We start from the raw sequence: 576716 nt of genomic DNA on the forward strand, positions 1-576716 counted from the left end.
AGAAGTGTTTAAACTCAGAACAGTGTTCCTGAAGCCACGATGTAGCAATTCTGAACGTGTGGGGTCTCACGTTGTCATGCAAGTGGACATGAATGGATGCAGATGATCAGACAGGATGCTTACGTATGTGTCACCTGTCAGAGTCCTATCTAGACATATCAGAGGTCCCATATCACTCCAACTACACACTCCGCACACCATTACACAGCGTCCACCAGCTTGAACAGTCCCCTACTGACATGCATGGTCCGTGGATTCATGAGATTGTCTCCATACCCGTATCCGTCCTTCCGCTCCATACAATTTGAAACTAGACTCGTCTGCCCAGTTATGATCTGTCCAGTGTCAGTGTTGACGGGCTCAGACGTGGTTTAAAGCTTTGTGTCGGGCAGTCATCAAGAGTATACGAGTGGGCCTTCGGCTCCAAAAGCAAATATCGATTATGTTTCGTTGAATGGTCCGCATGCTGACACTTGTTGATGTCCCAGCATTGAAATCTGCAGCTATTTCAGGAAGGATAACATTTCTGTAACGTTGAACGATTCTCTTCAGTCGTCGTTGGTCCCGTTCTTGCAGCATCTATTTCCGGCCGCAGCAATGTCAGAGATTTGATGTTTTATCCGATTCCTGATGTTCAGAAATGGTCGTATGGGAAAATCCCCACGTCAGCGCTACCTCGGAGATGCTGTGTCCCATCCCTCTTGCTCCGACTATAACGCCACTTTTCAACTCACTTAAATCTTGATAACCTGTCACTGTAGCAGCAGTAACCGATCTAACAACTGCGCCAGACACTTCTTGTCTTATATATGCGTTTCCGACCGCAGCGCCGTATTCTCCCTGTTTACAAACTCTGTCTTTGAATACGCATGCCTGTACCTATTTCTTTGGCGCTTCAGTGTATTTCAGCCCGCTTCGCAAAAGTTTGGATCAGTGTTTTACAGAGATCACAAATAAAATACAAATGACAAGTTTGTTTGTGTGGCCATCCTCCGCAGCAAGCATATAAATATAGCTAACAAAACTGTATCGTTATAGATCCCACTAATGATACCTTAAAACAGGAGAAGACGAAACGCGGATGGGATGAATAAAGTAACTAGCAGCAGGAAAAGCCAGTTATATTTACGAAACAAGTAAAATACAAATGGTTCAAATGGCTCTGAGCACTATGGGACTTAACATCTGTGGTCATCAGTCCCCTAGAACTTAGAACTACTTAAACCTAACTAAACTAAGGACATCACACACATCCATGCCCGAGGCAGGATTCGAACCTGCGACTGTAGCGGACGCGTGGTTCCAGACTGAAGCGCCTAGAACCGCTCGGCCACACCGGCCGGCAATAAAATACAAAATATTATCCTGCTTCACACGTCCAACATGTGCTCTGCGTCTGCAATTGGTATACAGGCCTCAGTCTTCTCCATCTGACTCCGCACGCATAAAGCACTTTCCAGTCCCTCCTGGTGACCCATTATTTCCAGTAAATTCAGGTTTTCTTCGTCGCTTCTTAATGGACTTTCCATGGCCACCCTTTGTGCAGTTATTTTATTTTGGAATACACGACTAAAGTTGAGTTTCCTTCTACTCACTTTCAGACTTTATTTTTCTGATTTTAATCTCTTCTCTTCGGTGGCGACCTTTTTCTTTTGTAATTGTTGAAACGATTCAGCTTCTTCCCTCCCGGTCAATTGTTAGAAATAACCTTTCTCACTGCCATTTTCATGCACTCTTCATTCCACTTTCCTCTTACCTTTTTCCTCATTTGCCGCCATTTCAACCAGAACAGAAGTAGGAAGCAGCAAATATAACATAAAAACTTAAATTACTTCTGGTCGATACTGAAAGACAATCGGTTGGCCAGTAATGCACAACAAACGCGCAATAGGACCTTGTCATCTTGTGCGTCGTTTTGTAGAAATTATCATAGAACATTTGTTAGATGTCATTCCTTACACAACATAGATAACCACAATATAGCACCGAAATTCATCGTTTACCTTAAAAACGCACATCATAGGTCTCAAAATATCTTCCGTGCGTTAAGAGCTACAGCAACACCACCAAGCACTCAGAGCAGACAAAGCTTGAAGAGAGGAAGAAGGTGTCCGATTTCAATGCACTTGGATACACAAGCTTGCTTCTGATTACTGCACACTTCTGCCATCTGGAGACGGAAAGGGAAATCACAGTTGTGGCCGGTACTCTGAGCCGTCCGATACTCCCCTTGTAACATGAACTTTTTTGAAAGCTATATTATTCTGTTTTTTAGAGCCAGAAAGCGTATACACCGCATCCATAATATTGCAGGGCACATGAAGAAGCCTGTGGCTTAAAAGGCCAATTACGTTAATTGAGAATAAAACTAAGTAAAACCAAGTCTTACGAAAACGGAGGTCATAGTAAAGAATGACGGTGACCTGCACGAATTCAACAGTTATGTGGGTTAACTATTATCTACCTACTGGGTAGCAAACCTTTGTGGCGCAGGCCGATCTGTCCGTTAGGAGTAATTTAAGGGAACCTTTTTAGTGCGTAAATTTCAAGCTTCTCTAAAATGTTGAGTGTAATACCGTTATTTTTGTAGCGTAGCACCTGGAAATTTGAATGAAGGTTTGCAATCGTATGGTCTGTTTCTTGTAAATAGGCACTTAAAGCTGACCTTGATCCCGAATTGTTAATATGTTCTCTAAAGTGGACCTCAGAATTTCTTCCTGTCTGGCCTACATACCTGGAACCACAACCATCACACGTGATGCAGTACACACCTGGTGACTTAAAGTTATGCACCCGCGAGCATGCAGAAGTGCGCAACATGACGTGGCATGGCCTTGACTAATCTCTGAAAAGTGCTGGAGGGAACTGATACCATGAATCCTGCAGGGCTGTGCGTAAATCCGTAAGAGTACGAGGGGGGTGGAGATCTCTTCTGAACAGCACATTACAAGGCATTCCAGATACGCTCAATAATGTTCATGTCTGAGGAGTTTGGTGGCCAAGGGAAGTGTTTAAACTCAGAAGAGTGTTCCTGTCGCCACGCTGTAGCAATTCTGAACGTGCGGGGTGTCGCATTGTCCTACTGGAGTTGCTGAAGTCCGTCGGAACCCTTAGTGGACATGAATGGATGCAGGTGATCAGACAAAATGCTTAAGTACGTGTCATCCGCCAGAGTTGTACCTAGGCGTATCAAGGTACCCATATCACTCCAACTGCACACGCCCCAAGCCATTACAGAGTCTGGACCACCTTGAAAAGTTCCCTGCTGACATGCAAGGTCCATGGATTCATGAGGTTGTCTCCATACCCGTACACGTCCATCCGCTCGATACAATTTTAAACGAGACTCGACCGATCAGACAACGTGTTTCCAGTCATCAACAATCCAATGTCGGTGTTCACGAGGCCAGGCAAGGTGTAAAACTTTGTGTCGTGCAGTCATCACGGGTACACGAGGGGGCCTTCGGTTCCGAAAGCCCATATCGATGATGTTTCGTTGAATGGTTCACACGCTGACACTTGTTGATAGTCCAGCATTGAAATCTGCAGCAATTTGCATAAGTGTTGCACTTCTGTCACATTGATCGATTCTCTTCAGTCGTCGTTGATCCAGTTTTTGCAGAAATCTTTTTCCGGCAGCACCTATGTCAGACATCTGATGTTTTCCGGATTCCTGATACTCACGGTACACCCGTGAGATGTTCGTACGGGAAAATCCCCACTTCATCGCTACCTCGGAGATGCTGTGTCCCATCGCTCGTGCTCCGACTATAACACCACGTTTAAACTCACTTAAATCTTGATAACCTGTCGTTGTAGCAGAAGTAACCGATCTAACAACTGCGCTAGACACTTGTTGCCTTATATAGGCGTTGCCGACCGCAGCGCCGTATTCTGCCTGTTTATATAACTCTGTATTTGAATACGCATGCCTATACCAGTTTCATTGGCGCTTCAATGTAGATTGAATAATCGGGGCGAAAGGCTACGTCCTTGTTTTATGCCGTTCCCAAGCCGAGCACTTCGTCCTCTGTCTTCCATTCTTATTCTTCTCTATCTTTACTCTGCCCAACTTTCGTAAGGGGGGAACGACAAGGCGACAGACGAAAATATTGCTCGATTCAGGATATCTTTTTTTTTCGTACTGGAATATAGTAGACAAATAGAGTTTGCAGCAGTGAAGAAAGCATAACTTCATGTTTTTATTGTTAGCTTTTTATTGAAAAATATTAATATCTTCACTGCGTAGTTGAGATTTTCCAGAGGCAGCTCTGATTGGTGGTAGATCGACGGTTGTCGCTGTAACTCAAACGGTAATTACCTGAAATATGAAATTAAGTTATCACCCTTATCCTTACAGATGTAATTTTAGTTTATCGTTCGTCTTTAAAAAATGGCGAAATTATAGATATTTGAAAAAAAATTGCCATTTTTGGACTCGTCTTCTTTGGCTTAAAAATATACTAAACATCACCATAAAAAAGTCGGCTACGATGAAATGGAGAGAATTTAATTTGCTTCAGGGCAGACTAAAAATCATTACAATCCTATGAAAATCGTAGAGTGGGAGACTATAACCATGACGAAAAACATGGTTTTGAGAAAGGCGCGTTTAAAGTTTGACAAGTGTTTATCGTATAAAAAAAGGACTTACGGGATATCATCGATGCCTGGTCCATAATAACTATCCCCCCGGCTATTTGATGGCCGCTTTCCGCTACTTTGACCTGATAAGTCCTCACTTTCGTTCTCAAAGCCCTTATCGTCGCTGAGCGCAAGGCCGTTGGCGTCTCTACCTTCACAGAATAGGCGCATTTCATCGCCGATTTTGATTTGAAGGGCATTTGCCATGTGCAATATGGGCTACATCGAACAGAATGAGATTTTCACTCTGCAGCGGAGTGTGCGCTGATATGATTCTTCCTGGCAGATTAAAACTGTGTGGTGGACAGAGACTCGAACTCGGGACCTTTTGCCTTTCGCCGGAAAGTGCTCTACATTGGACAGACATACGGCCATATTTGAAGCAATGTTGGCTGTTTCACTTCGGCTGGATGTCAGTTTTGGAGCTAATCTCCTAATGAGACTACTGAAACTTTCGTTCACATTTTGAAAAAACTGCCCGAACAACGCTCCAGCAAATCGGTATAAATACGGAGCGTGATCGCGGAACCGGTTTGCGGCGGCGCGGTTCCTTCCGTCCCTTTACGACGGACCTGCACCTACCTGTGAACATTGTCTCAGCAGATCATCAGTAGGGAAGTCGAGCGAAACCTACTGTACTTCGACGTGAACCAGGCTGCAATTAAAGTCACTAATCTACGTTTCGGGAGAAAGTTTTCACACGAAATGAAAGGTTGGAAATTTTGTCCTTAATTAATATATTCTGAAACTTAGGTGAACAAGTATCACTGCCAAGCCCGTGCTAGTCCTAACACAGTCACTCACAATACCTTTCACTCACGTTAGCAAGTTTATGGTGTTGCATTTCCCGAAAACGTAATAGCTACAAAAATACGTATTGTTTTTGGTTGAGAATGCTCGCCAAATATTAAGTCTGTAGGTACCTACTGCAGTCACAGTTTTTAGCCACCGACCTGCTCAATACGCCACGCGGAATTTATGTCTGTTCTCTTCACAAAATTCACTTAAAAATTCCGAAATTTCTACACACCCATCGGAATGATTATGCCGTCACTTTGCAACACTTTTGATGTATGAAACACTACTAGATCCGGCCACTTAGCATTTCCATCGGACCGACCTGCTCAATACGCCACGCGGAATTTATGTCTGTTCTCTTCACGAAATTCACTTAAAAATTCCAAAATTTCTACACACCCATCGGAATGATTATGCCGTCACTTTGCAACACTTTTGATGTATGAAACACTTCTAGATCCGGCCACTTATCATTTCCATTGGAACTACTACTACACACGTCCGATCTGTTTCATGGCTAGACTCCGACTCTTCTCTAGAACACTCTAAGTCTTCCCTACCAACAGAGAAAGGCGCGCGAAGAATATTGCTTTACCATTGGTCAGTTTACTCAATAGCCAATACTAAAACAACATTCTCCCGCCTCAGTCCGCGCTATTCATCAATAACCAATAGCAAAATAGTAAACCTAACGACTGCACTTTTTACCGACATAATTATCTAATATGCTGAAATTTTGTTTATGCATAAAGTTATTTACTATTGTTATTTATACCCGAATTAACTTTCCCTTTACCATAAACTTACTTTACAGATCTGTTCTAAAAAAATCCCCATGTCCACATCCATACTTCTTCGAAACGTTCCCACACTAAATCCCACTACATAATTCGTTAAACAATTATCTTCATATTAACCTTAAACCACACTCACACATCATTCATACTGATAAAACACATTTATAACATTTTACCTACACAAAAAGACATAATAACACTTTATGAAAATACTAGAACAGTTTATGAAAAACATTCTATTACTTTAATGCACTCTAGAGGGCACATTCGAAACTAAATCACAGTCCCCGATCCAATACTGTCCTCTATCGGCTGATACATAAACTACGTGCGCGTCCAGTCTCGCGTCACCATCTGTCACTATCCAGCTCTGAGACACATCTCCCACTTAACCGCCTCCAAGGCAGGATCGGTATACGGCGCTACGCCTAAGGTTCTCTAACACTGACAAGGAGACGCCACGACCGTGGGGTCGGGTATTTGTCCGCAATTTTGTGTGGTGAAAGAGGACCCCTAACCCCTCACGTGGTTAAAATATTAGGACGCACTACTCGGAAAATCCCGAGAAAAACGATCCAAAGTTTCTTAGGTGCCTTATGAGCATAAAATATTAGTCCATTGTCGTGCCGCCGTCTGGCCTAATAAATAAAAAAAAAGAAAAAAAAGGTTAGCGCTCGGACTCTTACGCCAGAGATCTCAGGTTCGATTCCTCCTCCAGCACTTTTTTTTTTCTTCTGTTGCTTGCAAAATTGCAGTGCATTGTCACAGGAGAATCGTGAAATTAATTCATGGGAAGATTGTATATAAATTCATTCTACAATTCATCATCAATTATCGTCACCAATATTCTGAGACATGATTTAATATGCGTGGTTTGCCTCAAAATTGTCAGAAACTCGAAACATTTTCGTAAGTGTTAATGGGGCATGTTTTTGTATAGATTTATTGCAAACGCCCTGTGATTGTAAAAAATCCGCTTTTATATGTTGCGCAAGATGTCGCAAAAATTATTGCTTTGTTTGTTTTTACGACGATTACCACTGCTGTTCTTGTTTATAATTATTATATGTATAAAAACAGGATAGATTAGCATGGAGAGCTGCATCAAACCAGTCTCAGGACTGAAGACCACAACAACAACATGTATAAAAATTGAATGTTTCCCAATCGACTTTGTTATTCTGATTAAAAAGGCAATGTTTCTCCTCATATACTTTACAAAGAAAGATGGAAAACCCACCGCCATGAATTGTGTTGTTGGACAAAAAGAAAATAATTTTTATTCAATAATGTAACTAATTTGTTAAAGATAATGTAGGTTTGGGAAACTTTCTGAATAATTGGTGGAATAACCAAAGAAAATGAAATAGAAGGAAAAAAAAAGTGCCAGAGGAGGAATCAAACACGAGACCTCTGGCGTAAGAATCCGAGCCCAGACGGCGGCTCGGCATTGTGCTAACATTTTATACTCATAAGGCAGCTAAGAAACTTTGGATCGATTTTTCCCGGTATTTTCCGGGTAGAGCGTCCTAATATTTTAACTACGTGAGGTGTTAGGGGTCCTCTGTCACCACACAACATTGCGGACAAATCCCCGACCCCACGGTCGTGCCGTCTCCTTGCGAGACGTGCCACGCACTCGCACAGAAACGTTACTTTTTGGAGTTCGCGCATAATATTTTGGGCAATAATTCTTCAATGCATAAACATTCGAATTCGCTAATAAAAAAATTTCGAGTTTTTTCGCACTATCGTTCCCCCTTAAAAGTGCCGCCTCGTCGTCGCTGCTGTGCGCCGGCTCCGAGCTGCACGACTTTTGGCGTTAAGTGGGCCGCCGGCCTCACCCGGTGGCCAAGTAACACAGCGACCGCGGCGGCGCTTGCGGTAGGCTCGCGGGCCGCACGCCCACGCACGCGCACACTCACGTACACACACACTGGGTGTTTGCGCCACGTCACACGTCACACGCCGCGATGCGCCGCCGCCGCCGCCGCCGCCGACGCCGACGCCAGGGTCCGTGGCCCCAGCCAAGGCCGCCCGCGCCGCCGCGACAGAGGTCTCTGCACACCGCTTCAGCCCGACGCGTAAGCGCGGCCGCTGCGCTCATTACCCGCACAACTGAAAGGGTACAGTACCGCCCGACATTGAAAATACGTACAACATTCTTCGTTATTCTGGTCAGAACAACATATTTTTTGTAATAATAACTCAATTTCACTTAATACACCGAAGCCGGATACCAGTGTAGGAAAGAATGACAATTTATTTATTTACGAGAGCTATCCACAAAGTACATTACGTTTTGGAATTAAAAATAAATAAAGAATTGGAAAAAAATTATTATTATATACAGATGAAAGCCACATTTAAATACTACTTTTCTACATAGTTGCCATTTAAATTACGGCATTTGTCGTAGCGATGGACGAGCTTGGAAATTCCTTCGTCGTAAAATTCGGCCGCCTGCGCCTTCACCCACGTGGCGACTGTCTTTTGGGACAGAAAAGGTGTGATTTTTGTGGATTTCCTGGAAAGAGGCCCTACAATAAACTCGCAAAGGTATTGCCAGACTCTGCACAACCTCAGAAGACCAATACAAAACAAGTGCAGGGGAAAGTTGGGCTCAAAGATCTTGCTGATTCACGACAACGCCCGGGCCCACACGGCAAATGACACTCGTGAAGTTCTCGAATCTTTTAAGTGGGAGTTGTTTCCTCATCCGCCGTACAGTCCCGACCTGGCACCGAGCGACTTCCACTTATTCCCAGCAATGAAGAAGTGAAACTTCCTGGGAGATTAAAACTGTGTGCCCGACCGAGACTCGAACTCGGGACCTTTGCCTTTCGCGGGCAAGTGCTCTACCATCTGAGCTACCGAAGCACGACTCACGCCCGGTACTCACAGCTTTACTTCTGCCAGTATCTCGTCTCCTGCCTTCCAAACTTTACAGAAGCACTTGCCCGCGAAAGGCAAAGGTCCCGAGTTCGAGTCTCGGTCGGGCACACAGTTTTAATCTGCAAGGAAGTTTCATATCAGCGCACACTCCGCTGCAGAGTGAAAATCTCATTCTGGAATGAAGAAGTGGTTGGCTATGCAGCATTTTGATGACGACGCACAGCTTCAAGAAGAGGTAACCACGTGGTTGAAGGCGCAGGCGGCCGAATTTTACGACGAAGGAATTTCCAAGCTCGTCCATCGCTACGGTAAGTGGCTTAATTTAAATGGCAACTATGTAGAAAAGTAGTATTTAAGTGTGGCTTTCATCTGTATGTAATAAAAAAAATTTCCAATACTTTATTTATTTTTAATTCCAAAACGTAATGTACTTTGTGGATAGCCCTCGTAATTTATCACATGTGCACTCCCATAAAGTAAATCGCTACATCCAATTTGGTGAGATCTGTGAAATGAATGAATGTATGGTCGTCTGCTGACCGCAGATAGTGAATGTGCAATATATGATCATCTTTGAGACGATCCTTTCGTCACCTTTGGTGGAACCAAAGAGATGAAATTTACTTGAGCTTTGAGCGCCTGAAATGTGGCTGACCAATACGGTAGCATGGTGCTCCCCTACCCCGGCGGAGGTGCGAGATGACCTAAAGAACGGCATGTTTCAGCACTCTGGCGCTGGATCTTGTGTTGGTAAGACCTGTCTTAGGTGTGCTCTGTAAAGACGAAAGAGTGGAGAGAATGGTATGCATGTGAAATACTTAAGAGTAGTTTGGAATAATTATTTCTCTATTTCAGGAACTTTTGGGGGGAGAATTAAATGACAGGCAGGTAATATTAAGGGGATCGTAGTAATCTTCGGAAGTGACCAACGGTCACAGTGAAACCACGCGTGCAATAAGTTGAAATACTTGCGAGTGCTAGTACTAAGCTGGAATACTTGCGAGTGCTAGTACTAAGTTGAAATACTTCCGAGTGCTAAAGTTAAGCTGAATTACTGGCGTGTGTACTATAAGTTGGAAATATTTAAGAAATGGCGTGTGCAGGACTTTGTATGAGACAAAGGATAAAGAGAAGTACTCGTCCATGGTATCAGTTGAGGACTCGCGTGTGTGACGAATATGTTCTTAGTATTATTTTGCGTGTTATGTTTACGTTTGACGCTAAAGGCAAACTCTAATACTCTGAGAGAGAAGCAAGGTGAGTCAGCCGTCTATCCAGCAATGCCACCTGGCTTGCATTGCACAGGAAGACGTGCATATATCCTCCAGAGTTCGTAGTAGGAAAGAATAGTTACTAACTGGGGCAGTGTCGTGTGAAACTGGGATGAATACTAATTGGAGTGGGAAGCTGAAAGTGAAGTGATTCTAACGTTGTGACTATTCTTTGTGATGTATTGTATGTTGCCAGTGTGATGTATTTCATGTAATTTAAGTATGTGTGGTTTGCATGGGAGAGTAGCAAGATAGGTTCAGAGGCAGTGGGTTATGCATGTTCCTTTTTGTACCGCTCGGTCTGGAGGAAATTTTCGTGATGAGGGGTGTGAGAGTCGAAGTGTGAGAGATAGCAAAAGATCCACCATCCTATCCAGAAAGTGCACTGTAGCGTTAAATAATTACGATACCATAAGATAGAGACTCACCAATGTAAAGCCATGCCCACTGGGCGGAGTTTCTCATGTGTAATTGTTGTATAAAATGTAATGGTGTGTTTAGGTTACCTTGGAAACATAACAGAATTTATCGGAATAAAAAAGATAGTGAAAAGAAAACGATTGGTGGCCTTGTTCTTCGAATAGTGTGTAGTTATGACATCCAGAATTTATAATGTGTGCACCATTCATATTCAGTGCGATGGCCACGTGTTGATCAAAGCCGTTGAGTAAGAAAGTAAATGTGGTATTGCCAGAGCGTGTGTAAATTTCTAATGCGTTATCCGTTTCCGTTGCGTAATATTCAAACAGGAGAATAATTTGTAGCTTAACTGTGGGTACTAGAGCTCATAATCAGTCATCAATGTTTTGTAAGAAATAAGAATAAATCCAGTCGCTTGGCAGACCACTCATCTTGCAGGCCTGACTGCTTGATGCCACAGTGTGAGCAAGGCATGTGGGTGCCTCTCACAACAAACTAAATTTTTGTTTTTAGGGTTGCGCACCTCAGTCGATAAAAACCCCACGTTTATACAATGAAGCGCAAAGAAGCTGGTATAGGTATGCGCATTCAAATACAGAGTTTGTAAACAGGCAGAATACGGCGCTGCGGTCGGCAACGCCTATATAAGACGTGTCTGGCGCAGTTGTTAGATCGGTTACTGCTGCTACAATGGCAGGCTATCAAGATTTAACTGAGTTTGAACGTGGTGTCATTATTGGCGCACGAGCGATGGGACACAGCATCTCCGAGGCAGCGATGAAGTGGCTATTTTCCCCTACGACCATTTCACGATTGTGCCGCGAATGTCAGGAATCCGGTAAAACATCAAATGCCCGTCATCGCTGCGACTGGAGAAAGATCCTGAAAGAACGGTCCCGACGACGACTAAAGAGAATCGTTCAACGTGACAGAAGTGCAACCCTTCCGCAAATTGCTGCAGATTTCAGTGCGGGGCCATTAACAAGTGTCACCGTGTGAACCATTCAACGAAAGATATGGGCTTTCGGAGCCGAAGGCCCACTCGTGTACACTTGATGACTGAACGACACGCTTCGCCTGGGCCCTTCAATACCGAAATTGGACTGTTGATGACTGGAAACATGTTGCCTGGTCGGACTAGTCTCGTTCCAAATTGCATCGAGCGGGTGGACGTGTACGGGTGTGGAGACAATCCCACGAATACATGGACCCTCCATGTCAGCAGGAAACTGTTCGAGCCGGTGGAGACTCTGTAACGATGTGGGGCGTGTGCAGTTGGAGTAATATGGGGCCCCTGATACATCTAGACACGACTCTGACAGGTGACACGGACGTAAGCATCCTGTCTGATCACCTGCATCCATTCATGTCCATTGTGCATTCCGACGTGCTTGAGAAATTCCATCAGGCCAATGTCACACCCCAAACGTCCAGAATTGATGCAGAGTGGCTCCAGGAACACTCTTCTGAGTTTAAACACTTCCGCTGGCCACCAAAATCCCCAGACATGAACATTATTGAGCATAACTCACAAGGGGTGGCCACGACGTTTGGAACGCGGATTTACTGCAAACTTCGTACACTCGTAGTACTCCATGACGACAACAAATTGTGTAAGAAGTAGCGCGTACTTCTCAAGCGTTATTGAGAAATTATCAGCGCCGATATTTAAGGAAATGCTGCATTATTCATGGTTTGCTTCCAAATTATTGGCTGAAAGAGAGGTTTTTGAAAATGTTAACGAGGTTTGTTTTTCCACGGAAAACCTCAAAAGATCTTGCGTATGCGAAAACATAGCATTTATTCAATGCTGGTGCCGTTTAACTCTATGTTTTTACGAAAAATACCATCCTGCAACTTGTAATATCGAAAGCGACGATTAATTGTACATCTTTCGAAAGCCGTCTGTGGCGGTCAAAACTTGCAGGGAACAAGTCGTTTCGGGCTCCTCCCAGGTATAATGGATTTCCCATATCACAGATAAGCATACATTTTCAGTAACACTTTATGCGTTTCGTCGTTTACTTGTCGATAGTTATGAATGTTATATTATTTTTGATAGTAAAAATTTGTAGACTGACAATAACATTGTAAATTTAATAAAAGTTCATTCTATTGCACGTATTTTCCCCATTATATCAATTGTAATATAAATAGTAAAGAAAATGACTGTGTTGAAAATAAAAAAACTGAAGAACGGGACTCGATCCAGCGATTACGGGGCTTGAACGCTAACCATTTTTTTTGGTTTTCATTTTGTTCGATATTGTTTATTGCATTTGTTCGGCGCGGATGTCCCATGACACCCGTGAAAGTTCAATGTTGAGCTGTTGACTTAGTTTTTTATTACAGAGGGCAGATAACCCTCTCACCGAACACGCTGAGCTACTGTGTTGTCATCCATCTGCTGCCGCTGCTTCATGGTAGAAACGGCCACGCAATGGTATATATTTGATGACCGAAATCATCATGCGATTTTCTCCGTAAAGCTTGAGAAGTACGCGCTACTGCTTACACAATTTGTTGTCCTCACGGAGTACTACGAGTGTACGAAGTTTACAGTAAATCCGCGTTCCAAACGTCGTGACCTCCCTTGTGAGATGCCTTGAAACGTGCTGTTCAGATGAGAACCCCACTCCCTCGTACTCTTACGGATTTATGGACAGCCCTGCAGGATTCATGGTGTCAATTCCCCCAAGCACTACTTCAGACATTAGTCGAGTCCATACCACGTCGTGTTGCGGCACTTCTGCATGCTCGCGGGGGCCGTACACGATATTAGGTAGACGTACTAGTTTCTTTGGCTCTTCAGTGTAAGATCACATTGTTGGCCTGACGCTTGTGCTCACGCAAGGTTGTTAAAATTCGGTTTTAATTACAAATTGAAATTAATCACTGGAAAGAAAACTGTTAAAATTAACTGGAGCAGACGGCCATTGTTGATGGTGGACGTATTTTTGGTAGTGATCAAATTAACTTCTAGAAAAATGCTGTAAAATTTAGAGAAGGTTACATCTTTTAATACCACCATTGATTTTGCGGGGCCGGTATCTGCTATTTACGGGCGAAATGGAATCATAGCTTGGAGACTGTGGCCAGATGATTTAATGTCCCTGCTTGCATTCAAGTTTGCAGAACGCTTTGTTGATGTTCGGCAGTCAATCTCAGGGACTCTGTAGCAAATTGCAAATGAATAAATGGCAGAATACTAATTGTATTCGGGCATTACGACTCCACGCCATGATCCTTTAAGCTCGTGTTGGTCGTTGACTATAACAATAAAACATTAAAACATTGCATGTACGAGGCGTGTTTTTTTTTTAAGTAAGTACCGTTTTGAAATTTAAAAAAGACGTGCTAAGATATCTCAATAATTTTATTTTTACATGAAAGCCTGAACCTTAATCTACGCACTGGCGCCATTACAGTCTGATTCTTCCTTGTTTACGTTTTGTACTGAGTGTTCAAGATGCCTCCGATAGTCGTGAGTCCCGCCGACTGTGAAGTACGGGCTGTTATAAGATTTCTTAGTGCTAAAGGCCTAAAAGCGATCGATATTCATCGTGACATCTGTGCAGTTTATGGAGAAAACATTATGAGTGATGGAATGGTAAGAAAGTGGGTGAGATCATTTAAAGATGCCCGCACAAATGTGCATGATGAACAACGGAGTGGGCGTCCTTCGGTCGTTAATGAGAGTTTGGTGCAGGAAGTGGACAATAAGGTGAGAGAAAACAGACGCTTTACGATTTCCTCTTTGCGGGATGACTTCCCTAATGTTTCTCGTTGTGTTTTGTATGGCATTGTGACCGAGCACTTGAATTACCGAAAATTGTGCGCGCGTTGGGTACCGAAAATGTTGACGGACGTGCACAAAACCAAACGTTTAGACAGTGCATTGACTTTCCTTGAGCGGTACCACAACGACGGTGATGATTTATTGAGCCAAATTGTTACGGGTGATGAAACATGGGTGGCTTACGTCACACCAGAATCAAAGCAACAGTCCATGGCAGTTGAGCAGGACATTTGCCACACCGGACATTTTCCACGCCGGACATTTGCCGCACTTGCCCCTTCGCCAGGTAGCTCGAGTAGCGATCCCTCAGGTAAGGGACGCCCTTCCTTCTACTTCTTCTGTCCGCTTTCAAACCACCGTCTGCACATCTTACTCGATACAACAAGTACGTGAGGGACCTTCTTCTTCGACATCTTGGTGAAATACAGAGCTACTTTTCCGAAATCGAAATATTTATAACTTTTGGGAAACGAAAGCAATACCGACGATTATGTCAGTATGTAATTAGTTCTGCCAAGTATAAATATAGATTCCTCTGTCTGTACGGTAGCTTCCTTTCACGCTTACTGATTGTAATAGAAACAGTCCATCGGCATGGGAGCAACAAGAAAGGAACGATGAAACGAGAATGCAAAATGTACGCTTATCGTTTCTTTTTTATCACTGCATTTGTGCCTACTTTAATTACTACAACTGCATACCCAAAAGACAATAGGGAAAGAATAAATGGGTTTGTGAATGTTTGAAAAGAAGAACGACATACTCCATATTAATTTACTCTCTAAAAACGTTAGTTAATAAAGTGTAGCGGGACAATGTTCAAAACAACTGAAAACACGTTCACTAAATAGAGATAAGAACATCTATGACTGACATGTCATCTGAAGTCGACTTACAATTTTAAAATGTTAGAAATAAGAAAATGAAGTAATACAGAATGCTACGCCTGTAACGTACGTTGTTGTTCTACATTGTTTAGCACTGGTATTTACAGGGTCACAGAGAAAGCATCTTGGGTTCTGGAGGGAAAAGCCGTAATTGTAATTATTTGCGCTACAACAGAAACAAGAAGGACAACTTAAGGAAAAATAATGTAAGCTCGCAATCGACTTTCAAGCAGATAGTTCCTGTGACTTAGTATGGGCAGAGGTTATACTCGACAACCAGAATAAATTAATAACTGGTTCCTTTTACCGATCCCCTGTCTCAGATGAAACAGTTGCTGAACAGTTCAAAGAAAAGAAAACTTGAGTCTCATCACAAATAGGTACCCTACTCATACAATTATAGTTGGCAGTTACTTCAATCTACCTTCCGCATGTTGGCAAAAATACATTTTCATACTCTATTGTAAATAGAAAACAACTTCAGTAGTTGTTCTAAATGCTTTTTTAAAAATTATTTTTAACAATTAGTTGACGAGGCCATTCAAATTGTAAATGGTTACGAAAACACACATGACCTCTTAGCCACAAATAATCCTGAGCATCACGACGGATACAGGGATTAGTGAACACGCGGTATCAACAGCACTCGAGATATTCATACCAAATAAATTAATAAGAGACGGAACTGATCCCCATTGGTACACAAAACATGACAGAAAGCTGTTGCAGGAGCACCGCAAAAGGCACGTATAATTTAGACGAACGCAAAATCTCCAAGATTGGCGAAGTTTTACTGAGGCTCGAAGTTTGGTGCGGATTTCAATGCGAGATGCATTTAATAGTTCCCACAACAAAACTCGCTCTAGAAATGTGGCGGAAAATCCAAAGAGATACTGGTCCCATGATAAGTAAACCAGCGGAAAGGCTCAGTAAGTACCTTTACTGCGCGACAGCGACGGTAATGTTACTGATGACAGTGCCACTAAAGTGAAGTTAGTAAACGCATTTTCCGAAATTCCTCCACCAAAGAAGACGAAGTAAATATTCCAGAATTCGAAATGAGAACAGCTGCAAACATAATTTAGAAGTAGATATCCTTGGTGTTGCAAAGCAACTGAAATTACACTGTCAGTGACAGAGGAAATGATCAAATATCTTTTCAAAAAGTCTCTAATGTATAAGAAAAGTAGGTCTAATACATTTGTTTCTGATGTTCTTTAGTAACAATTTTTCAGTAGTAAGCTCCTTGCTTTTACTGACCTGTTTAAAGCTAATCAACAATTTAGTAAGAAATTTTAATTTTTAAAGGACTATATCTAAATGTACTTAAGTAGATTTACATCTACTATAAATGTTTGCGGCTAAACTTAAACAAAAAATATTTGAGGTGCCAAAATTGTCTACCTTAGCATCAGATCAGTTTTGGGATGTCAATTTTAGGTGCAATTCAAAGGTTCAGTTCCCATTTTCTTTTACGAAAGCGTATACTATCAGTTTAACAAACCATGATATTTTAGGTGATAGTTGCGATTCTGGAGCTTCAGAAAATTATTTTAGAACTCACAAGTATTTAATAGTTTGGCCATAATATTGGAAGGCAGAAAAAAGTTATCTTAACGTGACAACAATAGGGATACTTTTGTGAGGCTTGAAACACTTTTTAATTTTTACATTAAAGGCTGATTCGCATCACACTTTGCACAGGCTTTGGACCGTAAAATGATAAATGACCATCTACCATTCTGGCGTGTGTAAAATCAGCCTAAACACGCTGAACTAATGTACACTCTATTTACAATTACAACTTAATATTAGCTCCGATAATGCTGCTTCAATGTTTTAATAATTTTATGTCAGTAACCTGCGAGGACTCGGTGGTCTTCATAGTTTTTAATACATTATTTTTAACGTATTTTAGTCCAGTTTCTGAATATGGACAATGGCTTTCAAGCAAGGCCTAATGTTGCCAGTCTCTTCATAATTCTTTATGATTGTCTCTATCCTGTCGTCCAGGTTCAAGTACTTCTTGTTCCTCTTCTTACCTTCAAGATTCATTTCCTATTTCATGTACATGCAGTTTGTGAACTCTGCTTCCTTTTTCAAGCACTCCACCAAATAGTTGATTTTAGGGTGAGGGTTTCCAATAATACTATTTATTTTGTTGTGCCACCCTTCAACAGCATTCGTCGTTCGGTGCCTTTTTCCATAACAGTCCCACATTTCTATTGCGATATCCTCATTCTCTAGCCAGTTATCCACAAAGTAGTCAAAAAATTGAGAGAACCTTCCGTTATCAGGAGCTTCTGCATGAATTTCAATTCATCCATTGCTTACGTCCTCCGGTTTTACAGCTGCCAGCGCTGCACACATGCTGACGTGAAGTCTTAAATCCTCGTTCTAGCGGTACTCCTCAGTTAGACCGAGAACTCGAGTTCTTATCCATAAACTCTTCTTCATATGGCAATAGAATCCATTTATTTCAGTTGTGGGAAAAACTTGACGAATGGCCGATATCGCAGCTGCCTCAAAGTCCATCTTTACTTGTTTAAGACACCACTCAGAGACTGCCTGTTTTATCAGACGAAACAGACGAACATATGTGTCTTTCTTCTTATCAGGGAGCAGTGGAAATACAGTAGGAAGAATGTTTGTTTCTTTAATCGGGCCTCCTAAGTCTACGTGTATGGTGTAGATCTGTGCAAACAGCTTGCTGCATCTCTTAAATGTTCCATCCATAAAAAATGGGAACATGTTTTTATACTTTCTTTTCCTTTGCTTCCACTAAAAATCATTATTCTCACCTCTAATTTATCGTCTTCCAGAAGAAAACTATTGCCATCTCCCATTTTTAATAGATCTTCATGAAGATCAATTTCATAAGAGTTCTTAGGCTCTTGTTGGTTGCCCCACTCTTGACTCCATCGACGACGCATGGTTCTCTTCATAGATTCTGAATTAGGCATCACTGTAACAAAGTCATAAACTTTATTATGTAGATTTCCCATTTCATCCGCGTATATCTCCGATAACTGTGTAGTTTCTTCTCGAGACCTTCTCTTCGCTCTTTCCACTTGCTTTCTCACTTTCAGAGCTGCATCGTCAGGTGGTCCACAGAGATGTTCTAATATGTTCAACACTTCTCCGTTCCTCGAAAGCAGCTTTCCCTTGGAATGATCCGCTTTTCGGGGTAAACACATCCTTGTAACAACACCTTCTTTAGATTCCCTCTGTTTAAGATACGCGTAACCTTTGTAATGAGCAGGAGGCCTGCCCTTGTTCGTTGTAATAACTTCCATACTGATGGTCGCGTTAGGAACTTCGAAAGCAAACTGGGCGGGTGGGTGAGGAGGAGGAGGAGGAGGAGGGGGAGGAGGAGGGGGAGGGGGGGGGGCAGACAAGGGACAGAACCCTTCGGAGCGGGTAAAACCGTGGCAAATGTCCGGCGTGGCAAATGTCCGGACACCGTTGAGCAAGGGCATCGTTTTGCTGCAAGTCAATGCCCATCCGTATGTGGCGAATCAGACCAACGATCCCATCACACCTTTTCGATGGAAAACTTTACATCATCCTCCGTACAGCCCCGATCTAGCGCCCAGTGACTACCTACCATCTGTTCCTGCACTTAAAGAAACACCTGGGCGGTCAGCGTCTTCAAGACGATGACGAAGTCAAAACAGTGGTGATGCAGTGGTTAACAAGTCAGGCGGCAGATTTCTATGAGAAGGGTATTCAAAAACCGGTACAACGTTATGACAAGTGCCTCAATATTGACGGAAATTATATAGAAAAGTAGATTAAGGTACAGACTTTCACGTAAAAATAAAATTATTAAGATACCTTAGCACGTCTTTTCTTAATTTCAAAACGGTACTTAGTTAAAAAACACGCATCGTATCTTATATCTATCAGCAGAACTGTTAAACTGAGCCGGCCGGAGTGGCCGAGCGGTTCTAGGCGCTTCAGTCTGGAACCGCGCGACTGCTACGGTCGCAGGTTCGAATCCTGCCTCAGGCACGGATGTGTGTGATGTCCTTAGGTTAGTTAGGTTTAAGTAGTTCTAAGTTCTAGGGGACTGATGACCTAAGAAGTTAAGACCCATAGCGCTCAGAGCCATTTGAACCGTTTTTATTAAACTGAGAACTCGTGAGTCTTAAATAATTTACATTAGTTTAACCACGAATGATTCTATAGCTAATACATGACGCTTACATCAGATTTGTCTACTCAAAATAATGATTAGTTACTGACACGTAAGGGACGCAGCTGTAGTGCGTCCTATCAGTACGAAAGTTAACAGACAAGAGAGAGAGATCCGAGGAGTAACACTCTTCATTTACTTTCTAAAACAAAAAAAGTATTGCAATGCCGCGATATCTTTGAAACATTACTTATGAAATAATAACTACATTTCACAAAATGAATTGACATGAGTTATTTAGATTGGAAGTTATTTACAGAAATAAACAGATAATTGCACATTTTTGTGCTTTCCATGGTTTTTGCGACGTTAAATTTACGTAGAATTACGTGGGTCTGCTCATGTAATGCTTCAGACCTTCCCGTGTGTTTGTCTGTCTGTTCCACAGTTAAACCTTTTCGCTGCCACTGTCGTGCTGTCAGCAATCCGTGTTGAGGGCGGCTGTGACAAGAAATTCCTTAAGATGACTTTTCTTCCAACCCACAAGCAATACAAGAGTGTATTCGCGCCCATAGAGATCAAATTTCATACTGTTGATGATGATGGATATCAGCTCCAAATGCACTGTTTTCCATTTCAACCAATATTTATTGCTTGCTCACCACAGTGCGCAGCACAATCGCATATAGAATTCGGCGGTGATTGAGAAGAGAGTAAGTTTGTTCGTAAGTCCATGAGGCACTCAAGGGTGCAGTGCGACGCACAACGGTCACTCTTTAGTCCTAGGGATAATCCGTAACCAGAGTTGAGATGTCATTGAAGTAACTGTAGCTGACTCTGCTGCCTGGCCTTACAAACAGCGCTGGACGAGCGGAACCTCCCACGTCTCATGGTGCACACGGCGTGACATGGAAATCACGTGAAGATCGGCTTTCGACTACTTTTCGATAGTGTAGGAGCTATCGCCAGGCTGGGTGTGTTGTCTATGTTATCTTCTACAACCGCAATCAGTTCCTAAATTACGACTGCTGGCTGTGAGATGCAAGAGAATGAAAGTGTAATCATTTGATGCCCGTTATGGGATGAACTTCTGTAAATAGTTTGATTAATATCGGAGGTGCTTGATGCTTTAACATTTTCCATTTTCATCAGGTTTTTTTCAACTTCATAAGCTCCACTGCTAGCCGCCGCTTCGAGAAGATGCGCGCCTGTTGGGGTAGGCAAAACTCTCGACAGTGACGGGTATTTATAACGCGAGAATAAGCACTCAAACCAACGTCAATATATTTTCTTATAGTCCGAATAAGAAAGGAGACAGGACGTTTCTTAGGGCTCCGTCTTACCACAATGACTTTTAATAGAGCATTAATTCTTCTGCCCCCTCCAATAACTATTCCCGCTAAAGAATTCCTGAACATGTAACAGTGTTTGAATCCATCTGCCTTTAGCATTGCCTGAAGAAACAATGATAAGCAGCGAATCACGAAACACAGCGCTTCTTGTTTACAATACAACCCTCGTCTTGACCACAATTATTTACTTTGTTTCTACCATTCTTACGAGTTTCGGAATTACGGCATTTTCAGAGGAACAAAATCCTTTCGATACAAAGTATCGTGTCCAACTCAATCGTATTTGCACTCATGCTTAATACCACTAAGTTGTACGCAATACTTTCTATCAACAGTATTTTGTTCCTTCGAAAATGGCTTAATGCCCAAACGCGTGGGGATATTATTTGTGGTCAAGATGAGAGTTTTGTTATAATTGCTGAATATGATCGCAACGTCACATAAATCCTTTACGCAATAAGTAACACAGTTCTCTGCTTTACATATACACTGCCACAAAAAAAGCAACAGCTTGAGGAACAAGGTCATTTTATTGACAAGTGAGGTGACGGGTAGTCCATCATTGTGGGACTATACGAGGGTTGTCCAGAAAGTAAGTTCCGATCTGTCGCGAAATGGACACCACAGTGAAACCCGATGAAGCTTTGCACAGATGTGTTGGATTGAGTCTCTAGTATGACTGTCGATCGCATTAAGACGTTCTTTTCAGTTGTGAGCGCACTGTGAGTGAGTAAAGGTGCCTAGAACAACGATGTCCCCGCCAAGTAGGAGGGCCCGCTGAGAGGCTTCGCCTTAATGAATGCAGCCTACCCAACACAACTGCCACGCACTGCCTTCTTCATGGCAATTCTCAGCCGCACTCTACAGGAGCAGTGAAGACACTCCTGCAGCCTTTTCGATGGAAAGTGTTCGATCACCCACAACACAGCCCTAATTGGTTCGTCCTGAATATCATCTCTGTTCACATGAAACGCTGGATACGAAGACAACACTCGGGCGCAGGCTACGCGCTATAGACCAGCGTACAGAATTATCGGAAAGCACAGACGGTTGCCTTCTATGACGGTGTTGGAAATTTGGTATAACGCTCCGACAGGTGTCTAAGTCGGAGCGGCGACTATGTAGAGAAGTATCTGGAAAGTGTAGCTAACTCTTGCAAATAAAATGTTTCTGATTTTCACTGTGGTTTCCATTTAGCTACCGATCGGAACTCACTTTATGGACAACGCTCGTATGATAACAAATTCAGACCAAATGAAAAAAACATGTCACAGTAATGTGTGCATCGAAACGCAGTGTACCCTCCTCTGGCGCCAACACAGGTATGTTTTCTTGTGTGCAAACGATCATAAAGGTGGCGAATGACACGCTGCGATGGATTGCCCCAAGCGTCTTGAGTCTTTTGCTGAAATTCGGTAATGGTTCTTGCAGGCTCTGGAGAACGAGTAAGTTCCCACTTCATCGTGTCCCATACGTGTTCAACTGGCGAGAGATTTGTTGATCTTGCTGGCCAGGGCAAACGTTGTACACGAAGAACACGTTTCATCGCAGCACCCATAGGTAGACGTGCATTGTGCTGCTGAAAAAGCACACCACCTTCCTGTTGCAGAAATAGCTGTACCAAGGGGATAAAAGCCAGTGCAGTGTAGCGGGCAATTGTTACTTTATCCTACAGAAATGCCAAACGCGACCGCCAGTTATAACTGATGGCCCCCTTCACCATGAAACCTGGATGGACATGTGTGTCAGCATATCGTGGACGAATTCACTCTGGGACAGGCAGCTCGCCAGATCTGCGCCATACACGTGCAGGTCCACCAGTCGCATAAAGACAGAAGCTACTTTCATCACTGAAGAGAACAGAGCGCCATTCCAAGGTTCAGTGAACGCTTTAAAGATACTAGAATAGCCATGCTTATTGGTGTCTTGGTATCAGACGTAGCCTGGCCAGATGCACGCGTGATATTAATCCTGCTGCAAGCAGACGGTTCCCAACGGTCACTGATGAGACAACAGGTGTTACATGTGCCCGCATTTCATCCCTGGTCGATGTTCGATCGGCCACCGTTGCTCGCACAATGCGTCAATTTTGTCGTGAGTCTGTTCTACGCGGAAGTTGAGATCTTGTTCTGTGGGTGTGGGAATGTTTCACAGACCATTGTTGAAAGCCTCTCGTACCACCGACTACTGTGCCCAACATGTGCAACAATCCATCGATACGCCTATCCAGTGTCCAGCAGCCCCACAATGCGACCCCACTCAAATAGCTGAAGCTGTTCAACAGGAGTACGTACTCGTTGGTGGGACATGGTTGTACTCTAGCATGAATGTTGAACTCACTGTTCATCACGGTTGCTGGCTGCAGAGTCAAACAGTGTGTGCACAATCAGGACCCTACTGAGCGCCATGTGATCGCCGATGACCGTAACGTGATAGAAAAGTGCAGTGTATAAGTTGAGCACAGACGACTAATTATTCTAGCTACCAAACGGGCTGTTCTTGATTCTACATTTTTAGATCTACAGAAATCTTTTGACATCGTTCCTCACAAGCGATTTCTAATTAAATTGTGTGCCTATGGAGTATCGTTTCAATGGTGTGACTGGATTCGTGATTTGCTGTCAGAAACGTCACCGTTCGTAAAAGCTGACGGAAAATCATCGATTAAAACATGTAATATCCGGCGTTCCCCAAGGATGTGTTATAGGTCCTTTGTTGTTCCTGATCTACATAAAGGATTTAGGAGACATTCTGAGCAGCCCTCTTAGATGTTTTGCTGATGATGCTGTCATCTGCCGTCATGTAAAGTCATCAGATGATCAAAACGAATTGCAAAATGATTTAGACAAGGTATATGTATGGTGCAAAACGTGGCAGTTGACTCTAAATCATGAGAGGTGTGAAGTCATCCATCTGAACACTAAAAAGAATCCGCTTGATTTCAGTTTCACGATAAATCACGGGCTGGTCCCGGCGAAGGTTCGAGTCCTCCCTCGGGCACGAGTGTGTGTGTGTTTGTCCTTAGGATAATTTAGGTTAAGTTGTGTGTAAGCTTAGGGACTGATGACCTTAGCAGTTAAGTCCCATAAGATTTCACACACATTTGAACATTTTTTTGATAAATCACGCAAATCTAAAGGCTGTAAACTCTACTAAATGCTTAGGGATTACAATTACGAATAATTTAAATCAGAACCATCGTATAGATAATCTAGTGGGGAAAGCAAACCATATTGGCAGAACTCTTACACTACGCTTGTCCGCCCTCTTCTGGAGTATCGCTGTACGGTGTGGGATTCGCATCATATAGGATTGACGGAGGATATCGAAAAAGCTCAAAGAAGGGCAGCTCATTTTGAACTATCGCGGAACAGGGGAGAAAGTACCACAGATTTGATACATAAAATGGGATGGCAGTCATTAAAACGAAGGCGTTTTTCGCTGAAGCCCAAACTTCTAATGGTATTTCAATCAGCAACTTCCTCCTCAGAATGTGAAAAGATTTTGTTGGTGTCCACCTATATAGGGAGAAATGCTCATCATAATAGCTCGCACGGAAAGATTTAAGTATTCGTTTTTCCCACTCACTGTTCGAAAGTGAAACCATAGAGAAGTAGCTTAAAAGTGGTTCGGTGAACCCTCTGCCAGGCACTTAATTGTCAGCTGCAGAATGATCATGCAGATGTCGATGTAGATGAAATGGGGAAATCCACTAACATAAGCAACTTTGACAAAGAGCCGATTGTAATGACCCTGGGCCTGGGAATGAGTACCTCGGAACCGGAGACGCTGATTGTTCTCGTCCTACTATCGTGAGCATTTGTGGAAATTGGTTGAACAATAGTTTAAACCACGAATAGGCGACGAGGTGTTGGACGTCTACGCCTCGTCACAGAACGTGTACATCGGCGGATTACCTACTCTGTACAGCAGAATAGGTGACGATCTGTGGCAGATCTGACGACAACTGTACAATGCTGTTGCAGGTGTTAGGAGCACAGCGTTCAGCGCACATTCCTGACCGTGGCGCTCCAAAAGCTGACGAGCTCTACGTGTTCTCATGTTAACCAAACGATGTCGCCAATTACGATTAGAGTGGGCACGGGATCATCGAGATTGGACCGTGGATCAGCGGAAACGTTTCGTCTGGCCAGGTGAATCCTATTTCGTGTTGAACCGGGTCGTTAGTCGTGTCTGGATACGCCGTCATCCAAGCGAATATCTGCTCGAAACATGCACCGTGGAACGGACGTGGAAAGTTGGAGGCATTATTATGCTATGGGGAACATTCACTTGAACTTCCATGGGGCGTGTGGTAGTAATCAAAGGCACCGTGACGGTCGCGGACGTGTGAACGGAACTGTTGACTACCGGCATCCCTTCAAGCTTGACATCTCCCCCAATTGCTATGGCATTTTCCAGCACGACCAATCTCCGTGTCACAATGCCAGGATCGTGCTACAGTGATAACGAACTCACGCTGATGTCTTGGCCACCAAGTACACCTGATGGAACATACCTGGGACGCTACCTGGCACCAGTTCCGCATCCACAAATCTCCGGCTCGTAATTTATTGGGATTGCGTGACCTGCGCGTACACACCTTGTGCCACATAACTTCGGAAATCTGCAAAGAACTTACAGAATCCATGCCACGCGAAGTCGCCGCTGTATTGCGTTTCAAAGGTAATGCAACGACGACGGTAAGCATAATGTTTGGGCCGGTAAGCATAATGTTTCGGTACATCAGTGTATGTTGATTAAATATGTCTGCTGATTGAGACTACCTGACGGTGGCACTTTGAAATGTAATTGAGGCATCCGGTGTGTAGTGCATGAAAGACTGTAGTGGTCACTAAAGTTGTTGACTGGTTGTGTGATTTACCCACTTAGCTCGCACATTGTTTCAGTGGCACATACAGAGTGGTCAAAAACAGTCTGAAAAGTTTGTAAGGGTCCTGCAGGGGATTGTTGTGCTAAGAAATAATTGTTCAGAAAAAAATTTGATAAGTTTCGCCGTTTCCGAGTTACGTCCGCTGCTTCGCTCGCGTGGACTGAATGGTCTGCTCCGAATTCTTTTTTATTTAATCGAATCTGTCTGTTGTTATGCCCATTGCTCGTGAAAAAATCTACACGCTGTCTTTTTGGAAATCCAGTCTCTAAGGGGATGGAGAGTGCTATGAAAATATTTCATGACGTCAGTATTTCTAAACCCAAATGTATGCAAATTCGTATTTGGGTTCTCGGTTGGAAATAAAATAACGGGCGTTTCAGTGTTTCAGGAAATTCAATCCCAATGGAGTGAAATAAGGGATGAAAGTTGCTATGGAAATGTTTCATTATGAAAGCATTTTTGAAGCTACATCTACGAAAATTTGTATTTGACTTCTCGGTTAAAAATTTTAAAAAAATCGTATTTTAATGTTTTTGGAATTTCAACTCCTAAGGGGGTAAAATAAATACTTTCATAATGAAATAATTCCATAAAAAATTTCATCCTCTATTTTCTCCCTTAGAGGTTGAACTTTGAAAAACAATGAAAAACGTATTTTTTTGTTTTTAACAGAAAAGATAAATACAAAAGTCATGGGTTTTTATAAAATTTGTCGTCCCTTATTACACCTCCTTAGGGATTGAATTTCCAGAAATAATAGAAGACATATATTTTTTACTACTGGCCGATAGTGAAACATCAATTTTCGTAGTTCTATTTTATAATATTTTATTTTTTAATAATATGTAAAATATATAAATATATAAAAAAAATATATAAAAAATAAAATATATAAATAAAATATATAAAAATATATAAAATATTATAAATATTTTATATTTCTATTTTATATTTATATTCTTTAATAGTGACATTTTTCAAAACACCTTTCATCCTCTATTTCACCGCCTGATGGGCTGAATTTCCAAAAATATTGAAACACGTATTTTTGTGTTTCTAACCGATGTACCAAATCAAATTACCACAGATTTAGCTATAAAATGCTTTCATAATGAAAAACTTTTATGAAACTTGTCATCCCCTATTCAATTTTCCAAAAATGCTGAAGCATGTATTTTTCATTTCTGACCGAAAAGCTAAATATCAGTTTTCGTAGAACTAGTTTCAAAACTGCCTTAATAGCAACAAGTTTTCAAGAAAACTTTTCATTCCTTATTTCACCTCTTAGGGGCTGAATTTCCAAAAATGCCGAAATATCTGCTTCTTTTATTTATGACCAAGAAACGAAACACCAATTTTCGTAGTTATAGCTTCAAAATTGCCTTAATAGCGACATATTTTCACAAAGCCTTCCATCCTCTATTTCGCCCCCTTAGGGATGGAATATCGAAAACTCCTTCTTCAAAGACACCTACAGTATAAGAACACCACACACTGCAAATTTCAAGTTTCTATCCTCAGTGGTTTGGGCTGGGCAATGATGAGTCGGTGAGTGAGCCAATCATTCGGGACACTCCCTTTCTATACATGTACAGAGAAGACTGAAGTTAGCCAGTCAGGTCCTTGCGCACGCAAATTCAGCCACTTGCACACGTAAAATGTGGTAATACACAGACATCCCCCCCCATGAACCATGGACCTTGCCGTTGGTGGGGCGGCTTGCGTGCCTCAGCGATACAGATAGCCGTACCGTAGGTCCAACCACAACGGAGGGGTATCTGTTGAGAGGCCAGACAAACGTGTGGTTCCTGAAGAGGGGCAGCAGCCTTTTCAGTAGTTGCAAGGGCAACAGTCTGGATGATTGACTGATCTGGCCTTGTAACAATAACCGAAACGGCCTTGCTGTGCTGGTACTGCGAACGGCTGACAGCAAGGGGAAACTACAGCCGTAATTTTTCCCGAGGGTATGCAGCTTTACTGTATGATTACATGATGATGGCGTCCTCTTGGGTAAAATATTCCGGAGGTAAAATAGTCCCCCATTCGGATCTCCAGGCGGGGACTACTCAAGAGGATGTCGTTATCAGGAGAAAGAAAACTGGCGTTCTACGGATCGGAGCGTGGAATGTCAGATCCCTTAATCGGGCAGGTAGGTTAGAAAATTTAAAAAGGGAAATGGATAGGTTGAAGTTAGATATAGTGGGAATTAGTGAAGTTCGGTGGCAGGAGGAACAAGACTTCTGGTCAGGTGACTACAGGGTTATAAACACAAAATCAAATAGGGGTAATGCAGGAGTAGGTTTAATAATGAATAGGAAAATAGGAATGCATGTAAGCTACTACAAACAGCATAGTGAACGCATTATTGTGGCCAAGATAGACACGAAGCCCACACCTACTACAGTAGTACAAGTTTATATGCCAACTAGCTCTGCAGATGACGAAGAAATTGAAGAAATGTATGATGAAATAAAAGAAATTATTCAGATTGTGAAGGGAGACGAAAATTTAATAGTCATGGGTGACTGGAATTCGAGTGTAGGAAAAGGGAGAGAAGGAAACATAGTAGGTGAATATGGATTGGGGGACAGAAATGAAAGAGGAAGCCGCCTGGTAGAATTTTGCACAGAGCACAACATAATCATAACTAACACTTGGTTTAAGAATCATGAAAGAAGGTTGTATACATGGAAGAACCCTGGAGATACTAAAAGGTATCAGATAGATATTATATAATGGTAAGACAGAGATTTAGGAACCAGGTTTTAAATTGTAAGACATTTCCAGGGGCAGATGTGGACTCTGACCACAATCTATTGGTTATGACCTGTAGATTAAAACTGAAGAAACTGCAAAAAGGTGGGAATTTAAGGAGATGGGACCTGGATAAACTAAAAGAACCAGAGGTTGTACAGAGTTTCAGGGAGAGCATAAGGGAGCAATTGACAGGAATGGGGGAAATAAATACAGTAGAAGAAGAATGGGTAGCTTTGAGGGATGAAGTAGTGAAGGCAGCAGAGGATCAAGTAGGTAAAAAGACGAGAGCTAGTAGAAATCCTTGGGTAACAGAAGAAATATTGAATTTAATTGATGAAAGGAGAAAATACAAAAATGCAGTAAGTGAAACAGGCAAAAAGGAATACAAACGTCTCAAAAATGAGATCGACAGGAAGTGCAAAATGGCTAAGCAGGGATGGCTAGAGGACAAATGTAAGGATGTAGAGGCCTATCTCACTAGGGGTAAGATAGATACCGCCTACAGGAAAATTAAAGAGACCTTTGGAGATAAGAGAACGACTTATATGAATATCAAGAGCTCAGATGGAAACCCAGTTCTAAGCAAAGAAGGGAAAGCAGAAAGGTGGAAGGAGTACATAGAGGGTTTATACAAGGGCGATGTACTTGAGGACAATATTATGGAAATGGAAGAGGATGTAGATGAAGATGAAATGGGAGATACGATATTGCGTGAAGAGTTTGACAGAGCACTGAAAGACCTGAGTCGAAACAAGGCCCCCGGAGTAGACAATATTCCATTGGAACTACTGACGGCCGTGGGAGAGCCAGTCCTGACAAAACTCTACCATCTGGTGAGCAAGATGTATGAGACAGGCGAAATACCCTCAGACTTCAAGAAGAATATAATAATTCCAATCCCAAAGAAAGCAGGTGTTGACAGATGTGAAAATTACCGAACTATCAGCTTAATAAGTCACAGCTGCAAAATACTAACACGAATTCTTTACAGACGAATGGAAAAACTAGTAGAAGCCAACCTCGGGGAAGATCAGTTTGGATTCCGTAGAAACACTGGAACCCGTGAGGCAATACTGACCTTACGACTTATCTTAGAAGAAAGATTAAGGAAAGAAAAACCTACGTTTCTAGCATTTGTAGACTTAGAGAAAGCTTTTGACAATGTTGACTGGAATACTCTCTTTCAAATTCTAAAGGTGGCAGGGGTAAAATACAGGGAGCGAAAGGCTATTTACAATTTGTACAGAAACCAGATGGCAGTTATAAGAGTCGAGGGACATGAAAGGGAAGCAGTGGTTGGGAAGGGAGTAAGACAGGGTTGTAGCCTCTCCCCGATGTTATTCAATCTGTATATTGAGCAAGCAGTAAAGGAAACAAAAGAAAAATTCGGGGTAGGTATTAAAATTCATGGAGAAGAAATAAAAACTTTGAGGTTCGCCGATGACATTGTAATTCTGTCAGAGACAGCAAAGGACTTGGAAGAGCAGTTGAATGGAATGGACAGTGTCTTGAAAGGAGGATATAAGATGAACATCAACAAAAGCAAAACAAGGATAATGGAATGTAGTCTAATTAAGTCGGGTGATGCTGAGGGAATTAGATTAGGAAATGACGCACTTAAAGTAGTAAAGGAGTTTTGCTATTTGGGGAGCAAAATAACTGATGATGGTCGAAGTAGAGAGGATATAAAATGTAGGCTGGCAATGGCAAGGAAGGCGTTTCTGAAGAAGAGAAATTTGTTAACATCCAGTATTGATTTAAGTGTCAGGAAGTCATTTCTGAAAGTATTCGTATGGAGTGTAGCCATGTATGGAAGTGAAACATAGACGATAAATAGTTTGGACAAGAAGAGAATAGAAGCTTTCGAAATGTGGTGCTACAGAAGAATGCTGAAGATTAGATGGGTAGATCACATAACTAATGAGGAAGTATTGAATAGGATTGGGGAGAGGAGAAGTTTGTGGCACAACTTGACCAGAAGAAGGGATCGGTTGGTAGGACATGTTCTGAGGCATCAAGGGATCACCAATTTAGTATTGGAGGGCAGCGTGGAGGGTAAAAATCGTAGAGGGAGACCAAGAGATGAATACACTAAGCAGATTCAGAAGGATGTAGGTTGCAGTAGGTACTGGGAGATGAAAAAGCTTGCACAGGATAGAGTAGCATGGAGAGCTGCATCAAACCAGTCTCAGGACTGAAGACCACAACAACAACACACAGACATCTGTGGATCCGTGGGTTACCACTTGTTGAAAGGCTCATTATTAGTTACAATGTGCCTTTTTCGGAAATGATAAATTTGAACTAGGTGGGCAAGAGCTTCATCTGTTCGGATTGAGGACAGCAAACGATGAACCACCTCTGGAGGCTGCTTGAATCTGCGCGCCTGACGACATGATTAGCTAACTTCAATACTAAATTACTCGGAAAAGTCGCAACGTATCGACTCAGCACAATCTCCCCTGTAACAACCGTACAAGCTTTTCGGACTGTTTCTGACCATCCTGTATGTGTTTTCTGCACTATGCTACGTCAGTGCACATAGTGTGCCTAAGTTTCAGCAATCTCGTTGTTCGGCGATTGTGTGACAGGCTAACGACTGGAATTTGGTGCACTATCAACATCAGTCTGGTACGTAGCACATATCATGTTGAGCGTATATGCAAAAGGATATGATGTTGCACGATCTGAGTCACAATTACCTGTTTTTGTATTTGTCTTCTATGTTTCTTTGCACTGATGATATGTGCCACTGAGCTGTAATCATTTTTACATTATATGCAGCATACTCAAACACAAGCACTAATGATGGGTGCTGGCCAGATGACGGTCTGGCAATAAAATTGTTATTTGCTGCAGGCTTGGTCGATTCATTTTCGAAAGAGTCACAAAGCCCTCTTTTAAATTTTCCATTTGGCATTTCATGTGATGCTGTAATAAGAACAACTTGATTTCATAAGAACAAAACATTTATGAAATGCAAAATCACCTTACAAATGGCCTGTACGGTGCCATCACGCGACTAAGACACGTCCTAATCTGACGAACCGACGACTCTACATTTGTACTTATGTTGCAAGATGATTATCCACGCATTACATCATAAGATTTATCCATCTGGAGGGAGAATTGAAAACTTATGTCAGGATCAGGATTAGAACTTGCATTTCCTGCTTGTGCAAGTGGTCACCTTGCCATGAAGCTATCCATGCACACCTCTTAGTGCTACCCAAATTCTCAGTGTTGCTCCTTGTTCCCTCCTATATAGTGTATAATATTACACATAGATTCTGCCATCACAGAAATAACACCACTACAAATGAATGGAGGTGTGGGCTCTTGATCCTATCCAAGGGACGTACACAGTAGTAATGACTGTAATGGCAATGAAAAGGAGGTAGGCGAGACATGTTGAAGGGCGAATGAATGGTAGACGGAGCACAGAATTTCTTTGTTGGATTCTAAGGGATAATAATTAATGGAAGAAAGCTGTCACAGAAACATGGATGCTCATAGATGAAAGTCATAATTCAGGAAAAAGTCTAGAGGTGACCTTTATTCAGGAGTGGATGTCAAAAGGCTGACGACAATGATGATGATGATGATGATGATGCTGGTGGTGGTGCTGGTGATGTGATGACATGATGATGATGATGATGATGATGATGATGATGATGATGGTGGTGGTGGTGAAGACACTGGGGTGGTGGCAACATACTACATTGAAGCAAAATAACGAATTATGTATGAACCAAGGAGGGTATAAGAAGCAGGCTGGCATAGCTGATCCTCTACGGAAGAAGACTGCTAGCGTCAAACGCAGACCTTAAATCTGACAAAGAATTTTCTGAAATATACATCTGGAGAATGGCACTGTTATAACGGTCAATTTCCATACATCTCTTTTTATTCTCTCCTAAGGTATCAAAACCGATATACACTAAAGAAAATACCGTATGTTAAAAGGTGAACGAATGATAAGAGAAGGGCAATAAGTGGGAAAAGATCCTTTTGTTAACAGTTCGGTAACAATCTGTTGCATGTCCACTGCAGAGAACATCCGAACCACCACGCAGCATCGCGTTCTGGAGACTGGAGTACCTGGTGAACTAATGTGGAGTCAGTGCAGGAGCAAAACGATCACCGTGAAACAAGAGGTAGTACATAACCCACAGCGGATGATTTTTAGGGTTTCGTACCTCAATCGGCAAAAACGGAACCTTTGTACGATTACTTTGTTGACCGTATGTCTGTCTGTCTGTCTATCTGTCCGTCCCCTTCTCCTCAGGGATGGGTAGAGATATCAAGTTGCAATTTATCTCACATACTAAGGTCTACATTCCCCTGGCCAAGTGAAAAATTTAAGCTTCTAAGTCAATGAAATGAAATGATACAACCATTTATGTCACATATTTTGATACTCGCAAACTCACAAAAAGTGTAAGGTACTTTCCGTTGACCAGCAATCATGAAATTTAACAAGAAGCAAGGTTTTATGGTATAAGTAAAGGAAAAATTCTAAAATTATTAATTTGTAGCTATATCACATAAAAAATATGTTTTTTGCCACTTGTGTTTGCCTGTCCATCTGTATAATTGAAATTTATGTCAAATACTAAGGTGTACGGTCCCTTGGCGGCGTAATTAATTTAACCCCTAAGAGCATAATACTGCATATCTGCAACATGAAATGTAACATTGTTTTTGTGCACATCTAGTGGGAATTTAGTGAACTAATCCGTTTCACAGATGCAACAAAGCTCATACAGAGTGTATCTGATATTAAGCATGTAGTAGTTTGCTGCGCTGCAGACTTCTGGTAAACTCTTTGGATGAATGCAGAGATAAATGTCGACTACAAATTTCGCTTAGTTTCAGATTATGTTTGCCTTATTAAAAGGCAACTTAGGTAGAAGGAAAAAAATCACACAAACCAAGCAAAATATTTAGAAGCATTTTCAACAAGACAAGCTGTGTAAATCACTCATCTTCGGATTTGCAAGACAGTTTGTGTATATTGCACATGTACAACATTGTGCGAGTACTAATAATATATACCCGTATCATCCAGGACACTTGCAGCAATCGTTTTTGGCATTCCACTTGTGTTACATAACAAGAAACACATTTACTCTCAACCCTTTGTGACGTACTTCTACAAATATGTGATACCTCTATTGTTTCTGTTTTATCTTCTGCTGAGAATTGTTTTCAGAACTGGTGTAACCATGTAATTTATTTGGATTTACTGTAGGATCATCATCACTGTGACCGCCAAAGTCATGGAGCTCATCACCACTTCAGTAAGGTAAACCTAATTGCTGTCTTACATCCTCTGGAGCAGCGCCTTTCTCCAAAAGACCACTGTGATTGAATAACCGGTCCATAACCTAAAACTCAATGTTACTCAACAATAGTTAATTGCCATAGTAACTGGATCACCCTAAAAACAACATCCAATGCAAAATAAAGACCACTGAATGAGAATACACCGTAATACAAAAAAAATAAAAACAAAATAAAAAAAAATTAAAAAAAAAATGCTCACCATCATGGAATTATCCGAATAGGCCGGAAATAGGTGTATACAATGTACATGTTTAGCCAACAAATGATTACATTTTCAGAAAAATTGGATGATTTATTCAAGAGAAAGAGCACCGTAAATTGAGCAAATCAGTAACACATTAGTCCACCCCTGGCCCTTATGCTAGCAGTTATTGGGCTTGGCACTGACTGATAAGAGTTGCTACATGCCCTGCGGAAGGATTTCGTGCCAAATTCTGTCGAGATGGCGCGTTAGGTCATCAAAATCCCCAGCTGGTTGAAGGGCCCTGCCCATAATGCTCCAGATGTTCTCAGCTAGGGGAGATCTGGCAATCTTGCTGGCCGAGATAGGGTTGGGCAAACACGAAGACAAGTATCAGAAACTCTCGCTGTGTGCAGACGGGATTATCGTGCTGAAATGTCAAGGATGGATTGCGATGAAGGGCAACACAACGCGATGCAGAATACTGTCGACGTATTACAGAGCTGTAAGGGTACCGCAGATGACAACCAAAGGAATCCTGCTATAAAAAGAAATGACATCCCAGATCACCATTCATGGTCGTTGGACCGCTTGGCCAGTGGCAGTCAGCTTGTTATCCAAACACTGTCCGGGGCATCTCCAGACATGTCTTCGGCCTGAAATTTCATTACATAGAACAGAATTATTTTCAGTAATGAGCCCCACTTCGAATTGAGCCCCGATGACTAGCGCTCTGACGCATTATTGGCAGGGCCCTCCAACCAGCTCAGTATTTGGTGATCTAACGTGCCATTTGTATAGGATGTGACACAATATCCAACTACTCTATCAGTCAATGTCAAGCCGAATAACAGCTTCCATAAGGGCCAGAGGTAGACCAATGCGTTACTGAATTGCTCCATTTGTGAATCTCTTTCTCTTGAGTAAATCATCCAGACGGTCCCATTCGGGTAGCTCCTTCATAGTACGTCTTTTTATGTAAGAATGTATTTATGCAGAAATCACGACAACGCAAAATAACTTGATCAATGAAAATGTCAGTATGATGACAAGTAAGTACAGTAGTTGGATCTGATAAATAAATCAGCAACAAAAATAAAAGAACTAATGTTATTCCTTATTGTATTGTGTTTATTCATTGGTAACTGTGTGACTGCATGCGATGTTGCATTTATTTAGCATCTAGATGTTTTTTTAACTAAGAAGGCGAGGCTAGAGTAGTGTCTTTCAGAGGTGAATGAAGTGCTAGTAACCTCTGTTCTCATCACTGTTCTTCAGATGCCTCACCTATGCTGTGTTCATCATAAGAATAAACCTGATATAAAGATTGCACCATGTATTCTTCTGCATTTTCTTGAACTTCATTGGATTTTGTTTCACATGGAGTGGAGTCGAGCTGTGTCTAGTACAACTGAGTATGATCATAAGGATACATTTTATGCCGTGTTACATGCACATAGACTTAGCGATAATGCGGGACAACAGTTTTACTGGCGCACTGGCCAGCCAGCTGGTCCAGCTAACCTGCAATGATGTGAGCAATTGCACTTAAGACATAAAAAGAGACGAGCAGAGAAAAAACATAGCTTTGAATGTCATTTAATTTTTAAAGAGAATGAAATAATACTCAGCAATACTCCAGCACTACCACACACTTCTTAGGTGACCAGACAGAAAGCATAAAATGCTCTTGTTCTCCGATAAGATAGTTTTCTAACTACAAACAACAGTGATGAAAATTCTTAACTTAAACACAGGGTAATTGTTCTGAGTGAGCTATGTGTGATGCAAAACCATACTGCAGGGATTTCTCTGTACTGTTGAATAATGAAGCCATTGAAGTTATTAATTACAATCAGTCGTCTGGTAATCTCTTGGCTCCTTGCTAATCAAAATATGAGAAATACATTTCAGCTATGGAACTGTCATCTGCTACATTGATAAAGAGTCAAACAACAATAGAAACCATGAAGCCACCCAAGACGCTGCATTTTTTCTGCTTTTACGACGTGCCATTCTGTATCCTCCCAGTGTTCAGTAGTGGTATGTGAAAAGCTGCATACATTAGTTCCAGTACGCCTGGCAGCTTAACGCTCTATTTCTCATGACAAATCCCTTAACTTGGCTCTAGACTAGTTCTGTTAGGTTCATACTGTAACGGTACAGTGATTTGTATGAGGTACTCAATGCTATGAAAATGATTGTTCTCCACGTTTCTACAACACCATCAGGCCCGTGGCATAAAACAACTGGCATAATCCAAATAAAGAGCATTTGGTTTTTCTTTTTTTTCCAAAAAAGTTAAATTGTTATGTTTTGCTAAATGAGCAACTTTTATTTAACAATCTTTCACAAAATATCGGTAATTAAGAATTTATATCCAAAATTAAAACAGGAATTTCCTGTGGAATACGTAATTTGAAACAAGAAGACATGCATTAGTCATAGTAAATGATGATGAATTTTATAATTACGCGATGTAGGCATTTCAAATTAGGGGGGGGGGGGGGGTATGATCATGACAAGACTTGAAATACTGATCCAAGAACTAATGAACTAAACGTCCAACATAAAGTAGGATCTCAACTGTATCAAACTTGTAAAACTTCAAAGCCAATTTTTTCTGAAAATTTATGAAAAACATTAAGAACAACCTATTTAATGACACTTTTTAACTGTGTTCAACAAATGTGTTTCACTACAGAGCAGAAGCAGCATCATCTATTTTCACACTGCATATTAAAAGTGACTATCAGAGCACAACACTACACAGATTGTGACTGTACATCATTTTTGAAATAAAAACTACATAGCTGAAGTGTGATTAAGAAAAATGTTGATGGCTGTTAATAAATTAGAATATCTATAAAGATTCATTAAATGTAACTTGGTATCTAATACGTAAGTGGGACGTAATTCCAAGACCATACAACAAACTGTGTACATGTACAGGGTTATTACAAATGATTGAAGCGATTTCACAGTTCTACAATAACTTTATTATTTGAGATAGTTTCACAATGCTTTGCACACACATACAAAAACTCAAAAAGTTTTTTTAGGCATTCACAAATGTTCGATATGTGCCCCTTTAGTGATTCGGCAGACATCAAGCCGATAATCAAGTTCCTCCCACACTCGGCGCAGCATGTCCCCATCAATGAGTTCGAAAGCATCGTTGATGCGAGCTCGCAGTTCTGGTACGTTTCTTGGTAGAGGAGGTTGAAACACTTAATCTTTCACATACCCCCACAGAAAGAAATCGCATGGGGTTAAGTCGGGAGAGCGTGGAGGCCATGCCATGAATTGCTGATCATGATCTCCACCACGATCGATTCATCGGTTTTCCAATCTCCTGTTTAAGAAATGCCGAACATCATGATGGAAGTGCGGTGGAGTACCATCCTGTTGAAAGATGAAGTCGGCGCTGTCGGTCTCCAGTTGTGGCATGAGCCAATTTTCCAGCATGTCCAGATACACGTGTGCTGTAACGTTTGTTTTGCAGAAGAAAAAGGGGCCGTAAACTTTAAACCGTGCGATTGCACAAAACATGTTAACTTTTGATGAATTGCGAATTTGCTGCACGAATGCGTGAGGATTCTCTACCGCCCAGATTCGCACATTGTGTCTGTTCACTTCACCATTAAGAAAAAATGTTGCTTCATCACTGAAAACAAGTTTCGCACTGAACGCATCCTCTTCCATGAGCTGTTGCAACCGCGCCGAAAATTCAAAGCGTTTGACTTTGTCATCGGGTGTCAGGGCTTGTAGCAATTGTAAACGGTAAGGCTTCTGCTTTAGCCTTTTCCGTAACATTTTCCAAACCGTCGGCTGTGGTACGTTTAGCTCCCTGCTTGCTTTATCCGTCGACTTCCGCGGGCTACGCGTGAAACTTGCCCGCACGCGTTCAATCGTTTCTTCGCTCACTGCAGGCCGACCCGTTGATTTCCCCTTACAGAGGCATCCAGAAGCTTTAAACTGCGCATACCATCGCCGAATGGAGTTAGCAGTTGGTGGATCTTTGTTGAACATCGTCCTGAAGTGTCGTTGCACTGTTATGACTGACTGATGTGAGTGCATTTCAAGCGCAACATACGCTTTCTCAGCTCCTGTCGCCATTTTGTCTCACTGCGCTCTCGAGCGCACTGGCGGCAGAAACATGAAGTGCGGCTTCAGCTGAACAAAACTTTATGAGTTTTTCTACGTATCTGTAGTGTGTCGTGACCATATGTCAATGAATGGAGCTACAGTGAATTTATGAAATCGCTTCAATCATTTGTAATAGCCCTGTACTATAGCTTCTGACCAATCATCAAATTTGTGTTTGTTTGCATCAGGTTTATTCTTATGATGAACAGAATATAGGAAATTGGTGTTTGTAAGTGCCACAACAAATATACAATCCACTGGATATATGCTTTATAATGCAAATCCTGACAAACTGTCTGCCATTAGCAGAAAGTTTACTGTCACAACAAAGTTAAGAAAGAATTGATTTTAATGGATATAATACTTTTATTTGTTTTATTATACAATGAATAACTTAGGATTTGTCAAGACAAATTGAGATCATCATCAACAAAAATAAATATCATATTTTGCATGCGCGCGCGCACACACACACACACACACACACACACACACACACACACACACACACACACACAAACAGAGTACAAAATCCACTTGCAATGTTTGTCTTCTCAGCATACTCAATATGCATTACTATCAAAATCATCATCTTCACCACAACTGTCTACTTCTTCTGCCACTGTGCGCAATTCAATGTCTTCGTATGACAACACATCCATTATGGCCCTGAAAGCAAGTAAAGAGATGAAACATTTGAACTTGTTCATAAAAAAGGAGCAAAGAGAATTGCAGCAGGGATTGGGGGGGGGGGGGGGTAGCAGAAAATCCTAGTGCAAGTTTTGCACATTCAGTGGCCTGAAAAACAAAGCTGTTCCATAAAAAATAAAATGATTTGAACAATAAACGAATGCTTTGGCAATTAAGTATGCTGAACAATGCATAGAGTACACTATTTATTTCACTTCTAGAAACTAAATACAAACCCAACCAAGTTAATATGGGTCAAAGTCATTTAAATGTCACTGGCTTAATCTACCACAATTTTAACCTGCATTATTATTATAAACTTTGCAACAGTTCCAGCAGTAGTGATTTGCAAATTTACTTTCTTGAGTGATATGAAGTGTACACACATTGATCGGTCCCAACGACAACTCGATACAAGTATTGACGCTCACTGTATTACTTGCCGTGGCTTTCCACTAGTTTGGTGCTGTCCCTGTCCCCCATCTCTTCTAATCTTTTCATCACTACATAACTACTACACTCAGCATACTCTATAATCTATTTTCATATTCTAATCTTCATGTGTTACAACTATTTTTCATCAGTATTGTTCTTTCCTCTGTCAAGTTAACTATTCATGTTGCCATCATGATGAGTTCGCGAACATTTTTCCACACAAGTGACATTATTCTGTGCCACTCCTCCCTCCTTTCTCTCTTGTATGCTTTCACGTGTCTCAGTTTTCGCCAGTAATGATATACAAATCTTGCACTTGGGTGCCTCTCTCAGCTTGCTGGCCCAAGCAGCCACTATTGATTATGATACACCCTGTACATAAATCTTACACTTGTAGTGCCTCTGGCAACTATCTCAGTTTGGTGCCCCAAGCAGTGACTTGTGTTACTTGTGCCTTAAACCATTCCTGGTTGCCATAGAAAATATCTCATTAATCTGTCCTTTCTTTCGTGGTCCATTAAATAAATAATGAAGAAAAAGATCAGAGGAGTATTTTGCCCAATATGGTGCCAAAATAGACACTACGGAGAAAAGAGTACAAGCTTCAGAGATGCTGATTTAGAGAAGAATGGAGACAGTGATATGGACAGATAAAGTGAGGAATGAGGTTGTGTCACACAGGGTGAAAGAGAGAGGAGAAATACTGGAAACAAGACAAGGAAAATAAAATGGCTAGGACAATGGTAGGAAAGAGACTGTACGATAAAGGACAAACTAGATGGAATGGTGCCCGAGTAGATCAGAGGAAAACCAAGATATCAGCTAACTGAAACTATCAAGTAAGAAATGGATGGCAGAAAACTGTGAGGGGTGTTGAATACTGAACTCACAGTGAGGGACCTGACTTATGGGCAGAACTATTTCTTCTTCATGTCGTCTTCTCTTTATGTTCAATGGTTCAAACTGCACTTCCGCACAAAACTGTGCTCCAAGTTCACACTTTCAGGAATTTCTTCGTCATTTCCACATCAATATCCAATACCAGGAGAGCTCTTACTGAAGAATGCTTTTTTCATCTGTACCAAGCTGTTGCAACTTCTACTACTGTCCTTGCTTTGGCCATCCTGCATTATCTTACTTCTCAATAGGAATAATCTTTCATTTATTTCATTACTTTCCATTTTCAATGTTGAAGTTAAGCAATTTGTTGTTCTCCTCCCTATCAGCCACCACCACCTCCTTCCTGCGTATTCTTAAGCCATACTCTATGCTAAGTATGTTACCAATTCCTTTTAATGCCTCTTCCTTACATCCAGCCGAAGAGTATGCAATAGCAAACTATACCATTAATATCTTTTTTCCTTGAACTTTTATTTATGTTCAGAAATTTCCTTTTTTGCCTTCAACAGTACTTCAAAGCGCACATTACACAACAATGATAAGCTGAATCCTGCCTTACACCTTTCTTCACATAAACATGTCTTTCTTGGTGACAGAGGGAAGTGAGATGCTTTCTAACTGGCAATCCCACCCATAGGCAGTGATCCGGAGGGAGACATTCCTCACTTGCAAAGAGGACAGGGTATGCGGAATGGTCAGGGAATCTGCGAATGGTAATTGCATAAGAAACCAGGAGTTGACTTCATTGTATTCGTAGAAGTAGAATCACCGCTTCCATGATGAGACTGTCAATGGGACTAGTGCAAAAGGCACCAATAGCCAGACGTACTACACAATGGTGAACAGGATCAAGTATTTTCAGGGCATTAAGCTTCCACATGCATGTAGTCTTCAGGTGGCAAATATGGGGTAGCCACATCAGCTTTTCATATTAAAAAAAAGGCCCAAGAAATGGGACTGTGCTGTAACATCTAGGAGCTGGTCACCTAAATAAAGTTCTGGATCAGGGTGTATTATGAATTGACAACAAAAATGTGTAACCCGGATTTTGGAGGGCAAAAACTGGAAGCCATGGGAGACAGCAGAGGTCCATCGGATGGCCCCTTGGAGCTAGCGCTCAGCAGACACTACCAAGTGGGAGCTGCACCAGATGCAAAAATGCCATGGTAACCTGAGGGCCACCAGGGACTACAAGCCCATTAATGGCTATGAGGAAGAGAGTGACACTTAATACAGAACCCTGTGGGATACCATTCTCCTGAATTCGAGGGGTGCTGAGTGAAGTGCCAACTGGAACCTGGAAGAGCTGATGGGATAAAAAATTGCGAATAGAAATTGGAAGGGAGCCATGAAAGTCCCAGTCATGGAGGGTAACTAAAATGCTATGGCACCAAGTCATGTCATATGCCTTATGTAGTGAAATAAGACCATGACAATGTGCCGACAGTTAGTACAAGCCAGTCGGATTGCAATTTCAAATCTGAGTAAATGGTCAGCTGGAGATCATCCTTCCCAGAAGCCACACTGATAAAAGGCCCCGAGATTTGAGTACCCAACATAATTGGAAATAACCATCCTCTCAAGCAGTTAACAAAGTCCGTTCAGCAGTTAACAAAGTCCGTTCATCAGGCCAACTGGGCAGTAGCTGTTGAGAGACACTGGGCTGTTCCCAGGCTTAAGGACGGGGATAACTATACTGTCTCGCCACTGTGAGGGGAAGGCACCTGTGAGCCAAATGTGGTTGAAGACCCTGAGTAGATATTGCCTCTCTGTAATGTCCAAGTGTTGGATCATCTGGTTGTGGATGGAATCTGGGCCTGTGGCTGTGTCATGTGAGGAGGTAAGAGCCGGCGAGAGTTCCCATTCAGTGAAGGATTCATTATAGCAGGCTGTTCCAGCTCGTCGGCTCCATTGTGAGCCGCGGAGCGCTCCTTGCTCCAGGGAGTCGTGTCACTCACTGTGACCGTTCAAGTGGGCCGGCACGCTAGCACGTGGCACGCCTGGCTGAGGCAGGTGGCAAGGCAAGCATTTTTATGTGCCAGCTGCTTCTTACAAGATTGACAACCTCATACTCTTAGCTGCTAAGACGTGGTGACATGCTACACCAGGAAATACGATGTTCAGGAAATAAATAAGAAACAACTGTTTCACAAGAAATTGCATACTAAATTTATAGGGCCTCTGTAGCTTGACATTTTCTTTTCATTACAAGATCGGAAATATCAGGCGTCAAAGTGTTCGCAGCATTAATGCGGAGGATGACCTTCATTGTTGCATCCTGAAGAAACGATCGTTCCATACTTTTTACTCTTTCCATTGCTGAGAAAAGCTGCTCACAACAATACGTAGATCCAAACATGCACATGATATGAGCTGCATTGTTGTGAAGCTTGGGAAATGTTTTTTGCTGTAATGAACGATACCATTGTGACAAATCCAATGTGTTGTAGTACCTCTCTTTCAACAAAGTTGAATTTTGCAAATCAATTATCTCCAATTGAAGTGACGGTGACAAGTCATCGGGGGGAACTGAAAAAGGAGTGCTGAACACCTTAAGTTCCATTTCCAAACTAGTGAGGTCTCGGAATCGTGTTTCAAACGTCGTGATGAGCTGCTTTATCTTTGCTTGGTAATTGCCGAAAGTAGTACCTTCAGGTAGTTTTAAAGAAGCAAGGCGATTGAAGAACGTTAAATGTCCATTACTCATCTGCCTCTCAAATAAACGTAACTTTTCATGAACGCTTTGATCTGGTCGTGCATGTCAACGATTAGCTGCCCTTTGCCCTGCAGCGACAGATTTAAATTATTCAGATGCATAGTTATATCAGCTAGGAACGCCAGGTCTGATATCCATTTTATATCTTTCAGACAACACATTTCTTCCCCTTTCATTTAAAGAAAAAGGGATATTTCCTCACGAATGGCAAAGAAAACATCAAGAACTTTTACCCGACTCAGCCAATGAACTGTACTGTGGTAAGGTATATCCCCATACTCCGCTTCCATATCTTTCAGGAATCCTTTGAATTGGTGATGATTCATACCATGATGCTGCACAAAATTCACACACTTCATGAAATCTTTCATTACGCCACCTAGCTCTACTGTTTCAGCACACAATGCCTCTTGGTGAATAAAGCAATGAAGAGTCAAAATGTCTTTCCCAAATTCGTCCGAGAGTTTATTTTTCAAACGAGAAGCAAAACCTTGGTGACGCCCGATCATTTGTGATGCACCGTCTGTCACTACAGAATGGAGCTTATCCCACAGCAAATTCATATTGTCCACTGATTCACAAACAGCTTCAAAAATGTCACGTCCTGTTGCAGTTAATTGAGTGGTACTACAACCAAGAGTTCTTCAGTTACTTGCAGCTCCATGTCGACACCATGCACAAAGACTGCAAGTTGAGCACAATCCAATATGTCGGTGCTTTCGTCAAGTGCTAGCGAAAATGCAACAAAGCTCTCCGCCTTTTTCCTGAGCTGTGTCTCTAAATCCGCTGCCATGTCCAGGATTTGACGAGACATTGTTTGCTTCGACAGGCAAACCCCTTCAATTGCCTGCACCTCCATTGGAAATAAACATTCTGCAACTGCTACCATGCATGATTTTACGAGTGTGTAATGGATCTGGGAGATGTTATTTTTTACCGGATTTGTCGATACCAAATTGTAAATGTTTTCTTATATTTTTTGTCAGAATTTTTTTTATTATAATGTGCCTTATTATATGTTAATTTACTTATATTTTTGAGAGTGAAAGCATATTGATTACTATTAGTAAATGTGTCGACAAATAGCAAAGAGACTGATTACAAGTGGAAGCTTGTGTGTTGTGTAAAATATCTTTGATGCTGGAGTCGTCTTTGACTATAGTCAGTCGGCAGTTAACTCTTGGTGTGTGTTGACAGAAGAAGAATGTGTAGGTCGCCGTCATAAATAATTTTGAATTATGTTACTATTTTTTATATAAACTATAAGAAGAAACTACATTCGAAGAAATGGTATTTGAAGCACCAAAAATGTGGCAAACACATTGAACCAGGTCATTTCTGCAGCCGACAAAGATGCATTTTGGAATCATACTTCCATTAGACAACTGAAGCCAAGACTTATATCGCCTTGTATACATCTAACAGAAAAGGTACTGTCACAAAATATGGCAAATTTAAGTAAATAAAAAATAGTGAGCATATTTCAACTTGTGTCTCATCCGGGATAGTGTATTTCAACTCTGTGTCTCGTCCGGGATACTATATTTCAAGTGGTCCCACCGAAAATGGCTTGCCACTTGTCGCAATGATGTGAACGACCCTGTAGCTTGCTCGAATTGCAGATTCAGTAGTGTTTTCTCCGCTCTCATTCACCTGAAAATTATAAATGCATTACAGAACATGAACTACATTGTATGTTTTGATACCCTCCGTATTACGAAACCGTTTTTGAACTTACATCTCCCGGTATGTCGTTCTTAAGCCTGGCTACCAGTTCTCTGCGTGCAACGCCTTCTACCTGATTGTAGTGCACTGCGTGATGACATGTATAATGTCATTGTATATCGTACCTCTTCGCAGAATTAAATACTTTATGACATACAAGACATTGCGGACAACCATCCCTTTCAATGAATAGAAAGGTATCCTCCAATAGAGGTACAGGGCTCCCATGGCTAGTCATAGCTGTCATTGAACACGGATTATTGAGTCAGTTGCAGCTGCATGCGGCCAGGGGGCAGTGAGTTCGCTTTCCCCCTCCATGCGGGCTCCGAGCTGCCGCAGTGAGCACTCCGGCTCCCTGGAACTCGGTTGGAACAGCCTGCATTATAGGGTTCAGCTTGATGAGGTTGAAAGAGTAAGTGGGAGGAGGGGTCTGTTCAACTCTATGTTTCTGCTGGAGAAAGGTGGCAGGATAGGAAGAGGACGCTGATGCTGTCACAAAATATGTCGCGAGATGTTTTGCAAGGACCAATGGATCAGTAGACAAAGCACCTTCAAGGATAAGTCCCCAGACAGCTCACTGGCACAGGTGGCCAGAAGACTGCAGAGCTTGGACCAAACCTGCGATGAAGAGTCGTATGTCCCTGGGAGGAAACAAAGCGATCCCAGCATTCCTTTTTACTCTGCTTAATAAGGTACCTTTTTACTCCGCTTAATAAGGTAACAAGCCTTGGCAAGAGATGCTTAAAAGTGAGCAGGTTGGTCTGTGAAGGGTGTCATTTAAATCTTTGCAGTGCCCATTGGCGGTCCTGGACAATAACTGCTATGTCCTTGGTCCACCATGCTACTGGTCGATAATGAGGGGCACCTATGGATAGGGGGGCAGCAATGCCAGCAGCATGCAGTAAAGTGGCAGAAAAACCCTGCATGACCGCATCAATGCAATTCGAGAGAGAGGTGTCAAAGTGCACAGCAGGCGTATACGAAGGCCAGTTGGCCCTGCGGAATGCCTAATGCGGGGGAATGGCTGCAGCAGGTGAATGACAGACTCACTGGAAAATGGTCCTGTCACAAAGATGATCAAGTAGTGACCAATATATGCAAACCATGAGAGCAGGGGAGGAGACTGTGAGATAGAGAGCAGTAAAGGTTCCATGAGCAGCACTGAAGTGGGTAGGAGAACTGTCATTGAGGAGGCACAAGTCAAAGTCTGTAGTAAGCTGGTCAAGTAGAAGACCTCTACCCAATGTAGTGGCACTCCCCCACAGGGGGTGGTGTGCACTGAAGTTCCCAAGGAAGAGATACAGGAGCAGGAGCTGCTGTGTTAAGGTAGATAGTTCAATATAAGGACATGGCCTACCTGGAGGGAGGCAGACGTTGCAAATGGTGATTGCTGCAGTCATCTGCACTCTAACTGTTATTGCTTGTAGATTGGTATGAAGGGGGACCCAGTCACTTATGATATTAATGTGAACCAAAGTGCAGACCCTCCAGATGATACCCTGGGGCCGGCATGATTCTGACAGAATGCTCAATAACACAAAACTTTAGAGAGTGGTTATCAAGAAAGTGAGTGTCCTGAAGAACAAGACAGAACAAGGCGTTGTATTTCCGGGAGGTGCCGATAATATCCGCTGCAGTTCCACTAGATAATCGTGTGGTGAGAATCCAGGTGAGGTATAAAGAATGTGAGGGGAGGTCAAGTCACTTGGTCAGTGGCCTTCACCAATGAGGATGGGGTGACCTCCATTAAAACTCGTTCAAGTCGGTATGAGGTGGAGGGCAAAGCCTGTCTTCTTCTCCCTCGGAGGGAGGGAGGAGGCATTACCAGTAAGGGAATAGGCGGCAGTGATGCCAGGATTGGACAGAGAGCGAGTGGCTTTGGGCCCCTCGGAGCGGGGGTCTCTCCTCTGGGCCCGAGGTTGCAAGCTTCCTGTCCTGAGAATGCTGGGGAGGGGTGTTCTGTGATGGAGCCCCATCCGTGGCAGAAGCCAGCAAAGCATACTTTTTCCTGGCCAAGGAGGAGGAGGAGGAGTAGCAGTTCCTACCTGTAGGGGAAGGGACAGGAGCTGCCAAGGGTGAAGAAACAGAAAGGGAGGGGGGAGAGCAACATGGGGGTGAGGGGGAGGGTTGAGGAGGTCATCCTGTGTCATACTGAGTGACTTGAGAGGAGCAATAGTCACAGGGTTGTCTCCTAAATGGTCCCTGGCACAGAGGGAGGTTGGCTGACTGGCAGAAGTTATCTTTATAAGGAGAGAAACAGAGTTCATCTTGCTTAATGATTCAACTTCTCTGAACTTGGCCATAGTATGTTACAAAAAGGAAAGGGGTTTGGTGGCGGTAAAAGTCTCCCTGTCGGTCCTGGTACAGACCAGGAACCTCGGAAAGGGTCTTGCCCCAAGCTGGCACATCTGGCCCTCCTCCCATGGTATATCCAAGGACGATAAGGCTGGAAAAGCAGAAACAGAAACTGAGACCGAACTATGTTAAGGAAGAGACATGGCCGCAGTAGTGGGGCCAAAGAGTTTAACACATTTCATGTGCCAAATATTTGCCTTGGTACCACCCACTCCAAACAGGGCTTGCCTTGTAGGCACCACCCAGCCACAGCAATGGCCACCTGGCAGGACGGTCATTGCCGGGAGTTCGGATGCCCCGAAAAGACGGGCAACCACTCCTATGCTTGCAAAAGGCATTCACAGCACAGGTACCAACAGGGTGATCCCTGTGGTATTGGGTGCCTTGGCCAGATGGGTACATATCAGCCCCACCACACGATTGGCTACTGAGCTGGTGACATAGCAAGTAGGCGAAAGAGCTTTGGCGGGGATGGAGGGGAAGGGGGAAAAGGGAGAAGGAGAGAGGAATTCATGCCAAAGATGCTAGGGAGGGAGTTCTTCCCCATATGGCTCACACTACAGATTTCATATTTAGAGATGGAGGTCAAACGCCTGAAGGGGCCCAAAAAAGAAGTGCGAAAAAGGAGGAGGAAAAGCAACCAACCAAAACTGGAAGACGAAGCAAAGTCACGAAGATAGCCAGGATGGCATAAAGAACACCAAGAGAAGGAATGGAAGAGGCAAAGTGAAAAATGAAAGGAAGGCAGGAGGGCAGGGAAGGAGAAGGAAGGGGAAGGGAAAGCAGCCCAGAAAAGAATAAGGACTGCAGTAGCTCAGGGACCAATGTGCGTCACACATGTACCTGCCAAAAAGCTGTTGACCCCCTGGGGGGGAGGGGAGGTGACAAATATTGAGATCTCAAGGGTAAGTAAAGACATAAGTTGACAAAAAATCTAAGGACTTTGTATTTCTAAACATGTGAGCAAAAATCTCAAGTACTAACATCATCTTTTGCAATGGACTGTTTTTAGGTGGAGAAAGCAAGTCAAATGTTATATATGTTAAGACCACAGACATTATTTTATTTCAATAAAATGAAATACATTTGGTGACAAAAACACATATTTCATTGGAATCACAAGACAAATTTTAAATAACTTCACTGATTTCAGAAATAACACCAGAAAAAAGTAGACCTCTTGAAACAAGTGTATAAGGCAGGGATGAGTTGTGTAAACTAACACTATAAGTGACTGTAAATAAAATGTTTGTTATTGTCGACTATTGCCCACTGTGTTATGTCTATTATTTTATAGGTATTGTGTGGTTTTTCTTTCATGAAATATGGAGTACATAGAGTACAAACTGCCAGTGACTGCCACTATTTTCTTCCTCTTCTCAACCATAATTTCTAATATATAAACTACTTTCGAAGTGCCAAAATGTACTAGAATAAACAAAATGTCTATACAATGCCACACTGTACAATGTTCTTTCGGTGAGACAGTAGCAATTCTTGAAATCCATTGCCTGTGGGCTCTAGCCTGCGAAGGAACACCAGAGTACTGTGTCCATGGATAAACCACGAAAATCTGCTGCATTACATCACACATGGCAGGGCCTGCACATTTGTAGGAAATTATAGGCTTCAGATTGGCAGGGCCACTCCGTTAGAGATACCTACAGAAATGGCCTGCGGTTTTGGCACATAATGGAAGTCCATTGGTGCCGCCAGCTATTTACATGTCACAGACACCATGTTGATGAAATGAGATTGCAGTGATCAATCCATGGAACAGATAACTTCTGTGAATACTCTCAAAATCAAAACTAATGAGGATATGTAGCAACTCACTGTAAAGATGATCAATGAACTGCAGAAAGGCACATAGAAAAGACAATCAAACTCTCACAACTAAATTTTTGGCCATAGCCTTTATCACAAAATGAGAGCACACGCACACACACCTTCACGCAATCATTCAGACACAACTCATGCATACATAACTGCTGTCTCTGGCCGCTGTATCAACAGTCTCTGACAATCAGATCTAAACAGACCTCTCCTCACGCCTCCCTGCCTCTCATTGGCTTGGCAGCACTGACTGAAAGCCGAGGGGAGTGGCAGAAAGGGAAGAAACAATAAGAATGAGGGAGTAGGGAAGCAGCTCACATACTCAGCTGCGCTCAGACAGCGACGATGCATGACATCTCAGTAAACAATCTATTTCATCTACTGAGACAAAAACTAGATTTTTCCAGTGTTCTTTCCATATTTCCCTGACACATTTGAAATTCCCTGATTTCCATAACTTGTGACAACTCTGGGTGTATACATTGCAGCGATTCAAGAAAACTGGTGCCAATGCAACCGTTTTGCAATATCGGAGACCCAGGGTATCATCATACAGGGAAGATCAGTTAACAGTAAAACCAACTGATTTGTGTGTGTATATAAAAACAAAGATTCTGTAACTTACTAAATGAAAGCCTTGGTACGTTGATAGAAAGAATAACAAACACACACACAAAATTCAAGCTTTCGCAATCCACAGTTGCTTCGTCAGGAAAGAGGGAAGGAGAGGGAAAGATGAAAGGATGTGGGTTTTAAGGGAGAGGGTAAGGAGTCATTCCAATCCCGGGAGTGGAAAGACTTACCTTAGGGGGAAAAAAGAACAGGTATACACTCGCACACACACCCATATCCAACCGCACATACGCAGACCCAACCTTTCCAACAAACCTCAACCTCCTCTCATTGCACACAAACCCAGTCTCTCCCACTACTCAATCTCCCACTTCCAGCTCCACTCCCTCCAAAACCTCAAAATTCCAATCAACACAATCTGGAACCACAACACCCTAATTCAGTAGTTAACCTTTCCTCCAAACCTCTCTCCCAATCCGAAACCTCTGTCCTATCCAAAGGCCTCACCTTCAGCCCCACTCCCAGATTCAACCAAACAGCCCTTGTCAAAGATTTACTGTCCTACACTCCTACTCTCTGCTGGAAATATCACTTTTCCATGAAGAAAAATGATCCTAATCCTACTCCTAATGATCCAAATCCCCAAGACACTATCCAAATTGAACCCTGCCTGGAACAGTTCCGTCCTCCGTCACAGCGGGACCCACCTCCTCTTCCTCAAAATCACCCTCTCCAAACCTTCCAGGAATTTCTCGCTTCCAGCCTTGCCTCTCAATCCTTCTTAAAAAACCTTAATCCTACTCCCAACATCACCACTGCTGAAGCCCAGGCTATCCGTGATCTGAAGGCTGACCGATCCATCGTCATTCTTCCGGCGGACAAGGGTTCCACGACCGTGGTACTTGACCATCGGGAGTATGTGGCTGAGGGACTGCGTCAGCTTTCAGACAACACCACATACAAAGTTTGTCAAGGTAATCCCATTCCTGATGTCCAGGCAGAGCTTCAAGGAATCCTCAGAACCTTAGGCCTTTCACCTGACTCCATCAACCTCCTGACCCCACCGACACCCTGCACCCCTACCTTCTACCTTCTTCCTAAAATTCACAAACCCAATCATCCCGGCCGCCCCATTGTAGCTGGTTACCAAGCCCCCACAGAACGTATCTCTGCCTACGTAGATCAACACCTTCAATCCATTACATGCAGTCTCCCATCCTTCATCAAAGACATCAACCACTTTTTCGAATGCCTGGAATCCTTACCCAATCTGTTACCCCCGGAAACCATCCTTGTAACCATTGATGCCACTTCCTTATACACAAATATTCCGCACGTCCAGGGCCTCGCTGCGATGGAGCACTTCCTTTCACGCCGATCACCTGCGACCCTACCTAAAACCTCTTTCCTCATTACCTTAGCCAGCTTCACCCTGACCCACAACTTCTTCACTTTTGAAGGCCAGACATACCAACAATTAAAGGGAACAGCCATGGGTACCAGGATGGGCCCCTCGTATGCCAACCTATTCATGGGTCACTTAGAGGAAGCCTTCTTGGTTACCCAGGCCTGCCAACCAAAAGTTTGGTACAGATTTATTGATGACATCTTCATGATCTGGACTCACAGTGAAGAAGAACTCCAGAATTTCTTTTCCAACCTCAACTCCTTTGGTTCCATCAGATTCACCTGGTCCTACTCCAAATCCCATGCCACTTTCCTTGACGTTGGCCTCCATCTGTCCAATGGGCAGCTTCACACGTCCGTCCACATCAAACCCACCAACAAGCAACAGTACCTCCATTATGACAGCTGCCACCCATTCCACATCAAACGGTCCCTTCCCTACAGCCTAGGTCTTCGTGGCAAATGAATCTGCTCCAGTCCGGAATCCCTGAACCATTACACCAACAATCTGAAAACAGCTTTCGCATCCCGCAACTACCCTCCCGACCTGGTACAGAAGCAAATAACCAGAGCCACTTCCTCATCCCCTCAAGCCCAGAACCTCCCACAGAAGAACCACAAAAGTGCTCCACTTGTGACACGATACTTTTGGGGACTGGATCAGACTCTGAATGTGGCTCTCCAGCAGGGAAACGACTTCCTCAAATCCTGCCCTGAAATGAGATCCATCCTTCATGAAATCCTCCCCACTCCAACAAGAGTGTCTTTCCACTGTCCACCTAACCTTCGTAACCTCTTAGTTCATCCCTATGAAATCCCCAAACCACCTTCCCTACCCTCTGGCTCCTACCCTTGTAACCGCCCCCGGTGTAAAACCTGTCCCATGCACCCTCCCCCCCACCACCTACTCCAGTCCTGTAACCCGGAAGGTGTACACGGTCAAAGGCAGAGCCACCTGCCTACACTGGGAAGCTTTCTATGTGGGAATGGCCAGCAACAAACTGTCCATTCGCATGAATGGACACAGGCAGACAGTGTTTGTTGGCAATGAGGATCACCCTGTGGCTAAACATGCCTCGGTGCACGGCCAGCACAACTTGGCACAGTGTTACACCGTCCGGCTAATCTGGATACTTCCCACTAACACCAACCTGTCAGAACTCCGGAACTTGCCCTTCAGTATATCCTCTCTTCTCGTTATCCACCAGGTCTCAACCTCCGCTAATTTCAAGTTGCCACCGCTCATACCTCACCTGTCATTCAACAACATCTTTGCCCCTGTACTTCCGCCTCGACTGACATCTCTGCCCAAACTCTTTGCCTTTACAAATGTCTGCTTGTGTCTGTGTATGTGTGGATGGATAGGTGTGTGTGTGCGCGCGAGTGTATACCTGTCCTTTTTTCCCCCCTAAGGCAAGTCTTTCTGTTCCCGGGATTGGAATGACTCCTTACCCTCTCCCTTAAAACCCACATCCTTTCGTCTTTCCCTCTCCTTCCCTCTTTCCTGATGAAGCAACTGTTGGTTGCGAAAGCTTGAATTTTGTGTGTATGTTTGTGTGTCTATCAACCTGCCAGCGCTTTCATTTGGTAAGTCACATCATCTTTGTTTTTAGATATATTTTTCCCACGTGGAATGTTTCCCTCTATTATAACTTCTGCACAACTTCAGTGCAGTAATGTGTTCATTGTAAATAAGTATTATAGTAGTTGTATTACATTTTTATTACCTTATAAATAAATAAATAAACTTTTTAATTTTAAATTCAGTGCATTAGTATTTGTAAAATGAGTCTTTCATATAGTGTTCATTAAAAAATGACGATCATTCCACTTGGGACCTGTGGAATGGTAATTAGCTTATTTGTTTTAGTTGTAAATATCTGTCATGTATTATTGTTTTTCTGACATGTTCCACATCCTGGAGGACCTCCTCACTACGGATCAGTTGGAATGAAAGTAAAGTAAATCTAATCTAATCTTATCTAAACAGTGTACAGACTAATGTTGTACTGCACCTGAAATTCGCTAGGAAGTAAACAGTATGCGAGCAATTCCAATCTCTGTCTCAACAGTGCAACACAGTCTTTGTGAACAATGTTTAAAGGGGTGCATAGAGACCACAAAACCTTTATTATTCAAACTAAATAAAGTGAAAACATTGCAACAGGCATAGAAACTGGTGCGTGCAGCACTGGTATAAGGCGATACTCATGGACGAATCTAAGTCTGAAGTATCTGAAAGCCATTGTCGAATATTTCTTTGTCGATTGCATGGAGAGTTTATGAAGAGTCACTTTGTGACACATATAGGCCCCACTGACTTCTTGTGTGTTTCTTCTAACAATTTTCCAAAGATAAGTTTCATATAATGCCTGTAGTATATATGTAATTATTTCAGCAAATGACACATTTAGAGAATCAGTGTATCGTATGGAGCTTTTATATATATATAAAATAGAAGGAAACATTCCACGTGGGAAAAATTATATATAAAAACAAAGATGAGGTGACTTACCGAACAAAAGCGCTGGCAGGTCGATAGACACACAAACAGACGCATACATACACACAAAAAAAAACCCACTTCCTTTCGTCTTCCCCTCTCCTTCCCTCTTTCCTGATGAGGCAACAGTTTGTTGCGAAAGCTTGAATTTTGTGTGTATGTTTGTGTTTGTTTGTGTGTCTATCGACCTGCCAGCGCTTTTGTTCGGTAAGTCACCTCATAAACACAAACAGACGCATACATACACACAAAATTCCAGCTTTCGCAACAAACTGTTGCCTCATCAGGAAAGAGGGAAGGAGAGGGAAAGACGAAAGGAAGTGGGTTTTAAGGGAGAGGGTAAGGAGTCATTCCAATCCCGGGAGCGGAAAGACTTACCTTAGGGGGAAAAAAGGACGGGTATACACTCGCACATACACACATGCACATACGCACATATCCATCCACACATATACAGACACAAGCAGACAAGCAGACATGTGTGGATGGATATGCGTGTGTGTGCGAGTGTATACCCGTCCTTTTTCCCCCCTAAGTTAAGTCTTTCCGCTCCCGGGATTGGAATGACTCCTTACCCTCTCCCTTAAAACCCACTTCCTTTCATCTTTCCCTCTCCTTCCCTCTTTCCTGATGAGGCAACAGTTTGTTGCGAAAGCTTGAATTTTGTGTGTATGTATACATCTGTTTGTGTTTCTATCGACCTGCCAGCGCTTTCGTATGGTAAGTCACATCATCTTTGTTTTTAAATATATTTTTCCCGCGTGGAATGTTTCCCTCTATTAAGAGAAATGTGGGGAACTGAAGAATATAAATTGGCCAAGTCAGTCACCTGACTTACATCTCATTGAACTCTTAAGAAATGAACTTGACAGGGAGGTCAGTAAATGGAAGTCATCTAATGTTGAAGGTCTATGAAATAATTTACAGACAGGTTGGACTGCAACATCTGCAGAAACACTAAAAAATCTTATCTCCGGAATGTTAAGAGACCACAGAGGGGATACTTTGAAGAGACTAAAATCTAAACCATATTGTCTTACACTTAATGACAGAGACAGAAAATATTTTGTACTTCTATTTAATTTATACGGTATGTTTGTAAATTGAAATAAAGTATACTGTTTTTATCATGGATGATCGAAAACTTCTGCCTAGCCTACAATTAGAACATTTTTAAGGCTCAATAACAGCTCGTTTGGCCATCTTCCTGAAGATGGTCCAATAAACCAAAAACTACTTTGACATAAACAAAAATCAGTAGAACAAAAAACAGTGTACTTGTTATTCAACCTAATATCTGGAACTGTTCTACCAAGAAATAATGGAAGAATCCTTAAACACAAAGAAATGAAATGGTAGTATGACATTTATTGGGCAGGATATCCCCTTCGGGGGTTCGGCCACTGTATATTTGCAAGTCATTTTAGTTGACACCACTTCGGCGACTTGTGTGTCAATGATGATGTAAGTGAGATGAAGGACACACAACAACCAGTCCCCTGCCAGGAATCGAACCCGGGCCCCCTTGTGTGGTAGGCAGTAACGCTACTGCTGTGCCATGGATAAATAAGACCAAGACTTAATCCAATATGTATATATTTTGTTGTCTGATGTTCCACCACAGTAAAAGAAACAGGCAACAAGATCCACAGTATCTGAGCAGCCAACATCAACAATTCAATGCTAAGGCTGAAGTAGTTGATCACAAATGCATGAAATTCAAACCATTGTTCACTTTGCCTCAGGCAAGTATGTTCTGAGCAAGGTTTTAAAGGATGCAAAAAAACTGCTGCCAGGAAGTTGCTATGTAAACAAAGAGAGATACATCACATCTTAAATTCTCTTGAGATGAAGCTTATTACTATGTTAATTATTTTGGCAGCTATAACTAAAAGATCTTTTACAGAAGTCTAAACCTAGCTGACAAACAAAAATTGAAAAAAGCAAATGTGACTAACAAACCTTAGGAGTTTTGGTCTTACAAAAAATCAGTAGCAGATCAAAATCATCTACTCAATCATCACCATACTGTTACCTAAATGAAGGAAGACAAAGATAAAGCCAAAATACTAAATTCAGTCTTCCGAAACTGTTTCACTTTGGAAGATTGTAATATGGCGCCTCCTTTCAATCATCACATGAATGCCAAAATGGCATATAATGTTATAAGTGATCATAGAATGGAACAGCAACTACAATCACATAGTACTGGAAAGGCTTCCAGACCAAATGAGATACCTGTATGATTCTGCAGAGATAGTTTTAAAGAACTTGCTTCCTTTCTAGCAGCGTTTTATCATAATATGCTGGAGCAATGAAGGATGCCTAGCAACTGTCAAACATGCAGGTTATTTATTTTTTCAAGAAGGTTCATAGAACAGATGCACATAATTACAGGCCTATATTGAAGACACCAGTCTGTTGTAGAATTATGGAACATGTTTTATACTCCGGTATTATGGTGTTTATGAAGAATGAAAATCACTTCTATAAAAATCAAAATTGATTACGAAAACAGAAATCTTGCAAAGTCCTGCTCACTCTGCTCATCTACAAGATCCATAGCATCGCAAATATTGGAGCTTAGGTGGCTGCTGTGTTACTTGACTTTGGGAAGGAATTTGATACAGTCCCATACATCACAGGGGGGGGGGGATTGCAAGCTTACTGAGTATCAGACCAGATTTGTGACTGGATTCAAGACTTCCTTGTAGACAGAATTCATCATGTTACTCTTAACATAACAAAATCAACTGGTGTAAATGTAATATCTGAAGTACCCCAAAGAAGTGCGACAGGACCATTACTGCTTACAATAATATACAAATGATCCAGTGAGTAATATTGGAAGCGCCTTGTGGCAGTTTTCAGATGATGCAGAAGACTAGAAAAGTGCAGGAAGATCTGTAGTGGATAGATGAAAGGTGCACTGACTGGCAGTTGACTCTGAATGGAAATAAATGTAATGCATTGCACATACATAGGAGAAGAAATCCGCTGCTTTAAAATTACATTATTGGTGACAAACTGCAGGAAACAGTAATTACCGTAAAATATCTAGTAGTAGTCTTCCACAGTGACCTTAAGTGGAATAACCAAACAAAACAAATAGTAGGTTAAGCAGATTCATCCACGACAGAAGTGGCTTACAAAAAACTTATTCTACCAATTCTTGAGTATTGCACATCAGTTTGAGACACACTGAGGTTCGATTACTGGAAGACGGTGACAAAATCTAACAGACAGGTGTGTTTAGTCATGGAATTGTTTAGTCATGCAAGAGAGTTATGGAGATGCTCAACAGTCACCAGGGGAAGATGCTACAAGAATTCCAAAACAGTACCTTCCATGAAGAGTCGGACAACATATTACTTCCTCCCACAAGCGCCTCCCAAAATGAGTACAAGAAATTTGAGTGATCAGAGCTAATACAGAGGTTTACCAACAACCATTCTCCCCATTCCCCACTTGTGACAGGAACTACAAATTATAGGGACAATCTTAACACGAAGGAGAGTGACTGAGGCAGTCTTCCTCTCCGGGTATAACTCAATCTGAACGATCTTCCTTTTAACTTTAACAGTGAGAATAATGTTCTCAATCACAATAAATAAATCACAAGGGCATTTTATTAAGTACTGTGGAGTAGGTCTGAGATTGCAAGATTGCAATGTTTCTCCCACAGGTAACTTTATGTTGTTTGCTCGAAAAAGAATTCACCCAAAAATTTATTCTTGCCCCTGGAGGAACAAAAAAAAAAAAGTGTACCAGTATACTCATACTGTGTCAAATTAGTATTACACTGAATCTGTAAAGGAGTTTACTTCATAATATGTATCTGCATTTACACTTTTTTTAAAATATGTAAATAAACTGTGTTTTTACACTATAAACAGATGTAATTCATTTTCCTATTCAATGTAATTTGGCATATGTAAGTAACCAGGCATCACTGGCTAGCCAGCTAGTAAAGTTATAAATTCATTCTCCCCCCCCCCCCCCCCAAAAAAAAAAAATCTCCCTCTGCCACCCCCACCCCAAATAAGCTTCTCCAAACTACTCTTAATCATTCAAGGAAGATTTTAACTGAAGATCTAATTCATCCACAGAAATATAACCCACAGGAATACAATGCACACTTTCAGTCAGTTGTGACGAAATGAGAAGATAAATGTTACCTGAGCAGTGGTGCCTCATCACTTCTTGGGCTCCAGTCAATAGGCCCAGGATGGCTAACCTTGTGCGCTAACAGCTGATCAAGACTATCTCGAAGTCTCTGAAAAGAAGAATTATGCATAAGAGAATCAGAAACTGTGGGCAATGGAAGCATATGCCTATTTACTACTTGGTGTACAAAATCTACAAAAAGGGGTCAAAACTCCAAAACTGTCTATCCTCCCTACAAAGACATTAAACACACTGTAAAGATGACACACTGTGTTGCAGACATGCACAACAAAAAGACACTTACAAATTCACTTTCATAGAAAAGCAAACACACGAACATTCATTCTCACAAACATGTAAACCTCACATGCACATACCCGACATCTCCAACAGCTCAGATTTGAATGCCCAGTCTGAGCTGCTGGAGTGGTGGTCGCGCGCGCTCGTGTGTGTGTGTGTGTGTGTGTGTGTGTGTGTGTGGGGGGGGGGGGGGGGGGGGGGGGGGAGGGGGGGGGGGGTTCCTTTTCTGACAAAGGCTTTGGCCAAAAGCATAATGTATAAGTGTCTTCTTGTTGTGCCTGTCTGGAACTCAACATATCATCTTTACGGTGAGTAGCAATCTACATATTCCTTATATTGTTGATAGTCAACCTAGAGTTTCAATTTGTTTGATATTTAAAGAAATAGAGGCGTATGAAGTGGTAAAACAAATAGTATGTATTGGAATATGAGAATCAGTTCTTCTGTTTAAAGGAAAACCAGGCTGAAATTATAAAATGAACCAAAGTGAATTAAGTAAGGGACTTAAACGTATGATGAAAACTGAAACAGAAGAGAGAATTGTTTTACATAAGGAGCAAACGTTTGTTACTAATTTGCATTATGAGTCAATGCTAACTGGTTCTCCAAATGTCTCATTTGCTGAAATAATTACATATAAACTGCATATATTACAAAACTTGTCCTTGGAAACACATGAGAAGTCTATGGGGGCTCATTTATGTATATTCCAAGAGTTACACCATGAGGACATGATTGACAATTGATCGCTCATACACATATACACTTGGAATATAGTTGGCACACAAAGACAAAACTTTTTGTAAGGAAGAGTGATTATCATTCTTAATCAGTTACACAGGGGCTTCAGAATGTGTATACTCACTTGTGCACAGAAGAGTCCTTCAAACTGACTGACTTTTACAAGTGAAAACTCCTAAAATAGTGCTCAGTAACTATTTTTTCAACATTATGAGTAGGAATTACTTACAACAACAAGGAAAACTCGGTGACATTGCCAATTAGTGTTAGGGTGTGCTCAAATGGCAAACGGTGGTTTAAACGGTTACTGCTGATAAGCAGGAGACCTGCGATACACTCCTGGTCTGCCACAGATGACATATTCATGACACTGCATGTTCATCATTTCTGAACACAATTCACTGATACCATTTCATGTTACTCTACTGATTCCATTTTAGTGAATTTAATTCAACTTGTATGAAAATCAAAATATTTTAATTTACAGTGCTAATATGACTATTATAACCAAATTATTTTTTAGGATCTTTGTAAAGACCCACAACTACATCTATGAATATAGTCCCCAATCCTTTGTAAAGTGCTTGGCAAAAGTTACTTTATACCAATGTCAGTGACTTTCTCTACTATTCCATTTGGATATGGTGCAAGAGAAAAATTACTGCTTCTATGTCTTGTCAAATGCTTTAATCTCCCTTATTTTTACCTCATGGCCTCTACAATGCAAACAGAAGACAACAATGTAGCCTTGGGTATATTACTTATACAACTTGACATAATAAACTATCAATTAACAATATTTGTTACATTCCATCCTAAATTATCAATTAGAGACATAATGCATCACTGATTTGGCTTAACACAACAGAATTAATGATTTAGCAAAAGGCAATAAAGCCATGCAAGTGATGCGTTCAGTGCTCCAAGGGACTCTTCTCCAGTATTACCACATACAAATCCTATAATTCCATCTCCACTACACCTATGATATGCAGCAGTACATGGTATTAGACAGTGAAAGCATTAATGCTGTGGTGGTGCAGTGAATACAATTACAGATATAAACAAAATTGTTATTAGTTAGAAATAGATACAAATAAATGCACTAACAATTGCAGATAGCTTGATAATGGCCATGGAGCTGAAATAGGCTTATTGCACAAAAAGTAACATCATGATAAAAAGTCTGAATATAGAAGTGATCTGGCTTATTAAACATATAACGTCAGTACAAGACAATTTTTGTGATTAGTGTCATCAGATTTCTGGAGTAAACTTGCCATTAAGCCCTGAAGATGCTGCAAAAGATGGTGAAAGATCTTGTGCATTACACTGCACAAGCGACCTACACCTTCTACGATTTGAGAACCATAAAACGGTACAGGAAAACTCGAAGCTATGCAAGGCCATTGAAGCATGAAATTGACTTGAACAAGTCTAAGGGTTCAATGTTAATGAGAGAACTGTCTGAAGGAGTCTGGAAGAAGCCATTCTTCAATCCAGAAAACCTACTACCTGCTTGACTACATTTTGCAAGAGAATGTTGTGACTGGAGAGTACAACAACATAAAAAAAATGTTGCTCACCCATGGATCATGATTTGGCGTACGATCACCTCATGGTAGACGTAGGCAAGAGGAAACGTACAGTAGAACCCCACTTTTACGTTCCTGGAATTAACGTTTTCCCGCCGTTTATGACATTTTTTATCGGTCCCATCAAATTTCCTATGCCCACAATGTTAATCTGCACCCGATTTTGCATCAACATATTTATAATTTTCCGTGATTTACGCATTACGAAAAAATATTTGTGGAGAAAAAATGATGCTCGCATGATGTTGACCGTCCAGTAGTGTTTACAAATATTACGTGGTTAACTTTCTTGACACCACGGCACTCTACTCAGTGGATTTGAACCAGTAAACGTGTAAAAGTTGGAACAATTCGTGCTTTATCTCCTGCCGCTGCAAAGCTCTACTTGGCACGGTGGCTGATGGGAGTAACTAGGTTCTTTCGAATGAAGATATTGTGGCCAATCACAATAATTTCCAAACTGTCTTTACTGCGCAAATGCAGTTTCACGATTGTTGTAATTATCGTGACACCTTTGTCGAACCATATTTAGTGTGTTTTGGCGTATGGCCACTTGGAGCGCTAGTTGACACCATCGTTCACTTTGTGATGCTCAAATGTATTTAGTTTAAACACAGCGCAGGTACGTATTTTATTCATGCTGAGCAAAATGTGTTTTGAGAATTTATTCTCGTTGGCAAGTGCAGTATTTACATATGTATTTTTTGAGATGTTACACAAACAAACAATGTGAGCAACAGTTTGCATGTGTGTGTGGTTTTCTACATAATTGATGAGGCACAGTACCTGATAACCTCAAAAAGACGACTACAGTGCAAGAGACACAGAATAACACACATTCAAACACCGCACAAAATACTTATGAACATATTTGTACTTGACAATGAGAAAAATTTCCCTAAATGCATCGTGCAAAGCACGAAAAAGTACATAACTAGTGCAGTATTTCATTACTTAAATAATGAATGACAGTTGCTGGCTTTCAAAAACATATGAAATTGAATCCAACGTTCCTACTCCCCAGACAGTTATCAGTTCCACTTTTTATTAGATAATAAACCTTCATTAGATAATAAACAAGTCCCTGACAAGTCTTTCAGTGCCTGTCATGTACATATATCATACATAATGTGCAAGGGGGTCTCCTATACGTAAGTTTTACAGCATAAAACATTATTTCCCGAATTTTACATTTTCCCGCGTTACGCACCATTTTTTTGAAGTCTCTTGAAAAGTGTAAAAGTGGGGGTTGACTGTATTTCTCTTGCACATTCTCATTCTGGAAGCCTCTTCAGGTTAATTCTCCGATGGTGTGGGCAGGAATAAGTATGACTGCTAGGACAGGTCTGTCTTCATGTGGCATGGGAGGCTTCCAGCAGACTAGTATGTGGAGGAAATCCTTTTCCATTTATTAGTGGTGATTTTACATTAATTCATGATGATACATGCCCACTTGTTGCGAGAATTGTGCAAGAGTTCTTGGACGAAGCGGAGATTCATGCTATGGCTTGGCCTGCTCAACGTCATGATTTGAATCCTACTGAACAGGCATGAGACCAGCTGGGGAAAGAGCCTATCAGCACTATTAAGAGGCATTGCAGGATTCATGGGAGGTCCTCCTGAAAAAAATAGGAGATAATTAGTTGATTGATTGATTTGGGGGAGGGGAGCAAACAGCAAGGTTATCGGTCCCATGATCTAGGATGGCAGAAATCAAGGGAGGGACAACACAAACAGCACAGACCAGTCACAGGTAAGGGATAATGTGCAAACAAAGAGGAAAAATGGATGTCAGGGTGGCAGGAAGAGGAAAGAACAGGAGGGTGGTGGGTCAAGATAGGGAGAGCAAGGGCACTCCAGAAACATTATAAGCAGTGGGGCACCAACACCACCACTAATCAGTCCCAACACCCACACCATATCATTATCATGATACACGAAGGCCAACACTAGGGGAAGAAGACACAAGAAAAAAGGAAACAAAACTACACACAGATTAGAAAAAATGTAGGGAAAAGGTGGGGTGAACCTGGCTGGTGTGAAGGCAAGGTCAAGGCATCCATAACCAATGCCTACACTACCAGAGGGATTCAAATTGGGAGGGCACATTTACAGCAAAGGGCCAAAAGGTGGGGGCAGTCCAACAAGCTATGGATTACCATGAGCGGAACCCTGCAACTACAAAGAGGGGTGAGGGGGCACAATGAGGATTAGAAAACCACAGGTCAACATAGCATAGCCAATACAAAGACAGCAGAGGAGGCAGAGGATGGTAGAACCTGGTGAGGGGAACAAGAGAATCAATTGGAAGGGTCACTCTCACAGAGGTCATCACGTTGTGACCAGTGTAAGGAAGAGAGAGGTAGAGAGGGAACGATCAATGGCAGAGAAAGTGCCACATGAAGCACTAACGTAAGTAGGGGAACCACCATTAAGAAGGTGAAGTTTTGGCTCCCAAGAAACTGGTCAATCAGGAGCCCCCAACTAGATGAAGCACTGGCCCACAAAGGATGATGGGCATTAAAATCCCCAAGGAGAAGAAAGAGAGGGGGAAATTGCCAAGGGAGGGCAGTAAACATAGGTGGCCTGTCAAGAGGGAGATAGAAACTGCAGACCGTGATGGCAGTGTCCAAGTGGGTCTGAACGACAACCACTTCCAGTATGGTATGAAGTGGGATCCACATACTAACAACGTCTGTACAGACCAACGTGCAGCTTGGAATCCATGAAGGGTCAGTGAGTGAGCAGCAATAGAATGAGCTTCCTGGAGAACCACGCAAGCTGCCAAGAAAAAGATAATAAGCAGGTATTCAAACAGGTGACAAACGGGCTGGAGCCAATCACACCACCTGATCACCATCCATCACAAAAAATGATAGGGTGACATTCATAAATAAGATATCACACTCAGGTTGCGAGGGGGCAGATAGCACCTCTGGGGAGACTGGGTGAGGGGTAGGGGTGGGAACCTTGTCCTGGGACTTACATTATTTCTTCTTCTGCTTCTCCTCCTCCTCTTTCTTGTGTTGACGAGGGCAGGCCACAAAGGGAGAGCAAGCTTCTGCAAGATCCGGAACCAAAAGAGAGAGGTGACCTTGGGGCGCACAGACTCTGTGTCCCGTGGCAGAGTTGTGGTAGCAGGCCTCTGGCCCAAGAGATGCCAGGGTGAGGTGTCCCCTGGAGCCAGAGGTGCTGAATAAGGTGGCACATCTTTGGTTACAGAGGGGGAGTGGCAGCCGGAGGTGAGAGCAGGGGAACCACAGGGGAGGGGGAGAGGATAGGGGGTTGGAACTGTGGTAAGGAAGAGGGAGGAGAGGGGGACGGGACTGGAGTAAGGAAAAGGAAGGAGAGGGAAAGGACGTAACTGAGGCAAAAGTAGAAGATATTGACACAGGGTGGAGTTGGTCATATTTCTTATGTGCCTCAGTGTAAGACAGACAACCCTGGGACTTATACTCCAATAATTTCTTTTATTTCTTATAGCCCACGTAATCTGGTGTGCCTGGAAAGTGACAGTCGTGACAACTTACATACACAGGTGGAGGAACACAGGGGCTTCCCTCGTGGAATGGGTGCCCACAGTCACCACAGAGAGGGTCTGATGTACATCAGGAAGACATGTGCCCGAAATGCAAGCACCGAAAGCACCTCATGTGTAGCGGGACATATGGCTTCATGTCGCCGATAACATGTAACCTTGACATTCTCTGACAGGGTACCTCCCTCAAAAGCCAGAATGAAGGTGCCGGCATCTGTGTGGTTGTCCTTGCGACTTTTCTCCGCACATCAAACAAAATGAACCCCTATTATTCCAGATTAGCTCCGAGTTCCTCATCAGTTTGAAGAATGAGGACCTGACGAAAAATGACTCCCTGGACCATATTCAGAAACTGGTGAGGCGTAATGGACACCAGGACATTACCAAGATGATCACAAGCACAAAGAGCTGTGGACTGGGTGGCAGAAGCAGCTTTGATCAACAGGGAACCTGAGGGCAGCTTACTGAGAGACTCTACTCTGCCAAACTTTTCTTCAATATTTTCCACAAAAAACAGCAGCTTTGTCACAGTGAATGGTCCCCATCTGTCCTAGTAGAGACCAGACAGCAGGAAAGTGTTTCACTCCAAGTAGTGAGCCTGGTCCTCCTCCCAGGGTGTAGCCAAGCAGCATTCAGTGATTCATTACCACTCGAAAAGACGGTCGTAGGAAAACAGCCAGATTTTTGGAGCTTGAAACGATTCAAGCACAAAGCATCTGCTCTGCCACTCACATCAGGGGCTCTCACCATGGGCAGCACCCAGCCACAGCAATGGCCATATGGCACAGTGGCCACCGTTGGGAGTTCTGATGCTCCTGAATGACAAACAACCACTACTAGGCACACATGGGGATGCAACTGCTAAGGTATCAGAAGTGTGATCCTTGTGTTGTCAGGAGGCTCACTCAGCCAGATGCATACACAATAGCCCCACCACACAGACTGGCTATGCGTGCTGGTGACCTAGCGGGTGGCGGGAGGCTATGGCAGGGAAGGAAGAGGGGAAGGATGGGAAAGAAGAATCCACACCATAGACGCTAAAGAGGGAGTTGTTCCCCAAATGGCTCACACTACAGACAGAAAATGTAGAAGTAGAGGTGGGTGACCAAAAGTGCCAAAAAGGACGAAATAGAAAAGGCAAGCGAAGCAAAACCACAAGAAATACATGAAACCATGGGGATAGCTAGGACGTCATAAGTAAGAACACCAAGAGAGTGGGACAAGAGGGCAGTAAAGAAAGAGTGAGGATGAGGAGGGAGAGACATGGGGAAGGTAATGCAGCTCAGGAAGGAAGTGTGGGCTGCGATAGTTCAGGGAGCAAAATCATTTTCAGGATGCGAAGAAAGATCTGTGAAGCATAGAAAACCAAAACAGAGCTGTATGACTCATGAGATTCCTCAAGTTTGTCTGGAATGTGAATCCACTCAGGTTACTTCAACATCTCTGGCTTAATTTTTTTTATTGCTGTCTCTTTTTGTTATATTGTTATACATCTAAATGGACCATATTACAATTTTTTATCATAAAATAGTATTTAGTATCATAAAAGTGCCTCATGTTTAAAATAAAAATATTTTAAGAAACTGAAGTGTTGGGTTTTTTGTACTGGTCAGTGTATAATGTGGATTCTACTGCCACTCCTTACATGCACATGAATGTAATTGTGTTCGTATTTTATGTCTGCATTCTGCACAAACTTATCAGGACTACTGACTTTATCAAATTACATATATTTAATTCGGATATACACTGCCTATTACTCACTTGTATTACATCAGCAGTCTCCCTATAACACGCAAACCGAAGGTCCCCAGGCAGTACAACAACACCATCACCAGAGTCCTCTCCCTCATAAACTATGCCACAGCCAAAGAACAGCACAGCTAGTGGTGACACCATCGTAGTATCGTGCAAATAGACAGCTGTACTCCGCAGTTTTTGGTGGTAGACCAGCAAAGGAGATGGGAATTCGGGGCACTGCTCATTCACCGACTTTGGATGCAGTTTAACTCTGCCATCTTCAGGTGTGTCCAATGTTACAGAGTACTTCATTGTTTTCCGCACCTTCCGCACTTTCCTATGAAAATAAAAGTAGAGCCTGGTATGAGTTTACACAAATGAAGGACCAAGAGGTCACTGCCATTAAATGTGTATCTGTTCACAATTATAACAAGTGTTCATGAGATCAGAATGTCTATAAGGAACATGTGAACTGCAGATATTCTGGAACTTGCCTACATCTGACTTAATGAAAAATCCATCATGTGTGGTTCTTACCAGTGATATAGGACAGTATCAGTTTAGCAATGAAACATTTACACCACAGGCATTTGAAAAACAAAGGGCATTGCGCACATGTGCCATTCCTTTTACAAACATTAAAGATAAATTACAACTGATGATAATAGGTACAAGGACAGAATTTAAGCTTTCTCCCTCTATCAAATTTGGATTTTACATCATAAACAAGAACTACTGACCAGATTACATAGTCTTGCATGGTACGGAGTGATGAGAGTGATGTGATGTCATCAGCTGCTGGATGCTGTTACTGTTATTTTGAGTGTGATATTTTGAATGTATTTTTCAAATAGTTTCTGTTTGATATTTTTACCAAGGGTATTGAGGTAACCAGTTTTACTACAATTTGCATCTTCTGTGAGGTAAAAGCTATGTGGAGAGAGGGGGGGAGGGAGGGGGGGTGCTTCCGAGATTTTATTTATAGATTCTTTGCATTAGTGTTTTGCTTGTATGTAGCTAGGATGGCTAGTGCTCACATAGTTTGTATTTTTCATTCTGTAACTGAGGTGGCTTCAAACTCAGCCACTGTTTAAATCTACACTAATAATAAATCTGTAAAACTGTCATGTTCATCCATTTGTCTCTTTGGACACACTTCTCTTTTCATTTTTTTATTTATACTTTAAGTTCCGTAGGACCAAACTGAGGAGCAAATCTCCAAGGTCATGGAATGTGTCAAAACTACAACAAGAAATTTCACGGGGTTTACGCATGTAACTTGAGCATAACTTGGCTTTAGTTCACCAAAATCTGATCATGGAAAAAAGTATTGTGGTTTAAAGTTTTTCTAAAACCTTTTTGTCTGTCTGTCTGAACATGCTAATCTCCAAAACTACTAGATGAACTTTCATGGGGTTTTTAAAAGTAACTTGAACATATCTTGGGTATAAGCTTTATTTCATAAAATGGGATAATTGGAAAAAGAGATATCTTAGTTGAAAGTTTTGTCCATACTAATATTCTAAATATAAAAGGAACTCTGTCTGTTACATGTTAATGACTAGCCCCTGAACTGATTTCGAAGGACATTAGTGTGGAGATAGCTTGGAGCATGAGGAAGAGCATAGGCTACTTTAGAAAGTTTGTAGTACAAGATACTTATTGAAATGAAGACACGCAAATTATGAAAAAATATTTACTCATTGAAAAACCTATTTACTATTTGACTTTTGATATTTATAAAATTTGTGAAAATGCTTTTATTTGTTGATATGTGATATGGTTCAAAGTAATGAATACAATGCTTGTACAATCTTCAGTGTGTTCAATCCATACTTCCACACTATTTGCTGCATAATGTATACATTGTATAATGTATAAGTTAAATAATATTTGTATAATGGAAGGAAACATTCCACGTGGGAAAAATTATATATAAAAACAAAGATGAGGTGACTTACCGAACAAAAGCGCTGGCAGGTCGATAGACACACAAACAAACACAAACATACACACAAAATTCAAGCTTTCGCAACAAACTGTTGCCTCATCAGGAAAGAGGGAAGGAGAGGGGAAGTCGAAAGGAAGTGGGTTTTAAGGGAGAGGGTAAGGAGTCATTCCAATCCCGGGAGCGGAAAGACTTACCTTAGGGGGAAAAAAGGACAGGTATACACTAGCACACACGCACATATCCATCCACACATACAGACACAAGCAGACATATTTAAAGACCAATATGTCTGCTTGTGTCTGTATGTGTGGATGGATATGTGCGTGTGTGCTAGTGTATATCTGTCCTTTTTTCCCCCTAAGGTAAGTCTTTCCGCTCCCGGGATTGGAATGACTCCTTACCCTCTCCCTTAAAACCCACTTCCTTTCGTCTTCCCCTCTCCTTCCCTCTTTCCTGATGAGGCAACAGTTTGTTGCGAAAGCTTGAATTTTGTGTGTATGTTTGTGTTTGTTTGTGTGTCTATCGACCTGCCAGCGCTTTTGTTCGGTAAGTCACCTTATATTAAATAATATTTCGCTATTTCAATAGCACAATGCATAGATGCACACTGCTGTCCATACCCCTCTGTACACACTGATTGGTAGTGACTCTTCACATGCTGACATTGTGGATTGGGTCAACATGGAGGGAGAAGAGTGGGGCACATATCATAAGCCATGCTTATCTGAACAGTCAGACACTTGAGGGCAGCTAATGTTATTGCACCTACAGCAGCTTACTCACCCACTGTCACTCATCATAAACAAAACTACTGATATGCATGCACAGCCATGAATAACAGCTAGTTTTGAATAAAAGTCATCAGCAGTGGCAGCTAAAGCCTTCCTGCATAAGAAGTCACCCTTGCTCTACCAATGACCTTATCAAAGAGGGTGAAGGAATAGACAGAGGTTCATGGTGCTCTCTTGTCCTTGGGGTGGGAGAATCAGCTATGATCAATGGCATGATGGTGCAGAATGCAATGTAAACCACTGCATTACAGACATACAATGTGTATCCCAAGGACATGTAGCCAGTAACTGAAAAATTGTCATGATGATCTCTCCATTGGCAAAGAGATTCCAGATTAGTCCCTAACTCAGGTCTCTAGAAGGGGACTGCCAAGGGGAAGGTGACTATGAGAAAAAGATGGAATAACCAACTGTGGGATAACATTCTATGAGTCACAGCATAGAATGTCAGAAGTTTGAATGACACAGTAGAAAAGCTAGAGAATCTGGAAAGGGAAATGCACATGCTCAATCTAGATGTAGTAGGCAATCACTAAAGTGACATGGAAAGAAAATAAGGATTTCTGGTCAGACGAATATAGGTAATAACAGCAGCAGAAAATGGTATAACAGGAGTATTTGTCATAAGTAGGAAAGTAGGGCAGACAGTAAGCTAATGCAAACAGTTCAATGATAGAGTTCTTCTCATCAGATTCGACAGCAAACCAACACTGACAATGATGGTTCAGGTATACATGCTGACACAGCAAGCACAAGATGAAGAGATAGAGAAAGTATGTGAGGATATTGAATAGGTGATTCTGTATGTAAAGGGAGATGAAAATCTAGTAATCAAGGGGGATCGGAAAGTGATTGTAGGGGAAGGAACAGAAGAAAGGGTTATGGGAGAATATGGGCTAAGCTGTAGGAATGAGAGAGGAGGAAGACTAATTGAGTTCTGCAATAAATTTCAGCTAGTAATAACAAATGCTCTGATCAAGAATCACAAGAGGTGGTGGTACACTTGGAGAAAGCTGGGAGATAGAGGAAGATGCCAGTTACATTACATCATACTCAGGAAGAGATTTCAAAACCAACACTGGATTGTAAGACATAGCCAGGAGCAGATATAGACTCACATCACAATTTAGTAATGATGAAGAGTAGACTGAGGTTTAACAGAATTGTACAGAAGAATTAGTGTGGAAGGAAGTGGAATACTGAAGTACTGAGGAATGGTGCGACATACTTGAAGTTTGATAAGGATGGGGATACTGTGATAAAGAGTATCATAGTAGGCAGTTCAGTTGAAGAGATGTGGGAACCTCTAAAAAGGGCAATTACAGATGTTGGACAGTCAGACATACATACAAGGAAGATAAATCTGAAGAAACCTTGGGTAACAGAGGAAATATTTCAACCGATTGATGAAAGGAGGAAGTTGAAAACTGTCCAGGGAAAGACAGGAATACAGCAATATAAATCACTTAGGAATGAAATAAATAGGAAGTGCAGGATAGCCAAAGTGAAATGGCTGCAGGAAAAAGTAATGAAACCAAAAACGATATGACCATCAGAAAGACTGACTCAGCCTATAGAATAGTGAATCCAACCTCTGATGAAATTAAGAGCAAGTGTGGTAACATTAAGAGTGCAATAGGAATTCCACTGTTAAATGCAGGAGAAAGAGTGGACAAGTGGGAAGCGTATACTAAAGGGTTCTATGAGGGGAAGGACTCATCTAATGACTTGACAAAGGATGGTGTCGATAAGGAGGACACAGGGAACCCAGTATTAGAGTAAGAATTTAAAAGATCTCTGAAAGACTTGAGATCCAATAATCAGAAGGGTAGACCGCACTCCATCGGGATTTCTAATATCATTGGGTGCAATGGCAAGCAAATGACTATTCAAGCTGGTCTGTGGAATCTATGATACTGGCAACTGAGGGATAATGTATCACTTTGGAGAAAGTCTCTCTAACCGAAGAAGTATCATCATGACTCTGAGCAAGCATCTTGTTATTTTAGAAAGCAGATGTTTGTTTTGGATTGCACATTGTGCAGGAAATTTTCTGTTTCTTTTGCCTGTCATGAGAGCGAAAGTTGACACAGCGTATTTGCAATGCATGGGCAATGGGCACTGGGTTCCTGTACATGAAGACACCTGCTGGCGAGGTCTGTTATTTCAATAAAATGCAGTCCCACTTCGGATATTCGCTGTGGGTCACAGAACCTCACCTTGCATGACAGTGGTAATGGCGTCATTTGTTGTAATGGCGTCATTTGTCAAGAGAGACTCAAGAAAGCATAAAATGCGAAAATGACACAACTAATATATATTGTAAACTTTTAAGTCATATGCTGTATTAAAATCTAACATGGAATTATATAACGGAGGTGCAATACATGCGCGATAAACAAGCAGCAGCATGTGAATTTATCAAGCAGTGACTGGTGTTTGAGATTTCCTGCTGGCATCTTCAAGAAAGGAGTCTGGAGTGCCTTAAGACCATAGCAACACAGTACTGTCAAACAGTTAAATTAAGTAACAGCGACCTCAAATACACTTGTGCAGTCCACTTCTATATGAAGCTCAAACAATTAGGGTGTTGCATTCCACAATGTACCATCAAACGTTCGGAAAAATGTCATCGCACAATACTGAAGACAGCAAGGGCAAATAGGTACGAAAATTAACACACAATCAGCTTCACATCTCATGCATCCAAGTTGCTGACAAGAATAACAAAGAAAATGTGGGAAAGAAAACTGAGTATATTATAGATCAGGGAAAGTCACCAGAGAGGAAATTTTGGTTTCACACTTGATAATGAAAGCAAGGCTGAAAAAAATCTAGATGCACTCTTACAACTTGTTGATCTAGAAAAAGCTTTCAACAAATGTGAAGTGGTGCAAGATGTTTGAAATTCTGAGAAAATAGCTACAGGGAAAGGTGGGCTAAATGTGATATGTACAAGAACCAGAGGAAACAAGATTGGAAGGCAAAGAAAAAAGTGCTCGGATTAAAAAGGGTGTAAGATAGGGATGCAGTCTTTTGCCCCCACTGCTCAATCTACAGATTAAAGAAGCAACAATGAAAATAAAAGAAAGGTGGGATTAAAATTCTGGGTGAAAGGATATCAATGATAAGATTCACTGATGACATTGCTATCCTCAGTGAAAGTGAAGAAGAATTACAGGATTGGCTGAATGGAGTGAACCGTCTAATTGAGTGCAGAGTATGGATTGAGAGAGAGTAAACTGGTAAAAGATAAAAGAAGTGAGAAGTAGCAGAAATGAGGTCACAAAGTAGATTAAGTTAAGGAATTCTGCTACACTGGAAACAAAATAACACGATGTATGAAGTGTGAGGACATGAAAGGCAGACTAGCACAGGCAAAGAGGATAATCCAGTCCAAGAGAAGCCTACAGATATCAAACACTGGTCTTAACCACTTAACCTATGATTTAACTTCCAATGGGCTGGGCCTGAAATGTAAATATAATTTCCCGGCCTTCAAGCCATTCCACGATTCAGTAAATCAGTCTGATGTTGTACCAACTTATGAAATGTGAGTATGTATGCAAGATCCAACTGGTTTGATTTTGTGAAATATCTGATAAGTAATTATAATATCATTTCATAGTCATGTTAGAAATATGGCAAAAGATTTATTAACAATCAATACAATACAGTATTAAGCAATAGCATTTATTTCCAATTCTTGAATACATTCACAATTCACATAATTAGCACTTTTACAAAAAGCAACAACACAAATCAATAATCTGTAATATCTATTGAAACATACGGGTACATATAACAGAACTTTACATCCGTTGCACTTCCATGTTGTTTCACTATCATCATCATCATCATTTAAGACTGATTATGCCTTTCAGTATTCAGTCTGGAGCATAGTACCCCTTATAGAATTCCTCCATGCTCCCCTATTCACTGCTAACATTGGTGCCTCTTCTGATGTTAAGCCTATTACTTCAAAATCATTCTTAACCAAATTCAGGTACCTTCTCCTTGGTCTACCCCGACTCCTCCTACCCTCTACTACTGAACCCATGAGTCTCTAGGGTAACCTTGCTTCTCCCATGCATGTAACATGACCCCATCATCTAAGCCTGTTCGCCCTGACTGCTACAGCTATAAGAGTTCATTCCCAGTTTTTCTTTGATTTCCTCATTGTGGACACCCTCCTGCCATTGTTCCCATCTACTAGCACCTGCAATCACCCTAGCTATTAACCTTAATCCACCCAGCTTTTGCTCCCACACAACAAAGTTGGTCGAAAGATTGAACGGTGCACAGATAACTTAGTCTTGGTACTGACTTCCTTCTTGCAGAAGAGAGTAAATCGTAGCTGAGCACTCACTGCATTAGCTTTGCTACACCTCGCTTCCAGTTCTTTCACTATGTTGCCATCCTGTGAGAATATGCATCCTAAGTACTTGAAACCATCCACCTGTTCTAACTTTGTTCCTCCTATTTGGCACTCAATCCGTTTATATCTCTTTGCCACTGACATTACTTTCATTTTGGAGATGCTAATCTTCATACCATAGTCCTTACATTTCTGATCTAGCACTGAAATATTACTTTGCAACCTTTCAATGAATCTGCCATCACAACTAAGTCATCCGATATGCGACTGCTTATTTTGTGTTCACATATCTTGATCTCACCCAGCCAGTCTATTGTTTTCAACATATGATCCATAAATAACAGGAACAACAGTGGAGACAGGTTGCAGCCTTGTCTTACCCCTGAAACTACTCTGAACCATGAACTCAATTTACTGTCAACTCTAACTGCTGCCTGACTATCTATGTAAAGACCTTTAATTGCTTGCAAAAGTTTGCCTCCTATTCCATAATCTCATAGAACAGACAACAACTTCCTCAAGGAACCCGGTCATATGCCTTTTCTAGATCTATAAAGCATAGATACAATTTCCTGTTCCACTCTTAACACTTCTCCATTATTTGCCATAAGCTAAAGATCTGGTCCTGACAACCTCTAAGAGGCCTAAACCCACACTGATTTTCATCCAATTTGTCCTCAACTAATACTCACACTTTCCTTTCAACAAAATGCTGATTTTACCCAAAATGCTGATTAAAGAGATACCTCTGTAGTTGTTACAATCTTTTCTGTTTCCATGTTTAAAGATTGGTGTGATTACTGCTTTCGTCCAGTCTGATGGAACCTGTCCCAACTCCCACGCCATTTCAGTTATCCTGTGTAGCCATTTAAGACCTGACATCCCACTGTATTTCATGAGTTCCGACTTAATTTCATCCACCCCAGCTGCTTTAATGCACTGCAATCTATTGACCATTTCCTCCACTTCCTCAAATGTGATCCTATTTCCACCTACATTGAGCAACTCTTCAAAATATTCCCTCCATCTGCCCATGGCATCAGCAGGATTCACCAGCAGTTTTCCTGACCTGTCCAAAATACTTGTCTATCCTTCTGACCTCCCTTTCGAAGACTGCTACTTACACTCCAGAATGGTTTTCCACCAGCTTGACCCAAAGTCTCCAACCTGTTTCCAAAGTCTTCCCAAGATTTCTTCTTGGATGCTGCAATTATCTGTTTGGCTTTGTTTCTTTCTTCAACATAACTTTCTCTGTCTACCTGAGTTCTAGTATGTAGCTGTTTTTGATACGCCTTCTTTTTCCTTTTACAGGTTGCCTTGACTGTGTCATTCCACCAAGCTGTTTGCTTCCTCCAACCTTTACACACTATTGTTCCAAGACATTCTTTAGCCACTTCCAGTACTGTGTCCCTGTACCTTGTCCATTCCTTTTCCAATGACTGTAATTGACTACATTCAACTAACTGGTACCTTTCTGAGATCACTGTTATGTACTTGTGCCTGATTTCCTTATCCTGAAGTTTTTCCACTCTTATCCTTCTACATATGGACATGACCTCCTGCACTTTCGGCCTCACAATACCAATTTCACTGCAGAGTAAATAGTGATCAGTGTCATCAAAGAATCCCCTGAATACATGTGTGTCCCTCACAGCCTGATCTGTTATTATATAGTCAATGACAGATCTGGTTCCCCTGCCTTCCCAAGTATACCAGTGAATGTTCTTATGTTTAAAAAAGGAGTTTGTAATTACTAAGCCCATACTGACACAGAAATCCAAGATTTCCCGTTCCTGTTGGCTCCATATCCTCTCCAAATTTACACATAACCTTTTCAAACCCTTCTGTTCGATTTCCAATCCTGGCATTAAAATCACCCATGAGCAGAACACTGTCCTTGTCCTTTACTCTAGCAACTACATCACTGAGTGTGTCATAAAAACTATCCATCTTATCTTGATCTGTCCCTTCACAATGCGAATATACTGACACAATCCTAATTTTCTTGCTAGACACTGTCAAATCTATCCACATCAGTCGTCCGTTTACATACCTTATTGCAACTACGCTGGGTTCCATTTTGTTCCTGATGTAAAGCCCTACACCCCATTGTGCTATTCCTGCTTTGACTCCTGACAGGTAGACCTTGTATTCTCCCACTTCCTCTCCTGTCTCACCCCTTACCCGAATGTCACTAACAGCTAAAACGTCCAACCCCATCTTACTTGCAGCCTGTGCCAGCTCTACCTTCTTCCCAGAGTAGCCCCCATTGATATTAATAGCTCCCCATCTCATTACCATTCGTTTGCCGAGTCGTATCTTAGCAGTCCCTGGTCTGTCAATTAGAGGTGGGACTCCGCCACCTCCAAAGGTCCGAGGCATTTTGCTCTGATTGTTGCCAGCATCATATTTAAAGTACCAGGGAAGCAGGTACTTGCCCCGGGTCCCATTGAGTTTTACCCCTAACGGTTGAGGGACTAACCGGTGGATTTGGTAGTCTTTGCCGTCTGAGCACAAAGGTGACCACGACTCAGAATATGTCCGAAATGCCCAGCCTTATTCCAAAGTAACTGGTATCCCAACTGTCAGGACCACTTACTTGGCCACTCATACATTGCCCGTGGTTCATGAACTAGCTTTATTTTGATGGTGCTGAGTCAATACGCTTAGGAAAATGATCCCAATGTTTCACGTGCATTTTCTCTGGTAAATCTCTGTATGATACTCATTCTTTATAATCCAGTTTGGTACATTATTCAGTAATAATTCGGCTATTGCAATCCTATAATCAGTGTAATTATGTTTTTTTCCCCATTATTTATTTATTTGCACAAAATGTATGAATTCAAAAGTCCAATATTAAACAGATAAAAGAAAATTTTTTGATAGCCTTTCATGTATTTTCTCTCGATTGGGCAGTATGCTAGTATTTGGTCTTGCCTATCATCTCCAATCATTCCCTTGTTCTACTCAATAGCACAATGGTTTCTAAGTGTGAGTAGATCCTTGTGTATTCATTTCTACCATCTCACTTCTCTTTCAATTTTATTGCGAGTATTCAATTGCACCTCCTCATTCTGTGTTCCCCCTCTTTAATTTTACTTTACAGAAATCTTTTGGCATATCCTTTCTATTCACACACGCTGTGTCAAGTTTTAGAATTATGCAATAGTGCCATAATTGGTTTTAGAGAAGAGTACCAATTATTTAGGTGGTAAGTCTGCCCTCTGAGTAACATCGACTGTGATAGCTCTTTGACAACACTTTCGGAGGCACTATCATCATACTTTATCTTATCACAGCCTTTACATTTTGAAGTCACATAACCTGAATCAGACTCTTATAATTTTTAAGATTTTAATACCGTATCAGGCCCTTTTTGATGGATTGAATTGTTTGTAAAACATGCGTCACTTAAATTTCATGAATGATTGATCAATATTAATGTCCTGTTTCATTGTACGCACTTCTCTAAAAATTTTATTCAAATACCTGGTCTTATTTTGCTCAATTCAGTTGCACTCTTGGTTTTTTAAAATTTTTTAAATCTGTTCCATTATTATGGACAATGCAAAATATCTTTTAACCTCATTACAACTCTTCATATACTATTTGGACTGGTTCATATTTGTTGTGTGTATCTTGGGTACAATATTCCCCAGGAACATGTTGTCAAATACTATCTTAAATATATCAAGTTTTCTTTTATTTACTCCTACCTGATGTAAGGTTGCCTCTTTTATGCTAAGAGCCATTGTACAGTTCCAGATTTTTGGACTACTTCATATCTCAGCAGAATTGGCAAAAAAAGGAACACATGAAAACTGGCAAGAAGAAGGGACAGGATGATACGGCATGTGTCAACACATCACAGAATAAACTTCAGGATACTAGAGGAGGCTGAAGAGAGTAAGAACCATAGATAAAATATTGGTAGTTCATAGTGTGGCTTTTTTGTTTGTGAGCTTTCCTGGCATTGCTTAAAGATACTGTAAAATTTGACCATGAGTGAGAAATTTATGAAGTGTCACAGGTTAATGAGTTACTGGGTACATTCTGAGTCATGAAGCAAGTGGTTTCACTGTCACAAATGTGGTGGGGACCCCGTAACAAAGCAGGGTTGCCCACTGCTATCCTGTTTTGGTTTTACACTCCTTCAGTAACTTAGTTAAGCAATGAGCTCTACTCAGATTCCGACTACAGATTCTGTGGCCTTCAGCCTCATAGTACAGAATTCAGAAATAGTTTAAATAAAATTCCCCTATTAAATCTATTATTTCATTACATTCTAATGTCTATTCTGAAAGTAATGAGCTAATTAGTTTTATTGGAAATGCATCATATTAAAAGTTATGAACAATGACGTATATTGTGCAATACATATTAATAGATCAAATTCAGCTATAAGGCTGCATCCAAAAGAAAGCCTAAATTTTACCGATTACAGCAAAGTGCTTAAATTAACCTAAAGTCTATTAGTTAAATAGATATTAAGACTTGAAATCTGTAGCCTGTATGACTTTCAGTGCCAATTGTGACCAAACTACTAAATAATTCCAAGACCTGTTTTGATACTTTTGCTACCTTTATTTTTCTACGTAAAATGACTCCAGTCCCAACTTTGTAAGTGCATTAATTAAGAATTAAGTAAATTTGAATAAGTAAAAATTATTGTTCAAGAGGGCTGCCATTAATTAAGTAAATTTGAATAAGTAAAAATTATTGTTCAAGAGGGCTGCCATTGTTATAAGTCGGGAATTCCCACTGCAGATGCATAAGTTAGTTCCACGTATTTAAATTGATACAGCTCACTCATGTTATTCAAGTAATAAAACCCAATAGTTAACTTCAAAACCAATTAGAAAGGATCATTTTAACCCTGGGAAATTATAAACTATAATATATTAACAGAAATAGTCAAATATTCAAGCACTCGTCTATATAAGGTCCGAGCTGGTGCAGTTCTCAGTTAGTTCTCGGTCAGATTCTCATGGAGCAAAAGTGTGGCAAGTTGGTTAATTTTTCCGGTCGGTACCAAAAAAGTGTAATTGTGAACATTGTTAAAGGGTGGAAGTTTTTGACCTACCTAATGTGGCGATTAAGTGTAAGAGGCCTGTTCACATGAATATTGCGTGTGTGAGTGATAACAAATAAATCGCACTGTGGTTGTCATAAATGTTCAACAATGAATACGGTCTGGCTTCTTAATTTCAGTGTGATTTAGGTGAGATGGACGCAGCTACCGGGAAGACAATATTGAATAAGCAAAGCAAGGTAGGTCGGGAACACTGCGCACTATCTACTGGGTGAGGAAATGTTTCAACACATCCGGTTGTGACGTGAACTTTAAGTGGCACTAATACAGCCCGGCACGTTACAACCCTAGTGAGGCCCTCTGTTGGAGCTTCAGGACATGTAGTAGGAATCCACCAATAGTGGAGCAGGAAGTAAGACTATGTTCCACTCAGGGAGCTTTAGAGGAAGCTAGACAAGGACTAGAGTGGCTACGGAGTGACAGAGTGGAGAAGTGGGAATTTGCAGTTGGCAGTAACACCATTAGAAAGAGAATGTCTCCAACGGTTTTATTTTGAATCTTAAAAATAGGTTTAGTCAGCTGTCAGAATCATATGGAGAAAAACATCCAGCATTTGTAGGAGCAGGTGAGATGCAGTGGACACCCAATGTTGATATGAAGTCAAAGTTACGAACATTAAGAGGAGGAGGATGCTGCTGCAAGGTAGCAGTCATGCACACAATGTAGGCCTACAGTTGAAAGAGGTATCAGGTAAGGAGTACCAAATCACCAGCATTTCTAAACCAACTGCTGGGCTCAATAAGGTAACAGACAACTTCATACTTTTTTTGGGGACTGGGCTCCTGAAATAGGCAATGACTTGGACAGGATTGCTACTCAAACTCTGACCACTGGTATTCACTCTGCACAGTTCTCCCAGAGTTACAGTCAACACCACCTTGACAGTGTTGTGAGTCAAGTTAACATAGGACTTGAGACAGTACTCATGACTACTGAGAAGGCACACATTTCTGCGGTGCCAGTTGTGGGCATCACAAGGTCTTGGCTACACTAGAAATGGCCTACGACCAGATTGGGAAGAGATCATTGCTGAAGAATAGTGAAGTGACACAATAGTAACTGGTATCCCTGATTGAGGAAGATTATCTTAATGCAGGAACTTATTTCAATATATATGCGGTATGCAGGTCAGAATCTCATTTCATGCAGATATTAGGAGAATTAGAGGTAATGGAAATGAGTTGTTAACATGTCTTCATGCTGACATAACTTATTTCTTGAAGCACTATTTACATACTGGAGAAAAGTGAGGCTTCCTTCGGTGGGGTGCATCTTATCTAAATCCTAGGTGAAGAGTTGGCTGAAGGAGGGAGGATTGGTCATTTGTATGTTTCATTCAAGAGAGATGACAAATCAAAATGTTTTAAAGTTTAAATATTTGAAAGTTGTGCAGGAGAGTTTGGGATTTCAAGGGGAAAATCTTTCATTATAGGCCTCTATACGTCTCCCAGTTCAAACTGAACTGTTTTCCTCTCCAGATATGATGTACTAGGTATGGTCCTTAAGAAAGAAATTAATTTTGTAGGGGGATTTCAGTGTAAACTATCTGATTAATGTTCCAGGGAAAATAATGTTAACGGATTTGCTTGAATCTTACAACTAGTACAGACACTGTACTTGCCAACTAAAGATCAAGGAAAGAGCTTCCAAGGCAAAGTCGTAACCCAAAGTAGTAAACAAAAGATTTAGAGATACGAGTCCACTTGCAAAAAGCATGTCTTGAAGGGATAACTTGGGAAGAAGTCTTCAATACAGACAACTTTAATAACAAATCCAACACATTTCTTCAAACATTTCTCACTTACTTTGACACCTTGTCACCATTAAAAAAGTGCAGGCTGGTGCAGTAGTGATAAGCAACTGAATTTGGTATCTAAAGGCATTCAAATATCATGTAACAGGAAATAGGAGCTGTATCATAATATGAGAGACAGACCTAGTCCAACTTGCAGAATTTCACTACAGACAATTTCGCATAGTGCCGATGAATGTAATCAGACAGGTTAAAAAATACATTACACCGAGATATTAGAAAGATTTCTGGACAAAATCAAAACTTTTTGGTCAACCGTGAAAGAGGTACCAGGGCAGAATATGGGGGCTCAACACATTACACTATTTTTGTGTGAGAATGAAACTGTTAAGTGTCCCACCAGAGTTGTGCAATATATTTAATACCCACTACCCAACAATATACAGCAAACTATATCAAAATTTCACTGGTACAGATAAATATGCAGAATTCTTGAAAGCTGGTGATCTGAGACAACTATGTCACATGCAGCTACAGGAAACAAGCAAAGGTGAAATGGAATCACTTATTATATCAGTAAAGAGTAAAGATTTTCATGGGTATGATGAAATTTCAAATAGGATTTTGAAGATCAGGCACGACATGTTAGTTCTGTATCCATGTCACTGGTACAATGTGTCTTTCAGGGGTGGTTAGTTTCCTGAAAGATTGAAATACTTGTCCATAAAACCACATCATAAAAAGGAGGAAAAAAACATTTGCCGGTCAATTTCTTTGCTACCAGTCTTTTCAAAAATTTTTGAGGAAATGATGTATGAGAGTAGTGGTACACTTCAGTACACATAATTTGCTGTCAAACTTTCAATCTAGTTTCAGGAATGAACTTTCCACAGGAAACGATAGTTTGAGGACAGGAGGTACTTTCTTTGATTTAATAAAAGCATTTGATTGTGCAGATCACGAAATACTTTGCATAAGCTGGAACATTTCGGCATTAGCAAAAAATATAAACAGTGGTTCACTTTACATCTGGAAAGTAGGAAACTGAAGGTTGTCCCTCACTGTCAACACCGAGCAAAGCAGTGCAGTGGATAGTGCACTGGACTCTCAATCAGGAGGATAGCAGTTCAAATCCTTGTCTGGCATCTAGATTTAGGTTTTCCATGATTTTCCTAAATCACTTTAGGCAAATCCCACAATCGTTCATTTGAAAAGGACATGGCAGATTTCCTTCCCCATCCTTCTGTAACCCAAGCTTGTTCTCTGTCTTCAATGACATCAATGTAAATGAGACATTAAACTCGTATCTTTCTTCTATTGTTCCACTGTCAACAAACAGGGAAGAGATTTGTATGACTGGGGTCACGTAATGTATAAGAGGGAGGAGGGGGCGCCATACCATTCCTTTCTTAATCCATTGTTTTTTCTTGGTATGTATATATCGATGATCTGCCAATAAACTTGTACATTCAACTCAAAAAATTTTTCTCTTTAAGGTGACAGGACAAATCGAAGGAACCAGTTTGTTGAGAGTTTCAGGAGCATTGTGCAATAATGGACAGACACAGGGAAAATGAATACAGTAGAAGACTACTGGGTAGCTTTAAGAGAGGAAAAAAGTGAAGACAGCAGAGGATCATGTAGGTAAACATACAAAGACTAGTGAGATTCCCTGAGTGATTGAATTACACTGACAAACAGAGAAAATACAAAAATGCAGCAAATGAAGCAGGCATTAGGGAACACAGGTATCTAAAAAATGAGACTGACAAAATGCAAAATGGCTAGAGGCCAAATGCAAGAAGCACACACAACGAGGAGAAAGACACATGAAAATCATGGAGTCCTTTTGAGAAAAAGGAGCAATTGTACAGATATCAAGAGCACAGATGCCAAGACAGTACTAAACAAAGAATGCAAAGCTCAAAGATGGGGAAGTAATGTATAGACAATCTATATAAGGGAAACAAATTTTATGACAGAGAAGAGTACGTAAGTGAAGTAGAGATGGGAGATATGATATAGCGAAGAAGAATTTGACAGAGCACTGAAGAACCTAGGCAGAAACAAGTAGAGTAGAGTAAATGACTTTTCAGAATAACTGAAAATCATGGGAGAGCCAGGTGTGACAAATTTATTCCACATGGTATGCAAGATATCCGAGACGGGTGAAATTCAGTCAGATTTTAGGAAGAATGTAATAACTAAGTGTCTTTGGCTAGGATGTGCCATAAAACATTGTAAATAAGTTAAGTAAAGCAGAAAATAATAAAATAAAACTGAGATGTACTTGACTGGAATGAGAAACAGAACTGCATTCAAATGACAGAAAGGAATGAATACCATACATTAACATAAAAGTGGAAAAAGATAAAACACTGTATGAGAGAAAATGCTGAAAAACAGTTCCTCACAAGCTGTTGGGTGAGTAACATTTATGTTCAGAAACTAGAGATTCAAGTCTGGCAATATATATGGTATATCATTATTAATAGCAAAAACTGATACAAGAGTGTATTTTGATCCGTAGATACGGATTTAATCAGAAAGTATATATTTCATTTATGTTTGTACTAACTAAGACCATGTTTCGTACTGGAATCAATGGTGGCTTGTAACCACAAATATGCAATTATCTTGCAAATCGTTCATTTGCAGACACATGATTGCTGAAATGTTTTTCTTCTATTATTGAGTATTTTCACCCATGTCAATTTTTACTATTAATCATGATACAAGGATGAATCTGAAACTAATGCCTCATTTTTTTGTGTTGACTTCAAGTGTGTGTGTCAGATTATGTTGGTGCTTACTAATCTTCTAACCTTCTTGTTAACATCCTCTTAGTGTCACTTCCAGAATAATGTTCAAAACTGTGGTGCACATAAAGCAAATGTGTGTCATTGGATCATTGGACTCCTCTTCCCTGGAAAAAATGTGCCAACTGAGATCCATCAACACTTGCTAAAAGTGTTCAGAGATGATACATTAGATGTGAGTAATGTGAGGTAGTGTTTATGGATCTGCATGACAAGCCACATTCAGATTAACTGTTGTCCTTCAAAGTTGAACAGTGCCTCAATCAACTCACCTGTGATGATTGGCAGATTACAATGAAGGAATTGTGTGCATAGCTGAAAGTCTGTTGTAATGCCTTAGACATAATGTTACACAGCTTTGGTTATTGCAAAGTGCAATTTTGTTTTTGTATGGGAAGGAAATATGTTGGGACCTGCTGGAATACAAGGGTAAAGGTGAAAACTTTCTGAATGCCAACATCATTCATGGTGAGACATGGAGTTACTGCTACAAGCCAGAATCCAAAAGACTGTCCATGAAGTGGTGATATGTGAATTTTCCAACAATGAAGAAGTTAAAGCACAACCATTAGTAGGCAAAATGATCTGCAGTCATCTGGGATAGGTAGGGTATGGCTCTTTTGGAAGTCATGGAAGCTAAAGTGACTGCCAAATCCGAACAGTACGACACTGACTAGGCTGAAAGCCTGAATTGCCTGAATTTCCAGAATCAAGCCACAGAAAATGATGAACTTTTGCTTGGAGCATAATAATGTCAGGATCCTTAACCATTTTGTGACTATGGAACTCATTCCCGAACTTGGCTGGTTCCTATCCTGTCCCCTGTCCTGATTTAGCAGCTTCAGACTTCATCTTTTTGGCCCTATGAAAGATGGGCTGTATAGCCAACATTTGCCAGACTCAGATGCTAGGGTCAAATATGTAAGACAGTGGTGGCTAGCCTCAGCTGGTGCAGGTTTTTACATGCACAGCATGCAGGATCTCATTCGTTTTTGGCAAAATTGCTTAATCAGGAAGTAAACGTGGACAAGGGAAAAAAAATCCTGGATTATTCCTAGATATCCCATTTAAAAAATATGCTTTTTCCCAAGTGAAAATACATTTTATCTGTGCTAAGTGACAGTAGGTTTTCTGTAGATTTTTCTCTGGGAACTGTAAAACTTGTCAATTCTTTGAATGGTTAACATTTTATACACTAGCATAGAACTTCCCAGGAAAAAAAAGATGGAGAGAAGTTTTGGAAAGACCTTTGATGTGCAGCAACATTTACGCTGCATATTTTCCTATTATGAAAGTACAAATTCGAATTGCACCAAAAACAGCATGTTAGTTTCCAGAGCGTTGAAATCAAGATTGTGATGTCCTTTTGTAAGCCAGTCATATGCCACATGATCTCACCAGCTGATGACAGCCTATATTCAGAGCACAGGACATGTGTTATAGTTGGCCAATACCAAGATTACTGTTACGTAGCACGAACACACAAAGAGGAAAAGTAAACAGTTTATATTAATATGCATAGTATAGCTGCAAGAAAAGCTAAGCTTTCACATATAATACTGGTCTCAAGCATGCTACAAGAGAAGCGAAGCTTTCACATGTAATATTGATCTTTTTTTGCGTTAGTTATACTTTAAGATACATCACACAAATCTGCCAGTAAATTTAAAATAATGACATAAATGTCTGATCTTCTGGGCTCGAAATTCTTGTAAGTGTTCAGTTTTAAACGCTCTGTGATTTAAGAAATTCATCCCACTTTCTCACACGTAACATAATTCATCTTGCATAAAAAGAAATTTACTTTTAAAGTAACGCTTTTTGAACCACCATTCACAATACTATCTGGAGACTGTTAGAAACAGATTTGGTTTAGCAGTTGCTAGAGAGCGCCAGAAAACAGGCACTATCGCGCGTGCGCAGCTGTAATGATGTAGGAAGCCAGCATGTTGATGTATAAAGCACTAAGAGAGCTTACATTACGCCATAAAAGAAACAGGAGATCAGAGGATACTCCAAGAGCAACAGAATTTTGTAAGCCATATTAAAATGCACCATACTAAAATGCATAATTCAGCTTGAGGTGCACATTGGTTTTTTCCAGATTCACAATGAAGTAGGTCCCATCTGATATTGAGCATTTCAGAGGTTTTTGGATGTAAATTTTCTTGGAGTGCCAGTACTGTTTGATCTCATTTTTGGTTCTTTATTATGGCATAGTGTCATACATGGCAGAAGATGAAAACGTGCACTTCAAATTCAGAGAACACTTGGAACTAGCCAATACTGTGGAATGAAACACTTTGTTTTAAATAAAATGATTGCCTCAGCAGAAAGGTTAATAAAGCTAAATTTCTTTAACAAACTTGCAAAAATAACTTCATTGCTCTGCAAGACTTTTAATGCTTGATTGCTAATAACTTGGAAATAAAATAAAATCAGAAAACAAACTAATAATATATTTTTGCCCTACGTAATTATGTGAATGTATTTTAATTAACTTGATATATCTTGGACACAGAAATCCGCTTTGTTTTCATTGGACATGGGAGCTGTAAACGAAGAGAAGCAGCATGCGCGAATCTAGCAGCTTGGGCGTGCGAGAAAAATTTTTCTTGTTTGTGTCTAGTTGCTTGCTGCTATTGCTGATACAGCCAACAGCCACACTTCAAGTAGCAGGAAGCAGGAGAAGGTACTGCACATACACGAGTCAACTGCGCATGCGCATGATCCTGCTGGCAACTGGTCAAACGAACCCGATGTAAACAGTTGTGATGTCACGCCCGTAGAAAGCAGTTTATTGTTACGAAGTTACACAGTCTTCACCCTATGGCCTTTGACATACTTTTGCTGTTTTGTTGTTTTAAATGGTGCATTTCCTTTACCACTAAAGTTTTATTTTTTGCCCCTCTTGTTTACATTTTATTGCTGCAGTATCATTCTCCAGTAGCAGGATGCAGTAACACTCTTTGCTAGAGAATCAATTCTTACCAGTCAAAACTACAAAAATTTAACTGAAAGCTAAAACAATGAAAAATTTCTGGAATTCCGAATAATTCCTGGAATTCCGAATAATTCCCGGGTTTTTCCCAGTTGTCCTGAGTCATATACACCCTGTTAATGAATGGTAGTAATTAGATGGAAAAATGGTGGTATGAAAAAAAAATATGTTTTATTTAACAGTACTATTGGCGTTCTGTACCAGTTTGTAGTTTCCACGAAAATAAATGGGAACCTTTGGTTTTGAAATGGCTCTCATTCACCCACATATAATTTGCTGGAAGAAATGACAGCTAAAGATTACTAAAATATCACAACAATGGGAGACCTGACTTAGGACCGATGTGTAGCAGGAGTACCCACAACATACAAATTAGATTCTGTTTTTCTTCCACAGACCCAAAAAATGAGATGATTCTCGTGGGTATGGAACATGATTTTGTTTTCTTCTAAATTAATAGGCAATGTATTTCACTTGAAATACATTTGAAAGAAGCTGAAATTGTTGAGAATCATATTCAATTTGCACAATTTATTGTATCAACGAGGCATACTGCTCACACTGTTATTATTTGTTAGAATTGTCATAGCTGACATGATCACTGCAACAAAATTTATTAACTACATATACACAAACTATCGTCAAGAACAGAAAGTTATTGCTCTGTGTGGTGACGTACCTGACAATGGCAACATTAGGATACAGACCAGCGCATACAATGGCCTTGATAAGACTGCGGTTATTGGAGTGAATATTGGCTCTCCCATCCTTTGGATCAGCCGTTGCAAGAAAATTCATCTCGTACAAATGCTCTGCAAACTGCTTCTTCATATTCCTTTCAAACATAAAATTGTTCTGTCAATCACAAGCATCAGACACTAGAAAATACATTAAATATGCAGAAATATAAGGAAGATTCAAAATTAAAAATATACACACATTGGTACATCTTGTTCTTGAACATCTATCTGTAGTACCTTAGTGTTTAGCATTAGATGCAAATGAGAAGAACACAGTTGGACACAAACTGCTAATCTCAGAGTGAGTGGAACAAGAGAACATATTACTTAGGGAGTGTGTATGTAGTTATCAGATCTTTTCTATATCTCACACCATCTTCTTCGGTGTTGACATGAATCTGATTTCTAGCTCCATACCAAGTGCACAATAAGCAGTGCATCTGTCATCTGCCATATCTTTCACAGCCGTATGATAAGTGTATCTTTCAAATGCTGAATCAATTTACAGGCAATCTCAACAGTAGCTACCAATCCTGATCAGACCTACTACACTTCAATCATTACGAGAGCCCCTGTCAGAATATCACACCATGCACCAGCTGATGTGTAACTACTTGTAATGAGAAATATCGCAAGAGCACTAGTCATGGTGAAGGTTTTCATAAATATAAGATCAGTGTTCAAAAAACATTGCCTTAAGAGCACATCGGTGGCTGACTGACAAACTCAACATGCTGAAATAGTTCATACAAAAATATTTATTTACTGCTGTGCTGCTCTTATACAGAATTCTGCTGGAAGCATTACAAAGAATTCTTCAAGCCTTAATAAGTTATAGTTTACTGGGCAATAAGTGTTACTCAAAGTTCAAAACACCACCCATCAATTACATACTGAGCATCAATCTTTACTACCGACAATACTGTATCAACTCCAATCAACTCTAATGCCAACCCTTCACAATGACAATAACTCAATCTTAAATTATAACTGTATATAGAGATTAAGTTGGAGTGTACTTATACCACCACTTCAAAAATTATTTCATCATGGTTAAGTCATATCATTCGTGTTAACATAATTTATCTAATAACATGATGTTTGTAACACACATATCCTTGTATCTCTTAGTGGTAAGTATGCATTTTTAAATATTATTTTAATGTAGTCTTGCTCTTTTAGAGTGGAATTTAAACAGTGTTCATTATTACAGTTTTATATAAACAATTAAATTTTAAACTAACTTCAAATTATTGGTTATTAGACAAGTTGAACCATATTCTTTTAATCAAGAACTTAGTATTTTAAATAACTATAGGCCAATGTTCAGATAAAAGTTTATTAGCAGGGACAAAATTTTTAAAGGATGTGGTTCTATGAAATTTCAAATACAAAGTTCTTCTGCAAAATAAAATTTCCTCACAAAATTATGCAATAGGAATCATAAACTATAGGAATCACAAATTATTGTCTTAATAACGAGAATTTAGAAAAAAACAACCTTTTGAAGTTATTCTGATTTTGTCAACAAGCAAATGGAAAAAAAAATAAATTATTGTTATTGTTGTTGTTATTATTATTATTATTATTATTATTGTACCCTATGAATGATGCTCCACATTTCTATTTCTTATATTGTTCAAACAATCCTAGATGGAAGGATGACAATATTACGGAAAGGGTACATTTTTACTCGCCATATAGCAGAGATGCTGAGTCACAGACAGGCACAACAAAATGACTGTTAACAAGTAAGATTTCGGCCAAAGACCTCCTTCTGAATTAGACAACACAGACATTCACACAAACGCAACTCACACACACGTGACCACTGTCTCTGGCTGCTGAGGCCAAGAGTCTGGCCTTGGGCAGCCAGAAGCATTGGTGTGTGTGTGTGTGTGTGTGTGTGTGTGTGTGTAATTCAGAAGAAGGCCTTTTGGCTGAAAGTTTATTTGTTAACTGTATTTTCGTTGTGCCTATTTGTGACTCAACACCTCTTTCATGTTGTTCACCTATTTATGATGGCACGATAACCACTGAAGTTGAATGGACACAGACAAAGGGTTTGTGCCAGTAAGTACAGTGTGCACCTATGCGGGATATCATAAAATCTGAATTATCAATTTTAAAACATTAAGTTATGTACATCGTCTTCATTGATGGTACCCTGGTCATATACTATTAAATGAATGCAGCGTTTTGCCAGTGAAGTTTTTATCTGTTTAAACTTTTCCTATGTCTCATAACAAGTTTCACCTTTTTAGGCCATTATCCAATGATCAGCTTTCTAGAAAAGCACAGTACATTACTGCTATGAAATGGAAACACAATGGTGTGAAAGTAAATTAATGTGTTCAATAGAATGCTGTAGTCCCAACTGGAAGATGGGAAACTGCATCCTGGGAACCTGGGCTGAAATATTCATTAATTATGTTCTGAGGAATTTAAACAGACAGCTGACAAAATCATTTAATTCAAATGTTACGTTAATGACAAATTAGTCCTACTGAATGGTACAGAGGGAGACATTGGTAATGTGCAGTAACGACTACATAATATGCATGATAACATCAAATTCACCAATGAAGTAGAAGTAAATAACTGTATTAACTTCTTGGATATTACAATAAAGAAAAATGCACAAATTTGGATTTTTTTGGAAACCAACAACTACAGACAATTAATCAGCAATGGGTTGTGCCATTCAGTAATCCACAAAAAAAGGCATACTTTCATGCAATGATATGACGAATGATGAATCTTCAGCTTGTTGAAGACAAGCTTAACAAAGAAATTTAGCCAAAGCCATTGATTCTGAACAAAAAAATGATTAATCAAATGTACTAACTACACATCAGACAATATTACTCTAGAGAGACAAATGACTACACAGAATTCTAATTCCGTAGTCCCCCATATCATGGTAACATTTGAAACAAAATAGCCAAAGCTTTAAACTATGAAAAACAAAAATTGCATTTCACACTGAAAATGATATAAAAAGTATTATAAGACACAGTGCCCATGGAATGAAATGATTAAATAAATCAGGAATAAATAAAATTGGATGTGATGATTGTAAAGTGATGTATATACTGAGTTGACAAAAGTCAAGGGACAGCGATATGCACATATACAGATGGCAGTGTACCATGCACACAAGGTATACATTGGCAGTGCATTAGCGAAGCTGTTATTTATACTCAGGTGATTCATGTGAGAAGGTTTGCAACATGATTATGACCACACAACAGGAATTAACAGACTTTGAGCATGGAATGGTAGTTGGCGCTAGAGGCATGGGACATTCCATTTCAGAAATTGTTAGGGAATTCAATATTCTGATAGCCATAGTCAAGAGTGTGATGAGAATACCACATTTCACGTGTAACCTCTCACCAAGGAAAAGGCAGTGGCTGACAGCCATCACTTGGAGTGGTTTTCTTGTTGGTTTATGGTTTTATGTAGCTGCTGGCTCACTCCTTGTAGCTGAAGCTGTCAGAACACTTCACGAGATCTGTCGCCTGATGTAACATTTACTGTATTTACATTTTTCTTTTAATCTGGTCGCCATAGTTGATTCTCTTGAAGTAGAGCTCCTGCTAACCAGTGCCTCTAAAATCCCACGTACAGCCAAGGAAAGGATGTATAGCCGAGGAAAGGCCCGACTTCTTCATGTTCTGCAGCTGTTACTGGAGCAAAAGAAGATAACTTCTACTCACATCACAAAAAAGCATATGCACTACTTTCCTTTACAAGCAAATATTTCCTTGAATGGGTATACAGATCATTGGTGTGACTTGTGAACTGGAGTAGAACACAGCTTTACGTATGATACATGCCTCGAAGGCTCAATATGTCAACCCGGATTACAATATACAGGGTGTATCAAAAACAATCATCCTATTTTTAAAAAATCATAACTATTAAGTTATTTGAGATAGGTGCGTGAACAACATACTGTTGGAAATAGAAAACTCTTGGGTTTTGCATGGTTCTCACTAAGTATCACTGGCATCTGGAAGTGCGGGAATTTTTAAATCAAAGGATTACTGAATGATGGATCAGTCGCACTCGGCCAAATGGTTCAGCCTTAGGGTTTATAAAGAAAAAAAAACCCCTCTGTTTATGTGCCTCCGTTACCAACAACAATGAATGAGCCGAGACATCGCATAACAGCAGCTGTGGAAGCTGTAACTCAAGACATGCTCACTGCATGTGTGAGAATAACTGGAATACAGCATTGACATGCCATGCATCTAAGGAGGGCACATTGAACACCTATGAAAAGATACGAAAAAAAACTTTTTGAATTTCCTGTTCATCAAGAAACAAATTTCATTGTATATGTTTAATAGTTTCAGAAATATATATGTGCCAAATCAGATGATTCTTTTTGATGGACCCTGTATTTCTTTTTTGACAATATTATGTAATTGGATGGATAAAAAAATCTACTCAGCAAGCAGTGGCAGAACATGCATATAAAAGGAGGCTAAAATTATGCAAGCTTTCAGAGCCAGTGGCTCCTTCCTCCGGCATAAGTGTTGAAGGGGAAGGAAGAGGGGTGAAGGAAAAGGACTGGAGAGGTCTAGGAAAAGGGGTAGATTTCGGAAAAGTCATTCAGAACCGCAGTTCAGGGGAAACGTTCCAGATGGGATAGAAGGAAACACTGATTGTTGGGAACTGCACTGGACGAGATTTGGAAAACTGAGAGCTTAAAGGTGGAAGACAGGGTAATATGCAAGACAGAGATTACTGCTAAAACACTGTGCATGAGTTAATAACAATGATAAGGTATGTGCACCATCCATAACAGAGGTGGGAGAGGGACAGTGAAAAATAGACAGGTAAAAAACTAAAAGAGGTAGGAAACTAAAATGGAATGAAAAAAGGAATAGTTACTTTAAAGAAACGCTGAGACGGAAGAAATTATTGTAAATTAAGGCCAGGTGGGTGTCGAGAACCAAGGACAAGTTGTAGCGCTAGTTCCCACCTGTGCAGCTCTGAGAAACTGCTGTCAGGGGGGAGAATCCAGATGGCACAAGTGGTGAATCAGGCACTGATGTCACGACTGTCACGTTGTAGATCATTCTCTGCAACACAATACTGTGTGCTTCATGTCCGTTCATCCTAACTGCTACCTTGTTGGTAGCCATACTAATGTAGAAGACCAAACAGTGTTTACATAACAGCTGGTACACTGTGTGTCATTTCACAGATGTTCCTCCCTTTGATAGTATGTGTTTTGCAAGTTACAGGGCTAGTACAGGTGGTGATGAGAGGGTGCATAAGCAAAATCTTAAAGGTCACAGTGGCAGAAGCTGTAGGTTAGAGAAATGGGTGCAGGAGTACTACAGGGTCTGTCCAGTTTAAGAGAAGCCTAAAGGATTTATTGGTGGCCAACTCCTTCTACTCCATTGATGAATTTCTCAGTATGACCTGTGTGTGCGTGTGTGTGTGTGTGTGTGTGTGTGTGTGTGTGTGTGTGCGCGTAAGTACAGTCTAACTTCCGCACCATTTCAGTGCAGTAATGTGTTCATTGTAAATAAGTATTATAGTAGTTCTATTACATGTTTATTACCTTGTAAACAAAAATAAACTTTTTTATTTTAAATTCAGTGCATTAGTGTTTGTAAAATGATTCTTTCATATAGTAGTCATTAAAAGAAAATGACGATCATTCCACTTGGGACCTGTGTAAGGTAATTAGCTTATTCGTTTCAGTTGTAAATATTTGTCATGTATTATATTCTGACATGTTCTACATCCTGGAGGACCTCCTCACTATGTATCAATTGGAATGAAAGTAAATCTAATCTAATCCAAACACCAAATTTTCAGCCAGTTTCAATGGAGGTGCAACTACTGATGGCATACTTGTACATGGAACAGGTATGTTACATGCCAGAATATAAGTACTTTGTTTGTAAGCAGATTTAATGTGAACAGAAGAAATGATTTAGATATTCCAAAACTTTTGACAAGTCAGCCTCACCATGAGTCCATATAGCAAAGATGTCATCAATGATTCCAAGCAAACCATGAAAATGTCAGCATAGGAAGGAGCCATCTAGTTCCTGCAGCCACGCCTCTGACCTGTTTGTACATCTTCCCCTCAAAGGTAAAGTAGTTGTTCATAAGTATAAAGCTGATTAAGATGAGCAGGAAGGATGCATAGGTTTAGAATCAGGTAACTGAGGTAATGTTCAGCAGCATTCAGACCATGTAACATAGGGAATGCTGATATAGAGGAAGGTAGCATCAATAGTGACGAGCAAGGTGTCTGGTGGCAGTAGGAGGGGTACAGATTTCAAATGATATAGGAGATAGCTGGTGTCTTTAATATAGGACATGGGTCCTTGTACCATAGGTTGCAGGTGTTGATCAACTAAGGTACATATATGTTCAGTGGGTGCTTTGAAACCAGTAACTGTGGGATGGGCAGTGTAATTGTGTTTGTGTATCTTAGGAAGAAGCCAAAAGATGGGAGTGTATTGTCTCCGTGGGGTAAGAGGTTCTATGGATTGACGTGTCAGTCCTTGTGAGGGGCCTGACACCACTTTTTCAGAACAATGCAGATGAGAAATAGCATTACAACATGTCCTTGGGTCTCACAGCCCACCTGACCTTAATTCACGTTAATTTCTTCGTCTCAGCATTTTTTCTCTAATTATTCCCTTTTAAGTTTCTATGCCTTATATTTTGTGACCTGTACATTTTTCCACACTCCCACAAGCCTCAATTAACTCTTGCACGATGTTTTGTCCAGTAATGTCTGTTTTGCTTATTACCCAATTTCCACCTACAAGCTCTCAGGTTTTCAAAACTCATCCAGTTCAGTGTCTAACAATCAGTCTTTCTATCCCATCTCATTTGATAAGTCTGCCATGACCAGGAGTTCTGGGCAAGAGTTTTCTGGAACTCTCACCATTTCCTAAACCTCACCAGTCCTTTCCCTTCATCCCTCTTCCTTCTCCTTCAACCCTTCTGCCAGATAAAGCCCTGGCTCCAAAAGCTTCACACACACACACACACACACACACACACACACACACACACACACACACACAGGTACACGTACTGTCCAGTCACATTAATATGACCAGCTGCTGAAAGTTTGAATAGCCAACCTTCGTAGTGCAGACTGCAAGATGTGCAGGAAGAGAGCCAATGAGGTTCTGGACAGTACCAACAGGGATGCAGAGCCATGCGCACTCCAGTGCTGTGGCCAGCTGTGCTAGGTTTCTCACTTGAGGAATCATGGGGCGAACTGCATGTGGGGGTCTAAACAGCCCCCAAGAATAGATGCGTACTTGTGTAAATCCATTGTGCCTTCTACTACAATGATGATATCACCAAGAGAATACTATGAAATCATTCCCCAGACCTTAACACTCTCTCCTCTGGCCTTGACCCTCCTTACAATTGTTGCATGGTGTTTGCTTTCAGATGTTTCACATTGTACGTGCCAACGGCCATTTATCTGATGGAGCATAGAAAGTGAATCATCTGAGAAGGCCACCATCACCACCCAGTCGATCTCCAGTTGTGGTATTAGCATGCAAATTCTAGCCTTCAATGTCGATAAAGGGCGGTTTGCAGGGATGTAAGAACCAGGCGACTGCTGTTGAGGCCCATACACAACTATGTTGGCTCAATGGTCACTGGACAGACACTGTTGGTAGTCCCTTCATTTATCTGGGCGGTCAGTTGCTCAATAGTTGCACATCTATTCACCAGTACACAGCTCCCCAGTCGTCATTCACCCCTATCAACTATGTCCTATGGTGCACCACATTTGCCTCGGCACCTGCTTTGAACAGCTCCATTTTGCCAGGCTTGGTATATTTTTACCATGGTGGCACACAATAAAAACTTAGCCATTTCAGAGATGCTTCCACCCTTGGCGCAAAAGCCAATGATCAAGCCCCCTTTTGGATGTCAGGTAAATCACTCCATTTCTGCATTACGACAATGACTGCACTGTTATCTGCATCTCTTCAATATGCTTTACATACCCTTCACTGCTAGCACTGCCACCTGCCATCTGTGACTGGTTACTGCACATTGGCGTTGAACATAGGTAGTCATCACCTTAATGTGACTGGACTGTGTATGTGTAATTTGAAATTATTAGACTGCTCTCACTTTTATTATTTCATAAATGTTTTATCTTTGCACATTTCTCACCTTATGTGCACAAACTGACTGCCAAAACTTCAAGAACAGTTACCTTTGTAAACTAAAATGATTAAAAAGACAAAATTTGAAATTTGCTGCTATTTTTATACTTACAACTTCTTTCCTAGATAACTATCCTTCGGTTAATTTACTTTTGCACTATCGTGTTCCCATTTTTTTAAGGGTAATACCGTACAGTAAGCTTTTCTATACAACAGATCACTGAATAATGGCTTAAAAAGCCAAAACTAGTAGTGAAATGAAGAACAAGTTTAAATAAATAACAGTCTCAGTAAAAAAAATGCCACATCCATCAAAAGTTGAGTGATTTTTTTTTTTGTTTCTTCCCAGATACATGTCTGCGGCCTTAGTACACAATGAAATCCTCCTACCACAGTACTGTAGTACATTACTAGAGGAGCTGAAATCCATGTGGTATAGTCAACTAATTGGTTGGAGTATCACGCAGAATGTATTTTCTTCACATGAAGGAGAAAGACACTCCAAAAATCCACAGAAAGTTGTTGGAAGCATTTGGCCATAAAGCACCAGCATATGACACTGTATTCAAACGAGTATAAATGTTGATGAACAAAAGTGGCCCCAATCCTCCTGGCATTGTACCAATGACTTCTTCCTTTTCGCCCTCACATGAAGAAACCATTGCATGACAAACATTTCCAAAATGACAACAAAGTGATTTTTTTTTGGTGGAACACTTCACGAACGATCAAAACGCAGACTTCTACACCCAAGGTCACCAACAAATCATCCATTGTTGTTGCAAAATGAACACTGAATGGCAGGCCACAGTGGTCGCAAAGGTTTGCACCATCAAGATTAAAAGCGAACTCCTTGGGATTACATACTGTGCAAGATGTACAGCTAAGTATCCACTCTTTAACAGTGCATGTAGAATCATATTGGTGTAATGGGGTGATGCGTACAGATGGAATGTAATGGCACGCAACCAAATGGGTAACAGTCTGTCACGGAGCCTGTCATGAAATTGGAAAATGGATGATACTGTCTCTTAAGTCTCACCTCACCCAGGTTTCTGAACTTTACTACTTTTCCTAAGCCTAACCAGTCATTTTCCTTCACTCTTCTACTTTTCACTACGACCCTTCTGCCAGAAGAAGCCACTGGATTCAAAACACTGCATAAGTAACATGTTTTGTATGTGTATTCTCCTGCTGCTGCTGCTGCTTGGTGAGAGACTTTGTACCTATCCAATTACATTACATCCTGTAAATTGTATCGAGCATCTTTGTTGTAACATGTGTGCCTTGTCCTCCCTAGAATATCAGTCGTTTTTCTTACGCAGTGCATGCACTGCATGGTCATATTGCTGCAGACTTATTCGAAATCTACTCATAACTGCTTTTTTTTTTATTATGCTGCAGATCATCTTCCATGAATGTAATTGTGTTTAGTACCCACCACACTTAAAGTAGTAAAGGAGTTTTGCTATTTGGGGAGCAAAATAACTGATGATGGTCGAAGTAGAGAGGATATAAAATGTAGGCTGGCAATGGCAAGGAAAGCGTTTCTGAAGAAGAGAAATTTGTTAACATCCAGATTAGATTAGATTAGATTAGATTAGATTTACTTTCATTCAAATTGATCCGTAGTGAGGAGGTCCTCCAGGATGTGGAACATGTCAGAAAAACAACAATACATGACAAATATTTAAACTAAAACAAATAAGCTGATGTACCATTGATTTAAGTGTCAGGAAGTCATTTCTGAAAGTATTCGTATGGAGTGTAGCCATGTATGGAAGTGAAACATGGACGATAAATAGTTTGGACAAGAAGAGAATAGAAGCTTTCGAAATGTGGTGCTACAGAAGAATGCTGAAGATTAGATGGGTAGATCACGTAACTAATGAGGAAGTATTGAATAGGATTGGGGAGAAGAGAAGTTTGTGGCACAACTTGACCAGAAGAAGGGATCGGTTGGTAGGACATGTTCTGAGGCATCAAGGGATCACCAATTTAGTATTGGAGGGCAGCGTGGAGGGTAAAAATCGTAGAGGGAGACCAAGAGATGAATACACTAAGCAGATTCAGAAGGATGTAGGTTGCAGTAGGTACTGGGAGATGAAAAAGCTTGCACAGGATAGAGTAGCATGGAGAGCTGCATCAAACCAGTCTCAGGACTGAAGACCACAACAACAACACAACCCACTCCTCAGACAATGATTGCCATTTACAACATTTCACTGGAGATGGGATTTTTGGCTCCTCGTTTGACAAGGATGATGAATAACACAGTTTGACGCCTGTTTCAATAGCACATTCACTTGTTAAACATGTATTTTCATCATTGTTCTCTTCATGTACATTGTCCACGCAGCCAAGTGTGTACAACACCACACTTTCCACTGACTCATCTTGCAGAAATGCTAATATTTCATCTGCTACTTCTTTCACACTCTGCAAAATTTCTTAGTCACTAAATGTCAACTTCAGCAACAGCTTTAGTAGATATAATGCAATGTTTGTTTTGTATCAACACTACTAGCACTGTAGCGAATTACACATCGACTCAGCAGGTCAACCATGCCCCATAGCCTCATGCTGTACTCACCATTGGATACCTCCAGCTCTGCCCCCTGTTGCCATTAGCAGCCAATATTGTGGCTGCATGGTAGACAATAAATTGGGCTTCGAGCACAGTGAACATCATTGGCCTTTTGTAAGCTCACACTCAAGGGGTTTCATGCAAAACTTTCAATATTTTCCATTGCTGGAATTTCACTGCTTGCATTCTTCTTACTTTTTCCTGGTGTGTCTCAGCTTACCTTGAAACCTCACAGATGTAACGTACAGTTAGTCTTGGTTTATCAAACAGGCGCTTCTCTCTTACCACATGAAGGAACCCTTTACTGTATGAAATGATAATTAAATAGACACCCTAGCTGCAAGCAGGCGTTGATACACTTCATTGGGGACATGTTGAAAATGTGTGCCCCGACTGGGACTCGAACCCGGGATCTCCTGCTTACATGGCAGACGCTCTATCCATCTGAGCCACCGCGGGCACAGAGGATAGTGCGTCTGCAGGGACTTATCCCTTGCACGCTCCCCGTGAGATCCACATTCCCAACATGTCCACAACACTACATTCGTAGTGCGCCTAATAGATGTTTGCCCATCATACTCATTACTCGTGGCAGATTAATCTACCAAGTCCCGTACGAGTTCGGGCATAGCGTGTGCGTTCACACAAGAAGGTCAAAGGCCGGGAACCCATATTTTTAACTATATATGACGGTAGTATCTGTTCCCGAAAGAACAGTTACTGTGGATGAACATGCAGCTTTGCTAGAAATGAAATGATAATTAAATAGACACCCTAGCTGCAACCAGGCGTTGATACACTTCATTGGGGACATGTTGAAAATGTGTGCCCCGACCGGGACTCGAACCCGGGATCTCCTGCTTACATGGCAGACGCTCTATCCATCTGAGCCACCGCGGGCACAGAGGATATATAGTTATAGTTGCAGCTAGGGTGTCTATTTAATTATCATTTCATTTCTAGCAAAGCTGCATGGTCATCCACAGTAACTGTTCTTTCGGGAACAGATACTACTGTCATATATAACCCTTTACTGTGTACACTCATTTGTGATTATATGTTTGTGTCTGCCTCCACTTTTTCCATGAAGGTTGGATTTTATGCTATTTTAATTCGACTGAAGACAATTTTAAATAACAACATGGTTAATAGTTAATTTTGTAGAAGTACAGTAACAATACCATTTGCTGTGAGTTATAGGTTATAATTATAATGGAAAAGGTGCTGGACACACTGACAATTAATGAGCAAAATTATGAAAAAAAAGAAAAATGTAGGATAATATTAGAGAATACTGTCCACTTACTTTAGTAAAGTGAGAGTGTTCCACGAGAGGAAATAACGATGGCAAAAGCCAGAACGCCCCGAACCTGAGGCTTCCCATCTCCGTACTGCCTCTGCCAATACTATGTGGTCACTGCAGCTTCCTGCAGCAAGCTCACGTTTTACAGCATCCACTTGACTCTCTTTTCCCTACAACATCAAATGACCACCAGCTATGTCATAACCAAGAAGTAACAATTTGTTCAGATATGACTAGGGACTATGACTGGTCACGTAAGTTGAAATGCATGGAAAGCAAATGGCAAGCTTCAATGCATTGTTAAAATAAATGTTACGGTACTGCTCTACCGCAGGGTTGTCCAGTATTTTGGCTCAAGGAGTATACCCTGGCATGAGTGCACGTCTCCCCTGCCCCCCACCCCACACTATATTGTCTGAGCAGGAGAGGGAAAAACTATGAATGCACTGCACTTAAATGGTAGTACAGTCATACTGCATATGATGGTTTTATATTCAGATTTCGCAACAACATACAGGGTGTTACAAAAAAGGTACGGCCAAACTTTCAGGAAACATTCCTCACACACAAATAAAGAGAAGATGTTATGTGGACATGTGTTCAGAAACGCTTAATTTCCATGTTAGAGCTCATTTTAGTTTCGTCAGTATGTACTGTACTTCCTCGATTCACCACCAGTTGGCCCAATTAAAGGAAGGTAATGTTGACTTCGGTGATTGTGTTGACATGCGACTCATTGCTCTACAGTACTAGCATCAAGCACATCAGTACGTAGCATCAACAGGTTAGTGTTAATCACGAACGTGGTTTTGCAGTCAGTGCAATGTTTACAAATGCGGAGTTGGCAGATGCCCATTTGATGCATGGATTAGCACGGGGCAATAGCCGTGGCGTGGTGCTTTTGTATCGAGACAGATCTCCAGAACGAAGGTGACCCGACAGGAAGACATTCGAAGCAATTGATCGGCTTCTTAGGGAGCACGGAACATTCCAGCCTATGACTCGCGACTGGGGAAGACCTAGAACAACGAGGACACCTGCAATGGATGAGGCAATTCTTTGTGCAGTTGACGATAACCCTAATGTCAGCGTCAAAGAAGTTGCTGCTGTACAAGGTAACGTTGACCACGTCACTGTATGGGGAGTGCTATGGGAGAACCAGTTGTTTCCGTACCATGTACAGCATGTGCAGGCACTATCAGCAGCTGATTGGCCTCCACGGGTACACTTCTGCGATGGTTCATCCAACAATGTGTCAATCCTCATTTCAGTGCAAATGTTCTCTTTACGGATGAGGCTTCATTCCAACGTGATCAAATTGTAAATTTTCACAATCAACATTTGTGGGCTGACGAGAATCTGCACGCAATTGTGCAATCACGTCATCAACACAGATTTTCTGTGAACGTTTGGGCAGACATTGTTGGTGATGTCTTAATTGGGCCCCATGTTCTTCCACCTACGCTCAATGGAGCACGTTATCATGATTTCATACGGGATACTCTACCTGTGCTGCTAGAACATGTGCCTTTACAAGTACAACACAACATGTGGTTCATGGACGATGGAGCTCCTGCACATTTCAGTCGAAGTGTTCGTACGCTTCTCACCAACAGATTCAGTGACCGATGGATTGAGAGAGGCGGACCAATTCCATGGCCTCCATGCTCTCCTGACCTCAACCCTCTTGACTTTCATTTATAGGGACATTTGAAAGTTCTTGTCTACGCAACCCCGGTACCAAATGTAGAGACTCTTCGTGCTCGTATTGTGGTTGGCTGTGATAGAATATGCCATTCTCCAGGGCTGCATCAGCGCATCAGGGATTGCATGCGACAGAGGGTGGATGCATGTATCCTCGCTAACGGAGGACTTTTGAACATTTCCTGTAACAAAGTGTTTGAAGTCACGCTGGTACGTTCTGTTGCTGTGTGTTTCCATTCCATGATTAATGTGATTTGAAGAGAAGTAATAAAATGAGCTCTAACATGGAAAGTAAGCGTTTCCGGACACATGTCCACATAACATATTTTCTTTCTTTGTGTGTGAGGAATGTTTCCTGAAAGTTTGGCCATATCTTTTTGTAACACCCTGTATATCACAAAACAAAGCAAATTTTCAGTGTTATTAAATTATTTTTGGTGTGCTGAAGAAATAATTTTTGTCTGGTGCAAGCTGTTGCCAAATGCACAGATGCAGACGATTTCACTGATTTTCACACTAAAGTAGCCACCTAATCATGACTGACTTACTTTTGCAATCTTTCACACTAATACGATGATTGAAATATTGCAGCACTTTTGTGAATTCATTACGGAAATGTGGAAACTCTGCCTGTGGCAAGCAATGTCATTAAAATGGGAATTCCTTTGCAGGTAAATCAGTTATATCTGCACATGCGAAGGGATGCTTCCAACTGAAATGGCAGATTGTCTCAAAAACAGATGTAAGATTGACAGTGTCATCAAAACATTTAGGTAACTATATTTTTAATTCTTTCAATGCCACAATGAATTCTTCAAACTTGGTGTTTTCTGTGTTGGGAGCGAGCTTAGGGTACTGGACTGTGTGTGTCGAAATGTAGTTCTTCCATAACGTAATTTTCTTTTTAAATGCATCCCCCATCAGATCAGAAAGAAGTTGTTCCTCACCTCGCAGTGCCTTACTGCAGGCTGTGTGCACTCAAGTCCACTTAAAATGTGAGGTCTGCAATCAATTCTAGATGTTCTAATTTTCATTCCTGTACTCCTTTTTCCTACATAAATTTAACAACGGTGAGTTTTAAATTGAATAATTTATTGATCCAGGCCTTTCCCTTTGCTTAACCTATGTACTTTGCACTAATATTTAGCGTAAACTGCTTCTTGATGTGCTGAATACTGAGGTCCATCTGTCGATCGCTGTAATTCATTGTTCTTTCATGGTCAACTAAATATTAAAAAAAGAATTCTTTCTGCATGATATTGTAATATCGTTTCCTGGCAAATTTGCAGTACCTACTGCTTAAGGGGGGGGGGGGGGGGGGGGGGATTGATGAAAAACACACACTATTTCAAAAATGAACCAAATCCACAGTTTTGGAGATATGGCAATGAAATTTTGTACCAAGCTTTACATGAAAGTAACACATTACATATACACTCATTTGACTGTATATATTTAACTTTTTTTTAATGAAATTTGAAGTTTTATTTTCAAAAAATAATGTATGTTCCTTTTTCTCAGAAAGTATTCACGAGAGTTCAACAAAAATTTCTCTGCTTCATCTCTTTATATGTTTCTCTCATGAGGTTTATGGAATAGGTCAAATAGGAGAATTTTTAATTATAATTCCATAAGTACAATTTTAAATTCGTGCAAAATTCCAAGCACTTTGCCCCTTGCAATCATAATTTTAAAATTTGCTCTTGACACAACATTTATTAGGTTTACAGAAATATGTGTAAAAAATTTCATAATTCTAGCATTCATAGAATTTGAGGAAAAGGTACATAAACTTTAAAAAACAAACTTTTCAGGAAACACAATTTCAAGTTCAACCTAACTTTTTTCCTTACGTCACTTCTTCTGAAGGCACCACATTTGTACTCTGGGTCGTCTTTCCCTTCAAGATTTCTCTTCTGGTTTCATGTTGTCTGTCTTCTTTCCTTTACCAGCTCTTCAACTGACTTTTCAGCTGCAGACACGCACTGTAAATCTATTTTTCTCAGGATGTTTTGAGTAAAATTTCCTATCTTGAAGCCCATTCTTTCTAATACCTTCATCCTCCCGACATTCCCATCATTAAATACTATTACTGCTTCATAAGTTGCAATTCTGACAACTGTAGCAAATGCAAATGTGTTTTAGGGCGTCGTTTCCATGTGAGTGAATTTATAGACTCATCTGGATTTTGGGTTTTGCCATGAACACACTTTTTGAGAAGTGCAGGATTGGCCAAAGATGATCTATAAAACCAAAGAGTATGTATAACGACCTTCTAGATGTATCGTGCACACATTTGGTTGGAAGTAATATGCAGAATCGTTACTCACTGAGCTGGTATTGAAGTGCTGCTCCAAAACGTGGGCATGGCAGGGAGGCCACGTCACACTTTTAATTAATTTTCAGGCACTTCGGATGCAACTTCAACATTGTCCATGAGTTGTACTAACAAATAAAAAATAAATCAAAAATTGACATTTTTGGTCAATTTCATCAACGTCCCCCCCCTAAGCAACAGCGTAATATATACTGAGAATTCTCATTCCTCTCTTCTGTGATTCCCATTTATTTTTAAAGGCTCGTGATGATACATTGCTGGACTGTCTCCTTTTGTACAAACAGCCACTGGACCTGTAAATATCCTTCATACAACGAACGAATAGTAAAGGGTGAGCAGCACCAACATCATGATTCTGCCAAGGTGAAAAGAGGTATAAAACAAAAATGCCATGTCACAATACTAAATGAAGTACTGGGTACTTCCAGGAAGGAACGAGCAAAGGCAATACAGGTGGAGCATTCGCCCGCTTGTGACCCGTGTCATGTTTGGCACACAATGGCTGGCCCTGCTCTAATGTGTAAAATCCACACCATGAAAGGACTAACACGTTACAAAACATATACATAGAATGCTTATATTAGTCACAGGCCCCTTTTTTTTTTTTTTTTTTTTTTTTAATAAAAAGACAGTTATCAGAAATCCAGATAATTTTTAACTGGCAGTTATTCTTTAAAAAAATTGTCATAAAATCTATAGAATTGATTTTTCGAGCTACGAACATTCTTCAGTCCATAAACATTGATCTCGTAGAGCTCGTGCAGACAAAAAAGAACTATAGAAGTAATTCGTCACACTCCATAAGCGAATAGAACAGGAATAATATAAGGTAAAACAGAAACCAGAGGCTGAAAATACCACTTCAGTTGTAAAGTTCTTTTACTATCACATGACCAGTTTCGGGCTCTTTTATGCCCATCTTCAGGCGTTTTTTTTTTTTTTTTTGGCCTTACGTAGTGCACCACGCCTTGTACGCATCTGCCACAGTGCTCGGGGGTCACAGCACCAAGTTACAACACCTGAAGATGGGTGTATAAGAGCCTGAAACCAGTCATGTGATAATAAAAGAACCTTACAACTGAGGCGGTATTTTCAACCTCTGGTATAATGCTCAGTTGTGGATGTTCCTCCAACAGAATTGTTTGTAGTTAAACAGAAAGTATCCCCCGTCACACACTTACCAGGAACTGACTGAGTATGTGTGTGTCAGTAAGGGTAAGAGCCATCTGTGTGCTGTAATTTATGCTGAGAAGCTTCAACTAACAAAACAATTCTCTACTCACAATGGAATGTCTAAGGACCGTGAGGTGGATGTGCATAGAGACATATCCACACACAGTCACTCTGTTATGATGCTGACGCCAAATTCTACTTAATATTGTGTACTTTGTTACAGCTGGAGAAATGAAACTTGTATTCTGATTACATGAAAATAATCTGAAGGGTATACTGTACTAAATTGTAACAGTTATGGGTACATATTTCATATTTCGTATTTCACATTTAAATACATTAACAAATAACAATATATTCTAAGAATGAGTACACTAGCCGTACTAGGGATGCTAACTTTTTAATTATTTACTTATACAATGTGTCATGGATGTCTTCAAAATAATGACAGTCTGTGAAACGAAAAACTTAAGGAAGCTAAAAATGTAATACGATGGAAGGACATTGTTTTATTGCTTAAATATGACTCATTTGTGAATATGAGAAGAATAATTGTCACACTAAATTAGTATAAAGTGACCTATATATTTCAAAAGCATTATTATAATTGCTTTTAAGATGATAGTCATCAAATTAACAGCACATCTCAAATTCAATAAAATGACTGGCTTGTCTGAAAAGATGTTCACTGCATTAAATAATACTTTTAACACTTAGAAAAAAGTCATTTGCATTCACGTCACACATTCTATTTATTTAAATTTTTTTGGGGAATTTATAGTTTTCTCTTAATTCGATCTGCAAAGGAAACCTGAATTTGGTAAAAAGGGAGATTTCTGTGAAGTAATCACAAAATGCAAATTTGCTACAAACAGTTTATGGAGGCTTCACATACTTTTTATTAACATTAAAGAGTAAAAAGAAAAGTTACGTAAAAATGTAATCACAATATTGTCCAACATACAAGTTCCTTCAGAAAAAGTAACCTTGAGTTAAATATGTACCATAACATGCACTTAAAGCTTATAAATACAAAGGGAAAATGTACAAAATTGCTATACAAGATGTGTTTCACGCAATCAGCGGTTTTCATTTTTTGCAACTGAGACAGCAAAAGGAGGGAAAAACTCAGGAAGACGATAAATAAAAACATGTAAGCATACCCTGGACACAAAACCTGTGAAGCAGCTTTGAGCTTAAGAAATGAAGTATGAACAATGTGACCCAAGCATATATCAATATCACCCAATTGCCACTGCACGAATTGTGAATTTTTACAGCTGTGTTTGGTCAACTATAGAACAAGACTTCACTGTATTTACTAATGTGCTCTAATGACATACCGGTTTCACTGAAAAACTATTTTACCTCGGCATAAACTGCAATGAATTTAATGGGTGTGGCAGAACCAAGCAATTTTATATTTTATTGAAGCGTAGTGAACTAGAACTACATACTGATAGTGTATGTTATTTGAAAGAACACTTCGTATCTTTGTTGGTCACAGCTTCCTAGAGAGCTGATGTTTATAGTGTTGTTGAAAAGAAGTGTTCCCCCCCACCTTGGCAGTAGCACTGATTTGCTTGCTACACAGCACAGCATGTTTAGCAAACTTGTATGAAGCACTGGACGAATGAACTGAAACAATTTCAAATGTGGTGATAATGCAGTATTTGTTTTGGCAACATTTTGAAAAGGCCAGAATGGATAAATAACATTTTGCAAAACAATTATGCAATAAATAATGGTTTTTATACGACATTGCAATCATTTACACAGCCATAATGTGCATAACAACTTAACACATCTTTGTATTTGGATAGGTCATGTTAACTGCTAAAGTGTTCCCCCCCTTGTGAAATATAAATGTACTTGGATAAAATTTCACAATTTAAAAAAATTCTGTCCACCAACTGTTTTGCTTTGATTATCAGAAAAACTGTGTGTATTTCTTCATCATTGCAGACTTCTGTACCTCTGTGTCTTCTTCCGCACTTGTAGCTAAAATGCTCTCTCAGTTCTAAAGCTTTACTAAATGATCTAGTCCCTTTCTCCAGAAACACTCACATACTGACTTTTGTTTACAACAGGGAAATAATTCTTTACAATTTGTACTAATACATGTACATTGCATGACATGAGATGAATAACAGATTTCTCTAATCTTAATGGCAGTTCAGCTTCTTCTCTAGTTCCTGTGAAGTCGTGACGACTGTCACAGTACTCGCTGCTCTATGGCACGTAGCATATCTCCGTGGTGGTACAAGAGTACATGGAATAAATCGTCCAAATCAGCAGGTACCACAAAGCGTGATAAAGCAGCTACTGTCATCCCATGTTATAGAAATGTTGCATCATTCTGCACCATATTTCATGCACAAATGAAATAAATTTCCTAATATCAAACAAGTCTAAACTCACGACTTAAATTAAAAAATATTTTCAGGGTGGCGATCCTCACACATTGGTACAATGGATTTTGTGCAACACATTACTTCGGCAAAAATGATACATTATACTACACTGGTCACTCTGTCTGCCCATGTTACTGGAATGTGACATGTTTTCTGTGGATGATCCTAGAATCTTCAGTGTATAGTAATATGACAGAAACTATTGAGGGCATAAGAAACAACACTCATAATGAAGAAGATACCATAATAATCAATGTTCTTTAGGATGTTGTGGTAAGTATGTTCTCTCTTGACAAAGATTGCATTGTCAACAACAGTGGTCACCTGAAGGACATGATTACAAAAAGTGAGACATGCAATAAACGGTAGGCAGTGATCTTTCAAATAACATACACAAACGGAGTGTAGCTTGAATTCTACAATGCTTAAACATTATGTTTGGGGATTACTGTTTTGCTACACCTCGTATACAAATAATGTTTCTTACCAGTGGTATTACAAAGGCATCCTTGAAGCTGAGACTTGCAGCAATGGAGAATATAGGGTCAATACAACCAAAGATTGCTGCCATGAGAATCATCTTGCCAGTCTGAGGGTCCAGTGGGAGGCGAGCCAGGTGGAAGCCCAGAGGAGTGAGGGTCTCGTCCTGGTCAAGTGCACCTAGTGTGTGCAGCAGCTGCAAATAAAACCTAAATTAATACACAGAAAGAAGAGGGAGACAAGAAAATCTGCATTTTTTGTAAATTAATTCTGAAGAGCGAAAAAGATCTATAGTGCCAGTTTGTGCATTTCTTTTCAACAATTAATTCAAATTTACAACTGATGTTGTATGATGTTGAAGATAGCACACAGTAAGTGCTTGAACAGCCAATCAATTTACCCATAAGTTCAAGTGTCCATAATTTCAGTTTAGAACTGTAACAACTGGCTTCATCAATTACTTGTAAATTCTTGGGTTTGGTTCCACATCATCCTTGTGAAAACACCTGATCAAGATTTCAGCCTTCTCTGTTAGTTACATACTCCATAGCTCAAATGAAGGATTCTTTTAGTAAAATGATGGAATGCATGTCGTGTGCGTGGGGTCTATTTTTGATGAAGGCCTTGCTGGCCGAAAGCTTATTTGTGACCATCTTTTTGTTGTGCCTATTTGTGACCATCTTTTTGTTGTGCCTATCTGCGACTCAGCATCTCCGCTATATGGTGAGCAGCAACTTTCCTTTTCATAATATTGTTAAATTCGGTCCTGGATTTTTCCATTGTATGATACGGAATGAATCAGTTTAGAGGATAAGTATACATGACTGTTGTTAACATTAATGAACATATGATTTTTTTTTAGTCCTACTCATGCAACTACACTTAAAAACCAAGTGATCTTTTTGGGCTACCAATTTTTAAATGGAAATTCGTCGATGAAATACAATGAGTTCTACAGCAGAAATCATGTTAGGTTAGACTTAAAGCTGGCTTTGCTGACTGTCAGATATTTTATGTTACTGGGCAAATGGTCAAAAAATTTTGTTGCTGCATATTGAACTTCTCTCTGAGGCACTGACAGCTTTAGTAATGGGTAATAATGATCATTTTTTCCACTAATGTTGTAGGTATGGATATCACTATTCTTCTGTAATTGTCATGAGTTATTTCATTCTTCTGGTTTATTTGAAATGCCTAACTCCTTGAAGAGGTACCTACATGACAAATGCGCATTGACACCACGGCACACTTTTGTGCGTTCAATACTTTCTTTTTAAGTGATGAGTTGCACCACAAAATCATTCCATAAGACATTACTGATTGGAACTATGCTAAGTGTGCCAGGAAGTTGATTTGTTTGTGCCTAACACTAGCAATTATAAAAAAAGCAAAAGTAGTTGGACTTAATTGTTTGACTAGCTCAGTAATATACATCTACCAGTTCACATTTTTCAATGGGTACACCCAAAAATATGGAGCATTCTACCCTATTTACTAAATCCTGTTCATCTGGTACATTAACTGTTGGTATGATTAATCTGTTGTACTGAATTAAACATAGGGTGTTTTCTCGAACCATGTCGGACTCCTTTTCCGATTTCTCTCCAGTCAATAAAAATTTCTTACTATTACAACACTGTCTGAATTACTCAAAGAACTTCTGCATTCTGTTTGGTCAGTATGTTTCAAACCAGTCATGTATAAAGCCATTTATTCCATGAAACTTAAGTTTGTCAAGAGTATAACATGATCCATGCAATCAAATGCCTTGGAAAGACGAGGAAAGTTACCAAGTGGCAACATTTCATAATTTAAGGCTTGTAATATTTCGTGAGTGAATGTATAAATAGCATTCTCAGTCAAGCAACCCTTCTGGAGTCTAAACTGTAATATACTAAGTAAATTGCTTCTACTTAAATATGAGACTACTCTCGAGTACATTACTTTTACCAACATTTTATAAAAATATGTCAGTAACAGAGATAATTATTCAGACTTTCTTGTCCACTCACTTTTTAAAACAAAAATTTAAGAACTGCATGTTTTAATCTATCTGGAAAAATTCATGTGCCACTAACACGTTTTATATATATATAGTCACTAAGGCATTACTTATTAAGTTAGAACAACTTTTCAGAATTCTGTTTGAAATTCCATCAACACTATATGAGTTTTCATTTTTTGAATTCCATTAATTTCTGTGAGAGATGTTCGTCCTTCTTCTAGTTCCTTAATATTTTATGGAATGACATTTTTAACATCGAGGTCTGTTCAAAAAAAAAATTCTGGACCGTTCGTAATTTTGCGCCAATGCTGTGTTGGAGTGAAATATGGTCGGCATCCCTGCACACGCCTGTGTTTAATGTGTAACTGCCAGAAGTTTCGTTGTTGTATGTATGTTAGTTATTGTTCAGTACTGCATTGAGTAGAATGTTGTGTTGCACAGTTTGTGAAGTTCGAGATGGTAGAGTTAGAGGAACAACGTATCTGCATTAAATGTTGCATGAAATTCAAGGAAACCTTTACAGAGACACACCAAATGATGCAGGAAGCCTACAGTGATGAGTGCTTAAGTTGTACTCTGTGTTACGAATTGTTAACATGGTATAAAAATGGCTGAACGGAAGTTAAGGATGACCCTCATTCAGGATGCCCTTCGATGTCTACTGACGATGCTCATGTCAGGAACATTAATGAAATCGTGCATTCCAATCTAAGACTGACTGCCTAGAGATTTCAGAAGAATGTAACATTTCAGTTGGACCATGTCATGAAATCCTGACACAACATCTTTGAATGCATCGTGTTGCCACCAAGTTCATCCCATGGCTCATGAGTCAACGCCAGAAAGATTTTCAGCCAACGCCGGAAAGATCTTCAGCCCATAATCTGTAAAGAGCTTTTTAGGTGTGTGTGTGTGTGTGTGTGTGTGTGTGTGTGTGTGTGTGTGTGTGTGTGTGTGTGTCGGTGCTTAGAGGCACTCAACGCCGAAGTTATCAGTGCAGTTACATACATCAAAAGAAACAAATGTGGACAAAAACTGATAAAATGGGGTCATACACGCAAAGATAGTGGGAAAAGACAAAGATGCTACACAAGAGACTAAAACATAAGTTAAACGAGAAAGGAGCTAAAAGAATGCCACAGGAAATTGTCATTGGCTGGTCACTTAAGTAAAATATGGGCGAGGCAGTCACCTTGTGAATGAGTTAAACCCTCTCCCTAAAACATCGGTAAAAACAAAGGACAATTCAGAAAACTTTGAAACTCTAATCACATTCATTTGATTATTTCTTAAAGGATATTGCAGATCCATCAGCAAATCAGCTGCGGCTAGCTGGTCAGAAAGAAAAACACAGTCCAATAAAATGTGGGGCACAGTTATCTGCACGCCACAAGCACCACACATTGGAGAGTCATCTCGCTGGAGCAAGAAGCAACGCATCACGGGGTAAGTACACCACAACAGCGTTGTGGGCTTTACTAAATGGAGCTTATTGTCAGTCACTTCCAGCCTATCATCCTCCCACCAATGCAAGACCTGAACTCAACAGCAAGATGATAGCATGCAGGGGGACGGCACACTGAAATATCTGAAGATCAGGACATGCCTCCTTGTCTGCTAGATCTGCCTTTTCATTCCCTGCAATGCCAATGCACCCAGCAGAAAGCCACCTCCTTCCCCAGTCACTGTAGTTGGAAGAGGTCATCCTGGATGGTCTGAACTACTTTATCTGCTGGGTACAAACATCTCAACAAATGAAGGGTACATAGAGAATTGGAACTGACAAGAAATATAACACTGGAAGAATGCCCATCTGCTCCAGTGCCTGCAAGATAGCAGACAATACTTCATCAAAGACAGTAAATACTTGAGGCAGTTGGACCTTAAGGACACGATCAGGGAAAAGAACAGAGCAACCAACAGAATCCCCCTGTTTAGACTCATCCATAAAAAAAAAAGCTACATAGTTGGGGTACTAAGATAAAATGTCAGAAAATGTCATATCAAAAACGAAAGCAGGAGTGCAATCTGTCTCGTACTGCACCAAATCTAAAATCACTCTGGGCCTCTTCAGTAACCAGGTCGTCAGGTGGTTAAAACCCTGGATTTGTGGTCGTACTAGCTCCACACTGAGGGACTCCAGCACACGTTGCATGGACTCCAAAAGGCATCATAGCTTGCAGACGGTTGGAAAAAGGCGTTCCAGAGGCAGATGAGCAACAGTATGCAGCACAGAGGCTGGGTATTGGACTGGTCCTATAAGCACCTGTGGCCAGCCGGAGCTCCTCCTGGTGGACAGAGTCAATGATCTTCAAATAGTAAAGCCTCGCCGATCCATACACCGTGCAATTGTAGTCCAGATGTTAACGCACAAAAGCCCCATAAAACTGGAGGAGATGTGTCCTGTCCACTCCCCATGACCTGCGGCTAAAATATTCAGTACCCTCAGGGTTGAGGGTTTCAGGTCTCCCAGGTGCATCAACCATGACAATTTGAAGTAAAAAATGAGGCCCAGAAACTGACAGAATCACTAAAATGTAGGATGGTGTCCCTCATATGCAAGACAGGTAAATTAAAAATACTACGAGAATGATTAAAATGAACACACACACACACACACTTATCTGTAGAAAACTGAAAACCCATCTTTGCAACCCACACCTCTAACCTCTGCACTGTAAGTTGCAACTGATGGCTCACTGATGCAACACTGGACGAGGAACACAAAACAGCAGAATTATCTGCAAATAAGGAGCATTATACCAGATTCCTTACTATAGACATGATACTGTTGATGGCTATGGCAAAGAGGGTAACACTTAAAACACTGCCCCTAAGGTACACCATTCTCTTGCTCGAAATGATCGTCAGTGTGTAACAAAGCAGAATTGCCCACTGCTATCCTGTTTAGTTTTACACTCCTTCAGTAACTTAGTTAAGCAATGAACTTTTATTTTTTTTCATTTTCACTACTCAGATTCCGACTACAGATTCTGTGGCCTTCAGCCTCATAGTACAGAATTCAGAAATAGTTTAAATAAAATTCCCCTAGTAAAATCTATTATTTCAGTACATTCTAATGTCTATTCTGAAAGTAATGAGCTAATCAGTTTTATGGGAAATGCATACTATTAACAGTGATGGACGTATATTGTGCAATACATATTAACAGATCAAATTCAGCTATAAGACTGCATCCAAAAGAAAGCCTAAATTTTACTGATTCCAGCAAAGTGTTTAAATGAACCTAAAGTCTGTTAGTTAAATAGGTATTAAGACTTAAAATCTGTAACCTGTATGACTTTCAGTGCCAATTGTGACCAAACTACCAAATAATTCCGAGATCTGTTTCGATACTTTTGCTACCTTTATTTTTCTACGTAAAATAACTCCAGTCTCAACTTTGTAAGTGCATTAATTAAGAATTAAGTAAATTTGAATATGTAAAAATTATTGTTCAAAAGGGCTGCCGTGGTTATAAGTCGGGAATTCCCACGGCGGATGCATAAGTTAGTTCCACGTATTTAAATTGACACAGCTCACTCATGTTATTTAGATAATAAAACCCAATGGTTAACTTCAAAACCAGTTAGTAAGGATCATTTTAACCCTGGGAAATTATAAACTATAATATATTAACAGAAATAGTCAAATATTCAAGCGCTCGTCTATATAAGGTCCGAGCTGGTGCAGTTTTCAGTTAGTTCTCGGTCAAATTCTCTTGGAGCAAAAGTGCGCAAGTCAGTTAATTTTTCAGGTCGTACCAAAAAAGTGTAATTGTGAACATTGTTAAATACTGGAATTTTTTGACCTACCTAATGTGACAATTAAGTGTAAGAGGCCAGTTCACGTGAATATTGTGTGTGCGAGTAATAACAAATAAATCGTACTGTGGTTGACATAAATGTTCAACAATGAATACGATCTTGACTTTTGATTTTGAAAAACTTAACCTAGGATCCTGGCTTCTTAATTTCAGTGTGATTTAAATGAGATGGACGTAGCTACCGGGAAGACAATATTGAATAAACAAAGCAAGGTAGGTCGAGAATACTGCGCACTATCTACTGGGTGAGGAAATGTTTCAATACCGGTACATCCGGTTGTGACGTGAACTAGTAAGAGGCACTAATACGAGGAAACAGCCTGGCACGTTACAAGTGAGTCACCAACTTGGGTCCTAAAATAGTTTCGAGACAGGAAAGACTGGATGAAGATGGTGATGTGGCCACGAAAGCCCCACTGATGCAGTTGAGAAAGAATACAGTGCCCAGGGTGTATAAGTGGACAAGGAAAAATAATTCTTAGATTTTTCACGGATTTCCCGGTTAAAAATAAACTTTCTCCCGACTGAAAATACACTTTTTCTGTGTTAAGTGACAGTATACTAAGAATAGTAAAACTTATCAATTCTTTGAATGGTTATGATTTTGTACACCAGCGTAGAATTTCCCGGCACTTTAGGAAATGAAATTCAGGGAAAAAACACGTTTTGAAAAGATGTCTGATGTGCAGCAACATATACGCTGCATATTTTCGTATTATGAAAGTATAAATTCGAATTCCACCAAACACCACATGTTACTTTCGTAGCATTGAAATCAAGATTGCGATGCACTTTTGTAAGCCAGTCATAGCTCACGTCATGTGATCTAGCCAGCTGATGACAGCGGATATTCAGAGCATAGCACACATGATATAGTCAGCCAATAGCAACATCACTGTTAAGTAGGGCGAACACAAAAATTGGAAAAGTTAATGGTTTAAATTACTATATGTAGTGTTGCTACAAGAAAAGAAAAGCTTTCAAATATTAGTCTCGAAGATTAATAAGCTGCAAGATAAGCTAAGGTTTCACATATAATGTTGATCTTTTTTGCAGGTGTTACATAAGCTAAGGTTTCACATATAATGTTGATCTTTTTTGCAGGTGTTACACTTTCAGATACATTACACACAAGTGCCAGTAAAATTTTTTAACAACATAAATGTCTGATCTTTTGGGTTCAAAATTATTACAATTGGTCGTCCTCAAAGAGTTGATCTTTAAATGAGAGTCAAATGCTCTGTGATTTAAGAAATTCATTGTACATTCTTGCACATAGATCACCTTGTGTAAAAGGAAATTTACTTTGAAAGTTAACGCTTTTCAAACAACTATTCGCAATATTTTCCCGTGATCTGTTAGAAATAGCTTTATTTTAGCAGTTGCCAGATAGTGACAGAACACAGGCGTCACCATGCCTGTGCAGCTACGAAGACGCAGAAAGCCCGAATATTCATATGTGTAAAACATTAAAAGATCTTACATTATGTCATAAAAGAAACAAGACATTGGAGCATCAGAATTTTGTGAACCATACTAAAATGCATAATTTGGCTTAAAGTGCACATTCATACGTCCAGATTCAGATGTAAATTTTCTTGGAGTACCAATACTGTATTATCTCGTGTTTGGTTCTTTATTATGTCATAACGCCAAACATGCTAGAAGATGAAAACGTGGACTTGAAATTCAGTGAACAGTTAAAGCTAGGCAATAATGTGGAATTAAACACTTCATTTCAAATAAATTGACTGCCTCAGAGGAAAAGATTAATAAAAGCAAAACTTCTTTAGCAAACTGACAAAAATAACTTCATTGTTCTGCAAGGTGATTAATGCCTGACTGTCAGAAAGGTGGAAATAAAATACAGTCCGAAACTAATAACAAATTTCAGTCTTCTGTAATTAAGTGAATGTATTTTAATTTACTTGATAGCTCCCTGCCACAGAAATCTGTTTTGTTTTCATTTGACGTGAGAGCAATATACAAAGCGGAAACGTAAACACGGGTAACATGGAGACTACCCACCTCCCAACTACAACTCAGTCCGCTCTGTGTATCAACCCTGGATCTATGATATTTCCGAACTGGGGCAATACTAGATAGTGGTTCCCCCCATCCCACCCCCTCGAGGGTTTGTGGTAGGGGGGGGGGAATTATATATATATATAATTAAAAATTGACTTTTCAAAAATATGCTCATTTTGTAGCGCACATCTTTCTGAAGAGTCTGATACATAAAAAATGTGTGTTCGAGGAAATGCAAGACATTTTATTTGGTCGTAAGTGTACCAAAGTGCAGTGCCACACCTCTTCACACAGCATTCTTCTATAGCACGTCACTGTATTTCGCTCTGTGGAATTCAAACATGTAATATTTTGTAATGGGTGCCCTCAAACTATATTCAGGACAGTGGAAATTAAAATGTCCTGTGGTGCCTATCCTGGTCCCAGTCGACCGGTTTGACGTCCTGCCCCTTTTTACAAAAAACTCTCAATTAATACTGGATGGGATTATCTGTAACCGGAAGAACAAGAACTCTTAAGAAAATCTGCACTCTTTATTGCCTATTAGCTAATAACTTGCTGTTTTGTGTGACATAAAATTAAATATAGGATACACAAAACCAGTAAAGACAAGATACAAGCAAGACAGTACACATTTCCTCAATCCTTAAGTCCTAGCAGTTTTTTCTCTTTGTTCTTGCTACAGATTTAGATGGCATGCTTTCCTTTATGGGAAAGAATCTATTACCTAATCAACGTTCATCAAACATTTTGCTACATGAAAAAATGAAAATGACGTTGTCTGATACTGAAAAGGCTGTTAATACAAATAATAACCAAGACTGGTGTGGTTTCTCGATCTGATTACGTGTATTTTGTTACTTGAAATGAAATAGGCCTGCCTAATACGAGGGTTGGAACTTAAATAGTGGCAACTATTTATCCACAACTGATACAAAAGAGTTACATGTTTGCACCTGTTACTGTCCTGTCAAAGTAGTCACCAGCATTGTGTAGAACCCATCGCCAGTGATGTGGAAGGCGTAGCATACAGTTAGCAGAGCCTGTTCCGTTGATGGCGCAAATGGAGCAGTCTACTGCTGGTCGAATCTCTGGAGCAGTTCTGAAGCGAATGCCACAAAGTGGTTCCTTCATCTTCGGAATCAAATCAAAGTCTGGGGAGTATGGTGGATGGTACAGTACGTCCCAGTCCCATCGACCGAACAGAGCACCCACAGCTTGTGCTGTATGGGCCTGCGCACTGTTGTACAAAATGATGGGTAGGTTGTGCAGAAAGTGTCGCCACTTCTTTCACAAAGATAGTCACAGGTGATGTTCCAAAAACGAACAGCAATACTGTGCACTGACGGTCAGCCGTGGAGGAACGTAATGCGTTATGATAACACCATCACAGTCATACACGAGAATCACAATACCTTTCACCATCCTGGGCCTCTTTGGAGGAGATGTATGGGTGGCCTTACCCCATTTGCCACAAATGACAGCCCCCTTACAACCCAATGTGGTGTGCCTAAAGCACTAGCAGGTAAAACAGTGAATCGGGTTAGGGAAATAAGGTCGCACACTGAGGCAGAGGAAACCCGCCTTAACGTGTTCAGGAAGTTTTGTGCTATCGAAAGTCAGTATAAATGAGTCCGATTTCACAAGATCACCATTCACCCATTTCATTATGTTCTGTGCATCAACAATGCCTTCCTGAGACCACTCAGCTTTCAGTTCTTCTCAGGGAATGTCAACCAGATCCCTGCAAGTCACAACACCTTTGCTATAGTTTAAGGTGTTGTGCAGTTTAGTTTCTATTGCATTCTCCCTGAGGCACTGAGCTTTCTGGATGCTCTTGACTTGTTGGGAATTTGATGTTTCTACCAACAGGGTCCCATTTCGCAAGCACTTGACAGATTTTAAGATTACAGCTACCCCTTCTAACCCTTTCCGTATGTTAAAAGGTTAAACTTTCTCAAAAACTCCCTTCTTTTGCATTTAATTATAAGAAACACATTCTGGCCACCAGCATGTATCCTGTTACTCAATACTGAAAGAGTCCGTGTAAATATCGAGACTGGAAGACTGGCTACATGAGCCCTCTCATTTGATCGGATGTCAGTACCTACCAGTGACCCACCCTTTCCGCAGGGAGGAGGAAGGGAAGATTTCGAAGGATTCATCTTGGTCCCACAAGCAGCTAGGGAACTAAGAATCCACCTAGACAGAGCCCCACGTGCCTTGTCAACTTTACACAACTGAGGTGCGGTGGATTCCCCAGATGTTGCCCGCTAATGACTTCTTCACCTCAACAGCCACGCATCTCATCAGCACGCAGCACACTTTGAGATTGAAGTTTTCTTCTATAGAGGTTTTTACCATCCTCGCAATGCAGGCAGTCGAGCCAATGATCCCCATTTCCTGTGACACACAAAGTTGCACCACCACACCATACAGTGGCTGTTGAAGCATGCCCACAGCTTACAGTGACAGGAGACTGGCGGCACTTACCGGTTTGAGCTCAGGAAGCCTGGGGTGCGTGACCGAGCCTGTACTCGGCAAACGAATGCTGAGCCCCTGAACGGAAGAGCTTTTGGAATGCATAAATGAGAATGATGTGTTTCTCAAGAGAATCATAAATGATGGTGAGACACGGGTCTACGGTTATTGTGCTGAGATCAAGGTTCAATCTTCACAATGGGTCGGGAAAGGTTCTCCGAGATCAAAAAAAGCCTGTCATGTCAGGTCAAATGTCAAAGCCCTGCTCATAGTTTTCTTTGATTTTGAAGGATTAGTTCACCCTAAATTCGTGACACAGGGACAAACTGTTAATCAATGGTACTATTGGGATGTATTGCAAGAAAATGTGAGAAGAAAATGGCCCGAAATGTGGCGAGACTATTCATGGCCCTCGTATCACCATAACGCACCCACTCGTTTGTCCCTGCTGGTGTGTGACTATTGCACAAAGACACGAAATCACTGTGCTGCCTCATCTTCTGTACTCTCCAGACCTGGGCCCTGATGACCTCTTTTTTATTATTTTTTTTTTTCATTTTTTTATTGCCAAAGTTGAAAACCTCATCAAAAGCCTGAAGATTTGCAATGATAGATGAGATTTAAAAAAAAAAATTACTGACTGAGCTTCGCGCGAACCTGCAAGAGGCATACCAAAACTGCTTCCGGGCAGGATTCTACAGCAGATAAATACAGGGACAAGAAATGAATGAGCTGTATTTACTTGCACTACTGAAACTGAGATGTATTTGGGTCTGAGATGAAAAATCTGTGAAAGCTTTTGAGAATATCAAAGATACATTGATAAATGCTTCATATTTTGACATCCAGTACTGAGCAAATCATTTAAACTAGCAATTGATGCATCATAATATGGTATAGCTGCAGATTATTTGAGGAGAGTGGGATCCCAAAGTCAGGAAACACAGAACAATTTTTTTCACTAGCAGAAGCCTAGGCAAACATGAACTAAACTACACAGCAACTGAGATGGAGTTATTAGGAAAGAAACTATTAGCAACCATTTAGAGTATACAAAAACTTGAAACACTTATTTGGGGATCTCCTTCAGTGGTATACACTGATCATTAAGCACTTACCTTTTGATGGAAAGCAGATACCTTACAAGCGTTTGGCGAGGTGGGTATTGTTTCTTCAATAGTTCAGTATATATATAAAGGAATCTATTAATTTTTTAATTCAAGTTAAACCAGGAATGAAGTGAGGAACTTAGGACAGATAAGATGACAATTAAAAGTGGATGCCTATTTTAAAAGTAAACTTCAACAGTGTGAACAAGAATCATTATCATCATTAGAGCACCTATAAATACACGTCCCCCCCCCCCCCCCCCCCCCCCCGCACACACACACACACAAAATATTGGAAGCCATGCATTCCCCAGTGTGTGGAGACTGAGTTAGTATGGTTCATACATAAGGACTGTGGCCACTTTGGTACTCATGAAAGTATAGAACATATGAGGAAGTTTTACTACTTTAAGGGATTAGGTAAGAAAGTTATGATCTTGATTTGGACTGCCAAATTTGTCAGAAAGTTAAGGTGGATAACAGTGGTATTAATTATACGACTTACCCTATTTTACCCAAGGGTTCACAAGACTTAACAGCGTCAGATTTTTACAGCCCTTTACTGATGGGTAGGGGAGGTGTAACATATATTTAAGTACTTTATTCGTCAAACTATGTCACACTGCATCCTATCAAGCATGGATACCGTGATTAATGGTATGTGCAATTATTTCACAGATGTTGGAAACCGAAATGACTCTTAGCTGACAATGATGCACAATTTACAATTCATAATTTTAAGAAATTCTTAGCTGGGAGGGCATGTATAACCCAAAATCGAACCCATGCGAACATATCATAAAGGAAATAGGAAGACAGTGTAGAACATATTGCTGTACTAAACATACCACTTGGGCACAAATGACACAGAACTTCAGGTAATATTAAATGAGTTACCACATCTGTCTACAGACAGTAGAAGTAATGAAGCTGATGTGCTGTGTTTATGGACTAGAACCACTAGATACATAAAAACATCTTACAACATTTGAACTCCCAACATAATATAATTCATTTCACAATGGGGTTTGGAGGTTATTTTATAAATTTGTTGGACCATATAAAGATGTTACCATAAAGAAACATTTATGGAAAAACTGCAGCTACCAATACTGTAATCCCTAAAAGCTCTCAACACCCACAAAACCACAAACAAGCAGCTTTCCATTCCACTGTGTACCATACTATATCCATTCCATTGTCTGTCTGTCTGACTTCTGAACTGAATTACATACCTTCAAACTTACCACTTTCAGTAATTACTAAAACTTTGACTTGATTGAAACATTCCACAAAAAAGGTAAATGTATAATATTGGACCACTCCTGTACACTGGCCAACAAGAATGTTTCAGTAGTTACAAAAACTGATGCACAATTCTATATGTTGGCAAAATTTTAGATATTCCTGAAAGAAGTTACTCACACAAATACTGGCCCATTTTTTTACAACAGCAGTGCTAAATTGCTATTAAATAGTAAAGACAAAGTTAAACTATTTAAATAGGAAAACTATTTAAATAGTAAAGACAAAGTTAAACTCCCCCCCCCCCCCCCATGAACCATGGATCTGGCCTTGTAACACTAACCAAAACAGCCTTGCTGTGCTGGTACTGCGAACGGCTGAAAGCAAGGGGAAACTACAGCGGTAATTTTTCGCGAGGGCATGAAGCTTTACTGTATGGTTAAATGATGGTGGCGTCCTTTTGGGTAAAATATTCCACTACTCAAGAGGACGTTGTTATCAGGAGAAAGAAAACTGGCGTTTTACAAGTTGGAGCGTGGAATGTCAGATCCCTTGATTGGGCAAGTCGGTTAGAAAATTTAAAAAGGGAAATGGATAGGTTAAAGTTAGATATAGTGGGATTTGGTGAAGTTTGATGGCAAGAGGAACAAGACTTCTGGTCAGGTGAATACAGGGTTATAAATACAAAACCAAATAGGGATAATGCAGGAGTAAGTTTAATAATGAATAAAAAACAGGAATGCAGGTAAGCTACCACAAACAGCAAAGTGAATGCATTATTGTGACCAAGATAGATATGAAGCCCACGCCTACCACAGTAGTACAAGTTTATATGCCGACTAGCTCCGCAGGTGACGAAGAGATTGATGAAATGTATGATGAGATAAAAGAAATTATTCAGATAGTAAAGGGAGACGAAAATTTAATAGTCATGGGAGACTGGAACTCAATAGTAGGAAAAGGAAGAGAAGGAAACATAGTAGGTGAATATGGAATGGGAGAAAGGAATGAAAAAGGAAGCCACCCAGCAGAATTTTGGACAGAGCATAACTCAATCATAGTTAACACGTGGTTCAAGAATCATAAAAGGAGGTTGTATACATGCAAAAAGCCTGGCGATACTGGAAGGTCTCAGATAGACTATATAATGGTAAGACAGATTCAGGAACCAGGTTTTAAACTGTAAGGCATTTCCAGGGGCAGATGTGGACTCTGACCACAATCTATTGGTTATGAACTGTAGATTAAAACTGAAGAAATTGCAAAAAGGTAGGAATTTGAGGAGATGGGACCTGGATGAACTGAAAGAACCAGAGGTTCTAGAGAGCTTCAGGGAGAGCATTAGGGAATGATTGACAAGAATGGGGGAAAGAAATACAGTAGAAGAATGGGTAGCTTTGAGAAATGAAATAATGAAGGTAGCAGACGATTAAGTAGGTAAAAAGACGAGAGTTAATAGAAATCCTTGGGTAACAGAAGAGATATTGAATTTAATTGATGAAAGGAGAAAATATAAAAATGCAGTAAATGAAGCGGGCAAAAAGGAATACAAACGTCTCAAAAATGAGATCGACAGGAAGTGCAAAAGGGCTAAGCAGGGATGGCTAGAGGACAAATGTAAGGACATAGAGGCACATATCACTAGAGGTAAGACAGATACTGCCTACAGGAAAATTAAAGAGACCTTTGGAGAAAAGAGAACCACTTGCAAGAATACCAAGAGCTCAGATGGAAAACCAGTTCTAAGCAAAGAAGGGAAAGCAGAAAGGTGGAAGGAGTATATAGAGGGTCTACACAAGGGTGATGTTCTTGAGGGCAATATTATAGAAATGGAAGAGAGTGTAGATGAAGATGAAATAGGAGATATGATGAAGAGCTTGACAGAGCACTGAAAGACCGAAGTCGAAACAAGGCCCCGGGAGTAGACAACATTCCATTAGAACTACTGATGGCCTTGGGAGAGCCAGTCCTGACAAAACTCTACCATCTGGTGAGCAAGATGTATGAGACAGGTGAAATACCCTCAGACTTCAAGAAGAATATAATAATTCCAGTCCCAAAGAAAGCAGGGGTTGACAGATGTGAAAATTACCGAACTATCAGTTTAATAAGCCACGGCTGCAAAATACTAACGCAAATACTTAACAGACGAATGGAAAAACTGGTAGAAGCCGACCTCGGGGAAGATCAGTTTGGATTCCGTAGAAATGTTGGAACACATGAGGCAATACTGACCCTACGACTTATCTTAGAAAATAGATTAAGGAAAGGCAAATCTACATTTCTAGCATTTGTAGACTTAGAGAAAGCTTTTGACAATGTTGACTGGAATACTCCCTTTCAAATTCTGAAAGTGGCAGGGAGCGAAAGGCAATTTATAATTCGTATAGAAACCAGATGGCAGTTATAAGAGTCGGGGGGCATGAAAGGGAAGCAGTGGTTGGGAAGGGAGTGAGACAGGGTTGTAACCTATCCCCAATGTTATTCAATCTGTATATTGAGCAAGGTAAAGAAGGGAACCAGCAGAAAAATGCTCATATTAGAGCACAAAAAATGTGAATACGCTCTTTTTCAAAAAACGACTGAAAAGTGGGGTACCAGCTGCCTCATTCTGCCTTCCTCAGCACCTTTAAAAGTTTTCCCAAAATTCTGGCATGCAAACATATTCAGGCTATTTATACTGAGACAGGAGTAGAAAGTGGCAGTGGGGCAAAGAGATGGAGAAACAATAAATACTGGAAGATAGTAGACAGCAGTTGTGGTATAGGAGCAAAGGCAAATATGGCAGTATGGGAGAAAGAGAGGGACACAGTGGCAGTGGAACATAGTTGACAGTGACAGAACACTGAAAGAATGAAAGAGAGAGTGCCAGTAGAAGAGGACTAAAGAGAAGGAAAAGGTGGAAGTGGGTGAGAGCCAGTGATAATGAGACAAAGAATCTATGAGCATGACAGTGAGGAAGAGAGAAATAGTGACAGTGAGAAGAGATAGCTGTAGTGGAAAGGAATGAATTAGATAGTAGCAGTAAAAGCAAGAGGGTGAGGGACAGTGTGTCAGCGAGAGGAACCAGTAGCAGTAGGACAGAACGAAGGAGACTGTGATTGTGAGACAAGAGACAGTAACACTTAGAGGGAGCACAAATATGTTTGCAAGCCAAAATCTTTGGGAAAATTTTTAAAACTGCTGAGGAAGGTAGAATAAGGCAGCTGGTGCCCTACTTTTTATTCAAAGTCTTTTATTGGAAGCAGGAGCATGTTTGCCTTTTCCGTGCTCCAATAGAAGCATTTTTCCGCTGTTTGTACATACGATGGAGATGTACCGAGCTGTAGTTGCATTAGATCCGATGATGGCAACACTAATTTGCCAAAACTGGTCATCAAAAATAAAGTTATAACTAATTATGTTGGCTGTTATAGTTTTTACTTCTATATTTCACATTACTGTAGATCGCCCCCATACTTGAACTCTGTCAAGTATATAAAAAATACCAGTCTGGTTTTAAACAACTGAACACTATTTCCTTTTTCACCTTTGTTGTGTTTATAGTTACGGTAGACAGAACACTTGACCCTGGCACTGGAGGTCACGGGTTCCATCCCGGGTAGAGGTGGCCATTTTTCTTCCTTCCAGCCCCTCCACGATGGATCCAGGTGGTCTCAGCCAGCTGTCAAAATGAATATTGGGGCTCCTTCCCAAGGGTAAAGTGCAGTCGCGGTAAGGGACTCGCCATCCCTCTCCCACCTAGAGCCGCAGTGGTTAGGAGAGCTGCATTCTACAAGCAGTCATTCTACATTCACAGTACTTTAGATCCCTTCAAAGTATTGTCCATGCACATTAATTCACTTGTCCCAAAGCTTTTGCCACTGCTGAAATCAGTTCTGGAGCTCTTGACACTAAATACTGTTCAAAGCCGTTAGCCCGTTTACTCTGACATCATGTCCGCCCCAATACCTGAATGGTTAGCGCGTTGGAATGCCATGCACGGGGGCCCGGGTTAGATTCCTGGCTGGGGAGGGGGGATTTTCTCTCCTCAGGAACTAGGTGTTGTGCTGTCCTCATCATCATTTCATCCCCATTGTTGACGCACCAGTCGCCCAATGTGGTGTCACACTCGATAAGACTTGCACTTAGCGACTGAACTTCCCCCCTGGGAACTCCCAGCCACTGACGCCATATGCTCATTTTTCCTGATATGACCCACATCACTGAATTGCTTTCCTGTCGGAATTTGTTTCATCTGTGGAAACAAAGAAAAGTCTGACGGAGCCAGATCAGGTGATTAAGGTGGGTGTGGAACACACGTTTTTTGCCTTGAACCGTCAGATCTGTGTGGCTGGAGCATTGTCATTGTGTAGCAACCAGTTCCCAGTTTTCCACAGTTCTGGCAGTTTCTGTTGCACACTCTCTCAATCTTCATAACATGCTAGATAAAAACACTGGTTCACTGTTCGCCCTGGAGGATTGAACTACTTGTGGACAATGCCACTGACATAAAAAAACCAACATTGTTTTTACACTGGATCACACTAGATGTGCTTTCTTGGGTCATGGTAATGTTTGCATTTTCCACTGGTTTGACGCTTGCTTCAACTCCAGATCATATCTGTTGCACAACTCTCATCCCAAATTTTAAGAAAATTTGGATTGCTCTGCACTTCACTCTTCAACTTGTGGCAAATATTCATGCAGTTTTCTCTTTGCTCATCTGTGAGCAAGTGAGGAACAAATTTTGCAGACACCTGTCTCATGTACAAATCTTTGATTAAATTTGCTGCACTGTGCTCCATGATACTTTTGTTTCCTCGATTGGTCAATGGTCAATGGTCCTTCAACAATCTTCAGCCATTACACATTTGATTGTTGCAATGTTTTTGTCATTTCTTCCTGTCAAAAGATCAATGGGGCCTGGCATGTCTTCCGCTGACATACTGCCGGATTTGAAACAATAAAACTACTCTTAGATCTGTAGTCTCCCAAACCAATATCAATAAAGGCCTGCCAAAGCATCCCAATAGTCTCTGCTGCAATTTTCCCTGCAGAAAACAAAATTTTACATAGACTCTAGGCTCCTTGTTGGCTATGTCATTGATCTCAAAGGACTGAAATAGGAATGCAAACAACAGAGCACCAAAAACAAACCACTTAACACTGACTGACACCAGCTTAGTGAGTGATGTGGGAAATCCCAAACCAACATCACCTAGCAGCACAGCTTGTAACTATGAAACATGCGCACACAACAGATCAATTCCGGTAAATTTTTGTTCCCCCCTTTTATTTCTCTTTCTTTGTTAAATGTAACAGAATTAATACTTCCTCTTGTAAACACTCTGTATCTCATCATTTTATTTATCACCTAATTAAAAATTTCTGTAAAAATTGCATGTGTTTGTGACATGTGGTTATCACCTCACAATGACCTAAGAGGTCAAAAGCTGGTTCATGACCATAAACACATTATTTTGCAAAATACCAGGGAAGTGTTTTGATTTTAACAGTATCATCTTAAAATTATCTTACCTCTAAGGAGAGATCAACAGCTCTCGAATCTGGGGGGTCCATCACGCGGGTGAGAACTTCGGCAGCTCGGCCCAGCTGCAGGATTTTCACTTGCAAAATCACCTCCTCCAATCGTGAACGCAGCATTTCCGGCAAAGGATATGCTTGTAGCATCATTTCACGTGCTCTGGTATAAAGGTGATAGCACACACCAGGTTGCACCCTGAGAAAACGAAGTGCAAACAGTATGTTGTACTATGGAAAGTTAACAGATGTTCACTGCTAGGTATGAAATCTGTTATCAAAAAAATAATGGAAATTTCTGGATGTAGCAATATGTGAAATAAGGGAACGGCAGCCACTCACCTACAAACACTCCTGTAGTCATGGGAAGACTGGTTATTTATATTGAGTTATTTAAAGGAGTTGCCTGAGCAGATGGAGGAGGGGACAGAGTAGGGAAGGCCAAAAGGAGGGGTAGCAAGAAAGAGGCAGGTCTTTGGACAGATGACTCTGAGGCCGCACAAAATGAAGAGAGTACAGAGGGTAGAGCACATAGAGATGTAGGTGCAAGACCTGCCCCATACACCCACACAACAACTCCTACTGCAGTCCAGTCACAGGCATTTCCTACCCAATAAAAAATTTCACTGAACTATCCAGGGGGGGGGGGGGGGGGGTAAAAACCACACACATCATGTTTTTTGCCATGAACTGTCAGACCATCAGAGCTGTGAGGCTGGAGTGTTGGCATTATATAGCAATCACCTCCAATTTCTCCACAGTTCTCTCACAATCTTTGCAACACACTAGATAAAAATGGGAACTATCTCTCCAACATATCCTGTATTCTCACAGTCCCCCTTGCCTCAACCTCCGCTAACCTGTTTCCACTGCATCACCTTACCCTTTCCCTTCTGTCTTCTGTCCACACGATTCATTCTCTGTCCAGAGCCTACACTGCCTACTGCTACCACTCTTCCTACCGTGCATAACCCATGTGGGTCTCTCTCTCCCCCCCCCCCCCCCCCCCCCCACCTTCCATCTTCTACATCTCTACTTGCTTTACCCTCTGCAGTTTTTTAATCTTGTTATGCTGCTACAGAGTCATCTGTCCAAGGACCTGCCTCTTTCCTACTACCGCCTCCTTGCTTCCTTCCTTACCCCCTCCCCACCTCCATTAGCTCAAGCAACTGATTTCAATAATCAATTATCAATAATCAGACTTGTCATGGTCACAGGAGTGTATGTTTGAGTGCCTGTGGGGTGAATATGTTTACTTTATCATGGAAAAGAAAAACAGTATCATGGCACAGAACGTGAAGAACAATTATTGCAAATTCTTCTGTGACTGGAAGAAACTAGAGAGGAAAGGGGTGGGGGGTCACATGTGCTCTTCCTGAAGAATTAAGGCTCCAAATGCTGAACTACAGTGTCAAATACTATGTTTATGTTCTTATCTGTTGCTAAATGATTCCTTTTTATTTGGCCTGTGGTGAACTTTTCTACATAATTGTTCATATTTCACAATTTGTTGTATTCTTGTAATGATAAATCAATATTTACTTCGCTACCCTGTTATTTATCCACTGGATTTCTATAAGGGGCATTCAAAAAGAAACAAGCCGGAGGCATAATTACAGAAACCAGTACTTGTATGTTAGAAGTATTGACCCTACTGTTGAGACACTTGTCCCACTGTGACACAAGTGATAAGGTGGTGAATAGCTGTCTCATAAAATTCCCAGGGCTGCAATGGAACCAGTTCCACACGTACAGCTGGACGTCTTTGTCCACCCGAGTGCAGGAATGGTTACGCTGACATTCTTCTTTGACCAAGATGGTCCCCTTCTGATTCACTTCCTGCAGCATGGGACAACAGTAAATGCTCAGCATTACTCACGAACCTTGACCATCCTTTGCCAAGCTATCAAATTAAAATGATCACACAATCTCACCCGTGGGTCAATCTACTCCATGACAATGGAAAGCCTCATATGGCCAACACAGTCGTGGCACTCCTGCAGAAATTCAAATGGGATGTTCTCGGCTACCCACCACACAGTCTGGACCTCTCCCCCTGTGATTAAGCCATTTTTGGTCCCCTTAAAAAGGCTCTAACGATTCACCTCTGATGACGTCGTCCAGCTGTACGTGCGGAATTGGTTCACATCGCTGCCCTGAGAATTTTATGAGACAGCCCTTCACCACCTTGTGTCAGTGTGGGATAAGTTTCTCAACAGCTAGGGTGAATACTTCTAACATATAGGTACTGTTTTCTATAATTATGCCTCTGGCTCAATTCTTTTTGAATGCCCCTTATAATTTAGGTTGTTAGTTCCATCAATCTTTGACTTATTGATTGCCTTGTTCATTACTTTTTAGGCTTTTAAAATTCTCTCCAACTTTTTTCTGCTGAGTTTCCTCTTGTTCTGCAATGCTCTTTCCTGTGAGCTAGTATCGAATCTCACTTTCCCAGTTCCTATCTTCTTTTATACCACAGGGTGGTGGTGGAGTTGGTGGTGGTACTGGTATTGCTGCTGCTGCTGCTACTTGTTAAGATATTATACATACTGAATTACAATTTTATTTTGGTGACCACTTTTTCGTAACTGATGATTTTTTAATGATGTCAAGCTATTAATGTAACTAATATATGTATTCCACTTCAGCACTCAATCCCACTACATTATCAGCCCTCCAAATATGGATGCAAAAAAATGGTTCAGCATGTTTCATTCACATAAAAATTTATGAAATATAAAACACTAACCACGCTCACATATCAGAATTTTCATTATGGTAAGTAAGGAAATCCATTGGTATAAATGAGATTCATAGAATCCAAACACTTTCTCCTCTGCATCCATAATTATAATAGCACTCACAATATTTCAGACCAGATGTGTAATCTGTAAGCATGTACTATTACACAATCTGATTGCATCAAGATTTTGCATTAAGAGAACCAGGACACCAATCTTCAACCTTGGTTAATGAGAAGATACTCTGACAATTCGAAAGAGTTAAGTATGTCTATGGGGCATGAGGTGACATGTTCCACATCAATAATATTATTGACAGACAGATATTCTACAATATATCCTTCTACTGCTGGCATAATTTTTTTCATTTATCTGTCCTAAAAATAATTTGTAGTTCACTAAAGCACAAATTTTATAACATTTCTGCATGCAGCAACGTCAGCTGCCTTCAAGTATCTGTCTTGCTTGGGTAAGCATAGCTCGTGATGTGCACGCCTCCAATGCATGGCAATATGGCACACGCTTCACTGCCAAGCAGTGCTTGGGCAGGAGCCCATATTTATGCATTGTGCTATTGAAGTTATATATAATATGACATGTGCATTAAACAACAAAATTTAGTAATTTTTTACATGGCTTATGTTCACTGATGTAAAAAAGAAAAAAAGAAAGAAAGAAATTCTATTTCGTACTTCACCCTCTCAGGGGTCAGCCGTTTAAATTTTCTAAAGTAGTCTACATTTAATCTACGTTCTTCCTTAGGGCTCAAGCTATCTCCATGCCAAATTTCAGCAAAACCACTTGAGTGATTTAGTCAAGAAAATGTAGCAAACAGAGGTACTTTTACACTTATAATGTTAGTACTATGGATTGTAACAAATTCTTCGGAATATGAGGAAAAAGAAGGTGTTTAGGAGCACGAAAAAACTTCTCCCTCACCTTCCAGCTCGTCCACGCCGCTGCTTTGCATTAGCAAGGCTCACCCACTCTGGCTGCAGGGTAGATATGTTTTTTTCAATATCAAAGTTTTTCATCTTGGTCTTACCACAGTCCACAACATATACAACATCGTCTATTGTTATTGAGGTTTCAGCGATGCTTGTTGAAATTATAATCTTACGGACTCCTGAAACACAGAATGTGACTTTCTTTTTCATATATCTTTCACGCACAACAAATCTCTTCCCCCACACTCAACAGGAAAGAAATGGTCTTATTTTGATGCAACAAAACACATACTACATAATACATCAATGACTCATATTTTTACGTTTATTTCTCTTGTCAAGAAAATTATATAATATATTTCCATTTGTAATACTTAATGGTCATCTAATTTTAATCACTTATAGTGCAAGCAGTTACAAAGACTTCTATTAACTGTATACACTATATAAATTGGTATTTTCTAGATATGGGCGCTAGGAGCAATTCTTGCCTCTCACAAGCACTATTATTGCACAGTACATAGCACATAAAAAATATATCTTGGTCTCTAGAAAAGCAGATCAGAAAAACAAAGGTAGCCATCATTACAAACAATTTTGTATAGCTGAAACTAAATTTTTGTTGCTACAAATTAAATGAAAACTACTACACAATGGTAGTGAGAACAATATTGTTTTCTAAGGTTGGCACTGGCACCCAAACCTCCAGATGTAAGGCACTCAGATCGCCACCAAACGTTGTTTGTCAATCGAGTATCAACCAAAACACCAATTTAGTTCATGCTATGAGTTGTTGTCTAGTAGAACATGCTTAAATGTTAATTAAAAGTAACATCAGAACTATGGAGCACAGCAAAAGCTTTCTGTGAGAGGTTGTTTTCTAGACCTCGCGTGAGTGCGCTGCTAGAGTGTGAGGTCATTGTACCAAAGATACTGTGTTTGAATGTCATTAATGTCAGCTTTTATCAAACAGTTCAGTTCATGAGTGAAACTGTTATATGGGAGAACATTTTCCTGACTAGTAAAAGGACTTTTCAGACTTTGTAGCAATGTTCTTTTAGCAGTCTGCTTTTGCTTCATTAACTGAAAGCAGCAAACCTATAGTGCACATCTGTATATATAAGTGTGGAGTTCTGCTGCACATGTGAGAAAGAACACCATACCTATCTATAAAAATGTACTCTATAGGTTTGATACTTTCAGATAACAGAGCGAAAGCAGACTGTCAAAAAAGAACAACACTGAAAAGTCCTTTTACATGTCAAGAAAATGTTCTCCCATACAACAGTTTCACGCGTAAACAGTTAAAAATTAATTGTCATCAGTGGGGTTTGAACGGGGGCCATTGGTGCAACTACCACATGCTCTGCCAACTCACCGATGAGAAATTTACAAAAACCCTCACTCACAAAGAGTTTTTCTGTGCTCTGTAGTCCTGGCATTACTTTTAATTACCATTTACGCATGTTCTACCGGACAACAGCACATAAAACACACTAAATCGGTGTTTTGCTTGATACTCTATCGACATAGAACATTTGGTACCAATCTGATTGTCTGACATCTGGAGGTTTGGGTATGAGCAGAAACAAGTATATACTGGCTGATTTCTATTGATACCCCTTCTCCCACCATCCCATGGGAAAATACTGATTTATAATGTGGGTAACCTGCTGATTTGGCTTTTTACAAACTTTCAGCTGTCTAAGAGCACTGATTTTTTTTTTCTTTAATAAGGGGCAGAGCCTGGAATAACGCTCTACAAATTTAACTTAGTACTTAGAGAAATCAATAGTGCTTTACAAATGGGCAATTATTTACACAAAGAATGGTTAAGTACTCATACTAATGTAAGAATCATCAATTACCAGACTGTGCTTAGCTTCTTATTGCCAAGTAATCATACCTGGAGGCGGTCTCTCAAACACAGATTTCTGCATCACAGTAGGCATCAGAGAATGGAGAGGAATTATACGATACTTATCTGGAATCAGCAACAAGGCTAATGTTACTCACAATGACGTGGTGCAGCTGACTATTTTACAATGTTAACTTTAAGAAAAAAGTAAAACAAATGAAGTTAAATGGAAAACCAGACAAAAGAATCATCATACCTATAACTCAGCAAAGCATTGATTTCCTGCGTATTTCTTTTCTAGGGGGGCTTGGAAAGAGGCAGAAAGATGCTAATACCTTTTTTATATATAAAATTACTTATATGGAAGGAGTCAATTTCAAATTCCACACAGTTTTAATAATTCCACTTTAGCTTTTAGATACTTACATGGTGGAAATGCACCACTTTCTTCCAATGATCTGTTCAGTGCAGAAATATTATCCCAACCAGGTAGAAAAACAAGAATGGCACCCTCTGGCTTATTCATACATATGTACTGAACCAAAGCACGAATAAGCTCAATATTCAGCTCCTCACAATCAGGATTTCTCAGACTGTGTATCACCCTTGTTGAGTACTTTCCTTCCGTTTCTAGCTTCCTGACAGAGAAGAAGGCAGAATGTAGCAGGTTTAATTGTTTAGTATAAAGGTGAACAACAGATGTCACTATAAGTTAAAGTCAATGACAGAAAAATGTAGTTCTAATAATGTGAGATTCCCTTTTAATAACACTATGACTGTATGGAGAACAAACAATGGTTGTGATGTTATCCATACAAAAATAAAAATTACTGCCTAATCTTTTATTAACTTATTACATACACATAAAACGAGAGATAAATAAAAAGGCAATGTTGCGGGAATGGCTCTTGGTCAAATCAACAGATATCTTGAAATTCCCATAATATTTCATGGGCACCAAATTTGAATGCTAATAGTAAAGATTTCTTGGTCAGTAACAGGAAAGACAACTACACCAGCTATCCAACGATGAACCAAGAGTTTCAGAACACACGCAAAGGCTGTCGTTCATACAGTGTGCTACTGTCAGTCATCTCAAAACCTCTCTCAGGAGCAACATGTCAATATATGCAACCACATTAACGTCTGTCTAGCCTCACCATTGTGATCTGAACATCTACAGCACCACCAAAGTGTTATCCCTTCTATGACCAATAGTTCTCCTTTGTGATCACTGTGATTTTAACAAGGTCATCACTGATCCCATGCTGTGCTAAGTTTGTATCCTGTGCCTCTGTTCAGCAGAGTTGTCAAGCTGTGAATTTCCAGCATATTTTTAATAAAGTTGTACTGGTACAAAGATGGTGAGAGGAGAATTTTGGTACTTTTGTAGTCCATATTGTGCCCCTTACTCAATGCCCAGTCACTCCAGATTTCTGTGGCTGGTGCATACATGTGTCCTGCCTTATATTTGGTACATCTGTCTTGCACAGCATATATGATGTCTCTGACTACAAGGAATCAGAGTTTTGTTGGTGGACAGAAGATGCATTTAACTATGTTTCTTTAGTAATCCTCCTATTTTCGAAGAAATGCCCCCAATATATGACAAGACGACCATTCCTCTTTGTCCTCCACTTTCTTCCAGGTGTCCAGCTGCTCACTTTAACTTGCACCGCATGTAAGGTGCAGCAAATCTCCCGTTTGGAATATCAATTCTGGGGGGAGGGGGACTGTATGGAGATGGCATAGCTCTATAGATAAGTTGTCTGAATGTGATGCAGCTCATGTTCCATGCCATTTTGTTGTGAAGGCTGCTGACAGCTGGTGGCCTGCAAGTTTATGTCCATGTGTGAAGATTCATGTTACACAGCACGACCCAGGGTGCCACACACTTTTCTCCACATCAACTCAGGAATGGAAGTCCATCGTTTTAATCCATCTCCATTGCAAACTTGACATTACAATGAAGAAAATTTAGGTTTCACAGAAATACGTCCAGCAACACAGTGCTGTGGGCCCTGATTAAGAAAGGTGTCACCTACACAGTCACAAAAGCATATGGTTTTTAACTCCATCAACTTCAGTGCCCTCTCCTTGAAATCGTCAATAAAAACATTAGCGACAATGGGTGACTAGGGACTATCTGCTGCAGTATCATCTGTCTATTCAAAGAATTAGTCACTGAATAAAAAACAGGTTGAAGCGAGCACATGCTTAAACAAATCAACCAGTTCTCCTTTCAGCTTCTCATCAATGAGCAACAGGGAGTCCTGCAATGGTACTTGAGTAAAAACTGTGTTGTCAAAACTTACAAGCATATCTGACGTTGCAAGTCTTACGTTCTTGGGCTGACAAATGAAGTCTTCGGAGTTGCAGATGTGGTACTCACCTCCAGGGCACAAATGTGTTGCCAGATGTTTTGACAAATCTGCTGAACAGAGACCAAGATAACAAATTAGAAAGCATGAGATCCGGTGGTGGTCATGTTAAAATCACAATGACTACAAAGGGGAACTACTGGCCATACAAGCCCTAATGATTCGGTGGTGACATAGATATTCAGATGAGAATGGGAACAATGGTCCCACACCAGTTTGGGCAGGTATATTGACAAGCAGCACCCACAAGAGGCCACTGGGGCAGCTGACAACATTGCACGTTCATCATTCAACAGGTTGCTATTTTTAACCAAATTTGGCATCTTCACACCTGCGCATTTTCTATTTAGACTGGCATACATAGGATGCTTCAGTCACAGCTCAGCAGTGTGTTCGTCCCACCTGAAGATGTCAGTCAGTTGTACCAATGAAATATTGTGTGAGTTTCACAATGACATCCAGGTCACTCCATCTCAAGTGATCACGGGCCTCCAGCATCTTCAGTTTCAATTTTCCTGAAGCTTAATGTGGGTGGAGACCTATCCAAGAAATGAATCTGTGCAATATTTTAAATCATGAGCTTAAGAGTACGAGAAAAAGTGGCCTTCTATTTGCATGGCTTTTCGAAAAGTATGCATGAAAATGAACAAGAAACAATGTCTGAGGCTGTTTTATTACAAGACAAAAGCAAGTAGGAAAATCTTTCTTTCAAGTCTTTGATAAATTTTGGCTTTGAATCAGAAACATACAGTGTGGCAGATTGTAAAAGCATTTTGTGAGACAGCATAATGCATTGAAGTGATTCAAAAAAATCTGCAGAGAAAAATGCACAGATTTTTTGACCGTCTTTGGAGTCAGGTATCTCAGGAAGAAAATTGCAAAGGGACTATGACTTGGCATATTTGTTGACAATGCCTGGGACATCATTTATTAGCATATCTTCCTGCTTAGCCAATTACTTTCAATTATACTCGGTCACAACTTGGGATCAAATTAAAATTACAATAAATGAGCCAAGTTCAGATGAAAATATTGCAAAAGGGTCATTTCAGAAATTATTCTTTCCAGCACCATTGGAAAGAACACAATTTTCTGCACTAGCAACATCTAGTTGGATCTTAGTGTCCGTTCAGCAAAAGGAAGAAATATGATGTTGAACTTCATTAAAATCATGTGTAATACGCTACCATCGCAACACTATGCAGGTTGCTGGACCCATAACTTCAAGACAAGCAAGAATAACAACTGGTAGATAAATGCTGGTGTCCTAACCACCCATAAAAATCATGGAAATTTGATGACTCAACAACTTCAAAATCATTAGTCGAGTCAGTTTCTCTACTTATTCTGGTAGTGAGCACGTATGGTTGCAAAGGCAAGAGGGGCATAACGATGTCATCAAATATTGCTTATCCTGTGTCTTCATTGAGGTTTCAAAGCCTCAGTTGGGTTTCTCACCATGGTTCCCGAGTCAATATGTTGGTCTCTTCATGATGGTTCCCAAGCCAATGCTATTTAAAATTACTGCTTCATGGAATTAAATTTTTCTTCCGTATTGTTCAATATGGCTTCTGGAAAATTATACTTAATCCCTATTCTAGTTGCAGAAGGTGCTGCAATATTCATGCTGTTCAGGAATCCAACATTTATCTTCTCTTTCAGGCCACAGAATAAGTGAGCTGGACCAAATGGGTGCATTGATTTGAGCAGGGTATCATGTTCTTCAATATCAACTTCACATATGTTCCCAATCCACCAGAAATTGTCATACACGCATATGATGCATTGGCCAGGAATAAGGCTCAAAATTGACGTGAAAGCCAGACTGGTGTTTGTTGATTGATAAACTAAGGCCTCAAAAGAAGTTATCTCACTTGAAACCCAGCTACTTGAATGTGGTTCAAATTCACTGGCAAAAATTGGTGATTTTTACGAGTTCTGGCTTAAGCATGGCCACTTGCAAATAATTCTTCTGGTAGCTGTCTTTCATCTTATATTTCATGGTATCAATTTGGCAATCACCACCGTTACTTGACCTAGCACTGTGCATTTAGTAAGTTGTACCATCTTGTGATGGTAGCAAATTGCGCACAATTTTGTTGAAGTTAAGCCTTACTTTTCATCCCTTTGCTGAATTGACTCTAAGATACAACAAGATGTTTCTAGTGGAGAAAAGTGGGCTCTTTCCAGTGGTTCTGGAGAAAACAACTTCTGAAGTGACTCTTTTGCAACATTTTCACCTGAACTTTGCTCACTTTCTGCAGCTTTACATTTGACACCATGTTTCTGACTGAGTATGATCCACAATAAGTGCTTAGGCAGGAAGATGTACTAATAAGAGTCCTGCCCCAGGCACTGTTAATATATGTGCCAAGTTGTAGTTCTTTTATGTTTTTTCTATCAGAGAATCAGACTCCAAAAATGTTTAAAGATTTGAATGCTTTGCTCTGCAGGATTTTTGGTGTACTTTGGTGCATTATACTGGCTCACAAAGGTTTTATAGACTGCAACACTGAGTTTTTCTGATTTAGGGACACACTGAGAAGTTGCTAGTACATGTTGCCTTGGTTAAGAAAGGTTCAAACATTGGGGTCTGCTGAAAAGCTTCTCAAATATAGGGTCATGTTTCCAACATATTGGGTCTAATGAGCTTAAATTTTGTACCCGTTCATTCCTATGGTATATCTGTATCCATGGCAAATTGAACGAAATCAGAAATGGAAGAATGGGAAATTTTTGAAAAATGTGATCACTTGGGATGGAATGACCCATCTGCTATCTGCCCCAAGAAACATTTCTGCGACTAGTCTACAGGGAAAGCTTCAAGCAACAAAAAAGGCAAAGTGTTTATAAAACTGATTCCTAGCCAAATCGGTGATGGGTGGAAGAAAGAACTGCGACCCCTTTGAGTAATACAATGTCCTACATGGGGCAACTGCCATACGGTATCAACAGGAATTCAGGAATTATGGAGATGGAAGCATGCATACATACACAGAAATGAAAACTGACAAGCTAAAGGAAATCGTTGAACTGCGGGTTTCTTAGCTAAAACTATACTCGAGAGACTTAATCAATCAGAAAATTTTGTTACTGCAGTGCTGACGTATAACAGTAACACCTGCTGTTCTAGAATATGTAATTTTGTTTTTTTCCGGCCTTGTTGTTAGTTCACCATTATGGCTATGTGCTAGTAAAACCAGTGTTGTTTGTTTTATTTATTTATTTAGTTACTTTTTTTTTGGGGGGGGGGGGGGGGGGGGGGAATGATCATTGGCTCTAGTGCATAGTTAACAAATTTAACTATAGCGTAGCACTGCCACTATTTTTCAGTGTTACCGAGTAAAATAGTGGCAGTTGCAGAAAGGGCCAAAGTCCCACGTGCAGAGCTGACCAAAACACTGTTATATTAGGTGCCATAACACACAAGTCGATGTCCACATAGCAGCCTGAGCCAGCAGCCAGCGACTCAACAATGTCCATGCAGAAGAAAGATGGGGCCACTGTGGTATTGGCAGGCCAATTACTAGGTTACTACACCTCCAAACTATGGGCATGCTTTGGTGTAGTACATGGTTGGAAGTGGTTCTTTCGTGATACAAGTAGGCACCAAACCTGTATGAACAGCTATCATTTTTAGCCAACGGCATCTTAGTCAGGCAGCACTATCTATGACGGGAGGTCTACACCAGTCAATGTGGCAACATGGTTCTGCACGCAGCAACCAAAAGACAGGGTCTTCACCAACGATGGGCCTACTGCTGGTTCTACGTCCACCACTGTGGACTTAGAGCATTGCAGCTGGAGGACCACCTCCAGGCTCACTCCAGCTGCAGCCAGTCTTCTGCCCTGGAGGTCAGCCATTTGAGCCCAGGGCAGTGCAGTCACTTCACAATTAGCACACCTCCACTCACTCAGAGGTGCAGACACCATGGTTGAGGGCTGTCTTCTACTACAAGAATCATGACGAGATTCTGCATGTATCAGCACAACCTTCCCCTTCCCTGAGTTGCAGAGCCGAGCCCATATGGTACACACGCTTCCACAAACTCTGGTGTCAGCAACCCTACCCAGCTGCAGATGTTGAAACTAGCTTTTGGCTGTCTGTTGCATTGGCACCACCACACTCACTGCTGTCAGAACACACCCCATGAGGGGGAGAGAGGGAAGGCATCACTGCTGCAGAGCATTGCTATGAATGTTGTTTATTCACTAATAACACTTATGGCTAATAACGATGTCCTTATGTGGCCACTGGTCATCATACTCATGACAAACCATCACCTCAACTCAACCCTGCCACTGTAGACGTCATCACCTCAAGCCTCTAACAGATTAATGTCAGAAGGGAGATTGGTGTAGCTAGACCAGGAACCTTGTCTCCAGCTGTAACTAACAGTATCAGCGTGCAGGGGGATTAGTGCAGTACACAAAATTTATGTTGACAGCAGTAGAATCTTTCTGCTAGCAGCTACAAATACTGATTCTATAAATTTTCAGGAATAACATTTTGTGAAAAGAATGTCGGCTTCCCTTCAGGGATTTGCACTTGAGTTCATGAAACATCAGTGTAATACTTTTGTCTTGATGGAGTTTACTGATGACAAATCTAGCAGCAAGCCTCTAAATTTATTATTATTATTATTATTTGTGTCTTCCTGTAATCTGACCTGGTGTGAATCACAGACATTCAAGCAGTAAAGAAAGGCCTGAACCAGTGATCTATAAGCTCTCTCTTTTTTATATGAGCTAAACTTTTCTAAAACTGTTCCAATAAACTGAAGCCTAACATTCACCTTCCTTACTACCGATCTTACATGCTTGTTCCATTTCATAATGCTTTCCAATATTAAACTAGATATTGTCCCCACTAGACAGTTGTGCATGCAAGACACTCAGCCCTAGCAGCTGCGAAAGTGTTAATCAACATCACTGTGTCAAGCAGCATACCATTCTTACTGTATTCTAACATTACAGGATTGTTTTTCATAATCATCTGCATTAATTTCCATTTTCCCACATTTACAGTAAGCAGCCATTCATCATACCACATAAAAATTCTGCCTAAGTCAACCTGCATTCTTCTACAGTCACTCTAAGACATCATCTTCCCTCACACTACATGACACTGTAGCACACAATCACAAATTACTGCCCACCTTGTCCATCAAATCATTTACATATATAGAAAATAAGAGCAGTCCTATCACACTTCCCTGGAACATTTCTGATGACACCTTTGTGTCTGACGAACATTCACCATCCAGGACAACATACTGGATTCTGTTACTTAAGAAGTCTTTGAGCCACTCACATCTCTGAAAACCAATCTGCAGTCGACATGTAATCCTGGGAATGAGAAATACCACTTCCCTGCCCTCCACTGACCGATGAAAGTTGTTCATGAGTTAAGGTCAACTGAATGGATGCTTCTGGAGTCATCTGCTCTGTCGTGCTGCAGATGAAGGACATTGAGAGAATATGATCTCATGACATCAAAGAAATGCTCGCTAGAGAATAAATGATGCTGAAATGTATTTATACCAAATATTATTGTCTTGATGGACTCTGATAGACACACAGTCTCTTGTCTGTCTGGAATACATGCAGAGGTTGTGGGTCTGTCATCATCTAGAGATGGATATTATAGACAGTACATCAAGTTCAAACTCTCTTGATTTGGGGAGGGGAGGGAAGAAGAGGGGCTGTGGAGGGGAGAATATGGGCTCGAGAGAGGACAAGAAGAGGAGGGGAGGGAGGGGAGAATATGGGCTCGAGAGGGGAAAAGAAGAGGATGGGAGGGAGTGGAGAAGAGGGGGTGAGAGGTAGGGCAGGGGGAGGGGAGGGGCTAGGGCAGGGGGAGGGGAGGGGCAAGGGAGGGGGAGGGGAGGGGCAAGAGGGGGAGGGGAGGGGCAAGAGGGGGAGGGGAGGGGCAAGAGGGGGGAGGGGAGGGGCAAGAGGGTGGAGGGGAGGGGACTAGCAAGAGAGGGGGAGGGGAGGGGACAGGCAAGAGAGGGGGAGGGGAGGGGACAGGCAAGAGAGGGGGAGGGGAGGAGGAGGGGAAGGGAAGGGAGGACAGATGCAGATACTGCAACATATTGTAACAACTAGTCACTGAGAATAACACCACACACAAATTTGCTTTCAATTCAGTCATTTGGGGAGGGATGAAATGGACAGGATGGTTTCACTGTAAAATTTGTGCCTCTCGTGAATACTAAACAAATATGTAACAGGTGAGGAGGCTGTCTCATTCTGGGGTCTTTAGTATCCGTTCTGACCTGAACACTGATATGAATAAACTATATCTAGTAGCGCTCACAAGTAAAGAGATGCAGACTCAGTTTTTTATTGCTACCAATATTTTCAACACTCGTCTACCTTTTTCTCTCAGCAGAGCACTGCGAGTTCATGGAGTCTGCACTAAAGTATGCGTGTGCCTACATGGTTACCCACGATTATAAATATCAAATGGTCTTTTTGTAGTACTGTGTGGTGAAGTCAGTTATGGATAGCAGCTTTTGTATAAAGATGAACACTTTTACAATGTGAGAGCAATTTTTTCATTTAATATGAAAAGGTCAATTCCAATGTCTAAGTCTTTTCATTATAGCCATTACTGAATCCCTTTACAAAACGCTTTTGTGCCTTTTACATTGTGTGTTCCTACAAATAAGAATAGGTATGACTGCACCATGCATTTGTTCTACAAGGTGCATCCTAATTCCAGGCACATGTCCAAAAGATTTAATTACAAATGGGGTTCACACTCAGTGAGTACCGTAAAGGAAAAAATATAATTAGACATACCACAGGTCCAACTGATCTGCCCTTTCTTTTAGTTCTGAAAACTAGGGTTGTCCATGTACCTTTATACATGTCCATTAGCAGTACAGTGAAACCCAGACCAGACTTAAAGAAAGCAAAACTGAGGAAAATGCAAAATTGAGGAAAACATTAAAACTCCCCATAATACAAGCGAAAACTTGTAATCTGCATATATTATTAAAAATTGCAATCCCCACCAATACTCTGTATAAGATCTGTCTAAGTGAAGGAAATGAAATGTACAATAAAATGTTTACACAGTATTTTGTGGTAATGAATTTCATCAGTTCTCAAAAAATCACAGATGTGTGTAACAGCAAATAAAACCTCATCAAAAAATTGAAATTGGTGTCTGGGTACAAGGTAACTGAGTTATTTTCTGATATGCTACAACCACAAATTATGCATTCGAAACATGCGTTTTTGAGAGCTCATCCTCTGTGATTACACAAAAAAGCAAAAATTGATGAACATGTTGAATTAAACCAAAAACATCACAGCAGCTAAGTGGTTAAGCCATAAGCATAAACGTGGACATCTGCTTAATAACAAACTTTATAGTCACCATTGCTGTTATTGTTTAATGCTTTTCTTACGGGGTGCACTTCATATACTCACCATCGTTAAAGTGTTATTTTAGGATTGATGAGAGAGACAGAGACGTGAAAAAATGAGTTTACTTCCCCAGCTGACATCAAATGCTCATTGGCAGTCGACTCAGTGAATATCTGCATACTGTGTAAAACATAAATTTGAAAGAAAGCTCGGTTGCTACAGTTTCGCTTCATGCCCCCTATTACTGTTGCCAGAATCTACAATATGTGGCGTGTGCAGTGCAACGTATATATGCGAGTAGTATACATTGTTGTTGCAATTGTATTGTGTCAGATTTGTACAAAAAAGTCTTTAAAATGCACTGTCGCAAAATCCTTGGTCTATTTCCATGTGACGTCTCTGTCATAGCACATCTGCGCAAAAATTATGTTTTCAGCACTTCACAAAATGCTTTCACTCCCATCTGCACTCCCATCACTGAAGGGCCACATCCCCTCTCCACACATCCAGTAAGTGAGCTCATTTTACATGTGTTAGTGTGGTGTGGTCTGCATTGGCTTTAGGGTGACATAAGAAGTCACCAGCCAATAACAGTTCACTACCCAGAAATGGGCAACGTTTCCTCGACTATGATCGAGCACGTTCTTCAGGACTCAGTGTTTGAATTTAAAAGGTTGATGATTGCTATTGTTGCTGAATACAGTGCATCGTAAATACATGTAAAACTATGAGACTGAGTTATAAGCGGCACAAGAAAAGGTGGTGGCTGGGCCCATTCGTAATATATTGGTTCGGCCTGGAACCTTTACGCTGACTGTCTTGTTTTTCAATTATTGCTGCAATCTAGCAGTCGTATCATAATTGCGCAGTGAAGCTAAATGTTTCAAGTTGTGTTGGCAATTCTGACTGTGGATTATGTCAGCATTTCCTCTCTCATGTCTCCCCTCTCCACAAAGGCCTAAAATATTCCCTTAACTCCACCACCACCCGTGGTGCAAACAGTCAGTCTTTTCTGCTGCTTATTACTTGTTCCACACATGACATGTCAATAGGAAGAAAATGAAATTCAAGCAAGACATCGAGTAAGAACTCAGTATCAAGGTAAACCTTACTAGGAAGAAATATAAAATCAGGGAATTTTTAGCATTGATCTTATGGGTTTTTCACAGACCACTACAAATTTATGGTGCAGAATCACGAAAAATGTAAAATTGGAGAACGTACTGTACAGACATTTCTCCTGATGGTCGGTCATGGCTACCAATTCGCCACGCCCGAATATGTTTGCACACCAAAATTTTTGGTGATAAAGGTGGAATGAGGATTGAGGCAGCTGCTTTATCAGAATCTTTTAAACACACACACACACACACACACACACACACACACACACACACCAGTGGAAAAATGCTGCTGTCAGAGCACAAAAAGGGTGAATGCATTTCTCTTTAAACAACTCTGGTAAAGCAGCTGCCTCAAGCCTCATTCCACCATTATCACCAAAAATTTTGGTGTGCGAAGATATTCGGGCTCTTTTAACACAGAATATTGTGAATCATTTTACCCAGTCTCTCTTTGTAGTTAAGCCTGTGTCTCTCTCATTGTCTCCTTTTTCGCCCATCGATTTGGTGTATATCCCACTGCCAATGTCTTCTCTCTCACTTACACTGTCTCATTTTGTCTTTCCTTCCCACTCCACTGGCTCCCCCAAACCTTGATATCTCAAAAATTCTACTTTTTCCCTTATACCAGTGTGTTTAAAATTTCAGTCTAAAATGCATCATCCACTACACCTACGCGTTAAAGTTCACCAGTCTGGCTCCTCTTTCTTTTGCTCCCGCTGCTACCATCTCCATCTATCTATCTATCTCTCTTACTCTTTTGCTGCCACTTTCCCCCTCCCACCATCACTGTTTTCCCTCCCTTTCTCTCCCAATGGCACTGCTTCCTCTCTCTTTCACTACCGCTGTTTCTCTGCTACTCTCTTTCAGCACAAAAAAGTGCGGATATGTTCACATGGCAAAATTTATGGTGTGGAAGATGGAATGAGGTTTGAGGCAGCTGGTTCCCCACTTATCTATCATGGACTTTTAAAGATGAAGATATTCATCTTTTTTGTGCTCTGACGGGAGCATTATTTCATTAGTTACCTTCTTTTCCCTGCTACAAAAGGGCATGCGGCTTATAGAAAACAAAATCTATAGGTCAATAAAGTTTTGATAGTTTATTTATGAACTTCAAAATTTTTATAATTTGACACATACAAGAAACAAATAAGTACACATAATATAAGGTTAACACAAAACCGTTTCATTTACATTTTTTTCTTGATACTTTCCTCAAAAACATCAGCTCTTCGAAACCATCCCGCTTATGATTTGTAATTTAAAACAATAAAACAGTTATTAGATATATTTTACTGAATTCACAGTCCTTTCAGTTTTACATAATTTTTGGTGGTCACTTTAAGTTCTTTTCAGGTATGTTAACACCCTTTTTACCCATTTTTTGTCACTGCAGTACTATTTTGGATGTATCTCTATAGGCGTGAAGTGCCCGTTATACAGTGATAACACATCAAAGTTGTTTGTTGTTGTGGTCTTCAGTCCTGAGACTGGTTTGATGCAGCTCTCCATGCTACTCTATCCTGTGCAAGCTTCATCATCTCCCAGTACCTACTGCAGCACATCCTTCTGAATCTGCTTAGTGTATTCATCTCTTGGTCTCCCTCTAAGATTTTTACCCTCCACGCTGCCCTCCAGTACTAAATTGGTGATCCCTTGATGACTCAGAACATGTCCTACCAAGCGATCCCTTCTTCTGGTCAAGTTGTGCCACAAACTCCTCTTCTCCCCAATTCTGTTCAATACCTCCTCATTAGTTATGTGATCTACCTATCTAATCTTCAGCATTCTTCTGTAGCATCACATTTCGAAAGCTTCTATTCTCTTCTTGTCTAAACTATTTATCGTCCATGTTTCACTTCCATACATGGCTACACTCCATACAAATACTTTCAGAAACAATTTCCTGACATTTAAATCTATACTCGATGTTAACAAATTTCTCTTCTTCAGAAATGCTTTCCTTGCCATTGTCAGTCTACATTTTATATCTTCTCTACTTTGACCATCATCAATTATTTTGCTCTCCAAATAGCAGAACTCCTTTACTACTTTAAGTGTCTCATTTCCTAATCTAATTCCCTCAGCATCACCCGACTTAATTTGACAACATTCCATTATCCTCGTTTTGCTTTTGTTGATGTTCATCTTATATCCTCCTTTCAAGACACTGTCCATTCCGTTCAACTGCTCTTCCAAGTCCTTTGCTGTCTCTGACAGAATTACAATGTCATCGACGAACCTCAAAGTTTTTATTTCTTCTCCATGGATTTTAATACCTACTCTGAGTTTTTCTTTTGTTTCCTTTACTGCTTGCTCAATATACAGATTGAATAGCATCGGGGAGAGGCTACAACCCTGTCTTACTCCCTTCCCAACCACTGATTCCCTTTCATGCCCCTCGACTCTTATAACTGCCATCTGCTTTCTATACAAATTGTAAATAGCCTTTCGCTCCCTGTATTTTACCCCTGCCACCTTCAGAATTTGAAAGAGAGTATTCCAGTCAACATAGTCAAAAGCTTTCACTAAGTCTACAAATGCTAGAAATGTAGGTTTGCCTTTCCTTTATATATTTTCTAAGATACGTAGTAGGGTCAGTATTGCCTCATGTGTTCCAACATTTCTACGGAATCCAAACTGATCTTCCCCGAGGTCGGCTTCTACCAGTTTTTCCATTCATCTGTTAAGTATTTGCATTAGTATTTTGCAGCTGTGACTTATTAAACTGATAGTTCGGTAATTTTCACATCTGTCAACACCTGCTTTCTTTGGGATTGGAATTATTATATTATCATAATGGATAATGATATGAACAAAATGTTCAGGAGTTCCCCACGAATATCATCTTAAGAACATACAGCAAACATTTTGATGATCTGCCATGGGAAAAATTGTAGAACTGGCCATCCCCACAACTGGTACTTTTCATATGCAAAACACATGGTGTTTTCTCAGAAACTGCCCATAAACACTTGGTACTTTTATAAGCATCCTAAGGTTGACTCTAGACCTTACTTAACGCAAAAGAAACAACCAATCTGCTCAGTTTCCCAGGGCTGCAGGAAGGGTGTAATATTTAAATTTTAGACCCTGTTCTGTAGGCTATCTACAGTATGACTGTTCTTCCAATAGGTATACAAATCGTTGCTAAGCCAAAGAAGTGCAAGGACTGATTTTAACAGAATTTTCTGTTGGTGGTAGGAAGAACTTGATAATATTAGATAGGGAACATTTTCCTAATGCTCTGCAAAATTATATTTATTTAATCGTGAACTGGCTTTTGGGCTCTTAGGCCATTGTTAGGAGACAACTGAATGTCACAACCACAGATAAAATGACATGCTACTTACACAGATACTATTCATACAGAATATACAAAAACAATGGCATGCAGAAAGTATACAAAGGAAAGCATTAAATTTTTATGTAATGCAGAAACAGTTACATTTACTACGAATGAAAAATAAATCTGAATCTATAATTGTAATCTAATGTCTGTATAACTAAAACCTAATTTAACAGAGGGAGCAAATGAAAATTGGGTTTTGTCATTTCATAATTAGCTGGCATTCTGTGCCACGTATTTATTGATTTTCAGTATTTCCAATGGGGTCATCTATCTGCTTTTTTTAACAGACTGTAAAACTTCACACTCTACATTATATAGATGATTTTCTGTTAAAATCAAACAACGGAAAATCCAGTATGGAATAATGAAAATACTATGAAAAGGATAAACTGCTACTCAGCATATAGGGGAGAAGCTGAGTCGCAGACAGGCATAACAAAAAGTCTACTAAACACGTAAGCTTTCAGCCAGAAGGCCTTCTTCTGAAGAAGACAACATACATGTACACATTCACGCAAATACACTTCACCTCACATACATCTGACCACTGTCTCTGGCTGCCTCAGCAAGCCTGTGGATAATAAGCCATGAAGCCATGCATGTGCTGTAAGTGATATGGGGAATGGCAGTTGCCACTGAGAAAATTCATTCCACACAGTCGTATGACTTACCTCGTGCTGACGCGGATGGTGGGTAGGAAGGGGGGGGGTGGGGGGGGGGGGGGGGGGAGGGGGGGGGGGCTCTTTCAGTGTTCAAGACTGTTCCTCCAAGGCATGTGTATGTATCAGGTACATCTGCCTATCAAGGTGACCCATTCCTGTCAACGAGCCCGTCTCTCACAAATGATGAAACCCTATTGTAAACATGGTGCAGGGATACATTTTCTGGTACAGCTGTGCTGCCACCCCTCCTGTACCACTTGCCCATTCGTATGTAAAGATCATGTCAGCCTTGCCTGGTTGGTATACTGGGCAATTATCTCCCACTGTAGTGATTAAGATGCCTAGTAGAACCAATGTGTGAGCAGGCTACCATCATGGACAACATTACTACCCTTTTGAGTGCAGAGCTAACACACCAATACAGACAGAATATTCCCATTTGTCTGGTATGTTCTCGTATGTATTTTCTATCACTGGAAGCTAAACTGTCAAAGACCTTTTATCTCCACTTTATAATGGGTGCACCTTCCTAGGAACACATTTGCACCCACATATCCAAATGACCTTTATTACTCCTTATCCTATCAGCACTCATTTCCTGCAATTTTCTCCCTTTTAGCAAAATCATCCTTCTTATAACGCCACCAGCAAACTTTCAGAGATGGGAGTATGGGCCAAAACAAGAAGAAAATGTCAAGTAAAAGTGGGCTCTAAAGTGCGTATCTTAGGGGCTATGAGCACTTGAGCCCATGTTTACTGGACATTATTTTCTTGTTTTTGTTCGTACTGGCTACTCCCCCCCCCCCCCCCCCCAAAAAAAAAAAAAAAGCAAGCTTGCTGTGTTTGACAGTATCTTCAGATGAAAAAAAAAATTCTCACAGCTGTTCAGGTATGCAATTTCAGAGCCCTTTCTCACAAAACTTTTTTTTCTTTTTTGGTCCATACTATCATCTCTGAAAGTTTGTTGATGGAGTTCTGATTCACCTTGTATAATTGAGAGAGTGATCAGAAAAATACACAAGAAATCTAAATTTAATGTAGTAGTTTAACAATAATGCTCTACGTATACGGTGTCCACGTAACCTTCCAACCCATGGCTCTTTCCTCCTTGAGAAAGGAACTAACTCTTCCAATAATTAGAATAGTTGCTATGAAATTTAAAACTTTCCTGGTGTATAGGTCAGTCAACAAAACTTCCAGCACACTGCCAGATGTCAGTAACTTGCTGGTATTATATTTTGGCATAGAGTCTTCTGACCATCTTCAGGTTTATACTGATGAAAGTACACTGAGCTCCACTAATTAAATGCACCAGCACACATGTGGTGCACCAGCTTTCGCAGCTGCGTGACTGTGTGCTGCTAGGAGCGTCCTCATCGAAATCAGATCCATCATCCTGACATGGTAAAATTGCAGAACAAAACCAATTATCCAAACCATGGAGTTTTTCTATAACAGGATTCCATGCTTTATCTAATTGTAAACTGCCATCCTAAATTAAAAGGGCACAAGACAGTCTTATTTCCACTGATTCATTAATAACCGAGTTCCAAAAGTTTGAAATGTGGGCTACAATTTTTGTTTCATTGTATTTCATTGAATGACGGTGCTCTGTGGTAGCGGATTTGCTGTCTTGGAGGAGGTGAGTATGCCCCTGGTTTACCATGATGCACTCCTGAACAACGTGCGACACTTCCTCTGTTAGGATTTACCATTGATATTGTTGATGGAGGACAAAATGTAACTTTTCTTAACTCTCTCCTTATTTTCGCAGAAACCTTTCCAGTATATTGCAGGTAGCCTGTTGTCTTCAAGGCTTCATCCTACTCCTTGTTGTGTCATTTGTCTGTTTGTAGCACACTTTGTGTCAGCAGAGATGGATATCTATTTTCTAGGAAAACATTTTGGAGGTGTTCCAATTACATCTGCAGTTTATCAACATCTGAGATGGTATTGGATTGCTGATAACACGCAAGTGGAAATGGAATACCTCCAAACTGTGTACATGGAAAATAGACATTCATCTCAGCAGACACAGAGAGCACTACATACTTACAAGCGACACAACAAGGAAGAGGATGAGGCCTCCAAGACGACAGCCTACCTGTCACATACGCAAAAGGTTTCTGCAAAAATAAGCAGGGAATTAAGAAAACTTAATTAAAGCCATCTTTCGTTCTCCATCAAAAATCTCTGTGCTTCTGGGATCAGCCAGAGATGACTTAGAGCTGCGCAAGGCAAATGTTTATAACATTCCTTGTGTGTGTGTGTGTGTGTGTGTGTGTGTGTGTGTGTGTGTGTGGTAAATCATATATATGGCAAAGATCATGCACTGTTCAGGAGAGTATCATGGAACACCAATGCCAAACTCATCTCATGAAACAAAAGTTGTGGCCCACACTTCAAACTTTTGGAACTCTTATCAATGAATCAGTGGAAACATGACTGTTTCCAGTTAGATAATGCATGGTACCCTGTTACAGAAAAACTTCGTGTTCTGCATAATCGGTATTGTTCTGAAATTTTACCGTGATGAGATGATCAATCCGATATTGAAGAGGACGGTCCCAGCAGTGCACACACTTGTAGCAGATGGATATTTGCTCTAGTAACATGTGCCCAATGGCAGCTGGTACACAAAGCATATGCTGGTATGTTCCAGCAGCAGAGATCAATGTACTTTCCCAAGTATATACCGGAAGACGGACAGAAGACTGCACTGAAATGTCATGGTAGCACGTTACTGGCATATGGCAGTTCACCTGAAATTTCAGGAGAATGAATAGTTGCTTCCACTTTTATGTGTGTCAATAGACAATACCTCGAAATGAGATGAATCTGATCAGGTGGTGTGAATCCGATAACTTACCTACTTCTCCACATTTGGATATATGAGAACAGCATTTTAACAAGGGCACCACAGCTGACCATTGCTATGAATTCTTGACTGATCTGTCTATATTAATGGCATATTGGAGGGCCTGGTACCAACAAATGGCATTGGCAGTAATTGTGTAACTTATGTGCTGCACTCGTGAAGTAAACACATCAGTACAAAAACTTCTGCTGGCTTCAGATTCTTTTGGTGTGCAAAATTGCAAAACTTTTACTTGCATATGAACATCCCATGTATTACTGGTTTTGTTCATTGTTAATACTGCTTAGACACTATATGCACCTAATTACAAAATTTCCTTTTTGTAAGACGAATCCGATTATGAGAGTATACAAGAATGTTCTAAAACTAACCCAGGAATCCAACTATAGCCCAGAATTTCTTCTAAATGCTGTGAAGGCTGTCAAATGAGGAAAATTAAGCATTCACAATGCTACACAGAACAGTATGCTGTTCCTTATACAACATTACATGATAAACTCAAGACCAGACATTAATGTAAAATAGATGGACAACCACTTTTAACCAACAGTGAGGAAAAAACTGTAGCTGAAGGAAAATTGTGTTGTGTGAAATGGGGGTTTCCTCTGAGGAGTAATGTTAGGGACATTATACAGGCATCTCTTCATCGAACAGGGCACAATGAAAACTTATTTCGTGGCTACAGATATAGTCATGAGTGGGTAAAACATCTTCTAAAAGAAATAAGGAACTAAAAAATACAGTAAGTGACAATGTTAAGAAGGCCGGGGCACCAGTTACCCGAGAAACAGTGAGGGTTCATCTTAAGAACCTCCAACATTATAAACCACAACAGGACCAACTTTTGTGATGATCCTGGACATGAGTGAAGCGAGATACAAGATGTCTTGAAATGATTGTGGGTAGTTCTGAGTCAAGTATCAGCGTAATGATTGCACTGGCTGCAGAAGGGGCAGTCCTCCCACCACACAGTGGTGCACTTTCACTTGTGAAGCATGTGAATTCAGAGATCACGCATCCATACAATTCACAGGCCCGCTTATAAAGGCCACAAGTGTCAGTCAATTGGTGCACTCCACTGAGCCTTCAAAGAAACAGTATTATTTAAGCAACCACAAATGAATGCTTGGTCTCCTCTTTATTACTGTTGTCCAGTCAACGTGTTCAGTGCCGTGCACAACCTTACTTCATTGTATATAACATGTTGCTCTATAAAGCACTGCGTTCTACAACTCCTGTTTGTTCTTGCAATAGTAAACTTGGTGACAAGTGAGAGTTACATTTTCTCCGTGTATTAGTGTCAGCGCTAAGTCACCCGATAAACATCTCAATGGAAGAATTACTCCAACACCTCTCTGCCCATTGGCAACTTTTCACAGAACAACAGCAAGCACTTTCCATCGCTATAAATCGAGTATCATCTGTGTGTTCGAGGCGGGTTACTCTCCTGTCAATGCAACCGTCACCCTTTCTAACATACGATGAATTGATGAAGATTGGATCTCCTACAAGACACAGTTATGTCATCATTTCCAGGTTTTTCGTGTGGGAGGATGCAAACCTGAGTAGTGTTTTCTTCTTTCTTTCCTGGCTTTTGTTGTGCCAACTTGTGCCTTTGCAAGAACCGGTCAGCTTATCATCTGATGAAATGTGCAAGTTGTGACAGAACACATCACTGTGACGTGTGGAATTTTACCATTGTCTAAAATGCCCAAACCAACCTCACAAAGTCTGGACTGCAGAATTACACAGGATGCGCCACTGTTGAAAATTTATCACTAGTGCCCATTACAAATCCTACGCTGCTCACATTGTGCATAATGATATTATTCATATGGTCTCGGATAGGTTAAGTCCATGGAAAAGCACTTCAGTGTGATAATCCGATGCTTATGGCTGTGCTCAATATAGCACAGTCTTTGAAGTGTCACAGGCCACAGGCAATCAGTTTGCTGTGTGTGTGTGTGTGTGTGTGTGTGTGTGTGTTTTGTGTTTGTGTGTGTGTAGGGGGGGGGGGGGGAGGAGGAAGGGGGGGGGGGGGAGGAGGAAGGGGGGGGGGTATGAGAAGTTGCTCAGTCAACCCCCATTAGGCACACTGCAATGTTCAAGATGTCGGGGAATTTGCAGTAGTACAATCTTCAATTCAACAGGCTGTGTCACAACAGTGACTGCATGGCACCCTTCTGTCTTGCCCATACTGCTTTGACCAACACGAGTGTGCTGCGTGCCCTAAGCACTGGGCTGTTTGCATGGCCACATTGCATCGCTGTGTAACTCTTCTCCAAACTTGGGGGACACAGTAGTATCAATGGACATATGCAGGACTGTTTGCCCACACAAATTGTTTAACGACTTGTACATGTTTAATAAACTGCTAAAAATGCAAGTGGACACAGGAGCTGCAGTGGCTTCAGTAAATGCACAAACATATGTTGACTTGGGCTCCCCTCCCCTCACACAGGTTTCATGGAAGTTTGTTAGCTACAATAAGATGCAAATTCTCAAGAAACAAACTGAGGGCCATTATCAGTGACCATGGTATAAGGAACCTCAATTGCAAAAAATCTTAAGACAGGGCTGAAGTAGGGGCCACCGCGGATATGGACGGACAACGTGCCACATGGGGAAACTTGGAATATGTGTCCGGTAAAATGAGCCAATACTGATTTAGTAAGGGCTCCACAAAATTGACATATAGACACTTCCACAGGTGCTGCAACATTGATCAGACACCTGCGGGGCCGACTGTTGCTGAAAATAATGAATGCAAGCAGCAATAAGCTGCTTAATGTTCCCATCTACGCCTGGCCAATACACATGCCGGTGGACCAAAGCTTTGGTGCAAGAGGTGCCCCAATGACAGAGATGCAGAAGCAGCAGTACATCACAGCGTAAGGAAATGGGAAGCACAACTCGGGGCGCAGTGTCCTTCGTAGCCAACAAAAGAAGCCCATCAAACAGAGAAAGGCAGTCTGGAGGGAGAAGTAATTATGCAAGGCATCTGAGGCACAGTACAATGAATTTTCTGCCCAACCATAACTGTACAAGAGAGAGGACCACTAAGTACAGGATCCACAGGGACAACCAATGCTATCGCGGCACTAGTGATGGAAGAGCCGTCAACCCTGTTCTGGTTTTCAGTATCTAAATTGATACAAAGCAACTCATCCTGATTGAATGCTGGGTCTGGGCTGATCAGAAGGCGAGACAAGACATCGGCATTGGCATGTTATGTCGTTAGCTAGTAATTCTGTTACTGATCTTATGATAGGAAGTGAGGTCACCACTGCGTATGATGCGGTGCCTTGTCAGCAAGGAAGCCGAAGGATTAAAAAAGAACAACCAACAGCTTGTGATCTGTGATTAAATGGAACTTAGAACCACACATGAAGATGTGAAATTTCTTGAGGGCTAACACAATCACTAAAGCCTCCTGTCCAGTCTGGGAATACCACTGCTGAGTGGGAGTTAAAGTCTTAGAAGCGTAAGCAATGGATCATTCAGACCCGTCTACGTATTTGTGCACCAACACGGCATCAAGATTCTGACTCTAGGCCAGTTCTCCATTCCTGTCTCTTGCAGATCTGTTGTTGCCCCCTCACCTTCCTTGCTGTGGATCATTCCTGTACCACAGACCTGTTCGGGATAGATGCATTTGACACTTTTGGTTTCTCCATTGCTGAAGAGTTAAATTCAGTGTCAGATCAAGTTCGGTATCTTTTGCAACTGGAGTCCCTCTGCTCTGAGTATTCATCTCTGTTTTCTCCTGGGCTTGGTTGTGCTACTGGTTTTCAGGTCCACATTATCATGAAAGAGTCCACTGCCCTAATTTTTTTCAGGCGCGGCAGGTACCTGTCACACTGCACGACACTGTCATGGCCGAATTAGACCGTTTGATGTTACATTCAGTCTATTTCTTCCAGTGAATGGGCTACACCACTGGTCAACATTCAGAAGCCAATGGGTAAGCTTGTCTCTGGGGTGTCTTCAGTGTCAAAATTAAAGATACATACCATTTGCACAAATTGACAAGCTGCTCACGAAATCATCAGGCAGCCACAACTTTTCCAACACTGATTTTCAGAATTGTACCTCCAGCTCCCCTTGGACAAGGCCACCAGGGGCCTTCTCATTGTCAACACACCTTTTGGCCTACACCAATATCAACATGTGCCTTTTGGCATTGCTAGCGCACCCATTTTTCAGCCTTTTTTAGAGCAGCTGTCAGCCTCTGTGCCCACCTGCATCAATCACCTTGACAATACCGTTGTTTTACGTTCCTCCATTGAAGACCACCTTAGAAATCTCCTGAAGCACAGCAAGTGCTGTATCGTGTGTGAGATACAGAGGCGCGCGAGTGCGCTGGGACTTACCCCAGCTCAATGCTAGTAGCCCCACCTCACCTTAATGCATCTGCGTGTAGCGCACAAGTATTGCACCACAATTAAGTATAAAATTAAAAGTCAAAATTTACATTTAAAACTTTGTTAAGATATATTTCAGTATAATAATGTTTCAAATATCACATCTTTATGTACCTAGACTTGGTAGTTTCCATAAAAATGCAGTTTTAAGAAAAAAATAAGTGACACTTAATAATAAAGCTAGAAATCCAGAATTTGGTCGGAATGTGCCTGTAGAGCTCATAAATATGCGGTGCAAGTTTCAAAACCAAACAGCAATAATTAAGAACAGAATCCATGTTTTTAGGAAAAATGAAAGGCACTAAATATTGGACTTAGAAACGTCAAAATTTGCGTTAGGCTTCAGTTCACCCTAAAAATAATAACTGAGACCATGTAAAGCTACCTCTTACAGTTTTTGAGTAATTACGTAAAAACCAATTTTGCAACTAAAATATACCTATTTGTAGTAGATTAATTACCTGTAACTTTAAGAGTAGAGAATTTTGGTTAAGGCAGATGATAAAACCTACCAAATAAGAGAGCTATACCAAATTTTAGAGTTGTAATATCAATAAGAGCCAATACAAATTCTAGTAAGGTATGGTTCAGAGTTAATGATCTACCGTTAGTTCCACTACAAAAATTCTAGAAGGCAAATTTTTTATTCAAACGTGCTGAAACTTTTTCTGTGCTTTCAAACAACTGACCTGAATACATGTAAAAATTATGAAGATTCTGATTTAATTACTAACTATGTCATTAAAGATTATGTGTCTGAGAAAGAGGTTGTTCTGAGGCTGCTGCTGTGTGTTAAAGCAGTAGGCAACACATGCTTCCTCGCCCGTCCACTGTGGCATCTATATAAATAAAGCCCGAGAGGCAGTAGGAAGGTTCACTTCGCATTTAGTCGCTGTAAGATCCACGTCTGTTAAATGTCGGATCGCGCTCTGCCTCAGATGACGTCAGAGCTGGACTGTGACAAAGCGCGTATTTGCGGTAAAAATGGATAGTGAACTCGGGAGGACTGTACACCATCCTGGATCACTTAGAATTCGCCAAAGTAACTTTTAGTGCGCCATCCGTGAGAATTACAAATCCGCACGGCAAGTGGTGACTATTATTTCATCTTTTATGGTGAGCATTAATGGTGGGTATTAATTTTGAACATTTATTGCAAACTTTCATTTGACTATTTTTAGTCATGACGAAAGACAATCTGGTAGGAACGTACTGTAGAGGTCGCCTCTGGACTGCTAGTTGTGCTATTTATGATGGAAAGATTTTCTGTCAATTGTACATAGTGAATTTCAAAGTACTGTATGTGAGACACTTTACTCAATATATGCATTAACTAGAACTTTATACTTTCATTTAAAATTATAGTCCTAATCCCACTAGTAGAAGGAGAATCGAAACATTTCTTTCAGTAGGCTGGACCAGAATTTGACGTGCAGACTGGAAACTAAGATCAGTACGTTTCCCTTCACTTTGGGCTGACCACAAAATTAGTTGCCAGGCTCGCGTGAGAAAGACGGCGAACTGTACAATTACCAATACTAATGCCAAACTTAAACATTTATTTTACCCGCCGAACCACACTCCGATCGTTATTTTCTGTTTTGCAGTCTGCATGTCTCAAGTACAACCTTGCCAAATCTCAATTTTTTTCAGCTGCCAATTGAATACCTACATTTTGAGGTTTCCCGCAGAGGGGTCAAGCCATTTTGTCACCATGTTGATGCAATTGAGGGGTTTGCTGTGGCCAACCTTTATTAAGAAACTGTAGGTATTTCTAGGTAAAGTTGCATACTACCGAACGCATCCACTGTTGCTCAGCCCCTGAACATGCTTTCATATAAATATGTGCCTTTTCCTGGACCCAGCTTGTGACTTAGTTTTCTTTACTTAAATCTAAGCTTCAATCTTCCCCATACCTGGCCACTTTTCAACCGGTTCAGCATCTTGTGTTCGCTACCAATGCCTCTCAGCATGGTCTCGATGCGTTCTGGTGAACATATATGTGGACGGGTCTGAATGACCCATTGCTTATGCTTCTAAGACTTTTAACTCCCACTCAGCAGTGGTATTCTCAGACTGAAAAGGAAGCTCTAGTAATTGGGTTCGCCCTCAAGAAATTTCACATCTTCATGTTTGGTCCTAAGTTCCATTTAATCATGGATCACAAGCTGTTGGTTTGTTCTTTTTAATCCGTGGGCTTCCATGCTGACAAGGCACCACATTGTATGCAGTGGTGAGGTCTTCCCCTCCCGAGATCACTAATAGAATTACCGGCTGACAACGCAACATGCCAATGCCGATGTCTTGTCTCGCCTTTCAATCAGCCCAGACCCAGCATTGAATCAGGATGAGTTGCTTTGTATCTATTTAGATACTGAGAACCAGAACAGGGTTGATGGCTTTTCCATCACCAGTGCTGCTATAGCATTGGCTGTCACTGTGGATCCTGTACTTAGTGGTCCTCTCTCTTGTGCAGCATGGTTGGCCAGAAAATTGCCCGGACCATGCCTCGGATGCCTTGCATAATTACTTCTCCCTCCAAACAGCTTTTCTGTGTTTGATGGGGTTCTTTTGTTGGCTACAAAGGACCCTGCTCCCCAAGTTGTGATTCCAATTTCCTTACGTTGTAATGTACTGCTGCTTCTGCATCACTGTCATTGGGACACCTCTTGCACCAAAGCTTTGGCCCACTGGCATGTGCATTGGCTGGGCATAGATGGGGACATTAAGCAGCTTATCGCCCCTTGCAGTCACTATGTTCACCAACAGGCGGCCCCGCAGGTGTCAGGTCGATATTTCAGCACCCCTGGAAGCATCTACATGTCGATTTTAGTGGGCCCTTCCTAAAACAGGTTTGGCTCATCGTAGTGGATAGCTATTACAAGTTTCCCTACATGGCGCGATGTCCGTCCATGTCTGTGCCAGCCACTATTTTGTCCCTGTCTTAAGATTTTTTAATTGATGGACTTCCGTATTGCTTATGGCCCCCAGTTTGTTGCTTGAGAATTTGCACCTTTTTGTCAGGTTATTGGTGTTCACCATCTTACAGCTGCCCCATTTCATGGGTTATAGGTACAGAAAGCTGGCTAAAGCCTGAAATAAGTTCTGCAGCAATTTTTATGAAGTCTCAGATGGTGTTCCAGGAAAGATAGATTAGGCAGAATTGGTGGTGGAGTGTTTGTGTCTGTCAGTAGTGATTTATCTTGTAGTGAAGTCGAAGTAGTTACTCCGTGTGAATTGGTATGGGTGGAGGTTATAATTAACAGCCGAACTAAGTTAATAATTGGCTCCTTCTACTGATCCCCAGACTCAGATGATATAGTTGCTGAACAGTTCAGAGAAAATTTGAGTCTCGTAACAAATAAATACCCCACTCATACAGTTATAGTTGGTGGGGACTTCAACCTTCCCTCGATATGTTGGCAAAAATACTTGTTCAAAACCGGTGGTAGGCAGAAAACATCTTCCGAGATTGTCCTAAATGCTTTCTCCGAAAATTATTTCGAGCAGTTAGTCCACGAACCCACGCGAATTGTAAATGGTTGCAAAAACACACTTGACCTCTTAGCCACAAACAATCCAGAGCTAATAGAGAGCATCATGACTGATACAGGGATTAGTGATCACAAGGTCGCTGTAGCTAGGCTCAATACCGTTTCTTCCAAATCCACCAGAAACAAACGCAAAATAATTTTATTTAAAAAAGCGGATAAAGTGTCACTAGAAGTCTTCCTACGAGACAATCTCCATTCCTTCCGAACTGACTATGCAAATGTAGACGAGATGTGGCTCAAATTCAAAGATATAGTAGCAACAGCAATTGAGAGATTCATACCTCATAAATTGGTAAGAGATGGAACTGATCCCCCATGGTACACAAAACAGGTCCGAATGCTGTTGCAGAGGCAACGGAAAAAGCATGCGAAGTTCAGAAGAACGCAAAATCCCGAAGATTGGCTAAAATTTACAGACGCGCGAAATTTGGCACAGACTTCAATGCGAGACGCCTTTAATAGGTTCCACAACGAAACATTGTCTCGAAATTTGGTAGAAAATCCGAAGAAATTCTGGTCGTATGTAAAGTACACAAGCGGCAAGATGCAGTCAATACCTTCTGTGTGCAGCGCCGATGGTACTGTTACCGATGACTGTGCCGCTAAAGCGGAGTTATTGAATGCAGTTTTCCGAAATTCCTTCACCAGGGAAGACGAATGGAATATTCCAGAATTTGAAACACGAACAGCTGCTAGAATGAGTTTCTTAGAAGTAGATACCTTAGGGGTTGCGAAGCAACTCAAATCGCTTGATACGGGCAAGTCTTCAGGTCCAGATAGTATACAGATTAGGTTCCTTTCAGATTACGCTGATACAATAGCTCCCTACTTAGCAATCATATACAACCGCTCGCTCACCAATAGATCTGTACCTACAGATTGGAAAATTGTGCAGGTCGCACTAGTGTTTAAGAAGGGTAGTAGGAGTAATCCATCGAACTACAGACCTATATCATTGATGTCGGTTTGCGGTAGGGTTTTGGAGCATATACTGTATTCAAACATTATGAATCACCTCGAAGGGAATGATCTATTGATACGTAATCAGAATGGTTTCAGAAAACATCTTTCTTGTGCAACGCAGCTAGCTCTTTATTCGCACGAAGTAATGGCCGCTATCGACAGGGGATCTGAAGTTGATTCCGTATTTATAGATTTCCGGAAAGCTTTTCACACCGTTCCTCACAAGTGACTTCTAATCAAGCTGCGGGCCTACGGGTTATCATCTCAGTTGTGCGACTGGATTCATGATTTCCTGTCAAGAAGGTCGCAGTTTGTAGTAATAGACGGCAAATCATCGAGTAAAACTGAAGTGATATCAGGTGTTCCCCAGGGAAGCGTCCTGGGACCTCTGCTGCTCCTGATCTATATAAATGACCTGGGTGACAATCTGAGCAGTTCTCTTAGGTTGTTTCCAGATTATGCTGTAATTTACCGTCTAGTAAGGTCATCCGAAGACCAGTATCACTTGCAAAGTGATTTAGAAAGATTGCTGTATGGTGTGGCAGGTGGCAGTTGACGCTAAATAACGAAAAGTGTGAGGTGATCCACATGAGTTCCAAAAGAAATCCTTGGAATTTGATTACTCGATAAATAGTACAATTCTGAAGGCTGTCAATTCAACTACGTACCTGGGTGTTAAAATTACGAACAACTTCAGTTGTAAAGACCACATAGATAATATTGTGGGGAAGGCGAGCCAAAGGTTGCGTTTCATTGGCAGGGCACTTAGAAGATGCAACAAGTCCACTACAGAGACAGCTTACACTATACTCGTTCATCCTCTGATAGAATATTGCAGCGCGGTGCAGGATCCTTACCAGGTGGGATTGACGGAGGACATCGAAAGGGTGCAAAAAAAGGGCAGCCCCCTTTTGTATTATCACGTAATAGGGGAGAGAGTGTGGCAGATACGATACGCGAGTTGGGATGGAAGTCATTAAAGCAAAGACGTTTTTCGTTGCGGCGAGATCTATTTACGAAATTTCAGTCACCAACTTTCTCTTCCGAATGCGTAAATATTTTGTTGAGCCCAACCTACATAGGTAGGAATGATCATCAAAATAAAATAAATCACAGCTAGAACAGAAAGGTTTAGGTGTTCGTTTTTCCCGCGCGCTGTTCGGGAGTGGAATGGTAGGGAGATAGTATGATTGTGGTTCGATGAACCCTCTGCCAAGCACTTAAATGTGAATTGCAGAGTAATCATGTAGATGTAGATGTAGATACTAATGTTCAGGCTGAACACTCTTTTTCGAGTTCATACCGTCTCACTCAGTGGGAGAAAAAAGCCCAGTGGAGCTGCTAAACGAACACTAAGCATGGACCCTCCTTCACTTGTTGCATCTGCCTGTGTCACTGGCTCCTTAACAGTTCCAGTCAGGTGCGGCTGTCTGACTCACGGTTTCGGCCGCCAGCCAAACTGCATTCCTGTGGTCATCGAGAGTTGCCAGGGCTGGCACCTGTGTGTTGTCCACACTCCTGACAGGTGGACATCCCATCACTTTGACCAGCTACGGTCGTGCATGGCAGGGTCTTTCTCAAAGGGGCCACCACCTCCCCCACCCGACTCCGCTGATGCCTATTCCTGTGTCACAGACAGTGCGGTTTGCACTGCAGTGAGGGTCCCTGCCTGGCAGATCGCTGCCTGGGGTTCCTGCCTCCGCCCCACTCCTCGAATGCTGTTGATGGTGCAGCGCCACTGCACCTGATGCCGCAACAGCCACCCCCGCACCTGCTTTGCTGGGTCCTGTGTGGCTATCGTCTCCGATGCTCCTTCTGACGCCTCCGGTGCTGACCACTGACCTCAACAAGGACGTCGCTATGGAGACACTGTCCCTGGTCCTGCTCTATGGCCCCCACAAGAGGGGGGGCAGGCATGCCAAACCGTGCGCTCATGCCTTCCACCCCTACTCACCAGTGACTGCCCACCACAAGTTGTAGCAACTGTCGTTGTCACACAATGAAATGGACTTCAGAGACATTATTGTGACTTGTATTCTCAGCGTCTTGTGAGATCATTGCATTTTTTTCACAGTACCAATGCTTTTTGTTTCTTTCCATGAGGTTTTTTTGTACCATGCGGTTTTTCTGTCCCACGCATTTTTTCTGTACCTAGTGTTTCTATGTATGCATGCGGTTTTCCCACCCCATAGAAAGATGGAGTGATGTACCTTCACAGATGATGCACGCGATTTCAGAGATCATGCATCCATACAACCCATTTATAGATGCCAACTGGGTCGATCCCCTGCCGATCTCTGGTGAGCCGCTAAAGAAACAACATTATTTAAGTGACTGTAAATGAGAGCTCGGCCATTTCTGTACCCAGTATTCCTATTGCTCAGACCATGTGTTCAGAGCTAAGCACAACCTGCACTTAATTGTATCTTATGGTTTGCTCTATAAAGCACTATGTTCCATAAATCGTGTTTGTTCTTGCTATAGCACGCAGTTTATAAGGCAAAATGTCTCTACAATAGTTGGATTGAAGGTGGTTTAACTTGTGAAGATCATAATAGGAATCAAAGTAGATGGTTTGAACTAAAAATGTTTCAATCTTAATGTATTCAAATTTTCCTGCCTTATGCCCGGCATTTAGAGGGGCCAAAAATTATTATTGATGATAATCTTTCGAGTCATCTGTCACATAATGTGATTACACTGTGCCAGCAATATGATATTCGGTTTGTGCTTCTACCACATAACTCTATTCATTTGCATCAGGTACTGCATATGGTCTTTCTTAAACCTCTGAAAGTTGCATGGAGAAATGAACTAGATGACTGGAAAAGGAAGAGTAGACAGGTAGTAGCAAAATTTTAATTTCATAGCTTGCTGAAAGGAGCTTTTGAAAAGATAGCTATCACTTCTAAATTTAATATTATATCTGGGTTAAGAAAAGCAGTGATTTTTCCTTTCTGCCCGGATAGTCATTTCACAGATCACAAAAGAAACAGGTAAACGATGTCGACTCACCTTTCTTGGACACTAGCTTTCAAACTGCAATTGAAACAGGTTTGCTCTAATGAGACAAAAGGAACGAAACATCAAGCAAAGCACTCAGCGTTAACTGCAGGAGAAGGTATTGCTGTTAGGGACTTCAAAGAAAATGATAGTGACAATGCTGAAAGCAGGGATTCTCTATCTAGTGATCCTATCCCCAGAACATCTAACAGTGATGTAGAACAGCACAAGTCAAATGAAAATGAAGCAGAGGACAAGGAGAAGAATGGCCAAGAATCCAATAGAAGTGATTTTGTCACATGAAATTATCCATGAAAAGAAGATTCAAGTTTTTTTATTGGCATAACAACTTATGAAATGACATAACCCCTGCAACCAGGCGACTAGCGCGAGTTTTGGTGTTCTTGTAAAGATAAGTCATTTTAGATTATAAAAACATATAGTTTAGTACTGATTATGTGGTAAACAGTTGTATTAGTGTGCCTTTTATGCATACCATTAAAGGTTTTTGTTTCTTTTTTACGTAATATAGCAGAAAATGCGAAAAGATCTACAGTCGTATTTTCTGTTTACTTTTTGCCACAGCAAAACTGTAGAATTTCGTTTAGTTGTTCTTTGCTCTCTTAAGCAATTTAACTGTAGCTTACCTCTTCACTATTTAACTCACATTTCCGGAAAGTAGCGTAAAGTTTAAGTTGTTGTTTCAGAAACTTTGCACTGTTGTTTTCGTTTACACACAGTTCCATATAGACCAAACTTGTGGAATCATATTTTCGTGTTTATCCGTAATTTAACTGACTTATTCTTAATAAACTATTACATTTATCATGAGTGAAAAGTGCTTGACTTGCCGTAGAAATGTTACGTCGGGGCTTTGGTGTGACGGGTGCTGTAGTTGCTTCCATGTGGGGACTGTAGTGGCGTGGGAATATGGGAAGTAAATGAGACTCATCAGTGGTTTTGTAGGATATGTAGCAGAGATAGGAAGACACTAAAACAGGAGGGGGAAAATTGCCGCCCTTCAGGCTGAGTTACACAAGGCCAGGGGAGATCTTGACAGGTTAAGGAGGGAGAAGGGTAAAGAGAGGTGGGAAGTGGCAACAGGCAACAGGAGGAACAGGCCCAGAACTTTGTCTGACAGCTTCGTGGTGAATGTAGAAAATAGATTTGACCTGTTGCTTCAGTTAGAAACTGGTGAGCCTCAAGCAGATGCAGATGTAGACAGGGCACAACAAACTTTCAGCAGCAAATTGAAAAGTAAGGATGTAGGGAAATCAGTAAAGAGAAAGAAAGTAGTGTTGTTAGGTAGTTCCCATGGAAGAGGTGTTGGCCAACTTCTGCGGGATAAACTAGGATCAGAATACCAGGTCACAAATTTTTTTAAACCTAGTGCTGGTCTGGAGCAGGTGACAGAGGATTTAGGATCACTTTGCAAAGATTCCACTAAGGAAGACACCGTGGCTATAGTGGGTGGGCCAGGTAATAGTATTGACAGAGATCCTGGGTACAGTGTAGAGTGTGACCTGGCCAAGATCGCATCAGCATTAAAGCATACTAGTGTTGAGTTTGTATCTATTCTTGGGCGCCATGACCTACCTCATTTGAACTCGTCTGTCAAGAGAGTTAATTTGGAGTTGGAACGGCTGCTTATGTCAGGTGCAGGATCATACATTGGTGTGGTTCCTGTTGATTCTCTCAATAGGTGGGATTATACTAGGCATGGCCTTCACCTCACAGGAAATGAAAGGGTAAACTGGCTGGGAAAATAGCAGGAAAGTTAAAGGGGGGAGTCACTGTCATGAGTGATAAAATACCAGTGGTTATAGGGTTCAGAAAAGACCCTTTTTTATGGTAGGGAGGACAGAAAGAAACCAAATTTTAAGAGAGGCTAGGACTGAGACAAACCTTCAGTTCGAGAAAGGAACCAAAAAACATAATTCTAGCTTATTAAATCAGGATAGACAGCTATTGGTTAAGTATTTTCAACTATCAGCAGATATTTCAACTCTACCCAATTTTAACTCAGTCAATGTGAAATGTCAGCTATCTTTATTGCATCAAAATATTTGAAGACAGAGAAATAAAATTAATGAATTAATTATCTGCATAGATGAATCAGAGTCCTCAAAGCCAGCTGACATAATCTGCCTCTCTGAACATAATGTGACCACTGGTATAGAACTTTTAAGTCTTACAGGGTTTAGGTTAGCATCTCACTTTTGTAGAGCAGAAATGGAGAAAGGAGGAGTTGCCACATTCAGCAGGAACTGTCATAAATTTAAGAACATAGACATTCATAAATTTTGCTTAGAACTGCATATGGAAGCATGTGCAAAAGAAGCAGAATTTCACAAACAATCCTTCATAATATTAAGTGTATATCGAGCACCTGCAGGTAACTTGAATCTGTTCATAAACCACATTGAAGCTGTACTGGCCCATTTCGTAACCAAAAACAAAGAAATAGTGGTTGCTGGTGATTTCAATGTAGATTTCCTTACAGACTCTCCCAATAAGAACTTATTTGAGTTAGTAATACTATGTAGATTTCCTTACAGACTCTCCCAATAAGAATTTATTTGAGTTAGTAATACTATCATTCAACTTAATTACACTGTAAAGTTCCCCACTAGGGTAGCCAATTGCTCACAAACAGCCACTGATAATATCTTTATAGAAAAGTCCAATTAACAAAATTATATTACAAAACCAATAGTCAATGGCCTTTCAGACCATGACATGCAGTTCCTTTTGTTAAATGTTAATACTGAACAGGATATAAAATCTGTTAAATCTGAGCTCAAGAGGGTAATCAATAAGCCAAAAATTGATTATTTTAGGACATTCCTCAGGGACATTCACTGGACTGATGTTTACAGTGCTCATGGCATGAATGGAAAATATAACACTTTTGCTAATAAATTGCTTACTTTATTTGAACACAGTTTTTCCCCAAAACTAACCAAGGTTAGAGCAAAGTCTACAAAGAAGCCATGGATTACTCAAGGAATAGGGGTATCTTGTAAAACAAAAAAATAACTGTATATGTCAATCCAAAACAGTTCTGATGTTGATGCTATAGCACATTACAAGAAATACTGCAAAATATTAAAGACTGTAATACAAACATCAAAGCAAATATATTACAAGGAAAAGATAGTCATATCAGATAACAAAATAAAGACAATATGGGATATAGTGAAGGAGGAGACTGGTAGAACCAGACATGAAGAGGGACAAATAGCATTAAGAGATTTGTATAGTGTTACAGAACTTTTCAACAAACATTTTATAACTGTTACTGAAAAGATGGGGTTGAATGGTTCTGTAGATGCTGCTATTGAATACCTCAGACCAGACATTTCAAGTAACTTCCATAATATGAATTTGACCCTCACTACCCCAGCAGAAATAATTTCCATCATAACATCTTTAAAATCAAAAACATCTAGTGGGTATGATGAAATATCAACGAAGTTAATTAAAGAATGTGATTCTGAGTTAAGTAACATATTAAGCTATCTGTGTAACCAGTCGTTTATCAGTGGAATATTTCCTGAATGGTTGAAATACGCTGAAGTTAAGCCACTGTTTAAGAAGGGATACAAAAATAGCATCCAATTTCTGCCCAATTTCACTTTCGCCAGCATTCTCAAAAATTTTAGAAAAAGAAATGTACAATCGGCTTTATTACCATCTTATCTCAAATAACATACTGTCAAAGCTGCAGTACAGATTTCTAAAGGGTTCTGATATTGACAAGGCTATCTACATTTACAGTGAAAATGTGCTAAATTCATTACACAAAAAATTGCAGGCAACTGGTATTTTTGTGATCTGTCAAAGGCATTTTACTGTGTAAATCACAATATCCTTTTTAGTAAATTAGAATATTATGGTGTAACAGGAAATGCTGCAAAATGGTTCACATCTTATATCTCTGGCAGGAAACAAAGGGTGTTATTAGGCAAGAGACATGTATTAAGCTATCAGACATCATCCAACTGGGAACTAATTACATGTAGGGTCCCACAAGGTTCCATTTTAGGGCCCTTACTCTTTCTTGTATATATCAATGACCTTTCATCAGTAACATTACCAAATCCCAAGTTTGTTTTGTTTGCCAATGATACAAGCATTGCAATAAATAGCAAATCAAGTGTACTCTCAGAAAGATCGGCTAATAAAATATTTGTGGATATTAATCACTGGCTCCCAGCCAATTCTTTGTCACTAAACTTTGAAAAAACACACTATATGCAGTTCAGAACTTCTAAGGGGTGTCCCACGAGTATATGCCTAACATAAAATGACAAACAGATAGAAGAAATGGACAGTGTTAAATTCTTGGGATTACAGCTTGATAATAAATTCAACTAGGAGGAGCACACCACAGAACTGCTGAAGCATCTTAACAAATCTCTATTTTCAATGCAAATTGTGTCAGACATTGGGGATATAAAAATGAAAAAGCTGGCATACTATGCTTACTTTCATTCCATAATGTCGTATGGGATTATTTTTTGGGGTAATTCATCAAGCCAAGCTAAAATTTTCTGGGCACAAAAACATGCAGTAAGAGTTATTTATTTATTTATTTATGCATTTATTTTACCTGGCAAGATTAGGGCCTTCAGGCCCTCTCTTACACCTAACCAGGCATACTCAAATTGAACATTAAGTTTCTACAGAACATTAAGGACATATAACGTGTTCTACAGTATTAATGTTAAAGAAAAGTAAATAGAGATTACAACAGTAGTACAATGATAATTATAACAATCAAAAAATAATTATAACAATCAAGAATAATAATAATAATAATAATAATAGTAATGACTATGTATATGAAAGTAAACATATTTTTCTTTTATGAATGTCAGTCCTATTGCTAGTTGGGAATTTTCTCATTATGTTCTTGCAGCTTGTGAGTTATTCTCATCGAGCAGAGACATAAGACGATAGAATGGGGTGAAAGAGATATAGAAGAGGTAGATAGGTTAGAGGAAGAGAAATAGAATGGTAAAGTTCGAAGCTATGATGGAGAGGAGAAAGAAAGAGATGAGAGGGGCACAACAATGGTGGCTATACCGCCCCAAATATGTAAGTTTTGAGTTCCCTCTTGAATGTTGAGTGGTTCTGGATAAGACGCAGATCACAGGGGAGTGCGTTCCATAGTCGTATGGCTGAGATGGAGAGTGACACGGAGAAAGATTTTGTGTTATGTAAAGGTACAGCCAAGATGCTAGACGTATTCGATCTGGTATTGCGGTTGTGGAGTGATGATAGGTGTTTAATGTGAGAAGATAAGTATTGCGGGTACCAGCGGATAAGAAATCGATGAAGTAAGCACATCGTGTGGAGATCGCGTGCCTTATGTGGGCGTATCCAACCTAGCTGGGAGTATGAAGGACTGATATGATCATACAATCGTATATTGCACACGTATCTAACGCAAGCATTCATCACTAGCTCGAGGCATCTCGAATTTTCACTATTTGTACCGTGTTGAACTACATCACAGTAGTAAAGATTAGGCAAGACTAGTGTTTGGACTAATTTTTGTTTAACATGGGTTGGAAATAGTTTTCTAAATTTTTAAATTGCATGTAGGGAGGAGAGCGATTTCCGGCAAGCTGTGGCTGTTTGTTCTTCCCAGTTTAGGTGCTCATCCAAGATTATTCCAAGGTCTTTTACTGTTTTCTGGTATGGTAGTTGGGTACCATTGAAGAGTATTTGAGGGACAGTTTCGCGAAAGTACCGGCTGATTAACTTTGGATGAGATATAAGTATGACCTGGGATTTCTTGGGGTTTAGTTTCAGACCTAGGTTCTGTGCCCATTGAGAAACAGAGCAAAGACCTGCATTCATACTCGCTACTGCGTCAGCAATGTTCTTGGGGCTTGTACTCACGTACAGTTGGATGTCGTCGGCATATAGATGGTAGTTGCAGGAGTGAATCACTGAAGAAATATCATTAATGTACAGTGAGAAGAGTAATGGACCAAGGACGGAGCCTTGGGGAACTCCAGAGCGCACGTTTTTCCATGATGACTTTTCCGACCCACAAATGACTTGTTGACTTCTGTTTTTGAGGTAGCTGTCGAACCAATGTATTGCGCTGTTTGAAAAATTCAGCTGTTTCATTTTAATTAGTAATATATCAAAGTCAACTGTATCAAAAGCCTTGCTAAAGTCAAGCAGTGTTAGGATGGTAGCTTCATGTCTGTCCATAGCATGTTTAATGTCATCAGTTACTTTGATTAATGGAGTTGCTGTACTATGGTGCTTTCGAAAGCCTGACTGATATTTGTCATGGATGTTATGAGTTTTGAGGTAATCCGTCAGCTGTTCATGGACGATGTATTCTAGGGCTTTAGATATTGCAGGTAGTATGCTGATCGGCCTGTAGTCACCTGGCGGTGTGAACTCTAGAACATCCTGTAGAAGCCTGTTTAGGGAACTAGGGATACTAACTACTGCTTACCCAATACATTTATTCCTTAATTAAATTTGTCATTAAAAATATATCACTCTTTCAAACCGACAGCTCAATTCATGGAATCAATACTAAAAATACGAATAATGTTCACAGGGATTTAAAGTCACTTACTCTTGTACAAAAAGGTGTGCATTATTCAGGAACACACATTTTCAATAACTCGCCAGCAGCCATAAAAAACTTAACAACCAATGAAATCCAGTTTAAGAGAAGCCTAAAGGATTTATTGGAGGCCAATTCCTTCTACTCTATTGATGAATTTCTCAGTAGGACCAATTGATTTGTGTGCAATATGGGAGATGCTGAGCCACGATAGGCACAATAAAAAGATTCACACAATTAAGGCCTTTGTCAGCAGTAGAGAGAGAGAGAGAGAGAGAGAGAGAGAGAGACACACACACACACACACACACACACACACACACACACACACACACACACACGCACGCAAGCGCAACTTGCACACACACCTGCAGTCTCAGAGAGCTGAAACTACACTGTGAGCATCAGCACTAGTGCATGATGGGAGTTGCGACTGGGTGGGGGTAAGGAGGAGGCTGGGGTGGGGAGGGGGAGGGTAGTATGGTGGGAGTGGTGGACAGTGAAGTGTTGCAGTTTAGATGGAGGGTAGGTGAGAAGGTGCGGAGAGGGAGGGGGTAAGTAGCGGAAAGGAGAGAAATAAAAATAAAAATAAAAATAAAAGAAATTAAAATACTGGGTGTGGCGGTGAAATGACGGCTGTGTAGTGCTGGAATGGGAACAGGGAGGGGGCTGGATGGGTGAGGACAGTGGCTAACGAAGGTTGAGGCCGGGAGGGTTACGGGAATGTAGGACATATTGCAGGGAAAGTTCCCACCTGCGCAATTCAGAAAAGCTGGTGTTGGTGGGAAGGCTCCATATGGCACAGGCTGTGAAGCAATCATTGAGATGAGGGGTATCATGTTTGGCAGGGTATTCAACTACAGGGTGGTCCACTTGTTTTTTGGCCACAGTTTGTTGGTGGCCATTCATGCGGACAGACAGCTTGTTAGTTGTCATGCCTACATAGAATGCAGCACAGTGGTTGCAGCTTAGCTTGTACATCACATGACTGGTTTCACAGGTAGCCCTGCCTTTGATGTGTTAGGTAATGTTAGTGACCAGACTGGAGTAGGTGGTGGTAGGAGGATGTATGGGACAGGTCTTGCATCTAGGTCTATTACAGGGGTATGAGCCATGAGGTAAGGGATTGGGAGCAGGGGTAGCATAAGGATGGACGAGTATATTGTGTAGGTTCGGTGGATGGCAGAATACCACGGTAGGAGGGGTGGGAAGGATAGTGGGTAGGGCATTTTTCATTTCAGGGCACAACGGGAGGTAATCGAAACCCTGGCGGAGAATGTAATTCAGTTGCTCCAGTCCCAGATGGTACTGAGTTACGAGGGGAATGCTCCTCTGTCACTGGACTGTGGGACTTTGGGAGGTGGTGGGTGACTGGAAAGATAAGTCACGGGAAATTTGTTTTTGTACTAGGATGGGAGGATAATTACGATCAGTGAAGGCTTCAGTGAGACCCTCGGTATATTTAGAGAGGGACTGCTCGTCACTGCAGATGCGATGACCACGCGTAGCTAGGCTGTACGGAAGGGCCTTCTTGGTATAAAACGGGTGGCAGCTGTCGAAGTGGAGGTACTGCTGGTGGTTAGTAGGTTTCATATGGATGGAGGTACTGATGTGGCCATCTCCGAGGTGGAGGTCAACATCTAGGAAGGTGGCTTGTTGGGTTGCGTAGGACCAGGTGAAGCAAATGGGGGAGAAGTTGTTGAGGTTCTGGAATGTGCATAAGGTGTCCTCACCTTCAATCCAGATAGCAAAGATGTCATTAATGATCTGAATCAGGTGAGGGGTTTAGGATTCTGGGTTTTTAGGAAGGATTCCTCAGATTGTTACATTCCATCTGGATTTTCCATTGTTTGAGATATATATTCTGCATCATTTCAGTGCAGTAATGTGTTCATTGTAAATAAGTGTGTGTGTGTGTGTGTGTGTGTGTGTGTGTGTGTGTGTGTAAGTACAATCTAGCTTCTGCAACATTTCAGTGCAGTAATATGTTCATTGTAAATAAGTATTGTAGTAGTTCTATTACATGTTTATTACCTCATAAAAAAAAAAACTTTTTTTAAATTTTAAATTCAGTGCAGTAGTGTTTGTAAAATTATTCTTTCATATAGTGTTCATTAAACAAATGATCATCATTCCACTTGGGACCCGTGGAACGTACATTAGCTTATTTGTTTCAGTTGTAAATATTTGTCATGTATTACTGTTTTTCCGACATGTTCCACATCCTGGAGGACCTCCTCACTATGGATCAATTGGAATGAAAGTAAATCTAATCTAATCATTTCTAAGAAAGAATGTTCTTGTTATTACTGTTTACTGTGCCTTTCTGGAAACTGTGGAAGCAACTGAGATTATTAAAAATGTTGAGTCAGAACAAAGGTGGTGAGGTAAAAATGTATTTGAAGGGATAGGTGATTATAATATAGAGTGAAAATCTTTCATGTTGATAGTGTCATAGAACTACTGGAATTGAAATTTGTTCCTCAACTTTCTTGACTGTGAGTGTTTTTACAGCAGTTTTGTTGGAATGTAATGCACCTATGAAAAATGTTTGGGATATAAAATGTAATATGATGTTGAAAGTACACTAACACTTTTTTTTTTAATTCAAATAGCTGGATCCACTATACTGGAAATAGTGCATTCATTTATTTTGCATACAAAATAAACTATTGGTCACATTCACCCCACGTTGTGAGGTGAAGGTAATCAACAATTACAGTAAGGGCAATTATGAATTAACGATAAATTAAAACATGAATCAGGCTGTACAGTTAACACTTCAAATTTGTATTCTGACATTGCTGAAGTAAACAGACCCTTTAAAAAAAGCTCCTGTGTTTGACTGGATTCACCCCAGCTTACCAGTACTTAGTATTGTTCTTCCTGAAGATAAGTAGTGGTCTGCAATTCTGTCTCCTTGTAATTTTACAACACTGAAAATTGTTATCAATCAATTCCAGCCATTAACTGTTACAGCCATCTGAGAGGCTGGGGCGACACAAAAAAACTGAGTAACATCATAATAGGAGAACCAATGTAAAACTTACATAGCAATGAAACATGTAATTATTACACACTTCAACATCAATCTGCTTTACAAAATAAGTGGGACTCTTTAAAATGTAAGATATTTCAATAAAACAAATTATGTACTGTTTAAAATTTGTAAATTCTATTTCAATAAAACAAATTATGTACTGTTTAAAATTTGTAAATTCTGACCTGATATATGGTGCTATCCAGTTCTCATATTCTTCCCTCTTATGCCTCTTTCTCGCTGTTGCGATACACCTGAAATAGCGTCTTTCTGAGTCATTACATATTGGCATAGTGAACCTGCAAAAGTTTTCCAGCTATTGTAAAACCTTAACTCCAACCTGTGGTTAACGTCAGTATAACCGAAACTAAAACGAAACATGAAAAGAAGAAAAAGCTACAATGTCTTACTCAGTAATCTGCAGCACATCTTCCAGGTAAAGTTCCTGAACAGGATAAGTGAATCCCGGGATGTTTATGAGAGGACAGTTGTCGAAGTACCGAGAAAATGACTCGGCATTCAATGTTGCACTCATCAACACTAATTTAAGATCAGGTCGCTGCAGAACAAAAAATGAATATTGCACTAATCTGATGTCGCATGTAATTGTTTCTGAAATCACAATCCACACTAATACATTTCTGGCAACAGTACTAACACAAACTTATTTTTACCTGTGGACTGTTGTTCACAAAAAACAAAAATGGGCAAGAAATGCTTCAAAAGTACAATGGTTCTGGCAAGTAACAAAAATTATAAGGATTTCTACATACAAAGATTATGACTTGGACGTGCAGAATCATGTACTTTTGCACAAGATACATAGACACAAAGCTATGTGAAGCTAAATCATGGTAAATGATTAATTACTTGAAACACTTGTCCTTGGAGGGGCAACCAGACTTGGGGCATGCACAAAACTTATAATGAAACAGGAAAGGCCGTAAAAGATATGCAAGCAGATAACAAAAAAATGGTTCAAATGACTCTGAGCACTATCCGACTTAACTTCTGAGGTCATCAGTCGCCTAGAACTTAGAACTAATTAAACCTAACTAACTTAAGGGCATCACATACATCCATGCCCGAGGCAGGATTCGAACCTGCGACTGTAGCGGTCACTCGGCTCCAGACTGTAGCACCTAGAACCACACGGCCAAAGCAGATAACAGAGGATATTAGTAATTACACCGAACTATTACACGATGTTTTGCACAAACTATAAAAATACATCAGAATCACCCAATCCTAACTAAATATGAAAGCAGGAATCGTGGAACTTCTGCTTTCCAACAAGTTCATGTCGACTTTCAGTCATGATAAAGTTGCTCAGATTCAAGCCAGCTGCAAGGCACAATGTGTATAATGATTATATACGGTATATTACCATCAATAGAGGAATGGAAGACATGTACAGGTGTAACAGTTGTGATATACAACATTTGGAAGGGATTCATAGTAATCCTTACATGGGGAGACCCCAAATAAATTATATGCCACTAGCTACTGAAAGATGCCAACACAAATGTAGGTGTGCCAATTTTTTCCCCTTAAACAAAGTATACAGGTCACATCAACTGCTCTTGAGGTGGAAGATTTAAAAATCTTAACCATGTAAATCAAAGGCTGTACTGCTGTACCATATAAAAACCTCCCAAGTGCTGATTTCAGCATTGAAGTACCTTCTGATTTCTTAAGTCAACACATGCAAATATCAAAGTTTTGCATCTTGGTCTTCACACAGTCCGCAACATATACATTGTTATCTATTGTTATTGGGGTCTCAGCAATGCTTGTAGAGGTTATAATTTTAAAGATACCCAAAAGACAATACGTGAAAATACATATACGATGTGTGGAAATACATATACAACATCAGCATATGAAACAAGTAAAAGGAAAGACAGGTGTCTAAAAAATAAGATTATGAGATTAACAGAAAATGCAAAACAGCTAACAAGGAAAGTTAGGAGGAAAAAACATGTGGTTGCAAATTTTTATACACTGGTAGGGAGGACTGTAATGAATACATATCAAAAATCGTGATCGTTGGGATGTGAGCATAGCGGTGGGGCTACGGGGGGTGCATTTAAAGGTCATTTTTTATGTTGTTCTTGAAAATATCAAATTAAATTTCCTACAAAAAAGGCCTTACTTTTCTCCACACCCACTCTTCCACCATGTTACACCCTCAGAACACAACCCTTCAATACTTATCTGTGGTAACAAATTTAATATTTGTTCTTAATTCATTTCATTTAACAATAAACATAAATTTTATACCATTGAAACACTATTTTTAGTTAACTGTGATTTTTCCCATCTCCTGCAACGTGGAAACTGACAGCCCAAGAGAAGAAAGGTATATGAACAGAATCTATGTAAGGACCTTCATTCTTTTCTCAATGCTACAAGGGAAATTGATTCTTAGTTGTCCTGTACACCAGCTGCAGCATTCCTCTGGGAAAGACAAATTGAAAAACCACAAGTGCAGCTCGCTTTTCAGTTTACATACAGGCTATAACTCCCCATCTCCTGTCCAGTTCTCTCACATGACGATGAGCATTTCAGATGTAGGGGGCTCAATATCATGGCCATCTGTGCGCTGCCACGAAGTCAGCAACCCTTTCTCATGGTAGGGGCTACGGCTGTCACCACAGAGCAGAGCAGTTTATAATGGATTCAAACTTGAAGGCAATATTCCAGAAAGAGGAGGAGGAGGAGAGTAGGTGAAGATCAAACAGGGGATATGGACACTGCAAGAAGAATTTGACAGAACACTAAAAGACCTAGATGGAAGCAGTACCCCTGGATTAGATGACATTCACTCAAAATTACTGAGATCCTTGGCAGAGCCACATGCGATGAAATTATTTCCACTGGTGTGAGAGATGTCCGAGAGAGTCGAAATACTCTCAAACTTTAGGAAGAAGGTAATAATTTCAATTCCAAATAAGAGAGGTGCTAATAGGTGTGAATACCACCGAATCATCAGTTTAGCTAGTCATGGTTGGAAAGTATTGGCACTTAATACGTACAGAAGAAAGGGAAAACCAGTAGAAGTTGACCTTGGGGAAGATCAGTTTGGGTTCGAGAGAACTGTAGGAACATGAGAGGTAATATTAAGGCTATGTCTTATCTCAGAAGATATGTTGAAGAAAGGCTAATCAATGTTTAGAGCATTTGTAGATTTGGAAAAGGCTTTTGACAATATTGACTAGTCTATACTCTTTGCTATGTTGAAGGCAACATGGAAAAAATGCATAGAGCAAAAAGTCTGTTTAAAACTTGTACAGAAACCTGTCAAACGACATGTAAGGAAAGCAGTAGTTTAGATGCAACTGAGACACGGTTGTAGCACATCTCCAATGTTGCTCAATCTGTACACTGAGCAAGCAATAAAGGAAACCAAGGAGAAAACTGGAAAGGGCGTCTAAGTTCATGCAGAAGAAATAAAATCTTTAAGGTTTACTGATGACACTGTTCTGTCAGAGATGGTAATGGGCTTGGATGAACAACTGAATGGAATGGATAGTATCTGCAAAAGAGATTGTAATGCACACATCATCAAAAGTAAAATAATGCTAATGCAATGTAATCACATCAAATCAGACAATTTTGAAGGAATTACGTTAGCAAATGATACACTAAAAGTAAAAGATGGGTTTAGAGATTTGGGCAGCAAAATAAATGATGATGCCCCAAGTAAAGAGGATATAAAATGCATACCAGCATCAGCAAGGAAAGTGTTTCTGAAAAAGGGAAGTTTGTTATCATCAAATATAAACACCGCAAAGCATTTTCTGAAGGTATTTGACTGGAGAGCAGCCTTGTATGCAAGCAAAACTGGGACGAAAAGCTGGTCAGACAAGAAGAGAATAAAAGCTTTTGAAATGTGGTACTACAGAAGAATGATGGATATTAGATGGCTGGATCAAATAACCAGTAAGGAATAATGAACTGAAATGAGGAGTACAGTAATTTACGGTAACTTGACTAAAAGAAGTGATCGGTTGATAGGATACAAATTGAGGCATCGAAAGAATAATCAATTTGGTAATGGACAGAAATGTGGAGGACAAAAATTGTCAAGGGAGACCTAGGCATGAAAACAGTAAGAAGTTTCAAATGAATATAGGTTGCAGTAGTTATTCATATATGATGAGGCCTGTGCGGATAGACAAGCATGAACAGTTGCATCAAACCTGTCTTCTGACTAAAGACCATCACATCGTCACCTTTCACAAACAACATATTTTCCCACACTCTCAACAGCCAAACAGCAGCCTCATTTTGATGCAACCAAATATATTCCACACAGTGATTTGTGACTGGCTGTCATGGTACCACATGAGGTTACACGCATCACAACTAGAATAGCACAGCACTGCAAGAAAAGGACAAAAGTAGCATTATGTGTCTCATACTTGGAACAAAATAAATTGCACAATCAATCCTGGTAGATGAAAGAGCAGTTAAATGAAGATTTGGTATTTACTGTTAAATACTATATCTCACAAGGGAAGTATAAGCTTACAAAATAGACCCCACAAAGAGTGGTATGAACCATTCATATGCAGAACTGCACATCTTACCATGAGAGACATTTGAATCATCTCCCATTCAAGGAGAACTTTGGTAAAATGAAACAAAATATCAATATAACAGAGCTAAAATCATTTATTTTAATGCAGTAACCTATTACTGCATTTCCCTCTACTTAAAATAATTACACAACATGAACAAGAAACTTTTACTGTTGACCCAATAGTGTTGCACAGCTTTTCAGTCTTCAAACAACAGGTGTGGGTTTTCAATGAAGTGGACAAAGTGAAGCGTCACAGAACAATATGAACATCTAACTAAAGCCACAGATCACTTCTGTATTCAAACAGTCTAATTCCAAATGCCACACCAATATATAGGACTGCGTGAATGTAGAAGTGATATTGAAAGTGAAAAAGTGCCATTAGTCAGAAGTGCATATTGTTCTATTCCACTATCCTTTGATCCCATCACTGAAACCTCATACCTGCAGTCTGAAGACTGTAATTATAGAAAGTTTGTTATTCAGGTAGTGTAATTATTTTAAGGAGCAGGGAATATAGAAATAAGTCACAACATCAAAATGAGTGTGTTTTTTGGCCCCGTTATATCAATATTTTGTTTCTTCGTGTTAACACAGGTCCTGTCTTAGACTTCAAATTAGTGATCATTCACATTTCTCTCAAGGTAACACAAACTGTTTTACATGCAAATGGCTCATGCCACTGTTTTTGGGATGAGCAATTTATATCCTTAGCATATTTTTATGTGGTCCTGAGTGTTCAAGGTCATGCACGTCCTTTGTCAATGTTGTTGTTGTGGTCTTCAGTCCTGAGACTGGTTTGATGCAGCTCTCCATGCTACTCTATCCTGTGCAAGTTTCTTCATCTCTCAGTACTTACTGCAACCTACATCCTTCTGAATCTGCTTAGTGTATTCATCTCTTGGTCTCCCTCTACGATTTTTACCCTCCACGCTGCCCTCCAATACTAAATTGTTGATCCCTTGATGCCTCAGAACATGTCCTACCAACCGATCCCTTCTTCTTGTCAAGTTGTGCCACAAGCTCCTCTTCTCCCCAATTCTATTCAATACCTCCTCATTAGTTATGTGATCTACCCATCTAATCTTCAGCATTCTTCTGTAGCACCACATCTCGAAAGCTTCTATTCTCTCCCTGTCTAAACTATTTATCGTCCACGTTTCACTTCCATACATGGCTACAATCCAAACAAATACTTTCAGAAACGACTTCCTGACATTTAAATCTATACTCGATGTTAATAAATTTTTCTTCTTCAGAAACACTTTCCTTGCCATTGCCAGTCTACATTTTATATCCTCTCTATTTCGACCATCATCAGTTATTTTGCTCCCCAAATAGCAAAACTCCTTTACTACTTCAAGTGTGTCATTTCCTAATCTAATTCCCTCAGCATCACCCAACTTAAATCGGCTACATACCATTATCCTCGTTTTGCTTTTGTTGATGTTCATCTTATATCCTCCTTTCAAGACACTGTCCATTCCGTTCAACTGCTCTTCCAAGTCCTTTGCTGTCTCTGACAGAATTACAATGTCATCAGCGAACCTCAAAGTTTTTACTTCTTCTCCATGGATTTTAATACCTACTCCGAACTTTTCTTTTGTTTCCTTTATTGCTTGCTCAATATACAGATTGAATAACATCGGGATAGGCTACAACCCTGTCTCACTCCCTTCCCAACCATTGCTTCCCTTTCATGCACCTCGACTCTTAAAACTGCCATCTGGTTTCTGTACAAATTGTAAATAGCCTTTCGCTCCCTGTATTTTACCCCTGCCACCTTTCGAATTTGAAAGAGAGTATACCAGTCAACATTGTCAAAAGCCTTCTCTAAGTCTACAAATGCTAGAAACGTAGGTTTGCCTTCCCTTAATCTATTTTCTAACAAGGGAACCTCCCCATCCCACCCCCCTCAGATTTAGTTATAAGTTGGCACAGTGGACAGGCCTTGAAAAACTGAACACAGATCAATCGAGAAAACAGGAAGAAGTTGTGTGGAACTACAGAAAAAATAAGTAAAATACACAAACTGAGTAGTCCATGTGCAAGATAAGCGACATCGAGCATAGTGTCAGCTCAGGAGCGCCGTGGTCCCGTGGTTAGCGTGAACAATCGCGAAACGAGAGGTCCTTGGTTCAAGTTTTCCCTCGGGTAAAAATTTTACTTTATTTATTTTCGCAAAGTTATGACCTGTCAGTTCGTTCATTGACGTCTCTGTTCACAGTAATAAGTTTAGTGTCTCTGTTTTGCGACCGCACCGCAAAACCGTGCGATTAGTAGACGAAAGTACGTTCCTCTCCAATGGGAACCGAAAACATTTGATCGCAAGGTCATAGGTCAACCAATTCCTCCACAGGAAAACACGTCTGATATATTCTATATGACACTGGTGACGGCATGTGCGTCACATGACAGGAATATGTTGTTGACCCACCTAACCTGTACACTTGGCGAATGGGTAAAAAGATTCTTCTACCTTGCCCGATTTAGGTTTTCTTGTGGATGTGATAATAACTCCCAAAAAAGTGATGAAAACATAAGAATTTGTCACATAAACTGCAACAAATGAATGCAACAGTTTCACAGTCACACCGTTTTCCCTGTGCTCTGTCAAAACATATGTTTTTAACGTTTTCCAATTTTTTCCGTGTGTAGACCGTCAAATCCTGCATATGTCCAAGCAAATCTGAACTGGAATTTTCGAGAGCAAAGTTGATTGTGTGAGTGCCTGAACTTTGATAATTGACACATGTCAATTGCTAGAAAATAAAAAAGTTAAAATTTTTACTCGAGGGAAGACTTGAACCGAGGTCCTCTAGCACCCCATTCGCTTACGCTTACTACGAGACTACGGCGCTCCTCGGTTCACAATGTCCTTGATGTGGCTAATGTTACACATCGAGTACTCAATTAGTATATTTTACTTATTTTTTTCATAGTTCGACAAAACATCTTCCTGTTTTCTCCATTGATCTGTGATCAGTTTTTCAAGGCCTATCCACAGTGCCAACTTATAACTAAATCTGAGGGGGGTGCGATGGGGAGGTTCCCTTGTAAGATAAGTCATAGGGTCAGTACTGCCTCACGTGTTCCAACACCTCTATGGAATCCAAACTGATCTTCCCCGAGGTCGGCCTCTATTTCACATCTGTCAACACCTGCTTTCTTTGGGATTGGAATTATTATATTCTTCCTGAAGTCTGAGGGTATTTCGCCTGTCTCATACATCTTGCTCACCAGATGGTAGAGTTTTGTCAGGACTGGCTCTCCCACGGCCGTCAGTAGTTCCAATGGAATATTGTCTACTCCGGGGGCCTTGTTTCGACTCAGGTCTTTCAGTGCTCTGTCAAACTCTTCACGCAGTATCGTATCTCCCATTTCATCTTCATCTATATCCTCTTCCATTTCCATAACATTGTCCTCGAGTACATCACCCTTGTATAGACCCTCTATATACTCCTTCCACCTTTCTGCTTTCCCTTCTTTGCTTAGATCTTGGTTTCCATCTGAGCCCTTGGTATTCATACAAGTGGTTCTCCTTTCTCCAAAGGTCTCTTTAATTTTCCTGTAGGCAGTATCCATCTTACCTCTAGTGAGATAAGCCTCTACATTCTTACATTTGTCCTCTAGCCATGCTTGCTTAGCCATTTTGCACTTCCTGTCGATCTCAGTTTTGAGACGTTTGTATTCCTTTTTGACTGCTTCATTTACTGAATTTTTGTATTTTCTCCTTTCATCAATTAAATTCAATATTTCTTCTGTTACCCAAGGGTTTCTACTAGCCCTCGACTTTTTATCTATTTGATCCTCTGCCTTCACTATTTCATCCCTCAAAACTACCCATTCTTCTTCTACTGTATTTCTTTCCCCCATTCCTGTCAATCGTTCCCTTATGTTCTCCCTGAAACTCTGTACAACCTCTGGTTCTTTCAGTTTATCCAGGTCCCATCTCCTAAAATTCCCACCTTTTTGCAGTTTCTTCAGTTTTAATCTACAGCTCATAACCAATAGATTGTGGTCAGAGTCCACATCTCCCCCTGGAAATGTTTTACAATTTAAAACCTGCTTCCTAAATCTCTGTCTTACCATTATATAATCTATCTGATACCTTTTAGTATCTCCAGGGTTCTTCCATGTATACAACCTTCTATCATGATTCTTAAACCATGTGTTAGCTATGATTAAGTTATGCTCTGCGTAAAATTCTACCAGGCGGCTTCCTATTTCATTTCTTAGCCTCAATCCATATTCACCTACTATGTTTCCTTCTCTCCCTTTTCCTACGCTTGAATTCCAGTCACCCATGACTGTTAAATTCTCGTCTCCCTTTACTACCTGAATAATTTATTTTATCTTATCATACATTTCATCAATTTCTTCATCATCTGCAGAGCTAGTTGGCATATAAACTTGTACTACTGTAGTAGGTGTGGGCTTCGTGTCTATCTTGGCCACAATAATGGGTTCACTATGCTGTTTGACCTGTAGATTAAAACTGAAGAAACTGTAAAAAGGTGGGAATTTAAGGAGATGGGACCTGGATAAACTAAAAGAACCAGAGGTTGTACAGAGATTCAGGGAGAGCATAAGGGAGCAATTGACAGGAATGGGGGAAATAAATACAGTAGAAGAAGAATGGGTAGCTTTGAGGGATGAAGTAGTGAAGGCAGCAGACGATCAAGTAGGTAAAAAGACGAGGGCTAGTAGAAATCCTTGGGTAACAGAAGAAATACTGAATTTAATTGATGAAAGGAGAAAATATAAAAATGCAGTAAGTGAAACAGGCAAAAAGGAATACAAACGTCTCAAAAATGAGATCGACAGGAAGTGCAAAATGGCTAAGCAGGGATGGCTAGAGGACAAATGTAAGGATGTAGAGGCCTATCTCACTAGGGGTAAGATAGATACCGCCTACAGGAAAATTAAAGAGACCTTTGGAGATAAGAGAACGACTTGTATGAATATCAAGAGCTCAGATGGAAACCCAGTGCTAAGCAAAGAAGGGAAAGCAGAAAGGTGGAAGGAGTATATAGAGGGTCTATGCAAGGGCGATGTACTTGAGGACAATATTATGGAAATGGAAGAGGATGTAGATGAAGATGAAATGGGAGATACGATACTGCGTGAAGAGTTTGACAGAGCACTGAAAGACCTGAGTCGAAACAAGGCCCCCGGAGTAGACAATATTCCATTGGAACTACTGACGGCCGTGGGAGAGCCAGTCCTGACAAAACTCTACCATCTGGTGAGCAAGATGTATGAAACAGGCGAAATACCCTCAGACTTCAAGAAGAATATAATAATTCCAATCCCAAAGAAAGCAGGTGTTGACAGATGTGAAAATTACCGAACTATCAGCTTAATAAGTCACAGCTGCAAAATACTAACACGAATTCTTTACAGACGAATGGAAAAACTAGTAGAAGCCAACCTCGGGGAAGATCAGTTTGGATTCCATAGAAACACTGGAACACGTGAGGCAATACTGACCTTACGACTTATCTTAGAAGAAAGATTAAGGAAAGGCAAACCTACATTTCTAGCATTTGTAGACTTAGAGAAAGCTTTTGACAATGTTGACTGGAATACTCTCTTTCAAATTCTAAAGGTGGCAGGGGTAAAATACAGGGAGCGAAAGGCTATTTACAATTTGTACAGAAACCAGATGGCAGTTATAAGAGTCGAGGGACATGAAAGGGAAGCAGTGGTTGGGAAGGGGGTAAGACAGGGTTGTAGCCTCTCCCCGATGTTGTTCAATCTGTATATTGAGCAAGCAGTAAAGGAAACAAAAGAAAAATTCGGAGTAGGTATTAAAATTCATGGAGAAGAAATAAAAACTTTGAGGTTCGCTGATGACATTGTAATTCTGTCAGAGACAGCAAAGGACTTGGAAGAGCAGTTGAATGGAATGGACAGTGTCTTGAAAGGAGGATATAAGATGAACATCAACAAAAGCAAAACAACGATAATGGAATGTAGTCTAATTAAGTCTGGTGATGCTGAGGGAATTAGATTAGGAAATGAGGCACTTAAAGTAGTAAAGGAGTTTTGCTATTTGGGGAGCAAAATAACTGATGATGGTCGAAGTAGAGAGGATATAAAATGTAGGCTGGCAATGGCAAGGAAAGCGTTTCTGAAGAAGAGAAATTTGTTAACATCCAGTATTGATTTAAGTGTCAGGAAGTCATTTCTGAAAGTATTCGTATGGAGTGTAGCCATGTATGGAAGTGAAACATGGACGATAAATAGTTTAGACAAGAAGAGAATAGAAGCTTTCGAAATGTGGTGCTACAGAAGAATGCTGAAGATTAGATGGGTAGATCATGTAACTAATGAGGAAGTATTGAATAGGATTGGGGAGAAGAGAAGTTTGTGGCACAACTTGACCAGAAGAAGGGATCGGTTGGTAGGGCATGTTCTGAGGCATCAAGGGATCAGCAATTTAGTATTGGAGGGCAGCGTGGAGGGTAAAAATCGTAGAGGGAGACCACGAGATGAATACACTAAGCAGATTCAGAAGGATGTAGGTTGCAGTAGGTACTGGGAGATGAAAAAGCTTGCACAGGATAGAGTAGCATGGAGAGCTGCATCAAACCAGTCTCAGGACTGAAGACCACAACAACAACATGCTGTTTGTAGTAGCTTACCCGTATTCCTATTTTTTTTATTCATTATTAAACCTACTCCTGCATTTACCCCTATTTGATTTTGTATTTATAACCCTGTATTCACCTGACCAAAAGTCTTGTTACTCCTGCCACCGAACTTCACTAATTCCCACTATGTCTAACTTTAACCTATCCATTTCCCTTTTTAAATTTTCTAACCTGCCTGCCCGATTAAGGGATCTGACATTCCACGCTCCGATCCGTAGAACACCAGTTTTCTTTCTCCTGATAACAACGTCCTCTTGAGTAGTCCCCACCCGGAGATACAAATGGGGGACTATTTTACCTCCGGAATACTTTACCCAAGAGGACGCCATCATCATTTAATCATACAGTAAAGCTGCTTTGTCAATAGCATATAAAAATTGAATCTTATTCCAAACACTCAACATAGACTGATCATGTTAAACTCTGCCAGAATATCGATAATTTGCACAGAATCTGCCATTGGACTTACGGCAGAGTGTGTGTGTGTGTGTGTGTGTGTGTGTGTGTGTGTGTGTGTCACTTCACTAAGACACATCAGGGAACGATATTTGGATCAGAATCTATCAATCAACAGCCTACTGAGGTGCCTAAATAATGATTCAACTAGACCTACACTGCATTATAAATCATTGCAAACACAGATAACTCACCAGCTGATCATGAATGACAAACATCATTGTTAATTAAAATTCCCAGTCTAACAAAGCAGATGGATCCTTTCCAACTGTTGTGTGTTTGTTCCCCCAAAAATTAGTATTAATTTTTTTCCAAATTTTGTGATGTCTTTGATATGCTCAATTATAAGGTATGTGCATAGTACATAAATATATTTAATATTGATTCAATGCTTATCCATTTTAACTTTATTATCTATTACAATCATTTGAAGTTCATGAACCAGCTGTTCACCTGAAAACTGTGCCAATTACACAACTTCAGCAATTTTAGATTTCATTGTCATTGTTCATATGCAAACATATACCTGATCACTGACTTCCTGACAAAGTAGATCAAAAAGATATCAAAATAAGAAAAGCAGTTATAAAGCTAATGACAAAATATGTTAGTAACCTTTGCACTCACTTAGTTTCAGAGTAATTAACATCTTTAATAAATAACAGTTTCAGAGTAATTAACATCTCTAATAAACACACTGTTACTGAAACAGAATCCTATATTTTGGCAAGCTAACTAACATAATTCAATAAAATTTATCATTGTATATAAATTATCATTGTATATATTATTACTAAAATTATCATTGTATATAAAAGTCCTCGTCCAAACAAATCTTCTTCCACTATTCAGTTTTTTAGAAATGTCAATATTTTATTGTAATCTATGAAAATCCAGCACACAACAATAACTAACTTTAATTTTAATTATGGTCAATCTGTATAAGAAACTTGTTGGAAGCCATTTAGGCCAGTCTGTAGTGAGTTTGAAAGGAGCAAGAACTATGTCCACTGATACAGGGGAAATGTACCACAGACAGTGAGTATAAATTACAAGTCAGAAGATGTACCAGAATTTAGAGAGACTTTCTTTCCAGAAGTTTATTCAATAATCCAGTGACTGTTTTTAAACCATTAATTGAACAGTGAATATGTAATTAGTATCACAGATTGTGTCAAACTTCAATAATGCTCATTATGACAGTATGGTCAAACTGTGAATTGTGCTATTTCCAAATTATTCTTGCTGTGCTCATTGTTTCCATATTGACATGACTGTTAAGATTTAAAGGAAAGTGATCTGAGAATGTTATAACTGATTATGCTGATGATTTACTTGCTATACATTAATATTGTGCTTAATTATGTCTATGTTAGGTTACTGCACTCTAACAATTGACATCAGTGCAGTAGGTGGCAAGCTGTTTATCTGCAGCTATAATAAATCAGACCTGATCTGGCCATAAACTGTAGTTTATTCAACATCTCATTGCAGGTAAAGTGTTTGAACTGCAAAGCCAATGTGAACTACATTATTAGTAGCAAACTGTCCCCATCACCAACCTTTCAGCCAGATTCAAGGTGCAGCTACTGAAGACAAGCTAGTACAGGTAATGGTTACTCTACATCAGGACACACAATGAGGATCAGCATGAAAGAAACTACTTTACTACTCCAATTGAGATAACATGATAAATGCCCCACTATCAAGGAGAGTGTAACAGGAAAAGGGTGTGAATGGAACAAATTAAGTATTTTTGCTCATTAAAAAGCGAACAGACCCTACAACTTTTAATCAATTGCATGACAAAGTGTCAAACACGGAAGATTTTAGAAAAGAGCGAAGATATAGCTTTTCTCAAATCGTACAAGAAGATCTTAGACCAGTTTGTCTTATGCAACTACTGCAAATTTCTTGAACATGCAATTCTGAATATATATGATACTAAAAATAATACAAACAATAAGGTAACTGTTCCTCCAGTAACACAGATTTTATGAAGCACAACTTTTTACAATTACATCACAGAAAGTAATAGTTCCTAGATCTTCTGAAAATACACAAACAAGAGACTTTAGGAGGTGGATACATCATGATCAACAGAGTACTTTGAATGTGTGTTGGATAATTCACATGTCAATGCTGGAGAACAGTGTTTGTAGGTTTGACTGGGAAACACCCTGACACTGAACACACACTCGGCCCACCCATGTGGTGCCAGTTCATTCACTAAAAACACAATGGTCAACTGAATGGTGAGTGAAGTCCCACATTAGGCAGTAGCAAAATCCATGCACTTTCTAAATGTTGTTGATGGTTAGCAACAATTTTCACATCACATTCCAGGAGAAAACAATGCAGTGCAGGACCATGAACAACAGGTACACTAGAGACATTGGTGTAAACACTGGTTGATTGACAAGGGACAGCATGGTAGTCCTTGGAATCCCTTAAATCTGCTGTGGTTGCTTTGCCACATAACCTGGCACCATCAGCCGTATTCTTCCTCACCTACCCTTCCTTACAATTCCTAGTGACCTCACTATATGTATGCATAATTATAGTGAGTTATCCATCAATACATCTGGTGGGATTACAAGAGTGACCCACTCACCACATCTTTGACGCATTGAGTGGTCCACAGGCACTTCAGCATGGTACAAATTGTTGCTATGCTTTCAATGTCCTCCCTCAGAGCTAAATGACTGCAGTAGCAGGTAAGGCACGAAAAAAGTTCCCTGTGAACATCTAAAGAAGTTACTGTTCAGCCCAAGAAGAAAGCCTGGAACTGTAGATTGTGGATTAGTCACTTACCTAAGTGTAGATAGTTGCCTAAATTTCACAGCAAAACCGGCCAACACAATGATAACAGCCCGAATTACAGTCCATGGTCATTGAACAATTATTCAAGGAATCTTGAAAGTTGTTCATGGAACCATTTTAGTCACTTCTTTCCCTCATAATAAGGTTTCACTGGTGTTAAATTTTTCACCAAGTTTACCCTTTGAAACTACTTCAAAAATCATATCGTCATCACACAACAAAAAATTTTGCAAAGGGAAGTGATGATAGCATTTCATTATTGTTTGTAAAGAGTGTCAAAATGATTCTTAAAACCAAACAATACAAAATGGAGAAAGAATGTTAATAAATTCCCTTCAACAACAAGGTCATTAGAGATAGAGCAATACCTCAGTTGGAGAAGATTTTTCCGATACCATCACTATGGTTTTCCAATGGAGAAGACTGGATTAAGAAATTGGCTTTGGCCTGGTTTTCTGAAGACATTCTAGCAAACGACGAAAGTGATAAAGAGAAACTAGAGAAAACTTAAATTTGGTTGAATCTCATTATTGCAGAAGAACACTGAGCTACTTTGCTTGCTAACGTATTCTCAGAAAAAAATGAAAATCTAATATTAAGGAAGCTATTTCATAACACTACATTGCACTTTAAAACACAAGAGTAGCTAAGAAAACTGTAGCATTAGTCAACCTTCTAAAGAGTTAAAAAAAAAACTGGAAACCATGCAGAAATTTGTTTAGGTAGAGAGGGTCTACATGACTGTCATCTGACATACTGATAACAAAATTTCCAGTGTGCAAAATGGAACACACACACACACACACTCACCCTAGGTAAGACGTCCTTCAAAATGGTCATCACGAAGTCAGAAATTATATCTCGTTCATGGATTTCATCAAGAACTATATGTGAGATGTCAGGCAGTGCAGGATCAGACTGCATCCACTGTAGCAGGATTCCAGTAGTACAGTAAAGTATTGAGCCAGTGTGTCGTGGCAATGCCCTGAAATTCATCCATAATATGTGACTAGTTAAGCACATAATGTGAGTAAACTGAAAACAGAGGCCACTGGACATATTTATAAACATAAACGGCCCCCACAGCAACTAATGTACTGACTAGTAAAACTGGATATAATTCTTCATTTGAGAAGCCTTTCCCAAAAAAAAGACTGAATATCTCTTTGACATAACAGTGTCTTGAGACTCACATTATATTTTCATAATTATGTCAACACATTCTTTCATTACTGTTGTCCATTGCTTTGTTTATAATCAGTAAGAATGATATATGTGAAAGTTACATGGTGGTGTTAAAATTCTTGTCTCAAAATGAGTCACTAGGGTCATCAATAATTGTAGTACTAGCCTCACTTTGACACACCCATGCAGAGACTGCTTCTAACAATCCCCTCCAGTCCTTGAAATTAGACTATCCAACCAAAGGTACATAGATACCTTAATGTGGAATTATAAACTAGATGCCAGGAGAGGCAGAATCACCAGCATAAAGGGAGGTCAATAGAGAAGTACAAACACCAGACTGTGTTGGTCAAGAAAGCTAAATAACTTCATATGTGGATTAGTCAGTGGATGTCACCTGAGCAACAAATCCATAAGGAGTATTTCAACCCCTCTCAAACTGTTCACATTGAGTGTTACTGATGTGATTGTGAAATGGAAATGCAAAAGTATACCCACAGCTAAACCAAGACCAGGTAGAACTCAAGCATTGTGGAAGGTGGTTGCAAAAAATCGCATGAAATCAACAGATCGAATCATTCGTGTGTTCCCAAGTGCAACCAGTAGTCCAGCATGCACATTACAGCGCAAAGAGAGTTAAAAAGAACAGAGTACAATGGTCAAGCTTGTACTCATAAGCCATACATTTCTGTAGACAATGCTCAATGACACTTGAGGTGATCAAGTGATGTAGTGTGATGATAATGATGGAAGCTGAAGAAATGAATTAAAATTTGTGCCGCAGCCAGGATGCGAACCTGGGTCTTCTTGCTTACTAGGCAGAAATGCTGACCATTACACCACCACAGTACTATGATGAGTATTGTTGAGTGATGAATCTTACTATACACTGAGGCAATCTGATGGAAGGGTTTAGGTCTGGCGAATGCCTGAAGAATATAAGCTGCCATCATGTGTAGCGTCATCAGTGAAGTGCGGAGGTGGCGGGGTTATGGTATTGGAGTGTTTTTCATTGTTAGGGTATGGTCCCCTTATTGCACCTATCGGAAAACCTAAATGTGGAAGGATATGAACACATTTTACAGTACTGCATACTGTGTACTGTAGAGGAACAGTATGGAGGCACTGATTGATTGTATCAGCATGACAATGCACCCTGTCAGGAAACAGTATCTTTGAATTTTGATCAGATAATGTGTATTGCCCCTCCCACTTCCCCAAAGCCTTCTTTATGTCTTTTTCTGTTAACACATTTTTTTCTTCAGTTTCTTTTCTCTTGAAGTCCTTCTTTACCCCACCTACCTCTGCTTCTTACTCACAACATGTAATTCTACTATATCCAACAGACCCCAAGCAATGCTATGCCATCGAAGAACAATGTGTTATTTTATTATCTGCACTTTTTCTACATCTAAGAAAATGAACTATCTGAGATGCCCATGTGTGTTCTCAGAACCCCTACAGTGAATTGTGCACAACCATTACACAGAAGCCGGTATCAAGAAGCAGAAAAAAATGTTTATGCACCCCCTCCTTCTTGGGAGGAGGACTGAAAGAAATAAAAGACTGAGACATAAAAATATTTACCAAATTTCTTGCAACTGGTTCAGGAAAAATTAATACTGCAGCCTGCACAAAGACAGGATCAGTCTTGGCCACACTACAGAATATTTTGAGTACACAATCAAAGTTATGCAGTTTGAATCTAAAGGTAATGTACACATGACTGCATTCATTTAGAGCTTTCATAGATGCAATATCAAGCCACTAGAGTGAGTATAAAAAATATTTTGTACCAAATTATGTGGATGGCTGAGATGTAAGCCTGCAGATAGGTGGTAAAATGAAGTTACTGAGTGGACTGAATTATCACACAAATTATGGAATATTAGAAGAAATTATAAAAAGGGAATATTCCAAGAACTGATCTATAGATCAGCCTCTAAGAGAAGAGATTTTAATACCAGCACTTGTATCATGGTTGCCACAAGCTGTACAAGAAAGGCTTGTAAGCAGTGTAACAGAAAAGCTAAAAATGGATCAGACAGATGGAATGATAGGCAAACAGATAAGATGGCCGTAGAGGGAGGTTCTGACTAGACACAGACAAGAGAACTTTTATATGAGAAAGGACATCATCTTGATAGAAGATGACATGAATTTCAAAATGGGTATGGTCAAGAGCATCCCTACTATTCAAGAAAATAGTGAAATGACAGGTATTCCGAAAGGAAGAGCAACATGACACTGGAATGGAGATGAGAATGCAAACGTTTTACAGAGAGGACAGGACAAAGGCAAAATTGAAATGTTTCCAGATACAGCTCATACCGCAGCAAAAGTAAGCGGGTTGTGTCAAGAAAAGAAAGACTAGAAAGAGAAACATGAGGGATATGTAGACTGAGGACCCTCTGGACCGTTAATTGCAAATAGAACTGTATACTTTCAGAAGTGGGCGTTACTGAAGTTTTAAAAGATATGGTGACACAAGTTGACATTACCCAAAAGAAAAAAATGAGAAGAGGATATTGTGACAAAAAGGATCATAGAGGAAAACAGGCAAAGGCAAATGCAAGAAGAATTAAACAGTGAAATACCTGTTGCAGGATGCTACTTAAATCACCCTATCAGATAACATGTTTGTTAGAAGTCACAATGGAGGGCAAGAAATGCCCAGTTGCATCATGGGAAAACCAGATTAGTCTACATATTTCATGTTTCATTACTCTGAAAATAGAGTTAATGACCACAATATGCAAAACCATGGCATAAATAGTTACAAACATGATAAGGGAGCACTGTTGGAGCAAGATGAATCACAACAGACACAACTTTGAAATAAGCACAGCAAAAATTTTCTTTTGTCACTATACTGTTATTTCACAATGGCAAAAGGCACTGCACTGGAATGCTTGTGGATTGGCAAGAAAGTTTTGCTAATAGTAGAGCTTTTTAAATAAGGTTTCTTAAATGAGAGATTTGATTTGCTAAATAAAAGAATGAATGAGTAGCAAGAATGAATTAGCAACAAGAATGAAAGTTTATGTTTGCAATAAGACCAATAACAAAATGTAAAGTGATTTAATGAAGAATTGCTCTCCCATCACATCAGCTGCTTCCCATTACTCTCTTTCATTACACGTCAGCCAAAATGCAGCCGAATAGCAGAGACTTATTGTTACATTGAAAGGAAATGCAAATGACAAAGCTTATCAAACTTTTCTAACATGACCATAACCATTCAATGCTGCAAGAATTCTTTCAGGAGGAGACTGTATCCTGCAAGGTAATAGTGCCCCTAGCATCATCAAATGTTCAGTGTCAATTATGGGTGTGATCAGTACTAGAATGGAAAAAATATATCCATCTTGGCATCCACAAAAACCAAATTTAAACATTATTGAGATACTGCTGTCTGCACTGATAAAACGTTTAAGGCTTCTTAAACTTTAAAGCATGTCTAGGAATTTGAATTTTTTGATTTTTGGGGAATGACAGAAAGTCCCACTGGCTCCAATTTGGGATTCATTTGTATTTTATCCTTGGAAGCATTTGGGCTATTTTGGATGACAAAACTTATCCTACATCATATAAGGTGTGCTATTCTGTCTGCACACCCTTATAAAATAGTCACACTACAGTAACTACTCCTTTATTTGTACATCTTGCCAGTAATAGTACTAAGATTTATGGTAGTCAATGAACACACTGAACAGAAAGAGGATCACAAACTTTTCTGAAAATTATAACATTTACTCTTTAGTGCAACTCCTTTGCATGCATTGCTTTGCGTAGATATGCACACTGAAATGATAGAACTACATAATAATCAGTGGCAAACAGTGCGCAGTAGACAATAACGTTTTATTACAGCCTACATCCCACAATCAAATGGGTACATTCAGGCTTTGGTTTACTCATAGCACCATCTTCTTCCAACAAACATAAAATGCTTCAGTACTTAACACCAATGGGAATATTACTCTACCGTGAAGGCTATCCTTTCACAATCATCTGGGATCCAATGAATACTAGTAATAAAGCAGCACGGAGATTTAGATTTGATAACTGGCATCTCACACATTTATCTGCCACGTATCCCTATACATTCCAGTTCCACATGGAAAACATTATTTTATTTTCTATGTTTCTCCCCCTAACAAAATCAGTTCTTATTTTGTATTCTTCCCTACAACTACTTTTCCAAATTTGGTCTTCTATTGTTTACAATCTGCAGTAAAATTATTACTTTTTCTCATTTTACAAAAATATTTTGCACCATATCTCTTGCTAATACAACTTTCTCTTTGTTTATGATACATTAATATCTTTCAGACCGACCTATTTTCAAATGTGTCTGCAATTTTACGATGTTCCTCCACAGAAGAATAGTATCAGTAATATACTAACTTCTCAAGTCGTATTTGGTATCCACAACTGCTGTCTTGCCCACCACATGGTTCATCACGTTCTTCAGCAACTCTCTGGGCCACAGAAATGGCACTAATGCGCCGTGGTTGTGTATTGACTATGCGGCATATAGATCCTCGCTCAGCAGCAATTTCTGCATCCAAAATAAACTGTGCCACTTGTGTTGTCTTTCCACAGCCTAAAAGAATTAAACATGTATTAGAAATAAATGTTCATTTATAGTCACACAGAAAACAGTGACCAATTTTATGTTGTTAAATTTATCTTCCACGATACGAAGAGGATTCAGAAGATGAGCAAACATGAGGATTGACTTTTTTTACCTGCATATCACACATCAGATGCGCACACTGTCAATTGGAAGATCGAAGATGTCATGGAAACATGGGTAAACATGGAAGTGTAAAAAGTCACACAAGGAAGTCATTACTATATGAAAGAAAAAAAACTAAATATGCCACAGAACAATTAGACTTTCAAATATCACATGAGAAACCCCATTACATGGAAAATCTATATCAAAACAGCAGAAAAATTCCACTGAAGACTAAAACACCTTTGAGATACCTTACTGCCATCAGTATTGGGAAGAGGTGTAAAATTCAAAAAGTGCCATCAAATTTCAAAAGGCACAAAGAATCACATGGAACCACTATAAAAGAAAGTCGTATTATGCAATATGAAACTGTGACATTACATTACAAGACAGTTGTTTCACCAGCAGCACTTTCTACATGAGAGATCAGAACTATTGGGGTTAACTCTAGAGTTGCAGAAATTTAAAAAGGAATAGTGGAAAATTTTCAGATGAAGTATGGCTACACACACACACACACACACACACACACACACACACACACACACAAATTTGAATGAAGAGAACAACATCTGACCTCTACACCTTATTAGGCTCATGAAAGCTGAGAACAAAAGACACTTGGGCTGGACAATAATACTCACCATTATTAGTTCAAAGAAAATTAAAGAAGAAACTAGAGAAGATGCAAACATCACAGAAGGAATCATAACAAATAATCTAGCCTTTGGTACACTAGCTAATGGAGAATGGATAAATGAACAAGCTTGAAAGCAAAAGTGACAATAATTGGTCAAAGGAATAGAAGCAGGCACAAAGTGTGCCAACCACAAATAACATTGATGTTTTACAATTGCAAGTCTGTATCTATTCATTCATTATTGCTTCAGCTAACATGGTGATAAGTTGTGTTGTCATATGTCCACTTGAGCAGCAGCAATATAAAATAAACAGTGAGCTATGTGTGGGGGGGGGGGGGGGGGGGGGGGGAAATTACGATCCACACAAGAAAATGCTCCAGATTTCAAGTTATCAGCACAATTCTGCAATGAGGCAGTTGTCTACCAGATAATTAGTAAACAAATAAGCATTTGGCTGGGATCTGATGCAACTGCATCATTTAATGCTCCGAATGGGTCATTACTGTGGGTTAACACTTCTATGTGGCATGGAAGTTTACTTCATTGTTGTTAAATTAAACAGTGGTTTAGCTTATGTAATTCAAGTTTATTTTATCACTATTTAATTAAACTAAGATTAAACTGTTATTTTACTCATACATGTTTACCTCAGAACATAAAGACAGCTATTCTTTACATGTGTACAAAGTACGCCACGCGCCCGTTCGTGTTATGAAAATCAGCACACCCCGTCAGGGGTTAATTAATAAAGATATTTTGGAAGTATAAGAAAGCAAAAATCATCATTCTGACTGACACGTTTAAACACACTCTCTTAAGTGAGCAACACACTTATGCTCATTCACCCCTGTGCCTATTGTGCTGCAGATTGCAAGGCACTGTCACTGCTTATGAAGTAGATGGAGGCTGGTCATTCTAAAAAATGTTGGGGATGCCAATACTATGTAGCTGCAATTGCATCCACCACAAGGCAATAATCAGCTGACCTCACACAGGCAGCTGCTGAACAAATAAGTGGCTGCAAATCAGATAACTGGTCGATCTCAGTCCCCCCCCCCCCCCTCCCCCATTTGCATACATGCCTTTATATGCTCCACTGCTCTGCTGGCAAGCTGAATGCAAATCGTGTTCTCCTCAATTTAAATCCTAACTGTTTATTAAAGCGAACTGGTTTTCATGGTAATACTACAGACTGTAAACTGTGCTCTAGAGAAGTATACTCCTAGTAAGTGGAGTGGATAAGGATGGAAAAGACCCACCTTGATTTGGCAACAAAATTCAGAAAATGCTGAGGTAGCTAAGACTGTTGCCTCTCAGTTCAAAAGAGAACACACACATGACAACAGGCAAAATTTACTAGAGACTCGTACATCTTTAACAAAAATCTATGCACGAAGCAGACAACAACTGCCACTGGAAACAACTGCCACTGTCATACCTTAGCAGAACATATGGCTGAAAACCGAAGGAAATTTTGGTCCTATGTAAAAGTGCTAAGCAGGTCTAAGGCTTTTATTCAACCACTCGCTGAGATAGGAAAAGGAAAGCCGAAATTTTAAATTTCATGTTTAAGAAATCATTCACACAGGAAAATCGTACAAACATACTGTTGTTTGTCCATTGCACAGACAACTGTATGGATATGACATAGTAATAGGCATCCCTGCCATACTGAAACAAGTGAAAGAATTGAAAACAATTAAGTCACCAGGTCCAGATGAAATCCCAGTTTGATTTTACAAAGAATACTCTGCAACACTGGCCCCTTAGTTTGCATTTATCATGAACCTTTCATCTAAGGCAAGTACCAAGTGACTGGAAAAAAGTGCAAATTACTCCTGTATATAAGAATGTTAAAAGAACTGACCCTCAAAATTACAGACCAATGTCCTTAACATTGGTTTGCTGTAGAATTCTTGAACATATTTCAAGTTCAAATATAATAGACACAAAAAGCTTCTAGCAGACTTTTAGAAAGCATCACTAGTGCATGGCTCAAGCTGCCTTTTTCTCACATGATTTCTCACATGATTTGCTGCAAATTATGGATAAAGGGCAACGGGCAGATTTCATATTTCTAGATTCAGGAAAGTATTTGACATGCCACCCCACTGTAGACTGTTAAAGAATGTAAAAGCATATGGAAAAGGTCCCCAGATATGTGGGTGGCTCTAAGACTTAAGTAATAGTTGTCGTTGACTGTGAGCGTTTATCAGACACAAGGGTATCCTCAGGAGTACCCCAGGGAAGCGTGATAGGACCACTATTATTTTATACAAGGTGAAGAAAAATTGTGTCATGAAATTGTAACCCTGGATAGCTGATGCCAGTATGAAGCAAAATTACTAATGTTGTGTAGGTCTACAAAGCACAATTTTTAAACTATGGAAATTTGGCACCTTGTGCTCCAATTGGCCACAGGATTGCCCTGTTTCCGGATGCTCTGGACAACGCATGACCACGAATGCTTTGCCTGCCGGGGATCACAATGTATCCTAGGTGGCCCGCACGCTCGGTGGTAGTGCGCCAGCCTTCAACTCTGGCAGCGAATCCGCTGGGGTCCCGACACATCCATTGTAGTTTCATGATAATAATTACTGGGAACAAACTCATCAACAGCTGTTAATTCGTATACAGAAAGTCTTTTGCAAATTGTGTCAGCCCTAAAAAGAGCCTTTTTTGTAGCTAGGGCATTGTTTAATTAAAGCAGGTGCTCGAACTGGCGACCCTCTGACACGGCACAAGCTTGGTAACGTAAAACGGTATTTTGCCGAACTCTTTTAAAGAATCCTGGCACTGCCCGGATGTGATTGGCAGCATGTTGAATGTGATCCAGTAATTTCTCTTTGTTTCTAGATGATTTGCAGGTGGGTAGGTGAACTAAAATCTTGAAGAATAGCCACAGGAAAAAGTCCGGTGGCGTGAGGCCTGGTGATCGCGGAGGCCATCTCCTATGAGCACCTCTGCCAATTACCCAGCCGTTGAAGAGTTCATTTACATATCTGCGCACAGCATGACTGTTATGTGGGGCGCCCCATGCTGCAATCACGTGCGTAACTGTATGTCTAGGTGAGCATCTTCCAGCAGGCCGGGTAGATTTTCTTGCAAAAAGTGGAGGTAATTTGCCCCGGTAACTCACGGAGGTAGACAACCGGCCCAATCAGATGATCACCCACAATGCCCGCCCAAATGTTGAGTAAAAATCGTTCCTGGTGTCCGTGGATGTATGTGACATGAGGATTTTCCCAGTCTGCGACAGGATTTAGTTCTTGGACTGGGTAGAACTAAATGGATGCAGGCCATCAACCCTCAAAACCTCCCAGACTAACTGATGAGTGGCCCCCATGTTGTGTCCAACTGCTCAAATACTTGTCGTAGGTGCTTCCTCGAAGTGCTCCAGAACAGTCTCTTCAAATGCAGCACCCTGTCATGCTTGAGGTCTTCCAGCAATACTATGATATCACACTAACGAGCCTGTTCCGCTAAGTCACTGGTGAATTGCTGTAAATGATTGCGAATGTGGGTGGCATCTTGCTGGGTACCATTCCTCACACAACTGTCGAGCTTCATGCGCATTACTGTCGGCTAGTCCACAAACAAAAACCATATCTCGCTGTTCTTCAAACAAATACTGTGTTGCCATGCTTACTGTATGAGGCGACGTGTGTGCGCTCTGAAGCAAAGCTTACATGTGAACACCTCTGACGTGAGGTGGAGGCAAACAGCAAGACCTATTCGACACGTGTGCACAACACGTTGGGGCAGCGACGGGGTGAGGGACATTTATATGTGTGAACCGACAAGCATAGTGCTGCCCGTCAACCAATGAACGGCAACAGCGAAACGCCAAGGCCAATCTGAGCTTGTGGCGCCATGTTTCCGTAGTTTAAAAATTGTGCATTGTCGACCTACACAACATTAGTAATTTTGGTTCGTACTGGCATCAGCTATCCAGGGTTAAAATTTCGTGACACAATTTTTCTCCACCTTGTATATACGTAAGTGGGCGGGTGGACAGGGTGGGCACCAATCTGCAGTTGTTTTTTTGTTGATGCTGTTGTGTATGGGAAGGTGTATGGGAATGTGGCAGAGAAGGTAAATGGTCAATTTCAGTTTATTGGGAGAATTTTGGGGAAGTGTGGTTCATCTGTAAAGTACTGCTCAAGTCTTTGAGATTTGCACCAGGTGAGATTGAAGACGACATCAAACCAGTTCAGAGGCAGGCTGCTAGATTAGTTACCAGTAGATTCAAACAACACACAAATATTACGGAAGTGCTCGGGGAACTGAAACAGGCATCTCTGGAGGGAAGGTAATGCACTTTTTTAAGAACACTACTGAGAAAAATTAAAGAACAAGCATTTGAAGCCGACTGCAGAAAGATTCTGCTCCTGCCAATATACATTTCGCGTAATGACAGACAAAATAAGATACGAGAAATAAGGACTCATATGGAGGTATATAGAAAGTTATTTTTCCCTCACTCTACTTATGAGTGGAACAAGAAATGAAATAACTAGTAGAGGTACAGGGTACCCTATACCACGCACCATATGGCGGCTTGTGGAGTGTGTATGCAGATGCAGAGGTGTTCTGCCTCACAGTATGGTTTACTGTTGAAGTTCCAGGAGTGCAAGTCTCTAGAAGATTCAACAAATTTATTGCATCTTCCAACATACATCTCACAAAAAGATCATGAAGATAAAAATGAGAGATATTCAGAGCCCAAACAAAGCCTTATCGGAAATCTTTCTTCCCATGAACCATTCGCAACTGGAAAAGGAAAGGAGGGGAAGGGGAGAGGGGGTGACAGTGACAGTGGTATGTAAAGTACCCTCCATCACACACTGCAAGATGGCTTGCAGAGTATAGATGTAGATATAGATATAGAATGAATGAATGAATGAAGAGAAGATCAGTCTAACTGTGCCTGGAATAAAGTAAGACCGTGATCATTCTTGTTACCCTATTTGTTGAGTCATCCTTTAAGTTCTGACTGTCTTACAAGGGACCCTCCCCATCGCACCCCCCTCAGATTTAGTTATAAGTTGGCACAGTGGATAGGCCTTGAAAAACTGAACACAGATCAATCGAGAAAACAGGAAGAAGTTGTGTGGAACTATGAAAAAAATAAGCAAAATATACAAACTGAGTAGTCCATGCGCAACATAGGCAACATCAAGGAGTGTGTGAGCTGAGGAGCACCGTGGTCCCGTGGTTAGCGTGCGAAGCTGCGGAACGAGAGGTCCTCGGTTCAAGCCTTCCCTAGAATGAAAAGTTTACTTTCTTTATTTTCGCAAAGTTATGATCTGTCCGTTCTTTCATTGACGTCTCTGTTCACTGTAATAAGTTTAGTGTCTGTGTTTTGCGACCGCATCGCAAAACTGTGCGATTAGTAGACGAAAGGACGTGCCTCTCCAATGGGAACCAAAAACATTTGATCGCAAGGTCATAGGTCAACCGATTATTCCACAGGAAAGCACGTCTGATATTTTCTATACAACACTGGTGACGGCATGTGCGTCACATGACAGGAATATGTTGTCAACCCACTTAACTTGTACACTTGGCGAATGGGTAAAAAGATTCTTCTACCTTGCCCGATTTAGGTTTTCATGTGGATGTGGTAATCACTCCCACAAAAGTGATGAAATCATAAGGGTTTGTCACATAAACTGAAAATAAAAAATTAAACTTTTCACTCGAGGGAAGACTTGAACCAAGGATCTCTCGTTCCACAGCTGCGCACGCTAACCACGGGACCACGGTGCTCCTGAGCTCAGATTATCCTTGATGTTGCCTATCTTGTGCATGGACTACTCAGTTTGTATATTTCGCTTATTTTTTTCATAGTTCCACACAACTTCTTCCTGTTTTCTCGATTGATCTGTGTTCAGTTTTTCAAGGCCTATCCACTGTGCCAACTTATAACTAAATCTGAGGGGGGTGCGATGGGGAGGTTCCCTTGTTAGTAGAATTTTAAATTAGAGAAACAATATTTTCACAGATCTTTCCAACTATACTACATTCTCACTTTTACCCAATTTGATGCCAAAATATTATAAACATACTGATCATAAAAACCGATCTGAAGGTCTCTCTGGTAGGCCATTACACAAAAATACAGGTCGATTAACCTCTGCTTATGGGGTAACAGTGGACTGATGCGTAACCTTCAAATTATCTAACTTCCTCAAACCCATTTTTCCTACTTAATGAAGAATGCCAGGTTCTCAGAAGTAGATAACTGTCAACTTTTGTAAATGTCACTGTGTATGTATAGCACTGTTACAGACAATGAATTATCAAAATTTTACAAACAAGTAGGTGTCTGAAAACAAGGGTGGAAATGTCCCATTGTCAGAAAATTTCAGTCTGTTAATAAGAGAGAAGGTGGCAGTTCTGTTCACACTGAAGTGTGTGTGTGTGTGTGTGTGTGTGTGTGTGTGTGGGGGGGGGGGGGGGGGGGGGGGGGGCAGGGGTGGTCAACAGTCTACGGTCATGTCTTTCCCCTGCTTCTACAGCATTTCCCCCATCTCACCTATGCTTCACAATTCTTTTCTCCATTTTTCATTCTTGTGGTGGTCATTCCAATTGCTGGCTTTTGACTGCAAATTATGCTCAACCTTTTATACTTTATTCTAGTTTAATCTTATGTCCTATTTTAAAAACTCCTTCCTTCCTTGCACCTATCTTCTCCACTTCCTCACTTGATCATGTTCCCTGACCCTCTCCTCCCGTTGCTGACACTACAGTGATTCATCTTCAAAGATAGTGGCAAAGGTAGAATTCACAATGAGATTTGGTAAACCACTCATACCATTTCTGTATTTCACATAATCTATTTTCTTGAATTATTGAATCAAGTTAGTATAATTAGCTATATTGTATCTAGAAAGTATGTTTTATCCATCACTATGTTCATTATTTTTACATCAACAATACGAATTGGATGGATTGCAACTCACCACATAGAATAGGTGTTGAGTGGAAGATCAGCACATTTAAAAGTAGACTACGCTATCAAAGTCCTTGATCAGATTTAGAAAAACAGACATATTCATATGGACACACTAACACATGACCACTGCCGTTTCCAGGTGGTGAAGCCCAACTGCAGTGAGCAGTGATCTCAGTTTGGGTGGGCTGTGGAGTTACAGAAGAGGCATGATGGGAGGAGGTGAAGAGATAGCAGGGAAGTTGCTGTGGTGTTGCCTGTGGAAATATCCAGGGATGTGGCTGGAATAGGATGATGGGCTCCTAGTTTTAGCATTGGGAGACTGTGCTGAGAGGAAAAATGGGAAAGCAGAGAAGGAGAAAGGATTATCAAGTGTGCTGGGGGATGGAAAAGATGTGTGATTTTGAATTGGGAGCAAAAATGGACATAGAGGCAGGTGGAGGGCAGTGACTAGAGAAGGCTGAGGCTGGGATCAGTTACAGGGACAAAGGATATGTTGCAGGGAGCCTTCGCATCTGTACAGTTCAGGAAATCTGGTGTTGGTAGGAAGAATCCAGATGGCACGGGTTGCTAAGCAGTGAAAGTCAAGTATGCCATGTTGCACACATCATGCTCAGCAACTGGACAGCCCAACTGTCTTTTCACCAGAGTATGACACTGGCCATTCATGTGAACAGGTGGTTAGTTGGGGGTCATGCCCATAAAGAATGCCACCAGCAGTTGCAGTTAGGTTAGTAGGCCTAGTGGCTGCTTTGATAGGTAGCCCTGCTGTTCATGAGATACAACATGACTGTGACAGTATGGGAGTAGGTGGATCTATGGGACAGGTCTTGCATCTAGGTCTTTTACAGGGACGTGAGCCATGGGGCAAGGGGATGGGAGCAGTGGTGGAATACAGACAGGTAAGGATTTACATAGATTGGGTGGGAGAGAGGCAGAAGAAAGGCAGACTATCACTGTGGAAGGAGTGGGGAGGACATTTCTCAATGCAATGCATAATGAGAGGTAGTTGAAATTCTGGCCGAGAATGTGGTACTGAGTCAAGAAGTAGCTGCTCCTCTGTGGCCTGTCAGTGCGTGTGTGAGGGATGATAGGTGACTGGGGAGACAAGGCACAGGTATCTGCTTCTGACATGGTGTGGGGGTAATTTCGGTCTGTAAAGGCCTCAGTGAGACCCTCAGAACATTTGGAGAGGGACTACTCATACTGTGGATGCAACAACAACATGTGGCTCAGCTGTACGGGAGGGACTTCTCAGTGTGGAATGGAAGGCAGCAGTTAAAATGGAAATATAGTTCGTGGTTGGTAAATTTAATATGTACAGGCAGAGGAACCTAAGTGGCGGAGGTTGAGGTGGCATGTTGGTCTGAGTAGAATCATGTGAAGCAAATGGGGAAAAAGACGCTGAACTTCTGGAGGACTGTGGACATGGCTTCTCATGTTCTGTTTTGATAATGAACATAGCATCAATGAATCTCCACCAGGTGAGAGGTTTCCTTCGTGAGTCATCAGTCTTCTGACTGGTTTGATGCAGCCCACCAGGAATTACTCTCCTTTCCATCTCAGCATACCACTAGCAACCTACATCCTCAATTATTTGCTAGATGCATCTCTGACTCCCTCTAAAGCTTTTACCCTCTACAGCTTCCCCTAGTACTATGGAAGTTACTCCCTGATGTCTTATGAGATGTCCTACCATCCTGTCCCTTCTTCTTTGTCGTTTCTGCTGAAAACGATCTCATTGCTTAGCTTATTAGTCCATCTAATTTTCAACATTCTACTGTAGCATCACATCTCAAATGCTTCGATTCTCTTCTGCTCCAGTTTTGCCACAGTCCATGTCTCATTGCCATACAATGCTGTGCTCCAAACAAACATTCTCAGAAACATCTTCCTCAAATTAAGGCCTATGTTTGAGACTAGCAGACTTCCCTTTGCCAGAAATGCCTTTTTTGCCAGTGCTAGTCTGCTTTTTATGTTCTCCGTGCTCCGTCAATTATGGGTTTTTTGCTGCCTAGGTAGTAGACTTCCCTAACTTCATTTACTTCGTGATCACCAATTCCTTGCTGTTCTCATTTCTACTGCTTCTGATTAGTTTTGTCTTTCTTTGGTTTACTTTCAGTCCATATTCTGTACTCACTAGACTGTTCATTTCATTCAGCAGATTCTGCAATTCTTCTTCCTTTCACTGAGGATAGCAACGTCACCAGCAAATATTATCATTGATCTCATCGCACCTCGAATTTTAATCTCACCCTTGAACCTTTATTTTATTTCTGTCACTGCTTCGTTGATGATAGACTGAACTGCAGGGGTGAAAGACTATGGTATATCTGTGCACTTCATTCTTGGTCTTCCACTCTTATTGACCCCTCTTGGTTCTTGTACATAGTGTATATTACCCATCTTTCCCAATAGTTTAGCCCTATTTTTCCTCAAGATTTTGAACATCTTGCACCGTTTTACATTATTGAATGCTTTTTCTGAGTTGACAACACCTATTTTTCTTCAGTATTGCTTCCATTACCACCTGCTATGTCAGAACTGCCTCTTTGGTGTCTTTACCTTTACTAAAGCCAAACCGATCATCACCTAACACATACTCAATTTTCTTTTCCACTCTTCCGCATATTATTATTATTCTTGCCAGTAACTTGGATGTATCAGCTGTTAAGTTAATGGCATGATAATTCTCACATATGTCAGCTCTTGCAATCTTGGAAATTGCGTAGACAATGTTTGTCCAAAGTGTCTGATAGTATACTGACAGTCTCGTACATTCTAAACACCAAAATGAATAATCTTTTTGCTGCCACTTCCCCCAATGATTTTCGAAATTCTGATGGAATGTTACGTATTCCTTCCGCCTTACTTGATTTTATGTCTTCCAAAGCTCTTCTAAATTCCGATTCTGATTCTAGATTCCCTATCTTTTCCCTATCAACTCCTGTTTCCTCTACCATGTCATCAGATATATCCTATCCCTCATTGAGGTATGGCTTGGTTCAAATGGCTCTGAGCACTATGGGATTTAACTTCTGAGGTCATCAGTCCCTTCACAGAGGTATTCACTGTACTATTTCCACCTATATGCTCTCTCCTCTGCATTTAACGGTGGAATTCTCATTGTACTCTTAATGTTACTGCCCTTGTTTTTAATACCACAGAAGTTTTTTTTTTCTCTTTTCTGTGTGCCAAGTATGTCGGTCCTTCCAGCTATCGCTTCTTTTTCAATTTCTTCATGTTTTTTATGTAGCCATTTCACCTTAGCTTCCTAGCACTTTCTAATTATTTCTTTCCTAAGTGACTTGTTTTTCTGCATTCCTGAATTTCCTTGAACTTTTTTTATACTTTCTTTTTCCATCGATTAACTGAAATATTTCTTCTGTTATCCACAATTTCTTCGCAGTGACCTTTCTTGTACCTGTGTTTTTCTTTTCAACTTCTGTGATTGCCCATTTTAGAGATGTCCATTGCTCTTCAATTGAACTGCCTACTGTGCTATTCATTACTGGAATATCTATAGCCTCAGAGAACTTAAGTGTCTCTCTTCATTCCTTAGTACTTTTGTATCCCACTTTTTTGTGCATTGTCTCTTAAACTTCAACCTACTCTTCATCATTAACAAATTTTAATCTGAGTCTATATCTACCCTTGGGCACGCCTTACAATCCAATATCTCATTTTGGAATCTCTGTCTGACTATGATTTAATCTAATCTAACTGAAATCATCCTAACTGAATCTAACTGAAGTCTTCCTGTATCTCCTGGCCTCTTCCATGTATACCTCCTCCTCTTGTGATTCTTGAACAGAGTATTCACTGTCAGCATCTGAGATTTATTGCAGAACTCAATTAGTCTTTCTCCTCTCTCATTCCTAGTATCAAGCTCGTATTCTCCCATAACCCTTTTATCTACTCCTTCCCCTACAGCCACATTTCAATCCCCCATGACTATTAGATTTTCCTCTCCTTTTAATGTCCACAGCTGACGGTCTAGTGGCTAGTGTTGCTGCCTCTGGATCACAAGGTCCCGGGGTTGGATTCCCGGCCGGGTTGGGGATTTTCTCTGCCTGGGGAATGGGTCTTCTTCTTCTTCATCATCATCATCATCATCATCATTTGTGACAGTGGCTACATTGGACTGTGTAAAAATTGGGACTCTGTACAGGTGCTGATGACCGCGCAGTTGAGTGCCACAAACCAATCATCATCATCATCGTCATATCATCACATCTCCTTTTACATACTGAATTACGCAGTCAGTGTCCTCATATATTTTGTCTATCTCTTCATCTTCTGCTTGCGACGTCGTCATGTATACCTGAACTGTTGTTGTCGGCGCTGGCTTGCTGTCGATTCTGATGAGAACAATCCTATCACTGAACTGTTCACAGTCACTCACTCTCTGTCCGACCTACCTATGAGGGTAATCTCAAATGTAAGGTCTCCTATTTTTCTTAAGTACATAGACCTGTTTATTTCTACAATGGTTTACATCAGTTTACAGCTTGAACATTTAGCTATTTTTCGACATAATCACCATTTTTGTCGATGCATTTTTGTAGACACTGTGGCAGTTTTTGTTTGCCCATGTTGTACCAGCTCTCCGCATTGCTGTTCAGAAAGTTATGATCCACTTCTTTCACCTCGTCGTCAGAGATGAATTGCTGGGACCACAATTAATGCTGAAAGGTACTGTGAGACTCTGAAAAAACTCAAATGGGCAATTCAGAACTGGAAAAGAGGAATGTTGAGCAAGGGCATACACATCTCCATGACAACACTCGCCCACGCATCACTCAGCAAACCGTTGCTCTCTCGCAACAATTTCAGTGGAAATAATCACCCACCCACTCTATAGTCCTGACTTGGCGCCCAGTGACTATCACCTGTTCCCTAGGTTAAAAGAACATTTGGCCGGAAAGCGATTCAGCTCCGACGACGAGGTGAAAGAAGAGGTTCATAACATTCTGAACAGCAAGGTGGCGAGCTGGTATGACATGAGCATACAAAAACTGCCACAGCATCTACAAAAATGCATCGACAGAAATGGTGATTATATAAAAAAACAGCTAAATGTTCGAGCTGTAAACTGACGTAAACCATTGTAGAAATAAATAGGTAAATGTACTTATAAAAAAAATAGGAGACCTTACTTTTGGGATTACCCTGGTATTTGTAACAAATACTACTCCCATTCTTTCATTCTCTGCTGCTGTTGATATTAAACAGTACTCATCTGACCAGATATCCTCGTCTTCTTTCTGAAAATTTCACTTCACTGAAGCCCACTGTATCTAGACTGAGCCTTAGCATTTCCCTTTTCAGATTATCTAGCTTTCCTACTAAGTTCACACTTCTGACATACCAAGTACTCACTCATAGAACATTATCTTTCAGTTGGATATTTAACATTTTTCTTGACATCACCTCCCCCTTGGCAGTCCCCTCCTGGAGATCCGAATGGGGGACTGTTCCGGAATCTTTCACCAATGGAGAGATCACCATGTCACTTTTCAATTACAGGCCACATGTCCTGTGGATACATGTTATGTGTCTTTAATGTAGTGGTTTCCATTGCCTTCTGCATCCCAAGGGCAAGAGAGAGTCCTGAACCTCTGCCTGCCCTTCCACCCTTGTTGACAAGGCCATTGACCTTGGGTTGCCATTGCTGTGAATTTTAATTCAATCCCAAATTTTCCATTGTTATATTTACAGCAAGTAGACTACACATGTATCACATTTCACACACTAATCACAATCAAAATGATTGGCATAAGAAGAGAGAGAGAGAGAGAGAGAGAGAGAGAGAGGGTGTGTGTGTGTGTGTGTGTGTGTGTGTGTGTGTGTGTGTGTGTGTGTGTGTGTGTGTGGGCGTGAGCGCATGCATGTGTATTTCCTAACCAAATGGAAACAAATAACTGGCAGTGGAAAAACATTACATGGAATACTCACCTGTTTCACCACTCAGCAGGACAACCTGGTTGGCAGCAATTATTTCTAGTATCTCTTTCTGCATTTTATACGCTGGTAAAGTACGCCGGAAGCTCAGAAGTGGTCCTCCAGCCATCTGCCTCTGCTCCAGTTGCTGCTTTAGCATCTTGTCTAAATCTGGATCTCTGCGTTTACTGATAGGAACACGGACTGAGAGAGAGTGCTCAAGATTGGATTCCATGTTGCCTGTTACACTACGAATGAACTGTTGCTTGAACCGAGAGTCCCTAATGTGCTTATATTTATGTTCCAGTCCTTTTGAAACTGATCCACACTGAAAAAAAATCAGAATGTGAAAAATTCAAAACCAGAAAAGAAGTACTTGTAATAATTTCAAAGACAGGAAATTTCTGTCTCACTTAAGTATTTAAATTAACCCAGTAATCTTTTGAAAAGAGATAAGCATGTCTATTTAATGGGTGGCATGACTTATCTCCAATCTCCAATGTACTGCAAGCTTTTTTCTAACCCTGTTATGATTATAATATTTTAAGACATCATTACTACTCCAAGCAGAGCTCATTAAACAATTACTACATACTTTTTCATTCCTTAGTTCCATAGAGTAAACTGGTTGTTTGCCAAATTTTCCTGCATATGTAGGAGTTGTCATAATTTAGATTATAAGGTTGATGATGGAAAATAAATAATTAAAGCATGTAGGAGATTTCAAAGTGAGATTCTGGCAAAGTACTATGGGTTCAACTTGCACCATTGTGCAGCTAAGACCATAAAACACAAGTCTATCAGTGATAGCTATTCACAATTTTTTTTCGGTAAGTGGAGCATATTAGGTGTGTACAGCACCTCAGTTCTATACAACTAAGTTACTGTTGTATAGTGCAATGATTCTTCTATATAAAACGAGAAGAATTTGTGAGGTGTGCCAATAACTTCTATGATGGTATCAAATTTTCAGCAATGCTGTGTCAAGTGTCAAAAATGCTGGGTATCTTCTCTAAAACTGGTTATATCTGTATTAAATGTTTCTGTTATAAATATAAAACCTACCTGACTCATTACCAACACAGCATACTTCACACACACACACACACACACACACACACACACACAGAGAGAGAGAGAGAGAGAGAGAGAGAGAAGGGGGGCGGGGAGCTGGGGGGGGGGCCACGGTCGAGGGGGCAGGGGCGAGGGGGGAGGGAAGAGAAGGGGGGATTGGAAGGGGGAGAGGGAACTGGGAGGGGGAAGGGGAAAGAGAACTGGGAGGGGGAGGGAAGGGGGAGGAAGAGGGTGCAGGGGAGGGAGAGGGGAGGGGGAGGGGAGGAGAGGGGGAAGAGTGAGGGGGGTGGGGAGGGAGGGGGAGGGAGGGGGGAGGGGAGTAGAGGGGAAGAGTGAGGGAGAGGGGAGGGGGGAGGAGAGGGAGGGGGAGGGGAGGGAGGGGGAGAGGGGTAGGGGTGGGGAAGGGGGTGGGGGGAGAGGAGGAGGGGATGGAAGAGGGAGGGGGTGGTAGAGGAAGGGGGATGGAAGAGGGAGGGGGTGGGAGAGGAAGGGGGATGGGAGAGGGAGGAGGGGGTTAGCAATGGCTATCCCCGATGAGTATGCCTAGTGTGTTGGGAGAGGTAAATTCTAGTGAATGGGGAGTTATCACAAAGGGAGTCGCACAGGGTTCAATTTTAGGTCCTCTGCTGTTCCTTATTCAAGTGAATGACCTCCCACTTAACGTTCAGCAAGCGGAACTAGTACTTTTTGCACCTGACACGAGTGTTATAATAAATCCCATTCCAGAAAAAGTAGCTGAAGATATTGTTAAGGATGTCTTTCAAAGAATTATTAAGTGGTTCTCAGAAAATGGACTCTCCCTTAATTTTGAAAAACCTCACTACATCCAGTTCTGTACAGCGAACAGAGTCATACCAACAACTGATGTAGCATATGAACAGGGCTCAGTTAACAGCGTAGATTTCTCCAAATTTTTGGATGTTCACATTGATGACAACTTGAAGAAGCACATTACTGAGCTTCTCAAACAACCAAGTTCAACTTCTTTCGCTCTTTGTATAATCGCTAGTCTTGGTAATAAACAGATCAGCCTCCTAACATATTTTGCATATTTCCACTCAATACTGTTTTATGGAATAGTTTCTGGTGTAACTCACCACTGAGACATAAAGTATTGATTGCACAAAAGAGAGCAGTGAGAATAATTAATGGTGTTCACCCAAGGATGTCATGTAGGCACCTTTTCAAGGAGTTAGGTATTTTAACGGCACCATCAGACTACATATATTCGCTAATGAAATTTGTTACAAATAATCTGTCTCAATTTGCGAAGAACAGTGATGTTCATACGTACAATACTAGTGGGAAAAATGACCCTCCCTATCCGTTACTGAAGCTGTCAGTTGTTCAAAAAGGAGTATATCATTCAGTAACAAAAATCTTTGATCATTTGCCAAACAACATAAAGTGTCTGGCAGATAGCAGATCAAGTTTTAAATCTAGCTTAAAATCATTTCTTTTGGACAACTACTTCTACTCCATGTTCGAGTTTCTTTTTCAGAAATGGTAAAAATAAATAAATAAATTTGTACCTCTAAATGTAGTTGCATGTGTAGAACTAAAAATTTCAGTAATATTAATATTGGCACTATTCGTGTGTGTGTGTGTGTGTGTGTGTGTGTGTTTTATATATCTTGTAATCTGACCTGTTCCACATCATATCGATAAAATAACTAAACTGTGACCTTCAAGCCAATATTCAGTATGATGACAGCTTTACCTTTTAAGAAAGAAAGAAATACTTGAATTGAAGTCTTATATTACAATTATCTCTGCATTTTGTGATCCTCCTCCTTCAGTCTTGGTAGGAGTTGGCAGATTAGGTTTCTCGTCTGGAGATTTCCATTTTTTCTCTGCTGCATGCACAATTACCTCAGCATTTTGTGGTTTTTCTTCTTTTTCTTCGTCTTCTTCAGTCTTGATAGCAATTGGCAGATTAGGTTTTTCATCTCGAGATTCCCCTTTTCTTTCTGCTGTATGCACAATTCCCTCAGAATTTTGTGACTCTTCTTCTTCGATCTTTACAGCATTTAACAGATAAGGTCTTTTATCCGGACATCCCCATTTTCTCTCTGCTGTATGCAACAACCTCATAATTTTCTCTCTACATGATGGATTTAACTTGATTCGCTGTCTCTGAAAATTGTACAAAACAACTGCAATGGAATGAAGCCAATTCAACAAGCCAATATAAAGAAACATTTTTAATTGTTAGAATGGTGTTGTTTGACTCAACTTAGTTATACTTACAAACTGTGAGAATATTTTACTAATGTTAGGATTCAAGACAAAGTAATTTTATTATTATTATTATTATTTGTTACCAGTATTACCCAACATCATACAATACCAAGGATACAGAATAACTGTCTAATATTCACTTTCAGGAGTCTACATTCTACTGTGGACAGATGCATATGGAAGTAGAAACAACTAATCAAACTTTCAGAACTGTTAGTTCTTTCCTCGGGGAGGAAAGAGAAATAGGCTGGGAAGAATAGAAGGGAGGAGCAGATCATCCAAACACCAGATTCAGCAGGACCTAGCCTTGCAACAGGTGGGTCGCTCTTAAACTGGTGTGTAAGTGACTGCCCCCTCACCCCACCTAACCCTCTTTTCACTCCAAGGATGGAAGCAGTTCTGAAAGTCTTTACTGTTGAATATGCCTATTGGCAGTACTTGGAATTTCACCTTCAAAAGGCAAGTTATGGCCAAACATTCTCTCTCATTGGTATTTTATAGCATTATAAAGACAACTGTCCAATGCATTTGGTGACAAGACGATGAAGTAAACGTGTGCAGGCCTCTTTCATTTAATATCAGCCTTTCCTCTTCTCTCCCTTGCAGCGCATGACCGTCACATTGTGTACAACAATCTTTACTTTGACTGCAATAACTTTTAAATTACACTTTATTTGTAAGAAAACCTGAATGAGCCCTACAGATGCATTTGGATGAATCAACTGAAACTTTCAAGAGTAATATAAAGTTTTTGCCAACATTTCCCTGCATGAAGACTGTCTGAGTGAGCAGTGATAAGTTGCTGTGCTCCACTGGGTGTATCATTTTCAAATATTCTTAAAATATTAGTGTTTATTTTTTCTTTGGTCACAATAATACCCCTTTGAAGTAAGCGTTTCTGAGCATGAAGGCTCCTTGTATAAGTGATAAAACATAACCCTAAAACAAGGCAAATTACCTATTTAATCTTACTTCAATTCCAACTTACAAAAAACCAGCCAGTGCCAGAGTTGGAGAGTACTACAATAATATAAAACATCTTATTAACAATAAAATATTTATATGCACCAAATTAAACATGACAGTTAACAAGATAAAATATTTTTCCTCTTAAAAAATCAAATTCATAATAGGCTTACCAACACACACACACACACACACACACACACACACACACACAAAGTATTCTGCAGCTCACGCACACACACACACACACACACACACACAAACAAACAAACAAACAAAGCATTCTGCAGCTCACATTAAACTCAGGAATTTCATGATGACAAAGTAGAAATTGGCTGCGTAAGATTTCTTTTTAAATTTTATTGTGGCAAACCAATCTCAGGTCCTGTACCCATCACTAGCAGCACACCGTACATTACCATGAAATGAATTTCAGCACCCATTCAATATCTATATAATCAAATTTATTTTATTATCCCTTGGCAGTTTCAGTTGATTTCACACCCACCTATTACTTGTTCACAACAAGAACAACACAGTCTCTCTAGTTGTGGATCGGTAGAGGCCGGTAGAAGTCGTTTGACTTTGAGCCACAAGTATTTTGTTCCTGATCATTGCCAACCTCAGCAATCCAATGCGGAACACTGGATACACTATGTAAGCATTGCACAGTGATTGTTGTCCACGTTGTGTTGCATCACAAAGAAATAGCATTTGTGATAACTGATGAAGTGCTTCCAGGTCCATCCACTCCTCATACGTAGCACGCTATGGAGTGGGGCCAGAAAAATGATTAACAATGTCGCTGAATGCCGCAAGCAGGAGAACAGAAAAGAGTTTCTCTACCCCATATCACAGCCAATGAAAAGGGCTGTGGCATACACAGGAGCAAGCTACAGCATAGAAACAGAAAATTTTGCAAAGATAATCCTAGGAAATCATCAGGAACTCCCTGAAAAAACAGGTAAATATCAGTTCCGTTCAAATTTGACCTTGACAGGGCTCTGAAATCGCCTTCCATGTTGTCTGGACTAGTTTAAAATATTAATTTAAGTTTGTGTGTGTAAAGGCTGATGGAACTTCTGTATATGTGGAGTTGTGCAGATTATGTCTCGGATATTGTATCACAGCTTACAGTCATTACATCAATGCCCCTCATTTGCAAGTAACATAGAAGCTTGTCACCCAACGGCGGACTACAGCTGCAGCATGAAGTGTAATTTTGATTACCAGTGGGATAATATTATAAGGCTGGTGGCTACAAATTCTATTGCAACCAATTTCTTTTATAGACTGTCATCATCATTTTTATTTAGTTAATTGTAACTGTGTGGTATGACACACAACCATTTATGTTGAAACTTCCTGGCAGATTAAAACTGTGTGCCCGAAACAGGAGTGCTAGTTCTGCAAGGTTCGCAGGAGAGCTTCTGTAAAGTTTGGAAGGTAGGAGACGAGACACTGGCAGAAATAAAGCTGTGAGGACCGGGCGTGAGTCATGCTTTGGTAGCTCAGATGGTAGAGCACTTGCCCGCGAAAGGCAAAGGTCCCGAGTTCGAGTCTTGGTCGGGCACACAGTTTTAATCTGCCAGGAAGTTTCATATCAGCACACACTCCGGTGCAGAGTGAAAATCTCATTCTGAAACCATTTATGTTGTTTCAAAAACTTGATCCCAGGCCAGGGAAACATCTTTCTTAATTGGATCTCTACATTCTAAATAGAATGCAGGCCTACTTTCCGACTTAATGGACTGGAAAAGTCCAGTTGGATGATTTTGACAGGAATACAGTGAGAGAAGCAATAGGGTTTTACACAGTGCAAAAATTTGTTCCGAGTATGGGAAGACTTAGGCCAGTACTCGATGAAAAAGACTTGGGGCGTCATATCTGTAAGGGACATTTTGATCTTGATGGGATTTAATTGGAAAAGGTGCAAAATAAAAGTGTTTTATTGGTAGATCATGGAGACAAGATTGGTGGTCACGTTTAATTGTAGAAATGAAACATATCAGGGAAGCAGGGAGTGGAATATTTTATCTGGCTGAAACATGGATTGACAACAACATGACAGTTCGGAAATGCTGGCAAAAGGATGATGATGTAAGCATTATGGAATGGGGAATCTCCTCTAAAAGACTTATTGCTGTAAGTGTTGGTTCTAAGCAGGGGTTTGTCAGGGAAGCTGAACCAAAATTCTGGGCAAAGTCATATATAGGTGACTACCATGGGCAGATGAATGTGACTACCATGGGCAGATGAATTCACACGACTTTGAGAGATGGTTCATGAATATGATTCTACCAAATTTTCTGCTGAACTCAGTAATTGTGATGGATAATACTCCTTACAAAAACAGACTGCAGGGCAAATTGACCAAATTGTATGACACAAAAGAGAGGACGTTGGAATGGCTGCAGAAAATCAATGTTGAGTGTAATGACAGCATGAGAAAGCAGGCCCTGTTCTCTTAATTCCAGAAAACAAACACGCAAAAAAATTCTATGTGGTTGACAAAATGGCAAAAAAGAATGGCCACATGGTTGTCCTCCGTATAACTGCGACATAAATGAGATGGAACTAAAATGGACAAAAGTTAAGAGATTGTTAGGGAGCAAAATACTTCTGGCAAAACGTGAAATAAAAATTTGTTTAAGATTTTCAGTGAACCCCTTCTGGCAGTAACTGCTGAAGACTGGCAGGCACACCTCAGGGAAGTCCAGTAACTGGAAGAAGATTATTGGAGGCGTGACAATGTTGTGGAACTTGCAATAGGGTCATTCCATGTCAATCCAACCAATTTGAGAAAATGTTCCAGCTGATAGTCGCAGATTTGGCTGAAATTTAGCACTCCAATGCTACCAAGTGTGGAACACTCATGTAAAAAATTTTAAGTTCCCCTGCCAATTAGTTCCAGAATTATGGCTTGCGAAAGAAGGTGGTGTGACCCGGAAATTGCAACCCGCATCTGGCAATCTATCTTCAGACCCAACTTAAGGTCTTCGTAAGTTCGGAACTATTCCGCACAATCCAGTGAAATTTTTACAACCCAGTAACATCCACTTAGAGAACACACTCTATGAATCAAAACACCAACAACATATTTCCGAGGGAAGATAAAAAATTCCAAAATGTGATTTAAAAAATGTAATATGTTAAAAAGGTACATATTGTAGGTGCCCTCTATGCCAAATATAATTCACTCAAAAAGGGTATAAATTTTTTCTGTGGTAAGCTTAATGTGACCTAAACAAACACAGAACTCATCTTGCCCATATCAGTCACACAAACAGAGTTACATGCACTCGAAAATACAAAAATTTGAAAAATTACCTGAAAAACATGGATTTTTAGTGTGGCAGCACAAAAGGCACAAGTGATATCCAAGCCAACTTTCAAACACTGCATAAGTACACCATGATATAATACGTGGCAAAATTTCAACTTGTTATTGCAAGGCATTTGTGTACAATAAAAGTTGACAGAGATGTATTTGGTTATGTTTCTTTTAACACGATTTAGCAAGTAATAGTGATGATGTAGACAGCTTGTTTCAGATAAAGCTGCAGCAATTGTTGGGAACCATTAGGCAACAGAAAGTTAAACAATGGTAGTTTTCAGGGACAGAATGAGTCGTTTTTAGGCAGGAACAACAAAGGAAAGAAGCAACAATTACAGGTTACCCAGGTTTTTAAGATTCTAGTTCAGACTGGTCAGTACTGTGGTGGAAAGTCAGTTTGGTGGCAGAAGAGTGTACTAGTGGTGCTTTTGTTCAAACAGGTTGCAGTATTGGTAGAGCACAGGCATCTTGTAGCATTGCTCTTGGGGGATGAAAAGAAAAAGAATTGTTATTTTATATTTTTTTTTTTTTTTTTTAAATGTCAAAAAAGTGAATATTTTGGTGGGCCACTTGGCAACAGAATAGGGATTGATTACACTATGATAATAATATACGTTGAGCATTAAATACCTGAATAAGAGCAGCATATATATATATATATATATATATATATATATATATATATATATATATATATATATATAAAAAAAGAAAGATGATGAAACTTACCAAACAAAAGCGCTGGCAGGTCGATAGACACACAAACAAACACAAACATACACACAAAATTCTAGCTTTCGCAACCAATGGTTGCCTCGTCAGGAAAGAGGGAAGGAGAAGGAAAGACAAAAGGATATGGGTTTTAAGGGAGAGGGTAAGGAGTCATTCCAATCCCGGGAGCGGAAAGACTTACCTTAGGGGGAAAAAAGGACAGGTATACACTCGCACACACACACACACATATCCATATATATAATAGAGGGAAACATTCCACGTGGGAAAAATATATCTAAAAAGAAAGATGATGAAACTTACCAAACAAAAGCGCTGGCAGGTCGATAGACACACAAACAAACACAAACATACACACAAAATTCTAGCTTTCGCAACCAATGGTTGCCTCGTCAGGAAAGAGGGAAGGAGAAGGAAAGACAAAAGGATATGGGTTTTAAGGGAGAGGGTAAGGAGTCATTCCAATTCCGGGAGCGGAAAGACTTACCTTAGGGGGAAAAAGACCTAGGCTGTAGGGAAGACAGCCTAGGTCTTCGTGGCAAACGAATCTGCTCCAGTCCGGAATCCTTGAACCATTACACCAACAACCTGAAAACAGCTTTTGCATCCCGTAACTACCCTCCCGACCTGGTACAGAAGCAAATAACCAGAGCCACATCCTCATCTCCTCAAACCCGGAACCTTCCACAGAAGAACCCCAAAAGTGCCCCACTTGTGACAGGATACTTTCCGGGACTGGATCAGATTCTGAATGTGGCTCTCCAGCAGGGATACGACTTCCTCAAATCCTGCCCTGAAATGAGATCCATCCTTCATGAAATCCTCCCCACTCCACCAAGAGTGTCTTTCCGCCGTCCACCTAACCTTCGCAACCTCTTAGTTCATCCCTATGAAATCCCCAAACCACCTTCCCTACCCTCTGGCTCCTACCCCTGTAACCGCCCCCGGTGTAAAACCTGTCCCATGCACCCTCCCACCACCACCTATTCCAGTCCTGTAACCCGGAAGGTGTACACGATCAAAGGCAGAGCCACGTGTGAAAGCACCCACGTGATTTACCAACTGACCTGCCTACACTGTGAAGCGTTCTATGTGGGAATGACCAGCAACAAACTGTCCATTCGCATGAATGGACACAGGCAGACAGTGTTTGTTGGTAATGAGGATCACCCTGTGGCTAAACATGCCTTGGTGCACGGCCAGCACATCTTGGCACAGTGTTACACCGTCCGGGTTATCTGGATACTTCCCACTAACACCAACCTGTCAGAACTCCGGAGATGGGAACTTGCCCTTCAGCATATCCTTTCTTCTCGCTATCCGCCAGGCCTCAATCTCCGCTAATTTCTAATTTCAATTTGCCGCCGCTCATACCTCACCTGTCTTTCAACTTCATCTTTGCCTCTGTACATCCGCCCCGACTGACATCTCTGCCCAAAAAATGCCCAAACTCTTTGCCTTTACAAATGTCTGCTTATGTCTGTGTATGTGTGGATGGATATGTGTGTGTGTGCGAGTGTATACCTGTCCTTTTTTCCCCCTAAGGTAAGTCTTTCCGCTCCCGGGATTGGAATGACTCCTTACCCTCTCCCTTAAAACCCATATCCTTTTGTCTTTCCTTCTCCTTCCCTCTTTCCTGACGAGGCAACCATTGGTTGCGAAAGCTAGAATTTTGTGTGTATGTTTGTGTTTGTTTGTGTGTCTATCGACCTGCCAGCGCTTTTGTTTGGTAAGTTTCATCATCTTTCTTTTTAGATATATATATATATATATATATGAGAACGTTTGAAAGAAACATTATCATTTCTGTGCATTTTTATAGTCACGATGTAGTCATACCCGGATCAACACTAAGGAAGATTTATAGACTTTAAAAGAAATGCAACAATACACAAAGAAGTTGGTTCAGAAATAATAGGAAAATGATAATGTTCCTTCTGCTTCATGCTGCGTTCGGTCCATCAGCGTGATCGTAATTTCTGGTGATGAAGTAACACAAAATAATTATAATTCAAGTAAATGAGGAGATGGAAATCATCAAGGTTAATTTACTAAAATAAGCACACTTATCTGTAACACACCTTTTTTTTTTTTTTAATGCGACGTACCTTTTCATATTAAATTACAATAGATGACCATTGTGGTTAAATACCTTATACATAACAGTAAAAATGTCCTCTTGATGATGTCTGTTCGTAATCAGTTACAAGAAACTACATGTTTTCGGATTGAAAAAAAAATAACATTTAGCATATTCACTCAATATTTTCACATAGAATATAAAATACAGTTGCGGAACGCAGCAAGTCCGCGTCCGCCTTTCATAGTATACAAACAGTAAAAGGTGAGGCGCCAAAAGCCTCATTTGTCTGAAACAACAGAATCCTTTTTTATACCATTAATCGATACATGTACATAGAGATTTACAGGCACCGCGCAAGAACGACAAAGATAAAGAATAATAGACTCTGTCACTGCTATGCGATGGTTCATTTCTTTTACTTTACAATTGTTCGATAACTTTAGGCCATCAGGCATTTACTATTGAGCGTATATTAATGTTTGTGAGGCGAAAATTACTAATATTACAATCTGAATGTCATAAAACAACATATGGAACAAAATGAGGCATTTGCTTTGTACTGTATGATCTGGATGAATCGGACCAAGATTTGTTGCTATGGAGATCCGGGATAACCCTGTGGGCACAAGAAGTACAGTTCCAGGAAACTTTAGTGTTTGTTATCATCATATGAAAGTGTTTCTGCATAAATATTCTTTCCTACAAAGAAGTTGTTTTGATCCATTTCGGATTCATAAGAAGACAGTGAAGTGTAGCTTCAGAGAAATTTATATAAAATCAGTATTGAAAGTGAATCAGTGCATGGGACTTAACATGAAACGTTCCAGATGTGTTACAATGCTAAAAAATGAAGAATATCCTGATAATTTACATGACAGTGGCGAAGAGTATCAGCCACCTACAACCACAGCGGGTGAGCAATTAAATACTTCAGTGACTGCTCTTGGTTTGCCCCCCTGAAGACACACAAAGTTGGGAAAAGAGACAGGCCCAGCTATGGTGGATGAAAACTATAAGAAGCTCAAATGGAATTAAAACACAAAATATCTGACACACTAATGGTGGAAGAGGAAGAACTATCTGCTCCAAAGGAACAGAAATCATGCCAGAAATTCTCTGATTTGGACAAAATTGTGCATGATTTAAAAGAAAAATGTGCCATATCCACACGCCAGAAAAAAGTAGCTATTCTTACCCTGGCACCTTCCAGCTGGTCTATTGACTACACTGCAAAGGAATTCAATGTTTCTGCATATCTGGTAAAGCAAGCTTGGAAAATAAAAGCAACCCAAGGAGTGCTTCCACAACTTCAGCAGGCTCAGGGTAAGCAATTGAGTTCAGAATTTTATGAAAATAATGACTACAGCCAAATAATGCTTGGAAAAAAAGACTATGTAACGGTGAAAATGGGAAATGTACGTGCACAGATGCATAAAAGACTGTTGCTACGCAACATATCATAACTATATGTAGAATTCAAGGAAAAGTATCCCAATACCAAAGTAGGTTTCATCTTCGGCCAAAATGGGTTGTGTCTGTAAGTGCAAGGGGCACACACAATGTTTGTGTATGTGAGACTCGTCAAAATGCTAAGCTGATGTTTACTGCTGTAAAGGATTCTGGTCTGGATTACAAAGGTGCAATGAAGCTGCTAGTGTGTGACATCAGTTCCTACCAATGCATGATACACAGGTGTGAAAAGTGTCCTGGTATGGCAAATCTCACAGAACACATGAATAACAAACTGTACAGTGAACTCCTTATGGAAGACAATGAATTTGTTTCTCATAAACAATGGACACACATGGATCACACAAGTCTTGAAACAAAGCAAAGTACAGTGGAAGATTTTGTTGAAATGTGTTGTCAAAAAACGGACAAACTGACCACACACAGCTTCACAGCAACAGCACAATCGGCTCATCTCCAGTTCTATAAGGATAATTTGAAACAAGATGAAATTATAATAATACCAGACTTTTCTGAAAATTATGCATTTATAGTTCAAGATGCCACCCAAGGATATCAAGGATATCATTGGCACAACAGTCAAGCAACTCTCCAGCCATTTGCGATTTACTATAGAGGTGAATCAGGTGATGTGTCTGTCATGAACTTGTGCGTTTTTAGTGACTGTGTAATTCATGATGCCGTTGCAGTTCGTGCTCACATTCGCACTGTCATGGCATATGTGAAAAACAAGTGAAATACTTCAGTGATGGGGCAGCTAGTCAGTGCAAAAACTGTAAAAATCTCAAAAATTTATGCATGCATTACCATGATTTTCAGATTCATGCAGAATGGAATTTTTTCGCAACAAGTCATGGTAAAAATGTATGTGATGGCATTGATGCTACCATTAAGCGCATGGCATCACGAGCTAGTCTGCAGCACCCTACAGAAGGTCACATTCTAACACCTATTCAGTTATTTACCTGGCATACAATCATTCTATGTTTCGAAAGATGAGGTGAAATCAGTCGAAGAACTGCTAAAAACCAGACTAGAACACGTTAAAACTGTTGCAGGTGCAAGGAGCCATCATCACTTTCCTCCAGCGGACTCTGAAAATGTGCAGATGAGCAGACTGTCCGGTTATAACTATAGGTTCTTGCACAACATGTGTTTTCACAGTGCGTCTGACTCAGGATTCAGAAGCAAAAGCAGCAACATACAACCAGGTTGCTATGTTATTGCTGTTTATGATGACAAATGGTACTTAGGATGTGTTGCAGAGTGCAGTGAAGCAGAAGGTGATGTACTTGTGAACTTCATGGCACCAGCAGGAACAGCAAGATCATTTCATTGGCCACATTTGGCAGACAGGTGTTGGATTTCTTTTGAACATATTCTTATGACAGTTCCAGTTCCTACCACAGTGTCAGGAAGACAGTACAATTTGCCACTCAATGTACAGAGTACAGTAGCTAAAGTGTGGGAGAACTTCTGTTCAAAGCAGAATCGACTGGTTTTTAGCAGTTAAGGTGCAGTAAACATTAATGATAGGTTGTGTTAATCTGTCTATATGTCGTTGCATAGTGATTAAACAGTTGTGGGAGAGCATAAGAAGAGGCAGAACAGTTTACGATATGTTTTTACAAAATTGTGTTGTGCAACAATGGCCACATCACCAAATACATCTGTCAACTTCCATTGTACACAAATGGCTTGCAATAACATACTGAAATTTTGAGATATATATCATTATGGTCTACTTATGCAGTGTGTGAAATTTGGCTTGGATACCACTTGTCCCTTTTGTGCTACCACACTTCAAAAATCCATGTTTTTCAAGTAATTTTTCAGATTTTTGTATTTTCATGTGCATGTAACTCAGTTTTTGTGACTGATGTGGGCATGATGAGTTCTGTGTGTGTTTAGGCCACATTAGGCTTACCACAGCAAAATTTATACCCTTTCTCAGTGAATTATATTTGGCATAGAGGGCACCTACAATATGTACCTTTTAATGAATTATATTTTCTTAATCACATTTTGGAACTTTTTATTTTCCCTCAGAAATATGTTGTTGGTGTTTTGATTCATGGAGTGTGTTCTCTAAATGGATGTTACTGGGTTGTAAATATTTCACTGGACTGTGTGGAATAGTTCCAAAGTTATTAAGACCTGAAGTTGGGTCTAAAGATAAGATTGCCAGATGCGGGTTGCAACTTCCGGGTCACGCCACCTTCTTTCACAAGTCCTAATTCTGGAACTAATTGGCAGGAGAAACTAATATTTTGTACACGCGTGTTCCGCACATGGTAGAATTAATGTACTGAATTTCAGTCAAATCTGAGAGTATGAGCTGGAGCCCCTGGTTGAAACGACATGGAATGACCCTTTCTTGGTCCAGGCATAAGAGAGACGAGTAGGAAGTACTGCACATGAAATAACAATATGTGACTGAGCTAATGTACCATCTCAACTAAAGCCAGATAATCATTTATATGAATATGATGTGTGTATGTATATGTTGCTAAACAGAGCCAGGGACTACACTACCACAACTGAATCCGCAGTAGACAATGACAAGAGATACACCCACTAACCTGGCTTAAATTGGTTGCAGAGATCACCCTCAATAATCTTACAAGGAAGAAGAATCCCAGACGACTGAAAAAAATAATCAACATCCCACTGTTCAAGAAGGCCAACAAAAGGAAACAAGGACACTATAGGGGCATAACACCACAATTGTTGTATATCTTTAAACTACTGGAAAAGATAACAGAAACGAGACTTCAGAAGATAGTGGAACCTGTACTTGAGGAGGAGCAACATGGGCTTAGGAAGAATCGCAGTACTATGAATCTCACTTTCGTGACAGAAAAGTGCTGGGGACATGGAAAGAATATTGTGGCTGCGTTTTTTGGACACTGAAAAAGCCCGTGAGTGTCCCTTGAAAAACAATCTGAGAATGACCAAAAGATCTCAATGTGTCGAAGTATTGAACTGGAAAAATAAAGGTGTTATACCAGAAAGGGCTGCTAACAGCTGTTTCCATATTGGCAATGGACAACTGAAGTGGTTCAAGACAGTCAGATGTCCAACAAGGAATTACCCTATCATCACTCTTTGGGCCAGTTCTCACTTATGGTTTAGAGGCATGTAGCGTACTGGAAAAAAAAACTACATATGGCCACAATGGGACTCATAAGAACTATGAACCAAAATACTGGAAAGGATAAGATGACAATGAGGTACACAGGAATACAGATGGCCTCCATCAGAGTCCCTGTCACTAGTGTAATAAAGAAATGTAGACTGAAATGGTATGGGTATGTTATGAGGATGGATAAAAAGCAACCAGATAAAAAAATTAAGGCAAAAGATCATGCATTAGATCCAGGAAATGCTGGGAAGATACAGTGAAATCAAACCTGGAGGAGAGAGGACTACACTGGAAAAATGGTATGGGAAATGAGAATCTATGCATCTGCTGTTTTGTAAGCTCTTTGTCGTTAACTGTCCATGTTTGCTTTTTATTCTTGGTAATATGTTTGTTCTGAATATAGTGTGCTCATTTTTTTGTACAATAAAACACTTTTTGTGTGTTTCTTCAAACTGTGAGCACTTTACTTAACCACTTTACTGAATATCAATGCCAAGACACACACAGGTTATGAGCCCAGCACACCCTGTGTACCTAGTAAATGCAGTCTGCTTAAACTAATGAAACAAAACTAAGCTCAGCGATCTATTTTAGGTAGGAATTAAGTATTAAATTCATTACAATTTGTAGAGAAATTGGAACAAAGAGAGAATTACAATATGTGGCAGTTTGCTACCAAAACATATCTTCGCCACGAGAAGCTATGAGAATGTGCCTCAGATGAAGTGCTTCAGCAGACATGTCAAAACTCCCTTGTGAAATGAATTCAAGTAGACTGATATTGACTTCACATATGGTAGTGGCAAATAATGAGAGTTTACCCACTTAAGAAACTGGTGACACACACATTAATACACAAGTTGGTCGAAAGCAAACAAAAATTAAAGTAACTGATGTTCTCTGTGTGCCAAAGTTAAGTTCAAATTTACTTTCTGTAAGTAAGATGGTGGAAAAGAAGCATTCCATCACCTTTGATAACAAGGCTATTGCATTTACAATAAGCAAAAGAGCAGTTGATAATGGCATGTACAAACTGGACCAACTAGATAACTGTTTCATTAAAGCCAAGTCAGTATCACTGTTACATGATGTGAACTTGTGGCATAGGAGCTTAGGACATTTATGCCCTGACAGAATGGAAGCTTCAAAGAAAGGCATGGCCAATGGAGTTAGTTATAAGGGAACTATTGATTCGCCATGTGTTACATGCTTAGAAGGTAAATACAAGATTATCCTTTCAATATTCCACGTTAAGAGCACAAGGTATTCTCGAATTAACACTTTCAGACTTATGCTGAGTGATGGAAACAAGGTCAATTGAAGGTGCCAGGTATTTCCTAGCTCCAATAGAAAGCTAGTGGAAAAACAAACTGCTTGTAACACATGTATATTTTGTATACACAACCGCGAGGAATATGGGAACCATGAACTAGCCAGCTTCCTACAGAACGGAGTAATTCATCAAACAAAAGTACCCCACATGCCAGAACAAAATAGAGTAGCAAAAAGTTATAATAGAACATAAGTAGAAAAATCTAGATGCTTATTATCTGATGCAGGCTTACCAAAAGAATATTGAGGGGAAGTAGCCTCTACAGCTGTTTTGTTTTGTTTTGTTTTAGGATGCAAAAACAACTAGGGCCAAATGCACCCAAATGAAAACTGTAGAACAAGAAGAAAAAGAGAGGAATTAAAAGTGACTATACATCCATTCCAATTGACGGAAGAGAAGACAGCTAAAAACTGGAAGGTGGAGAAAGATCTGTAAAATGTCATAGAGAAATAGAGGTCCAGAACTAAAAATTAAATATGAAGATGGCATCTGTTCTTTCGGACATGTCCAAAAGAACAGATACCATCTTCATATCGTTAAGGCTAATCAGCTGATGACCTCCTTCAGTGCAGATGCACAGGAATTACCTGAACTCTTTCGGGACTCAGTGGATTGTCTTCCATGAGTAATGGGTATAAAGGCAGGGGCACTACAAATGTAGTGTGTGGAATATAAGTTGAGAATGTGGGTCTCATGGGGAGCGTGCTGGCGATAAGTCCCTGCAGTCACACTATCCTCTGTGCCCTCAGTGGCTCAGATGGATAGATTGTCTGCCATGTAAGCTGGAGATCCCAGGTTCGAATCCCAGTCAGGGCACACATTTTCAACTGTCCCCATTGATGTATATCAATGCCTATCAACAGATAATGGTATTGATTTAATTGTCATTTCATAAAAATTAAATGGCCTTCATCATATTGCTACAACAGACAAAGAGTAAAACGCAGTCGACAGCCCATGCATTGTTCACTAAAATGGCTGATAACTCAGATGGCACACACAAACAAGAACTTAAGTGATTAAAAAAGGGCAGTCCATTAGGGAATGACAGAGCATCAAAAGTTGAGTGTCATGTGCACAAAGTGGTGGGGGAGCACCACTTAACAAATGGCGATGGCTAAAAAGACAGTGCCTGATACGCAACCTAGCTTAAGTGAGCTCCCGGCAGTGAGATGGACAAGTGGGGTCACCAAAGCTGCTGGGAGAGGCTTAATAAAATGGAGCTTGTTCCAATGAAGGGAAGACCAGTGGCGATGCCAAAGTGACACCACCTGCTGACAGACGGCAACACAGAGATCATCGGAGGGAATGTAAGAACTAGCGGGCTGAGATACAAGGACTGCAGCCTTGGCAGCAGTGTCAGCGGCCTCATTTCCTGTCTGACTGACATGACCATGAACCCACATAAACATCACAGTGGCTCCATCAAGATTGAGCAAGTGACAGCTTTCTTGGGTCCATTGCACTACGGGATGGACGGTGTACAATACACACAGGTTTTGAAGAGCACTAAGAGAGTCTGAGCAGATGACGCAGTTGAAAAGCCTGTGTAGCAGGATGTACTGTGTAGCCTGATACAGGGCAAGAGCTCTGCTGTAAATACTGAGCAGTGTTTTGGAAGTCAATACTGAAAAACGTTGGTGCCAATGATGAAAGCACACCCGACACCAAGGTCAGTCCGAGAGCCATCAGTGTACACGAAGGTACTATTGCAAAGTTCCGCGTGAAGGTCATGAAACTGACGGCAGTAGAGTGAGGCTGGAGTAGTGTCCTTAGGAAGCGAATGAAGGCTAAGGTGAACATGGGCCACTGCACGAAGCCAAGGTGGTGAAGGGTTCACACCAACTGGGGAAGTTGCAGGTAACGTGAAGTTAAGCTGCTGGAGCAAGAGCCAAAAGCGAACTCCAGGAGGAAACAGAGAAGAGGGACGTGCCCCATACTGGCGATCAAAGGAGTCATGCTTGGCAGACAAACAGCATGTATATCTGCAGAGGAAAAAGTCACAGCGGTAGGACAGCGGTAGTTCGGCAGCTTCACCGCGCGGGATTAGCCGAGCAGTCTAAGGCGCTGCAGACATGGACTGTGCAGTTGGTCCCGGTGGAGGTTCGAGTCCTCCCTCGGGCGTGTGTGTGTGTGTGTGTGTGTGTGTGTGTGTGTGTGTGTGTGTGTGTGTGTGTGTGTTTGTCTTTAGGATAATTTAGGTTAAGTAGTGTGTAAGCTCAGGGACTGATAACCTTAGCAGTTAAGTCCCATAAGATTTCACGCACATTCTTTTTCGGCAGCTTCTGCATACAGACTCTCAACCGGGCTAGCGTAAATGGTACCAGTGGCTAAACAGATGCAACAAAGGTGGATAGTATTAAGACAGCGTAAGACAGATGGACGTGCAGATGCATAAATGAAACACCCATACTCTAGTTTCCAATGGACAAGAGACCGGTACAAACAAAGGAGGGCGATTCGATCTGCTCCCCAGAAAGTACCACTGAGGACATTGAGGGACTGCATACAGTGGGCTGCCAAGACACATGGGAGGTCCAAGAAAGTTTCTTATGGAACATGAACCCCAAAAATTTCGTAGTTTCAATGAAAGGAAGAGCAACAGGCCCAAGATGTAAAGATGGTGGAAGAAACCAATTATGTTCCCAGAAATTCATACAAATAGTTTTATCAGTGAAAAAATGAAAGCCGTTGTTGACGCCCCATGGTGTAACACCCCAAGAAACCCAAAAACCAAAATAAGAATGTCATGATAATTTAAAGTAGGGAAGAGTGTTATCCTGACAGGTACGACAACTTTGACAATAATATAACACCTTAAAGTTTTGATGAACACCAATTTCAATAATTACTGAGTATGTCACGATATAAAGGTAGAAAGAATGAAAGGTTATTTTTAATTAGCTATCAAACATCTCAGTAATAAGCGCAAATCAGTACGATGAAAGTTAAGTCCAAAGTAATATGTCGGTCAGAGTAACACATGCATCTACAACGCTCGATCATGGAAATGTTAGTCACTTGCAAGCTTACTCGCTGTCAAGTCATGAGAGAGCACCGTTTGTTATAGTGCTACAAATGGAAAGCTACAAGATTGTTTCTATTAAAAAAGAGTACTACTGCGTGATAGAGATGCGCGGACTTTGTTCTCAGTTATTCTGACTTGAGAACTTGAACTGAAGTGATATTCTGATAGTGTACAACGAGTTCATGAACTTTAATTATTGGAGATATTATTGTTGGACTCAACTTTCATCAAAGTGAACAGTTACAACGAAGAACGGACATAGTATCGAAGACTGCAATACCTGATTAGCCTTGAGCAGGAAACATTAATACAACCACATGAAGGTGAAGATAATACAAATATGCCGATTGTAAAAGTTGTCGTAATTGTCACGATCATCGAACTGAAAAGAATCGTAATTGATCTGATCCTTCGGTGTGCGTGTGGTGTGATGATTATAAACCAACTGCTAAGAAGGAGCAATAAAAATTGTTCGTCAGTAATGGAAATCTCAAGTGTTGGCTCCATCATCATTAATTGAACTGTGTGATAGTTGATGATCAAAATTAATTAACTGTGAACATTTTAATGGAAAGAGTGACTTGACAAATATTGAGCATTGAAAGGATTGTTTTTGCCAAAATAATATTATGATGCACAAAAGCAAGATAGCATTATAGATTATCTCTGGATTTGCGTCATGCTGTAGTGAACAATTCTGCCTAGCAACGTAACAACTACTGATACTGAACAGCAAATGAATTTTTCCTCGGTTCAGTGGTGTGAAACAACACCGGTGATGAATGATTTACTCCATACTGCAATAATTAACTAACCGGGCATAGCAAATCATCATAAAACCATAACAGACGATTAAAATCAGCAGTTCGCATCACTGAGAAGACTGTGCAGACTCACGAACGGACTTTCATACATTACACGAAGAACAATTTTCTTTACAGATTTTCAGGTACTGTTCCATGTTATCTGACGGGGACAATCATCACTGTACGTCACGTCTTCATTCCATCGACCGAGCTGTAGCAGTAGTGGCTCACATCAACAGCGACAATAATAGGGGAGAGGGGACGTCAGAACGGGTAAAGACGATTGAGATATTGCTGAAGAAGCCTCACAATGAGACAGGTCACTAGAGAACTACAACAGGTGCCAAAATTGTCACAAAAAGGGTACCGGAGATCCCCTGCAGGAGACAGCCCATTATAGGATTAATGGCGATAGCAAAGAGGATAATTCTCAGGACGGAGCCCTGAGGCACACCGTTTTCCTGAATACAGGTGTCCAACAAGGCAGAACCTACACATACCTTGAAAATTCAGTCTTTTAAAAATTCCTGAAGGAAAAGAGGCATGCAGCCTCTGAAGCCGCAGGTGTAGAGAGTACAGAGGATACCAGTCCTCCAGCAGGTGTTGTAGGCTTTCGCTAAATCGAAAAACACAGCCAACAGTTTGGGATTTCTGCAGAAAACCATTCATGACATGGGTGGTGATGAGATGGCCAACTGCAGAACGGTGCGCTCGACATCCAAACTGCACATTGGTTAGTAAATTGCAAGACTCAAGACAACATACCAACCGGGCATGAATCATACTTTCCATCACCTTGCAAACACAGCTGGTGAAAGAAATGGGACAGTAGCTAGACGGAAGGTGTTTGTCCTTACCAGGCTTAGATATGGGTATGACAGTGGCTTCACACTAGTGTCTGGGAAACATGCCCTCTGCCCAGATGTTGTTGTACATATGAAGCAAAAGAAACAGCTATTCCACCAGAGAGGCAAACAGTCAAAAAATACCAAACTTTGCGGAAGGTTTCAATGCGTGTCACGATTTTTCTGACTGGTTTGATGTGATCTGCCACGAGAAACATGCTGCAACATATGAATGTGAACATCGTTTGGCCCTTGGGCAGAGTATTGGGGTAAAATGAGAGCATGATCTAGCTCCCTCATAGTAAAGGCAGCATTGTAGCACTCACTATCCTGAGATGAGAAGGGTATCATGCATGCTTCCTCTGCTCGTTTCCGAGGGAGGAAGGCAAGGTAATAGCGGGAGGAGCTCGAAATGTTCGCAAAATGGCGGCCCAAGGTGTTGGATACAGCAGTAGGGTCCTATGACATCATCTGCAACTGTCCGACCGAAAGTTGGGGAATGGACCTTGGTCCCAGAGAGCCATCAGAGGTTGGCCCACATAATGGAAGAGGGAATGGATCTGTTAAAAGAACAATAAAATCCACCTACCTTTTTTGCTATCCCGAAGAACGCGACGACACTGTGCATACAACTGTTTACAATGAATGCAGTTTGCCGTCACAGGATGACAGTTAAAAACATGGAGAGCATGTCTCCGTGCGCGAACTGTGTCGCGGCACGCCTCAGTCCACCAAGGGACTGGGACACGGTGTGGTGAAGAAGTGCAAGGAATGAAACGTTCTGCAGGAGTAAGGATAAAGTTTGTGAGATATTCCACCTGGTCATCACATCTGGGGAAATCTTGTTCTTCAAAGGTTGCCAAGAAGGAATAAAGCCTCCAGTCGGCCTTAGTAAGCTGCCATTTGGGTATGCACGTAGGTGGGGTACGAGTCAGCAAATGCATAGCATACAGAAATGGTTACTCGAGTATGTGTCAGACAGAACGGACTACTCGAGACTGTGGGCAAGCTGGGCAGTGCAGAAGGATAGGTCCAAACGGGAATAGGCATGCGCAGAGTCTGAAAGAAACATGGGTACTCCAGTGTTAAGGCAGAGGAGGTTAAGCTGATTGAGGAGGTCAGGCAAGAGGACACTTCTTGGACAGGTTCTGGGATAACCCCAAAGGGGACAGTGTGCATTAAAGTCACTGAGCAGCAGAAAGAGGTGAGGTAGCTGCTCAATAAGCTGGAGGAAGTCTCCCCAGGTGACATCGAATGATGGAGGGATGTAAATGGTACAAAGGGAAAAGGTAAAGTGAGGAAGGAAAAGGCGAACTACAACAACTTGTAGGCGGGTAGACAGGGCGATGGGTTGGCTATGATCATTATCCCGTATGAACAGCGTGACTCCCTCATGAGATGGGTTGCCGTCCTCAGAGGGAAGTTCAAAACGGACTGGGAAGAAATGCGAGAGCTCAAAGGGGTCATGAGAATGCAATTTTGTTTCCTGGACCCATGGAAAAATAAGATGCTGCGATTCTAAGAGCAGCCATAAATCCTCTTTGTTTGACTGAAGGCCACAAACGTTCCACCGAAGGAGAGTGATAATGAGGAAAGAGAAGGGGGGAAAAAAATCAAGGGGTGCACCTCAGTGGCACCCGAATGCCAGCCTTCAAAGACTCACTGCTACAGGGCGCACAGGCCGGAGGATCCTGCACCATCAGATCTACAGAGACGTCGCCATTCTCCCTCTGTTGATCTGCAGAGTCCAGGGCAGAAAAATAGCAAGTGGTACGCACCAGCGACAGGGAGGTCGGCCAGGCGAGGGTATCACGTGGCGACACCATCGATGAGGATCTCTGAGTCAGTGAAGGAGAAGATCATTTGACTTTGTTTGGCTTCTTTGAGCCTTTCTGGTTGGCAGATGAAAACTCAAATGTTTGTTGGCTGGAGGGACGTAAGACGTCTTCATGAGAGCATTCCTTCTGTCCTTTCCGGCCTGCTGGTTGTGTAGCAGGTGACTTTGCCCTGGGAGGCGACTGTTTGGTGGCTTCTTGCACAGCTGGACGAGGAAACAGCGATGCTACAATGGCACTGGGCAATTTCACAACTGCAATGCTGAATTTGAGGTCGCATCTCTGTGTGACCATGTCTTCTATGGAGTGAGATGTAGCAAGAACAGTACTGTAAGTGCCAGATGGAAGAATGCGACTAGCCAGTAACTTGCGAGAGACAGGGCAAGGCACTTTTTCTTTTGCCGTATCTCCTGAACAGCCTGCTCAATGAGATACACAGGACAATCTCAAGAGGATGCAGCATGATCGCCATTGCAGTTTTTACAGCGGGGAGGAGGAGGCAGAAAACTGCCCTTGTGCGCATCTCTACCACAAGTTACACATTTGACCGGGAGTTGACAAGACATTCAAGTGTGGTTGAAACGATAGCACTGGCAGCAGCGCATTGGATTCAGAATGTATGGTCATGATAACTCTATAGCCTCTTGGATCTTGGATGGAAGCACCACTCTATCAAAGGTGAGAAAAAGAGTGCATGTGGGCACTAAGGATCCATCTACCTCTCTCATCACCCACTGGATGGCAATGACACTCTGGTCAGAGAGGTATGTTTGGATTTCTGCCTCAGTCAAACCATCGAGAAGCCTAGTGTAAATAACACCATGGGAAGAATTCAAAGTTCTAAGGGCCTCAACACAAACAGGATAGCCATGGAGAAGTGAAGCGGCAAGCAGTTGTTGTGTTTGAGAATCGGAAGTAGTCTCCAAAAGCAAAGTGTCATTCCATAAACGAGAGCAGGATTTCACAAGGCCAGCAATTGCATCAACACGTTTCTGAATAAGAAATGGATTTACCGCTACGATGGACTGACCGTCTTTAGTAGACGAAACCAGAAACCACAAAGAACTGTGGTGCTGCTGGGAGGGTCTTTGAATCGGGAGCTCCATTCCGTTTATGTTTGGTAGACATGGACTGCGAAGATGATGAATGGCTCATTGTGAGAAAATCCCCCATGACTGCCAGTGTGTCTGATAGTGCACTCCTTCCAATTGGGGGCCCCCCCTCAGAGGGGGGGCTCACCTGCTCTAAGTGATTGTTCACAACTCACGTCTCATCTCCCAAATACCTGACACAGGAACTAATCGGCAATTTGGGAAGGTAGCAGCTCAGGCAATCACCCTCCCTAGGCCTGGCATGTACCAGGAGGTACGTGCGAACCTACATTGACCCAGGGCTAGGAATTACGTATTACCCAGTTACCTGTTACACGTTAGACGTGTGGGCTGGCCTTCAGGAATGCATGGGGAGGAGGAAGAGAATGAGGAGCAGAGGACGGATAGGAGAAAGTAAACGAAGGAAGGAAAAAAGGAACGAAAAACAGTGGTGAGGCTGTCATTATGTCAGCTACTGAGAATGCAGAACACATTTCCAAAAACACCCCAGACATGTTCCCCAAGGGAGAGGGAAAGGAATAGTAAGAGGATAGACATGCAGCACAGAAGGGAAAAGATGCTGCAAAGGCTGGAGGTCCATGGTAGCTAACCACGAACCCACCAAAGAGCGGCGAGCCCGCAGGGGGCTGTACAGCTGTGTACCTCATTAATAAATGACCTACAAAATCTTTAAAGGGGATGACACCAGAAGAAGTGTTTACTGGAAGAAAATCGAACCCTTGGCGTTTAAGAGTATTTGGCAGTAAGGCCTTCATTCATGTACCTAAAACAAGCAGACATAATAGGGATAAGAAGAGCACTAAATGCATACTTGTAGGATACTGTGAACAGAGCAAAGCATGTCACTTATTTCAACGATCCAACAAAAATTAATAAGAACAAGAGATGTAAGATTTAAAGAAAATATTGTTCAAGCGGAATATGATACAACAGCATCTAAGAAGTTTCAGGAGCCAATAATTATTCCCACAATGAAGCAGTAGTTGAATATTAACCTATTACAGATGAGGAGTATGACGACTCAAGATGTTTTGTATCTGATCAAAGCAGTTCACAACATTCAAATTCATCAGAGGCAAAAAAATCTTTGACTCCTCACAACAAAGTCAAACGTTCAGAAGATCATTGAGAATCCTGAAACCAATAAAAATGAATGATTATGGGACCTACTACTTTACAGTGACAGAGAACTCAGATACATCATCAGTAGAAGAAGCTTTACAAAGTAAAGAATCACACAACTTTATTCAACCAATTAAAGAAGAATTGCAGTCATATACCAAAAATCAGACATATGAAAGGGCAAGGTTACTTTCAGATATAAACCCAATAGAAACCAAACAGATTTAAAGACTAAAAAGAATCTGCAAGGGAACACCTTTAGGCGCAAAGTATGGCTAGTAGTAAAGGATCTGCACAGACAAAGGGTGGAAACTAAGAAGAGACCAATCAGCTTGGTCATTGGTCCCTGTTATGGATGGATCTATCTCATTATATAGAAAAAAACATTAAATACACATTACACTGAGGACTGCAATCCAGTTTCAACACCTTTGGCCATCAGTCAACTACTTACACATTATATGAGCCACAAGACAGACAGAGAGAGAAAAGCCATGAGAAATATGCCCTGAAGAGAAGCTGTAGGTAGCTTGATGTGTGCACACCTGGGAACCAGACCTCATCTCGCATATGCAACTGCAATTTTAAGTCGCTTTAACAATGATCCAGGCATGCCTCACAGGCAGGTAGTTAAAAGAATAATGAAATACTTGAAGCCGACTAAGAACTTCAAGTTGCAATTTTCTAAAGAAGAAAATCAAAACATGACAGGATATAGTGATGCAGACTGAAGAGGAGACAAAGAGGACAATAAGACAGTCACTGGTTTTCTGTTTAAATCACAAGGAGTTGTTATTTCCCGTAACAGTACAAAACAACCCATAGTAACTTTATCAACTATTGAAGGTGAATACCCTGGCCTCAGTTTGTAACAGGCACTGCGACTACAGAGGTTAGAAAAGGAAGCCCCCTTGCCCTGAAAAAGACCCTATACAGCTTCATTGTGATAACAAAGGTGCAGTTGACTTATCCAAAACAAGTGGCTAAAGTGCACAACAAATGTGTACGGAAGGAAGATCTATGAAGACAAGAGACGATGAGCATTTGTACAATACATCAAGGAAACTGGAGCTACAAAATGATAAAGATGACGATGAATTACACACGCCAACAATGGAAAATCCAAATATGATACTTAAAAAACTATCACTCACATTTTACAGTTAAATTTCTTGAATTAAGTGATTTCTTAGAGAATTTAACAGCTTTTATACACTTAAAATAATTTAAAAGAAGATGTAATGAATGTAGATGGCATTGGTAACACTGCTGAAAAACATTTGCTGGCAAAAAAAGGTAAATTCTATTTTTGTGTTAACAGATGGTGTTTTGTTTACTGTCAACCTAACCTCACTTTCCCGTTTCCAGTACATGTGCTTAGTACAATGTCCAATCGTGGTTGTAAAAACAACTCTGCTGACAGTTTTTGCTATATTTGTGGTGAATTTGTGATTAAACAACACCAAAGAAACATTACAGAATTTGTGAAAAAGGTTTATCTATCATACTTTGGATTTAAACTTGGTGATCAAGATAAATCTTGGGCACCGCATAAGGTATGTTATGTGTGTCATAGATCTGAGAAAATGGACCAAAAAGGGGGAAAAAGCCTTTAGATTTGCTGTTCCTATGATATGGAGGGAGCCAAGAAATCATTACAATGATTTCTACTTTTGCAGTGTTGATATTACTGGTCATAATTCGAAAAACAATACGGTAATAAGCTACCCTAACCTTCCGTCTTCCATCTGATCAGTAGGGCATGGTGTAATTTGCCGGTTCCTGAACCACCGTTGTTGTTGTTGTGGTCTTCAGTCCTGAGACTGGTTTGATGCAGCTCTCCATGCTACTCTATCCTGTGCAAGCTTCTTCATCTCCCAGTACCTACTGCAACCTACATCCTTCTGAATCTGCTTAGTATATTCATCTCTTGGTCTCCCTCTACGATTTTTACCCTCCACGCTGCCCTCCAATGCTAAATTTGTGATCCCTTGATGCCTCAAAACATGTCCTACCAACCGATCCCTTCTTCTAGTCAACTTGTGCCACAAACTTCTCTTCTCCCCAATCCTATTCAATACCTCCTGATTAGTTACGTGATTTACCCACCTTATCTTCAGCATTCTTCTGTAGCACCACATTTCGAAAGCTTCTATTCTCTTCTTGTCCAAACTGGTTATCGTCCATGTTTCACTTCCATTCATGGCTACACTCCATACAAATACTTTCAGAAACGACTTCCTGACACTTAAATCTATACTCGATGTTAACAAATTTCTCTTCTTCAGAAACGATTTCCTTGCCATTGGCAGTATACATTTTATATCCTCTCTACTTCGACCATCATAAGTTATTTTACTCCCTAAATAGCAAAACTCCTTTACTACTTTAAGTGTCTCATTTGCTAATCTAATCCTCTCAGCATCACCCGATTTAATTTGACTACATTCCATTATCCCCGTTTCGCTTTTGTTGATGTTCATCTTATATCCTCCTTTCAAGACACTGTCCATTCCGTTCAACTGCTCTTCCAAGTCCTTTGCTGTCTCCGACAGAATTACAATGTCATCGGCGAACCTCAAAGTTTTTATTTCTTCTCCATGGATTTTAATACCTACTCCGAATTTTTCTTTTGTTTCCTTTACTGCTTGCTCAATATACAGATTGAATAACATCGGGGAGAGGCTACAACCCTGTCTCACTCCTTTCCCAACCACTGCTTCCCTTTCATGCCCCTCGACTCTTATAACTGCCATCTGGTTTCTGTACAAATTGTAAACAGCCTTTCGTTCCCTGTATTTTACCCCTGCCACCTTCAGAATTTGAAAGAGAGTATTCCAGTTAACGTTGTCAAAAGCTTTCTCTAAGTCTACAAATGCTAGAAACGTAGGTTTGCCTTTTCTTAATCTTTCTTCTAAGATAAGTCGTAAGGTTAGTATTGCCTCACGTGTTCCAACATTTCTACGGAATCCAAATTGATCTTCCCCGAGGTCCGCTTCTACCAGTTTTTCCATTCGTCTGTAAAGAATTCGCGTTAGTATTTTGCAGCTGTGACTGATAGTTCGGTAATTTTCACATCTGTCAACACCTACTTTCTTTGGGATTGGAATTATTATATTCTTCTTGAAGTCTGTGGGTATTTCGCCTGTCTCATACATCTTGCTCACCAGATGGTAGAGTTTTGTCATGACTGGCTCTCCCAAGGCCATCAGTAGTTCTAATGGAATGTTGTCTACTTCCGGGGCCTTGTTTCGACTCAGGTCTTTCAGTGCTCTGTCAAACTCTTCACGCAGTATCTTATCTCCCATTTCATCTTCATATACATCCTCTTCCATTTCCATAATATTGTCCTCAAGTACATTGCCCTTGTATAAACCCTCTATATACTCCTTCCACCTTTCTGCCTTCCCTTCTTTGCTTAGAACTGGGTTGCCATCTGAGATCTTGATATTCGTACAAGTGGTTCTCTTCTCTCCAAAGGTCTCTTTAATTTTCCTGTAGGCAGTATCTATCTTACCCCTAGTGAGACAAGCCTCTACATCCTTACATTTGTCCTCTAGCCATCCCTGCTTAGCCATTTTGCACTTCCTGTCGATCTCATTTTTGAGACGTTTGTATTCCTTTTTGCCTGCTTCATTTACTGCATTTTTATATTTTCTCCTTTCATCAATTAAATTCAATATTTCTTCTGTTACCTAAGGATTTCTATTAGCCCTCGTCTTTTTACCTACTTGATCCTCTGCTGCCTTCACTACTTCATCCCTCAGAGCTACCCATTCTTCTTCTACTGTATTTCTTTCCCCCATTCCTGTCAATTGTTCCCTTATGCTCTCCCTGAAACTCTGTACCACCTCTGGTTCTTTCAGTTTATCCAGGTCCCATCTCTTTAAATTCCCGCCTTTTTGCAGTTTCTTCAGTTTCAATCTGCAGTTCATAACCAATAGATTGTGGTCAGAATCCACATCTGCCCCTGGAAATGTCTTACAATTTAAAACCTGGTTCCTAAGTCTCTGTCTTACCATTATGTAATCTATCTGATACCTTTTAGTATCTCCAGGATTCTTCCAGGTATACAACCTTCTTTCATGATTCTTGAACCAAGTGTTAGCTATGATTAAGTTATGCTCTGTGCAAAATTCTACAAGGCGGCTTCCTCTTTCATTTCTTCCCCCCAATCCATATTCACCTACTATGTTTCCTTCTCTCCCTTTTCCTACTGACGAATTCCAGTCACCCATGACTATTAAATTTTCGTCTCCCTTCACTACCTGAATAATTTCTTTTATCTCGTCATACATTTCATCTATTTCTTCATCATCTGCAGAGCTAGTTGGCATATAAACTTGTACTACTGTAGTAGGCATGGGCTTTGTGTCTATCTTGGCCACAATAATGCGTTCACTATGCTGTTTGTAGTAGCTAACCCGCACTCCTATTTTTTTATTCATTATTAAACCTACTCCTGCATTACCCCTATTTGATTTTGTATTTATAGCCCTGTAATCACCTGACCAAAAGTCTTGCTCCTCCTGCCACTGAACTTCACTAATTCCCACTATATCTAACTTTAACCTATCCATTTCCCTTTTTAAATTTTCTAACCTACCTGCCCGATTAAGGGATCTGACATTCCACGCTCCGATCCGTAGAATGCCAGTTTTCTTTCTCCTGATAACGACATCCTCTTGAGTAGTACCCGCCCGGAGATCCGAATGGGGGACTATTTTACCTCCGGAATATTTTACCCAAGAGGACGCCATCATCATTTAATCATACAGTAAAGCTGCATGTAAAGCTGCATGTCCTCGGGAAAAATTACGGCTGTAGTTTCCCCTTGCTTTCAGCCGTTCGCAGTACCAGCACAGCAAGGCCGTTTTGGTTAATGTTACAAGGCCAGATCAGTCAATCATCCAGACTGTTGCCCCTGCAACTACTGAAAAGGCTGCTGCCCCTCTTCAGGAACCACTTGTTTGTCTGGCCTCTCCAGAGATACACCTCCGTTGTGGTTGCACCTACGGTACGGCCACCTGTATCGCTGAGGCACGCAAGCCTCCCCACCAACGGCAAGGTCCATGGTTCATGGGGGGAACCACCAGATGATTTAAATTCTGTTCCAACAGAAGTATTTTCTGATGTACAGTGTGATTTACATGGACCATGGTCATTGTAATACAGAAAGTCTAGAGCCCAAATTGTTTACTCAAACTGAGCTTAACCATTTGGTTAGAGATCTGGCCTTAACGAAAGAAAAATCTGAATTGCTTGGCTCTAGGTTAAAAGAAAAGAACTTATGGGCAGTTGGAATCAGCATATACATGTATAGAAAGAGACAGCAGCAATTTTCCAAGTTTTTTCAACAAGAAGGTGATTTAGTGTACTGCTCAGACATTCCCAGTCTGATGAATGAGTTTGGTATTGAATACAAAAAGGACGACTGGAGACTGTTTATTGATTCATCCAAAACTAGTTTAAAGGCTGTTTTATTACACAATGGTAACATGTGTGCATCTATACCTGCTGGACATTCTGTACACATGAAAGAAATCTATGAAAACCTAGAAATAAGCTACACTGCTCATGGTTGGATGATATGTGGCGATCTAAAAGTAACATGCATGCTCCTTGGTCAGCAAGGTGGCTTTACCAAATTTCCATGTTTCTTGTGTGAATGGGATAGTAGGGCTAGGGATCCACAATGGTGCAGAAAGAAATGGCCTGTGAGGGAGTCTTTAAAACCTGGTGAGAAGAACATTCTTCGCAAAAACTTTGTAGATCCAAAAAACGTATTCCTACCACCTCTACATATAAAGTTAGGCCTAATGAAAAAGGTTGTAAAGGCTTTGCCTAAAGATGGACCATGTTTTAAGTATCTCTGCCAGAAGTTTCCACACCTTTCAGAAGCTAAACTAAAAGAAGGCATCTTTGTCGGGCCTCACATTAGAAAATTGATGTTTAATGTTAACTTTGAATCCACAATGACCTTAAATGAGAAAGAAGGATGGGTATCATTCAAGCAAGTCGTTACAAAGTTCTTAGGACATGAAAAAGACCCAGATATGTTTCTATAATAGCTACAATGCTATAAACGTTTAAAACTTTAGGATGTTTACTGAGCCTGAAAGTTCACTTTTTGAACAGTCACCTTGATTACTTCCCATACAATATGGGAGATGTTAGAGAGGAGCAAGGAGAGCGTTTTCAACAGGACATTAATGTGATGGAAAAACGCTATCAAGGCCACTGGAACACCAACATGATGGGGGACTACTGTTGGTCACTTCACCGAGAAGTTCAGCAAGTAACTCATCGTAGAAAAAGCTACACAAGAAGCTTCAAAGAAAAGAAGAGAAAGAAAATACAAACCAATTCCAGCTGAGCAAACCCTCTATTAACACACAGTATTGTTTTAAGTAGCTTACTGTAAATACTAACCATTCTTATGTCGTAACAAAGCATTTCATTAATTTCCCTGTTTACTGTTCAGCATAGGAATTTTATACTATATAATAAAAAGCATGTTGCACAAGAACTATGGGTGATCCAAAAAAACTAAGGCCAGATTTGGATTCAGCTCATACAAATCTATAAAGATCAGCTATCAAAGTAAAAAAAAATTTTCACTGACCTGTGTTATGTACTTAAAAAAAAGTTCAAACATGTAAAGAAATATATACATCAATCATGTTTCTGTTAACTATATTTTTGCATTAAGAATATACAGACATAGAGGGCTATTAAGAAAGAGTGAGAGGAAAAACACAGAAGTAATAATGTATAACTGACACAATACCAACTCTTTCCTACATAAAACAAATATATAAGAAACCAGAACTGAGAATATTAGAAAAACAAGGTTCACTTACCACCAATATCTTTTCTTCCAATCTCTTCCTCTTGTGCAGATCCCTGTAGTACAAACCTGTGAAGAATTATTTGCGCAGGAATAACAACATGAATCTTATTTGACATTTGATTGAAACATGACAAAATATTTTCTGTTATTTCTGAAATATTTAACAAAATCTACTGATGAATCCTCAACTAAAATTCCTATTTCTATTTATAATTTCAATAACAACATAACAGCCTAATATATATATATCTCAAATGAAAGAAATGAGCACTACAGTAGCAGCTAGCGCTGACTGCAAAAACAGAACAGTTTCATCAACAGAGGATATGATGATTTGTTTTGTTTTGCATATTCCGGTTTTTATTTGCACCTACTATTTTCCTCCCTCTCCAGTTGCCTCTAGAACAAAGTTAATTATTCTCAGATGCCATAGCAGATGTCCCACTAATATGTCCCATCAAAATTATGAGGCAGAATAGCTGGCCAATATCTACAGAAGGTGAAATTTAGGTACCGCCAAAAGGCACATATAAAAATACGCGCACTATCCTAGCTTTCAGAAATATGAGTGGAGAGGAACAGGCTGGGCGATGTTAAAAAGGAAGGGCAACTCACTCAGATGCTAAGAGAAAAGGGACCCACCTGATGTGAAGACAAAATGGAAAATTGGGGGCCGGGGGGGGGGGGGGGGGGGGATGGGGGGATATAGGTGTGGAGGAAATAAGAACTGTGCCCTCTTCAATTCAGAGATGAGGAAGGAGCTGTCACTCACAGGGGAGTTCCATAGAATTACTTCCTCTCTGTTTTTTTTTTAGTGTTTCCTCTGTTTGTATTTTACCTGACCACTTAAATTTTGATTGACTTCAATAAATTATGTTTTCAATATTTCCAGTTTCTTTTTCTCTCACTTTACCACGGCCCACATTTCACTTCTATGTATTGCCTTGCTCCATATTCAATTGCACAAACTTATCCATCAATTACCCCATCTATTGCAAAAATCTTCTACTAACACATAATTTTCATATTGTTGTTGAAAATAACAACAACAATAATAATAATAATAATAATAAAAACCAACAGAACTCTATTTTAAAAATTTCTTATTTTAATATTCACATAGGGTAAATAAGAAATAACAGTTCTCAATAAGGCACTCTTCTTAGCATTCTTCTGTTATTCTTTTCTTCCTTCTTTTAGTATGGGTGCAAGCAGTCACGTATATATATATATATATATATATATATATATATATATATATATATATATATATATATACACACACAAAATCATAAATATGAAATAACAGTTTCCAACACAGCCAGTTTTGAAAGTATTAACATGTGTTTCCTAACTTTACTCATAGCTTTTTTAACACAAGTAGGTGATGTGTTTTTTGCAAACATGTTTATTAAATTTTCAACACAGTAAGTTTGCTTTACTGTCATTGCAGAAAAAGATGTAATGTGCACAGTGTAGGTTTTCTTGTTGTTACTGATTTTGACACATCCACCACATCTTCATTGTTTTGGGTCCTTCTGACCATTCTCAGAGAATTTTCCGTTCTTAGGAAATATGTCCTTGATGCAATGTGTTCTGGTATGAGTTAATTCACAAGTTCCTCCAAGAATATTCTCCTTCTAGTCAATTTTCTTGCATTCCAATTAGTGCCAAACTCTACAAGACATATACATTATAAGCAGAAAATCAACATTACTGTGGGAAACCATTATTGACAACTTCTTGGTTTTTCATTTGCAGGTATGTATATCTGTTAGGTGATCAAGTGCGCCTTCAGCAATTTTCATTGAATCATAATTCAAAATCATTTTTGCCTTCTTATCAGCCCTATAACTGATTTCATCATTATGCTGGCATGTGCCAGTTCTCATTATTACGCCTTCTTTTTCCTCTTCGGAAATTAACTGACCACAGTAGCTATGATCCTCCTTGCCGGTCATGTTTTCTGGAAGCTCTGGCTTATTTTAAAGCATAGTTCCTAACACTCTTAACTTCTTTTTCAGGGATAACTGCCTCTTTGCTCTTTGATGTAAAAAAGTTGTCACTTGTCATATTCTGACCTCGTAACTCACAAGTGAGATCAGCAACGACCCTCAAATTGCCAGATTTTATTTTATTTTTTTCCTGTGAAATTTGGGCTTTCAGTGTGTATGAAGATTTTTTGCCACACAGTGTCCTTATTTTGATCCCATATTTTGCCAGTTTATTGGGGATATATTGTTTGAACGGGCAACAATATCTAAATGCTACGAACTGCTTGGTGACAGTAACCTTTGCTTCTAAATTATCAATGTCTGTCCACTGTTTACTATAAACTCACTGCCCCTCAATATTTGATATTTCTGTTATTTCATTTCAAATGAAATTGATTCTCTTGGTTGCATTCCTGGTAGCTCCTGGTGCACCCCTGATGACATTTGAAGCTAATAGGTAGCCATGTTGTGCTAGCGGGTGTAACTGTCATTCTGTATACCCGTTTTACAAAGAAAAGACTGTACACTATTTCGTACAGGCTTTAGACTGTCGTCACTGTAATCGGAACGCTTGACATGATCCTCGAACTTGGAAAACACCCACTTACCTTTTGTGGAATTTACGAACCCTTCCAGCTCACCATTTGCCAATGATTTAATTGCCATGGAGTCATAATTCAGACCGAGCACACACAATGAAGATTCACAGAACTGAGAAGTGTTAAATCATTTGTTTGAAAAAGCAAGAATCAGGTCCATTGTTGTAAGCACAGTGTTTTTTGACTGATCACAGTTTGAGCAGTGATAATCTTATTACCATAAAAAATAACTGAATACTAAAACATATTTGACATTAAAGGTTACGATCCGAAAGTTACATATGTCACTATTAAGGTTTATGACCTACTACTAAAAATATTTTGAAACATTTATTACAGACATATTTCTCATCCATTTTTCAGTCACTGAATTTCATAAAGTTAACTTAGTATTTAAATGATGAGATATGAAAATTACAATCATTGTTGGTCATATAGACCCGAACAAACAGTGGGGTTAAAAACCAATATCTGACAGCAGTAGGCCTCTTAAATAAAGAAAGCTTTTCCTTCCTCTGAGCTAATCTACTGCTAACAACTTCCCTGGTCCAGTCATCCTGCATAGCTAAACCTCTAGAAAAAAGATTGTCATCATTTCTACCAATGAGTCATTCTGAAATTGATCCTCATAAAGTCAGTTGTCTCTTTTTCAACTACTCAGCATCACTCTCCTCTTAAGTCTTTCTTTCCTCAAACCCATACTCGGAGAAAAGTATGCTGTACATGTCATTCACCAGGTCTGGTCTTCCTTAAAGTCAATCAGATGGGTTATGCTGCCTGCAAAAATTAGCATTTGTTTCCATATAATTCTTCTGGATGTACTGCTGTGTTTTAGAATTAGCACCTGATCCCTATTTCTTTTCTGAAAGTTTCTTTCACTTTTTTCATTACTGTTTCAGTGTTTAGATTGAGCCGCAAAGACACAAAACTGCAACCCTACCATACACTCTCTTAAACATCAACTTATCTTTCTTGACTTTCCACTTTTATTACTACAGATTATTGACTTTTAAATGTAGGCACAGTATACATGATGCATCTGTTTCTCTTCTTTACAAATATGAATTATTAACGTTGTGGCTGTGCTCTCTTGTAATGCTTTGTGGTTCCTGGCTGGATGAGGAGAGGGTAGTATGATAGATGGGTGGCTGGTTTCCTCTCCCTACAAGAAAACATGTACACGTGGTCAAAAAACGCTTTATTACAGGAACCAATTAAGTACTTAACTTCAATGATGTTCAGTCTGAAGTTCTGTGGTTAACAGCAATCAAATAACAAGTTCCAATTCTTGAATCTTGCCCTTGTCCATATCAAAACTACATACAATGACTAATGTTCCCTCAAGGTGTGAGGCAACGACTACCACTTTGTAAGACTAGAACACAGTGCGACTTATTGAGGTGCAATGCAAACTGAACCCCTGAGGTGCAATGCAGACTGAACCCCAATGTGACATACTGAGATACTGAGACTGAGTTATTGAGACAGCTCAGTCGGTAGCAGTGGCCTATATGCACGCTGCCCATCGGGTGTTATCAGAGCGTAACCGTAGAGCATGTCTTGGTCTTCTCTTGTCACAGGCGTGCTTAGTTCAGCACCTGCTACAAAATGTTTCCTTGTTCTGACCGGTGTGCTGGCGAAGGTGTACACCAGCACAATTAAAATGACTGCCAAAAGATTTTCACATTTACCCACTTCATTGAAGCCCAAGTTGCAAGCAGGCCTCACAACAAGCCGGACTATACCCAAGTCAGCTGCAGTCACCATTCTACAGGCACTGCATGGCATCCTCAGAGCTAAAGACACCAAAAGATAAGTCACCCAGTGACCATCATCTCCCTGACATGTCATTCTGCCTCTACAGGTCTCAAGTTCAACTGTGGACACCTGAACAGTGTCTCCAACTGTACAAATTCAAGGATTTTTCCAGGGTTTTCAAGGCAAATTTTATCCATGTTACCTTTTTAATTAAATCTGAGACCTTTTTCAAAACCTTATTAGACTATGCACAATTAATTATACATTGTTTCTTTAGTAGTATAAGTCAAAGATACAAATTAAAATATTTTAAGAATATTAAACATTGTATATTGATCTATGGGCAATAAAAAATACAAAATAACAAAATTACAAATTCTGTTTTTGCAGATGTATATATATTCTAACTTGCTGATAAAAGTAAACAAAATGTGCAAATCTGTCACAATAAAAATGAATAAATCATTCTTTAAATTTTCTGTGTCTGCTGAAATGTTTGAGGCTTCACTCAATGTAAGTGCTCTTTTTAATGATAATTCTTTGATTTCAGCTTGCTTTCATTTGTTCACTAATTGTTCCTCCTGTTCTCCTTCACCTTCTTCACCTTATGCTTCATATCACCTCTGTACAAAAAAGTGCACTGCAAAAACAGTGCATACGATTTTTGGCGATGTTGAAATTCTCAACTCCATTTGCATCCTGGAATGAGTCATCTATGCATTTTAGAGTAATGAGGGTTTTTTTCTGTTTGAGTTTCAACTATAATTTCAGAGTTTACAGAAAAGCTTTGTACAACAAAAGCATTTCCATTTGAGATTATTAAAATAATTTGCACAAAATCTCAGAAATTTGGTCACGGATTTGAAGATTTTTTGTTTATATTAAACTAGAATTTATCAAGTGGATTTTCACGTCTCTTGTAACATTTCATCTCGTTTTCAATTCTTTTTTCTCTGCAGATCTCCACAAATTCAAGTTTGACATGGTCTGCCTTTCAACAAACATTCTTCCACTTCATACCAAATTTTTAAGACATACTGTCAATCTTCTTTGAGCTATTTCCTGGTTTCATGTAATTTTTGGATTCAAGCACGAAACTGGATGCTTTAAGTACTATTTGAGGAGTGATCTTTCTCGCAACTTCTCCACTACGCCAATGATGCAAGCTTGCATGTTTTCCTTTACTAACAATACTTTTTTTTCAGATATATTCTTAATTTTTTTTCAGCACACTTCTTCTCGCAAAATCCAGATTGAACTATCCTGCTGTAACAAGATTCTTTATATCCTTTGAAGTTGATTTTCATTAAAGATGAATTTTTGCTTTTTAAGACATCTAGTTTCACAACCTATTGCTTCAAAATGTTCATAGGATTATGCAGTAACTTACATCATACAGAAATGAAGCAATCAGGACATCACCCTGAAAATCTAATGACAATGGTTCCAACAAACGTGCTGTTGAACTGAAGAATGTCAGTTTTGGAGCTAGCAAAGTGTCACCGACAGATTCAGAAACAACTATGAAACTTGATGACTGAGGAATAGTTTTCGATTTTTATTATCTCAGTAACATAACTTCGAATTTGTTCATAAATTACTACAGCTTTTCAGTTGCATTGGCATTTTTAACTCATCTTGTGCTACAAACCGACTTCGAAAAAGATGAAGATCCAGTTATCTCAGCTTATTGTGACCTTCGTGCAGGTGAATCACGAAATAAATAATAAAGCACTCTCAAAAATGACACAATTTCCCAATTAGTTTTGGACGTGTCTGTTTTGAAAGTGCCAAGTCGTATGTGCAAACTGCAGGTACCAACTTTTAGCAGTTTTATACAACTGAAGGATTCTTTTAGTTATTCGAAAGTTTTAACTTCAAATTGGTCCATTCATTGATAATTGCTATTCCAAATCCAACTACCTCTTTACATCTTCAAGCAAATCATTTCGCTTGTATGTTTCAGAAAAGCAGAATGAAAATAACATGTCATTATTAATGATTTATCATGGTTCCAAATTCGTACATATAAATCCATTGTTTTTTTTTTATTTACAGAAACAGCATTCACACTTTCATCAAATTTGAGTACAATCATTTCATATTTTTCAATGAGGTCAGCAAGTTGATGTCTCGGGTATGGTGCCAATCCATAAACAATATTGTTACAAAGATATGATTTTTGCAATTGCATTTCCTTTGAAACTACACTACCCAGAAATAATGAAGGAAACAGTGCTACACAAGCTGCTAAGCTCCAAACTAACAAATTACTCCTGGTGGTTTGCAAACACCACAAAATTTCAGCTAGTGTAACGTCATCCGATAGTAAACATCATCTGCAATGTAGACTGATTCCCAAGATAGTTGTGTGGCTTTCAATATACTGTTTTGTTTGATACTGGAACTCCTATTAAAAATGACACAATCTATATTAACTAGTAAATAATGCACATTTACAGTCTACAATATTTCTCAAAATTGGGGTTAAATTCCCACCTCCCTCAAGAAAAATAAAAATCTGTGCAAACAAATATTTTCTTCCCATCCCCACTTTCTTCTTCGCATACACATCTACAGAGATTCTCTGCAAGCCACCATACAGTGCATGGCCGAGGGTACCCTGTGCCACCACTAGTCATTTCCTTTCCTGCTCCCTCACAAACACAGCGAGGGAAAAACAACTGTCTATATGGCTTTGTATGAGCCCTAATTTCCTGTATCGTTTCTTCATGGTCCTTAAACACAATACATGTTTGCGCCAGTAGAATTGTTCTGCAATCAGCTTGAAATACTGGTTCTCTAAGTTTTCTCAACAGTATTTCTCAAAAAGAACATTGCCTTTCCTCCAAGGATTCCCATCCCAAAGCATTTCCGTAACAGTTATATGTTATTCGAACATATCGGTAACAAATCTAGCAGCCCACCTCTGAATTGCTTCGTTGTCTTTTGATGCATATTTTATTAAGGTTTTTAGTATCTATCATTGAGAAGAATATTGTATGCATAACTGGGCAAATGTGATTCTCAAGTCTCAACCTGTATGATGTTTGAACTCGCTTTTGGCTCATACAAATAATCTCACACTTATTAAACAGCAAACAGTCAATCCCTGTTCCAACTGCAAGTTGTTTAACAGCTTCCAGGGTAACAAAAATTTTATTTTCTGTATTTCATATAATTACTGACCACATTTAGAAATTTAAAATCCTGTAGTAATCTACTTATTAAGAGATATGGGGGTTGATGTTGCTTCACGTCCGTGGGCGTAAACCTGAAATTTGCCCCACATGTGACCCCTGGGTGGTGCTAAGAAGGCAACAAAACAGGCAGCCAGACAATCATTCTAGATCTCCTGGCTATTCGAGAAGTACATAACTGAGAGAAAATGACTCATAATCACATAAAAAGCCCTTCTCAGGGCCAAAAATCTAGGAAACTTGGAACAAGTATTAAAATATGCCAACCGAATATTGAGGTCATTAGTAAAACCAAATATCAAATTCTTTAAAAGTTATTGACTTAACACAACATTGATGTAGTTGCCCTACAGAAAACCCACACAGATAATGTAGATCAACTATGCTCCAGAGGAAAAATACCAGGATATGATATCATTGGTGCAACATACGACCACGCCTATGGAGTAGCAACATACATCAAAAATAAAATAGAGAATGCTCACTTGCTATCCACTTCCACAAATGACAATATCCACTCCGTGATAATCAAAATAGGTGAATTGGTCATAAGTAACATTTACAAACCACCAGGATCCGCATGGCCAGCAGATGTGCTCCAATCATATTGCCGTCCCGTGGTCTTTGTAGGAAACTTTAACAGCCACCACACGCAAAAACGATACAGAACAACTGATACAAATGGTGAAGCCTTAGCAAACTGGGCAGAAAAAAACAACATCCACCTCATTTTCGATGCTAAAGATCACAGTTCCTTCGGATCAGCAGCCTGGAAATGGGAGTATGACCCAGACCTTTGCTTTGTCACAGCAGATGAAAATCATTAGCTGCTCAACACAAGCCAAAATGTTTTGCCAGATTTCACTAACAGTCAACACCGTCCAGTCCTAGTAGAAATTGGCACAAGTATTCCATTGATAACCTCAAGTCCTTGACCCAGATGGAACCTACAAAAAGCAGATTGGAAAGCTTACTCTGAAGATTTTGATAAATGCCTGAGATGGATCCCTCCATCTGCCGATAGCTGTAAAATATTTGTGGGAGCAGCCATCAGTACAGCAAAAAAGCACATACCTAGAGGATACCACAAAGAATACAGTCCTGGCTGGGAAGAGAAATGTAAGGAACTGTATAATGACTGTCAAAGCAGCAGTGACAGAGAAATAGCAGATGAACTCATACACAGCCTCGATACTGCACAACAACAGAAGTGGATGGAAACTACTCAGACCATGGACTTTGAAGTATCCAGCAAAAAAAAAGTATGGTACCTGCTTCAAAAACTAGGAGGAGCCAGCCTTATCACTCGAGAAGAATACCCCACAACACCTAACAAAATTGCTGTGCACAGTGTTAAAACATCTAAAGGGGTAAACCACCAAGAGAGACAACAATACACATTAAACGTGAACTTAGACAGCTAATAGCAACAGCCAGTGTTGACATTAAATACTGATGTGACATCACCCTTCGAAGAGATCTCGGCACCTATAAAGGACACAAAACCAGGTAAAGCCTCCACACTGCTTAGCATGGTGTACAAATTTCTGGAACGAATACTACATAACAGGATCAGTCAGACAATACTCACAGCCATCCCAGTAGAACAAGCCAGCTTTCATCCTAACCGAAGCTGTGCAGACCTAGTCCTGGCCCTTACAACACATATTGAAGCGAGATTTCAGGAACCATTAGGTCTACACCTAACATATGGCAACCTGTCCTTAGTCATATTGTCATGCAGAAGAAGGTGTAACTAGATGAATGACGAACACTAAGTTCACTTAACAAAGGTTTATTCAGCACTTGCACATACAAGAGCGCGGAGCGAATTGCCTCTGGCCAGAACACATACAGTATATATACAGCTACAGAACATTCCAGTACAATGATCCTTGACATTTGTGGATACTTCTAAAATGTACTCAGAAATTAAAATTGTACAGTACAGATAAGTTTTGAACTCACAACCCTCCATGCAACAGTTTAGTATCAAACCACTACACCACAGAGCTATTCAGCTTCCTCTGTGACATTGCTCCCTCCTTAAGAGAACAGTATCTCAGTGGTACATCCTCCTAGTCCGGGAACGAGTCATTGGTCCTGCCTACTCCGACTCCTGATGACTGATTCTCACCCTGGAGGTGATGATCTTAGAACTCCTTTTGCTGCTACACTCTTCGTCGCCTTTCCACTTGTTGCCTGTCGCTGAAGCTCCAAATTTACCCTGGGTTGCAGGATCCTTATAAGGCTACATTCGAAGGACATGGACTGTATCTCTGACCTTTTGTCTTCTTGCGTCGGGGTTGAAATCTTCAACTTCATAAGTAACATCAGACAACTGTCTTACAACCTTATAAGGTCCAAAGTAGCACCTGAGGAGCTTCTCAGAGAGACCAACCTTCCAAACAGGAGTGAAGATCCAGACGAGATCACCAGACTGGTAGACAACAGGGCGGTGTCATACCTTCAGCGATCGTTTTCTTGAGCGTGCAGCACACGAAGTCGAGCTAACTGCGGAGCTTTCTCAGCTCAGGTTAACACCTGGTCGACATAGTCGTCGTCCACATCATCAGGACGTAACAGAAACACAGGGTCCATCATCATAGTCACCTCACACCCATGCACCAGGAAAAATGGCGTAAATCCTGTGGTGTCTTGTTTGGCGGTGTTGTAGGCAAACGTCATGAAAGGTAGCACATCATCCCAGTTGCTCTGCTCAACATTGATGAACACTGATAGCATGTCGGCCAAGGTCTTATCAAGGCGTTCAGTAAGACTGTTAGTTTGCAGATGGTAGGCAGTCATGTGATGAGTAATGTTGCACCGACGGCTTATCTCTGTCACATGATTCAACTGAAAAACTTTCCCTTGATCCGTAATTAACGACCTTGGGGCACCGTGTTTGAATACAATGTCTTCCTTGATGAATTTGGCTACCCTGGATGCTTCGGCTGTTTTCACAGCTTTTGAATTGGCGTAGCGTGAGAGATAATCAGTTCAAACAATAACCCATCTATTGCCACTAGCAGACATTGGAAATTGTCCGAGGAGTTCAAGCCCAATATGCTGGAAAGGCATTTCGGCTGGTGGAATTGGTACGACTGGCCAGGTGGTTTCTGAAGAACTGCCTTTCTCCTCTGGCACTCTCAACAGTGCGACACACAGTGACGGACACCCCTAAATAAACCTGGCCAGAAAAATCTCTTGCGGATTCTATCGTATGTCTTAATAAATCCTAAATGTCCGACTTCAGGTGTGTCCTGGAATTTCTGTGGAACATCTAAGCACATGTGTTTAGGAGTCACTGGTAGCCACCTCTTTCCAAACAGATCAAAGTTTTTCTTGCAAAGTAAAACATTAACTACCTTAAATTGTCGTTTCACATCCTGTGACCAATTTTAGGCAAGCATAATTTGAGACATCTTGGTGACGTTCTGCTCAGCAGAGAGATCGTGGAGTGCAGTGAGACATTCACTATCTTCATCAAAGTCTTAATGATATATGTACACAGTAACTGTTCTCGAAAGAACAGATACCACTGATGACCGTGCAGCTTCTCTAGAATAAATGATAATTAATTGAAACCCTCAGCTGCCGACAGGTGTAGTTGATATACCTCGATGGGGACAGCTGAAAATGTGTGCCCTGACTGGGGCTTGAACCCGGGATCTCCTGCTTACATGGCAGGCGCTCTATCCATCTGAGCCACCGAGGACACAGATGAATAGCGCGACTGCTGGGACTTATCCCTTGCAGGCTTCCCATGAGACCCACATTCCCAACTGTCCACAATCTACATACGTTATGTTCCTAATAGATATTTGCCCATCCACTCATTACTCGCACCAACTAAGGTGACGATTCCCGTAAGAGTTCAGGCAACCTATGCGCATTCGCACAGACGAAGGTCAGTGGCTGGGTAGCCACTTAACTACATATGAAGGGCTTATTTCAATAGTGGTACAAGTCCATTTTTGTTCATTGTGAGATACAGAGTCCTAAAGTTAAATGAGCGCTGAAAAATCTGCAGTTGAGATACCAGAAATATTCAAGCATATGGCTTCTTGCTAGAGATGAACCTTTCTTTCTGTTTGTTTGGATCATTGATGTCAGAAGCATTATAGGCAGAAAAGTGGAGGTAATGGACTTGTACCACTATTGAAATAAGCCCTTCATATGAAGATAGTAACTGTTCTCGAAAGAACAGATACCACTGATGATAGTGTAGCTTCTCTAAAATAAATGATAATTAATTGAAACCCTCAGCTGCCGACAGGTGTAGTTGATATACCTCGATGGGGACAGCTGAAAATGTGTGCCCCGACCGGGGCAAATGCGCACAGGTTGCCCAAACTCCTATGGGAATCACCACCTTAGTTGGCACGAGTAATGAGTGGATGAGCAAATATCTATTAGGAACATCACGTGTGTAGATTGTGGACAGTTGGGAGTGTGGGTCTCACGGGAAGCGTGCAAGGGATAAGTCCCTGCAGTCACGCTATTCATCCGTGTCCTCAGTGGCTCAGATAGATAGAGTACCTGCAATGTAAGCAGGAGATCCCGGGTTCGAGTCCCGGTCGGGGCACACATTTTCAGCTGTCCCCATAGCGGTATATCAACTACACCTTTCAGCAGCTGAGGGTTTCACAATTATTTATCTAAGTCTTGATGGTCTTGCACATGGTTTCTTGAGACACAGTCAGCATCTTGATAGTTTCTTCCACTTTTGTACACTATGGTAACGTCATACTCTTGAAGACGTAGAGCCCATCTGGCGAGTTGTCATGTTGGATCCTTAAGACCTGTCAACCAACAAAGTGAATGATGGTCTGTAACAACTGTGATTGGCCTTCCATATAGATACTTTCGAAATTTGCACATGGCCCAGATCACAGCAAGACATTCTCTTTCTGTAGAGGAGTAGCTTCTCTTGGCTTTTGCAAGTGTCCTAGAAGCATAGACTATAACCTTCTCTTTTCCATCCGAAATTTGCACCAGAACACCACCGATCCCATACCTGCTGGCATCTGTGCATAGTTCTGTAGGTGCTCCCTCATCATACAGACCAAGTAAAGGGTCATTTATCAGAGCTTTTCACATAACATTGAAACAAGCTTGTTGAGCACCACCCCAGATAAATTTAGCATCAGCTTTTAACAACTCTTGGAATGGACTGTCTTTGATAAAACGACGGTAATAAGAATATAATCTGAGGAAGCTTCTCACATCTCTAATACTTTTAGGAATAGGGAATTCTGTTATAGCTCTCACCTTTTCTAGGTCTGGCCACACACCTGAGTTTGACACAAGGTGTCCAAGTATTTTGATTTATTTTGCTCCAAAGAGATGGTTTCTTTTGCTCCAAAGAGACACTTTCTTGGATTAAGTTTCAGTCTGTCTTGTTGGAGACACTTAAGAACAGCCCTCAGTCTTTTTATACGTTCATCAAATGTCTCTGAGAACACTATAATGTCAAATAAATAACAAAGACACATCGTCCACTTCAGATGCCTTAAAAGATTATCCATCATCCATTCAAAAGTTGCTGGTGCATTACACAAACCAAACGGCATTTACCTTAAACTCATACAGGCCCTGAGGGGTGATGAATGCAGTTTTCTCACAATCAGCCACATCTACTTCGATTTGCCAGTATCCCGAGTACATATCCATGGTTGAGAAAAACTTAGGCCCCCCTCAGACAATCTAGTGTATCGTCAATTCATGGAAGAGGGTAAACGTCTGTTTAACTATCTTATTAAGCTTCCTGTATTCAATACAAAAGCGCTAACTGCCATCCTTCTTCCTGATGAGGACCACTGGTGACGACCATAGGCTCTGCGAAGGCTGAATGTCGTCATTCTTCATCATTTTTTCTACCTCGTCACGAATTATTCGATGTTCTGTTGCTGACACATGGTATGCTCTCTAGCTTATTCGTTGATGGTCATCAGTGCTAGCCTAATCTGGTGCTTCACCATCGATTTGTCTAATTTGCTCTTCACCTGTGGATTGAACGATTCAGAGAACTCTTGAAGAATGGCAAGTAGTTTCTTCTGTTGTTCCTTAGTGAGATTTGGTGATAGTCGAGCTAGAAGATCTTGTCTCATAGTGGTAGCGCTTATTTCGCCCACAGAGGTTTCTATGACACCCAGCTGTTCTTCAGTTAATGGCTCAGTGTTTGCTACGCACATGCATCTTGGAAGGATCTGTGGTTCTTGGCGACAGTTAACTATCCACAATTCACCAAATCCATTCTTAAACGAGATGACAGAGGCTGGGATGACCAAGTTATTCTTCAGTGGTATGCTTTCTTACATTCCACTACAAGACCCATGGGTTGATGCGCGGCATGACACATGACAGTTACCTTTCTAGCATTGACTGCAGGAATGATCACTTCATCCAGCACACAGTCTCCACTCACTCGGATGCGCATCTTCCTGTCCACAGTATCTCAACTCATCTAGCATAATCTTCGAGTGACCACAATCTATAATTGCCTGAGAAGCTTTTCAAAAAGTCCCATCCGAGAATGACGTCATGACTACACTCTTGTAAGACGACAAATTCTAAGGGCTTACACCCACACGAATGGTACATCTTCCTGTAGGTTTTACATATTTCCCATTATCCACCTTCAGCAGAGATGTTTTATTGTCAATGAATATGGTTTTCTGCAACTGGCATCAGTACTTCTCCGAAATGACTGAATATGATGCTCCAAAGTCCACAAGAGCTTGGGATGGTCAGCCATCCATGAGGATATCGACGTACTTTCCTATCATTTTTGTACTGATCGACAGCGGAGGATTTCTCTCTTCGGCGACCTCACCTCCAAAGAAGGTCACACCCTTTAGTTTTCCAGGCTGCGGCGGCTAGGTGATCGGCTGGAGCTTCTATACGGCGATGGAGACCTTGATCGGCATGTTGGGGAGCATCCTCTCCAGCGGCTAGCTTGTGGCGATGGTGACCTTCGTTTTCCTACACCCACAACTTCATGTTCAGCTTTGTCGTCCCAGAGTTGGCATTGGCTAAGATCGGTCTGCTGTCTCCTGGCGCGGACATCATCAAATATCCGCCACCTTTCTTGACAATAATGTACCACATGTCCCGGTCGTCCACAGTAGAAACAAACTGGTTGGTTATCCTGGGCAGGCAAAAGGAATACAAACGTCTCAAAAATGAGATCGATAGGAAGTGCAAAATGGCTAAGCAGGGATGGTTACAGAACAAATGTAAGGATATAGAGGCTTATCTCACTAGGGGTAAGATAGATACTGCCTACAGGAAAATTAAAGAGACCTTTGGAGAAAAGAGAACCACTTGTATGAATATCAAGAGCTTAGATGGAAACCCAGTTCTAAGCAAAGAGGGAAAGCAGAAAGGTGGAAGGAGTATATAGAGGGTCTATACAAGGGCAATATACTTGAGGGCAATATTATGGAAATGGAAGAGGATGTAGATGAAGATGAAATGGGAGATACAATACTGCATGAAGAGTTTGACAGAGTATTGAATGACATGAGTCGAAACAAGCCCCCGGGAGAAGACAGCATTCCATTGGAACTACTGACGGCCTTGGGAGAGCCAGTCCTGACAAAACTCTACCATCTGGTGAACAAGATGTATGAGACAGGCGAAATACCCTCAGACTGCAAGAAGAATATAATATTTCCAATCCCAAAGAAAGCACGTGTTGACAGATGTGAAAATTACCGAACAATCAGTTTAATAAGCCACAGCTGCAAAATACTAACATGAATTCTTTACAGACGAATGGAAAAACTGGTAGAAGCCGACCTCAGGGAAGATCAGTTTGGATTCCATAGAAATATTGGATCACTGACCTTACGACTTATCTTAGAAGAAAGATTAAGGAAAGGCAAACCTATGTTTCTAGCATTTGTAGACTCAGAGAAAGCTTTTGACAATGTTGACTGGAATACTCTCTTTCAAATTCTAAAGGTGGCAGGGATAAAATACAGGGAGTGAAAGGCTATTTACAATTTGTACAGAAACCAGATGGCAGTGATAAGAATCGAGGGGCATGAAAGGGAAGCAGTGGTTGGGAAGGGAGTGAGACAGGGTTGTAGCCTCTCGCCGATGCTATTCAATCTGTATAATGAGCAAGCAGTAAAGGAAACAAAAGAAAAGTTCAGATTACGTATTAAAATCCATGGAGAAGAAATAAAAACTTTGAGGTTCGCCAATGACATTGTAATTCTATCAGAGACAGCAAAGGACTTGGAAGAGCAGTTGAACGGAATGGACAGTGTCTTGAAAGGAGAATATAAGATGGACATCAACAAAAGCAAAACGAGGATAATGGAATGGAGTCAAATTAAGTCGGGTGATGCTGAGAGAATTAGATTAGGAAATGAGACACTTAAAGTAGTAAAGGAGTTTTGCTATTTGGGGAGCAAAATAACTGATGATGGTCGAAGTAGAGAGGATATAAAATGTAGACTGGCAATGGCAAGGAAAGCGTTTCTGAAGAAGAGAAATTTGTTAACGTCCAGTATTGATTTAAGTGTCAGGAAGTCATTTCTGAAAGTATTTGTATGGAGTGTAGCCATGTATGGGAGTGAAACATGGACAATAAATAGTTTGGACAAGACGAGAATAGAAGCTTTTGAAATGTGGTGCTACAGAAGAATGCTGAATATTAGATGGGTAGATCACATAACTAATGATGAAGTATTGAATAAATTGGGGAGAAGAGGAGTTTGTGGCACAACTTGACAAAACGAAGGGACCAGTTAGTAGGACATGTTCTGAGGCATCAAGGGATCACAAATTTAGCATTGGAGGGCAGCATGGAGGGTAAAAATCGTAGAGGGAGACCAAGAGATGAATACACTAAGCAGATTCAGAAGGATGTAGGTTGCAGTAAGTACTGGGAGATGAAGAAGCTTGCACAGGATATGGTAGCATGGAGAGCTACATCAAACCAGCCTCAGGACTGAAGACCACAACAACAACAACATCCTAGGTCCTCCAGACATCAGTCTTCCTTGGTGCCCAAACAGGTTCCTCATGCGGCATTGTAGGAATGTAACTCCGCCTGGGTCTCGACTTTTTCACTATTTTAAAGGGAAATGATGGACGAGAGATTGGGTTCAATGTTTGTTCCATTTCCTATGACCTCTTGAAGCGTCTCGGTTTTTTGCTCGCCGTGCAATCCAAGTGCCTTCTGAACTTCCTCTCTCACTATCTGACGAAGAACACTTGTGAAATCAGTTGCTTCCCCCAACACAGACCTCGATACGATGTTTGGAAGCCGTTGAAACTTCTTGCATGTAATTCTTTTTTGATGCACTGTCTTGATATACTGGCACCATTTTATGAAGTCGTCTGCTGTCAAAACCTCCTTCAGGAGTAGGGCTCAATACATGCTCTCAGCAACACCCTTCATGAGATGTGCAACCTCATCTTCCTCCTTCATTCTAGGATTCACTATTTTAGACAGCTCCAAGACATCTTGAATGCAGGATGCTCTAGTTTCTCCTGGACACTGTGCCCTGCACTTTATCTTCAGCCTTGCACGTCTGCCATTGTGTGCTGCCGAAATACTTGCGCAGTTCCGCCTGGAATACTTTCCGGTTTGTGAACTTCTCCTCATTGTTCTCATACCATTGTTTGGCAGTGCCCTCCAAGTAGAAAAATACATTAGCCATACACATGGTGTCATCCCATTTGTTAAATTTGGCTATATGCTCGTATACCTTCAGCCACTTGGCCATTGTCACCAGAGAACCTGGAAGGATGTCTCATGTGGTGGCACACAGTTGCTGTCATCGTAAAGTCCTCTTCTTCTTCTGCCCCCGATAGATTTCGATCTGTTGAATATGGCTTGAACTCAGGTCTCTCCCCACATAAATGGTGGCTCTGTTGCAGCCTGATGGGAACCACTGTGTCATTGATAATGTGCACTATCACAAGATCCAATACCCAGCGTCTCCACCAGAATAATGTCACGTAGAAGAAGCTGTAACTGGATGATGACGAACACTAACTTCACTTAACGAAGGTTTATTCAGCACTTGAACATACACAGGTGCGGAGTGAACTGCCTCCGACCAGAACACACACAGTATATATACAGCTACAGAACATTCCAGTACAATGATTCTTGACATTTGTGGATACTTCTAGAATGTACTCGAACCGAATATAGAAATTAAGATTGTACAGTCCAGGTGAGTTTCGAAATCATGACCGTCAATGCAACAGTTTAGTATCAAACCACTACACCACGGAGCTACTCAGCTTCTTCTGCGACAATATACCACCCCCAAAAATGCAATGAGACTCAGTCTTGGTCAGGCAATACAACAAGATTGAAGCAAACCTGAACTACCAGTACACAATGATATAACTGATCTGAGTATCACAGGCTTCATTCAAGACACCCTCCCCTCTTGCTCTCGACACCCCCACTGGGGCTGACGTCAACTCTTTGAGTAGAGAAGGGCTCCAAAATGCCTCAACAACTTCACACCTGTTGCCTTGTATTACTGAGGCAGTTCCTGGGTTTGATCAGCCCTGCAAGATCTGGTCAACTCTGAACCGACTTAGAAGTGGGCATGGAAGATGTGCTGACTCAATCTTCAAGTGGGGACTGCTGTCTTCACCAGCATCTGACTGCAGTGTGCCTAAGCAGACCATCCAACACATCAGAGAAGAATGCAGTGCCAGAGCATTCAGCGGAGACTTTGAAGAATTCCTCATGGCATCCAAAAAATCCATTGAATATAGAATATATACAAGGACTAGATGTTTGTGAATATATGTAATGCTATGTAATGCAGAATAACATGATCCAATACTGAAATTTACTTAAATGCCATACGCTAAATAAAAATTAAGAGATATAGTATTACATTAAAGGTTTAACAAAATAAGTCAAATATTATAGTCAAAAACTGTGCACATGTGTTGATAGCGTAAGTCATGGTGTAACAAATTCTTTTCGTCTGATTTTACGATAAACATGTGTAATTGATGTTCTGATTTCATTTCTTTTTGTTTCATGCCATTACGTTAAGAAAACTGTAAATAAGTTTCAATGTGAATATTAATGTTTATGTCAAATGTCAAGTAATATTGTAATTGAATTGAAATGTAACAAATGTTGAAACTGTTATAAGATGTTTAAAATTGTAACTGTCCGTCTGATCCATACGTAGGTAATGTGTTAGGATATGTAGAATGCAAAACCTCGGGTGAATACCCGGTCTGTCAGGGAACGGTAAAAGGTGGATGGCAGGCGAGCGCGGGAAAATGCACGCGGGCACTGTACGGCACAACGGACACAGTAGCAGTTGTAGTTGTAGTTTGGCACTGGTTTGAGCAACACCTTCTGGAGTGAGGAGGCTCTCCTGGAAGACATAGCTTCACTGAGCCTCGGGTATGCCGTTCCAATGCCCACACAGTATGGCAAAATTCCATAGGCACTAAATGGAAAAGTATTGTGACGCTAAGAAGAATTAAAGTGCCGATAAGTGAAGAGCCATAGCTGTTGTTGTATGTGTGCTCTGTGCCTCACCATCGTGCCGCCTGCCAACCGACGCATCGATACTAGCAGGTTGAAACTTTTAGTACTGTATTCATATGTATCAGAGAGTGAACTGTTTGTTTGGTGCAATAATAACCTAAATTTTACCCGAACTTTTCCATCATTCAATTATCCTCACAACTAACCTACACAGGATCCTTTCCAAACGTTGTGCAATCCGAGTGTCCCGAAATGAAAACTAAAAATTGTGTTAATAATAATTATTTGCAGACCTAGCTATATTAGAATGGTGTTTAAAGAAATGTTTTGTTAATGAACCTGTAAATCAATAGCGAAGGTCTAACGAAGTCGAAAGATAACTTTAGTATTGATATAGTAATGAAGTTTATTATTTTGAGACAGATTTAAAGGCTTTTAAATGAGCAGTAAATAAGATGAAAAGAGTAGTAACTTATATACTGGAAATCTTGAACGCATAATAAATTTAGTTTTTTTTTTTTTTTTTTTTAAATACAGCGATCATAACAGTTTCAGGGTCCCCCCCCCCCCCCCCCCCTAATTCACTTGAATTTTGGAGTGTTCTAAATTGGTTTGACCAGCAAAAGTTAAAGTCAATATAAAAGTCAAAATTTACCAGTGTTTTAGCTTTATCAAAATTGACATTTTGTGTGCGGCACGAAAGTGCAATTTCTAGGGTAACTTATGCCCAATTTTAATCAGATTAATTGACAGTATAAAGTTTTGTAGTATACATTATAGTGTAGTGTTATGTATTCATGGTTTTCCATATCAGTACAGAACATGAAACTATCAGTTCCATAGATTTTCTGGTTCTAAAATTCTACTATATTATGTAGTGTTACAACTTGTTGTTTTGCATGAATATATACAAACTTGTACAGGGAAGAAACTCAGTTAATGCCTAATTAGGCTGGCGACTGTATTATTGTCACATTGGGAGCATCTTCTGGGTTGCTTTTGACCCATCCTGACGTGTAATTGCATTTCGAACATACTTGACGGATCATTGTTATTACAGAGTGGATGTAAGTCTGATTTGCAACCATTCAGGTACACACGGTCGATATCTATACGAAAACCCTTTCTCGTAAGGTGAATCTCGCACACTTACCATATAACAGGCTTTAACGAGTACTGTGTCAGGAGTTACAATGGTGCACAAATTACCCAGACTATATTCATCTAGTATTTGAGAACGAGAGCATTTAGTGACTTCCAATGAACTTTACAACTTATTTAGAACCTTTTGAACTTTCTGTCGCTTGCAGCCTCATAAAATAATGAGAGAGGAACCTTTATCACTTACTACTTACTACATGTTCACTGTTTTAGCTGTAAGCATGTCATTTTAATCTGTTTTCACTTTACTACCGGTATGTTTCAGACGTTTTAAGCTGTTTCACACATGGGAATTCGGTTCTTTAAGGAATTAGGATGGTGGTGGTGGCGGGGGGGGGGGGGGGGGGGTGATGTTACTGGTTCGTTCCTAAACTAAACCACTGAAGACTATTGTCCCACTCCAGGAGAATGACTAAATAACAAAGGTAAGTTGCTTATGTGTTTTATAAAATGATATTGCTTTTCAAATAACGTATTTTTGAAGTTTTATATTTAGTAAATTAATTTGCGATTTTCATACAAACTTAAGACGTACCGGTACTAAAAATAAATGATTTAAAAAATGATAAGTTGTGTAAAAATTATTTGTAAAAATACCTTGGAGTGGTGTATGACTGACTGTGTCGAAATTTATTGTTGAAGGTCCGGAATGCTGCATGAGGGCATCTGGTGGCAGCGACTTTTGCAAATTTTCACTAGAACTCCACTGCTTTACGCTCTCGGCGTGACTTTCCAAAGCACTTTTACCTATGCTGGAAATGTTCACCACTTTCTTGTACAAAGTACAAGTAGCATTTGTACTGTTCTTGGGATCAGGAGCAACTCACGGAAATAGAAGCTCGTAAGACTTTCAATATTGCATTGTGCTTTTATGCAAGTTCCGATGTTTTTGAGCTTTCAACACATCCAAGGTGAAAATGCTATTTTAAATAATCTGCTGGCATGAACTTGTTCAAAGCCATACAACAATTTCATCCCGTTTGTTCTCTTGCCAATTACTGTTGGTTACACACTGTCACCAATTGTGATTACCAGTTGTGCGTTCTTTTATTTAACGGTCTGTGCAACAGGCTTTTTTCATTTATATCGTTGCGTGATTTTCTATCTTTATTCAGCTGCTTCAAAGTGAAAGTGCTACGGACTTTTCAAGGAAAATGTTTATTTTATTTTGTGCTGCGTGGAACTACAGCCCAGCAATAAAATCTAGCAGTGTGTGGCATTGTAGTAAGTAGCCATTATGCAGTGAACAATCACTTGTTTCAATTTTATCCATTCAGGTGACTGAGAGGAAAAACAATGAATGAAGACGCTACTTATGGCTCATCCATATCTATAATGTCATCAACACCAGGGTAAAGCGAGAAAAATTATTATAAATGTCGTGCAGTGCTGCGAATGGAAGAAAACACAAACGGGAGAGTACATTTTAAAAAAAGGTGAATAATTACTTAAAATGATAATTGTATAAATGCTTCAAAATGAGAGCAATTACAAATGTCTAAAATGTCATTAGTCTCCTCTTGTGCGAATAATTGCGTTACAACAGCCTTGACTTCATTCCATTACTACTGATGGTTACTGCCGTTCCACTGGACGAAATGGCAAAGCAAGCATTCACAAGCTACAGATTTACAGACACAAAATTGCTGATTACCCCTTGGTGCAACCGATGGCTAGCTTTAACTTCTCCATTCATAATATGTTAGTCCGTTGCTGTCGAGCAGTCGTTCAGCCCCATAGATCTGTTTAATACGTATCGGTACAAGTTATTACTCTTCGTGACTATGACGTCTTGTCTTCAACTGCCGAAAACTACAACAATCTAATGGTTGACACAGTAAGAGTTAAGATCCGCACAGGATGTAAGAGTTAAAGTCCATGCAGGATGTGGTGGTGGATGTCCAGTGACCAATTTTCATGCAAAGCACTGGATGAGTTAATTTGTTTCCTCAGAAGGGGTCGCACACAGTGTCTGCCATGTTTCAGCCAGTCGGCAACGACAGAATCAAGGCGCATGCTGTACTATGTTTCTCAAATGATTTTACAGAATCTATTGGTAGAAACATTTCATTTTTGTGTTACTTGTAGCTTCATACATCAGGTTCACGATGATGTGCCCATTATTTTGTTAATGGTCATAAATGGCCTGAGATACTGAAATGAGATTTTGGCAAATAGTAGCACTCAATGAAGAGAGTATATTGCCAAATGGCTATTGTGCAAAAATTCACTACCTACAGTGTTACACCAAAAAATTACATGACTTTTCCGATGAAACAATGTAATTTTTAGGGATCATCAACAGCTGATGAAACGAGAAATGCCATGTGTTTTGGAACTGCATAATTGAAGACATTTTCATAAGCTACTGACCTTAATTTTCCTCAGTTCCTCACTTAAAAAACCTCTGTTTCAGAATTCTCTCGCAACTTCGTCTGGACAACATGTTAGTGAGCTGACACAGTGTAAACTATGTTGCGTTTTGGCAAAAGAAGCAAATTTTAATATGGCAACAAGAGAAACCTATAGGTTTTACTCAAAATTGGCCACTAACGATGCTTCTCTGAAAGTTACAAATGGTTAACAAGCCAAGCAAAAATAAATCTTTACATTTTCAGTGGAATTCTTTTTACATACTAACCAAACCAGGGGTCACATTTTTTTGAATGGCCACCACGCAAGTGTGGGCATGGAGGGGACCTACTTAATAATTACAAAAACTTGAGCGTAGGCTTCGGTTGAGAGTGGCATTTCCCATCCAGCATTCTGCATTCTGCATTTCCCCTACAGCGCCTGCTCATAACCCCCCCCCCCCCCCCCTACCGCACCACGGTATTCTGGGCAGACTCTACAGCTGGCTTAACGTAATTTTGGACATTGTGCTGAACTGAATATGAATGTGTCTATAAAACGCTTTTACAAAACTTATTACTTTCGTGTATTTCTACCATAGTGGCTTATCTGTCTTTTATGCCACACTTCGAAGCAATGAACTCTCCTGTTTCTCCCCAACTCATACACAGTAGCATCAATCAGCTTCCTCAGATCCCCACCTCAGTGACAGCTCGATGAGTATAAAGCGAATCACTCTGTAAACATTGGATCACCTACAGTTATCACGTGTATAAGACATATGTTTCTCTTGGAATAGTCAAATGTTATCTGAAATATCACACACAGTTTAAACTGGTAATATATCAGTACGGCTACGATTGCAAAAAAAATTTTAAAAATCAAGGTTTTTAAATAAAACTTAAAGTTTCTCCCCCCTCCTCTAATTTTGAAAATTCCTGGCTTCTTCCAGGTTTCCAAGATTTCAAGGTACACTGCACCATGCTGAATGTTTCCAGCAGCCACCAAGGGACACAGCTGCCAATGGCCTTACGACTGCAAAGCACTTTTTGATCAGCAAGGATGTGATGCCACCAGCTATTGCAGTATTGCTTCGGCATTCTGCCAGATGGACATCAGGCATTTCCTGTGGCACACTGGACACACCACAACGGCTTCCACTATATTGGCATATGTAATCATCTGTTAATAAATGAAATACAAATTGCTCTTGCATTCCTAACTCCACATCTAACACAGTACTTGAGAATCTGCCAATTGTGCACCACTCGCAGTAACAGTACCCATCCTGTAATGGCTTGTACACTCTTTGGTAATGTGGTGATACCACATTCTTCTGCAAATTTAATGGCAAGGTATCTATTTCACACATTTACACCACCAGCTCAAGTAGCTTTCTAATTACTCTGCCTCCAACTGATTTCAGTAGCTCTGAAGGTTACTTTTTTACTTTCAGATAATTCAGTGCTCTGTAAAACTAACTGCTTCACTAACCTATCTCCTACTTCTATATGCACTTCCTCCTCCAATTTTATTTCTTGTCAGGCAGTTTTACACCTTAAATGGTCTTTTGTTTTGACAAACAATGCATATACAGAGTAAGGAAAGCAAAGTAGGGCATTCAATACTCACAAACCTAACTGCTAATCAGAATGACAATTCATCAGACCATGTCGGCCACTTCTAATTACCCACTGATTCAAATGGCAAAGTCACGGCACAAAGCCTTGTCAACACATTCTTGGTAACGTTCGTAGAATTTGAGACAGTCACCTTTCTGGAAATAATGTTTTTATAGCTAGCATGGGACTAGGAACAAAGATCTTAAATTCAATACAATAGAGTCCCACCGGCTCTTCATGGCTATTGCCTCCAGTGATGATCATGATCACTGAAGACCTTTTGTTGTCGTATTACATTACAGTGGTGATATTCAAAGAAGTTTCAGGCTTGTAGCTGGTTGTCGTTCACTTCACTGGATGACATTTCGACTGGGCACCTACCAGTCATCCTCAGGTGAGCCATCAGAGAATGGTAAAGATTTTCCCCATCCTGCAACTTAACAGCATGCTTGTGTACGAGGTCTGTTAAAAAAATTTCACAATTTTGCCCACAAAATGTTTCTACTATTACCTTTCATTTTTTGTGCTTGGTTTCCTTCGAAATACTCTCCTCCACAATTGATACTCCTCTCTCAACGCTGTTTCCACTTCCAGAAGCAGCCTTGGTATGCCTCTTGCTGGATCATGCAAAGTACAATCTGCAAATTTTCTTTACTCTTGCAAATCTTCGTCCTTTCAATGGTGTTTTCAACTTTGAAGATAAAAAAATGTCCGCAGGGACCAGGACTGGAGAGTACAGAGGGTAAGGTAGCACAGTGATTTTGTTTTTTGTGCAACAGTTGACACACCAACGGTGATGAATGTGCAGGTGGGTTATCATGATGCAAGAGCAATGAATTGTCTCGCCACATTTCACGTCGTTTCCTTCTCACATTTTCTTGCAGGAGTCGCAACAAGTCCCGATAATTCCATCGATTAACAGTTTGTCGCTGTGGCATGAATTTATGATGAACTAATCCTTCTAAGTCAAAGAAAAATGAGCTTTTGTTGGTTTTGGAGAACCTTACCAAGCCATTGTGGAGACTGAACCTTGGTCTCAATGTAGACACACACACCTCATCACCAGTTATGATTGTCTTAAGGAACACCTCATTCTCATCTGTGCAAACCAAAAGCTCTTCACAGATTGTGAGGCGAAGGTCTTTTTCATCTTGACTCACAAGGTGCGGGACGAACTTGGTGTCAACACTATGCATTCCAAGATGACGCATCAGGATTTCATGACATGATGCAAGTGAAATGTTACTTTCTTCTGCACCCTCTTGGTCAGTCAGCCTTAAATTGGCAAGCACAATTTCGGTTACGTTCCTGACATGAGTGCTGTCAGCAGACATCGAAAGGGTCCTGAACGAAGGTCATCTTTAACTTCCATCTGGCCATTTTTTAAACAGTGAGTATGGCTTAAGCACTCATCACTGTAGGCTTCCTGTGTCATTTGGTGTGTCTCTAAAGGTTTTCTTAAGTTTCACAAAAAAATTGATGCAAACTCATTGCTCCTCCAACTCTGCCATCTCGAAATTTGCAAACTATGGGGCACTACATTCTACACAATACAGCACAGAATAATAACTAACAGACATGCAACAATGAAACTTCCAGCATTTACACATTAAACACAGGCATATCCACAGATGCCAACCAATTTTACTCCAATACACCATTGGTGTGAAATTACAAATGTTCCAGAATTCTTTGAACTGACCTCATATTTTGCAGATGCATTACGATCATGGCGACACAGACTGAGCACACCAATTGGTGGACAGCACCACTGCCAATGGAATCACAGAATTCAGATCACCTCAGCTTATCATTTGTTGTGGTCATTGATGTACTCCATTGTCTCTGTTTAAAGCACATCATGGAAATGACGGGGTTCCACTTATTACCTGACTGGTACCCATTTTCATAGTCATACAGATGTTTCTCTATGTGTATTTCCACAGATTTTTTAATGTTATCCCAAACAGATGTTGTTGTGAGCAAAACCATTGTATCATGCTCCATCGGATGTCTGGTGGATATACAATAATCAGCAATACCAGAATTACTTGGTTGCAAAAAGTGAATACAGCTTTTAAGTTCAGTGTAGTGTGCTTCCATAGTATTAGATTAGATTAGATTAGTACTTGTTCCATAGATCATGAATACAACACTTCGTAATGATGTGGAACGTGTCAGGTTAATAAAAGTTGTCTACACACAATATTACATTACACAAATTATTACGACACTCAATTTTATTTATTTATTTATTTTTTAGGAAATTTCCCACTTACTATATCCAAAAATTCATCTAATGAGTAGAAGGAGTTGCCATTAAGAAATTCTTTTAATTTCCTTTTAAATGCTATATGGCTATCTGTCAGACTTTTGACGCTATTAGGTAAGTGACCAAAGACTTTTGTGACAGCATAATTTACCCCCTTCTGAGCCAAAGTTAGATTTAACCTTGAGTAGTGAAGATCATCCTTTCTCCTAGTGTTGTAGCCATGTACACTGCTATTACTTTTGAATTCATTCGGATTGTTAATAACAAACTTCATAAGTGAATATATGTATTGTGAGGCTACAGTGAAGATCTCTAGCTCTTTAAATAATTGTCTGCAGGATAATCTTGGATGAGCTCCAGCAATTATTATGATTGCACGCTTCTGTGCAATGAATACTCTTCTGCTCAATGATGAGTTACCCCCGAATATGATGCCATATGAAAGCAGAGAATGAAAATAGGCGTGGTAAGCTAATTTACTCAGATGTATATCTCCGAAATTTGCAATGACCCTAATAGCATAAGTAGCTGAACTCAAACGTTTCAGCAGATCCTCAGTGTGTTTTTTCCAGTTCAACGCCTCATCAACGCATACACCTAGAAATTTTGAATATTCCACCTTAGCTACCGATTTCTGATCGAAGTCTATATTTATTAATGGTGTCATTCCATTTCCTGTGTGGAGCTGTATATACTGTGTTTTGTCAAAGTTTAATGAGAGACCATTTGCAGAGAACCACTTAATGATTTTCTGAAAAACATCATTTACAATTTCACCAGTTAATTCTCGTCTGTTGGGTGTGATAGATATACTTGTATCATCGGCAAAAAGTACCAGCTTCACATCTTCGTGAATATAGAATGGCAAGTCATTAATATATATTAAGAACAGCAGAGGACCCAAGACCAAACCTTGCGGCACCCCATTCTTGATTGTTCCCCAGTTTGAGAAATCACCAGTTTTTTGCATATTATGTGAACTGTTTATTTCAACTTTCTGCACTCTTCCAGTTAGGTATGATTTAAACCATTTGAGCACTGTCCCATTCACACCACAGTACTTGAGCTTATCTAGAAGTATTCCATGATTTACACAATCAAAAGCCTTTGATAGATCACAAAAAATCCCAACGGGTGACTTCCGGTTACTCAGAGCATTTAATATTTCATTAGTGAAAGTATATACAGCATTTTCCGTTGAAAAACCCTTCTGGAAACCAAACTGACATTTTGTTAAAAGTTTATTTTTACACAGGTGTGAAGCTACTCTGTCTAATCCGTGTAAGCTATACCACGATGGTAGGATATATGGCAAATTCCAGTCTTGTACGTCTATAACTACTAAAAGGTATCAGATAGATTATATAATGGTAAGACAGAGATTTAGGAACCAGGTTTTAAATTGTAAGACATTTCCAGGGGCAGATGTGGATTCTGACCACAATCTATTGGTTATGACCTGTAGATTAAAACTGAAGAAACTGCAAAAAGGTGGGAATTTAAGGAGATGGGACCTGGATAAACTGAAAGAACCAGAGGTTGTACAGAGATTCAGGGAGAGCATAAGGGAGCAATTGACAGGAATGGGGGAAATAAATACAGTAGAAGAAGAATGGGTAGCTTTGAGGGATGAAGTAGTGAAGGCAGCAGAGGATAAAGTAGGTAAAAAGATGAGGGCTAGTAGAAATCCTTGGGTAACAGAAGAAATATTGAATTTAATTGATGAAAGGAGAAAATATAAAAATGCAGTAAGTGAAACAGGCAAAAAGGAATACAAACGTCTCAAAAATGAGATCGACAGGAAGTGCAAAATGGCTAAGCAGGGATGGCTAGAGGACAAATGTAAGGATGTAGAGGTCTATCTCACTAGGGGTAAGATAGATACCGCCTACAGGAAAATTAAAGAGACCTTTGGAGATAAGAGAACGACTTGTATGAATATCAAGGGCTCAGATGGAAACCCAGTTCTAAGCAAAGAAGGGAAAGCAGAAAGGTGGAAGGAGTATATAGAGGGTCTATACAAGGGCGATGTACTTGAGGACAATATTATGGAAATGGAAGAGGATGTAGATGAAGATGAAATGGGAGATACGATACTGCGTGAAGAGTTTGACAGAGCACTGAAAGACCTGAGTCGAAACAAGGCCCCCGGAGTAGACAATATTCCACTGGAACTACTGACGGCCGTGGGAGAGCCAGTCCTGACAAAACTCTACCATCTGGTGAGCAAGATGTATGAAACAGGCAAAATACCCTCAGACTTCAAGAAGAACATAATAATTCCAATCCCAAAGAAAGCAGGTGTTGACAGATGTGAAAATTACCGAACTATCAGCTTAATAAGTCACAGCTGCAAAATACTAACACGAATTCTTTACAGACGAATGGGAAAACTAGTAGAAGCCAACCTCGGGGAAGATCAGTTTGGATTCCGTAGAAACACTGGAACACGTGAGGCAATACTGACCTTACGACTTATCTTAGAAGAAAGATTAAGGAAAGGCAAACCTACGTTTCTAGCATTTGTAGACTTAGAGAAAGCTTTTGACAATGTTGACTGGAATACTCTCTTTCAAATTCTAAACGTGGCAGGGGTAAAATACAGGGAGCGAAAGGCTATTTACAATTTGTACAGAAACCAGATGGCAGTTATAAGAGTCGAGGGGCATGAAAGGGAAGCAGTGGTTGGGAAGGGAGTAAGACAGGGTTGTAGCCTCTCCCCGATGTTGTTCAATCTGTATATTGAGCAAGGAGTAAAGGAAACAAAAGAAAAATTCGGAGTAGGTATTAAAATTCATGGAGAAGAAATAAAAACTTTGAGGTTCGCCGATGACATTGTAATTCTGTCAGAGACAGCAAAGGACTTGGAAGAGCAGTTGAATGGAATGGACAGTGTCTTGAAAGGAGGATATAAGATGAACATCAACAAAAGCAAAACAAGGATAATGGAATGTAGTCTAATTAAGTCAGGTGATGCTGAGGAAATTAGATTAGGAAATGAGGCACTTAAAGTAGTAAAGGAGTTTTGCTATTTGGGGAGCAAAATAACTGATGATGGTCGAAGTAGAGAGGATATAAAATGTAGGCTGGCAATGGCAAGGAAAGCGTTTCTGAAGAAGAGAAATTTGTTAACGTCCAGTATTGATTTAAGTGTCAGGAAGTCATTTCTGAAAGTATTCGTATGGAGTGTGGCCATGTATGGAAGTGAAACATGGACGATAAATAGTTTGGACAAGAAGAGAATAGAAGCTTTCGAAATGTGGTGCTACAGAAGAATGCTGAAGATTAGATGGGTAGATCATGTAACTAATGAGGAAGTATTGAATAGGATTGGGGAGAAGAGAAGTTTGTGGCACAACTTGACCAGAAGAAGGGATCGGTTGGTAGGACATGTTCTGAGGCATCAAGGGATCACCAATTTAGTATTGGAGGGCAGCGTGGAGGGTAAAAATCGTAGGGGGAGACCAAGAGATGAATACACTAAGCAGATTCAGAAGGATGTAGGTTGCAGTAGGTACTGGGAGATGAAAAAGCTTGCACAGGATAGAGTAGCATGGAGAGCTGCATCAAACCAGTCTCAGGACTGAAGACCACAACAACAACAGGTCTATAACCTCAATTGGACAGAAAACTTCTATAACCTGGGATTTTCAGACGATTCTAGCTATACTGAATGAAATAGTTTGAACGAAGAGAAGAAAGGCCAGGGATTTTGCCAGTGTACTCTCCTCTTTATCCACATCCTGGTGTTGATGGCTTAAAACAAGTTTTTTATGCTGTCATTGCCACAGCTACTCAAATTAAGTGTGTACCAGAAGTATGTCCTTGCTCAAATCTAAAGAGATCTATTTTGCCAAAGCCACATCCAATCTAATGCATGCAAGGATACACAAAATATTGAAACTGCTAGACAGCTTACACATCCACAGCAACCAGAAACAGCATTCCTAACCACCAAGTCATCCAGGCACACTTCAGTTCCAATCTGTCAGTACCTCTCTCCCACTTCCAAAACTTATACTGACCGATAGGTTTAACATGAATACTGGGGTAACAGAGAAAACTCAGTCAGCAGCAACAGGACTCACCAATCTCTTTGCCACGCAGTCCTGGAGGGTGTCCTCTTCCTCTTCCTCTAGGTCGGTCTTCAGAGCGATTACTGTGTCTCTCATAGCTGGGACCACCTCTGCCATTATTTTTATAATCTGTTAGAAACAAAAGAATGCATACTGGACTTAAAAATCAGTCTCTATCAATCAAGTTCCTAGGAGATTAAGTTAATGTACTCAATAATTCCAAACATAAAAATATGCACTGAGGTTTGTCTGTAACAAATGTTTTCATTTCAGTCTACAAAATGGAGTACAGATGATAATGACATAACAAGAAACTAAAAAAGGAAACAATAAAATAATATGCAGGCAAAGCATTATTCACATAACAATAAAATCACTTATTAAAGGAAAAGCAATGATGCCTATGATTTTCTTGCCAATATTCATGCTCTTGAGGAAGCTATTATCCACTGTCTAGAGGTAGCATCTTTAACTTGCCTGTACCTGTATCTACATAACTGTTCTGTAATTCACAATTAGGTGTCTGGAAGAGGGTTCATTGAACCACATTCAAGCTATTTCTCCACTACTCCATTCTCGAACAGCACTAGGGATAAATCAACACTTTAATCTTTCTGTGCAAGTTCTGATTTCTCTTACCTTCTTATGATGATAATTCTCCTTGTGTAGATAGGGGCCAACTTCGTGGTTTTTTAATTCAGAGGAGAGAATTTACGTTTAAAATTTTGGGAAAAGATCCTCCTGCAATGAAAAATGCCTTCGTTGTAATGAATGCCATCCCTAACTCACGTACCATATCCCTGACACTCTCCCCCCTATTACATGATAATACAAAATGAACTACCCTTGTCTGAACTTTTTGAAAGCCCTCTGGTCTCCGATGGATCCCACACCCTGCAGCAATACTCCCAAAGAGGACAGACAAATGTAGTGCAGGTAGTCTCTTTAGTTCACCTGTTGCATTTTCTAACTGTTTTGACAATAAATCACTGTCTTTGGTTAGCTTTCCCCACAACTTTAGCTATTTGATCGTCTCAATTTAAGTTATTCATAACTGTAATCCCTTCCCCACAACTTTAGCTATTTGATCGTCTCAATTTAAGTTATTCATAACTGTAATCCCTAAGTATATATTTGATTTTACAGCATTATATTTGTGTGATTTATCATATGACTGAAATTTAGTGGATTCCTTTTAGTACTCATGTGGATGACTTCAACTTTTCATTATTTAAAGTAAATTGCAACTTTTTGCACCATAGAGAGATCTTATCTAAATCATTTTGCAGCAAATTTTTAATCATCTGATGACTTAACATGATGGTAAATAATGGCATCAACAGTAAACAGTCTAAGATGGCTGCTCAGGTAGTCTTATAAATCATTTATACAAATTAGGAACAGCAGAGGTCGATAAAACTTTCTCGGGGAAAGCCAGATATCATTATTTGGTCATGTTCCATAAGTTTCCTCGAAGTGTTCCCATTCAGCCAGGAAATCATGAACCTGTCGCACAACAGAGACAATACTCTGAAGGCAAGCAATTTGATTTAGAAGTGTCTTGTGAGGAACAGTGTCAAAAGTCTTCTAGAAATCCGGAGATATGGAATCAATTTGAGATCACCTGTCAATAGCACTTCATGTGAATCGAGTTGCTTGTGTTTCGCAAGGATGATATTTTCTGGAACTGTGCTGACTATTTGTCAATAGATTGTTTTCTTCGAGGTAATCCATATTGTTTGAACATAGTATATAGGCCAAAATGCTACTTCACATTGACATTAGGTAGTGATATGGGTCCATAATTCAGTGGATTACTAGTTTCCTTTCTTGAATATAGGTGTGACCTGTTAACCTTCCTGCCTTTACGTACAGATCTTTCATTGAACAAGCGGTTGCATAAGATTGATAAGGGTGTACCTAATTCATATACAATCTGGACTAGAACACTTTCCTTTATTAATTGATTTAAGCTGCTTCACTACAATGAGTTACTCAAGTTGACAACTGCTCTTGATTCAAATTCTGGAACATTTACTTCATCTTCTTTGGTGAAAGAATTTCAGAAGCCATGTTTAGTAACTCTGCTTCAGTGGTAATGTCACTGAAGGTACTGATTCTCTTGTCACTGGTGTGCTTCACATACAATCAGAATCTCTTTGGATTTTCTGCCCGATTTTAAGACAGTTCTGTCATGGAAACTATTAAAGGCTTCTCCCGTTAAAGTCCACATTACGGTACATTTCGAGCTTCAGTAAAACATCACCAGTCTTGGAAATTTTTCATTCTTTTAAATGTCACGCTTTTTTTTATGATTTCTGCAACAGTGCTCTGACCTCTTTTGTGTACCATGTGGGATCAGTAACGTCTCATCTTAATTTATTTCATAAATATCTCTCTATTTAGTAACATCTCTCAACCACCACTGACACTATTTCTTTGAACTTAATCCAGACAGATTGTAAGGAGTGGAGACTGTCTCTTGGGAAGGTGTCGAGTGAATTTTTATCTACTTTCTTGAATAGGTACATTTTATTTTTGGAGGGTTTGGATGTTTATGGTACTCCGTCTTGCTACAATGGCCTTGTGATCAAATAATCTCTGTATCCGTCATGATGCACCCTATTTGCTCAGGATTATTCGCTGCTAAGGTATCAAGCATGTTTTCACAATTATCTACACCTCAAGTGGGCATCTGAAGTAGTGACCAAAACATTTTGCATCCAAGGTTTGATCCCAGACACTGCTTAAGTTTTGAATAAAAATCATCAGCAACGGTGGCCACACAGGTTTCTGGTATAAGGAGCCACCCTCATTCTGCCAATGGCCTTGTCAAGGAGGACAAAGGAGCAAACAGTTTTTCAGGATAACCACTTGATTTAAGGGGTGGGAAATTGCCCATAAAATGTGGAAGAATCAGCAATGAACAATGGTATAAGGATGCAGAAGGCAACTGAACCACTGCATTAAATATACATCATATGTATCAGTAGGACACAAGGCCTACAATTGAAAAGTGTCACGATGATCCCTCCATTGACAAAAGACTGGAGATTAGTCCCCTGCTTGATTCTCCAGGTGTGGTCTGCCAAGGGGAGGTGACCATGAGAAAAAGACTGAATAATCAATGAAAGTGTAGCATCACAGGAGTCTGAGCAAGGAATGTCAGATGTTTGGATGTGATTGGCAAGATAGAAAATCTGAAAAGGGAAATGCAAAGGCTCAGTCTAGATATGATAGGGGTCAGTGAAGGGAAACATTCTTTCCATTTTGGAAGAAGACAGAAATGTATGGTAATATCAGCATCAGCAGCAGCAGCAGAAAATGAGAAAATGGGAGCAGAATACATTATGAATAGCAAGCCAGGGCAAAGAGTGAACTATGTGGACAGTTTAGCGATAGATATTCTCACCAGAATCAACAGCAATCCAACAACAACAATTCTAATTGTATGTCACCATTACATGAGGAAGATGAAGAGACAGAGAGGAAGTTTATGATGGAATCGAAAAGGCATAACAGTAATTAAAGAGAGTTGAAAATTTAATAATCACAAGGAAATAGAACATGGCAGTAGGGAAAGGAATAGAAGAGTTAAAGTTATGAGAGAATATAGGCTTAGTAGTAGGAATGGGAGAGGAGAAAAGCTAATCGAGTTCAACAAAAAAAATTCAGCTAGTAATAGCTCAAAAAATACAAGAGGAGGTGGTATCCTTGGAAAAGGCCTGAATCACATCATGAGCAGACAAAGATTCCATATGCAGATACAGAATTGTAAATTGTATCTAGGAACAGATGTAGGCTTGGATCATAATTTAGTAATGAAGAAGAGTAAACTGAATTTTAAGAGACTCATCTAAAAGAATCAATGTGGGAATAAGTGGCTTGTTAAAGCAGTAATGATAAGACACATCTGAAGTTTTGTAAGGCTGTAGATACGGTGCTGATAAATACCATTATACATAGCTCAATTGAAGAGAAATGAACATAATTAAAATGGGAAAATACAGGAGTTGCACAGATAAATGTAGGTACAAGGAAAGTGACTGCAAAGAAACCTTGGGTAACAGAAGAAACACTTAAATTGATTGATGAAAAAAAGTGCAAAAATGTTTAAGGCAAGAGAAGACTACACCAAAATACTGTTCTGTATGAGCTAAGGAGAGAATCAGTACACTTAATTAAATGAAAAAACAATCAATTAAATATGGAACAAAATTCCTATTAAATATGGAACAAAATTCCTTCAGAATTTCTAAAATCATTGGGGGAAGTGGCAACCAAAAGACTATTCAAGTTGTTGTGTAGAAACTGTGAGACAGGAGACACAGCATCAAACTTTCAAAAAATATCACCCACATAATCCCACAGAAAGCAAGAGCAGATAAGTGTGAGAACCATCGCACTATCGGCTTAACAGCTAATGCACCCAAGTTGCTGACGAGAATAATATACAAAACGGAAAAGAAAATAGGACTTTTTAGGTGACAATCAGTTTGGCTTCTGGAAAGATAAAGGCACCACAGGGGCAGTCCTGGCAAGCTTGGTAATGGAAATAAGAGTTAAGAAAAATCAAGACACCTTCCTTCATAGGATTTGTCAACCTAGAAACAGTGTTCAACAATGTAAAATGGTGCAAGATATTTGAAATACTGAGAAAAATAGTAGTCAGTTGTAGGGGAAGCAAGGCAATATACAAAGTGTACAAAAACCAAGAGGGAACAATATGAATGGAAGACCAATAATGAGGTACCAAGATTAAAAATTTGTAAGACTGGGATGCAATCTTATGTTCCTACTGTTCAACTTATACATCGAGAAGCTACACAAAGTGCAGAAATTCTGTTACCTTGAGAGCAAAATAATACAGGATGGATGAAACATGGAGGAAGCAAAACACAGACTAACACAGGCAAAAATGGCATTCACGGCCAAAAGATGTTTACTAGTGCCAAGAATGTACATTTGGAGTACAGTATTTATCTTACAGCTATTTCTATTACTGTTACTGAGACCGGCAGAAGAACTCTTGTGGCTGTGTTTTGTCAACGTTCTCTTTCTTCTCCTTGATAAAACGCAAACTTATTAAGAGGTTTAACGAATAATGTAGTAAAACCCAACATACTGTAAGACTCATCGACTTATTTGACAAATACGGTACAAAGAAAAGAGTGCACCAGTTTGCATCTGTTCAGTTTCACGGCTACGAGGAGAACACAAATTAGGCCTGGCTTTCCCATTTATTTTGAGACAAGTGACAAATGAAACAGTAGTAGAGACAAAATTACTCAGGTGAGCACCTAACTAGGCACTTCAATCCGGAACTGCGCGACTGCTATGGTTGCAGGTTCAAATCCTGCCTCGGGCATGGATGTGTGTGATGTCCTTAGGTTAGTTAGGTTTCAGTAGTTCTAAGTTCTAGGGGGCTGGTGACCTCAGATGTTAAGCCCCAGAGTTCTCAGAGCCATTTGAACCATTTGAGCACCTAACTGATAATAAGTGATACTTTATGTGAAAAAATATAACAAAAAGAATATCTGAAAACACAAAGCTGAACAGGAGTAGTTACATTGCAGCCAGAGGAAGTGCATATTACACACTGTATGGCAGTGACCGACAGACTGTGGGAAAATTGGGAAAGAAGAGAATCAATGTGTTTGAGATGTGGTGCTATAGAAGGATATTGAAGATTATGTTGACAGATAAGGATTAGGTGGTTCTCCGCAGAATTGATGAAGGAAGGAACATACAGAAAACACTGACAAGGACCAGGCAAAGAATTACAGGATATGCATTACGACATCAGGGAATAACTTCCATGGTAGAAAAAGGAGCAGTAGAGAGTAAAAACTTTAGGAGAAGACAGACTGGAATACACCCAACAAACAATAGAGGACATAGGATGCAACCAGTCAAACCGATATTTGAAGTGTTGAAACATCCATCATACATCCTGCACTTGATACCATCAATTTTTCACTTGTTTAGACACTGCAAAGAATGTTTGTGGCGATTAGAAAGTTTCAGACGGCAATGAGGTCATGGAGGTGTGGTGACGATGGTAATGAGTCAAGACAAACTGTATGTTTTCTGGCTGGCAGTCTCAGGCTCATTCTTACAATGACCAGAAAACTAAGAATAAGAATCAACCTACAGTAAACTTTACAGTCAGAGTAAATCTACAGTGCTCCCAAGACATTGCTTGTTTTTTGCACTTGTGGCTACCAGACAATTACGTGGTACCCATTGGTTACACACCTTCCTACAGCCAGGGCTATTGTGGATGATATTGTACCAGGTGTACCGGTATGAAATGAGTGTTAAGATACAAATGTGTCGATAGGGAACATTTGTTGTGAACGAGCCTTAATTTTTTGTTTGTTTGGTTGGTATGATATCTGTCAAAGATATTTAGTATACATCATGTCATGGAACAAACAACATCATATGTTTTCACCGTGTTAACAATGTCAAATTTTGTACCAGAAAGTGATGATTTGAGGAAAGCATTAATTTTTTGTTTTCATTTGAAAAAAAGTGCTGCAGAGTCGTATCGAATGCTTGTCGAGGCATATGGTGATCATGCTCTATCAGAGCAACATGCAAAAGATGGTTTCAATGGTTCAGAAATAATGATTTTGATGTAAGAAATTAAGAATGTGGAAGACCACCAAAAAAGTTCGAAGACACCGAATTGCAAGCAATATTGGATGAAGATGATACTTTGAGTCAGAAGCAAATGGCAGCAATGCTAAATGTTGCACAACAAACAATTTCTAACCTTTTAAAAGCTATGGGAAAGATCCAAAAGAGTGGAAAATGGGTGCCACATGAATTGAAAGAAAGACAGATGGAAAACCGAAAAACCATTTGTCAAATTTTGCATCGAATTGTTACTGGTCATGAAAAATGGATTTATTTTAAGAATCCTAAATGGGAAAAATCATGGGTTAATCCAGGACAACCATCAACATCGACTGCAAAACCAGATTGATTCGACAAGAAGTCAATGCCCTGTGTTTGGTGGGATCAGGAAGGTGTGGTGTATCATGAGCTTCTAAAACCCAGTGAAACTGAAAACTAGTCGCTACAGACAACAAATGATCAATTTGAACTATGCATTGATCGAAAAAAAGACCAGAATGGGCCAAAAGACATAGCAAAGTAATTTTTTTACACGACAATGCATTGGCACATAAAGGAAAACTGGTTCAGGATACAGTCAAAACACTTGGCAGGGAGCTGCTGCCTCACCCGCCGTATTCACCAGACTTGGCCCCTTCCGACAACCATTTGATCTCATCAATGGGACACGCATTGGCTGAGGAACACTTCGATTCCTACAAAGTAGTCGAAAATTGGGTGTCTGATTGGTTTGCTTCAAAAGACGAACATTTCTATTGACATGGTGTCCACAAATTGCCAGAAAGGTGGTCAAAATGTATAGAAGTCAATGGTCAGTACTTTGAATAAAATGTTTCTACTTTTCAATTCCAAATTAGTGTTTCATTTTCACAAAAAAAGCTCATTTCCTATCGGTACACCTGGTATGCAGGTCCGTGACTCATGATGAATTCTACAGTAGTTTATCAGCAGTAATGCACCTGCTTACAGGCATTCATCTGGCCAGTCTGTTGTTTCATTGACATGTTACACACAGACATTCCTCTTTTACATCACTGTTTGTCACTGACATCCTTCTTCAGAAACGCCTTTTGCCATTGCCTGTCTGCATTTTATATCCCCTATACTTCAGCCACCATCAGTTATTTTACTCTGCAAATAGCAAAACTTATCTACAGTGTCTCATTCCTTACTCTAATTCCCTGAGCATTGCTGATTTAATTTTAATACATTCCATTACCTTGTTTCACTTTTGTTGTTGTTGTTCATCTTATATCATCCTCTCCTACCCACTCCACTCAAATACTCTCCAAAGTCCTTCGCCATCTCTGACAGGACTATGTCATCGGAAAATCTTACAGTTTTTATTTCTTCTCCCTGAATTTTAATTCCTTCTCCAAAATTTCCTTTGGTTTCCTTTGTTGCTTGCTCAACGTGCAGCTTGAACAACATCAGGGATAGGTTACAACCCTGTCTTGCTGCCCTGTCAACCACTGCAACCCGTTCATGCCCTTTGACTCATAACTGCAGTCTAAATCTGTACAAACTGTATGCAAACTTTCACTCTCTGTATTTTATCACTGCTATCTTCAGAATTTCAGAGTGTGTTCCATTCAACATTGTCAGAAGTTTTTTCTAAATCTACAAAAGATACAAATGCAGGTTAACCTTTCGCTAAACTTCTGTGTTCCAACATTCCTCCGGAAGCCAAACTGACCTTCCCCAAGGTCGACTTCAACTAGTTTTTCCATTCTTTTATAAGTACATGAAATGTATTCACAGTTGCAAATATGGACAACCATCAGCTGTAAAATGGAATGACGACAATGAAAATCTGGGCTGGACTGAGATCTAACCCGAGTTTCTCACTTGTTGGGAGCAGTCACCATACTCTTGGGCTTTCCGAACACGACTCATGGCCAGACCCAAACTTCCACATGTTGTCAACCACGTATCTATAACCTGTACTTACACATTCATTATTTATTCTCATACAAGGGAGGAGACATTCTAATTGAAAGTCACTTGCCTGGTGTCAGTGGATAAATATCTTATTGCATGCGTGCATGTCCAAAGGAATAGTGCGTCAAACTACGGTGGTACAACACCGGCACAGCAATATTGTACTTCTGTAAACAATGACTTATTAAACTGACAGTTCAGTAATATTCACAACTATCAGCACCTGTTTTCTTTGTGATTGGAATTGTTAAATTCTTCCTGAAGTCTATGGGTATTTCCCTCCTTTGTCATTTATTTTGCATATCATGTGAAATAGTTTTGTCGTGGCTGGTTCTCCCAACGATATCAGCAATTCAGAGGGAATATCATATATTCCAGAGGCCAGTGCTCTTTCAAATTCTCCTTGCAGTATCTTATCTCACATCTTATCTTCATCTACTTCCTCTTCCCTTTCTATAATACTGTCTTTGAATTTCCCTTGTACAGCCTATCTGTACATTCCTTGTAACTTTGCCATCTCTGCTCTTGATATTGATACAGCTATTTCTCTTTCCTCCAAAGGCCTATAGGTAGTATCTACCCTTACCCCATTTACACATACTTCTATAGACTTTTATTTGTCCCCTAGCCATTCCTACTTAGACATTTTGCAGTTTCTTTCTGTATTATTTCTTTGATGTTTGTATTCCCTCTCACCTTCTTCATCTACTGCATTTTTATATTTTCACCTACCATCAATTAAATTGGATACTGCTGGTGACATCCAACGATTTCTACTAGGCCTTATCTTATGACCTATTTGATCCTGTGCTGCCTTCATTATTTCATTTCTTAAAGCCGTTCACCCATCTTTTAATGTATTAATTTCTCCTGCATCAGACATCCGTTGTCTGATGTTCCCCTTGAAACTGTCAACAAATTTTGGTTCTTTTAACCTATGAAGATCCCAGTCTTTGATTTCCTACCTCTCTCTAAATTTTTCATTTTTAATCTACAGTTCATAACCAATAAATTGTGGTCTGGGTCCACATCTGACCCTGAAAATGTCTTACAGTTTAAAATATGGCTCCTAAATCCCTGTCTTACTACTGTATAATCAATCTGAAATCTTCCAGTGTCTCCAGGTCTCTTCCACATATATGACCTTCTTTCATGATTTTTAAACAGTGTTGCTGATGATTAAATTATTCTCTGTGCAAAATTCTACTATGTGACTTCCTCCTTTCATTCCTTTTTGCCAGCCCATATTCACCAATTATTTTTCCTTCCTTCGTACTTCTTACTACCAAATTCCAGTCCGCAATACAAGTAAATTTTTGTCTTGCTTAACTATCTGAATAATTTCTTTTGCTTCATCATACATTAGTTACATCTCATCTTCATCTGCAAACATAGTTACATTATAAACTTTTACTACTATGGTGGATGTTGGCTGTGGTCTGTCTTGGCTATGATAATGTTCACTATGCTGCTCATAGCAGCTCTCTCAGATTCCTATTTTCTTATTCATTATTAAACCTACTCCAGCACTAACTCTGTGTAGTTTTGTATTTATAACCCTGTACTCCCCTGACCAAAAACCTGTACACCCTACCACTGAATACCACTAATTCCCATCGTCATAAGTAACTATAATCTATCTGTTTCCCTTTTTAAATCTTCTGACCTACTTACCTGATTAAGGGATCTACTGTATGAAAGTTGTAGAATGTAAATACTTTTGGTTAAAGAACGCCACTCACCGAAAAACACAAACATTTGAATCATAGATATATACACACAAGAAAGGAAACTTGTCAGCTTTCACACACACACACACACACACACACACACACACACACAAAGCGCCTATGCCCCTACATCCTAAACATTGCTGGCTGGCGAAATGTGAGTATATGTTTTCTGTGTGTATTTTACTGTAGCTCAAAAATGGATTACTCAGAAAACTAGCAAGTTTTCCTGTATTTTATATGTGCCTATTGACAACTTACTTCTACTTTTTGGAGTGTGGTCTCCTTTAATCCAAAAGTATTTGATTAATGGATCTGACATTCCACACTCCAATGTGTTGAATGCCAGTTTTATTCTTCCTGGTCAAGACACCACTCTAAGTAGTCCCAACTCATAGATCCAAATGGAGAACTATTTTATCTCCAGAATATTTTATCAATAAGATCACATCACTTAACCAGACAGTAGAGCTGCATGTCTTCACGAAAAGTAACAGCTGTAGCTTCCTTTTGCTTTCAGCCATTGGCACTATCAGCACCAAAAGGCTGTGCTCGCTGGCCTTAGAAGGCCACATCAGTCGCAACCCTACTAGAGAGGCGTTTAACTTTCAGTTATATCTGGGGATGAGACTAGTGGTCAATACAATCAGTGACAAGTTTATGTGTACCCTTCATGTAGATTCTTGGCCACACAATCTTGCAAGCATCTTCAGTTTATCTCTCAGCTAATTTGAGTTTCTTGTTTCCTGTGATGAATATACCACCACCACTCATTAATTGTCCTTCAGATATAGTATTAGGTTCACCAGAAATATTTCATTGTCACCAATTTCGTGTTTTATGCAGCTTTCTGTACTCAATATAATGTTCTCTCCACAGGTATCACTCATTTTTACTCAACATCGCGTATCACAATTTAACATTTGGCCTGCCCAGTCCATTTATGTTTGAAACTGTTTAGAATTCGTAGCATGGTAAATCAGTTTATACAGTCCAGATTAAATATAGCCCTCTGCTCAGTGACAGATGATAATGTGAGAGTTCTTAGCAGATTAATATAGTGTGGCAGGTCAGAATTTAAATCCAGTTTCTGCACTTAACAGAGCCTTCACAACAAAACCATGCTTGCAACTGTCCACATTACTTATCTTTTTCGCACTGACAATTACTATGATGTTATCTGGTCATTATACTGCATAAATGAATCTTTTCAAAACAAACTTATTTTTCAATGAAAGTTTTCACAAATGGATATTTTAACTGCTGGTGATTTCCCAAGTTCGTTGGTCATGGTCCGTTCCTATGCTTTGTCCAGAGCTGTAAGACTCAGAGGGGTCAACAGGAATGTCCGATTTGAATCATTGGCTTTGAACAGTGATGTAATGTTAATGTCTGCTGTCACTTCACCTTTTAGTGCATATATGAACTATGGGGTGACTTTTGTGCCTCAGCGATACCAGTAGCCATACCATAGGTGCAACAACAAAGGAGAGGTATCTGTTGAGAGGCCAGACAAACATGTCATTCCTCATGAGGGACAGAAGCTTTTTCAGTAGTTGCCGAGGCAACACTCTGGCTGATTGACACATCTAGCCTTGTAACATCAACCAAAACAGTCTTGCTGAGCTAGTACTGCAAATGGTTGAAAGCAAGGAGAAACTATAGTTGTAATTTTTCCCGAGTGCATACAGCTCTACTGTAAAACTGAATGATCATGGTGTCCTCTGGGGTAAAATATTCCAGAGGTAAAATAGTCCCCCATTCGGATCTCTGAGCGACAACTACTCAGGAAGATGTCATCGTCAGCAGAAACAAAACTGGCACTCTATAGTTCAGAGCATGGAATGTTAGATCCCTTAATCAGGCAGATAGGTTAGACAATTTAAAAAGGGAAATGGATCGATTAAAGTTAGATATAGTGGGAATTAGTGAAGTTTGGTGGCAGGAGAAACAGTACTAATGAATAAGAAAATAGGAACATGGTAAGCTATTATGAACAGCTTAGTGAACGCATTACCATAGCAAGATAGAGATGAAGCCCACGTCTACGACCATAGTACAAGTTTATATGCCAATTAGCTCCACAGGTGGTGAAGAGATTGAAGAAATGTATAATGAGTTAAAAGAAATTATTCAGATGGTTAAAGACGACGAAAATTTCACTGTGACTGGGAACTGGAATTTGATACTAGGAAAAGGAAGAGAAGGAAAAATAGTATGTGAATATGGACTTAGGGATTGGAATGAAAGGTAGAATTCTGCACAGAGCATAATTTGATCGCTGCTAACACTTTGTTTAAGAATCATAAAAGCTGGCTGTGGACACGAAAGAGACCTGGAAACACTGGAAGGTTTTAGTCTGATTATATAATGGAAGTAGATTTTAAATTGTAAGATATTTTCAGGGGCAGATGTGGACTCTGACAACAAATTATTTCTCATGAACTGTAGAGTACAACTGAAGAAATTGGAAACAGGTAGGAAATTAAGAAGACGTGACTCGGATAAGTTGAAACAACCAGAGGCCGCCAAGAGCTTCAGAGGGAACATAAGGCAAGTGGGTAGCTTTAAGAGATGAAATAATGAAGGCAGTGGAGGATCAAATAGGTAAAAAAAGATAAGGCCTAATGGAAATCATTGGATAATACAAGAGATACTGAGTTTAACTGATAAGAGGAGAAAGTATAAAAATGCAGCAATGAAGCAGGCGAAAAGAAATACAAACATTTAAAAAGTCAGATTGACAGGAAGTGCAAAAGGCTAAGCAGGAATGGCTAAGAGGACAAATCTAAGGATTTAGAAGCAATTTCATTAGAGCAAAGGTAGATAAGTGCCTACAGGAAAATTAAGGAGGAAAATAGAAGCAGGTCTATGAATATCACGAGCTCAGATGGAAAACCAGTGCTAAGCAAAGACGGATAGCTGAAAGGTGGAAGGAGTATATAGAAGTTCTATACAAGGGAGATGAACTTTAAAGCAATATTATATAAATGGATGCAAATGAAGTTGAGATGGGGGAGATGATATTGTGAGAAGAACTTGACAGAGCTCTGAAATATGTAAGTCAAAACAAGGCTCAGGAACAGAACATATTCCATCGGAGCGACTGATAGCGTTAGGAGAGCCAGTCATGACAAAACTCTTCCATCCATCTGGTGTGCAAGATGTGTGAGAAAGGCAAATACCCTCATACTTCAAGAAGAATATAACAATTCCAATTGCAAAGAAAGCAAGTGCTGATAGGTATGAAAATTACTGAACTACCAGTTTAATACGTCACATTTGCAACATACTAACACAAATTCCTTACAAAGGAATGGAAAAACTGGTAGAAGTCGAACTCAGGGATGATCAGTTTGGATTTCAGGGAAACGTAGGAACATGCAGGGCAAAACTGACCCTACAACTTCTCCTAGAAGATACACTATGTGATCAAAAGTATCCGGACACCACCAAAAACATATGTTTTTCATATTAGGTGCATTGTGCTGCCACCTACTGCCAGGTACTCCACGTCAGCGACCTCAGTAGTCATTAGACATCGTGAGAGAGCAAAATGTGTTGTTCTGCAGAAATAACAGACTTCGAACGTGGTCAGGTGACTGGGTGTCACTTGTGTAATACGTCTGTACACAAAATCCCTAGGTCCACTGTTTCCAATGTGATAGTGAAGTGGAAACATGAAGGGACATGTACAGCACAAAAGCGCACAGACTGACCTCATCTGTTGACTGACAGAGACCGCCGACAGTTGAAGAGTGTCGTAAAGTGTAATGGGCAGACATCTATCCAGACCATCACACAGGAATTAAAAACTGCATCAGGATCCACTGCAAGTACTATGACAGTTGGGTGGGAGGTGAGAAAACTTGGATGCCATGGTCGAGCAGCTGCTCAAGCCACACATACAGCCAGTAAATGCCAAACTACACCTCGCTTGGTGTAAGGAGTGTAAACATTGGATGACTGAATAGTGGAAAAACATTGTGTGGAGGGACGTATCATGGTACACAATGTGGCGATCCGATGGCACGGTACAGGTAAGGCGAATGATCGGTGAACGTCATCTGCCAGCATGTGTAGTGCCAACAGTAAAATTCAGAGGCAGTGGTGTTATGGTGTGTTCGTGTTTTTCGTGGAGGGGTCTTGCACGACTTGTTGTTTTGCGTGGCACTATCACAGCATAGGCCTACATTTATGTTTTAAGCACCTTCTTGCTTCCCACTGCTGAAGAGCAATTCGGGGATGGCAATTGCATCTTTCAACACGATCGAGCACCTGTTCATAACGCACGGCCTGTGGCGTAGTGGTTACACAACAATACCACCCCTTGGGATGGTTTGGAATGCCGACTTCGTGCCAGGCCTTACCGACCGACATCGATATCTCTCCTCGGTGCAACACTCAGTGAAGAATGGGCAGCTATTCACCAAGAAACCTTCCAGCACCTTATTGAACACATGCCTGTGAGAGTGGAAGCTATTAGTTGGTTGACTGGTTGGTTTAAAGGAGGGGGAGGAAGGAAGGGACCAAACTGCGAGGTCATCGGTCCCTTGTCCCGGTAAAATAATTACACAAGGCAAAGAAGAAAAGAAAGGAGATGTACAGCACAATAACAGGAGAATGGAAGAACCAGAAGAATGACAGAAGGACAACCAACACTACTATGGACAAAATAGGAAAAGAAAATCACAGAGAGAAGCAAGAAACAGGTAGAAGGGATAAAAACATAAGAGCAAATGACTGTGGCTGGCTGACCACGAGAATAAAAAGGAAAAGCCAGCCACTCTGTGACACATTTGAACATCCAGCCTAAAAGCATTAGAGTGGAGAACACAAAGGGACAAAGGACATGCGCAAAAACGGAGGCGTTTCAAGCCTATGAGGTGCTCCTAGGAAGGGTGAAGCTTATGCCCCTGTAGAGCTCGCCGACGCTCCTTAAATGTTTCAACTACTTCCGGCAACCACCAAGGGACTGCCTTTCGCCAGGGGCACCCTAAAGAACGAGGGTTCGTGTTTTCTGCCACAGAAATGATTGCTGTAGTCACCTGCTGAAGCATCACATCGATGTTACTGTGTGGGGGAGATTCAACAGTGACAGCAGAGATGAAAGCTTCCCAACCCGCCTTGCTTAAAGCCCATCTGAGCAGGTGCCTGTGGGCCTGACGCCGGGGCAGTGACAGGAAGATGGGGAAGTGGTCACTACCACACAGGTCATCATGTGCCCTCCAGTGGATAGATGGGAAAAGTCGTGGGTTGCAAACTGATAAAGCAATGGCCGAGTAACTACCATGAGCCACACTGAAGCGTGTGACACCCCCAGCATTTAAGAGGCAGAGGTCGAACTGAGACAGTTAAGTTTCGACATCTCTGCCTCGTTAAGCACGGTGTCACCCCACAAGGGGGTTATGAGCGTTAAAATCTCCCAAAAATAGGAAAGGTTTAGGGAGCTGACCAACCAGTGCAGTTAATACATTCAGGGATACTGCACCATCTGGAGGAAGATATACATTGCAGAGAGTTATTTCCTGCGTCGTCCTTATTCTGACAGCCACAGCTTCAAGAGGGGTTTGAAGAGGCACAGTTTCAACACAGACTGAGTTTAGGACGTAAACGCAAACTCCACCCGACACGCGAATGTAGTCGCTACGGTTCCTGTAGTATCCCTCATAGCCGCGGAGGGCAGGGGTCCGCACTGCCGGGAACCAGGTTTCCTAGAGGGCAAGGCAGAAAGTAGGTGTAAAGCTTAATAGGCGCCATAGCACAGCCAGACGGTGGAAAAAACAGCCGTGATTCCACTGGAAGATGATGTCATCGTGAGACTGGGAAATCATGGGACATTCATTCAATGAGGTAGTTTACACCTCAAGGTCACCTGCTGCTACCGACTTTTTGCCTGAGCAGTCTATATTCATCGTGTCTGAGGGTTAGGCGAGATCTAGGTCCTCAGCAGACGCCAGAATCTCCACCTCATCTGCAGATGCAGAGCTTGTAGGTAGCAGTGGTGTGGGTGCCACCACAATCGCCTTGGTCTTTGGGACCTTCTTTTTTTATTTCTCTCACTCCTCCTTGGGTTTCCCTGGCTGGGAGGACTTCACTAATTCAGTTTCCGGGACTGAGGATGAGCGTGAAACCCTACGACCAGCTGCTTTTGGGCTCTTCAGCTACTGGTGGGTGTCATCTTTCCCATTAGCAGAAACCTGGGAAGGGAGTGACCCAAGGGACCCCTTCCTAATGAGAGAAGCTGAAGAAGACTTACCCTTCTCAGGCTTAGAAGAGGGGATGGACGTCCCTGATGGTTGGGAGGTGTTGTTCCCAAAGTAGGTGGTGCACGAGCAACAGGGACGGAAATGCCCCCCACCATCAAGGGGGCAGGTGTAGTCTTCCGGCTCCAAGAGGTGACTGAGGTCGGCGGAGCTGATGGGGCTAGAACTGTTGCAATGAGAGCACAAGACAATGTCATATGTGAAGGATGTAGGCATTCAAATTTCCTCTTAGCCTCAGGGTAGGTCAATCGGTCCAGGGTCTTCCACTCCATGATATGCCTTTCTTTCTGGAGAATCCTGCAGTCAGGCGAGTAAGGTGAATTGTGCTGTCCACAGCTGGGAGGCGGGGCACACTGAGTATTGGGATACGATGGGCGTCTGCAATCTCAACATGTGACGCTGAAAGTACAGCAGGAAGACATATGGCTGAATTTCCAGCAGTTAAAGCACCACATTGGGGGAGGAATATAGGGCTTTACATCACAGGGGTAGACCATCACCTTGACCTTCTCGGGTAATGCATCAACCTCAAAGGCCACGATGAAGGCACCAGTGGCAACCTCATTATCTTTCATACCCTGCATGCACAGCTCACCATCGGGCTGCGAAAGCAGGTCCTTGTGAAATATAGATACCCTAGACCATATTTAGCTCTTATGGGGCGTGATGGTCACAGAAATATCCCGCAACTTGTCACAAGCGAGTAACACCTGGGACTGGGCAGAGGATGCTGTTTTGATCAAGATTGACCCAGATCTCATTTTGGACAAGCCGTCCACTGCCCCACATTTGTCCTCTAAATGCTCCACAAAAAACTGAGGCTTCATCGTCATGAAAAATTCCCCATCATCTCTTGAACATACAAGGTACCAGGGGGAATAAGAGCTGCTGCCATCCTTAGCCTGATATTCCTCCCACGGTGTGGCCAGGGAGGGGAACAATTTGGGGTCATACCTCTGTGCATTGAATTGAGCCCGTGTGCGCTTCGAGACTGCTGGTGTTTGACCACCAGGAAGAGATGATGTACTACGCTTCAATGTATGCCACCCACCCTGATGGCACCCACACCAACCAGGGCATCTCCCCAAGGGCGCCACCCACCCAGCCGCAGCAAAGGCCACCTGGCAGGATGGCTATTGCCAGGAGTCCCGATGCCCCAAGGTGTCGGGCATCTACTCCTCGGCATACATGGGGAGTTAACGGCACAGGAATCAGCAGAGCGATCCCAGTGTGGTCAGGGGGCTACAACCAACAGGGCACATGGCGGCCACACCACAACGGACTGGTTACTGTTTTGGATATGAGGTGCAAAGAATTCCATGGTCCTCGTCGTCGCAAAAAACGACACTGCATAGTGGGTGGAGGAATAAGCACCCAGGAAGGTGTCCTCGCTCAAGAGATGGAGGATGAGCGGGACTCAATGCACGGTGGACACGAAGCACCATGTAATGCGCCCTTCCCCAATTGGCTCGCTCTTTAGGAAAATTTTGAAAAATGGAGGTCAAACACTACAGGGGACCATCACAAATGCCGAAAGGTATGAGACTCCTTTTAGTTGCCACTTACGACAGGCAAGAATACCTCGGGCCTATTCTAACCCCCAGGCCCGCAGGGGGGAGTGGAAGCTGTTATCAAGGCTAAGGGTGGGGAGACACTGTACTGAATTCCAACATTACCGATTGATGGTGCCACGAACTTTTAAGTCATTTTCAGCCAGGTGTCTGGGTACTTTTGATCACATAGTGTAGGTTAAGGAAAAGTAAACCTATGTTTATAGTATATGCAGACTTGCAGAAAGATTTTGATTGTTGACAGGAATCCTCTCTTTGAAATTCTGAAGATAGCAGGGGTACAACACAGGCAGCAAAAGGCTATTTACAACATATACAGAAACCAGACAGAAGTTATAAGAGTCAAGGTGAATGAAAGGGAAGAAGTGGTTGAGAAGGGAGTGAGACATCGTTGTAGTCTGTCCCTTGCTGCGTCACAAGTAACTACATGCAAAGATTTGGGGAATTCTTGTAAATTTTGCACAGCTATGGCTGGAAGGTACTAATTGAGGGAGTCATTGGCACACCGGATGACAGGTGTGTGCAATGTTGATATTTCGCAAATGATTCTATGAGGCAGGTTTACAACACCATTCACAGATGAGAAGGCACAACCTGGAGAGCACAGTATACAAATGCGAAGTAATCAGGGCAGCACAGGGCACTGACACACTGTGAAGATCCCATATGTTGCAGTTACAACAGCAGCTAGTAACCTGCATGAAGGGGCTGAAGCAGGCTGAGGAAAGCTGACGCTGTAATTATCAAACAGCTCTCCACTTCTCTCCTCCAGAGCAACCATATCAAAGGTGGAGGAAAAGACACATAAGCAAGCCTGGAGGGTCAAAGCAGACAGTCATGTCACCATTTTGTCCGCATCTAAAACCGGAGAGGATAACTATTGTTTGAGTTGCTGGTCAACCATGACCACCTTTTGGTGATGGATATCGGCCGACAGCCGGCCCGCTGAAGCTACCTCCTAGCTCCACTGCACACAAGCGTCATTGCTATGGTGGGGCACATCGCACCTTGGAACTACATTGGCGTGAGGACTGAGAGGGCCGATAGCCCCCACCCTGTGGGTGGTATCATCTGGTGGACTGCGAGCTGCTGTAGAAAGGGGCGGGGCCGGGGTCCGAACTTGCGGCCTCCACAGTGCAGAGCTGTCAGCGGCACTGAACAAGCTGCCAGAGCTGGTAAGGCTCACTACAAAGACAGTGGTTGTCTGCTTCCCTTCGTACACGGAGTCCACGAGTCACGCTTGAGGGATCAGTAAGCCGCATTCTGGGCCACGGGCACAGTTAATGCACGCGGCGGCTATTTAGCCCTGGTGCGAGTCGACTGAACCGGCACTGACGCTGCAGATTCTGGCATTGGCACAATGTGTGGCGCCATCGCCAAGTTCAGCAGAAGGCCCGCTGTGTACCTTAGATGCAATACAACACCTGAGATCGGGGGGGGGGGGGGGGATTTGAATCACCCTGATGTTATTCAATCTGTAGATTGAACAAACAGTAAAGAAAACCAAAGAAACATTTTGAGTGGAATTAAACTTCAGAGAGAGAAATAAAAGCTTTTGAGGTTTGCTGAAGCCATTGTAATTCTGTTATAGACAGGAAAGGACATGGAAGAGTTGAAAGGAATGAACAGTGTCTTGAGAGGAGGATATGAGGTAAATGTCAACAAAAGCAAAACAAGGATAATGGAATGTATTAAATCAGATGATACTGAGAGAATCAGATTAGGAAACAAGAAAATTAAAAGTCACTATTTGTACATCAAAACAGCTGATGATAGCTGACATAGAGAGATTATCAAATGTAGATTGGCAATGGTACAAAAACCATTTCTGAAAAAGAGAAATTTAACACTAAATATAGATTTAAGTGTCAGGATGCCTTTTCGGAGAACAGGTTTCGAAATGTTGTGCTACAAATGGTTCAAATGACTCTGAGCACTATGGGACTTAACATCTACAGTCATCAGTCCCCTAGAACTTAGAACTACTTAAACCTAACCAACCTAAGGACATCACACACAACCATACCCAAGGCAGGATTCGAACCTGCGACCATAGCAGTCGCGCGGTTCCAGACTGAAGCGCCTAGAACCGCTCGGCCACAATGGCCGGCTGTTGTGCTACAGAAGAATGTTGAATATTAGATGGGTAGACTACGTAATTAATGAAAACATACTTAATAGAATTCAGAATTGGGGAAACAACAAATACGGGGCATTGGCCGAAAAGAGGGACTGATTGATAGGAAACATTCTGTGACATCAAGGAGTAAGCAGTACCGGGGAGGGGGGGGGGGGGAGCTAGTTATTCAGAAATGAAGACGCTAACACAGGACAGAGTATCATGGGCAACTGCATCAAATCGTGAAGACAACATGCATGGTTTTATTGTTAGTTGGCAAAGCCATCGAAGGTGACAATAAAAATATCTGGATGTGGTGACAGACTGATCTGTAGCTTTGCCTGAGGTCTAGGTTAGCTTGGAAGGTGAAGCTTTGGTTGAGAGTAGGAGAAGCCAAGGAATCTGACACTACGAAAAAACTGGCTGCGGTTACAGAATGATCTGTAGGTCAGCCCGTTTGAAAAAAAAAAAAAAAAATCAACATAACGTAATGGTCGCCATATAGTTTACGGCGTTTGCCACATGTTTCCAATGTCACCAGTCAAAGCTGAAGACTCGTACCGAACATTTCTCTACATCCGATAGAAGAACCAAGAGCACTTGACAAGCTGCTCAACGCCACTCTGGACGACACGTCAGGTTACAGCGAAATGGACCACTACTATACTACCCTATAACTGACCAGCAGATAGAAATTTATTTTGCCTGTCAACCGAGTACATGCAGTATTCTGAAATTCTACGTCACTTACTTTCCATCACAAAGTTTCCCAATTTTCCTCTAAACAGCTGAGTACCATGCAAAGTTTTAAAATTACCGTAATTGCATATTTATTGCTTACAACCCGTTGATACCGTTGCTACAAAATACTTGATAATGTGTCAAGTATAAAGCAAACTGAAGGTTTTTTTTTACATACAAATATCACGATTAAATATGACTCATATTTTATCGAAAAACACTTGACATCAACTATTTACGAAGATAGGAGTTTAGAAACTAAAACTTAGTAACAGTGTCTTACCGCTTTCCTGTCTGTTACGGTCCCCTGTTCGAAACCACTTTGGCCCACCCCCACGTCTATTTCGGCGATACATATGTTTATCAATCAAAAAACATTACACAAAATTCACAACACACAAAATGTATCCTATTGTTTGGCACTTTCAAATACTATTGATACTGGTTGTCTGCATCTTCAAAGATGCTGACAACAAACGAGATATACTATTCTGCTCAACGACAGCTAACATAGTAATAAAATAATTATAGCGATACTTTTAAAACTCTGAAATATAAAAAGAGCTAGAGCATACAAATTTACACAAATTCCATTACCTTTCAGTAATTCTATAAATTAGTTTTTTTTTGCTAAATAAAAAATAATTCTTTAACCTATTATAAAACATAGTACTACTCTACACACTGATTACAAATTTCATTAATATTACTGTCACTGCAACGTAGAAATAATCTTGTAAAAGGCTTTTTTTTTTTTTTTTTTAAGCGAAGGGGTTTCGCATATGAACTTTGATAATACGCGTCTTCATACAAAGTCTTTGATTTTCTCCAACGAATCCCATGAGGCCATAACCTTTCTGTTTCCGGTGTTGGAAGCGTGATCATACAAGCGAAATGGTAGGGATTGTATTTTGTAAAAATCCTTTTCATCCTTCTGCAATATCAAATTATGTTTTTTTTGTACAGAATTAGTTTTATTACCTCCAATAAGAGCGCACTTTAATTGTTGTTTATTTTGAAGACATCTCTTTAGCTCTGAAGTTGGAAAAGCGTATTTACCCACAAATAGTGCAGTGGAAATTATCTTCATGTCAAGATCAGCATTGTGATTTTTTTCCTAAAGGAATTAAGTGTTTTGTCAAACCTAAGGGCGCGAAACGCTCACAGTTTTAATATCCTTAATAATACATTTCAGGCGAAGCGCACGAAGAAGGTTGGAATCACCGGAAAATACGGTACCAGATATGGTGCCTCCCTTAGGAAGATGGTTAAGAAGATGGAAATTACTCAGCATTCAAAATACACTTGCACCTTTTGTGGAAAGGTAAGATGAAACACATTGAGCTTTTTACGATAAACCCATCCACTCACAGATTGATGTAATTGAATCCAGTAGCATATGTAGGTTATATAACTACTCGTTTCGTTAAATTGGAAAGACAGGCAAGGTGCAGTGGCTTGCACTGTAGTTCAGTGCTTCATTTAACGTCATAGTTCCATAATTCCATTAATCTTGTGTAAGTTCCTTGTTGTTGGTCTAGTTGTGGTTTTCAATCTGAAGATTGGTTTGATGCAACTCTCCATGCTCCTGGCCTGTGCAAGTCTCATCTCTTGAGTAACTGCTGCAACCTACATCCTTCTGAATCTGCTTGTGGTATTCATCTCTTTGTTTCCCTACGATTTGTACACTCCCCCCCCCCCCCCCCCACTTCCTTCCAGTTCTAAATTGGTTATCCTTTGATGGGTAATTTGCAAGAATGTTTGCCTATCAAAGCCTGGGGCTCCAAATGGTAGACATTGAACATGTGATTCTGAATTGATCATGTGACTGGTGGCAGGAGCTATGAGCAGTGTTTACTGTGGTACATTGACTAAAATACTTGTAACTACAAAGGGAAATAACTTAGGTCACTTGTCACCACAGTCCCATGATCAATTTACAATTGTAAGTTTGAAATCTATTGTTTGGAGCCTGCATCTGCGACAGGCAGACATTCTTGCAAATTACCTTTGCTGTCTCAGAATGTTCTATGCAAGCCAATCCCTTCTTACAGTCTGGTTGTGCCGCAAATTTCTTTTCTCCCAAATTCTACTCAATACCTCGTTAATGTAACTGTCCAATCTGCAGACTTCTTCTGTAGCACCACATTTCAGTCTTCTACTCTCGTCTTGTTTAAGCAGTTTATTGTCCATTTTCACTTCCATGCAAATACTTTCAAATAAGATTTCCTGGCTCTAAAATTTATGTTTGATGTTAACAAATTTCTCTTCTTCGGAAATGCTTTCCTTGCCATTGCCTCTCTACTTCGACCATCATCAGTTATGTTGTTGCCCAAATAGCTAAACCCATCTACTTTTAAATGTTTTGTTTCTTAATTTAATTGCTTCAGTATTACCCGATTTAATACATTCCATTATCCTGGTTTTGCTTTCAAGTCACTGTCGATTCCATTCAACTGCTCTTCCAAGCCTTTGCTGCCTCTGCCTTAATAGAATATTGTAGTCAACATTGTTAGAAACTTTCTGTCAATAAATGCTATAAACATAGGTTTGCCTTTCCTTAACTTATATTCTGTGATAAGTCATAGGATCAGTATTTCCTCGGGTGTTTCCTACACGTCTCCGGAATCCATACTGATCTTCCCCAAAGTCGGATTCTACAAGTTTTCCATGCTTTTGTAACGAATTTGTGTTAGTATTTTGCAACCCCTTTTTTAATCCAGTTCTCATCACCCCGATTTCCTACCTTTGTGCAGTTTCTTCAGTTTTAATCTAGTCATAACCAATAAATTGTGGCCAGAGTTCACATCTTCCTCTGGAAATGTCTTATAATTTAAAATCTGCTTTCTAAATATGTCGTACCATCATATCTGAAACCACCTGGTGTCTCCAGGTCTCTTCTGTGTATACAACCTGTTTTGATTCTTAAACCATGTGTTAGTGATGATTAAATTATGCTCTGTGCAAAATTCTGCCAGGCAACTCCCTCTTCCATTCCTTCCCGAATTCATATTCACCTAATTTTCCTTCGCATCCGTTCCTGTTATCGAATGCCTGTCCCCCGTTGCTTTAAAAAATTTTCATCTCCCATAACTATCTGAACAATTTCTTTTATTTCATCATACACTTCTTCAATCCCTTCGTCTGCGGAGTTGGTTGGCATATAACCATGTACTACATTGTTGGGTGTGGGCTTCATGTCTGTCTTGGCTGCAGTAAGGCATTCACTATGTTGTTCACAGTAGCTTATCCACATTCGTATTAAATTTTCTCCTGCATTACCCCTATTTGACTTTATATTTATAACCCTGCATTTGCCTGACTGGAAGTGCTGCTCCTCCTGCCATCAAACTTAACTAATTCTCATTAGCCTATATCTAACTTTAATCTAGCCATTTCCCTTTTTCAATTTTCTAATTACCCACCCGGTTAAAGGGTCTGGCGTTCTACACTGTTGTGTAGAATTCCAGTTTTGTCCTTCCTGATAAATCTTCCTCAGCAGTCCGAATGAGGGACTGTTTTACATCTGGAATATTTCTGTGGCTTGGTTCTAAAAGGGCCAATGTCAAGTATCTTAGTTTTATGTTATAAGCTTCTGAGTATTTTCTGTAATTTACTGACAACTATTAACAGTATATTTGGGGCTATGTTAGTATCATTATAGTAAATCAGCTTCACTAAAGCTTATTTTTAAATAATAAATTTCTAGAATTTTCAATTTCACAATTAAGGGACTTCAGAGGACATTGGCCCTTTTTAACATAAACTCTCTTAAATTGTTTGACTTCAGCTCTTTGGACATCAGGGTCAGGTGCACTGAATAACCAGAAACATGTAATTTTAAGATAAATTTTTCCTTGTACTCATTAATTAAATCACTATTCATTTCTTAAGAATTTAATAACTGATAGAAACTATTACATGTTCCAAATATCAAATTAATCACCGTAAATCATGAAAACACTGGTCTCATAAACGGGGGGATACTGTTTATTCACATTTCTTAATATCAGACACACAATTTGCATACACTACGGTTGTTAATGTAAAAGGGGAGAAAAAAATATATCACTCGTTTCCGTCATCACCTTCGCCATCCTTCCCTTCGTAAGATATCTGTTGATCTCTTTCATCTGACTGTTTATTGACTCCCAGGTGATCGAGGAACTGCATGTAGAATGACTGCTTACATTGATGTATGGAAGTAGATCCCTGAAATCCTTTAATTTCTTTTGTGAAATGCATATGATGGCATCAGAAATAGGTACAAGTTTTGGCATAGACAAGTGTCGAGTTTTTTTCTGTTCAGATCTGTCATCTTGAATGGTTCTTCTGAGGAGTAACTGTGTTTGTAGGAGATAATTCCTGGCATACCTGAATGATACTTCATCTATTTTATCATGTTCCAAGCAATAGGATTCCATTCTGTGTTAATTTTCTTTTGCAGTTGATGACTTCTCATCAAGTCTTTAAAGTTGTAGAAGTCCTTATCTTCCTGCTCTATGGCTTTCGGGGAACCATGTGTATTAATTTGGCCTAGTCTCTTGGCATTTCTACTACTTCAACAGTTGTTTCCTTTGTCTTCTGAATGGCTGTGTGAATTGAGTCAGCTTCCAAGTGAGTATTTCCAACTTCAAGAAACTTGTGGCTGATTTCCAATTGGCTTCAAATTCTTCCACTAATCTCAGAAACATGATGGCAACAAAAATATTTCTATTTTGTCTGGCACACGACTCACTGTACATGTGTACCTCAACAATTTCGTCGGCCAGCTTCATCAAATAATCATACAGGCAAGAAGCTATGTCTTGGCCACCTCTCCCACCACTGTTTCATTTCAGATGTAACTTACTGGAGAACATTCTTTGTCTCTTTACATAGATGGTAAAGTTGAAGGTCCAACGTTGTCTTTTGTAAAATGCCACACCACAGCATAGAAAAGGAGTGGGTAGACATTTCTGCAAATCAAAGGCCAAGGTTACTTCATTGTAATTCTGCTCCGCTTTCTTTTTATGTCGTTCTGATCATAAGCAGCCTGGGCTAAATCCAAATGTTGCTGTCATTCCACTTCAACCTTACAACGTTCAGCATTGTCAGTACAATTCTTGAGTGATGTGACATATTTGTCACAAATGCGTCTTCCGTTTGTGTAAGCTAAGATTGAAACAGGTCACAAAAACTTCGATAACACACTTCACTTCTTGGCAAAATGCTTAATAACAGCTGGTACATCGCCGAAATGCTCAATTCTAGGGATAAATATTTTTTAGACGACTGAGATCGAGAATAATGGCTTTCGTAGGAAGGAAATGTGTTAATGTGTTCCTTCATTAAATCAGTGTTGTCAGATGGAACTTTCAGATGATTAGAACGTTTACCACGTCCATTTTCAGAACACCCTCCTCCTTCAGAGCCCCGTCTTTTCTCCACAGTTATTCATAACCTTCTTTTGTGTTAAAGAAAATGTATGGAGGAACATATTCTGACATACTTCTATCTTAGTCTGCAAAGGAGGACTGTAAAGAAAGTATTTCCTGGAATATTTTCGCCTGCTTTGCAGTTCCTTCAGGGTTGTTCCTTAAACGCTCCACATGTTTCTTTTCCTCAGACACTTGATTAGCTATGAACTGATTTTAAGCTTCTTGGGACACATTGTAATATTTTATGAACATTCTCTCTCTCTCTCTCTCTCTCTCTCTCTCTCTCTCTCTGTCATTTAATTTTCCTCCGCAATTTTTCCTGCACTTGCAAGATGATTTCAGAACTTTGGCAGGTATAACTTTTCCTTTCGACATCACATATTCCTTTCCTGCAGTTTTCAGTTCTTTCCTCCCATTTTTCTCCCATAATTTTTGGTTTCGCTTTCTTTTTCTCGGCGAATCCTGTGGATCACATTTCTTTCTCCACCTTCCACTGAACTTCGTTGCATCATTGCCACGCCACTGTTGAATTAGATCAATTTCTTCAATCCTCGAAGATCTCGTAACTGTCTTTCATACAGCTGTATTCCCTCCGCCATTGCTTTCATCAGAATATTCAAATACATAATGAGATTTTCACTCTGCAGTGGAGTGTGCGCTGATATGAAACTTCCTGGCAGATTAAAACTGTGTGACCGACCGAGACTCGAACTCGGGACCTTTGCCTTTCGCGGGCAAGTGCTCTACCATCTGAGCTACCGAAGCACGACTCACGCCCGGTACTCACAGCTTTACTTCTGCCAGTATCTCGTCTCGTCTCCTACCTTCCAAACCTTTTATTCAAATACATCTTCATCAGAACTTGAAATCACATCTGCCAATAATGACGAACATGCCTTTTCTTCTGTAGTGGTACTGGGATCACCTTAAAGAAAATAAAAATGAATTAAATTTAATAGGTAGTTGATAATATTTTAGATTGACATTAAGTAGAGATACCAGTCAATTTATGGTCTTATGTTGAAAAATTAGGGATAAATGCTCCTGAGACCAGTTTATTTTAGTAAACTTACTCTCAAGACAAAGTGATGACTTCAGCATTGATATTTCAGGTGCAGTTTGTTCCTCAAGCTCTTCCTTATCACCTCTGTGAAACATGTTTGTGCCCACCAAGATTGTCTAGACTCCTCACTAACAATGCACCGAATGGTTAGGGGAGTTGTTAAAGGAACAACTCTTATTGTCTGTTCCCACCCGATTTAAGTCCAATGTCACAGCACTGTTTCAATTGTTGAAATCATCTGTCAGCAAAAAAGGCCAACGTTGGCATTGGCCCTTCTTACAACAAATGTAAAATAAGAGGGAGGGCCAGTGTCAGGATTGGCCCTTTTATACTGACTGGAAACTTGGTACAACACTTTGAGGCTTGTCTTAAAACCCCCAGTATCTCTCATCCTATGTGACTTAGACATCGGCCATTTTAACATTATGAAGAGCACATGAAACTATATGGCACACACCAATAAGACCAGTTTTGACAAATATTTATATTGGCCGTTTTAGAATGAAAGCCACAGAATTTATCCAAGAGGACACCATAATTTAATTATACAGTAGAGCTGCATGCCCCCTGCCCCCCTCCCCGGGAAAAATTATGGCTGTAGTTTCCTCTTGCTTTCAGCCATTTTCATTACTGCACAGCAAGACCCATTTTAGTTATTGTTGCAAGGCCAGACCAGTCAATCAGACTATTGCTCCTACAACAACTGAATAGGCTACTGACCCTCTTCAGGAACTGCACATTTGTCTGACCTGTCAACACACACCTTCTGTTGTACAGGGTTATTACAAATGATTGAAGCGATTTCACAGCTCTGCAATAACTTTATTATTTGAGATATTTTCACAATGCTTTGCACACACATACAAAAACTCAAAAAGGTTTTTTAGGCATTCACAAATGTTCGATATGTGCCCCTTTAGTGATTTGGCAGACATCAAGCTGATAATCAAGTTCCTCCCACACTCGGCGCAGCATGTCCCCATCAATGAGTTCGAAAGCATCATTGATGCGAGCTCACAGTTCTGGCACGTATCTTGGTAGAGGAGGCTTAAACACTGAATCTTTCACATAACCCCACAGAAAGAAATCGCGTGGGGTTAAGTCGGGAGAGCGTGGAGGCCATGACATGAATTGCTGATCATGATCTCCACCACGACCGATCCATCGGTTTTCCAATCTCCTGTTTAAGAAATGCCGAACATCATGATGGAAGTGTGGTGGAGCACCATCCTGTTGAAAGGTGAAGTCGGTGCTGTCGGTCTCCAGTTGTGGCATGAGCCAATTTTCCAGCATGTCCAGATACATGTGTCCTGTAACGTTTTTTTCGCAGAAGAAAAAGGAGCCGTAAACTTTAAACCGTGAGATTGCACAAAACACGTTAACTTTTGGTGAATTGCGAATTTGCTGCACGAATGCGTGAGGATTCTCTACCGCCCAGATTCGCACATTGTGTCTGTTCACTTCACCATTAAGAAAAAATGTTGCTTCATCACTGAAAACAAGTTTCGCATTGAACGCAACCTCTTCCATGAGCTGTTGCAACCGCGCCGAATTCAAAGCGTTTGACTTTGTAATCGGGTGTCAGGGCTTGTAGCAATTGTAAACGGTAAGGCTTCTGCTTTAGCCTTTTCTGTAAGATTTTCCAAACTGTAGGCTGTGGTACGTTTAGCTCCCTGCTTGCTTTATCCATCGACTTCCGCGGGCTACGCGTGATACTTGCCCGCACGCGTTCAACCATTTCTTCGCTGACTGCAGGCCGACCTGTTGATTTCCCCTTACAGAGGCATCCAGAAGCTTTAAACTGCGCATACCATCGCCGAATGGAGTTAGCAGTTGGTGGATCTTTGTTGAACTTCGTCCTGAAGTGTCGTTGCACTGTTATGACTGATGTGAGTGCATTTCAAGCACGACATACGCTTTCTCGGCTCCTGTCGCCATTTTGTCTCACTGCGTTCTCGAGTGCTCTGGCGGCAGAAACCTGAAGTGCGGCTTCAGCAGAACAAAACTTTGAGTTTTTCTACGTATCTGTAGTGTGTTGTGACCATATGTCAATGAATGGAGCTACAGTGAATTTATGAAATCGCTTCAATCATTTGTAATAGCCCTGTAGTTGCACCTTCAGTATGGTTGTCTATCACTGAGGTACACAAGCCTCCTCACCAATGGCAAGGACCATTGTTCACGGGGGTCTTCATTATTAGGTTGCAAATTGAAAGGGTGATTAGGGATCTCATTTCTGGTGGGATGTAGTCACCCTTCCATCTGTGGTAGTTTATAGTTAAACAAGCTTTGCGTAGTGAAAAACAGGTCAATCTATGTAATTGACTGCCTGAATCATTTGTCATGCCCAACAAATTGATTACACAAAACATTACTTTGCTGTCACCCTTATGCCAACAGAGATAGTGCAGATATAATACTGGATTCTGATTTAGGCATTCAGATTTAAGATTTCTGTGGTTCACAATTACTTTCATTAATTCAAAGGTCCTCCTCAGTCTCCAAACTGACATGACTTTAAACCCTGCCATTGCTAGCATGTTTTGGTGGAAATGACAGTATTGCCACATCTTGTATTAGCATGCAAGTTGCCTGAGGATGGAACTGAATTTTGTTCAAAATAGTGTGTGTGTTTGGTATCATAACAATTTTTTGTCATTTGGAGTCCCTAAGCAATTGATTGTCCATTGATCTCTGGACACTTTCACCATCTTCTTAGTTTCTACTACTCTCTCTCACATTTTGCTATTTTTGTTCATTCATATTCTTTTTGCAAGTTGTTAGCACTATGTTAATCTGGTACTTGTCTGTTGAGGCTTGTTGTTTTCTCTCTCTAAAAGTTTCGAAGAAACAACATTCCTGATAAGGAAGGTTTGGGGTGAACTTGACTTTTATTTTTCTTTCCCTTGAAATTCTACTCACAATGGGTCAGTTGAAATCTTAATTTATGAATCGGGAGAAAAACGAGAAATTAAAGGCACTTTCATTTTTGCAGTATCTCTCTGATTTTACAGAACTGGAAAATAACTAAGCACTACTTTTGGACCATTTATCCCCAGTGGGTAGGTTAACAGGACCATCAAATGAAACTATATGGTTTCAGAGACCTTTTCAGCTGTCTTAACATCCATGATGTTTATATGCAGACTGAAGCAACATATGTAAATTTATACCAAGGCTGGTTTTGAATCCCAGCCTTGGTACAAATTTTCGTTTGTTGGTTCAGTTTTCATATAAAGGCCCTACATCATAACTGGACCTTTCGATTAAATAAATGAATTACTGTACCATACATATAAAAATTATGATATTGATGTAGAATCAAATTAAGAGTACCTAGTGAGCAGTAGTGCCATGTATTGGTTTGGGTCGCTGGATAGTTACTTTCTTCTATAGCTTTAAATTTTGTGGTAGCACAGCTCATTTTTGCTTCAGTTGTCACACATTGCTTCTATTCTTGGTAGTGTCCCCTTCTACTTCATTGTACTTAGTCCCGTTACTTCACTGTTTCACCGTTATCACCACTTGTGTACTAGTCACCACCAAAGGAATCTATTTACTGGATATGGTCGCCATCTTCAGAACTGTTTCTGCTCTTTTGCCAATTTTGATGCTTCACTGTAGGCTTTACCTTATTTAGTTTACCCTTCTTTGACAGTTGCTTTGATCATGTTTTTTATTTTTATTTTTCTGCTGCCTCTGTCTGGTGTTCTGGTAAGGACAGTTGATTTTACTTTGTACCTCGTATTTTCCTTACACTAATGTTTGGATGTATCCAAAGTTTCACATGATTTGTAATTTCTGTTTGCTGATCGTATGGTTGATGCCTAGGAGTCTCCACATTGTCATCTGCAGGTTTGCTTGCATCTTCTCCCAGTGAGTCATCTGGTGTTTGTTGCTGAAGTGGTGGAAGTCTGTCTGTTAAATGTCAGAAATGTAGGCCAGTACATGTTTTAATTGGAAAGTTCATTACCACTGCCACTAAACCATTTTTTGAAGATGTTTGAGACAGTGAATGCCAAAGAATGTGCTACACTTACAAGGCCAGCAATGTCGTACAGTATAACCCCGCTTTTACGTTCCCGGAATTAACGTTTTCCTGCAGTTTACGAGATTTCTTATCATTCCCATCAAATTTCATATGACCACAATGTTAGTTTACACATGATTTTGCATCAACATATTTATAATTTTCCCACAATTTATGCATCACAAAAAATATTTGTCAAGAAAAAATAATGCTGGCATGATGTTGACTGTCCAGTAGTGTTTACAAATATTATGTGGTTAAGTTTCATGACACCAGGGCACTCTACTCAGTGGATTTGAGCCAGTAAACATGTAAAAGTTGGAACAATTCGAGCCGTATCTCCCGCTGCTGCCAAGCACTACTTGGCGTGATGGCTGACAGTAACTAGGTCTATTCCAATAAAGATATCATGACCATTCACAACCATTTCCAAACTCTCTACCATGCAAACGCAGTTTCATGATGTTGAGATCATCGTGACACCTTTGTCGAACCATATTTAGCGTGTTTCAGCATTTGGCCTCTTGTAGAGCTAGTTGACACAGTCATTAACTTTGCATTGCTTAAATGTTTTTAGTTTAAACACAACGCCGGTTACAAATTTTTTTCATACAGAGTAAAACGTGTTTCGAGAATTTATTCTCGCTGTCAGGTGTAGTATTTTTGTATTTCTTGTGATGTTACATGAGCAATGTGAGTGATAGTTTGCATGTGTGTGGTTTTCTACATAACGGAGGAGGCACAATACCTGATAACCACAAAAGGACGACTACAGTGCATGAGAGGCAGAGCAACACATTTTCAAACACTACGCAAAATACTTATGTATATATTTGCACTTGACAGTGAGAAGAAAATTTTGGAAACGTGTTACCAAGCATGAAAAAATATGTAACTAGTGCAGTATTTCATTATCTAAATAATGAATGACAGCGGTAGGCTTTCCGAAAACATCCATTATGATGTTTGGAATTAAAAATTCTCGAAGTGCATCGTTAAGCATGAAAAAATATGTGACTAGTATTTCATTAGTTGAATAATGAATGACAACTGCAGGCTTTCCAGAACTATTAATTATGACCTTTGAAATTAAGTCAAACATTTCTACTTCCCAGACATGTCAGTTTGTTACATCAGCAGTTTTTATTAGATAATAAACATTTATTAGATAATAAAAAAAGTCCCTGACAAGTCTTTTGATGCCTGTTATGTTCATATATCATACATAAATTGCGAAAATACAAGGGGATATCCTATAAGTAACTTTTGTATCCTTTTTTGAAGTCTCTTGAAAAGCGTGAAAGCGGATATCACTGTATGTAGTAATCCTTACAGCACTAGCAGCTGTTTGTGTGAAATTATTCATTAAATTCTGGGGGGTTAAACAGCCCATGTAATTTCAAACTTTACTGGTCCAGTTAACCCCACCTTCACTTCATTGGCAATCTTAAAAATGGCAGGGAAATGACTCCATGCACAGTTCATATTTCTTGGAGTATCATAAAGCCATACACAGTTCAGCCCAAAAAAAAGTGTACTATTAGTAATATTAATAGAATTTGTTAGATGTGAAAAAAATGGATTTCACTTTTTTATTCTGAAATTGAAATTACTTTATTGACACATTGCTGTGGGAGGGGCAGGGGGCTGAAGAAAGAACTAAGATTGGCTGGTCGCTGACGCCTACACACAGTTCATTGAAACATCAATCACAAAATAATTTTAGCTGGGGGTATATGTCTCTCTACGAATTTAACTGACATACAGCAGCCATTTAAAGTCATACAGTACTGCCAACCCAAGTAAATGAATTACATGAAAAAAATAATTTTCACTCTGTTTATTAATGTGATGATGCTTCAGTTAACCCCAATCTCCCTTACATTGGCCGTGTCTGACGATATCCCCCTCCCTCCCACTTCAGTATGGCTTTCCATGGAAGTTCATCTCAGATATTTTGTTAATATGTTTCTTTAGGTAGTGACAGTATGAATTAATGTCAAACTCTATAAAACTCAAACTATGGTGCACATTATTTGTTAAGGCTTTCGTCGCCACTCGAACATGTACTGCCTAGTGGCTTAGGCGGTTTCTTACACCTTGATGGTGGTGTGAGATCTCAGTTCGTACATCACACTCTGCCGTATTACTGTCGGTAATGAATTTGTGTTGTGTGCTGACAGTGATATTACTCACCACTTGCCTGTTACATATAGTAGAACCCTCTTTTTACACTTCTCAGTGGACTGACCTAAAAAGTGTAAAATACAAGAAAGAACAAGATACACAAGTGAAAATGAATTTCTCTCTCTCTCTCTCTCTCTCTCTCTCTCTCTCTCTCTCTCTCTCTCTCTCTCTTTCATGATATTGATCAAGATATGAAATTGAAAACAATTAAAATTAGCTTATTTAAATACCTTATACAATAGTTTTTGTTTCTTTCTAACGGCAGTTAGCTCTACTCATCTCTCCAAAGCATCAATCACAAAGGCAGTGGCTGAGTGGTGATGCACACACAAATGCGTGCGAGTTTTTTCCCCTCTGTGTTTGTCATGTCCGGTTAGTGTAAACAGATCATTATAAAATTGTGGTAAATCAACACAATATTGGTTAAAACACTAAAGTTGGCATTCTTCATAAACAGAGAATAATAGAAACAAAATCTACAGCTTGGCTCCGATGAGATATCTTTCACTTCAGGAACGTCATGGGTGAGAAAGAGGGTGGAAATTGTCATGTTGTGGGGCATCTTGAGGAGATATGCTTACATCTGACATCAGGTTGTACCAACCCAAGACTGTGTGTCTAGTATGTATTAGCATATTTCACACAGTAGTGATGTGGGCCATACAAATACTCAGTAGGCAATTGGCCAGGAATTTGTCCAAAGCAGTTTTAAATGCCCAAAATCTGGGCATTTAAAAAAAAAGAAAAAAAACAGTACTACTTAAAGTTTTTGCTGCTAGAATGTATAATTCACAAATTAAAATTTTTTTACACATCCTTGCATTTCAACTTGCTGTATCAAGGAAGGACACATGTTGTTGACAGCTTATTATTTACAATGTCCTCCTTTTTACCAGTTCTGCTCTTCTCTCTCTCTCTCTCTCTCTCTCTCTCTCTCTCTCTAACACACACACACACACACACACACACACACACACACACACACACTAGAACATCTATGTATCAGTAAACCAGTATAAAAAGAAACATTGTCAATAGGTCCACACTTCATAATCAATGTCCAATCCCTGAATATTATTGATGATAATTATTGACAGCAAAATTACTACTCAATGTATTTAACAGCTGGCATGTGTCTCTCGGTGATTAATAAATTCTTAACTGTTAAACTATTTTTGGTGAAAATGCTTCATTGATAGATCAGTGATGTTTGAAACAGAGTACTGTTTTCTATTCTGCTGCTTCCTTTGTCTATTTCCGTATGACTGTGCTGCTGTGAAGATAAAATGAGAACACAAACACAAAAAAGATTTGACAGCAAAGAATAGGTACCAAAGATGCTGGAATTGTTTGATTCCAATACAATTTCTAGAGAATCAGCAGTTCTTGGAATCTCAGAATCTAAACATGAAACATCCCTAATTAAAATCATTATTGATAAACACTTTTCATTCTTATTTTTGCAGTAGTGTATTACAAGTACACTATTGGCCATTAAAATTGCTACACCAAGAAGAAATGCAGATGATAAACGGGTATTCATTGGACAAATATATTATACTAGAATTGACATGTGATTACATTTTCATGCAATTTGGGTGCATAGATCCTGAGAAATTAGTACCCAGAACCACCACCTCTGGCTGTAGTTACGGCCTTGATACGCTTGGGCATTGAGTCAGACAGAGCTTGGATGGCGTGTACGGTACAGCTACCCATGTAACTTCAACACGATACCACAGTTCATCAAGAGTAGTGTCTGGAATATTGTGACGAGCCAGTTGCTCTGCCACCATTGACCAGACGTTTTCAATTTGTGAGAGATCTGGAGAATGTTCTGGCCAGGACAGCAGTCGAACATTTTCTGTATCCAGAAAGGCCCGTACGGGACCTGCAACATGCGGTCGTGCATTATCCTGCTGAAATGTAGGGTTTCGCAGGGATCGAATGAAGGGTAGAGCCACGGGTCGTAACACATCTGAAATGTAACGTCCACTGTTCAAAGTGCCGTCAGTGCGAACAAGAGGTGACAGAGACATGTAACTAATGGCACCCATACCATCACGCCGTGTGAGTGTGATACGCCAGTATGGCGATGATGAATACACGCTTCCAATGTGCATTCGCCGCGATATCGCCAAACACGGATGCGACCATCATGATGCTGTAAACAGAACCTGGATTCATCAGGAGGAAAGACATTTTGCTATTTGTGCACCCAGGTTCGTCGTTGAGTACACCATCGAAGGCGCTCCTGTCTGTGATGCAGCGTCAAGGGTAACCGCAGCCATGGTCTCCGAGCTGATAGTCCATGCTGCTGAAAACGTCGTCGAACTGTTCGTGCAGATGGTTGTCTTGCAAACGTCCCCATCTGTTGACTCAGGGATCGAGGCGTGGCTGCACGATCAGTTACAGCCATGCGGATAAGATGCCTGTCATCTCGACTGCTAGTGATACAAGGAATCCAGCACGGCATTCCGTATTACCCTCCCAAACCCACCGATTCCATATTCTGCTAACAGTCATTGGATCTCGACCAACGCGAGCAGCAATGTCGTGACACGAAAAACCGCAATCACGATAGGCTACAATCCGACCTTTATCAAAGTTTGAAACTTGATGGTACACATTTCTCCTCCTTCCACGAGGTATGACACTGTTTCATCAGGCAACGCCGGTCAACTGCTGTTTGTGTATGAGAAATCGGTTGGAAACTTTCCTCATGTCAGCACGTTGTAGGTGCCGCCACCGGCGCCAACCTTGTGTGAATGCTCTGAAAAGGTAATCATTTGCATATCACATCATCTTCTTCCTGTCTGTTAAATTTCGCTTCTGTAGCACGTCATCATCGTGGTGTAGCAATTTTAATGGCCAGTAGTGTAAAATACTATTTTAAGTAAAAATACTACACACAGGCGAGCTATTTAATATAACCTATATTTTATTTCGGAAATTACTTTTAAACTTGAATGTTTCCTTTTTTTGTTATGTATTACCCGAAGAATTGAAATCATTAACTCTCAAACAGCTTTTTCAACTTGGTTACCCAGCCACTACAGAAACACGATTGCAAAATACAATTTTCCAATACAAAATATCAGCTTAAATTTTTTTTAAGTGTATCTTATCAATTAATCTTCAAAATGCATAAATGCCTGAGCACTTATTCTGGTGATTTGTCCCAACTTATAAATACCTAGGTATCTTACAGCACCATGCAGAAGTGATGACAGTTCGTGAAAGCCCATTTCAGAGACAGCCATATTCAAAATCTGTGTTTATTTGTATAAATGGCTGTGAAATTAGTCTATTAAGAGTGTTCTTCACATTACACACAGATGGTAAAAGATATCACATTAGTTCTTTCACAGCCCAATTGGGGAACCTTTGTTCTTTGTTTCTCAAAATTGGGTTTTGGTGATTTGCTGTCATTTACCAACAGTTTAAATGCACAGCACATGTTACAGATTTATTGAAGATGTTTAATGCCAACTGCCAAATGATAGGTTATTGACAAAATTGAAGACTGGATACTGCGTGCAGACAGTGATCTGAAGCACTGGAGAAAGGAGAAAGCTTTACAGGTACTGGATTGGTCCTAACAGTTGCATGGTGCTGATTGTATCGAAAATATATGGTCTTAAATCAGACCCAATTTGCAAGGAAAAAAGAGCTTCACTTTCAAACAGCTGTCACAGATCAGGGGTCTCGACACTTCAGGGGTCTCGACACTTCAGGGGTCTCGACACTTCAGGGGTCTCGACACTTCAGGGGTCTCGACACTTCAGGGGTCTCGACACTTCAGGGGTCTCGACACTTCAGGGGTCTCGACACTTCAGGGGTCTCGACACTTCAGGGGTCTCGACACTTCAGGGGTCTCGACACTTCAGGGGTCTCGACACTTCAGGGGTCTCGACACTTCAGGGGTCTCGACACTTCAGGGGTCTCGACACTTCAGGGGTCTCGACACTTCAGGGGTCTCGACACTTCAGGGGTCTCTTCCATATGAATATGTGGAAAACTTGGTTTAGAGCATGCCTTGGAGATGCCAGTCAGTTGTCGGATGCTGCTGGTGACTGGATGTATTATTATTATTATTATTATTCTTTTGTTCGTATATGATGCGTGTATATGTTTTAGTGTCTTGTCAGATACATTTTTCCACTGATCAGCCCGACCGCGTTCTTAATAGGCTATAAATCAAAGTTGTTGTAACACAATGCAATGAGCAGAAGGCAGGGTCAAACTAGTGTCACTGTTGTCTTATGGTGATTGTCATTAATTCAGTGACTTGGTGTAATTTTTCACCCTTCCAAACACTGTGAACATATAATACAGGCAGCTGTGACATGCCAACAGTGAATATCTGGCCGGTCACGCTAATGCTGAAATGTATAGCTGACAAAGGCTGGCCTAAATTCATTATTTATAGTCTGCATTCTAAGGCTGATTTTGAGCAGGAATACGATGCACATTTTGTAGAAATCTATATGAAAATAAATATTCAATATCATGTCAGCGTCTTAGGAAACTTAAAATGTGGGAAATATTGTAACTCTCAATTGTTAATGACAGGAAAGCATTGTATTGAGAGAATAGGACTTCTCTTCAGATCAAGGAAAATGAACATTTTTAAGGGGTTTTACTGTAATTCTCAAGACTTGTACATTTTCATCATACTGAATGTATGAGTTGAGTCTGGAACATTGAGTTATAAATAGATTATCTTCTGAAACTGCACTTTCATATCTAATATCATACCCGCACCTCGTGGTAGCGTTCTCGCTTCCCGAGCACGGGGTCCCAGGTTCGATTCCTGGCGGGGTCAGGGATTTTCACCTGCCTCGAGATGATCAGATGTTGTGTTGTGTTGTGTTCATCATCATCATTCATCCCGATTACGGTCGGAGGAAGGCAATAGCAAACCATCTCCACTAGGACCTTGCCTAGTACGGTGGTGCAGGTCTCCTGCATCGTTCCCCTAAGCTCTGTCAGGGAGTATGGGACTTTATCATCACATCTGATTGGATGGTTGGATGGTTAGTTTAGATTTTGAGTTTCACTACAGTGTTCTCACCATCTTAATGCAACTGATGTTGAAATGGCAGTTGTTCAAGCAATATGCTCTTTTGTGGTGGTTTGGGTGAAACATGTAAATCAAAATAGAAGATAAATATGCAGTGTGATTGCCCTCACATAGGAAGTGGAGGTGAGCTTGGGGTATTATGATGTTGGGAAATTGGATTCATTTTTCTTTTTTCTTTACTGCCTCTTTTTTCCACAGTCATGGTATTAAGTTGCATAGGTTATATTATCTTTTGTGACTATAATAATAGTCCTAAGACCAAAGGTGATTCACTGTGATGATATGGCTTTACTTGCAGTTGTGTTTGCTAGGATTACAGGCAGTTGCGGTGCTTTCACATACTGTTTTTTGTTTCTTATGTCATTCTTTGTTTTTATGCGAAAGTCTGCTGCCATCTCACAATTTGTGCACTTTGTTTTGACATTGCAGTCTCTCTCTCTCTCTCTCTCTCTCTCTCTCTCTCTCTCTCTCTCTCTGTGTGTGTGTGTGTGTGTGTGTGTGTGTGTGTGTGTGTGTGTGTCCAATTCCTTAATATAGTTTCTCAAGCAGTACTATGTTCAGTGTGTAGAATATACCTGAGCTGCACCACATTTCGGGCAGACCGGCGGAACATTTGAAAGAAGGTATAAAGAATGTAAAAGAGCATGGAAATATGGAACCAGCCCTTCTACAAGTGCATTACATCTCCGACAAGAAAACTGCCACTCTACGATAATAGAAATACATGCTAATAGTCAAAGTTCTACCTTTAATGATTAGCAATACTTCCATTGTTTGCTGCCTGATTTAGCCATACTGTTTCAGAATCTTGCCTAAATATTTGTGTTTTTCTCATTAGCTATTGAAGTGCTTGCAATTATTTAGGGAACATCAATTTTTATGATTGCATTCTTGTCTCCTGCATTTTTCATTTTCGTGTAATATGGTGTTCTACTTAATATGCGTCAAGGATTGGTGGATTACTCCCAATGTGGTTAAAAACTAAAAAGGAGTTGGGTAATGAATCAATTTGCTGTTTGTGGATACTTTTGTGACTGTTTTCTGTGGTTTGTATTTCTATTACTGTGGTTTCTTCCTGATAGAATCCATGACTAGGAGTTGAGTGTATACAAGTAAGGCATGGACCACTTTTTTCTGTGTTTAGATGTTTGGGGCTCTCAGGTAGCATCAGTCTGGAGACTCCTGATAAAAATTGTATCAAGCAGGTATCTTATAAATAAAAGGACATTTAATGGCTTAATCCATCACAGAAATAACACAAAAAATGATGGGGTCCACTAGAAGGGCCACATACAGCCTCTTTACAAATTTTTATGCATGCTGTACACAATATTGCACACAAATCAACATTCCTTGGTAATGGCTACTTCATTGCAGCAGTGCACAATAGTGTTCGGTAGCTAAGGTGTTGGCAATGAGCATAAACATACTGCGCTGGCCCAAAGTGAGCTGAATGTCACCAGTCAGAAAACGACCACATTAAAGTGGTGGTGGTGGTGATCAGACATGTTGCAAACCTGAGGATCTGTTTTAGATTAGCATTGTTACATCGCTCCACCTGAGGGCATTCCTCTTCCTTCTTCTATCCATTCACATATGTAAATAAAGTGGTTATTTTGTGTTCTCTTTCTTGCTTAGTTTTTAGTGATGTCTACATAAATTACTGCTATCCTTTACTGTCCCCACATCAGTAACTTTCAATCTTGTTCTTGCCAAGGAATATTGCATATAATTGTTCCTATTCGGTGAATTGCTGCTGTTCCAAAAGTTTAGGTATATTCAAAAGCCAATTAATTGCATCATTGTGTGATGTCGGAATTTATTAAGATCTTAAAATTTTATTTCAGGATGCAATGAAGAGGAGTTGTGTTGGTATCTGGTCGTGCAAGCGTTGCAAGAGGACAGTGGCTGGTGGAGCGTGGGTGTACAGCACAACAGCTGCAGCTACAGTGAGATCTGCAGTCCGACGTCTCCGTGAAACTAAGGAGCAGTGAATGTATTCATAAAGGACTCAATAAAAACTTGTTATTTATTACTGTGTTCAAATAAATCTGCTCGCCCTCCAGATGCTGAAAGTTCCTACTTACCTAGGCGCTTCAGTAAGATGTGGGAAAGACGTTTTTACTTCTCAAAAGTGTAAGTTTGCAGTCCAGTATCTGGAACTAACTAGCTATGTTCTAACTAGCTATGTTCTGAACTCTATGTACACAGATAATGGCAATTGTGATATTCAGTATCTGGAAAGAGTATGGTGATTTGATATATTTAATATGCTGAAATGTATAGCTGACAAAGGCTGGCCTAAATTCATGACAACATTTTTCTAGTGGCTTGAACCTCCCCTCACAAGGCACACCGCGCTAGCTTCTGCATTCCTGTCATGCGCAATGTTCCCAGCACCAGACAGTACACTAACCATTGTGGTGTGCACTGCATCAATTCTATACCTCCCTGAACGACTCTTTTCGTGAACCACACATTGTCAGTTTGCAAGCCATAGGTAGGTAGCCAGCATCTGGCATGTGCGTCACTCTTCCTGCAGCTGCAGGCAACACTCGTCACTATTTTTGTATTGCTTAGATCAAGAGCAGTACGACAATCCTTGGGTAAGTTTCCATTCCAGTTGTTCATTGATGCATTATCATAAATGAGTAACAGCTCCAGTTCTCTTTTCGGCAGGTTTAATTGTGCTTGTTTTGTCAAAACGTAGTGCAAGTTGCACAAACTCACTTTGCACTAGCTATTGCAACAGAATCCTGAAACAGTGTGTCTCATTAAACTAGCAATTGGCAACCAGAGAGGTCAGTAGTTTACGGAAAGCCTCATTATGTCAGTTTGCAGTAACATAAGAGAAGCAGCACATTTATTTTCGTACTAGGAAATTCTTTCCACTAGCTGTCAACGACTCTTAAAGATTAAAGTTGTAGGTTGAAAAAAAATTAAACTATAGCTTCTGCTATATAACTGAAAATAAAGTTCTGTGTGTTAACCATTTGACAAAATACTCTTTCTTGTGTGCTACCATTCACAGTTATGAAGGATTATGAATATTTCATTCTCACATGCAAGGTCAGGAATGAATGCACTTGGTACCATCCATTTTCTCGAGATTGTAAGTATATAGACCACCTCCCAAGTCTAAAGAAAAATTCAATATGTTAGCTAAATTTCATGTGCAGCAACGCTTAGAGTAATATGCACCAATCGCAAAATCATAGTGACCCCTATTTTTCATTGCAAACTTTTCCAATTTTACTGTCTCTTACATAAATGTGAATATTACAAAAGTATAACCATTCGTGGGATGATGGGCTCTTCCCCATGAAGCTGAAACACAAAGCTACAAGTAACGTTAAAATAATTTTTTTTTAGAACTTGTTTCTATCAGCACAGCGTGTTGACAACTTGCGGGCAAAAAATGTGCGCACATCCTAATATGTGCAGGACCTGTACGGTGCGTGCAAAAGTGTGCATCACGCTGTTTTGTCATGTCACTTCACAATTGCTACTTGTGTGTAGCATAACACAACAGACAGTCTACAAAGTCAAGACAAATGAAGACTGTGAATCTTAGATCTTAAGTTCTATTTGGACGGACATACTGATCGATGTGTTTGGGTTACTGATGTCTTCGCAGTTGATGTAAATAGTAGAAACAATACAGAAAATTAGCTTTGAAGATGTGTTCGTCATTCAGTTGCTGTAAGTAGTGAGGCACATTTACAGCATCACCCTGCCTTGATATTAGGTCAAGAAGAATAAGTCCATGGATGGCCGTGGTATGGAGCAGCCAGACCATGTCAACAAAAACTAAAAGGCGGTATTGGAAAAACAATCTAAGTTAACCTAGTTTACATCATACCAGCAGAGCCGCCGTCCCAGTGTTCCCTACTCAGGATTTGTGATTGGCTGGCACAGAGTTGTCACTACGGAAGCAAAACGAGACAGCGGCGGACACATCATTAGTAAGTACAGCTGATTCTGGCACATTTTGTTTGTGTGGGTTGCATACATTCAGCTTACATGAACCTAGTGTTATGCAACCTCCCACACACTGATATAAGCACATTTTTATATAGAACTAATTGGCCAATTAAATTGAACAATTAATTACCCCTCCCAGCCAGGAAAAATCACTCGGCCTCCATACAGCTAGTGCAAGCTGCCACCTCCAGAGGATGTGCCACCCCCTATCCTTCGTCCCCTCCCTGCTCCCAGAAAAAAATTAGTAGAAAAAAGGACTCACTCTGTGCTCGAAAGGAAGGACCTCAAGACAGGAAATTCAAATCAGTGTCAATGTATTGATGCTTAGTCTTTATTTATAAAATTCAATTTTCGAGGGTGGAGCTCTTTTATTGGGCAGGGAAAGCTCATCATTCTCTGCTGTTTTGGAAGATGCAGGTGTGTAAAATACCTTGGAAAGAAGTACTTACATCGGGAACTACCCTGTCTGAGCTGAGCTGTTGAACTGGAGGGTGCAAGTAGTATCTTGTCCTAATTACAATACTGCATATAGGAGGTGTCGTCTTGGTAAATTTTTGTGTGCGAGCTCATGTTGATGTGCAGGGATCAATGGAGGTAGCGCACAATGCCACCCCTCCCCTCCCAGAAAATTTGGTGGGAAAAAGACGCGGGTTGTGCTGGAGAGGGTGGTCACTGACATATTGACGCGTATTCTTTATTTAATCTGTTTACGGGTGACAGGTCTCTACGCTTGGGTAGAGTAGGTTTTCGTTCCATAGATCCGTGCTGAGGAGGTCGTCGTGGATGTGGAACATGTCTATTTTTTATTTTTTTAATCTGAAATCACAATACTAATAGTATGAATATATACAATACATCATTTGTTTCTATTAAAAAATTCATCAGTGGAGTAGGAGGAGTTGGGTAGAGCTCATGTCTGTACCCACCCCACCAGCCATGACAAAGTAAATGCAAGCACTTAAGGATTAAATGAAGTGCAGTATATTAGCTGATATTTAGGGTCTCCTGCACATCTCTTGTCTGGGTGCTGCTACAGAGGTCAAAAACAACCCAGTGTCCTAATTACAGATTATGATACTAAATACCACAGACTGGATGTCTGCCTCCTTTGATCTCGCAACCCTGGGCAAAGCGTGAAGTTGTGGCATTCTGTTAATGGGGAAATTCCAGACTCACTGTCTCTCTCAGGTGGCTACTTCCTGGTTGTGTCAACCGACGTCTCCAAGCATACAGATGGAGGTTTTCATGTCCCATCTGAATACTGTGTTCCTGTGGGCTAATGCTGGGGACAAACGGAGAAGCTGACACAATTTCGATATAAAAAATAGTCTTATTTGCATTACCCTATCAAATTAATTGTTTAACAATTTACACTAGTCAGACAGCTTGAAACGCTCATCACCACCTTACAATGATCCTTCTTCATAATAAAACATTTTTCAACATCTGAGTCTCTCAGGAAAACATGCAAATCAGGTAATTAAATTTCCACAACAAGTAGATCATAGTGCTAAATAAACACGAGGTCTTGTATGCACCAATGTTTGACAACACAAGCACTCTCCTCCACCACAATGGTCCCACTAATCATATTTGGTGAAAAAACCCTACTGATCTCACACACTTTTGATCGCAAATAGTGCGCCATCCACCATAGTGCACTGTGGAGAATCGCTGTGCATCACACCCTGACCACGTCGACAGTTAAGCACCAATCTCTGTATTCATACACGGGCTGTACTGTATGAATGAATGCTCAGGCCGGAGAGACTGTCACCAAGCAGTCAACCGATCTATTTACAATGGTAGAATAATTATCCAGCTCAAGCACTCATCATAATGAATCTTCTTGTGCAGCAGACATCTGCTTCTGTTGCTGCTCATCCAGCACTTCACTAGCCCCACGACATCAAGCAAGAGCTGACAGTTCGGAGCATTCTTTGTACTCGACGCTCACAGGAAGTGAAGCTAATCTCAGGCTTCACATTGCCAGAGCCTCATGATCACTCATGCCACTGGCTGCAGCACACTGTGAGACAGGCAGCAGCTTGGTTGTACACAGTAGTTCTAACCATTTCCAGTCTGACAAAACCCTTCAGTTGGAAAAATCCACTTTACGCAATCCAAGACAGGGACGTTGTTGTTCATACACCTTGAATTTCTCTAGCAAAATGTGGATTTCACCATTTTATATGAGTTATTTACAAAGACAAGAAACTGAACCAGACATGCATTTTCACATCGCTAAAGTATCATTACTTGTAGTGAAAATGCTGTCCTACACAGTGGCATAGGCTACATTTCCTTCAAATATTTTCTCAGCATGTAAAAAAATACCTTTTATCATCAGCTTAATATCTGCCCTGGCCTGGATCGCAAGACTGATATTAAGCTGATTTTTGGCTCATGCTAAGAATGCTCACCTCTGGCACAGGATGCCTCCTCACTTTCAAACATTCTTAAATTAACCAAATGCCTTGTCATCTACAAAGTGTCTCAAGGTAGCAGCACAGAGGCATTGTAAATATCAGCTTTATACTGTGTGTCACTTTATAAATTTGGTAATGTAGCTGAGTTTATTACGATGATCATCTCTCCTTGTGAAGGTGGAATATTGAAATTCTATTAAATGATCTTGCCGCAATGGAAAAATGCTCGATTATCACTCGAACTCTCAAATGATATCCGTGGCACTCCATCTTCGCTTCTACCCCCTGGCGGCATGACGCAGATACCAAATTCATTGACTAATTAATTTAATTGATCATGAGAGTCCCTTCGCATGGTGAGTATTTTATTTCCCCCAGCAGTCATATTACTCATCAGGTAGCTCAAATGGGAATCTATGGAGGGAAGACAATATTCCTTTCGAGGAAAACTATTGAGATCCGAAGCTGACCGCCAAAGGATTCTGCCGTCGTCGTCATACATTTCGCATAAGACCACAAAGATAAGAAAGGAGAAATTAGCGCTTATAAGGAGTAAAAAGTCTTTTCTCTCTCTCTCTCTCTGTTTGCGAGTGGAATAGGAAAGGGAATGACTAGTAGAGGTACAGGATGCCCTCTGCCACATTCCATATGATGGCTTGCGAAGTAAAGATATAGATGTAAATGTAGATTTAGTCTACCAGCTAAGGTATCACTCCATCCATTTATGGGCACACACAACTCGCAGAACATTTTCTTCCTTTTTGAGAAAACAAAAGATGGAACGTCTGATGCTGACTATCTCTGTAAAAATCTTCATATTATCTCCTAATTTTCTCATTGCAGTCACTTTGGAGATAATTTTGGGAAGTTGTAATATGTTTGCCCACAAACATTTAGCAGAAGAGGTATAGAGCTCATGTAGCTCCCCTTTTGTCAGAGTTTTACTAACTTGCCACATTCTCAAGAATCTTAGTCTTCAATATGTACACGATGTGATCAAAAGTATCTGGACACCCCCAAAAGCGTACATTTGTGCATTGTGCTGCCAGGTACTTGTGGTCAGGTGCTTGGGTGTCACCTGTGTCATACATCTGTACACAAGATTTCCACACTTCTAAACATCTCTAGGGCCACTGTTTCCGATGTGATAGTGAAGTGGAAACGTGAAGGGACATGTTCAGCACAAAAGCGTACGGGCCAACCTCATCTATTGACTGACGGAGACCACCGACAGTTGAAGAGGGTCGTAATGTGTAATAGGCAGACATCTATCCAGACCATCACACAGGAAGTCCAAACTGCATCAGGATCCACTACAAGTACTATGACAGTTAGGCAGGAGGTAAGAAAACTTGGATTTCAATGGTCGAGCGGCTGCTCATAAGCCATACATGTTGATTTCTTCATTTTATGAGTTATTTACAAAGACAAGAAACTGAACCAGACATGCATTTTCACATTGCTAAAGTATGCCTCGCTTAGTGTAAGAAGTGTAAACATTGGACGGTTGAACAGTGGAAAAACATGTGGAATCACTGTACACAACATGGTGATCCGATGGCAGGGTGTGTGGGTATGGTGAATCCCCGGCGAATGTCATCTGCCACCGTGTGTAGTGCTGACAGTAAAATTTGGAGGTGGTGGTGGTGGTGGTACGGTGTGGTCATGTTTTTCGTGAAGGGCGCTTGCACCCCTTGTTGTTTTGCGCAACACTTATCACAGCACAGGCTTACATTGAAGTTTTAAGCACCTTCTTGCTTCCCACTTTGAAGAGCAATTCAGGGATGGCAATTGCATCTTTCAATACGATCGAGCACCTATTTATAATGCATGACCTGTGGCGGAGTGATTACACGACAATAACATCCCTTTGATGGGCTGGCCTGCACAGAGTCCTGACCTGAATGTTATTGAACACCTTTGAGATGTTTTGGAATGCCAACTTCGTTCCAGGCCTCACCAACTGACATCGATACCTCTCCTCAGTGCAGCACTCCGTGAAGAATGGGCTGCTATTCCCCAAGAAACCTTCCAGCACCGTAATGAATGCATGCCTGCGAGAGTGGAAGCTATCATCAAGGCTAAGGGTGGGCTGACACCATATTAAATTCCAGCACTACTGATGGAGGGTGCCATGAACTTGTAAGTCATTTTCAGCCAGGTATCTGGAAACTGTTGATCACAAATGAAATGTGTCAGTGTGATGTGCACCAATGACCACGCTTCAGGTAAGCAACAGTTTTAAGAACATGTTATACCCAAGAATATGAGGTTGTTGTATGGGCAATAAAACTACAGTTCTAGCCTTTTTAATTAAGCGAGCACCGATTAGAACACAGCGGGATGGCAGACAGATGGACGGCCAGAGCAGAGGTAGCGTACTGAAGGGTTACAATAAGAGCTGAGACGGGCTTGGTAGGCCAGCATGGTGACTTGCAAGAACATGAAGGCAGAAGGACACTGAAAAGTCAGAGGTAGCTTACAAATATGATGCAGCATCCACAGGCAGACACTCGTTGGGGATGAAGAAGGTGGACTGGTCCAACCAGAGGCCGCCAAATGGTAAAAAAAAGTAGTTCGTTTGCAAAAAACTTTTAAATTAGAGCAGAGGACCAGAGTTAAAATTGCAGAAGAGTGTAAATCAAAAGTGTATTTGCGCAGAAAGCAAGAGGGAAAGTATAAGTAAGGTAAAATGTGTCTGTTTTGAGGTCAGAGATGGTGGTTGACATCACAAGTGGTTTAGTGGGGGAGAAGGAGTGCACAGCTTGCCATTGTTGAGGACTAGTGGTTAGACCGGGGAGCAGTACAGATGGCCGGCAGTTGCTCTCCCACAAGATTACCAACTAAGCTTTGCTTTTTGGCTAAATCTGCATAAGACCATGACAAAGTAATGTTCGCGTAGGTGGTGAAGTTATTTTGACTGTGAATGAATGTTTATCTTATTATATGACAATTAATGAGATATAGATGCAAATAGTTAATTGAGCAAAGCTTAGTGCATGCAACAACACAGCTACTGTACTCACTCCTGCTGTTGCAATTCTGTTTTTGTTTTTTGCCAGTGATCATTATGACCAATTGGTTATGATCGTGCTTATTTTTATTTGGGGTATCAAGTGTAAGTAAAGACTGAGTTTGGTGGCATCCAGTAATACAAGATCTTTGCCTTGTGCACTAAAAGACCTGTGTGGCAGCTGAGTGAATGAAATTGAAACAATCACAATTGGGATTAGGATTAGCCTGATTAAGACAACAACCAAAGGCAATCGGTATCTGACAGTGGTCTTAAACCCACTTAGAGGGGCATATCTGTCTGGCTACATTCTGGCGTGCAAACTAAGATTTTGCAACTTGTTTGTAATAAAGGATTTTGAGGCCAACGAGTCTCTAGAATATGTGCTTTTATCAGAGCTGTGTTGCATTATTTAGTAGCACCAGAATTCCTCTCCAAAACCTTAGTTCTATGTATTTACTAAGTCCAGAATTCACAGGATGCCGAATAACATATGGGCGGCTGAACTGCAGGTTAGATTATAGGTCAATAAAGTGCGGAGGCTGACTACGCTGCCACCGCGCAGGTGACTGCACAAAGAAATTTAGAAGGAAAATACTTACAATTCATTGATATCGAATGATGGTCTATAATATCGCCCACTACATGTCCTGATCTCCTACATCATATCCTATAATTACCACATTAGAAATACAACAGTGTAATGACGTCATAGGCTTTGCAGAGAGCACAGCCCTGTGTGTGTGTGTGTGTGTGTGTGACATACTGTTCTGTACCAACCTCACTCACCCAATTACACACTATTTCTCTAGATGTATGCATACATTTGTGTGTGTTGTGGTGATATAACGGACAATTAATAAGAAGAAGAAATGTATGATGGAGCTCCTTACGGAAGGAGTTTGAAACATTTTACATAAGTCACTTGTGATATCAATTCTGTATTATTGTTGTAGTGTTTGGGTTCCATACCAGGAAGATATTGGAAAGAGAGAAATTATTGTAAAACGCAAACACACACTCCTAAGGCTACATGGTTCTGCACTTAAACATTCTGTAATGTTAAAGAACTGTTGTTTCCGTTACATTAGTCACGTGGGATGCAACACTGTTAATACTCCAATGCAGGAAATATATTTCCAACAACTGATATACATTCACCCTGCAAGTTTTCTATCCCACTCACTATGGCAAGAACATGTATAATGATAAAACTACTACCTTCTACACCAAAGGAAAAAAAAAGATTCTTTGTAATACATGGCACTATATAGCTTTCTGGAGGTGTATAGCACTCGCTGTCCACATCTGATTACCCAAGTGTTTGTCAAAACAGGAACATATGTAAGCATCTCTTTGAAGACAGCTGTAGACACTTCACAAAACAGGAGTGTCCACAACTTAGCAAGAAGGTGTAGAATAGAGGGCAACACTTGGTCACGGAAGTGTTGAAATAATCACCCTGGTTCATGTTCATAATAACCTGAATGACTGAACCCAAGAAATGCTAAGAAAAACACCTCCAAAACATTGCAGGACCACTTCCTTACCGAGTTACATCCTCTACACTTGGTGTTTTATGCACCTCATTGAGCCATCAGAGTAATCTATACCACACATCATTTGAAAAGAAGCAAAATTGTGACTCACTGGACCACACTAAATGCCTCCTCAGCTACTGTCCATTTGCTGCTGAAGTGCCACAACTATTTTCTGGCACTATTGAGTAAAACAGTGGTACTGTCATTGCTGCTGCAAAATGGCCATGGAAACCAGCAAGCACTGATCTGACCAAAATACTGTGACGTCAGATGCAGAAGTGCAATAGTCAGTTTCCACCCAGCAGACCAAGCCAAGTGTCAGCAACTCAATAAAGCCACTGCAGCAGAAAGAGGGTAATTGTGGCAGGAGCAAGCTGGTTACACCACCTCCAAGCTACAGGTTTGTTTTGGTGTATGCGGTTGGAAGCAGCATTTTGGCAAAACAAATAGACCTTTATAAAAACCCATCATTTTTAGCCAAATGTATCTCAGTATGGCAGCACCACCTATGAAGGTCTACACTGGACAAGGGGGCAACATGATCCTGCAAGTAGCCGCTATGAGACTTGGCCTCCACCTGTATCAGGCCTGCTCCTTGTTCTAGGTCCACTACTGTCGACCTAGTGCCTTCTAGCTGGTGGGCCACCACTGGGCTCACTCCAGTTGCAGCCAGTCTTCTGCCCTGGAGGGCAGCTGCTGAAGACCAGGATGGTCCAGTGACTCGGCCAGCTATTTCTGGGTGGACATAAGATGCTGTATAACTCTGCTCACAAGGGAAGATACCACTGCTGAGGGCCATCTTCTGCTAAGAGTATCACGGTGAGATTCCGTGCTGCCAGTGCATCCTACCTTAAGCTGCAGAGCTGAGCCGAGGCAGTATTGCTGTGAACTCCATGCACCAGTGTTGCTGGCCAGGTGCTGACGTCAAACTGCTCGCAGGTTGCCTGTTGATCAGTGCTGCCAGTCTCACTGTTGCCACTGAGTGTTGTTGTGTGTTCTCCAGTGTAATATATGACTAATAATGATGTTTCCTGACAGCAAGCCATCTCCTCAACTCAACCCTGCCCCTGTTGATGTAATCCACCCCAGACCTCTACACTGTATTGTTTGACCCAACAAAGATGTGAAACTTGTACCCAATTCCAGTGTCCACTGCATGTGATTTCCTGCAAAGTGTTCACTCGGAAATTAGTTTAAATGAACCCATGTTCACTGACAGCAGCTATTCCTGTTCGGTCTGAAACCAATAGTCACTGACAAGATGTCATGCTCACCACAGGTCCCTGATGGTTAGGAAACAAAAATTGCTGTGCTGGCACTTTTAGCCATGCCACAAGAGATAAGTCACTTTAAATTTGCAACATCACTTTTGTTCCTCAGTTAGTTATTAGCATCATTGGACTGCCACCTCGTGGCTTAATTTCGAAGCATGATCACAGTGTTTTGGTTTTACCTGTTAGTTATTGACGTGTTAGTGTTTCATGGCTCCAAAAAATGTCTATAAAGTGGATGTTAACAGCAACTGAACTGTTTATTGTTTGTGGAAACACAAAAAACGAGTGTTATAAAGTTTAAGATATCAAGCATTACGTGCAATTGGGGATGGTATGTGGAAAAACCAGTACCAATTACCCACCAGCTACAGCACTCCTGAAACAATGCTGAATATCTGTACATTAGTTCTATTTCCTTGTGTATACAAGTAGCAATCACCAAATACTGGACTATGCCAATCTGTGAACCAGCTCATATAGGGTTCCAACATTTTGTGAGTAGTCTCCTCTACGCAGTATGTATTGTCCCTCATATCTTTTGTAAATCAGTTAAGAAATAAAAATAGTATTCAGCTAATTCGACCTTTAAAAAGTGTAGATTCTTTAATCTTAAGCTATCCATTCCTATTGTTCTCATGCAGTCCTCTGCCAGTAATAGCCTGAGACTTTCTTCACTTCTGTATCGCAGTAGTAGGGTGGTCTATGTTTTTCTGTCGGGCTTCACTCTAGTGCTGCCTTTGTCCATCTTCAGTCATTTTTTCTGATTATGTCTTGCCCATTTCCGTTTTAGAGGCTTTATTCTTTCCACAGCATCTTGAACTCCTGTCAATGTTCTTTATCTTCTCTCCTTTTGTGATCTTTTTTTAGAGAGATCTAGGATTGACCTCTCCAGAGTTCTGTGAGTTGTTTGCAGATTTCTTTTAAAAATTTCACATTATTTGAAAACAATATTTTTCAAGTTTACTGGCATACTAAATTTTAAAAGTATTGTGTTTCTTCCGTAGGCCTTCCTACCTAGCTTGATCCAGTGGAAAACTTCAGGTTTTAAATCTCCTAGGATGTCGATTAATTGTTGCAGATGAAAATATTTATTCATGCTTTTAGAGAGACATTACTCAGTATTGTCTTGCAGTTATCGACTTGCTGTATATAATACCATTTCGCACAGATTTACCTTAATGCCCACTTTTCACAACTACCTGCCTTTGTCCATCTTCAGTCATTTTTTCTGATTATGTCTTGCCCATTTCCGTTTTAGAGGCTTTATTCTTTCCACAGCATCTTGAACTCCTGTCAATGTTCTTTATCTTCTCTCCTTTTGTGATCTTTTTTTAGAGACATAGACAAATGTAATGTATTGCGAATACATAGAAAGAAGGATCCTTTATTGTATGATTATATGATAGCGGAACAAACACTGGTAGCAGTTACTTCTGTAAAATATCTGGGAGTATGCGTACGGAACGATTTGAAGTGGAATGATCATATAAAACTAATTGTTGGTAAGGCGGGTACCAGGTTGAGATTCATTGGGAGAGTGCTTAGAAAATGTAGTCCATCAACAAAGGAGGTGGCTTACAAAACACTCGTTCGACCTATACTTGAGTATTGCTCATCAGTGTGGGATCCGTACCAGGTCGGGTTGACGGAGGAGATAGAGAAGATCCAAAGAAGAGCGGCCCGTTTCGTCACTGGGTTATTTGGTAACCGTGATAGCGTTACGGAGATGTTTAATAAACTCAAGTGGCAGACTCTGCAAGAGAGGCGCTCTGCATCGCGGTGTAGCTTGCTCGCCAGGTTTCGAGAGGGTGCGTTTCTGGATGAGGTATTGAATATATTGCTTCCCCCTACTTATACTTCCCGAGGAGATCACGAATGTAAAATTAGAGAGATTAGAGCGCGCACGGAGGCTTTCAGACAGTCGTTCTTCCCGCGAACCATACGCGACTGGAACAGGAAAGGGAGGTAATGACAGTGGCACGTAAAGTGCCCTCCGCCACACACCGTTGGGTGGCTTGCGGAGTATCAATGTAGATGTAGATGTAGAAGTCTTTATAGAAGGTTGCAATTCTATTATATTGTTGGTTGGGGCAACTACAAGGGCTATAGTAAGGAAGTAAGGAACAATGGGTCACAAAATGGAAACCACAGTGAAAGACAAAACTGTTTTATTTGCAACAGTTAGCTATGCCTTGCAGCTACTTCTCTATATAGTTGCTGCTTGGACTTAGATATCTGCTGTAGGGTTGTACCAACTTTCCATATCTTTATTATAGATGGCAGCCCCATGTGCTTTCTGAAAATTATGCTGGACTGCAACATGTTGTGCGCCAAAATGTTGTCTTCATAGCCAGTGGTTCATTTGAGCAGAGGTGAAACTCAAAGGGAGCCAAGTCCAGGCTGTAAGGTGGGTGTTCAAACACTTCCCATCAAGAATGTGGCAGTAGCGTCCTCATAGCCCTTGCAGTGTGTGGCCAAGAACTGTCATCAAGAAGGAACTGCACGACAGTTAGATTATGTAGGGTTGCACGATATCAGGTGAAATCTCTCGGCAAGTGCCCATACTTGGCTGGAGACATCTTTACAAACTCACTGTGCCCTCGGAACTGAGAACAGTGACGTGACACTATCTACAGGTGTACTAGAAACACTGCTTAACACATTTACACAAAGCTTCATCGGATTTTCCATTCCAAGTGTGATCGTTCCTTACTTGCTGAATAGCCCTCGTATATTGTCTGCAAATCTGACGTTAGTGACTTGTTCCATGTTTATTCTAATTCCCCTTTCTTTCCAAATGACTTTGGGCATAGCCATCTCAGTGACTGCTATAAATAGTTTTGGGGATTGTGACAAAGCAACCTGGGATCATTTTACTTCTCTTGTTTTGCCATCTGCCTCCTTAATTCATTTTTTTTATTTATGACTAACTACGAATAACATACATAAGTATAATCTGCATTTTCATAAAAGAGAAAGGTTGGCCACCAGTCTTAAAGAATATAGCACAGGATCTAATTTTGTGCTTCGTTTTGTGTATGTAATAAATTTCCTGATTTATTTTGACTATTCCCAGTTAATATCTTTTGTTACAGGGTGAAATCAGTAATTGTTTCGTAACTTAAATTCTATTGTTGACTTAGAAACAAATATAAATTGTCTACTAATTATAAACCTTTGGAGGAACAACCACTAGAATTCTTAAAGTATCTATTTGGCTCTATTCGAATATATGTTAGCAAAGCCAGCCCTTAATTAATTTCAAAGTAATTAACACGTTTGTCAAAAGTATTCTTTGTATAACTATATCTGTTAATTTCATCATTTAAACAAATAATCTGGCTTAACCCCTGCAGTGGAAGAAACTGTTAAAAAGAAGGAATTTTTCGATGTATTCGGTTAATTGAATGAGTTATGTTTTAATTGTAAATTCTGTAACTTAAACATCAAACAATGTATAGTTTCGGTACCTATTATTTTGATGATATATATAGGCCCAATTTTTGGTCCCGAGACAGTCAGTCCACAGGCCGATTTTCAGATGATATGGTCAGGTCAACAACAACACGTTAACTTAACTGTGCAATAGGTGTAACACAAATAAACCGTATGTTAAAACAATGACAGTGTCTGTTCAATATGTACCGTATTATTCTGCAAGAACTGTGTAGTTAGGTTTTTACTGCTCATAGATGTTGAACAGTAAACTATTATAGCAGTATGCTGACGTTTGCCTGAAATCTATTAATGAGGCTTATCAAAAGTTAACACATACTGAACTGGCCGCATTAACTGTGTAATACTGGGGGGTTGTGAACAGTGAAAGTAAAGAACTGTGAAACAACTGTGCACCTGTTGGCTACATCATTTACAATAGTCAGTGCTGAACTTCCACCCCCCTTTATTCAGCCAGTATAGCAATGCACTACTTCATCACCGAGGACTAGCAACAAATAATAAAGCAGGCGAATGTCACAGGATATACGGTTACTCTGCTTACACTTCAAATTGAAAATCCCCTCATGTGCTTTCCTATGCTGATAAAAGCCATCAAGATATTATAGATGTTACATAATATCTTTATGTACATTGTTCACACACCTTTCTCAGTCAGTGCCTGAATAATTGCAGTGCAGCTGATACAATCAAAAGCCTTTTCAAAAGCTATGAATACTGGTATTTCATGTTCATTGTATCAACTAATTACTTATGGTCAATTGGGCTATAACCAACAAGGAATACAGTTGTTTCTATGGGTTGTGTTTTTTTCACAATAGTATTTCGAGTCATCAAATTTTTAGTGAAAGCTTTGGCTTCACAGACAACAGGGAGTAAATATTTCCCCCCCCCCCCCTCGTCAAGTTCAGTAGGACCAAATTGAGGAGCAAATCTCCAAGGTCATGGAACGTGTCAGTACATGAAATTACAACATAAACATAATAACAAATAAAAATAAATGTTCATGAACCTTAAAAAAATTAGTCCATAAGTTTAAGTAGACGCTATCAGCTTAATTTTTCAAGGAACTCCTCGACAGAATAGAGGGAGTGACCTATGAGGAAACACTTCAGTTTCGATTTGAAAGCACGTGGATTACTGCTCAGATTTTTAAATTTGAATGGCAGCTTATTGAAAATGGATGCAGCAGTATACTGCACACCTTTTTGCACAAGAGTTAAGGAAGTTTGATCCAAATGCAGGTTTGATTTCTGCTGAGTATTAACCGAGTGAAAACTGCTTATTCTTGGGAATAAACTAATATTGGTAACAAGAAATGACAATAAGGAATATACATATTGAGAGGCCAATGTCAAAACGCCCAGACTCGTGAACAGAGGTCGACAAGAGGTTCGTGAACTAACACCACTTCTTGCCCGAACCGTCCGTTCCTGAGGCAAAAATATCCTTTTAGAATGAGAAGAGTTACCCCAAAATATAATACCATACAACAATAATGGATGAAAATAAGCAAAGTAGACTAATTTTCATGTCGAACGATCACTCACTTCTGATACCGTTCGAATAATAAAAATGGCAGTATTAAGTCTTTGAACAAGATCCTGATGTGGGTTTTCCATGACAGCTTACTATCTGCCTGAACACCTAGAAATTTGAACTGTTCAGTTTCACTAATCATATGCCCATTCTGTGACATTAAAATGTCAGATTTTGTTGAATTGTGTGTTAGAAACTGTAAAAACTGAGTCTTACTGTGATTTAGCGTTAGTTTATTTTCTACAAGCCATGAACTGAGGTCACATACATTTGAAACCGAGCCAATGTTGCACACAACATCCTTTACTACCAAGCTGGTGTCATCGGCAAACAGAAATATTTTAGAATTACTGGTAATACTAGAGGGCATATCATTTATATAAATAAGGAACAGGAGTGGCCCCAACACTGATCCCTGGGGCACCCCCCACTTGACCGTACACCACTCAGACCCCTCATCATAGCCGTTTTCAACATAGTGAACCTTTTGCTGACTGTTGCTAAAGTAAGAGGTGAACCAACTGTGAGCTACTCCTCATATTCCGTAATGGTCCAACTTCTGGAGCAATGTTTTGTGATCAAAACAATCAAATGCCTTAGTTAAATCAAAAAATATGCCAAGCATTTGAAACCTTTTGTTTAACCCATCCAGTACCTCACAGAGAAAAGAGAATATAGCATTTTCAGTTGTTAAACGACTTCTAAAGCCAAACTGTACATTTGATAGCAAATCGTGTGATATAAAATGATCAGTTATCCTTACATACATAGCCTTTTCAATAACTTTTGCAAACACTGATGGCATAGAAATAGGTCTAAAATTATCTACATTATCCCTTTCTCCCTTTTTATAAAGCGGCTTACCTACTGAGTACTTTAATCGTTCAGGAAACTGACCATTCTTAAAGAAAAAATTACAAATATGGGTAAATACAGGGCTTACATGTGCAGCACAGTAGTTTAATATTCTGCTAGACACTCCATCATAACGATGAGAGTCCTTAGTCTTCAGTGATTTAATTATGACTCAATCTCCCTCTGTCTGTATCACAAAGGAGTATTTCAGACATCAATCTCGGAAAGGTGTTTGCCAAGAAAGTTATATGATTTCCCGTAGAAACTAAATTTTTCTCAGAAAATGATTGTTAAATGCTGTACATATATTAGATTTATCAGTAACAGAAATATTTTTACTGCGAATTGACTTTATATCGTTGACCTTGTGCTTCTGACCAGACACTTCCTTCACAACTGACCATATGGTTTTAATTGTATCCTGTGAATTAGCTATTCTATTTGCATACCACATACTCTTTGCCTTCCTGATAACATTTTTAAGCACCTTACAATATTGTTTGTAATGGGCTACTGTAGCTTGATTGTGACTACTTCTAACATTTTGATATAATTCCCGCTTTGTTCTACATGATATCCTTATCCCACTAGTCAGCCACCTGGGCTGCCCATTACTGCTAGTACCCCGCTTAGAATGTTCTAATGGAAAGCAACTCTCAAAGAGCATGAGAAATGTGTTAAGGAAAGCATTGTATTTATCATCTATGTTATTGGCACTATAAACATCATGCCATTCTTGTTCCTTGACAAGGTTTAAAAAACTCTCTATTGCTGTTGAATTAACTTTCCTACGTAGTTTGTAATTAAATATGACATTGGTTTGAGTACAAAAGCCTTTTAGTGTTAAAATTTGTGCACCATTGTCTGAAAGCCATTCATGCTTTTACTAGAAGAATGCCCATCTAGTGATGAAGAATGAATAAAAATATTGTCTATGGCTGTGCTGCTGTTCCCCTGCACCCTAGCTGGAAAAAACACAGTTTGCATCAGATCATATGAATTTAGGAGATCTACCAACATCCTTTTTCTTGCACCATCATATACAAAATTTATATTGAAGTCACCATATATAACTAGTTTCTGGTACTTCCTACAAAGTGAATCAAGAACCCTCTCTAGCCTGAGCAGAAATGCTCTGAAGTCAGAGTTAGGGGACCTATAAACAACAACAATTAGAGGTTTAGTTTCACTAATTTCAACTACCGCTGCACAACATTCAAATACCTGCTCAGTGCAGTGTCGTGATATGCCTGTGGACTCAAATGGGCCTATCAGTTCTAGGCGCTACAGTCTGGAACCGTGCAACCGCTACGGTTGCAGGTTCGAATCCTGCCTCGGGCATGGCTGTGTGTGATGTCCTTAGTTTAGTTTGGTTTAAGTAGTTCTAAGTTCTAGGGGACTGACGACCTCAGCAGTTAAGTCCCATAGTGCTCAGAGCCATTTGAACCATTTTGACTCAAATGGAATACTGTTTTTTACATACAAAGCCACTCCCCCACCTCGCAAGGAACTCCTTGAGAAACAGCCAGCTAATCTGTAGCCTGGTAAAGGAAGCCTCTGAATTGTCAGATTATTTAAGTGGTGCTCTGATGTACCAATAATTTCATAGTCACCATCTATAAGCAGTTCACTAACTTTATCTTTAATACCTCTTATATTTTGATGAAATATGCTAATTCCTTCTCTACTTGGAAACATTACATCCTCGGAAGGTGAGCCCCTAGTTAGAAGGACTTCCTTTAGGCAGGTGTACCTATCAGCTGATTTCAATCTAGAAAAGGTGCACCTCTAACACCAACTACTACAGGACAGTAATTCTTCGAATCATGAATACCTAATTTTTTGTGATCATGAATATCTTTGCTTTCTACATCTATACTCTGCAGTTCATCATGAGATACATGGCAGAGGATATGTCCCATTGTACCAGTTATTAGGGCTTCTTCCTGTTTCATTCATGTATGGAGCACAAGTAGAATGGTTGTTTGAATGCCTCTGAGCCTGAAGTAATTATTCTAATCTTATCTTCACAATCCCTATGTGAGCAATACATAGGTGGTTTTAGTATATTCCCATTGTTGTTTGTTGTTGTGGTCTTCAGTCCTGAGACTGGTTTGATGCAGTTCTCCATGCTACTCTATCCTGTGCAAGCTTCTTCATCTCCCAGTACCTACTGCAACCTACATCCTTCTGAATCTGCTTAGTGTATTGATCTCTTGGTCTCCCCCTACGATTTTTACCCTCCACGCTGCCCTCCAATGCTAAATTTGTGATCCCTTGATGCCTCAAAACATGTCCTACCAACCGATCCCTTCTTCTAGTCAAGTTGTGCCACAAACTTCTCTTCTCCCCAATCCTATTCAATACCTCCTCATTAGTTACGTGATCTACCCACCTTATCTTCAGCATTCTTCTGTAGCACCACATTTCAAAAGCTTCTATTCTCTTCTTGTCCAAACTGGTTATCGTCCATGTTTCAGTTCCATACATGGCTACACTCCATACAAATACTTTCAGAAATGACTTCCTGACACTTAAATCTATACTCGATGTTAACAACTTTCTCTTCTTCAGAAACGCTTTCCTTGCAATTGCCAGTCTACATTTTATATCCTCTCTACTTCGACCATCATTAGTTATTTTGCTCCCCAAATAGCAAAACTCCTTTACTACTTTAAGTGTCTCATTTCCTAATCTAATTCCCTCAGAATCACCCGACTTAATTCGACTACATTCCATTATCCTCGTTTTGCTTTTGTTGATGTTCATCTTATATCCTCCTTTCAAGACACTGTCCATTCCATTCAATTGCTCTTCCAAGTCCATTGCTGTCTCTGACAGAATTACAATGTCATCGGCGAACCTCAAAGTTTTTACTTCTTCTCCATGAATTTTAATACCTACTCCGAATTTTTCTTTTGTTTCCTTTACTGCTTGCCCAATATACAGATTGAATAACATCGGGGAGAGACTACAACCCTGTCTCACTCCTTTCCCAACCACTGCTTCCCTTTCATGCCCCTTGACTCTTATAACTGCCATCTGGTTTCTGTACAAATTGTAAATAGCCTTTCACTCCCTGTATTTTACCCCTGCCACCTTCAGAATTTGAAAGAGAGTATTCCAGTCAACATTGTCAAAAGCTTTCTCTAAGTCTACAAATGCTAGAAACGTAGGTTTGCCTTTTCTTAATCTTTCTTCTAAGATAAGTCGTAAGGTTAGTATTGCCTCACGTGTCCCAACATTTCTATGGAATCCAAACTGATCTTCCCCGAGGTCCTCTTCTACCTGTTTTTCCATTCGTCTGTAAAGAATTCGCGTTAGTATTTTGCAGCTGTGACTTATTAAACTGATAGTTCGGTAATTTTCACATCTGTCAACACCTGCTTTCTTTGAGATTGGAATTATTATATTCTTCTTGAAGTCTGTGGGTATTTCGCCTGTCTCATACATCTTGCTCACCAGATGGTAGAGTTTTGTCATGACTGGTTCTCCCAAGGCCATCAGTAGTTCTAATGGAATGTTGTCTACTCCCGGGGCCTTGTTTTGACTCAGGTCTTTCAGTGCTCTGTCAAACTCTTCACGCAGTATCGTATCTCCCATTTCATCTTCATCTACATCGTCTTCCATTTCCATAATATTGTCCTCAAGTACATCGCCCTTGTATAAACCCTCTATGTACTCCTTCCACCTTTCTGCCTTCCCTTCTTTGCTTAGAACTGGGTTGCCATCTGAGCTCTTGATATTCATACAAGTGGTTCTCTTCTCTCCAAAGGTCTCTTTAATTTTCCTGTAGGCAGTATCTATCTTACCCCTAATGAGACAAGCCTCTACATCCTTACATTTGTCCTCTAGCCATCCCTGCTTAGCCATTTTGCACTTCCTGTCGATCTGTTTTGAGACGTTTGTATTCCTTTTTGCCTGCTTCATTTACTGCATTTTTATATTTTCTCCTTTCATCAATTAAATTCAATATTTCTTCTGTTACCCAAGGATTTCTATTAGCCCTCTTCTTTTTACCTACTTGATCCACTGCTGCCTTCACTACTTCATCCCTCAGAGCTACCCATTCTTCTTCTACTGTATTTCTTTCCCCCATTCCTGTCAATTGTTCCCTTATGCTCTCCCTGAAACTCTGTACAACCTCTGGTTCTTTCAGTTTATCCAGGTCCCATCTCCTTAAATTCCCACCTTTTTGCAGTTTCTTCAGTTTCAATCTGCAGTTCATAACCAACAGATTGTGGTCAGAGACCACATCTGCCCCTGGAAATGTCTTACAATTTAAAACCTGGTTCCTAAATCTCTGTCTTACCATTATGTAATCTATCTGATACCTTTTAGTATCTCCAGGATTCTTCCAGGTATACAACCTTCTTTCATGATTCTTGAACCAAGTGTTAGCTATGATTAAGTTGTGCTCTGTGCAAAATTCTACAAGGCGGCTTCTAGCCACCATTTAAAGCCGATTCTTGAAACTTTGTCACAGGATGTGGGGATTCTGCCTTTTTCTACATGAACAGTATTCAGCCAGTTCTTTTTCTGTTTCTTCACAAGTACAGTTAATTACTTCAACTGTCAGACCATTCTGTATTTCAATAGCCTTTCTCACTTCTTTTGGAAGGATGTCTGTGTTTTTTTTTTTTTGTTATTTTCATTTAACTTTATTACATCTCCTTTTATTCTCTGGTGCTATTTTTAAGGCATTTTCATTTTACCTTTTTATATCTGCTTTTATTTTCTTCTTTGCGTACTTCAGTAGTTCTGTGTCTTCTATCATGGCAACAGATTGTAACATCGAAAATGTAGGATGCATGGCACCTGCTACCAATATACAATTTTTTTTCTGAATTGTATGTAAATATTTGTAATTTAAATGCTTTCTTGTAATAAGTAAGGACATTGCTTCACTGTATGTGCAAATTTAGGTAAAAGTCTGTTGACACTTCATTGTATTTATCTGTGTCTTACTGTGAAACTTACAAGCCCTGGGAAAAATCCGCATTGACTAGCAACAATAGCAGTGCTTGTGCATTGTAAAATCTTTGGGGTAGGGAGTTGTTGCACGGAGAGAGGGGGGGGGGGAGGGGAGGGAGAGGGAGAGGGGGAGAGAGAGAGAGAGAGAGAGAGAGAGAGAGAGAGAGAGAGGTTCCTGTGCTTGTAGTGTGCGGAAGTGTGGTGTTAACGCTCTCACAGTATAGAGTACCATTTTCGGCGTCATCTACATCTACATCTACATCCATACTCCGCAAGCCACCTGACGGTGTGTGGCGGAGAGTACCTTGAGTACCTCGCGGTTCTCCCTTCTATTCCAGTCTCGTATTGTTCGTGGAAAGGAGGATTGTCGGTATGCCTCTGTGTGGGCTCTAATCTCTCTGATTTTACCCTCATGGTCTCTTCGCAAGATATACGTAGGAGGGAGCAATATACTGCTTGACTCTTCGGTGAAGGTATGTTCTCGAAACTTTGACAAAAGCCCGTACCGAGCTACTGAGCGTCTCTCCTGCAGAGTCTTCCACTGTAGTTTATCTATCATCTCCGTAACGCTTTCGCGATTACTAAATGATCCTGTAACGAAGCGCGCTTCTATCAACCCTATCTGGTACGGATCCCACACTGCTGAGCAGTATTCAAGCAGTGGGTGAACAAGCGTACTGTAACCTACTTCCTTTGTTTTCGGATTGCATTTCCTTAGGATTCTTACAATGAATCTCAGTCTGGCATCTGGACGATCAACATTATATGATCATTCCATTTTAAATCACTCCTAATGCGTACTCCCAGATAATTTATGGTATTAACTGCTTCCAGTTGCTGACCTGCTATTTTGTAGCTAAATGATAAGGGATCTATCTTTCTGTGTATTCGCAGCACATTACACTTGTCTACATTGAGATTCAATTGCCATTCCCTGCACCATGCGTCAATTCGCTGCAGACCCTCCTGCATTTCAGTACAATTTTCCATTGTTACAACCTCTCGATACACCACAGCATCATCCGCAAAACGCCTCAGTGAACTTCCGATGTCATCCACAAGGTCATTTATGTATATTGTGAATAGCAATGGTCCTACGACACTCCCCTGCGGCACACCTGAAATCACTCTTACTTCGGAAGACTTCTCTCCATTGAGAATGACATGCTGCGTCCTGTTATCTAGGAACTCCTCAATCCAATCACACAATTGGTCTGATAGTCCATATGCTCTTACTCTGTTCATTAAACGACTGTGGGGAACTGTATGGAACACCTTGCGGAAGTCAAGAAACACGGTATCTACCTGTGAACCCGTGTCTATGGCCCTCTGAGTCTCGTGGACGAATAGTGCGAGCTGGGTTTCACATGACCGTCTTTTTCGAAACCCATGCTGATTCCTACAGAGTAGGTTTCTTGTCTCCAGAAAAGTCATTATACTCGAACACAATGCACGCAGGACTTGTACAGGATTTTGGATGTAAATTGCCCTAGTGGGATGGCGACCGTTATTTATTTCCTTTTCGTTCATTAGTGTAACTTTTGGGTTCATGATCAGTGGTACCCCTTTTCTGTCCAGTGTTTCTCGTGAGTGAATGCACAAAATAACTTTCATTTTCCAAATTATAGCCCTGTTCGGTTTAATTACTTTTTATTTTTAGCATACTTTCCTCCTACTTATTGGGATCACTTCTTTGGGAAAGATAGCCTTAACCAATTAGAAAAAATCCATTAGCCATACACGTGATCCACAGTCATATTTTATATCGTAAGCAGGATAGGCCGATTGGTAAGAGGGAGGTTACAAGATGTTTTAATTTTCATTTCTCATCACTCTTAAGACAACACTCCTGGTTTCAGTCTTTGACTTCCCTGGTTGTTTAGTAACTATGATTCCTATAATTCCATAGTTTTCATTATTGTTACCACCAGTTTTCTTCTGTTGACTGTTACAATCTCATCTTAAGTCCATGCAAGTTCCTTTTCACTTGATTTGTCTGTGGTGGTGACAGTTTTTTCACTGATATTAGTTTCCTTCTCTCATTGCCTGTTCATTTCTACTTACACTCTTATCAGTATGTGGTCACTACCAGTATTAAATTGTTTTAAAACTGAAACATCTTTCAATAGTTTGTTTTTGTTTGCAATAAAAAAATCTATTCCATTCAGAGTCTCATGATTTGGTCTTCTCCCGAGTCCATTTTTCTATTAAGGCATTTCATAAAAAAAGATGTTCATAATGAATAAATTACTCTTTTCAGCAAACCGAACAAACCTTCCACTTCTCATTTCTATTGATTCCCTGGCAGCCTAGAGAAACATATAGGGTATATTTTAAATACTAACTTTAAATCCCCAACCCAAATTATCAGTTTAAAGTGACAATCCCCTCCTTTACTGTGTATGTATTTTACTTCCTCATAAAATGCTTCTAAGTCATTGGCAGAATGGCTTGCACTAGGAGCATTCAGTTGCACTATTTTTATCTTTTATCTCTTTGATATTTTCATAATAATCCATGCTATCCCATTTGAAGTTCCTTCTATTACTGATACCTTATCAGTTTACACTCTTATTTATTTAGGAACCCCACACCATTTATTCACTCATCCAATTCTTCTAAACAGTACAGAATGTTTCCTTATTTCACATATTGTTCCCCTTTAACACATACTTCACTCAGACTAACAGACCATTTGATTTTCTCCACTTCCTCCTCAGTTTTACTTAGTCCACATTCATCCGCAAGTGATTGGCAATTATAAGTGCAGATGTACAAAGGCCTGACATTTCCAGCTTTAGTAGGTTTCTGTATGGGCAATGCTAAGCGCTTCCCTCCCTGAGATTCAAAGTTATCAGTTAAGAATAAAGCTTCCTTATAATATGGTTTTGAAAAAGGATGCTAACTTCCAGTGCAGGAAAGGGTAAGAATTCCTCTTAATGGTGAGCAAAACACAATGGTCACCTTCCATAAGTTTCTATCCTGCCATTACATTCTCTTTGATAAAGAATATGTTGTGTACAAATGCACAGTCTCACAGTGATACTAAGTTCTAGCTGTGACAGATAGTTCAAACTACAAGATGTAAGTATATGAAATGAAAAATTTGTCTTCTAAAATGCAAGGAAAAGACATACATGTTAAGTTGCAGATAGGCACAATTAAAAGACACACATCAGCTTTGAGCCAAAGCCTTTGTCAGAAAAAGAAAGAGAGGCACACACACCAATCATACACAAGCCAGCACACCTATGATCACATACACTGGCAGCTCAGACCACAATGCCAATTCTTCCTCCAATATTTGTGCAGTCCAAGTTGACACTCTGCACAGAACCTGATGGAAGCGACTGTAAATTGCAGAATCATTTACAGTTGTTCCCATCAGCCACCACACCAAGTGTCAGAAGCCCCAACTTGGGCTGCATGAATAGTAGTACTGCTGCTTCACTTCAAGATGCCAGCACAAACACTTGAAGTAGAAAAACAATGTTCCTATCTTTCTGAACAATAGCTTTCTTTTTTTAGGTGTGCAAGAGGAATTAGTTTGGGGTAGCTGGAAGGGAAGAAAAATATGGAGTTGGAAAGTCACTCCAACCCTACGTTAAGAGAGCACCCCTCTCTCTCATCTTGTGGTCTCAGTGATATGACACCCCCACCCCCCACTTCCATCTCTTTGAACATCCCACAACCAATTCCTAAGTCTTCTCTAAGTTTTCAGCTCAGCTTTCTTGGATAATTATAAAGTGGTAACTACTGACAGACATATGGAAGATGCCTCAAGTCCACATAGGAAATGGAAAAAAAAGCATGCTGTCCTTACTTGTATCCTTCCCCATCATACACACTGTGGTGCCACAGTCTTGGCACATACTGAAAACTGAAAAATATGGATCTTTAACTGCACCCCTTTAAACACTACCATCTTTTACCATTGATGCATACGGTCCTTTAAGACCACAATACAGTGGAGTTAAGAATTGTACTGGACACTAAGAACCTGCTCTACCAACTGAATCATTTATTTAAATCACTGAAGGAAAATGTTTGGTGCCAGATAAATAATGAGACGAGTAAAGGTAATACCTCACCATATGGCTGACCAACACATGCATAAAACTGAGAATATAGTTAGCTTTTAAATTAATATTTTTTCAGAGCTAACACAGTACACATACACCTGCACAGATAAATTGTTGTGACTATAATATAGCAATAGCTCTCTCTCTCACCTCTGAAGAGGGATTTATCTGAAAGCTAGCAACATTCTCAGTCTTTTTTACACGACAGTCAACAAATCCAATGACTCAATTATACTGCAAGTTGTTATCTTTAATTCTTCCCTTATTTACAGAAGGAACACAACTAGAAGCTGCAGGTTTCTCATATTATTTAGGAAGGATCACAAGACAAACAACCACGAATTATGGATAAGGTAAGTCTAATGTTCACATCAAATTATTATCTGACAACTCCCGAAGGCTTTGAAAGTTATGTAGGACTCAGAATGACCTACACTCAGAAAACACTGTGCGAGAGTGGACATTATTACAATGGAGTGACAGTGCAGTGAAGAGCAAGTCTAGAAGGAAAGTAATTTATGTTTGCCCTCACTATCCTGATACATCAGCCATTGCAAAAGAATTTAGAAAATGGCTTTGAATAACATCCACTAATACTTATGTTGCTAAACAGACTAGTTCCTTCTGGAACAAGTCCATAAAATAAGCTAATGAAATTAACGTAGCAGCATCCTCAAAAAATGCAGTGGCCTGTAGATGAGTAAATTGTGGCGACCAATCCATCAGAAGTCAAGTAGGCACAATGTGTGCAGAGGGAAAACAATGACAAAGGATAAGGCATGGTGATATGGGAGCACAACAATGGCAGGATGATACCATCAACCACACAATAGTCAGTAGCTGCTCATTGACAATGGCTAGGGAGTAATTTGCTGGAAGTTCAGTAAGCTGGGAAAGATTTAATTTAAGCCTTAACTGGCATCACATTTGTGAGACGGCTGTTGATCTTCATGGTACCCATCTCCTCCCATTCTGAGGTCATTTCGACTTTTCCCTCCAAGTACCCTTCAGATGCAATGCTGGCTCCTTGCAGTGAAGGTGGGGTGCAGTTTGTCCAATTTAACCATAAGTAAATATGTAGTAAATTTGATTTGAAGTCTTACAGATATATACCAGATTATTAAAGGTCCAACGAATTTACCAACAATTTGTGTTTATAGTGATAATTATGTACAATACACCATACTTATTACTGACAGTGCATCATAATTAATGTGCACTACCACATCTGTATCACCATTCACAACAACCTGAACCAACTGATTTTTCAATCAGTTCTGAGAAAATCTGAACCTAATCTTGAAATGATATTGATCCTGATTATAAGACAGAAAGAGGGGGTTTGGACCAAGTCCACAAACGAGATCTCCCATGCCATTTCCCCACATGCACCCAATCCTCCCACCAACTCCGAGAGCCAGCCATAAAAAGAATGCCACCCCGAACTGGAACAACTTGTAACGCCGGAAATGCATATCCTCCTATTTTCATCTATTGTACTATTATTTTTTTTCCTTGTTTTGTTACCTCAAGATATGACATTTCTGTCTCTTTATATATTGTAATTGTTTTACTGTTTGTATATATATATTTATGCACTTATGTCGATGTATAATTGGTTTGTTTCGTAAATATTATTTGTATTTTTACGCTGGGTCTTGCCTAGGGAAAACTGCTATCGAACGATTACATCGATGGGTCGTGTGAAGAATCAAAGTGTGTAGGATCTTTGGTAGTGAACTCTGCCGCGTGGAGTGCGGGCAGAGCATAGAGGGAGTCTGGCTGGAGTAGTGCAGTGGAGCAGGTGTGTTGTGTGACGCTCCCGCGAGTTGCCGCGCTTTCGGGGTTTGGCAGCATGTAATTGCGCTCGACTTGCGATGATAGTTTCTGACATGGTGTCGCGGACGGGAAGCATTAGCTGGTGCACATCAAGAGCCCGTTTCGTCTGGTGCCCGTGTCGAGAAGAAGGCGCGCCAACATCCAGCTTCTGCAACAGCGACGGCCGACAATGAGTGACTGTCGCCACCTCCTCGATCGACGGCTTCAAACCTTCAATCAACCAACAAGGAAAACTAAAAGCACGTAAAGTTTCAGAACTGTATGGCAGACCTCAGCTTTTCAAATTGTTCCATTTGCCTCGCAAAATTACAGCAACTTAGCATGAACCTTTGTTGCTCATTGTCCCAATTGCATTGCCAAGCAGGGTCCCTTCCTTTTCCGAAATGAACCCGAGTGTCGTTGAAATTCAAACGCCAGCATTAAAATAATATAATTAGATTTCACTGCTTTAATTTCAAAGTTCAGTTAAAGTAATCATAGCTGGCTACAATATTTAGGTTACACGAGCACAAATTAAGAGTGCGAGTTTTGTTAGCATATTTTAGCTTACCTGTGACTGCAGCTCAGCTTGGTACGTACTAAATTTTACTATTGTTAATTGTTCAGAATCATTTAATTCAAGTTCAAAGTTAAATCTCTTGTTTCTAAATTGCGTAGAGTCAAGTTGCTTTTGAAATGATTGTTGAGGTAGTCCAAGACTAACCATATTTTACTGGATTTCGATGTGCTTCAGAAAGAAAGCTCGCTATTAACTTCAGTCACTAAATTAACTTTCGATTTTCCGGTTTTATTAATTCTTTTGCTAAATTAAGTCAGAGTGTAGCGAAATTTATTACTTCTGACAAACTTTCAGTTTTCACACTACACGTGTCAACCTTCAGTTGCCACGCTTCTAGTGCTAATTATATATGTAATAACCTTTCTTTTTCAGTTACTATAGTAATTGTCCTTAGGACTGGCGACCGTAATTTCCCCCAAATCTCAAATATCTAATTACCGCTAGTTAATTGTTAATGTAACGGCCACACATTTACTTTCTTTATTAACTTTACCCCTTTTCAAAATTAATTTCCACCAGTTTCATTTGCATTTTTCCTTCATTTAGATGTAACCCTTTCCTCGCTCTTTACCGACAGATTAACTTCGGTGACGATTGCTTTTCCCAAATTTCCATTAGGTACACGCGGTTTAATTTTTCACTGTCATTAAGGTCGATAAGTGAGGGGGAGGTTACAAACTGAACCACTTCCTTTGTCAGGGCTTAGATTACCTATCATCATGGCTGAAATGATGGGCTTCCTACCCAAGATACTTCCCACCCCACCCAAAGTGTCGTCGTGTTGCCCACCCAACCTCCACAAAATCCTAGTCCATCCCTATGCCACTGCCAATCCCAACCCCTTGCCAGAGGGATCATGTTCCTGTGAGCTCCAGGTGCAAGACCTACCCAATCCACCCACCCACCACTAACTATTCCGGTAATGTCACAGGACTATGTTGTCCCACCCAAGGGGGCCACCTGTAAAAGTTGCCATGTTGTATACCAGCGTTGCTGCAACCACTGCACAGCTTTTTATATTGGTATGACAACCAACCATCTGTCCATCAGCAAAAACAGCCACTGCCAAACTGTAGCCAAAAGCAAAGTAGACCACCCTATGGCACAACATGCAGCTGAACATAATGTGCTTGATTTCAATGGCTGCTTCACAACCTGGGCCATGTGGATCCTTCCCTCCACCTCCTCCTTTTCTGAACTTCACAGATGGGGGTTATCCTTAAAACACATTCTCCACTCCCAAAATTAGCCTGGCCTATGGTAACCTACTGTCCCCATACCCTGCACCCAACAGTTTCTGCCCGCTTGTCCTATCACCACCTCATTTTTCACATTTCCTCACCCTCTTTGTGGGCCACACTCTGCCAGTGTAGCCACCCATCCTTTCCCATTCGATGATCCTCTCCTTTTCCACTCCCTGTTCTCCCCTCCACCCCCCTCTCCACAACCCACTTCTTGATGCTGCACCTGGCAGTCTGGTCCCTGCAAAACCTGCCAAACAACACTCTTCTCCCCATCCCCCCCACCACCCAACCCATATCCCACTGTCCGTCCCCCTTCCCTGTCTCACTCTAGATGACTGTTCACATGACAGTCACATTCCAGTTGGAGCTGCCAGTGGTAGCAGCCATGTGCATGAGGTGTGCTTGCTTGTGTGAATGTGTGTGTGTGTTTTGTTTGCTGAAGAACGCTTCAACCGAAAGCTATAATGTATCACGACAAACAGCAATGTACATATTAAAGATTATGTATGACAGGCACCAGGACAAAGTTCTTACATAAAGGTTAACTTTATTCAGGAAAGGCCGTGATGGATAAAAACTCTCCACAGGTAACAGAAATTTAGTATCTCCTACAGAGTTCGTTCTGAAGCTTACCAGACCAACTGAAAAGACATGCTGAAATGTCGTAGCAGACAGCTCTACTGAACTTTTACGTGTCAATAAGCTTTTGAAAATAGAGCTCACATTTGCAAGAACTATGAAGAAAAACAAGAGAGAGATCCCACCACAGTTTCAAACAATTAAGAGATGTGCAAAGAAGTCTTCTGATTATGCTTTGCAAAGAACATTACTTTACTTTACTTTCTTTACATACTGAAGAAGACAACAGCAGTGATATTGGCATCTTACATGCACTACTGCACGACAGGTAATCCAAACACCAATAAGCCAGAGTTAAATTTTTTTTAAAATTTAACTATGGCTAATGTTGATGGGCTAGTCAAGAAGAGTTCGAACTATGCATCAAGCAGAAAACTCAAAAAGTTGGTAACAGCAATATTTTTTACCATTATTGATGTAGGGTGCAGTGTTAATGCTTTAATTCATCAAGCCTACTCTCAAGTTAAGAAAATGACCAGACACTATTTTATAAGAACTCTTGTAGTCACTGGCATATCAACAAACACATTGAAGGATTACTGAGATGAAGAGTCTCTAATTAACATTTCGCATGAGGAGTATTCTAAAGATCATAAGGAACGTCAGATCTCAGAGGCTTGCATTTTCTGAGATTCGTAAAACATACTACTTTTGGAACTCTAAACTCAAAGAAAAGAACAAAGCACCCACATCAGAACTGCGGCAAACCGAACAGCTCGTATTGCACAAAAAAAATTGTGGAAAGTGTGTTGCTGATAAACAACAAACATAATACATGTGTGTTTTAAGCAATGGGAAATCTAGGATGGAATGTAACAATGTCAAAAGGATAGTTGCTTCTCTCCATATAGTGGAGATGCTGAGTCGTAGATAGGCACAATGAAAATACTGTCACAAAGAGAGCTTTTTGCCAAAAAGAGCTTTGTTGAAGGTGCATTTGGGTGGTTAGATGGAGGGAGGTGTGGTGGTAGCGGTACAGAAGAGAAGGAAAAACACTGACGGATCATTGTTGGAATAGAGAGCTGTGTAGTGCTGGAATTGTCCTTACACATCTAACCACTTCCCTGTTCCCACTCCATCATTACACAACCCTCTTTTCCACCAATGCACCTCCACTGTCTTTTTACTTCTCTCCTGTTCTGCTGTGCCCTCCTCCCCCTCTGCCCTCCATCTAACCTCCCGTCTGCACTTAGCTGCCCTACCCTCTCTCCACCTCCTCCCTGTCCAGTCTCACAAGCAGCACTACCCTACCCTACCCTACCCTACCCTACCCTACCCTACCCTGGTGTCCATCCCCCTCCCTGCCCCAGCCGCCTCCTTATCCACATCACCCAGTTGCCTCTCTCATCATACATGCTGCTGCTCGCACTTAGGCCTCAGCCACCAGCGACTGTGGTTTTTGTGTGTGTGTGTGTGTGTGTGTGTGTGTGTGTGTGTGTGTGTGTGTGTGTTTTGTCTATTTCTGATGAAGGCCACATTGGCCGAAAGCTCACTTCCTGGCAGTCTTTTTGTTGTACCTATCTGCGACTCAGCATCTTCATTATATTGTGAGTAGCAACTATCCTTTTCATAATATTACTACATGTGTGTTTTATAAACATTCACTATGTGTGACACATTTTATATTTTAAAAATGTTAGCTGCAAGTGTGACATACATAATTTGAATATATAAGAAAAGAAATTGTATTATGAGAAGGAAAGTTGCTACTCACCATATAGTGGAGATGCTGAGCCGCAGATAGGCACAACCAAAAGACTCATTATTATAGCTTTTGGCCATTAAGGCCTTTGTCAACAACACACACACACACACACACACACACACACACACACACACACACACACGACTGCAGTCTCAGGCAACTGAAACCACACTTCAGTTGCCTGAGACTGCAGTCATGTGTGAGAGTTGCATTTGCATGGGTGTGGGTGTGTGTGTGCATGTGCATATGTGTGTCTATTGTTGACAAAGACCTTAATGCCCGAAAGCTATAATAGTGGGTCTTTTTGTTGTGCCTATCTGCGCCTCAGCATCTTTCCTTCTCATAATATTATTACATTCCATCCTGAATTTTCCACTGTTCGAGAAAAGAAATAGTGTATTATGTCACAAGGAAAATTGTGGTCTCTAACACACTGTAAAGTTAACATTAAAATATGAACCTATCCTTGAAATTTTCCAGAAAATTGGTTTCTGTTTCTCATTCTCAGTTGTTTATGAAAGACTGGCATGTGATAGAATTAATTATTAAAAGTGTAGTTCTAGATTTTTGAGAATTGTGGGGAAGTTCACGTTTTTGGGACACTACTTGCATTTTTTTCTGTAATACTCTCCTTATGATTAACATTTTACATTTTTTTCCTGTCATATGTTTGACAATATATGTTGTAACTAGCCAGTTCCAATAAACAAAAAAAGTTATAACAATATAGTATAATTTGGTAGTTACTTTAACTTCTGGAGCCTGACAGACACCTTGTTACAAAATCATATGATACTAGTTAAGAGTTAATTAGTATAGATCATTGACTTGTATGGAAATTTAAAGTTTGAAGTTACTGCTCTGAAGTGTCTGAATTTACTGAGTGTTGCAGACTGATGTGAATGATTTTTATCAGGAAATACAGCTATTTCCTCACAGCACTTTCTATTCAAGAGTTAGTTCAAAAATTGTAGGACAAACTCGGGCACTTTCATACAATATTTGTATGGACAGGTCTAAATATATACAAAATAATGTTTTCCTTTATCCTCTTACAGCCATTACTGCAAAATATTCCTTGCACCTTTTGCGTATACCACCTGAAATAAAGAAAGCTATACAATAATTTATTCAAAAAATATCAACATTTTATTAATTTAATAAAGTGCATGTAACACAACAAATGTGATAATACCTGCTCTTGTGGAGCTTTAACAGTATTTGTGGAATGTTGGGACAAATAAAAAGAAGAAAAAATAAACAGGCCAATTAAATAAGCATTACATAATACTGACATCCATACCAAATTCACAAAACAACCATTACAGTCTGTAACATGTAAGCTTTAAAAAATATATCATTTGTGTATCTGTCTTTGTAAATAACCATAAAAATAGTAAAAAAGAATACTACACTATAATTTCAGCTAAGTTCTTTGCAAAATAACTTATCTGTGACTGCAGAAAACAAGAACTATGAATAACAGTTTCATTGTTCTTAATGGAACTGTTCAGTGGAGTGCCCAGTTCTGGCTGCAGTGAAACATTTGTGGCAAGATCCAGTCTCCAGAGACACTTTAGTGACCATCTTCGTTGATAATCACAAATGAAGGAACAGTTTTCAACATTCTATTTTCTGAGCATTAAATGTTTTCATGTTGTATATTTGCATGCCATAGTCTAATAATTCTGTATATATTTTCTGGTATTAATACTTGGATTTCAATCCATATTTAAATGCAAGAGGTATGAGGACTTCTTCAATTAAGTATCACTGCCCATCAAAACAAAGCCATGGCATTTCCATTACAATATTCAAATACTTATGACCAATGTTGATGTAAATACCTTTTTACATTTACAGATATATCCTTCACTTATGCTGTACAGGAGTTATAAGTAACAAATTATTTTCAATAGATGAAGGGCACCTACTTCAGCAGTTGAATCTGAATTAATAAAGTTCGACAACCATGCAATACAGTAAACAATATTACATTCTGAACTTTGTTTTAAGGAACAATAGCATACGGAGAAAGAGTACCAGAATGTGAACTACATAATTAAAAAAAAGAGCCAATGTCCCACAATATTGCATCAAGAAAGGTTAACAAATACATAAATAACAGGTACCCAATAACTGAATTCCATTACTTTTGACTCTGCCACAGTTTCTCAAACATTTTATAAAATTTAGCATTCTGTTTCTAGGCACTGCCTGTTATTTTCTATATGTCCTTTAACACTTATGTGGTTTCAAAATTTTGCTTTATATGTATTAACTGAGTCACAGCTGATAAGAGGACTTGTTATCTACTTTAATATGGTCAGTGAACCTCATTTTCAATGCTATCAACTCAGCTCATTTGATTAGAGTGTTTATGACAATTTTCAAAAACTTTTATTGCTGACAGATACAGATTTCACAGTTGTAACCAATAACGACTGCTACTTTTACTGATATGTTTCAAAGTCAGTCTGTATTCTGACTAAAATTTAAAATATTGCTTCCCGTCAATTTTTATTATTATTTTTTCTCAACCAATACAAGATTCAACCATACCAAACTAACTTGCTGCTGTAGTTCTCTGATGGAGGAACATTAATGAAAATTTTAAAACAATTATGTATAAGGTTTTAAACATTTCCTTCTCCAGCACATGCAGACGAGATTTGGGGATAGTTTTAGAACAACTTTTATGCTGTAATAATGTGCCCAAAATGTGTGGAAGTCCAGCATAGATCATTTTACAACATACATACAGATCTGCCACACAATTTGTGACTGAGACACGTTTTTCCTCCCCAACACAGCTTATCACTTCCAAAAAATGTAAAGTGAATGTGCATGAGGAAGCACTTTTACGCTTTTTAGGTATGACCAGAATATTACTGTTCCAGTGATTACATCTCAGAAATAGAAAGATTGTTTTAGTTATTTTTAACAATCAGATCAATAATTAATATTTGCATAAAAATAACAAGTCCCACATAAATTTATTTGTTATGTTCATGGAAAAGTGCACTTGGCACACACATTTCATTCATGAAGATTAAATAACACAACATGAAATTCAATCTTAATATTCACACCTTTTATCACATTATAAATTGTATTTGTCACTTTAGATTTTCCACTTAATAATGAGATTGTGTTGACAGTAGAATTACCAATGCCCAATGCTATTAAGTACAAAATTTTCAATTAAAATGTTCAATAGATATGGAGCAGGGAGTGGCCTTCCACTGCGACGAGCTTCTGGCTTTGTGCTGCTACACAGTCATCAGTTTCCTTTGCACATTGTTGATGATGCAGAAAATCACCATTATATCCATTTGCCAAATACAGCTTCTGTAGACTCCAGCCATAAGAAGTCTTTTCCCCTCCAAAACCACTTCTGTAATTTTGAGTATCAGAAAATGCAGTCTCCAATCCAGTTAAACTGAGAAGGATGAGGCACACACGGAGTGTAAAAACATAAGTATTTACCATCACACGTCAGAATACTTCAGGCACATATAACAGCTGCACAGGCAGTCAACAGAAATACTGAAACAGCAGAGTGTACGTTTGTCAATATTTCACAGTTGTTCTTTCTGTTGCAGATCTGCCATGAGTACCGACTGCAGGTAGGATTGCTTTTTTCAGTTTTAGTGTAAGCTTGTAGCACACACTGGAAGGCATCAGGTGGCAGCCTGTGCGTGGTGTCAGATTCATCCCTTCTACTGTCGCTACCGTGAGGCCTGCCAGCGAAACTTTCCCTTCATTATCCACTGCTGTCCAAGGGAACCGTCACATGGCAGCAGCAAAGGTTGGCTCTGGTCCCGTGGATCCGGTTTTGACAAGCAGTGCCCCGTGTTCACATGCTTGATTGTCCGATCCTGGAAATAATAATATCTACATATTAGTTTCACTTTAACCATAAGCTGTATGAACAATGAAAGACAGAACCACTACACATTACTGAAAGCTTTGTCCAAAAATTATCTGTATTAATACTGAAGCCAGATTAAAGGTAGGGTGCAGGGCATGTCTACTCTGCAATTCATACTACTGCGTCTGGCAGAGGGTTCACTGAACCACTTTCACACTATTTCTCAACACATTCCACTCTCAAATAATGCGAAAGAAGAACACACACTTAAATCTTTCCATGCTAGCTCCGTTCCCTTATTTTATTACAATGATCATTTCTCCCTATGTAGGCAGGTGTCAACAAACAAAAACCCTTCTGTTTTAACGATTGCCACCCCAACTCATGTTCATATCTGACACACACACACACACACACACACACACACACACACACACACACACACACACCTATGTCACAATAATACAAAATGATGACCTCCTTTGAAGTTTTTTTGATGACCTCCACCAATTGTATCTGGTACAGGTCTACTGCTGCACAGCAACATTCCGGAAGAGAACAGACAAGGGTACTGTAAGCAGTCTCTTCAGTAATATTCTTCCAAGCATTCTGCCAATAAAATGCAGTCTTCAGCTCGCCTTTCCAACGATATATTCTACATGATCATTCAAAGTTGGGTCATTCTTAATTGTAAAGTCTGCGTGCATTTAGTTGAATTGACAGCCTTTAGATTTGAGAGATTTATTATGTGGCCAAAATTTAATGGATTGCTTTTAATGATCATGTGGATGACTTCACACTTTTCATTATTTAGAATCAATTGCTACTTTTTGCACCATATACATTTATTACCTAATTATTTTGCAATTCGTTCTGATCTTCTTATGATTTTACTAGATGATACATGACAGATTATCTGCAGACGGTCTAAGAGGGCTGCTCAGATTGTCTCCTAATTCATTTATAAATATTCAGAAACAACAGAGGGCCTGTAACACTTCCTTGGGAAACACCAAATATCTCTTCTGTTGCTCTCAAAGACTTTCCATCAACTACTATGAACGGTGACCTTTCTGACAGGTAACAATAAATCTAGCTGCACAACTGAGGTGGTACTCCATAGGCAAGCGATTTGATTAGAAGTAACTTGTGAGGAATGGTGTCAAAAGCAGATGAAAAGGAAGATGGATTGAAGATTGATGGAGAGGGAGGAGGTTTAGTTCAAATCGAACATGACACATGAGTGTCTATTTGCTAACCATTGAGACAGTAAACATAAGCATACTAAGATAAAAAATGTGAGTTAGTATTCAGCAGTCAGAAGTTTGAAAAAGCACTTAAGCATCAACCACTTCCCTGCACCTATAACCTTGATAAACATCTTTTATAAAAGCTGTTTTATAAAATCTGACAATGTAATGTGTGTGCTTTCATAAAATATTTTGTAAAAATTTCACACTGGCTTAAAAGAAGTGGATAAAAACACCTTAGTCTGGCAACATCTGTAATGAATCATTTCATTGGTCTCCATTTTGTTGATAAAGTACCTACACTTCCTAAGAGATATGCTACTGCAGTTATTGGAAGACATTCCCTACACATCAGGCAATTCACATGATGTAAGATGACTTATGGTATCAAAATAATGCATCTCCCATCCTATTCACACAGATAATCACAGATCATCTAAACATAGCATTTTGATACTGTTGGATCATTCGTTCAGGACACACTAAATGGTCCGTACACTCACCAAACTTAACTCTTCAAGACTTTTATCAGCGAGGAAAATTAAAATACAATCTCTATGCCAATGACTGCTGAAGACATGACTTGCTATATAACACGGGCCCATACTGCAACAAGCCTAGGTGACATTCAATGTACAGTATGGTCCGTTCAGAATCACTGCATAATTCTTATCAAAGTTCTAAGTTAACATTTTGAGCATTTGATATGATCATCATAATAATAAGCACACAAACCTTGCCTGAATTATGTATTTGTTGGCATGTGATATGGTAGGCAGATGTTTGCAAGATCTTCTTTCCTGACAATAGGACAGGGGTTAGCATTGGTGTTATCTTTTTTGTATTTGATCAGTTAAACATGTCATGTTACTGATGTCCTCTCCAAAGGTTCATTCCAATGTCACAGATCAAATTTTACAGAACCACAAAAAAAGTTGCTTCCATAATTTGGCTCTTACGAATATTAATAACGGCTTGTACATGACAGAAAAATTGCCACATTATGTGATCTGCCTAAGCAAAAACAGCACCTTGATATATTTACACCTAACTGAAGTATGAGTTGTCAGCGGGAGTTCTTAACAGTTATATGCAGACATTACACTGCGAGGTATAAACAGTTCACAATGACACCTGGGAAACATAAGCCATGGATGTACCTCCATCCTCACCTGTGTATGATAAACCCATGCCTGGTTACCACCCATACCGTGGCAACGGACAAGCATCACAGGTCCCTTGCGACTCGATGCATCTAGGCAGTTGTCATCAGACATAATTTGCTGACGTTTCGTGTACGCGAATACCTGCAGGAAGAAAAATTTAATGCAGTTCTTTTAAAAAGCATACACTTTTTAAACAAATGTTTGTAGTATGCTGTAACACAGAATATGCTTATTACATTTTTACAATAACATCAGAGATGGCACTTCACAAAGTTGATGTTCTCAATAATGTTGAAATATACTTCACCTGATTGCCTCCAAGACCATGGCAGTAACTCATTCCAACTTTCTCTCCTCCTTTCCGTCCCAACGTATCGAGGCAGTTCTGCGTTTCTGCATTTCTCACCTTAAGTGGGAAAAAAGTTGACTTTTAAACCCATAACAGTGATAGCTTTGTACATTAACTTATTCAGAAAAGGGTGAGTAAATACAAGAAAGTTGGACTATTGCAAATAATTTGAATTATGGCTAAATAACCTATATTCCATGAGGTTAGAAAAACTGATTTTATATTCTCCAGCAAATTTTGTTTCTTTCCCACGTACAGTTTAAGCCAGATTTTTGTCAAATCAGTATTTTTCAGATTATAGTGTGTTCTCCGGAATGTTTTCATGTTGTTGCAAATTTTCTCTCCTCATGGATGAATCTAGTTTCCAAACACAGATATCATAAAAATAGACTATTATGTGCATTTATTGTGGCAAAGACTTTTACTCCAACTTGAACAGAATTTCTTTTTTGCAAACTGTAAACAACAAAAAGAATGTTGATGCAGTCACTATAATGTAGCTTTATTCAAGTAAAGGTCTTAATTTAACTGTTCGTTTTCATTAATTATTATTTATGGCATAGATCTATAAAGATGACAAATGTCTTAAATTTACTATCTATAAAAGTCCTCTGATAACTATTTGGTACCAGCTGCAGTGTAACCAATAATGGAAGCTGCCGAGAACGATGGAATATATGCTGATAGTGATGAATACAGCCTGTACGAATTGTATGGTTCCATGTTTCACACCAGCATTATAATTTAACAGGGATTACTACCCACTGTGATATTTAAGGTTGCATTTAGAGTTCTGTGAGAAAGATTACTAGTTAAGTATTTCATTAATTTTAGAGGCTGTTGCTGAGGTATTTTTGAATTCTAACTCTGTCATCCCTGTACATACGAGGTCAGTTCAAAAAATTCTGGAACTTCGTCCACAAATTTTTTCTTTACTTACCTTTTACTTATTGTGCACGGTCTACTTCAAAATACTGCTCTACAACTGATACACTGCTCCCAATTCCGTTCCCACTTCCGGAAGCAGTCTTGGTATGCCTCCTGCTGGACTGCACAAAGTGCCGCCTGCAGTTTCTCTTTTATCTCATCTATCATTGCAAATAGTCATCCATTCAATGGGGTTTCAACTTTGGAAATTAAAAAAAAACTGCAAGGGCCAGGTCTAGAGAATAAGGAGGATGAGGCAGCACAGTGATTTCGTTTTTTGTGCAATAGTCAAGAATGAATGTGCAGGTGCATTATCGTGATGCAAGAGCCGTGAATTGTCTCACCACATTTCAGGCCATTTGCTTCTCACATTTTCTCACAGACATCGCAACACGTCCCGATAGTACCAACTATAAATGGTTTGTCCCTGTAGCAAGGATTCACATTGAATTAATCTTTCAAAGACAAAGAAAACTATTAGCCTGGCTTTGACATTTGACCTGATAACAAAATCTTTTTTTGGTCTTGGAGAACTTTTCCCGACCCATCGTGATGACTGAATCTAGGTCTCAACATCATAACCATAGACCCACGTCTTGTCACCAGTTACGATCCTCTTAAGGAACATCTCGTTCTCATTTGTGCGATCAAAAAGCTCTTCGCAGATTGTGATGCCAAGATCTTTCTGGTCTTGACTCACAAGCTAGGGGATGAACTTGGCTGCAGCACGATGCATTCCGAGGTGCTGTGTAAGGATTTTATGACATGATCCAACTGAAATGGTCTATTCTTCTGCAGGCTCTTGGACAATCAATCTTTGATTGGCATGCACAATTTTTTTTGGGGTACAACATGTAGACAGCCTCATAGAAGGTGAACCCCACACAATGCAGTAACATGGGACAACAGCAAAAAGTCTACATAGCTACAGCAGCTGTATGCACTAATGCCTCCCGGCCCACACAAAGGCAAATGGAGCATGCATGGAATTCTGACACGAAGAGACTGAATGCATGTCATTTCGACATAGAAGGCTACACAAGGACAAAGGGAGAAATCCTTGAAAAAATCTTAGCGAGAGAACGAGTAAGTGTCTTATTTCTACAAGAGACCCACCTCACAGATGAATATCAACCAACTCAAAATACCTGGTTTCACTAACATAAGCTACAATGGCCACGGCAAATGTGGTGTGGCCACCCTAGTGAAGAATGATATCTTAGACACAAAAATGGCACCAGAACACACAATAGGCATAAAACTGGAGAACTGAAATTGTATAATGCCTATAAACCTCCAACACAGAAATGGTCCATGGATATCTTGCCCAAGGTTAACCACCCAGCAGTTTATGCTGGCAATTTTAACTCCCAACATACCAGATGGGACTACCAGAGTTCCACAGATGAAGGTATTGGACTGAATGACTGGGCAGACAACCAGGACCTACACTTCCTGTTCGACTGTAAGGACAAAGTGACCTTCAAATCAAAGGCTTGGGGCACAACATCCACACCCAACCTGACCTTCATCATACGTGGAGCAACAGGCATACCCGTGCAAGCAACGAGGAGAGTCCTTAAGGCTTTTCCACAGAGCCAGCACAACCCAGTAATAGTAGAGATTGGACTGTCAATCCCAGTCATAAGAAGCCCTCCAATCCCCCGCTGAAACCTCAGGAAAGCTGACTGGAATAAAAACCGATCCTATGTCAAGAAGACAATAAATCGGATACCACCGAAACCTGAGAACTACAAAAGAGTCAGTAAACTGGTACATAAGGAGCCTTAAATGCTATTCCATGAAGGTCAAGGAAGGAATACAACCCCTGTTGGACGAAAGAGTGCGAAACACTAGTGGAGGAATTTGAGAAGTGTGGGGACATTGAGACTCCGTACCAACTGATAAACGCTATGAATGAGGAACAAAGGAGTAGATGGAAAGAGGCAATGGAAAATCTAAATTTCACCCATTCTAGCTGAAAGAGCTGGGGTCTGTCGAGGAAATTAGGCAGTACTACAGTGCCTCAGAGGCCGTCTCTTGGCACAAGTGCTTCTGAGATATCAGCCGTCCTGAAACACTCCTCCAAAATCCAACTAAAGGCAGGTGAAAAGAAAGAGGTTTCCCGAAACATGAACAATTTATTAGTCAATAATCCAACCAACATGGACATTGTGAAAGAAGTGGAGACAGAAGAGATTACTCAAGCTCTGAAGCTAATGAAGAAAGAAAAGCAACCGGACCTGATGAGATCCTGCCAGAATTCTTGAAGGAACTGGGAACTCTAGGAAGAAGGTGGCTTGCAAAACTCTGCATGGAATGTACCAATACGGGTGCTCTCCCCAAGATTTGGAAAGAAGCAAAAGTCATCACTGTGATGAAACCCTGAAAGACCGGAGATAACCCAAAGAACTACAGACCAATATCCCTGCTATGTACCTCCTATAAATTGTTTGAGAGAATATTACTGACTAGATTAGCTCTGTAAATTGACGCCAACCTTCCAACATACCAGGCCGGTTTCTGAGCAAGCAGAAATTGTTGCAATCGAGTGCTGTCCCTTACAACCAACATAGAGAAAGGCTTCCAAAACAAGATGAAAACTGGATTGGTTCTCACAGATCTTACATCAGCTTATGATACAATGTGGATCGAAGGGCTATTGTTCAAGCTAACTAGAATCATAAAATGCAGACACACCTACACACCACTCAAGAACACGTTAACAGGCAGGAAAATCAAAGTCTCACTTCATGGCACAAACAGCAAGAGCATGGTTCTGAATAATGGTCTGCCACAGAGTTCGGCACTAGCAACTGCTCTCTTCAACTTGTATATAGCTGACATGCCAGAAACCAAATCACGTAAATTTGCACACGCTGATGACCTGGCTATTGCATACCAAAATAAAAATTTCAATGATCTCGATGAAACAATGAATGCAGACTTGGAAGTCCTGAACACATATTACTCCAAGTGGCACCTACACCCAAACCCCAACCAGCACAATAATGCATCTTAACAACAGAAAAGCACATACAGAATTACAGCTTTCTATGAATGGACAGCAGATCAGACAGAAGAATAAGCCTAAATGTTTGGGTGTGAAACTAGATAGCGCTCTAACATACAATGCACACCTAGAAAACACAAAACAGAGACTAAAATTCTGCAATGCTATCCTCTCGAAACTGGCTGGAACAACATGGGGTTGTGGGGTGAGCACTCTGAGGACATCAGCACTAGCTCTTGTTTACAGCATAGCTCACTACTGCTCACCAGTCTGGATGAGAAATGTACACATAGCTAAAGTGGATGTCCAGCTGAGGGAGAATATGTGAATAACCTCGGGAACACTCAGGACCACTCCCTGTGCCTGGCTCCCTGTCCTAGCCAACATAGCGCCCCCTGATATCAGGCAGTCACAGCTAGCCTAAGAACATACTAAAAAATCCTAGACAATCTGGACATCCCTATCCAGGAAGATCTAACAGCTACAAACAGGCTTAAATCCAGGACAGCTTTCTGGAAAATCGGCAAAGAGCTTCAAGGCTTCAACTGAAAACAACTTGGAAGGAACTATGGGCTGCAAGTGCGCACAAGAACTGCAATTTGGTGGACGCCTCCAACAAGAAGATTGGAGGACTCAACCTCCCAAGGAAACTGTGAACAACTTTGAACCGCCTAAGAACAGGTGTCTGCAGATGCAAGCAACTAATGAAGAAATGGGGCCTGTAGGACAGTCCTGAATGTGTGTGTGGTGAAATCCAAACAATGGACCATTTACTCGTGTGTAAAGTGTATGAATATGATGGTGATTTGAAAGATGTACACAGACTCAGTGGCTCAGCCTTTGGTAAGTGGTTGGAGAGTATTTGTAAATGTTGTATAGTATTATAAGAGCACCTGTAAAGAGTATTGTTACCATAGTATATTGTAATTAATGTAAGAATGATTGCCTTTGTATATGCCGAACGAGTAAATAATGCACAATTTTGTTGACATACTTGACATGAGTGTCATCAGTAGAAGTTGAAGGGCATCCTGAAAAAGTTTTGTCTTTAACTTCCGTCTGGCCATTTTTAAACCATGTGAATTATTCATAACACTAAATATGTCTTAAGCATTCAGCACATTAGGCTTCCTGCATCACTTAGTGTGTCTCTGAAAATGTTTTCTTGAATTTCTTGCAAAATTTAATGAGGATGCGTTGCTCCTCTAACTCTGTTATCTCAAAATTTACAAACTGTGTGACAATGTTCTACTCAGTACAGCAATCAACAATAACTAACAGATACATAACAAAGAAACTTCCGGCAGTTACACGCTAAATATAGGCCTGTGCAGGGATGCAACTGCATTTTGCCCCAACACACAATTGGCAAGAAATTACGAATGTTCTGATATTTTTTGAACAGACCTCGTATACTCCATCGTTACATAATTTGTTGTTGACAATACTGACTTGTGCAGAAGGAATTGCACATTTCATTCAATGAACAACAACAACACAATGGTTTGCACTTAATCAACATACAGAAAGGTGTGTACTATTTAGCAGGTTTCATGTTCAACAGGTTTGCAACAGAACTAAAAAAACGGTGATGAAACCGAAGTGTTCAAACCCTAGTTACAAAGTTTCTTGGTGGCACATTCTTTTTATCCAGTGCAGAAGTTCCTCACAGTAGTTGAGAAATTTCCTCCTTGTGTTATTTATTTACTGATGCTCTCAAAAATTTTAAATGTTTTATTAATTTTCTTTGTAAGTATTGTTATCATAATTCTGTAAACTATGCGCTGACTCAGTCCATGACCAAGAAGCTTTGCCCCTGGTGGTCCCACAAATACAGACAAATAAATAAATACATAAAATTGACTTTTGAGCCTACAAAAAACACACTGACCCAATGTCAACAAAATCTGAAACAATTTGTACCTGCTACACCAAGCCATCATCAGCTGTGATTTTTTTATGTTATCAAAAGAAATGTGCTCACTGTTCAATAGAAATGTCTAGTCATACACATTATATTTAATTATGATGCTCAGAAATGAGTGGTAATTATTCTGCAATGCATATTTGACACAACAGTACTAAATGCAAATTGTCCAAAATTTAAGTCTCTACATCACAGTTCCCCAGGAAAGGGTAGTGATAAAATGAGAAGATTAGAACAACAATAGTGTTGTCAAAACACGAAGCCTAATGAGGAGGGAAACTACATGAAAAATTAAAAAATGCACGTTTCATCACCCTTTTGTAATTTATTCTTATTGGACAGAAAAATTAATTTATTACTGAAAGATACGTTTAGTGCATAATTATTGCAATAAAATAAATTTCACAACCAGAAATCAATAAAGGAAAATTATACACTTTCAGTACACAATTCGATCTGTTGCATCCACTGTGAAAAGGTGAATAAATAGATATCCACAAATAAATCTAGAAATGTCATACTCTGAATTTTCCATCAATGTAAAAGCTATTCCATTAATGCAAACAAGAAATAGCAGCTCATTCTTCCTACACAAACATCTCCCATTGCAATCATATGTAAATGCAGACACAGCAGCAGTTCCAAAGCAATTATTGTATTTACTCGAATCTAAGCCGCACTTTTTTTCTGGTTTTTGTAATCCAAAAAATCGCCTGCAGCTTAGAATCGAGTGCAAAGTAAGCAGAAGTTCTGAAAAATGTTGGTAGCTGCCGCCACAACTAACTTCTGCCGTCGTATATATGTAGCGCTACACAGGCATGCTTTGTAGGCACAAAGATAAAATACTGGCGCCAAAACCTCTGTGTCAGTAAATAAATTTAAGAAAAAAAAAAAAAGGTGGAAGACGAGCTTTTTCCTCCACCCTGAGTTTCGGCCACTGCATTTTCATACTTTATCCAACGAAGTAAATACAAATTCCGTATTGTTCATCATCGAATGTCGCATCATTTCAATGCACTACAAAAATCTGACTGTCAAGACTGTTTGTGATGTTTGTCAATATGGCCAACTCTACATTCTGAATTTTTTCCTACCTGTCGCTAATAGGAACTTTTATGAATTGTGAATCACATGCAGTATTCTCTTCACCATAAGAATAATACGAATATAAACATTTTACCATGTATTCTTTCGTGTTTGCTGCTATCTCATTTAAATCCTGTCTGCCTAATAAACTACGAAACTAGAATGACACAACAGCAAACGTGGAAGAATATACATATCAAGTAATGTTTATATTCGTATTATTCTTATGCCTAATAGTGATAAAGTCACAAAAGAAACACGGCAATTGAGTAGATTTTAAAGCTAAGATGACTCTGATTTCTGTGCAGAATGTAATGTACTAAAGAGGCGTCTGCAAAGATTTTCAAACAGAGAAAAATTTTCACTAAACTCTCATTCAGAACATCTTCTATCAAACACAGTCTATTATTTGGTTCTTGTTGATCATTATCAAAGAAAGCAGCAGTGTAAGTAACAACAAATAGCAGTCTCTTGCCATTGTTTCGATAATGAGACGATTCCTCTCTCTCTCTCTCTCTCTCTCTCTCTCTCTCTCTCTCTCTCTCTCTTTTTTAATTGTAAGTGGCGGTAGCATGCACAAAAGCAAGCCATGATGCGAGCGGCGACAGGCTGTAAACACTCATTATCAGAATGTGACAAACAATGCACGACACAGTACAGTAATGCATTTTCAGCTTAGAGTGACGTAAACACGTATAACAAAGAGAACGGCACTTATCAGTTCAAAGAAAAATAAGCAATCAATTCAAACCAGACGAAGCACGTGAAAACGGAAGGGTATCCGTATAAATATGGATGGAGCGCCTGATGCATAGCAATGGCTACCTGGTAAAGCTTAACTGCTAAGCTTACGACTCGAACCAAACTCCTATAGCTGTTCAACCTAAATTGTGTCTCATATTACAATGGACCAACTTTGTTTCGATTTGGGTGGGGCCTAAAACTTTTCTCTCCCCTTGAATTTCGAGTCTCAAATTTCAGGTGCGGCTTAGATTCGGGAAATTTTTTTTCCTTGATTTCGAGTCCCATTTTGCAGGTGTGGCTTAGATTTGAGTGCGGTTTAGATTCGAGTAAATACGGTAGATAAATAAATTGGTTACACAATTTTCAAGCCATAAAAATAAGTAAATAAAAAATATATCAAGCATTCTTAGTAAAAATATGTGCAGCAGAATGGCCACTTTAATGTGGGTCATTATAACTGATGAAAGCACTCAAAAATAAGAAATCAGACTGTTTGTTCACCATCACTCAACCTAGGTTGAACACTATGGCAGCACAACAGGAAGCAGCTCAGTATTGTGATCCAATGAATACAGTGCAACCATGTTGCACTCAAGAATGTAAAAACCATTCCTAATAAACTAACGACATCGTACTTTTCAGGTTAACTACTATTATACTACTCTATTAACATTATCAAAGTTGCAAGATTAGCTCTGATTAAGTACAAACCTCTCCCAGGTAGTAGTAATCAAGTGGCATCTGGGACTCAGGATATATATTTTCAAGATACCATCGGAAGCTCTTGCACTTCAGGCGTTCTCGAAGAGCTTTCCGCTCTGTCACATCACCTACATCCACTGCTCTTGCACCTGTTTGGACACACATACATGTTTTTCAGATGAATGGAAGAAAACTAGGGACATAAAATTTTACTATACTGAAATGTAAAATGCTTAAAAGACAAAAGCCAATACTGGATCCCTCTAACAGATGCAATTTAAAAAAGTTTGTTTTAAAAATACATCATAAGTTTATTATTATTATTATTATTATTATTATTATTATTGCTGTATTTATTATTTCAATGGTATTTGATGCCATATTAGGAGACATATATTGTGTCATTTAAATGAAAGCATTTTGATGTGTGATTCCACAATATTCTGATTTTCAATGAAAATATATGAGAACATAAATAGTATGGCAATCAGTGGAAGGTTAGTATGACTGACCCATATAAAATAACAGAAGTAGTGTTACCAATGAAATGTTATTAATGACTAGTTGCTAAAGAAGCAGAGCACACATTTCATCACTATACATTCACAAAAGAAGAGAGAGAGAAAAAATTTCCAACAACAGAAACAAAAATGACACAGTGAAGATAAGTAACAGTTAAAATGCATGGTTCTGGAAATCTATGAAAACAAATGATTTTAAGATTAACACATGACAGGAAAATCCAGGAAGGAAAATGAAAAATGTAATAAGTGACAATATAAACTCATCCCGGGAAAACACACACACACACACACACACACACACAAAACCTACAATGTCCTGATGCTGCATGTCAAGTGGTATAATTAGGAGCACAGGACTGAGAAAATGTTGTGGTGCTTGTTTGTGTTCTCTCTCTCTCTCTCTCTGTGTGTGTCTGTGTCTGTGTCTGTGTCTGTGTGTGTGTGTGTGTGTGTCCACTGTTCAGATCTTCACTATACATTGAACATTTAAAATTAGTTATTTCATTGTTTATACTTTTAGATTACATACATTAGTAGCAACATCAAAAAATTTGGACCCCCACCCCCCACATAAATACCCACACACTTGTGCACATACTAACTTTGGCATTTGCACAGACAGGTACATAAAAGTGTTTACTGAAGCAGGAAAAACAACAAACATTCAAAAGCTAGCCATTATGCATTCTTTCTGCATGTCTGCATGTTTAGGCAATGGTTGTCTTGGCCTCATTTTTTGTAGGGTGTTTCTATCTTGCAATTTAAATCATCATAATATATAAGTGTAACAGGCAGTGTTTTAGTACAAGGTGGAAAGTGGTTTGCATATATGACTAGCCCAAAAAAGGCCAAATATGAATGTGAAAGATGTCCAGAATAAATGATTCTTTTCTTTGACCAACTATGCCTCATATTATTGGACACAGAATAGGCATCACTGCTTCTTTCACTTTCACTAGCACAAATACTGTTACGGATTTCAAAAAATTCAGCAGTTATATTGTGCTGCCAAGATATGTCACAAATCTCAACATTTGCCACTTCTAATGCAGATACTAATGACTGAAACAATAAGCTGTTACTCTACAGTTGCGAACATCCATTCAAGAATATTTCATGGCACAGTTCTTTCTCAGTTTATAATGTAATCCTATGATTTTAGTTGCTAAGTTTCTCCACTGCACAGATCAAATGCAGTGCATTGAAAGGACAGGAAAACAAACTTCTGGCAGTCCAATTGGTGGGGTAGGTGAGCAACCTGTATCCACTTAACTGAATCAGCAAGTCAAACCATTACATCCAAGCACAATCTTGTAGCGTACCCCAATATGAGAGGAATCTCCTACTGTGAGGACATGGGTTGTTTTCCCAACGTTGTCATAACAGTCGGATTGCTCTCACTGTAGGGTCTGAGTGATCAATTCCTCCTCTCTAACTTTCCTGAACTTACCCTTTTCCTCCTCAAGGAATAAACTAATAGTTTTGAAAGCTAGGAATAGTTATTTCACTTTTAAAGGTATCTATTGGTAGTAGTCGAATTTCACACCTTTAAGGTAATTATCAGTGGCATTATTAATTACCTTACACATGTTGAATTCCAGTACCCTCAATTGCCCTGTATGTTTTAGGGATGTCTTTTATGAATGCAAAATGTTAAGTCAATGATATTTGAAGAGAATACAGAAAAATTACCCTCGAGTGGAATCAAACTGCTGTTCAACATTAGGAATACATGGTAATCACAAAAAGTTATTTAAGATGCCTCAAAATAAAGATTAATTTTGTGTGTCTATTGCTCTATCAATGGAATGAAAAATATATACAAAACTTGGGATAATTACTATCACAGTGAGACAGTTAAAAGCAGCTGACTCTATGATTAAGAGGTATGGCAATTTTGCTACATGTTCGAAATATTAGTTCAACTGAGTATTTGGTGTACAATGGATATTTTGGTGTATCTTTCATGTAACAAAAGCAGGTATCATCATATAATGCTCAGTCTTGTGTGATAAAGGCCACCGATACTTATTATTGCATCTCATGAAATTTTGTTGAGACACAAAAGACGTAGCAGATGAATGTCCTGATAATTGAAGATTATTTGTCACTTGAAGCAATGTTTACTCTCACCTACATATGAGATGACAAAAGAAGTAGAAAATAAGTATGAAAAACATAATTTTGTTAAGATGAGATCAGCACCTACATTAGTTGGCTCCTATATTTAGAGCAGACCAATTAAATTTCAAGCGCATGAAAGAATATTTGCTATTTTGTTGTGTAAACAGATCATACCTTCTACAACGGTGCCTTCCCAAATGACATAATGTTCCAATCTCTGAATGTGTTTTTACTGGGCATGTTAGCACATGAACTAAAGAGTTGCAATTAGTGTTCTTTGTGTTTTACCATGCACAAATAAATTAGAATCAAATTACTGACAGTACTACTGAAATTTTAAAAGATAATTTGCTCTACACACATTAACACAGTAAAATTTCTCAAACGTAAGTGATATAGCTTTGTTAACAACCAGGTGATATAATACTTATTTTGTAGTATTAATACAATTTCAGTTTTGCTTATATTTGGTTAACAGACACAAATTAAGACGGGATTACAAAAAAATCATGCATTCATCTCTCTCTCTCTCTCTCTCTCTCTCTCTCTCTCTCTCTCTCTCTCTCATGCACACATCACATCACAAAAGCAACATATTTACTCAACTGATATAAAATATATTTATGGAAGTCAGTTTTCTACAAAGATATGAAGAAGAAAGGCATGACAAATATTAAGATACATAAATGGACCCGAAGCAATACAAATATTATATTCTTTCAAATCTTTGTTAAAGCATGCATGTTACAGATAAAGTGAAGTCATAAGCATTCTGTACTGCAATATCAAACTCCTGGATATCAAACTCCTGGAAATTTTTACACATAAAGACTGTTCAAGTGAAGCTGATTTAAGTCCATTCTGTTGAAAATTATTAGTACGCACTTCCCCAATTGGAAAATGTGCTATTTTGCAAATATTTGGTGTCTCCCATGTATACTGATGCTAACTGCTCTTTACTGTGAAGTATTTCACAGCACTACTGACAGTCAGAACTATTTTCTGTCACTGCTAACAGTCACACAAATACAATCAGATATGTGGAGGCAAGTAAGTACTATCTTGTATCACTTGCTGAAACGTAAATTGGTAAATTTAAAACAATATACTACCAAAGAAAGACAAATGAAATCATCTCCCCTGCTCATTTCCCCCCAGTTTGGACCACAGCCAAGAGAAAATGAATGTGTGTGTGTGTGTGTGTGTGTGTGTGTGTGTGTGTGTGTGTGTGTGTGTGTGAGTAGTACTAGTAGTAGTAAACAAATCAAATTCATGTTCCACCTTGTATGGGTGAGGGAACATTCAAATATACCCTGCTGCAAAATTGCTGTCCACTACCCCACTCCCTGACAAATAGTGCACACGATGAATTTAATTCTGGGGTCAACACTGTCCAGGAGCTTGATAGTGCAGTTTACAAAGATAGGAAGAAGCTCACAGCCTGACCTGGGTTAATGCTGTAATAAAAGTCCTTCCATTCGTCCAACCAGACCTCTGCGAGTCGTGCATTGTTGTGATTCACTATCCTAGAGGTACCACCAGGAAATGTGTAAGGAGTTGACTTGCGGAAGACGTGGCCTACGTGGGAACATGTTGCGATCTCCAGGCTACCTCCACACATCCAAACCTGGCACAGCAAAGGGAAGGCTCACTAAAAATCTGTGTGGGTATGAGGAACAGGGAGGTAAGGTAAGTGTGGGAAAACCACATTTATGGTTCTGGAATTATAGTGAAGTTAGATTTCCATGCTGAGTGGGTAGAACTCGTGCCTCAGAACAAAATCTGAAAGAACTAAAGGTATTTTACAACAATCAGAGTTTCCTGACCTTGAGATTATACAGTATACTTGAGAAAATAAGACAAATACAGATTTTCAGCACTGCAATAGAAGTAATGTGTTACCTAATTAATGGCAAGGGTAGTGGAAGCATTGTTAGTAAACTGCATTCCACTATAGGTGATGACAAAACACAAATGATATTGAATAATGAAGTGAATATTGTGCTGTTACAAAACATATATTATTCCTCAATATGTTACAATGCTACATGACACACAGTGACGAACTATGTACACCCACAAACTGCTGCCACTGAGGTCAACCAAACTGTAATCTCACAGATTCATTATTTTCTCTGCCATGTGACTGTCAGATTGCTACAGAAAATTTTTTATCTATGTGCATCATTCATCAATTAACTAATTTTCTCTGTTATAGCCCTTTCTATATACTTTTCATTTACGTACCAGTTGCAATACCGACAAACTTACCAGCACTTAGCAGTCTTTGAATGTTTTCACTTTCTAACACATCAAACTTTACATGCTGGAAGGCACAGTAAAATAATTTATACATTTTTGTATAATTTTGGTAGCTGACAGTGCAACAACTGTGACAAACACAGAAGAAGCATTTGGTTTTCTGCACAGGTATCAGTGATTACTCAAGTTCGCACTTAGATGTCCTACCAATCCCCTGCCATTAGCAGCGGCAGTATGCATTAACCTATCAAACCACAGGGTGCAAACTCTCACAAACCTTGATATAGCACAAACAAAATAAATTCTTTGTCATCATGTAAAGATAGTGCATGAAGAGAAAGTGTGTCATATTGAGAAACATGTAAAATCCAACAGGCTGCAACTACAATGTGAAGAATAGCATCAGCATTCCCATAAAACATGATGTAGCCAGCCAGACCTTACAGAGAAATGGGATATTTGTTATATTACTAAAATTATGGTGGGAGACTAGTATGTCAGTTGGCCTAGGTCCTGACTGCCCTTCTGATATTTCACAGTACAGTAGAATGTTCCTGTCTCTTAGTACTACACAATTTTTTATTATCTGTAAATGATGCTGTTTGATGTTCCACAGAAAATATCTTATTTACCACCTTCCCTGACACACATGTAACATCTGAGATTGTGAAAGCATGTATATCTGATTATTTATCTAAAGACACATTTTTCTGCTGCAGTATCTTAAGTGCTGCATTATCCTTGTTTGAAAACCCACAAAATCATCTACTACGTGAAGACCTATTTTTCACTGGAAACTAGTTTTGATCCATGAAAGATATTTGTAATCTTTTTCTTCTAGACAAATAATGGCCAAAGGTTCATTAAAAAAAGATAAACATATTTATGCAACTATGAAATCTTTGAGACAGAAGCACTAACTTTGTTTTTTGCAAATGGACTGCTTATAGATAATTATTTTCACCTCAGTCCACAGTAGAACAGAAAAGGGAATGACTAGTAGCAGCACAAAGTACCCTCTGTCATGCACTATAGTGCAGCTTATGGAGAATGTATTTGGATACAGATATTTTTTGGGTCAAAATATTATATATGTATGACACAAATACAGATACTTGACCCTCTTGAGAGTTATACTTAATAAGTGATTTTTGCATTGCTGATGTGGTGCATCAACTGGGAAGTTTACTAGACACTCTGTCAAGAATGGCATCAACGTCACCTGTCAGTTACATGTCTACTTCTACAGTGCTGCACCTAATAATTTAAAATAGCGATAAAAAAGAAAATACGGGGAGAGTGACTGGACAAAAGAGACACCTGTGAGTAGCCAGATACTGTCACAGATAAATTTAGCTGTGTTTACCAAAAAGACAACGACTTGTTGATAAGCAATTCCAAATGGTGCACTTCTTCAATTGAGAAGTACAAGGGAACAACAATGAATACATCTGTTGTGATTCACAAAATAAACAGGCACCTGAGAACGAAATGAAAGCTTGAACATCTCTCCTTCAAATGCCCTACTCCAAACTCATTTCGTTTTTTTCCCCAATAAACACTTAGGCGGATAATAACAAAGCAAGTATAATATCAACTGTAACCCTTCAGCAGCTGCATTACTGGAGACAATTACAGAGTCCTGATGAAATGTGAATAAAATCTGATGCAGTTCTGCAAATAGCAAACTAAAATAAGCTATTAAAAAAATACTTATAGCTGCCAATACATACACATAAAAGTACACACGCTATCCTAGCTTTAGGAACAACTAGTTCTGAACTACTTCACCCTTGAGAGGCAGACCTACAAACAAATCACGGGTATTGCTACAGGAACCAGGATGGTGCTGCCCTATGCCAACCTTCTCAAGGGCTATACAGAAGAGGCATTTTTTCAAGAGCCAGAAGATGTAACTTCTCCTTGGCTTGGTACAGATTTAGTAACTACACCTTTGTGGTTGAGATTCACAGTGAAGAAGAACACCTCCATTTCCTGCAAGAGCTAAACCTCTTTTCCCAGCTCAAATTCAGTTTGAAACTGAATCCCTGAACACTTACACTAACAAACTCTCCCACAAATACCCCATAGATACTGCTCACAAACAAATCTCCCATGCAGTATCCAGCTGTCAACCCATGGACAATACAGATCCCACATCCAAGAAGACTCAGAAGCAGTCCCTTTGTCACCCTGTACCACTCAGCACTTCATACTTTACTCTGTCAAGGCCAGTGCTGTTTTTCTGGGAGAATGCTGGGGGATGCGTACCCCTAAACTTTTTCATCAACAAAATAATTTTTTTACGATGTTGAGAACTTGGAAGAGTGTCAAAGATTTATTTCACAGAAAAATTTTTTTATTTCATTTTTTCGTGTCGGTAATTGCAATACGAACGATGCCAGTGCAGTTTTTGGTGGGAAAAGTGATATCACTGACTGTTTCAAGCATTTTGAAGCTGCGGCAACCGTTCTCGGCAACTGAATCGTTGGCAACCAGTTCAACAAGCATGTAGTGCTCTCACCAGCTAATAGTGGGCGATGGTAGTGCTAAAAGAATATGCGTACGCTCAAACGCCAAGCTACCGATGGATGTCTCTACGGTCCCACTACATGGCTAAAAGCAGACGGGTGGTACCCCATGCTTCAGTTATAAGTAATTTTCGCTGCATTATATCCAATGTCGGAGCACCCTCAAACTTTTTTTTTTTTTTTTTTTTAGAAAAAAAGTGCTGGTCAAGGATATACATTTCTCACATCAAACCCCAAAATGAGATCCTCCCTCCCTAATAGCCTCCCAATATCAGCAACTGTCATCTTGTCATTCTCCTAAATTCCATAACTTGTTAGCCAAATCATATGATGTTCCTCAACCCTCATCCTTAGCCCAAGGTCCCTCCTTCTGAAATCATTCTTGCTGTAAAGCAACTTTCTTGTGACAACAGCACAGTGTTTCATAATCACTATTAAACAGCATGAGTGGAGGAATGGGCATAGAGAAGAACTGTCTGCCTTTGTGTACATAACATCTCATTATTTTCTCTAGATCTTAGCTTTGTCTCTTTTTCCTCCTCTCCCCCCCCCCCCCCCCTTCTCATTTTCTTGTTTTTACTTTTATGATACACCCCCTCCCCCTTTTCATCTTTGTCTCCTCTCGTCCTCACCACTGTAGGTGGGTCCTGTTCACCCTGCATTGTGAGTGACTCTTTCCTTTTTAATATTCCCTAACTTATCACTTTCTCCTCTTGAAGACAAAATTAATAGTTCCTCACCACATACAGAAAGCACTGAGTCACAGACAGGTACAATGAAAAAGAATGCTAAAAATATTTCAGATTTTGGACAGTCTTCCTTCAGTAGTAGAAAAAACACTGGGGTCAAAGGCACCAACCACCTTACTACCCGGAGACAGTCGTCGTGTGTGCGAATTGTTTTTGTGTGGATGTGTGAGCGTTTTCTGCTTCTGAAATATGACTTTGTCCAAAAGATAAAATGTTTTTAGTGTTCTTTTTTATTGTGCCTGTCTGCAGCTCAATGCATCCTTTATGTGGTGAGCAGCTATCTATTCTTTCCACATGGTTGTTATCCCATTCTGGATTTTCCAATGGTTTTATTCTGATCTAATAGTTTTGAAAGCTAGGATAGAGTGTGTACTTTTACATGCACTCTATGTATTGACAGTGCTAAACACGTCACATCCTAAAGGTGATCATCACCCAACAGTTATCTCATATGTTTTTAGTTTTTCTGAGTTAAGTTTTCTTTTGATAGAATAAATATTTACTTCCAAGTTTGTTTCTGGCTTAATTAGGACACAAACACTCTCACAGTGAACATTTTCAACATCTGCACAGGAGAGTATAATAGCATTAAAGTAAATTCCCACACTTAGGAGCAAATTGGTTCATTACATTAGTTATTATTTCAGTACTGGCATACCGAATAAGTGCTTTCTTTGAACTGATGCTAACAAACATGTGTGTACTGACTACATGTTAATAATCACAGGTTAGTTAAGCATTCCCAAAACAATGCCTTCAAAGCAGTGCAACAAATTCATTACATGTTGAATACCACCCCACTGCAACCACACACAAGTAACATGTTAGCACACCAATGATACTCATGCTGCTAATCAGATTACCTTTTGGGACAGATGACAAAGATATGATAAGTACCTATAAGAAAATGAGATGAATGAAACAGTAAATTAAGGGTTTGTAAACACAGTGCATTTGGAACACACACTGGTTATTTCACAACAAAAGAAAGTCATTGCCAACACAGTCAATTACTCTGTTTCTTGGTTAAAAATACAATTCTGCCAGGATAATTGTTACAACCACATCTAAGGAAGTTAATCTGGTATGTTTATATCTACTTGTTATTAACCTGTCCATACAGAACACTTAAATTATATGGTTACTACTAGGACTCATAAATGAATAGCCAATGCACAGGTTTTAGAGTAGCTAACATGTAAAACAACAGTGAGGAATAAATTTTTATCTAATGATTGTTACCACATCTGTTTCCAGAAAACAAATCAGAAACAGAGAGAGAGGTATGTGCCTTGTTTCTTGATTTAAGAATAAAAACATAATGTATAAAGCACAAAATATAAAAAGGGTAGATTGCTATGTATCACATAGAGGAGGCATTGAGCCACTGGTAAGAGCTATGAAAAAAATGCTATATTTATATTCAGCTTTTGGACTAAGTCCTCCATCTCACTTGCGCACACGTACATGCGCGCACACGTACATGCGCGCACACACACACACACACACACACACACACACACACACACACACGGCCACTGTCAACTCCTAGCATTAGGGCCTCAGTGCCCGGAGCTGACAGCGGCCATTTTATGCTGATTGTGCTTGTATGAATATGTGTGCGTTTTCTATGTGTGATGAAAGACTTAGTCCAATAGCTGAACATAAATACAGTATCCTTTTCAGTGTGCTGTCTGCTACCCAACAGTTCCTCTATGCAGTGAGTAGCAATCTATCCTTCCCATATTATTTTTATTCCATCCAGTATTTTCCATTGTTTGAAAGCATAAATTATGACGTATTCCCAATTGCACTTTTCTTTCTTACTGAATTACATAAGCTCCACATAGGATTCAAACAACTGACGTGCACCAACATAACCGTTATTCGTTAGAGCAAAGAGTTATTGAAACCCGAACCCACATGCCGACCAAATGGCTAACTGCCATGATGATTATTCGGTCTGACCGATATGTCGGCAGGCCTGTAGCTGACCTGGATTCATGGCATAGTAAAAGTCACGCCACTCGTCCATCCAGACCTCGGCGACACGGGCGGCGTTGTGCAACACTATCTTAGACACTCCGCCAGGGAAAGTGTAGGGGGACTTGTCCCTGAACACGTGGCCGACGTGCGAGCAGGGGATGATCTCCAATTTTCCGCCGCACTGCCACACCTGCAAACACAACGCTCATGCTCCGCACAGTTTTCTGCAGCTTTATGTGGTACATGACCCAACATTCACAGCAATATAGTCTATTTCAAGCAGATGATCAGTCTGTCATAACAAAACAGGTATACTACCTAATATTCATGGGTTAATTTAACATTGACTATTTGAAAAGTTAACAAGTTAAAAGTAGATAACAATAGTTGTACAATACAGATTCTTTCTCTAGTGACACTATAAAATTATGTGTGTATATCAAATCAGTCATACACAGTATTTCCATTAACTACAGTTTCCTCTCTTCTATATTAAATGGGCCTTATTCTCACTCTTTAAACAATGATTATGACACATCCAATAAATGCAAAAAACAGTCCTGTCTCAATATTCTAAAAGGATTATGATGTTTTGAAGGAAAAAAAAAAAACAGACAATTGTCTTAATGGGAAAATCTCAACATTATCTTTTATCAGAAGCTTGCAACCATAATCCCTTCCACATGACTATGACCAAAAAAAAATTGTCGCTATGTGATTGGTGATTATAACTGAAGTCATTAATGTTGTAATTTCTCTTGATTCCCTTAACTGATGAGATTACTGTACCTTATGGTTTCATCAAACATACCTTTCATTGGTGTCCAAATAAAAATAGTCTATAATGAGAAACAACTTGTAACATTGGTCCACTGGAAATAGTGGTTATGTTCTCCTAGACAAAATAGGTTACAGGAATTAGACATGCAGTTTTCATGGAAAATGTGCTTCCCTCCATTATTGGAAAAGATTGCTTTAATTGCAAGACTGAATTGAGATCCTGTCCATTCTAGTCGGCACAACATGAAGCATGAACTAACAGATTTTTCCACCTCTTTTTGGTAGAACAACATTATAAATGAATAGCACAATACTATGCTTTTCATTAATAATTATGAAATATCAGCTAAGTCAAACATTATGTAAAACATTATGGCAGCAGAGACCGAAACAAATATAAAATAACACAAACAGCAACTTCCAGAACCAGCTTCTCCACCCTATTCCCACACAATTAAACAAAGGTCGATGTGGCACCTAGATTTTTATCAAATATTACTCCATTTTGCAATTTTTCTTACAGCTAGTGCTCAAAAATGATGTGCTAATTTAATTTTTATTAACTACCAACACCCTTCCCGCACCCTCTCATCCGCTTTATGTTTTACTCCACTAGATTTCTGTGAGCAATAGAGGCAACGAGACAGTAGTGTAACATCAATGATGTGATGCAAGACTGGATTACACAATGGTGGGATGGGAAACAGACCACGGCCTTTTCCAGAGGACCATCCCAGCTTTCACCATTTACAAAATTTAATTTTGGTTTATGGATCCTGAATTGCTAAGTTATCTGGTGTGCTTTTGTTCATTACTGTGATGTTTTATTTATGTACAGTACACAAGTAGCAGTAACTTCATACCTATTGAATACTGAACACACATTCATATTTGCATTCAAAACTGCCCATACTTTAATATTCTCAAACAACATGGGACAGCTGTGAAGTGATCAAATTTAATTCATTACTGAAACTACTGTTTTCCATGATGAAATAGTTCCTCTGCATGGAATTGTGTACTATGAGGGGGAAAAAAAATTCAGCATAATTGTGTACTATGAGGCAAGAAACTCTAAAAAAAAAAGTCAAAATAATTTAAAGAAACAGAAACAGTCCTAGTACACACGATACGACACAAATTGTAAACTAGTCCACTAATTGACTAGGGAAGGTACAGACAGTAGAGATATGCCTCACTGCAATAAAAATGTGGCATAAAAATCTATCAAAAATGACAAATTTTAAATCCCAGCTGCAACAACCCACAAGCATCTAAAATATAGCATTCACATCAGGAGATTCATAAAAGACTATCCATACAATTTCAATAAAACACAGCAAAATAACTAGATAAGATCAAGAATTAAATATCAGTGCACACACAGTTAAAAGGGTGCTGATTATTTTGGCTAGGTGCCTATTTAAATAAAATGGGTGACCAAGCCACTATGTGACACATTAAACTCTTACACTCAATATTTTGGGAAGGAGTCCTAACGTCACACAATACCTTAAAACATGAATCACACTCATCTCATTATCAGTTAAAATAGATGACAGCCCTGTTGGAGACCAAGGTCTATGATAAGGTGGTCTACAAAGATACTCAATTAAAATAGGCTGTATTGACACCTGTGTTCCACATCACTGATGCAGTAGTGGCTCCTTGCAATGGAGGAGAAAGCCATGTGTCAATGGGCAGTATCCTACTCTGGCCTGTAAGGTCTACTTCTTCAGCTCAGCTCATAATGGTCGACAGGAGGTAAGCCGTGGTCGCAATGAAGGTTTCACTGATGGCAGCTTATTACTCTTCACTACCAGCCATTTAGCCTCCCACAAACACATGGTCTTCTGGGTCACATATGTGGGGGTTGAACAGCAATCAGGAGGTGGAAGGGGGCAAGCTGCCTTGGCAGCCATGTCTGTGAGTTCACTGCCCCAAATCCTTGTATGTCCTGAAACGCAGTAGAAAATTATTTCCTTTTCATGTCTTTCCAAGAGAAAGAGAGTGTCCTGCACCTCTTGCACAATCCTACCTACTGGGTACATCAGACCAATGAAGAAGGGCACTTTGGGAATCTGAGCAGATGAGAAATTTCTTGCCACTACGTCATCTCATGTGCTCTATTGCCCTCAGGATAGCAACCAATTTTGCATAATAAATTTAAACTGCTCTGGGACCCCTATCCTAGGCCAAAGTCATAGAATATGGAGCACCTGATAAAATCCCCCTGCATAGGATCATCCAAGTAAACACTAATGAAATGTAGGTCGCAGTTTAAAATCTTGTAAAATTTTGAAAGTACAGGGGGAGGCAGTGAAACGGCACGATTTTGTAAAACCACCAAAGATTTATTTACAAGTAAAATCATAATAGTTGAACATGGATCTCAAGTACAAGAGTGGAAATTAAAGATTTAACTTAAAAACAATCATTTTTTAAATATGGTGTCAGTGAGGTGTCGTCCTTGGTTTTGCACACATTGTCTAAGCCTGAGATGAAATTGTCCCATGACGTTTCGTAGCATCTGTACTGGAATGTTGTTAATTTCCTGTCGAATTCGCTCCTTCAGGTCTTCTTTTGTTCTTGGTGGATTTTCCTGGAAGCCTTTGCACTTGAGGTAGCCCCAAAGAAAAAAAAGTCTGGTGCCGTCGGATCTGGTGAACGGGCAGGCCAGGGGAAATCGCCATTCCTGCTGATTAGACGTCGTGGAAATGCAAGTCTGAGCAATTCCATTGAGACATTAGCAGTATGGCTTGTTGCACCATCTTGCTGGAAGAGTGTTTCAGCATCTGGATCATGTCGATCAATTCCAGGCAGACCAAAAATGGTCAACATGTCAGCATAACGTCCAGAGTTTACCGTCACTGTGTTGCCATCTTCATCTTCAAAAAAATAGGGCCCCACGATTCCACGAGATGACATTGCGCACCAGACTGTTACTTTTTCAGAATGGAGAGGTTTTTCATGAAGTTCGTGCGGGTTATCTGAGGACCAATATCTGAAGTTTTGCTTATTTACGTACCCACTAAGATGAAAGTGGGCTTCATCACTCATCCATAAGTTATGCACTCTTTCTTCATTTCGTTCAATAACGTTAAGCATTGACTGGCAAAAGCATATACGGTTATTGTAGTCATTAGGTTTAAGGGCTTGCACTACCTGAATTTTGTATGGATGATAGTGAAGGTCACTCTTCAAAATCCGTCTTACTGATCGATTGCTGAGACCAAGTTCTGCGCTGTGCCGTCTCGCGGATTTTCGCGGACTTCGTCCCAACGCTTCGCGCACACGATTAATGTTCTCAGGTGTCCAGATTGTTTTTGTGCTGCCGCCTCTTTTCTTTGTTGTGCTAGCAGTAGCTTCAAAGGTTTTAACCCAAAGGAGAATGGCTTTCCTTGATGGCACGGGAGCCCGTGGCGGCAGGTTGAATTCACGACGAAAGGCGCGTTGAGCACCAACCACACTATCCGCGTTTTTGTAATATGCCTTTACGGCATATGCACGTTGCGCACTCGACCAACGCTCCATGGCTACTGAAACTTCCACCACTCTAGACGCCCAAGGTCACTTCCCCCACTCTCGCAACCCCCCTCCGCGCCCGACAACCACTATCTAAATCGTGCCGTTTCACTGCCTCACCCTGTATAAGATGGTGCACAGTTCTTCCTGTGCTCAGTGAATTCGAAAACTAACCTGAGCCTCTTTAGTAGCCAATGGACTCATTGCCCTGGTGATCTTGGAACAGCCAGAGTCCTGTGTGCTTGACATATGATGAGGAGGAAATATCAGACAGACAGCGGAGGCTTACTAGCCTCTGCACACAAACTTGCAACTGGACTCGTCCGACAAGCACAATACTCTCATGGTGAACTACATTCAGCATTCTGAGGTATGAAAGACTCACAGATCCATAAATCTGGCATCCGTATTCAAGCAAGGTTCCCGCAAAGACTTCGTAAAACTGGAGCAGAACTGCCCCTTCGGCTCCCATACACTGATGAGTGAGGCATTTGGAGATGTTTCAAGCCTTGAATTTTCTTAATTTCTGATCTTTAAGGTGTGGTGGCCACATTAGCCATTCACCAAATGTGAGGCACAGATATTTCAGCTTTTCCTAAAAAGTTTGAATAGTATCCCCCTGTTTTAAAACAAGACTCCAACTCCCAGAGAAAAAAGGCCAGGTGTTTCCTTCCATGTTAGTGGAATGGAAATCAAAACCCACCTTCTCCTGTGTCAACTGATAATGACAGAAAGTTGGGTCCCAGCTACAATCAGCTGTAATATTTGTATAATATTCAGCCAATGTCTGAGTGATGTCTCCCAGCAGTGTGAGGTGGCACCTCCATTCTCTTACAGCTGCTACTAGTGGATGGGAGCTTCACCTGAAAATCCTCCTAATCGCTTCCCAAAACTTTACTTGTGGATGTGGACCCACTGCTGGAGCTCAGGAACTCTTGCCAAGACCTTTCCTCATTTTCTCAAGTTATTCTCCTTCCTTTTTCCCTTGCCACCCAAAAGGTTGCAAGTTTCCCATCTCTAGGGCACCAACTGAACCTTCTTGTAGCTACCCTCCTGTCCCTGATTGCAGAAAAACACTCATCAATCCACCAAGGGACTTACTGCTTCCTCGGATTTCCTGAGACTTTGGAATGGATGCAATAGTGGCTTCTTGTATCATGGCTTTAATGGGATGCACCTAGTCCTGGACGTACCCACATTGCTAAAAAAACAGCTAAATAGCTGTAAAGGATCCAGTTAGCCTCTCTGAACAGGCATCTCAGCAGCCTCCTTTTGAGATCTGCTCCATCTGGCAGATGGATCCAGATTGAATAGTGGTCATTGCCATGAAGTTTGTCATCCAACTCCCACTGGGCAGTGCCCACAAAGACACGTGAGCAAAAGAAGAGGTCTACGGCTGTACATGAACCTGTACGGATGCTGAAATGAGTACCTTGACTCATGTTCATCAGTGTGATGTTTTCAGTTTGTGTGCAATCCTTAAGTACTTGATCCCTGAGACAAGTGGTGTTGGATCACCACAGTCCACTGTGTGTATTAAAATCTCCTAAAAAGAGAAAGGTATGGGGCAGTTCCAGCAACAAGCTGTTGAGGATCTCACCGTCAACTTCTCATGGTGCAGTAGGTACAACATAGCAGACTGTGACCTAATGCCGACCGCTAGTAGTGTTGCGATTAAGAGCACTGTTGAGGAGTGGAATGTGTCCTTAATGAACATCGCTACCTCACCTTTAGCCCTATCACCAATAAGGTAGTCTTTTCTGAGGGGGTGATAGCCTCCAAGAAGAGGTGTGTCAGTGGTTTTAAAATGGGTCTCCTGGAGACACAGGCAGACAGGCTTGTCCTCTAAGATGAGCCTCAATTCCCCAATCTGGATCCTGTATCCATTAATATTTTACTGAAGTATGGGAACCATTTCAATGATGTTGTTTCAATTTACTCCTATCTTTGTGTTGGGATGCTGAGGCACTTGTAGAGCAAGGGGGAGCGGAGGGGCTGTTACGGTCTCGTCATAAGGCATCTAACTCTATGACACCCTCCTCGTCAGTCAGATATGCCAGAATGATGTTTGATGACACCTGGAGACAATACTGTGAATCTTTCCCTGTCCCTTTTCCCTTCAAGGATGATGGAGCAAGGTGACATTGGAAGACACTCTGCTTTTGGGCTGCCTTGTCCATGTTCACTGCTGAAGTGTTGCACTTGTGTGGGTGTCAATGTTACCTGGATTGGTATGCCTTTTCTATGTTTGCTTTGGGATGTACAGCTGCAATTTGGGTGCTAGTGGTGGGTAATAGTTCACTCGGCATCAAACACATTGAAGCACTTTTTTGGAAACAGGTTTATTCAACGAGGAAGCAAAAAATGTAGGAAAGACAGGGGTTTCATAGCCTCATATTCCTTCTTGGCTGCCCGCATCTCGTGGTCGTGCGGTAGCGTTCTCGCTTCCCACGCCCGGGTTCCCGGGTTCGATTCCCGGCGGGGTCAGGGATTTTCTCTGCCTCGTGATGGCTGGGTGTTGTGTGATGTCCTTAGGTTAGTTAGGTTTAAGTAGTTCTAAGTTCTAGGGGACTGACGACCATAGATGTTAAGTCCCATAGTGCTCAGAGCCATTTGACCCTTCTTGGCTTCAGCATAAGGAAACCACTTTGTCACTTTTATTTCCTGAATTTTAAGCTCTTTGGCAAATACTGTGCAGTCTTTGCTCCACATTGGGTGACTCCCAGAGCAGTTGGTGTATACCACTGGAAAAGGGCAGTCAGTACCACATTCATGGGCTGCCTTTCCACATTTCCCCCAAGTTCCTTCACCTCTGTAACTCAGGGTTGTGTGGCAAAATCGATGGCAGTCATTTTTATCTCCCCATTATTCCAGCACATTCTTTGTACAATGTTGAATAAGACCAGTGACACCCACTCTTGCTTCAGTTCCGAGATGTCGAAGTCCATTATATCATAGGACTGACTACATCCGTGCTCGAGTTGAAGGAGTTTTAAGTCTCAACGCTATCACAGTGGCCCAGTTTTTTTTTTTTTAAATTCCATAGAAGCCCCACCTGCTTTGACCCGTTAGTTTCAACCAAAAAGATTTTAAGGTACCAACCTGACCCTTTATGAATATAGAAGGGCGACACTTTTTCAAATGTCCCCTCCTCCTTGTTCAGTAGAAACACAATCTGGTTTATGACTCCTTGATCCCTATTACAAAATACAATCTCATTAACAGGAGAACCAACCTCCCTCAGTATTTTTGTTGAATAGGTGCGAATACTTCCAGATGGTACATCCACTGCATTGAGAGTGGAAGTACTAATTTGATTCACCATGGTTTTCCCTCGAGCAGCTAGGGACATGACAGTCCACCCAGACAGAACCCACTTGCCTGGGTAACCCTTACACAAAGTGGATGTGTTATTCTGATTATGATGCAAAGTTCCTTTATGCATGCATGCATGTCCATTGCAGTGACTACAGCTGTTATGAAATACATTACATGTATTCACAATTGTGAATAAGGACAACCATCAGCTGTAGAATGGAATGACTGCAATGAAAATTTGTGCCGAACCAGGTCTCAAACCCAGATTTCCCGCTTACTGCAAGTGGTCGCCTTACCATTTCACGGCCAGACCCATGGTTGACAACATATGAAAGTTTGGGTCTGGCCATGAGTCGTGCATGGATAGCCAAATGATAAGGCGACCTCTCGCGATAAGCGGGAAATCCAGGTTCGAGTCCCTCTCCGGCACAAATTTTCATTGTCCTCATTCCATTCTACCTGATGGTTGTCCTTATTCACAATTGCAAATAAATTTAATGTATTATATAAAATTAGGTGCGATGGCAGGTCCCAAGAGGTTGCTTAAAAATGACTTCCACCTCACCAGCCACACATCTCATCAGTGCACACCATACCTTGACACTGACACCTTTCTTTATAGAGGTTTTTACCATTCTCACGATTCGGGTGGTTAAGCCACGATCTCCACTCCCTGTGACACACAACAATCCACCAATGCACCACATGGTCGTCGCAAAAGAATAGCCACAGCTTACAGTTACAGAGGACTGGCGACCTTGGATCACTAAACTTCTCGCAACAAATGAATACTAAGCTCTCTCAGGTGCTCGCCGTTTGAAACAACTCGAGATGCAAACGAGGCTTTATCAAAAACATCACGGATGTGGCAAGCATTACACCCCTCTACCCCACAGGGAGGGAGGCAGGGAGGGAGGGGGGGGGGGGGGTGAGGGGAAGGGGGGATTTAAAATCGCATTCTATTTGACATCAAAGTTCCTACATGATTGGACATTTCTTTCTGCAACTATTTTCAGAGAACTGTTACCACCCAGCTGCTGTAAAAGCATATTATGTGCAAATACTATGCTGTAATGTTTATGGGCATTGTTATGGGCTTTGTCTTTGAATTCTATCAATAAATCATGTGACTGAACACCGGCTACTGAAGTAACTGTTTCTATGTTGTACAAACAACATTGTTCACCACTGTATTTAGTTCCAGGAATAAAGCAACAACTGCGAGCTCAAAGACAAGGTATCAAATGCCAACGGAACTCTATGTTTTCTGTGTACGCCAGTTTTCAAACTGTCCGCGAGTTCAGAGGCAGCACTAGAAACAGAGAGTTACAAATGGTCTTAAGACTCTATTTCAACTAGATACTGAAAAATGGTACATCTTGCAACTAAAGCTACTAAGAGTTAAATCTGCTTCCTCAATTTTAGGTGGACTTACCCTGAAAGACATTTCCAGATTTTCACCACCCCAGATGTCCATTCCTTCATCATATGCTCCTAATTCATAGAAGTAATCACGGTCAATTGAAAACAATCCACCTGCCATTGTTGGTGTCCGCAAGGGGGCAGTGCGATCTCCACTCCGCCTGTCCATTTCCCTCTGAGGCACCCGGTACCTGTAAAACACAGATGCTGACCACTGTTGGTATGAGCTTGATTTAACTTCCAGTGAGTCAATTACAAGTTACATGTTTCTGTCTTGTTCACTTGAACACTTTTACAATGTTATCACAAAACTTTTCCAGCAGAAAATTTTATATTACTTTGTTGGGATACACTATTCGGATACAGTTTGTATAATTATTATTAACATGACAGGTTTCTAGCCACTTTAATAATGTAGTCCTAACAGTTGAGGTGAATAAGGATGAAGACTTTTTAACTTTGTAACACACACTTTTCTCCAAAGTTAATCCCTAGGATCACTGTGATGCTATGGCCTAGAGAGTATGTGTATGTATGTGTGCATGCATATGCCCACATGTCTGTGAAGGTACTTGTTCTCATGCTTTATAAAAACAAGGCTATATCAATTATTTTGATTTGTTGTTTAACTGTTAGCATTTTTTCCTTGTGGTAAGTATTTGCCTACCTCCCAGATAACAGTATGACCTTCCATCCTGTATCTTCTACTTTTGCTGCTATTGATTTACTGACAATTTTTCATTCTTTACAAAAATTGTCTGTAAATATTACAGATGGTCCTTCTTTTACTGGCAGCAAACTCTAGAACAACCAACTGGATCCCTTTTTACGAATAACACTTTGTCGACAGTAAGATCATTAGACACACATAATTAGCTTAGTTTCAATACATTTACAGTCTATACACCTCTTCTTCTCCAATATCTAATTTTCCATTGTGATTTTACATTATTAGGACTCAAATATATGTTCAAACTGTTGTCTTTCTGCACCTTTACTGTCTCATTCATGATTTTCTTTTCTGTTTTACCACTGTCTCATTCATCATTTTCTTTTCTGTTTCACTATTTTCCTTGTTTGCTTAATTGCTGCTGTTTTGTCTTGCACTGCATGCACCTGATAGACATATCACTAACTTGGTAATAGAGCTGTATCAGGAACACAGCTGGTAGGAAATGATTAAAGTACTGACAACACAAAAGGGAGTAAATTTCTCTCTTTCCTACCTGATAATCTTTGTGTTAAGTAATGTTAAGTTTCCACAGTTTTGCGCTACAAATATTTGTGAAAAAAAAACCATTTTGTCACATGTTCAATTAATACCAAAATAGTAGGCAAATCATATCAGCCAAACACAGAAGATCATTTTGATTCACAGCAGATCGTAAACCATCCTCAACAATGCTAGCTGTGCTAGCAATGTAAGGTAAACTGCAGAGCAGTCAAAGTTCAGCAATCAGTTTCTAGTTGGTCCAGGTTTTATTTTATTTATTTTGACCTAATATCACTTTTATCTCTGGAAAAACTTTTCAAAATGTGGTTGCTCATCAAACACACACACAAATTCATGCTATTAAGAACTCGTGCCCATATTGTAACACAAATAATGTTACTCCAAGTAAATTATCTGTTTTTTATATCAAACAATGGAAAATCTAGGGCGGAATGTAACAATATTATGAAAAGGAAAGTCGCGACTCAACATAGAGCAGAGATGCTAAGCCGCATATGGGTAAAAAAAAACCACACACACACACACACACACACACACACACACACACACACACACACACACGCGCGCGCGCACGCGTGCGACTGCAGCCTCTGGCAGCAGAAGCCACACTGTGAGCAACAGCAGCAATGCATGATGGGAGTGGCAACTGGGTGGTGGTAAGGAGGAGGTTGGGGCGAGGAGGTGCAGTCGGGAGGTTAGACAGAAGGCAGGGGAGAGGTGGGGAGGCAGCGGGAAAGGAGAGAAGTGAAAAGACTGAGTGCATTGGTGGAATGAGGGCTGTTTACTGCTGGAATGGGAACAGGGAGGGTGCTGGACGGATGAGAAAAATGACTGACAAAGGCTGAGGCCACGAGGGTTACGGGAACATAGGACATATTGCAGGGAGAGTTCCCACCTGTGCAATTCGGAAAAGCTGGTGTTGGCGGGAGGAGCCATATGGCACAGGCTGTGAAGCAGTCATTGAAATGAAGGATGTGTGTGTGTGTGTGTGTGTGTGTGTGTGTGTAAAACACATGCTGTTGTGTTGGGCATATATATGTATATATTTATCTCCTGAGCATGCTGGCCAACACGACATCCTTCATTTCCCTGACAGCTTCACAGCCTGTGCCATATGGACCCTTCCCACCATCAACAGCTCTTCTGAATTGTGCATGTGGGAACTCTCCCTGCAATATATCCTATGGTCCTGTAACCCTCATGGCCTCAAACTTCTTTCAAGGTGTATACACGGACAAGGAAAAGAAATTCACGGATTTATCCCGGATCTCCCGGTTAAAAATTCATTTTCTCCCGGGTGAAAACACACTTTTTCCGTGTTAAATGACAGTATACTTTCCATCGGAACTGTAAAACGTATCCTTTGAATGGATATGGTTTTACACAGAAGCGTAGAATTTCCCGGCGCTTTAGAAAACGAAACTCAGGGCGAAAAAACATGTTTTGGAAAGATCTTTGATGTGCAGCAACAGGAAAATTTAATGGTTTAAATTAATATACATAGCAGTGCTACAAGAAAAGCAAAGCTTTCGCATATAGTATTTGTCTCAAAGATTAATATGCTACAAGAGAAGCTAAGCTTTCATATGTAATGTTGATTTGTTTAGCGCATGTTACACTTTAAGATACATCACACAAATATGCCAGTAAATTTTTTAATACCGACATAAATCTCTGATCTTCTGGGCTAGAAATTTTCTAAATGGCTTGTCATCAAAGAGTTGATTTTTAAAAGAGATTTAGGAAATTCATCGTACATTCTCGCACGTAGTTCATCTTGCGTAAAAGAAAATTTACTTTGAAAATAATGCTTTTTGAACAACAATTCGCAATATTTTCCCGCGACTTGTTAGAAATAGATTCATTTAAGGCTTCAGCAGTTGCCAGACAGCGCCAGATAAGAGGTGTCACCGCTTGCGCAGCTATAGTGACGTAGGATGCCCATATGTTCGTACGTGTAAAACATTAAAAGATCTTACATCTTGTTAATAAAAGAAACAAGACATCAGAGGATAATCAAAGAGTGTCGGAATTTCGTGAACCATACTAAAATGCATAGTCCGCCTTACAGTGCACATTCGTATGTCCAGATTCCCAATGACGTAGGACTTGACCTGATATGAAACTTTTCAGTGTGGTTTTCGGGACGTAAATTTTCTTCTACCAGTACTATATTATCTCATGTTTGCTTCTTTGTTATAGCATAATGCCATACGTGCTAGAAGATTAAAACATGCACTTGAAACGCAGCGAACAGTTGAAACTAGCCAATAGTGTGGAATTAGACACTTCGTTTCAAATAAATTCACTGCCTCAGCAGGAAACCCTTTTAAACGCCAAATTTCTTTAGCAAACTAACAAAAATAACTTTATTGTTCTGCAAGGCGATTAATGCTTGACTGTCAGAAAGGTGGAAACAAAATAAAATCTGAAACTAGTAACATATTTTAGCCTTCCGTAATTTTTTGAATGTGTTTTAATTCACTTGATAGCTCCCAGCCACAGAAATCTGTCTTGTTTTCATTTGACGTGAGAGCAGTAAATGAAGAGGAAACAGAAAAATCCCTAAATGTAAACACGGGTCACATGGAGACTACTCCCCCTCCCCTCCCCCTCCCACTATAACTCAGACTGCTCTGCGCATCAGACATCTAAAAAAAGACTTTTCAAAAATAAGTTCATTTTGCAGCGCACATCTTTCTGAAGAGTCCGATACATAAAACATATATCTTTGAGGAAATGTAAGACACGTTATTTGGTCTTAAAGTGTGCAGTGCAGTGCCACGCCTCTTCAAACAATATTCTTATAGCGCACGTCACTGTATTTAGCGCTGTGGAACTCAAATGTGTATATTTTGTAATGGATGCCATCAAACTATTTCACGACAGTGGACATTAATATTTCCTTAAGTGCCTATCCTGCTCCCAGTGGGCCAGTTTGACATTCGGCCCAACCTCTCGCAATTAATACTGGATAGGATTGAGAATGAGGTCCCGAATTCAAGTCTCGGCCTGGCACACAGTTTTAATCTGTCAGGAAGTTTCAATACTGGATAGGATTATTTGCAACCAGGAGAATAAGTACTCTTCAGAAAATCTGGACTCTTTATTGCCTATTAGCAAATAACTTGCTCTTCTGTGTAACATAAAATTAAATATAGGATACCTAAAACAAGTAAAGACAGGAGACAGGCAAGACAGTACACATTTCTTCAATCCTTAGGTCCTAGCGATTTTTCTCTAATCTTGCTACAGCTTTACATGGCGTTCTTTCCTTTCTGCGAAAGAACTATTACCTTATCAAAATTCGTCAAACATTTTGCTACGTGAAAAATGGAAACGTCATTGTCTAATACTGAAAAAGCTGTTAATACGATTAGTACCTAAGACTGGTGAGGTTTCTAGATCTGATTACGTCTATTTTGTCACTGTGTGCCGCATAAAATGAAATAGGCCTTTCTAATATTGCAGCAACTGTAACACACACCAAATAAGCGACACTGTTTTGGCAATAATGCTCATTTTTATAATATGACAAAATAATTCACAAAGTATCAATAAGAAATACCTACTTGGCCTACTACAAGCAAAAAGCTTTACGTTAGAAAATAGTTTCACATTTCATTCATTCGCTCCAGTTTCTCATACACGAGACCGAAAAATAGAACGAAATTTTTGTATGAATTTGGGATCGTCATATTCTTTCATAATTTGTGTGATGTCCCTGTTTCTTCTCCTTCCTCGTTCTAACAAACAGTCTTATCATCACTAATTCTGTAACTATTCCTACCACTGTCAAAACTCTTTCTCCGGTTAACTTTACTACCCCTGCCACAATCACCGGTTTAGTTATCCAGAGATTATTCTCCGGTTAGTCGTTATTACAAGTTTGTACAATGCGTTTCCCAAGCTACTTCCAGAATGGGACTTAAGCGGCTGCTAGCCAGGGACTGCAACTGGCCCTGTCTAGTGTAACGATCTGGCCAAAAATTTTCTGTCAATATTTCACTTTCATGGATACATCGATAAGATAATACGTAATCTTTCTTACCTGTTATTCCTGTTAGTCGTTTATTTCCACTCTGGTGGTCTGAATCTATGGATTTCGCTAGTAATTATAACAATGCTGAACATTCGCAAAACGAAGCAACCACATAAACAAGCAGCAGTTGGCATTCTCCGGTTCGGTTTTATTCCGCTCAGCTCGTTAAGCCCTGTCCCGTTGCCAGAAGCGGGAAAAGGTACTAAAAAGCCTTTGACACATTCTGCTGTTGGCAGACGCTTGTACGAGCACTTTGTTATTTTATATGGTGCATTTCCTTTGCAATTTAAGTTTTATTTTTGTTTTTTTCACTCGTTCATGTTTTAACACTGCAGTATTATTCTGCAGTAGCGGGATATAGTAATATCCTTTAGTTTGAGTATCGGTTCTTACCAGTCAAAGTTACAAAAAAATTAACTGAAAACTTAATAAATGAAAAATTCCCGGAATTCTAAAAAATTCCCTCACAGATTCTTGATTAAGTTTAATTCTGGGGAGTTTGGTGACCAGGGGAGTACCGTGAACTCATCCTGGTGCTATTTGAACCATGCATTTGCACAGTCAGCTGTGTGACATGCTTTGCCTGCTGATAGATGCCATCATAATGAGGAAAATCAAACTTTATTTTGGGGGGGGGGGGGGGGCATGGTCCCCAAGGATGGATGCATACTTGAGTTGATCTGTCTCTTCCAGAACCACGAGATCACCCACGGAATGCCACGAAAATGTTCTCCAGATGATAACACAAACTCCTCTGGCCTGTACCCTCTGAAGATTGTTGCAGGATGCTTACTTTCAGACATTAAACAATGGACGCCTCGACAGCCATCTGTCATATGGAGCATAAAACATTTTCCTCAGAAAGCCACTTGTTGCCACTCAATGTATGTCCACATGTGGTGCTGTCATGCAAATTCTCCAGCCTTCATCATCAATGAACAGCAGTCAGATGGGTAAATGACCCATGCGCCTGCTGCTGAGGCCCATTCACAACAACATTCACTGACTGTGTCATTGAGGAGACGCTGTTAGCAGCCTCCTGCTTCATCTGGGTGGTCAGCTGCTTAACAGCCACATGTCTGTTTACTTGTACACATCTCAGCAGCCGTTTTTTGCCCCTGTTGTCCATGGCCCATGATATACCACAGCTGCTTCAGTTCCAGTTCTGGACAACACCATTTTGTCATGTTGATGTACTGTGACCACAGTGGCACACAAACAATTTACACACTTAGCCATTTCGGAAATGCTTCCACCCTTGGCCCAAAAGCCAATGATCATGCCCTTTTGGATGTCAGATAAATTGCTCTGTTACCACATTGCAACAATGATTGCAGAGTTTTCTGCATCCCCGACATGTTTTATATACCCTCCACTGCTAGTGCTGCCACCTGCCATCTGTGAGTGGTTATTGCACATTGACATCGGACACAGGTGCTGGTCACAGTAACATGACTGGACTACGTACCTAAAGCAGAGTGTATGTATGTATGTATGTATGTATGTCCAGGGTCGCTTCCCAAACCCCTGGATCAGTGTCAACTAAATTTCGCACAGAAGCAGAAGGCTTCACATATATCAGGACTGTGGGGTTTATAATGTCCTAGCTCCAATAGAAGCTGATATATGGGCAAAAACATGTTGAACAGAGCAAGGGGAAGAAGGAAATGGACAGAGGGAGGGGAGATGCATGAGGCACGTGGAAGGTAGAAGGTGTAGAGGGCCGGTGAGAAAGAGGGGTAGTGGGCAGATGGAAAAGGAAGAGGGGTAGTGGGCAGGTAGGAAAGGTAGAGGGTGAGGTGAAGATGGAAAAGGAAGATGCAAAGATGCAGAGGTAAATGGAAGAGGGGATGTGCAGATGGAAAAGGAGGAAGAGGAGGAGTTGTAGATGGAAAGAGTAGGGGAGGTGCAGATGAAAAGACGAGGGGGAGTGTAGATGAAGAGAGAGGAGGTGGTGCAGATAGAAGGAAAGGGAAGGTGCAGATGGTCAGGGTGAGGGTGGAGGAAGATATGATCAGAGGGTGGAAGAGATTGGGAGGGGGGGGGAGAGGGGGGGAGAGGGGGAGAGAGAGAGAGAGAGAGAGAGAGAGAGAGAGAGAGAGAGGGCGGGGGGGGGGGGGGGTCATTATAGGGGAACACAGTGAGGGAAGAAAAAGGAGGTATGTTCAATATGTGCGTCAAACACATTTGTGTATGAACCAGTGGGGAGAGGCTAGTACCACAATAGACAAAAATAAACAAAAATGAAAATATGTAAATGGTATCAACATTGAATACATATATGCACAATTATCTTGGCTTATACTGTAATTTATACATTCAACTGCTCTGGAAAATTCTCATGTAGCACATGGATAAAACATTTTTGCTTTGTTTATCATTTCTATTAGTTGCTCTACTAAAACTGCACAAAAAAATTAAAATACATATATTAGTAAAAGCAAACCACATTAACTGAATGCTGTTGTAGAATGTCCTTACCATCTGAAATTGAGCTTCCAGTTGAAACCTCCCCACGTCATGTCTGAGGCTGTTATGTACTCAAAAGTCTCATCAGATATGACATCTATAATTGGACAAACAACAGTTTTCCTGAAACACAAGTATCATGAATAGTACTTCTATAAGTTATTTATATACAAAAAATATTACCCACATCTAACTTATTGCAATTTCGCTAGCAAGCAAACCCTGTTTCCATCGCTTGTTAATAAAAAAATATAGACAACTCTGAGGTACAAGTTTTATTCTACATCTACACTGATATTTTGCAAGTCACAGTATAGTGCATGATGGAGAGTATTTCAGAACAATATCAGCCATTCTTTGTCCGATTCGAATTTGGGTATTGAGCAAAGAAAAAGTGGCTGTAAGAATGTTTTTCTAAGTGTTCTAATGCCTCTCACCTTATTAAGATGATATACACATGAGATATACAATGGGAGCAGCAGATCTGCTGCACTGTTTACTAAAAATATCTTTGAAAGGAAGTTACTTTTCTGCAAAGGCAACTGTTTTATTTTTAAACACAATTTCATAATTTAGCAATTATCTAAAGTCATCCTGCTTGGGCATTATCAAGCTATCATCTCAGACACGGAGTCCACGTGTAAAATAGATAACACACAACCCTTGAATGTGTTTAGTCACCCCGCAAGCATACAACACATTAAAATATGTTACTACAGCTACAAATTTTACACATGTTGCTGCATCCGACTTAATATTTATTTTAACTGTAGTAGTTAAATTGGGAAAAAATTTACCTTCCACACAAATCTTATTATAACAAATGCACTCTCTCTCTCAATATTATGAAAAGGATAGTTGCTACTCACCATATAGCATTGATGCCAAGTGGCAGACAGGCACGCACGCCAAAAAAACTGTCAAACAAAGAGTTTGGCCAAACAGGCCTTCTTCAGCACACACACACACACACACACACACACACACACACACACACACACACACACACACACACACAGTCTCTGACTATCAAGGCCAGACTGCAGCCAGAGATGTGTGTGTGTGTGTGTATGTGTGTGTGTGTGTAAAGCTTTGTTTGACTTTGCCTATCTGCAGTTCAGCTTCTTCACTGAAATGCGAGTAGCAATTACCCTTCTCAAAATATTGTCATTATTCCAGCCTGGAGTTTCCATTGCTTCTACTCTCAAGAAATCCACAGTGATTGGACCTGTACTATAAAAGACTATCAAAAACCTGTTCTTTACATTTCCCAAAACGGTTTTGTGAAAACATCACCATTTTTATTCCAAGTATTCCATTAAGTTCATTGAGCTTCTGTTACACTTTCTTATGGGCAATAGTGATAAAGTTACTTGCATGTTCTATGGATCACAAATGCAACCTGTCACTATGATATGGAAGTTCTAAAATTATAGTAAATCTCCTCAGAGGAAAACATGACAACATGTTGATCATTTTCATGAAATCTTTATCCTCCTCCTCCTCCTCCTCCTCATCATCATCATCATCATCATCACTGATCTGTGTGTTTTGAACACTGTTCCTTTGAATTAGGTATGCTTCATTGTTGTACTTAGCCGACATCTCCAATATCTTCGAATTGTAAAATAATCCATGGATGAGTAAACAATTAAATTCTGTGATGTCTTCTGACAGGCCTATCAGGGTTGCAAACACTCAAGGAACACCCATATTTGCCCTAACACCTTTGGTGGAAGTTGCAATATTCAGCTTTTTGTTGACCATGTGACATGTACAACAGAAAACAAAAAGGGGGGGGGGGGGAGAGGAGTTATTTTACGAATATTTTAATTGGATAGGTGAATACTTGCAGATATAAAAAGTGAACAAGCTGAAATTCATGAAAATTTTGCACTGGCAATGGTCATTAGGTCTTTATGGATAAATGACTTTAAACATTCAGTTGGAAAACAACAGATGATTTCACTCCGGACAGTCCACTAGAATCAAAACAACACAAACCATCTACAACATTCACGATAGGGCAATGGAATATCAGAGGCTGTAGATGCCCTAGAAAGGTGACACATATCCATCTTGGCTAAGTGAGACTACTATGTATGAACGAGAAACACAATGTGGATGAGCCCTGTACTCCACGATTTCAAGGCATATCTGACAATATCTGGACACACTCCTCAGGATGTCTTGTGTGTGTTTGGAACTGGATGGGACTTGAATCCATTACAATATTCCAGTGTCCAAGCAACAACCCATAAATAACAGTAGTTTTAAGGCTGTCGGGGTATCATCCACACCGATAACTTACGACTCAAGCAAACTGTGACTGGAACCTTTACTCCTTCACACAAAAACAAACAACACATCATATAAGAATGACCTCTCTCACAAAATCCACTTGCATAAACTAGCTGACAAAGTGTCTCTTCATCAGACACCTTGGTCTCTTGATTTAGCCCCAAGTATTTTCTTCCTACCTTCTGCCTCAAAACTTCAGCTTGCAAGGAACAAATTTTCATCAAAGACTGGGGGGCAGGGGGTTGGACATGGTGGAGGAAAGTGAATGTCTTCACAGTGCAATATTTTGCTGAGTCTCAAAGATTCTATTTTTGCTAGGGGGAACAGAAAGTTAGAATATTTGTGTGCCATGTTTACAGGCACCAAATGAGCCTAAATGTAGAGACAAGGTGGATTTTCTCAGTAATTTTTTTCTGGTTAGTCATTCTAAAATCATTAATTGACAGCATTAAATCCAGTCCAGTACAATAAACATTAATGTACCGAATACAGGAAAAGATCGTAAAATGGTGAACTGAATAAATAAATTCTATATTGACACACTTTAACTAGCTGAGTAAGTTCAAAGGGCAGAGGAAGGCACTATCTTCAATAGGAATATGCCCAGTAACACGCTGCCTTTTCAAATCTACATTTGAGTTGTCGACAGCTTTTACTTATGCAGACAACTGTGGTTTGGAGTGGGGAAAAAGTTACAATAATTTTTCCTGAATGCTCTAAGAAAACATTTACCTGATAGCAGAGCTAGTGACATTTAAAGTAAGACCTGTGCTATTTATTTCATACACACCTGTCCTCCGAGATACGAGCCAGAAGGGGTTCCAGCCAGCCTTCGGTGCACTCACAGTGTGCATCCAGGAATGTAATAACCTCGCCCGTGACATGTTTGGCACCCAGTAGGCGGGCACGGATCAAGCCTGATCTCTTGTCTGTGCGTAGAACCTTCACTGGCACAGGCAGCCTTGATACGTATTCCTCAAGCTGGTGACCTAAGTGCTCTGTAAACATGTGGAAGGCCATAGTACATTCCTCTATTTTATGAGTACACTGCAAAAAATAAAGAGAGAGAGAGAGAGAGAGAGAGAGAGAGAGAGAGAGAGAGAGAGAGAGAGAGATTTATCCATTTATTTTCAACATAGTATAAAAAATACTGCTTGTGCAAAAGCAGACCAATACTGTAGGATTCCTCTCAAAGCAATAAGAGTACTCCAAATATACAATGTCAACATGTAAACAATTACTCTTTGAAAGGATATTGCACAGTTAATTAAGTGATGAATATTTAGAAAAAACCAAGTTACTTATTTCAGTAATGGATCAATGCATTTGATGGTGTACTGCCAGAGCTCGAACATTACAGTATATCAATTTTTCTGGAGCTAGGAAAAGAAATAACCTGCCTCCCCCCCCCCCCCCTTCTCTCTATATCTTCACTTGAAGCATGAGTACGAGTCATGTATTTTATATTATTATTTCTCTCCTTTCTCAGACGTTATGTCTGGTTAAGAATGGAAAGTGACGGGGACCTTGATCAAGCGTGACTTCCTTTTAACTGTACGATATATGTTACATTGCATTTAGGAACTTTTGGGTAATTGAACACGTATCAATAATTACAGATTTATGTAGTTGTATATATATGTTGGATGTAGCTGTATTGCGTTGATGTACTGGTGGATATTGTGTGGTATGACTCTTGTAGTTGATAGTATAATTGGTATAATGTCAACTTTATCCTGATGCCACATGTCCTTGACTTCCTCAGCCAGTTGGATGTATTTTTCAATTTTTTCTCCAGTTTTCTTCTGTATATTTGTTGTGTTGGGTATGGATATTTCGATTAGTTGTGTTAATTTCTTCTTTTTATTGGTGAGTATGATGTCAGGTTTGTTATGTGGTGGTGTTTTATCTGTTATAATGGTTCTATTCCAGTATAATTTGTATTCATCATTCTCCAGTACATTTTGTGGTGCATACTTGTATGTGGGAATGTGTTGTTTTATTAGTTTATGTTGTATGGCAAGTTGTTGATGTATTATTTTTGCTACATTGTCTTGTCTTCTGGTGTATTCTGTATTTGCTAGTATTGTACATCTGCTTGTGATGTGATCTACTGTTTCTATTTGTTGTTTGCAAAGTCTGCATTTATCTGTTGTGGTATTGGGATCTTTAATAATATGCTTGCTGTAATATCTGGTGTTTATTGTTTGATCCTGTATTGCAATCATGAATCCTTCTGTCTCACTGTTTATATTGTCTTTTCTTAGCCATGTGTTGGATGTGTCTTGATCGATGTGTGGCTGTGTTAGATGATACAGGTGCTTGCCATGTAGTGTTTTCTTTTTCCAGTTTACTTTATTTGTATCTGTTGATGTTATGTGATCTAAAGGGTTGTAGAAGTGGTTATGAAATTGCAATGGTGTAGCCGATGTATTTATATGAGTGATTGCTTTGTGCATTTTGCTAGTTTCCGCTCGTTCTATAAAGAATTTTCTTAAATTGTCTACCTGTCCTTAATGTAGGTTTTTTATGTCGATAAATCCCCTTCCTCCTTCCTTTCTGCTTAATGTGAATCTTTCTGTTGCTGATGTATGTGATATATTCTATATTTGTGGCATTGTGATCGTGTAAGTGTATTGAGTGCTTCTAGGTCTGTGTTACTACATTTCACTACTCCAAATGAGTAGGTCAATATTGGTCTAGCATAAGTATTTATGGCTTTTGTCTTGTTTCTTGCTGTCAATTCTGTTTTCAGTATTTTTGTTAGTCTTTGTCTATATTTTTCTTTTAGTTCTTCTTTAATATTTGTATATCTATTCCTATTTTTTGTCTTTATCTAAGATACTTATAAGCATCTGTTTTTTCCATCGCTTCTATGCAGTCGCTGTGGTTATCCAATATGTAATCTTCTTGTTTAGTGTGTTTTCCCTTGACTATGCTATTTTTCTCACATTTGTCTGTTCCAAAAGCCATATTTATATCATTGCTGAATACTTCTGTTATCTTTAGTAATTGGTTGAGCTGTTGATTTGTTGCTGCCAGTAGTTTTAGATCATCCATGTATAGCAAATGTGTGATTTTGTGTTGGTATGTTCCAGTAATATTGTATCCATAATTTGTATTATTTAGTATGTTGGATAGTGGGTTCAGAGCAAGGCAGAACCAGAAAGGACTTAATGAGTCTCCTTGGTATATTCCACGCTTAATCTGTATTGGCTGCGATGTGATATTATTTGAATTTGTTTGGATATCAAGTGTAGTTTTCCAATTTTTCCATTACTATGTTTAGGAACTGTATCAATTTAGGATCTACTTTGTATATTTCCAATATCTGTAGTAACGATGAGTGGGGTACACTATCAAAAGCTTTTTGGTAATCGATGTATGCGTAGTGTAGCGACCTTTGTTTGGTTTTACCTTGATATGTCACCTCTGCATCTATTATCAGTTGCTCTTTACATCCTCGTGCTCCCTAGCAGCAACCTTTTTGTTCTTCATTTATAATTTCGTTCTGTGTTGTATGTGTCATTAATTTCTGTGTAATGACTGAAGTCAATATTTTGTATATTGTTGGTAGGCATGTTATGGGGTGATATTTTTCTGGGTTTGCTGTGTCTGCTTGATCTTTAGGTTTCAGATAAGTTATTCCTTGCGTAAGTGTATCAGGGACTGTGTATGGGTCTGCAATGTAACTGTTAAATAATTTAGTTAGATGTGAATGTGTTAAGGTGACCTTCTTTAGCCAGAAATTTGCTATTTTATCTTTTCCAGGGGCTTTCCAATTGTGCGTAGAATTAATTGCTGGGGTGACTTCATGTTGCAAAATTATCACTTCAGGCATTTGTGGTATCATCTAGTACATGTCTGTTTCTGCTTGTATCCACCGTGCATGCCTGTTATGTTGTACCAGGTTTGACCATATGTTGCTCTAGAAGTGTTCCATGTCTGTTGTGTTTGGTGGATTGTCTATTTTAATGTATGTGTTATCTATTGTCTGATAAAATTTCTTTTGGTTTGTGTTGAATGTTTGGTTTCGTTTCCTTCTATTTTCACTTTTTTTGTATCTTCTAAGTCATTTGGCCAATGCTTGTAATTTCTGCTTCTTTTCATCTAATTGCTCTATCGCTTCTTGTTGTGAGATTTTACCTAACCTTTTTCGTTTTTTGTCTGATATTTCATTTCTTATAAATTGTGTTAGCTGTCCAATGTCTTTTCTCAGTTTTTATATTCTGATCTGTAGCCTGTGTTGCCATGCTGGTTTTGTGGATTTCTTCTGTGTGTTGGTTGGTTCTGATCTCTGCCTAGTGTGTATATTTAGTGTAGTGAGTGCTCCTATATAAACAAATTCGTTAACATTGAATATAGATTTAAATGTTTAGGAAGACTTTTGTGAAAGCATTTGTCTGAGGAGTAGCCTTGTACGGAAATGAAATATGAATGGTAAGCAGTTCAGGCGAAAAGAGAATAGAAGATTTTGAAATGAGATGCCACAACAGAATGCTGAAGACTAGATCAGTAGATCATGTAACTTAGGAGGAAGTACGGAACAGTCCTGGGGGAAAAAAGGTGAAGAGTCTTACACAGGACGGAGTAGCGTGGAGAGCTGCATTGGACTGAATACCACAACAACGAAATTATTATAATTATTATTATTATTATTATTATTATTATTATTATTATTATTTACATGTGATCCCACTAGACCACACACACAATGTACAACACAGCACACTTTAAAATGTTCTTTTCTCACGGCCATACTACTTCCATTCTTTCAGAAAGGGTACTTTTTCCTTTTCTCAGTCCAAGTGGTTCCATTCTCCTTGTGTTTTTCTGCCATGACAACTGTATAGCCACGAATTGTGTGGCTAAAATTTTCACGTTTTATATCCTGTTGGGTTAGCCATTCCTGTTTCAGGACTTCTTTTATTGCTGTGTTTCACCTTATTGTATCATAAGTATGGCTGCCAGCAGACATCGATATGGACGCAGATGATGTTACCACATGTGTTTACTTGTCAGTGGTGATAGACGTGGCTGGTCAGTTCTTATGATGACTTCAGCTACCTTGGGTACAAGTACGTAAAAGAGCCGTGGTCCTTCCTCGCAACAAAATGTTAAGGGCCCAAGTGTCTGCAGATTCAATAGTCAGTTTTTGAACTCTTCACTATAATTTATCGTCATAATTTGTGAAGCAAGATATAATTCTATCACCCATAATAACTGAAACTTCAAGGTCCCTGCAGAATATCAAAAATTTCATCTCCACAGGAAAATATCATTTTTCTTTCCTTCACGTACCAGTCAAACTGATTGCCTGACATCAAATATTCCTAATGACTCATGTTCACATTGATATAGTTCTATTTTCCAGCTACAGTGAACTGAATGAAGCACTTGTCTAACTAGAATTGATTGCTTCCACTCAGTTTTAGAAAGGAGGCAACAAAACAAGTTTCTATTGAAATAGTAATTAAACATAAAACAAAGTTCATAAGAAAAGGGAACTCTACCATTTTAACACATTTTTATTAGGTCTCTTTCTTGTGTATCTATCCAGTACAAATTTTGCAATTGGTTTTGAACTAACTTCCCAATGAGCTAGAGACTAGATAACTCGTAACTGGATGACAATGGAATATTAACACACTTTCTTGCCTGTCTGTTCAGTAGGGGTGGGTAATGGCTGACATCTCAATGGGCCTGGAGGAGCGGTATGCTGTTCAGGTACTATCTGGTATGCTGTACATACACTATCAGAATGTATTCCAAGTGGTATGCAAGAGGACAGGCACGACTGACCATATGGTGTGAGGTGGGGGTGGGGGTGGGGGAGGGGGGGGGGAGACTGACAGAGAGAAGGGGAAAAGCAGATGTGTTCAATATACATCATACAAGTATACAGACAATACCATGGGTACAAAGTCAGTATATATACCCTGACATGAGAAAAGTCATGGGATGCATGTTTACAGATGGTGGTAGTATCGCGTACACAACGTATAAAAGGGCAGAGCATTGCTGGAGCTGTAGTTTGTTCTCGGGTGATTCATGTGAAAAGGTCTTCGATGTGTTTATGGCTACATGACAGGAAGTAACATATTTTGAATGCAGAATGGTTGTCATAGCCGAACATATGGGACATTTCAGTTCAGAAATCATTAGGAAATTCAATATTCCAAGAGTCACAGTGTCAAGAGTGTGCTGAGAATAAAAAATTTCAGGCATTACCTCTCCCCATGACATGAATCCCATTGATCATTTATAGGACATAATCGAGGGGTCAGTTAGTGCGCAAAATTCTGCACCTGTGACACTTTCGCAACTTTCAATGGCTATGGATGCAGCATAGCTCAACATTCCTGCAGGCGACTTCCAACGACTTATTGAGTCCATGCCATGTCAAGTTGCTGCATTATGCCAAGCAAAAAGAGGTCCAACACACTCTTAGGAGGTATCCCATGACATTTGTGACCCCACTGTATGTAAAAAATTATTTATGTAAAAAAATCTGATTAAAAAGTTTAAATCCACTGAGAAAACACACACACACACACACACACACACACACACACACACACACACACACACAAGCAGAAAAATTATTATTTAAATAAACATTAGTTTTTAATATTAAACATTTTTTTAATCTGACTAAGAAGTACAATTTCTCCTAGCTCCCTACAGATTCCTAAGCCCTTATAGATAGTCCTGAAAACTTGTGCTTACAATGTTTTTACAATTATAGCCTTGACAATACTTGTTAAGGTTTAAAACAAAAATGTGGGGCACATACAACAGATAAAAGTTAGGAGGTGAACCATTTGTGCATCAATTATATGTTGCGTGTGCCCCACATTTTTTGTTATAAATCTTAGAAGTCTTGTTGTAGCTATTAAAAATTCACAAGCAAAAATTTTCACAACTATCTGTATGGTGTTAGGAATCTGGCTTGAGTCTCGAAGAAATTGTTCTATACTTTTTACTTCATTTTAAAAAAGTGCCATACTAGTTTTTTTTACCAAGTGGTGGCAGAACACACACATAAAAGAAGGTTGTCATTGGCAAGCTTTTGGAGCCAGTGGCACCTCCTTCAGGCAGAAGGGTTGAAGGAAAAGGACTGGAGGTCTAGGAAAAGGGGTAGATTTTGGTAAAATCACCCAGAACCACAGGTCAGGGGGGACTCACCGTACGGGATGAGAAGGAAAGATTGATTGCTGGGGATTGCATCAGACGAGATTTGAAAGGTTTTCATATCTCGTCTACATGAACAAATGGACATTGAAACTATGTACAAGGGAAGGAGGAGGAGGAGGAGGAACAATAGGGTTTAATGTTTAGGTTTAATGTTCAGTATACTTGGTGATCATTAGAGAATAGCACAAGCTCAGACTGGAAAGAACAGGAATGAAATCAGACTTAAGGTGTAATATCTGGATGTCCAAATGGGAATTTGAACCTCCCTACTCCTGAATAAGAGTCAACTGTTTTAAGCTGTGCCACCTCACTTGATGCATACATGGAGGAAAAACCGAGCGAGGTGGCCCAGTAGTTCGCACACTGGACTCACAGTCGGGAGGACGACACTTCAAACCTGCATCTGGCCATCCTGATTTAGGTTTTCCATGACTTCCCTAAATCGCTTCAGGCAAATGATGGGATAGCTCCTTTGAAAGAGCATGGCCGACTTCCTTCCCTAATTCGATGGGACCGATGAGCTCACTGTTTGATCCCCTCCCCCAAATCAACCAACCAACCAATCAATCAATCATGGAGAAAAAAATGAAATACAGTAGGGGATTTAGAAATACTTACCCCTCTCACTGGCATCATCGACCAGAATTATTTCATGCAGAAGGGCACGAGGAGACCTGTTTATAGCACTCCAGATTGTCCGCAGTAGAGTTGACCAGGCCTCATTGTGGAAGACAATGACAATTGATGTGGACGGCAGTAACTCTGGATACTGTTTTGTTTTACACCTGTACAGAAAATAATAGAAATGACCAATAGACACAAAACATCTTTCAGCTAATTAATACAACAGAAAAACAGCCAAAGTTTCAACTTGTCCTGCAGTTACTCCAGTATGCTGAAAGTTCACATCTTTCAGCTACTTTTACACTAAAAATCAGGATACATAATCAGATAACTTGCTAAATATTTGCTATGATTACGTATAAGAAAATATGGTAAACCGCTTCTAATAGTGATACAATGTGTACATTAAATTCACGAAGAGACAGATAAACTGACTGTTACCTGAAAATTACCAGTACAACTGAAAGTCATACATACAAATATATGAGACAGTATCCCTAGCTTTTCGAGCTGCTGGTTCCTTCTTCAGTGGTGAAAAGAGGAAATGGTTGGGGACGACCCCTGGAAAAGAGGGAGTTCAGGGGCTAGAGGGGTAATAGATTTCTAAATGTAACTTTACACATTAAATAGCATGCCTGCTTCTTTGCAAGTTCAAATACACTACACTCAGAGTAAAGAACATCACATCAATTTACCACTATCTATGGATGCCAACTAAAATAGCAGCATTTGATTATTTCTCAGTGTGCCTCTCTCAAAATGGTTTCTCGTTGGCCATTGCTCATTCAAATTTTGCTTTTAGTAAGATAAATAGTCACTGATAACTTAAACCGACTAATATTATAAGGGGCATTCAAAAAGAAATGAGCCGGAGGAATAATTACAGAAACCAGTACCTGTATGTTAGAAATATTGACCTTAGCTGTTAGAAATATTGACCCTGGCTATTGAGGCACTTGTCCCACTGTGACCCAAGGCGGTGAATGGCTGTCTCATAAAATTCTTGGGGCTGCGATTTTAACCAGTTCTGCACATACAGCTGGACGTTGTCATCCGAGGCGAATCGTTTGCCCCTCAGAGCCTTTTTAAGGGGACCAAAAATGGCGTAATCACAGGGAGAGAGGTCCGGACTGTATGGCGGGTGTCTGAGAATCTCTCATTTGAATTTCTGCTGGAGTGCCACGACTGTGTTGGCCATATGACACTTTGCATTGTTGTGGAGCAGAATGACCCTACACGTGAGATCGCCTGGTCGTTTTGATTTGACTGCTTGGCGAAAGGTGGTCAAGGTTTGTGAGTAACTCTGGGCATTCACTGTTGTCCTGTGCTGCAGGAAATGAATCAGAAGGGGGCCATCTTGGTCAAAGAAGGACGCCAGATTCACCTTTCCAGCACTTGAGTGGATGGCGCGTCCAGCTGTACTTGCGGAACGGGTTAAAATTGCAGCCCCAGGAATTTTATGAGACAGCCATTCACTGCCTTGTGTCACAGTGGGATGAGTGTCTCGAGAGCCAGGGTCAATACTTCTAACACACAGGTACTGGTTTCTGCAATTATGCCTCCGGCTCGTTTCTTTTTGAACGCCCCTTATACTTAGACAGTAACATCCAAATTGTTTTGTGTCAATGTTGAGGTATGAAATTTGAGTCAAACTGAAACAAAGGGAGGAGAGGATTAGCAATGTTTACAAATGCCACTCAACCATGTCCTAAATCACGTGAGACAAAGACCTCACAGGGTTGTTTTTTAACACACAAATATACCACAGAAAATCTTACTGAATAAATTATTTTACTCAGTTCGTTGGAGGGGAGGGGGGGATTAAGGATTAAGGGATAAACAGGGAGATAACCAGCCCCTTGTCAACAGATGGTTCAGTAGTAGACATTGGCCAGACATTTGACTGAACAGTGGAATCATGTAGGAGTAGTAAAATCTTGGCACTGAAAGCAATTTTGACAGTGCAGTGGATTCCTTATGAAAGAAATGTAAGGAGGCGTGCCACATAGCAATAGCCCACCAAATGATGTTCCACATCTGATTGAGGAGATGTCTTAACTGTGCCCATGAATCTGAAACTGAGGTCAGAATGTTGGGTGGGTGATTGCTTCTCTAGCCAAATGGTTGGCCAGTTCATTCCTTGGGATACCCATATGACTTGAGATCCTGATAAAGCCAGCAGAGCATGTATTACAAAGGAGGTCACAGATAGAACCTTGAATAGCAGCTATCACAGGGTGACAAGAATAACATTGATCAATAGTCTGGAGACTGCTCACCGAGTCACTGAAAACTATAACACAGTTGTGAGAGGGCTCTGTTAATGGTGTAAGACCAGAGCCTGGTAAATCGGGTGTCGAATAATGCGATCCACACTCCACGTGGTGTGGGTAAGGATGCAGATAGCGTTAAGCTTTTGCATGCATCTAGTCTTTAGTCAAGGAATGTAGGGCAGCCATGGCAGCTTTTAATCAAAGAGGTGTTCCAAAAACTGGAATGGGCAACCTAAAGCTGTGAGGGTGGGGCGTGAGTCGTGCTTGGGTAGCTCAGTTGGTAGAGCATTTGCCCGTGAAAGGCAAAGGTCCCGAGTTCGAGTCTCGGTCTGCCACACAGTTTTAATCTGGCAGGAAGTTTCAGATAGGTAGTAGTTCACATGGTGAATTTTCATGAAGTGGGTGGCCACAATACACCAGGAATACGTATGCCTGAAGTTATTTAAAGCACCGGCATTTAAAGCACTTTGTTTGATTAAATCTGGTCTACTGCATACCTTTCTGATAAACTATACTTTATCGGGCTTACTTCCCAGCAAGTGGATGATGATTTGACAAATTCCAGTTCATTCATCATGTGGGTATTAGTATAGGTACAGAACGAATTTTCATTCCGTAGCAGAGTGTGCCCTACTTCGTGGAAGGTTAGAACTGCATGCTGGACCAGGACTAGAACCTCAACTTTCACAGGAAAATGCTCTACCGACTGAGCTATCCATGCACAACTGATGACCCACTCACACAGCTTTAGGTCCGTCAGTACCACATCCCCCACCTTCCAAACTTCACAGACCTCCTGCAACCTTCCACGACTGGAACTCCTGCAAGAAGGACTGTTGCAAAGATGGGCTTAGCCACAACCTACGGTATGTTTCCAGAAACAATATCCGTCTTCCTGTTGTGTCAGTCCTGCAAGGTTGTAGGAAAACTTCTGTGAATTTTGGGAGTGTTGTGGCACCAGCGTGGAGTCATGAAATTCGGCACACTGTGTTCCAATTATCGTTCCGAAGAAATGCAGCTGGCAATACAGCCACCTTGCCGAAGAGCGCAAACTATTTCAACGTGCAGCAAGGTTCTAATAACAAACCAAGCACCGGGACGATAAATGGCTTTTTGAGACAATCTGACGGCACTTAGCAGACCGTTTATGTGACCTCGACCGCGACAAGACCTGCCTTTTCTTGCACAAAAGTGATGATGATGATCGTTTTGTGGGGTGCTCAACTGTGCAGTCATCAGCACCCATAGAAAATCCCAATTTTTACACAGTCCAATTTTTTACACAGTCCAATCTAGCCATTGTCACGAATGATGATGATGAAATGATGAGGACAACACAAACACCCAGTCCCCGAGCAGAGAAAATCCCCAACCCGGCCGGGAATCGAACCCGAGACCAAGTAATGCAGAGGCAGCAACGATAGCCACTAGACCACGAGCTGCGGACTTGCATAAAAGTGCCACCCGGCCAGACTGGGACATCGACATATTCGGACTTCGAACTGGCGTACGCTGTGAACTGGGTTCCACCATGAAGACATCAAAGTTCTTCCTGATTCAGGTTGCCACCAATGACGGTCGCGCCGCTGCCTTCCTAGTCACTAAGCAGCGGGGCACCTGACACTCGCCACAGCTTACAACTCTAAGAACGGCTCTTCCAACCCTCCGTAGCTGTCACTGCAACCCAGACCCACTACGTTTTGGAGCCCAACTTGGGGCCACACCACACCGCTACAGGAGTTTTAATTCGCCAGGAAGTCTCAAATTGGTACTGGTCTCTGTAATGGTTTGCGAACTTGTGGTTCCAAAATACTGTAAGTGCATTGGGGGATCAAATGAGTTTCCTAGTGCAACTGGTCTAACCACAACACTGTAGTGGAGTCACTCTCCTACGAACTAAGTGATATAAATGAGATGTCTTTACTGTGAAGATATACAATGTTTGTCCCAAAACCTTTCTTCGATGGAAGACATGGCATTTACTCTTCTTTTCTGATGCAGTTGCCTAGCTTCTAGAGCGGACCATCACTTGCTTTAAAAAATTCTCACAATTCTCCCCCACCCCAATCTCCTCTCAACCTCACCATCCTCTTCGCGCGCGCACACACACACACACACACACACACACACACACACACACACACACACACACACACGAATTTATATAAAATAAATGTAGTTTCACAGGTTGGCAACGATTACAACCTGCACGAAAGCAAACGAACAGACATAAGCACTGTAATACTGTGCAGAATAGGAAAACACACACTTCAGTTCGATTTACGAAGGTGAAATGTAAATAACCCAAATGCAGTACAAGAAATATTGCGGAATGGCAAAAACTGCCAAGAGTATATGTGAAACGAAATCTTTCGATATCAACTGCTGCTGCTAGCAAGGAGGGAAGCAACAGCAATTTGGAGAATATGCAAAGAAACACCGTAAGTAACTTGCGCTCCAACTAAATAAACAAAAAGATTTTTTAATCTATAACAACAAAAAATATACAAATATATGTATCCAGTTTGCAGAATAACCGCGGAAGATGTTTTATACATAAAAGCGAAACGCATCTGGTGCAAAATTCTCTTTGTGATTGAATTGCAGTAAGCGCAAGACGGAAAAAACAATAATAACTGACCCCACAAAACATTTATGAAATGTATTAAATGTGGACTCAAAATATCCCGGCAGATTTTGGCCTTTCATGTAGCACATTTACTGGATTGTTTTCCAATATACTTAAATACGAACATTAATAAATGTATCACCAAGCTATCGAATGTCTTTAGAAGTATTTAGTTCCATTTTAAAACCCATAGTTATTCCAAAACATGAATAAATAACAATATTATGAAGATTAAGCACACTATAAAAAAATTGTTAAGATTTTCGTGGCTACTTGTTTGACAAACTGACCGTTGGTTTCTGTCTCGGGTTCCACCGTCAGTAACAGACGATTAAGCTTGACACTGCCAGCCACTTCGTGCTGGACAAACTTCAGAAAAATCACCAAACAAAACGTCGGCCTAAGAATCCGAGACAGAAGCCAACAGGCAGTTTGTCATACTACACAAAAAAACTCGCTCGCCCGTTTGCGTTACCAAAGCACGCCAATAGGTTTGTTTTGATATCGTGAACCATTAATGAAATGTAAGAGTACGTTGATACTATATAAAATAGAGAAGCCCTGTTAATGAGAGAGGCAATCGCTGTCGAAAAGAAATTAGGAGTACCTTCGAGATTTCTGACGACACGCAGGTCATTCGACTGCTTTAAGTTCAGCGCTGTACTGTTATCAAACGCAGTCAGCAAAATAGTTGTGGAAACCTATGAAGCAATTATATTTACTAGAGGATTTGCTACGTCTTTGCTACTTTATTAATTTGTAAACATAGCTTTATCCTGTTGAATACGACAGCGTGGAGAAAAACGCTTTTATTTCGAGAAGTCCGTCACATAAATGCAATGAGTAGTAAGATAGGTGTGAAATGCATGTCATATTCACTACATTTCACAAAGGGTAATAAACGGTATATCAGTGCAGGGCCGATATAATGGCTTCACAGGCTTCCACAACGATTTTGCTAACTGTGTTTGCTAATATTACAGCACTTAACTCAAGCATTCGAATGACCCACCTGTCCTCAGAAATCTCGAAGTTACTCCTACTTTCTCGTCGACTGCGATTGCCTCTCTCATTAACATACCTGGCTTCCGTATTTCCTATAGTATCATCATTAACAATTTGTCATGCAGGACTTATCCTATTATAGTTTAAGAAATCGTAGGATCTATGGACGTGATTTCTGTTAGTAAATTAACATGCGACAAGTAGCTTCTTTTTTCAGCCATTCTCGGAGCTATTTCCTCTTTTACGTTGTTAGTTGCCACCTATAGCTAATATAATTGCGGCATATTCCATTGCCAACAGTCAATAGTATTTATGGAGTTAGAGTGGCTTCAATATACTGAAGATTTGACAAACTAGTACTGTCAATCAATAAATCTTGAAAGCGTGCAAGCCGCTTTAAGAATGACAAACGTGTTTTCTTCTTTCGTTATTGATACAACTGATTGTGCTACATGTGCTTTTTTAGTAAAACCCATGTCAGAAATGAAAATAAACGATAATATTCGCATTACTCATGAAATGTATTCGCAATTGCAAAAATGAACAACCGTCAGTTGTATAATGGAACGAAGACAGCGAAAATTTGTACCCGACCGGAACTCGAACCCGGGTTTCCCGCTTATCGCGAGCGGTTGCCTTACCATTACGCTTTCCGAGCATGACTCACGGCCAGACCCAAACTTCCATATGCCGTCATGCGTTTCCTTGCGAGATATAGGCGGAAAATCTGGATTCGACTCCCGGTCTTGCGCAGATTTTAATTGTCGTCATTCCATTATAAAGCTGATGGTTGTCTATATTCGCAACTGCGAATACGTTTCATGTATTCCGTAACGGCTGTAGCCGGCTCAGTGCTTGTCATGCACGCATGTTCAAAGGAATGTTGTTTCGTACTTCTGAGCAACACAGGCACTCCATATATTGTATGGTGTAGTTTACTAGCCGCTTGGAGCGCTGCTGTCGCTATGCGCGACAGAGATGATCGGGAGTATCGCTACTCGCGACTGTATGTATTAGCGGTTCTAACTTAAGGAGGATGTCAGTCTGCTGACTGTACATTAGTGTGGTATTATACACGCGGACGCCCAGAGACGCGCCCCCAAAAACGTAACTAAACCTGTAGATGGCGCCCGAGCACGCGCGTGCCTGCGCTTTCACTGGCAGCGCGGGTGAAAGCTCGCTCTTCTCCGCACTCCGCAAGGCTGCTGCACTCGTCTCGTGACTTCTGCTTCTCCGCTGCGGGTCGAGATAGGCAATCTGCTAGACGCGCTGTTCTTCCCACAGTGGTCAAAGCTCTACCTGGAGAGCGTTAACCACACTGCTCTCCGTCACCCTACTAAATTTCCACCTGCTTCCCGCGCCTCAACTGCCCGCTTATCTGTGCATAAAGCGTGATGCTGGCTGTTTTCGCTCACTGGACTTCTTTCTCCGTCTCGATGCCTTGGCGTTTCTCAACTAGCCGTGAAAGCAACATTAGAAAATCTGGTAGTAAAATGCACGAGGACCTGCAGAGCATCGACGCTTGGTATGGAGAGCTGGCTGTTGACCCTTAACCCTAGGCGGATCACAAGTGCGAGGCGGTGGGAAGGGGGGGGGGGGAAGACGTCCCCTCCCCCCAGCAGCACAGGAACCAGGGGTATTTATAACTCAGCCTGAAAATAATGTACTATTTTCGGTTTCCTGGTCGATCATACAACTGGTAACCGATCACTAGAAACGGTACCTACCATGAAATGTCGAAGAGTATATGTCCGAAGTGACCTAAAGGGGACGAATGTATAAGTGGCAATAAAATGAAAACGAGACAGATGGAAGAAAGTAAGCTGTTTATTATTTCGAAAGAAACGCTGTAACTGTTAATGTACTTATCCCATTGTGCGACAAGACGGCCAATCCTTCGTGTAAAAATATTTCCGGTTGCCTATGGAACCACGAATGTAATTAAGCGTGCACCTCTTCGTCCGAAGCAAATCGACAGCCACGAAAAATGTGGATAGAGCACGGGGATGGATCGGGACTGTATGGAGGATTTTTAAGCTATTCTCAACGAAACTTCTGCAGCGTACTCCAAGCATCCTTGGAAACATGTGGCCGGGCTTTATCCTGCCACATAATGATGCCGTCCGTCAATATTCCTTGGCGTTTGGACTTGATGGCCCGCTTCAAAATTCGCATGTGTCCACATACCGCCGAGCGTTAACTGTGGCGCCATGTTCCAGAAAAACTGGTGTGAAGCCATGATACATCTGTTATTCAACAAAGTTGAGGATATTGAGCCCAGTTGTCAATCGTGCCCGGCCGCTCTGACCGAGCGGTTTGTCGGCGCTTCAGTCTGGAACCATGCGGCTGCTACGGTCGCAGGTTCGAATCCTGCTTCGGGCATCGATGTATGTGATGTCCTTAGGTTAGTTTGGTTTAAGTAGTTCTAAGTCTAGGGGACTGATGACCCACATCTTAGTGCTTGGAGCCATTTGATCCATTTGTCAATCGTGCGATTATTGCCACATATTTCGGGACATCATCATCTCATTTTCAAATGCTACAAACAAGGAAACCAGGTAATACAATTCTCCTTATACCGACAGACGCATGAGGATTAAAGACTTCCTGAGTTATAACCTACATTAAAAAATTTTTTTATGCCTTTAGGCCTCGTCACAACTTAAAAACAAACTGCACACTTGCACTGTCAACACAAACCACGAAACATGAAACATCAGAAGCTGGTGCATCCATCCTTCACGAGGTACAGTTTCAAACAAAGCCACTGTCATCACCTAAAAACGATAATATTTACGTAAAGACTAACGCTCAGCACCAACGATACTACTGTCTGTCATAAAATCTTTGAGAAATGCCTGTGGGGTCCTATCCCATTCTAACTTGAAACTTACTCTACGCTGCGGCTGTGAACAGAGATAGCATGCGATAAAGTGAGATGCTTTGGAAATGGTATACTTATAATGAAACCTTTTCGGTTAAAAATACTACGAACGTAGCGCTGTTGATACAAGAAAGCAACTTACATGACGGTGCAATGTTGGCATCAGATGTGATACACTGTGTGTCAGTGGAGAAAACGACAGACGTTATAGGAAACAACTTACGAGAGCGTGGTCAAATATCTGATGTGGGAATTGATGAATTTATACGTTTATTAAAATTTGTTTTATCATTCAACTATTTTAATTTAAATGATAAGTTTTATGTACAGGATAAAGGTTTAGCAATGGGATGTGCACTAGCACGCAGACGGCAGACAATTTGGTGAATAAGTACGAAACGGCTTTTTTAAAGGCAAATGTTAAGTACAGAGACAAAATACAGGTGTACATAAAGCACGTTGATCATATTTTCATAATATATCAGCGGTCGCTGGAAGAAATAAATGAGTTAGAGAATGACTTCAATAAGATGCAGAAGGACATAGCTTTTTTAGCAGAGCATGAGCAACATGGAGTCTTAAATATCTGGAGCTGAGGATCGAGAATAACAGGCTAGAGATAGGAATTTTTAGGAAAGCCAAGAGTTCACAGAGGCTGTTAATGATAAGTTCTCATGTCGCCCCCTCCCCCCACAAACATAAATTAGCATTTTTCCAAAATGCGGTAGAAAATGGTTTTGATGCATGGTTGATATATCGGTTGGCTGTAGCAGTTAGACTGGGTAACCAGGAAAATTATAAAAATCCAGACAAATATAGTCTTGCCGTATTGGCGGACCATCTCACACGAATTAGTGAGGTGGTTTAGCAAGAAAGAGGTTAGAATTGCTTTCAAGACGGACAACAAATTAGGACAGAGACTGAGGCACAAAATCGACACAGATGAGGATTGCATGAGGAAATCGGGATTGTATGAAGTATAATGTCAGGATTGTGAAGCGTGATACGTGGGACAGACGGGACGGAATTTTAAAGTTAAATTTAAAGAGCATAATAACAGAGTGAACGGCTCGTCAGTTGTAGCAAAGTATTTCAAGAATCAGCAGCTTTTGCTGGCGGTTATAATGGAAAGCCTGAGGATGTTGCACGTTGAAGAAAACGGTTGGTTGCTATGAAATTTAGAGGAGGTAGAGATTTACTGTGCCTTGAAAGAGCTGTGTGTCGGCGCACTTCTGAGCACACTTCAGCTTATGGTCTCCTCAAGAAGCAGCCACCTACATACAGTATATTACCTAGTGACACACGATTTTCTCGTGCTATTTCCGTTCAAATTGCAGCGTAGATGCAATGTTAGGTTAGAATGGGCTGCGATACGACAGGCATTTCACAAAGATTTTATGACAGGCAATAGTATCTTTGCTGCTGAGCATTGGCATTTAAGTAAATATCATCGTTCGTAGGTGATGGCAGCGGTTTTCAGTTTGCAACGGTACTTCCGGAACGGTAGATGCGCGGGCTTCTGATCTTTTATGTTTCATAGTTTATGGTTTGTTTTGACAATGCACGTGTGCAGGTTGTTTCTAAGTTGTGACGAGGTCTAATAGCATAAAAAGAATTTAAGGTAGGCTACATCTCAGGAAGTCTGTAATCCTTATAAGTCTGTCGGTATAAGGAGGATTTGTTGTCTGGTTTTCTTGTTTCTAGAATGGAAAAACTGGTAGAAACCGACCTCGGGGAACATCAGTTTGAATTCCGTAGAAATGTTGGAACACGTGAGGCAATACTGACCCTACGACTTTTCTTAGGAAATAGATTAGGGAAAGGCAAACCTACGTTTCTAGCATTTGTAGACTTAGAGAAAGCATGTGACAACATTGATTGGAATACTCTTTCAAATTCTGAAGGTGGCAGGGGTAAAATACAGGGAGCGAAAGGTTATTCCCAATTTGTACAGAAACCAGATGGCAGTTATAAGAGTCGAGGGGCATGAAAGGGAAGCAGTGGTTGGGAAGGGAGTGAGACAGGGTTGTAGCCTATCTCCGATGTTATTCAATCTATATATTGAACAAGCAGTAAAGGAAACAAAAGAAAAATTCGGAGTAGGAATTAAAATCCATGGAGAAGGAGTAAAATTTTTGAGGTTCGCCGATGACATTGTAATTCTGTCAGAGACAGCAAAGGACTTGGAAGAGCAGTTGAACGGAATGGATGGTGTCTTGAAGGGAGGATATAAGATGAACATCAACAAAAGCAAAACGAGGATAATGGAATGTAGTCGAGTTAAGTCGGGTGATGCTGCGGGAATTATATTAGGAAATGAGATGCTTAAAGTAGTAAATGAGTTTTTCTATTTGGGGAGCAAAATAACTGATGATGGTCGAAGTAGAGAGGATATAAAATGTAGACTGGCAATGGCAAGGAAAGCGTTTCTGAAGAAGATGGGTAGATCACATAATTAATGAGGAGGTACTCAACAGAATTGGGGAGAAGAGAAATTTGTAGCACAACTTGACTAGAAGAAGGGATCGGTTGGTGGGGCATATTCTGAAGCATGAAGGGATCACCAATTTGGTACTGGAGGGCAGTGTGGAGTGTAAAAATTGTAGAGGGAGACCAAGAGATGAATACACTAAACAGGTTCAGAAGGATGTAGGTTGCAGCAGGTAGTTGGAGATGAAGAAGCTTGCACGGGATAGAGTAGCATGGAGAGCTGCATCACACACACACACAGCACTTGAAAATGTGATAATGTTGTCCCGAAACATGTTGTGACAATAATCACATGATTGACAGCTGGACTGAATATCCTCAATATTGTGTGTTCCAGGAAGTCAATGGGCAGCGGGTTGACGGATTCATTCTGTTGCATGATAATGCGCGGCCACGTGTCCCCAAGGTCGTTTCGACTACGCTGCACAGGTTTCGGTGGGAAGTACTTACACATCCTCCATACAGTCCAGTCTAGTCCTGATCTCTCCCCGCGCGATTTACATATTTTTGGTGCCCAGAAGAAAGACATTCGTGGCCGTTGATTTGCTTTGGACGAAGACGTACGCGCCTGGGTACAACCTTGGTCCCGTACGCAACCACAAGCACTTTTCCATGAAGGCATTGAGCGTCCTGTCTCACAGTGGGATACATGCGTTAAGTTACGGCGATTACTTTTGACATAACAAACAGTTTAAGTTTTTCCTTCAGTCTCGTTTTCATTTGAGGCCCCTTACCTGAAGCTAATTGGAAAAGCAGATGTCAGTCTAATTTGTTGGGAGAATGGTCAGGAAATGTACAGTCCACCTACGAAAGAGGTAGCTTACGAAATTGTTTTTCGACAGATTCCTCAGTTTAGGACCCTTACCAGGTAGGAGTAATACAGGAGATAGGTGAGATCCAAAAAATAACGAAGCGTATCGTCGTGGTTTCGTTTAGTTAGTGCGAAAATATCATGGAGATGCTCACCGAACTTCACCTGCAGGCACTACAAGAGAGAAACAGTACGACAACACATTTCAAACATGTTATTTCCTCCTACATCCTTTTCGCGCAATCAGAGATATTCCAGCACCTATGGAAGCTTACCGTCGCCGACAGTTGTCCTTCCCGAGCAACCATTCGCGAATGGAACACGAAATGGGCGCGAAAACCCTCCGCCACACACCCTAACACAGCTTGCGGATTAGATGTAGGATCGGATCTTTTCTCCCAATATGACCGATGATATTATCCTGATCTCTCAAATGTTCCTCTTCGAAACGTCATGCTGATCAGTACCACACTAAAACCGCGTTAAAAGAGTATGGAATGAGAGACAAATAAAAATTAAAAATAAACAGAAGAAATAAGTGATCACGATATATGCATCGGCAAAACTTGCGTCATTATACAAGACTGTGACCACATTTTTCATTCTCAAAATTTGATACAGTTACATGCTGGGTCCATGATGACGGACTGTGCTCTGGATGTAGAGGAGAATCAATTTAGTCGTAAACCTGGTGGATAAAACCAGTTAATTCTTTCTTTCAGAGAAAAACGAAAATTGTCGTTGTCGTATTATGGAAAAACTGAGTTCGCAAAGATAAATCTTATGAACCATCGCCTTACATGAATAGATAATACATGACTGCTGCGTTTAAAGAAACTTACTACTTCATCTCAGAATTTTCCAGGCTGCAACACGAAAAGTATTGTTATCAACATCATGTATCAAACAGCTGCTCATAAGTTCTCTCTAGGCACATTATGTATCATCACGTATTTTCACATACTTGTAATGCATTTTTATGTACAGTATAAATACTAATTCACATCTATCAGCAAGGAAGTTGAAACTTTTCCACTAGAGTAATACTGTTTACTTTCTTCGATGTTTGCAGGAAGTAACTCCGACTGAACGACAGTCCGGTTTCAGTTTTGTTGTTATTGTTCAGTTTGTGCAGAAATTTCCTTACGTCCCGAAAGTGAAATTACACAGCGGTAAGTGTGAAGATTAGAATGCGCACCCTTCAGAAGCAGGACACACATTCTCTGACAACTTTCCACACTGTTTGGCAACTGTCCGTGGAGCCTCGGTTGTGAAAGTGAAGCATATGACGTCGTCTGTGGAATATACGAGCAGGAAGCCTAATGCCGCGGCGTGTCCAACGAACTGTCGTCGTGATATGTCTTAGAAGTTGAAATCTCTCGTGACACCACTGTATGATTAATACTGCAGCTTCCACTAGACTTCTTCACGATAATGAGGAATTCAGAATAGAAAGAGGAAGTAGGAAATGAGGTTCCACCTCATCAAAACCATTTTTGGAAGACCCACAAAGTTTTCAAATGACTCTAATGGGAAAACAAAGATGGAATAGGTGTTCCTGCAACAATCTCTACGTCCTTCTTTTTGCTGATGACACTGAACTGTTTGCCTCGAGTGCAGATAAATTTAAAAAACGAATAGAAGAATGCAATAAAGAAACTATGAAAATAAGTCCGAAGATCGGTTATAATTAAACTAAAACAAATGTGTAATTACCACATCTGAGTGAAAATAGGATAAATTAGCAAGGAAGTAATAGTAAGTTAATGAATTTTTTGTTTACATTATTTTATCGACGACGAGTGAGTGACAGCAAAGGAGAGAACAGGACAGTAAAAATAATCTGGTGTGCTCTTGGTAAACCAAATAAGGGCTTAAAAAACATTCAAGGGCAGAAATCTTAAGAATTAATATGTATTATTAGATTATACTTGGCCAAACACGAAAACCAATCAAGAACTAAGAATTGCCGGTCTAGGTGGCCGAGCGGTTCTAGGCGCTACAGTCTGGAACCGCGCGACCGCTACGGTCGCAGGTTCGAATCCTGCCTCGGGCATGGATGTGTGTGATGTCCTTAGGTTAGTTAGGTTTACGTAGTTCTAAGTTCTAGGGGACTGATGACCTTAGAAGTTAAGTCCCATAGTGCTCACAAGGGAACCTCCCCATCGCACCCCCCTCAGATTTAGTTATAAGTTGGCACAGTGGATAGGCCTTGAAAAACTGAACACAGATCAATCGAGAAAACAGGAAGAAGTTGTGTGGAACCGTGAAAAAAATTAGTAAAATATACAAACTGAGTAGTCCATGCGCAGGATAGGCAACATCAAGGCAAATGTAAGCTCAGGAGCGCCGTGGTCCCGAGGTTAGCGTGAGTAGCTACAGAACGAGAGATCCTTGGTTCAAGTCTTCCCTCAACTGAAAATTTTACGTTCTTTATTTTCGCAGAGTTATGATCTGTCCGTTCGTTCATTGACACCCCTGTTCACTGCAATAAGTTTAGTGTCTGTGTTTTGCGACCGCACCGCAAAACCGTGCGATTAGTAGACGAAAGGACGTGCCTCTCCAATGGGAACCGAAAACATTTCATCGTAAGGTCATAGGTCAACCGATTCCTCCACGGGAAAACACGTCTGATATATTCTATACGACACTGGTGACGGCATGTGCGTCACGTGACAGGAACATGTTGTCGACCCACCTAACTTGTACACTTGGCGAATGGGTAAAAAGATTCTTCTACCTTGCCAGATTTAGGTTTTCTTGTGGATGTGATAATCACTCCCAAAAAAGTGATGAAAACATAAGAGTTTGTCACATAAACTGAAAATAAAAAATTAAAGTTTTCACTTGAGGGAAGACTTGAACCAAGGACCTCTCGTTCCACAACTGCTCACGCTAACCACGGGACCACTGCGCTCCTCGGCTCACACTGTCCTTGATGTTGCCATCTTGCACATGGACTACTGAGTTTGTAAATTTTGCTTATTTTTTCATAGTTCCACACAACTTCTTCCTGTTTTCTCGATTGATCTGTGTTCAGTTTTTCAAGGCCTATCCATTGTGCCAACGTATAACTAAATCTGAAGGGGGTGTCAGAACCATTTGAATTTTTTGAACTAAGAATTATTTAGCGAAAAATGACGAGATGCTTGATGTGAAATACATGAAAACAAACAAATGGCTTACGGGAAAACTAGAGTGGAAGACGTAACTATGACTGCAATGAAAATGAAATTAAATGAAAGTGGGCGGAATATGCAGACAGGTGGACAGAGGAAGGATAAGCCAACTAAGTTCTTTGTTGCATACCAATAACTAAGGCAGACCGTGATCACAACCTAATAGAAGGTGAAAAGATGATATTCGAAAACATGCAGGAACCAAAGGGATACGTACTGTTGAAGGACGCATATAGTGGGGAAGTTTTACCTAGCTGTGGATGTCCAATGGGTGGTGGAGAAACCCACCGAGATTTGGGCGTTACATCTTCCTGCCAAGAGTGTCCACTATCTTGGTCGTTTCGTCGGTGTTGACCACAAATTCAGAGTTTCAGCATTCGATCGATCCTCCAACCCCTGTCCTGTAATTTCTTTCTGCCATTTACCCCTACTTTCGTCTTCGCCAGCGCTTTTGTACATGAAAAAGTTTCCTCTTGGTTCGGATTGCACCTTAAATTGCAGAATTCCTTATAAAAAAAGCTAGAAAATAACTGGTTCCTACTTTCCTGCCAAATATTAATTACTGAGTAAAATTATCTACACAACAAATTTTATTCGTCTAAGTTCCATGCACAGATTGATCTCCACAGATAACTGTTTTACACCACTGGCTGGTTGAAACAGTCACTTAAATATACGATCTTATAAGTTCACAAAGTTTTGGCCCCTTTCGTGTGCAGATTTTTTTACGTAGCGTTGAATGGGGATCAGTCTGAACATTTACATCTTATGGTGTGTGACAGAGGGCACAATGACTTAACATATGATATCACTCCCACAACCCCCACCCCCGTGTTTTGCTGTTCCATTCGCGAACGGAGCGCGGGAGGAATGACTGTCAGTACGCCTTTTCACATACTCGGATTCGTCAAGGTCATTTAATAAGATGCATATTGTTCTTGGAATGAGCGCTATCGAGATTTCGTCAATTTAATAGTAAGCCTGCATCTGAGGCACATCATCGTGATCCTTTCTGGTGACTTAACAGATTCGTGACGAAATGTTCTGTTGCTGGTATAATATTCCGCATCCGCCTGCCCCCCCCCCCCCCCCCCCCGCCCTGCTCATAAATCCCAATCGCCCTCCCCGAAATACTCATGAACCAGTCGTACTAGGGTTCCATTACTAACTTCATTCGTGCTACTTAGATTTACTTAAGATTCTTCTAAATGTAAATTTCTGTGGTTCAATCCATAGTCGATACTAGAGTTTTTCCTGTCACCTATCTGTGTGTAGAAGAAAATGGCCAAGTTGCACCGTGCGTCTGAGGGGTGTTTGGTTTTAACAGACATGGCGTTGATGTCAATACTTTTGTCATGTTGTTATATCTTGTGCAGTTAGGTAAGTGAAGTCTCATCATGGTCAGAGAAGTATTTTTTGTGATACGGCTTTGTAAAGTAGTCCTCTCGTCTGTATTTTGTTCAAGAACATAAACGAGAAGACAGTGCCACCATGAAATTCTTTGTTTTGAAAGGTTTATCGTGAACGAAGATGCATCCAAAGTTGGCGAAGGTTTCGAAGCGATGTTTTTTCTTCATTTTTAAATCTTAAGAAGCTGCGACTGAAAGCAAAGGCAGGTTCTGAAGACAATGAACCCTCAGAACATAAAAAACTACAACAGATGAAAAAGTCGAGAAAGTGCAAAATATGGTACTGGGCGATAAGCGATGAAATGCCTCACGCCACGTTTTGAACATAACACGAGGAAGCTTGATGCATTTGTGCCCTTTCCAGATTACCAAAAGCAGATGTTCAAACGAATTTTCCAGCAGTGTCCAGAGAGTTATCAAAAAATGCAACTGATCGTGTACCAGTCAGTAACCTGTGGGTGAAGTGTGGATCTAACAATAACCTCTATACTTAGACCACAAAAAGTAGAGCCACCGCCAGAGAGTAGAGCCACCGTCAGAGAGGAGAGCCACCGTCAGAGAGTAGAGCCACCGTCAGAGAGTAGAGCCACCACCAAAAAGTAGGCTTCAGAGACGTTAATTAAACTGGCTATTTAAAAAGTACGCTTCATGAAAATTTACATTTATTGGAAATGAAACACTAAAGACGCACTTTTATTCAAGTCGGACACGAAAGTGTAATCAAAGAGGTGTGGTAAGCCAGTGGCAACACACAAAAAATGGTGAAAGTCGGTTTCATCTGACGGAAAGGTTACAGCTAGTGTCTCGCTGGAGGCAAAAAAAAGATTCTTCTCATTGATTACCTCGCAAATGGTGCGGCAATACTGGCCCATCTAACAGGGGGAAAAGACAGAAAATGGTGGACATAAAAATGAAGGAGGGAAGGAAAGATATCTTCTGTCAGGGCAATGCATCCGGCCACAACAGTACACTAAGGTGACAAAAATCATGGGATACCTCCTAATATTGTATCGGACCATCATTTACCCGGGTAGTGCAGGATCTCGATATGGCATGGACTCAACAAGTCGTTGGAAGTCCCCCGCAGAAATAGAGAGCCATGCTGCCTCTATAGTCGTCCATAATTGCTAAAGTGTTGGAAATGCAGTATTTTGTACATGAACTGGTCTCTCGATCACGTGCTATAAATGTCTGATGGGATTCATGTCGGGCGATCTGAGTGACCAAATCGGTCACCCGACTTGTCCAGAACGTTCTTCAAAGAAGGCGCAAGTAACTGAGACTCGGTAACATGGCACACTGTCATCCATAAAAATTCCATGCTTGTTTGGGAGCAAGAGGTCCATGAATGGCTGCAAACGGTCTCCAAGAGAACATACATAGGAGAACATACCATTTCCAGTCAATGATCAGGCCAATTGGACAACAAGACTCAGTCCATTCAACGTAAACATAGCCCACATCGTTATGGAGCCACGACCAGTTTGCACAGTGCCTTGTCGACAACTTGACTGATGACTCCACGGGGACTGTGCGACATTCGAAACCTACCATCAGTTCTTACCAACTGAAATCAGGACTCATCTGATCAGGCCACTATTTTCCAGTCGCATAGAGTCCGACTGATATGGTCACGAGTCCAAGAAAGGCGCTGCAGGCGATGTCGTGCTTTTACCAACGTCACTCACGTTGGTCGTCTGCTGCCATAGCCCATTAACGTCAAATTTCGCAGCATTGCTCTAACGGATACGTTCGTCGTACGTCCCATATGGATTTCTGCAATTATTTCACACAGTGTTGTTTGTGTGTTAGCACTGACAGCTCTACGCGAACGCCGCTGCTCTCGGTCGTTAAGTGAAGGCCGTTGGCCACTGTTGCTCTTGGTGAGAGGTAATGCGTGAAATGTAGTATTCTCGCCCCATCTTGACACTGTGGATCTCTGATTGAATTCCATAACGATTTCCAAAATGGAATGCCCAATGCGTCTAGCTCCAACTACCATTCAATGGTTAAAATTTGTTAATTCCAGCCATAATCGCGTTGGACGCCTTTCCAACTGAATCAGTTGAGTACAAATGACAGCTCCGCCAATGCACTGCCGTTTTTATGCCTTGTGTTCGTAAAGCTACCATCACATGTATACGTACATATCGTTATCCCATTACTTTTGTCACCTCCGTGTAGAAAGAAAGGAAAGAAAGAGATTTTTTGTTAGAGTAGTGCACCTGCCGACAGTTGTATTTTTTTCTAATGAAACAATTCAGCAGAATACAAAGAACGAATCGTTCACCGTATTTGGCACCTTCTGGCTACCATCTATTTCTGCACCTAAGGAAATTTGTGACTGGAAAAAGTTTCGAGCTCAATGAAACTGTAATGGTGGTTATAGACGGGTGTTTTGCAAACCTTCCAGAATCCATCATAAAGATGGAAGTCTACTAGTGATAAAATAATTTGAGAAAATACACTGACATAAAATATGATAATTTTGAAAACAGTTCCTATTTTACCGACAAAAAAGTCTTTCCTTGCCAGGTCGAAAACTTTTAACCTCGCTCTCGTTTCTACTGTAGTCTCTGTCCTTGGACCATTCCATGCAAAGTGGTGTAATTTCGGAAAAACTTCCCGCATACCCATCACGGATTTTGCTGAAATTTTGTGTGGACATTCGCACATGTTCCTAAAGAACATTGGTAAAGATTTACTTTCACTGATTTAATACTTGCAAAGAAATAGTCATTTGTTCTTACGTGTTAAGTTTCAGGTTTATCCCGCAGTTCTTTTCGGAGACATAAAAAGCTAATCTTCATATGTTTTTTGAAGCGTATATTTTTTCGGTCGACTTTGCTTCAACTTGTTGCGTTTTAGGGCGTTATCTGCAAGCACGTTAAAATCAAATGCAGGTTTTTAGATGGTTTAGAACATGGTCTTTCTAATGAAAACGACTTAAAAGACTTTGCAGAAGACTCTTCTTTGTAAAAGTGGACCAAAAATAACCATTTTTGGCGTTTTTTATAAAAAATAAAATGTGCCCTCAATTTGTTAACCACTAGAAATCAGGAGGAGAATGAAATTTTATATTCTAAGACCTCGTATTGGTAAGCTATTATGTGCAAAGTTTCAGGTGTATCCCGCAATTACGTCCTGGATATATAAAAAGCTAAACGCAACTTTTTTTCGAGCGTCCACTTTTTCGACCGCTTTTGCTTCAAATTATCCACATGCAAATCGCTCAGAAAGTCATTATTTATTATTTCACTTAAGAGAACGCAAAATGTTGTGAAAAGATGGCCTTTCTTTCAAGAAATTACTGCCGGAGATCATATGTCTCACAGCTGCCGAAACGTCGCGGTTGCACTGTTGATGGCTGCGCTATGGGATCGAACAAATGACAATACCTCAGCAAGTATTAAATTCGCGAAAGTAAAACTTTACCAATATTCATCGGGAGAATAAGCGCTTGTTCACACAAAATTCCATCACAATCCGTCATGGTCATGAGGGAACCTCCAGACCATTTGGCATGGAATGACCCCCGCGAAGCTAGTTCTCACGGTACGCGCACACAGCAAGCGCCCGGCTGCGGAGGGAACTCGAGACGGGGAGGGCAGTGGCCCTCGCGGGGGCGGCTGGGAACGGGACGGTCACGCCCCGCCGACTTGGCTGGAGCGCCTCGGAGGCCGCGGCTGCGGCTGTTGCCAGATTATTATGCTCTGCTTCCAGCCAGTTCTACTGCCTCTCCCACAACACTGTATTACCTCCAACCACAGCAAATCCAGTTTCCAGACACTGGCGATCAGGTGAAGTTCAGCACTCCCTCGGGCTGGCGCCTCCTGCAATACGCGGAGATGCTGCCGATGAGGTTGCCACCCCGCTCCAAACTGCTAGGAGGAGAGGAGCTTGTTGAAATACCCGCAAAATCATCCCACCAAACATGGGAGGCCCGCTGCAACACCACAATTTATCATCACAGCTTCCCGATCTCAGTTATATGTCCTATGGCTTTTTTCCCCTCCGAATTTGTTTTTAGGCCAAATGTCAGAGTACTGTCTTGCACTCTCTTCCGTCTTAGACGTCTTAGTGAACGGATCGAACAAACAGAGGTTTGGTTCAAATGGCTCTGAGCACTATGGGACTTAACATCTGTGGTCATCAGTCCCCTAGAACTTAGAACTACTTAAATCTAACTAACCTAAGGACATCACACACATCCATGCCCGAGGCAGGATTCGAACCTGCGCGGTTCCAGACTGTAGCGCCTAGAACCGCTCGGCCACAAAGGCCGGCTAAACAGAGGTTTCTTGTGATGTTATTTTGAATAATCAGAATTACACTACTGTGGTTATTTACTTTATTCGTCTGTACTATTTAATTTACTCGTCTGACAATTTTTAATATTTTTCAACAAATATTCGTTGATTGTTTTAATACGATGATGCAATGGATTGGCTGCCAGTGTCGCAGTCGTAAGTGAACCTATCTTCATTCAGTTGCATGGTAACGAAGTCCGATGCCGATTTATGAGCGTCATTTTATTGCAAAGTTTAATTCTGACGCACAAAACTGATTAAAAATCTTTCCACTGGCGTCTTAAAGTTAGACCTACAAACATAGGCTTCGCCGATTTTCGTCGTTCTTCTCATCGTTATAATCGCTCTTTCTCTCTTGTGCCAATTACATTCACTACAACCAATATTAACGTAACAAAAATCTGAAGAGGGTGCGATGGGGAGGTTCCCTTGTCAGAACCATTTGATTTTTTTGAACTAAGAATTATTTAGCGAAAAATGACGAGATGCTTGATGTGAAATACATGAAAACAAGCAAATGGCTTACGGGAAAACTAGAGTGGAAGACGTAACTATGACTGCAATGAAAATGAAATGAAATGAAAGTGGGCGGAATATGCAAACAGGTGGACAGAGGAAGGATAAGCCAACTAAGTTCTTTGTTGCATACCAATAACCTCTGTTTAGCCGGCCTTTGTGGCCGAGCGGTTCTAGGCGCTACAGTCTGGAACCGCGCAGGTTCGAATCCTGCCTCGGGCATGGATGTGTGTGATGTCCTTAGGTTAGTTAGATTTAAGTAGTTCTAAGTTCTAGGGGACTGATGACCACAGATGTTAAGTCCCATAGTGCTCAGAGCCATTTGAACCAAACCTCTGTTTGTTCGATTCGTTCACTAAGACGTCTAAGACGGAAGCTTAGAGGCGCACGCACGCGCGCACACACACACACACACACACACACACACACACACACACACACACACACACACACACACACACACACAGAGAGAGAGAGAGAGAGAGAGAGAGAGAGAGAGAGAGAGAGAGAGAGCTCTTCCCGTTAGGATGAACATGTTTCAGTTGTCAGGTTATTGGGGTGTTTTGGGGCCATGTACTGGCAGACATGCAGACATGTCGAGTGCAAGATATGGAAGACGCTCGATATATCGATGCATTTGATGGCGGCGATTGCAGATGCTCGACGTATGGGACTCATCCTCTTCGAGATCGAATTCAGGGGTGCCCATTGAGTACCTAGAATGGAGAAAAACCACCCCAGCTGTAAATGCTATTTACCAGCACTTCAGTATCCGGAAGGATGATGAAACCAGCCGACGGCAGTTAATCACTTAGCAATTCTTGCCTCACTTTCGGTGTTTCGAAACAAACATAGTCTTATATATTACAGTTTGTAACAATGGCACGACTACACTTGTGCATACGTCTTATCGGGTAAACCATTGGTTTCCGGACCAATTTTTATTAGGATAATGTCTCTCTTTCATATCCTCTACCCGCCCCTTTCGATTGTATGTCTAATGGGCAAACACCTTGTATGTTCCACTGAATACTGCATCGTACTAATGTTACCGAGTATCTTTTCTATTCCATTCGCTTAATGAGATCAAAATGCCTCTACGTGTATTCTACTCTCTCTCATCTTATTCTCTATGCGATATGTACGATGGCGGCAGCGTAATGGTCGCACAGTTTTGTTAGAATATTATAGATTCTCTAAGCATACCAAAAAGGGATTCGCGGAAACTAACTAGTCTTGCAAGGATTCCCACGTTAGCTCCCCGAGAATTTTTGTTACAATCCTTGCATACCGTATCTCAATTCATTCCCTTCTGTTGTCATACCTACTTGACAAAGACTCCACACACTAGAACAATATGTAAACACTCTAGAATTAGTCGCTCTAGCGACTTGAACGCGATTTACTTTACAGATACACTTCATTTTCGCAGAACTCTTTAACAAATCTTTATCTTTCATTCGCCTTCACAAAATACTTATTTTACGCCATCGTCCCATTTCCTATCGGTTCTTAATATTACCACTAAATAATTGTAGTATCTGACGTGCTCTAGTTGTCAACCACTGATTTTGTAATATTGTGCTGTTCCTTTAGATAGTTTAACGACACTATCTTCCTGTCCACAGCAGAATCGTCAGCTAACAATCTTTTAGTGATCTTTTTTTTTTTTTTTTTTACATCGTTTATATATACTGAAAACATTACAGTTCCTACTACGCCTCCTTGTATCAGTTCCTACTACGCTCCCTTGTATCAGATCCGATGTTACTTTCGTTTCTGTGGAGCATTCGTCGACGAGTATAATTTAGTGTTTCAATTATTTAAATAATATTTGTTGAGGCTGTCATGTATCAGCAAACACACTCGATATTATAGCACCTTCGTTAGTAGTAGAAGGTCGCCTTTTGAAAATCTAGGAAGATGGAATCTAACAGTTAATCGGCATCTACTGTTTGCAAGTTATGAATGAAGCAATGTGTGTATCACGCGAGTAGGTGACAGATCCTCTCTCAGACAATGAAGTGGTACGGTCGCACCCAAATAGAGGAAACAGTAAGATAAACTATGTTCGTTGCTTGCATATTCAAGGCTAAGTAACGGCTTCGATAATACGTCGTGAAACTGATAGCTCTAACATTTGTATGTGTAGAAATGCATCCAACACGATGCTGCTATTTTCAGTCGGATGATAGAGAGTTACCAGGGAGAGTGCCGAGGATTTTCTCACTATTTTCAGTAGAGAAATATATTTACCATCTCTTTTTTTCTTGTATTTAATTTAGAATGTAGCACTCTATGAACGCCAAGATCAAGATTACTTAACTCAGCTACCCGCAAATACACACTCTCAGCTTGCGTAATCTGAACCGTAAAAATCTGAAAAATATTTAAGAACCGCCTAAGTGGAATAACGCAAAGTGTCAGTCTGCAGTCAGTCAGAACACGATATGTCGGACATGGGTGGGTTTAGAGTTCAGCTGGTAAGCCTGAAGCAGCTACCAACTGAAATTGTGCATTGGACTTGCACTGGGCGACGGCGGTTCAAATCCCCGTACAGCCACATACATTCAGATATCCTAAATCGCTTACGGTGAATGCTACGTAGTTACTTCGAAATGGCCGGGGTCGAATTCCTTTTCCATTTTTTTTTTCAATCCGACCTGGTGCTGCTTCTGTATTGACATCGTCGTCAGACAGAAGATAAATCCTAATCTTCCTTCTTTCAAGCAACTCCAGGTAACGCACACGCCTCGACGGTGCGTGGATGGCATGCAGTAACTTGGCATTCCGTGCAAAAATAATAAATGGATGTCATCAGTGGTTGGTAAGGGAGTGAGACAGGGTTGTAGCCAGTCCCCGATGTTATTCAATCTGTATATCGAGCAAGCAGTAAAGGAAACAAAAGAATAATTCGGAGTAGGTATTAAAATCATTGGAGAAGAAATAAAAACTTTAAGGTTCGCCGATGACATTGTAATTCTGTCAGAGACAGCAAAAGACTTGGAAGAGCAGTTGAACGGAATGGATAGTGTCTTGAAGGGAGGATATAAGATGAACATCAACAAAAGCAAAACGAGGGTAATGGAATGGAGTCGAATGAAGTCGGGTGATGTTGAGGGAATTAGATTAGGAAATGAGACACTTAAAGTAGTAAAGGAGTTTTGCTATTTGGGGAGCAGAATAACTGACGATGGTCGAAGTAGAGAGGATATAAAATGTAGACTGGCAATGGCAAGGAAAGCGTTTCTGAAGAGAAATTTGTTAACATCGAGTATAGATTTAAGTGTCAGGAAGTCGTTTCTGAAAGTATTTGTATGGAATGTAGCCATGTATGGAAGTGAAACATGGACGATAAATAGTTTGGACAAGAAGAGAATAGAAGCTTTCGAAATGTGGTGCTACAGAAGAATGCTGAAGATTAGATGGGTAGATCACGTAACTAATGAGGAGGTATTGAATAGAATTGGGGAGAAGAGGAGCTTGTGGCACAACTTGACTAGAAGAAGGGATCGGTTGGTAGTACATGTTCTGAAGCATTAAGGGATCAACAATTTAGTACTGGAAGGCAGCGTGGAGGGTAAAAATCGTAGAGGGAGACCAAGAGATGAATACACTAAACAGATTCAGAAGGATGTAGCCTGCAGTACGTATTGGGAGATGAAGAAGCTTGCACAGGATAGAGTAGCATGGAGAGCTGCATCAAACCAGTCTCAGGACTGAAGACGACCACAACAACAACAACAACAACAACAAAGATATTCACAGTTTATTTTACAAAAGGAGAATATATAAAAATACAGCAAATGAAGCAGGTAAAAGGGAATACAGACGTCTAAAAAATGAGATTGGCAGAAAGTGCAAAATGGCTAAGCAGGAATGGCTAGAGGAGAAATGGAAGTCTGTAGAAGCACGAAGGATAATGCGAAAGACGCGGGAAAGGCAGATGTCAGAGAGAGCTTTGGAGAAAAGAGAAGCATCAGCATGAATATATGTAACAATGAACGCCTGCAGCGCGAGATCGCAACAGGCCAATGATTGTTTACGGCCCTCGACGCCCCACGTATCGTCTAGCACGCAACCACAATATTGGCAGCTAATGGCAACAGGGAGCGGGACTGGAGGTATCCAGTGGTGAGCACAGCATGAAGCTACGGGGCTAGTCGAACTGCTTAGTCTACTAGTAACTCGCAACAGTGCTACAGTGTTAGTGGTGTTGATACAAAGCACAGCACATGCAACGACAAACAAAGCAAACATAGCATTATATCTACAACACCAGTTGCCGATGTTGACGTTTCGTCAGAAAGGAACCCAAGGAACTTCGTAGAGCGAAAAAGAAGTGGCAGATAACATATTAGCGTTCCTGCAAGATGGGTCAATGCAATGTGTAGTGTCGTATATGCTCGACTGTGCGGACAATGTGCATAAGTACAATGATGACGATACGAACTTAACAAGTAAAACTGATACTGATACTGAAACAGGTATCGAGCCACGTAGGTTATCATCCTTGTCGGACAGGTAGCCACAAATCTCGTCTCCAATGAAACGTAGTAAAAGATAGTCGTCCAAGAGGCGACATAATTACGTATATTGATCATCATCCGCAGCACGATAAAAAACAATTTCAATTTGATTTCGAATAAGTCTGCAGCAATATGACCGTTTAGTGTATAAGGAAAACTACGGACGTTCAAGAGAGGGTAAGGTGCACTTTTTACAAAAACTGGTGTTTGCGCTTTTAAAGGAAGCTCCGTACAATTTACATGATGTGCATGATAGTGACCGTCTACGTTAATGCACATCAAAATGCGCGTGACACAGACTACAGTGATTTCAAGGGAAGTAGTGGATCGTTGCTTCACTTCAAACAATATTGCAGATTTGGAATACTAAAATAACGAAATTTCAAACAAAGCATCATCTTGACGATGCACAGCAAACTGCAGAATCCGCCCGAAAATTTGTAGATGAGATAAACAAACTTATCCCATTGTTCAGTAAGGAATTTGTTTTCTACTCCGACCAATCTGGATTTGAAGAGAAAATATATATGAAAGGAACACTGGACATAAAAGGTACTCATGGAATTTTATCAAGATCAACTAAAGCATTCGTATACAATTATACCGATTTTTAATCTGGACGGTAAATCGGCTGGAAAGTCATTTATTGTGGTGTGAGAAGTTGGAGCTGCTCTGGCCGCTACGATCCTTTTTCGTGTGCGCGATCTTGTAATGGCAGTAGGGAATATTTACGTCACAGCAAGCAAGAGAGGGAAAATGGGCATGAGCACTGCTTTTGGCCAATAGCCGGTCTACGTAACTTGCTTATGCTTGATTCCTGGTCTGCTCTTTAGAGCAAACTATCATTCACGAAAGGCGTGTTACGTTGCAATTCATGCCACCTGGAAACACTGGACAAATTCATACTCTGTTTTATCCGTGCCTGTAAAACATATTATCGCGCTATCTGCAGCTACGCCTTAAAGGATAACCAGTTTCACGATAAGCTCCACGCTCTTCGTAAGACCTCTTTACCCCATCCCCCCCCCTATCTCTCTACCCCCCCTCCCGCCACCCTATTAATCCGATCCGGTAAGTGTCTCGTCTGAAAAGTGATATCCAAGAATCGGTCGGACAAGTGTTTTGTACGTCACCTCGTTCTAGCATGCATTACATTCCCTGAGATTCTCCCAATGAACCTCAGCCTGGCATCCGCTTTTCCTACAGCTTAATGAAGTCATCCCACTTCTAATCGCTCGGGTTGCTCGTAGGTATTTACGCTATTTACTGTTTTCAGTGACTGTACACTAATAGTGTAAACGAACAGGTGTGAGTTTCTTTTCCAATACACTGACCAGCCAAAACATTACAATGATATGACTAAATTTTGGGACAGCGATACGCCCATCTACAGATGGCGCTACTATCACATACAAAAGGTAGAAAAGGGCAGTGCATTGGCCGAGCTGTCATTTGTACTTAGGTGTGAAAACGTTACCGACATCATTATGGACGCACGACGGGAATTAACTGACTCTGAACGCGAAATGATAGTGGGAGCTAGACGCATGAGACTTCCATTTCGGATATCGTTAAGGGATTCAATATTCCGAGATTCATGAAGTCAAGAGTGCGTCAACAGTACCAGATTTCATGCATTACCTCTCAAGGAGAACGCAGTGGCTGACGGCCTTCACGTAGAGTTACACTATGTGATCAAGAGTATCTGGACACCCCCCAAAACATACGTTTTTCATATTAGTTGCATTGTGCTGCCACTTCCTGCGGGGTCCTCCATATCAGCGACCTTAGTAGTCATTAGACATCGTGAGACAGCAGAATGGGGCGCTCCGCGGAACTCACGGACTTCGAACGTGGTCAGGTGATTGGGTGTCACTTGTGTCATATGTCTGTACGGGAGATTTTCACACACCTAAACATCCCTAGGTCCACTGTTTCCGATGTGATAGTGAGTTGGTAACGTGAAGGGACAGGCACTGCACGAAAGCGTTCAGGCCGACCTCGTCTGTTGAGTGACAGAGACCGCCGAAAGTTGAAGAGGGTCATAATATGTAATATGCAGACATCTATCCAGACCATCACATAGGAATTCCAAATTGCTTCAGGATCCACTGCAAGCACTATGACAGTTAGACGGGAGTTGAGAAAACTTGGATTTCATGTTCGAGCGGCTGCTCATACGCCACACCTCGCGCCGGTAATTGCCACACGCCGCCTCACTTGGTGTAAGGAACGTAAACATTGCACGATTGAACAGTGAAAAAACGTTTTGTGGAGTGACGAATCACGGTACACAATATGGCGATCCAATGGCAGGGTGTGGGTATGGCGAATACCCGGTGAACGTCATCTCCCAGCATGTATAGCGCCTATAGTAAAATTCGGAGGTGTTATGGTGTGGTTGTGTTTTCATGGAGGTGGCTTGCACCCCTTGTTTTGCGTGGCACTATCATAGCACAGGCCTACACTGATGTTTTAAGCACCTACTTGCTTCGGCGATGGCCACTGCATCTTTCACCACGATCGAGCACCTGTTCATAATGCACGGCCCTTGGCGGAGTGGTTACTCGACAAGAACATCCCTGTAATGGACTGGCCTGCACACAGTCCTGACCTGAATCCTACAGAACACCTTTGGGATGTTTTGGAACGCCGACTTCTTGCCAGGGCTCACCGACCGACATCGATACTTCTCCTCAGTGCAGCACTCCGTGAAGAATGGGCTGCCAGTCCTCAAGAAACTTTCCAACACCTGACTGAAGTATGCCTGCGAGAGTGGAAGTTGTCATCAAGGCTAAGGGTGGGCCAACACCATACTGAATTCCAGCATTATCGTTGGAGGGCGCCACGAACTTGTCAGTCCTTTTAGTCATCTGTCCAGATACTTTTGATCACATAGTGTATTAGTGCTAACAGACAAGCCACACTGAGTGAGATACCTGGAGAAATCAATGCTGGACGTACGACGAATGTATCCGTTCGGTCAGTGCGGCGAAATTTGGCATTTGACTGGAAAACCATTGCCTGGTCACATGGGTCCCGATTTCAGCTGGTAAAAGCTGATGACAGGGTTTGAGTGTGGTGCAAACGCCACGTAGTCATGGACTCCGGGTTATCAACAAGGCACTGTGCAAGCTGGTCGTAGTTCCATAATAGTGTGGGCTGTGTTTACATTGAACAGATTGGATCCTCTGGTCCAACTGAACCGATTATTGCCTGGAAATGGTAATCTTCGGCTACTTTGTGACCATTGGCAGCCATTGATGGACTCCATAGTTCTCAAACAACGATGTAATTCTTATGGATGACCATCTGCCATGCCACGAGGCCACAGTTGTTCGCGATTGGTTTGAAGAACATTCTGGACAGTTTGGGCGAACGATTTGGCCAACCAGCTCGGCCGACATGACTCCCATCGCACATTTATGGGACATAATCGAAAGGTCAGTTCGCGCTCAAAATCCTGTACCGGTGACACTTTCGCAGTTATGGACGGCTACGGAGGCAGAATGGCTCAATGTTTCTGCGAGGGACTTTCAAAGATTGCTGCTACACTACGCCAGGCGAAAGGATGATTTAAGGAGGTATCCCAAGATTTTTGTCACCTCAGTGTTTGACCATTGGGCACCGCGAGACTGAGAACGCACCGTGGCATTTGGGAACGTAAAACGACCAGTATCGTGAGCAGAGACGAATGGGGAATCATTCTAGCGATAATACGGATCGTACGTGGGGAAACCCACTGGCAAAAGCGACTTTGACAAAAGGCTAGATTGTTACTGGGTGGGAACAAGCGTCTCTGCAACGGCGAAGCTGGTGGGCTGAGCGCGTGCTACTGTAGTGAGTAATCTACGGAAAATTGTTGAAGGTCGGTGAAACCACGAGTAGCGACAAGGTGTGCGGCCACGCCTCGTTACAGAACATGGAGGTAGCAGGCTTGGCTGCGCTGCAATGAACGATAGGCAGCCACTGTGGAACATCGAGTACAATGCTTGTGCAAGACCATGTTTTTCGGAGCACACCGTTCAGCGCACATTGCCGAAAATGGGCCTCTGGAGCTGACGATCTCTTTTGAGTTCCCGTATTGACCCAATGATACCGCCAATCACGATTCCAGTGGGCTGGGGATCACTGAGATTGGTGAGTGGATCCGGTCGTAGAGGCCTTCACTGGAAAAGAGCCTTCTCTCAATGAATCACTCTGCAGCGGAGTGTTGCTGTTACGAAACTTCCTGGTAGATTATAACTCTGCATCGTGCCGGGATGGAACTCTAAGACGCTCTTCGCAGGCGTGGCTCTTACCGACTGAGCTACCTGTTTTTTAAATTTATATATCAAGTCTGTCATTGCGCTGAAATACAATGAACTACAACGTCGTAGAAACGCTGATGGAAAGCTTATATACTATCAACACTTGCTTCAAATTTTCTCCATTAAGCAAGGAATTCAAATAAATAAATAAATAACAGATGACAGTGCCAATATACATTTTTATCCACAAGAAAGTGACTTTTTTAAAACCATGTTCTATCAGAAAATTTTCTCTGTGCTATTGTGGTATATTGTTCGAAATGGTTTTCGATGATTAAAAGAGAGAAATAAAACAGCAGACCTGCAACAGTTTGCACAAAATATGTCATCCTAAAACAACAATTTCCAGTGTTTCACAGGACAACGAATATATGATATTTATATTAATGATATGAATGGTTTGTTCAAATTTGTTGTAGATTTGAACGAATTACTTTAATTCATTCAAATCTTTGCTATCTAAACTTTGTATGTGACCAAACTAACAAGATATATCATAAAAAAATATGCAAAGTTACACAAAACAATACTTTTGTATCTAGTGCATGCTCATCTGGCAAACTGTTCATACTGTAGACTCAAGAACAGTCTCCATTAGGTGTTTTTGATGTTGTTTTTATTGTGTCTCTATGCTCGTCGTCAACTATGTGGAGTCTAGGAATCCTACATACTATCTTCGCTAGACAAACAATTCAGACAAATCGAAGTAAGTTTTACTACAAAAAAGTAAATAACAATACTTCGACAATTACACAGATGCGTGGCAAGCGAAGTGCGACATACAAAATAAGTTCTCTCTTCAGTATAACAATTCCCAAGTCTGTGTTACATTAAGTGTACAAGCGAAGTAACGAGCGCTGACGCTTGTATCCAAGTCGCTAGTCCTGCTTTTCAACTGAGGCGTCGCGGCGCTTATGTCCTCTTCACACACGGGCCGCTGCTGTCGCGTTCTCGTCCTGGAAAGGAGTTGGTCAGCGTGCGATTCACTGACGTCTTCTCACAGCCGTCTCCTCTCTATCGTTCCCGACTAGCGGGCCGGCGCTTGACTTTACGCCGTAACAGTTTTGTATGCGAAATCATTTTTAGTTCTTAGCTAGTTCACAGACGGATAATTGTGCGATTACAGTTTATCAACGGCTCCTAAGCCCCAATGTTGCAATGAAAAAGTTTCAAATTTCTGTGTGTCAATGCCCTTCAGTTTGGCGAGAAAATATGTAAACGACCATCAATGCAGCAAAGCTATTGTTCTAGTGTCCAATAAAATTTCCAGTTGGCCACAAAACTTAGTCGACGTTCATCGAATTTATGGTGGTTCTCGTAAAAGAGCTTTTTTCCTTATCCCGTTCCGAATGGCGATCGTTTTCTTGCATAGATTATGTGCGCCGTATTCGCATCGACATTAAAAGCACACATAAAGCTGAAGGAGCAATTTAATTTTATATCACTTGCAGCTTCACTTTAACCAGTACCTCTATCCAACGTTCTAAACTTCATACAAGTTGTCCTGCTAAATTATGAGACCAGAGCATCTGGAAGAAAGGGTATTGCAAAGAAATGACGTAGTCACAGCCGAGGGGATTGTTTCCAGAATGAAGTTTGTAAAGGGGGTGCCGTTAGTCGTGCCGTGCCTGGATAGCTCAGTGGGTAAGAACACTGCCTGCAAAGGACAAAGTTCCCAGACCCAGTTGAGCACACAGTCTTAATCTGCTTGGAAGTTTCATGATAGTGAACCCTCAGCTATAAGATGAAACATTTATTGAGGAAAGGACAACATTTTCCACTGGCGGCCTTCACGACCGGGTGTCTTAGCTGCTGGTGAATCTTTCGGTTGTGTGGTCGTGGTCCATGAAACACTCTCGTTTCTGACGTTTCGTCCTTAGTTAAGCTGTACATCCTTCAGAGGTGCTCCTAGTTACGTTGAGTCTTGCTGACGCATGTGTCAGACGTCAGAGAGCTACAAAATACTGGGAAAAAGGGCGTGGTAGAAGCTTACGAAAGATTACCAGATATAATCTTTGTCAGAGATAAAACTTATCTATCAATTCTGTAGAGCTATTGCCAATATATCGTGATGTTTCACAGCGGCTTCTTTTCTGTTAAAATCTCGCCCCCCCCCCCCCCCCCCTCCCTATATCGATGGGTTCTCTGTATCGCCATAGTAAATAGTTAAAGTTTCATTTCGGAAAACACTATTTCATGATTTCCTGACTGAGGAACATGCTCTGCTAAAGGCGATTTTTCTGTTTTCCCCAGTCGACAAAGACTTAGTGTTCCTTCAGCGGTGTATTTACGCTTCTCTTGGTAGTTTCAATGTAGACCTTACCACACGTGCGCGAAGTTTTATACATTCCGTATGCCGACAAAGGATGGTATTTACTCTTTACAGATTGGAGGGCTTGAAACATTTTCTTTGTTGGTCTAAAAACCGATCTGATGTAATGTTTCTGTAAGATCTTCCCGATCTGATCAGTTACTTTTTTAATAAAAGGGAAAGAAACATCTTTCTGCCTTCTCTGTATTTTAATTTTTTTCTTTGGACTACTGTTATTTCCTCGAAGAACTCTATTGACTTCTTCCCTTGCATATCACTTTTCTCCAAAGCGTGCTTCAGATGTTTTAATTCGGCATCTAGGTTTCTAAACCCTGCTTCAGATGTTTTAATTCGGCGTCTAGGTTTTTGCTCTTTCGAGAAAACGTTTAATGACACCCTTCTTTTGTCCAGGATGATGATGGGGCTGTAAACATCTATCCGTATGTGTAACTTTGCGAAAAAACGTTATGTTCCAGCCTTCCATTGGTCGGTCTCATAACAAAAACATCCAAGACGGACATTCCGTTCTCATTTTCCATTGTCATGGTAAACTGGATTTTTTGATTTGTATTATTTAGATAAAAGAATTCTTCAGAAGATTTTTGACTATATGACCAAACCACATATGTAACATCCACAAAACGATACCTTAGAGATGACTTCTCATTTGCTTTTTTTTTAGAGCTGAATGTTCGAATTTTCCTACATAAAAATTAGCGATTGCACGACCTAATGGGTACATTGCGACGTCATCAAATTGTTTATAAAATTGTTAGTCCCACCGGAACTGACTATAAGTAAGGCAAATTGTAAAAAGGACAGTCAAATCTCTGAGAAAACAACAGCTATATAAATCATACCTTCATTAATTGGAATCACAGTAAATACAGACACTATGTCGAAACTTACAAGAATATTTCCAGGAGCCAAAGTTAGCCCTTCAAGTTTCTCGATAAAAAAACTCAGTTTTCCCAATAAATGGTTGTAAACGAATTGCCAGATATCTGATACGTGGGAAACTGGTAGCAGTATCAATTGGTCTAAGTTGAAGATCAATTTTATGACTTTTGGGTAGGCCATAAAGTCTGGTATATCCACTTTCCGTCTTCAAAAAGTTTTCCTTTTTTTTTTAATCTTCTTTTCGGATTGAGATAGATGACTAAATCAGAATATGTGTTTTCTTCAGCACATAGGCTGTAGCGTCTTTCTTAAGTCTTTTGCGCTGTACTCATACAAAGATATTCAAAATTTTCGCTTCAATTATCCTCTTTAATCATAATAGTAGTGTTCCCTTTGCCAATACCAATAACCACTGTCTGTTCACCATCGACGCGCAGGTCGCCGAAGTGGCGTCAAATCGAAAGACCTGCACCAGGCGAACGGTCTACCCGACGGGAGGCCCTAGCCACACGACATTTCCATTTCCATACCTGCATTTACATATTTGTACCTTTAATGTGTTAAGACCTTCGATCAATCCAAAATTTTGTCTACAATGACGAACTATTGCCCACTGATATACAGAGGACTCATTGGAAACACATAATGATGGGAATGATTTCAACAGAAGAAGCGATGAAACTTAGTAGTATATGCACAGTAGACAGAATTGATACGTTTTATCTTTGAAAGACGACAGTTCGTTAGTAAAGTTTTACCTCTGACAAAGATTACCTCAGAATATTACCAAAAATACTGTAATATTTTACGAACAGTCGTTAAAATGTCAAGAAGTATATACGTACTGACAGGCACTAATAAAGCGAATAATAAGATTAAAACTATATGGGATATTGTCAAATGGGAGAGAGGACAGCCAATCAGTGTACAAGATACCATACCAATCAAACTAAATGACAGTATGCGACTGATAATTCACAAGTTGCGAGTACTTTCAACAATCACTTTCCAAATATAGAAGCAAAAACAGAACTGAATAGTTCAGCAGAAGAAGTAAGAAAATATATTGAATTGTCATTCCACAAAATTTTAAACAACTAGAAATAGCAGCAACAGTCATCATTGAAATTAATAGAATTATGAATATTCTAAAAAGAAATAGATGATAGGCAATGGAAACATCGTAACTACAGTTTGTTCAGTTTTATAGGTCACGCAAAACGGTTTCCTGAAAAAATATAATATACAGAAAGTTGATAAACGTGTAACTGAATAGTAGAAGCCTAGTCATAGACAAACTAGAGAAATACAGACATTTTCAAATCTCTCTTTGCCTGCGGCATTTACTGGTTACTAGAAGTTTACGCAGACATATGGAGTTACGAAGTTTTCATTGATTACCATCGAAATGGTTATGTTGTGCCGATGGAATTTCAAACAGAATTCTGAAAAGTTGTTCCTACTTAATAAGCAATGTCTTGTGTTGCATCACTGGCACAGGGAATTCTTGCAGACAGATTAATACATGCAGTTATTAAACCTCTTCATAAGATAGGTGGCAAGACGGACTTTATTTACCATCCAGTTTCCATACTGTTATGTTTTTCCAAAATATCCGAAGAAGTGATGTACACAAGAGTAGTCGCACACTTACACTGATGAGCCAAAACATTATGATCACCTGCTTAATAGCTTATCCGTCAGTCTTTGGAACGAAATACATCACTAATTCTGCGTATCAGGAATCCGACAGTTTGTTGGTAGGTTTGTGGAGGTAAGTGGCGCTAAATGCCCACGCACACGTCATGCAATTCACGCAAATAACGGACCGCTGATTTGCGTACGCTGTGATGGCGTTCGATAGCGACCCAGATGGGTTCCATAGGATCGACATCAGGAGAATTTGGTCGTCGAGACATCAACTGAGTTCACTATAATGCTCCTCAAACCACGGTAGCACGGTCCTGGCTCCGAGGCACGGAAAATCATACTGCTGAAAGACGACGTCGCCGTCGAAGAAGACATCAAGCATGAAGGGATGCAGGTGGTTCGCAGCAGTCAGCATGTCTCATATTACCACCACAGGTGCAGGAGACTCTCCCATAGCATAATACTGCTCCCAGCAGCCTGCGTCCCTCGTGAGCTGCACGTTTTTGAGCCGCCGTTCACCTCGATGACCGGTTTGTGGAGATGACCATCGACCTAATGCAGCAAAAATGTGATTCAGCCGAAAAGCTTCCACTGATCAGCGGTCGAATCCCGATGGTCCCATGGCCCCATGCCCACTGCAGTCATAACTGACGATGTCGCTGGGTCACCATGTGAACAAGTAGGGGTATTTCTTGTTCTGATTATTCTAATAAATTGCTTTGTCAGTCTGAGCGTCTTTACGATAGTACGTACACAAGATATGAGAAAATAATGGACATTTCCACTTTTCCAGTCCCCTAACGTTGTATAGGCAGATGAGTTCCCCTAACGTTGTATGCGCAGACGAATCTTCGTAAGTCACACTGTACGACTCACTGAGAAGAACGTTCAGGACATTGTCGTAGGCAGATACAGCTGCTTCCAAGGACCCAAAACGTTTCACAAATATTGCATTCCTTCACTTTTTGGAGGAGGAAAAACATCCCGTGGAGGTAAATTTCGCTGTAAGGCTAGTGTAATAAGTTATTTGGTTGCCTTGTGGAAAAACAGGCTTCTTGGTGTGGGACGGCATACCAATCTAGGTCTCTTCTACTCGATTCTTTTGATTTTTTTTCCAAAATGTTTGGATGGCATACATCAGTATACCACTCTAAAAGTACCATCTTGTCCCGATCAAGTGTGTCAACATGCATCGAAAGAATAAGACTTACGTAGCCCACATTCCTGATTCATTGTGTGTGGCAATAAACTGTGTTCTAGACGAGCGTTGGTTTCATGATTCGATGAATCTCGTTAAACATTATATCTATCTTATTTTCTCAGGTAGGCGTGCAAATTCTGCACGTATGGACACACGTATGGTTACCACAATGATGTTAATTTGTTTTCCCACATCCATCTACGTCAGTGATTCCCAATCTTTCTGAGATCATTACACCTGAGTGTAACAGGATATTATATAGTACACCCGCTCCACCCTCCCCCTACCCACATTAACATTATGATTAACTAAAATTCTGAATGAAAAAAAATCCTTTAACACTTTTATTTTTAAACTGACGAAAGGTAGATGATATTTAGTTTTTTTAGGGGTTTTATTGGCCCACGAACTAGGTCATTCAGACAGTTGGTACAATTTATTTATAAAAACTTTTTTTATACGATAACGAAGCAATATTTTCTGAGCATCACGAGTGCTACTCGAAGCTCCTTCCCAAAAAAGAAAGGTAACTATCCGCAGTGATGGTAGAAACCGCTTCCTTTGCAACCATTCCTCTCCCGAGCGACACGTGGTTCAACCATACCCTACACAGCCATTTAAATGCAACCAAATTAAAGTGTGTGCACTATACTTACTGTTTGTACATCACTTGATTGCAGGACTTAACTTAGGAACTGACAGAAACTGGAAGACTTCAGGCTGGCAATGCTTTTCTGAGCACTGCCATTACTACTGTTATTATTATTATTATTATTATTATTATTATTATCATTATTATTTTCGGTTATTCCCTTTTGAGAGAGCGATTGAACTTGAGTTGTCATTGTAACAAACGGAAGAAATATTCGGAGCTCGAAACAATCACAGTAACAAAAGAAGGCTGGGTGACCATCCCAACCAATTGTCAGATCACAATCTAGATAAACGCAGGTACGCCAGAACTATGTGACTGAATTGGTCGAAAACTTTGCTCGTTTATTTGTATCACTTCTCTAGCTTTTGTGTTGTATCCTTCCTACCATCGGACGTAACAACGAGGACGCGACTGTGTGTAACTATTTGTATTTCTTTGACATCGCCATTTCTGGGGAATTTATGTTGAAGTACGCGAATATAAAGTAAAGCGCCGTTCGAAAACGCTATTGCCTGCTCGCGTATCTCGTGCCTGCAGCCTATTAGCAAGAATGAAATATAAAGTTAGTGTAAACAGTCGAGCAATTTAACGAGCTCCCGAGGCTGTAAAACAGAGGCGAAGTCAGACCACTGTGCCCACAGTTTGCCAGAACTTTGCGAGGACCGAACTCTCCCCCCTCGCGGCCGGACAAACATTTTTACAACCGTCCTTTGCAGTATGCTGCAAAGGATTCATTCCTCCCTAATAAGAAGTGTGATTAATAAAAAACACGTCTTCAGGTATCCAAAGCGATTTTAAGTTTGACAGAGTGCAAGGTATCTCGGACTCCAGCGTCCATTTTTAAAAGCCTTTGTTCTTCAGTTTTAAGATTCTATCAGGATTTTATCGTTATTTATGTGGATGGGTCTAAGCAAGGGAATGTACACTGATCAGCGAAAACATCATGACCACACCGACCTACTGCCGATATAAACCCGCCCAGACGATAGCAGGGTCACCTGGCGAGGAGTGGCTTCAAGTCAGACACAAGCACGGCGCACTTAGTATCAGTGAGTGTGCTGTCCGTTTTTAGAATGGGGAAGGTGGGATCTATCTGAGTTTGACCAAAGACAGATTGTGATGGCCCGGAGGCTCGGCACGAGCGTTTCGGAAACTGCACGACTTGCCGGGTGTTCGAGGAGTGCTGTGGTGAGCGTCTTCAACACGTGGCGAAACCAAGGTGAAAACACGTCCAGATGTCGTGGGATTGGGTGGCCACCCCTCATTACAGATGTCGATCGTCGTAGACTGGTAAAACAGGACAGGCGGCGAACTTAGGCGGAACTAACATCAGACTTTAATGCTGGGCAGTGTACAAGTGAGTCCGAACACACAGTGCACTTAACGCTCCTAACGATAGGTCTCCGCAGCTGACGACCAATGAATGTGTCAATGTAGGCACCACGACATCGTCAACTACGACAGAACGTTGGGTTCGGAGGCTTGTCTGCTCAGTACAGTAGGATACATGGTGGGCGATCTGCGGCTTCTCTGCCGTAAGAGCACAGTGCGGGCGCGAACACCCACTCAAAACTCTAACGAGTCGATGATGAATTCGCTGATGTTAACGCTTTTTCCAAAAAAAACATATAATCCGGTAAAGAGGTAGTCGAAACTGCAAACAATTTGGCTACAATTACCTTCAACGACGGCTTCATGGGACTCGCACAGACAATGAATGTCACGGGCATTCAACTTAGCAACACGGCGTTCGAATTCTGCAGAAGGCGAAACGCAGACCGCCTTTTGCTTTCAGAGCACCGCGCGTCTACGGCCAACCCGCTCTACGTATGGCCCGGGAGGAAACGGTGCACGCGAACGAGATTTACGAGATCGAGGAAGGCATACTGTATGCTCAAGGCATCGCATACTGATGGTAAGTCCCAAAAAGTCAGAGAAAACCATTTCCAAAACTTTAAACGCTTTTTCCTGAAAGTAACTTTTTTTGCTAGGCGTTTGGACTGTCAAAAATTACTCGGCAGATTTTAATGCCGCTTAGCTATTTTTGTAGGGAATTGAATTGGCTATGATCGGAACCTCTAAAGGTTACACAACTTACAAAATATCGATTTTTAGGTACGTTTTAATGCTCAAAAAAGTCGATTTCTCGTACTTTTTTCCCAAGTAGCCGCCATTTGTAGCTACACCCACATATTTTAATAATTTTTTTGTTTTAGTCTGTTTCAGACCACCAGTTACCTGAACCAGGTCCACCCGCCTGCCGGTGCATGGCGTGCATTACAGTTTTCGGCGCCATTTTGTTTAAAAAACCCTAATATTTTTGGAGAAAAAATTTTTAATGCAAGGAAAAGATAGATGAATAAAAGAATACAAGCATTGTTTAACTTATCTTTTGATTAGACCTTTAAAAAATGTTCAAAATGAGGTAAGAATCGGACCTCTAGGCCATAAAACTCATTTAACGATAGACTTTCCATTCGATTTGATGTGATATTGTCTGTTATATACTGTCTTGGTGCAAGGGTGTACGCGTACGTCGCAAGTGTGTGTGTTGCAAGACTTTACTTCGAGCGGCGTTTCATCTATCATGTCTCGCCAGTGTCAAAAGGTCAGCGACCGTAATGAATTGTATAAAGCAAAAAAGAGATACGTGTGTACTTACGCCACTGAGCCGTGTGTCACGTTTATTTTCCTTCTTGGTCGGCAACGAGGAGTCCAAGAAGGAACGCAGAAATGTTAATCAAAGAGGAAGATAAAACAAGTAGAAAAAAAGACGAAAAACTCTCTTTCAGTACGTAATGTATGTATGTGAAAACTATGGAACTTAACTGCTAAGGTGGTTATCCCTAAGCTTACACACTACTTAACCTAAATTATCCCAAGCACAAACACACGCACCTATGCCCGAGGGGGGACTCGAACCTCCGCCGGGATCAGCTGCACAGTCCATGACTGCAGCGCCATAGACCGCTCGGCTAATCCCGCGCGGCTCTCTGTTTCAGTATTTTAATTGTATGGTGTGCACTGCTGAGATCGAGGTCGCACTTTAAAAACCATTCATAAAGGCATTCGTCTTTTGCTGAGACATGTGACACAACGATAACTGCCTAGTGGCTCAAAATACTTTCAAAATAAAGAACGGTGAGCGACTTCTGCAGAACTTCAAGAAGCAGCAGCTCGCCTCGTGGCAATTTTGATAGCGCGTTGTTTGGAGGATATGAAACTGAACACCCGGCATATACGAGACGACGCAAGCGAAGAGCGAGACTGCTCGTGAGAGAAGTCTGGCGAACATAAACTAACAGACTTGATGGGCGGGGACGGCGGATCAACAAACAGCGGCTGTGGAAGGCGGCCAGCCGCCGCAGCACAAGCGCGAGTTCAGTGCGGAAGGGGCTGCACTTCGTCGTCTGCGTCTAAATCCGTCCCGGAGACTCCAGCCTCGCTGTGAGAGGCAGAGAACTCGTCTTCAGAATTAACTGTCTGCCGTCACAAGTGCCACCAAAATGGATACCGATAACGTCTGATGCCTTCATGCAACTTGCAGAAATGAGGATACTGAGGGACAAAGTCGACACTGCTGCAGACCGTCCTTTTACTAGGCGGACAGAAATTCTGTAGGAAACTGCTAATAGGTGACCTGAGTTATCTCTACATTTCAAATGACAGCATCGTCGGTTTTCACGATATGAACGAAGAAACAAGAAAAACGAGGGACGTTGGGGCTATATAACGACTAAGGAAAGTTTGTCTACAAAACTCCTAATTAAACACAAATTGACATGAAACTGACAGATCTAACTATAAACAACGTTCCTAAAAGAGACGACATTCCCTTGGAGTTATTTAGTCCACTGGAACAACCAACCGTTCCTCCTGGTACGCAAAATACCTGAGACGAGAGAAATACTATTGGATTTTAAGAAGAACGTAATAATCTAATATATGAGGGTCACTCCAAAAGAAATGCACACCATTTTTTTTAAATCCATCTTTTATTCTACATGTTTGAAAGTTTTACAGTGTGTAGATACATCATTTAGGAAGAATATTTTCATTTCTCCACATAATTTCCATCCCTCTCAACTGCCTTACGCCATCCTGGAACCAGCGCCTCTATACCCGCACAGAAAAATTCTGGACCAACCTGTTGGAGCCACTGTTTGGCAGCGTGCCCAAGAGTGTCATCATCTTCAAACCTTGTTCCACGAAGAGTGTCTTTCCGTTTCCCAAAGATGATAGTCACATGGAGCCAGGTACGAGTTTTGTGATCGCTTCCATGGTTTTTAGACTGCCATGTGGCCGTGCAACAGCAAAACATCCTGCTTTTGCCGATGTGGTCGAACACGACTCGGTCGAGCTTGAAGTTTCTTCAGTGTCATCACATATGCATCAGAATTTATGGTGGTTCCACTTGGCATGATGTCCACAAGCAAGAGTCCTTCGGAATCGATAAACACTGTAGCCATAACTTTTCCAGCAGCAGAAGGTGTGGTTTTGAAATTTTTTTCTTGGGTGAATTTGCATGATGCCACTCCATTGATTGCCTCTTCCTCTCTGGTGAAAAATGACGGAGCCATGTTTCATCACCTGTCACAACTCTTCCAAGAAATTCATCTCCACCATTCTCGAACTGTTCCAAAAGTTCGCTGCATACCGTTTTTCTTGTTTCTTTGTGAGCCACTGTCAACATCCTGGGAACCCACCTGGCACAAACCTTTTTTAATGCCAACGCTTTCAGTATTCTGCAAACACTTCCTTCCCCTATCACAGCCGGCCTTAGTGACCGTGCGGTTCTAGGCGCTGCAGTCTGGAACCGCGAGACCGCTACGGTCGCAGGTTCGAATCATGCATCGGGCATGGTTGTGTGTGATGTCCTTAGGTTCGTTAGGTTTAACTAGTTCTAAGTTCTAGGGGACTAATGACCTCAGCAGTTGAGTCCCACAGTGCTCAGAGCCATTTGAACCATCTGAACCCCTATCCCAACGTAGCGTGACAATTCGTTCACTGTGATGCGTCTGTCTGCAGTCACCAGTTCGTTAACTCTCTGCACATTGTCTGGAGTGTGTGCAGTAAGTGGCCTGCCGCTGCGAACTGTACTGCGATCGACAGCTGCATCTCCATACACCTTTTTCAACCTCTTGTGGATGTTTCCCACTGTCTCCTTTTCACAGCACGGGAATTCTACGACAGCACGTTGCTTCTGACGAATCTCAAGTGTAGCAGCCATCTTGAAGACACGCTGTGACGGTGCCACTCACGGGAACAGGTTGAACTAAGTTTGAAAACAAGCGGGAAGGATGTATCTACACACTGTAAAACTTTCACACATGCAGAATGAAAACAGTATTTTACAAAATAGTGTGCATTTCTTTTGGAGTGACCCTCGTAAAAAATACCAGCTGCTGAAAGAGAGTAGTAGCTATCAGTTTCGTAAGTCTGCGAAGTACTAAAACGGTTTTCTGTACAAGAATGAAACGACTGGGAGAAGCCGAACTCGAGGTAGGATCAGTTGGGGTTCTGGGGAAACGTAGGAGGCGGCAAGGTATAGAGTCATGCATTTATAACATTTGAGACTGAGGAAAAGCATTTGATAACGTTTACTGAAATACACTCTATGGAATTCTGAAGTTGTCAGGGATAAAATGTAGGGACCGAAATCTTGTACAGAATGCAGTTATAAGAGTCGAAAGGCTTACATGTGGGCGGTCGTTAAGAAAGTTATGAGACAGGGTTACATCCTGTCACTCATACTATTCAATATGCATATAAATCAAGCAGTACAGGAAATCAAACAGAATAGCTTTGTGTGTGTGTGTTTCGGTGGATAACTATTCCGAGGTGGCATAGACTGACGATTATGCTAAGCCTAATTATGCATGGCGTGAGATTTCTAATTTGTACTACTTGCGAGGATGACTTATCCACATACATGTGCCGTAGAGAATGAGCAAAGCTCGAAATAAAAAAAAACTGTTTTAAAACAACAGCCCAGTACGCAGTGTAGCCTCGTACGGAAGTGAAACGTGTACAATAAACAGCCCAAGCAAAAAGAGAACAGAAGTTTATGAAATGCGGTGGCTACAGAAGAATACGGGACATTACACTGGTACATCTTGCAACTACTGAAGTAGTACTGGACAGAAGAGGGGTCAAAACATTTATGGCACAACTCAATTAAACTAAGTGATCGGCCGATGTGAGACAACGAGGAATCGTCGGTTTGGTTCTGGTAGGACGAAATGCATGCCAGAATACCGAGTGAGTGCCACAGACTGGTAAAAAGCATATAAAATACGAGAGAAACATTTCTTATATTGCTCGTAGCAACAACTTTAGTAATTTCGTAAGCCTTCTGCAAAGTTAGAAACTCAATACTGTAAGACATTGTAATTCATTTATACTATGAAAGTCAACATGTGGTTTCAGTTTGATATCAACAACGAAACTTCATCTTTGGTCAACTCTTACTGTGTAGTATGTGAGCTTTTTCCATCTTGCCTGGAAAATATTGAGCTCTGAGTGAGGTGCAGACTTCTGGTGACGAGCAGTTATTAATATTTCATGATGAAGTCAAAAAAATTATAAAAATTCTCCCATCTTCTCCGGTAAGTTCTCCTCATACTTCCCTTTCTTTCTTCGTTGTTCGGTCATATTTTGTTAGTCAGTTTTTCTTTTTTTTTCTCTCTAGTACAAAAATGGGTACTTTTACGAGATCTACTCGCTTAAAACTGATGAATACTATATGAATTACACCTACATATGCGCCTACACGATCCGAAACGAATCGAACAAATCATAACAAGCTTTTCCCAAATTGAATGGAAAATTTTCAGCGTATTTCTCTTTAAATGTGAAACAGTTATATTTATCGGTGACACTAATGGACAACTACAAAGGAAACAAATTTAGGCAGTCTCCTTGGAACTAGGTCGCTTGTTCATTACTTAGGCCGGTCCAGTAACGGCTTCAGTCGTAATATAAAAGCACTGAAGGTCTTTGATAACGACGCGACTTTTTAGAGCGGATGCGAGCGTCAGCGTCGGCCGACGTTGGTCTTCGGGCCTTTACACCATTTCCGCACACCCTTTCTACAAAGCTGCTCGAAACTTTAATAAGGGATTTCTTTTTGTCATTCAGAACGCATCCCTCCCGGCGCGCTTTTAACTTTTGCAGGCACAAAACGGGCGCCTGCAGCAACTTCAACCAGCACGGAAGCGTTCAGACTCTGTAGCCGAACCAAGCTTAATACGAGCCAGGGTCTATTTATTCCTGCTACGAGACAGTTCAATTTTTTTATACTAATGCTTCTTACACATTTTATTTTGGCCTTCTCCTCCACATCGACCCTCAACTGTAGTCATTCCTGACGCTCCCAATACTGTTACATAAAATTGTAGCTTTACTTTCCTGTGCGGTGTTGCAACTGACTAATTTTAGCGAAATTTTTGAACAAAAAAAAGTAACTATATGAAATCGTAGTGAAAATTAAATTTCTATAACAACTAAAAACGCGTTCTGAAATAAAACTTTTACGGATATGTGCCGCGTTGTCTTTTTTGTGCTTATTGGCCTTTAGTTGCATCCGTACAGCCAGTCCAGATACACTACGTCTTAGAATAATACTGAAATAAATGATACTAATTATTTACAAATATCTGAATTCTTCGTGAATAAGAGCACTAACACAAGAGAAGATTGACGCACTCCCATTAGTGTCAAAATACAGCGTACAGGGACAGCGTCTGCTTCAAAAGTGACGTTAAATTGACGAACTGTGTTGGTACCAAGTACGAGCTTGTTTGACAAATCCATGTCTAGATAAGAGCAAATTTGAGAAACAAGTCTGCTTACGAGCACTGCTCGGGAAAGGCGAGGTTCCGTGTTCGAATTCAGATCCGGCTCTCCGTCCATCATCAGCCAATATCGCGTTCTTAAAACCCGAGATTCAAAGGTGAGCTATAAGGAAGGGCGGCAAACTACGAGGATATGGTACGTCAATAACGAATCACCGCAGCCACACTTGCGTGTTTTGTTGTACGGGATAAAACCATGAGTCTTTATCAATACGAAGCTGGCGTAAGGCAGTGGAATTTTTCCGTGACAAACATGAGGAGGAAAGTCATACAGAAGTGATTTCCTTGACGGAGTGCAGTTGATTAGAGGGAGCAGCAGCCAACAACTCCTGTTACAGTTGCGATGGATCACACCTCATCTGTGCCCGTCCATTATCTTCACCATACCGATTAAGGCCACTTGCAACGGTAGCCGAACCGTTGGTCTACGTCTACATAACAACACGACGAATCTCTCATATAGCCGGAAAAGCTTTATTGAAAGTAACAACCACTATGGAAACCTACAACAGTAAATGTGCGTTGTCTGCTGTTTTTATAATAATCACAGAGTGTATACGGGGATACGGGAACAGCAAATGTTTCACAGAACATTTTGAGATGGTATCTGCAAAAGGAGGTATTGGTGTACAAATGTCAGTTGGCAGGTGAACCGTTCACGACAGTAAATTTCTTTCCACTGATGTATTCTCTATAAAGCCCTGCGCGTGTAATTTACAAGTACGTATTTCCCAAAATACCTCGGAATCACTCTAGATAGGCATCAGTCTTGTGTACTCTGCTGCTGAAAACTGTGCACCTGTCTGGTTGGAAAGTGTACATGTGAAGAAGGTAGACACAAAACTTAGCGACACAATGCGCTGTATTACTGGTTCCATCAAATCAACCCCATGCCACTGATTACCTGTACTGAGTCACATCCCTCCACCTCACTTAAGGCGGAAACAAGCTCTACTGAGAGAGCGCCCAAGAAAATCTCTGCATCACCCTCTCTACCACTGCACCAGGAATTCTGTCATCCGCCACAGCAACGATTGCGATCAAGAAGACCAGCAAGTGTTACTGCAGGACAACCCATCGCGGATGGTTTTGATCTAAATGAAAGCTGCAAGCATGAATGGACAACAAAAACATTGGGTACAAGAGCCCATCACCTTGATCCCACAACGAAGCCAAAAGGTTTTGACCTACCGAGGAACCTCTGGTGCCGTCTCAACAGGTTAAGGACTGGACATGCTTGTTGTAGCTACTCCAGGTACAAATGGGGCTGATCAGTTCACGAATGAGTGAACGTAATCAAGAAGAGCAGACAACTGAACATTTACTCCAACGCTGTCCACTTCATTCATACCCTGGAATTCCCGACGATTTGTTCATTCTCACACCCAGCTTAATTAATTGGTTGAAAATCACGGACTTCAAGGTTTAAACCTGTCTTATATCATATGTATATTGTATAAAACCACTTGCCTTGTATCCACTGTATATTGTATAAAATCAACATACGATTAAATAAATAAATTGTGACCGTTCACAAGATGATTATGATTACGTTGCTAGTGATGATTCATAACAACGGAGATCCCTAGTGTAGATGTGCACAACCCGTATTTTCTGGATGTTGGAGGTAAGGTGAAGAGTCCTCTTGCTTGTCAGATGACTCTATGAAACCCTAGCGGACATGACCACCAGTTTAGTTATTCGAATTTTAGTTCCTTGTGGAAATATTTTAAAAGAGCCAGTGACATACGAATGTGTGGCCAATTCGAGCAAAGTGAAACTACGGGAAACCTCAATTAGTTTGCCAGCTCGGCCAATTGGACCTTGCCCCTCTCGTTATAAGAGTCCGATCCTCAACCCGCATTACCTTGCATGAACTCCGAACATGTAGACTTGCACAGTCGAACCAGTATCTACATATTTTATACATATTATAAATTAAAATTCCCCACCGCGGCTTCTGTCTGTATGTTCCGCGTAATCTCAGGAATTACTATAAGCATTTTTATACAGCTTTCAATAATAGCCTGATTCATGAGGAAGGTTTCTGTATATTATTTATTATCGCTAGGTAATGATGATTGTGTGTTATTGTACTGTTATCTGTCCGATATTTAACTGGCTTTTGGAGATAACAAGCTGGTCAGCTACAAAGGAGGCGGTATCTGGAGGGAAAAGCAGTAAATAGCCGCTTCAACTCCAGAGAGCAGCGAAGCTTGACCAGAATATATGTTGGCCCCGGTGGTCTAGCGGTAAAGCCCGTGCCTAGAAGCCGAAAGGTCTCGGGATCGAATACCTGGAGCACATTTTCTCAGTGATGTGGAGATTCTGCAGAAACTACATGTGGGTTGGGATTTCACATTAATCTGTAGGTCCCCTTCCACCGGTTGGGTAGCGAGGGTAGTTCCGACAAAGGAGTAGGAGAAGTGGCGTTCAACTGAAAGACTTGCACCAGATCAGTGAGCCATATGAAATAATAATAATAACACTCTAAGAAAAAAACGACATCACGAAACAATTATCGGAACGGTACAGATTTCGGTAGATAATTACAAATCATTATAACTTCACAAAAATTTGATGATTTATTCACAAAAAAAGAACTTCACAAATCGAGCAGGTCAGAAACACATTGGTCTTCCTCTGGTCCTTATGCATGCAATTATTCGGCTTGGCACTGATTGATAGAGTTGTTGGATGTCTACCTGAGGGATATCGTACCAAATTCTGCCCATCTGGCACGTCAGATCACCAAAATCTCAAGCTGGTTTGAGGGCCCTGCCCATTACGTTCCAAAGCTTCTCAACTGGAGAGACACAAGGCGATCTTGCTGGCCAAGGTAGGGTTTGGCAAGCACGAAGACAAGCAGTATAAATTCTCGCCATGTGCGGGTGGGAGGGGGGGGGGGGGACGCATTATCGTGCGAAATGTAAGCTCAGGATGGCTTGCCATGAAGTGAAACAAAACGGGGGCCCCAACTGAGAATGTTTAGAGCCTTATGCAGAGGATGTCTAACCAGTTCGGGATTTTGACGACCTAACGCGCCGATTGGACAGATCCCTGACGGAGCACATCCAACAACACTATCAGACAATGCCAAGCCGAATAACTACTTGCATAAAGGCCGGAGGTGGACCAACGCGTTATTGATTTGCTCAATTTGTATAGCTCTTTCTCTTGAATAAAACTTCCAGTTTTTCTGAAATTGTAATCATTTGTTTGTATGCACTTGTGAGTCACATCTATGGATTTCTGTCCCATTCGGGTAATTCCTTCGTAGTGTGTCTTTTTTTCCTCAGAGTATATTGTTACTATCATTATTATTATTATTATTATTATTATTTTTATTATTATTATTAGATTCTATACATAACTTCTTTTCCATGTTCTGTCTGTATGTGAAGGCTAATGTCAGGAACTGCTGCACGAATTTTGAAACGGTTTTCACTAATAGATAGGGTGATTCATTTTTCCGGTCGTATATACTCCCGTGCGAAGCCAGGGAGGATCGCTGAACTTGCTCAATAGCTTTCTACATCTACGGAGACAATAAACAGTAACTTCACACCAGAATCACTACGTAAACTCTCAGACTCTTCTTTCTCACCACTCAGAGATGCTGAAATGAGGATGGTGTCTATCGTGACACCAAACATCAAAATTTTATTTGATTTCATACTAGCACGTCTCACTACGTAATTACTGGGCTGCGATACGCAGGAAATACTTCTTAGCGTTCTGGGTTCGTATTGACGTCACACGTATTACCGCTGACGCTAAAAAAGAAAACCTTTAGACGCCACGTTACTTTGATATCTCCGATCGAGCTCACTCGACAACAAAGTGCGGGCGTGGTCTTATTGACACCTAGCGAGAACAATCCAAGATTACAAGTCTTATCTTTGAATTATCTGCAGTGCTAACAGCTCTCGTTCCTTGAAAACAACAGCCAGAAGACATGTTATTCTGAGTTCCCTGCAAGAGCGATGATGGTGCATCACACGCTTCGTGGACTTTACTGCACTGATATTCTGCCATATTCTTAAAACGAAGCATTTCGCTCAGACCGCGAAGTCATATCATACACGTTTCACTTCATTTTAAGTTACTAATTTTATTAGACGATTCAAATTAGCCACAAAAGAATCGCGTCATAACAAGGCGATAAGGTGATATCTGTAGCGCTTGTTGTATGACAATGTTATCGATTCCATCCTTACCAGCTATTTCCCCGAACACCCGTTACCTACCTAGTTAAAGACGAAGGAAGTTTGGAGTACAACGTCCCAACGACGAGGAGGCCACTAGAGACGAAAAATAAGAGTGGACTGGACGACAGGAAAGCCTCTGACCGAACACGCTGAGCTACCGTACCGGCCCCATTAGGCTATACGAGCATGACTCATAGCGAGACCCAAACTTCCACATGTCGTCAATCATGTGTCTGCAACCTGCACTCGTACATTGATTATGCATACTCCAGCACAGTGAAGAGATTTAATTGAAAATCGCTTGCCCGGTATCGGTGGATAAATATAATGTTGCAGTGCCAGTGTTATTCTGAAGTACGATGGAATGTTCCTTCGGACACGCATGCATGTCTGATGGAAGAGGCACTACGGCGACTACAGCTGTTATGGAATATATGAATGAAAATTTTTACTCGAACCCGAAAGAACTTGCATCGTACGTCTGAGCAACACAGGCGCTATATCATCGAGACAGATTAGGGCCCGTACAGAGAGAGATCCATCCGCCGTATCGTACTCAAGTGGACTATAGTACAGAATCGTCAACGTAGGCAGGACTTTGATTGTTTAAAATGAACTGTGCACTACAAAGTCGCGACTTCTGTGAGGTCAGAGATTTTGCTTTGTTTATGAATGCTAAAGGAAGTGGGTGGTGACACGACAATGGGCGAAAGAAATGGGAAAGCAGAAGTGAGGATAGTCTAACATAGAAGAAACCCGGACGTCCGTCACTCATCGCAGATGAACTGAAGAAATCATGTGAATAACGAAATCGTGCTAGATGCCTTCCCAGAAAAGTCAAAAAGGTTTCTTGACTTTTTTTTTAAGTAATGGCGAGGTGAAGAATGACGTGAATGATTGCCTTAACGGAATAGCGATAAGTAACTACATCTGAGTGCTTTTACAGAGAAATGAGGTACATCGGAATGCTTATATACAGAAATGACGTAAGCTTCAATTTTGTGACGTTTCTTCCTTTATAAGCCACATTTCTCCGATTTATTGAAGCCGAAGGACCTGGAATATCCTCGTATAATGGTTGAAATGGCTGTGAACACTATGGGACTTAACTTCTGAGGTCATCAGTCCCCTAAAACTTAGAACTACTTAAACCTAACTAACCTAAGGACATCACACAAACACCCATGCCCGAGGCAGGATTCGAACCTGCGACCACAGCGGTCGCTCGGTTCCAGACTGTACCGCCTAGAGCCGCTCGGCCACCCCTCGTATAGTGACCTGAAGGAATGGGACGATGTATGTGCCCTACTACCAGAAGACAGCTAGGGAAAACTATTTGTGCTGGGACACACTGAAAATAATGGTGACGACATGATCGTGTGTAATGATAAATTGAAAAAAAAAAAAATCGCAATAATAGGGGTCAGACAGTTCCGAGTGGCTTCCTCAAGCGGGGCCACAGTGCGAACGGAGTGACTCGCATATCCGCTACCTTGCGGTGGGCCGCAGAATGTTGTAGGCACCGTATGCTCCTTGCCGAGTGAAACCGCAACGCTATGCCCGCCAGTATCGGCGGTGCTATCGTTTTCGATGGCGGATCACGAAACCGCAGCGGAAGGGAAGCGCCAAGTCACGAGCGCCGCCACCAGGAGAAACCTGCTTGCGTCACGCTCAGAGGCAATCCTGGTAGCCAGCAGGTGTCTTCCGTGCTGGAAGCGCAAACCGCACTCAGGTGTCGTGAACAACATTCACAAACAGCGTTTAATCGGCCCTACACTGTTTTTCTTACTGGTCGCTGGTATTTTACAGGTGAACTAGTTGATGTACACTGAGGTGAGAAAAGTCACGGAATAGCGTTATGCACAAATACAGATAACAGTACTATCGTGTACACAAGGTATAAACGTCAGTACACTGGCGGAGCTGCCATTTGTACTCAGGTGATTCACGTGAAAAGGTTTCTGAAGTGATTATGGTCGCACGACGGGAATTGAGTCTTTGAAGGCGGAACGGTAGTTGGAACTTGACACATGGGATATTTCATTTCGGAAATTAATACGGAATTCAGTATTCCGAGATACAGAAGAGCGTGCGGAGGACACCACTTCTGAGGCATTACTTCTCACCACTGAAAATGCAGTGGCTGACGGCCTTCACCTAACGGCCGAGAGCAGCCACGTTTGTGTAGAGTTGTCAGTGCTAACAGACAAGCAACACTGCGTGAAATAAATCTGTGTGGGACGTACGGATCTGTTAGGGCAGTGCGGCGAAATGTGACGTTGATGGGCTATGGGAAACAGCACGATAGCGGCTCTCTGAGCTCGTGACCATATCAGTTGGACCCTAGACGACTGCAAACTGTGGCCTGGTCAAATGAGTCCCTATTTCAGTAGGTAAGAGCTGATGGTAGGGTTCGAGTGTGGCGCAGACCCCGCGAAGCCATGGATCCAAGTTATCAGCAACGCACTGTGCAAGCTGGTGGTGGCTCCACAATGGTTTGGGCTGTGTTTACATGGAATGGTCTGGGTCCCCGTGTCCAAATGAACAGATCTTTGACTGGAAAAGATTATGTTCCGCTACTTGAAGTCTATGACTAGCTGTAAACGGTATCCACGTTCCCAAACGACGATGTCATCTCACTGGGCCACAGTTGTTCGCGACTGGTTTGAAGAACATTAGGGACGATTCGAGCGAATGAGTTGGCCACCCACATCGCCGGACTTGAACGCCATCCAACGTTTATGGTACATAATCGAGAGGTCAATTCACACATAAAATCCTGGACCAGCAACACTTTCACAATTGTGGACGACTATAGAGGCAGCATGGCTCAATATTTCTGCAGGAGACTTCCAACGATTTCTGGAGTCCATGCCATGCCGAGATCCTGCACTTCACTGGGCAAAAGGAGTTCCGACAAGATATTAGGAGCTAGCTCACGACTTTTATCACCTCAGCGTACAGCATATGCACTGTTACATATTTTGTTGTGCGTTCGCAAAAATGAGGAGAGAGAATACAACACAGGAAAACAACACGTGTTTGCCTATGTTTCGTTATATAAGCCCTCTTTCTAGGGTAACTCCTTGGTGCATTTTGTGAAATATCGAAGAATCTACAACCAACGAAGAAAATTAATTGATAACTCCAAATACACCACTGTCTTACACTGTACAACAAAGAAATTTAATGATATGAAAAATCTATGGTAAGTACGTACTGGATTAGTTTTCCAATATATAGTGTCACGAAGAACTTCATATTTAACCTGTAATCTATAACACATTTAACCATCAATCCCTCATAACCCCACATAACTTCTTTGTATCAAACTGTTACATATGGGTGTATGTCTAATTACCACTTAATTTCTCGACGGGAAGTACACTCATTGTTTCCTAGTACAGCTGAAGACTTGAACAACATCGAAACAGCAACAATAGAAAATGTTATTTTAACCTGAATGCCACGTCTTGTAAAATTAAAGGGTTGCGAAGTAATTGTATCTTTCATTGTGGAGTAATTTACGATGTCTCACGAAGAACAAACAATAAAGATGTTTGAAAAGAAGTGGCTCTAGTTGTTTTCTTCTTCTTAATAAGAAAGTAGTCCATTACATTGTTTGCACATTACAACATTTCAATGAATTCATCTCTGGCGTTTACACAAGTAAAACGCCATCAAATTCACTGGAAATGAGTATCAAACCGTGCAAAATGTCGGGCTGTGACACAAAGTAAGGAATAGAAAAATGTAGACACAGAGTATTTAAGTTGACACTTTGACAACTGGTTTGGTCCCATGAGTGAGTAGTGAATGTTCATTTTAAAATGATCTCCAATTTACTTAATGAGGTACTTGTGAGACATACTATGAAGATTACATAGCGCTAAACACTAACGAACGCCCATTTCACTCAGACGTATCGCAAAACAGTGACCAAGGACATCCAGTCATGCGACATACAGAGTGCAATTACGAAACAAACGAGATGCCCGGTTTCTTTCGAAACCAGTTCCAATCGCTAACAACAGTTCTGACAGAGCTACATTGTGAAAGTAAAGGAACCATTAACCTGATGTTTTGTTGGGACACACTGAGCGGTATCACCCACGGCTGTTTCGGTGAAGGACAGAGATGGTTGACCTTTTTACGGGAGCATGGTTAGTAGAACACTGTAGTGTGCAGGCAAGCCATCGACCTGAGAGAATCCATCGTTAGAATAATCTAACAACCGACGTTACGGACTGCTCCTCCTGAAAAATTCGCATTTGAAGATTTAATGATTTATGGGTGCTATTAAGTTTAGAACGTTCGTAAGGCATGAGGACAGTCGCTAGTACCTCAGCAGTAGCATAAATGTTTTGCAATCGTAAAGTCGCTGTTTCGAATATCGACAATAGGAACATTTAACTTTCTTTGAATTTTACATTTATTAACGAACAGAAATGCTGAATCATAATTTTAAAACATTTTTTTATTTTTTATTGTAATTCGCATAAAAATGCGTGATTTACAATAACTTTAAATTTGCCAAAAGTGCGAAACATCAAATAGAATAAGTTTTCTATTTCTCAGGATTAAATAGTATTATCGATGTAGTGATCTTTCATTTCACAATGTGCCATTTCGCGTGTCGTCAAATTTTATTTTCATACCACCAGTAATTACATAAGAAATGTCGGTTTTATTAAAAATTATGAAGCAATATTTGTTAATTAAAATTTCTATTTAATAATAAATATATAATTTTAATAAAATAAAAAAGTTACTCTTAAAGAGAATCAAACCAGCTACTTTTCATTAAGAGGCATATACGGTATGCACTTAGCAAATAAGCTACAAATATTTTCTTTTAACAGCGCTTGGAAATCTAATGTTCAAAAGTGATTTTTTTTAGAATTTTTTATGAGAATTGCGTCGCACTGCTTTAGGAAACTGATGCCCGGTCAGCCACTTTCCAAGTCTTATGAGTATAAAGAGAATGTAAGAGGGTAAATACATTAAGGTCCCCTCGTAAGCCAAATCTCAAGTTGCAGAATCCATCTTGCGCGGAAAGAAGGGAATGAAAACGGGTTTCAAGGCTCCTGGACAATACGGCTATTTTTTTGAGACGGAATAAATCTCGTACTGGACAAGGATGGGAAAGGAACTCTGCTGTATACACTTCTAAAGAACCAACCCAGCAATCGCCTGATTTAGAGAAACTGCGGAAAATCTGAAACGCGATGCTGGCTGGACTGAACGGCTCTCCTCATCCAGAATGTAAATTCAGCGTCTTTCCACTGGACTCCCTCGTTCGATTTGGTACGTAGCGCTGGTTTTACGTGATCGCCAGGTAAACACAGGATAATACGTTATGATTCAAACCAGAGCATCACAGTCCGCCTCGCCCCTACCAACGTCACCAAGCAAATGGCCCGAAACGCCTGAGACTGCAAAGATTGTATTTATCCTCCACCGAATATCTCTTGAAATAATTTTACAGACGCAGAGAGAACACCCTCCCTGGTAACGGCAGTGACGAAAAATGAAAAGTTGTCCTTAGATATGTCTGAGATTAATAATAGCCATTTTCTTAGTTTCTGCTGGTGGTTCAGACTAATTCGTTCTCTTTTTTGGCAGATTTTTTTTCCCGTGAACAAGAGCTATTAAGCAAGTAACAACAACCACAGTTTGTGTGCATGCTCTAAAACCATGAGCCATCTCAATTAAATCGGTACTCACATCAAACCTGCAACTAAATGAATAGCCAAAGAGTTATCTTAGCAACAAGTGGTGGTGGTGGTGGTGGTGGTGGTGGTGATGGTGTCGTCGTCGTCGTAGGCGTCTTCAATCTGATCACTGGTTTGATGCACCTTTCCACGCTGGGCTACCCTGCTCATGTCTCTTCATCTCTGTGTATGTGGAAATAAAAAAGTTAACTCTATCATGAGTATCTCTCCGAAGCCGGTTTTTTGGTAGCGTATTTTCCAAGAGCGAGACGTGACTGTATGGATAGACTTTTGTCACCTAATCATTATAGGATGAGTTCGGAAGTTGGCCCAAGGCAGTAATATTCGTACACGCAATTCTTCCTCTTAAAACGTTACTTTGCTGCAGAAGATCGGCGTACCTGTAATGAAAGTTTAGAGCCCAGTTGGTAAATCAACTCTCTTACGACAGAGCGTACAATTCTTTCCTTCCTCTATGTTTCGCTGAAAGGAAAATGGGGTTTGCCGTGCAATATAAATAGTTGAGCTCCTTAGGAAATATGGCTGTTAGGTACATGTTCTGGATTTCAGCCGTAAAACTTGTAAACGATGTAGCTCAATACGTATTTAAATCGTGTACTGTGAGAAACGTTACGCGTGGATTGTACATCAAATTTTGCGGCTGAGCATTTCCTTTAGTCGGCGTTTAATCTTATGGGACCTGTGACCTCGATATACACTGACACAAAAAAAGCGACGTTCTCAGAGGAGGAGGAAACTAAATGGAACTTCCCGGGTCGAGAGGGTATGCGATATTTCAGTGAATACAAAACAGCGTCACACTTACAAAAAAACTTGGCAGTAACAGCCCAGTTATCAGTATGACGCTACGCCCCCTCCGGACTGCATGCATGCACTGATTCGGTTGGAGAGGCAGTCAAAGTCGACGTATCCTCTCCTAACGCAAGCTGTCTCACAACTATGGTAACTGATCCTTGATACCCTGGTTACTGGCACCAACTTTAAATGGTATCTAACACCATATAAATCACAATAACATTTTAAAAAACAACTAGTGCCAACAAAATGTCGGAAAAATTCACGATGTTACTACAAGTTTTTCGCAAAGCACTTAATTCCGCACAACACAGTTTGGGAACCCCTGGTCTACGGTCGCTGAACAGCTTCCTCAGTCATTCATTGTCCCGGTTCCGTGTATAGTATTCCACATCTACACCACACGAAAGAGGAAAGAAAACGAAGTCGCACTGAGGGAGTTGGCGTCCGACCGAGCGAAGTGGCGCAGTAATTAGCACACTGGACTCGCATTCGGTAGGACGACGGTTCAAACCCGTCCGGTCATCCTGATTTAGCTTTTCCGTCATTGCCCTAAGCCGCTTCAGGCAAATGCCAGGATGGTACCTTCGACAGGGCACGGCCGCTTCCCATCTCCATCCGTCCCTATTCCGAGATTGTGCCCCGTCTCTAATGATCTCGATGTTGACGGAACGTTAATCTCCTCCTCCTCCAGTTGACGTCGCAGTCGGTCCCACACATGTTCTATCGAGGGCAAATCCGGAAATCAATGCTGGCCAAGCAAGCGCCTTAACATCACGCACACAGTTCACAGAAACTCATACCATGTGTCGATGAACACATCCTGTTGGAAAAGGACACGGGGATACTGTAACGTGGGAGGTAACAGACGTGTACGCTGGATATCCGTGGTGTACTATTGCGTCGTCGAGAATTCCTACAGTTCTTGCCTGCCATGGCCTGATGTCATACCTGACCGTTCCACACACCACGACACGAGGAGCAACACCGCCGTGCCTCCCCAAAATATCGGAAGAATGGGATCTCTCCCAGGTCGCCTCCATGCGATGCCATTCATCATCAGCACTCCATTTTTCCTGGTCAACTCACCATTTCAAACACAGCCGTTTGGGTTGTGCTGTTAACGGCAGCCTACGCATGGGACTCCCACCAATTATGCGGGATGCTGCAAATTGTTACAGGGAGTTCATTACTTGTTCTCGGATGGCGGTACAGATGTGAAGGGGTTAGATGTGCTTGAAGCACAGTCCTCTTATGGTGGTCAGACAAGTCGACAGGAACCTTGACGACAAGTATACGTGCTCTCATGTTTCCATACAGTACAAAATTCCATTGCCCCGTAAATCAGCATATTGCACGATTCGATCGGTCGGCCAAACGAAAGTCTACAATGAAGCCCCTTTCAAAGCCTGTCAAGTGCTAATGCTGCTTCACATACAGACGCGACAACTGTGACTCATTCGAAGTGATCCCTGAACCTCTGACGCTGCTCACGCCCGTTATATAGGCCTACCCTACTATCGCGCTTGGAAACAACATTAATGCACTTTGATGGTCGTTCTCCCTTTCACAGAGAACTGCTGAGAATACGCGCCGATGTATATGTGTACTAAATTATAACGACATCCAACCAAAATCTTCTGGGTGCTTCAATTTGTCAGGTAGTGTAATAGCTTATATGGATGAACAGAAATTAATCAACATATCTTTTGTTTTTTAGACCACGTCAAATTTATACAGACACATAACTGCGGAACAGTCTGTATGGTGCGTGGTGGAGTGTACACTAACGTACCATTCAACTCTACTTTTTCCCCTCTAAGCCTATTCCAATCCCGGTCGTGCGTGAGAACCTCTGTATTTAAACTATCTCGGTCATCGCATCGCGGATGGCAATGTTCTTTGATTACTGTGGGAAAGTGTTAGTCTTGGAATTAAAGGAGCTGTGTCTTCCTTTTATCATCTGCTATTAGTCTGATTTCCTCTTCATGGTCTCAAAGGGGGCGACACGTAAGGGGGAGGGAAAAGTATTTACTATGGTGGCCGTTTTCTTTTCAGTTTCTCATGGAATATTTGAGAGGTAGATTCTTTCTTCAAGAGCGCTAGTTAGAAATTTTCTGCATTTCTTTTACAGTCTCTCGCCGATGAAACAAGCCTGTGACCATTCGCGCTGCCCTTCTTTGTACACTGAAGAGCCTAAGAAACTGGTACACCTGCCTAATATCGCTTAGGACCCCCGCGAGCAAGCAGAAGTGTCGCAACACGACGTGGCATGGACTCGACTACTGTCTGAAGTAGTGCTGGAGGGAACTAACACCAAGAATCCTGCATGGCTGTCCATAAATGCGTAAGAGTACGACAGGGTGGAGATCTCTTCTGAACAGCACGTTGCAAGACATCCCAGATATGCTCAATAATGTTCATATCTGCGGAGTGGCCAGCGGAAGTGTTTCAACTCAGAAGAGAGTTGCTGGAGCCATTCTGTAGCAATTCTGAACGTGAGGAGTGTTGCATTGTCCTGCTGGAATCGTCTAAGTCCGTCGGAATGCACAATGGGCATGAATGAATGCAGGTGATCAGACAGGCTGCTTACGTGCGTGTCAAATATCAAAGTCGTATATGGACATATCAGGGGTGCCATATCACTCCAACTGCACACGCACCACACCATTACAGAGCCTCTACCACCTTGAACAGACCCCTGCTGACATGTAGGGTCAATGGATTCATGAGGTTGTCTCCATCCGCTCGACACAACTTGAAACGAGAGTAGTCCGACAGGCGACATGTCATCAACAATCCAATGTGTGTTGATGGGTCCAGGCGAGGCGTAAAGCTTTGTGTCATGCAGTCATCAAGGGTACACGAGTGGGTCTTCGGATCCGTAATCCCACGATGTTTCGTTGGATGGTTCGCACGCTGACACCTGCTGACGGCCCAGCATTGAAATCTGCAGCAATTTGCGGAAATGTTACACTTCTGTCACGCTGAACGACTCTCCTCACTCGTCGTTGATCTCTACCTTGCATGATCTGTTTACGTATCTCTGTATTTGGAAAACTCATTCCTATACCAGTTTCTTTGGCGCTTCAGTGTATATGCACGATGTATCCTGATCCTGATGATCCGACACGACACGATCTTTTCAAACGACGTTTTATTCCAGTAAATGCAACATAAGTGTATTAGAAAAACTCACTTTTGTTGGGTAAACAGTACTTTGTCAGTATCCTTCCCAACAAAAAATCGAAGCCTACTATTCGCTTCGCCTTCGCTTTTCGGCTCCTTCGCCTAACATGATCGTTCCATGTCGAATCACCCTGCATTATTGCTCTTTGGTTATTATTTAGAGATGGCCGTCAACGGATATGATTCATTAATCTTGCAGTCAAAAGATACTATAGTTTACATTCCGAAATTTCCAGACGGTTGATGTTAATTTCTCAGCGTGACTTCGTTCTCTTTCTTCTTTCTCGTGGTATAGAGATGTGGAAAAATGAATGAATGAGGGAGCTCTTCGGATGTCATTTTCAAATGTGTGTGAAACCTTATGGGACTTAACTGCTAAGGTCATCAGTCCCTAAGTTTACACACTACTTAACCTAAATTATCCTAAGGACACACACACACACACACACACACACACACACACACACACACACACACACACACACCCGAGGGAGGACTCGAACCTCCGTCCGATGTCATACTGAAGACTTTGGAAAGTACGTCCATCACTGTCTTCCGTCGCGGTCGTATGAGCTCGTGGTCTCTACTAAGGCAATAAAGATCAGTACCTTGATCGTAGACCATGGCTTCCCAAACTGCATTCTGCGGAAGTGAGCAAGTGCTCCGCGAAAAACTATTAATAACACGGTGAATTTTTTTTTCGACATTTTAATTTTGTTGCGATTTCTGTGTTGCTAGTTACGATTTAAAATTGAAGTAATCACTGAACCAAACACGTTTTTCTGATGTTTTAAAATTCTAGTAACCTTCAAAATAAGCAAGGTGCTCTATCGAAGTTCCAGGCTTCTCAAAGTGTTCCGTCGGAAGTAAAGTTTAGGAGCCCCTGCTGTAGAGGGTGGGAAAGCAGGTTCCATCGATCAAACCCACAGCTCTCTGAGGGGGGAACATGTTGGCATCGTGAGAAACGAGGACATCAGGATGTATATATACTTCAATAAATTAAAGTGACGAATATTCGCTTCCCATGCCGTTTCCGCATACATTTTTGTGTTATTGCAAATATATCACGATGTGTCGTCTATTGTATTCGATAGTCTACTAACATGGACATTCCCAGATCTAAAGGGCTTATTTCAATAGTGGTACAAGTCCATTACCTCCACTTTTCTGTCTATAATGCTTCTGCAATTAATGATCCAATCAAACAGAAAGAAAGGTTCATCTCTAGCAAGAATGCATATGCTTGGATATTTCTGGTATCTCAACTGCAGATTTTTCAGCGCTCATTTAACTTTAGGACTCTGTATCTCACAATGAACAAAAATGGACTTGTACCACTATTGAAATAAGCCCTTCATCTAATGACTCCGTGGTCCCGATTAACTACCTACTACTAACGCCATTTTTCACTGCTTAGCGGACTTCTCCCCCTGTCAACTACTTCATGATTCACTGCTTCGTTATTGCCAGGTAAACAGTCTGAAGTGATATTCAGAAAGTACAGAGGACGTGGCTCATGGCAGTAGGACACTGACTTGACGCCCACCTCTTCCGAACAGGTTTAAAATCCTAACCAAAGAGCCATATCGCTACGTTCAATTTCTGGTTCTTTGTAATATTAGACCAGTTCGCACTGTTGCCCTAAAAACAACACAATTTTAAAACTGTATAATAGCATACCAGATTAAATGCGAGAGCGCACCAATTGCTAATTTTTCCATTATAAGGAGCCGATAAAGTGAAGGTATCCTGTCTTTATTGTAAGAGGAGAATATGTACACGGCTGCATCATTACAGAAGTGCGCCTTAAAATGCAAAATTATGTTAATTTTAACATCCATTGTGGTCGTAGAATTACAGCACCAGCTGCAATTTTATTTTTTCAAGACCATTACCTGTTTCATCTACCAACGCCATTTCAAGATCAACAAGGATATAAAACAAAATTAAAAAAAGGTACAAATGGAATAAGTTACATAAAAAGAGAAAGTAACAAAAATCATCATCAGGGCAAGATAGCACAGTATGAATTCACAACGAAAAACAAATAATGGTGTTAAAAAATAAAATTAAAACGAGCTTTGTAATTTGTTTCCGTTTAATGGCTACAGTTGCGGATACCCAGAACCATCACGTTCAATATGGTTTGGGTGGTGGGCGAACTGCGTAGTTACGCACAATGGACAGGGTGAGGCAACGGTAAATAGCTGTGTGTCGACGAGGAGGGAGTTACGCTTAGAGACACAAAGAGCAATCTGCCGAAGTCTACGCAGATCACTTTCATATCGAGTCCAGTATCGTGGTGGCAAAGATGTCAGATTACAAAACGCGAAGTTGTCGCATTCGGTCCGGAAGTACTCTCTCTCTCTCTCTCTCTCTCTCTCTCTCTTTTCTCCTTTCTGCATCACTTATTCCTTCTTTCTCACCTCTGGTACAGAGCTGTAAATGTGAAAATGCGACGTTGCATCGCGGTTAAAGTCTCGTTACACTGTAGTTTTTCACAGGTCAAAGGCATGCAGGGGCACTCACCCTACAAAAGGAGCATATCTCATAAAAAGATGTGGTGCTTAAAACAACATTCCAACTATCAGTTTGATGATTATTTACCAATCAAGAATCCACTATCATAACTAATTTGAGTTATAGCGCTCTTTATTGTATGATTTTCCCCCAAACGAAGCTCTCCTAAGACAGATTATCGTCCAAATTAGTATGTCGTGAAAGAGCAATTGTCAGGCTGGTACACAGCTCAAGCATCTGTTCTCTCCGTGAGAATTTCCACATTTAAGTCTCCGGCAGCAGATTTATTATGTATATGGAAAATCTCTCATGCCTGTTTACCTGACCACTTTTTGTAACCAACGCATTGTCGCGCCAGCGCCTAGATCCCCGGGGGCAGCTATCTTTCGTAACACCACACCGAGAACACACCGCTCTCATCTTTCTAATTAACTGACAGAGAGACGGTTCAATGCTCCATCGCAGCCCACATTGTTAGCGTTGGAACACGGAAGAAAATTCTGATAATAGTCTCTTGGCACACTGAAATCACAATAATACTGCTGCAGCTTCAAAGGCCATGGTCTGTCTAAAGACCACGAATCCAGTTTCGTCTGGAAGGAAAACACAAACGAATATTTCTCTTTTACAAATGCACGCTGTATTTACAGGGCAAATAGACACAGTGCAAGACCTATTACGATTAACCCAAAAGAAACGAGAATACTTGTATGACTAAGAAAAGCTTGCAGTGCCGCGTTAGTGTGCAACTGGTTTTAGACGTTGAACTCTGGTCTCACGCCGAGACAAGTCTCAAGTGCTAGCAGAGAGAAGTTTATTCAGGTGTTTCCTTACTCAGTACCAAAATATGTTGAAGGCACTCTGACAGGGAAAAAATCTGTTTTCGTTTATTCCGCTGATTTCTATACACCGCTTTTCGTGAGGCTGTGCAGGGCTCGGGAATAAAATTCTCGATTCTGATGAAACTGGTCCAAGCAAAACGACTCAGTTCAAGGTTATCATCATTGGTTACACATGCAAGGCGAGATACACCCTACGTATCTCAGCACTGTCTGCTAAAAACACGTTGCATGTACCTGTCACAAACACAATGCACCTGATGATCTACATCTATACTCCGCGAGCCACCTTACGGTGTGTGGCGGAGGGTACTTATTGTACCACTATCTGATCCCCCCTTCCCTGTTCCATTCACGAATTGTGCGTGGGAAGAACGACTGCTTGTAAGTCTCCGTATTTGCTCTATATGGCCATTGTAACCCGCAATGCAATTACAGAGACACTAAAGGACAAAACCGATGTTGTTTGTGGACTAGAGAAGCAGTTTTAATGAGAGAGGACGCACTCGTCGTTGCCTTGCATTCGCAGTAGCATAAGGGTCCCGAAAAATCCTAAAGTACGACTTTGTTGTTGTGGTCTTCAGTCCAAAGACTGGTTTGATGAAGCTCTCCATGCTACTCAATCCTGTGCAATGATCTGCGAGTAACTACTGCACCATATATCCTGCTGAATCTGCTTAATGTATTCATCTCTGTCTCCCTCTACGATTTTTATCCCAACACTTCTTTCCAGTACCAAACTGGTGTTCCCTTAATGCCTCAGAATATGTCCTGCCAACCGATCCCTTCTTCTAGTCAGGTTGTACCACCAATTTCTCTTCTCCCCAATTCTATTCAGTACCTTGTCATTAGTTACATGATCTTCCCATCTAATCTTCAGCATTCTTCTATAGCACCTCATTTCGAAAGCTTCTACTCTCTTCTTGTCTAAACTGTTTATTGTCGATGTTTCACTTCCATACACGGCTACACTCCATGCAAATACTTTTAGAAAAGATTATTGACAATTAAACCCATACAAGATGTTAACAAATTTCTCTTCATCAAAAACGCTCTCCTTGCCATTGCCAGTCTACATTTTATATCCTCTCTACTTCGACCGTCATCAGTTATTTTGCTCCACAAATAGAAAAACTCATCTACTAATTTAAGAGTCTCATTTTCCAATCTAATTCCCTCAGCATCACCTGATTTAATTCTACTACATTCCATTATCCTAGTTTTGCTCTTGTTGATGTTCACCTTATATCCTCTTTTCAAGATACTGTCGATTCCGTTCAACTGCTCTTCAAGGTCCTTTGCTGTCTCTGACAGAATTACATTGTCATCGGCAAACCTCAAAGTATTTCAATTCCTACTCCACATTTTTCTTTTCTCTCCTTTACTGCTTGCTAAGTATACAGATTGAATAACATCGGGGATAGGCTACAACACTGTGTACTCCCTTCTCAACCACTACTTCACTTTCGTGCCCCACGACTTTTACAACTGCCATCTGGTTTCTGTACAAGTTGTAAATAATCTTTCGCTCTATGTATTTTACTCCTGCCACCCGTAGAACTTGAAACAGAGTAATCCAGTCAACATTGTCAAAAGCTTTCTCTAATTCTGAAAATGTTATAAACGTAGATTTGGCTTTCCTTAACCTATCCTCTATGAGAAGTCGTAGGTTCAACATTGCGTGTTCCTACATTTCTCTGCAATCCAAACTGATCTTCCCCGAGGTCGGTTTCTACTAGTTTTTCCATTCTTCTGTAAAGGATCCGTGTTGTTATTTTGCAACCGTGACTCATCAAACTGATAGTTCAGTAATTTTCACACCTGTCAGCACCTGCTTTCTTTGGAACTGGAATTATTACATTCTTCTTGAAGTCAGAGGATATCTCGCCTGTCTCATACATCTTGCTCACCAGATGGAAGAGTTTTGTCATGGATGGCCCTCCCAAGGCTATCAGCAGCTCTAACGGAATGTTGTCTACGTTACTCCCTACAAGTTTCCGGATAGGAAAGTCCCGCGAGGAGGCTGTCACGAAAACAGCAGACAGATAGTTCCTGAACACTAGAGGCTGACTGTATCGCTGGAACGTCAACCACAGAATAAAGGTGGTGCCAGTAACCAATCTTCAGCTTTCTTATATGCGTATGTTAAGAGAGAGAGAGAGAGAGAGAGAGAGAGAGAGAGAGGGAGAGGGAGAGAGAGAGGGAGAGAGAGAGGGAGAGAGAGAGAGAGAGAGAGAGAGAGAGAGAGAGAGAGAGAGAGAGAGAGAGAGAGAGGGAGAGGGAGGGGGAGAGAGAGAGAGAGAGCGTAAAGGAAGTTCCATTCGAGCATTTACCTGAATAAGCAGAGATCGAACAATGACATAGCAAAATGATGCTAATAAGGTTGTTACCGTTCTCTTCCACACGCATCGAATTTCTTTGTTCATTACTAGTATAGTTTCTAACGTGATCTATCCTGACACGCAGATTCTCATTTTCTCGCCGAGTAGATTCTCCCTCCGTGAACGTTAGGCACACGGAGAATCCGCCTGTTGCTTGAGACCGGCCCATTGACAGAATGTAGCAGACGCTGGAGGGGGTAGGGGAAACGTAGCGGAACGGAGCCCAGTCAGCGCGCTGAGGTCAAATGAATAGATATTTGAATGAACACACAATGGCATGATTCACACCGACTCCTGCCATCGCCAAACTCGCTACCCACGCCTCGTCCTTGTTTGGCAATAGGTGCAGGTCACGGACCAACGAACGACTGACGCCCCTATGACGCTGCAGAAAACTGATGAATACCTGTTGAAGGCCCGCCCGGTTGGCCGTGCGGTCTAACGCACGGCTTTTCGGGCGGAACGGAGCGCCTGGTCCCCGGCACGAATCCGCCCGGCGGATTTGTGTCGAGGTCCGGTGAACCGGCCAGTCTGTGGATGGTTTATAGGCGGTTTTTCATCTGCCTCGGCGAATGCGGGCTGGTTCCCCTTATTCCGCCTCAGTTACACTACGTCGGCGATTGCTGCGCAAACAAGTTCTCCACGTACGCGTACACCACCATTACGCGTACACCACCATTACTCTACCACGCAAACATAGAGGTTACACTCGTCTGGTGTGAGACGTTCCCTAAGGGGGGAGGGGGGGGGGGTACACAGGGGGCAGAACCGCACAACCACCCTGGGTTCGGTATGGGGCGGCGGAGGGGTGAAGTGGACTGCGGTAGTCGTCGTGGGGTTGTGGACCACTGCGACTGCGGCGGGGACGGAGCCTCTCCGTCGTTTCTAGGTCCCCGGTTAACATACAATACAATACCTGTTGAAGACGAGAATAAACACACACACACCTTGTTTGTGTATGAAACAATTGTGTAATGAAAGTGGTGAGACCATTTCGAGATAAGCAAGCGTGTAGTGTTAGGGGTGAAAGTAATGAATAATGGCTTACCACAGGGGTCCGTCGTTGCTCCTCTTTTATTTAATCTACATATATCTGATATCCCTCCAACACTGTCAGGCAAATTTGGCAATGCAGACGACTGGGAAATAGCTACACAACCCAAAATTTTTGATAAAACTGAAGAGATCCTAGCTTCTGATCTACGTATCTTCGGTCACTATTTCCGCAAATGGAGGCTACAATGAAAATCAAATAAAACAGAAGTTTCATGTTTCCATCTGTCCAATGATTCGCACACAGAGCCCTCCATGTCTATTTTGAAGGAAACAAACTTCATAATAATATGCACCCAAAATACATTGGGAGCAAGTTAGATAGGACACTTCCTTTTAAGGAGCACTTGACACGGACATCTGCTAAGCTCAAAACCAGATACAACACTCTCCATAAACTCTGCAGCTCCCGCTGCGGATCGTCAGCAGACACTCTCCGGGCATCAGCATTTGGCGTGGTATACTCAGCAGCGGAGTACTGTGCGCCTGTCTGGCTTAATAGTCCACACACACAGAAAAGATAGACGTGGCCATGCGCATTGTTAGTGTGTCAACACGATCTACTCCCACATACTGGCTTTGTGCCAAACAACTGTTTACCAACATGTCAGGTGCTAAACGATAATGAAATAAACTTCTTTTTAATTACATCCCTGAGCACTGTTACATGTCCTGAAGAGTATCGTGTTACGAGACACGGAAATTTTGCGAAATGGTACTGTACCGGGCTACATCAATATTGTCGGTTGCTGTTGGTAACACCAAACACTGGAACATCACCACGCCTTCTTCGTGCGACTTATCCCGTCTAGTCAGTGTGTCTGTCCCTGTTAACATATATCTTTAAATCCCTGTTAACACATATCTTTAAATCCCTGTTAACATATATCTTCAAATCGAATATCATACCAGACTATGTTCGGGACATTCTTTCGAATAGGCACATAAAATTGCGCTTTACTTGGTGCAAGAAACGATGTAATTGGTGACATGCAACGAAACGTTCCTTCTCATCCGTCGTCTAAGAGCGTTAAAATACATACAACCAAACCCCAACGCTAAGAAATAATTAATGTATATAATGAAATTTCGGGAATACATGTGTCTGATAAAATATTTAAGTTATTAACATTGCAAGATTACAGGTTAATGTAGGCGCGAGATAAGTCATCGCAAATGTGAAATGCTGGTACATCAACAACTGGTGTAACCATCAGAATGTTGAATGCATTTGCTCATGCTAGGGCCGTACGTCAGTTTGTGGTTTGTCAGTACAGAGACGTTAATGCTGTTATGGATGATGCTGGAGTTGTCGTCTGATGAAATCCCATTACGTGCTCGATTGGAGACGGATGTGGTGACCGTGCAGGCCAAGGCAACATGTCGACATTCTGTAGAGCATATTGGGTTACAATAACGGTATGTTAGCGAGCGTTACTTGTTGAAAAACACACTCTGGAATGCTGTTCTTGAATGGCAGCACAACAGATCGAATCAGCAGACAGACGTCAGTTTTGCAGTCAGTGCTCCAGCTGTCATACAAAATCCCATCCCAGACCATAAATCCATATGTAGATCCAGTGTGTCTAGCATGTAGACAGATCGGTTGCAGGCCCCTAACCGGCCGCCTCCTAACCAGCAGACAGCTATCGCTGGCACCGAGGCAGAACCAGCTTTCATCACGAAACACAATAGCCCTTCACCGTGCCCTCCCATGAGCTCCTCGCCTGACACCTCTGAAGTCGCAAATGGCGGTGGTTTGGGGTCGGTGGAATGCACGCTACAGAGCGTCTGGCTCGAGGCTGTCCTTGGTTGGATGGATGGATGGATGGATGGATCATTAAAGGGACCAAACTACTAGTCCATCAGTCCCTTTGTCCTCGAACACACAGGTCTACATGGCTGTGTACCAGATATGACTTAGCGCGCAAAACCCAGGAGAAGAAAATCCCAAATCTACCAAACGTCAACGAAGACTAGATAAGCGACAAAAAAAGAAGAAAGGGTAGATAAAGGAAGGAAGGCAGGCGAGATGCCCTATCTAGGGAGCAGCCAGAAGCCCCTGAAAGCAAAATGCAATAAAGGGACATACATCCCCCTGCCCCTCCACCATTTACAAGAGGTAAACCACCCAGAAACTACCTAGAAAGACTGAACACTGACAGGGCAAGAGAAGCACAGATAGACATACGATAAAAGAAGTCTAACAGACCATGCGAGAGGGTGGGAGAAAGAGTAAAAGAGCAGTTCGGGTGAGGGCCGAGGTGGAACGCCAAGCGCAGACAGCCGCAGCCTGGTCTGGGCAGAGGAGGCAACAGAGTGTACTTCCAATTCCTCGATGGACCGATAAGCTTAAGTGGCCCTCCTTCAAAAGAGTGCTAAAAGATTCAGCCTCGAATGAAACGTAAAACTAAGTCATCCGCTGAGGCATCGGCTCCCAATACCAGAGGTAACGAGTCAGGGAGATACAGTGTCCGCTGCAGGGCGGCTAGGTTGCATCAGTCCAGCAAAATGTGGACCACCGTCAAACGGGAGCCACATCGACAGTGGGATGGGTTCTCGCGAGCTGTCCTTGAAGTAACAGTTCGTTATGTCACTTTGGTGCCAACTGCTGCTCAAATTGCTGCTGCAGATGCAGTACGATGCGCCAGAGCCATAGCCGAAATCGACGGTCTTTTCTCTCACAAGGGAACCTCCCCATCGCACCCCCCTCAGATTTAGTTATAAGCTGGCACAGTGGATAGGCCTTGAAAAACTGAACACAGATCGATCGAGAAAACAGGAAGTAGTTGTGTGGAACTATGAAATAATAAGCAAAATAAACAAACCGAGAAGTCCATGCGCAAGATATGCAACATCAAGGATGGTCTGAGCTCAAGAGCGCAGTGATCCCGTGGTTAGCGTGAGCAGCTGCGGAACGAGACGTCCTTGGTTCAAGTCCTTCATCGAGTGAAAAGTTTACTTTCTTTATTTTCGCATAGTTATCATCTGTCCGTTTGTTCATTGACGTCTCTGTTCACTGTAATAAGTTTAGTGTCTGTATTTTGCGACTGCACCGCAAAACCGTGTGATTAGTAGACGAAAGGGCGTGCCTCTACAATGGGAAACGAAAACATTTGATCGCAAGGTCATAGGTCAACCTATTCCTCCACATGAAAACACGTCCGATATATTCTATACGACACTGGTGACGGCATGTGCGTCACATGACAGGAATATGTTGTCGACCCACCTAACTTGTACACTTGGCGAATGGGTAAAAAGATTTTGTCACATAAACTGAAAATAAAAAATTAAACTTTTCACTCGAGGGAAGACTTTAACCAAGGACCTCTCGTTCCGCAGTTGCTCACGCTAACCACGGGACCACGGCGCTCCTGAGCTCAGAATGTCCTTGGTGTTACCTATCTTGCGCATCAACTGCTCAGTTTGTATATTTTGCTTATTTTTTCATAGTTCCACACAACTTCTTCCTGTTTTCTCGATTGATCTGTGTTCAGTTTTTCAAGGCCTATCCACTGTGCCAACTTGTAACTAAATCTGAGGGGGGTGCGATGGGGAGGTTCCCTTGTCAGAAAGAAGTTAGTATGGTGTTTCAGTGTTTTCTAATGAGTTACAAAGATGGCAATTGTCATTTTTTAGTGGATGTTGTATTCAGCCAAGCACATGCAATGCAACATCTTAATGCAGTACTAATTGCAAGGTCGCTCTGTTCGATCCCAAAAGAACGGACTTGCGGTCGTATTGCTGCAGATGCAAATGCCGCTCCAGTGTAATACACAGGTTGTGCACACCCTACAGGAAGACAGGTCAGCACACAACGCGATTTGGACAAGGTCACCGTTGCATTACAACCCCACGTGAAGACCGATATCTGGCCACCTCTGCGTTGCGGCGGTGTAAGGATACCCTCATCAAGGCACTGCAAGACAATCTCAGAAGCGCCATTCGAGCCGCTGTGTCCGATCAGTCTGTAATGAACAGGACATGAGAAAGTACTTTACGACCCGTATGTCCTGTTCGAACACCTCGCTTGGCATATCATCTTGCAGCTCGCCTTCAGGTCTGCCATTCACATGTCTATTGGCAACTTCGTGACTGGCGGAACGTGTTACTCACAGACGAGTGCAGATATCCTCTGACGCAAGGTTATGGCCGCTGATGATGATGACGTTTGGTTTGTGGGGCGCTCAACTGCGCGGTTATTAGCGGCCGTACAAATTTCCAACCTTTGCTCAGTCCAAACTCGCCACTTTTAGGAATGATGATGAAATGATGAGGACAACACAAACACCCAGTCATCTCGAGGCAAGTGAAAATCCCTGCCCCCTCCGGGAATCGAACTCGAGAGCCCGTGCTCGGGAAGCGAGAACGCGACCACGAGCTGAGGACGGTTATGGCCGTGTTCATGTGCGGAGACCCGTGGTGAGCGGTGCCAAATGTCGTCCAGGAAATTTCCAAAGTCTTATGATAAACTGGGGAGGCTTCAGTGGTGACACCGACCACCGACACGGATTTTGTCGTTGTCTATGAGCGCGTTACCGCCAGGCAATTTATCGAGCAGATCCTGTTGGACCATGTGGTGCCTGCTGCATACGGTGGTGGGCCTGAATTCCTTTCTAATGCCAGGGCCTATGTGACGGGCGTCAGCAAGGATGTTTTGCGAAGCCTAGACAGTGAAAAAATGGAATGGCCGGTGGTGAGTCCCGACATAAGTCGCTTCGTGCAAATGTGGGTCATGCTTGGCAGACCTGCTCGTGGTCGACCTTTCCCACCACAAACTCTCCAAGAACTCTCATTGAAGAGTGATAACGGACACCATAGGGCGACTTCTGCAGAATTATACGGAGCTATGTTTCAGGCAGTAATAAACGCTCACGGAGGACAGACAAGTTACTGAAGCTCTCAAAGTCCAAAGAAAAGCACCCAAGATGACGGAATAATTGTTTCCACAATGTCTTGGACACCTGTCGGACATTTCAGTTCTTTTTACGTAAACGATGGAGGATGTAATGATGTTTTGTTCCGTGCAATACTTTATAAAGATAAAAGAATAATTTGCAACATACCCACCCTTAATTATTTCTCAATGGAGGCCGAGAGTAATGTTCCTCTAATTCTTTTGAGCAGTTAATTACCGCTGTAAGGTACTGCTACCTGCTGGCACTCCTAGTACACTACTCGCCATTAAAATTGCTACACCAAGAAGAAATGCAGATAATAAACGGGTATTCATTGGACAAATATATTATACTAGAACTGACATGTGATTACATTTTCACGCAATTTGGATGCATAGATCCTGAGAAATCAGTACCCAGAACAACCACCTCTGGTCGTAATAACGCCCTTGATACGCCTGGGCATTGAGTCAAACAGAGCTTGGATGGTGTGTACAGGTACAGCTGCCCATGCAGCTTCAACACGATACCACGGTTCATCAAGAGTAGCGCCTGGCGTATTGTGAAGAGCCAGTTGCTCGGCCACCATTGACCAGACGTTTTCAATTGGTGAGAGATCTGGAGAATGTGCTGGCCAGGGCAGCAGTCGAACATTTTCTGTACCCAGAAAGGCCCGTACAGGACCTGCAACATGCGGTCGTGCATTAGCCTGCTCAAATGTAGGGTTTCGCAGGGATCGAATGAAGGGTAGAGCCACGGGTCGTAACACATCTGAAATGTAACGTCCACTGTTCAAAGTGCCGTCAATGCGAACAAGAGGTGACCGAGACATGTAACCAATGGCACCCCATACCATCACGCCGTTTGATACGCCAGTATGGCTGGCTGGCTCTGAGCACTATGGGACTTAACATCTACGGTCATCAGTCACGCCAGTATGGCGATAACGAATACACGCTTCCAATGTGCGTTCATCGCGATGTCGCCAAACAGAGATGCAACCATCTTGATGCTGTAAACCGAACATGGATTCATCCGAAAAAATGACGTTTTGCCATTCGTGCACCCAGGTTCGTCGTTGAGTACACCATCGAAGGCGCTCCTGTCTGTGACGCAGCGTCACGGGTAACCGCAGCCACGGTCTCCGAGCTGATAGTCCGTGCTGCTGCAAACGCCGTCGAACTGTTCGTTCAGATGGTTGTTGTCTTGCAAACGCCCCAATCTGTTGACTCAGGGATCGAGACGTGGCTGCACGATCCGTTACAGCCATGCGAATAAGATGCCTGTCATCTAGACTGCTAGTGATACGAGACCGTTGGGATCCAGCACGGCGTTACGTACTACCCTCCTGAACCAACCGATTCTGTATTCATCTAACAGTAATTGGATCTCGACCAACACGAGCAGCAATGTCGCGATACAATAAACCGCAACCGTAATAGGCTACAATGCGACCTTCATCAAAGTCGGAAACGTGATGGTACGCATTTCTCCTCCTTACACGAGGAATCATCACAACAATATTTCACCAGGCAACGCCGGTCAACTGCTGTTTGAGTATGAGAAATCGGTTGGAAAGTTTCCTCATGTCAGCACGTTGTAGGAGTCGCCACTGGCGCCAACCTTGTGTGATTGCTCTGAAAAGCTAATCATTTGCATATCACAGGATCTTCTTCCTGTCGGTTAAATTTCGCGTCTGTAGCACGTCATCTTCGTGGTGTAGAGATTTTAATGGCCAGTAGTGTAGTTTGTTCCCAAAGAATGTAAAACAGACCAGCCATCCAGTGGAAACCACTCGCCTTCGAAAACAGTCGGGTCTGCCCAGACAACCTCAATTTAGAAGGAGTAGGGAAACCTTGCTCTATCTCCAGACTGGAATATAGCTCCAGCAGTCCCGCGTAAAACGGCGCTGCCGATCACAGTAGCGACCAGCTATAGCCAACTGGCATGACCCGGAAATGATAAGTTACACACACACACACACACACACACACACACACACACACACACGAGCGCGTCCCAGCCGATATTGGAACACACTGGTCTCGGAGACTGCTACCTGCAGCTGCCGACATCCGGCCGGCAGCTGAGCAGGAATGTCTCGATTCGTGACCTCCAACTGCCCGCGGTGCTCAGCTTCCCGTAAGCGTGTGCGGCGTCTCTTGGGCTGGTGTGGGCTGCGTGTTTTAGGCCTGTAGGTAGGCGGCAGCTACGCTGCCTGACCTTGCCGTATAACGGTGACAAGAGGAGGGGCCAGGCGCCACACAAGTGAGCAGCACCGCCTCTTTCCCTTCGTTCCTCCGACCGCCGATAATCCCATACAGCTGGCGCACGCGATGCAGCGGCTAAACATAACCGACTCGTTCGTGTTCTGTCGCTAGCAAACACTTTTATATTAGTCACGAAGTGCATCTGCATGCCTTATATCTACACAGGTCTTATTTTTTGGTGTTGTATTACGATACTGTGTGGTCCAAGGTCCACCCTGGAGTATATAAAATTTCCTCTTGTATACGGTGCTGCTATCGTTCGCACACATTACACTATGATGCAAATAAATGATTACATTTGTGGCCGGCCGGGGTGGCCGAGTGGTTCTAGGCGCTACAGTCTGGAACCGCACGACCGCTACGGTCGCAGGTTCGAATCCTGCCTCGGGCATGGATGTGGGTGGTGTCCTTAGGTTAGTTAGATTTAAGTAGTTCTAAGTTCTAGGGGGCTGATGACCTCAGCAGTTAAGTCCCATAGCGCTCAGAGCCATTTGAACCATTACATTTGTGAAAAAATGAGCTGAGAAGTCCCAAGACAAACTAACATGTGTAAAAGCTGAAAATACTTGGCATCAACAACTACAAACAAAATTACTACATGGTAGTTCCGTTCTAATGCAACAGTAAACATTCATTTCAATTGCGTGTGTGGGAGGGGGGCTTTCAGAAAATAAAAGAACAATGCCAAGATTTTTCGTGATCTCAGAGATACACCTATTTGTAACCGACAGGGATAGTATCAGTAAACATGTTACACCCTCAGGAAGAAAAATTATGTGGTACGGTACGTGCATGCTTATGTAGTGTAAGGCATGTCTTGCAATAATACAGGATGCCAGACAATGTAGAAGCTACGGCCACGCGAAATCACAGCAATAGCTTTTCCTCTCCATCCGTCTGTGCTGTGAAGATTTGAGTTGAAGTGGGCCTTCCACAGACTCTTCAACTAGAAATTTCTTTGGTCACTTTTTTCACAACACAGTTTAAAAACATACTTGCTTCACTTCTTTAAGCAGGTTTCCCGAAAAATCCCGCCAAAATTTATTTCGCTTGCCGATGTAATTTCTAGCAAGTTAACTGTATTGTTTCCTGTCTATAGGAGTGTGTGAGCTCCACAACCTTCGTATCATGTGGCCGCCTACTCGGTACACAATACTTTCGTTATAAAAAAGACATTTGTCATCATTGTTCATACAGTTTCCCAGAGAGAGAGAGAGAGAGAGAGAGAGAGAGAGAGAGAGAGAGAGAGAGAGAGAGAGTATTTGGATGGTGCGTGCCCCAGTACCGCAAATTTCGCTTTTGTCCTGCCCAATCGTTTAGTGGTTGTGGTACAATCTTCCACTTGAGTGCCACTTACCTAATTTAGACCGAGTTACTGCAGCCAACGTCTCCTGTAACATACTTACTAGTTCTAGTTGATTCTCCACAACGAGTACTGTTACAATTATCTGACTCACTGTATTGCCATGTTTCGCATTTTCTGCCAACCACATCCCCGCCGTAAAGATCAGTAATACTGAGGACGCCTGTTGGGCGCACGTGGAAGATAATGTTGAGAAGTCACACCTTGTACTGGACGGATAAACCTTAAACAAAAATTCTGATCCACTAGAAGACGTTTCTTCATTTTTAATGAATATTCTTGGCTTACCCTATACTCGCTAATATCTTCGTTTGTGTGATACTAGAATGAGATCTAGTGTCCACCCAGGGTGAACTCGCTAGAACTTGGATAATTGGTTCAATAAAGGTCACATCAGCCCACGTAATGAATTCATGTTTCCCAGTAAATCAATGTCTCGAGTAATCGAAACCCGTCCAACCGCGTTCTGAAAACCTTGAATCGCGCCCATTACTTGTACTACGGTAATCCCAAAAGTAAGGTCTCCTATTTTTTTATAAGTACATAGACTTGTTTATTTCTACAATGGTTTACATCAGTTTACAGCTTGAACATTTAGCTATTTTTCGACATAATCACCATTTCTGAAGATGCATTTTTGTAGACGGTGTGGCAGTTTTTATACGCCCATGTTACACCAGCTCGCCGCCATGCTGTTATGAAAGTTATGAACCTCTTCTTTCACCTCGTCGTCGGAGCTGAATCGCTGGGACCACAATTAACGCTGACAAGTACTGTGAGACTCTGAAAAAACTCAAACGGGCAATTCAAAACCGGAGAAGAGGAATGTTGAGCAAAGACGTACAGATTCTCCATGACAACGCTCGCCCACACATCGCTCGGCAAACCGTTGCTCGCCTGCAACTGTTTCAGTGGAACATAATCATACTCACCCCCCCCCCCCCCCCCTATAGTTCTGACTTTGTGCCCGGTGACTGTCACCTGTTCCCTAGGTTAAAAGAACATTTGGCCGGAAAGCGATTCAGCTCCGACGACGAGGTGAAAGAAGAGGTTCATAACTTTCTGAACAGCGTGGCGGCGAGCTGGTATGACATGGGCATACAAAAACTGTCACAGCGTCTACAAAAAAGCATCGACAAAAATGGTGATTATGTCGAAAAATAGCTAAATGTTCAAGCTGTAAACTGATGTAAACCATTGCAGAAATAAACAGGTCTATGTACTTATAAAAAAATAGGAGACCTTACTTTTGGGATTACCCCTCGTATAATCAACGGGTATAATATGCAGTCCTATTAACTACACATCTAATGGGTCCCATAGTTCATTTAAGCATGAATTTCCCAAAACGCATTTCATATACCTGTACGGTCATGTGACAGCCTGTAGCGCGAACTCGCCGAAAAGTGAAATGTTTAGAGAGAAATTATTTCCTTGAAAGAAAAGCTGCAGAATTGTGTATTTACTGGATGTGTCCAGTTATTGGTACTGTCTTCAAAACAGCACCTAACACGTCTGCATTTGTTCTTTTCAGCTCCTCGAAGCACTGCTGCTTGTCGTTTCCTTTGATGTCGTGCAGGGACACACGGTCGCGCTTGGCTTTCGGCGGGAAGCGAGAATAAATCTAAAGTAAAATGCTCGTCCAGCGACAGTGAGTTGATCAACTTCGATGATAAACGTCACAGCTTAACGACGCAATTCCAAGTCCAAAAGCAGTCACGCACGAACACGGTCCGTCGTTAGCTCAGTAAATTAAGTCTAGTTTGTGTCGAGCTGGTAGCTGTAGCAGTAAGCTAAAGACTTTGGGATTATAACTTATGATGCCCTTTTATAGTAAAATCAACATGACTTTTAAATCGCTCTTTAGGCTACTTACCATACAAGGATGTCGTGAATAAGCCCAACAGCTTTTTGGGTTAACTCTCTCACTCCTTTAGCGAATGGTATGGGTGGTATATGAACCTATCTTCACGCCGATGATTTCTTTATTACTCGACAAAGCGAAGTGGAGACAAGGCCGTAGCGACAACTGGACTGATCATGTAATTAGGTACAGCCAAGTTTCATTTCCAAGGAGTGCGTGTTGTTACGTCGCAGTGCAGGAATGGAATGTGAGCGCGGAAAATGTCTTCTCGGGCATTCATGGCAGCTTTATGTTAAATGTCGTTAAATTTACTGACGAAGAGATGGAAAAAGTGCCTGTGGTGTCGGAAAAGATGACGGAACATGCAAGCAAAATATTACAATTAAGTAGATGGAGTGCAAATTGAGCAGGAGTGCCACGACGCTGGATTCAGGTGTCTACCCCAAGGAAGACGTAGCAAAATATACACAATAAATATTCTACTCACCATATGAATAACAGGCAGCAATTTCTGGGTTCGTATGAATGACAGAAATAAATACCAACTTTACGAAACTTGAGAGCTAATGGTCACACACAAACTGGACTTCACGGCTAGCTGGGACACGGAGAGAAATTGTTCCGTTTATGAAACTTAATTTTAAAAGGTGCCAAAGGAAACAAGTCATCGTTTGCGAACGGGCCGATATAGTGTCTATTTGGCAGACAATACATTCCAGGCAATTTAGCCGGCATACCTGTTGTGAATGGTGCGCTGACTACCTCGACAAGAACTAGAATGCAAATTGACCACCACCTTGTGTATAAAACATTCTCGCAAAATACAGGGTAAAAACTCGAGCTTTCGACGATTTCCTTCGTCGTCTTCGTCAAGGGCAACTGACTGTCAAAATTGCTGCTGCGGTGGCCTTATATGACCAAAGACGGCTTCTGATTGGTCGGTAATTATGTCGCAGATGGTGTCAACTTCTACGCTGGTGCCGCCACCGCTAAAACGCAAGCGTGAACATTGTGACGAATATCTCTGGCTCTTATCTGCATCGACAGCTCGCTTCCATCCACCGCTAAAATTATATCCACTATCACGGTTGTAGATTTTCCTCCACATTCTTATTTCTACAGCCTATGTAATTATAGTGTCCCAGTAAGCGGAAGTAATTACATCGGGTCAGTCCATACGCACCGTTTCCGACCGCTGTGCAGAACATCAACGGCCTATTACAAATCGAGAAATCGAGGAATCTGCTGTTGCTGGATACAGCCTTACACACGAACATAAAATACTGTTTGACGAAACAAAACTTTTGCCACAGGCTCCTGCATACTGGAATTAGGCTCCTGCATACTGGGAATCTATAATTAAAGAGGCTGTAGAAATAAGAATGTGTGAGAAAACCTTCAACCGTGACGGCGGACATAATCTTAGCGGTGCATGGAAGCGAGCTTTCTATGCAGAGAAGAGGGAGAGATATTCGTCGCAATTTTCACTCTACGCCGGGAGCCGTGGCACCAGCAGCGCACACGGGAACACCGTCTGGGACGGCATGATGTAATTACCGACCAATCAGAAGCCGTCTTTGGCCTATATAAGGCCACCACTGCACCAATTTTGATAGTTCCTCCTGACGAAGACGAAAGCTCGAGCTTTTACCCTGACTTGACACGGCAAGAAGTCTGAGAACGTTTTATAGAACAGTGCCGTCACGGAAGACTTCTCAAGCTCACCTTGTTTAATGCGTCAACCCGCAGTGATCTAGATAAAGCAGAGAAAACCTAAACAGGACAGTCGCGAACTCGGAATCAGTAACCAACATTTCAGTTTTCGCTTCAACCCTTTACGCATCTAGCCTAGATTAGGAATTGGTCTAGAACAGAAACTGGCAGACCGTGACAGCGAACAACAGGTATGTTGCCGTTGTTATTGACGTTCTTACGACACGCGATTGTAACAGTCATAGTACACCTCGCTGCGCTGACCGTAACAATGCACTTCATTCATACAGGAGCGGGAGAGTTAGCGCGCTGAACCACACCTGTAGCCGTGCAGAGCAGCGTTATGCAAGACAAAAGCAGAACCTGACTGGCTGGCGACTGGCACGCGCGCGCCAAGCGTATCTCCGCAGATATCTACATTCTACGCGAGCGCGCCTTTCGGTCCAGCACGCGTTGTGAAGGACGAAAGCTCTCAGGGAGTTCCGGCCGCCTCTTACCGCATGCTCTGCTAGCGTGAGCCAAGGAGTGCTACTGTAGTACGACGCACGTCTCGGGAACAGCCCAGTAGTCAACAACTGCGGTGTGGCAATGTTAACTGACAACACACAGTCAACAGAGCCGAATCATCGTCACTGACAGTTACGCGAACTAACTGCGTGATTTCTTTTTACAGAAAAAGTACCACTTTCACATGTGATAGTATTGCTCAAAGCTAGAATAAACAATCCCAATGAAAGTATGGCTGAAAATAAATACTTCATGCGACATGGGTGATTTTATCCTTGGATAGCCATTTGTCTGTTGAGACTATACAACGTGTTCTTTTCGCTCCCCCTAAAAAGAATTACGAACGCATGTCGATGTCCTAGGATTTGGTGATATACATGTCCAGGTTATCGAAGGATGAGGAATATACGAATGCCTTTATATCTACAGAATTGGGGTCGGAGACGTAGGTTGGTTGGTTTTGGGGTTCGATCGCGGCTAAACATCGAGGTCATCAGTCCCCTGTAACAGACATACTTGTAAAAGGCCTATACAGTAAAAGCGTAACCTCTGCACCCAGAGGGAGGGAACACCAAGGAGGACAGAGCTACAATGAACATCGCAACAACACAAAATAGAGGACACTTAAAAGGAGCAGAGCGAATAGTTGATTAGAGTAAAACAGACTACAGTGGTTGATGGATCAGGTAAAAGGTCAACCACTCAACGACAAACGAAGAGCCTCCAGCTAGAAAGCGTTGATAGAGGTACCAACACAACTTGTTACCATAAAAGACACTATTTTGGTATTCACGTCACAATTAAAAGTGGCTGGAGTGGGTGTAGCCTGAGAAATCATGCGAGAGCGCCCACACTAGAGTGAGTGATAAAATCCAGCTCCACGGATAAAACGTAAAACTGAGTCAGCTATAGAGGCATCGTCACCTAGAATTAAAGGAAGTGCAGCTGGTAAATTAAAGGACTGCCGCAAGGGGGCTAAAAGGGGGCAGTCCATGAGAAGATGGACCACTGTCAACCCTGCATCACAGCGACACTTGGGCGGGTTCTCACGGCGAAGGAGATAGCTGTGGGTCAATCGCGGGAGACGTAGGAAATGTGGTGATACCCCGCCGTGCGTAAACCATATCCACAGTGTTTCTGCAAGAGTCTCCAATAAAGTGGGTGATATGTCTCACAGATACTCATGATAAACAGCACCTGTTAATTAGTTCAGTAAAGTTTGAGCCCTAAAAAATCTCATACACAATTCCCGCCCACAAACTGGTACTAAATGGAACCTAGTCCATAACTTCCTTGATCTTTAGAGGACTTGCGACCGCCCACGCAGCACTGGCGTAATTTATTACTCCAAACTGTATGAAAATCGCCTCATACGGAAACAAAATGCAAGCAGCGAGAGAACAGCATATCTTTAAAGTCCCTCTTACAGTCCACTGCCAAACTGTAATTCGGCAAGTTCGTCTTGTGCTCTGATAATTTACAAAAGGTGGAAATGACACGGGTAAATTGGTTGATTGATTTGAGGGAGAGGAACAAACAGCGAGATCATCGGTCCCATCGAATTACCGAAGGATGGGGAAGCAAGTCGGCTGTGACCTTGGACAGGAACCATCCCGCCATTTAAGGAAATCACGGAAAAGCTATTTCAGGATGCCCAGACGTGGGTTTGACCGTCATCCTCCCGAGCGCGAGCCCAGTGTGCTAACCACTGGGCCACCTCGCTCCGTAACACGGATAAAGTAACTGCTTCTGCAGAACTACGCACACATGAGCGTCGTCAGCTGTCCCAATTCTTCTCACACTTACGTAGGAACCTCTACTTACCGTCAACACTATCGAATTACGTACCCGGTGTCGGAGCTGTAAAAGTGTAAATCGTACTCTTTTGTTTGTGGCTACAGATCTAACGTACAATGAGGTTACAAAAGTCATGAGTTAGTGATATGCACATATACCGATAGCGGCAGTATCGCGCACAAAAGACCGATGCACTGGACGAGCTGTCGTGTGTACTCAGGTTATTCATGTGAAAACGTTTCCAACGTGATTACGGCCGCACCACAGGAATTAACAGACTTTGAGGGCGCCATGATAATTGAAGCTAGAGGCACGGGACATTGCATTTCGGAAATCGTAGGGAGTTCAATATTCCGCGGTCCACAATGTCAAGAGTGTGCCTCTCACCACGGATAATGCACTGCCCGACGGCCTTCACTTAACGACTGAGAGCAGCGGCGTTTGCGTAGAAGTGTCAGTGCTAACAGACATGCAACACTGCGTGGAATAACCGCAGAAATCAACGTGGGATTTGTGACAAACGTATCCGTTAGCACAGTGTGGCGAAATCTGGCGTTAATGGCCTACGGTAGCTACCATCACGACATCACCTGCAACGCCTCTCTTTGGACTCGTTACCGTATCGGATGGACACCAGACGACTGGAAAAGCGCGACCTGGTCCAATGAGTCCCGATTCAAGTTGGTAGGAGCTGACGGTAAGGTGCGAGTATGTGCAGACCCTACGAAGTCATGGACTCACTCGTGGTACCTCCACAATGGTGTAGCCCACGTTTACACGGACTGAACCGACACTGATTGAGAATGGTTATGTTGGGCTCCTTGCAGACCATTTGAGCCTGTTCATGGACTGTTCCCAAACAACCATTGAATTTTTATGGATGACAATGTGCCATGTTATCACGCCACAATTGTTTCGCGATTGGTTTGAAGAAAATTTTGGGCAATTCGAGCGAATGTTTTCGCCACCCAGATCGCCCGACATGAATCCCATCGAACATTTATGGGACATAATCGAGTGGTCTGTTCGTACACAAAATCCTTCACCGGCAACACTTTCGCAATTATGGACGGCTAGATATAGATATAGATGATGATTATTAGCTTGTGGGGCGCTCAACTTCGCGGTTACTAGCGTCCGTACAAATTCCCAATCTTTACACAGTTCAATCTCGGAACTTTCACGAATGATGATGAAATGATAACACAAACACTCAGTGCCCAACCCGGCCGGGAATCGAGCCCAGGATTCCAACGACTTGTTGACCCCATGCCACGTCGAATTGCTGCACTACGCCGAGCAAAAGGATGTCCGATGCGATATTAGGAAGTATTCCATGACTTTTGTCACCTCAGTTTATATACATGTACAGGTTACCGATGGGTGAGGAATACACTAATGCTTTTAGAAATATAGAATCAAGGTCAGACACGTAGGAAACGGGGTGATACTACATCGAACCTAATTAATGTATTACTTGCTTGATCTCTAGAGGACTTGCGTTTGCCCACGCAGCATTGTAATTTATTATTCCAGTATGTATGAATCTCGCCTCATACGTAAACACAATGCAAACTGCAGATCTCCAAGAAGCCCCGTGTATTGTGCTCTGCCAAGCTGTAATCTGTTAAGTTGGTCTTATGGGCTTATAGTTCCCAAAAGCTGGAAGTGACACTGATAAAGTATCTGCTTGTGCAGAACTAATCACACAAGAGCGTGGTTATGTCTGCAGCAGCCCCCATTCCTTGCACACGTGCGTCAGGAAAATCTTTGTCGCCAACACTGGCTCCTCCATACCTGTGTCCGAGCAGTGCGAGGTGTAAATCGCACCATTTTGCTTGTTGCTACCGCTCCGATGTATAAAAGTCGCTGGAACAAGTTGCTGAAAATTTTCTTTGACAAAATGAGGTGTTGAAAACGCCATTCAGCGTACATCAAAAGTGGCTGTCGATTAATGCCGTTGACTAAAACATAGCAGAATATCAGTGCCTACCATTCGCGCATGGAACAAGTTTTTTGCGTTTTTCACACTATACGGAATCACTAACTTTGTTCTGATGCCAGCATATCCTCGGTAACGCTACACATTGAATGGCTGCTGGTGTCAGTGGCGGAGCTAATACGCAAATAGCAGAGCAGTAGTATTTTTGTCATTTAAAAAAAAATATTTATGGTACGTTATGTTCAGAAGTCAAATGTCAATCCCCAAAACCATTTAGCTGCAACTCTCAAAAATTCTCGAGGAAATGGACGTTGGAAGTTTCCGAGCGTCTTTGATTCCGTAATTCACGGCTAAATTTGAGGATGGGGCTGCGTGGGTTCGATTCCAGGCCTGTGCAGATTTTTGAACAACATCTTCGACGATTATTTCCGTGAGGTGTTAATTTCATAAACATGAAAATAATATGTAGTGGTTTTTTACTTAATATTTATTCACAATTTCTTATAAGAGTATTATTTAAGAATTTATACTAATATTCTGTGTGGGATACCTATAAATAAGACGTGCAATTTTTCATAAAAAAGTTAGAGTATATTCGATGAAGTTTGTATTGCGATGAAGTTTGTATTGAAATGACGTAGGTATTAAATCTGCACGGAAAATATAAAAAAAAAAAAAAAAAAAAAAAATACCGAAACGAGGCGCGAGCCAGTGCTTATTACCTTCGAGAACTGCCGATTTTTTTCATCTTTTGTATTTTACCCTTCTCGGAAATATACCATAGTTAAAAAACTAGCATCAGCCGAGCTTTCTACCACAGAGCCATGTGACTAGTCGAGAAAACCGGGCGTGAATCACTGAATTAAAGACCATCAGAAGATATGAAAGTAATTTTCTAGAGGCTGGTATTTGAATTCTGAACTTCACGTACCATAAATGTAAAAAATTACAAAAGCTCTATTGCGTCGCGGTCTCCTTGTAAGAGGGAAGGGGGTGGCTTCATGACTCCTCCCCAAAACGTTTTCGTACAATCGCTTATACTCACATTGACACGTGGTGGCTGTACTGTTGGATGTGTCCGACAGAACATACCAGGCGCCACTGGTGGTACACCAGCTATAAGGGAACTAAATCAGTCTTCAGCCACTTATACGCATTGAAATAAATCAATGATAAAAATTGAATATTTGTGCCGACCGGGACTCGAAACTGGATGCTGCGCTTCTTAAGAAAGGTTGCCTTACCGCTCGGCTATCTGGATACGCTTCCCCTCCAACACAAATTCTCAACCTGTCAGGCAGCGCCCCAGTGTTCGTAACATTCGCTAGGTCCTGAAGGAGTTCAGAAGATATTGTGCCGAATTAAATTTAATGACAGTCGCCGTCCCTATTACTTCGAGATGATCTGATATTATACAGTTACTGCACTTTAAAAAACGATCCGGTTGAACCGGAGATCTGGATTAATGAGGACCGGATAAACGAGTTTCCACCGTGCACGCCTATGACAGACTGCGACCATGTCGAAAACTGGGTCAGGCATACTGATGGTGGAGGAAATCCAGTATGGAGAAAGTTGGCATGGGATTAAATGTGTCTCCTGAAGACTCAGCCATCGTCTCCCACTAGCGAAACGGTACAGGCCAATAATAAAAACTTCGCGTGGCTCAACGGCCTGGTGAAGTCTTTCAATTGGACACCACTCCGGCAACTTGCGTGGCTCCATACCAGTGATTCTGCTGTGGAAAAGTGGGGGCTAAAATTTAACGTGGAATCCGAATCGCGTGACGTTCCTTGCGAATCTTCACATCGTTGATATGTGAAGGTTAGGTTGAAGGCAGACGAAAAAAGAGTGGTCCGATCACGATTAGATCCCTCGACCTTTCGGTTTCTTACCACTAGATCACCAGGCCCAATTGACCAATGATGTACACCCGTCTGTATCCTGCATCCGTCTGTATCCTGCAGACGATCTGAAACTTTGACAAACAGCAGGCTGTCGTCCCAGACTCCCAAGTCAAAAAAGTAGCTGTCTGTTTTCAAAATACTATCTTTAATTATACAAGTTCGCACGGTCTCTCCCCCACCACCCACACACACACACACACACACACACACACACACACACACACAGAGAGAGAGAGAGAGAGAGAGAGAGAGAGAGAGAGAGAGAGAAATTTGGTCGACTAGGGACAGACTCATTTTATTTTCTCTTAGGCTGTTTTCACAATCTGTATTTTCCCCCCTTGTCTTACGCTGTCCGCGCATTGACCTGAAATAACTTCCACCACTTAAACCGAAACAGCAGCAGGGTTCTTTGGAATCTCCTGATTTCAAATACGAGTAAAAGTACCGAGGATCCAGAGAGTCAGGGAAACCTATACTTGAACATGTGGTCACGGGTTGCAGCTCAGATCCTCCCATTCGATCGGAGGTCATTTTACCAGCGAGTCACTCAACATTTCAGCGTTGCAAGTAAAGCCTCCTTGATAGCTCCTACATTCACCGGCCTAGAAGACTTTAGAAAGGCGTGACAACTGGAGAGCGTTCTTGCAGGAGCGGCGACTGGAAGGCAGTGAAAGGAGAACGACCCTAACCGCAACATCGGAACACACAAGCTGGAAACCCGTCGAAATTACACAAATCTCTTCGATTCCAGAGGAGGGATGGTTCTGAGACGATGTGAACAGTACGTCAAGCTGTCTGTTTAATTAACTTGCAGACACCTGCTTTTTACAACCATACTGTCTGCTTAAATGCCGTCGAAATAATAGCGTTCCCTGTTTAATTTACCTATATTTTTTGTTAAAATTATAATTATTTTGGCGTAACTTAAGTCTGTCATGATGTCCCTGCCATGACATAGCGGCAATATGAAGGCGTTGGCGAAATGTAGTCAGACTGGTTTTTTCACTGATACGGGCAAATGTAATACATTTAACTTAAAAGAAAAAAGGTGGAACTTTAAATGAAGTTGGCTTGTAATATTATTCCTTCGCAGCCCAATATCCAATGTAATCCAAGAATAGTTTTTACTTGTCGCTACCTTAACAGTAAAATCACCTTTACCGCATATAGGAAAAAATGTAAACATTATAGGTACGGGAGCAGATAGTGATGGCCATCTTAATTAAAACACTCCAGCTATGTTGGAAGAATGGGGAGAGGGAGCGAGGGGGGGGGGGGGGGGGGTCTCCCGCTGAACGGGATGGCTTGGCATGACGTACAAAGTTGAACTTGTTGTTTAATGACTGCGCTGGCATTAGGGCTAGCAGTATGGGCATGCCATCGTAGGCGCCGTTTTGGGGCTAGGCGTATAGGGACGAGATAGTAATGACGTACCGTGAATACCTCCATTGGTGGGATTCCACCAAGAGAAGATTAGAAAGCCAGGACCAACAATACGCGACGAGTGAGATCGCGGTTAGCTTGTTCGCACTGTAACTAGAGGTAGACGTTCTGCTGTACAACGAACCACTTACCAGTTCTCCATTTGACAGTTCAGTATGTTACTGGTCAATCTCCAGCAGTCGCCTTCCAAGACATACCAAAGACAGCAGCGCCCCTATGAGCACCTTCAGTAATAACACGTCGTCTGGGCTGATAACTTGCAATACACATCAAAGGTAAGGTACCAGTTGGAGAAGAGGAAGAAAAAAGAAAAAAAACACACACACACACAATAACAGATCTGCTTGTCACAGAGTACAGTCTACGCTGCTGGTTATTTGCTCTTAAGACACCATGAGCTGTGACAGGTTACCTAAGATGTAAACTCTTTTCGTTCAGGGGAACAGAAACCTTAGATGCCCGAGAAACATTATCACTAGAACAGAAAAAGAAAAGAAAAATGAATTTTAACTATGACACCCAACGTTCAGGGTCTGAAAGCTGAGATCGCATGGTAACTTTCGGTTCACAACAGCAGCAATTCCACCTTCAGTTTCGCAAGATGTGCGCCAAACCGAATTACAGAGACGACGGTGTCTACAGGACAGAGTAGGTTAGAATGGTTATCATCTTCCATTTAGGTCATGGAAGGCACACAACCGACTGAGAAATGGAGTTGCAGGACTATTTAGGCCAAATAGGGCTGCACTGAAGGAAATGAGATTCCGGGGCTGCGACCAAGTGCTGGCGCCCAGACACTCCTGAACTTAAAATCACACTGCAACAGGGTGTACTGTGGATAATCTAGTAAAAAAAAATGGTTCAAATGGTCTGAGCACTATGGGACGTAACTTCTGAAGTCATCAGTCCCTTAGAACTTAGAACTACTTAAACCTAACTAACCTAAGGACATCACACACATCCATGCCCGAGGCAGGATAAGAACCTGCGACCGTAGCGGTCGCGCGGTTCAAGACTTTAGCGCCTAGAACCGCTCGGCCACCCCGGACGGCAATTTAGTCTCTGCAAAGGATTCGACCTTCACACAGGCTAATGAACATTAGTCTGTTCCTCTCCTAGTTCCAATGTTAATTTAAAATGTACCTTCCCCTGGTTTCAAATTAAGGTAAATGAATAAACCACGGATGAAACGGGACCTGGATCAAGCGGAAGATCATGTGGATCTACTTGACCAGCTAAACCATTCCGTTGACAAGCTCTACATTCAGTAAGGCAATCCATCACTTCTACACTCCCCGACTGTTTTCGGAAGACATAAAGGCCACTTCCATAGACTTCCTTCGTAAGTCATCTGACATAAGTATTACTGAGTGTGTCTGAGGAGTGAGATCACCCTGGAAGAATGTTTCAATAATCATCCGTGAACAGCACGCCTATGAATTTATTGCTCACGTTTATAACATGAAAAGATTTTCCATAAAGCCGTGGGCTCCGTAATCGTATACATAAACATATTTTTTGAGGTATGTGCACATCTCAGTCATTCCATCAGTTTCCCCCAGAAGGGGACTACCGGCTAATAACGTCCCACACGATAACTTCAGTTCTACTTCGAGGCCGATACAGTCTCTTCAGAACCTGCAGTCCATGTTTTTATCCCGTTTAGACGCCACCTGATGATGATGTGTAAATGAAGTAGATAATTAATAAAAATCACCGAAACCCCTTCCGCGCAAGCCCTAGAGATCTTCAAAACACTTTTATAATCAAAGCATGGTACTGTTTGTTCCATTGTTCCGTGATTGGTTAAAGGTGTGGTTGCCTGTAGATTACAGTCTGTGTGTTCCACACTGCACCCGGTCTTTTTCGCAAATCTCGGTTGCGTGCAACCTTACTCTTTCCGTTCCTTAATTTATGACGTGCAGTGTAAATACAAACACTGTAGTAGCGAAATGAAGTGGATACTTCCTCGGATGTACCCACTCCCTGATAAACGTCCCACAACCGCCCTGTTTTTATTGCAGCATCGATCCTTGTTGTTTTAACCTTACCCACATTGCACTCTTGGCTTATGGTTTAACGCCCTTTTTTCACTGTATGAGCGGGTTGTTATCAGAAACGTTTATCTACACGACACAATACTCCAAATTTCCGAGAATTTGAATAGACATGATATACTCGTGTAGTTTAGCACCGTATTTTGCGACTGTAACGAAAGTCTTATTTAGAAAACATGTGTTTTGCTTCATTTTAAAGCGTCTTCAGTGGTCACACGGTATAAGCCAAGCAATACCAACGCATTTTCCATAACGCGTACTACCAAGGAGGGGTGGGGGGTATTTTAGCCCTACTACAAAAATTTAAAAAAAATTTTAACTGCTGTTAATTTTTATTAACAACACGGTTTTAAATGGACACTGATGGGTAAGTTGTGTCCAGAACCTGAAAATATCCTTTAGCACAAACTTAGAAACACCGACGTATTTTCCGTAATGTGTACACTGTGGGGAAGGCTACTTCATACTCACCACAAAAAAATTACAAATTTCATTAACTGTCGTTGACATTTATTCACAACATACTTTTTAACGATATATAGATGTGTAAGAAGAGTCCTGAACCTCAAAATGTGGATAAGACGTTTCTTAAAGTAACATTCACTACTAAGACTTTTTTGGGTTAAGTTACACTGAAAATTTTAAAACAATTATGAAATCTAGTACAAGAAATCATTAAAACAATGCACAGTTTTTAAATAATTTTTTCAAAATTTTAAAACGTAAAGCACATGGCATATTATAATCCTCCCCCCTCTTGATATTGCGAGCATTAACCTACATAACTTGCACACTTACGACTGCGGAAAAAGAGTACGGCGCCCGAACAATCAACAGTGCAAACTTTCGCCGCAAGGCGCCTGTAGTTGTGTATGGCCTTCAGGTCTAAAGTCAAAATAAATAAATAAAACTGCCAGATTGCCATGCTGTGCCTTGCGAGTTGCTTATTCCTTTACGCCATGTTCTACTTTGTCTGCGAATTTCGAAATGGTTGGCCCGAAGGAATTATGCTTCGTTTTAAGCTCCGCAAAAACTGCAGCTGGAACTCATCGAATGCTGGGCAAGATTTTAGTTCAGCAGGAACATGGCGATTTGAAGATGGCAGAGTCTGTGGAGGAAGACCAACACGCGGACCGGCCGTCATCATGGACAACTCCGGAAACGATTGCGAAAGTGTGGAAGTTAACTACAAGAAGAGGAAGCAAACAACCCATGATGTTCGCGCACGATAAATATTTCATACGGGGCACATCCACGCATTCTAGCTGATGAGTTGAATAAGGGGCGAAATTAATTCCTCGTCTTTTGAACACCGGCGAGCGACACAGTAAGCTTCGGGTGCGCACTGAACTGCAAACAATAGTTCGAGATGATTCAGACTTGTTGTCCAGGGTATTATTGCCGATGAATCGTGGGTGTACGCTTATGACTCTGAAACAAAACAGCTATCTTTGCAGTGGAACATACCATCTTGTCAGCCGCCCAAAAAATCGCGACCAGTTCCTGGCAACATCAAGGCAATCCTAAATGATTTTTCTGACATCCATGTCCATAAGGGAATTTCTTCCAAGTCATCAAACATTCAGACGGAAGTCTGCTGTTATGTTCTGAGGAGAAAGAGGTAATATGATGGATACAAACTGCATGAGAGCTTGGTGAGTGAAGACGTTGTGTTGCATTATAACAACACACCTACGTAACACCTCGCTCACTGTGAGGGAATTCCTGACAAAAAGCAACAGGACACAGCCCAGCATCCACCTTATACCTTGCAATTCCTTCTTATATCCGAAAATGAAATTAAAGGTGAAAAGGCGGTGATCTGACTCCATTGAAGAGATTGAAGCGGAATCGCAATTCTGAACACGAATTAGTAAGCAGACTTTCAGCATTGCTTCCAATAATGATTTTTTTTATTTTTTCCAATTTACTGGCTTTCTGGTACGGATGGAGGTTATGGCTGAAGCAACCGGTTTTCGGTAATATCGGTAGTTTTCAACGCCTGTGTTCCGGCCTATTAAAACTGCTTGTAATAACCGGTTTCTGATATTACTGATTTTCGGTTTTTTATTCCTATGATTTCTTGTACTAAATCGAAGAAAGACTGAAAAATTTTCTCTTTCTCAATTTTACAACTGATAAGTTACAGGTATTCTCCTCACACTACGTCACAAGTTTTTTTTTATCTTTTAGGGCAACTTCGCTGAGATCGCACTTCGTACTAACTTCCACACTAGGGATGCTGCCACTATGCCATACAACTGACTACGATAGCGAGAAACTACCATTAAAACCGGATGGGGCAAGTCTTACACAATGCATGTACTCACATGCCATGTTATCGGCCACAACACATGGTAACAGGTACATGAATGATCGTCTTACCAATTTTTATGCCGTGTGTTTGCTGCTCCTTTCTGTCAACACTTATTAAAATAGCACTGATCTCCTTTCCTACTTCAATAATAGCGTAGCATAAAATTTCCGAACAAAAAATACTCGTTCTTTTAAAAAATTATTTAAAAACGAAGAATTTTAGCGCTGCTCCTATACCTAACTGTATTTTGGTTTTTGGCTGGTTATTAGAAAGAAATAAAAACGCCTATTAAAACCGAAAGGAAAACAAAAAACCGGAAAAAGATCGGTTTGGTTCAAATGGCTCTGAGTACTATGGGACTTAACTTCTGAGGTCATCAGTCCCCTAGAACTTAGAACATCACACACATCCATGCCAGAGGCAGGATTCGAACCTGCGACCGTAGCGGACGCGCGGTTGCAGACTGTAGCGCCTACAGCCGCTCGGCCACCCCAAACATCGGTGTGTCGGAACTAAAATATCGGTAATGGTTTTTCCCATGCCTACTTTCAGCTGGTGCCCATTCACCCAGCTCAGCAGTGGAATGTCAATTATGACGATACGAATGTAAGAACAACACAACACCCAGTTCCCGAGCGGAGAAAAGTTCCGACCCAGCCGGGAATCGAAATTCGGGCCGCCTCGCTTGGCAATCCGCCGCGCTGACGGTACAGCTACCGAGGCCGACAACAATGGGAAAATTACTGGAACCTTTGCATCCGAGCGCGAGGGAACTACTTTCACCGTGACGGCGGAAATAAGGATGTAAATTAAGTTCTCTGGTTTGTACGGGGATTTTCTCGGAAACTACTGGTAGCAACTCTTACAGCAGATGCGAATTGCTTTGTAGTTTTTGCTATTGCAATTGTGTTCGGCACTGATTGTATGGATGGCCGTGAACAACTGACGCCCTCGACGACAGCATCGCGCGACGGCATCAAATGGCAGCACAGGAACGGCTCGCTGGGTGTTGCCGGGCGCCTTCCGCGGACGATGTAATCAACTAGGCGGAAATTGCGCCTCGTCGCTGCTAACGCCAGCCGGGGCCGTGTCATCTGCCGTCGATCTGGAGCGCGTCAATGCTCCGTGAGCCACCGTCCGCAAACACGCAGGCGAGCTCCGCTAGGCGGTACAGTCTGTGTTTGTTCTACTGCCACTGTACAACGTGGTTCTTATAAAATCTTTAATGCTACTGCCCGTGCTTCTGTTCTTTAGTATACTAAGCAAAATCGTAACACAGGGTAGACAGAGGTATACGTTCAAAAAGAAGCTGCTTAAGGTCACGAGGTCGTGATGGAACAGTTAACAAAATTTTGAAACACTGAGCGATCAGGAGGTTAGGCCGCTATTACACTATCAAATTTCTTTGTCCAATATCTTTGTCAAAGATATTTGATGGTGTAATAGGGAACTTTGTCAAATGTCGTCCAATATTTGATCAAATCTAGGGCCTGGCTGTAGATTTGATCAAAGAAATCGCATGTCTTCTGTTCACTGCAATGTGACATGTTACCACATGGAGCGCTAGCATCGCTGTATTCTGTCGTCTGTAGTGTTTTTATAAACATTGCCGGTAAATACAATTGGTGTGTGCAGACAACTACAAAATTAACAGAGATGTATGAAGCTGATGAGGCGCTTTACAACGTGAGGCACGCTGAATACTAAAATAGATTACGAAGATTGGAGACCTGGCCTAACCTAAACTCACCTAACCTGACCTGACCTGACCTAACCTAACCCTCTCCTGTAGCAAGGGATCGGAGTGTTACAGTGAGCCTGTCTTCTGGAGATGTAGCAGTTCTTAAGTGAATATTGTGCTTTGTGATATGAGGATACACTTCATTAAGCACATACAGAAATGTATGCTCATCCATTCTTAAGTAAATGATGTACGACTTGACGTCCTCCACTATAAGCTCACGGAACAAGTTTTGTTGAATGCTTTTATCGTCTCGTCGTAAAACCCACGGCTTCACCCACGTATGTTTCCTTTTTTTTCCCCCGCCTCTCTTCCGCATGTGCACACAGTGCAATTGTGGTACATGCAACTGTTGCGGTTAATAACAAGTTGTTGTTGTCAGCCATCTTGAACTTTGACGAAAAATATGATGACAGTGTAATACTAATACACCTTCTAGCGCTACGTCAAAGATTTTTGTCAAATATATTTGACGGAATATTTGATCACATCTTTGACCAAATCTTTGACAAAGAAATTTGATAGTGTAATACCGGCCTTATCGTCTGAAAAGGAAGGAGTCTGTATGGAAACAGCACTATTCAAGAAGGCTATTTGTCATTATGAAATCTAAGGAAGTCCTAGTTTATCTTCTGCAGATTTGTTGGTTGGTTGGTTTGGGGAAGGAGACCAGACAGCGTGGTCATCGGTCTCATCGGATGAGGGAAGGATTGGGAAGGAAGTCGGCCGTGCCCTTTCAGAGGACCATCCCAGCATTTGCCTGGAGTGATTTAGGGAAATCACGGAAAACCTAAATCAGGATGGCCGGACGCGGGATTGAACCGTCGTCCTCCCGAATGCGAGTCCAGTGTCTAACCACTGCGCCACCCCGCTCGGTGCAGATTTGTGATTGGGAGACATGCAGTATGGTCAACGGAGAGAGTATATGAGTTCACCTGAAGCAAACGCAGGATAGTGCACATTACGAACGTGTGTAAAAAAACTTTTTGGATTACATAGAAACAGTCGATGATTTTAGTGTGCACAGTTATCTGTAAAGATTTGAGGATATCTGCTCATCCACTTCTAGCCCCGAAATATTATCATTAAATACAAAAAAAGATGGGTTTGTACTCCGTACTACTACGCGACTTGGCTACGTTAGGATTATTAAATCATTGCCAGGTGAAAGAAACGAGAGATTACAGAAACAAATCCTAGAATTGGTCATCGAACACCAAACCTTTAGATCTACCACAGAATCATTCCTTCCTTGCCCCAGAAATTCTCCTGATGCACTGTCTGTTGCGGACAGTTCGCAGATGTGGACTTTAAACGAACTGGCTTGCAGCTACAATGCGAGAAACCGGCGGTTTTGCTCAAGATCATGTTAAACTAAAAAGAAGAAAAGAGTAACCCCTTGTTTGAAAGACGCTACATTTCGTAAAAGGACAAGTGAGGCCATACTATTGTTCAGCGTTTCGCCTGATACATTTTATACTAATCACAACGCAAATTCCCTTTTCTGTTTACACTTTGCGCTATAAAATTTAGCACTGACAGGACAAAAATCACAATACAAATATTAATTATAGTGCAGAATCCAATTATGGGTCGACTCAGCAAGCGGTTGGAACACCAACACATACATATTGAGTATTGTTATTTTCATAGCTGCTCCTGAAAATTATACTAAGAGGGATCACAAGCACGAATGCAAGTGTGCTCAGGTTCTACAAAAGCTCTTTCGAGGTTCCGTGGGGCGTACTTGCTTGTTAAGGCAGCTGTTAGAAATTTCCCCTGATACATTATCAAAACGAGTTTGCAAAATGCTTGCCCCACGACTTGGTGCATTGTGTAATTGCTCGTCGTGAGAACATGTGAACAACGTGAAACGGCGCCAGTGGTATTCAAACAACATTCACTGTGTATACAGTCTGGGACACGTGAAGCAACTACATGTGTATGGAAGAGGCACCAGAGCGTCAAGTGCCTTTACAAAAAGGTTCGGGCCACGATCTCAAAAACTCTGCGTCCTTTCCGAATCCAATCACCATCTCGAAATCATCGTTAATCACCTGATTATGCTTTTCCCCCTTTATTTCACCATGTGAAAGATTACAGAATTCCTTAGGCAACACTTTACTGATGCTGATTTTTTAACAAACATACGATCGATTGTGGACTATACTCGTACCAGGAAGCTGGTGACCACTGATATCCACTTTATCATGTAGGAAAATCACGTAAATTTGTGCTTTTTAAAAATTTCTGTATTGTGTTTTAAAGCGCATATGAAAACGAACCGGACCGTGAAGCGTATAAACTAAATTTAAGGATATCGAAGAGGCTGGATTTAAATTCGAAAACCTTAATTTCACAGATGATATAGCCCTTTTTCGCGCAAAATCTGGATATCGCAAATAAACCAACAAAAGTCCTAAAACCAATAGCAGAGAAGACAGGCTTACAAATCCCCTTTGGAAACACAGAGTACATGAGCGTTGATGCAAGAGATCCAACGTGACCAATGAAGACATGGTGACATCAAGAGAACACCGAGGTTCAAGAATTTAGGTGAAATTCTCAATCCAAACATCAACGAGGTGTCACGAGTCTAAAACAGGGCCAGAAAGAGGAAGATAGCATTCAGACTACTCCAGAACATGTTGTTGTTGTTGTGGTCTTCAGTCCAGAGACTGGTTTTATGCAGCTCTCACGCCAGAACATATGCAAATCCATATCCCTATCTTGTCAAATTCAGGTACTACAGTACTATAGTTAAAACTGAATATTTATTTGCAGCAGAGAGAATTACCAGAAAAGGACTGCCAGGAATACAGAAAAAAGAGAGGAAATTTCTAAGGAAGATCCTGGGAGCGAAAAAACCATTGGCAGGTGAGTTTACGTTTCCTCTGTGATAAAACACGGAATTATTTGAAAAGTTTGAAAATCACACAGCAAAAACAAAGAAAACACGGCTAACTTCCTATTAATTAAAAAATAAACCTTGCAAATAGGAGATTCTTATCGAGTGAACATAAATTCATAGTTCCAGTAGATTAAACTAGTACATCAGGATTCAGGGAAGCGTGGATCAGTAAAGACAGTAAAGGAAATAGCATGAATAACGAGAAGTGTTCTCAGAAGGTGATGAACGGAGGAATACTCGCGAAAGAGAAAATAACTTAAAATATGCAAACACCTGGATGTAACTCTAGTTATCCAATTGTTTGGGATCCGCACCAAATAGAGCAAACAATTACCGAACTTATACAGAGCAGAGCGGCACGAATGGTCACAGGTTTCCTTCACTCATGCGAGAGCGGCTTGGGAAAATTAAATTTTATATTGACAGATTCCTGAATATGAACGCAAATTCTACCGCGAAAGCTTACTTGCAAAATTTCAAGTACACCTACTTACATACTCCGCAAGCTATAGTGCGATGCATGGCGGAGGGTACCACGTACAATTATTAGTCATTTTCTTTCCTGGTCCACTCGCAAATAGAGCGAGGGAATAACGAGCCAAATTTCTCTCATCTTCGTGGACCTTACGCGAAACTGCTGGCAGTAGGACAGTTCCGCATCCGGCCTAAAATGCCGATACTCCGCAATCGTTCCACGAGAAAAGAAAGTAATATTCTCTGCAGGGATTGCCATTTGACTTCACCCAGCATCTCCGTAATATCTGCGTGCTGATCGAATCTACCGGTAACCGATCTGGTGACGATCGGAAACAATCTAGCAGTTCTCAAGAATAGGTCGCCGTCTCTTTTACAGATGAACCACACTTTTCCAAAGTTATCGAATATAACAAACTACACCATTCGTCTTCCTTTCTACTGACCACTCGTCCTCATTCCATTTCATATTGCTTTGCAAGGTTAAACCCAGAAATTTAATCGATGTGACAACCAAGCAGCGCACTACTAACGCTCCATTAGAAGAATATTGTGGCTTTTTTCGCTTATTCATCCGCATTAACTTACTTTTTTTCTACATTTAGGGCAAGCTGCCATTCATCACATCACCTAGAAATTTTCTCAAAGTACTCTTGTATCCTCCTACTGTAACTCAATGACGACACCGTTCCGTACACCACAGCGTCCTCAGCAACCAGCCGTAGATTACTGCTAACCCAGCCCGACAGATCATTTATTTATATAGAGACTAAGAGCGGCCCTATTACACTTCCCTGGAGCACTCCTGACGATATCCTTATCTCTGATGAATATTCGCCGTCAAGGACAATGTATTGGATTCTATTACTTAACAATTCTTCGAGCTATTCACATATCTGGGAACCTAATCCGTACGCTCGAACCTTCAACAGTCTGCAGTGTAGCTTCGTGACAAAATAGAATTTGAAGAATCTACATAGAACGTGGAAACAAAGCAAGGATAATTACAGCGCGCACAAACGCATGTAAAGCAGCTATTCTTCCTGTGCTCCATACGTGATCACCGAGCGAGGTGGCGCAGGGGTTAGCACTCTAGACTCGCATTCGGGAGGATGACGGATCAAACCCGCGTCCGGCCATCTTGATTTAAGTTTTCCGTGATTTCCCTAAATCGCTTCAGGCAAAAGCCGGGATGGTTCCTATGAAAGGGCGCGGCCGATTTCCTTCCCCATTCTTCCCTAATCCGATGGGACCAATGATCTCACTGTTCGGTCCCAGCCCCCCCCCCCCCCCTCACCCAAGCCAACCAATCAACCATAAGTGATCGGAAAGAGAGGTAGTACGGACAGTGATACCATGCTGAGTACACCCTGCAATACACTTCACAGTGCTTCGTATGTATTGTATGAGTAGACATGAAGGCAACTGTGCAACAGTAGCCCATACGTGGGTGTAAGAATCAAAATAAATAAATAACTAAAAGATGACTGCTTCAAGAAAAATTTATATCTAACTTCCTTCTTATTTGCTATGCTACTGCACTGAGGTGTCAAAGGTCATCAAATAGCTGTATACATATATACAGATGGCGATACTATCGCGTACACAATGTGGAACAGGGCAGTGCACTGGTCCAGCTATCATTTGTACTCAGGTGATCATTGTGAACAGGTTTCCGACATGATTATGGCCGCACGACGCGAATTAACGGACTTTGAATACGGAATGGTAGTTAGAGCTGGACACACAGGGCGCTCCATTTCAGCAATCGTCAGAGAATTCAATATTCCGAGATCCACAGCGTCACAGCGTCAAGAGTGTGCCGAGAATACCGAATTTCAGACATTACCTCTCATCACAAATAACGCAGTGGCCGATGATGACCTTCACTTAACGACCGAGAGCAGCGGTGTTTGCATAGAATTGTCATTGCTAACAGACAAGTATCACTACGTGAAATAACCTCAGAAATCGGTGTGGGAAGTACGACGAACGTATCCGTTAGGCCAGTGCGCCTTTGCTAACAGCACGATATCGCCTGCAGCGCCTCTCCTGGACTCGTGACCTTATCGGTTAGACATTAGACGACTGAAAAACTGTGGCCTCGTCAGATGAGTCCCGATTTCAGTTGGTAAGAGCTAATGGTAGGATTCGAGAGTGGGCACAAACCCCACGAAGCCATGGACCCAAGTTGTAAGCGAGGCACTGTGAAGCCTGATAGTGGTTCCATAATATTGTGGGCTGTATTGACACGAAATACGTTGCATCCTCTGGTCCAGCTGAAGTGTTCATTGACTGGAAATAGTTCCTTTCGGCTACTTGGGGACCATATACAGCCATTCATAAACTTCATGTCCCACAAGGACGACGGAATTTGTATGGATGGCAATGCGTCATGTCACTTGGGCCACATTGTTCGCGATTGGTTTGAAGAAGATTCTGGACAACTACAGCGAATCATTTGGCCACCACATCACCCGACATGAATCCCATCAAAAATTTATGAGACATAATCGAGAGGCTAGTTCATGCAAAAAAATTCTGCATTCGCAATTAGGGATGTCTGTAGAGGGATAATGGCTCAGTATTTCTAACGCGTACTTCCAACGACTTGTTGAGTCCGTGCCACGTCGAATTGCTGCACTGCGCCGGGCAGGTGGTCCGACACGATATTAGGAGGTATCCACGACTTTTGTTACCTGTGGGTATATATTTAGGTAGTAGAGCGCCTTTTCGAGACACGCTGTACTGTGACCTATCGAAAGCCCCTGCCTCTCTCTCTTTCTTTTTTTTCTGTACATTAGCGACGACATGATAAGGAACGATAATACCACTGCCTCGGTGGGCCACTCCTCACAGCAGAGTGGCGGGCTGTCGCAATGCAGATGGGGGCGTGTGCGTAGGCGTAGCCGCCGGCAGGGCCGGATACTCGCCGCCCCACATCTGCCACCAGATAAAGAAGGACCGCAACCACGGCCCACGCCCCGTGCCGCGTCTGCGGCAAGTGTTCGCGCGCGCTCGGTGCGGGACAGGGCACTGTCGTGACCTTCTGCTCGTTCTGGCACGTGACGGCCGTCACGAGAGAAATAACTTACCTATTATAATTACCAGCTGAAAAGACTGAAGTCAACTGCCATTGTTGGTCTAATTTTCATTCAAAACGCGTTTGTTGAAATATACACACATTTCCGAATTGAAGTTCATCCACGCAACTCAACTGAATGGAGTCACTGAGGATGGAATCAATGAACTGCCATGTTACCAAACAACCCCACTGAAATACGTTCGGAAATGCTGAACTTACAATATAATGCCTACCTAAAGCTGTCATCGATCCAAAGGGTGGTTTGAACATCACAGTGGTTTACCACATCCAGATGCTCTTCCTCCGACTAACCTAGTCAGTTATACGGAGGACCTACAGTTTAACGTGAACGACGAAGCAACTCAGCATTTTTCAAGTTGATAAACACTGTCAGATGTGAATAAAGCGATAAGTGACAGAAAGTCCTAGCACTGGCCGGGGATTGAACGCGAGTTCTTCGAATAGAATGTGACACACTTAACCAAGGATCTCTGTATGTGACGACAAATAGTGACTAGTAACAGACTGGGATTCGAACTCTTTCTCAACCTAAATTATTTTTGTTATTTTTTCTCAACTTATTTTTTATTTATGTTTGGTTTTGATTTTTATCGTTCCTTTTCGATATTTTCGTACATTTCATTTTTTCTTCTTGTTTATTTTCTATTTGGTATGTTACGTTTCTATTTTGTTCTTTTTGTGTTTTTTTACGACTACCATTAGTTTATCAGCGCTAACTTCGAAGTCTGAGTCAGATTCTGATAGGTGCAAATGTTTCCACCTATGATTTCCGAACAGTACAATCATATGTGGAACTTCAGATTCTCCGGCCGTATCTAATTTTCATATAACTTGAAGGAATGCAACTGGGTGACGCCCTCGACAATCGCTTGTCGAGTAGTTTACCCAGTTCAAAAACCATAAGTTATTTGAAGAGGACAACCAGATGTTCTGTCACGGGGTATATGGGAATAACACCATTGGGAAAAAATTGTTGGAGGACCGCGGCTTGCCCTGCTTCACTGACAGAACATAACTGTACCATATTCACTGAAATGAAATGAATCAAATCAATGAAATACAGAGACTTAAAAATCATTGAAATAAGTGCTGAACCTGCAATGTAATGAATATGATGTGAATAATCCAAGTTGGTTCCTTTCTTACATATCGCATGAGGGAAACTACGGCTGTGTGTCTACATCACTACTCTACAATTCACAATTAAGTGCCTGGCAGAGGTTTCATTGAACCACCTTCAAGCTATTTCTTTACAGTTCCACTCTCGAACGGCGCGGAAAAACGAGCACTTAAGTGTTTCTGAGCGAGTTCTGATTTCTCCAACAGAATATTTTCGCAGTTGGAGGAGAAAATTCACTACAAGATCCTGCCGCAATGAAAAAGGCGTTTGTTTTAATGATTGCCACCCCAACTGGCGTATCATGTCCGTAGCATTCTGTATCGCGATAATATAAAACGAGCTGCCCTTCTTTGAACTTTCTCCATGTCCTCCGTCAGCACACGATGCGGATCCCACGCCTCACAGCATTACTCCAGAAACCGGAGAACAAGCGTGGTGTAAACAGACTGTTTAGAGACCTGTTGCACTTTCTAAGTATTGTGCCAATAAATCGCAGACTTTGGTTTGCTTTACCCACAACATTATCATTCCAATTTAAGTTATTCGTAAGTGTAACCCCAAAGTACACTATTGGCCATCAAAATTGCTGCACCACGAAAATGACGTGCTACAGACGCGAAATGTAACTGACAGGAAGAAGATGCTGTGATATGCAAATGAGTAGCTTCTCAAAGCATTCACACACGGTTGGCGCCGGTGGCGACACCTACAAGGTGCTGACATGAGGAAAGTTTCCAAACGATTTCTCATACACAAACTGCAGTTGACCGGCGTTGCCTGGTGAAACGTTGTTGTGATGTCTCGTGTAAGGAGGAGAAATGCGCAGCATCATGTTTCCAACTTTGATAAAGGTCGGATTGTAGCCTATCGCGATAGCCGTTTATCGTATCGCGACATTGCTGCTCGCTTTGGTCGAGATCCAATGACTGTTAGCAGAATATGGAATCGGTGGGTTCAGGAGGGTAATACGGAACGTCGTGCTGGATCCCAACGGCCTCGTATCACTAGCAGTCGAGATGACAGGCATCTTATCCTCATGTCTGTAGCGGATCGTGCACCCACGTCTCGATACCTGAATCAACAGATGGGGACGTTGTCAAGACAGCAACCATCTGCACGAACAGTTCGACGACGTTTGCAGCACCATGGACTATCAGCTCGGAGACCATGGCTGCGGTTACCCTTGATGCTGCATCACAGACAGGAGGGCCTACGATGGTGTACTCAACGACGAACCTGGGTGCACGAATAGCAAAACGTCATTTTTTCGGATGAATCCAGGTTCTGTTTACAGCGTCATGATGGTAGCATCCAAGTTTGGCGACATCGCGGTGAACGCACATTGGAAGCGTGTATTCGTCATCGGCATACTGGCGTATCACCCAGCGTGATGGTATGGGGTGCCATTGGTTACACGTCTCGGTCACCTCTTGTTCGCACTGACGGCACTTTTAACGGTGGACGTTACATTTCAGATGTGTTACGACCCGTGGCACTACCCTTCATTCGATCCCTGCGAAACCGTACATTTCAGCAGGATAATGCACGACCGCATGTTGCAGGTCCTGTACGGGCCTTTCTGGATACAGAAAATGTTCGACTGCTGCCCTGGCCAGCACCTACTCCAGATCTCTCACCAACTGAAGACGTCTGGTCAATGGTGGCCGAGCAACTGGCTCGTCACAATACGCCAGTCAATACTCTTGATGAACTGTGGTATCGTGTTGAAGCTCCATGGGCAGCTGTACCTATACACGCCATACAAGCTCTTTTTGACTCAACGCCCAGGTGTATCAAGGCCGTTATTACGGCCAGAGGTGGTTGTTGTGGGTACCGATTTCTCAGGATCTATGCACCCAAATTGCGTGAAAATGTTATCACATGTCAGTTCTAGTATAATATCTTTGTCCAATGAATACCAGTTTATCATCTGCATTTCTTCTTGGTGTAACAATTTTAATGGCGAGTAGTGTATTTAGTTGAATTTACAGCCTCTAGATTTGTGTGATTTGTCATATAATTGAAATTTAACGCATTTCTTTTACTAGTCATGTGGATGACATCACACTCTATTTAGAGTCAGTTGCCACTTTTCGCACCATACAGATATCTTGTCTAAATTATTTTGCAATTGGCAGTGTTTGCAAACAGGAGGAAATATCAGAACGAGAATATTGTACTAGACTTCGAGGAGTGCTTAGATGGCCTACGTTGTTAAGACCAATGTTCACGATAAGTAGATCTGGATTCGAATCCTAGTCTGTTAATAATTTCTATTTGTCATGACGTACTCTTTCGACCACAACTGTGCTCGGTGACGTCGTTGTGGCCTGTCTACAATGTTAAACCACCCCTACAAACAAGAGGCCACTATTCCAACGACTGCACGGGCTCATCTTTGTGATTCACTTGGATCCTCAGTAATCACAGCATTGCCCTCGACTGCCTTCTGTAACTACCTCAACAAAAATTGTGTTTCCACGTTAGCTCTTTACTGCAGTTCTTTTAATATTCCACTGGTTCAATAACAGTAACTGACAAACTAACGAAATTAAACGAGCTTTAAGTAACGGTACTCTAAGTGTAGGCAGAACCTTGAAAGCGAAATTTCAGAGTTCTTCAGCCGGTTACACGACAGTTGAAGACAGTAATTTGTCATTTAGCTTGAGCGTATATGAAGCATTGTGTGTTAATGAGTTAACGAGTGGCCTACTAGGTTGTAAGTCGTGGGACGATGATATTTCTTTTCCGCACTTTCAGAGCTGAACGTCAGCTCTACTCCCCAAGGCATCTTACGGTGTATGACTAGGGTACTTCGGGTATCACTGTTCTTCCCCTCTTTCCTGTTGCATTCGCGAATGGTGCGTGTGAAGAATGACTGTCAGTAAAGCTCCGTATGGCATCTAACTTCCATGATTTCCTCGTCGTGATCATCTCGTGGGAAGTATGTGGGAGACAGTGGTACTTTGCCCGAATCTTAACGCACGCCCTCAAAATTTCAACAGCACGACATCTTTCTTCTAGCGTCTACGCTGGCGTTTGTTAAGCATCTGCGTAACGCTCCCGCACGGAGGATATTATTCCGCGATTCGTTGGATCTTCTCTACCTCCACTATTAACCCTGATTGGTAAGAGCATCAGGCTAGTGAAAAATGCGCATTAATAAGTTGAACGAGTGTTTTGCAAACTAGTTTCTTCGTAGATGAATTTCATTTTGTTAATAATTTCCCTATGAATCTCATTCTGGCATCTGATTTTCCTAATAGTTGTTTTATATCGTCGTTCCACTTTATGCCTGTACGAATGGTTACTCCTAAGTTTTTTTACGGTAGTCTCCGATTGGTACGATCCGTTTCCAGTAGTGTAATCGAATAGTTGTGGACCTTTATTATAAATTTTAAATAGTAGCGTTCCTCTGGGAACTCCCAAAATTATCTTTACATTTGAAAATTGTGGAATTACAGATTTTTGTCTGATGGTCCCGAACCTCCACGTCTCGAACGACGTGTCTTAATATTCGTCTGGCTTTCCTTTCAACCTGACTGGACCATGTCGTGGGATTTCCAACGGTATGGACCGCCATATTCACGGCGTGACTTATACTGGATCTGGTAACGCATCTTGACAACTATCTTTGCGTCAGCTGCGATCAGGTTAGTTACGGAGCGATTTCAAACTAACAAAAGATGGCAAGACTTTCTGCTTTTCCTCATAGTAGGATGTGTTATTACGTCTGCTTCTTATTGGCGGTGGTGGTGTTTCGTTTTTCCCTTGGTCGTCTAATGATTTTCGCATCCTTAGCAGATTTTTACGTACATTTCTATTTGCTTATTTTCGGTTACTATTTCGCGCGTTGTACGCTATGATCGTCTAAATATCTAGTCTTTAGTCTTACTGGTCGGGAAATCTAAAGACCGTGTTCTACTGATAGGCGAAGTTCATGAGTAGCCTTTTGTGTTGATACAGTTCGCTTTTTTGTCGCACGTCATCTTACAAAATAAGCAGTTGCACGTGGACAGCTAGATATCGCCTTCCTACATTTCCATACGGCTTTTTACACTGTACCTTACAGTTGATTCACAACCAACATTACCTTATCAGTGTCTTCACTGTCGCGAAAACTTTTTCACTGACATAACAGCTAATTTTTAAAAAAAATGAATGTAGCATTGCATGTCCTCCGCGGAAGCTACGAATACCAGTAGTTACATAAGATTAGCAGCACGATGGATTGTCCGTTGACGATTCTTTGGCTGAAGTATCGTCGCTGAGCGATCGCAACGAAATGTAGGCCCAAGACAGTAATTCCATTTCGTATGTTGAAATGCCAGCGGGCTTCAAATATAATTAAATGCATTAAGCGAGATGAAACTGAACGAAATAAGTAATTTTAAGTCGAAAAGAAGACTTAACATTTCTAGCAACACTTCCCGGAAAGTATAGCGTACTTTAACAAACAAGCGCTGCAGAAAATGTGATCGCATCATACCTTGTAATAGCTCGGTATTTGAATTATTTGACGTGTTTAATGACTGGGTTATTGTCACACATTAGAGAAAGAAATGGGCGAATAAAACCACGCTTAGATACATTCTCTGCCAGATTTCAACAAATGGACACAGAGAAACTAAAAGTTTGTTCAAATTAACGCTATTCTTTTAAAAAATCATTCATGTTATCCTCAAAGCTAAAACGAAACACACCGTTCTGTAGTTGCAGCATCACTGCAAATTTATTTCCAAAAATTCTCGAAAAAATCTTAAAAAGTCCTTCAAAAGTTTTTTTTTTTTTTTTAATGAATAAAAATTCTTGCAGGTCTTATTAGATGTCTGGAGGTTCCTTCATTAGGCAACAACCGCGGCTTCACACCATTGTAGGTGCATTTTCAGGTTATGATAACTTTGCACTCCATGGGACTACAAAAAACGTACGATGTCTCAACATTCAAGTCGTAAACTGATTAGTTACGTAACCTCTTAAAAGGTTTATCATTTATGGTTAAACACGCAATTATACACCACAAGGTAAACGTCGGAAGCGTCAAAACTCTTGCTCCAATAAAAAACCATCGTAGTGTTTTAATAGACACAGGGTCTAAAAAGTTGACTTCGTATTAAACTTGGTCCTGAAATGCAGTTCCCATTAAAACACGAGTGCAGTTACCAAATACAAGGTCTCAGTCTGGCAGATAAAAAGCATAATTCATGTAGATCACTGTCATAGCTATCATATTTACATGAACTACGGTTTTATCTACCTGCTGGAGACGTTTTATGTGGTAAATGCACTCGTCTTTTAATAGAGACTGCATTAGGACTACGGTTAATAACCCTGAGCCTATTACAATATAGCTTTGGTTTTGCTACGTTTTGACGCTTCCGACGTTCACCTTACGGTGTACGATTACGAGCTTAGCCATTTGATAATATGCCGTTTAAAATGTTACGCAACTAATCGGTTTACAGCTTGACTGTTGGGACGTTTTTCTCTACACTCATAGAGTGAAAAGTTATCACCACCTGAAGATGCACCTATATTGGTGTGAAATCGTTTTTGTTGCGTAATAAACGAACCACGAAACAGCTAATGAGGCTTTGAAGAATTATGACTCATTTGCAAAAAAATTTTGAAGGATTTTTTTGGAAAATTTTCGCAATATTTTTACAGTAACAACGTAAAACGAAACAGTTGAGAAAGCACAGATCTGTGACACGAGATTCTAAAAACACACTGTTTCTTCAACTGGTGATCATTTCTCCTACTTTCTAATTCCTGAAGACTGCCGTACGTGTTGCGGTCCCTTGTCGGCGACACGAAAGCGGACGCCTCGCGCCGTCCTATCTGCAGCGCTTCCCTCCTTACATACAACTCTCACTCGCCACGTAGCCTTCCCAGCTGATACGAGACCAGTTAACGCGAGCAACAAGACACGCCACTTCCGTGTTCACCGGCTTACCTGACTAATTGCAAAATCACACAACGCTTCTCCTCGTTATCGCTATTCCTACGACATGGTGCAGCATTACAAAGTACCGAAGCTAACAAGAATGTCGACGACATTTCCCTACTGATACGGCCTCACGGCTGTAGCGTTCAGTAGTAATAATAATACACTACTTGCCATTAAAATTGCTACACCACGAAGACGAGAAATTTAACCGACAGGAAGAAGATGCTGTGATATGCAAATGATTAGCTTTTCAGAGCATTCACACACGGTTGGCGCCGGTGGCGACACCTACAACGTGCTGACATGAGGAAAGTTTCCAACCGATTTCTCATACACAAACTGCAGTTGACCGGCGTTGCCTGGTGAAACGTTGTTGTGATGCCTCGTGTAAGGAGGAGAAATGCGTACCATCGCGTTTCCGACTTTGATAAAGGCCGGATCGTAGCCTATCGCGATTGCGGTTTATCGTATCGCGACATTGCTGCTCGCGTTGGTGGAGATCCAATGACCGTTAGCAGAATATGGAATCGGTGGCTTCAGGAGGTTAATACGGAACGCCGTGCTGGATCCCAACGGCCTCGTATCACTAGCAGTCGAGATGACAGGCATCTTATCCGCATGGCTGTAACGGATCGTGCAGCCACGTCTCGATCCCTGAGTCAACAGATGGGGACGTTTGCAAGACAACAACCATCTGCACGACCAGTTCGACGACGTTTGCAGCAGCATGGACTATCAGCTCGCAGAGCATGGCTGCGGTTACCCTTGACGCTGCATCACAGACAGGAGCGTCTGCGATGGTGTACTCAACGACGAACCTGGATGCACGAATGGCAAAAAAAAGTCATTTTTTCGGATGAATCCAGGTTCTGTTTACAGCATCATGATGGTCGCATCCCTGTTTGGCGACATCGCGGTGAACGCACATTGGAAGCGTGTATTCGTCATCGCCATACTGGCGTATCACCCGGTCTGATGGTATGGGGTGCCATTGGTTACACGTTTCGGTCGCCTCTTGTTCGCATTGACGGCGCTTTGAACAGTGGACGTTACATTTCAGATGTGTTACTACCCATGGCTCTACCCTTCATTCGATCCCTGCGAAACCCTACATTTCAGCAGGATAATGCACGACCGCATGTTGCAGATCCTGTGCGGGCCTTTCTGGATAGAGAAAATGTTCGACTGCTGCCCTGGCCATCATATTCTCCAGATCTCTCTCCAATTGAAAACGTCTGGTCAATGGTGTCCGAGCAACTGGCTCGTCACAATACGCCAGGCACTACTCTTGATGAACTGTGGTATGGTGTTGAAACTGCATTTGCAGCTGTACCTGTACACGCCATACAAGCTCTGCTTGACTCAATGCCCAGGCGTATCAAGGCCGTTATTACGACCAGAGGTGGTTGTTCAGGGTACTGATTTCTCAGGATCTATGCACCCAAATTGCGTGAAAATGTAATCAAATGGTTCAAATGGCTCTGAGCACTATGGGACTTAACAGCTGCGGTCATCAGTCCCCTAGAACTTAGAACTACTTAAACCTAATTAACCTAAGGACATCACACACATCCATGCCCGAGGCAGGATTCGAACCTGCGACCGTAGCAGTCGCACGGTTCCGGACTGCGCGCCTAGAACCGCGAGACCACCGCGGCTGGCGAAAATGTAATCACATGTCAGTTCTAGTATATTTGTCCAATGAATATCCGTTTATCATCTGCATTTCTTCTTGGTGTAGCAATTTTAATGGTCAGTAGTGTGAAATGTAATCATCACTCACGGATTAGATCTTGATATTAGGGTTATTTACCGTGTATTCAAAGTTTAACGGAATTTTTTAGTACTAATGTGGAGGACATCTCGCCTTTTACTGATCAGGGTCAATCACCACTTTTCGCATCATAGAGATATCTGTACTAAATCATCCTGCAATTTGATTTCACCTTCTGATGATTTTACGCATCATCTGCAAACAATCTAAGAGGACTGCTCATATTGTCTCCTAAATCGTTAACATACGTTAAGAACAGCGGAAAGCCTGTAACACTTCCTTGGGGAACCCCACAACTTTTATTAGAGGAAATAACGAATCCAGTTGTACAAATGAGACGACACTTCATAGGCACGTAGTTTGAGTTGAAGCCACTTGTGAGGAACTGTCAGAACCTTTCAGAAAATAGAGGAATGTGAAACCAACACGCTATTCTTTATTAAGTGACGATGTATAAACACTTTTAGAGGCAAGGTTCTGCTGGACTGGTATGCCCTGGCCTTCCTCTGACCTATGAACTGATTCATCAAATGGTTCAAATGGCTGTGAGCACTATGGGACTTAACATCTGAGGTCATCAGTCCCCTAGACTTAGAACTACTTAAACCTAACTAACCTAAGGACATCACACCAATCCATGCCCGAGGCAGGATTCGAATCTGCGCCCGTAGCGATCGCACGGTTCCAGACTGAAGCGCCTAGAACCTCTCGGCCAATGCGGCCGGCATTGATCCATCGAGCTATGACGGGACAAACAGCACGAAGTTGAAACCGAATCACGGAACACAATCTAATTTTTCAAGTATGAAAACAGTATCAAATCCGAAAATAGTGTAATGTGACAGGAGAAGTCCTAGAAATAATGGACTTCCACATATACTGGTAATTTCTGACGAAGTGACACTGAGTAACAATAAGTTGTGAGTTTATAGTAACGTACGATGCAAGTCTCATTTGAACAGTGAAATTTAATTAACGACCGGTTTCAGGTTACAATTAGCGGCGAAGTCACGACTTCGTCACAGTCTTGAGGCGCCTAGACACTGTGACCAAGTGGTGGTTTCCATGATAATTGTAACTTGAAACTAGATGCGTGACATCCGAAACCGGTAGTTAAATTTCGCTGCGCAAGTGAGATTATATATTACTCCACATATTTAGTTAGCCTGACATACATTACTCCGTCAAGTCATATTGACTTAGAGTAGTAGTGTTAACAACAATATATACAGGCTTTTTAATTAATGGGTTAATTAACCTTAAATACAGCAACCGCAAGTTGCTCGCGTGCGTGTAATTAGCATAAATGCAGATAAACGGTTACTAATGAGCTCTCCCTAACGGAGTAGGGGCGGTGAGTACCTGATTTGGTAGTTACGTACTCTTCGTCCGCTGAGGTGTCCCGTTAGGGCCACAAGAGTCCAGCTACCTAAACTCTCCAGTTAACGGTTTCAGCCATCATACTGTGCGAGGAGGCACAGAGCTTAGCATACTGGACTCGCATTCGAGAGGATGTTCAAACCGGCATTCGGTCATCCTGATATAGGTTTTCCGTGATTTCCCTAAATCGCTTCAGGCAAATGCGGAGATGATTCGTTCGAATCTTTCTTTCCACGAACAATACGGGACTGGAATAGAAGGGAGAACCGATAGAGGTACTGAAGGTACCCTCCGCCACACACCGTCAAGTGGCTTGCGGAGTATGGATGTAGATGTAGATAGGGCAGGATCGATTTCCTTCCCCATCCTCCCCTAATTCGAGATTCTGCTCCGTCTTTGATGACCTCGTTGTCGACAGGACGTAAAACATTAATTTCTTCCTTCGCCAGCCATTCATTCTAAAGCTACATCGGTTCCCTTCCAAAGGCGTGATTACAGCTGTGCGCCTTGTGGATAGTCACCGCGTGACTACGCTTGCCTCACACGCAAGCAGAGGCACGCGTGTACTTGCGTGCCCTTTCCTCAAGATGTGCGTGAGTTACTCCTTTCACACCTGTGTTCACAATGGGCGCCATATGAGCCAAGCTGCAGCCACACGGCGACTAGCTGCAAGATGCACAGGTGTAAACGCGCCAAAAAAACAAGCGGGCGGGCACGCGCGCGCGCGCCCACACACACACACACACACACACACACACACACACACACACACACGCACACACGCACGCACGCACAGTTCTGTTTTAGCACCTTAGGCACGGAAGCCTGTTACAGAATAGCATACGCAACCATTTCTTCCGCGCTCCACTACCAAAATAGCAGAAAATGTAATCTTCCGCGCTACATAAGTTTTTTAGAGGTTATATCTGTGCAGAATTTATTAATTATTATAGAGCTGCGAGCGTACATGTTAAGACGGTTTTCCTGCTTTAGGAAGACTGCAGTGCCCATTCCATTTAAAGTGCGGGATACATGGAAAAGCGACCTCACGATGACTGGACTTGATATGAACTCATGTCTCTCCACATACGAGCCAAGTGTGTTAAACAATACGCGCACCAAGGAGCTTCGGGTGCTCAAAGTACCCTGCACCTCACGGTCACTTAGGGAGTTATTGGTACAACTAAATCACCCAGAAGTAACAGACATGTACCTTACACAATGATTTTATCTTGGAACTCTTCCATTTGGTCCGTGTTTGCATAGAAAAACAGTAATATCAGAGATTGAGTCCGCCTTGATGCAAAACACCTTGTTATTCGTTTATTTCTTTATTACCCCAAACTAGTATCGGCGACAAATATCACCATCATCAGTGTTTTTTTTATCTTATTTATTGTATGTTACAACATGTTCTGGATCAGAAACAAAGTGCGAAAGTTTTGTTTTTCTGTGTATAAAAGCAGCCACATGCCATCCAACGAACATGACATGATGTTCGCTAAGTAAAAAACGACAACAGATAAAAAGAGCACATAAAATATGCCGCAAACAGCACCAATAATTGCTTAAAACATGTTGTAACATACAATAAATAAGATTTAAAAAAACCACTGATGGTGATATTTGTCGACGAAACTAGTTTGGAATAATAAAGAAATTAACGAATAACAAGGTGTTTTGCATGAAGGCGGACTCAATCTCTGATATTACTGAGTTACTTTACAGGTTTGACAATTCAATTAATCCGTGGTATACCCGGTGAACCCGAAATCCGACAAAATTTCAGAGATTGTTATGGGTCATTTTCTGAATTTGTGCAAGGGACACAGAGCTCCGCTAGCTCGTTCCAGAGAAATAAAGCAATTATGATTTACTCGGTTTGTTACTCCAGTTACCTTTGTCTCTGTGAATATAACCTCACATCAGTGAAAGCCTGCAATACGCATTCACCAAAAAGTAAAACATACAACGGACTGATGTAACAAGCCTCGGATGAAAAAGCTCTCTGATGTGGTCGCTACGGGGTACGCTCAGCATGGCATACACGAAATTCACATCGGCCAACTCTGTCCATACTGCTGTGTATATCTGTCGAAGAACAAATAACGGTTCCGGAAAAACAGACCACAGACACAATCGAGCAATATTTCATGCAAGCTTGGAGGCGAAGTGTAAAGTGGGCATTACTGTCATCAACTGCAGATACCGTGAGTGAACGGAACAAGTCTGTTTACAAACAACACACACAGTGCGTATCGTTGACATTTGTACCGTTGGGCTGCCTTTTTTTTTTTTTTTTTTTCAGCGTAATAGAGATACAAAGATATTGTCGGTAAGAAATCAAACTATATGCAACTATTCTGTAGCGGGCCAGCGGAGACCAAGAGTCATTTTACACTCGAAAATACCAAGAAAATATTTCCGAACAATCTTGTCGGCGGAGTTCAGGTCCACCCTGTACGTCAACGGCTGATATATTCGTGTTCGCTAGCAGTCTTGAAACGCAACACCGGAAGATTTTTTTGGTAATTACGAGGGCATGCTGATAAGTAATGCCTACGAGTTTACGTGAAAGTTCTTAAACCTCTTTAAATGAAACAAACGTTATCAACGTTCTACATATTTATTATTCATGTCTACATATTTATTTCAAACTGGTCATCCAGGATATTGCAAAGGTTGCGACTTTACGTTGTCTTATCTTATTTAAAGCGTTAACTTTCATCAGGGACGTATTGAAATATCCTCTTCCTAGTGGAGTCATTATTTAAAAAAGACTCACGGAATTTAGTGTTCCACCGGGGTTTATTGATTCAAGCCTTAGAGTTTTGTAATTCAAAGTTATAAACAAAATTTGAAAAAGAACTTAGTACTTAAGTTTTGATGAAGTGAAAGTGAAGAGTGCTCTATGTTTTCACCAGGCAGAGGACATTATCGAAGGAACACACAACAATGCTCAAATTATGGTCATCATACGTTTGGTAGGAAAATGGATGCTAGCCTATTTATTATAACTTTGTCATAGCCGTTTCTAAGGATTCGTTGGCTGAAACGATTCAAGTAATATAAAGCGTTGAATTTACAATGAGAGAATTTGTGTGTGATATGGGGGCCATCAAAGAAAACTTATGGGGAATCTAAAGGTTACATTTAACAACTCAGGATTCGAAAATCAATCGCCTCAAAAGAGGAAAGTATGGTTTTATGCGATGTGCTTCACGCCTTAAAATTGTTACGGACTCATCTACATCAGTCGACACCGGGTTGTAACTGATCTACCCGAATAACATTACATCTGTACGAGTATTTACGTCATTTGCAGACTAATAGTTACAGCTATTAAATGTCTTATATTTTTAGGTTGTGTAGCACTTCCAAGTACATATGCCAAGACCAAGGCATTAACGCTTATTTTCCGCTGGCAGCAGGTCGGGTGTTAAAAGTGTAGACCCAAAACGGTTCGTCTGCTCTCTACAGACAGTAGTAGTCTACTTAGTGGTGCAGTTGCGTCCGTGCATAAAACGTCAGGTCGCACATTTTGTGACGTGTTTGTGGAAAGACTGTTCAATACAGAGAAAAAACACTGATGTGTTTACATATTAAAATAACACACACAAATTGGACGTCTACGGAATGAAAGGGATCGGAAAGCGACGTCACCGTGCAAAGACTGTGTGTTCATACCACGGGTACGTCAATATGTCACTTGGCACGGCACCGAAGAGTGAACGTGCGGTTATGAGATACCACCCCGCGATGCAAACGGTCAAAGTATAGTATCAGAATTCGGGACTTGCAATAATCTAATTTACTAACGGCCAAGCAGAATTCGTAACGAATGTTTTGACAAAATTTGCACATGAAACAATAGGTAAAGCGTCATCCAAGCATCGATATTTACTTGCTAGAAAACATATAATCGCAGATACATGCCAAACAATGTTTAGAATGCTGTACGTAAAGATTTTATCTCTACGATTGTTTTCCCTCCAAGTAACAAATAACGTCAAAAAGAACTGTATTTTTCCTCGTCAATAGAGATGACTTTTTCACGGATCCAAAAAAGATTTTTTTCATTTATGTGCTTACTTATGTACAGTAAAGCTTTTTCTTTGTCCAGATATTGTATAACCTAAATGATTTTTCGCTTTCCGATTCCTGGTCTCTCTTGTAGAAGAAAATAAAAATGCGCTTGGAACTTTTGCAATGTGTCTCGAAAACAAAGCAAACAAAATAAAGGTTAAGAAGGCACAACACCACAAAATCTACTACTACTACTACTACTACTACTACTACTACTACAACACTACGGAATGCAAGTTAATAACTGGTACTAAATTATAAATTTGTCTCAATAGCTAGACAATTACTTTTGTGTAAATTTATCCCCCCCCCCCTCCCCTCCACACACACAGACACACAACCGCCTGTTCCTACCCATCCAACACCTATAATTATATTTCGGCAAATGCTGAGATGACGTAAACAGAAATCAAGTAAGTTACAATTTTTTAAATTGTTTGGTGACTTATTGCTTTTCAAACATAGACTGTCCCTCGACTGTAGTACTTTTATGCGAGAACTATTTGTCATCATTCGTTAATTTTCTTAGAATTTATTTAATTAATACAGTTCCGTAATACCAGTCATTCTTGCAGAAATCGCACTTTGTACATCGCACTGAATTTATCTTATGGATCACTTTTTATCCAGTCATGATTCCTTGCATTCCCACGCCATTGAGCGTTTCGGCATTCTGACCCAAACACAAAGTTCACTATTAAGAAAACAGCTAGTCACAAGCAAAGGTGAAAAACTGAACTGAAACCCAGTTATTCGCACTCAGTAAAAAGCAGACATGCAAGTACGGGAATGACAATAACAGTGACAACAGTGCAGTCAACAATGCCATGGCATAATGGTTCAGTCTCCCACGCAGAATGGAATGCACAGGATTGCTCTGGCCGTTTTCATTCTGTTGCTCCCGCAGACTGGTTTTACTCGAAAGAATGGACGAACTGATTGTGGACGCTAGATTGTTTTCATACAGTTGTTCCGATACACTCGTTTCACTCAAAAGAATGAATGAATAATTCAACCGAAACGTTGTTTTCGAACAACCTACTGAATAGACTGTTTTCATTCGGTTGTTATCAGCAGACAGAACTCTGAACTGACTCTCCCACGCAATTATAACGGGACCTTAACTGTAAGTGAGCTCCATACTATTTTTCGTGACGGTGGTACTATGGTGGAGAAAGGTAATCCGTTGTGTGTTTTTAAAAGAACAATCCGGCATTCGCTTTAAACAACTTAGGAAGAGCAAGGAGAAACTAAATCTAGTAGTACACGCGAGAATATGAACTCTGCTCATCCTGGTACTATGGTGGAGAAAGGTAATCCGTTGTGTGTTTTTAAAAGAACAATCCGGCATTCGCTTTAAACAACTTAGGAAGAGCAAGGAGAAACTAAATCTAGTAGTACACGCGAGAATATGAACTCTGCTCATCCTGAATACGACTCAAATGTCTTACTCACTGTGCCATCTAGACAGACTGGGTTCGAACTGCTGACCGCAAAGAATTTAGTTTTTAAAACAGTATCCCAAATCACCCATTTGTGGATATTTAAATTTTTGCTCGCATCGCGCAGTGGCCTGCTATGAAATCGATAGCGATTTCGCTTACGGCGAGACGATATCGCGAAACCACATTGCCCACCGGTAAACGCTTACTTTTGTCCGTGAACTGTTGTGTTGATAAAAACGAATCGTAACACCAAACAACCCTTAGTTTCCTGGATCTCGTACCTAATACATAGTTTCTGCTGAAATTCTGGTTTACTAGAAGTAGTACGAGTCAACGACCACCATTCGATTTATTTGCGTGCATGTGCGAATATTATTCTTTTGAGAAGCGCGGCTCATATTATTGTGCTGGCGTTGTATGTACTTAGTCGCATTTTACGTTCTCACGTCATCGGTGAGACTGTCACCAACTTCTTTCTGGGTTTTGATGGCGAACATTGCGTCGTTTCTACAATGAGGTGACAAAAGTCATGGGATGAGTCCTAACATCGTGTCAGACCGCCTTTTGCCCGGCGCAGTGCAGCAGGTCGACATGGCATTGACTCAAGTCGCTGGAAGTCCTCTCCAGAAATGCTAAGCCATGCAGCCTCTATAGCCGTCCATAATTGCGAAAGCGTTGGCAGTGCAGGATTTTGTGCACGGACTGAGCTCTGGATTACGTCCCATAAATGTTCGATGGGATTCATATCAGGAGATCTGGGTGGCCAAATCAAATGGCTCTGAGCACTATGGGACCCAACTGCTGTGGTCATCAGTCCCCTAGAACTTAGAACTACTTAAACCTAACTAACCTAAGGACATCACACACATCCATGCCCGAGGCAGGATTCGAACCTGCGACCGTAGCAGTCGCACGGTTTGGCCAAATCATTCTCTCGAACTGTCAGGAATGTTATTCAAACCAATTATGAACAATTGTGCCCTGGTGACATGTTTGGGAACATGAAGCCTTTGAATCGCTGCAGATTGTTTCCAAATAGCAGAACACAACCATTTCCAGTCAATGATAGGTTCATTTCGACCAGAAGACCGAGTCCATTCTATGAAAACACAGCCCACACCTTCATGGACCCACCACCAACTTGGACAGTGCCTTGTTGACAACCTGGGTCCATGGCTTCGTTGGGTCTGCGCCACACTAGAACCCTACCATCAGCTCTTACCAATTGAAATCGGGATTCATCTGAATAGAACCCAGTACGTTGTCCTCGATGGTGAGTGTTCATAGGAGTGCCCCAGGGAAGTGTGGTAGGTCCACTGTTGTTTTCTATCTACATAAATGATCTTTTGGATAGGGTGGGTAGCAATGTGCGGCTGTTTGCTGATGATTCTGTGGTGTATGGGAAGGTGTCGTCGTTGAGTGACAGTAGGCGGATACAAGATGACTTGGACAGGATTTGTGATTGGTGTAAAGAATGGTAGCTAGCACTAAATATAGATAAATGTAAATTAATGCAGATGAATAGGAAAAAGAATCCTGTAATGTTTGAATACTCCATTAGCAGTGTAGCGCTTGACACAGTCACGTCGATTAAATATTTGGGCGTAACATTGCGGAGCGATATGAAGTGGGACAAGCATGTAACGGCAGTTGTGGGGAAGGCGGATGTTGTCTTCGGTTCATTGGTAGAATTTTGGGAAGATGTTGTTCATCTGTAAAGGAGACCGCTTATAAAACACTAATACGACCTATTCTTGAGTACTGCTCGAGGGTTTGGGATCCCTATCAGGTCGGATTGAAGGAGGACATAGGAGCAATTCAGAGGCGGGCTGCTAGATTTATTACTTGTAGGTTTGATCATCACGCGAGTGTTACGGAAATGCTTCAGGGACTCTCTGGAGGAAAGGAGGCGTTCTTTTCGTGAATCGCTACTGAGGAAATTTAGAGAACCAGCATTTGAGGCTGACTGCAGTACAATTTTACTGCCGCGAACTTTAATTTCGCGGAAAGACCACAAAGATAAGATGAGAGAGATTAGGACTCGTACTGAGGAATATAGGCAGTCATTTTTCCCTCGTTCTGTTTGGGAGTGGAACAGGGAGAGAAGATGCTAGTTGTGGTAAGAGGTACCCTCCGCCACGCACCGTATGGTGGATTGCGAAGTATGTATGTAGATGTAGACGAGGCTATGGTTTTCCAGTCGTCTATGATCCAACCGATACGGTCACGGGCCCAGGAGAGGCGCTGCAGTCGATGTTGTGCTGTTAGCAAAGGCACTCGCGTCGGTCGTCTGCTGCTGTAGCTCATTAACGCCAGAGTTCGCCGCACTGCCCTAACGGATACGTTCAACGTACGTCCAACTTTTCGGCCGCGATTACAGTGGCCTTTTTCTGAGACTACTGGTGTGTTTTAGCTGTGCAAAGTGACTTATAACTTGCCATTACTGCTTGCTGAACATAATGTAACGTCACAGTTTTAAAACTTCGCTGTTATGATTGGTCTCTTGAGGCGAAATGACCGGGAACGATATTGTGGTAGGCTATTATAGTGGAGGGAGTGGGGATCTGCTGTGATCTATTGCTTCTTGCATTGCATACCATGATTTGTAGTCATGCTGGCAGCCAGGATGGGGCAAGGCTGAGTCCATCCTATCTATTCATGTTGTTAGGGTATTTTAATATTTCGATGGCTTCTCTGATCTTGGGTTTTATCAAAACCGGTTACTTGGCAAGTAAGCTGGTTTCGTTAAATTTTATTTCCATGCCGCATTGTTGCTGTTGGTCGGCCGCTGCAGATCTGCTGAGTTCCCCTAGACGAATGTAACGCTAGTGTTTTGTAATGTCTCTTGCAGCGGTCTCTCCGTGATGTTGTCAGAAATTTTATAAATTATATAACTCAGCACATATCTCGAAATACCTCTTCTTATCTTACCGATTCCTGAACTTTAATATACGATGATTATCAATGCAAAGTAGTTTCAAGCCCTATTATTCCTTGGAGCGTCCATTTACTCCATGGAATAGCTTCTCTGCTATCTATGTTTTCTCTTAGGAAAAGAATGAAGGAGATCTTGCTGATTAGCCGTGAAAGAACGAAGATGTATATGTATGTATTGTTGAGCTAGTCGCCATCTTGATGAGATTCTGTATGAGAAGGAATTTAATACATGAACTACACTAAAGTAGGTGTGTTCGCGTATTATTTAACTGATTACTATTGACAGTGTCTGCTTACTACGCTGTGTTGCACGGGATCAGTGGGGAACGTCTGATTTACACTGGACGAACCTGTCGTTTTGTATGCTCAAGATATCCAGTTTATTACTTTCAATAAATAGGCTAACACGGTCTTAGCAGCAGATCTCCGGTCTTCCCCATGTGATCACCGAAAGTTAATAATTATTACAAATGTTTTCAGGAGATCGACTCACAATTTTCGTCGCACCGAGACTTCAAAATTGATTCACTGCCTTATGGAATTTAAGTTAAGCTCAATTTAATCAGGATAGAACAGTATTGAACTGTGTGAATGTGATAAGCCTGGTTTGTGAATGAAAATTCCCATAATATACGCATGTTTTTTACTATCCTGATCAGTGAAGCTAAATCAGGCCGGTGTGTGAGAGGTTTTTAAATTTTAGATCCCACAAAAAAATATAAAAGTTTTCGTATGCGTTAAATTTACAACATAATTGGAGCAAAAAGAGACGTTTCATAACCCAAATGTTTCTGCTACTGCTGTTTCATAAGCAGCAAGGCATAACTGTAAGTCAACACATACGACACCAAAGTCGACTAAAGCCTGAAGACGACCGCTGTGAACGACAACGAAGCCCGAAGGCTCTACGATCACTTGGCTCACTACAGGAAGTGTGAAGGAAAATGGCCACAAGTGTACCTAAGAAGAATCAGTAATAATAATATAATGGCGTGTGACGAGGGCCTCCCGTCGGGTAGACGGGTGCAAGTCTTTCGATTTGACAACACTTCGGCGACTTGCGCGTGTAAGATAATAATTCTGATTCGACGTCATGCTGTCTGGAGCCAGCAAGATATTGTTGGACCCGACAGCATGGCCTATATGGTGCGGGACGTACAAAAAAACTAGATACATTACGAGGGAGGGAGGGGGGAGAGAGAGAGGCAGAGAAATGGAAATGAGCGTATGGCATTGTTGGCTGGGAGACCCCATGCGGGGGAGTTTGGCCGCCGTATTGCAAGTCGTTTTTAGTTGACGCCACTTCGGCGACTTGCGGGTCAATGATGATGAAAATGATAAAGGACACACAACGCCCAATCCCCTGCCGGGAATCGAACCTGGGCCCCCTGCGTGATAGGCGGAAATGCTACCGCTACGCTACGGAGGCGGACAGAGAGAGAGAGAGAGAGAGAGAGAGAGAGAGAGAGAGAGCTCCAATTCTGTTCGAGTTTGTGGGGAACGACACCTGGTCTGAGTTGTGATTGAGAGTTTGGACTGAGGAGGGAGGCATGCTAGGGTAGTCCGTGCAGTTGAGCAAAGCCATTGCGCCAGCTGACGCGCATCTGTCTAGTGTGCAGGGGAGCTAAGTTCTAATCCTAGCATTTCATTCATCGCTTGTCTGCATATATACGTTAAGAAAAATTAGTGTGTTGGACACCGCAAACTTACTTTTGTTGATGCAATAAGTTACCAATAGCCGTATGTATTGTAGAAATTTATTTTATGAACTTCTTCTGTGCTACCAGTTTCGGCATTACAATTGATGCCATCTTCAGGCCCCACACGTCGTAGTCGTAAATTCGCTATACACTGAAGAAGCCATATAACTGGATCCGTGAATCAAATCGCTATGCAACGGCGCTTGGTGGCCAGGCGACACCTGGCCACCAGGAGCTGTTGCATAGCGATTTGATTCACGGATCAATGTAATGCCGAAACTGGTAGCACATAAGAAGTTCATAAAATTTCTACAATATATAGGGCTGTTGGTAACTTATTGCATCAAGAAATACATTCCAGCCGTTATCCCACAGTCCATATTGGATCAACACAGACCGCAAACTTTGTTCAACATTCAGAATAGAAAACAAATAAAAAGAAATGATTACCACACAGATTCAGATAAATGTAATTTTATACGCAATATCCCATTGTTGTCCTCCATAAAGCTGACTAGAATAAATAAATGTGAACCTCAATAAAATGACTTCAATTCTTACGCGAAGTGGTATAACTACGTGGACTGAAGTGTTGCTCATACTTTTTATGCAAAGAGGACTGGAGTAGTCGCAAGACGGATAGAATAATCCACGAGGCCAAAGTCGAGAAGCGTGTAAGGCAAGATTGCTCACTGTTACTTCCGCTATTTAGATTGTATACTAAAGAGGCAATGAGAATACTAACAGACTATCTAGGTGTAGACGTTGCTCCTCTGAGACAAGAAGTCGGCATGTTACGGTTCACTGACGACAAAGCGATAGACTCCGAAGTTTAAAGAGGTGGAATGCGTGCTAGCTGATGGCTGTGATATGTACATGAAGAGAGAACTAAGATAATAGTGGCCGCACTGAGTAGACATGCTGAATGGTTAAATATTGAATTTTGACAACACATTCTTTAAGCGGAGAACGAACAGATAGAGAAGGAGGAAGATGAAAGACACTATCAACAGCCGCACGCAATAATAAACTTTTTTTTTTTTTAAAGAAGACAACTGCTAATATATAAAAATATAAATCTTGAGACCAGAAAAACATTCACGCTAAGCTGTTTGGGAGACACGTGTGTACAAGTGAATGTAAGTACGACCAAGCACTCATGTCTTACAACGAGCGAGGTGGCGCAGTGGTTAGACACTGGACTCGCATTCGGGAGGACGACGGTTCAATCCCGCGTCCGGCCATCCTGATTTAGGTTTTCCGTGATTTCCCTAAATCACTCCAGGCAAATGCCGGGATGGTTCCTCTGAAAGGGCACGGCCGACTTCCTACCCCATCCTTCCCAAATCCGATGAGACCGATGACCACGCTGTCTGGTCTCCTTCCCCAAAACAACCAACCAACTCATATCTTACAATCAGTCAACGAAATGTACGCTTCAGCGCCTGCAATTGCCAGCTAAGCAATGTGTCAGTCATAGATAAAGGTAACGTAGATTGGATTAGCGAAAGCGTGATGCCGCCGCTCATGTTATCGACAAAGATAAGCAACGCGTCATAGCGAATGAGCAACTTCTCACTTTGTTCGATGAACAAGCTGTTGACTGCGAGTATCTCCGTCAAATACCAACAAGGAAACTCAGAACGACTTTCATGAAATTTCCACTTAAAACTAAATAAGTGTAGGGTAATGCGCGTGAACAGAAAAAAAAGAAATATTGTGCCATCGATCCCACAGTTGACAAAGGTAGTATTCAAGAACTGGCTCAGAGATCATTTTGCATTTCCAAAAAGAGGCTACCCGCAAACAAAATTTCAGAAAGACTTCCTAGAACTTTCATTTATGTCAGATGCGAATAAATTTATCTTTTCCAGAAAAGCTTTTCTTGCTATTGCCAATCTGCATTTTATATAGTCTTTAGTCTAATTGCGTGCTTTCCGCTGTTGTTCCGAGTAGTGAATTCAGTTTTTCTGCACGTTATTTCGACCAGAAGTGAGTGGACGTAACAGCACAGACTGCACCACCACCCAGAAAACTGCTCGGTCGGTCGAAGAAATGTCGTAAAAAATTGAATAACAAATTCGATTGAACACCCGAAAGCACGCAGAGAAAGCCTGAGACCACAGACTTTGTTTCTGCCTTTGTCAGGTATTTTGCAGTCCAAATAGTACATCCCATCTACCACAACTCTAATATCCTTAACTTCACTTGATTTAATTCGCCTGCATTTCATTACTCGCGTTAATCTTCATGTCACAGCCTCCATATAAGCCGGCATCCATTCCGCTGAACTAACCTACACCTACATAATTGCTCCGCAAGCTACTGTACGATCTATGGTGCACCGTACCTTGTACTTCTGCCAGTCATTCCCTTTCCTGTTCCAATCGGCAAATGGGTCAAGAGAAAAACAACCGCCTACATGCTTCCGAACGTACCCAGAATTCTCTCATTTGTCACGTTCCTTCAAAGACCTTGTAAAAAATAACTAGACTCACTGATGGCGCTGCAGTCGCGGGATAATTTGAACCTTCGGCTGGACGCCATAATAGTGGTTGTAGTCTGATGTGTTGTGTAGAACTGTTGTTTATGAAGACCCTGATTCAACGTTGTATATTTGTTGGGGCGTACATAAAGTATTTGTTACTCGTAATTCTACTGTCTGTACGTTCCAATCAAAAGAAGTACGATGGTGAAGAGTTGTGCAGCGATTAATTGTACAAATAAATTCGAGAAAGGAACGAATATTACATTTCACAGGTATGTGGATATTTTAAGTTGTTTTGTATGTCAGTGCACTTGCTTAGTAAATGTTTTTGTAACAGGGTATTAGCGTAATGTCTGTGCATATATTTGCAGGTTTCCTTTCTCAAAACCACAGCAGTTACAAAAATGGTTACACGCTGTCAGGAGGCAAGATTTCCGACCGACAGTATACCATTTTATATGTTCCGATCATTTTGAAGAAAGTTGTTTCTTGAAAATTACGTAAATCGCAGAAAGCTGAAAGATGATGCTGTTCCATCCATCTTTCGTTTTCCAGACCATATACAGCAGAAGATAAATTTTTCTTTGTGAACCACATTTTATTTTAACTATAAAAGTTGAGTTGCAAGCAACACGAAATTTGAGTTAGCAGGCTTTTTAACGTTATAAAATGCAAATGAATGTGTGTAATTGTAATCTGATTTCACAACTTCTCTCGATGGAACAGTTGTTGAGTTTTATTTATTATATGAAAAAACCACACGTATAAACTGAAGTGTACATCTTCGAAAGTAAATATTGTGACTAATGCGATACTGGATACCTGCCTGAAGTCTTGTTTGTTGTAGCTGGCTGATCGGTAGTGTTTTCATGGTCTAGGTTAGGTTGAAACTTGATAATTTAGTCGTGAGTTGCCAAAGCACTACGCCATATATAACGCACTTTTCGTCATAAAATCTAAAGCAACGTAGAGTCAGAAAATATCTATTAACATAGTGGGCAAATCTTCGAGTATTTTGATGCATTTTGCATACATCTATCGTAAATGCTAGGGGTCCAGTGCTACGAAAAATGCTAGGGGTCCAGTGCATAACTTTTAGCTACGGCAGATTCCATGTACTACGTAACATAAATTCATAAACAGTGACTAGTTGCTGTTTGTTCATAAATTAAAAACTATATTGTAGTAACGTATTTAAATGAGGGATTATGTTTGTGACCTAACTCTAGGGAAGGCATTTTATAACCAAAAGCGATGTATAAACATTCGAAATCCGCGCGTCAGTTTACCACTCTAATGGCCGCCGGCCAGCTATTCAATTTGTCCGCTCTTCACAGTCGACCACTCGTGCGGTTGTAGGGGCCTGCGTTCCTTACGCGAGATGTAAGCTGACGGTAGTAGGGTCTTCCCAACTCCTGTGCTGTCATTTACAAAATTACAAAGTCATCGGCAAACATCACAGTTATTATTTCTCCTCCCTGAACTTCAATTCCTTTCCCAAACACCCCCTTTGTGTCCTTTACTGCTAGCTATATATAAGGAATAGGTTACAGCCTATATCACTCCCTGGTCAACTACTACCTACCCCTGTCTATATAAATAATTGAATGTGTACGGAATCTCAGTGCGAGATTTCTACTCGCAGCTGGCAAATTTTTCTAAATCTACAACTGCTATAAATGTAGGTATATTTCATAGTGCGAAAAAATTACAGACGTCGATGATGAGTCCCTAGGTGCATTTTCAAAGCTCGCTTTGCCTATCCAATGTAGTCTCATACCTTAACCGATCCCTTTATATTTCCGGAACAGCGAGAGCGTCGTAAGAGTGGCAATACCGGAAGAAATGCAAAGGACGAAAGTAAATTACAAATTCTGCCTTTCGCTAAATGTGTGTTACATGTATGGGAGCATCGATATATCTTGCTTTCTTCTCGGCGTACGCGTGTTATTCTAGTCCACACGTCAGGCAATGACCAAAATGCCGCATCGGCGTTAGCGCTCTTATCGGACAGTCACTGGAGTGCGTCAAGCATTGAAGTTCAGTACGATCATAAAATACTCGGCTATCTCGGGAGTTTAATTGACGTCGCCACGAGTAGCACAGACCAAAGACGGAATACTGCACACGTAAAAGGTCGACTTCAGGCATCGGATCAAGTGATTATGCAGAGGGGTGTGGGGGGGACCATCCATTAATGACGCTTTTACCAAAATGAAAAGCAAGGTTTCGTCCCTCCCTAACATTAGCACAGAAATCAAAACTGTACGTCTGGACTCTGGGAAGTGGAGCGTGGGCGGTCGACAAACCAGAAAATATTTTGCCAATACTACACTGATAAGCCACAACATTATGGCAAACTGCCCACCGCGAAATTTAACGCCACCTGGTGGCGTTGCTGGCACGTTATGCCTGAGGAAAGTACAAAGTGCGCCCAGAATAAAAGGAGATTACAGTGATATGTAAAAGCCTTTAACAACAACAATATTATAATTACAAATATACTTAACTGCCATTGCTGCTGATACACCGATCCAGGTGGGTAGGAAGGGAGTGGATTGCTTGAGTACAGAAACTCATGGGTTGCAGACTGTTCAAGTTTTCCCCGGTGTGCTGCACCTCCTAGTCACAGGTGAAGCTATGACCTACCAGAGATTGTTTTAAGGGGGGTGAAGATATGCGGAGCACACGGAGAAATATCGGGGCAATAGGGAGGATCTTCCACGACACCCCATCGAGCTCTAGGGTCGTCTTGGCCACATCTGGCCTAGCGTTTTCCCAGAGAAGCACTATCCCATTCGAGAGCATGCCCCCTAACGCTTGTTCTTGATGGCCTTTTTGAGACTCAGCAACGTGTTGCAATATTTGTCAGCATTAAAAGCTGGTCCCTGTGTTACCCAATCGATGAGTAGAGGCCCATCTTCGTCGAAAAAAGAAACTGAGCACCAATTTTCTGGCCTCCGGGGAAGAGTTTTTATTTATTTTTTAGAGTAGAGGACCGCGATGCTACCACTCCATGCCTCATTTGGACTCAGGGTCGAAGTGATGACACTACGTTTCATCGCGTACAGCAATCTGAGCGGTGACATCCATTCCTTGTTCAGTGGATCCCAACAGATGGGAACAGCAAACAGTTTCTCACCATCTTCTGATTATCTGGAGGATGCTTGGAAGCCCACTGTTCACAAACTTTGCCGTAACGAAGTTTCTCTTGGATTATGCGGTTTTTGTTTATCGACAGTTGAATAGCAATGTCACATATGGTGATCCGATAATTCGTCCGTATGAGCTCCTCTGTAGACGAAATCGTGGCCACGTCCTTCCTCATATCGCTGACACAAATGGAATATTGTTCACCGTGCGAGACACTGCTCTCGGTACACCTCTTTCATCCCGCGATAATTTTATGAAGCATGCTCACCTTCTGCAGGAAGAAATTGGATAACCGCTCTTCGTGCTTATCGAGACGAATACACCATTCAACGAACTGCGGAAACAACTATCGAGATACGAGGAAACTGCTGAGAAATCAACTCCGGTTGTGCAACTGGGAATATCAGCACACCATACAGTGCGACCGCTGCGAAGGTCTCCTTTTCAGTTGGGCATATCTTATATCTAAGCGGAGCAGAGAAGAATGGGGAACATTCTAGCGACGATACGGGATGTATGTGATGAAATCCACAGACACACAAGCGAGTGTGATACAGGTATTGTTATTGCCTAGGAACAAGCGTCTCGAAAACGGCAAACCTGGTCGGCTGTTGGTGTGCTACTCTTCACTGCACTAGTTGAAGGACAGTGAAACCACAAGTAGGCGAAAAAGTGTTGGATGTACGCGCCTCAGCACAGAATGTGCAGGTCGCAGGCCTGCCCAGTCAGCAAAGCAGGATAGGCGGCGATTCGTGGAACACAGAGTACAATGCTGTTGCAGTCACAAGCATTTTGGAGCACACCGATCAGAGCACATCGTTGAACACGACGCAGCAGCAGCAGCCCATACGTGTTACCATGTTGACTCATTGGTAGCGCCAATTACGACTGCAGTGGGCATGGGATCATCGAGATTAGACCATAGTCAGTGGAACGTGTCGCCTTGTCGGAGGAATCACTTTTCTTTTTACGCCTTGGCGATGTTTGTTCCCAGATACGCCGTCATCCAGGCGAACGGTTGCTCCAAAAAAGCACCGCGCGACGGACGCAAGGTGGTGGAGGCAGTTTTAGCCTTTGGGTGACATTCAACTGGGCTTTCATGGGACTTGTTGTAGTAATGGAAGGCACCGTGACAGCTATGGACTACATGTAGATTATTACGGACCACCGGCGCATGCCTTCATGCATGATGTCTTCGTCAACGACCGCGGCGTCTTCCCGCAGGATAAATGTTCAAAAATGGTTCAAATGGCTCTGAGCACTATGGGACTTAACTGCTGTGGTCATCAGTCCCCTAAAACTTAGAACTACTTAAACCTAACTAACCTAAGGACATCACACCAATCCATGCCCGAGGCAGGATTCGAACCTGCGACCGCAGCGGCCGCGCGGTTCCAGACTGTAGCGCCTAGAACCACTCGGCCACCACGGCCGGCGCAGGATAAATGTCTGCGTCACAAGGCCAGTATCGTGCTACAGTGTGTACAGGAGAGTGAACTCTTGTTGAAGTTTTGGATACTGAATCCCCTGATCTGAAACCGATGGAACATACGTGGGATGCTATCGGACGCCCGATGCGCTCCTACAAAACACCGACCCACAATTTAATGTAATTGCGTTACCTGTGCGTACATATCCTATGCCATATACCTCCGGAAACCTACCCAGGGCTTGTCGAATTCATTGCAGGCAGAATCCCTTCTGTATTACGCAATTAAGCAGGTGGTCATAATACCATATGATCTTCAGTGTATGTCGTAATTTTCGTAAGTGTATGGTAAAATAGGAATCTGTAAAACTGCTACCAACCACAATGTAATGCAATATTTCAGTAATTACGGCGCATAAGCTTACGATCGCCAAAATGAGGAAGGAAGACAGCAGATGAACGTCCCATCGACGAAGGAAAATTTCAATTTAACATCTCGACGACAATGGAGACCTTCAGAATAAGCACAGCCCGCATTCAGGAAGGATTGAGAAAAAATAATCGAGAGTACCTTTTTAAAGAAACCATACTGGCATTTAAGCCATTTAGGGGAATCACGGACTACTGCACGATCCCGATACGTCCCGCGACTCTTTCAGTGGGAGGACGTGGTGCAATTTGGACAGTTTATCTTCGTACGGCTTCAGAACATTTCCGAACAAGTGATAATATCAAAGACTGTTACTTCTTAATGCAATGGTGTAACTAAACTCGTCCCGTTCTGGTGCTCTATTTATGCTCGATCGCTAAGTAGGAATTCTCAACCTAGACATACAAAGAAGCAGGTTTCGACGACCGGTCCGTCCTAGATTACTCGTTTTACTTGTAGCTTATTTGACATCTGGAAATATCTACATATGTGAAAGAAGGCAAGCCAATCGTTGACTAGAACCCATGTTAAGCAGTAGGTCCTCTTATAAATGGATACGGAAGAAGGAAGGCAAAGACAAATCGTCTCCCATAATACCTGTTATGGTTCTCGTCGTCAGCTGACGACAGGTAGCCAATGCTAAATAGAAAGAGAGATTGCAGGTTTGGCAGTGACAGGTTTGGCAGTGAAGTCGGTAATAGTTAGAGAGGCATTCCCTATGCCATACTTGACTAAGCGCCTTGTTAGAGGTTGCTTCCTATCAGCTGAAGGCTATGCTACATTCCTAGTTGATGTCCCAAGGAAGAGTGGACGAGAACTCGCTAGATACTTTTCACAAGCCACGGAGCGGCGCTAGGGGGTGCTAGTCCCGACTCGCGGGTACAGCGATATCTATTACGGACCGCGGTCGATATCTGCAAGCCCTAACAAGTATGGTACCGAACGTCGATACCACAGTACCATGCTTAGTAAAGCACTGTGGTGTTCATATCAACCTTCCGGCTGATTATATCTTTACTTATCTAAAGACAAAACAATACTGCAGGAAAATGTGAACGAATCTTTCGTACTTTTCACTGTCAACAACACGATTCTTTGGACAAAAATTGTGAGTACTGCACGTCACACCAATGAGAAACCGACAAGACCTTTCACTATTCAAAACGTGATGTTATAAGTTTATAATAAAAATATAGACTGAGGCGACAAAAGACATAGAATCCCTCCGAATATCGCGTCGGATCTCCTTTTTGCCCAGTGCGGTGCAGCAACTAGATGTGGCATGGACTCAACAGGTCGTTGTAAGTTCCCTGAACAAATATTTAGCCATGGTGCCTCTATAGCCGTTCATAATTGGGAAAGTATTGCCGGTACAAGACGATGTGCACCAACTGAGCTCTCGATTATGTCCCATAAATATTCGATTGGATTTATGTCGGGAGATCTGGGTGGCCGAATCCTTCGCTCAAATTGTCCGGAATGTTATACAAATCAGTCGCGAACAATTGTGGCCCAGTGAGATGACATCGTTGTTTGAGAACATGAAGTCCTTGGATGGATTCAGATCGTCTCCGAATAGCACAATACAACCATTTCCGGTCAATGATAGGTTCATTTGAACCAGAAAACCGAGTCCATTCCATGTAAACACAGCCCACACCATTGTGGAGCCACCACCAGCTTGCACAGTGCCTCGTTGACAACTTGGCTTTGTTGGGTCTGCACCACACACTAATCCTACCATCAGCTCTTACCAACTGAAATCGGGACTTATCTGACGAAGCGACGGTTTTCCAGTCGGTCTATGGTCCAACCGATATGGTCACGAGCCCAGGAGATGCGCCGCAGGCGATGTCGTGCTGTTGGCAAAGGCACTCGCGTCGGTCGTATGTTGCTACAGCCCATTAACGCCACATTTCGCCGTGCTGTCATAACGGATACGTTCGTTCTACGTCCTACATTTTGCTGTAGCTCACCAGCACGCGAAAAAACTTCTATAGAAGATGCGACTGAGATTTCTGTGTCAATGTAATTTCAAAAATCATCAAATAACACATGTATTACAATCTGAAATTGAAGCAGTCATCTGGAAATCAGTAACATGTTTATTTCAAATGAATAGGACAACTATGGGGCATACATCTAACAAGTCTGGTTATCTGTTCTTTCGGACATGTCCTTTCATGATTCCGTAGTCGCAGGTCGCAAAGAACAGACACCACACATGTAAATATACGCACGTTGATGGCAATTAATGATCATTCGGTGCAGAAGCACTCTTCGTATTAACTATTGCGATAATTAGCGTGAGGCTGTAAGCTATGAAGACGACAGGAGACGCTAAATCTATAGTATGGGACAAGTTGGGAATTTGGATTGGACGGGAAGCGTACTCTGATAGCCGAAGCGGTTAAGACGACGGCTCGCGTGAAGCGGGAAATCCAGGTCCGAATCCCGATCAGGCATAAATTTTCACTTGTCGCCAATGAATTTATTTAAATGTCCGATTGCGGCTGAGATCGGAATTTCACTTTCATCTCTCTCAAGAGTACTTGAAACCCAGTACTGAATAACGCTCCAAGCTCTCGCTTGAAGTCCCGCAAAACTGGTGTTCTGTTGCAGGGTCAACCTTTTCTCCAGGAGGAAGCACGAAAAGAAAAAGAGAGAAAGATAGAATGAGAATGAGAGAGAGAGAGAGAGAGAGAGAGAGAGAGAGAGAGAGAGAAGGAAGTCTACTGAAGGTTTCCATCGTAACGGCTACAAAGACCCTATTCATGCAACGTCAGGGTCTGAACTGCCGAGGAAGATACGCTGCCGTCCAAACAGGCCACGACAAAATTTGCGCTACGCTACACAAATGGGGTATCGTCTATTGCCCTGAATGTGACTGCGGAGCTGTAGAGTAGACGGGAGGACTTTGTCAAACAATGCTCCAAGGGACGTTACTGAGGGAGTGAGGGAGGGAGGGAGATTGGGTTTAACGTCCCGTCGACATCGAGATCTTTAAGAGACTAATTGCACGCTCAGGTTGTATGGATGGGGAAGGAAACCGGCCGAGCCCTTTCAAAGGAACCATCCAGGCATTTGCCTGAAAGCGATTTGGGAAATCAAGGAAAACCTAAATCTGGATGGCCGGACGTCGGTTTGAGGCGTCGTCCTCCCGAATGCGAGTTCAGAGTGCTAACTACTGCGCCACCTCGCTCGGTGAAAGGTACTCTGTGCAATCGAGTCATGTCCTGGAAGCTTCAGTTGAAGATGTTAATTGGATATGGAATACTGATATGCATATGTGAATTTAGAATGCTGTGACCGTTTTTTCGTAGAATTTACGATTTTCATTGTTTCTTCCGCTGAAATTGTAATTTGTAATTTGTTTCTGTTTCGTAAAAAATAACCAACACAGTGTTGTGAGTGTTCAATGGTGTCGAGCAGACTTTAAACCTTTAACGTGGAGCCATCGTATATACGAGGTAAATACGAGGGTTGGAACTTTGATAGTAGCAACTATTTATTTACAGCTCGTACAAAATAGATACGTGTTTCAAAGTTTTACTGACCTTCAAAGTAGTCAACAGCATTGTGTATAACCCGTTGCCAGCGATGTGGAAGTCGTAGAATACTCTTAGCAGCGCCAGTTGTGTTGACAGTTCGAGCGGCGCGGTCTATTGCCCGACGAATTTGTAGCAGTTTTGAAGCGAATGCTGTGAAGTGATTCCTTCAATTTAAAAATCGAGTTGAACTCACGAGGGCTTAAGTCAGGGGAGTGCAGTAGGTGATACAGCACTAAGCAGCCCCATCAGTCAAACAAATCAGTAACAACTTGCACTGTACGTGGTTGACCACTGTCCTGCAAAATGATGGTCAGCTGTAGAAAGTGTCTGTCTCTAAGCTGGTCGTAGGTTGTGTTCCAAAAATGAACAGCATAGAGACAGAAGTGATGACACTTTCTGCAGGACCTGGCCATCATTTTGCAGGACAACGCTCAAGAACGTAAAGTGCAAACTGTTACTGATTTGTTTGACTGATGGCGCTGCTAAGAGCTATACCACCTACTGCACGCCCCTGACTGAACTCTCGTACGCTCAACTTGATTTCTAACCTCAAGGAAACACTTCACGGCATTCGCTTCAGAACTGCTACAAATTCGTCGGGCAACAGACCGCGCCGCTCGATCTGTCAACATACCTGGCATTGCTAAGAGTATCCTACGACTTCCACATCGCTGGAAACAGGTTACAAACAATGCTAGTGACTACGCTGAAGGTCAGCAAAAGTTTGAAACACGTACGAGATGTAAATAAATGGTTGCCACTGTTAAAGTTCCAACCCTCGTATATATGAAAATGCTAGCAGTGAAATTAGAAATAGAGGGGTTGGATAAAAATATGGAAAAACAGCAAGAAAAGCATGCTTGAACATAAATGCAGATGTTTGCCAAGCCCACATGTGGTGCTGTTTTATTTAGCCATGAACGGCACCTCTGCGATGTCCGCGATACGTTGCAAGTGTCAGTCGTGGCCATAATATTGTTTTGTGTAGTTGTGATTACATTACGTCGGAGGTCAGTGAATTAGAAGGTGGGCGAAGTGTTGGCTCTCTTATGGTGTAGGTACTTCTGTAACCAAGGTAGTTAAGTGTTTCAAGGGACAACGTATCGAAGATTTGTACCGCCTACAAGGAAAGAGGAAAAACACCGTCCGTTAAGTCACGACGTGGACGAAAGAGTATGTCGAGTAATCGTGACAGAGGGTCATGAGGAGGAATGCGGCGAAAAATAAAACGACGGCAGCTGCAAAAGTAACTGCAAAACTGAATGTAGATCTCGTGAACCCTGTAAGTGCCAAAACACAAAGGGAGCTCCACAAGCAGGGAACTTCAGAGGAGCTGAAATTCCCAAACCACATATCAGTATTGCAAATGCCTGTCACACGAAAACGTGGTGCCGGGGCCATAAAAGATGGTCTATGCAGCAATGGTAGGCCATTTGGTCGGATTAGTCTTGTTTCCAACTTTTGGCCGAGTTTATGTCCCAAGAGTGAAGTATGGCGGGGGTTCGGTGATGATTTGGGCAGTGATATCTTAGTATCCCATGGGTCCCGAGGTTAACCTGCAAGGCTGCATTACTGCCAAGGATTATGAGATCATTCTGGTTCATCAGTACATTCCGTGGTGCAATGTTTGTTCTCCATTCTCCAACGCTGATGCTGTGCTACAAGACGACAGGGCTCCTAATGACAACGCTCGCATCGTCCTGGACGGTTGTGTGAGTATCCTGACGAATTGATCGCATGTCCCCTCGCCACAACAGTCACCAGATCTCAGTATTATTGAACCTTTGTACTCCACTAGGGAGAGAAAGGTGCGTGATCGCTATACACTTCCATCGTCGTTACCTTAAGGTTATTTTGCAAGAAGAATTTATAGGATTCCCACGAAAACCAATAGGGCCTGAATTTATCCATTACGAAATGACTGGAAGCAGTTTCGAAGGCCCAGTTCCTACACCGTATTAGGCATGGTAATATGTTTATCGAGATTCCATATATTTGTCTATCCCCTTACATCAAATACACTACTGGCCATTAAAATTGCTATATCACGAAGATGACGTGCTACAGACGCCAAATTTAATCCACAGGAAGAAGATGCTGTGATATGCAAATGATTAGCTTTTCAGAGCATTCACACAAGGTTGGCGCCGGTGGCGACACCTACAACCGCTGACATGACGGAAGTTTCCAAGGGATTTCTCATACACAAACAGCAATTGACCGGCGTTGTCTAGTGAAATGTTGTTGTGATGCCTCGTGTAAGGAGGAGAAATGCGTACCATCACGTTTCTGACTTTGATAAAGGTCGGATTGTAGCTTATCGCGATTGGGGTTTAGCGTATCGCGACATTGCTGCTCGCGTTGGTCGAGATCCAATCACCGTTAGCAGAATATGGAATCAGTGGATTCAGGAGGGTAATACGGAACGCCGTGCTGGATCCCAACGGCCTCGTATCACTAGCAGTCGAGATGACAGGCATCTTATCCGCATGGTTGTAACGGATCGTGCAGCCACGTCTCGATCCCTGAGTCAACAGATGGGGACGTTTGCAAGACAACAACCATCTGCACCAACAGTTTGACGACGATTGCAGCGGCATGGAATATCAGCTCGGAGACCATGGCTGCGGTTATCCTTGACGCTGCATCACAGACAGGAGCGCCTGTGATGGTGTACTCAACGACGAACCTGGGTGCACGAATGGCAAAACGTCATTTTTCCGGATGATTCCAGGTTCTGTTTACAGCAACATGATGCTCGCATCCGTGTTTGGCGACATCGCGGTGAACGCACATTGGAAGCGTGCATTCGTCATCGCCATAGTGGCGTATCACCCGGTCTGATGGTATGGGGCGCCATTGGTTACACGTCTCGGTCACCTCTTGTTCGCATTGACGGCACTTTGAACAGTGGACGTTACATTTCAAATGTGTTACGACCCGTGGCTCTACCCTTCATTCGACCCCTGCGAAACCCTACATTTCAGCAGGATAATGCACGACCGCATGTTGCAGCTCCTGTACAGGTCTTTCTGGATACAGAAAATGTTCGACTGCTGCCCTGGCCAGCACATTCTCCAGATCTCTCACCAAATGAAAACGTCTGGTCAATGGTGGCCGAGCAACTGGCTCGTCACAATACGCCAGTCACTACTCTTGATGAGCTGTGGTATCGTGTTGAAGCTGCATTTGCAGCTGTACCTGTACACGCCATCCAAGCTCTGTTCGACTCAATGCCCAGGCGTATCAAGGCCGTTATTACGGCCAGAGGTGGTTGTTCTGGGTACTGATTTTTCAGAATCTGTACACCCAAACTGCGTGAAAATTTAATCACATGTCAGTTCTAGTATAATATATTTGTCCAATGAATACCCGTTTATCATCTGTATTTCTTCTTGGTGCATCAATTTGAATGGCCAGTAGTGTAATAACGCCACCTATGGCGGTTTCACCTGTTCACTAATTTTTATTTTCAGTATGAAATAGAGTCTCAAGTCACTTATCGACAAGATAGCACACCTACTTTAATTCCTCACCGTTTATTTCGTGATTTCTCCTTTTTTATCTCAGCTGCTGTGCCTATGACTTGGTTTCGCGGTGCCAGTTTGTAGGCGAGGCAGTGCGTACTACGTCAGCGGCTTGTGACCACGGCCCTTGCGCCGCAGTGTGGAAACCGGTTACAGCAAGCAGCAGGTTACCAGAGCGGAGCGTGAAGTGGCCGACGTGCCAGTCTGGGCCGCTTCCAGAGGCCTCTGCGGATCGCATGAATGGCTGCTTGTAAACTGAGCGTGGGCGCACGAGCTGCACGTGAGGGGCATTGCTATTTCACAACGAGGGAACCTTGTTGGGGAAACCCAATTACCCGCGTCCTCCATCATGCTCACTGCCAACCATATCTTGTTGTTTTCACCTGAGCGTAACTTGGATGCAATTATCGCGGCTCTCGGGTACACAAGTTGACTTACTTCTGCGAATAACCTTCGGGGCTAGTAGTATACCAGTGAACACCCCCCCCCCCCCCCCCGCCCCACTCCCACGATTCTTTGAACAATGAAATCCTATCAGGAAAGTTTGTTGGAAGTGATCAAGCGCTCTCATTTTAAAGTACTGGATGCATTTAGGCTGGGAAATTCGCGTGCAATGAGTATCGCTACCTCAACACTTACGTGGTGTGTGAGGAAAGTAATGAGACTGATTTTTTACATGCCAAGGTTTTTTTTCGGACAACAATACTGTCCCTTCAAAGTAGTTCCCTTTGGCAACTACACACTGGCGGAATCGTCATTCCCAGTCTTGGTAGCAGCGCTGAAAGGCATCAACTGGTAGGGCCTGTAACATGTCAGCCACATTCTTATAAATGTTCTCCAGATCCCCAAACTGACGTCCGTTTAAAATATTTTTCAACTTCGGGAAAAGAAAAAATTCACAGAGACTCAGATAAGGTGAACAGAAGCGCTATGGGACAACAGGAATGCCTTTTCAGGTCAAAGATTCCGCGATGAAAGTGGCCGTGTAACATGGGGCGTTGTCATGATGCAGCACCTACTTGTCTGCAACGTCCGTTAAATTCTTTATGCACGATACTCCTCCTGTCAAAAAGACAAATCAGCATTGTTTCGATTTTTGATTTGATCACTCGAGCTTTTTTCGATCGGGGAGATGTCTGAGAGTGCCACTCTTCACTTTGCCGCATTGTCTGAGGACCGTACTCAAAAATCACATGTGATCACACAACTGAACCATTCGTAGCCATTAGCAATCCACTCAAGAAGATCAACACACACATTTATTCGATTTTCCTGCGCAGTCATGAGGCTCTTTGGCACAAAATGGTTCAAATGGCTCTGAGCACTATGGGACTTAACATCTGAGGTCATCAGTCCCCTAGAAGTTAGAACTACTTAAACCTAAGGACTTCACACACACCATGCCCGAGGCAGGATTCGAACCTACGACCGTAACGGTCGCGCGGTTCCAGACGTTAGCGCCCAAAACCGCTCGTCCACACCGGCCGGCGCTCTTTGGCACCATTTCAGCACAAACTTTGCTCATTTGCAAAACTACGGTCAAAATCTGATGTAAGGGTAAGCTTTTAATTTTAACAGGTCAGCCATTATCTGTTAAACGCCGATCTGATCTCAGAAGTTGAAGGTCTCCCTGAGCGAGGTTCGTCTTCAACGTCTTCTCGGCCCTCCAAAAATGGTTTGTACCGGCGAGAAACTTGTGCTCTCAATAAGGAAAGGTCCCCAGAGGCCTGTTTCAACTTTTCAGATGTTACAATCACAGCTTCCCCACGTTTAACACAAAACTTGATGGCATAATATTGCTCTAAATTCCGCGGTTCCATTTCCGTAACACACAACAAAAACACAACTTCATTGACGGCACTGTCACAAGTCACTTGATGGCTTTTCGGAACTGAAATTCAGACTGGGCATTTGGAAGGGATGAACACACCGGCCTACACAAGCAGAACAACACAGCGTCGCTCACAAAGGTGTCAGTACCATTACTTTCCTAACACACGTCGTACATGCACTTTATAACTTTGGTACGTGATTTATTGCGTTAAACCTATAATGTACAATTATACCGCTTAATAATTAGATTATAGCAGCATTTTAAATTTTTAAACTCGGTTAGCAACTAAATGATATATTAAAAATAACATTTTTGTTTCCCCTGGAAGCCCTACAGAGGCAACCTGAAATTGGGATCGGGTGAGAATTTTAGTCGTTTGTTAATATAGTGTGGAATTTGACTTGCTCGCAGAGCTTTAAATTTGAGCTAGACTGAAAACCTTTGGCGACCGCCAGGAGCAAGGGAACAATTCAGGAATGGCATCTACACTATTTTATCGTGCGTCATTAGCTATTGCAGAACGGTTCAATCCACGAGTATATTACTCGTAAAGTAGACATAAACCCAGAGGCTTCATTATGCAAGACCCTGGCGGAAATTGTGCCCCGTTACCTTCCTTCAACCTGAGACAGAGATCTCACAGCCGACGTGCTAACATTGTACTTTCCACAATGAAGGAAAATTACGATGTCACGTTCCGTCTACAATTTGATTATTGGAGTAACAAGGATGGAAATCGGCCATGTCCTTTACAAAGGAAACAGCCCGACATTTTTGGCCGCAGATGATTAGGGGAAACCATCAAAACTCAAGAGTCTTTGAGAGCAGATATAAATTTAGATACAGATTCTCCATAAACAAAGTTCAGTGTATCTCAGACTAAGAGCAGCCGACCAGTTGCAAAGGATAAAGTAATCTTTACCTAGGTTTCAATAGATATAAATCTATCTTCTTCAGAAGAGGGCAGTATTATAACAACATGAAGTGATATGTCCTTATCGTTTAGGCAAACATCTGCATAGTTACATTAATCATATAAAATATAGCCCTGAAAACAGGGTTTGTCAGACAAATAAAATAGGTACATAGAAGTTGCAGAGCGCCTAAACGATAAGGACATATCACTTCATGTTGTTATAATACTGCCGTCTTCTGAAGAAGATAGATTTATATCTATTGAAACCTAGGTAAAGATTACTTTATCCTTTGCAACTGGTCGGCTGCTCTTAGTCTGAGTTACGTGGAACCGTTGCTGTAGCGCAGCTATGTTTAAAGTACTGAAAGTTCAGTGTGTTTCCCAGTGCTGGCTAGTCGGTATTTCGGTTTTCTTACTCGGTTATTAGGAAAACATAAAAGCACCTGTTATAACCGAGACCAAACAAATACCAAAAAATGCCGATTATTCAGAACTAAAATAGTGGTATTGGTTTTAACAGTCCCACCTTTGCTCCATATGCAACAATTCGAAACAATCTGCGCTGTTGGCTTGTCGGACGCAGTAATGTGTCATGGCAGGAGCTCTCCTTACCTCATCCTAATTAATTAATTAGTTAGAAATAGGTTAGAAGTGGAAATTCTTCGCGAACTCAAATGGAAATCCCTGGAGGAAAGAAGACATTCTTCTCGCGAAAACTGTGAAGAACGTTTAGAAAACCGGTGTTTGCGATGGACTGCGCAAGGATTTCACTGTCAGCATCATGAATCTTGCTTAGGACCTGCGAAGACAAGAGAAGTGTGGGCTGTTACAGAACTATAGAGGTATCGCTCCATTTGCAAGTGGAACAGGACAGGGAATGGCTAGTAGTACGAATAGTAGTACAAAGTACCCTCCGGCATGCACAGTGTGGAGGCTTGCGAGGTATGTATGTATATGTACACAGAAGCGCCAAAGAAACTGGTATAAGCATGCGTTTTCAAATAGAGAGATATGTAAACAGGCAGAATACGGCGCTGACGTCGGCAACGCCTATATAAGACGACAAGTGTCTGGCGCAGATGTAAGGTCGGTTACTGATGCTACAATGGCAGGTTATAAAGATGTAAGTAAGTTTGAATGTAGTGTTATAGTCGGCGTACGAGCGACAGGACACAGCACCTCCGAGGTAGCGATGAAGTGGGAATTTTTCCGTACAAACAACCACTTCACGAGTGCACTGTGAATGTCAGGAATCCTGTAAAATATCAAATCTCCGACATCGCTGCGGCCGGAAAAAGATCCTGCACGAACGGGACCAACGACGAATGAAGAGAAACGTTCAACGTGACAGACGTGCAACCTTTCCGCGAATTGCTGCAGATTTAAATGCTGGGCCATCAACAAGTGTCAGCGTGCGAACCGTTCAACGAAACGTCATCGATATGGGCTTTCGGAGCCGAAGGACCACTCGTGTACCCTTGATGACTGCACGACACAAAGCTTTACGCCTCGCCTGGGCCCGATAACACTTACATTGGACCGTTGATGACTGGAAACATGTTGCCTGGTCGGACGAGTCTCGTTTCAAATTGTTCAAATGGCTCTGAGCACTATGGGACTTAACTGCTACGGTCATCAGTCCCCTAGAACTTAGAACTACTTAAACCTAACTAACCTAAGGACAGCACACAACACCCAGCCATCACGAGGCAGAGAAAATCCCTGACCCCGCCGGGAGTTTCAAATTGTATCGAGCCGATGACGTGTACGGGTATGGACACAGCCTCATGAATCCATTATCCCTGCACGTCAGCAGGGGACTGTTCAAGCAGGTGGAGGCTCTGAAATGGTCTGAGGCGTGTGCAGCTGGAGTGATATGGACCTCCTAATACGTCTAGATGCTATTCTGACAGATGACACGTACGTAAGCACCCTGTCTGATCACCTGCATCCATTCATGTCCATTGTGAATTCCGACAGACTTGGACAATTCCAGCAGGGCAATGTGACACCTCACACATCCAGAATTGTTACAAAGCGGCTCCAGGAACACTCTGTGTTTAAACACTTCCGCTGCCCACCACACTCTCCAGACATGAGCATTATTGGGCATGTCTGGGAAGCCTTGCCACATGCTGTTCAGAAGGTATCTCCACTACCTCGTACTCTTACTGATTTATTGATAGCCCTAGAGGATTCCTGAAATCCATTCCCTCTAGCTCTACTTCAGACACTAGTCGAGTCCATGCCACGTCGTGTTGCGGCAGGGGGGTCGCTATACAGGGTGTTACAAAAAGGTACGGCCAAACTTTAAGGAAACATTCCTCACACACAAAGAAAGAAAATATGTTATGTGGACATGTGTCCGGAAACGCTTACTTTCCATGTCAGAGCTCATTTTATTACTTCTCTTCAAATCACATTAAACATGGACTGTAAACACACAGCAACAGAACGTACTAGCGTGACTTCAAACACTTTGTTACAGGAAATGTTCAAAATGTCCTCCGTTAGCGAGGATACATGCATCCACCCTCCGTCGCATGGAATCCCTGATGCGCTGATGCAGCCCTGCGGAATGGAGTATTGTAAATCACAGCCGTCCACAGTACTAGCACGAAGAGTCTCTACATTTGGTACCGGGGTTTCGTAGGCAAGAGCTTTCACATTCCCCCATAAATGAAAGTAAAGAGGGTTAAGGTTAGGAGAGCGTGGAGGCCATGGAATTGGTCCGCCTCTACCAATCCATTGGTCACCGAATCTGTTGTTGAGAAGCGTACGAACACTTCGAATGAAATGTGCAGGAGCTCCATCGTGCATGAACCACATGTTGTGTCGTACTTGTAAAGGCACATGTTCTAGCAGCATAGGTAGAGTATCCCGTATGAAATCATGATAACGTGCGTACGTGAGAGAACATGGGGCCGAATCAAGACATCACCAACAATGCCTGCACAAACGTTCACAGAAAATCTGTGCTGATGACGTGATTGCACAATTGCGTGCAGATTCTCGTCAGCCCACACATTGTGAAAATTTACAATTTGATCACGTTGGAATGAAGCCTCATCCGTAAAGAGAACATTTGCACTGAAATGAGGATTGACACATTGTTGGATGAACCATTCATTCGCAGAAGTGTACCCGTGGAGGCCAATCAGCTGCTGATAGTGCCTGCACACGCTGTACATGGTACGGAAACAACTGGTTCTCCCATAGCACTCTCCATACAGTGAGGTGGTCAACGTTACCTTGTACAGCAGCAACTTCTCTGACGCTGACATTAGGGTTATCGTCAACTGCACGAATTGCCTCGTCCATTGCAGGTGTCCTCGTCGTTCTAGGTCTTCCCCAGTCGCGAGTCATAGGCTGGAATGTCCCGTGCTCCCTAAGGCGCCGATCAATTGCTTCGAAAGTCTTCCTGTCGGGACACCTTCGTTCTGGAAATCTGCCTCGATACAAACGTACCGCGCCACGGCTATTGCCCCGTGCTAATCCATACATCAAACGGGCATCTGCCAACTCCGCATTTGTAAACATTGCACTGACTGCAAAACCACGTTCGTGATGAACACTAACCTGTTGATGCTACGTACTGATGTGCTTGATGCTAGTGTAGAGCAATGAGTCGCATGTCAACACAAGCACCGAAGTCAACATTACCTTCCTTCAATTGGGCCAACTGGCGGTGAATCCAGGAACTACAGTACATACTGACGAAACTAAAATGAGCTCTAACATGGAAATTAAGTGTTTCCGGATACATGTCCACATAACATCTTTTCTTTATTTGTGTGTGAGGTATGTTTCCTGAAAGTTTGGCCGTACCTTTTTGTAACACCCTGTATTTGGTAGGTGTACCAGTTTCTTTGGTTCTTCAGTGTAAGTCACGGAGGAAATAAAAAAATTATTTACTGCCTGCGCCGTTTAGGGTCGCAAAAATCGGAGGAGCTGGAGCGAGTCGCTTCACGGGGAAACGCGCACGAGGTGTGAACGCAGGGAGACGGCGGACAGTGACGGATGAGCGCGCGGCGCCAGAAGCGGGTAGAGGGGAACGGCTGCAGCGCCTGACCACAGCGCAGCCAGAGGGGCTCGCCTCGGTGAGCGCGTCCATTAGAAGAGCCGAACAGTGCGGGCGCGCACAATGGCCCGGAAAACCCAATAACGAGCCGCCCCCAAAGTGCGCGAAGCCGCGACGAACTCGCCGGAACACGGCGAGTGTGTTTGCTTCTGCAGCCACCGGCGTGTACGAGCCGGCAGGCGGTATTCTCTTCACGTTTTTGTTGACGTCTTTAGTCCGAAGAGAACTAGCACTCCCCGCTAGTCTATTCCGTGCATGGCTCTTAATTCTGTTAACTACTGCAACCCACATTCGTATCAACCTGTTTACTTCAGAAGTCTCTTAGTCTGCATCCACAATATTAGCATCGTCACTTCCTTCCATTACCGAACTGACGATTCTTCGATGTCTCTGAATGTGTCTTACCAACCGATCCTCATCTTTAGGCACGTTGCGCCATAAATTTCTTCTTTCCTCAACTCTAATGCGTACATCCTCATTGGGTAAACGATCTGTCCATCTAATTTTCACCATTCTTCCGTAGCGCCACTTTTCTAGGGGACTGGTGACTCAGAAGTTAAGTCCCATAGTGCTCAGAGCCATTTGAACCAAACAGGAAATAATCAAATAAAACGGTTTCGACAAAGTATTAGGTTGAAATTACAATGAAATCAGACCTGTAGCTGCTTACAGGCACTGATAAATACCAACGGCGACAGTTGAAAAATGTGTGCCACGACCGGGACTCGAACCTGGGATCTTCTGCTTACACGGCAGACACTCAATCCAGCTGAGCCATCGAGGACACAGAGGATAGTGCGAATGCAGTGTCTTATCTCTGACACGCTCCCCGTGAGACCCACATTTCCCACTTGTTGTCCACACACTACATTAGTAGTGCCCCTGTCCATTACACTCATTACTTCGGACATGTCCGAAAGAACAGATGCCATTGGTGGTCTTGCAGCTCTCGAAGAATGAAATTACAATGAAATCCGGTGGCACTACAAATGTAGTGCGTGGGCAGAAAGTTGGAAAGTGTGGGTCTCACGGGGAGCGTGCCAGAGATAAGTCCCTGCAGTCGCACTATCGTCTGTGTCCTCGGTGGCTCAATCACTTGCTGGCACGGTAGCTCAGCGTGTTCGATCAGAAAGCTGGTTGGCCTCTGTAATAAAAAACTGAGTGAAAGGATCAACTACGAACTTGAACGGATGTCATGTGACGTCCGCAACGACCAAACACAACGATCAACAACGAACAAAATGAAAAAAAAAAAAAGAAAAAGATAGAGCGGGGGGCCGCCATATAAGCAGGTGGTCCCGAGTTCGAGTCCCGGTCGGAGTACACATTTTTCAACTGTCATCGTTGATATATATCAACGACTGTAACCAGCTAAAGGTCTTATTTCACTGTAATTTCATTCTTTGTGAGCAACAAGATCACCAATGGTGTCTGTACAAATACCTGCTTCAAGTAAGTATTTGGCTGGTGCATAAGTTCGTTGCGTTTTTGTTTTGCATGTTGGTATTTCGGTTGCTATGGATTTATTTATCGACTGTCATTTTCTATTTGTATTTCACTGTTGCTACTCGAGTTTACATACTGTCATTTTATCGTCTGGAGATACAGTGAGTGCAGTTGTGGACGCTAGAAAATAGAGTGCCAAGTGGAAAACACTGAACATTTCCGACATATTTTTCTGTCTGAGTTCAACAGAGGGATGACAGCAGCGGAGGCAGCCAGAAACATTTGCGCCGTGTATGGGGATAATGCAGTTGGACAGAGCACGACAAGAAAATTATTTTCTCGTTTTCAGGAGGATCGTTTTGTCGTCAGTGACCCTCCACGTTCAGGAAGACCTTCGGGGTTTTACGAAGATCGTTTAAACGCATTAATCCACAATCATCCACGTCAGTGTACTCGAGAACTGGAAAATGGGATGAACTGATCGTTCCAACATCGTGCGACATTTGCTTGCAATGGGAAAAGCTCAGAAATTGAGTATGTGGGTACTGCATGCCATTAGCCAAAATCACACAAATCAGTGGGTGGTCATATTTGCATCTTGCTTGCTCGTAATCAATTGACTCGTGAACAACATCCGCCTTTCCTATCCCTTATTGTTACTGTTCACGACAAATGGTGTCTTTATGCTAACATAAGGAAAAGGGAGGAATGACTGAGCCCAAACAAAGTAGCAACTTCACGTAAAAAGACCTGCGCGCGTCCACAAAAGATAATGTTATGCATCTGGTGGAACATGAACAGTGTGGCGTGACATTTGTTGTCAACAACTGCGACGTCTTGCAGACGCATCGGAGAACGACGACCAGTAAGACTGCGTGAAGTGATGCTACTTCACGATAACGCACGTCCGCATTCTGCTAGACTGACAAAAAACACGATACAAGAGTTGGCTTGGGAAGTCATTTCGCACCCACCTTATTCACCTGATCTTGCGCCCTCAGATTTTCACCTTTTCCGCTCTCTAGCGAACAACTTTCACGGAAAATGTGCCCCGAACACGGCTCGATGAATTCTTCACCTTAAAACCACGTGATCTCTATAGCTGCCGAATCGAAGAATTACCCCAGTGTTGGCAGACTGTTGCGAACAGTGAAAGACAATATATTATTGATGACTAAATTCTCTGTTATTTTGTATCTGTTGCATATATTAAACTTATGAAAAAACGCGAAGCACTTATGCAGCAACGCAATATTTAAAGTAGGGAATAGAAACTGCTTAAAGAGTACAAAATGAACTTTTTAACTGATACAGCTAACCTAAAGAAAATACGGTCAGTCATTGCCCCACGAAGCAATACAGCAGCACATACAACGAAAGGGGATATTTTTAACGATGGTGTGTATGAGCTGTATTCGAAATGAGTGCTCTTCCAGTAAAGCTACTTTCGGTGCAACAGGTATTTGGATAGAAGGACTGCGGGAAGCAACTGTACCACAGTGTGAAAGCTGAACTGTTTGAAGTTACTCACTGACGTGAGGGGTCGTGTGTGCTCGAACAGTAGTTTCTTGTAGAATGGATCGTCTGCCGCACTGATGTAAAGAAGGGCATAAAACATCAAGAATACCACCTCTACTACTCCTACGTAATGGCGTCTTTCTCCACAGTTCTGTGTATCTACGTGCTATAAACCTGAAATGGTGCTTCAAGAACAGTCGCCAACGTTTTTAGCTTTTACTGTGTAGTTTCAGCGAAATACTACCGGCAGTGACGTAAGAAGCATGTGCCATCAGGCGATGGAACAAACAGGAAACTAAGGAGGTATTCGTGTCTTGAAGCCGCCGGGTAGACACAAAACGAACACCTGTTTTAAGAGAGGTTTTTCCAGTGCGTAACGGTATTCTAGCTTTGGTTGATGAAACAAGACTGGATCATTAACGAACCACCAAGCCACTCACAGTTGTTTTCGTGGGAACCAGGAAAATTTTAAGTTGCTGCTACTGTATAACTATCGGTAATGGGCCAAGCTCATAGCACTGCGACGCATCTGTTAGCACTAACATCTGATTTTGTGCTACAGAAATTGCCTGCTTCGTTAGATGGTTCGGCAGTAGCATTAGAAGCTATTTGAGACTTTTTTGGGTTGAAAATTGCAAGATAAACATTTCGTTATTGCAGTAGCTGCCTAGGAACTGAGGCGCAGACAAATACAAACTGACTTTCGGTGTGCAAATGCCCTCGATTAAATTAGTATCTGTAATCCCTTGTAACAGACAAAGAATGCCAAATTTGCAACTACGTATTTACTCCCCAGGCTTCCTACGGCATATTTTGTTCAAGTGTGTATTTGTGGGTGACAAGCACAGCTATCAACACATTTTTGTGTAGAGAGGAATTACGTAATTTTGTAGAAATGGTCACTGTGCGCGATGTACGTGTGAAGAAGTAACATGCTTCTTGAATTTTGGCTGAAAGTTCGCCATCGCATTTTTAAGAGTAAACCTGGAATAACTTTTGTTTCACATCCTTCACTAGAATTCGCTGAGAATTTCAGTAGTCTCCAATCAATAAAAAAAGCTCTGAGCTCTTCTCTAAATCCCGTCTCACTTCTTTATTAAGGTAACTTGGTGAGGGTCCCGTACAATACTCAAAAATCAGTTGAACGAGTGTTTAAAGCAACACCCGTTTCGTATGGACTATCTTCTATTACGACACGAATCGCTCCTGAGAGCTGGATTTCAAAGGATGGTGGAAGGAAGAGGCTGATACGCGACGCAGGGTGAAGAAGCTATAATAAAATAAAGATTCCTGACAAGCAACAATAATGCATCAAACTAGTATTAAAGGCTGCTGAGCGACACAATAGGTTCCATTATAAGGAAATTGAGGGTGGGGGGAGCGGGGGGGGGGGGGGGGGGGGGGGGGAAGGAAAGGGAAGGGATTACTGACGTGCGCTGCAACGGTACATTACGTGGAATCAGCGGCGATGAGTGGAAAATGTTACCGGACCGGGATTCGAACCCGGGATCGCCTGCTTCCTAGGCAGGTGCGTTAACCACTGCGCCACCCGGAACACAGTGTTGTCACAACTGCGCAGATATCTCGGCACGCCTTCCGGCCGACCCACAATCCCACCGGGCGATATCTATCCGCAGTCCTTGTCCATTTTCTCCGTGTTCGCTACTCAAAGAGTTCTGCAGGAGATCGGACGGACTTGTACATTTGCATAGAAGAAGGTGGATCCATTGTCCATCTAGGCGAATCAGTTTTATGAATGCGCATGTCCGAAGGAACAGGCACCACGCATACATACAATAGGTTCCTTTCAGTGAATTTAGCTTACCATCTGCCCTTTCCACAACTGGATTTATGTCGTCGTTCTATCTTAGGTCGCTCCATACATTCACACGGGCGCCGTTAAATATTTGAAGGTTGAGTGTGTCACCAGCAATGAAATAATATTGTGGCTTTTCTCCAGTTTCCTGGGCGCGCGGGGTTGCCGCGCGGTGTTGGGCGCCTTGCCACGTTTCGTGCGGCGCCACCCGTCGGAGGTTCGAGTCCTCCTTCGGGCATGGGTGTGTGTGTTGTCCTTAGCGTAAGTTAGTTTAAGTTAGATTAAGTAGTGTGTAAGCCTAGGGACCGATAACTCAGCAGTCTGGTCCCATAGGAACTTCCCAGAAATTTCCAAATTTTTTTCAGTGTCCTGCCACTACATTACATATGGATATACTGAGTGTCTGATAGCTTCTTTGAACCAAGTGTTTTTCTTAAGTCGCATCTAGCAGCCAATATAAATGATTGAACAGCTAAGGAATGACGTCAGCTTTTGTTCACCGATGAATGACACTACACCGGATGACAATCGTCTGCGAATGTGGCAGCGACGTTGGATGAGATCGCATTCTTCCGATGTCTTGGAAAGCACAGCTGTGTTACTCCTTGTGTCATGGTAGGGGGAGCCATCGGGTATGACCTCAGGTCACGGCTAGTAGTGATTCAGGAAACTGAGGACACGGCGGTGTGCCACAGACATGCTGGGACTTCACATGTTACCTCTCATGCGCCAACGTGTGGTGCCATTTTTCAACAGAACAATGCCCGTCCACACACGGTACGTGTCTCTTTTAACTGCATGCGTGATGTTGAGGTAGTTCAGCGGCCACAAAGATTCCTATATCTGTCCCCGATAGAACGTGTGTGGCGCCAGCTCGGAAGTCAACTCAGTTTTAGCGTTCAAGGTATCAAGTACCTGATACGCCAATTGTGGACCAGCTTGTCTCAGGACAGGATAAAACGGTTTTGTGGCACCCTTCCCAATCGAAGCAGTGCATCCATTCAGGCCGAGGGTGGTGTGCAACATCATACTGGTAAGTGGGTTTAAACTCCCCAGTTGGTTGTAAATTTGATTTGATTTTGTAATCATTGGAATAACATCACATACGATCTCAGCCAGTCACGTTTCATTTCACCTCCGCTTCCAGGTGCTTAATTTTTGTCAGGCAGTATACAGGGCGATTCTTATTAACGTATAAAAACCTCCGAAGCGACGTAGATGACGCTGAGACAAGTAATTTAATATAAGGCTCACGGACCGTAAATGTCTGGAAATATCCCAAAAATAGAAGACAAATGTTCAGCATGTAACGTCACTTACCTCGCCGCACGTGCAGCGGGCAAGCATGGGCGTGAAGGGATGACTAAGCGATGCAATACTTTCACACGAGCAAACCAGGCATATTTCCAACACCTTTTGTAAATGTGATTTGTTGTAAACGCCTCGTTGAAACCAAGTAAAAGTTGTTCTTATTTTCTATTCCTTACGTCTCTTCTTTATTGTTTACACACATTATTTAGTATAGAAAACATGACATTTACTAGTAAGGACATAATTCGGAAGCTTATACCCATTTACTTGTGAAGCAATACGGTATGTTTTTCTTGTACTTTACTTTGCAATAAACCAACGGAGGCCGCGAGACGGGCAAATAAAATAAATTTTACCTAAAGGTCAATACAGAACTGTCTAACGCAATGAAAAGAAAAATGCCAATCGCAAGACTCAAACCTTGAGCTGCACGCGCTAAAGTCAACGCGAACTCTTGACTTGGGTTGGGATGTTCAAGTGCGAAAGACCGATTGGCTCAACCGCAGCACGTGCGGGGAGGAACTTCATCTGGTGACGTCACATGTTCAACATTTGTCATCCACTTTTGGAGTATTTCCCGACATTTGCGACCCCATGTGTCTCACATTTAATCATTTGTCCCAACGCCATCTACGTCATTTCGGAGGTTTATAAACGTTAGTACGCATCACATTGTATACTCATGGTGACCCATTTATCTTTACTGCCCCAAACAACTTTCTGTAAGGAAGCAAAAGCAAAATACACTGAAGCGCCAAAGAAACTGGTATAAGCATGCTATTCAAATACAGAGATATGCTAATAGGCACAATACGGCGGTGCGGTCGGCAACGCCTATATAAAACAGGTGTATGCTGCAGTTGGCAGATCGGTTACTGCAGCTAGAATGGCACGTTATCAAGATTTAAGTGAGTTTGAACGTGATGTTATAGTCGGCGCATGAGCGATGCGACACAGCATCTCAGAGGTAGCGATGAAGACGGGATTTTCCCGCACTACCAGTTCACGAGCGTACCATGAATACCAAGCAATCCGGTAAAACATCAAATCTTCGATATCGCTGCGCCCGGAAAAAGATACTCCAAGAACGAGACCAACGACGACTGAAGAGAATCGTTCAACGTGACAATTGCTGCAGATTTCGATGCTGGGCCATCAAAAAGTGTCAGCGTGCAAAACATTCAACGAAACATCGATATGGGCTTTCGGAGCCGAAGGCCCACTCGTGTACCCTTGATGACTGCACGACACATAGCTCCACTCATCGCTTGGGCGCGTCAAGACCGAAATTGGACTGATGATGACCGGATACAAGTTGCTTGGTCGGACTAGTCTCGTTTCAAATTGTATCGAGCGGATGGACGTGTACAGGTATGGGGACAACCTTCTGAATCCATGGACCCTGCATGTCAGCAGAGGACTGTTCAGGCTGGTGGAGGCTGTCCCCGTTGCTATTTATCAACGCCTGTGAGCAGCTGCATGATTCGTGGTGTCAATTCCCTCCAGCACTACTTCAGACATTAGTCGAGTCCGTGCCACGTAGTGTTGCGGCCCTTCTGCGTGATCGTGGGGGTCCTACACGATATTAGGTAGGTGTACCAGATTCTTTGGCTCTTCAGCATATATGAGATAGGGGTAATACCCGCAGACTTCAAGAAGCATGTAACAATTCCAACTGCAAAGACAGCAGGTGCTAACAGGTGTGAATACTACCGAATCATCAGTTTAGTAAGCCATGGATGCAAATCACTGACACGAATTATTTACAGGACAATGGAAAAACTGATAGGAGCCGGCCTCGAGGAAGATCAGTTTGGAGTCTGGAGAGCTGTAGGAACACGCAAAGCAGTACTAACTCTACGTAAGTTGAAGAAAATCAAACATACATTTACAGGATTTGCCGACTTGGAGAAAGACTCTCAATTTCTGGGATATGGCCCGTCTACGCAGCTAAATGAAAGGTTTTTCATTTAGTGCCTTGTTGCATAGCCCGATCGTACCTCCAAGAATATAGAATCAACTGAAGAGCGAGTGAAAACATAAACGATTATTTTTACGATTTTGACTGGAATATACTCTTTGAAACTCTGAAGGTAGCAACGATAAAACACAGGAAGTTACACCATCTACGCAAACGAAACTGTAGTTATTAGGGTTGGTGGACGTGAAAGGGAAGAACTGACTGAAAAGGGAGTGAGACACTGTTGTACCCTACACCATTTTATTCAGTCTGTACACTGAGCAAACAGTAAAGAAAAATTTGGAGAAGTAATTAAAATTCAGGGAGGAGAAATACAAATTTTGAGGTTTGCTGATATTGTAATTCTGTCAGCCAGCAAAGGACTTGCAAGAGGATCTGAACGGATGTCTTGAAAAAGGAATATAAGATGATCAACAAAAGTAAGACAGGGCTAAAAGAAAATATTCGAATAAGGCGATGCTGAGGGAATAAGGTCGAGAAATAAGACAAGTATCCGGCGCTATTTGTTATCTAGGCAGCAAAGTAAGGAAGTAGAGAGTATGTGAAATGTACACTGGCAGTAACAAGAAAAGCTAAAAGAGAAATTTATTAGTATCTAATATAAATTTAAGTGTTAGAAAGTTTTTTCTGAAGGGCTATGTGTGGCGTGTAGCCAGGTACGGAAGTTAAATGTGAGCGATAAGCACTTCAGACAAGAGGAGACAGAAGGTTTTGAAATATGGTGCTACAGAATATCGTTCGAGATTAGGCTGGCAGCTCGACTAACAAATGATTCAATATGGCTCTGAGCACTATGGGACTTGACTTCTGAGGTCATCAGTCCCCTAGAACTTAGAACTACTTAAACCTAACTAACTTAAGGACATAACACACATCCATGCCCGAGGCAGGATTCGAACCTGCGACCGTAGTGGTCGCGCGGTCGACTAACAAACAGCGGGGTTTTGAATCGAGATGGGGAGAAACGAAATTTATGGCACAACTTGATGTAAAGAAGGGAGCACTTGATACGATACATATTAAAGCATGAACTATTCGTCAATTTGGCAATGGAAGGAAGGGTGGAGCATAAAAAATATACAGGAAGAAATAAAGTAAGCAGGTTCAAATGGAAATACTTCCAGGTTGCAGTAGTTATTCAGAGACGAATCCGGACTGAAGACCACTACAATCATCATCTATTGGGTATTTCACTACGATGTCAGAACCTGAACCAGAACCTGGTCATTCTTGAAAATTTCTAACTGGCAAGACGTTGTATTTAGTCCTTGCGAACTCCACGGTTAACTTTTGAGACTTGTTGAAGCTAATTTTTAGTGAGCGAAAGACTTATTGATAGCGTGTTTTTAAAAGGAGTCATCTACTGAAGTCACAAGCATCAGTGTTCCCTCAATGATCTTAATCTGTCCACAAGTTGAACGGACTCTGTGACGGGTTGCTGCAGTCCGGAACTACTTCCTTGGTACAAAAGAAGCTCCACAGTTCGCTTCAACAATGCACCGCGAGGTGTATTATTGCTCGAGTGTTTGACCTTCAAGCGCGTCCTCACGTTGTGGTAAGTTTCATCGAAATTTAAGTCAGTGGCAGGAGACAAGCACTTTACAGCAGACGTAAACTCGCGCTCTGTTAGGCAAAACTGGTGGAGTCTGCGCAGCATCGCAAAAAGAATGTGTGTTAGGGGTGAGACAAATGTCAATTTTGATAGTTCCCGTACCTAGCAACAGATGGCTACACTTACCTCTAAGCTTTTACATTTGAGGGTCAGCTCGTTTTTCCGCGCATGTCTTTTTTGGGCAGTGGAAGGAACAAGTGCAGGCGCGTTTGCGCTCAAAGTAGTCCTACTTTGAAAGCAACCACCACTAAATGATCAAGTCTGGCATGTCCACAAAATTTGGTGAGGCATCCACGTTTCTTTTGTGACAGACCTCGTGCGAGCATTTTGTACAATGTCCCATGAATCTTATACTGCCAGTCTATGAACAAAATTTTCGGCGTTATTTTAAGGAAGTGGATTGCGCGTCTTCCGTTATACAGATAAGGAAATTACACAAGAAAAACTTTAGCGCAACTCGTGCTGAAATTTCACATGCCATTCTAGTACATCGCCAAGTGGGACTGATGGCCTTCGTCATTGGTAAGCTACACGCTGACAAAACTGAGTCACTCCAAATGTCAGTAATGATATGAGCAATACACCTACTATTCCATGTACCGTCCAGGACGGAATGACAACAATATTGTGAAAAGAATTGATTGCTACTCTGCATACAGAGGAAACAATAGAGTCGCAGACAAACACAACGACAAATCTGCTACACCTTTTAAGCTTACAGCGAAAAGACCTTCCGAAGTAGAAAACACACACACACACACACACACACACACACACACACACACACACACACACACACACGAGTCTTTCGCTGGTGTGTCAATGGACTGCAACTGTGCTTGATGGGAGCAGCAATCTGAAAGCACCAACCTATAAGGCGCAAATGCAGTCCGGCCACACTGGTCAGAAAGGGTGGTCATGCGTATGTGGGTTATGTATATTCTACTTCGGAAAAATCGCCTTTTCGCTGAAAACTTAAATTTATAGCAGTCTTTTCGTTGTGTCTGCGTGCGACTCAAAGTCTACTCTATACGGCGAGTAGCAGTCTGTCTTTTTCATAATGATGTTGTTTCACCCATTATTTGGTTAGTCCAAGACAACCATTCTTTCGTTTTTCTCGTACGAATTAACCACAGAGCCCCTATACTGAACAATGGAACAGCTCACAACTGAAAATTTTTAAATATAAGATATATTTCACCACTGGCCAGCACTGGTAAGTTGCTTAGTTGCATTCTATTCAGTACAGGACTCTACTGATCACCCAATGGTTTCCATAAAGCATCCATAACATACAGCAATGTGAATGAGTAACTACATTTGCTACAACTGCAGCGTATCTTCACGGAATTGCATTACAGCTTTGATGTCAACAAAAGCTAGTAGGCAAAAAAGTTTTCTGGAGACATGCTAAAACAAGTACGGTTATCAGCAGCTCAAAGGCTGGGTCGACCACCACAGTGTTTTGGAACGCACAACTGTATCGGAGGTGGTGCTCTGTCACATTCCTCTGACTTTTGAATTGATTTTCCTGGGAGTTTACAGGGGAACCCCTATAGTTCAACGTGTACTCTGAACAACAGTGAAATTCAGCATTTTTCGTGTTAACAAACATTGTCCACATACATGAGATGTCCTCAGTTGTTATCACAAAATTCCATATTTCTGGAACCTTATAACAGGTGACCCTGTTATAGATTATTAATTAACAAGGGCATGATTATCCCATACAAATATCTCTTACCATTGTTTTCAGAACACATGTGCCTGCTCTGTCTCCTTAAAATTCACTTAATTAGCCATGTCGCTTGACAGCTGAAGTGGCTGAGCCACTGGTATATCAGGACAGAAATGTGATTGTTACTCTCATTTGAGTAAAAGCCACTTTACTGGGTGGAGGGCACATTAAGATTATCTATCATGCAGTTAAAGCACTCTGTCATTGTTATCGTCTCCATTTTTAATTAGAGTAGACACACATTTTTGGTAAATCTACTTTCCATCAAGTCCAGGAATGATATGAAATCCAACACACTAGCCTATTTGAAAGTTACATATCAACTCACTGCAAAAGCCTATTTAATATCTCATCCATTGAGCAACCATTCAGTCAAGAGTAGCAACCAACTTTTGAACAACAAAGTTGCCAGCCTTTTTGGAAACATCTCGGCTTTCAGCTAAAAAGCAAACAGAATTCACAGTAGACCCCAACTAGTAGCCATACAGATGTTCGGATCCTTCCAGTCAGAAGTTTAGTGCTCGCTGATACTCTTTTGAGCAAGATAAAATAATGCAACCGACTGACATAAAATTTGTGACTATAATTTTAGCTACTACAGTTCGTTTTACCTAACTTGCCCTACAATGTCACAGACAGAGTTTAACCCTCAACACATTTTTAAATCAACTGACATTTGTGTATAAATAAAAAATTGACAGTTTCTCCTAAACTGTTATGCCACCACATACTTCACTGTACAGCAAAACATCTGTTACAAGACAAACCAAAGAAGTAGAGCCTGGAGCAACTACTCTATGGGTATACACTGGATTCACAAAATAGTTATCATGTGACTTTAGGTTGTAATTCCACATAAATCTAGCCTTGGGAAAGGTAGATGCCAGATAGATGTATTGGAAGAAAGTGAAATCCAGTCTCCAAGAAGATAGCTTAAAATTCAATTAACCAACCAAGTTTTTAGTACTGCCTGGAATTTTTATCAAGTGCAAAAGAATCCTATAAACATTCAACAAATTCCAACAGGAGAAATTACAAGCTGGATATTATTATACATTGTGAAGAGCCTTATTCTCAAAATATCAACATGAGTCAAGAGAAATGTTATTCCTTCCAACATACATCTTGCTTAGAAGCCACAATCATAAAATTGGACAAAATTCATGCTGCACAGAAGGCTACTAACAACCGAGAACTATGGATTTCGTGCATCTTCCACAAACAGTAAGAGAGAAAATGATTTTAATAGCCTGCACAGTGTGTTCTGCATCATAGAGATGTGCAAGCATTCTAGATGCTTAGTTTTTTTCTCTGAAAGTGCTCCATCAAACAAATAAAATATGATACTTCTTCAGTCACTTTGGCAGTTTAATGATGAGTCACTGAGATTGTTTACTGAAAGGCACAATACCTGATCAAATGAACATCTGTAAGTATTTTAAAACAACAGTTCTATTATTATGTTAAAGCACATTATGTAAGCTGAAGATACTTAAATCTTTGTAACTGAATCAGGATGTGAATGCAGCTGCTCACTAATATCAGGCCACAATTTTACACCTATGCCTTTCCCAATTACTACTTACCTTGTATAACTTCTCTCATAAAAAAATAAGTTACTCAGATCTTAAGAATAATGCAGATCATCGGTGTATTCTTTAAAGTACATCATATCTTACGTAACTGGCACCTGTAATGTTTTAGTTTGTATGTTTTAGTTGTACAAATATCATTTGTGTTCTTTAATAATAAGCCCCAAGATATTTCATTATTGTGGATGGTAGCTTATAATGTGTTGTATGGTAGTTCTACCGGTACACAGGTCTATAGGAGATGGCAATTGTATTGTAGATCACAATACTGCTATTCTGTTTTGCACTTTTGTTTTTAGTGACTATTCGAGTGACAGACTGACCCGTAGTATAACCTGAGGTCTTTGTTAAACAGAAAGGTGGTAGCTTAGTTGAGAGTTGGCGAAGCCAACAAAAATGTTACAATACGAAAGCTATTTTTTAAAAATGAAGGTAGAGATGTCAACTGATCTGTAATATAATGCAACCCTTAGGATAGATTGAAAAAAGTGAGAACCATTTTTTTTTGTATTACACAAAGGAATTACAGACATTGTGTTAATTCATAATGGCCACTTGATCAAAATCATGCATGCTCATTTGAACTTGTCCAAAAGGGCACACACCACAGATACATTTTTTACATATTACGTTTTCTGCAGTTATAATTACGTCCATGGCAAAATGATATTTTACTACTTGAGATCTAATATTTTTCAAGTTTTTTAATATGTTTTGAGGTGAATCACATTACTTTGCCGTTTTTTGGTTCACTAATGTTTCTGTATCATTAGTGGCATCATCTATTGGTCACTTCTTGGTGCTCTCATCTCTGTGCCATTAATGTCGTCATCAGACTGTCAGTGCAGTATCACATTATTTACAATCTCCAGATACTCCACACAATAACTGCAGATCCAAAGCATAAGTACATATTAGTACTAAAAAGTGAGTGAATTTTGTACAAAATAAACCACTCAGAAGACGAACTGTACAATGCTTTCTTTAGTCTGTGAAACTACAGTAGGGTCAGTGAAAGAAGATCCTTGATAACTGGCAGTGTCGTTGCCCAGCTTTCAACTGTGAAGCACAAATGGCTACAGGCAAACACAACAGTCAACTACAGAGGTGTTACAACATTTGAGGCATTCCCAGAAAGACACATACAAAACTGTGTTACATGACTGATTGGAGCAGATGTTTGGAGCAGCCTGCAACTGCCAGAGATCTTTCACAGACTCTTAACACAGATCGCACATATTCTTCATTTGGACAGTGACGGCCATGTTGTCTTACACTGGTTTCTTCAGTGCAACAGTCCAACTTCCAGGCAAAATAAAGACTGTTTATTAGATGTACATGTTTTATACCAGTAGCTGGTAACAAAATTACTTACTAGCAACATCTAAAACATTATGGAATACTGATGCTCTGTGTCTACCACATTTATGTTGCTGTCCTGACCAAGCATGTAAGGAAACTGCATTCCATCTCATTTTTGCATCTTAATACAGATATGTCCTTACCTAAAACCTTGCTATTCCTGCAGGAACACTGCTACTTCAAAAGTTTTTAACGTGATGTCATATTCGTCACAATGTTTATAGTGCTGGCATATGATTACCTTCTTCGTAGTGTCGCCAGTCGAAGCTCTATCATATTATTCACTACTTCCGACATGGGAGAGTCAAATTACAGATTTCTTTAACACTAAAAATGTCACTGCTACAGTCAACCGTTTCAGGAAGTCCTCCAGAGAGGTTTTACACCTTGTGGAAAAATGTAGGCTACTCTTAAAATTCCAAGAAATGAGTAACTCTTGTACAACTCACATGACAGTGATATTATATTAGAGAAACTCAGACATACATGTAAATGCACATGAAGGAAAAAAAAAAAAAAAAAAAAAAAATCTGTAAGTGGTGGGGATTGGGGGGGGGGGGGGGGGGGAATCTTGGTAGTACATTATGCACCCTCCATCACTAACTGTAGAATAGCTTGTCAAGAACAAATGTGGATACTGTAATCCATGGACAACTAGTTGAAAAATTCTGGCCATTATTCAGCAGGTACTGGAAGAAATGTGCGTCCTTCAGTTTTGACGAAATCAATTCTGGGATGTAAAATACACATATTGTAGCAACACATACAGAAGTTTGTTGTTGCTGGCTAAAGACCACATCACCATCACTTATTTCAATCTTTTCTCTACCCAGTTTCCTGTGGAACTCAAAGCGTTCATTTTGAGTGTTCAGTCTCCCTGAATGGCTCAAAAAAATATTCCGTGAGTAACTAACTTCATAAATTAATACACCGATAATACTCCAAATGAATCTCAGCTTAGCAACCACTTTCCTGATAATTATATACATCCCAAAACTGTATGTCATTTCCACTGGCCTATGTATTGTCTGGCTGAAGGCTTCATAATGCAAATTTAAAGTGTTCTGGCTAAACAATTAACCAACATGCAACACAAAATCTCTTATCTAAGCACCTTATTCCTTACAGTTGACTAATATTAACTTCAAACGTGGTCCCACAATGGTATTTCATGTGGGGGAGCAAACATTTGAGGTGAAATCATGATTTATACTAAACACACAAAGCAAGCTTACAGTTCCATTAACAGACTCCCAGAAGCCACTTTAGATTCAAAACCTGTAACTTCTCTCCAGAGACTGGCGAGAAAGCTGACATGAAGAAAAGCAGTGATAATATTCTGTGCTGCAAAAGTCGCATGACCAAAGATTTTTTTTCACTTTTTGTCCACATGTACATAAAGATGACTCATGGTTTTTCAGACTTTTGACAGTTGTTTCCAGTTTGTTTCGCAACAGACAGGAATTGTTTGAAAACATAGCTCTGCTTCATCTAGTTTTTAATATATAACCACAGTACAACATGGCTGCATTGTTGTTACACCGACCAATAGAGATTATTTGACAAATAAACTAAAGGAAAGGAATTAGTTTCACGGTAACACACACACACACACACACACACACACACACACACACACACACACAGAGAGAGAGAGAGAGAGAGAGAGAGATAGAGAGTGTGTAAGCCTACAGATGGAAACTGTGAGTGTTATAAGGTGCAACTTACCCCTCTAGTCTGACATCAGTCAGGGATCGGTTCAGCGAGATCATATCACTGGCCAGCAGGTTGAACTGGTTCAGCTTGAACTTCTCTTTCATGATAGCTTCTTGATCTGATGGCACTACCACTGGTTTCCCCCTCTCACCTGGTGAACCGTGCACTTCTGGTACAGAAGCCGCTGGCCACCACCGCTTCAGTTTCGACAGTGGGTACCGTCCAAAACCTTCAGTCTGCTGGGACTCCTTGTGCTGCACTGCATGGTCTCCTCGCTCTAGTGCCTCAAATCCATGTGCCCCCTGTCTCGAGTCAACACTGCTGCCTGAAAGAGCCGCAGGAGCGGCAGGCGGGTGTGATGGCACTGCACATCCCCAACCATTGCCACCGACTGTGCAGTCTGAGTAGTATGTCAGTATCCCCACAAACACCAGCAGCCACACCAATGAGGTCACTAATATAACTTTGCAAGTGTGGAAGCGCACTTTAGTCCGAAACATTGTGCACAGGGCTGTGAACACTCAACTTGCTACTTCACTGATTATAGCATGTGCAACTTATGGAACATCTGAAACTGGGATGTGTGAAGGGGGGGAAAATTAAATTACGAAGTCTTGTCCGGACTAAAACGAAATGTGGTCATGTGTCTTCAAATTCACGTATTCTTGATTTCAAACCTGAAACAAATGTTGATGCAATTCAGTATAGGCCCAATCCTTCATAACTATACAACTTTTTTACACATACTTCTTTGGGCATTACAATTAAAGAGACTTCGATTCCGGATGCATCCTTAAGCATGCATATCATCAAAACTTACTAATATATTAATGTTCACCATAAATATTATAGCATGGTGTATCACACTATGAAAATTTAGGATTTTCAGAAAAAGAGAACCACGTAAAGTGTGACTAAAGAAAGACCATCCAATTATTGTGTGTGTTTTTGTGTTTAAATGATTGCTTGGATAACACTGCGTCTGCCAGACTAGCAGTTATTTATCTCTCAGATATGTTCAGTTTTATTCGTTGAAAACGTACGTTATAAGGTTAGATAATGGGATGGAACTTCAACAAAACATTTTTTTCTCGTTTTACTCGTGCTGTTGACAATTCTTCACTTACACAGCCGGCACCAACAGTTACAAAAATGTCAACCTGTATCATTTCGTGTTGTCATTCTCATACATGCGTTTCCAACCAATAAAGCTTTCCTTTTTCGCTTAACAGTGCCAAACTAAGACGTGTACTAATCATCATTCACAACGTACTTGGTCAATCGCTGAGAAAATGATACTGTTTTTCTTTCACGCACTTCATTCGGGACGCTATCTACAGACTGTTAAAGTAATTAGAATTCGGAATCACAAATATGTTACGCGGTACTACTGCGTTAATGTCTCTGATAAAAATTGTGTCATTAGTAACGATGAATGTCGTACGCAGAATAAAAAATACCGATAAGCTTCCTCGACTGAACTATAAACAGCAATCGGCTTTCTCACATGATGCTACACAATAAATGGAGATATTTTACATGTCTGAAGATTCTGATTCACATTTAGCGCCAAGAAATCCTCGGTGTCCATGTATTTGGTGAAATGTATTCTTTTAATGTCAACTAACAAGGCGAGATAGCTGCGCTGTTTGAGACGTAGAAGCTGTGATATTTTATGCTACTGAATTTAAGAAGTTGATAAATGACAGATGACGATAAACTGTAAGTGGTTACGGAGCTTTTTTCGGCACGTAAGCAGCGCATTTCACTAAAGCAGGTAAACTTTTGAACAAAAATAAGAAAATACCGCCACTCAAAGTCCGCGTCTCACTGCAGCAGTTTAAAACAGAACACACTTACGTGTATTAGTAATATCAAAATGCACACTTAGAGAATCAAGCTTTGTACAACTCGGTTCCTCGTATTCAAACAAATTTTTCAGTTGAGCTTGAGGATTACTGCTGTGAAACTAAATGTTGTAAAAGCAACTGAGCGACCCAGATGTACGTCAAACTTACGCTTGATACGTCATCTTCAAACAAATACATCGTACCGCAAAATTCTACGTGTGCACTCGCCTATCTTCCGTATCTTCACGTAACGGGACAAGAATATAGCTTTTATAACCAAACCAAACACCTCGCAGGAGGCAAAAGTCTTTAAACTTTGGAAAAGGTCGTCTGTGATACTATAATATTCGCACATACAAATATTCCAACAGTTTACGTCCGGCACGGCTCACTAAAACAACACACGCATGACACCTCTGCTTGTCACTTTAAACTCACTAACGCGGATTCTCGTGAAAGAGGTTTCTAAACTTAAGCTACTGCAAAATCTTTGTTGTCAGCATATCTTACGTGACACAAAATGAAATATTTAAACCGTACCTTACACAGTATTTTTCAAAAATTGCCCGCACAGCGTTCCTGCCACACGCATCCTTTTCGCATCACTTTCCATGACCTCACAAAACACTTCGCTCACAAAGATACGTCGCAGAGATATGCCGAGCTACCCATAGGTCTGAAAACTGGCGCCAGGTGGCAGCGCGGTGCAGCCACGTCAGGCGGCCTGAGGCACAATGAACTCAACACCGCCGCTCGTCTCCCACGCCCCAGGTACTTTCTTAACGAGAAGTCGCCGACCGGTCACGCAGCGGTTCGTCCTTAACAAGCTTCTAAACACATTTAAATCTCGTGGAAAATCAATGTTCAGATTATAAAAGTCCTGCCCATTCGTGAAATTGAGTCGTAGAAGAGTAGTTTGTGTTTCCGTAGTGCGGTTTCTTATGGCTCAGTGACGTGTCGCATAATTTTGCTACCCAGAGATGCTGTGAACACGAATGATATTTTGACGTCGCAAGAAACATACCTTTGTATATGATTACTATGCTTCTGCAGTAGCTTACTTTCCCTGAGTGGAACAGTTCTCTCATAGCTTCATGTATCGCATGAACTGGTGGTTTCCACAAATTCCTCCCTCTTGAGCTCTCGGATAAAATATTTTAATACTGTTATTGGTAACCGAGAAGGGGAGAGAAGCTCAAAAGACTGTGTCGGAAGTATCGGCTTCGGATAAGTGTATTTTATTTCTTCTCTGGATTACAGACACATCTTACCAGTATTATGGTTACTCTTTTGTTTTCAGTCTCATTTACTACCTAAATGGATTACTACTGACTCATTGAATCAGTATTAGCGATTAATGGAATGATACTAAAATTACGAGTACATGTCAGAAGATGACTTGAAATTCATTGTACCGTTTACTTCAGGCTGGATAGTTTACACAGATGTCAATGAAATTATGTTACTAACATTACGCGCGCTTGTGGTGTAAACAGGCAGCTGACTATTGTATTTTAAATGAGCTTGTCCTATATAAGATATTGCATATTTAAACCAAATGTCTCCATAGAAAACTTATAACCTGTTGTAACTATTTTTGACTTGGTAGTGACTGTTTACTCGTAGCCCATTCGGAGATACGACAGATAGCTTCCACGAGCAAATGACTAGCGAAAGTTGACATTGATAAGATTCGCTACCTCATTTGAAACTCTCCACGGTTTCGGCGATGGCGGACAATTTTGAAAAGACCCAAATCGTTGTTTCAGGGACAAGTATGGACGGTACGCGCAAACGTATGACTTCAGATAAAAACAGGTTATTTAATAAGGAAATCAGTTCTTTCGAAATTGGAAATGTAGAAAAGACGTCTATTCTAACAGTAATTATATTACCAGCACGGCAACTTCGCATCCGTTGTTCGAGATAAAAAGACGAATACCAGAAGTGATGTGTGGTAGGTCATTTACATACGTCAGGAAATACTGCGGCTCTGTCGCACTACTGAGGTGTGGGCGACGAACTAAGCACTGTGTGTGAAGAAGTCTACTATCAAATCGTCTATCTGTTAGGATATTCCGTAATATGTACCTAGTTAGTATCTTAGGCGACGGTGTAAAACTGTATCCAAGGTGTTCTGGAAGTCAAGGGACAACTTGAGCTCCACCATGCCATCTGCATGGCATGGACGAGCACAGCAGGTTAGTTTCACATGATCGGTGGTTGCGGAAATCATATGGATCTATACAGAGAAGTTATCGTGTTTCCAGTAAACTCATTGAACACGATCACATAATACGATCCTTAATTTGTTAATAGGAGTGAGATAAGCTTGTAGTTCTGTGTATTTGTCCTGTGAAACTTCTTCTAGATTGATACGATCTGCACATGTATAGTTGTCTAGTGCACAAACTCTTGGTAGATGATGGATCAGTTCTCTCGTATATGTGATACACAGCCCAAAGGATTTGCCAGCAAATTTAGTGGTCTCTCTAATAGTGAGCGAGCTGATTTTCAGTTCTGTGCTCACCAATTTTTACGAGAGGTTTAATCATGATCTTGAAAAAGAAAATAATGGAGTTAATTTTCTGTTTGTTTGCCGATACACGTGTGCATACTGGTCTCGCGCCATAGTACCGCAGCGCGCCACTAGAGGGTCAAAAACAAAATGGCGCAGCCCAGAGTATCGTGCAGTTATCACTTTTCTGTGTGTAAAAACGAACAAAGCTGCAACAAATACTTGGTTGAGTTCGTGAAGCGACGAATCCACGCTGAGTTCAGGGAAATGAAAGGCTCTGTCCGCACTGGGACCCATGTTGCGCGTCTTTGTTGCGCGGCTGAGTCGAGTCTGAATTGCTTCAATTTAGGGATGGCGGTTATAGCTGAAACAACTGGTTTTCATTTATATTGTTTTTTTCCCTGTTGGTTTTTGAACCTTTATTTAACACATTCTAAGTTGATTTCTGAACGAATCATAAGCTGATTCTTGGATGCGTGCGTAGTGTTCGTGTGTCTGCCAGGGGAATCCCCATCGCATCTAGAAATAAACTTTCCCCCAGACAAAAAGGGGCGGGGCTCAACGAACTGAGCCGAATAAACACGAATGGGTGAATGCCAGTTGCTGTTTGTTTATGTTGTTGATTGGGTGAGCGAATGATCAGCGTTGTTATAATTATTAGTGGAATCCATAGTTTCAGATTATCAGAGTGGAAATAAACGACTAACAGGAATAGCATGTAACAAAGTTTACATATTATTTTCTTGGTGTATTCAAGAGAATGAAATTTTTGCCAGATCGCTACACTAGCAGTCGTACAGTCCCCGGTCACCAGCTGCTCTAAACTCTATTCTAGAAACGGCGCGGAAAACGCATCGTACGAACACGTAATAACACGTAACCGGAGTATATACGCGGGTTAACTGAACCCGTGATACTGGCAAGGTTAGTGAAGCTAACCTGAGAATAAGTTTTGACGATGCAGGAATAGTTAACAGAGTTAGTGACGACAAGATTCTTAGTACGAGGAAGGAGAAGAAACGGGGACATCACACAAATTGTATGGAAGAATATGACGATTCCAAATTTATATAAAAATTTCGTACTGCTACTTTTCGATCTCTTGCTAGAGAAACGGGAGTTATGAATGAAACGTGAAAGTATTTCCTAATATAAAACTTTTTGCTTGTAGTGGGCCTAATCGGCGTTTGAAATTGGTATTTTGTAAATTATGTTCTGTTGTGTTATTTATATAAATGAGATACATAAATATGACCATTTGTGCCAAAACAGTCAAGCTTATTTGGCGTGTGTTACAACTGCTGTAATACTAGAAAGGCCTATTTCGTTTTATCTAGCATACAGTGACAAAATAGACGTAATCAAATCGGGAAACCACCCCAGTCTTGGGTACTACTCGTATCAACAGCTTTTTCAGTATTAGTCAATGACATTTTGATTCTTCGTGTAGCAAAACGATTGACGAACTTTGAGGTAATAGATTGTTTCGCAGAAGGGAAAGCACGCCGTGTAAAGCTGTAGCAGAATTAGAGAGAAAAAAATGCTGGGGCCTAAGGATTTAAGAAATGTATACTGTCTTGCTTGCTTAACTTTACTGGTTTTATGTTTCCTATATTTAATTTTATGTCACACAAAAGGTAAAGTTACTAGTTAACAGGCAGTAGAGTCTTACTCTTTATTGCCTTACTCTACCGGTCACAAATAATCCCACCAAGAACACTACTGGCCATTAAAATTGCTATACCACGAAGGTGACGCGCTATAGACGCGCCTCGTATCACTAGCAGTCGAGATGACAGGCATCTAATCCTCATGGCTGTAACGCATCGTGCAGCCACGTCTCGATCCCTGAGTCAACAGATGAGGACATTTGCAAGACAACAACCATCTGCACGAACAGTTCGGCGACGTTTGCAGCAGCATGGACTATCAGCTCGGAGACCATGGCTGCGGTTACCCTTGACGCTGCATCACAGACTGGAGCGCCTACGATGGTGTACTCAACGACGACCCTGGGTGCACGAATGGCAAAACGTCATTTTTTCGGATGAATCCAGGTTCTGTTCACAGCATCATGATGGTCGCATCCGTATTTGGCGATATCGCGGCGAACGCACGTTGGAAGCGTGTATTCGTCATCGCCATACTGGGGTATCACCCGGTGTGATGGTATGGGGTGCCATTGGTTACACGTCTCGGTCACCTCTTGTTCGCATTGATGGCACTTTGAACAGTAGACGTTACATTTCAGATGTGTTACGACCCGTGGCTCTACCCTTCATTCGATCCCTGCTAAACCCTACATTTGAGCAGGCTAATGTACGACCGCATGTTGCAGGTCCTGCACGGGCCTTTCTGGATACAGAAAATGTTCGACTGCTGCCCTGGCCAGCACATTCTCCAGATCTCTCACCAATTGAAAACGTCTGGTCAATGGTGGCCGAGGAACTGGCTCATCACAATACGCCAGTCACTACTGTGGATGAACTATCGTATCGTGTTGTAACTGCATGGGCAGCTGTACCTGTACACGCCATCCAAGCTCTGTCTGACTCAATGCCCATGCGTATCAAGGCCGTTATAACGGCCAGAGGTCGTTGTTCTGGGTACTGATTTCTCAGGATCTATGCACCCACATTGCGTGAAAATGTAATCACATGTCAGTTCTAGTATAATATATTTGTCCAATAAATACCCGTTTATTATCTGCGTTTCTCCTTGATGTAGCAATTTTAATGGCCAGTAGTCTATTAACTGTGAGTCCGTTGTAGGACGTCAAACCAGCCGACTCGGAGCAGGAGAGGCACCACAGGACGTTTTAACTGCCTCTATCCTTAATATACGAGGGTCGTTCAATAAATAATGTCACACATTTCTTTTAAAAAAGCCATTAATATACATAGACAAACGTCCTTATTAGTTCTTGACATTTGACGTTTGTTCTGTGCACCGGTGAAGTTTCGAACCGTTCCTGGCAGATGGCAGAGCCGTAGTACAGCATCAAAATGGCGTCTACGTACGACTCACGTTAGAAGCAGTGTGCTGTTATTGAATTCTTGTGTGCTGAACAAGAAACCGTGGCGAGCATCCATAAACGTTTGTGTGCAGTGTATGGCGATTCTGCAGTTGATAGGAGTACAGATGGATGATGGATAAAGAAAGTTACAGCCTCAGGAAATGCAGAAACAGAGCCCTATGATCAGCCACGCTCGGGACATCCTGTCACAGCCCCTGCTCCAGACAAGCTGAACCGTGCGGATGCTACTATCTGCGCCAACAGGCGCATCACAACTCGACAGTTTGCTCTAGTTATCGATCAGCATTGGAAGTGCGTCTGCAATGATCGAGACTCTCGGATATTCATAGAGGTGCCAACGATGGGTACCAGGAATGCTCACAGCGGACCACAAGATTCAAAGAAAGGCCATTTCGTGTGAACTGTTGGAGCATTTTGAGACCGACGGAGAGGCCTTTCTGTCACGGATCTTTACGGTGGACGAAAGCTGGGTGCACAACTTTGTGCCAGGAAAAAAGGGTAGTCCATGGACCGGAAAAAAAGGGCAGTCCATGGAGTGGCATCATCCTCATTCAACACAAAAGAAGAAATTCAAGACAACCTCCTCTGCTGGAAAAGTCATGGTGACAGTCTTCTAGGATTGTGATGGCGTCATTATCGTGGATGTGTGCCAAGAGGGTCAACCATCAATTCAGAGGCATGCGTGAAGACTCTGAATAAACTCTGAATAAACTCAAGAACCGTTTCCGACGTGTTCGATCGGACAAGAATCCACCAAAAATCCTGCTCCAACACGATAATGCACGCCCACACACAAGTCTGAGAACCCAGGAACGTATCGCTAAATTGGGTTGGACATCATTGCCTCATCCACACTACAGTCCAGACCTGACACCCTCGGACTTCCATCTCTTTGGGCCACTTAGAGATTCTCTACGCGGAACAAACATTGAAGATGACAAGATTGTCAGTCATGCAGTGAAAACATGGCTACGCCTACAGGACAAGAGCTTTTACCAGCAGGGAATACATGCTCTTCCACAACGTTGCCGTACGGCCATAGATCGTGATGGAGACTACGTAGAAAAATAGGACATGATCAAGACACGTTGATGTATATTGTCATCGAATTCTGCCTCTTAACAATAAATATATTGTAAGAAAAAAAAGTGGGGCACTACATATTGAACGACCCTCGTAGGTTTGAGGGCTTCCATCACAAAATATAACGTTTGAATTTCAGAGAGGGAAATACAATGACGTGCGATGGAAGAATGCTCTGTGAAGAGGCGTATCATTGCACTTTGACGTACTGAAGATAGAATAAAATGTCTTACATCTCCTCGGACATAAATGTTTTAGCCGGCCACGGTGGCCGAGCGGTTCTAGGCGCTTCAGTCAGGGACCGCGCGATTGCTTCGGTCGCAGGCTCGAATCCTGCCCCGGGCATGGATGTGTGTGATGTCCTTAGGTTAGTTAGGTTTAAGTAGTTCTAAGTTCTAGGGGACTGATGACCTAAGATGTTACCCCCCATAGTGCTCAGAGCCATTTAAACCATAAATGTTTTATACGAGGGTTGTCCAGAAAGTGATGCACCACATTTTTTTCTTCAACATTTCTTTGTTGAAGATAATGATAATTACACACACGAAAGAATCCCGTTGTATGGCCTTCCTCCGGCGCAAAACAAATGGCTCTCTGGCTCTGAGTACTATGGGACTCAACTGCTGAGGTCATTAGTCCCCTAGAACTTAGAACTAGTTAAACCTAACTAACCTAAGGACATCACAAACAGCCATGCCCGAGGCAGGATTCGAACCTGCGACCGTAGCGGTCTTGCGGTTCCAGACTGCAGCGCCTTTAACCGCACGGCCACTTCGGCCGGCTGCAAAACAAATGCGTGTGTGCTCTGTCGGTACCATTCCATATCCTGGTGGCGGAGCCAGTGCTTAACTGTGTGGATCACCTGCTCATGATCTTCAAAATGTCTTCCACGAATGGCGTCCTTTAATGGTCCAAACAAGTGGAAGTCCGAGGGGGCTAGGTCAGGGCTGTAGGGTGAATGGTGCAACACTGTCGAACCCTGTTTTGCGGTGTGTTCAGCAGTCTTGATACATGTGTGGAGCCGAGAGTTGCGCAAAACATCTCCTGGGTTGCTGTGACGCCGAAGTCGCCAGGAGCGCGTATTCAGTTTTGTTAATGTGATGACGTATGCTTCTGAATTAATGGTACCTCCTCTTGGAAACACATCAATGAGAATCACACGTTCACTGTGATCGTGAACTTACCGGCGGAAGTAGTGGCTTTGAATTTTTTCTTCTATAGGGAGTGGGGGAGTGGGGACGGCGCCATTCCATCGACTGTCGTTTTGTTTCGGACTCAAAATGGCGAACCCAGGTTTCATCACATGTCAAAATCCGGGACAAGAAGGCCTCCACCTCAGCTTCAAAACGTTGCAACGAATCAAGACAAATGTTTTTTTTTCTGTGCGATGTGTGATCCACCATTAGACACCACGGGACTCATCTTGCACACACTTTTGAATATCCAAGAGTGCAAATAATTGCATCCACACTTCCTTTGCTGATTTACAGATGCAGCGCCTACTGCCGAGTCGTAATGTGTCTGTCGCAGCAACATTCGGGTGTGACAGCCGTGGATGGTCTCCCCGACCGCTGCAAATTGTGGAGCTCCGCGAACCGCCTTCTGATGACGTCACCCTCCGTGCCTAGCGACTAACTGTACCTCTTTCGACAGCAGATGCTCCATACACTTTGCACACGCGTTTGTGAACACACCCCACAGTTTCTTTCTCTGCAGTGAGAAATTCAATGACGGTACGTTGCTTGTAACGTACATCACCTACAGACGCCATTTTGAAACTGTCCTACAGTTACGCTATCTGTCGGAATATACAGAAACTTGTCACGCTCACTCAGGAGACTTCAGATAATACGTAACTAACGTTTCGCAGTCGTAGCATTGTTTTCGGCTGAGAAAAAAAAAATGCGGTGCATTACTTTCTGGACAACCCTCGTATTTCAAACTCTTCAGAAATACACGCGCTACCAATGAAGATATTTTTGAAAAATCTTTTTTTTTTTTTTAATTTTCAGCGTTTTATCTCAAATACTCGAGAGAGGGAGGGGGCGGGAGGGGGAGGGGGGGCGCCACGATCAAGTTTTTGCCCCGATCCGAAAATGTCGTAGATCCGGGGCTGCCTGTAATAAACGTAGAAATCGAACAAGAAGTGAAAATTTTCGACTCTCTCAGTTTAAAGATACACAGAATCAAAATATTAAATTAAACAAGCAAATAAAAGAACACTTAGTTTGTACACCATTCATTCCTTTTGTTGAAGAGCGATAAGCGGTTGAATGCTACAAAAATCAGAAGTATTCTCCTATAAATCGAATTTTTTGAAACGTTGCTCAAGAATCATGTTGTAATCGGGATTTTATCACTGCTTGGGCACAAAGGATGGTCAGTGCTAAACGGGTGAAAACTGAGGTAGAAGAACTGTAGTTTTTGTGTTGATTTGTGCGTTTTCAAGGGCTGCAGGCAGATAAAGGCATATTATGCGGTCATACGCAGCTGATCAGCTATTTTGTACTTGTGTTGTATAACGTGAATGAATTGGTATTAAGTTTTTAATTTATTACTGTTATAATAATTTCCGTTCTCTAAATATTTTCGTAGAAATGGCAGACAAATCATTTAAAGCAAATGAAGCATTGTATACTTCACTGCTACATCACGCCGGCCGAAGTGGCCGTGCGGTTAAAGGCGCTGCAGTCTGGAACCGCAAGACCGCTACGGTCGCAGGTTCGAATCCTGCCTCGGGCATGGATGTTTGTGATGTCCTTAGGTTAGTTAGGTTTTACTAGTTCTAAGTTCTAGGGGACTAATGACCTTAGCAGTTGAGTCCCATAGTGCAAAAAAAAAAAAAAAAAAAAAAAAACTGCTACATCACTTAGTAAAAATATTTCAAGACTATGGCTGGTGTCAATCTGCAGTACAATAGATTTACGGCGATGACAGTGGGAAATTACCCTTTAGACTAGGGGGAAAGTCTTGCACACCGCCGATACACTTGTACCTTAAGACAAGACACACGGCAAGGGGGACATTATGGTCTCTGCAATGCTGTACCAATTCTTATGCCATGTGTTTGTTGCTCTTCTCTGTCGGCATTGTTGTTAAATACCACTTATCGCTTTTTTCCTTGTCTGTAATTACGCAATATTTTAAACGAATGCAAATTCTACGAATACAAATTACACCTTTTTTTAAAAAAAAAGTTTATTTATAAAAAAAATTCTGCAGTGCTGCCATTGTTAACTGACATTTCGGTTTTTGTAATCGGTTATTAGTAAAAAATAAAAAAAATCCCCTGTTATAACCGAGACCAAACAAAAACCGAAAAATACCGGTTGTTCAGAACTAAAATACCAGTATCGGTTTTAGACAATCGGTTTTCCTCGTCCCTACTGCGATTTAGAACAGCAACGTGTTCCCACGTCCATGGAGTGTATTGTGGGTCTAAAGTGATGTGAGATTTGAATCCCATCGAAAGGGGATTCTCTGAAACAATGTCGCGCAACATTCCAAGTGTGGACGTGCTCTGGGTGAAGTTTGGCTCGCTATGGCACGTAGTCACCACTGTTAACTGTCGTAATCTAGCGTGGTTGTATTTTATGTTTTCTAGTATGCCGATGCCTGAAGCTGCTTTGAAACTAGTTGAAGATCTTCATGTGAACAACTGCTTGTGGAACATCACATACCGTACCGAAAACAGCAATCCAACAGCAATAGAGAGTTTTTTTTAGCCTTGTCAAGGAACAAGAGTGGCAGGATGTTTATAGTGCCGATAACATGATAAATATAATGCTTCCTTACCACATTTCTCATGCTCTTTGAGAGCTGCTTTCCATTAGAACGTTTTAAACGGGGTACTGGCAGTAATAGGCAGCTTGGGTGGCTGACTAGTGGGATAAGGACATCAGGATATCATGTAGAACAAAGCGGAAATTATATCAAAATGTTGGAAGAGGTCACACTCAAACTACAGTACCCATTACAAACAGTATTGTAAGGTGCTTAAAAATGTTATTAGGAAGGCAAAGAGTACGTGATATGCAAATAGAATAGCTAATTCACAGGATAAAATTAAAACTATACGGTCAGTTGTGAAGGAAGTGTCTGATCCGCAGCACAAGGTCGACAATATCAGTTTGCTGTAAAAATATTTCTGTTACAGATAAATCAGATATACACTCCTGGAAATTGAAATAAGAACACCGTGAATTCATTGTCCCAGGAAGGGGAAACTTTATTGACACATTCCTGGGGTCAGATACATCACATGATCACACTGACAGAACCACAGGCACATAGACACAGGCAACAGAGCATGCACAATGTCGGCATTAGTACAGTGTATATCCACCTTTCGCAGCAATGCAGGCTGCTATTCTCCCATGGAGACGATCGTAGAGATGCTGGATGTAGTCCTGTGGAACGGCTTGCCATGCCATTTCCACCTGGCGCCTCAGTTGGACCAGCGTTCGTGCTGGACGTGCAGACCGCGTGAGACGACGCTTCATCCAGTCCCAAACATGCTCAATGGGGGACAGATCCGGAGATCTTGCTGGCCAGGGTAGTTGACTTACACCTTCTAGAGCACGTTGGGTGGCACGGGATACATGCGGACGTGCATTGTCCTGTTGGAACAGCAAGTTCCCTTGCCGGTCTAGGAATGGTAGAACGATGGGTTCGATGACGGTTTGGATGTACCGTGCACTATTCAGTGTCCCCTCGACGATCACCAGTGCTGTACGGCCAGTGTAGGAGATCGCTCCCCACACCATGATGCCGGGTGTTGGCCCTGTGTGCCTCGGTCGTATGCAGTCCTGATTGTGGCGCTCACCTGCACGGCGCCAAACACGCATACGACCATCATTGGCACCAAGGCAGAAGCGACTCTCATCGCTGAAGACGACACGTCTCCATTCGTCCCTCCATTCACGCCTGTCGCGACACCACTGGAGGCGGGCTGCACGATGTTGGGGCGTGAGCGGAAGACGGCCTAACGGTGTGCGGGACCGTAGCCCAGCTTCATGGAGACGGTTGCGAATGGTCCTCGCCGATACCCCAGGAGCAACAGTGTCCCTAATTTGCTGGGAAGTGGCGGTGCGGTCCCCTACGGCACTGCGTAGGATCCTACGGTCTTGGCGTGCATCCGTGCGTCGCTGCGGTCCGGTCCCAGGTCGACGGGCACGTGCACCTTCCGCCGACCACTGGCGACAACATCGATGTACTGTGGAGACCTCACGCCCCACGTGTTGAGCAATTCGGCGGTACGTCCACCCGGCCTCCCGCATGCCCACTATACGCCCTCGCTCAAAGTCCGTCAACTGCACATACGGTTCACGTCCACGCTGTCGCGGCATGCTACCAGTGTTAAAGACTGCGATGGAGCTCCGTATGCCACGGCAAACTGGCTGACACTGACGGCGGCGGTGCACAAATGCTGCGCAGCTAGCGCCATTCGACGGCCAACACCGCGGTTCCTGGTGTGTCCGCTGTGCCGTGCGTGTGATCATTGCTTGTACAGCCCTCTCGCAGTGTCCGGAGCAAGTATGGTGGGTCTGACACACCGGTGTCAATGTGTTCTTTTTTCCATTTCCAGGAGTGTATGTACAGTATTTAACAATTATTTTCTGAGCGTTGCTGGTGAATCAAATAAAAATTTAGATTCTACAGGGAGTCATATAACTTTCTTGGCAAATGCCTTTCCGAGATTGATGTCTGAGATACTCCTCTGTGATACAGACAAGAGGGATATCGAGTCAATAATTAAATCACTGAAGACTAAGAACCCTCATGGTTATGATGAAGTGCCTAGCACAATATTAAAATACTGTGCTGCACGTGTTAGCCCTGTATTTAGCCATATTTGTATTTTTTCCTTTAGGATTGGTCAGTTTCCTGAACGATTAAAGTACTCAGTAGAAAAGCCGCTTTTTAAAAAGGGAGAAAGGGATAATGTAGATAATTTTAGACCTATTTCAGTGCCATCAGTGTCCGCAAAAGTTATTGAAAAGGCTGTGAATATAAGGGTAATTGATCATTTTATATCACACGATTTGCTATCAAATGTACAGTTCGGCTTTAGAAGTGTCTAACAACTGAAAATGGTATATTCGATTTTTTCTGTGACGTACTAGATGGGTTAAACAGAAGGTTGCGAACGCTAGGCATATTTTTTGATTTGACTAAGGCATTTGATTGTGTTGATCACAAAATAGATTAAGGAAAGGCAAACCTACATTTCTAGCATTTGTAGACTTAGAGAAAGCTTTTGACAATGTTGACTGGAATACTCTCTTTCAAATTCTAAAGGTGGCAGGGGTAAAATACAGGGAGCGAAAGGCTATTTACAATTTTTACAGAAACCAGATGGCAGTTTTAAGAGTCGAGGGGCATGAAAGGGAAGCAGCGGTTGGGAAGGGAGTGAGACAGGGTTGTAGCCTGTCCCCGATGTTATTCAATCTGTATATTGAGCAAGCACTAAAAGAAACAAAAGAAAAATTCGGAGTAGGTATTAAAGCCCATGGAGAAGAAATAAAAACGTTGAGGTTCGCCGATGACATTGTAATTCTGCCAGAGACGGCAAAGGACTTGGAAGAGCAGTTGAACGGAATGGACAGTGTCTTGAAAGGAGGATATAAGATGAACATCAACAAAAGCAAAACAAGGATAATGGAATGTAGTCTAATTAAGTCGGGTGATGCTGAGGGAATTAGATTAGGAAATGAGGCACTTAAAGTAGTACAGGAGTTTTGCTATTTGGGGAGCAAAATAACTGATGATGGTCGAAGTAGAGAGGATATAAAACATAGACTGGCAATGGCAAAGAAAGCGTTTCTGAAGAAGAGAAGTTTGCTAACATCAAGTATAGATTTAAGTGTCAGGAAGTCGTTTCTTAAAGTATTTGTATGGAGTGTAGCCATGTATGGAAGTGAAACATGGACGATTAATAGTTTGGACAAGAAGAGAATAGAATCTTTCGAAATGTGGTGCTACAGAAGAATGCTGAAGATTACATGGGTAGACCACATAACTAATGAGGAGGTATTGAACAGAATTGCGGAGAAGAGGAGTTTGTGGCACAACTTGACAAGAAGAAGGGACCGGTTGGTAGGACATGTTCTGAGGCATCGAGGGATCACAAATTTAGTATTGGAGCGCAGCGTGGAGGGTAAAAATCGTAGAGGGAGACCAAGAGATGAATACACTAAGCAGATTCAGAAGGATGTAGGTTGCAGTAGGTACTGGGAGATGAAGAAGCTTGCACGGGATAGAGTAGCATGGAGACCTGCATCAAACCAGTCTCAGGACTGAAGACAATAACAACAACGATCACAAAATATTATTTCAGAAGTCGGATCATTACGGAATATGAGGAGTAGCTCACAATTGGTTCACCTCTTACTTTAGCAACAGACAGCAAAGGATCATTATGTTGAAAATGGCTGTGGTGTGGGGTCTGAGTGGGGTACGGTCAAGGGGGGAGGGGGGGGGGATCAGTGTTGGAGCCACTCCTGTTCCTTATTTATATAAATGATATGCCCTCTAGTATTACGGGTAACTCTAAAATATTTCTGTTTGCTGATGACACTAGCTTGGTAGTAAAGGATGTTGTGTGCAACACTGGCTAAGTTTCAAATAGTGCAGTTGATGACCTAAGTTCATGGCCTGTAGAAAATAATTCTAAAGCCCAATTCAACAAAACCTGACGTTTTAATCTCACGCAATTGGCATACGATTAGTTAAACTGAACAGTTCAAATTTCTAGGTGTTCAGATAGATAGTAAGCTGTCGTGGAAAGCCGAAGCTCAGGATCTTGTTCAAAGACTTAATGCTGCAATTTTTACTATTCGAACGATATCTGAAGTGAGTGATCGTTCGATATGAAAATTAGTCTACTTTTCTTATTTTCATTCGCTTATGTTATTATATTTTGGGATAACTCTTCCCACTCTAAAAGGATATTTTTGGCTCAGAAACGGGCAGTCCGGGCAATAAGTGGTGTAAGTTCACGAACTTCTTGTCGACCCCTGTTCACGAGTCTGGGTATTTTGACATCGGCCTCTCAATATATACGTATATATATTCCCTACTGTCATTTCTTGTTAACAATATTAGCTTATTCCCAAGAATAAGCAGCTTTCACTCAGTTAATACTTGGCAGAAATCAAACCTGCATTTGGATCGGACTTCCTTAACTCTTGTGCAGAAAGGTGTGCAATATACTGCTGCATCCGTTTTCAATAAGCTGCCACTCGAATTCAAAAATCCTAGCAGTAATCCACGCGCTTTCAAATCGAAACTGAAGAGTTCCTCATGGGTCACTCCTTCTATTATGTCGAGGAGTTCCTTGAAAACTTAAGCTGAATCTTGTTGTATTGTTAATTGCGTTTACTTAAACTTATGGACTGACTTTTTCGGGTTCATAAACATTTATTTTTATCTGTTATTTCTTTTATGTTGTAATTTCATGTACTGACACGTTTCATGACCTTGTAGATTTGCTCCTCAATTTGGTCCTACGGAACTTGACGTGTAAATAATTTAAATAAAAATAAAACGCGACAAACCAGGAGAAGCATTAAAATGGAAACGTTTGGCGTTTTAATAGAGGAAATCGGAAAAAAGATTCATGCTTTGAAAAGCCAGTTTCGGTGGAAACACAAGAAATTAGTGGAAAGCAGTAAGAGTGGGTCTTCTAAAAATATTCGTGGTTCGGATAAGAACCTCTCATATTTCTTCTACCTGCCCATCAATTAAAAGGAAATCATAGGACTGACTATAGAGAATATACGGTAAGAGAAAATATAAAATGAAATGTCGTGTGGCTAGGGCATCCCGTAGGATAGACCGTTCGCCTGGTGCAGGCCTGTCGAGTTGACGCCACTTCGGCGACCTGCGCGTCGATGGGGATAAAATGATGATGATTAGGACAACACAACACCTAGTCCCTGAGCGGAGAAAATCTCCGACCCAGCCGGGAAGAGAAAATATAATTAATAATTGTTATAAACTTCATATCACATTTATTAAAAAAAATACTGAACATGTATTAAGAAAAAGCAGTTCACATCCATTTTTTCATATCATTTCATCCTTCCAAGGTACTGACGCTTCAGCTGGCACAGAGTACTCTCTACATTCATGTATGGTTCCTGCACTTTATTTGGTGCTCTCCTCAGTACGGGCTGTAGCTCTAGAAGTTGTGATTCTTGAAGTTCTAATCTCCTCGCTCCATATATAAAATTCCCATCTCAATCCTCCTTGTCAAAAGCGCCTGGTGGAGTGTAATTTGTTTTTGAATGGCATCTTACAAAAATTATGTTGATAGACTCTTGCAAAAACCAATATTTCCACTTTACTGGGATGCAGTGTTATAGGCTTCAACAGAACCAGGAAATTTTTACGGCTTATATGTGGTATCGATAGCTACGATGCCACAACGTAGGTGCGCTCTGTTAGGTTGGCACTACGACACCGACACCAACGACAGCGCCCTCTAGCCGGCGCTGTACAGTTCTACGAGTGCCGCTCTAGATTCTACCCATTTGATTCCGAGTAGACGACCAAGTAACATTGTTTCTATTTCAAAGTGGGCGAGCCACTACAGATTTTGCCTTTGTAACTTGATGTACAGCTTCGCACCAACGTACTCATCTCAGCCAAAGTTAAGTACAATTAATGTAATCCTAACTCTAACTATAGTAAAGGTGATTTAAAATGTACCCGCAGAACAGAAGTATTTCACCTTTTCCAGCTCTTACTCACTTCCTACATTCGGCCTACCCTTCCGTTTACAGGAGCAGACCTACGCGCCGCCTTCCAGGCCGGATGCAAAATTAAATCCCAAAAACGTTTTCAGTAACGCAGCGTGCACGACTTAGCCAAGGTAAATGAATATTCTATCAGCATGTGATAATGATCGGCTGTTGTAGTCAGGGTACCGCTTCATCAAGTTTCGCAGCAGACGAATCTGCCACAAACATCAACAGGACGGAGTTTTCCCTCCCCGGCAATGACGTGGACTGAGGTAAATTTAACGTTACATTGTGTATTTTTTCATGTAATGTTGTATATTTAAAGTTTCCATTATCAGAAAATCTACCTTCACACCCACATCCAAGCGTATTAAATTGTGTTGTCCGATTAAAATTACTTGATAGTTGAGACTTCACTCGTTAAAAGTGCTTTCCTCCAATAAGAGCTCTCCACGTCACGCCCAAATCGTTGCCAAACTGCCACAACAACTGGTCAGTTCACCTCCAGTTCCTTGTCCAGCATTTTTCTTGATGTGTTTGGATCACGAATCATGGGTCTGGCATTTGTCTTTCGTATTTCATCGTACATGGTGACCGTACAAAAAACAACTCACACAAACACACACACACAGCGATGCTAATGAAATACCCACGTTTCATATACAGCACTAACCAAATACTATTAGATATTTCTGCACTAGACGCGACTCAGCGTCACATACACAGTTATCATAGTGATAGAGATCGGCTTTTATATGATAAGCTTCGCACAACATTTTGTGAAGCCGAATTTTTGAACGCTGCAATTCATCGTTGCGACTGGAGCGCCACAGTCGTAAATAAAACCGCTTAAACCAATGTTGTGACCGTGCCGATTGCTGTGTAAGAGCGCAAGAGCACGTGAACACCATAACTTTCGACATCTTGCGGACGGCACTACTGCTCCTTTAGAGCCGTAAAACTTGGCATCAGCGCCGCGAGCACACCTTAGATTGTGCACGTTTTAAGGAGCCTTTGTGCGTGCGCAAATGGCGTGACGTAATTGCCTTACGGGCCACATACATGCACTATGTGATCGAAAGTATCCGGACAACCCCAAAAACATACGTTTTTCATATTGCGTGCATTGTGCTGCCACCTGCTGCCAGGAACTCCATATCAGCGACCTCAGTAGTCATTAGACATCGTGAGAGAGCAGAATGGGGCGCTCCGCGGAATTCACGGACTTCGAACGTGTTCAGGTCATTGGATGTCCCTTGTGTCACACGTCTGTACGCGAGATTCCCACACTCGTAAACATCCCTAGGTCCACTGTTTCCGATGCGATAGTGAAGTGGAAACTTGAAGGGATACGTACAGCACAAAAAAATGGAAATGTCGTGTGACGAGGGCCTCCCGTCGGGTAGACCGTACGCCTGGTGCAAGTCTTTCGATTTGACGCCACTTCGGCGACTTGCTTGTCGAACGTACAGCACAAATGCGTACAGGCCGGCCTCGTCTGTTGACTGACAGAAACTGCCAGCGGTTGAAGAGGGTCGTAATGTGTAATAGGCTGACATCTATACAGACCATCACTCAGGAATTACAAACTGCATCAAGACACTCTGCAAGTACTATGACAGTTAGGCGGGAGGTGAGAAAACTTGGATTTCATGGTCGAGCGGCTGCTCATAAGCCACACATCACGCCTGTAAATGCCAAACGATACCTCACTTGATGTAAGGACGATTGAACGCTGGGAAATCGTTGTGTGGAATGACGAATTACGGAACACAATGTGGCGATCCGATCGCAGGGTGTTGGTATGCCCAATACCCGGTGAACGTCATCTGCCAGCGTGTGTAATACCAACAGTAAAATTCGGAGGCGGTGTTGTTATGGTATGGTCGTGTTTTTCATGGAGGGGGGTTGCACCCCTTGTTGTTTGGCGTGGCACTACCAAAGCACAGCCCTACATTGATGTTTTAAGCACCTTCTTGCTTCCCTACTGTTAAAGAGCAATTCTGGGATGGCGATTGCATCTTTCAACACAATCGAGCACCTGTTCATAATTCACGGCCTGTGGCGGACTGGTTACACGACAATAACATCTCTGTAATGGACTGGCCTACACAGAGTCCTGACCTGAATCCTATAGAACATCTTTGGGATGTTTTGGAACGCCGACTTCGTGCCAGGCCTCACCGAGCGACATCGACGCATGTCCTCAGTGCAGCACTCTGTGAAGAATGGGCTGCCATACCCCAAGAAACCTTCCAACACCAGGTTGAACGTATGCCTGCGAGAGTGGAAGCTGACATCAAGGCTAGGAGTGGGGCAACATCATACTGAATTCCAGCATTACCGATGGAGCGCGCCACGAAGTTGTAAGTCATTTTCAGCCAAGTGCCCAGATACTTTTGACCACATAGTGTACGTATTTGATAAACAAAGTGCACAGTTCACCATACGAACAGCTAGCCCCTACCAATCAACTACAAATTCATGGTAGTACCACCAGATGGTAGCCCACTGCGGCAAAGGGGATAACCTTTCGCTCGGCATAAAACCCGCCATATAATAGCACACTTCTCAGATATGCCAATTCACTCGCTATATAGTGAAATTAGGTTCGACATCAGCATATGTTATAGTTATACAGGCAGAAAAACCTATTTTGTATGTTTCTGAATGAGTTATAGTATATTAAGTTTTGAATTTTATCGTCCAGTAGTCCATTTGAGGCACTGAGAATCGTAAGAGCCTGAAGCACGCGTAACCGTCGATTGTGAGACTGTTACATTTATTCATGTTTCTGAAATCTGTGGGCCTTATGGTGAGTCTAGTTTATCTGTGCTGTAGGCCCACGTTGTGTATATGAAAATTCCTGTCGCTGGGTTTCTTTTGATGGAAAACCAGAGCATCACAGATATTCGTAGGCGCTTGCGGAATGTTTACGGAGACCCTGTAGTGAACAAAAGCAAGGTGAGTCGTGGAGTGAGGTGTCTGTCATGGTCACAACAAGATCACGGAAATGTGTCTGATCTTCTGCATGCCAGCCGGCTGCACACAGCTGTGACTCCTACAATGTTGGAATATGTGGACACTCTCATTCAAGGTGATCGATGGATCAAAACGAGCGTCTGAGTGAACAAAAGCATGGTGAGTCGTTGGGAGAGGTGTCTGTCATGATCGCAACAAGATCGCGGAAACCTGTCTCATCTTCTGCATGCCAGCCGGCTGGACACAGCTGTGACTCCTATAATGTTGGAATGAGTGGACACTCTCATTCAAGGTGATCGATGGATCACAGCGAGCGTCTGAGTGAACAAAAGCATGGTGAGTCGTTGGGAGAGGTGTCTGTCATGATTGCAACAAGATCGCGGAAATGTGTCTGATCTTCTGCATGCCAGCCGGCTGCACACAGGTGTGACTCCTACAATGTTGGAATGTGTGGACACTCTCATTCAAGGTGATCGATGGATCAAAACGAGCGTCTGAGTGAACAAAAGCATGGTGAGTCGTTGGGAGAGGTGTCTGTCATGATTGCAACAAGATCGCGGAAATGTGTCTGGTCTTCTGCATGCCAGCCAGCTGCACACAGCTGTGACTCCTACAATGTTGGAATGTGTGGACACTCTCAATCAAGGTGATCGATGGATCAAAACGAGCGTCTGAGTGAACAAAAGCACGGTGAGTCGTTGGGCGAGGTGTCTGTCATGATCGCAACAAGATCGCTGAAACCTGTCTCATCTTCTGCATGCCAGCCGGCTGCACACAGCTGTGACTCCTGAAATGTTGGAATGTGTCGACACTCTCATTCAAGGTGATCGATGGATCACAGCGAGCGTCTGAGTAAACAAAAGCATGGTGAGTCGTTGGGAGAGGTGTCTGTCATGATTGGAACAAGATCGCGGAAATGTGTCTGATCTTCTGCATGCCAGCCGGCTGCACACAGCTGTGACTCCTACAATGTTGGAATGTGTGGACACTCTCATTCAAGGTGATCGATGGATCAAAACGAGCGTCTGAGTGAACAAAAGCATGGTGAGTCGTTGGGCGAGGTGTCTGTCATGATTGCAACAAGATCGCGGAAATGTGTCTGATCTTCTGCATGCCAGCCGGCTGCACACAGGTGTGACTCCTACAATGTTGGAATGAGTGGACACTCTCATTCAAGGTGATCGATGGATCAAAACGAGCGTCTGAGTGAACAAAAGCATGGTGAGTCGTTGGGAGAGGTGTCTGTCATGATTGCAACAAGATCGCGGAAATGTGTCTGATCTTCTGCATGCCAGCCGGCTGCACACAGGTGTGACTCCTACAATGTTGGAATGTGTGGACACTCTCATTCAAGGTGATCGATGGATCAAAACGAGCGTCTGAGTGAACAAAAGCATGGTGAGTCGTTGGGAGAGGTGTCTGTCATGATTGCGACAAGATCGCGGAAATGTGTCTGATCTTCTGCATGCCAGCCGGCTGCACACAGCTGTGACTCCTACAATGTTGGAATGTGTGGACACTCTCAATCAAGGTGATCCATGGATCACAGCGAGCGTCTGAGTGAACAAAAGCATGGTGAGTCGTTGGGCGAGGTGTCTGTCATGTTTGCAACAAGATCGCGGAAATGTGTCTCATCTTCTGCATGCCAGCCGGCTGCACACAGCTGTGACTCCTATAATGTTGGAATGTGTGGACACTCTCATTCAAGGTGATCGATGGATCACAGCGAGCGTCTGAGTGAACAAAAGCATGGTGAGTCGTTGGGCGAGGTGTCTGTCATGATCGTAACAAGATCGCGGAAATGTGTCTGATCTTCTGCATGCCAGCCGGCTGCACATAGCTGTGACTCCTACAATGTTGGAATGTGTGGACACTCTCATTCAAGGTGATCGATGGATCAAAACGAGCGTCTGAGTGAACAAAAGCATGGTGAGTCGTTGGGGGAGGTGTCTGTCATGATTGCAACAAGATCGCGGAAATGTGCCTGATCTTCTGCATGCCAGCCGGCTGCACACAGGTGTGACTCCTACAATGTTGGAATGTGTGGACACTCTCATTCAAGGTGATCGATGGATCAAAACGAGCGTCTGAGTGAACAAAAGCATGGTGAGTCAATGGGCGAGGTGTCTGTCATGATCGCAACAAGATCGCGGAAAGCTGTCTCATCTTGTGCATGCCAGCCGGCTGCACACAGCTGTGACTCCTATAATGTTGGAATGTGTGGACAACCTCATTCAAGGTGATCGATGGATCACAGCGAGCGTCTGAGTGAACAAAAGCATGGTGAGTCGTTGGGAGAGGTGTCTGTCATGATTGAAACAAGATCGCGGAAATGTGTCTGATCTTCTGCATGCCAGCCGGCTGCACACAGGTGTGACTCCTGGAATGTTGGAATGTGTGGACACTCTCATTCAAGGTGATCGATGGATCAAAACGAGCGTCTGAGTGAAGAAAAGCATGGTGAGTCTTTGGGAGAGGTGTCTGTCATGACTGCAACAAGATCGCGGAAATGTTTTCTGATCTTCTGCATGCCAGCCGGCTGCACACAGCTGTGACTCCTACAATGTTGGAATGTGTGGACAACCTCATTCAAGGTGATCGATGGATCAAAACGAGCGTCTGAGTGAACAAAAGCATGGTGAGACGTTTTGCGAGGTGTCTGTCATGATCGCAACAAGATCGCGGAAACCTGTCTCATCTTGTGCATGCCAGCCGGCTGCACACAGCTGTGACTCCTATAATGTTGGAATGTGTGGGCACTCTCATTCAAGGTGATCGATGGATCACAGCGAGCGTCTGAGTGAACAAAAGCATGGTGAGTCGTTGGGAGAGGTGTCTGTCATGATTGCAACAAGATCGCGGAAATGTGTCTGATCTTCTGCATGCCAGCCGGCTGCACACAGCTGTGACTCCTACAATGTTGGAATGTGTGGACACTCTCATTCAAGGTGATCGATGGATCAAAACGAGCGTCTGAGTGAACAAAAGCATGGTGAGTCGTTGGGCGAGGTGTCTGTCATGATCGCAACAAGATCGAGGAAACCTGCCTCATCTTCTGCATGCCAGCTGGCTGGACACAGCTGTGACTCCTATAATGTTGGAATGAGTGGACACTCTCATTCAAGGTGATCGATGGATCACAGCGAGCGTCTGAGTGAACAAAAGCATGGTGAGTCGTTGGGAGAGGTGTCTGTCATGATTGCAACAAGATCGCGGAAATGTGTCTGATCTTCTGCATGCCAGCCGGCTGCACACAGGTGTGACTCCTACAATGTTGGAATGTGTGGACACTCTCATTCAAGGTGATCGATGGATCAAAACGAGCGTCTGAGTGAACAAAAGCATGGTGAGTCGTTGGGAGAGGTGTCTGTCATGATTGCAACAAGATCGCGGAAATGTGTCTGGTCTTCTGCATGCCAGCCAGCTGCACACAGCTGTGACTCCTACAATGTTGGAATGTGTGGACACTCTCATTCAAGGTGATCGATGGATCAAAACGAGCGTCTGAGTGAACAAAAGCATGGTGAGTCGTTGGGCGAGGTGTCTGTCATGATCGCAACAAGATCGCGGAAACCTGTCTCATCTTCTGCATGCCAGCCGGCTGCACACAGCTGTGACTCCTATAATGTTGGAATGTGTGGACACTCTCATTCAAGGTGATCGATGGATCACAGCGAGCGTCTGAGTGAACAAAAGCATGGTGAGTCGTTGGGAGAGGTGTCTGTCATGATTGGAACAAGATCGTGGAAATGTGTCTGATCTTCTGCATGGCAGCCGGCTGCACACAGGTGTGACTCCTACAATGTTGGAATGTGTGGACATTCTCATTCAAGGTGATCGATGGATCAAAACGAGCGTCTGAGTGAACAAAAGCACGGTGAGTCGTTGGGCGAGGTGTCTGTCATGATCGCAACAAGATCGCGGAAACCTGTCTCATCTTCTGCATGCCAGCCGGCTGCACACAGCTGTGACTCCTGAAATGTTGGAATGTGTGGACACTCTCATTCAAGGTGATCGATGGATCAAAACGAGCGTCTGAGTGAACAAAAGCATGGTGAGTCGTTGGGAGAGGTGTCTGTCATGATTGCAACAAGATCGCGGAAATGTGTCTGATCTTCTGCATGCCAGCCGGCTGCACACAGGTGTGACTCCTACAATGTTGGAATGTGTGGACACTCTCATTCAAGGTGATCGATGGATCAAAACGAGCGTCTGAGTGAACAAAAGCATGGTGAGTCGTTGGGCGAGGTGTCTGTCACGATCGCAACAAGATCGCGGGAACCTGTCTCATCTTCTGCATGCCAGCCGGCTGCACACAGCTGTGACTCCTGAAATGTTGGAATGTGTGGAGACTCTCATTCAAGGTGATCGATGGATCACAGCGAGTGTCTGAGTGAACTAAAGCATGGTGAGTCGTTGGGAGAGGTGTCTGTCATGATTGGAACAAGATCGCGGAAATGTGTCTGATCTTCTGCATGCCAGCCGGCTGCACACAGGTGTGACTCCTACAATGTTGGAATGTGTGGACACTCTCATTCAAGGTGATCGATGGATCAAAACGAGCGTCTGAGTGAACAAATGCATGGTGAGTCGTTGGGCGAGGTGTCTGTCATGATCGCAACAAGATCGCGGAAACCTGTCTCATCTTCTGCATGCCAGCCGGCTGGACGCAGCTGTGACTCCTATAATGTTGGAATGTGTGGACACTCTCATTCAAGGTGATCGATGGATCACAGCGAGCGTCTGAGTGAACAAAAGCATGGTGAGTCGTTGGGAGAGGTGTCTGTCATGATTGCAACAAGATCGCGGAAATGTGTCTGATCTTCTGCATGCCAGCCGGCTGCACACAGGTGTGACTCCTACAATGTTGGAATGTGTGGACACTCTCATTCAAGGTGATCGATGGATCAAAACGAGCGTCTGAGTGAACAAAAGGATGGTGAGTCGTTGGGAGAGGTGTCTGTCATGATTGCGACAAGATCGCGGAAATGTGTCTGATCTTCTGCATGCCAGCCGGCTGCACACAGCTGTGACTCCTACAATGTTGGAATGTGTGGACACTCTCAATCAAGGTGATCCATGGATCACAGCGAGCGTCTGAGTGAACAAAAGCATGGTGAGTCGTTGGGCGAGGTGTCTGTCATGTTTGCAACAAGATCGCGGAAATGTGTCTCATCTTCTGCATGCCAGCCGGCTGCACACAGCTGTGACTCCTATAATGTTGGAATGTGTGGACACTCTCATTCAAGGTGATCGATGGATCACAGCGAGCGTCTGAGTGAACAAAAGCATGGTGAGTCGTTGGGCGAGGTGTCTGTCATGATCGTAACAAGATCGCGGAAATGTGTCTGATCTTCTGCATGCCAGCCGGCTGCACACAGCTGTGACTCCTACAATGTTGGAATGTGTGGACACTCTCATTCAAGGTGATCGATGGATCAAAACGAGCGTCTGAGTGAACAAAAGCATGGTGAGTCGTTGGGGGAGGTGTCTGTCATGATTGCAACAAGATCGCGGAAATGTGCCTGATCTTCTGCATGCCAGCCGGCTGCACACAGGTGTGACTCCTACAATGTTGGAATGTGTGGACACTCTCATTCAAGGTGATCGATGGATCAAAACGAGCGTCTGAGTGAACAAAAGCATGGTGAGTCAATGGGCGAGGTGTCTGTCATGATCGCAACAAGATCGCGGAAAGCTGTCTCATCTTGTGCATGCCAGCCGGCTGCACACAGCTGTGACTCCTATAATGTTGGAATGTGTGGACACTCTCATTCAAGGTGATCGATGGATCACAGCGAGCGTCTGAGTGAACAAAAGCATGGTGAGTCGTTGGGAGAGGTGTCTGTCATGATTGAAACAAGATCGCGGAAATGTGTCTGATCTTCTGCATGCCAGCCGGCTGCACACAGGTGTGACTCCTACAATGTTGGAATGTGTGGACACTCTCATTCAAGGTGATCGATGGATCAAAACGAGCGTCTGAGTGAAGAAAAGCATGGTGAGTCTTTGGGAGAGGTGTCTGTCATGATTGCAACAAGATCGCGGAAATGTTTTCTGATCTTCTGCATGCCAGTCGGCTGCACACAGCTGTGACTCCTACAACGTTGGAATGTGTGGACAACCTCATTCAAGGTGATCGATGGATCAAAACGAGCGTCTGAGTGAACAAAAGCATGGTGAGACGTTTTGCGAGGTGTCTGTCATGATCGCAACAAGATCGCAGAAACCTGTCTCATCTTGTGCATGCCAGCCGGCTGCACACAGCTGTGACTCCTATAATGTTGGAATGTGTGGGCACTCTCATTCAAGGTGATCGATGGATCACAGCGAGCGTCTGAGTGAACAAAAGCATGGTGAGTCGTTGGGAGAGGTGTCTGTCATGATTGCAACAAGATCGCGGAAATGTGTCTGATCTTCTGCATGTCAGCCGGCTGCACACAGGTGTGACTCCTACAATGTTGGAATGTGTGGACACTCTCATTCAAGGTGATCGATGGATCAAAACGAGCGTCTGAGTGAACAAAAGCATGGTGAGTCGTTGGGCGAGGTGTCTGTCATGATCGCAACAAGATCGAGGAAACCTGCCTCATCTTCTGCATGCCAGCCGGCTGCACGCAGCTGTGACTCCTGAAATGTTGGAATGTGTGGACACTCTCATTCAAGGTGATCGATGGATCACAGCGAGCGTCTGAGTGAACAAAAGCATGGTGAGTCGTTGGGAGAGGTGTCTGTCATGATTGGAACAAGATCGCGGAAATGTGTCTGATCTTCTGCATGCCAGCCGGCTGCACACAGGTGTGACTCCTACAATGTTGGAATGTGTGGACACTCTCATTCAAGGTGATCGATGGATCAAAACGAGCGTCTGAGTGAACAAAAGCATGGTGAGTCGTTGGGAGAGGTGTCTGTCATGATCGCAACAAGATCGCGGAAACCTGTCTCATCTTCTGCATGCCAGCCGGCTGGACACAGCTGTGACTCCTATAATGTTGGAATGAGTGGACACTCTCATTCAAGGTGATCGATGTATCACAGCGAGCGTCTGAGTGAACAAAAGCATGGTGAGTCGTTGGGAGAGGTGTCTGTCATGATTGCAACAAGATCGCGGAAATGTGTCTGATCTTCTGCATGCCAGCCGGCTGCACACAGGTGTGACTCCTACAATGTTGGAATGTGTGGACACTCTCATTCAAGGTGATCGATGGATCAAAACGAGCGTCTGAGTGAACAAAAGCATGGTGAGTCGTTGGGAGAGGTGTCTGTCATGATTGCAACAAGATCGCGGAAATGTGTCTGGTCTTCTGCATGCCAGCCGGCTGCACACAGCTGTGACTCCTACAATGTTGGAATGTGTGGACACTCTCAATCAAGGTGATCGATGGATCACAGCGAGCGTCTGAGTGAACAAAAGCATGGTGAGTCGTTGGGCGAGGTGTCTGTCATGATTGCAACAAGATCGCGGAAATGTGTCTCATCTTCTGCATGCCAGCCGGCTGCACACAGCTGTGACTCCTATAATGTTGGAATGTGTGGGCACTCTCATTCAAGGTGATCGATGGATCACAGCGAGCGTCTGAGTGAACAAAAGCATGGTGAGTCGTTGGGCGAGGTGTCTGTCATGATCGCAACAAGATCGCGGAAATGTGTCTGATCTTCTGCATGCCAGCCGGCTGCACACAGGTGTGACTCCTACAATGTTGGAATGTGTGGACACTCTCATTCAAGGTGATCGATGGATCAAAACGAGCGTCTGAGTGAACAAAAGCATGGTGAGTCGTTGGGGGAGGTGTCTGTCATGATTGCAACAAGATCGCGGAAATGTGCCTGATCTTCTGCATGCCAGCCGGCTGCACACAGGTGTGACTCCTACAATGTTAGAATGTGTGGACACTCTCATTCAAGGTGATCGATGGATCAAAGCGAGCGTCTGAGTGAACAAAAGCATGATGAGTCAATGGGCGAGGTGTCTGTCATGATCGCAACAAGATCGCGGAAAGCTGTCTCATCTTGTGCATGCCAGCCGGCTGCACACAGCTGTGACTCCTATAATGTTGGAATGTGTGGACACTCTCATTCAAGGTGATCGATGGATCACAGCGAGCGTCTGAGTGAACAAAAGCATGGTGAGTCGTTTTGCGAGGTGTCTGTCATGATCACAACAAGATCGCGGAAACCTGTCTCATCTTCTGCATGCCAGCCGGCTGCACACAGCTATGACTCCTATAATGTTGGAATGTGTGGACACTCTCATTCAAGGTGATCGATGGATCACAGCGAGCGTCTGAGTGAACAAAAGCATGGTGAGTCGTTGGGAGAGGTGCCTGTCATGATTCCAACAAGATCGCGGAAATGTGTCTGATCTTCTGCATGCCAGCCGGCTGCACACAGGTGTGACTCCTACAATGTTGGAATGTGTGGACACTCTCATTCAAGGTGATCGATGGATCAAAACGAGCGTCTGAGTGAACAAAAGCATGGTGAGTCGTTGGGAGAGGTGTCTGTCATGATTGCAACGAGATCGCGGAAATGTGTCTGATCTTCTGCATGCCAGCCGGCTGTACACAGGTGTGACTCCTACAATGTTGGAATGTGTGGACACTCTCAATCAAGGTGATCGATGGATCACAGCGAGCGTCTGAGTGAACAAAAGCATGGTGAGTCGTTGGGCGAGGTGTCTGTCATGATCGCAACAAGATCGCGGAAACCTGTCTGATCTTCTGCATGCCAGCCGGCTGCACACAGGTGTGCCTCCTACAATGTTGGAATGTGTGGACACTCTCATTCAAGGTGATCGATGGATCAAAACGAGCGTCTGAGTGAACAAAAGCATGGTGAGTCGTTGGGCGAGGTGTCTGTCATGATCGCAACAAGATCGCGGGAACCTGTCTCATCTTCTGCATGCCAGCCGGCTGCACACAGCTGTGACTCCTGAAATGTTGGAATGTGTGGACACTCTTATTCAAGGTGATCGATGGATCACAGCGAGCATCTGAGTGAACTAAAGCATGGTGAGTCGTTGGGAGAGGTGTCTGTCATGATTGGAACAAGATCGCGGAAATGTGTCTGATCTTCTGCATGCCAGCCGGCTGCACACAGGTGTGACTCCTACAATGTTGGAATGTGTGGACACTCTCATTCAAAGTGATCGATGGATCAAAACGAGCGTCTGAGTGAACAAAAGCATGGTGAGTCGTTGGGCGAGGTGTCTGTCATGATCGCAACAAGATCGCGGAAACCTGTCTCATCTTCTGCATGCCAGCCGGCTGGACGCAGCTGTGACTCCTATAATGTTGGAATGTGTGGACACTCTCATTCAAGGTGATCGATGGATCACAGCGAGCGTCTGAGTGAACAAAAGCATGGTGAGTCGTTGGGCGAGGTGTCTGTCATGATTGCAACAAGATCGCGGAAATGTGTCTGATCTTCTGCATGCCAGCCGGCTGCACACAGGTGTGACTCCTACAATGTTGGAATGTGTGGACACTCTCATTCAAGGTGATCGATGGATCAAAACGAGCGTCTGAGTGAACAAAAGCATGGTGAGTCGTTGGGAGAGGTGTCTGTCATGATTGCGACAAGATCGCGGAAATGTGTCTGATCTTCTGCATGCCAGCCGGCTGCACACAGCTGTGACTCCTACAATGTTGGAATGTGTGGACACTCTCAATCAAGGTGAT

The 576716-nt window shown here is 41.4% G+C and overlaps 3 protein-coding genes and 3 non-coding genes across 10 annotated transcripts; 1 reads left to right on the forward strand and 5 right to left on the reverse strand.

Moving 5' to 3' along the window:
* Positions 1-38689: 38689 nt before the first annotated feature.
* On the reverse strand, positions 38690-287378 carry LOC124594980 (ATP-dependent DNA/RNA helicase DHX36). 3 transcript variants are annotated; one of them, XM_047133510.1, is made up of 20 exons: positions 287212-287378; positions 265928-266044; positions 235389-235444; positions 206343-206606; positions 203412-203724; positions 189518-189716; positions 184733-184907; positions 169807-169955; positions 169582-169650; positions 130455-130666; positions 130077-130154; positions 128163-128349; positions 124480-124681; positions 106273-106461; positions 98160-98326; positions 86020-86175; positions 65577-65889; positions 63261-63344; positions 57650-57747; positions 38690-39000 (listed from the first exon to the last, which is right to left on the reverse strand). In XM_047133510.1, exons 1-20 carry the CDS (start codon positions 287282-287284, stop codon positions 38895-38897), a joined length of 3207 nt encoding a protein of 1068 aa, XP_046989466.1. In that variant the 5' UTR covers positions 287285-287378; the 3' UTR covers positions 38690-38894. The 3 variants fall into 3 exon arrangements, with proteins under 3 accessions (XP_046989466.1, XP_046989465.1, XP_046989467.1); XM_047133509.1 differs by having other exon boundaries at positions 169582-169695; XM_047133511.1 differs by lacking the exon at positions 63261-63344 and having other exon boundaries at positions 169582-169695.
* On the reverse strand, positions 97239-97313 carry Trnat-ugu. The gene has a single exon. It is a non-coding gene; the product is annotated as a tRNA-Thr (tRNA).
* Positions 97680-97754, reverse strand: Trnat-ugu. Its single transcript has one exon. It is a non-coding gene; the product is annotated as a tRNA-Thr (tRNA).
* A 340-nt stretch (positions 287379-287718) lies between the features above and the next one.
* LOC124595115 (60S ribosomal protein L37a) lies at positions 287719-306746 on the forward strand. The gene is made up of 3 exons (XM_047133713.1): positions 287719-287825; positions 288124-288252; positions 306562-306746. The coding sequence occupies exons 1-3, from the start codon at positions 287823-287825 to the stop codon at positions 306706-306708; spliced, it is 279 nt and encodes a 92-aa protein (XP_046989669.1). The 5' UTR covers positions 287719-287822; the 3' UTR covers positions 306709-306746.
* Positions 306747-338973: 32227 nt separating this feature from the next.
* LOC124591468 (polypeptide N-acetylgalactosaminyltransferase 5) lies at positions 338974-548341 on the reverse strand. 3 transcript variants are annotated; one of them, XM_047131736.1, is made up of 11 exons: positions 548216-548341; positions 545833-546497; positions 389968-390134; positions 382943-383150; positions 379864-379974; positions 372120-372297; positions 363071-363251; positions 352895-353034; positions 344445-344543; positions 344144-344278; positions 338974-341728 (listed from the first exon to the last, which is right to left on the reverse strand). In XM_047131736.1, exons 2-11 carry the CDS (start codon positions 546318-546320, stop codon positions 341579-341581), a joined length of 1857 nt encoding a protein of 618 aa, XP_046987692.1. In that variant the 5' UTR covers positions 546321-546497; positions 548216-548341; the 3' UTR covers positions 338974-341578. The 3 variants fall into 3 exon arrangements, with proteins under 3 accessions (XP_046987692.1, XP_046987691.1, XP_046987689.1); XM_047131735.1 differs by lacking the exon at positions 363071-363251 and adding an exon at positions 356980-357160 and having other exon boundaries at positions 548211-548339; XM_047131733.1 differs by having other exon boundaries at positions 548211-548339.
* Trnap-agg lies at positions 534175-534247 on the reverse strand. Its single transcript has one exon. It is a non-coding gene; the product is annotated as a tRNA-Pro (tRNA).
* Positions 548342-576716: the final 28375 nt, after the last annotated feature.

Source organism: Schistocerca americana, chromosome 2, assembly GCF_021461395.2.
Source record: "Schistocerca americana isolate TAMUIC-IGC-003095 chromosome 2, iqSchAmer2.1, whole genome shotgun sequence".
NCBI classification, from domain to species: Eukaryota; Metazoa; Arthropoda; class Insecta; order Orthoptera; family Acrididae; genus Schistocerca; species Schistocerca americana.

Bases quoted from the DNA above. Each gene is read 5' to 3' on its own strand.
- LOC124595115 (XM_047133713.1), top strand. The intron at 288,253-306,561 runs GTAAGATGAAAC...ATTTTATTTCAG, and splicing joins CTTGCACCTTTTGTGGAAAG to GATGCAATGAAGAGGAGTTG.
- LOC124591468 (XM_047131736.1), bottom strand. From the start codon at position 546,320: ATGTTTCGGACTAAAGTGCGCTTCCACACTTGCAAAGTTATATTAGTG. The intron at 379,975-382,942 runs GTGTGTATGAAA...CTTGTGTTTCAG, and splicing joins GCTCGTATCTCGGAGGACAG to GAAAACTGTTGTTTGTCCAA. The intron at 363,252-372,119 runs GTAAGTCCACCT...TTGTGTTTGCAG, and splicing joins ATCTGGAAATGTCTTTCAGG to GTGTGGCAGTGCGGCGGAAA.
- LOC124594980 (XM_047133509.1), bottom strand. From the start codon at position 287,284: ATGTATCGCCGAAATAGACGTGGGGGTGGGCCAAAGTGGTTTCGAACA. The intron at 189,717-203,411 runs GTGAGTATTCCA...TAATTCTTTTAG, and splicing joins CCTGCTGAGTGGTGAAACAG to GCTGTGGAAAGACAACACAA. The intron at 65,890-86,019 runs GTACGTCACCAC...TTATTTTCATAG, and splicing joins CCTAATGTTGCCATTGTCAG to GAAAGTGCGGAAGGTGCGGA.